Consider the following 527,500-nt stretch of genomic DNA (forward strand, 5'->3'; position numbering starts at 1 on the left):
ACCATTTTACAACAAATGCCTTATCCCGCTGGTGTGACCGAGCCCGACCCGAACCCGACCATAATTTCTAAATATCTGTCTGAAACTGGCCCGGGTACCGTCGGGACCCGTCGGGCTCAGGTCGGGTATCCATGCCTTAGTCTGTAGCTATTGAGGAGGATAGAGGGGGGGGCAAGGTGGAGGGTGGGGGTGTGGCCTTGACCAACTGCCACTTTGTTCGTTTCAAAGCCATGATGTCTCTCTCTCGTGGCAAGGTAACCTTGCTCCTTACGACCTCATCAGGAGCAAGATTTCAGATCGGCCCATCTGAGCTTTTATTTTCTCAAAGGCAGAGCAGGATACCCAGGGCTCGGTTTACACCTATCGCCATTTCTAGCCACTGGGGGACCATTAGGAAGGCTGGGGGAACGCATATTAATGTTAAAAAACCTCATAAAGTCAAATTGTCATGTCATGGGACCTTTAAAAGACATCAGTCATGCATTATTCCTAAAGTGATTATACTATAATAACTGATTGTAGCGCTGCGGAGGAGGGTCTGGCTAGTCCACACAGCATTCCTGGATGGGAGAAAAACGTGCTCTGGTTTACTGGCATTTCTTTAAACCAATCACAATCGTCTTGGGCGGCGCTAAGCGCTGGACGCAATAACGGTGCCTATCATTCAACATACTTGTGTGCAAATAAACAGAAGTGTGTATCTTTTCGGACACCCTAAGCTGTAATTTCCAACGTCACTTCCTGAAAACCTCCTTGTTGTTGAAGATGCGTAACCATGGTAACCCCTGCCGACCTCTGCTCTAGCGGCATCCCTAGTTAATGCTTACATTACTGAAAGAGGTAAATAACTAGACCAACAGTCATTTAAATATGTAGAGATGTAAATTAGAGCGTTATCGACGTTACAGAGCTCCTTGGTTTCTATCTGCGTGTCTGTTATGAACATTGACGTTACTACCGCATTGCATTGTGGGATATTTATGTCGGCGTAGTGTCCAATACTGCATACTGTAATCTTTTACCTGAAATAGTATGCAATTCGCCCACTATAGGTTTCATACTAAGGTTTCGGACGTACTAAGAAAGCTCACTTACTGTTTGAGCATGTGAGTATGGAATTTTGGACGCAGCCATAGCCTCTGGAAGGAACCTGAACATTCCCGGAAGTGGAACGTTGCCGCTATAGACTACATCTCTATCAACTTTAGAGAAATAGAGAATTATCTGTGTCTTTATCTAGCTGTACAAACATGGATTGTACCTTCTATCATAAGAAGCCAAAGTTTACAGTCAGTTTTCAGTAAAAATCACATCCCTTTCTATTTTCTCAAGACTTTTTCCTTTACTTGCTGAGCTTCTCGGACAATTCCCTCTCACCTTGTTGCCCAGCAACATGATGACTACATCGCTCTGTGCATACTCATGGATCTCTGTCAGCCATGCCTGAAACAAGACAAAGAAAGTGTGTTTGCATTAGGCTGAGACCTGGAAGACGTCCTTTAAAGTGGCTATATGTAACTTTCAGTTTGTGTTTTACCACGCCTGCTGTCGTAAAGGTCTAGGAGTTAGCGTTATGCGGAGGTCATACAGTTGCAATGAATGTTTTGCTCAGACAGAAAATCATTCATTTACAATAAGAGAATAAGTTACAGATGCATTGTTGCATTTCCGGTGTTGCATACGGTAAATAAAAATAAAAAATCCTTTTACACAGGTACAGGCGACAAGGGAAAAGAAAATAGTAGGCTTACACAAACACGGACTAAAAGGAATAAACTGTCCGCGCTAAATGGAAGGGGGACCTAATTTAATGCTACTGACTACAACCACATGGCGCAAAACGTATTACATATCTGAGGGCCAATTCGGGGACGTTTTTGAAACATTTACAATCCCAGACAATTGTCTCCATCTGTTGAAAGCCCGACCAAGATTGACTCGTAATTCATTTTGTGACTTAGAGTTTAGATTCTCTGCCCAAGCCCGAGCCTGAACTCCCCCCCCCCCCACTATCCTTGGGCTGGGCTGGGCCCTTCATCAAGCAATTGTGTTTTTTTAATCATTACTTTATGAGCCTAATTGGGTGGGGAGAAAGCTCTGCCTCTCCAGCTTCTCCCGTAGCTCTGGGTGTATGTCCTGCACTGACTTGAGTGTGAGGTAAACTGGGCTAAAATCGTGTCTCCCCCATCTGTAGCACTGGCTTCGATAATTGCGCAACCAGGCCAGATTGTTTCACATATCTCACGAGTCCTTTAGCAGCAGATATGGTCTCTCCTATATCCGGCGCGTTGTCGGCCAGTGCGTCGGTATGCAGACCGTGCCGAAGGACAGTATTAATTAGGTGATCGAGACAAGAAAGTCTGCTATATGGTTCCAGGGCTTTGATTATGTTGCTGCCTTGATCTGTTACCCAAAAAAAAATCAGACCCGGGCATTAATAAAAACTATGTAAAAATAGTGTTCTTTTCACTGTTGGTCTCGTTTGCTGTTAGAGGTCATTTATGATCATCAGATGGAACATTACACAGTTTCAGAAACATTTTAAAGTTACATATATTCACCTTAAGTTGCCAAAATTAGGACTGCAGTAAATTAAATAAAAGCATTACATGTGAACAATTCTTCACTATCTTTTAGGAAGCTGGGTGCCTTTTACCTCTGGCACTCCACTGAGAATACGTTCTCTTTTGTTTCTCTGTGGACAAGATCATTTCTGTGGTTTAGTGCTAATTCACATCTCTGTTGCACTCATTATAATCCACGATCAGACGCACGCACACATGCATACAGACTCTCACACACACACTAAATGATCCACAGAATGTATTAGTTGTTGATACAGGCTGTTTCCTCTTCCTGTCTCAGTCATTCCCATATCTTTCCAGGCGGTAGACATATCCCAGACCTTACCCTTATGTTGTCAAAGGAGGTTTTGCTGGTGATGTCGTACAGGAGGAGCAAAGCTTTAGGGAAAAGAAGAATAAACATATGGTTATATTTCCGCGCAACTCTACGACAGTGTTTGTGGGTAAAGGTAGAGCTGAGAGTCAGCTGTAGATGATGGTGTGTGTTTCCTCACCGTGTGCATCTCTGTAATATGCATGTGTCACACTTCTGAACCTCTCCTGTCCTGCTGTGTCCCAAATCTGAAACACGAAAGGAAACAAGGAGCTTGGCCTGGTTCCACTTTCAGTTACAACACAGATGCCCGAGAGGAAACCAGCCTGTGCTCTTAAAATAGGTATAGCTGTTGTGAAAGCACATCAAGTTTTCACTGGAACAGATTTACTCACTGACCTGTAGTTTGACTTTTACATCGTCAACAGTCACCACTTTGTTCTGGGAGAAGCAGAAAGAGATGTTAATTGATGTAAGACTCAGCACTAGCTACACAGATTAAAAACAAACAAAAAAAACCTTTCAGATAGATTGTCCTTTATTTGCCTATAGCTTCTGAGATGTCTGCCTCCACGCCATGTGAAAGATTCGACAGCAGCCCGTCTTTGAAAAATCAGTGTCCTCACTCAACTGTTCCCTTTGGAACCACTGTTACTGTGTGATGAGTCTGCAGCATTATTAATTAATTGCAAAATTCTGGCAAAATCAATTCATTACTATAGAATCAATCCGATGGAGCGCTCCACCGTGGCCCGTGGGCGTACGTGTGCACTGTTATACCATATAGAGGTCTTCTAAAAGAGCCAGATCTGCCATTGCTGATAAGTGATCAACTGATGACTTCTCCTTCTCCTGTTAAACTGATTACACGCTGCACCGCAAGTCCACACTGACTCGAAAACGTGCAGTTCAGACCAGACGTGAGATTTTATCGTAGCCTACGCTCACGTTCAAATTGATAAATGCCTTGCTTTGCGTAGGAATCGGCGTACGCCCGTCCTACGCCTGTTTTAGGTCGCACGCACGTTTCATAAATGAGGGCCATTGTGTTTTTCTGACAGCTGATTTGACTTAATTTCAAAAAGAGAATGTCCTGTATTTAAAGAAATACATACACAAATTGTGCATGCAATACACACACACACACACACACACACACACACACACACACACACACACACACACACACACACACACACACACACACACACACACACACCGTGAATCCAATGCCCACTGTAGCGGAGAAGGAGCCGGGGATGAATTTTCCCTGATCGAACTGCACCAACAGCGACGTCTTTCCCACTCCACTGTCCCCGACCAGGATTGTCTGCAGAAAAACAGTCAATAACGATTATATTGGTATCAGAATGAGCACTGAACATTTCTTTCTATCATTTTATGATTTTGGGTTGTGAGTCAGCATCTGCTTCCAGTGTAGCACTTTTACAGTGTGACTCACAAGCCTGGGGGAGATAACCTTTAAGACAATGAAATGAATGAAAGGCAGCATTCAGAGGCATTCAACAGGGCCAGCAGTCAATACTTCATCTTCTATGGGCCTGTCTTTCATTTGTAGCCCACTTAAAAAAGTCATGCTGAGGTACTTATCCTCAACCCACACACATAGTGTCCTCCATCTGTGATGGATACCGTACATGAGACACAGCCAAACGTTTCTCTGTCTTCCCAAGAAATGGTTTGGAAGTGTTGATGCTACAAATGCAGCCTGAGTGTCTGATATGTTGTGATGGGTCATCTTTGTTCAGAAGTGGTCAAACCACTCAATTTTGACGTCGAGGAGTGAGTCCGCCACAAATGTTTGAACCATATTGCCAGAGAAGAACATCAACGTTAGGTGATTGTGAGAAAAACCAAATATGTTCAATGCCAACGTTTTTCATTGCCAGTATTACCAATTACCAACCTTTGGAGCAAGTCATTCTCCTTAGCCCCCATTAGCCCTTAGCACTACCTTAATGTCCTACCTTAATCTATAAACTTATTCCCCGGAGTCCTTATGTTTTTTTCACCCAGCATGTTTCCTTGGACTAGGGTGGCACCTAAATCATGGTTGCAGCTGTCGCCGTGGTCCTGCTGCACGCCCTGCTATGCCCTGTTACACCCTGCTACGCTCTGCGGTGCCCTGCAGTGCCCTGCTACGCCCTGCTACGTCCTGCTACGTCCAGCTACGTCCTACTACGCCCTCCTATGCTCTGCTGTGCCCTGCTATGTCCTGTAACGCCCTGCAGTGCCCTGCTATGCCATGAACTACTACAACTACTATTTCTAGTCACTGTTCCATTATCTTTATTGTGACTGTTATTGCCACTGTTCATCACACCCCCAACCTGCACCGTCAGACACCGCCTACCAAGAACCTGGGTCTGTCTGAGGTTTCTTCCTAAAAGGGAGATTTTCCTCGCCACTGTCGCACTAAATGCTTGCTCTTGGGGGAATGAGCAAGCATTTAGTGCGACAGTGGTAGAGTGTGGTCTAGACCTACTCGATCTGTAAAGTGTCTCGAGATAACTCTTGTTGTGATTTGATATTATAAATAAAATTGAATTGAATTGAATAAAGGCACACAATGCCCCTGTAAAACAATAACAAAGAAATAAGAATGTGAAGTGTAGTCCTGAGTTAACCCCTAAACATCCATAGAAGGTCAGATGTGGCCGTGGTTTGGATGGATGTCCACGTACTTTTCTGCACATACTGGAATAGAAATGTATGTATGTGTTTTTCGCTATGCGAGCAAGACAACTGAAACTCAGTTTTGTCTTAAGGCTTTATGAATGATAAAGGCTGAAAGGATTAGAGTTGAGAGAGCTGGAGCAGCTTTTCTCACCAGTTTGAGGTTTTATAGCCTCCCTTTGATCTCAGCATTTTAAAGGATTTTAGAAACTCTCAGAAGTGTGTCATATGTCAGCTGTGGATTAAATATGGACACTGCATCACCAATCATGCATCCTCTGAATTTTCATATCAACTTTATTCAGGCATCGGTAATAACTTAAAGGCATACTATGTAACTTTTCCCTCTTGGGTCCCCATACAGGTTGTGTCATTGGAACTACAGCTTGCGCGGCTGTAGTTTCAATGAGACAACCTGTAGGGGGACCGAAAAGAGAAATAGGGCCCTATTTTAACGATCTAAGCGCACGGCGTGAAGTGCACGGCGCAGGTGCGTTTAGGGCGTGTCCAAATCCACTTTTGCTAGTTTGACGGCGGAAAAAAGGGTCCGTGCGCCGGGGGCATGGTTCAAAAGGGTTGTACTTAGTGTCTTCATTAATTTTCACAGGTGCGTTTTGGGCGTAACATGCAATAAACCAATCAGAGTATCATCTCCCATTCCCTTTAAAAGCCAAGCGTGTTTGTGCCTTGGCGCATTGCTATTATGATGACAAATTTGCAGCGTAATATTTTTATTTGTAATCTTTTGCATATTTGTGTGCTGCTGCGCTTCCCTGTGTGTGTAACAAGCATAGTGTGTGCGCGCTGTGCACGAGCCTAGGTGCATTTTACTAATTTGCTGTTAAAATAACAATGAAATGCTGCACTATTGACTTTAGGCCAGGTTTTTGTTGGTCAACGGTGCAATCACTTTCCGTTGCCTCAAGATAGCAATATGCCAAGAATGCACCTGACCACACCTCCCTGTAAGACCAGCACGCCCATGGGCGCAAAGATGGTGCAAGATAGGGCCCATAGTATGCCTTTAAGTTAGTTATTCTCTTTGTTGAGAGAAAAGTCACTGCAGCAATTAAAAGAAGTGTTATGTTTCGAGATCCTTTAGTCAGTGATTACAGTCAGCACTATGGCTTGTTAGGGTAGCCTGTGTGAAAAATATGGGGGGACTCAGGGGGGTTGACCACCTCACAATCAAATTGTTGATGTTCTCAAAATGGAAGCTAAATACTTTCTATTTATCAACTCTCAGCCTAAGTTTATGTGCACATTGACATGTTGAAAGGTAAAGAGCAATCACAGGCAATGTGATTGAAAGGGAACCGGTAGTTAATGCATATCTTGCTGATGATAAAGCTGTTAACAAGGACTTTACCCGCTAACTAGTCTCACTTTGCCTGACCTTCCTCCACAGTGCTGCGAAGTAGGGTCTTGCTAGTCCACACAGCATTCTGGGATGGGAGAAAAAAACGTGCTCTGGTTTTATTGGCATTTCTTCAAACCAATCACAATCGTCTTGGGCGGTGCTAAGCGTCAGATGGAGCCACGGTGCCTCTGCTAAATAGCCTCTGGAAGGAACTTGTTTTGGTGGAACGTGTACGTTCAAAAATTGTTTTAGTCGTGCAACAGAAAACTCAGATTGGACAGATAGTCTAGCTAGCTGTCTGGATTTACCCTGCAGAGATCTGAGGAGCAGTTAACCATAGTCCTCAGAAATCCACCGGAGTTTAGAACGCCAACACAAAGAAAGAGGAAGAGGACGGACATCTGGCCAAAAATGAGGGACATCCGGCGGAATTTCCAGCGGCACCTGAACAATCCCGTCGTTGATATAGACTACTGCTAGCCTAAACTTGAATAGCCTTCTGGACTGGCACACAGTGGCGATATACAGGCTACTTTACATAACCTGTAACCGCACTAAATTATGCAGTTAGTTACTAAAATGATCCTTGGTGTTGGAAATAACGCTTAGTTACTGTCGGTTACTATAGCCCGACATGCTAACGTTTGCAGCTTAGGTTCAAGCAGATCACACTGTTTAATTACATAAACAAATAACCTTGATACAAACTATGATGCAAACTATGATAATTATTATTATAACTATGATACTTTCAATGCCAAGTATCACTCTTACTCCAGCCTCACGTGTGCGTCAATCAAGTCAAATCTTAGGTTTAGTGAACGATCGATTGTCACAGGGTATTTTACACACCAGGGCCATAACAACAGACTCATTCATAATTTCACATCTCTTAACAATGGAGAAAAAAAATAATCAGAAAGGTAAACACAGAGGGGCTAACATGTACAGTAGAGCATAATCCAAACCAGCAGCAATATTCTTATTTCATCTGATGCTCTAGTAACTTTATTAATGGAATCTGTTTCCTGTTTCACTGAAAGCATGTAACATGATGCCAGAAACACCGCCATGCTTGTAGAATTCCACATGCGTATGTGATGATGATAAGTGTGTTTGTGGTGGGAAGGGGGTATGACTCTGTTTCCGTGGTAACAGAGGCCAGCTGGGAAGTGGACCTGTCTCATAAACCCCCCACTAGAGACTGGAGGCAAATGGGTGATACACCGCAGATGTTCGGGAATAAGACATGGATGATATGGATAATGGATATATATATATATATATGATTAGCTAATCGTGAAGACCGCGATCAATTGAATGTGAATATTTAGTTGAATGTTTGGTGTAACATTTGGTTTAACATTTTTTGTTCCTATTTATATTATTATATTTACTGTTAAATGCTGGAATAATGTTAACATATCACAGATTGTTAACAGAAATGCTCTATTTTCAGTGGATGTTTCATTTATTTTGTGTAACTTTATTCAACATGACGGTAGAAGGTGTAATATGTAGATGCTGCTGTTGAACTGAGGCAGATCACACATTTCAGTTTACAGGAAAGTACTGATATTTTTTTATTGGAATAGTTTTTTTTATTATAATAACTTTTGTGATAAATGTTCTGTGTTTGACTGCTCAATGTTCCATGCTTATTAAAAGAAAACACTTATTGCTGCCAGTTCATATCTAAGTTCTCATCCCTGTATAAGAATACAGAGACGTTTCGATGGTGTCTCATGTTGACATGACATGACATGTTTTATCTTTATCTTTATGTTTTATCTTTTATCTTAACTCTTCAGGGAATATTGAACTTTAGCTAAACTTTAGAAAAAAAGAATAATCGCAAATCTAATCGCAATATCTGGCAGAAAAATCACAATTAGATTTTTTCCCCCCAAATCGTTCAGCCCTACCAAGAAGCTTTATTAAGAACTTCCATGAGAATAGTCCCTTTTATTTTCCGGGAGAGTATTAAGTCTGTGGCACAGCCAGAATGTAATGTAGCGTGACAGTTCTCATATTGCCACTGATGTAGACTGTTCCGTATATTGCACAGCTGGGGATTGAACCCACAGAACAGTAGCATATTACTGTATCTTCCAATATTAAAAGTCTGTTGGATTTACATTAGTGGCAATGTATGTGTGCCTCTATGTGTGTGTGTGTGTGTGTGTGTGTGTGTGTGTGTGTGTGTGTGTGTGTGTTGAAAGACACACTTGTGAGCGCTTCCAGAGTGGGTGATATGGGTACGTTTATCAGAATTTTGGATAGTCGACATGGAAACATTAATTGGTCATGTGACAAGGGCTGGGAAGGTTGGCAGAAAAGACAGCAAAGTGAGTGTGTGTGTGTGTGTGTGTGTGTGTGGGGGGGCTGCCACCCCGTGCCCCCCCTTCTAGCCCCGTCCCTACGGAGAGCCAAACCAAATAGAACCAAAGAGCACTCAAAGAAGCCCCCATGCGTGATCCCTCAGGGGTCACACAGGTGAGATGGAGTGAAAGAAAAGCCCCCCCCTCTCCAGAGCAAAGCACAAAAAGTGCATCAGAACGACAGAATGAGAGAAAGGGTTCCCCTGAAAGAATGGTTTCTGATTGCTAGAACAGTTTGTATTGCTGTAATCTGGCCCTGCTCCCCTTGTCACAATGCAAGCCTTCCACTTGCACTCACACAGACACACACTGCTTCCAAGGCAATTAAAAGCAGCTGGTCAACATGCATTATGGTTACATTAGGGCAACATTAGCATGTCTCATCGGACCATCAGTTCTCAGTAAACTCACACTAATGACAGCAGCGTCCTCAATAAGGAAATGATTATTTAGAATTACTAATAACTAAGTGCAATGATATTATTGCAGATTGTGTCTGCGTCAACATTAGATCACAAGACCAGTCATCATATTTTCTTGTAATTGTCAAAACACCATCAGACAATTGTGAAATGTTTTAAATATGATGTAAGCAACTAAATATGTTCACATTTGGAAAGAAATAAAAACAAAAACTTGTTGGTGCACTTCTTTCTCACACCGACCAAGATTACAAAAGAAAGTAGGACATTGCAAGATAAAGACCAAATGATTGATAAAGGAAACAAGCTTTGAGTAACATAGCTCCTTCACACTGAACTGGAAGCTGTTCCTGCAATACAGCTTCATGATATAATGTGACATTTCTCTCTTCTCTTTGTTTCATCCACAGTGAAGAGAGATTCAGAGGATCACTGGAGTCTAAACTCGCTGCCTCCTTGGTCTAAGTAGGCCAGTGGTACTCACTGCGCGGCTCGCGAGCCTCCTGCTGCTCGTGAGCCTCCTGCTGCTCGTGAGCCTCCTGCAGCTCGCCAAGCTTTAAAGGTCCCATATCATGCTCATTTTCATGTTCATACATGTATTTTGGGTTTCTATTAGAACATATTTACATGCTTTAATGTTAAAAAACTGATTATCTTTCTCATCCTGTCTGTCTAAATATACCTTTATTCACCCTCTGTCTGAAATGCTCAGTTTTAGCGCCTGTCTCTTTAAGCCCCACACCTGAAAAAGCCTAGTCTGCTCTGATTGGTCAGCGTTTCCGGGTCTTTCGCAACTGTGAGTCTCTGCACCGTCATTGCAGCAGGGGAATGACGGAACAGTAGCTGCACTTTCTACCAATATACAGTGGGGCAAAAAAGTATTTAGTCAGCCACCAATTGTGCAAGTTCTCCCACTTAAAAAGATGAGAGAGGCCTGTAATTTTCATCATAGGTACACTTCAACTATGAGAGACAAAATGAGAAAAAAAATCCAGAAAATCACATTGTAGGATTTTTAATGAATTTATTTGCAAATTATGGTGGAAAATAAGTATTAGGTCAATAACAAAAGTTCATCTCAATACTTTGTTATATACCCTTTGTTGGCAATGACAGAGGTCAAACGTTTTCTGTAAAGTTTTCACACACTGTTGCTGGTATTTTGGCCCATTCCTCCATGCAGATCTACTCTAGAGCAGTGATGTTTTGGGGCTGTCGCTGGGCAACATGGACTTTCAACTCCCTCCAAAGATTTTCTATGGGGTTGAGATCTGGAGACTGGCTAGGCCACTCCAGGACCTTGAAATGCTTCTTACGAAGCCACTCCTTCGTTGCCCGGGCAGTGTGTTTGGGATCATTGTCATGCTGAAAGACCCAGCCACGTTTCATCTTCAATGCCCTTGCTGATGGAAGGAGGTTTTCACTCAAAATCTCACGATACATGGCCCCATTCATTCTTTCCTTTACACAGATCAGTCATCGTGGTCCCTTTGCAGAAAAGAAAACAGCCCCCAAAGCATGATGTTTCCACCCCCCATGCTTCACAGTAGGTATGGTGTTCTTTGGATGCAACACAGCATTCTTTCCCCTCCAAACACTACGAGTTGAGTTTTTACCAAAAAGTTCTATTTTGGTTTCATCTGACCATATGACATTCTCCCAATCATCTTCTGGATCATCCAAATGCTCTCTAGCAAACTCCAGACGGGCCTGGACATGTACTGGCTTAAGCAGGGGGACACGTCTGGCACTGCAGGATTTGAGTCCCTGGTGGCGTAGTGTGTTACTAATGGTAGCCTTTGTTACTTTGGTCCCAGCTCTCTGCAGGTCCCCCGTGTGGTTCTGGGATTTTTGCTCACCGTTCTTGTGATCATTTTGACCCCACGGGGTGAGATCTTGCGTGGAGCCCCAGATCGAGGGAGATTATTAGTGGTCTTGTATGTCTTCCATTTTCTTATAATTGCTCCCAAAGTTGATTTCTTCACACCAAGCTGCTTACTTATTGCAGATTCAGTCTGGTGCAGGTCTACAATTTTGTTTCTGGTGTCCTTTGACAGCTCTTTGGTCTTGGCCATAGTGGAGTTTGGAGTGTGACTGTTTGAGGTTGTGGACAGGTGTCTTTTATACTGATAACAAGTTCAAACAGATGCCATTAATACAGGTAACGAGTGGAGGACAGAGGAGCCTCTTAAGAAGAAGTTATAGGTCTGTGAGAGCCAGAAATCTTGCTTGTTTGTAGGTGACCAAATACTTATTTTCCCGAGGAATTTGCAAATAAATTCATTAAAAATCCTACAATGTGATTTTCTGGATTTTTTTTTCTCATTTTGTCTCTCATAGTTGAAGTGTACCTATGATGAAAATTACAGGCCTCTCTCATCTTTTTAAGTGGGAGAACTTGCACAATTGGTGGCTGACTAAATACTTTTTTGCCCCACTATATATATATATATATATCTTACTTTTCACAATATGGGACCTTTAATTTGGGGCTTGCATGGCAGTAAATAATACAGTGATATGATCATGCAGTCAATACAAATATTTCTTAAAAACATTAAAGGGTAACTACCGTTTTTTTTAACCTGGACCCTATTTTCATGTTTTTGTGTCTAAGTGACTGATGGGAACAACAACCTTTGACAATGGTCCAGTATTAAAAGAGATTCAAAAATATTTATTAATTTAATGATTAAATAAGGTAGTGTCTCCAAACTTGCCTCAATTATAACTTGTCTCCTGCTGGTTGTACTACAGCACTAAAAAATAAGCATATGCCTATTTTTGAAAATATTTTTGTATCTCTTTTCGGTGTTGTAGTTTGTAGACGGTCCCTAAGCACTCGTCTTGCCGTCTCAACACTGGAACTAAACAGAATTAGCACAACTTTTATGCATTTCTGTCACATCTACTACAGTCAGACTCACTGTATTCACTCGGAAGGAATCACTTCACATGGGTAGGCACTTGTAATGACATTTCAAACATGTTAAGAGGCTAAAAGCATTTGCGGTTGCAGCCTCCTGGGTGCTAGCGCCAGCAGGAGGATAACACGGTGTAGGCAGCACCGATTGTTTTCGTTTTTCTCGCTACTGACAACACGCCAAATTTACAAACAACAGAGCTACGTGTTAAAATCGACCGGAATTCTCCTTTAAGCAAGAACATTGCAGTCGGCAGCGGCGAAACAACTACAATGTAAGTTAATAGGGCAATTGTGCAGCTTGTATTTACCTTCACAAAAGTGCTCTTGTTTTGCCACTGACAGACTCAGATTAATATTCTAAATTTCTGACTGGAAATTCATTGTAAAGGTAAATCGCAGCCTGGCAGAGCGTAACCGCCAACTATTGTCACCCGCCAAAATACACTGGCTTGTTTTCTTACTATCTGACTACAGTATTGTGGTACTTATTGAAAAAAAACCTTTTTTTTAATTTTTTTTATTTGTCCACCATTTTTTTACAAGTTTGAAAATCCGTTGGTGGTCCCGCGGCTTCCGCTCCGTAGCGAAGATGGCGACTGTGGAGGGCGAGTAGTGTCCAGCGTTCTACACCCAACTTTTGGACCGTTTTCAGTGCAGCATCCTGGTGCTCGTAGTGCTGCATTTGGCCATACTACATCAGTGTGAACGCTAGGACTGGGTATCGTTCAAAAATTGTCATTTTTCTATATTTTCCAGCTCCGACTACGTGAGCCGTCTCTGTGTAACGAGTTTTTCCTGCGTGTCTCTACGACGTGTAACGTTAGACAACCAATCACAGACATTATTGGATCTTGGTAGAAGTGTGCTGCATGCTGATTGGTTCACTGACGCTGATGAGATTAGGTATTGAAATTGGGTATTGAATGACGAGGCATTTTTCGATATTCGATACTTTAGAGGCAATTTGGTCGGTGCCTAAAAAGTGTTGTATCCGGTACCCAGGCCTAGTGAACACACAATGCACTTAAAATAGCAAGTGTGAGTACAGAAGTACACACATTGAGACACAGCAATAGTCATATAATCCATAGTTAATAGAAAAAAATGGTTTAGTGCGGCTTTAAGTAACATTCTGAAAGGTGGGCTTTTACTGGTAATGGAGTACTTTATCACTGTATTGCTACTTAGGTTAAGGATCTGAACACTTCCTCCACCACAGAAGTCCACAATCCCTCGTATTACTACAGTTGAATATGTAACAAAATAATCTAAGCTTAATGACATACAGATATGTCATAGATACAATCGGTATTCTATGACCGATTGTATCTTGTGACATTGTGAAATGTCCGTATTCTCCATGGTGATAGCCAATCGTAATGTTTCTGGATTCTGGGGTCTAAATAAAGCTTTTCTGAGCTTCATCGGCATCTCGCAGGTTGTTGTCATGTGATCTAAGTAAGTCACATGACAACTGGTGGCCGTATGTGCGGGCAGATGGTCCAAAGATGATTCGGGATATGAATGGCCTCCACCCAGCCACATAAGGGAGTTTCAGCCTCTTTGCACTCGTTACCTATTTCTTTTTAAAATACAGTATCTTTTAAAATCCTCACAAGGCTTTACATGGCCAAGGCATCATTAAGAGGTGATCTGCTGGTTAAGGCCCAAACCGTCCCAATGTCCAGGTTAAGGTCAGGGCTGATGGATCTTTTGCTGTTCGTCTTCCAGTTACTGTAGCATGTGTTTCACTGACACTGTCTCAGCTTTTAAATCCTGTCTTAAAACACATTTTTACAGCCTCGCCCTCTTATTTGTTTGCATAATACAGCTCTGTTATGTCACTGCCAGATTTCACGTTTATTTTTTACGTTATAAAGGATTTCATTTTGTATGTATGTATGTTTCCCTGCACTGGAAATCCCTTCTGCTCCTGGCTTGAGAAGTGCAATAAAAATGTACAATTATTATCCATGTGATTAAAGATGGTTGCCACTTTGGAGAGCAATGCTGAGACATTAATTAGCCCTTGGTGATCCTTCATGTCATCCCTCTAATGTACCATTCTTCCTCCATCTAGTCTATTTCCACGGTGTTCCACTTTCAGGATTGCTCCGGTGCTGACAGAAATTCCGCCGGATGTCCCTCATTATCAACGGGATGTCTGTCCCCTTCCTCTTTCTTTGTGTTGGCGTTCTAACCTCCGGTGGATTTCTGAGGACTATGGTTAACTGCTCCTCAGATCTCTGCAGGGTAAATCCAGACAGCTAGCTAGACTATCTGTCCAATCTGAGTTTTCTGTTGCACGACTAAGACTACTTTTGAACGTACACATGTTCAACCAAAACAAGTTCCTTCCCAAGGCTATTTTGCAGCGGATCAGTGGCTCAGTCCAGCGCTTAGCACCACCAAAGAAGATTGTGATTGGTTTAAAGAAATGCCATCAAACCAGAGCACGTTTTTCTCCCATCCCGGAATGCTGTGTGGAATAGCCAGACCCTGCGCTGTGGAGGAAGGTCTGGCAAAGGGAGACTATCCTCCATCTAACTGCTCATTTAATAAACGGAAGTGACACAATCTCCCAGCCTATTTACAGTAAATAACACAATCCAAACATTTTAAAATGTATCCTGTAGTGATGATAACCGGTCTCGAGGGGGCAGAGGGAATCAATGTCTTGCTCAAGAGCATTTTGGTACAAAGTGACCACTTTGAAGCCTCATTCCAATCTGAAGCAGGAAGCTGATCTGAGTGAGAGCACCACTGACTCTTCATTACAGAAATAATGATGTGTTTGGGGCAGATTGACACGCAACAAGCCTGGAAACGGACCAACTGAAAACAACGGCCAAGTGAAGATCAGCACCACGGAGAGCGCACACCCGGTCCAGCGCGGAGGCGTACCCGCCTGGACAACCGGGCTGCTTTAGGGTTTAATAATAATAATAATAATAATAATAATAATAATAATAATAATACATGTTATTTATATAGCGCTTTACATGGTACTCAAAGACACTTTACAGTAAAACCAGCACATATAGCACATTAAAAACAGATAAGCAATAAATCCATAAAAAAAATTAAGACTATTGTATGTGGAAAGCTAATCTAAAGAGATGTGTTTTGATTAGTGTTTTGAATGTGTCCCGGTCAGTACAGTCACGGATGTGTATGGCTAGGGTAGTTTAAGGACATTTCATAGATGGCAGTACATAACTGGATACCTTATAGAAAAAGAAACCAAGCACAGCAGTCCTGCAAAGTTTAAACTGTCTGTGTGTGGCGCATTAAACAGCTGTTGCGTTATTGTAACCATGTCGCCATACCTTGTGCACTAATTCCTCGTCATATGTCGGAGCTGGGGGAGTCTTTGCCTGGCTTTCGGCGGTCTCTCTGGATTCGTACCCGCTATCGGGATGGATCTCCGGGTAAGCCGTGGTGTAGTGCGCCGAGATCGGCTCCATCGACTCCATCCGCTCCATCCTGCCGTTCTCCATGCGCGCTCTTACAACACAGAGAGAGCAGCCTGCTGAGGGGAATAACAGCTGACAAACCACGCAGCTCTCTCTCTCTCTCTCTCTCTCCCGCCCCTCCCTCTCTCCACCAACCTTCTTCTCCCTCGCGCTCCCCTCTAAGCTCCTCCTGTGGAGTGAGTGAATCACAGTCTGCGCGCTTCCCCCTCCATCACTTCGCATTTTAAAGGCATGTCGTGATCGCGCACCCACATCACGCCAAAGGTGGGGGAGGTGAGGAAGATGGGAGCCTGAGGAGGATGGAGAGAGTGTGAGAGACGATGTGAAGTTTGTAGAATGGGAGGATGAGTGGATGAGAGGACATGAGGAAGGAGGAGGAGGAGGAAGATGCATTTAAGTACTGACCTGTGGCTTGCCTTGAGTATTTATCTTGATACTTTCACATTTCAGATGCAAACATTGCACTGAAAGAGCTTGTTAATATTATTGCATTTTTGTTCTTTGTTTAGCACCTTTTAATCATTTCAACTGTACTCACCACACAGCATGTTATCTTTTTTATATTTATATTTATGAGGACTATGGTTAACTGCTCCTCAGATCTCTGCAGGGTAAATCCAGACAGCTAGCTAGACTATCCGTCCAATCTGAGTTTTCTATTGCACGACTAAAACTACTTTTGAACGTATACATGTTCCACCAAAACAAGTTCCTTCCCGAGACTATTTTGCTGCGGCTGTTGCTCTGTCCGGAGCTTAGCACCGCCCATGACGATTGTGATTGGTTTAAAGAAATGCCAGTAAACCAGAGCACGTTTTTCTCCCATCCAGGAATGCTGTGTGGACTAGCCAGACCCTCCTCCGCGGCGCTGTGAGGAAGGTCTGCCATTGAGAGACTACATGACTATTGAACAGTTCAAACAACACACACAAATACAGTGGACAAATGTAATGTAGTCTGTTTACATGTAAAGTGATTCCTCTCGACTCGTTTTTATGTCTTTGTCGTTGAAAGTCTGTGTAAGTGTGTTGTAAATCACCAAAAATATTAAGAATTCAAAGTTTTCAAAATTTCCTTCAACACGTTTTATGACACACAACACACACACACACACACACACACACACACACACACACACACACACACACACACACACACACACACACACACACAGTGATGTGTAGCCCAGTGGATGCCTGCATTAATAACTTCCACTAGAGTTTGCACACGAGTCAGCTTTGCTTTCTTCCCTGAGTGAGAGCGGCCTGAGGTGACTTATTCCTGCTGGAAACTCCCCTCGTAACTCTCCTCCCTTCATGGTGGTAATATGTTATACTGCCGGTTACCCCTGGCAACCAGTGTCCTGTACCGTGTACAGGGGTTTGGAGCAGTGTGAGGGTGTTTTCCTCCACCTAAAGTGCAAACGAGCGGTTGGTTTGGAAGCTGTGACAGTTTAAAGCTTTGTGTCTAGCAACTCTTGCCATGTCACCAGAGCTGCTGACTGTCATCGTGGCCTTAGGTGAGTCAGCACTTTTTTATTTCAACATTCATACAGCGCATGTTATACTAATGTGGTATCAGGTGAGGAAAGTGTTGCTCTGCATATTTGATACAACATTACAAGTTGTATACATGTTTTTACATCAGTAATAATACAGGCTGGATTGGACATGTGGCCTGTATTAGCCTAAAGATAATACATTGAAAACAACATATAGTCTATGGCCGTATGTGTAGTATGTAGTATGCGCAGTGATGATGCATAAATATAGCAACGTGAAAGTAACCTTACACAACATGCATGTGTATGTGACTGGACATTCAGTGTCTTTTAAAAAAAAAAAAGTTTTTAGATATGATGGTGTTTATGTTTTAATTCATTTTTACACGTCAACAAAACTACATCGAAAACTGTAACTGTAACTGTGGGGGGGAGATGCCCAGACCAATTCATATGATATCAAATTAATTTAACATTTTGTTCCATGTTAAAGAATACTTCTCCACACGAATTACCGATAAAAATACCTTTTTCGTCAAAACACACAGATTCTTAAACACCAATGAGGAAAAATGTGTTTCGTGCAGAATTCTAATAAGGTCATTACCAAACGGAACCAATACTGTGTGTACAGTTCAGGCATCACATCGACATTACTGACATTCAGTGGTGGAATGTAACTAAGTACATTTACTCCAATACTGTACTAAAAACCAAATGTTGAGGTACTTTTACTTTACTTGAGTCTTTTCTTTTCATGCCACTTTCTACTTCTACTCCGCTACATTTCAGAGAGAAATATTGTACTTTTTACTCCACTACATTCAACTGACAGCTTTAGTTACTTTACACATTAAGATTTCTGCACACAAAACACATGTAGTTTATAAAATCTGATGTTTTATTCTAAATGAAACTAGCCAACAATATAACGGCCTCCAAGTCCAGCTGAAATGATCAGACCATTAAACACACAACTGTTTGGATCCTTTACACTTTCTAAAATGGGAGGATTTGTCTTTACTTTTAATACTTTAAGTACATTTTTACAGTGTGGTATTAGTACTTTTACTGAAGTAAAGGATGTGAATACTCCGTCCACCATTGCTTTCATTTGGTGTTGTAGATCCACCCCCTATTGTCTGCATACACTAACATGGACAGCATGCTATCTGTTTCTCTCCCCCCCTCAGCGTCCTGTGTAGCGTTTTGTTTAATGGTCCTGATGCTGGCGGTGGTCCTGCTCCGAAAAGATCCTTTGTGCTGCAGATTCATACACACAGTAAGGTCAACTATCTACTACGGCTGAACGATTTCGGGGGAAAAAAATTGCGATTTTTTTTGCCAAATAATGTGATTACGATTCGAAGTAAAGGCTGAACTACAATGGTGCTGTTTGGAGCAGTTGGTGAACACACTCGGTTACGTTGTAACCTTGATTCCCTGAGTGAAGAGGCTATCTCTCCAGCTGTAGGCCGCTTGGAGACGGTTCCGATCAAACTATCAGCGATTCCATGCCAGCACAGGTGCATTATAGATAACAGCGTAGGGCGTGGCCAGGCAAGCCGGTGTGTCTTAAGGTCGTGACACACCAACCAGACGGCCGACCCTCGACAGAAAAGGCAGTCGGACTGATCAGTCTCCCCGAGTTGGTCAAAAAAGTGCCTCAGAACACACCAAAGCGACGAGACGTAATACGTCTCCATAACGGAGATAACAGGCGGCGCTAATCTGTATTGTCGCCCCAAAAATGAAAACCGGCAGCTGATTGGACGAATGCGTCACGTGGGTCTGGCTTCTCTGGAAATTCAAAGCCAGACTGTCATGGCGGCTTGTTCAGAACACGATCTCATATTGTACTAAAATAGTTCACCGAAACGTGTTTCTGAAAACATTTTAAGCGAGAAATAGGCCACGCAGTTGCTGAATCTGTCTTCATTTCAGATCAACAAAGGTCAGTTCAAAAGATTTTCGTCAGATTTTGAGAGACTCATCCCGCTCCTCGTTTCCGGGTTAGCACTCTACCAATCAGATTGACCTTCTGATTCAACATGTCAAATCGGCCAAAATGGGGCCGTCAGTCCCTCGGACGGACGACAGCACAGAACACACCGAACAGACTCAAGTCGACAGCCGATTATCGTCTTGGTGTGTCTCGGGCTTTAAAGAAGTATCCACGTACCTGACCTCAGGGGGATTATCCCGTACATATGGAATATGAAACGCTGGAGAGATAGCCTCGATACGATAGAGAACAGTGTTTTCTGTGGGAGATGGTAACTCCCTTTGGGGTGGACTTTGGGCTTTTTCACTTTGTAAACCTATTACATGCACAGACAAAAAATATATAACACAATAAAGGAAAGGGAAAATGCCAAAAAGCATAATATGAGCACTTTAAAGGTCCCATGATATGGTGCTCTTTGGATGCTTTTATATAGACCTTAGTGGTCCCCTAATACTGTATCTGAAGTAATTTTTATATAGACCTTAGTGGTCCCCTAATACTGTATCTGAAGTCGCTTTTATATAGGCCTTATTGGTCCCCTAATACTGTATCTGAAGTCGCTTTTATATAGGCCTTAGTGGTCCCCTAATACTGTATCTGAAGTCTCTTTTATATAGGCCTTAGTGGTCCCCTAATACTGTATCTGAAGTCTCTTTTATATAGACCTTAGTGGTCCCCTAATACTGTATCTGAAGTCTCTTTTATATAGACCTTAGTGGTCCCCTAATACTGTATCTGAAGTCTCTTTTATATAGACCTTAGTGGTCCCCTAATACTGTATCTGAAGTCTCTTTTATATAGGCCTTAGTGGTCCCCTAATACTGTATCTGAAGTCTCTTTTATATAAACCTTAGTGGTCCCCTAATACTGTATCTGAAGTCTCTTTCCCAAAATTCAGCCTTGGTGCAGAATTACAGCCACTAGAGCCAGTCCCACAATGAGCTTTCCTTAAGATGTGCCATTGCTGTGTCTGTAGCTATTGAGGAGGAGAGGGGAGGGGCAAGGTGGAGAGTGGGGGTGTGGCCTTAACCAACTGCCACTTTGCTCGTTTGAAAGCCATGATGTCTCTCTCTCATGGGTGGGCCAAATTCTCTGGGCGGGCAAAGCAGAGAAAGGGGCTCATAAGGAGCAAGATTTCAGATCGGCCCATCTGAGCTTTCATTTTCTCAAAGGCAGAGCAGGATACCCAGGGCTCGGTTTACATCTATCACCATTTCTAGCCACTGGGCGACCACAGGCAGGCTGGGGGAACGCATATTAATGTTAAAAAAACCTCATAAAGTGAAATTTTCATGCCATGGGACCTTTAACTGAAAGATGAAATGCCCACAAACTGTATAACTGATGACAATGCAGAGGTGATTATCTTGGGAGAGAGGGAAATGTGAAGCATAGAAGTCTACCTGAATGAACTTACGCTGAGCTTCATGTAGTTTTGGTTTGAACTAGATTTTGAAATATTGATTTCAGAGATTTCCCACTCAGTGGAAGTTAAAGATGCAGTAGGTAAGACTTATAAAACTAACTTTCTGTCATAGTTGCTGAAACTGACCCTATGTTCCAGTAGAACTACATGAAGCAGGTCATTTGAAAAAACAACAACACGGCTCCTCTGGCACCACCTGTAGTGGGATTTGCAAAATGTGAAAATGTTCAGATGCACCAATCAGGGCCAGTGAGGTGTCCAACTGCATGTCAATCACTGCTCATGCACACGCATTCATTCTCCCTTGTGGGGGGAGGGGCTTAGGCGACTGTTTGGCCTTTAGCGGAAAGGGGGGAGGGACTGAGAAGTTGTCGATGGTCAAATCTTTTTGCTAAGTCCTGGATCTTCACAATCCTACCTACAACACCTTTAATCCCACTTCCCACTCTGAGGGAAATATAATGTCCATCGATGCAGTGTATGTTGAAATGAGACACATTTCCATGGACTCTCTCCTTATCTGTCGGCGCTATTCATTGTTTTTATTTTATATTTAATAAAAACATATTTATTTTGTTTCTGTTTTGTTTGAATTATACAGCTACATTAGTTTGATTAAATCATTAGTATCTTTATTTTGGTTACTTTAGGTCTGTCACTGCTTTTATTTTGAAAAGTACCATTGAGTCTGAGCCGCCAGGTGAAGTCTACATATCTGGGTAATCAGGGATGTAGCAGGTAGACTGATGGAGGGCTGATGGTTTTTTAACAGACACACAGCGAGAGAGACATGACTTTGATGATGATTGTTCTTTGTTGTAATGTTTGCTCCTATCAAAACCTGGACAATAAACGTCACAAAACACCGTCTTTTGCCTGGACGATGAACGTTTCTGACCTGCATAGAATTCACTCCTTCGGTGCCTCAGTGGCTGTTTGATTTGGAGCTTTGAGTTTGTTTTTGTTTAATTTGAACAACAGAAACTTTAACAGAAACTAACAAATCTGTGAGATAATAACTAATCCCTGATGATGTCATTTCCCAGGATGATCCTCCCCATTTCCACAGCAGGCACTCTTTGATTGGCATCAGCCAGAATGAGCACAGTGCCTCCATGAGCCAGGGAGCCACTGGACCACAGGTAAAAAGTGGGACTTTACAGCTGATGAGAACGGATCATTGCAGAGATTTAAAATGTATCTAATTCAGGGGTCTTTTAAGCCAAGGACCCCTTAACTGAAAGAGAGAGGGAGCAGGGACCCCCTACTACATCGCAAACATTTGATTAAATTGTATAAAATGAAGTTGCATATTAAATTGGGCCTACAGTAACGTGTAGGGATGGCCTAAAGCCTTTATAGATACCTTTGTTTGCATAGAATGCTGAGCTATTAAAGGTGCTCTAAGCGATGTTGGGTGACGTTACTTCTAGTTGACGTTCAAAGAATTGTCAAACAAAACGGAGGCTAGCTCGCCCCTCCCTCCTCCTCATCCCGTCCCCTACCCCTCCCTTCCGTGCTTCCTTAGAAAGTCATGTGGAAGTAGCTTACGTGCTAATGCTGCTGCGATGATGGCTCAACCAAATCCTTCTTGTCAGTTATTGGCTGGAACACAGTTTGTTATCAAAGTCAAGTCAAATCAAGTGGGTTTTATTGTCATTTCAACAATATACACTGTATATAGACAACGTTTCACCAAGAGGTGTTACACATTTAAAATATATGAAAAACGACATTATATACAAATGACATTATATACAAACGACATTCGAGACAGGCTACATTTAGTGTACACACATTATAGACTTTACATTAAGTGCAATTACTACTTAAAGTACAGCATTTGACAGACAAGGGACAGGGCAGACAACAGACAACAAAAGACAGGGCATAAGTAGACTTGTAACAGAGCATTGATTGAGGTAGGATTTTAGCAGCATAAAAAAGGTGCAGGAGTGCATTTCAGTTCTGTGTAAAAAAAATATTTGAATAATGTTTTGTTGTTCAACAGTCTGACTCCTTGAGGGAAGAAGCTCTTCACCATTCTGGAGGTTCTGGCAGTTATACTGCAGTACCTTCTACCTGATGGCAGTAAGGAGAAGAGTGCATGGGACGGGAGTGTTATGTCCTTAACAATGCTTATGGCTTGACAGTGGGTGTTGTAGATGTCAGAGAGGGACGGAAGAGAGGCCCCAGTGATCTTTTCAGCTGTCCTCACAATCCGCTGCAGGGCCTTTCGTTCTGCAGCAGTGCAGTTACCAAACCACGCTGTGATGGCACTGCTAAGGATACTCTCAATAGTCCCTCTGTAGAAGGTTGTCAGTATGGGGTAGGGAAGGTGTGCTTTCCGCAGCTTCCGCAGAAAGTAGAGGCGTTGCTGGGCTTTCTTTGTGATGTATGATGTATGTTTGAAGTCAATGATAAGTTCTTTTGTTTTGTCCACATTGAGGGACAGGTTGTTGTGAGTGCACTAGTTGCTGAGCTGTGTCACCTCCTCTCTGTACAGGACCTCATTGTCTCTGCTTATCAGACCCACCACAGTTGTGTCATCAGCGAATTTGATGATGTGGTTTGAGCTGTGTGTAGCTGCACAGTCATGGGTTAGAAGTGTGAACAGCAGGGGGCTGAGCACGCAGCCTTGAGGGGCTCCTGTGTTCAGCATGGTGGTGTTGGAGATCTTGTTTCCTATACTGACTGCCTGCGGTCCTCCTACCAGGAAGTCCAGGACCCAATTGCAGAGGATAGTGTTCAAACCCAGCTGATCCAGTTTCTTTACCAGCTGCTGAGGAATAATGGTGTTGAATGCTCAGCTGAAATCGATAAACAGCATTCTGACATAAGTGTCCTTTGTATCCAGATGTGTGAGAGCCAGAGGAGCAGCAGTGGTGATGGCATCATCCGTGGACCGGTTGGGACGATACGCAAACTGCATAGGGTCCAGTGTGACAGGTAGCTGGGACTTGATGTGTCTCATGACTAGCCTTTCGAAGCACTTCTTGATGGTGGATGTAAGTGCAACTGGGCGGTAGTCATTGAGACAGGTCACTGTGGATTTTTTTGGTTTAGGGATGATGGTGGTGGTCTTGAAACAGGTAGGGACAACAGTGGAGCTCAGAGAGATGTTGAAGACATCGGTCAGGACGTCAGCCAGTTGGTCTGGACATTCTCTCAGCACACAACCTGACATTCGGTCTGGCCCAGCAGCATTCCTCGGGTTGACTCTGAGCAGTTTTCCTCACTTCAGAGGTGGACAGATATAGCACCTGGTTGTTGGGGGGAGGGGTGGCTATTGTGTCATTCATTATGTTTGGTGGTGCAGGTTGGCCAGTTTGTTTTTGTTGGCGTTTGTGGAGCATGGGCTGTCTACAGAGGCCGCATTTTTTTTACAGTGCGTTCAGGGGACAGGCAGCTAGCGGATAATGAGGAGATGTTTTTCTGTATGTGACAAAACATGTTGTAGCCTAAAAAACGTGTGACATCGCTTAGAGCACCTTTAACATAATAATTGCTGGCATTATTTTATAAATCATGTTTTAATGTTACACATACATGTGGCACTGTATCTGTGGATGACCACCTTACTTTTAGGCCAGTAAGCCTACCATCAATGGGTTTTTTTCACAAATAGGCTGATTCATATTTGCTAATAATATGTTGAATTCATGTTAACACATCACTGGACCCCCTGTTGAAGATCTCTGATCCAATGCATCTGCCAGAAATTTCATATCTGATATTTTTTTGTGCATGTGTGTGGTATGTAATCCAGCTTTCTGGAAGGCTGTTTATAATAGGGAAGCCCGATGACTACCACCTGAACGGGGCTCTGCCCAGGCTGCCTTCCTATGACAGCGTTTGCAGGAAGGATCGGCAGAGACAGATCCACAGTATGATCTCACAGCGATTCAGCCTCTGCGGCGGCCGCAACCAGGTGAGCAGACGCACAGCTACAGATTCTGTTCAGTCCTGTGGGAAGTTCCACAAACATGTAGTTTTCCCTGCACACATTTAATTGACTTGACAATGGTTTAAAAATAATAGTTCTATATTTTTGGAAAATACACTTATTAACCTCCTTTCTAAGAGTGATATGTGAAGATCGATTCCGCTCTCATGTCTGTGGGATAGGTATGGAATTGGTAGTTTATATCAACAATGTTTCATTTCCGGGATTGCTCCTGGTGTCGCTGGAAATTCTGCTGGATGTCCCTCATTTTTGTCCAAATGTACGTCACCTTCCTCTTTCTTTGTGTTGGCGTTCTAAACTCCAGTGGATTCATGAGGACTATGGTTAACTGCTCCTCAGATCTCTGCAGGGTAAACCCAGACAGCTAGCTAGACTATCTGTCCAATCTGACTTTTCTGATGCACGACTAAAACAATTTTTGAATGTACACATGTGCAGAGGCACCATTAGCCTGCACAAGACGATTGTCTCGCACGTTTTTCTCCCATCCTGGAATGCTGTGTGGACTAGCCAGGCCTTCCTCCGCAACAATGTGGAACTATGGAACTGGAGTCAGGAGGTAATTAGCCTAGCTTAGCATAAAGACTACAAGCAGGGTAAACAGTTAGCCTAGCTTGCTCCACAGGTCAGGTAAATATGCTTGCTGACACCTCTAAAGCTCACTAATTAACATGTATCTGTATTTGTTTTCCTGTATCAACATATTAAGTAAAAATGAGATTTTGTGGTTTTCCAAGGATGTTGTAATTATTAGCTTGAAAAACAGTTTATCCATCCACCCAGCACCTCTGAGAGACATCTCCAGCTGCAGCATGGGTCTCTAGCCATGGCTAGTCGACACAGGTTGGAGATCTCTGTACAAGAAAGATGCTACCAAACCTGGCAACCTCACTGTGACAACAAGACTTTGGGAAGTATTGCACGCCAATAAATAGTTCTCAGGGGTAGTTGCACGTAACTTCAACAAAAACACAAATCGTCATTCTTACATCTCTGTTTGAGTACAGATTCAAAACATGATACAAAGTGTTAGCGAGTTTTAGAGGGGCCAGAGGCATGGGGGTCATCCCTATGTTCCCCGGGTCCTATGTTCCCTAGGTCCTATGTTCCCCGGTTCCCCGGGTCCTATGTTCCCCGGGTCCTATGTTCCCGGTTTTTCCCAAAAAGGGAACTATGTTCCCCTGTAGCAATACATACCGGGGAGCATAGGACCCTTTTTTTGTTAGGGTAACCCTAACCCCAAACAGCCCGTAGGCCTACATAGGCCTATTTGCCATGGAATTTGGCAGTAATGGTGGAAAAAGTAACAGACCCTTTTTTGAAAAAGGGTCCTATGTTCCCCAGTCTCATACAAATAGGGGAACATAGGACCCAGGGAACATAGACATGCTCCTGAGGCATGCTAGCTGTTTTCCACTGCATTTAGCCTTTATGCTAGGCTTATCACGGACAATTGAAGGAATATGCCAAATTAAGAGTTATTTCTGTAAATTAAGTTACAACAACCTTCTCCACAGCACTGCAAAGGAAGGTCTGGACACACAGCATTCTGGGATGGGAGAAAAACGTGCTCTGGTTTATTGGCATTTCTTTAAACCAATCACAATCGCAATGGGTGCTAATGCGTAGTTTCTGTCTCCCCCATGAGAAATTCTAAGTAATGATAACAAAACTGTCAGCGTGTCCACCTGATACAAGCCTTCCGTGATTGCGCACCCCCCCACCCCTCCTCCACACAGTTACTAGTAGCCAAGGAGGACACGGAGGATTAAAAAAACATGATGGACTCTTCAGAAGAGGTCATTATCTTCACTCGAGTTTCTGCGCGGGAAAGTCGCCGGACACCACAATCTTCTGAACATAGTCATACTGAGAAATACAGAGAGAGTTGTGTGGAGCTGATAGTCTTAATTAGCTTTGTAGCAACTCATTTGGCAATGGCTTGAATGTAACGGACGTTCATTAATATCAAAAAGTTACGCACTAAAGCTTTAATAGAACAGACAGATTTAAACATCCATGTTTCTTTAAAAATATGTTTGGGTTGATGGATGGTAGATACAATATAAACATTTACATTTACTTTACTCTCGAATAATATCTCCACGTCTTTTTCTCCTAACTAACTTTACTACTTTATTTCACCTCCTCTGGTTTGTTTTGCGCAGTTCCATTCGTTTCCGAGCCAAACACAAACCAAACCTTCCAAATTTCTTGCCGGAAAACAGACCAATCTGGAAACACTGACTTGTTGGCTCGTTTCTGCAGCTGGCCAATTAAAAACAGACGCTTCCCTTCATTCATCACCCGCCAAATTGGCTCGTACTTTACAATGTTATACCAGCCAAAGTTCATTTTTACCGGCATTTGGCAGGTTGGCAGGTGTCAATTTAAAGCCCTGATTACATCATATTATTTCCTTTGTCCCATTGCATTCTAGCCTCCACCAACGTATGAAGAAACCCTTCGCCAGTCCTTTGACATATCCCCGGCAGATCTGCGCTCTCTGGATGTTTATCTATCAATTCACCCCCAGGATCACTCATCAAATCTCAATGAAGACGCACACAACCCCGGTCAACCCCCCGACAGCGCTCCAGGGACCGCCTCCCTCCTGCTGCCCAGCACATAGCTCCAGGTTTCTTCTGATGGGCCTAGAGTTTGTTTCCAAGCTGCAGCATGAGGGAGAAGGCTTCAGGGGTTAGAGCCAAGCGGTTGGCGCCATCAGGGACAAGAGAAGAGTTACAGGAAGGGAATCCTTGTGCTTTGAGGCGGAGCTGTTGATAGATCTCTGTGTAATAATGACTATGACTGTATACTCCCCAAAAGGTGACAATGACACATCTCTGCATTGTCCAATTCTATTGATGGCAGGTTTTACATTGTGTTTTTCCAAGAATGGTATAATGGAGGATGGATTCAAAGGTTTGACAAATATGATTCTTTAAAGATCAGGATATTTTTGGACTAAAGCGTCTCATTCAATGTCTTTGTATTGAACAGATTTTATACCAATTAAATCCTGAATGTTCAGTGTTTCAATGAGACTTTTACTCTTATAAGAGTCTATAAAACCTCTGAAACATTTAGACCATCATAGGATGCTAACGCCGTCCACTGACAGACACCCTGAATAATTACATTCTTTTGGGACTACAATCGTAAAATGCACGAAAACAACTGACGGTATGTTTTCTATGTAGTTACAGAAAGAACCTCTATAGACCCAATCGCAATGTTTGTTTCCAATAACTTCCAGGTAGAAAACTCTTGCGTCCTGTACAAACAATTTAACGAGAAACAACTGGATATACTCTCATCTCCTTCATCTAAAATGCATGTTGGATGCTTTCATATGTCAACACTTAACGTAACGTTATGTAACGTTAGCTTAGAGACCTAGTTTAGCTGTTAAGCCACAGACTAAAGAAAATGACACAAGTTATCGTTTCTTATTTTACGAAAGTAGTTCACTCATTAGTAGTACATTTTAGAAAGTGTAAAGGATCCAAATAGTTTGTGTGTTTAATGGTCTGACCATTTCAGCTGGACTTGGAGGCCGTTATATTGTTGGCTAGTTTCATTTATAATAAAACATCAGATTTTATAAACTACATGTGTTTTGTGTGCAGAAATCTTAATGTGTAAAGTAACTAAAGCTGTCAGATGAATGTAGTGGAGTAAAAAGTACAATATTTCTCGCTGAAATAGAGTAGCGGAGTAGAAGTAGAAAGTGGCATGAAAAGAAAAGACTCAAGTAAAGTACAAGTACCTCAACATTTGGACTGAAGTACAGTACAGTACATTCCACCACTGGTTGAAATGCGTACTTTAAAAGCAAACATTGACTTTCACACTGAGTTTCTACACACATTTCCAAACAGCAAAAGTAAAAAGATTGACCAAAAAAAAAAACAATCTCGAAAAGTTTCACTCTCATAGAGGTCTTTTTGGCAAGACCAAGCATCGTTTAAACAGTAACTGTGTTTGGATTGCGCTCATCACCAATTACTGGTACTTTGAGTTTGAGAGGTAAAGTACGACAGCACAGTTTCTCTTTAAACGGATCAAACACTAACCTCAGAAAACACAAACCAACCCCAACCAGAAAGCATCTGGGACAACTAGACTGCACTTTGTTGTTTGTGCATCCACTGATACTGACCTGGACTGAGAACCAATAACGTGGTGGCTATTCAGTAACTTCATGACTCATTTTTCTTTTTTAAAGGTCCCATGGCACCACCACCCTCCACCTTGCCCTCCCTCCCCCTCTCCTCCTCAATAGCATTTAAAGCTACAGACACAGAAATGGCACATCCTAAGGAAAGCTCATTGTGGGACTGGCTCTAGTGGCTGTAATTCTGCACCAAGGCAAGTCTCGGGAAAGAGACTTCAGATACAGTATTAGGGGACCACTAAGGTCTATATAAAAGAGACTTCAGATACAGTATTAGGGGACCACTAAGGCCTATATAAAAGAGACTTCAGATACAGTATTAGGGGACCACTAAGGTCTATATAAAAGAGACTTCAGATACAGTATTAGGGGACCACTAAGGTCTACATAAAAGAGACTTCAGATACAGTATTAGGGGACCACTAAGGTCTATATAAAAGAGACTTCAGATACAGTATTAGGGGACCACTAAGGTTTATATAAAAGAGACTTCAGATACAGTATTAGGGGACCACTAAGACCTATATAAAAGAGACTTCAGATACAGTATTAGGGGACCACTAAGGCCTATATAAAAGAGACTTCAGATACAGTATTAGGGGACCACTAAGGTCTATATAAAAGAGACTTCAGATACAGTATTAGGGGACCACTAAGGCCTATATAAAAGAGACTTCAGATACAGTATTAGGGGACCACTAACGTCTATATAAAAGAGACTTCAGATACAGTATTAGGGGACCACTAAGGTCTATATAAAAGAGACTTCAGATATAGTATTAGGGGACCACTAAGGTCTATATAAAAGAGACTTCAGATACAGTATTAGGGGACCACTGAGGTCTATATAAAAGAGACTTCAGATACAGTATTAGGGGGACCACTAAGGTCTATATAAAAGAGACTTCAGATACAGTATTAGGGGGACCACTAAGGTCTATATAAAAGAGACTTCAGATACAGTATTAGGGGACCACTAAGGCCTATATAAAAGAGACTTCAGATACAGTATTAGGGGACCACTGAGGTCTATATAAAAGAGACTTCAGATACAGTATTAGGGGACCACTAAGGTCTATATAAAAGAGACTTCAGATACAGTATTAGGGGGGACCACTAAGGTCTATATAAAAGAGACTTCAGATACAGTATTAGGGGACCACTAAGGTCTATATAAAAGAGACTTCAGATACAGTATTAGGGGACCACTAAGGTCTATATAAAAGAGACTTCAGATACAGTATTAGGGGACCACTAAGGTCTATATAAAAGAGACTTCAGATACAGTATTAGGGGACCACTAAGGTCTATATAAAAGAGACTTCAGATACAGTATTAGGGGGACCACTAAGGCCTATATAAAAGAGACTTCAGATACAGTATTAGGGGACCACTAAGGCCTATATAAAAGAGACTTCAGATACAGTATTAGGGGGACCACTAAGGTCTATATAAAAGAGACTTCAGATACAGTATTAGGGGACCACTAAGGCCTATATAAAAGAGACTTCAGATACAGTATTAGGGGACCACTAACGTCTATATAAAAGAGACTTCAGATACAGTATTAGGGGACCACTAAGGTCTATATAAAAGAGACTTCAGATATAGTATTAGGGGACCACTAAGGTCTATATAAAAGAGACTTCAGATACAGTATTAGGGGACCACTGAGGTCTATATAAAAGAGACTTCAGATACAGTATTAGGGGACCACTAAGGTCTATATAAAAGAGACTTCAGATACAGTATTAGGGGACCACTAAGGTCTATATAAAAGAGACTTCAGATACAGTATTAGGGGACCACTAAGGCATGTATAAAAGCATCCAAAAAGCAGCATGTCATAGAAAAACAGTGTAGCAGATTTTAAAGAATCTAACTGCTTACACTTGTGGTTTAAGGAACTACATATAGTATATTACTCAATCAGACAGTGATTTGGCCTCCACCATGTAAGAAATAGAATGTCATGTCTGCAAACTCCACGAATCCATAATTCGTTCTGCTTCATGACCATGCACCAACTCCCCCTGCATACCACAAGCCTCTGAAATACAACTCTTCCCGTTTATCTCCTAATTCCCGTTAAAGGCTCTTTCAAAGACATGCTGATAAAATATGTCGCTGATAAGCTCGTATCATTCAAAACACATTTTATACACAGATTGTTCATATAAAGACCATTGCCTTTCACCCAAGTGACTGAATAATCATAAATCTTAGGAGGTATCATTCTTAAGATTTCAGTGTCTTCCCTATCTTTGTGGAAGACTTAAGTGCGAGTGCTTGGCGGGGGGGTTTAGGCGTCCTTCCTCAAGAAAATGTTACGTTTTTCAATGTAAAATGTCCCCATACATTTTGCGTCTCTTTGTAGTCGCTGTGTGTCTCTTTGTGGTAGTTTTGCGTCTCTTTTTCCACATCGTTTTGTAGCGCTATTATCACCACATCTGTGGCTAAAACATTGGAAAAGCTCGAGCAGATAATTAAGAAACTGCACTCAGAAAGCTCAAAGACAAAACTATCTAAAGAAGTCCAACTACAATCATTAGATCTGAGAAAAGTCTTTTAGTTACATTCATTTGGCTTAGGTGCTGCACCTGATCTTATAATGGCAGGGAAAACCCTGCTTATGGTTAATTATTTTTTTATTAATGAATTATTAATTATATTCTGTAACTTCAATATATGAAGAAAAAAGACCTGCTTTGTCAATGTGCAATGCAGACCCTGATATAGTTAATCAAACTGAGGAGCACATAAACTAGGGGCACATTAACTAGATTAATCAGAGTCAAATTCCTTGTTTGTTTACGCAAACCTGGCCAATAAAGCTGATTCTGATTCTGCAGAAGTGATTGTAGGACATCTTGTGGTCTGTTTTGGTATTGCACCTTACCAACCATTACAGCTGGCCCTTGAAGCACTTACCAACAAACTACAGTAGTCTATATCTTTGACGTTACAGTTCCGGGATTGCTCCGTTGCCGCCGGAACATCCGCCGGATTTCACTCATTTAGGCCGGATATCCGTTGCCTTGGGCTTCCTTTGTGTTGGCGTTCTAAACTCTGGTGGATTTCTGAGGACTATGGTTAACTGCTCCTCAGATCTCTGCAGGGTAAATCCAGACAGCTAGCTAGACTATCTGTCCAACCTGAGTTTTCCGTTGCACGACTAAAACTACTTCTAAACGTAAACACGTTCCACCAAAACAAGTTCCTTCCCGAGGCTATTTAGCAGAGGCACCGTGGCTTTTCTCCGCCCAAGACGATTGCGATTGGTTTAAAGAAATGCCAATAAACCAGAGCACGTTCTCCTCCCATCCAGGAATGTTGCGTGGACTAGCCAGACCCTCCTCCGCAGCGCTGTGGAGGAAACTCTGGCAAAGCGAGACTACCAACATACTAACGTACTAATATAAGCCATGATAATACCCTTGACACAAAACCCAAGTCATTAAATGTAGATTTAAACATGAATACAGTAAATACACTATTATATTCAGTATTACGGTAATGGCGCCGCAGTTAATCAAAGTGGTAAGTTCCCAGTGAATTACTGTAATCAATGACTTCAGCCCGTGGTTATGCACCAATCAGTGTTCAAAGTTCACTTTCTACATGAACTAGTTCAAAGTTCAGTTCACAGTTCCAAAAATGAACTAGTTTGTAGTTCTTTTTTTCTATATGTTGCTGCGAGCTATTATTTTTCAAAAGTATTGCCGGTGGGCAAAGTTTGCACAGAAATGTAAGATTTTTCTCATCCTCACCGACCTTGTCATAAAACTAGTTTAAATGATCATACGACGCCTCCTTGCTGCTTTGTCGCCTAGCTACATGCTGCTGTCGCCTCCATGCTGCTTTTTGTTTTGATGACGCATGCGGCGGTGCGACACTGGTGGCTGGTGTTGCCAGATTGGGTGTTTTTTCCGCTACATATTAAGGCCCGTTTACGGTGCGTTTTAGCCGGGTTTTCGCCTGGAAGGCTCTTTAGAAATCTGGCACCCTATTGAACGAAGTTAAACTGAGAGAGCGTGCCGTTCACAGACACCAGAATGAACGAGTTCACAGTAACGTTCATCAGGCAGTAATACAGTACGTTCAGTTCACGTGCGCCCAAAATATGAACGAGTTCATGAACTATCGTTCAATGAACGCGTTCAGGCACAACACTGGCACCAATACCACACGAAAGCCTACAAATCTTTCGCCGCAGCCTAAAAACACATCTCTTCCGACTGCACCTTGGATAATTAACCAAACAAAACAAACGTACAGTTGCACTTTCATGTGGCTCTTTGTAGTTTGGCTTATTTAAAGCTAATGTATTTGCACTTACTTCTTGCTGTCTGGAGTTTGCACCTTCAAGGTTGAAAGCATTTAATTGGAAGTCGCTTTGGATAAAAGTGCATCTGTGGTGTAGCCAGTCCTCAGAGATAGAGCTGGCAATGCGAGGTTAGACCCTTAACTGACCCCGTTAACACAAAATCTGTCAAAACTTCAGTGGAAACATTTTATTGTTATGTCATGTGTACATAAACTGAAAACGGAACTTCTGTTTTTATAGGTGCAATAGCGTTTGTCACATAATGATGGGGACAGGAAGCCAAGGAAGAGGCCCAGAGTCTGCAGGTTTCCACTGACTCAGCTCTGCTCTCTGGCTGCTGTTCACTTAGATCTCCAGAAATCCGTCAAAGTGTCAACGCAAATCCTCCTTGATTCCGGCCAAACACAAGAATACCTGGGAAACAATAAGGTCCCAGTCCAGTCCAGGTGGTCTTAGACCATGTCCACCAGTTTAAACTTGCCCTCCTGTTTGACTGGCAGGACGCTGATGAAGGTCTTGTAGAGCACCGCTCCCTTTGGCAGCTTGGTGATGACCTGGGTGGCCTCGGGGCTGCGTGGGTGGGGGACGTAGACCTCCTTGGTGAACCTGACGTAGCCGTCCTCCAGAGCAAAGAGCGTCTTGTTGGTTCCCATCCCCACCTGCGGGACAGGGAAGACAAGACAAGGTGAGAATGTGTACATTTTCAATCAGTCAGATCAACAGTCACTGAACTAAATGAGTTGAAAAAGTGTACGTCTCTGTTGAGTTAAAAAAAAAGACAACCGAAAATCTAAAATTAAGGGTTATGAAGTAATTTGATTAAAATGTAAAATGACTAGGATTATTTAGTTTCATTGGCCCTCATTTATGAAACGTGCGTGCGACCTAAAACAGGCGTAGGACGGGCGTACGCCGAGACAGAGTCAGGGTGGTGGTCCAGCACGGGGGGGGGGGGGGGGTGGAGGACACACGCTCTCCCTCACAGCTGTTGCCTGGCTCTGACTCATGAAAAAAAACACGAGTAAAATAAAAGACACTGCACAAACTCCGCTACTGTGTGTTTATTTAAATATAGGTACACCATGTAGGCCTAAGAGATTGCAAAACAAGCCTGTATATTACTATTAGGACTATAGCATACATATGTCAAGGATGTACATTAAATAAACTTCAGCTGGAGTCCGATTTACCACGGCAACACTGTTGACTGCATCAGTGATCTCTTTCCAGTCCCCATTCTTTCTACAGCCTTTAATAACAGTTGTCAGGCTGCCAAATAGTACACACGTTGGAGCAAATGAACCTGAGACATCAGGGTTTCAATCTCCACCTCTGAAAAGTGCCGCTTCTCGGCCGGATTACGTCTCGCCGTGTCGTCAATTGTAGGGGCGAGGCCTCAAAACCCAGAATATATTGGGTTGGGTATATTATTTTACGATTGTTTCCAGCCGCTGCATTTATCAATGTACGACCATTCTTACGCCGTGATTGGTGCGATACGATACGTTTCGTGAATCACACGTGGAGCCTGTCGTGAGATGATTTCTGCGCTCATATCTGCGCTGGTTTCTACGTTAGGTTGATAAATGAGGGCCATTTAGTTGGGGATTCTATGGGGATCATGGGATAGGAAAGGTAAAAAATAAGCCTTGGCTTCAGCCTGTTCCTTTTTCGGGTTAGCTACGGCGGCAAATTGTGGGGAATACTTGTTTCTTTCGTGTACGTCAACCGAAATAAAATCCATCCTCATCAACAGTCTTTGATACAGAGAGTGAAACTTACATGTGCTCCTGGATGATACCTCATCAGCCTCTGTGTTGCCAGGATGTTCCCCGCATGGACGAAGTTTCCTTGTGACCAAATGAAAAGAGATAGTAGATCACCTAAACTGTCATACGTTATCAGGTAGGGGCGTTTTCATTTTTTTGTCCACCCCATTTACATCTATGAGGACAGGCTAAATCACAAACACAACTCTCTGAATCGTACAATACAGCACGATACGCAGGAAAATGTCTAATTGGGATTATTTTTGGACTGACATTGCCATTGCGATATCATTCAGGAAATTGGAGGGAATGATCGTTTTTGTATCATTATGCTCACTGAAAAATATCAAAATTCAAATGACTATAGCGTGATTTCTGCGAGGATCTGTACCGATAAAAAGTGAGTTTTCTTTAGTCTGTAGGGTAGGACCAGCACCACAATACTTCATTCTGAATGGTGGTGATGGCGCAGTGGATATGACACATGCCTTTGGTGTGGGAGACCTGGGTTTGATTCCCACTGTGATACATCAACCAATGTGTCCCTGAGCAAGACACCTAACCCCTAGTTGCACCCCCAATCAATTTTGACACCAATTGAGATACTGAGATATCAACAACTACTGTAGTTTATGACAAACTATGATTACATTTATCTGAGGCTGGGGAGGGATGGATGGATAATATGGACAATAAAATTAAATAAGTAAAATTAAATAAATAAAATCTAATAAATAAAATATCTGTCATGTGATTGCAGTAGACATACAATAAAAACAAAAAAATGTATGTTTGTGTGTGTGTGTGTATATATATATCAAATACGCACACCCCTAGTGCTATGGTAGAGTGTGTGCAAGAACAGTGTGGAAGAACAGCTACAGCACTTATGGGAAATGGTTTTAGAATAATGTATTATTACCATCCTGTTTCTTGAAGCCATATCTCCGACCAGGGCTCTTTCCACCGACGTTCTTACTGCTGCCGCCAGCCTTCTTAGACGCAAACCTCACAGAGTCTATCAGAGAGGTCTGGCCAGGCACCAACACACCTGCAACCAGCAGCACAGAGAAATCCATGTCACGTCACAAACACCCCAGTTTCCATATCCAGTGGTGTAGTCTACGTGATACGCAGGTATACGCAGTATACCCACTAAGAAAGCTCCAGGACTTCCATATACCCACTTAAAAATGCCCAATGACACGCTACGAAATACTTTCCATTATAAGTTTGATATATTTGGAATTGTCATCTGTGTTTTTCTTCTTCATATAGGCTAAATAAAGCTATTTCCACCGTAAAATGGTGCATTCAAGTTTATCCGAATAGAGGAAATGAAGTCGTTGATGCTCAAAACTTCCCTGGGGGAGGACACTCAGACCCCCTACTATGATATGCCCCCCAAAGGCAGATTCTGGCCAAATATATATATATATATATACACATACATACAGTGGTGATCATACGTTTATGAACCAATGCTAAAGTTGACTAAAAAGAGGAATAAAAAAAAAAAATCTATATAGGTTTTATATAGTACTGGGTATACAGTACAGTATACCCACTACAAATACATTTACACACGTGTCATACGCCAGTAATTCTCTATGAACCCATGAAGTCGTTTCTAACATGATGTGTGTTATCCAACTTTTCAGTGACATTCATACTAATTAAACCCATTCCCACTTTTTCAACTATTCTCACTAATTCACCTTCTTCTTACACATTCAAGCCAGCAATCCAGTGTAGCGTCAGCCTTTCAACAGACAGCATTCACACCGCAATTTCTTCAGAAAAGGCATTCTCTAATTAACGTTTGTTATTTACACAGGCATCAAGAATCTTGACATGCCATTCAGTGCTATACAGTCTATGGTTAACTCACACATTGAAACGCTAACGTTAACTCGGCTAGTTAGCTAACTTAGCATGTAACATTTAAAACCTTATAAAATGTTTACAGAAAGCACGGAGCAGCTGAGAATAAATAAACACATGTCTCTCCTTTTTTTCTACATTTGCGGAAAATGTATGAAATACTCATTTAGATATTTGTTACCTGCTCTAGACTTGAGCATCAAGGACGCCAGCGATGCCATCTTGAATGATGTCATTTACGTATTTGCGTCACATCCGGATACGTTCGCTGCCTTCAAGTCCCCAAGAAAGACGCTAGATCGTACCAGCTCACTGAAAATACTTTTTACCATGTATAAGTAACCAAGTTGTGGCTAAATGCCGTCAAAAGTAACGATAACGTCTGCTTAATTAAGGCAATACTACAACCAATATTTTAAATGCTTGGGTATTTGGAGGATTATGTTTATATATATTCACCTAAAAACTACTGTGAGATTATTACTTACAAAATGAAATGTTTCAGTACAAAAACCTAATTTTGGGTTAATGATTTACAATAATTTTAGATTTTTATGATGTAAACTCAAATATGTCACTCGCGACATGCGTAGGCGATATTTTAAATACACTGACGTGGTTAAATGTTAAAGGTTTGGCACTTTGGTTTGGCTTTGGGAAACGGAAGTTTAGGGTCGCCCAATGAACATGAATGCAACATTACCCTGCTACTGCTAACCGGGGAAATCAAATGAGTTCTCATGCGAACGGTTGCAAGCAAGCCGCCATAAAGAAGACGATTTAATGCAAAAAGAAGACACATGTGCTACAGCTAACGTTAGTGAGTGTAAGTACCTTATATTAGTATCGTAGTTCTTAATTAACCCACGTCTGTATGCAGCGTTTGGTAGAAAGTGAGTCACGTCATGCAAAGCGTAGTAAGTAACGTTAAAGCAACTTCCAACCAACTAACGTTACGTCTCTTTCTATTTTATTATAATACATCCATGGTTTTAACCTTACAGTATATGGTTTTAACGCTAGCTGCTCAGCGTTAGTTCATGTTTTGGATGTCTGTAATGTCAGTCAGGTAAATTGGGTTTAGCGCCTTATTCTTTTTATGAGAACATTATTGCTGTGCAAAACTCAATTTCTTATTTCTTATTTATTTCTTATCGGCATGTTCTGCTCATGTCGGCAAAGCTAGAAATAATAACGTTATATCCAATTCACTAAGCAATAATCAATAACGTTACATTACACGACTTCTGTAATTGTAAATAAATCTTTATTAAATCTTTACGATACAAACAGTAAAAACAAGCAGAGTCATTAATACAGAAAAAAACATAAGTCAAGAGCAGAGCCAGGGGGAGTTTCAAATATATACATTAAAAAATAGAGCATAACTGAATGGTTTTAGCAGCGTTCTTATTTTTTGAATCATAGATAGTTTTGATGTACTGTTCCGTTTCCTTACCAAAAGCAATGAAAGAAGGTTTAGAGTTACTAAATTTGGCTTTGTGAATATGATATTTCCCTGAAATTATCAATAAATTATTTAGGTATATTTCTTTCTGTTTTTTTTTACTTTTGTTGTCGTGGAAACCAAACAGTACATCTTTCCACAACAAAGAAAAATCAGAGACAAGTTTATCAGTAATGTATCGAGAGAGATCTTTCCAGAAAGTGGTGGTGTAGGGACACTGCCAGGACAGGTGCACCATTGTTTCTGGACATATTCCACAAAAAGAACAGTTAACGCATATGTCAAGCTTAAACCTAAGGAGATATTGCTTAGCAGGATAATACCTATGTATGATTTTGAAAGAGACTTCTCTTACTTTATTCGTATGAGGAGGTATTTGTAAGGAAGGTTCCATATATTCCCCCAATTCAGGTTGTCAACAAAGTCAGACCAATGGGGAACAACATTAGGGGTGCTGGTGACATCTCTCTGGAATAAAGAGCGAATGTTACGATTATTCTTCCTCGTTGTGGTAGCGAAACATATATTACCAACTGAGGTCAACTTAGGGTCCAAAGCTGGTAGGCAATGTGGTTTTCCAGTCCCTTTTTTAAGAGAGTTAAAATACCAGATGGGATGGCATCCATAACAATGATCCATTATCATTTAGTAGTTGGGATACTAGAGTTATTATTGAACCAAGTTTTATAAAATAAAGATTTATTCTTGAACTTAATAAACCGATTATTCCAGATGAAGCACCTATGTGGGGAGAAATTATGGTTGTAGATCAACGACCACGCTAAGAGCATTTGTTTGTGGAATTTAGATAAAATTACGGGAATTTTTTCTATTTTATAATCACACAAAAGTAAATTTTCTAGACCACCAACCTTAGAGAAAATATAGTTAGGTATAACATTCCATGTAGATGTGGGATTATTTAGAAAATACTTTATCCAATTTATTTTAAAAGTATTATTAAAGGTTGTAAAACCAAGAAGATTTAGACCACCACGTTCAAAAGGTGTTCATAATAACATTTTCTTTGTCTTTCACTCATCAAATTAAAGTTTACAGAGCATCTCTCCTCATTTTTCATTATAGTAATCCCTAGATAAGTAATCTTATCTATCTTTATCTTTCTTTAAGGGGAAAAAAAGTACACACTTCTTCAGATTTAAGCAGAGTCCAGAAGCTGCGGAAAATAATTCTATTGTTTTGATAGCGATTGGCACTTGGCTGGCATTTTATTTAAAAATAAAGTAGTATCATCTGCTAGTTGGGTGAGAATAACTTTTCTTTCTGCAATTGAAATTCCTTTTTAAAGCACTATTTTTAATATGGGTATGGAATAGGTAGGGAGAGGCAGGGCAGCCCTGCCGGGTGCCTCTTTGCAGCTCAAATCTCAGCGATGTCCCATTTTTTACTCTGATAGAGCTATTGCCTTTGCAGTACATCGTTCTAACAGCTTTACAGAAGAAAAAAAAAAATCACCAAAACCCAATTTCTCAATAGTTTGAAATATAAAGTTATGTTCTACTGTGTCAAAGGCTTTATAGAAGTCCAAGAAAAAGATAAAACTATCATCAGGACATACAAATGAATAATCAATTATATCTAAGACAAGCCGAATATTGTTTGAGATATGTCTTTTTCTCATGAATCCTGATTGGACTTCATTGGTTGTCATCATTAATTATGATATTATTTACCTTAAGGTGGCAATTGCAATGTATATAAGCACTGACCCTAAATGGGTATATGTATGCATGTATGTATGTAGGTAGGTAGGTAGGTAGGTAGGTAGGTATGTATGTAGGTAGGTATGTATGTATGTATGTATGTAGGTATGTATGTGTGTATGTAGGTAGGTATGTATGTAGATATGTATGTATGTAGGTAGGTAGGTAGGTATGTATGTAGGTAGGTAGGTATGTAGGTATGTATGTATGTAGGTATGTATGATGTAGGCATGTTTGTTTTTCTTTCCGTTTGATTTCTTTTATCTTTTTTTGTCTTGTCGATTTTATTTTCTTGTAAATGAGTTTATTTAAAAAAATGTGACAAGGGGGGGGCTTTATATAAGCTGAAGCTTCTGGCCCTACCCTTTGGTTACGACCAATACAAATTCATTCATTCAATAATAGCGTCTAGAACATTTTTTAATCGTTTTGCAATAACTGAGGCAAAAATGTTGTAGTCAGTGTTAAGTAATGAAATAGGTCGCCAATTATCAATAAACAGTGGATCCTTTTTGGGTTTGGGGATGAACGTAATTAAGCCTTGGGTCAGTGAAGGAGGTAGAGAACCTTTTTCAACACTTTCTAATATTACTTCAAGTAGAAAGGGAGCTAAATCTTGTGTAAAAGCCTGATAAAACTCTGCAGAGAGGCCATCAGCTCCAGGAGATTTGTTAGTTTTACAATGTTCAATTGCAAACGTGACTTCCTGCAAGGTTATAGGGTCATCGCAGAGTTTCCTATCATCTTGAGAGATTGGTGTGACGATAAGAGGGTTCAAGAATGTAGTGGTTGATTGATGGAAATATTTCGATTTGTATAAATTTCTATAGAAGTCCGAGCAGAAATCAGCTATGCTCTTCACATTATCAGTTACAGTATCGTTAATATTAAGTTGCTGGATTAAATTGAATTTCCCATGATATCTTTCTAAGCCGAAAAAATAGGCAGAGTTCTGTTCCCCTTCTTCAGTCCACCTTTTTCTTTGTTGGAGTAAATCTCATTTAGTTTAAGTTGTTCCGAAATTGAAGTTAGTCTTTCCTCTTCTGATATATCTGCAGGGTCCTTCTGGTATAAAGAAATTATTTTAGAGACCACTCTTTCTTCCTCCAATTTACGATTTTTGGATAAGATACTACCATAATTGCTCAAATATTGGCCAGTTTTAAATTTCAGAAGTTCCCAATTGCTACCGAAAGCATCCTCGGACTTTGCTTTATTCCAAAATTCCAATATTAGTTTTTTTATGTCTGATTTTACCACATCGTGTTGTAAAAGCGAACTGTTTAGTTTCCAGTAAGCATTTCTACATCTCGTAGAGGGGCCAGAGCGCAAGGGGATAAAGACGGAGACTGCATCATGATCTGTTAATGGGGTTGTGATGATATTAACTGATATTTTATCAATATTCAAATGATCAGAAACTAACCAATAGTCCAGTCGTGAACGTCTGGCGGCACTTCTATTACTCCAAGTAAAAGCATTTATGTTAGGATTGTTAAACCTCCATACATCAATCAAGTTCTGATCTGACAGATGACCTATCACTTGCTAAAACACTAAGAAACCAAAATTTTGAAGGTTGGTGAATGACGTTTGGTGGGGTGGCTTAACAGACAGAATGCCCTTCTGGGAGCTTAGAATAGCCCTGTCCTTGATCCTATAATAACTGTTTAATGTCTCATATGAAAGAACATGTGCAGCTACAGTGACTCCACCAGCGACCTAGATGAGGAGTTGCCTGTGTTTGACTTCCTGCAGCCGGGTCGACGCCTCAGCCAAGCCTCCCAGAGCCACGCAGAGAAGCCAGACTTGGCCATCTTTTCCTCAGCGAAGGGCAATGTGGACGCACGTACAGGAGCGCCTGATGTAATGATGATAAGCAGCGATTCGGATGACGATGCACCTTATGTCCCTTTGGCACAGAGACTCAAACGGAGACAAGACAATGTGATTAGTGCCTCTTCCACTGTCACTAATGGGAAAGATGCTGAGCACTCTTCGCCATCCAATCTGGCCAGCGCGCAGCTCTCTTGCCAGAATGGCTTTTCAGAGTTGGAGCGGCCCGTTAGCTTCCACCAGGGGATCTCAGATGGCCCAGATGAGATGGCAGCTTTCCCTCGGCGACGGCTGCCTCCCACCCACACCTCTCCTGCCAAGAGGAAACGTGGCAAGCGCACGGCGGAGGAGACCCAGGGCTCCAGGGAGGAGGCTCTGGGGCGGAGGCAGGCCAGGACGGGACAGCAGAGTGGCAAGGAGGCCCTGAAGCAGGAACAAGAGAGACAGAGAGCGGAGAGAAGAGCTCTGGCAGAGGCTGCCAAGGCTTTGAGGCCGGAGGAGTGTATCAAGCACATGGTGGTGACTGTGGACCCAGGTACAGTGAAAACATTCAGCGATACTGGGCAGAGAGAGAGAGAGAGAGAGTGTAAAAATACAAACTTAAGATATGAAACTTAAAGTCCTTTGAACAAAAAGACAATAACAAAAAAATAGTGTTGCCAACAGAGACGTTGTAGAGCGCCCTCGGGTGGACAAACTATTCAACGCCAACACTCGTAACATGGTTGAAGGGGGTTTCGTCCATGTTTATTTTATTTTTCAAATATTCATTTATCGGTCATTTTAAATGCCGATACCGATAGTTTAGAAAATGCCTAATATCGGCCGATAATATCGGCCCGCCGATATATCGGTCGGGCTCTAATCTGTGTTTTAGGCGCCAGCAATATTTTTGTTTACCTTAAAGGTTCCGCTAAACGTAACGCCTCCAGCCTGAGTTTTAATACTCCTTCAGGAACTTCAGAGAGTTGGGACGGCACTACGCAATAACATATGGTGGTTAAACTGTACTGCCTGCTCCCCAATTGAGTGTTCATTAAATGATCCTGTGTAAGTCATCAAAATCTCCCAAACATTATTCAAGTATGGTAAATGAGTTGTGCTGCTCCTGAGTTTTTCCTTAACAGCGAGTATCGGAAAATGCCTCGGCATTCAATACCCAATTTCAATCAGTGAGCCAATCGGCATGCAGCACGCTTCTACCAAGATCTAATAATGTCTGTGATTGGCTGTCTAACGTTACACGTCGTAGAGACACGCAGGAAGAACTCTACGTTACACGTAGTAGGAGCTGGAAAATACAGAAAAAGATTTGTGCCGTAATGTTGTAATTTCCTTTTTGTTTTATAAAATTGGTATCGCAAAAAGTATCGATCAGGAACCTGTATTGAAGTCAGTCACGGTATCGGCATCAAATATTTTTTTAACGATACCCAGCCCTAATAATGAATCGCTCTGTCAGTCGTGCCCTGTGGGTGGGTGCGTGTGTAAGATCTATTGAAGATTATTTTTACACAAGCAAATAAAGCCCATGCACTTTCTGTCTTATGCTTTGAAGGCATTGTTTACACTATGTCACGACACTGCCAGTTTTGTGTTTTGTGTTTGCAGCCCTCTTACAGCTAGAAGGAGGCGGGACTCTGCTGGCGTCGGTGCAGGCTCTGGGTTGTAGCTGCGCTATAGAGAAACAGCCCCTCCCACGCAGTGTCAGCTGGATGAGGAGAGCTCCCTGTGCCCAGGTAAAAACACACACACACACACACACACACACACATATATATATTAGAACTGCAGTATATTTAAAAAAAAAAACGATAAATGTGAACAATTCTTCACTGTCTTTTAGGATTTGACATCAATACATTCTCCTTTGTTTCTCTGTGGAAAAGATCATTTCTGTGGTTTAGTGCTAATTCACATCTCTGTTGCCCTCATTATAAATGAACTTGGCACAAAAAGTAAGGAAATTTGTGTTTGGTAGATTATTTCTCTGTGGTAACAATGCTTTTTGGCAATGAATCTTATACCGTTGGAAAGCCTGTTTAGTTCCCTTTCAAATGGTGCCCCATTTGTAAGGAACATGCATTTGTGGGATGAGCAGCAGCGCTGAGTATGTGGGTCGCGCCCATGAACAATTTGCCAAATCTTCTCTGCCAATGCCAAACAGCTTATTCTGCCATTGACTCGTTTGGTGTTTGGTGGATTGGATGATTGAAGTTTGAAGAAACAAGACATATTGGCAATTTAACAATTGATTCATTTCACAAACAGGAGCCTCAGTAGCGTGTGGAAGAACCATACACAGCCACAACAGCCTGGCACCTCCTCCTCACGCTGGTCACCAGCCTGGTCACACACTGCTGTGGGATGGGATCCCATTCTTCAACCAGCATTTGTCGCAAGTCAGCCAACGTGGTTGTGTTGGTCACAACGGCATGAACAGCACGCCCAAGCTGATCCCACAAGTGTTCAATGGGGTTGAGGCCAGGACTGCGGGCAGGCCATTCCATCCTCTCCACTCCCACATTCTGGAGGTAGTCTCTGATAAACCCCGCCCTGTGGGGGCGAGCGTTGTCATCTTGGAGGATAGAGTTCGGTCCCAGACTGTGGAGATATGGGATTGCCACTGGTTGCAGAATCTCCTCTTTATATCTCTCTGCATTGAGATTGCCTCCAATGATGACAAGCCTTGTTTTTCCAGTGAGGGAGATGCCGCCCCACACCATCACACTGCCTCCTACTCTGTCACACTGTTACTCTATCGGTGCAGCAATCAGCATAGCGTTATCCGCGTCTTCTCCACACTTTGATCTTAAGATCCAACTGCCGTAGGCGGAATCTGGACAATCGGGTCAATCGGGTCAATCAGGCACCTGATTGACCTGATTGGCAGCACCTGGGAGTATCAGAAGCTCAAAACAAGTGTCAATAGCAACAACAAAATAAGCTGTTTAGCATTGGCAGAGAAGATTTGGCAAATATTTCATGGGCGCAACCCACATACTCAGCACTGCTGCTCAGCCCACAAATGCATGTTCCTTACAAATGGGGCACCATTTGAAAGGGAACTAAACAGGCTTTCCAACGGTATAAGATGTATTGCCAAAAAGCATTCATGATCAGAGGCCTGAGTGGTAGATGGAACTCATTTTACAGTAGCAGATTTTGTTGGTAGAGGCCACTTCTACGCACGCACGCCAAACAAACAAACAAACAAACAAAGTTTTTTAATTTTTTAATTTATTATTTTCAGGACAATGCACATTTGATGAACATGTACAACAGTACACGTAAAAGTGCCAGATTGTAGCCCAAGGGCTAATTTCCATCTGTAGTCCATTAGGCAGGTTGAAATTACAATAAAAAAGGACAAAAGATATACAGTAGTAACATTTGCTATATAAAACAGGGTAAAACAGGATGAAAGAAAAAGAAAAACAGGACAAGGACAATTCATTAGTAAGTGTTAAAACCGAGACACAATTCATTAGTATGCTCTACTGGGCTAATATGGTACAGCATACAGGTAGAGGTGATTGCACGTTTGGTTAGCTCTAAGCCACACCTATGCAACCATATAGTTGGGGGTACTGTGTTCCATAATGCACTACCTTTAATAGATTATGGCGTTATGGCTGAAAGAGGTTTTTCTAAAAGGAACCTCACAGTCCCTGTTTACAACAGCTCTGGTGATCCGAGTCTGTCTGTATTTAATAAACTCTGGCAGTGGGGGTGGCGCCAAGCCATGTAGTACTTTTATAAATTAAGCATATTGAGGAAAATTTACAAAAATTATCAAAACTCAGTAAATTATGTTTCTCTAAGATCTTGCAATGATGATACGAGAAAGGTTTTTATTTATTTTTTTATCTTGAGTTTTGAGTGCCTTTTTGTACAAAAGCTCAACTGGTTTTAGGATAGTAGAACCCGACATAGACCAGCTGGTGATGCAGTAGTGCAGGAACATCAGAGCAGCTGCATCTGACAAAGATCCTTTGATTTGCTTACAATTACAAGAAGAAGCATGGAAAGCATTGCTTTCATTGCCTTAAACAAATAAGACTATAGTTGAAAATGAGAAGCAGTTTTACGAGTACTGATTTAGTTGTGTATATCGTGCAGTACCACGAGACAATAATAAAGCAGTATTGAGTGTGAGTGATGTCTGTTCCCCATGTTTCCTCAGCCAGAGGATGCGGTGTGTGTCCCAGAGGCCCAGGTTGTGCTGCAGATGACAGTTGATGACTTCATCACTCTGATCCACGGCCTCATTCAGGTTGGCTGCCGCTGCTTGTCACACTTTACCTACTGACCCCACTGCTTTACAGTGAGACCAGATGGACGTTTAATGACCCTATAATGGGAAAATGTGGTCATTGTAATAACACGCAGCAACAACAGGATCCATGAGAATAAAGCTGAGCTAAGAGCAGAACAGATGGAGGAACATTAAATGCATCACAACAGAAAATGACATCAGAATATAATCTAATATTTTATTAGAGTAATAAATAAAAGTACATTAATTACAAAATATGGACTCCAACAAATATGAGCGCACGAATAAACAGAGTTCCATTCACTTTAATGACCATATAGCTTAGCAGAAGGTAAAGTATGAAACGGCATGGTTCTGTCAACACATAATAATAATAGCTATAAACACATGGCCATAATATGGTAGAGTGCAGTTGGCTCAGAGGGCAGTGTAAGATGTAGTTGACCCAGTTTAGAGCCCAAGTTGCAGTCGGAATAAATCTGTTTTTGAAATGTTGTGTCTTGGTGGGCAGTGATTTATAGCCACATGGTAACAACTACCACAGGCGGGACTGGGGGACTGGCTTGTTACAGTACAGAGACGGGACAAATACATGTTGAGAGAAAGCAATAATAATTGAGATACGCTTGAGATTTGTGCAATATAGAAATATCAAAAGGACCAGGCTGATGTTATTCTTTATTTTTTTCATTGTCAGCTTAGTGTTGGGTGGCAGTAGCTCAGTAGGGGTGACAGTAGCTGAGGGTCAGTAGGGAGTTGGGTTGGGAACCGGAGGGTTGCTGGTTCAAGTCCCCATACGGACCTAAGTATGGTGGTGGAGTGGTAGCTGGAGAGGTGCCAGTTCACCTCCTGGGCACTGCCAAGGTGCTTTTGAGCAAGGCACCGAGATTGGAGATTTGAAAATATGATTAACGTCTAAGTTTCCAACTGAGCCGCCCCACTGTAACTAGTTTAAACAATGTCTTAAAAATACATTAAAAAATAATTCCCAGTGGCTTAGGCCCATAAAAGTCCAAAACCAGCAATACTTTCTGACTTCTGTGACACTCTGCTCCAAGCCCATTGGTTCCTACTGAAGACGTAAATCTTGAAAACATCTCACAGATATATATATATATATATATATATATATATATATATATATATATATATATATATATATATATATATATATATATATATATATAATCAAGCGTTACTGAAACAGGAGCAAATGTTTGGGACTATTTTCAGAGGCGGATTAATGTTGTACATTAGTGTTCCAGTGATTATTTACAGCAGCAGGGCGTTGTTTGTGCATGTATGTGATGCAGGAAGAGAGGCATGGCAGGTCCGGCTCCGTTCCAACTCTGACGTCCTGGGTGCAGGAGCAGCAGAGGCGTCGCCCCGGTAACATCCTCAGCCTGGCGGTAATTGACCTAGAGAAATACTTCAGGTAAGGAAGGAGCGCGTGGGTTTCAGTTCATTGTTTAGTCTATAAAATATGGCCATCAATGATCAGATGGTGAATCGCTATTTCTACACCACTGCCAAGGCTCAAAATAGCACCACACTTCCACACTTCCACGGTAGCATAATGAGGGTCCCTACATGTAAACCGAAGCATTGAGAACTTTGTAAGTGTACAGACAGTTCATTAAAAAGATAGTTTAGAAAGACAGTACCATCTTGGGAAAACCGTCACGACCAGTCGAACGACGAACGCCCTGCGTGAGCTATGTTACTGGTTACTGGTTGCACGGCGTTCGTGGTTCGACTGGAAGTCCTTTTTTCCGCGTTTTGGTACAGTTCACACACACACACACACACACACGAGGGACAGAAGAACTTCCGGTTCAGCCGAGGACCGAGGAGTCAAGGAGCTATCAAATAAGGAAAGTGAGATCCAGCCATTCTGTCTGAGCTCTTAGCTACCTACTGGGCGGGCTGTGCTTGCTCAGTCAGCACCTATGGGCAGCACATATGTAAACCTGGGCTGGCATTCTCAATCAGTGACATCACTAATTGAGAGATTTCAAACAGGAATGTGGGTGAGGCGTTTCAGGCAGTTGAGAAAAAGTGCTGTCTGTGGGAGAGAAAGCTCCATTTGGAGTGAAATGTGCTTCTTTTTTTTTTTTATACTTGATGCATCTATTACTTACACAAAAAACTACTGTATATAATATAACACACTAAAAGATGGGAAAATCCAAAAAAGCATAATAGGGGCTTTAATATTTTATAGCATGTGGTGTCATGGTTTATGTTTTGGAGAAGCCAAAGACAATTTCCCAGAGTTTAAGGCGACATCTTTATAGTGCTTGTTTTGTCAGTCCAAAACACTTTGATATAAAACAGCTGAAACAGCAGATTGTCACATTGGTGAGCCAGGAAGCAGATATAATAAAACAAAAATTGTACATAGCTTTTCTGTTGATCAATAACTGACCAATCACCTCAGCAATCATTTATGTAGCCACGTTGCAGGTGGCACTAGCCCAAAGACAGCTGGTTTGAGTCCCTGTCCCAGCCCGGGCAACAGAGACAACATAGGAGAGGAGAAAAGACGCCAACGTCTGAAAAACTAGATAGATGTACAACAATCTAACCTAACCCAGGTAAGATGGCCGTCATATGGTTCCATCCTGGAATGGCAAGTCAGAGTTCAGTGTTTCCTCTAGAATTTCTTTCGGCGGGGGCGGGGCATGTTGGACGTCAGAGTACGGGCTTATCTGCTAATGTAAACTACCGACCGTTACCTTGAAACCATCCAGCAAATAGACGGTACCGTAGGGTGATTTAACGTCAGCGCTCATTTTACACACAGTTTAACAACAAAACAAAACGCTGAGTGAACATTACTAGCTACATTTTTCATGTTGGTTTTGAGCGGTATGCACCCCCACTAACCTGGAAAACAGTTTTTAAACAGTAACGTTACTACAGCGTGTCGGAGGAGTACACACAGTGTCCTGCAGCGGCGAGTCAGAGGCAGAGGGGCCGTCACAGCAGCGTGGCTAACGTTAGCTTCTTGTATCATCTGGGGTCTGATAAACAGGAAATTCATCAAAGTCAATGTCCACAATGCTATTTTCCAATAAACTGTAGCTGTTTCACGGGCGTGAGTGCGGATTACGTTGCTGTTTATCACTTATTGAGTGAAGTAGTACTCGCCCTGTTGCTTATTTGGTTGTCATAACTTGGCGAGTGATGACGTCCTGTCACTGTTCCAGTTGCTCTGCTCTCCCTAGTGGGAGAGAGAGCGGATGACAGTTCGCTTGAGTTCAGTAGAGCAGACGACGCTACGAGTTTATGACTTTTCATGAACAGCTGAAGGAGCGGTGGTGCGCGGTGTACATAGCAGAAACCCTGTTGTGCGTCTGCCCTATTTCTGATACCGTGGCGCTGGAAATGTTACCGTGGCGGACCGCCACTATGCTATCAACATAGAGGAAACACTGGAGTTACATGTCACATCTATTGTTCTATATCTATGGATGAACCCTTGAGCAAGGTGCCGAGTAACATTTACAAAATGTTGCTGTACAATTAATTGTCTCAGAAATAATTGCGATTAACAATATAATTGTCTCTTTTTATGTATAAAAGCCATTTTCATTTGTGTTGCTATGAGCATGTATAGGAAGTGTCAACAACTAGCATAGCTTTAGCTCAACGGTCCGACCAGTAATTGCTTATATAATTACAATTTGGCATATCTAAACAAAATCAACAATTAGCATCAACAGTCATATGCCTTAAGACCTTAGCTAATGTTAGCAGTTTATTGCGTTTAAACAAAGAAACTGCGATTACGTAAAATAAATTAATTACATTTATGTAATAATTGTTACAGGCCTACTCCGCTGCTGCCTTTCAGTTGCTCAGTGTCTGAGAGCAGAAGGCTGATTGATTGGCTGGAGAAGGCAGAGGAGATGGTGTGACTGTGCACAACAGTGTGAAGTATAGCACTCAATACAATATTGAAACATAACAAGAAATGGCACTCTGATAGCTTGTAAGGTAACCCAAACCTATCTGCTGCTGCAGAGTCTGGCATGACCCTGATGCAAACAGAGGGAGGTGTGTGTGTGTGTGTGTGTGTGTGTGTGTGTGTGTGTGTGTGTGTGTGAGAAGAGTGGAAACGGGGCAAAGGGAGCTGCCCAGACCACGATGTTTTTTTTTACAGGGTGGTAGGGGAAGACTCATGAATATAAATTAGAGAACTCATTCCTGATTGGCTCACCCTGACATTCTTACCATAACCAATCCCACTCCTCTTACCTAAACCTAACCAACCAGAGCAGGCAACGAGTACTAGCCATTCAGAGGCAGAGTAGGGCAGGTTCTAGCCCCTACCACCCTGCAAAAAAATAAATAAAAATTGCGCCCAGACCACGGTGTCCTGAGAGACAAAAAACATAGCTGTGTTGGAAACTAGGGTCGCACAATATATTGTTTCTTTATCGCCATCGTGATATCAACTGGCGCGGTAAACACTTCACAAAAGGCTGCGACACGTTAGGGGTGGGGGGGGGGGAGAAACCGATACAGCATAGTATCGCGATATTTCCCGTGGCAGTACTGTATGGACACACAGATGCCAAGTATGGATCTATTATTATATACTGTATGTGTAGGTCAGTTTGTCTGCTTGACAATCCCATTTTGCAGCAATAAAATTGAAGTGAGATGAACAAACAGAGAAATGTATCTTTTTAGATAAAACAGATGTTTCCTTTTGGGGACATCATTTGCAATTGGGAAAAATTTGAAGTTGGAAAAAAAAAGGTAATAAATTGCAATATACATACAATATGTTTAAAATCGCAATAATATTGTATCGTGACATAAATAACGTGACGGTATCGTATCGTGAGGCCTCTGGTGATTCCCACCCCTACAACACACCGCCAAAGAAACTCAGAGATTGTTTGCGTTAGTTGAAAGAAAGTTGAAATGTAACTGTGATTTGTGTTTTAGTGCCGCCTTTTATATTCAATTCAGTGTTTTTGTTCAATAAAAGAACGTTGGAAATGATTTCCTTTCATAAGTTAAAAATCCAACACGCAGTGTGTTGTATTTAGCACAACACTGAAAGCAGCAGAACACTTCAATATCTGTTTAAAGTAATATCGTTATCGCGATATTCAACAACGTTGTCGCGTATTTCCCTCATGTCGTGCGACCCTATTGGAAACCGTTCCCTCATTCATTCACTATTCCCTGAATAGTATTTATTAAAAAGTGAACTATATAGGGAACGACCAAACCAGATTTCGGACGCTGAAAACATGGTTGCGTCAGGAGATGCTCCGTTATTTGTGTGACGGAGGCGGGCGCGCCCAGCACCATGTAAACAAACCCAAACAAAATGACTTCTAATACATCCCTGAAACAAACCGAGCACTCAGGAATATAATAATAAGGGTGTATATATGTTGCACGTTACATTTCCACCGTTTAGAAACCAAAGCCCGCTCCATTTTTCCTCTTCAGTGACTTCTGCTACTTCTTCTCCTCCGGGAAAACGCGACCACGTTCTGCTAAAGATCGCGCACACAGCGCTAGTGGTATGAAACGGTACACACTTCCTGTCTCCTAAAGGAGCGTGGCCTTGTTTGACAGTGAAGTGAACGTTGTGTGGATGGACGAGAAGTTATATTTGTATAATTTATTAATATTCTGTTTCGCTAACGTTAGATATTCACACAGCTAAAAGACATATTTAGCATCACGGAGGCTAGTTTCGTTAGGGCGTTCCCGAACGTTAGCTGACGTTAGCTTCTCTGTGTTGCCAGATCTCGCGAGATTTTGGTCCCGAGACAGAAACACGTCTCAAACTAAGTTTTTCTCCTGATGTTTCTGTCTGAAAAATGCCATTTTGGCGTCAGAACGTTCTGGAGATGTGTGGCTTGTGAAGAATGGATCCAGTATTTACTTTGGTGGCTACGGGGCGAAAGAATCACTCATAATCTGCGTTCACGTTCACTTCTCCCGTTGGAATCAATCTCAAGCTCCGTCACAGCTGGCAGCCCACGGCACTCCATACCCACGCAAAGTCACCGTTTTTTCGGTTAATGGACTACCAAACGCCTTGTCCTCAGATCCCAAAAGTCCCAGGGCCAGAAGCGGTTTCGGGAGGCAGTCGCGGGTGAGCAGCGGGGGGGAGGAAACGTGAGGAGGAAAAGGAAGAGCGGTGGAGCGGAGCTGCGACCGGAGGTGTCCCGAGTGGAGGTAGAGGAGGTACGAGGGTTAGCGGAGGAAGTACATATGCATGTTTCATCATCTCAAACAGACTGTGTTTAATTATTCACTTCACTATAAACCGAATCCCGTTAATGTATTAATCACTAAAGATGTCATCTTTACCGAACATCTGATTCACATCGCAGGGCTTGGTATTTTATTTCAGGGGTAAAGAATGAATTGAGGATATTTTAAGGGGTTTATTGTTTCATATTCGTTCACATTGTTCTGTCCGCCCAATATCCCATCAGGCAGTGGTGCATCTCCAGCTGCACACTGGCGTGTCCGTCCGCTTCTTGTCAACCTGGAAGGACTTCACCGATCACATCACCATGACAACCAAAGCAGTTGCAGAAGCCCCTTTCAAGTGAGTGATCTCTCTCAGTTCTTCAGCCTCACAACCCGCCTAGGTCCTTCTCTTCTCTCAGGCTACATCTTAGGGGTCGACCCATACTGGTAGTTTAAGGCCGATACCGATTATTGGTAAATAATGAAACCGATAACAGATATTTGGAACCGATATGCATTTTCAGTGAAAATGAAAATCTTTAATTCCAAGTTAAGATTTTGGAATATTACAAACGCCAACAGAAAACTTTGTTTAAATGCTTTAAGCAATTATTTAATTAATGAGAAACTTTCAACATAATACCCAGTAACAGAGAGTCAGGTAGTGTTGTGGGGGGGGGGAGGGGGCAAGTCAGACTCAGAGGGACAGACACAGAGCTGTAGCCGAGCACTTTTTAATTCATTAACTTTATCGGTTATCGGGCAAATAAAACGCCGATACAGATCATCTGCAAACTGCCCAAAAAAAATGGCCCGATAATTGGCCAGGGCCGATAATAGGTCTATCCCTACTACATCTCCACCGCTACGTTTTGGTTTTTAAGCGTTTGAGTTTTCTCAAAAGTGATCTCCGTGCACTAGTATCGTATCGCCAGATTCTTGCCAATACACAATTGGCAAGAATCTGGCGATACGATACGTATCACGATACATGGGTCATGATTCAATATATTGCAAAATATTTCAATACTGTGCGTAAGGCGATATATTGGGATTTAAAGTATAATTTTAGAAAAACTAATATTTAAAAAAAGACATGATGTTCATAAAAGTCAAAGAAGTAGAAAATCAAACTGCCAGTTTGGGATTGTGGTTCCCAGGTTCTTAGTGAGCTAATGTTTATATGCTAAAGTAGGCCAAAGTTCAGCCATAGCTACATTGTTAGCTTCTATCAAAAAGTCAGGCACTGTTAGGCACTGTTAGGCAAGGACACTAGTGGTGCGTCTCAGCATAGCCATTTAGTAGTAGGGGGTTTAAACACAACATAAACGTGAACCACTGTCTTACATGAATATTTTTGCACGTAAAAAAAAATAAAAAAAAATCAATATTGTGTTTTTAAAAATCGATACAGTATTGCAAAATAAAAATATCGCGATACTCAAGTATATCGATTTTTTTCTTACACCCCTACAGTGCACCAAGTGTTTTTATCTCCAGTAGAAGAACTAATCTCTGTTTAAACTAACACACCCAAACCTCATATCTCATCAACATTCTGGTACACTGGGCATAAACAGGAGGCAGCGTGGAGACTCCTCTACCAAATGTATTTCATAATGAATGTAGTCTATGCGACGGTAAATGTAATAACAAATGTATTAGTAATGCTTTGAAATCTAAAAAATGGCCCATTTCCCCTTAAGTCAAAGGGACTCACTTTAAAGGGGTGATTGAATGCAAAACCGATTTTACCTTGTCATAGTTGAATAATGACAGTTTAGTGGGTAACTAGGACATACATAGAACCTCAAAATCCCATTGACACCTCTTTCCTCTGCAAATCTCACAATTTGAAACTGCCTCTGAAAACGGGCAAATCTCAGCGAGCTGCCTAGTTGACGTCAACTCGGCGGCTCCTCCTCATTTGGCTCTAGTCTCTATCTTTGTTACGCCCAAACATTTACATAGGCTACACCACTGACCTGGGATCAGGTAGTCTTCTGAATAGATCGCGCAGATCTCAGAAACTGTATACATTGGTCATCTGCTATTTTACCACTAAATTCACTTCTGAGACTTTTTTATGCGAGAAATCAACTATGTAGAGGTCAAATATGTGCCGTTTTACGCAAATTTATGGCTAATTGCAAATTTTGTACGACTGTGTGTCGGAGTTCAGCGGCCGGTGCTGCCTGTGTTGCTGCCTCGCTGCCCGGCCAGCCTTCCTTCACAGACCCCGGCCTGCTGGGAGGTAGATGGAGCTCCGTCACAGCTGGCAGCCCACGGCACTCCATACCCACGCAAAGTCACCGTTTTTTGGGTTAATGGACTACCAAACGCCGCTGCCCTGACAGAGCTCCGGGGCCTGCAGCTCCCCTCTTCCTGCTAAATGGCCGGTGTGTGTGTGAGTGAGAGCACGGTCAGCGAGCTTGTTACGCCAGCAATCTCTTACCGCAGGTTCCAGTTAATCTTATAATGTGTGTAATTATAATGTGTTGAGTTATTTAAACAGCGATCGGGGAAATAAACGCCTCTTGTCCGCGAGTCTCATTGATAGAGCCTGCGGCTGGATGGAGCTCTATCAATGAGAGCTAGCTAGCCTCCTCTTAGAATTCCTCTGAAATTCACAAAAATTCATTGAATTGAAATCGGACACCATTGTTAGCTTTATAAGACCTTGAGGTAGATGTTATATAAGTGGCGTTACGAAATTCAAACTGTAAATATACTCTAATTATGCCGAAAATGAAGCTAACTAGCCGCCATCTGTAAACATAGGAATGGAGGGACAGTCGCAGCTAACGAAACCCCTAATGTTCACAACAATGCATTAAATTGAAATCGGACACCATTGTTAGCTTTAGACCTTGGGGTAGATGTTATATAAGTGGCGTGACGAAATTCAAACTGTAAATATAGCTACTCTAGTTATGCCGGCAGCTGGTAGCCAGCCAGCTCCTCCGCGTAGCCCTGAGTATTCCAGTAGTCCAGTACCCAGGGAAACGGTGACTTTCACTGGATATGGAGGTTGCCGCTTTCTCGTCAGACTGTGTGGAGCTCCTAGCTAAAGTCCGACACGTCTTACTAAATTTGCAATTAGCCATACATTTTCGTAAAATGGCCCATATTTGAGCTTTATATAGTTGATTTCTCGCTTAAAAAAGTCTCTTGCAGTGTCTGAAATAGGTATAGTGTGTATACCTTTGCAGTGTCTGAAATATGAGACCTGCTGTCTCGTCTCCAATGTGTTTCTATGGGGTTCGCTCAAACCAATCAGCGCGCAGCTCATCTAAATATTCATGAGCATACCATATTTGGAAGAAAAGCTCTTGTTCCAAATAGAGCCATATTCACAGGGTAGTTAAGGGCCTAATAAAATAGCATTCGGGCAATTTTCAGCCCAACCAATGTTACATACCCTATTAGGAGACCTTAATACCCTATATAATCATTCAATCACCCCTTTAAGATAATTTATAAGATCCATCCGCTCACTCACTTTTATTAGAAAAAGGTTGAAATGTGAAGTAGATCCATGTGTGTTTTGTGAGGTGCCCGAGGAGACTCTGGAACACAGCTTCTGGTCCGAGCTACAAGATTCCAAACCAAAACGGGTCAGAAGTGTTTCCAAATGTCTCCGGTTTAGGGGCTCGGAAACACCAGAGCAGGGGGAACGAGAGGGGGAAACGTGGCGAAGTAATGTAAATGTAGCCTCCGATCAAACAACTAATTCCCGTGTTCCTCTGTGTGTTTCAGGCGCGAGAGGGAGGAGACGGGCTTCTCCTTCTACCTGGAGAGTGAGTGGGCGGGGGGGCAGCGGGTGGACAGAGCGGGGAAGGGACTGCTGCAGGTGTGGAAGAGACAGATCCAACAGTTGAACAGAGTGAGTCCAGACATGGCCTCAGCCATCCTGGCAGCGTATCCCTCGCCACAGCGTCTCCACCAGGTAGAGAGACACACACACACACACACACACACACACACACACACACACACACACTTTCAGCTTTGTAGCAACTAGATAAGGACGCTGCTCTCCCAAAACTCTTTGTTCATTCTCTCAGACTCCCCTGATGAACTGAACCTTCTTTGCGCAAATAATAAATACTTAAAAGACTTTGAAAGACAAAAAAAAAGTCCAGGGTGCTCAGGAAGTTCATCAAATGTTTGAAGGTGCTCTTTGGGGTTGGGAATTCAATTAAGTGTAGAAAAACAGGAAAATCCAAGGCACTCTTCTTCAAAATTATTTAAAAAGCCTTTATTTTACTGGCTATTTCATAATAGAAAGTTTTTAAAAGACATGGGGAGAAGCAACCCACGTGTAGCGGCACAGACAGCCTTCTTCAGGGTGTGCTTCCCAGACAAACAATTTCCCCTTTTGTGTAGTGTAATTGGAAACACCTGACTAACATGGTGCGTTACCACATGAAAACATGCCAAAACAATCCACTAGGTGGCTGGCTGTAAATGTTCACATGCAAAAGTACAAGAAAAACTAAAAACCGTTCACTAAGTGGCCATGCATAGTAAATATCCACATACAGAGAGATTCCACTAGATGGCTATATCGCAAGTTAAGCCCAAACAAATATATACAGAGAACATGATCACAGGAAAGGACTAAAATCCATTTCTTCATTCAACCCAGGGTACACTGTGGCCTGTAAATCGTATATGTAAAATGTTTCTCTCTGTAAAAGTCATTTTAATCGGTCACCACCCCGAATGTTGGTTTTGATCGTTTCCAAACCCTCAACCATTAGGCCTTCGTACTTAAAAGACTTTGTTTAGTGAAGCCTTATGTCAGATCTCACCCTATGTATGAGGATTTCCACCACATATTAGAATTAGAATATTAAAGAATCCTTTAGAATGCCTCTAAAATGTTCATCTTCCTTACGCTACATTAACATAAATGTCATTCGTAATGGTCTTAAAAAGGTCTTTAAAAAGTCTCAAAGGTATAGTAAGTGATGTTAATGTACACATACAGTACCATATTATTCCATTTAAATGTTGCAATTAGGGCTGCACGATATGAGAAAAATATGTTGTTGAATATGACGATAACGATATTACTGTACGTGCGATAAATGAACAGATATTAAAGTGATGAGTATTCTGCTAAAACACAACAAACTGCTTGTTGAGTTAAAAAAAAAAATGAAAGGAACTCCTTTCCAACTAACTTTTATTAAATCAATTGAACATTAAATTGAATATAAAAGGCAGCACTAAAAAAGAATGACAGTTACATTCTAAAGTGCAGTTTTCTGCTGATATTTTCTTTCAACTAACAAAAAAATCTTTTAGTGGTTTTCGCGATACGTCGCAGCCTTTTCGCGATGTGTTTATTGCGCAAGTTGATAGCGATTTAAAAAAAAAAAAAAAAAAAAAAAAAACGATATATTGTGCAGCCCTAGTTGCAATACTGAGAAAGAAAATGTCCAAATGTCTCTGGTTTAGGGGCTCTGAAACGCCAGAGCACGGGTAATGAGAGGGGGAAACGTAGCAAAAGTTATTGGTTTTAAACCAAAACATAGCGATGCAAATGTAGCCTTACTCTTTCTGCAGGCTTACGGTCTGTGCGAGACGGACAGCGAGAGGATCTCGCTGCTGTCTGACCTTCTGATCCGCAGGGGGGAAGGCGTCACCTCCACGACCCGCCGCGTCGGCCCCGAGCTTTCCAAGCGCCTCTTCCTCACGATGACCTCGTGTGATCCTCAGCAGACTCTGGACTCCACCGTCTGACCGCCCAGATCTGGACTGCGGCACTTTGTGTTTACACTAGGTAGAGAATTCAGTGTTGATTACATTCCATTTTTGAGAGGGGGGTATAATTTATATGACATTATACCTAATGTTTGAGTTTATAAAAAAAGAAGCTGAAATTATGAATGATTTTGACTAATAGTTAAGATCGGAGGATGTTGAGTGAATCAGTCAAAGTTACTGTTTTAAAACCATTTACTTTTATTATTATTTTTTTTTCAAATTCCATGAAATTGAATAAAACACCCAAAATTCAATGGAAGTAATTATTCATTTATCTGCGAAGAACGTTGCATGGGTTCCATACAATATTATTATATATTTCTGATACGAAAAAACTTTGAAAACGGCTCAAAGTTTGACCCTAGGACAACACGAGGGTTAAACGAAATTCTCATGTTTTTCATTTTGGGTGATGGCGCAGTGGATGTGACACATAACCTTTGGTGTGGGAGACCTGGGTTCGATTCCCACTGCGATACATCAACCAACGTGTCCCTGAGCAAGACACTTAACCCCTAGTTGCTCCAGAGGCATGCGACCTCTGACATATATAGCAATTGTAAGTTGCTTTGGATAAAAGCGTCAGCTAAATGACATGTAACGTAATGTAATGCAGCATAAACTTCAGTTTTACATAATTCTGATGACACGAAGACAGGAGCCCCATGGAATAGCTATTGTAGCTAGCTTCCCAACTGCTAACAGGCTTGAGTAGTGAAACACAGAAAGTAGTGCCCTGAATTAGCTACTGTAGCTAACTGCATCCAGATCTACTTCCAGGGAAACTTGGAACCAAACCAGCTGCCCTTCCATCTGCAGAAAAAAACATCTCCACCATGGCAATGTTAATTAGAATATTAAAGAATCCTTTAGAATGCCTCTAAAATGGTCATCTTCCTTAGGCTACATTAACATAAATGTCATTCATAATGGTCTTAAAAAGGTCTTTTAAAAAGTCTTAAAGGTATAGTAAGTGATGTTAATGTACACCTTTTTGTCAAATTCAGTGAATACACGGTCACCTAGCTCTTTATTTTCTGTGTGTGCTGTAACATACGTTGCTGTTAATACACAGCCCTGGCTCTGTAAATGGAAAACAAACAGAAAGGAGTGCACGAGCCACAAAACACTATTCCAGCCAATCGGCAACAGGCAGTGATGGTAGGGGCGGGAGGGGGGGGAAAGGCATCATTTGAATGTGCCGGCCAGTAGTTATTTGTTTTGGCAGTTGAGTTTAAATATCAACAATATTTGCGCAGCATCGCTTACTGCACCTTTTTAAATTAATTACATTTTAAAAATAAGAACTTCCAAACCTGTCTTTCACAGTTTACCTGTGTGTGGGATCATTGTAAGTGAGCATAATGTGCAGTGTAACACCACAGCCTTCCTGTCGTTTACCTGCCGTCCAATTGAATTACCCACGGGTAACCTCTGAGCGTTCTGTGTCGTTGGGTTCTCCCGTGTCGTCTTTGCCTGTGCGTGCGCGTGTGTGTGTGTGTGTGTGTGTGTGTGTGTGTGTGTGTGTGTGTGGAGTCACGTTACGCCTGGCCCCGTTTGTGTTTTTACGGTGTGCAGTGGTAAAAAAAAAAAATCTGCTCCGCTCTGCAATGCCTACGGCTCATTTCCGCCACATCGCAAAAATGGAGCCAGACCAAGAAGTAATGATTGCCTGGAACAGCGGGGGAAAGTGGGAGAAAGGTGACGGATGGGTAACGAGCTGTTAAATGGGCTTAAGAGATGAGCAACATGCCTCCCCCCAGGTGCTGCATACAGAGAGACATCAGCAAGTCCATGGGGACAGGGAAAAGGAAGGCATGAAACTGGGAAATAAAGAGAATGTAGGTCTCAGGCTCAATCAGACAGAAAAATACAGTGTAGAGTAATGTCCACACTGAACCCCCCTTTGGTAAGAATGAATGAAATCTTTATTTAGAACAAACGATTAAAAGAAAGCGAGAGAGAGAGAGATATATGTATGTATGTGTGTATGTATGTATATATATATATATATCTTTTAATCGTTTAATATATATATATATATATATATATATATATATATCTCTCTTTTAATCGTATATATCAGGAGAGCCGGGATCATGTCCTGCGTGTGGCGTTTATCAACCTTTTTTTTTTATTTTTTAATAAAGCCTTCCCCAATGTTCTTTTTCTAAACCCAACCGTTTATTGTTTTCCTAAGCGTGTGATGTTGGTCAGCGGCGACGCCACGTGGTGTGTATGTTTACATCCGCTGCATACAGCGTAGACATACACGTGGATAGTTTAAAAAATGCGTACAGATAACACGCCATTTGGCTTTAGGAAAGTGCCGTGTATGTTTACGCAAAGTCATGATGCCATGTTGGGTCAGAGGAACTTAATAATCCCCAAATTGGTCCAGTCGGAACATGAGAAAAAAAAAAAAGGGTTCTAGGAACTGCAAAAATCCCTCCGGTCAGAAAGGGACTATTGTCAGATGTACGATAATTATTGTAGCAGTACAACAATTCTGCCCTCTGTATATGATCAATAATGCCATAAGTGCCATACAGTAAAGTATGATCATTTTACCATTTTATGATGCTTAGTTACGATCGGCAGCTGGTTTGATGTACCTGTGTTATTACATTATCTCACACATGACAGTGATGACAAAGATGTATCCTGGGATTCATTCAAAAATGTAATTTGTTAGCAAAAGTAATACATAAATACATTTTTTTTACAATTTGACTAAAAGAGACAATTATTATGTAAATGGCAATTATTTCTGAGACAATTAATTGAAAAGTGAAATTTGGAATTGTTACAGCCCTTGGTGTCTTGTAATTAATTGTTTTAATGCTAGGCTATTCCTCAAATATTTAGACTGATGGACTCGTGTGCACGCACCCCCTTCCACGCATCATAGCTACGTCTGCTCGCAGATTTTATAGGCGTGTCAAAAGGTCGTATGAAATTACACATTTAGGGGCGCCTGCGTGGCTCATCTGGTAGAGTGTGCGCCCCATATACAGAAGCTCAGTCCTTCCTGCAGCGGCCGTGGGTTCTATTCCGACCTGCTGCCTTTTGCTGCATGTCATTCCCCCTCTCTCACCCCTCTCATGTTTTTACCTGCTCTATCAAATAGAGGCCTTAAATGCCCAAATAATAATCTTAAAATTACACATTTATGCATATTTGTTCCTGTGGTTATGATTTGCACGCGATCATTTTCCTCAAAAATACGATCATTTTAAGCCTCTGGTACGATGGTTTAACATTTCCCATCTGGCAACGCTGCTCAGGAAACCACGGCAGAGCTAATATGAGAGGGAACAGCATTCATTAGTCAGCAGAAGCACAGCTCTAATTAAATGCTAATGTTGCTCCGTGTCTGCTGGATATGTAAGCAGGCGTTAGATTGCTTAAACATTAGCCATATCAATTTTACAAGATCATAATGTGTCAAATGTGTGTGATTATTAGTTGTTGAGTTCTATGTCCAATAAAATGGCATCATTGCTTCACAACTATTGTTATATAATCTGATTCAGTAGCTATTAGTCCATTTAGTCATGCAGGCAGAAGTATTCATATCCTTTACTACAGTAAAAGTACTAATACCACACTGAAAAAAAACAAGTAAAAGTCCTGCATTGAAAATGTTACTTAAAGGACAATTCCGGCGCAAAATGAACCTAATGGTTAATAACATATGTGTACCGAGTTGAACGTTCTCTGGGATCTGTTTTCATGCTAATCGAATGCGTCTCTAGCTTTAAACAAGCTACCGCAAACCGGTGGTTAGCTGCTAACGCTAGCTTTCGGGGCAGATGGTAAATGACTATATTTTATACCACTAACAAGGCTCAAAACAGCACCACACTTCCACGGTAGCATAATGAGGGTCCCTTCATGTAAACCGAAGCATTGAGAACTTTGTATGTGTACAGACAGTTTATTAAAAAGATAGATTATAAAGACAGTACTGTTCATGTTTACGTGCGGGTGCCATCTTGGAAAACAGTCATGTGCAACCAGTAACATAGCTCAAACGCGGCGTTCGTTCGTTCATTTCAGCTGGACTTGGAGGTCGTTATATTGTCGGCTAGTTTCATTTATAATAAAACATCAGATTTTATAAACTACATGTGTTTTTGTGTTCAAAAATCGTAATGTGTAAAGTAACTAAAGCTGTCAGATGAATGTAGTGGAGTAAAACGTACAATATTTCTCTCTGAAATGTAGCGGAGTAGAAGTAGAAAGTGGCAAAAAAAGAAAAGTACCTCAACATTTGGACTGAAGTACAGTACTTGAATAAATGTACTTAGTTACATGCCACCACTGCATGCAGGAGGAGCAGTACTCTACCTCTGGATACCCTGGGTTAAGGTCACAGAACTTTGCAATTACAGTGAAAGATACACAGCTTCACTCTATTTTAGACAGGTCTGTGCTTCCCATCCTTTCTGCTTTGCTCTGAGGTGGAGACTTCAAGGATGCTAGTGGGATGAAGCAAAAAACATTAAAGGGGTTGTGTAGGGCACAAGTAGGAGATGTGTGTAAATGTCTTATCCATAGCCACGTTATTTCCCTCTGCCCCCCCTCCCCTCTGTTTGACCTCAACTCAAAAGGAAGAAGGGTTTCATCTTAGAAATGGAGAAATGTGGGAAGGCAGGCTTTAGTGCATCACATGTCACTGTCTGTTTGTCGAGAACTTTAACATTCAGTTTGAAGCCCACAGACGCATGTAAACGTGGCATTTTGGCAACAGCACACTTAGTGATAAGACCGCACTTAGAGGATTTCAAAGGCGCCATTTTAACCCTATACAGGGCAAACGTGCTGCACCATCACCAGTCTACCATAGCTCTATCATTCCACTGGCAAAATAGGCTCATAAAGGAATACTTTTATCAAATGTAGCATACAAAATAGAAAGTATGATGGTCCAACACATCCTCATGCCTAAACAGCAGAATAGGTCGATTGTCAATGACTCCCAAAATGACATTTATGACCGTTCTATTTACTGCCTCCCCGTGGTTATTTTAAACGTGACGTAACACGGGACCGCAGAGGAAGTTTTAATCATGTGACCGTTCTATTTAACTCAACGGTCGCAGTTTTAAACATGTATTCAATGTTGTGAAATGGAACTAGTTAAGTTTAGGCAACACAAATATGTAGGGTTGGTAAAACGTCAGGGATTGGCTTAAAATAAGTCACGTAAAAACTACTAAAATGAGGACGTAACTTGACGTCAGTGCGTCACGGACTAAGGTCCATAAAACGGTTCATTTCAACATTGAAAGTTAACTTATGGTTAGGGCTCGGTATCGTTCAAAGATCTTCGATACCGGTTCCTAAACGATACATTATCGTTTTATTTTATAAAACATAAAGGAATTACGACATTACACATTACGGCACAGATCTTTGTATTTATGTTCCAGCTCCGACTACGTGAGGCGTCTCTGTGTAACGTGGAGTTTTTCCTGCGTGTCTCTACGACGTGTAACGTTAGACAGCCAATCACAGACATTATTAGATCTTAGTAGAAGCATGCTGCATGCTGATTGGCTCACTGATGCTGATGAGATTTACTCCTTAGGTACTGAAATTGGGTATTTAACGACGAGGCATTTTTCGATACTCGGTCGGTGCCTAAAAAGTATTGAATTCAGTACACAGCCCTTCTTATGGTTTCACATCGCCTGGCTGAATACACTGACGACCAGACGGCAGCTAACAGGGCGAGCTAGCTACCGGCAGGATGTCTGAGTTTAAAATGCATCTTGTTGTCATGTAAGGGCCATGTTGCACAAACATTTGAATTATATTTTGTGTCTGTTAAGAGGCACTCTTTAGATCACGCCCCCACAACTGTCGTTTTAGCCCAATTGGAGCGCTACATTTAGCTGCAGCAGCTCCGTGTTACTAGCACCGATTCGGCTCGTTTTTTTTTTTCTTCTATCGACTGTACTAGCATATTTATAGCGATCAAGATTAACGTAAAAATTGGCCGGAGTTCTCCTTTAAATGAGTCCCAATTTAAGGTCTTTGTATGCGTGTGCTGTCTGCAGAGTTCACTTTTTGATCATGTTAAATGACCGATGGGACCTACAGTATGTTACGATATTATTGTCCCCGTGTGGTTACGACTCACGAATAAGTTTTGAAATCCATCACTGATGCAGCTTGTTGAGAGAACTGACACCACTCTGATAATCCTGGTGTACCGCCGCTCCCTCTCATGCATCAGGGGCCAAATATCACCTACAACTGTGGCCCTTACTGTAAATGTCCGGCGTGTCTGAACGAAGAGCAGGAACAAAAATAAAGCCGTCACTTCAACAGATAGTTGAAGCCAGCGATGTCGTGTATTGCATGTCTGAAATGGCTTTAGTTAGAAATGAGTTTGTTTTCTGTGGTAACTTGATCAAATGCTAATTTATTTACAAATGTGTACCATGTGAGCACAATATTAGATCCTAATCCTAAAACTACATTTTAATACTGTGTGTTTGCTGAATGTCTTACCTTTTACCTTAAGGCCTCAGTATTTAGCATTTAGGGCCCCCTGAGGTCCTCGAGACCCGGGGGCGGTTCCTCGCGTTGCCTGCTTCCAGCCTTGTTTCTTAGGAAACTCCAGACGGTTGTTTAATTAGCAGAATATGTAATGTGTGAAACAGTTCTACATTCAGACAACTAATTATGTGTTACTATGCTCTGTATGAATCATATACTTCCAGTATGTTATTCCCTGCTGTCTCTTGGCAGCTTTCCAATATAAAGCTCTCAGTGTGACTGAATGTGGCAGAGCATAAAAACATACTCACTAATTAGATGAAGGTGTAAATGAATCTGCTTATAATCACATTTAGACATGTGGGAAGTTGTACTGTGTGAGTGGCTGTTCGCTTCACAGTCACGGTGGTATTTAGTCACTAGGGGGCAGACGTGCGCCACACACAACCCATTGGTTTAGAATAGAGTCAGATGGGGGAGATAGACAAACATCAGGGTGTGTCAGGATTTTGGAGGCTGGATAAATTCTCAGGCAGGCAGAAAATGTATCCTGTAAACTAAAAGATGGGGAAAGATAAATACGCACAGAGAAAACTGCTGAAGATTTTGATAAATGGCTTCGATAAGTTTGGCTGGATAGGATTTCAAAGTGAAGGGCGTGTCAGCTGGTGTTTTATTTCCACGTAGGATGTCTAACATCTCTCGATTCGCCTCAGTTTTCGACTGTGGAGAGCCCGGAAAAGAGGCTCATGCGTGTTTGGAGGTTGCACTGTTGAATAAGGAGAGGGTGTCAGCATTGATTCAGGTGATGCAGGTTCTTCAACCCTGCTGGCTGCCCCAATAAATGTATGATCATGAAGTGTGATATAATGCCAGACTGTCTCAGTGTGTGCATGTGCAGGAAGTCAGTGTGTTTGTGAATGTGTAAACGTACTGAAGACAAACCTGTACATGAAAAATAAAGAAGTGTGACACCTGCTTCATCTTTCCTCACCCAGTGGCAGCTGGTGGACTTATATATATATATATATATATATATATATATATATATATATATATATATATATATATATATATATGATATATGTATGTGTATGTATATATATATATATATATATATATATACATATACATACATATATATATATATATATATATATATATATATATATATATATATATATATATATATATATATATATATATATATATATATATATGTATATATGTATATATATATATGTATATATATATATATATATATATACATATATATATACATATATATATATATATATATATATATATACATATATATATATATATATATATATATATATATATATATATATATATATATATATATATACATTAATATATATACATATATATATATATATATATATATATATATATATATATATATATATATATATATATATATATATATATATATATATATATATGTATATATATATGTGTATATATATGTATATATATATATATATATATATATCACACATAATACATACCATATCAAGTTTTGGAAATTAATTATTGCAAGTCTGCATTTGAAAAAAGTATATATGCTGTGTATATGTATGTATGTATATATATATATATATGTATATGTGTGTGTGTATGTATATATATATGTATATATATGTATATGTGTGTATGTATATATGTGTGTGTGTGTATATATATATATATATGTGTGTGTGCTTAATTTTTGGCATTGCTCTGTTTTCAAATGCAGACTTGCAATAATTAATTTACAAAACTTGGCCAATTTCATAGAACTTTTGGTGGAACCTTTTTTTAAAACCATAATTTAAAAGGTGCTTTGGGTCATTTACACCAGTATTTATGCAGGGTTGTTCCTGGCTCAGAATGGGTCTTTGGGGGGGGGGGGCGACCACGCACGACAGTATGCATGATCCGCCCTGTATAGTAAAGGCAATGAGTCTGTGTTACCTTATTTGACAGAAATTTATGCATTTATCTGTTATTTCTGACAATTTAATACACAATAAAAGTATATTATGCTTGAGTTAATAACCCCAGTTAATTAATATTTAAATACTCTCCTATTCAAGTTTATGTTCTGCTTGTTTAATGTTGTTTGGTAAATTGCTCTTAAACACATTGAGAGAGGATTTGAATCACTATTTTTGCTCTCAGTTCTTACCATTTTGGTGCTGGGGATTGTCCTTTCGGGCTGGTTAAAACCTCCTTGGGAGGGGGCGCCAAAAGTCTCTGTATGCAGGAAAAACCCTGACATCCATGACGACGTGTTTGCCTGATCGCCCTAAATCCTGTCCGATTGAGACCAGGGACGGCGCCCTATCGGCCTCTATGGGCCGGCCATGCTCAAATCAGTGATGGCACAGCAGGTATTTTGCCATTAAAATACTGACTTTAACATGTGGTGTGACTTTGTGTGGACCTTGCCTTTAACACATACCTTATCCAACCTTTACATGCTTAAGCCTAAACATTAGGGGTGTGTAAAAAAAAAAAAAAATGGATTCACATTGGTATCGCGATTCAAGCTATAGTTAGTTATATTTTATTTCTGTCCATTGCCAAACATTTTGGCCCATCCCACATGGGATTACAAGACACCACAAACTTACTTATTTAGCAAACGTCTTCCTGTCGCATATACAAATCATTCGGAGAAATACATGAATACAAATATATACATATATATATATATATATATATATACACACACACACACACACACATTACATACAAACAACAAATCCTCATCTACAGTTCATCTCGATAAAGAGCTTTTTTCCTCTTCTCCCAAGCTTTCTCAAGATAACTGGCTAATTTATGTTTCATATGTGAACAGCCATCTCAGTCTTTGAGCATCATCCATATTTACCAAATCAATCTCTGCTTTTATCTTACGAAACAAAAACAAAATCACGCTGTTCACAATAAAAAGGACAATAGAAAACAAAATGGAACTCATTTTCTGTATCATTCAAACAACAGGTTTGTTTGTTATAATCAAAAGAAGAACTATTGCAGCAGAAGTAGTTTAGTCGGCACAAACAATGGCAAACCTCACAGAAAGAATTATTCAACCTGCTCCATCCCATGGATGTATTAAGAGAACGCTCCATCCTCATTGAAGGCGAGAGTTTGGACACATTTCGGCTTTTATAACCTCGAGGGGAAGACAGAACTTGATAGGAATCATGCTGTATGCAGGCTTTGCAAAGCGAAAGTGAAGTATTTTGGAAACACCACAAACTTGAGAACTCACATGGTCCGCCATCACCCGGAGATTAACATTAAAGACGTGGACCAACAACAACCTAAAGTACCTCCTCCTAACGTGCCAGTCAACCAACGCACTCTCTTTCGATGCTCTGAACTCCCACCCAACTCTGAACGACAAGTTTTTTTTATTTAACAGTTTTATTTTATACTTGAATTAAATGTATTTGAAAGCTGGCCAAAGCTTGGCACTTTGCAGTTTTTAGTTGCAAAAGTTTTTATTTTTGGAAGAAATATAATGTAATATCAAACTACATTTAATTTGTTTCTTTTTTTTAAATTGTATGTCTACTGCAATCACATGGGTAAAGTAACTACATTTACATACTGTGAATCGTTTTTTTGCATCCTTTTTGAATCGAAAATCGATTTTGAATCTAATCGTGAGCCTAAAAATCGATATTGAATCGAATCGTGACATTTTCTGAATCGTCCACCCCTACTAAACATTCCTTTAGCAACTCCACAGTTTAGGGATTTACTGTATTACAATGATAGGGATTATAGTCCTAATTCATCTTAAACCCAATTTGTTTCGCTAATTTTTTGGAGGTTTTTGTCACTTTTTTTAATACACGATCTCAAACCCCCGATCTGAACCCAAAGTTACAACCCTTGGTTGAAGGAGTCGTGAGCAGAGTGCTAACAGCCAGGTTTTCGCCCTAGCTGACACACTAGGACCAGGACTATTGGAAACCAGAGATGTTCACAAGTCATTTTTTGCAAGTCCAAGTCAAGTCTTAAGTCTTTGAGCTCAAGTCCAAGTCAAGTCTTAAGTCTTTGAGCTCAAGTTCAAGTCAAGTCTCAAGTCTTTTGCCACAAGTCCAAGTCAAGTCTCAAGTCTCTGGCCATCTGATCTGTCCCTAACACTGTATTGTTAAATCTTATGAATTCAAAGCATGTCCTGTAGCTACCATCCATACAGTACAGTATCAAAATCAGTTGTAGGATAACTGTATGGGGTCTACTTAATACATCCCTCTAGCCCTCGGACCTGGTGAAATACAGTATTAACCTAAGTCTGTCACATCATATGAATACAACTATAAAGATACAATTTGCCTGTTCCCAGCATTAACACAACACTTTGCGATGGTGAGCTTGTTACCTGTGACGATATATGCTAAATGTAAGGTCTCTTTTCACATTAGCGTGTGAGTGACTGACCTATTTAGGTGCGTTTTGAGATGCCTGATGAAGTCCGACGTTGTTGATCCGGCATCATTTATCTTGGTGCCACACACTTTGCATGTAGCTGTTAGCTTACTGCCACTGTTTACCAAGTTATTGAAAGCAAAACTAATGAGAAAAGGCACAACTCCAGGAGGATTTGGTGTCGCCATCGGCAATGCATTTTTTGATATGTGAGTGCGCGCACATAGGCACATGCGTTACGTTGCACATTATGGCAAAGGGCAGGGGACATACAGCTCGTCATACGTTTCCCCAACGTATATGCGCCAATAAAAGAAAATAGAAATACATGAATACATTTTGATTTAAAAAGCAATAATTGCATGAAAATAGGTTGTTGACGAGTCTCGAAGCTCGAGTCCGAGTCAAGTCTGAAGTCTTTTGGGTCGAGTCCGAGTCAAGTCTGAAGTCTTTTGGGTGGAGTCCGAGTCAAGTCTGAAGTCTTTTGGGTGGAGTCCGAGTCAAGTCTGAAGTCTTTTGGGTGGAGTCCGAGTCAAGTCTGAAGTCTTTTGGGTGGAGTCCGAGTCAAGTCTGAAGTCTTTTGGGTCGAGTCGCAAATCAAGTCTGAAGTCTTTTGGGTCAAGTCCGAATCAAGTCTGAAGTCAGCTGTTTGTGCGACTTAAGTGCGACTCGAGTCCCCATCTCTGTTGGAAACACATGGTGGAAGTTGCCCTCAGGCCTCAGTTAGCTTATACTTAAGTCATAATCTTAAAGCAACACTAAAGCACTTTTTACGCTTCGGTCCCCCTACAGGTTGGAAGCAGACTTGTCCATTACCGTTACCATTACCATTATTCTTATGTCTCATTCGAATTACAGATCCGCTACCCGATCTGGCAAACTTGCACCAAAGTAATGTACCTTAAAATAATGTTTCCAAAATCGTTCATCAACTCGTAACCCTCTATCGGCTGTAACCGCACTATGCAAGTTTGCCAGATCGGGTAGCGGATCTGTAGTTCGAATGAGACATAATGAGACATTACGATAGCTCGATGGTGTTTTTTGCCTCCAACGGCGCCTTCCAGGCAGCTAAACCTAACCTTAACCCTAAACATAACCATTGCCGCGCTGCCTGGGAGGAGACGTTGGGGGCAAAAAACACCAAAGACCATTACGACAGCGGTAATGGCCAATTCAGCTTCCGACCTGTAGGGGGACCGAAGAGGAAAAGTGCTTTAGTGTTGCTTTAACAACAGCGGGAGATAGGTTTGCACAATACTGACAAAATGTGACAAGACTTATGTACGGCTCCGTAGTGCAGCTGGACCACAGGTCGGTCGGGGATGACAAACTCCAAACTCTGCCCGCACCGCCTTTCTGCACTGTTTACGAAGTTGCGGGATAGCTACCTGTGAGACATAGATGCGGGATGGGATTACTTTTGGCCACTAAAGTTTACTCTGTTATTTCGTCTTCTCCCTGAGCAACACTCATTTTCTTACTTTTGTGTTCTTTCTTTTGCTCTACTCACTCCCTTTGCTCTCTCTTTATGTCCTTTCTTTACTTTACCTTCTCTGATTCGTTCCATTTTTTTTTTGTCTCTATCCATTTCTTCACTTACACTGTCACTCTGTCACGTGGTACGCTCCATAGGGTTTGTCATGTAGTGGACCCATGCGCTGACGTGTGCAAGTGGCACGGTAACTGGCCAATGAAACATGATCATTATAGCGTTTCAAGCGGGCTCTAAATCAAACAACAACGGACGGGACGCATCGCTCCACAAAATAAACAAAATATTGCATACTTATTGCAACACTTTTGATATAATATTGCGCAACGTGATAACGATATTGAGTCGTTATATCATGCATCCCTAGGGGGAGAGGGACAGCAGATCTGTCAGCAGCTACGCATCCTGCCTCAGAGACTGGGAGCTACAAACTACACCCATCAAAATGTCCTCGATCTCCTGTCCCACAAATCAGAGTGGTCGTCTCCTCTTTCTTCATCAGCCTGCTGTCACACACTGCTGTGCTTGTTTTATTCCACGCAGCTTCACAAATCACAATGTAAGCCCATGGTGGACAAGACAGAACTTTTTAGCTCTTTAAAAATACACAAACAGAGCATCTCTTAGGGCTGTGGGCATATCCCCCCCCTCCCCCCTCCTCCAGCCCCCAGTGTCTGCAGCCTCAGCACCTGCACTCAGTATTCACTCCACACTGGTAATGACAGCGGCCAGGGCGCTCCCGCAGGGCGTACTTCTTTTATTAACATTCCACTCAGCTGCCGTCCCGGTTGCTTGATCCAAACAAATTGGGAATAGCCTTTAATACAGGAGTTGAAAACACTCCCAGGGAGTTTACAGATTGTTATGTGTGTGTGCGCACAAGGGGTGCCAGTGGAACGGACTAGAGGGAACTAGAATCTATCTATCTATCGCTGCATCTCTCTATCTCTCTGTATCTCAACTATCCCTCTGTACCTCTGTATTTCTCTATCTCTCTCTCTCTCTCTCTCTCTCTCTCTCTCTCTCTCTCTCTGTCTATCTATCTCTCTGACACACAAAAAGCGCAGTTTCCTAATCACACACAGGCAGACCCACACATTTAAATGGAAATAAGTACAAAGATGCATGCATTTTACATGCACACGCCCCAGTTTGGGCAAGATGCAGTCCCTGGTCATTTTATGGCTGCCACACTGGTTGTTATGTGCCAATCCCTGGCCTGCTTTCAACAGACAGAGTGTCATTCAGATAGAGCTCTATTCAATTCCGACACCACAACTCCTTGGACATGAAGTGCCCTGCTCCCCACAGTCCTCGAGACGCATGCAGAGAGTGACAGGCCCTTGAAGTGATTTGTAAGGCCTTTCTTTCTATCCAGCTGCCAGGAGCATCATGTCTGGCTGTCCCGCTGCCGGACGGTGTTCTCTCTTTGTGCAGCTCCACAGCGTCACCCGCCGCACGCCACAGGAAGAAGACAAGCTTTTTTCTCACAGGGAGACCGGGAGAGAGATGAAAAGACGGAGGGCAAAAAAAAAAAGAAAGGTGGACAGAGAGAGAGGAAGGAGGGAGAGAGTGTGTGTTGTGTCATTCATCATCACCTCTTTTCCGCTGGTCTGCCTCCCTCCCCAGCATGCCTCTGTGAACTGAGCCACGGAGAGATAAAGCATGGAGGAAAAAAAAAAAATCACACACGGACACAGAGACATGGGGAGGGACGAAAACATGGTGGGATATGGAGACATGTAGGTGGGTCCTCCCTTGCTAGTCAGTGAGGATAACCATACAGTAGCACCTTGGCTTTAATATCAACACATAGCACTGGCACAACTAGCTATTCTCTTTGGCCAGGATTCAAAGAGCTGCTAACACTGGTTGATTGATGTTAACATTACTGTAGCTAGCCAGCTAGCCTAGCAAAAACGTCAGATAACTGTTAACGTTATAACAACATAACGTTAGTGTAAGTCCAACTGTAATTCAATACTGCCTTTTAAAAGCAGCATTGAGTGAATGAACATTCACTTAAATCCCAGCTTGTTTAGTGACAATTTGTGAGTTCACAGCCAGAGCCACCTTTTGTTTAGCTTGCTGTGGCGCGGGAGTGCAGAACTAGGCATGAGTAGTAAAAACCCAGAATGGAGATTAGTTTATATGGACTCTGGCCAAGTGGAATGGCTGTAGGCTGTAGCTAAAACACAGAATGGAGTTTAATGTATTTGGGCATTCCTGGTGCGCTCTGAAAAGTGAACAGACAGATGTGCAGAGAGACGGTAAAAGTGAGTGGGTCCATTGTCATTGGTCTTAAAGGTCCAGTGTGTAACGTGTTTAGTTGTTCATTATCAAAATCTGTGTTGCCCGTTCACAAACTTGTCCTTTTTTCATTAATATTTACCACTACCATTAATTCCAAGTATTCCTTTTGGCTTGAAATTTTACATTTGCATTTGCATAAACTGGGGTAGACGCTCCATATTCATGCGCCATCTTGAAATATGTTAGCTGGTAAGGGACATACAGGACATACTGCTCTGCCTTTTGCGTTTTCGCTGAGCTAATGATCTTTGCCCGAACCCGACGGGACCCGAAGGGTTCGGTTGCGCGGTAAATGAGCAGTCAGGTGATGCGTTTCGATTAGCGCAAAAATGGATGCTGAGGAGGTGAAACAGAGGCTGGCCTCTGGAGGACTTATTTAATTTCTTTGTTCCAACTTCCAAGTGGCCTAAAGCCTACGTTAGTCATGAATAAATTATGTTAAAAAATGTATAAATGACTCATTCTTGACAAAAGGCAAAAGAGCTGTGTGCGTGCGCACATTTGAATAATGTCGGGCTGTAAACCGGTTTGGGCTTTTAAAAAGCTGTCAATTGAAAAGGAATTGTTGGGCTCGGCCCGAATTCTGTCGGACTCGGGCCTTGTCGGGCCTGACTTTTAAGGCCCGATTACAGTTCTAGCCTGCTCTGGTTAAAAATGAGCAATAAGCTGAATTAGCAGGCCAGAAAACAATAAGCTAAAAGAGCCTGTAGAACTGAGGGGAGCTGCACAGTTGAGTGATAATTCTCTGACTTCATCACTATGAGCAACACCAGTCCAAATGTTGAGGTACTTGTACTTTACTTGAGTCTTTTAATTTTCATGCCACTTTCTACTTCTACTCCGTTACATTTCAGAGAGAAATATTGTATTTTTACTCCACTACATTCATCTGTTACAGCTGTAGTTACTAGTTACTTTACACATTAAGATTCCTGCACACAAAACACATGTAGTTTATAAAATCTGATGTTTTATTCTAAATGAAACTAGCCAACAATATAACGGCCTCCAAGTCCAGCTGAAATGATCAGACCATTAAACACACAACTGTTTGGATCCTTTACACTTTCTAAAATGGGAGGATTTTTTATTCAGTTTTAATACTTTAAGTACATTTTCCTGATGATACTTACATACTTTTACTTAAGTAACACTTTCAATGCAGGACTTTTACTTGTAACATAGTATTTTTACAGTGTGGTATTAGTACTTTTACTGAAGTAAAGGATCTGTATACTTCTTCCACCAGTGAGCAACACCTTTCATATGCTACGTTTACACGTGGCCGGCTATTTTCATAAACGGACATTTCAACCTCTCCGTTTTCAAAAATAACATTGTGTACAGCTGTCAGTATTCAGAGAAGTGTTCGTTTACACGTATCCGTGGATTGCCGGAAATTCCGCCGGATGTCCCTCTTTTTCGGCCGGATGTCCGTCACCGTCCTCTTTCTTTGTGTTGGCGTTCTAACCTCCGGTGGATTTCTGAGGACTATGGTTAACTGCTCCTCAGATCTCTGCAGGGTAAATCCAGACAGCTAGCTAGACTATCTGTCCAATCTGAGTTTTCTGTTGCACGACTAAAACTACTTTTGAACGTACACGTGTTCCACCAAAACAAGTTCCTTCCCGAGACTATTTTGCAGAGGCGTCGTTGCTGAGTCCAAGGCTTAGCGCCGCCCAAGACGATTGTGATTATTTTAAAGAAATGCCAATAAACCAGAGCACGATTTTCTCCCATCCCGGAATGTTGTGTGGGTACGCGAGACAACTCATTTTACAATACACACACATCGTCATTTGATCCATTGTTAATATAAAACATATTGATTAAGGATCTTTTAAGGATCATAGCGTTTGACTGCACATCATGTCTTCATGGCACTTAACGCATGTTGAATTGACTGATTCCACCTCTCCCACCTGTTCCCTGTCTCTGTTTAGCCGCTGTGATTGAAAACCAAGAGCCAGAAGAGGTAAATGACTCCTGTCCAGCACCTTCGCACAACATTTCCGCTTCATATAAACTTGAATAAATGGTATTGAATGCAACCTTGGCCCGCGGTGTTGCTCTCTATCAGCGCTACCTGTACCTCAGCCCCTGTTTACTTCCTCCTGTCTACCCCATTACCCATGATGGAGTGGGAGATCCATCACTCCAACTGGCTGCTGCATTCAGCCATCGGCCGATGAACGTTGGCCAATCAGGGGGAAAAAAAGTCTTCTGTCAGTTAGGGAATTTTCAGACATTTCAAACGCTGTTGACTGATAACAGGATAACGAGGTGATTACAAAATACAGACTTGGATATACTGTAATTAAAAATTAAAAATAATTTTGTTGGTGTCCTGGCTTTGATTTGCTATTTTTTTTGCTCTTTTAAAAACAAATGATAGGAGGCATGGCATCTGAAATATATTCATACAGGGAGAAGAATTCTTTTGCTTTCAAATAATTCCTTCTTCTGCCACCGAGCCGGACTGCAGTCTGTGTGTGTGTGTGTGTGTGTGTGTGTGTGTGTGTGTGTGTGTGTGTGTAAAGAAGAAGTGCAAAATCATTTTATTCTGCCCTGGATGGCTGACTGCAATGTGTAACTAGAGAGACTGATGCAGGCTGCCAGATAAATTCAGGCTTCAGTGCCACTTTGGGAATGACCCTGATAGAAAAGAGATGGCAGTCTGGTGTTGAGCAGCTACCTCAGCTCAGGTGTGACTGAATTGAGTCTTTTACTCCAACTATTCCTGATTCCTTTACTCCTCGGGCTCTTCGTGATCGGGACAGCCAGAGGACAGGATTTAAAAGTCAAACTGATATTAAAATAAAAAATCTGAATCCGTATTTCTGGCCTTTTTTGTTTGTTTGTATACTTAATTGGTCAAAATGACCAAAAAGAACATTATTCAGTGTTCTTTCAGGGGTGTGACTTTTTGGTATTGATTGGTTGTTAGTACAGTTTAATTGGTGCAACATCTTTGTGGGCGGGCATTAAACATAGTTTGTAATATAACTTTAATTCCAGCTGCCACAGAGACAGTTAGCCAGCTCGGGGCTAGCGTTGTTAGCAGTTGATTTGTCCCACCTGTGATTTAAAGCAGCCGTAATCACGACTTTCTAGAATAACAATGCATCAAATGACAACAATGTGTGAGAATGCATGCTATACTGTATGTGTAGTGCTCGAGTATTTGTGATGGGAAAGGGGATTTACATAAATAAGACATTTACACAATAATGCAGAGATCTTCAACAGAGGGTCCGGGTCCCCTACGGGGTCCTCAGAGTTACTGCAGGGGGGCCGCCAAATTATTGTTCATTTTTGAAGGTTTCCGATAGGCTTACTGGCCCAATAGGTCACTAAAATCCATAGATACAGTTCATCCTAAGGATTCACTGGGCCACATGTATGTGTAACATTAAAACATGATTTATAAAATCATACCAGCAGTTATTTTAATAGCTTAGTGTTCTATGCACTAAAAAATGTATGTATAAAGGTGTTAGGCCGCCCTACACGTTATTGTAGGCCCAGTTTAATATGCAACTTAAATTTATACAATATATGTAGTAGGGGGTCCGTGCTCCATCTCTTTCAGTTAAGGGGTCCTTGTCTTAAAAACGTCAATGAATCCTGCAATAAAGTATTGCAGAAAAATATATCAGAATGCAGGAACTGAAGTGTTTAACGGCCAATTTTCGGATCCAATTAACAGACTGTCAGACAGACGCCTGCAGAGAGTTCAGTCCAGTCAGATATGGAGTGCATAACTAACTGCTAAATGTTGCTGTGCACTGTAGATTATCTACTAACAGATGCTGCCAATGACTGAGCAGGTATTGAAAGAGCATGAATGAAAAGAAACATCTAGCGGGAAACATCGCTTTACGATAGCGAGCCGGGCCAACCACTCTCTGAGTGGATGCTAGTTAGCCTCGCTTGCTAACCTGCACTTTCCAAGTGGTATACAAAGTTAGCACCATGACGGTCCTATCAAATGTTGGGAAGGAACATGCGTCTTAAATTGCTAACGGTAATTGTAATGGTACAGTTAGCTGTATGTAGCCTAAACAGGGCTATAACAGGCTTAAGTTAAAATATATATATATATATATATATATATATATATATATATATATATATATATATATATATATATATATATCCTTCCACAAAAATGAAATAAGTTCAAGTTTCAATTCAGCTTTAAAAGTCACAGAGCATGTATTAAATCAGTTGCTGACGGTCTGATTTATCAAGTTTAAAAGTGTTACTGACTTCATTACAATCTAACTCGTTTTTTGAGCAATGCAAATGAGCCCATCCATCAGCAAAATGCAGTAGACGGAGATGGACAATCTAAGAGTCAGGAGTGGCATAACAGTGTGTACGTCAGTGTTTTTCTCCAGCTGCAAAAAATGGCTCTGCATGTGTTTTTTTTTTTTTTAACCATAAAACACTGAATTTAGACACCTATCTTTGTGACTTTGTGTAAAGGTGTTGCACACGTGTGTGCACACTTTTGTGTCACAGATATCCTGTTGCCATGGCTACCTTGCTAACACTGCCATCCTGCTCTCCTGTCAAGGTGGAGCTGGTACTGATGCATGGTTTTTGTTACAGTAATCAGTGTCCCTTCACTCTATTTGAGCTCTTTATTAGGATTATATATTAAGATCCCGACTCACTCGCTGTCTCCCCTTGCCATGTGAAAATACTGAGATTTCCAAAATAAATAAGCCCCATAATAATATTCTATAATATCCCTATAATAATCCTACAATGACTTAATGTGTCTCTGTAGTACAGAAGACTACTCAGCACTGACTTTATGGAGCAAGTTTTATTATTCTTTATAGTACTCCCACGATATCAATTTTACACTCCTTGAGGACGTGCTATGCAGCTGATAATTCTGCTGTGATCAATTACTATCAGACACTATAGTTATTATATGTCATGAGGGCTCTCAGACAAAAGGCAAATCAAGGGAACAGCAGGGGAATAGTTTGCTATGAGATGCACCGAAGCAGATAAGGAATCACTGAAGGTCTAAATCTCTATTAACTGCCGGCTTCCCCAGCGCCGGGATGAGCTAGGAATGGCGATGAAGTTTACAGACCTGACAAGTGATGACAAGGTTATCATAACTTAGGCCAACACACACCCGCATTGTGTCCCATCACACGTCCTTGACTTGGATAGTTTATGATATGAAGCTCGACCGTATAAAACATCAGGTACCGGAGGCTTATCTGAATACCACAGCTTCCACTGCTTATCGTGGAGCTCTCGCTTTATGTCTTTTCTAATGTAACTACCACAGCAGCTCTGTGGGATTTACTGTTTGTGTGTGTGAAGTGGATCTCTTCATGAAAGCCACACACCAGCAGGAGGGTGTCTCAGGAAATTCCTCATATTTCCTCCGGTCTCCAAACTAAAAGGAACAATAGGTCATTTGTCATTGTCTTCAATCTAACGTTAGCGGCGCACTTATGTGTGTACGTGTGTGCGTGCAATATGAGAATCTGCCTCTTATTAAGCAAGCGGAATGGATTTCAATTCAATTGAAATCAATTTGAAAATGAAGCACTGACGGTATAGAATGATGATTTTTGACATGGTAAAAATATGGTAAAAATGTGTGTGTGTGTGTGTGTGTGTGTGGGAAAGGGGGGGGGTCTTACCTAATCATTTTTAAAAGTGGGTGGGACTTGACATTTAATAGCTGCGACGCCCATGTGATGGAATAAACACATAAGATACGTCATAATTAGCAAGCTTTAGAAGTGCTGACTTTTGGGCATGTTTCCCTATTTTCAGTTTTTACGCTAAGCTAGGCTAACAACATCCCAACTACAGCTCCATACTTAATGAGATATTTTGCTGATTGAAATCCAGCTCTGTGTCATCTTTGTGTGGGCAGTGTGTGCAGATGAACGACGTATGGCTTCCCCACAGCGCACGGAGGTCTGCCGGACGCTCCAAGCTCCGTGCTTTGCTGCCACGGAGGGAAGCCACACACCGCCGTTTATCTAAGCACACTGCCCACACAAAGACGACACAGAGCTGGATTGAAATCAGCAAAGTATCCCTTTAATGCGTTATTGATGTTAATCTTGTTGTCTGACTCCGAATAAGTGAATTTCCCAAAATACTGAACCATTGCTTTAGCCAGGATATTTTTGGTCCTACTAGGACACCGGCATGCTTCATTCTGCCCTAATATCACATAATTTGGGCACACCCAAGCAGCCCTTTGTTTAGTTCAGTTGCTTCTCTTATATGACTTGTAATGCAAAAATGAACTCCAATCCTGTACAGGACAGGAGTGGCTCTTTCATTTCCACCCCTGATGCTGACATTGAGCCTGGCTGGTGGTAAACAACTCTTAACTTGCCTATTAACAGTAGTTTATAGAATATAAGTGTCTGCAGGTTCGAATGAAGCAACCCTTTTCTCAGTCTTTTTACTCAGCTGGTCGTATCAGGCAGAACATTTACATAGCAAATTGTTGTCAGTCCCCCTGTGCTCCGAAAAAAAAGTGGTTATGAGATATAATATCTAGTCCAATTACTGCCGTATTGTCCTAAATTCATGCTGTGTGCAAATTTCCCCCTTCAACTGACTTAATACCCGTGGCTCAATACCCTTACTCTAATTTAATACTATAAAGAGCTTTTGACCTACGCGCTTGTGGCACTCATTATTCTGAATGGCTCCATTTATCTTGTCATAGGGTCTGTTAACTGCAGGGGAATGACTAAAAGGCACCAGCAAAATGCCACAAAGCATTTTTGAATGAGACGTGTATTGATTAGTTTAGTAATTAGCGGCCACAGATTTGATGCTGCTTGACTGGACAGCTCTCACACCATATATATATATCACCATCGCATACCATTTTCACAAGTCATATCTCATTGTGATCAATGCTAATGACCTCTTACATCATACATATCTATTTTGGTTGTCATTTTCATTTTCTTCACATTGTGCCTCTAAAACAACTTGAAATGTCAGCCTCTCCTAACCTGCAGAGTCCTGCAGCGAGGATTCATTCCAGTAAGAAACATTAGTCTGAACATTTAGCAACAGGGAAGCACATTGGCACAAATGACTTTGAAAAGTAAAATGTTACTACTGCTATCTTAAAATTAATTTAAACATGCAGAAATATACGCAGCCATAAGATATTCACAATGACATTATAAACGTGAAACAGGAGAGAAGCTAGTTTAAGCATGTTCATGTTGTTTCTTAGCTACGCCAGCCCAGTCTCATGGCAGTTCATGAAATGGTTTTTATCGTGTTGGTGTACAGTACAGTACAATACAGGACTTTCACCCCGGAGACCGGGGATCGTGTCCCGCGTGTGGTAGTTCCTTTCCGCGTTCTTGTTCTCCTAACCACAACCTTTCCCCGTCTTTCTTTTCCTAACCACAACTGTCCCGTTATTGTAGCGCGTCCCCCCGTTGTTGTCCTCCGTTGTTGTCGCCGTTGTTGTCGCCGGCGTGTGGCGTTTAATTTCCCCATTGTTGCGTCCCCCAGAGACCGTGGATCGTATCCCGGCGGCTGTTGTTGTCACCGTCTACCGTGTGTGGCGTCCCCGTTTTTGCATCCCACAGAGCAGGCCAGTGTCATGGCAGTTGTCGCCGGCGTGCAGCGTTTAAATTCCCCGTTGTTGTGTCCCCCAGAGACCGCGGATCATGTTGTCACCATCTCCCCCAGAGCAGGCTGCATTTTTACCAACAAAAGCAACAGCATCGGCTACAAATGGGAAGCCTGCTACAACCGGACTGTTTTGTACATGGGTGATTTGTTTGCGTCATAGCTTATCTGCAGCATAAATCCAGAGAGAGTTTAAAACGCCAACAGAAAGAAAGAGAAGGTAATGGACATCCGACCGAAAAGATCCAGCGGAATTTCCAGCGACAACAGAGCAATCCTGGAAGTGAAACGTTGTGGATATAGACTACCAGTGCACCTGCTATATGGGCCATACAGTGCAGAAGCAGCACCGACCATTCGGGCCCTTTTTGGAACCATGAAGGCTTTATGGGCCACTGAGCAGCTCTCAAAATGAATGAACGGGGCTCTGCCTCCAACGCTGTATCCAGGTCTTATAATACATCTGTGACAGTATGGCACTGTGAGAAAACTTCAGCTCTGAGCAAAACAAGGACCTCTTGCTGTTTTGTGCAGTCCATCTGCCAAATTGGACTGATAGAAAAGTCGATACTGCCCGTCTTCATGATGCCAACAGCCTGAAGACTGGTGCTGCCAGTCTCTACCTTGTTTGCCAACAGTCCAATCAGAAGAGGCTACAATTTCAAAGCTTTATTGATCAGTTGGGCTTAGCAACTGATTCTCCCATCATGGTGTGTGTCTTGATGCTGGTGTCAGTGGGACATGGGATACGGACAGAAAGATATAGGAACAGCTGTATGAAGAGCATATATGCAAATAATTAGACTGGATTAGAAAGAAAACGAGTGAAACCCCACAGTTATTAGGCTTGTTGGAGATTAACCGCGCATCATCTGTAAAGTGAATGAGAGCAGGCGGAGGCAGCAGTGGGATATGACAAAAAGCCGCAGTCAAGTATCTAAACCTCAACATCAGACACACGTGTTCTGTACAGAATAAGCCTTCAAATCAGACAAATAACAAATAAATCCCCTTCAATTCAAAAACAATAAAAAGTTCATATAAAGCTTCATATTATTGAGTCGATTCTGAACCAATCAGCTGTTAGATAAGCTGAGAGCGATGCGTTTCCCATCATGCCCTGGATCCTGCAGTCGGTGGAAAGCAACTACGACGCCTGGCTCTAAAAACTGCGACCACCTTGATGTCGTGAGGTTATCATTGCCCACCTGTGCGTGACATCAGAGCAAGTCGGGATCAAGTCGGACTCAAAAGGCATTGGGCGGCAATCGCCGCTGATCGATTCCGCGCATGGTTGGCTCATCTCGAACGAGCCTACTGATTGGGTGGATTCAACCAAGAGGGAGGGGTGAAAACAATCGGTGAGAGAATCATCTTGTTAATTGGACCTGAGTTTTCTTTAGGGCATATTTCTTGCCTAAAATATTTCAAGAAACATATTTTAGTGTACTGTCTAGCTGTTATTTGAGAAGGTTTGTGAGTGCTTTAAAACCGACCGAGCACCGCCTTGACTTTCATGTGTTGCTTAGACTTGCGTCTTTCGTTGCTCCGAATGGTTCTAGGTCTATCTAATGCCTCCTGAGGCATTTTGGTCTGTGCCTTAGATAGAACTCCCTGGAAATCGAAAGTGAGCTGAGAGGTTCCAGACACTAGTTGGTGGAATTACCTGCACTCTAAATGTTCACATTGTAATTTCAGTAAAATGTAAAAAGGGTTAGGGTTAACCATCATCAATGCAATGCAATGGAAAGAACAGTTGAGGATTTTTTCCCCTCACTATAATACTTTACCTTTCCATTTTATTGAAGTGTTGGGAGCACTTTCACTGCTGAAACATTTTCAGAGAGCATAACATTTTAATGCAGGGAGGCATCACATAAGTGTGAAAACATATTATTATGTGTCCTGTAAAACGGGCACCTCAGGATCAACTCGTACTTAACTTGTAAATGGAAACCAGTGGTTGTTTTACTCCTAAAATGCTCTGAGTATAACTTTCAAGTTATGAGGGAAGTTGTTATGTTTTATCCATCATTGATAATACCAAGAAAGAACTCTTTATATTTAAGAGCGTTGTCAATAGACCACAAATTCCATTAAAGAAAGACAGGAGCCAAACTGCCTGAGGTAGGATGGAGATATAAAGAACAGAAAAACTCAAGTTTGATCAGCAGAGACTTGAATGCAACATTGTCTCCAAACAAACCTACCAAAACCCGTCTTCTTGTGAATGTTAGTCTTTGGGAGGATCAATTTTCCAGCTGATTGGCGCCACGTGAGTGTGTGTGTGTGTGTGTGTGTGTGTGTGTGTGTGTGTGTTCTGAACAGGTTTATTCAGACACTAGCTATGTTTCCATCCACATGTTTTTATGCGAATTAAGTGATATTGAATAAAAAACGCCTTATGGAAACCGTAACATTCGATTCAATTTCATGGATATCGACTCAAAGTTCATACGTTCGGTCTCATCGGATTTTCTCTTGATCGATATACGGCTTATGCGATAAATGCTGATGGAAACATTATTTGCCGAATAAATAATGAATTGCTATTAAGTTTGAGGTCATTTTATGGTTAAACAGACGCACCTGTACGGGTCAGAAGTGGTGAAGACCGCGCTCAATGCGCACTGCCGGGAGTGCCAACGCAAATGTCCCTTATCATGCAAAAATCGTCTACTACAGCCTGTAGTAATACGATTGATAGCCAGCCCTTTCTATTGACAAAATCCCTGCAGCCTTCAGCAGGGGGTTTAATTGGGACGTGAGTCCCGTCTATTGGGCCATACACCTGTGGCGTGGAGGTACCAGGTGCGTTCTATAGTTACGCAGCAAGATCTCATGCGCGTTATCCACTCCACAAACCCTGACGAACTTCCGGCAAATTTGAGATTTGATCTGCAAGTCCAAGACCAAGAGCCCATTCAAGCCCATTTCCAATTTTTCCAAATTGAGGCACCAATCACAACCGTCGCTCTGCATAAGTCATCTCCTTCATCGCTCTAATTGGTTTTAGGTCTACCCAATTGTGCCCAGAGGCATTTGAGTGGCGTCCGTTGGTGACGCCCCTTTGGAAATGGGCTGTGAATGAACCTTCCCCAGACCCAGACAGAAGGGTCTGGTGTCAACCAGGCTACTCCAGGTAGGTATATACCTTCGCATCATCCTCGTTCGTATGGAATTGCACACGGCGTAAACACACGGTGGTCTTGCTGACCCAAACGTTTTCGCCTACCACTCTGTACTCTGCGCATGTAGCCAGTTTGTAGAGCGCAATGGCGATACGCTTCTCGGTTGGAACCGGAAGGCCAAGGCTTATCTGGGTCAAGGGACGGGCCAGTAAAATTACACAACAGGTCAAATCCGAAAATGCTTCAACCAAAGGGTTTCCGTGACGTGTCTCTAAACCACGATCTTCCAGATCAGTTTGGAGCGCTCTCGTTCCCACACCACAGGCCACCTCCATTGTCGTCGGGCATTTACGTGCATCTGCATCATCGTAGCAATTTGTTGATACCGTCGTTGTTTTCTTATTATAGCTTATTATGTCGCTATCAGCTGGCACATAAGCACTGTTATAACTTCTGCAATTATTACTCATTTGTAGGTAGACGGCGCAATGTATTTTATCTAGCAAAACTTTGTTCGCAAATGTTTGCTTGAATGCTGTGCGATTCAGTGCAAAAATGAATTGAAACACCATAAAATGTCTCAAATCAATTCAATATACCAATTTCACTGCAAAACAGCATGTGACGTCATTACGCACAGGTTTTTATTCGCTTTAAAGCCGTTGGATGGAAACACACTTTCACCGGCTTTATTGACATACATTTTTTTTACTGAACTTCAGATAATTTGATTGACAAGTGGATGGAAACTTAGCTACTGTCATACACAGAACCACTCTACAGACAAGAACCCCATCCCCCCCCCCCCCCCCCCCCGGTGCCTCCCCAATCCATTGGGCCATTGGGCTAGTGTGCTGTCAATCTGACAATTGTGATTTCCATTGGATCAGAGTACGGTCAATTGGCTGCCTGTTCTGCCAATCTTCCATGACGTCCATGACGACTATCAAAAATGCTGATGTAGTATATGAACATTCTATAACTTTCTATAAACTTTGACTTAAGATTTAGTATAAGGAGATGCATGAACTTTACCCCACTTTTATTGAAAACATCTGGAAACTGTTAACATGATGCTGAAATCTCTGATGTAATAAACCTTATTATAATCGAGAACAGTGTCAACGAAGTTCCTTTTCCACACATCGGCAACGCAGGATATCCTATATTAGATAATATATACATATATATATATGTTTTGGTTGAGAACAGGAGTTCTAGTTATCTATAAGGAAAGATATTCTGTTCATTACGGCTAAAATTATGAGTCTCTTTTTGAAGAGAACGTTTTCAAATGTGTTAAAACGTATGAGCCTCAAGGAGGACTTTGTTTAATCAGGTAAAAAACATAAAATGATATGAGCCTCTAGGAGGACTTTGTTTAACAATCTATGATGAGTCTTCTTCGGGGGAGAACGTTTTTAAAAAAAAAATTAAAAATTGCTAAAAACTTATGAGCCTCCTTTGGAGGACGTGAAACTAGATTAGGCGATAGTAAAATTAAGAAGCTTCAAATTAGAATTTGTGTTCTATGTTTTTGTGTTGGTTTGTTCATTTTGTTCCGTGTCACTGTTGTTTTATAAATGTGGTCTGTTGGGAAAAAATGGAGAGGCAGCTGGTCTGTCTGCTGAGGATCATGAAGTTCTCTATGATTTCTTTGTGATCGCTTAAACTGCTTTGTGATAGTGTATCGCTATTTGCAATATCTGCCGCTTTGAAACCGGTAAGATTAAGAAATTCTATGTTGAAGTGGGCTTGAGTTATTGTTCAGTTATCCTCCTTGGTTGGTAGTGTGCTTGGGAGCTCATCTCACTCTGAGATCACACTGGCGAATGGACTGCGCATGTCTAAAATTCTAGGAATGCATGTTTTCACAGACAGTCTAGGCCACTCCTTGCCTGCACTTGGGTGCAGAGGCAGAGCGGCGAAAAAGGGAAGGGGGAGTTTTTGAGTGCAGCCCAGTAAAATATTCGGTGACTGTTGCTTGACTGTGAATTAAGATCCATTACATTTATAAATAAGAGTTATGTTGACAGATAAAAAAGAAAAATGTTATTATAGTGATTAAAAGTGTTCTCGAGTTAAGTTGATTGATTATTTCTTAAGCTTGAAAGTAACCACAGGTATGTTTAAAAAGATAGGAAAATATATTGTGATTACTCAAATAGTTAACAACTGTATTTTCAAAAAGATATGGTTACATTTCAGTTGATGATATAAATAATTAATCAATATGCAAGGTTGAATAAGTTTGTATGAAGCAAGTGTGTTCACCAAGACATTGTATCTTTATTCTTTTATTTATATCCGTACGTGAGTACTAAAGAGGTAGTTGGAACTGAGCCTGTGCAGTTCCTGAGGAGGAATTGGTGTAATTGCATAATAAAATCCTATATGAGGTGATGAGAGTTTCCAAGCCTATGTTGATGTAAAAGCCAAATGAGGTGTTCAAACGTTTCAGGTTATGCCGAAACCATTAAAGTAAAAGAAAAAGATAAAAGAAGAATAAAATAGAAAAAAGAAAAGAGAACAATTGAAATAAGGACAATATATATATATATATATATATATATATATATATATATATATATATATATATATATATATATATATATATATATATATAAAGGATAACCAGAAATGTGGACTAAATATAAAAGAAGTAACTAAGAAAAGAATGCAAGGTAAATTCCACTAATGACTATGAGGGCATATGTGTGAAGGAAGTAAAAATATATATTGGGTATACTATAAGAGTGTTCTGCTGGGGGAAGTAGGTGTCATAAAAGCCACCTGGCTGATCTGAAACGCCCAAAGGATTTATGTGTATGATAAGATCATTATCAGTGAGATTGAGAATGATGTGTGAATAATAAGTCTATTGAAGTTAAAAGCAAACCAGTTCAAGTGAGTTTATGGTAGAAATAGGGATCAAATTGGAGATATTAAATTACTTACTTTATTCTCTTAAAGGTATTGCTGGAATTTCAGAAAAAGGAAGAAGCAATGTTGAATGAGGATGATTACATTTGGTATCATGTAACTAGTGTTGTCTACCATAGGCACACATAGACATATAGGGCCAGAAGAAGGGCTGAACCTCTCCATATGCTGTCTCCTATTACAAGAACCCTTCTAAGATAAACAATTCCAGGAAGATCATCTGTGCCTGACCTGTTCAATCTCTCTCTCTGAAGGCTACAACATTGACTGGGAAAGGGCAGAGAAAAACTAACTTTGCTTCTCCCAGGGAGTCTTTTGTCACTAGTAGATAATTATTGGCTAAGGGAGCCAAAGGACAATGGAGTGTGATGATGACATTTCCAGGCTGGTGTTTAGTGACTGTGTAGATATACATCTTGCACGTTTAAAGAAACAAAATGTGGATGTGGAACCAGATGAAGAAACAAAGAGAACAGGAGAGAGAGAGAGATGGTGGAAAGATTTCCTTGACTTTCATCTGGTGAGAAGGACAAGATCCAGAGGAGCTTTGGCCATAGGCACCAACAAAAGGGCTACAGAAACAATTATAGGAGACAGTTGGGTTCAGATTAGAGTATTAAATAAGTACACAGATATAGATACAGACACGCAAGGAAAAGATAAATGATGACAATGACGAGTCAGTAGTCATAGACTAATATTTACAGTTAGCACTAGATGCAGAGATAACTTGAGGTTAATTCTAAATATATGAAGAGATATGGTGAGATTCTTTGTAGAGTCCAAACATCGCTTTCAGTAGTTTTTGATTGTTTGAGGACTTGTAGAAAGTTCAGATTTGGAGAAAAATAGAGTGCAACTCTACATTAGACAATGTAAAAGATATATCACCTTAGTCTTGAAGCAGTTGAAGATACTGTTCTTTGCTTCTCATAGATGAAGGAGCCATTTTTAAGGTAATCATTCATTATATAATCACCAAATGATGCTAGTAAAGAGATCATATAGGGAGTGGAGACATTTGAAGACTTTAGGGGGAAAAAAGTAAGAAAATTGGATTAAATGTTACAACACTAATGTCACAGGTTGCAGTAGGACCCTGGTGAATCCTAACTCACAGTTCTTGCTTGTTTTTACTTGTAAGGGTGTAAGCTGTATGGATGACACATGCATTTATTTGCAGTGCCAAGATAGATTCAGACGTTATGAGAGAGATGATGAAGTAATACAAGGGTTCAAACATAGCCCTCACAGTTTCAATAAAATATTGAAAGACGATTTAGCAGGGATAGATCAGATATTACTAAGCATGGTAATTTAAAAAAGGTAAATAACATAATCATTGGCTCATCAAATGAGGAAACATGTCATAAGGATTCAATTCAGTTGCTAAAGATACTGCAGAAGGGGCATAAGATCTCACAGAAGAAGTTGCAATATTGCCAGGAGAAGGTTGTCTATTTAGGTCAGACAATAATGCATGAAGGTTATTCGTAAGGCTCCAAAGCTTCGAACTGTCAGAGAGATGATGATGCTTTTGAAAAGAAGCAGCTTGTTTTGCAATTAGTGCACTATAGCCATCTAATCTGGGAGTTTTAAAATGAGGTCGGGACCATATTCAGACAATTTAGATGGTTTAGAAAACCTGTATGGAAATGTAATGATATAATGAATTTGTGAAGATCTCCCAACCCTGTATGACATCATACATGGGGAAGACTTTTGACTGTTGACTTCTGAGACAACATTAGCCTTTAATGACTTGTAGAAAGAAAGATAAACAGATAAATTAATACAATAAAAGGGTGAGGAAGAGTTGAACTTAGATCCCTTTGGCTAGGATTCTTAGATCCTATTATGTAATCTAAAATGTATGTTCTTCATGCAGTATATTTATAATTTTTATTTAAAGCCTGAAATTCAATTTTCAGATAGTGGAGGTTTAGTGAAGGATTTATGGGATTAGGAAGAAAACTTAACAGCATGCCGTAGATAAACAGTTATGGCTGGACAGAGGTGCCATCAAAGAGGTTCCAGAGAAACATGATGTTCTTCCAAGAGAACCTAGAGGTTCAAGTAGACTGAGAAGTCTAAAACCAGTCTGAAAGTAGATCAGATCCAAGTGATTTGGAAATTATAATTAGAGCAAAGTTAGGAGATTGGGTTCTGTTTCCATATCAATATCCTAGGTGATAATATTCCTCCTGTGTGGAAAAACATTCAGGATAGAAAATAGCCACGAAAGGATTTGAGGTGTCTTTCAATCAGAGGAAGTATTTTTTACTTAATAAAAGAAAGTGGGTAAATGTTCTAGAAAACTGTTTACTTTTTATGTGTAATGTTAGTCAAGAAGATTTAGGGAGTATACATGTAGTTTTCTTGGTTCATCTTTTCAGTACATGCCGGAGCACAAGTACTTGATGTAAATGTAATACGCAAAATCACACTTATAGAGATAGATTTGAATGAGATTCAAAAACAGGCCGCTGCTCAAAAGCAAATCGCCATAGCAACAACCCCTTGGGTGGAGAGTGAAAAGATAGCATCCATTATTCTAGTTTTGTGAGTGAATGGTAGCATTAGTGCATCAACGTCTGCTATGACTTCAGTTGGTTTAAAATGTATACTGACCATACGGATAATTTCTAAATATACAGCTGCTAGGAATCCTATAAGTGAGGTTGTGGAGGTGAGATCCTCAACATATAAGATTTTAAGTAAAAAGGAAAGATTGATAGTGCAAGATAACGTTGAAAGTGTCAATGATAGAACAATGATAACATCTGAGCTATTTAGAGAAACTATAGATATAACATAGACTTCAGTTACAATCTCTCTGAAACCCAGAGGAATTGTAAATGTGATTGGAAATCCATTATGGAAATAGACAACAGTAGTAATAAGAAATTTGAAGAATACTATGATCTCATCTACTGAAGAACCACTAAGTGTGAGGACTACCAAGGATACATTTATTAAGACTCAGATGGATAGCATGACCATTAACTATGATACTTTTGATAATAGTTGGACATAAACTGAGAAGATTGAAGGTGATTGCAGTCTTCAGGGCTCGCGAGTGTCATGCATTGAGCGTGACAGCAACTCATTTTGGTCTTTTGTCACGCACTTCCGCCACACATTGTATTTCTCACCGGAAAAACTATTTATAATATATTTAATATGCCGCAGCGCCCACAATTTCTCTGGTGTGCCGCTCTCACTATGGAACCGGCAGGAATCAAGCGCATCTCCCCTGGAGTTCTTAGTTGAGCCTGCCACTTATCAGCCAATCAAAACAAAGTAATGGCTACACAATAGCCAATCAGAAAATAGCACTATTGTATCTGGGTAAGACTTAACGCAACAACCAATGAAACAAAAAAGCATAGAGCAGCGTACAGGAGGTCTGAGATCTACCGTATCAGCAGACTATGGTGCAGGTAGATTATTTTCTGAAATATGTTGTCGTGTTTTCATATTTGCTGTCGTGTTTTCCTATTTGCTGTCGTGTTTTCCTGTTTGCTGTCGTGTTTTCATGTTTGCTGTCGTGTTTTCATATTTGCTGTCGTGTTTTCCTATTTGCCGTTGTGTTTTCCTATTTGCCGTTGTGTTTTATGATTTGCTGTTGCGTTTTTCTATTTGCTGTTGTGATTTGCATTTCAGGGCCACCGTAGATAACACCTTCAATGTCTACAAATTGTGTGAACATGACGCAGACACCGAATACAACTTCTCTGGAATTAAAGGATGTAGTAAATATAACCCAGAAGTCTATGTTACAGACGGAGTTAGGTGCAAATAGCAGTAAGGATATTTTTGGAATGGGAGAGCAGATGGTAGAAGAGAAGGATGTAGATTCATCTGAAACAGTTCAGAATATTATCCCGGATGAACAAAACGAGTTCCCTAATTTTGGTGAAGCACTAGTAGATATGATTGATCAATACCGTTCATTAAGGAAGAGAGAAACTACATGGAAGGCATATGGATTCAATTCTTCTGTTCTGAAAATTACAGATAGATGGGCAAGTAGGAATCTATGGTTCCAGCAGTTAACTCATTCTGAGGTCAGTTAGGAAATTGAATGGTCCATGTCTGTTGAAAGTACCTGCACCTGGCACGTGGGACTCAATTTTAGAGACGGTGGCTTCTGTCTACTAAGTGTCAATCTTACGCTCTATCATGGTTGTTGTATCATCAACAATCTGCAAAAGATGTAGTGATGTCTTTGTCAACACAGTTGTTTAGACCTAAATATGATTGCTCTTGGTTAAATGGATTATCCTATGTGAATTTGTTAGGCCAAAAGGAAAATAAGCTAACAGCAGTTCCGGAAGCAATGGAGGTGACACCCGCGAGAGCTAAAGGATGTTTTTGTTCAAATAAGACGTATGATGGACCAGGGATATTTATGGGAATATCAGATTGTGATGACTATATGATGACTCTGGATAAGCATGAACGCAAGGTTAGTGATGAGACATATAAAGTAACTTTTTCTGTACCATCTAGTAAAAAGGGTAGGACTTTGATGGTGAGAGATCAGCTTTTGCCTGGCAACGTGACTATAGGGAATTTTCAAGATATTTGATGGGTTTGTGGTAATAAAGCCTATTTATTCTTACCCTATGGGTGGATAGGATGTTGTTATATGGCGACGTTGACGCTTCCGTACGAGGTTTATACCATTCAAAAAGGGGAAGCGCCTGAGACAGCTCAAACTGACACTAGTTCTGGAAGTAGGGTGAAAAGAGAGATGGCACAATTTCATAACCTAGAAGCTTATCACTGGAAAATCAGTTTGGGAGAGAAATGGGGATTAGGACTTTTTCCTTGGTATGGTGTAACATTTTTGGCAGATCACATTGATAATATTACCTATACTTTGCAAGGCTTTGCAAATGAGACGATAAGAGGTTTTAACATTTTGTCAAATACTCAAAGAAGTCACAGACTATACGCTGTTGAAACATGACATGGCTCTTGACTATATTTTAGCCAAACAAGGAGGCTTATGTGTGGCTTTGAACTTGACGGGAGATGATTGTTATACTTTGATTCCTGATAGTTCTGATAATGTCACTAGTGTTATAGATGCATTGAAAAGTATAAGGGATGCATTTGGTCGATCTGAAGGAGCTGGATGGTCTGCAAACGTTTGGCTGCAAGATCAATTAGGACCAGTGTGTGGTCAGCAGTAGTGGTTCAGATTTTAGTAGCGGCTCTCTTAGCGCTATGTGTGATGTTTTGCTTTTGTACTTTGTTGCTGACTTTTGCGAAGGCCATGATATTGAGATGGGTTGGAGTGGTAATGCCTGGAGATAGCACTCAGATGCCTTTGTTAAATGTGACTGATTTGGACGGAGATGAAGCGATACTAGATGGGGTATTGATGGAAGCATATCCTTTTTGAATATCTGATTGTGCTATGATTTTCACATTTTCGAGTGTTGTTGTGTTGTTTAATGCCTTCTTCTTAATCAAAGGAGGGAAATGGAATGTGATTCATATTATACTATTCTTGATATTTGATTCATTTTATTTTTTGATATTATTCATTTTTATTTTTATTTGATGTTTTCATTTTCATGTGTTGTTTTGCAATCGATACTGGTCGGTGTTTTCTTTTCTTCCAGAGCATATGGGAGAATGTGCAGAGGGGATACTGATACAAATATGGACAATATGAATGGGCGGGGAACTCTGGACTAGGATGGTGTGGAAACGTTCAGATTTCATCACACCAATACTGCACTGATAATCAATACTGCTGAGAAACTGCAGTGTAGTGGACTACATTCCTGTGTTTGTCTGATATATATACACATGTTTGCATGAGTAACACATACTTTGTATCATATACTTTTTGCATTAATTGTTTGAAGAATAATGTTTTCTGTCATGGAGTGAATATATGGAGACCTCAGATGTTGTTCTTTTTCTTCTTGACGCTTACTTAGGTATATGGGATCTGGGCAGGGACAGGTCCATTGGACGGTCCTAAGGGTTGACCTGCCTGACTTTGGATATTGTTTTTGATTTTTATTTCATTTTCTGAGGTTTTCACATGTATTTGCTTAAACCATATCTCTACATAAATTGATAAAGATTTATTTATCAATTGATTTGATATTGATCTGGAGTACTGAAGGCGGTCACCTAGGGCAGAGGGGCCGTGGGAGAGTTTTCCTATCTTGATTGATTGATGGTTATTTGGAAAGAAAGCTGCCAGATAGGTTTTTTGCTCTCGCACTCCATAAATTACATTTTGTTACACTATAAATCTGTTTACACTCCAAAAGTTATATTATAAGGAACTTGATGTAATGAGAAGTGTTATTCTGTTGTAATCCTACTCTTTTAGTTTTTCGAGATTTTATTAAGTCTCGTAGGGGGGAAATATGTAGTATATGAACATTCTATAACTTTCTATAAACTTTGACTTGAGATTTGGTATAAGGAGATGCATGAACTTTATCCCACTTTTATTGAAAACATCTGGAAACTGTTAACATGAGCAGAGGGCCCCCCCAAGACAGAAGAGTCCTTTTTTGGAGTTATGCCAGATAAAAGGCATCGATTGGTCAGTTCCCTACTCCAATCATATACTTACATATATCACGTCTTATGTTAATACAATGCACAGGATATATACTGGGTTCACACAAAGAAAAGGCAGAGCGACAAATGTTGAAGATTGGGTCGGTCGTCTCTCCAGATGTCCATGGAGTCTGTAAATTGATGCTGAAATCTCTGATCTCTGAAACCTTATTATAATCGAGAACAGTGTCAACGAAGTTCCTTTTCCACACATCGGCAACACAGTGCTGCAACTAAATATACAATACTGATACCATGGAACCAGCACTGGAATAGTAAAAAAAAAAAAAAAGAAGTGACAGACTGAGTCTATAGAAAATGTGTATTGTATTTGGATATAAAATTGGTTTAAAGTGAAATTGATAATGAATGTTATGTTTTGTTTTATCTAGCAGAATTACATTACCGTATTTTCCGGACTATAAGTCGCTCCGGACTATAAGTCGCATCAGTCAAAAAAATGCGTCATGAAGAGGAAAAAAACATGTATAAGTCACACTGGACTATAAGTCGCATTTATTTATAAATTTATTTCACAAAATCCAAGACCAAGAACAGACATTTAATCTGAAAAGGCAAGTTATTAAACTACACAACAGCACACAGAACAAAGGGCTGAATACGGTAGGTGTCCGGTATGTTAACGTCACGTAGCTGCACTGTTGACGAGCCTCTCCCAGCAGCACGTTGTTCAAGCACCCATCTGTGGACTCCTTCCTCCAGCTCTGGCCATCTGGATTACAGCGCGACTAGCTTTCTTTGTTTTCTTCATTGCAGTAAGACTAACCTTTTCGCCAGTCCCTCACAAGTTTCTCAATCACTCCAAACTTTCATTCTGCTGCTCGATTACCGTTTTCCGGCTGCGTGTTTTACTACCTGCAGTCGCCTGCAGGTAGTAAAACACGCAGTCTCAGTTGTCTTTAGGAGCAGCATATAGTCGTCACAAGCCTAGAGCGCCTCTTGCGGCTGTAGACGGTAATGTTTTCAGCATGAAATAACATATAAAAACATGTTCAATTATATATATTTTGATATATAAGTCGCACCTGACTATAAGTCGCAGGACCAGCCAAAGTATGAAAAAAAGTGCGACTTATAGTCTGGAAAAAACAGTATGTTGTTCTATCCTATCCAATATTTCCTATTTTTCTAAGCAGATTTTCTCTGCTGTATTCTGATAAAATGTCATCCCCCCGACCGCCCCTGACTGATTATTGACAAATGTAAAGCTTTGATAAGAAAAAAGAAAGTCATTAAGTACCAAAGTGACGGAAAGACATTTTTCGTCATCATCACCCCCGATCTAAAATGACACAAATCCATCCATCCATTTTTAATTAATCATGTAAAGCTGGTGTCATTGGGCCTATTGAGCGTGCTGAGGTATATAAGGTATATGAAGAATGGTCCTACTGCACACGTGATGGCGTGATAGCACTGAGCCAAGGTATTTAAATTATTAAAAAATAGCAGGAGGGGGGGCTACTCTAAAATCTCCTGCTGTGCGAGCTCATCACTTACAAATGGACACACAATGGGAGCCAGCCAAAAGTGAGGCATAAAAAAAAAGAAAATAGTATAACCCCTGCACACAGTTGTTTTGACCCCAGACCTGGCCAACTTAACCATGATAATCCTGTTAATGCATTTTTCTTGAAGCAAAGCTTGTCTGAATGAGAGAGACATGGCTGTGACCGTCAATATATTAATCTTTCTCAACTACAAAACACGTGAAGCTGCAATCTTTCACTGTCTCTGATTCTCAATGCTCAAAACATGGCTGGACTTACTATTGAAAAAAAGCCTAAACATTTTTGGGAGGGACAAAACCTCTCTTTGTGGTCCATCTTAATGTGTTGTTCAACCACGTCTGAAGTCAAAATCATGGCAACATCATGGGGGGGGGGGACAATAAACATTTATTAATGACTCAGCATCATCTGTATTAAAGAAAATAATCACTTTATCCAATGTTTAAAGTGTGTGTGTGTGTGTGTGTGTGTGTGTGTGTGTGTGTACACTTCGAAGCATGGTGACACCCCTAATAGTACATAGTTGGCTCTGACCTTAATGCTAAGGCACATATTGCAGAATTGACAATAAAGTTGACTTGACTTAAAAACACAATAGTTTTGCTGGTTATTGAGAATTTTGACCTTAATAATAATGCTAAATGCAAAGTCAGTGGATCACTGAAGTCTACCCTTAATCTTATCTTTAGTTCCATTATCTCTATCTACAACACTAACAACAAGGGTATGTGGCAGAATGCCATGGTGAGTCCATGTTTAAAGCTCTCATCATTCTAGCTAACCTATCAAAGCTTTCACAGATAAACGAGACTGTCAGAAATCCCATAATGTGACTTCCACCCACATTTCCCTACCCTCTCCAGAGGACACATTGTTAACCGTTACAAAGGCTTAGGCTCGATATTGTTTTGGCTCAGACTGTGAGAATGTAGAGGAGGCTTTTCATGCCATAAAAACCTTTTCCTCCTTTAATCCTGGATTGCCATTAAAGTCAGAAGCAGATCCCCTACACACTAATCAACACTTGGGGGCTTTTACAGGAACATTATGGTTTACTGTTGTCTTTTGTCAAGCTTGCAGATATGCCATTAGCCTACTATACTTGCTAAATGGCTCGGCCTTAAAAGGGTCCAACTGCTCACTCCTGGGGGACTGAGCCAATGGCAGAGGATTCTGAGGCTGCATTTACATCGCTACATTTTGGTTTTTAAACAGAGTTTTGAGCCAAAAGTGATTACCATGTAAGCGTTTTTATCTCCACTAATCTCTGTTTAAACTAACACACCCGGACCTCATATCTCATCAACATTCTGGTACACTGGGCATAAACAGGAGGCAGCGTGGAGACTCAGCCCACTGCTGGTAGATGCCATGGTAACGATAGTAGCTTTAGTCTCAGAGAACGAGACGTTGTGACCGACTTAGTCAAGGCTGGCCAAAACAAGACTATTTAGCAGAGCCACCGTCTCTACGTCCAAAGCTTAGTGCCGCCCAAGACCATTCTGATTGGTTTAAAGAAATGCAAACAACCCAGAGCATTTTTTTTCTCCTATCCCAGAATGCATCTGTAGTGTAGCCGGACCTATCTCCACAGCGCGTTGGAGGTCTGGCAATGCGTGGCAATTTGTGCCTAAACTGATTATTAAAGCTAATCTTTAATGGCACACTACCTGGCTAACGTTAGCTTAACATTATAAGATGTGTTTTTTTCCACTGTCAACTAGGGCTGGGCAATATATCGATATTATATTGATATTGATATATGAGACTAGATATCGTCTTAGATTTTGGATATCATAATATCCTAAATGGCTTAAGTGTTGTCTTTTCCTGGTTTTAAAGGCTGCATTACAGTAAAGTGATGTCATTTTCTGTTACCAGACTGTTCTAGCTCTTCTATTATTTTTACCTTTACCCACTTAGTCATTATATTTACATTACTGAAGATTATTTATCTATAATCTCATTGTGAAGATATTTTGTTAAAGCACCAATTGTCAACCCTATTGTATATCGAGGTATTAGGACAAGACTATCATGAAATCTGATTTTCTCCATATCGCCCAGCCCTACTGTCAAGAAATCCAGTCTCTATAAATTATGTTTGCTAAAAACAACCGTAGTTTTCAGCTGTTTTAGGAAATGAGTCTACCTTTTTAAAAATGATTATATATTTGTGAGCTTCCGTAGGAACAAATGGCTGGTTGGGTACCACAGACTGGGTGCAGAAGTCACGAAGTATTGAGAGACAAATAGAATAGCTTGGGGAATGTCTGAGAGTACAGATATTACTGAAACTATTTATTTAAATTAACCCTGTGGCCAATGGTGGAAAAAGTAATCAGATCCTTTACTACAGTAAAAGTACTAATACCACACTGTAAAAAACACTCTGTTACAAGTAAAAGTCCTGCATTGAAAATGTTATTTAAGTAAACGTATGTAAGTATCATCAGGAAAATGTACCTAAAGTATTAAAAGTAAAGACAAATCCTCCCATTTTAGAAAGTGTAAAGGATCCAAACAGTTTGTGTGTTTGATGGTCTGATCATTTCAGCTGGACTTGGAGGCCGTTATATTGTTGGCTAGTTTCATTTATAATAAAACATCAGATTTTATAAACTACATGTGTTTTGTGTGCAGAAATCTTAATGTGTAAAGTAACTAAAGCTGTCAGATGAATGTAGTGGAGTAAAAAGTTTTACAAGTACAATATTTCCCTCTGTAGCGAAGTAGAAGTAGAAAAGAAAAGACTCAAGTAAAGTACAAGTACCTTAACATTTGGACTTAAGTACAGTACTGGAGTAAATGTACTTAGTTACGTTCCACCACTGCCTGTGGCGAGTAGTGTCCATTTTGAGCAAATCCAACAGTGATGTTGAGCTCATCAGAAGCGGCCTGGAGGTAGAGGGTATGGGGTTAGTGTGCTCCAGGCTATGCTTTATTCACATCTCTGTGACCTTGGGACTTGGAGATCTATTAAATTGTGATTTAGTTTTGATGTTATTCTGCTGACTCAACTAGAAGCGTATACTGGTATCCCTCTCAGAGGAGAAGCCTCATAAACTCAATTCAGCTTATCACTGTGTCAATATCACCAGAATTCTGAATAGTAATAATACCTGCACTCTGGTATTCTCAGGGTGCAAGTGCAGTGTATGGACTTGCAAGCTCATCACTCCTGCGCGCGCACACACACACACACACACACACACACACACACACACACACACACACACACACACACACACACAGGGGTGGGGTAGCACACCCCCCCCCAATCCATTGGGCTAGAGTGCTGTCAATCTGACAATTGTGATTCCCATTGGATCAGAGTACGGTCACTTGGCTTCCTGTTCTGCCAATCTTCTAGCACTAGAACTAGCACTGGAATTGTTTTTTTTTAAAAGTGGCTTACTGAGCCTATAGAAAATGTTTATTGTATTCTGATATACAATTAGTTTAAAGTGAAAACAAGTGAAATTAATAATGAATTGTGTTGTTCTATCCTATCCAATATGTCTAAGCAGATTTCCTATGCTGTATTCTGATTAAATGCCCCCCAGGGCCTCCCCTGACCTATTATTGGTCCCCTCTGTTCCACCCCACTTAAGAAATCCTGAAATTGCCCCTACACACACACACACACACACACACACACACACACACACACACACACACACACACACCCACAGTCACAGCAGGTTAGAACAGGGCGTGGGATGAGACCGGTGCTTTGTGTCTTCTATCCAGACAGATGATTGGAGTGGACGACTAAGTGGGAGCTCCAATCAGGACTGAACATAAAGCTAAGCTAGCCCTTGAGCTACACAGTCAAGATGTCAGGCCGGGGGGGTCATATTGCAGTGCTGTGTGCACACGATTACACCTGCTAAAATGCTGCGGTCTGAACAGTAACATCCTCTTCTAATTCAGCACAGACAGCCGTATTTCATCAACGCCGGAGGTCTTCAGACAGTTCAACATGTTTCAGAGCCATTAGCAGTTCCATATTCTGTTCTTTAATCCAACACTCAAGGACACTTAAAGACTTTGTAATAACTTCTGATAAGTTACAAAGTCATATTTTGCCTCACTTGGTCGAGTCTTTACTTTTGAGTGTAGAAAAAAGTGCCACACACTCCATACGCATTTCACTATTTATTCTATTATTAATATTATTCTACTATTATTTACAAAAATAAATAGAGAAATGCATATGGAGCAGAGTGTGCGACATGTTTTTCTTACTTTCAATTCTATTTCCAGCGATCAGCGTCTCACGACAGCCCTTGGTGTGCGTTACTCTTCGATATTATATGCGTCTTTTGCCAATAAACCTCTGCCATATGCTGCTGTTGTCAGCACTTTTTGCCCATGACAGATTTCCTTCGGGACAATAAAGTTCATCTTTTGTTATCTTATCATAACCACGCCCCAACTTCCAGATAGCCATATGAATTAAATTAGCTGAAGTATTGTGTTCTAGGTCTTAAATCATTTTAAACAGGTCTTAATTTTCCTACGTCCATGCAACTCTACCTTTAATGCTCATTGAAAATTAAATTTTTTTTATTCTGTGTTGCTGTAGTTCGCTACTCCAAATAGAATTCGCTGTATTACGACTATGAGACCAACATGCAACTTATACTGCAGCCAATCTAGACACCATTCCTACAATGCCAATGAGGAAATCGGGAAATTGTTTCAGACAATGTTTCTGAACTCTGACATCTGACTTTGTTTTTGATGTTGTGATTGAGGTCCTACATTTAATTCGTAATGGTCTTGGTGAAACCTGTAGAAACCCTGTGTAAGCACGACGAGAATATGTATGAAGTGCTGTGAAATATGTTTAAAGAACGTTATTCCATGTCACAATTCCATCAGCAGAACAGGCGTCAGTGTTTCCATTCTGAAGATGCGTGTGAGCGCTGTGTGACGCGACTAACTACTTAAACGGAATTGATCCTGAGAAGATGTGTTTCCCTAGGGGCGTGGTTATGACATGGGGTGTTGGGAAAAGTACTACTGATACAGTAGCTAATAAAAAAATTGAATTTCCTGGACCTGAAGATTGTTCAGGTATTAGTCAGTGCATGAAGACAAGGCTCTTGTTTTGAAATACTTACCTGCAGTGCTGACTGAGAGGTTATCTTCTTAAGCTGCTATCATTATTCCTTCATGAATAAAAACTGAGGTCATCACAAAAGGTGTTCGCTCTCAGAGAACCTAGATGGTAGAGGAATAAAACTCATGCATCCCCTTTTACCGAGTGTGGACTGTCAGTGATGTTCTATTACAATAAATGGGAGGCTATACTCACTTAATGTGGACTATGATGTGCTGTGGAAGTGGGACGAGCCGGGAGGCCGGCGAGGACGTGATGCGGGCAGAAACTTGGTGTTTACACATGTTGCGCTTTGAGCTATGGATTGTGGAAATTGTTTGGCGGGATGTAAAGCATCTGTCACAGTTTATCTGAGGGATAACATTTATAATCCATATTGAAATGTCATCACAACATCGTCACAAAGAACATCACAGCAGCTATAACTGTCATCACCACTAATAACAGCATTACTGTAGATAGAAATGTCAAAGTTCCCGCAGGTAACCCTGTATCTGCCGCTTCACTCTGCAACATACATCCAATGCAGCTTTTTATTCAAGGTGGTGTATTTAGGCTGTCTCTTTTGCTGCATGCCTTCTGCCACATGGCTCACCTGAAAGCTATGCTATCACTTGCTGCTACATTCCACTCGGGGAGGAAGTTGGTATGGTCACTCCCCACTCCCTGCTGGGATGAGCTTAATGCCTCCAAAAGGGGAGTAGTCTGGCACTGCCAGACCTTCCTCCACAGTGCTGCGTAAGAAGGTCTGACTAGTCCACACAGCATTCCGGGATGGGAGAAAAACGTGCTCTGGTTTATTGGCATTTCTTTAAACCTATCACAATCGTCTTTGGTGGCACTAAGCGCCGGACAGAGCAACGGTGCCTCTGCAAAATAGCCTCGGGAAGGAACTTGTTTTGGTGGAATGTGTACGTTCAAAAGTAGTTTTAGTCGTGCAACAGAAAACTCAGATTGGACAGATAGTCTAGCTAGCTGTCTGGATTTACCCTGCAAAGATCTGAGGAGCAGTAGTCCTCAGAAATCTCCCGGAGTTTAGAACGACAACACAGAAAGAAAAAGGAAGGTGACGGACATTAGGACCAAAAATTAGACGGACATTCGGCAGAATTTCCGGTGGCACTTGAACAATCCCGGGAATAACACGTTGTCGACATAAACTAATAGTGTGTGAGAGTGACCACATCAGAGCCTAGATGCTTTAACAGCAGGCCCCCAGGAAGTGTGCAGGGCTTTGAAGCAATTGAACATAGCAGCCAAATAGTGGAATTGCAAAAAGACTTTTCCCAGTAGACTTAAAGGTGCTGTAGGTAGGATTGTGAAGATCCAGGACTTAGCCAAAGACTTTGAACATCGACAACTTCTCGGTCCCTCCCCCCTTTCTGCTAAAGCCCAAACTGTCTTCTAAGCCCCTCCCCCCACAAGGGAGAATGAATGCGTGTGCATGAGCAGTTAGACACCTGGCCCTGATTGGTGCATCTGAACAGGGAGTGGTGGATTTTTGCAAATCACACTACAGGCTGTAGGTGGTGCCAGAAGAGCCAGATTTTTGTAGCTTCATGTAGTTCTACTGGAACATAGAGTCAGTTTCAGCAAATATGACAGAAAGTTAGTTTTATAAGTCTTACCTACTGCATCTTTAAATGGCAAAAGACACTTCTGTAAAGCGAAATTACTCGTTTCACTGTACGGATGTGATCCATTTGGTACGCTAACTTTTGGAAAGTCTAGAAGAGCCGCACTTTTAAATCATTTAATCCCCATTCAAGTTAGCAGAGCGCTGAACCAGAAGTTGTTGACCAGCTGCAAACCGTTTGATCGTGCTAATGTAAAATGGAGGAAGTGATTGTGTGTCCCACAACCTGCTATTAGCCCCTCTGTCACCAAGTTCCAATGACCTGGTCAGGTTTTTAACCTAGCCTATCAGTAGTGACTGATGTAACCATCCCACTGATGTCATTTTCAGTCAACGCAACAGCTGTGGTAGTGTTGGCTTCCTCGGTCTGTCGCCTTGCAGGTCGTAGCGGTCCCTGGAGATTGTCCCGCCAGCAGGGTCGGGGCTAGAAGGGGGGCACGGGGTGGCGAAATATGATTGCCCCCCCACACCCCGATCCATTGGACTAGATGTTTCCATGACAGCTATCGAAAATACCATGGAACCAGCACTGGAATTGTTTGTTTTTTTAAAGTGGCAGACTGAGCCTATAGAAAATATGTATTGTATTCGGATATACAATTTGTTTAAAATGAAAACAAGTGAAACTAATAATGATTGTGATGTTTGATTTAGCAGAATTACATTGTGTTGTTTTATCCTTTCCAATATTTCCTATATTTCTAAGCAGATGTTATATGCTGTATTCTGATAACACACGACTGACCACACTTAAGAAATCCTGGAATCACCCCTGCCCCTCAGTGAGCACAACACAAGACCTAATTTACATCGTTTAACCAATCAGTTCTATCAATTTGGAGGTCTGGAACAAGGCTAGCCAGCACCACAGTGAGGTTATGTGAGTTCAAAAAAGGACCAAGATAACTTTAAGATTAAAGGGAGTAAATGTTGAATAGTTGGAATAATACATGATGCCGGGACAATTCCACCTTTTGCATAATGATGACCTTCACCTTTTGCAAAAGTAATATCTCCTATAGTTCCTCTGAAGTGCAGACTGTGTGACAGGAACTTGGGGCATTAAGGAGCCACTGAGGCGTGGTGAATAAGAGTGAGAGAGCGCTGTAGAAGTTGAGACTTGAAGACGTTTTGTATTTTCCCATCTGAATGCTGGAAGGATGCCCTATTGTCTGTTTTTCATAAAAGAACTTGCTGACAAAGAGGGAAATGTGTGAAGAGTCTGCTCCGCATAGTAAAAATATACAGTATATTTTTCGCTCCATGTTTTGATGCCACCTGTCTACTGCTGTAGGTGAAGTTGTACTGTTCAAAGTGAGAAATATTCAAAGCTGTATTATTTTCACACCATATTTGTGGAATAAGGACATCTTGCATCAAGTTTGAGGGAGAGATTACAACATGCAGCGTTGATCAGGACTGATGTTGGCTGCAAAAAAACTTCTACATACTGTCAAAAGCTTTACTGTTTCAATCACAAATCTGTGGATGTGAAGTAGGACATCAATTTGCTTCTAAATGCCCAGATGTCAGATATTCTGCAGCATACCTACACTCGTGAAATCAATTACCTCAGCTGGAAAGAGGTAACATTTGAAGGATGCTGAATACAGTACGCTTGTTATGAAACCAATCCCAAACTGAGCATTATTTATCCTGTCAGGACACAACGGCTGCGTTTGTGGCTAAACTCACCATAACCTCTGTTCTGAGCCAGCGAGCAGAGAGGAGATCCCATTCAAGTGGAATAACATCCTCAAGTTACTTCAATGCCGTCTGTGCTTTCCAAAGTGTAAGTCACGCACAAACTGCCTACAGTGGTCTGATTTTTTCCCCCCCTGTACTCCATTGGCTGTTTCTGTGTCAATGTTCAAACTTCAACCAACAGTCAAACTGAAACAGACACAAAGGGAAAGACATATAGATATAAACCCACCCGGACACACACTTGAGCTGAACTTTCTATGAAATATTCCAACTGTAATGACCTGTCTGAATTCAAAATCAACAGTCTAGATGAGCAGCAGATCTTTAAAGGACAATTCCGGCGCAAAGTGAACCTAGGGGTTAATAACACATGGGTACCGAGTCGACCGTTCTCCTGAATATGTTTTCATGCTAATTGAATGTGACCAGTTTTAGCGCAAAACGGTAATTAGCTTATAACGCTAGTCGCCGGGGCATGCTAAAGTAAAAAGAAATGTCTATTTCTATACCACTAACAAGGCTCAAAATAGCACCACACTTCCACGGTAGCATAATGAGGGTCCCTACATGTAAACCAAAGCATTGAGAACTTTGTAAGTGTACAGACAGTTTATTAAAAAGATAGATTATAAAGACAGTACCATTCGGTATAAAGGCAGGCACCATCTTGGGAAAACAGTCACGATCATTCGAACGACGAACGCCGTGTAACCAGTAACCAGTAACATAGCTCAAGCACAGCGTGTGTACAGTGGTACTTTACGTAGGGTGACCAGACGTCCCGGTTTGACCGGGACAGTCCCGATTCTGAGTTGTGTGTCCCGAGTCCCGACAAAAGCCTGTCGGGATGCTAAAATGTCCCGGTTTACACCAACCACTATGAAATTAGCTCTGCAACTAACGATTATTTTAATAATCGATTAATCTGTTGATTATTTTTTTCGATTAATCGATGAATCGGATAAAAAAAAACATTTACATCAACTCAATACACACTTACATACATACTTGTTGTTTTAGTTAATAGTTGTGTAAAGGTAAGTAACCCAAAGAGCAGATACAGACAAAACACACACACACACACACACACACACACACACACACACACACACACACACACACACACACACACACACACACACGCGCACGTTCACTTGAAGCTTATTCATTGAATTATTACCATCATTGTAGTAAGTGCAGGTTAAGTTCATTTGTACACCACATGTAAACACAGCTTAAGATGACCAAGTGCTATAAAAGAACTTTAAAATGAAATTAAAAAAGTACAACACACACAAATATATTTGTCAACAATAAGTGATATGGGACGAAGCACAGAATATATACATGACAATAGATTGAAAAATTAATGGGCCAAAAAAGGCGAGTGAATAAAAACGTGTCTTTAGTCTTGTCTGCTTTACTACTGTTATTAACGAGCTAACGCTAGCTTGTCATGCTAGTCAAGCTGGATAAGGAGTAAACAGCACACCAGCACCAGAAGAGCTACTGGAGGGACATTACGTTCCTCACTTCAAAACGGAACAAAAGTAGGATTCTGTAGTGACTTTACCCTGCTGTTGAAGGACTCCAACATGTTTATGTTTTAGGTGCTGAATCATCACCGTGGTGCGCCTGTGCCGCGCCATGTCGCTTGTGCTTATCTTTCAATTAACACGTTTTCGATTTATTTAGTGTGAAATGCTCCCACACCTTGGATGACTTAGGTCGTACTGATTTCTCTGCCTCCTCCGTGTGTTTCAGAACAACGTTACGGGTCTCTCCGGTCTCTCTCCGTATTTCAACCCGGTCTCACGGCGGTTCGTGTAAATGTTACGTTATTTTTAATCTATTGATACGTGTTCACGGGGTCGTTTTTCTCGTGGTGGCCAGCACGAAATACCCTACGGGGAAAGGCTACCGAAGGGCTGGGCTGCATATTTCCTCTACCCCCGCTCTGCTCTTTTTGTCTTTTCTTTCGCGCTGCTTCGCTCTGCGCTCAACTCAATTTCAAATTTTATCGATTTTATCAATTCGTTGTTGCAGCCCTATATGAAATTGTCCCGGTTGTCAGTGATTACATAGCCGACGTGGTCTTATTATAGCCCGAACATTAACTAAACCCATGTAGAAAGAAGCGTCCAGCATATAGATTTAACAATGTGTGTGTGTGTCAGTCAATCGTTGCGGTCTGCGTCTGCATAATCTGTGCAGCCAGCGTAAACATTGTTGCAATGCCTCTTCTTATCTGTCTCGTTTTAACCAGTCCCTCCGGGTCCGCTGGAAAGTCAGTGGACGAGCGCTGGGTGGAAATGTTCGCGCATTTCAAAAGCAGGGAGAATCCGTTCAAAAATGTATTAGGTCTCCTTTGTCAGTTCGCCATGTGTCTACCGGGCACAAATGCTCCCGTTGAGCGGATCTTTTCGCTCATGAACAACACATGGACTGACGAGAGGAACCTGAACATGACCATTCCTACCTTAAAGGCGTTACTCGTCACACGGCCCAATTCTGCTGACACCTGTGCACAATTTCACAGTAGGCTTTCAGCCAACTAATTGATTCTTGAGGGGAGCTATCTGCTCTGTCAAATGAGATTACATGTGTGTGTGTATTGTTGGTTAGAATAACACTGGTAACACTTTATGGTAAGGGTACATGAATTATCATGAATTCATGCATGAATTAATTGATGTAGGCTATGTATCATTATGCATTATAAGTAATTAATGATTTATGTGTTACTGCATTCCTTAATATCCCATGAATCATCGGGAATTGACATCATTCGTGACCTCAAACATGAACAACACAACTAAAGCATTAGGTACGTGGGCACATCATTATGAATTATGATTTATTAAGCATGATCATGATTATCATTTTTCTGCAAATAAATGTGGTCATCACTGCGCAAATTCTGATTTGAACACAACTTGTGCATAATGATGTAGCCACCTTACCTAATGCTTTAGTTGATGTGTTGTTCATGCATGAGGTCCTGAATGAGAGGCTATGGACTGTGTGTCAGTTCCTGATGATTCATAAGATATAAAGGAATGAAGTAATGCACAAATCATGAATTAATTCATACATTAATTCATAATTCATGTACCCTTACCGTAAAGTGTTACCATAACTTTTGTTCAAGCCTGTGGCAGCAGTTCCCAATAATTCGTTTAGTGTCATGCAATGAAACATACCTTTTCACAAAGTTCAGTGGATGCACTTTCCAAAAGAATTCTATAATTCTGAAAAATAAAGTTGGTCCCACACGAAACTCACTCAATGTCTTTTAATATTATTTCTTAGATATGTAGGCTACATACCAAGAACATTCATGAATATTAACTGAGATACCCCATTATGTTGTGCGCAGTAGGCCGACGTGTGCTGTTGGCAAAATTGTGTCTCATCTGTCTGTATCTACGTCTGACCTGGACTGGCACATGTTCATGTTAAAAAGCGTGTGCGTGCACGAGCACTACGGTCACGCGCAAAGTGTCCCGGTTTTAGTTCTAGGAAATCTGGTCACCCTAGTCACCCTCGAATAGCATGAAAAAAATACCCCAGAGAACTAGAGATGGCCCGATACCATTTTTTGCTTCCCGATACCGATTCTGATACCTGAACTTGCGTATCAGCCGATACCGAGTACCGATCCGATACCAGTGTGTCATATATTTTATTATATTTTAACAAGTGTATACTACTATCCCTGAATGGATGTGATATTATTTCTATCTTTGTCAGTCTGGCTCAGGTTAAACTCTTTGTGAAACTGCCACAGAACTTTCTTTTATTCTCCAGTTTTGACAGTCAGTTATAACTACTTTAACGTAGATTTTCTTTAGGGCTTTATTACGTGGTATCGGATCGGTGCCTAAACTCCAGTACTTCCCGATACCAGCATTTTAGGCAGTATCAGAGCCGATACCGGAACATCTCTACCCTTGACTAGTGCCGACTTGATACCCATGTGTTATTAACCCCTAGGTTCATTTTGCGCCGGAATTGACCTTTTAGTAGTTTGGCTTGTGGTCCCAAAGGGTGCCCTTAAAATGTACCATCAGCTTGACCAATTGCATGCGCTATTGACAGTAAACTCAGCTTTTTTTTTTTTTTTATGTTTTATTTAACCCTCATTTTACCAGGAATATTCCCATTGAGATTCAGAATCTCTTTTACAAGAGAGTCCTGGCCGAAACAGCAGCACAAAAATTTTTTCACATAAAAGAACAAATACTTAAAACAAAACAGCAAATGACATCAATGATCAGTGGTCAGTAACAGGACATGTACATTCAGTGGTCAGACTGTCCCTAATTCTGTTTTTTAAAATCGCCCAAACACAGTACGGGTTCGGAGAACATAAATAAGGAGGCAGTTTGTGCAATATGTACGATGGCCGAGACGGTTCTGTTACGATTCGCTCCTAGTTTGGACCCCAAAAGCAGATTCAGACTCAGGCACAATGGATTTGGATTATATAGTTTTATTTTAACCATTTTCACTTGAAGTGAATAAAACAATGTGGTGAGGTGGATATCCTGGTGAAAGCAGATGGCATCTGGTGGTGGGGAATTTGTGGCAGGCGATGGCAGAGGATCAGCAGGAGGCAGGCTCAGCTTAGGCAGGTGCTGGAGATGGAAGAGACACAGGTGAGGTTATTTTCAGCAGAGTCACAACAACGGGTCAAAATCAGTTTCTTCACTGGAGTTTTAAGCCTGACGAGTTACCACGTAGAGAGCGGAAACTATCTGGCGATGGGTGAATGGAGGGCCGGGTTTCTTATACTGAGCTTGATGATAAATGGAAGTCAGGTGTGCCTGGTGATGAGCACACACACACACACACACACACACACACACACACACACACACACACACACACACACACACGGGTGGAGACACAGGAGGCCTGTACTACGAATCCAGATCAACATGTCCTGGATTTATTTCAGTTACCCGGCTTCACTAACCTTATCAACCGCGGTCCCGCATAAGCTGTGTCACGACGGTGGTTAACAACTAGTTCATTCAACCCAGAGTTTCCCAATCCAGAGACGCGTTCACATAAAAGAGGCGGTGTTTGCACAGCATGACCAATCACAAACATATACCAGAGCTTATAATTCTACATAAATATGAAGAACACAGACACGGTTTTACAGGCAAAACGCAGTACAGTCGCTGCTTCCTAAAACAAGAAGGAAAGCTGGCAAAAAAAATAGCCGACACTGTTATACGTAAATCACAACGGTTATCAATATCACTTCCCCATCAGTCAGGCACAAGATCTGACCATAATTACACTTGTGCTTCCCATAAACTGTCGTTGCTTTAGCCTATTATTTCAGTTGCAACCCTGGCAGTGGAAGCGATCGTGAGAGCAAATAAAAAATATAAAAACATAATTCAAACCGATGCGTGCGCATTGGCAACACACTGCTCAACAAGCCGATAGCCTATATGTAATTCCCTCCCATTAAAATCTATTTATTTCATAAAAATACCAATCAGGGAATGTTAACGGGGTTGTCGGTCTCTAAATGCACCCCTCTCTCTCTCTCTCTCTCTGCGCACCGAGCTCCACCTGATCGTCTAAAAACGGTGACGCCGTTATCAATCGAGTATTGACTGGTCGGTTAGGTGTTCAGCATAAGTTACCACTGCGATTGAACCCGGTAACAAGTGATCCACCGTCGTGGTACAGAAAACCCTGGGTTGAACCTGAAGTTACCTCGTTAACGCCAAATCTTGCTTCGTAGTACAGGCCTAGGGAAAGACAGACAGGGAAAGAAACAGGAAACCAGAGGTCACAGACCGGGCTGTGACAGGTTCAACAGAAATGCAAACGCTACAACACAAATGCTAAAGCCACAACACGAATGCAAAAGCAACAACGGAAATGAGCGAGACAGTGGAAGTGACTGACTCATTTCTGTTGTCTGTTGTTTTTGCATTTCCGTTGTTGCATTTGTGTTTGTGTTGTAGCCCTTGCATTTCTGTTGAACATGTAGGCCACCGTAAATATGGCCTAAGCTAATGAATAAAAATGGAGGAGGACACAATGGAGGAGGACACAAAGTAGTGCAGATTGGATAGTGCGTGGAAGTATAGTGTTTGGTGCTTCACCAGTCGAACATAGCAAAAATGACCGACTAATATGGGGCTGTTGGCCAACTTTGTAAAAAGCAGCTGTCTTACTGTACAACTACACCCGATCTGAGGACTCGCCTGCTAGCTAAAACCAAAGCAATGTCACCTGTCCAACCTCATCTTGTCTACTTTTCACCACCCTCATCCTCAGGACCCTCGCCAGAAGCTTGTAAAAAGGCCATTACTGAAAGCCAGATTTATATGCAGTACATGCAAACAATTGGGGTTGTTTCAAGAGTTTTTTTTAGGACAATGACAAAACTGGAGCCATGATATAAAATTTGCATCAACATCTCAAGACACACAGTGCAGTTTTATGACACCACACAGAAAAGAACTGAGACTATACTGAAGGGTAAGACACTCTCTGACAACGCTTTTTGAAAAATGACAGCCCTGACACACTCTGCACCCATGACAACCTTTTTATCCGTGTGTCACCTCAGCCGACTCTTTTTTTCTCCGCTTAAAAAAAATACTCCATTTTATTTATAGTGTTAAATCATAACAGAAGTTATCTCAAGACACTTTACAGATTACAGAGTAGGTCTAGACCACACTCTATCATTTACCAGTCCCTCCAGAAAAACGTGATTATGCGATCGCATAATTCAATGCCGCATAAATTGCTGATTTACGCACTAAATATGCGGGGCTTGCGTGATTTCATAATCCCCGCATTTTCGTTGCAAAAAAGTCCCATATATCTTAGCAGAAAGTTGAAAAATGTTGCGTTTACTTCACACAAGAGCAGCCATTTTACCCTGTTGCCATGGGAACGTTACGAAGTGACGTAATTACGCGACGTGAACGTCATCGAAAAGCTGCAAACCTCACGATGAAGCCACGATGAAACCGCAGTTTTTGCAAGTTCCCGCAATTTCATCGCATAAAATTGCACAAATATCCCGCATATTCCATCGCATTTTTTAAGAAAACGTGCCGCATAATAAAGGATTTTTGCCCGCAACAATCACAAAAAAAACTCAGAGACCCAACAACTCCCACAAGAGCATGCATTTTACCTGCACAAACAGTAACCAGAGCCAAAGAGCTAAGTCCCCAGTGAGACAGACAAACAAAGGCTGTGTGAACCTTTTTAATGCGTGTTGCATTTTGCACATTACAAGTTCCAGAGCCAGTTATTCAGTTCTGGCTGCTATGTGTCTGGCTCACTTTAGCCTATATATATACATATATATATTAAAGAAAAAAAAATCTCAACTCCCACCGACACAAAAGCGCATCAAACTCTGTGAGCTAATAGAGTTTTCACTGAACTCGCATGACGTTAAAAAATAACAAATAGGGCACAGTCTCAATGCTCAATTCAGTTCTTTTTTCTGCACCGAGCATCATGCACTGCAGATAAATGGATGCGCACAGACAGTACATATACGGAGGATAAGAAAAGGGCAACAGAGGACTAGACAGCTCTATGAATATAGAAATGGGCTGAAAGGCCTGCCTCTAAGAAACTCGGTAATACTTGACAAGAAGACTCAAATTCACAGTGTCAGCACAGCCTCTTTTATTTATCAGTTCTGAGACGACAAATCCAATATTACAGTGCTGAGGCAGACTGGATGTCTGGGGATACGCTAAGCTGATTATCTCACAATCTTGCTATTTGGAAATTAATTTTGTGTCTTAAATTCAGTGTTGCGTGTCGGAACAGTGAAGTGCTTCCCAACATGCCGGGGATGGAAGAACAGGCAGCATTTAGCTGCTACTTTAATAAAGACTGTACGGAGCTGCAGCTCATTGAAGCTGAGTGGCTGGTTTTCATTGGAACAATGTTTTTGTTTCCTCCTTAAACGACAGTTTGTGATATTACACCGTGACTGTTACTAGCACATCACATAACAGCATAATTCTGGTTTTACAACTCAGGTCTTATTTCTGTAGATTTCTTTTTTTTTTTGGTTGCGATAACATTGTCCTCACTGATCCAGCAACATGGTGGCATTGCTACAACAAAGTCAAAAGAAGAAGGAAACACCAACAGTCACCATGGATGGTAAAGTGCTGGGGGGTGGGGGGTCCCGGGGCAAAAAAGAGCTGTTGTGCCGCTATTAGTCTTGCATTTCCAGCTCTATCTCCACAGCGCTGTGGAGGAGGGTCTGGCTAGTCCACACTGCATTCTGGGATGGGAGAAAAACAGAAAACTCAGATTGGACAGATAGTCTAGCTAGCTGTCTGGATTTACCCTGCAGAGATCTGAGGAGCAGTTAACCGTAGTCCTCAGAAATCCACCAGAGTTTAGAACGCCAACACAAAGACAGAGGAAGGTGATGGACATCTGGCCGAAAAGAGGAATTTCCATCACCAATTAAATTAGCAATGATATATTTGTAATAGATGAACAAACAGAAGAAGATCTAGTTCATTAATCCACCTTTTTCACTCCCTTGTTACACACACACACACACACACACACACACACACACACACACACACACACACACACAGGACCTATAGAAATCCATTATTGTTGTGAAGAGATGTAGAGACGGAGTAATGGGGCTGCCATAGTCAGGCGCTCCGAGCAGTTGGGGGTTCAGTGCCTTGCTCATGGGCCAGGAGGTGAACCTCTCCAGCTACCAGCCAAGTCCATGTGTAATGCATTTGGTAGCATATCCTTTTTTTAGGCAGCATGAAATACAGAATAGCTGAGATGACGAGTGGAGATTCTGAGATTCAGGAGCTTTTTTTCACTTCCACAGAAATTAAAGAAACATGCCAAGTTCACATTTTAGTTTTCTAAATATCTCCAAAGTTTGCTTGACCCCTGGCAGAAAGTAAAAATCAGAGAGCGATATGGAAACGGTAAGAGAGGTACAGAGGCAACCTGTGCTACTTTCGTAAGGGTTGTAGCTGTCATGATTGTGTATGTTTCTGTTTCCTGTTTTATTTTGTAGTCTGTTTTTCTCCCTTGTCATATCTTGTTTTACTTCCTGCCTTGTGTTTTCCCGCCTTTGTGATTGTCTGCCCCACCCTGATGTGTTTCACCTGTTCCTGAGCCCTCGTGTCACCTGTCCCTTGTTTCACCTCGTTACCTTGTGTATTTAGTCTCTGTGTTGTCAGGTCATTGTATTGTTTTGAGTGTTTGTGTGTGTGGAGACTATCCCGGTGTCTCTGCGGTCCAATTTTTCAGTATTCCTGTTCTTTTGGCTTCCTCAACTTTTTGGAATTATTTTTGCCTACTGTCTAGAGGACTCCTTTGGTTGTATAGCTTTTGATTGTTATCAAATCCTCAAGCTCACCACTGCCTGGCTGTCTCTGCATTTGGGTCCTGCTATTCTCTGAAACTTGTGACGGTAGCCCCCCCCATGAAGGCCCTGGGTAATCAGTAGGGGTGACCCCCGAATATTCCATGCTTCGATCAAAAGAGCCTGATTCGACTGCCAGTCTCACAGTCGACTCTTTGCAGCGCCGTAGAGTCGAGTTCAGACCAAAGGTTCTGGATGACACGAGTGTAAACTTGCAGCGCGGCGGTAAGCAACGTTCTGAAAGCTGCCAGTTCACACTAATGCTACGAGACGGTGTATCATCTGCATAGCACAACGACTCTTTGCACTTCTGTCCTAACCTCCGACTTTCAGGCTTTATTTGTAGCTCGATCATTTGTTTCGTCTAAATATGAACGTGGATAACATTAGTGATAGTGAGATGCTTGCTACAGCTGCATTTCTAGTGATCAAACGGCGAAAAACGTCTTATTTCTCTGAGTCACGGCGTTGTCCTAGGCACTCCTCTCTTCAGTTGCTGTCTAGCTCGCTCCACCGTCTACTGTGCTCGCGGGCGCTTGTTGAGCCTCCGGGCTGGTTCTGACTGCTGCAACGTTCTAAATCGGTTTCGTCTCATCGTGCATCTTTGAAGCGTTTAATCTTTTTAAAGTCCCTAAATAAATCCAACCGCCCCCATGACAGATTTCAAGTTTCACTTTCCATGATCCATGACCGACGGTCGCCCCCACCCACATGACCCAATGATCAGTCAACGATAAGTAAGGCTTCACAATTCTGATTCGACTATGAAAAGTCTTAGTCGAGGACACCCCTAGCAATCATATCCCCCCCCCCCCCGTCTGACTGGTGACCCTGGGCAGCCTGAACCACCTCCTGTCTATTCTCAGCCACCATACCTCCATCCATCCAGGGACCTGACTCTACACCCTCTACCTTCTCTTACCCCCTCTATTTCCTGTGTTCATCTCAGCCTCTGGTCCCCACAGACAACAGGAAGAAAATGAAAGCAGGTAAAGGTGCTCTTCTCTGCCTCTACGTCTTTCCGCCTGCATATTTCAGTGGCTTTGTGAGTTGTCTGGCCCTGTCCTACTACTTCTGCTTGCTGTTATTCTAGGGGCGGACGAACCCCATCCCCACATGTGCAAATAGTGTACCTAAGCACACACATTAACACATTTTCTGACACACACACACACACACACACCCACACACACACACACACACACTCTCTCTCTCTGTCCCCACATCCATTTTCAGTCTCTTTCTCTCGTTGACTCTATTTTGGGAGAATACCTTCAGAGTAGCAGAAATAAGTCTGTTTGTGCAATACAAGGTTCTTCACTCTGCGAAAGGTTTAAAAAAAAAAAAAAAAAAAAGCGAACTCTGGCCCCCGGAGCCCTTAGACATTCAATGAAAGAATGTACATTGCATCACTGCACCTCCTTCATGGGAGTGTAGCTTGTAGACCAGCATGAAACAAGGAAGGGCTGTGTAAAAATGATTGGGGTGACAAGGGGGGCTGAATCTGATCCAAAAAAGGTCTAAGCAATTTTTAAATGAATAAAGGGTCAAATGAATGACTACATGTAATGTGAAAGTGGTCCCTCAACCCACAGAGGCCCAAAGCCACAATGAATTTCTACAGAGCTTTCAGTGTCTTTAAGCGCAATGACTATGTTTACTATGACAATATTCTGAATTTGATACAGGTCATGTAAACAGCATATTCCGTTTAGATATTGCGAATAAGACTTTTTCCGAAATTTAGCATTTTCCGATTGAGACGTGTAAGATGTCGGTATTATTCTGGTTTTAGAGGCATCCTGTGGATACAGCGCATTCAGAATATGCGTCTCAATCAGGGTTTTTACTGCAGTTTGTAACAGTTTACGGCTTTTCTCTGTTTACAGCTGACGGTCAGCTATGTGCGTTGCTATGGTTACTGTGCACAAATCAACCAGCCAACTGTTTGCAAGGCTACGGTAGAGATGCATGGCCAACACACAAACACATCTAGCTATAACCATTATCATATACTTGGATACCAACAGGTTTTTGGATATGAGCTGACCTTTTCAAGAAGCTGGTTGAAGGAATGAAAAAAGGAGGCTGTGTTCACACACTCCAACAAGTCTGCCACCTGTGGAAAACTAAGAAAAAAATCCTGTTTTGCACGGCTGCATGTAAACAGGAATATTAGTGGAATTTCCACTTTCATTAGCCATGTAGACTGCTTAGTCGGAATATCGTCATTTTCGGAATAAGGGTAAAAACCAGGAGATTACGTGCATGTAAAGTTTGTTTTGCAGCCTGCACCTTTACTGTTGTGGTTCCTAAGGTTGTAGTGTTTTAATAGGCTGGGTAACCATTTATATTTCTCTATGCATAGTGTTATACATATACTGAGTCTCTAAGCTCTGATTTGCAAATGCTGTCAGTTTCATATGTATTGTACTTTTGTATTCTACTTAGCTTAGAAGACTAATATCCCTACTTAGCATAAATCATAACCACAGTTGTCTGACTGCTCAGTTCTCACGTCACTGAGTAATAGCACGGCAGGGAGGTGACACAATCACAATGGCTGGGGGAAAAAAAACCTTAAAGTGCTCATATTATGCTAACTTTCAGGTTCATAATTATATTTAGAGGTTGTACCAGAATAGGTTTATGTGGTTTAATTTTCAGAAAACACCATATATTTGTTGTACTGCACATTGCTGCAGCTCCTCTTTTCACCCTGTGTGTTGAGCTCTCTGTTTTAGCTGCAGAGTGAGACATCTCACTTCTGTTCCATCTCTGTTGGGTGTCGCACATGCGCAGTAAGTACTGCTAGCTTGTCAGTTGCAGAGCATGAATGAGTGCCACGCTAGCAGCTAGGTGAGCATTATAACGTGTGTTACAAAGTGCCGCATGTTAGTCAGGGAAGTAAAGGCTGGACTACAATAGAGCTGTTTGGAGCAGTTTGTGAACAGTATTTTCTCTGGAAGATGGTAAGTCCCTTTGGGGTGGACTTTGGGCTTTTTCACTTTGTAAACCTATAACGTGCACAAAAAGATATACTGTATAACACAATAAAGGAAAGGGGAAAAGCCAAAAAGCATAATATGATCACTTTAAGTAATATTGAAAGTTAAAATGATGATGAGCACTTGTCAGGACTCACTTCACACTTCTAATTTGCATTTCACGCAATCAGAAAGGCAGTTTAAATATTTTTTTCCCAAAGCACCTAACCTGGTTAATTAGTCTCAGCTGATGGACCAGTAGTTCCCAAACCTTTTCATGTCAAGGACCACTGAACTGACACAAATTAGACCATATGTGGTCTAATTTGGTCCCACGGTCCCCCTATCTGATAGGATTTTTGCTTTTAGATGTTTTATTACAGGAAGTGTATGAAACCCATGACCAAAAATACTCATACATTCTGTCATTGTGGTATGGAATTACAGTGAAAAAAAATGGTTCCCCTTTTTGCCCCCTGGAACACCCCCGCCCCTCGAATAAATAATGAATTGTGATTACGTTTTAGGTCATTTTATGGTTGCAACCCGCCATAAAACAAAGAAGTGTTATGTATTTCCGCCACGTATTTCCACTTTCTTTGCAGACATTGCAGGTGTCAACAAAGACAGATATAAGTGGCCCGACGAGGAGACGAGACTTTTTAAATTTAACGTACGAGCGAAATATAACGGCTATTTTACATGGCAAAAACCGTTGTCCGGCGTCTGGCTTTTACGTGCATCAACCTGCATCATCATAGAGATGTTTTGATAGCGTCATTGTTGTCTTATTATAGCTTGAACTGTCGCTATCAGCTGGCACATAAGCACTATTACAACTTTGAATCATTTGTAGGTAGACGGCACGAACCATTTTGGTGAGAAAACGTTGTTCGCAAATGTAAGCTTGAATGTTGTGTGATTCAGTGCGAAAATGACTATAAACACTTTAAAATGTCTCAGATCTATTCCATATACCAATCTGACCGCAAAACAGCATGTGACGTCACTACACACAGGTTTTTATTCGCTTTAAAGCCACCAAATGGAAACGCACTTTCACCGGCTTTGTTCACATGAATGTTTTCAGCGATTTCAGATAATTCATTGAACAGTGGATGGAAACATAGCTAGTATGATAGACGCTAACACCTGGATCACTTGAAAACAACAATATTTAGCGACAGGATATGCCCACAATATAAAACAGACCACTTGTACGTTCCTGCCTTTTCACCCCACGAGAAAGTTCAACCCTTGATTTAAACACTGACGTTACAACTGTCTTCTTCAGCACTGATGACGGTGAAGACTTGCTTCGCAAAATGAAAAATGCCACTGGTGTCACTGGCATAAGCAGCAGAAAGTGTCCCAGTGCAAAAAGAAAAGAGAAGAGGATATGAATAAAGATGGCCAGGCACCACCGAGGGAACTAGTATTAAAGTAGGTTTCTTCACAAGAAACACAGAAACTAAATGTATTTGTGTGTTTGTGCACATGTGCATACCTGAGGTCACAGTAATTTACTGCTCATGTGGCACGACTGCTTAGATATGGAACCCCAAAGTGTTCAATATTAAATATAAACAGTAAATTATATATATATATATCTCTATCTATCTCAATAGATACATAGATCACAATAGATTCATGTTTTAAAGAGTCAGACTTATAGATTCATAACATAAAAATGAAAATATATGTTAAAAAATCAATGTCACGATTGTGGGTTTTCTGTTTTTTCCTGTTTTATTTTGTAGTCTCTCTGCTCTCCTGTGTTATGTCTTGTTTTACTTCCTGTCTTCTGCTTTCCCGCCTGTGCGATTACCTGTCCCCGCCCCTATGCGTTGCACCTGTGTCTCCTTGTCTCCCCTGTCTTGTGTATTTAAGTTCAGTCTTTCCTTTGCTCTGGCGTGAGATCGTCTGTTTTCCTCGTGTGCAGCCTTCGAGCGGTTTTCCCCCTTGTTCCTGTTTTTCGGAGTTCCTGTTTCCTTTGGATTTTTGACTCTCTTTGGCTCGCTTTTTGGATTACCCTTTGCCTGTTGTTTTTTTCTGAACACTGTTGCCTGTAAGTTTTATTAGCGTGCTAATAAGACCTTTGAACTTTTCTCACTTGAGTCGTGCATTTGTGGGTCCATTGTCTGCCGCGTGATAATCAGTTCATATGGAATGCTTGACCTATTGATGGCTGATTTTCAGACGTTTTTTTCTGGTTTTGTGGGTTGAAGGGATCAGTAAGTGAAGTTTTTCTCCACTCCCTTCCCATCATAAGTTTCAAATATGAATTTAAAACAGATAAAGGCCTGTATGAAGAACATTCTTTGGGCAGGTTACCCTTTTTAGGAAATATTCACCTCCATTATAGATGGGGGAGGGCCCCAGCCTCAAATGAGGATTGTAGTATTTCAAATAATGGGTTGTCTCATTGGAATCTCTAATGCATGAAATATTCTGCTTTGTTTGGAAAAAGATTAGCCAAATAGTGATGAGGTTTGATAACCAATTCATACATCCTTTGCCTCACAAAAAAACTGATTTTTCAGCTTTCTTTGTTAGTAAGCTCTCTAAGGTTTTGATTGTGTCATTTCTAATTCCACCAGATGAGGAAGAGTAATATTTGTAGTATATATGAAGTATCAAATTATAGCTCTAGATTTATTTGCTACTTCTAGTGTTGTCTTTATGTCCGGATGTACATGATATAGTTAGACCTCAGATGTAAGTTTTCGCAGTATCCCATAACAGACCAGAAGATATACCGGGAGTCTTATTTTTTTTGAAAGAAATAATTCAACTGTTCTTTTTAGAAATCTTTCAAAATTGGAGTCATGAGGCAGAAAAGGCCGGTTCTGAAAGTCAAAATGCAGGCTGCTTAAACCTAAAAAAAAGAAAATGGGATTGTGATCCGATATAATATTCAATTTGATTTATAGTATCAAATCATAACAAGAGTTATCTCAAGACACTTTACAGATAGAAGGACTAGACCACACTATAATTTACAAAGACCCAACAACCCCCCCGCCCCCCCAAAAGCAAGAATTTGGTGCAACAGTGGTGAGGAAAAACGTCCTTTTAGGCAGAAACCTTGGACAGACCCAGGCTCTTTGTGGGCGGCATCTGTCACTGCCAGTTTGGACACAGACATATCAGTTGGAGTGATGAACAGTGGCAATTATAGTAACAATAAAGATAGTGGAACTATATGACTAGAATGGTTGCAGCCGTCGCCGTGGTCCTGATGCACGCCCTGCTATGCCCTGTTCCACCCCGCTACACTCTGTGGTGCCCTATGTCCTGCTACGCCCTGCTATGCTCTGCTACGTCCTGTAACGCCCTGCTATGCCATGAACTACTACAACTACTATTTCTAATCACTGTTCCATTATCTTTATTGTGACTGTTATTGCCACTGTTCATCACACCCCCAACCGGCACCGTCAGACACCGCCTACCAAAAACCTGGGTCTGTCTGAGGTTTCTTCCTAAAAGGGAGTTTTTCCTCGCAACTAAATGCTTGCTCTTGGGGATTTTACTAGAATTGTTGGGGCTTTGTATGTTATAGAGTGTGGTCTAGACCTACTCTATCTGTAAAGTGTCTCGAGATAACTCTTGTTATGATTTGATACTATAAATACAATTTAATTGAATTGAAAGTAATAGTTGTAGCAGTTCAGGGTGGGGTGTAGCAAGGCGTTGCACAGCGTAATAGGGCACAGCAGGGCGTAATAGGGGTATAATAATATCCCCAATACTACTTCATCTTACCTACGGTGCTTTCACACCTGAGCTGTTTGGTCCGTTTCAACCGAACCCTGGGTCTTGGTTTCCTTTCGAGTGCACTAGAGTTTACTTTAGGTGAGAATGTGATCGGCCCCAAATATAGGAAGTGAACCAAAAACAGTGCATTTAATAGTTTTTTTTAGTTTTTTTATTTTCAATTTTTAAATTCATTCATCCTTCCAAAAAATGTACTGACTAAAATATGATTTAACGGATGATAACTTTCATATCCATACTGTGTCTAAACAGAGAGCGACAGAGAGCAGCTCATGCACACATGCAAGCACGCACGCACGCACACACACACACACACGCGCTGTGTAATTAGAGAACAGCAGGGGAGCAGAATCGCTTGATGACAGAGAAACCGAGAAACTAGACATTAGGCTTTGCAGTGGCTGCAATCTATCACTTAAGAAAAGTAACAGTTAAAATCCCCAGCTTTTTATAGTGTGGCAAATTTACCCATTAGGGGTGTAAGCTTAAAGCGGTAGTTTAGCCTTCTGCTAAACCCTAGCTCACGGCTGCTGCTAATTCAAGTTTATGTTAGCGAGCTAGAGCCTTGAATCACAGTGTGTCATCTCAATGGGCTTCATAAAGAAAAGAGAGCCGTCATTTGCATAGAATTGCCGCTATATTACAGGATTTTTGTTGCCTCATTAAGTTTGCATGCAAGGCCCTGCGACGTTTTGTCAGGACATGACTTCCACAGGTGAAGTACATGATGAGCGCGGATGAATATGTTATGGATGTGCCTGGTTATGCACTTTTATCGTCTGCAGCCTAGCCACAGGCTAGCTTTTAATTGGCTTCCCTGAGACATGTAAACATCAGCTTGCATATACAGTGAGCAGATATCAGAGACGAGGAAACGGGGGATGAAGAGGGTGAAGAGTAGCACGCCCTCTGTAACACAATGTCAAAATGTATGCTATGATTTCCTGTCTGTATGCGGAGTGTCCTTGTTTCTGCACTGCATGGCCTACTGAGGAGGTCTTTGAAATGATGGTGAGTAAAGACCTCAGTGCTGCTTTTCCTCACACCAGATGGCAATACAACGCTTCCTCTTGCCAGATATAATCTAAGTCCGCCTGACATGCAGGATAAAGTCATTTTCAGGCACTTGAAAAGCACAGTAGTGAAATAAAAATGGCGTTTGCAAAACGTATTGCTTGAATAAACGTTATTTTCACTGTGGGTGCATGCATTGCACTGATGGATTTCAATTGGACAAACTGCGTGTTTGCTTATCCAAGTGTTTGTGATTACCTCTTCGCCCCCACTCTGTCTGTTTCTTCTTGCTCCGCTCCACGTCTCTGCCTCGTTTTTAATTTTTAAACTTCTGTTTACACATCTGCTGTGTGGCTACAGAGGGACATGAACTTTCTTTTAACAAATCAAGCCCAGAATGGAGAAGCCATGGAGTGTGTGATAATGCAACAAACAATATTTTTTCCAGTAATGCTTTGTTGTCTTATTTAGTTTTTGTATTAAAACCTCTCTCGCTTCCTCTCTTTGTCTTTTTAAAATCCTGATCAGCTAATGACCCCAGAAAGTTCTTTTTATTTTTTTTCCATTTACAGCGCTAAAGTTGTAATACGTACCATTTTTACTATAGCAGATCACATTTTTGATAGCCTACAGTTCATTGTACAGGTGACCCCGAACAGTCGACTATTCGACGATTCAATCTAGGGATGTAACGATTACGGTAAACCACTGTAAAAATGTTTAACAATTACGGTTTTCATTTAAAATGTCATTATCACGGTGGATTACCACGGTGTGGAAACCGCGTGTTCTCAGCTTTATCCGAGTCTCCTGAAGTTGCCGCTGCGGAGCCTAGAGTGCGTTTCTTGACGTTGGAATCATGGCGTAAGGAGGAGATGACAGCACTCAGGACTTAATATAAATATTAAGAAAGCTTAATATTTTAGCACTTACCTTATCTGTCACTATCCAACCTTTTAGCCCCTATCTTGATTTGTTCGTGCAATATCCTAATGGACTTCACTCTTATGTTTGTGTGTGTGTGTGTGTGTCTACGCTTTGTGTGCGGATATGAGTGGAAAACAACAATTTAGGTAAGAGTGATGACAGCCTTAGTGAGCACAATTGTCCTGGACAGTTACTGTAAGCAAGTTGCTGTAATAACCTAATGGACTCACCCCAGGATTAAGGTTGGATGACTGCGCTGTTTAGGAAAATCAGTGGATTAATGCAATGAATAAATTGGGAATGAAGAGATGAGTCAGCAAGGTGGGATAACCTGAGGACATGAAGAGGTTATCTTTCAGGACAATAAAGCAAAAACGGTAAGGTATTGTACCAATATAACAAACTTGCCAACCTATTCAGCAATGTTTATGTACTCTATCTATCTATCAAAGCAGGTGTGTGTGTGTGTGTGTGTGTGTGTGTGTGTGTGTGTGTGTGTGTGTGTATATACTATATATAGGCAATTCTGCTTTATTGGATTGTGGTAGCTTGGACAGGAAAGAGAGAGAACATGCAGCAAAGGCCGAGGCCAGAATCGAACCTGCAGCAAGGACTCAGCCTTGTTACTAGTGTGCATGTGCTCTGCCAGGTAGGGCTTTAAGAAACTTTAAAATACATAAAGAACTTTGTTTTTTTTCGCAAAAGAAAAACAAGGTCTTTTGGCCCTTTCACACGTCTCCCACTGAATGGGATACAGAGGCCACAAAGACATTTTCCGAGATCAAGCTGAGATCCAGCCCACATTTCCACAGTACACAACTCTCAGCTGTTAGGAACTGTGGGGGGCTACGGCTGTTCCAGAGCAGCTTTATGTTAATCCCCACCGCCATGACACGGTTTGAAAATGAGCCACTGCCCTGGGGTAGTTTGGTGGTAGATGGAAGGAACAGTTTCTCATATGTGCTGCTTCCTCACAGTAGGATAGTTTCCCTAATTACATCAGTGCATCTACACACTGCATCACGTGGTGAAGATAGACAGACGTTTTGATTGTGAAACTTCAACAAAGACAGAATGTTAAGGCAGCATGGGTTTCATTCAGTGAATTTCAATTTCATCATCATTAGCTTCAGCCTACCACGATTGCCAGATTGGGTATTTGGTCTACTTTTAACTTGATTGGCTGGAATAAATGGTTTTATGCAGCTTGTTACAACTGTACACTTGGGGCGGTTTCTCAATCATTTTCAACATTACAAGCTACGTCTTAATGAATTGGCCATTAACTGGAATGACTGAGATCCAAGGGGCACGGAGTTTGGTTGGTTCAGCATGAATGCAGTGCAACCCTGTTGCCACAAAGGATTGTCCATAATAACCTGCTTTAAGTCCAATGGCAGCGTTTAAAGAATTGCTTTCTACAATATCTGCACATGGCAGGTAGTAGGGTATGGTGAAAGTCCAGTAAAGGAAAGATTATGGTTATTGTCAGAGACCAAGCAGTAAAGCAATGAGGAAAACAGGAGCTTTTGTTGAAAAGTGGGTTTTTATTTACCCCAAAAAACAATATAAACCAAGAACTTAATATATATGCCTATAAAAGAGGTCAACACAATATAAGTTAACCTAAAATAGCAACAACAAAACAAGATATGAACTCAACAAACTGAACTCTTTGAATATATACCAACTTGGCAAAACCAAATTACACACACGGGGAAAACCAAAATGGACGTAATTGCAACTAATACAAATAAACCCAACCTAAACCTAAATCCCCCCTCCAGCATGGTAGTTAATGGTACGGCCCAATTGGCAGGCCATAGTATATAACAGTCCTTCACGCTTGGCCACGCCTTTTCTGCACCGGAAGTACCTTACCATGGTAACAAAGACAGAAAATCATGATTAATATAACAGAAAACCTTACAATGTAGAAAAGTGTGCACTCCCTTTAAACCATATAAAGCTAAAGGAAATAAACGTGCATTATGAATTAACCAAACAGTGTAATGTGTTTGTTTTGATGCCTTAATTGTTTGGGTTGTGGCTGACTGCACAATAAATTAATATGTGTACTAAACAGCATGGGGTGAAATTGTGTACCATACCACTGCTGGCTGTTTTAACCTGTGTGGCCAAGCCATAACAGTTATCTAACTGTAAAGCAAGGAATCTGTCTGTCTGTCTGTCTGTCTGTCGCACATCACGAGTACCGTTTATCAGATCTGCTTCTCACATGGCGGGTGTACCTATTGTAATGTTTTGCATTGTAATATGTGTCTGTATTTTTGTATTTAATCCTTATTACTGACTGTGGGGGGCTGTTGTGTTTTGATTTGTATATTTTATGTATGTAAGCTAAAAAAGGAAACTTGTTTGTGTGTGTGTGTGTGTATATATATATATATATATATATATTTTATTTATTTACTTACAAATGGCACGCTCTTACAAATTTTGTGCCATTTGGACATGCGATATTCAATGAACTGTGAATAAACAAAGGAAAAGCTCTGTGCAGTAGGTGGGGCTTCGTGGCTCTGCGGACTAGTCCGGATCAACGGAAGTACGTTTCCAAGATAAAGCCTGACACGTCCATCACCTTCTGCTCTCTGCTGCGTGGGAGCGGGCGGTCAAAAATAAAAATAAACTGATGGAGTCAACAAATTATGTTAAAAAGAAGATTAAATCAGGTGATGAAACTCGCCAGCTGCACAGTCCTGCTCTGAGCAGCTGTCTGTATCAGAGGAACTCTGTTAAAAAAAAACGAACAAGGAAATAACAACGTAGCTCTAATTACTGACCCGATGTACTGAACAAAATAGATTCACCATCTTTTCTAGAATCTGTCAAAGCATATCCTGTTATTCGGCTTACAGATAATCCCCTATTATCCAATCCAATATTATTTTCATTTGTATTCACTGCTCTTTTTTGTTTTAAAATCCTTCGGCTGTGCACCATTATCTGTCTGAACTAATGTGCGGGCGGGGGCGCTGTTTTACCAAAACATGAGATGAAGCTTTTAACCCTTGTGTTGTCTTCCATCCAACCATGCATCATCTTCCCGGGTCAAAACTCGAAAAATCAGCACTTTTTGTTGCACTTTTGGTGCTTATTTCTATGTTCTTGGCCCTTTTTTTTTTTTTTACGTTTAAAGCTTCTTTTTAATACCATGTATAAACACCAGTAACACCGACTTATTACCAGTTTTACAATTATTTTTGGAATTCATGGTCAAAATACCTCATTTATAGGAAATTATACCTAATTCTTGAGATAAAAAAAGCAGAAATGATCAATTATTTAGAATAATATTAAAGGAAGGATAATCACAGAGGGGTCGCTATTTTAATTTTTTCTTTAAAAATGCTAAAAAAATGTAATAAAACACTCAAAATTCGATGGAAGTAGAGATCCGATCTTTTGTTGTACTTGCGAAGCGCGTTGTGTGAAATCATCCGTGTTATTTTTGGGCTATCAAAATTAGGCATAGTTAAAAAGAAACCCATATTTCTGATATATGGGTTCAATGTGACCCAAAGACAACACAAGGGCTAAGACACCACCAGTCAGAAGCCAGAGTACTGATGACTGCTGTTTTTTTTTTAAAGATATTTTTGGTTTTTTTTATTTTATTAGATAGTGAAAGTAGATAGACACACAGCTAGGGGCTGCAGGTCGAATACAAACCCGGGCTGCATCATATCACGGAGGATATTTCATAGGCTTGGCATTTGATATATGTCACGCACGCTCCCATGCACGTATGTATACTAGCTGCCCCGATCTTCCATTGCCAAGCCATCACTGCAGCAGGCATTTATTCCCCGTTTGCCCAAATGCTCATGTTATGTTTATGTTATTTAGCCCGGCAGATAAAGTGGTCCAAGCTTTCTAGTACACACACACACACACACACACACACACACACACACACACACGTGGATTGGACAACCACCCTTATTCTATTTCCCTGACTGAATATATTAGTCTGGGCCTCTCCCTGTGCCTCGGTTTGACAGGGACAAATTGAGCCGACCTCTGATAGCTGCAGTAGCTATTGTTATGGGAAATGGAGCTGCACATTTACATTTACTCATTCTATCATTTTGATAGACCTTCTGGGCTAGCAGGCAGCTATTTTATCGTAAGGAGGCGATGTGTCTTTTGGAGTAATGCAGAAAAAGATTGAGGACCACCATTAAAAATGCTTAAAAGTTGAAGCCCCCTCCCTCTGCAACTCCCTACCCATACACATCCATGACTGTACTGGGGTCTGTTTCAGAAAACAGGTTTAGTGAAAACTCTGAGTTTGTTAACCCTGAGATGAGAGAAACTCTGAGTTTTCTGTTTCAGTTACTATGGTAACTGAGTCTGTGAACCTAACCAGAGGCCTGTACTACGAATCCAGATCAACATGTCCTGGATTGATTTCAGTTACCCGGCTTCACTAACCTTATCAACCGCGGTCCCGCATAAGCTGTGTCACGACGTCGGTTCACAACTAGTTCATTCAACCCAGAGTTTCCCAATCCAGAGACGCGTTCACATAAAAGAGGCGGTGTTTGCACAGCATGACCAATCACAAACATATACCAGAGCTTATAATTCTACATAAATATGAAGAACACAGACACGGTTTTACAGGCAAAACGCAGTACAGTCGCTGCTTCCTAAAACAGGAAGGAAAGCTGGCAAAAAAAAAACACTGTAGATACCTATTATTTCAGTTGCAACCCTGGCAGTGTTAAGCGATCATGAGAGCAAATAAAAAATATATAAAAACATAATTCAAACCGATGAACGCATTGGCAACACACTGCTCAACAAGCCGACAAATAGCCTATATGTAATTCCCTCCACTGAAAATCTATATCTTTCATAAAAATACCAATCAGGGAATGTTAACGGGGTTGTCGGTCTCTAAATGCACCCCTCTCTCTCTCCGCGCACCGAGCTCCACCTGATCTTCTAAGAACGGTGATGCCGTTATCAATCGAGTATTGACTGGTTGGTTAGGCGGTGCTTTTATACCGGTTGATCTCTAATCTCCAACATAACCTGCTCCCGACCAGGTTAGGTGTTCAGCATAAGTTACCACTGCGATTGAACCCGGTAACAACTGATCCACCGTCGTGGTACAGAAAACCCTGGGTTGAACCTGAAGTTACCTCGTTAACGCCAAATCTTGCTTCGTAGTACAGGCCTCTGGTCGGGAGCAGGTTTTCTTCAATAAACCTTAAGTTTCTCTGTCTCCTTCCTCTCACACAGCGCTCTTTCATTTCCTCATTCATTCATTCATTCATTCATTCATTCATTCATTAATTCTGTATCAGGTGCAGTTTGTTATCTGCATGAATAAAAAACAGTGTTGGTTTATTAACCATGTTAGGCAGACTATAAAACCTATTTGTTCCGAACGTGACATTTCCTTTTGTCGACGATCCCGTTGATGAAGAAGCTGTATTACTTCGTTTTTCTTCCCAGTCCATCAGTTATGTAGCCTACATAACCTTATCCGTCCTCATATCACGTCACCCATCGTGGACATGCTCTACATCCCAGCGGATTATTTGTGTCGCATTACGTTTTTTGCAAACGGCAGTTTTCTTTACAACATTGGTGATGTGGATCACATTAGTAAAGCCACATGTATGCAGAGCCGTCAGAAGAGTGTGACTCGCTCTGAAACGTGTTTTAAACGTTTTTGTAGTGTTCCCTGGACACAAACCAGTAAGAGACATTCAAAAGAAATAAATTATTGTAAATTATAATTCTGTTAATGATGGTGCTGCAACCTCAGAATGGGATTAGTAGTAGTTTACTTTTTCGCCCGCAGGATTGCACCTAAATGAAATGATAGGTGTATCACCATTCCAGTTTTCACCAGTAATATTATAGGTTACCTGTGATTAAATATGAAATTAATACACTATATTAGAGCTTACGCATTGACTCAAGCAGCAATTATCTCCCGCACCAATTCTCGCTATTTTGCAGCATATTGTGTTGCTTTTTTTTAACAAAATATGTTCAAACTCGCTGTATGACTATTTCCGCCGACCAGTTTGTTTGTGGTTGTTACCATGGTGAGTCGTAGTGTCATGGCTCCATTCATGCTGCCTTTTTATCGTGGTGGTGCACGCGCTTAACCAGCTGAGTCAACCTACTCTGAGTTGATTGAACCAACTCGAATCAGCTGTTCTGGAACTGAAAACTCAGAGTTTCCCATCTCAGGGTAAATCAACTCAGAGTTCAGGGTTAGACTCAGAGTTTGTTAAACCTCCTTCCTGAAACGGACCACCTGGACACATTCAAAACACTAATCAAAACACACCTCTTCAGTTTAGCTTTCCACCTCTGCAGCGAGAGATACACCCACAGCAACTTCACTGTCATCCCTGCCGAGTTCTCTTGTATAATACATTGCAAGTTACTCAGTAATGATAAGTGCAACATTGCAAATGAATAATGATGAAAGGGATGTACAGTGTTTGTACCATTGCCAAGGTAGCAGGTGTACAAACATAACAGCTCATACATAAATGCTTAGGTCGGAATAAAAAAAACAACAACTTTTATGTTAACTCATCACACAAACTTCTACATACGCACAATTGTCCTCATCCTGTGATTAATCATAGCTGTAGAACTCCATTTGCTTTGATAACAGATTGAAATAAAGGCTTCTTCTTGTCCTTCAGGTCAGGTTAATTCAATAGCAGTTTGTTTCCTACTGTGATGCATATCAGCCATTAGGATTCAGCTCTTATTCATTGTACAGAGCTGAGTTTCTTTTCTTTTTTGAGACTGGCCTTTTGGGTCAGTTCAACCAGCGACAGTAGATGACTAGTCTGAAATGAGAAAAGAAAGCCCTTTTCAGACAGAATAAAGAACACTGCTGGCTTTTCTCTGGCTTTAAATGTAAAGGGTTTTGGCCTTTTCAAACTTTAATCTTTGTTACATAAATGTTCTGGAAAGGCTTTATTAAAACATGATGGCAGTACCTTTTATTTTAACAATCCTCGTTTCAGAAGATATTCGGCATCGGGTACACACCAAGGGGCTATCTATCAGAGCAGAAGAGTGTTTAAGAGGTTCTCACCACGGATGGATTCTGATTCTGCTTTCACACTGCCGCGCGGCAACTGCCTACCTGCAAGAGTGACGTCCAAAGAAGCAAAGCAAAGTACAGCACGGTGAACTCCGTGTGGCAGAGCAAAATCTGAACACGTTCATGTGGGCGGCAACCGCTTCATACCCTTCTGCCGCTTTCCCTCACTGAAATGACTGGAAGCAGCGAGTTTCCGGTGTGAAAGCCTGTTAAAGCCCAGCACAGCCTTAGGCCTGGTGGCCCACCAGGCCTAACACAAGGTTAGAAGGCAGGGCACTGCCCTCTTAAGGGAACGTTTAGACCAACGCCGGCGATTCCCGCAGGGTGGTGCAGCGGTGGGAGTGTCCCTGAAACAGCCCATTTGTGTGATGTCCTCTTGTGTTCTTAAACCCCCCAATGTAGCACAGGTACTTTATATTTCACAGTTACTGTTTTCCGTCAGATCGTTTATAGATCTTGACGTTTCTGACCACACTTGAAGGCAGCTTCAGTTCCACCAACTCCCGGGCAGTTCAGAGCTTGTTTGGTGTTTTAAAACTTTCTTGTGGCAGCGATAGAGGTAGTGATGTAGAGACTTAAATGCAGCAGCTTAGGACAGACAGTATTGTTATCACAGGGGGGCTATGTGCCTAAAAATTGGTATTTATATCTCCCCTGTTAAAGGGTTCGTATGACATAAAAAACAAATACAAAAACGTAAAGTTTGTGATTTGGGATTTGGGTCCCGGGACACGAACACCTGTTTCCTGGGTGAATCATTGTTTGTCATCCAAAGGGAAACTGTTAATGTGTGCAGAGTGGGATATTCAGTGTCAGAGACTGTCCTGGGGCGGCCCTGTTTAGCTCTTTGTCGTAACAGATTGGTTTTCTTCAATGGGCAGAGGTTCTCTAACCAAGCAAATGATTCTTTCCACAGCTAATTTAATGCATGTTATAATTATGTGCACGATCAAGGTCAAGATTGGGTGATGTTTCTGTGGTGGGTCTGCTGCCTTCTGCTCTGCCCATCACTAAATAGTCTTCCCATAGAGAGCACTGTGAGTAGGAAAAGAGGTGACACTGATTCTGATTCAGAATCCACATCATTTCCAGCTGTGCAGCAGCTGTGCACCAAAAATCATGTTTCCATGTCCTACATGCTTTGAGCTGCTCCAGTGACTGTACTTCATGCTGTGCACCACTAACTCATGAACATGGAACCATAAATAATATGTGTGAATATGTGAATGGGAACAGTTTTTCTTTCTATGAGAGACAGGAAAATTGTTGTAAGTGAACACGCAAAAACAATAAAGGCAATCATCCATTTATTCTTTCATTCATGAATTCATTCATTCGTAGAATTAGAGCTCAACAGTGTGGTTCAGGCAGTTAAAATTCTGTACATTTTTTCCATAAGGATTTTGATTATTATCCAAGGTTGACTGACTATGAGATTATGGGATTTCTGCTCCTGTACAAGCTACAAGTCCATATGAAATCAACCTTGTTAAAAAAAATTATTCGGGATCCTATAGAGAAATACTGCACTGTACCCACAATGCAATGAAATGTTTACTGCACCCGCGAACGGCTATACAGAGCTGCTACCACTGAAGTCTATGATCGTTTCTGTACACAGTCTTGTACCTTTGCATTTTTTTCAGTTTTTAAAATGTGATTTTTGCGCCGAATGAAATGCTTTATGGTCATGATTGATCTCGTAGCTGGTTGGCTTGGTTGCAGGCTTTCAACTCTTTATATAAGAATTTTCTGAAACGTCAATGGAGACATTGGTGAAAATCATTTCCAGAAACAGAGCCGTTCAAGAAGTTGGGTCACTGTTGAGCTCTATTGGAACTAACTGGTGGTGCAGTGGTTAGCACTATCAACTCACACCAAGAAGGTTCTGGGGCCTTTCTGTGTAGAGTTTGCGTCCTCCCACAAATACAAAAACATCTGTCTCTGTGTGTTGGCCCTCTATGTGACAGGTGACCTGTTCAGGCATACCCCACCTGTCGCCCAATGTCAGCTGGGATCTGCTTCAGCCCCCCAAAACACTTGGAAGGTTAAGCAGTTATAACTGATGGATGGATGGATGGATGTACGGATGGATGCACGGATGGATGGATGGATGGATGAATGGATGGATGGACGGATGATGATGGTAGGGGTGCACGATTCAGAAAATGTCACGATTCGATTCAAAAATCGATTTTCAATTCAAAAACGATTCTCGATTCAAAAAACGATTCACAGTATGTAAATGTAGTTACTTTTCCCATGTGATTGCAGTAGACATACAATTAACAACAAAAAAATGAAATAAAAAAAATATGTTTTTTAATTAAATAATATGAATCGATTTTTGGAATTTTGGAAATTGGTTTTGAATCGGTAGAGCTTCAATCGTGATTCAAATGTGAATTGATTTTTTTGCACACCCCTGATGGATGGACGGATGGACGGATGGATGGATGGTGGTTTTATATAGGAGTCTGGTATTTTGCCATTTATCAACTGTAGTATACTGAGTACAGCTGATTCTATTTCTATAGAAATATTTCTCATAATATATAAAACCACCACTACAGATATGCCTCCGATATGTCAGTACTATTGCACTAGTCTATGTGGGATTGTTTTTCTATGTTCATCAGATCTACTGCAAAACATTTAGTTTGGTGAACTTTTTGGGACCATTTTGATATTTATAGCTGTATTGTTATTCTCATGAATAACACAAACATTTCAAAAGCCTAAAACATCAGCAGTAATGTGCATCCATTTCTTACCAACTTGCATTAAGTTGAACTGCTGAACTGTGTGCAGCTGTCCTCCATTTCTCAGATATCATACGGATTTAGTTTGAGTACAAAATGGTAAACTTGGCAGAGACGGCATGGCATGTAAAACTGAAAGGAATGATAGAAATCTATTTAATGTATTCGTGATACTAGAGACTGATGTCAGTTTGCAGTTGTCACATGTCAATCTGTAAAATGAGAAACCAAAAAGTTCCGGGGTGCTCGGACAGAAAATTCCAAGAGCGCAGACAATGTATGTACATGTGAAAATAGAGCTGGGTTACAACCTACAACACAAACACTTCTTCAGGGAAGAATAAATACATTCTGTAAATTGTTGAAATCACTACATGATGTAGAGTAGGCTAGAAAAGGATTGAAAGGTGAGTCATTTGAAAAATCGGCTTATATTAGAGACATGCCTTTATTCCTGATTCCCCTGGTATTCCCCAAGTGTACCTTGATTATCATAATTAGTAAGAGGCCTACCTGTTATCAGATCTGCTCCTTGTTTTAATTTGGATGTTGATGAAATCTTAACATTTCCTTCATGTTCACCTGTTGTAATGGACAACATACTATACATTTCCAGCAACAAAAGAGTCATGTCAGACATCATCTTAGTTTCTTACTTTTTCTTGTCATTAATTGGCAGTTGTGTCCATTTAGTTGTTTTTCGCTGTTAAGCAACTATCAATGCAACTCAACACTTCCTGCGCAGATATTCCACGTTAAAAGCCTCCCTGCAGGTCAAGCGCCATAATCCGTCCATCTCCTAAAGGGCCTTTAAAGAACGGGAACGCCACCAGTTATACACTTGGAAATGTGTTACCAGGTGTTTCCAAGTTGCTCTTTGAATGTAAAACAAATCAAATGCAGGAAGTGTTACGTTGATTGATAGTAACTTGGCCTACAACACAAAACAGCAGATGAGCATTTAGCAATTAGTGAAAGAAAGCAGTAGTTCTCTAAAAGAGAAACTGGGAGCAGCAGAGTGCGGAGACATGACTCTAGGGCTGTGTATTGGCAAGAATCTGGCGATACGATACGTATCACGATTCAATATATGGCACTATATTTCGATACTGTGCATAAGGCAATATATTGGGATTTTTTGAGTATAATTTTAGAAAAATAATATTTAAAAAAAGACATGATGTTCATAAAAGTCAAAGAGGTTTACTTTAGGTAAACAATTCAGTACACAGAAAACCAAACTGCCAGTTTGGGATTGTGGTTCCCAGGTTCTTAGTGAGCTAATGTTTATATGCTAAAGTAGGCCAAAGTTCAGCCATAGCTACATTGTTAGCTTCTATCAAAAAGTCAGGCACTGTTAGGCACTGTTAGGCAGGGACACTAGTGGTGCGTCTCAGCATAGCCATCTAGCAGTAGGGGGTTTAAACACAACATAAACATCAACCACTGTCTTACATGAATATTTTTTAACGTAAAAAAAAATCAATACAGTTTTGCAAAATCAAATATCACGATAATCAAGTGTATCGATTTTTTCTTACACCCCTTCATGACTCTGTTATATTGATGGGGTTAGTACTGTGAGCTGTTAAAGTTTGGGTGATTCCACCCCTCCCTCATTGTTTTTTTCTTATCCAGCTTTTATTACCTTCTTTCTTATCTTTATTTGTTCATGCTAATATTTGAAACTTGTATTTGAGAATTTACAGTATATTGCCGTATCACCTAGTCAGTGTTGTAATGTAACAAAGTACAAATACTTTGTTAGTGTACTTAAGTAGTATTTTCACGTATCTGTCTTTACTTTGTTATTCATATTTCTGGAAACTTTCACTTTTACTCCACTAGATTTCCCCCGAGCGTCTTTGTTACTCGTTAATGCAAGAAAGGTTTTTGTACCTTGAAAGTGAAAGATTATTCCTCACAAAACATGAACATTCTCTTTCTGTTTTTCTCTTTGTTGATGTCAGACTTTAAATTTGATGTCTAAGGTGTGGAAACCCTGAAATTAATGCTTTACTATAAAGGAAGACACAATACAGTTCATAATCAAAGTTTTTCCTTACTTTTACTTCTAATAGTTACCAACATTTAATATCATAAAATTACTTTTGATACTTAAGTACAGTAAACATCGATAGCAGCAACGATACCCATTAGCAGCATTAGCAGCAGCTGTGAGTTTATCATGTGACAGCCAAAACGCGAAAGGCGGAGCAGTATGTCCTGTATGTCCCTTACCGGCTAACGTATTTCAAGATGGTGCATGAATATGGAGCGTCTACCCCAGTTCATGCAACTGCAAATGTAAAATTTCAAGCCAAAAGGAATACTAGGAATTGATGGTGGTGGTAAATATTAATGAAAAAGGACAAGTTTGTGAACAGGCAACACAGATTTTGATAATGAACAACTAAACACGTTACACACTGGGCGTTTAAGACTTCTACTTGAGTAATAATCTAAAAGGAGACTTTAACTTCTACCAAAGTCATTTTCTGGTAAGACACTACTTTTACTCAAGTACTGCTTTCAAGTACTTTATAAAAGACTGCACCTATGGATGCACTGTATGACTTGTATTTGTTGCAGATCTCCTGACTTTTATTAAGTTGTATTTTTTGTTAACTGTTTGCATCTTTCAAACTCAGAGTCTTATGACTTTGTGGCCTTATGACTTGTGTAACTTGTTTTCCAACTTGTTTTTCTGGGTTTTCCTGTGTTCGTGCAGCTTCGTCAGGGAGTGGACAGATAGGACGTGGTGGGGAGAGAACGGGCGAGTTTGAGTGGCCTTACTGTATTTACTGTAGAAATGTTGGTCATCAATGGATGGGGATGTCTAAGGGAAAGCATGTGGTGTCAGATGAAAAGAAGCCACTCTCCCGATGTATAAAAGAAATGCTTGTTATGCTTATGTTTTTTTTTAATGCAGTGCTTACTTGTGTTCAATTTGTTGTTTGTTTAGGACTCTTGTAATTGTAATTGCTCATTATATATTTTTTTCTTCTCTTCCTAAACTGAGATTCCTTCTATAAGCCCCTAGTGGTTTTCTTAATTTCACCTGCACAATCTTTATTTTCTATTATTTTATTTCCTTGTGTGATTTTATTGTGCAAAATAAACAAATTCAAAAATTAATTTGAAAAGGGTCCCCAGTTATTTGCTGCATAAAGTACCTCAGATCTTTTGTTTGAATAAAGATCTTATTACACCATCCGGTCTCCTCTGAGAATTCCACCACAGCTGTAAACTTTAATCCCAACGACATGTCAAGGAACTACTGCTCCCGACACTCAGCTACATAATTGATTGGCTTATGCAGAGACTGCTGGTCAGCAAACAAGCTCACAAGTCAGGCCCGCATGTAGCAGATGCACAAGTCATGTACGGCTCTGCGCTGTCACTTTAAATAATAAACCAGAGGCAATCTGTTTCCATTTGGAATCCACTGCAGACCAGGGCACTTTTCACGTTTAAAGGTCCCATGGCATGAAAATTTCACTTTATGAGGGTTTTTTTTAACATTAATGTGAGTTCCCCAAGCCTGCCTATGGTCCCCCAGTGGCTAGAAATGGCGATAGGTGTAAACCGAGCCCTGCCTTTGAGAAAATAAAAGCTCAGATGGGCCGATCTGGAATCTCCTCGTTATGACGTTGTAAGGAGCAAGGTTACCTCCCCTTTCTCTGCTTTGCCCACCCAGATAATTTGGCCCACCCATGAGAAAGAGAGAGACATCATGGCTTGAAAACAAGCGAAGCATGGCAGTTGGTCAAAGGCCACACCCCCACCCTCCTCCTTGCCCCCCCTCGCTCCTCCTCAATAGCATTTAAAGCTATAGACACAGAAATGGCACATACTAAGGAAAGCTCATTGTGGGACTGGCTCTAGTGGCTGTAATTCTGCACCAAGGCTGAATTATGGGAAAGAGACTTCAGATACAGTATTAGGGGAACCACTAAGGCATATATAAAAGAGACTTCAGATACAGTATTAGGGGACCACTAAGGCCTATATAAAAGAGACTTCAGATACAGTATTAGGGGACCACTAAGGCCTATATAAAAGAGACTTCAGATACAGTATTAGGGGACCACTAAGGTCTATATAAAAGAGACTTCAGATACAGTATTAGGGGACCACTAAGGCCTATATAAAAGAGACTTCAGATACAGTATTAGGGGACCACTAAGGCATATATAAAAGAGACTTCAGATACAGTATTAGGGGACCACTAAGGCTTATATAAAAGAGACTTCAGTTACAGTATTAGGGGACCACTAAGGTCTATATAAAAGAGACTTCCGATACAGTATTAGGGGACCACTAAGGTCTATATAAAAGAGACTTCAGATACAGTATTAGGGGACCACTAAGGCCTATATAAAAGAGACTTCAGATACAGTATTAGGGGACCACTAAGGTCTATATAAAAGAGACTTCAGATACAGTATTAGGGGACAACTAAGGCCTATATAAAAGAGACTTCAGATACAGTATTAGGGGACCACTAAGGCCTATATAAAAGAGACTTCAGATACAGTATTAGGGGACCACTAAGGCCTATATAAAAGAGACTTCAGATACAGTATTAGGGGACCACTGAGGTCTATATAAAAGAGACTTCAGATACAGTATTAGGGGACCACTGAGGCCTATATAAAAGAGACTTCAGATGCAGTATTAGGGGACCACTAAGGCCTATATAAAAGAAACTTCAGATACAATATTAGGGGACCACTAAGTCCTATATAAAAGCATCCAAAAAGCAGCATGTCACAGGACCTTTAAGTCTGTTAAGTTTCAGTTTATTTAATTTATATAGCACTTTGAAAAGCAAACAAGTGGTTCCTTTGAGAAAATAAAAGCTCAGATGGGCCGATCTGGAATCTCCTCGTTATGACGTCGTAAGGAGCAAGGTTACCTCCCCTTTCTCTGCTTTGCCCACCCAGATAATTTGGCCCACCCATGAGAAAGAGAGAGACATCATGACTTGAAAACAAGCGAAGCATGGCAGTTGGTCAAAGCCACACCCCCACCCTCCTCCTTGCCCCCCCTCGCTCCTCCTCAATAGCATTTAAAGCTATAGACACAGAAATGGCACATACTAAGGAAAGCTCATTGTGGGACTGGCTCTAGTGGCTGTAATTCTGCACCAAGGCTGAATTTCGGGAAAGAGACTTCAGATACAGTATTAGGGGAACCACTAAGGCCTATATAAAAGAGACTTCAGATACAGTATTAGGGGACCACTGAGGTCTATATAAAAGAGACTTCAGATACAGTATTAGGGGACCACTAAGGCCTATATAAAAGAGACTTCAGATACAGTATTAGGGGACCACTGAGGTCTATATAAAAGACTTCAGATACAGTATTAGGGGAACCACTGAGGCCTATATAAAAGAGACTTCAGATACAGTATTAGGGGACCACTAAGGTTTATATAAAAGAGACTTCAGATACAGTATTAGGGGACCACTAAGGTTTATATAAAAGAGACTTCAGATACAGTATTAGGGGAACCACTAAGGCCTATATAAAAGAGACTTCAGATACAGTATTAGGGGACCACTAAGGCCTATATAAAAGAGACTTCAGATACAGTATTAGGGGGCCACTGAGGTCTATATAAAAGAGACTTCAGATACAGTATTAGGGGACCACTGAGGTCTATATAAAAGAGACTTCAGATACAGTATTAGGGGACCACTAAGGCCTATATAAAAGAAACTTCAGATACAGTATTAGGGGACCACTAAGGCCTATATAAAAGAGACTTCAGATACAGTATTAGGGAACCACTAAGGCATATATAAAAGAGACTTCAGATACAGTATTAGGGGACCACTAAGGCTTATATAAAAGAGACTTCAGATACAGTATTAGGGGACCACTAAGGTCTATATAAAAGAGACTTCCGATACAGTATTAGGGGACCACTAAGGTCTATATAAAAGAGACTTCAGATACAGTATTAGGGGACCACTAAGGCCTATATAAAAGAGACTTCAGATACAGTATTAGGGGACCACTAAGGTCTATATAAAAGAGACTTCAGATACAGTATTAGGGGACCACTAAGGCCTATATAAAAGAGACTTCAGATACAGTATTAGGGGACCACTAAGGCCTATATAAAAGAGACTTCAGATACAGTATTAGGGGACCATTAAGGCCTATATAAAAGAGACTTCAGATACAGTATTAGGGGACCACTGAGGTCTATATAAAAGAGACTTCAGATACAGTATTAGGGGACCACTGAGGCCTATATAAAAGAGACTTCAGATACAGTATTAGGGGACCACTAAGGCCTATATAAAAGAAACTTCAGATACAGTATTAGGGGACCACTAAGGCCTATATAAAAGAGACTTCAGATACAGTATTAGGGGACCACTAAGGCATATATAAAAGAGACTTCAGATACAGTATTAGGGGACCACTAAGGCTTATATAAAAGAGACTTCAGTTACAGTATTAGGGGACCACTAAGGTCTATATAAAAGAGACTTCCGATACAGTATTAGGGGACCACTAAGGCCTAAATAAAAGAGACTTCAGATACAGTATTAGGGGACCACTAAGGCCTATATAAAAGAGACTTCAGATACAGTATTAGGGGACCACTAAGTCCTATATAAAAGCATCCAAAAAGCAGCATGTCATAGGACCTTTAAGTCTGTTAAGTTTCAGTTTATTTAATTTATATAGCACTTTGAAAAGCAAACAAGTGTTTCACCAAAGTGCTTCTGCTTTTGAACTAGTTGTCACAGGGAAATGGAAGCCTGGGAAATGCTGAGGTAGAGGGAATTGCAGTTGTCCAGCCTGGATGATATTAGTGCATGAATGAGTCTTTCTAGATCAGAGGGTGACAAAAAACTGTCTAATTTTGGAGATGGTTAAGTTGGAAGAAACTGGACCTGACAATGGAATTTACCTTTCTGTTTAAACTTATGGCGCTTACCCACTGCTAGTAACAGCTCTACTCGGCTCGGATCGGCTCGGCTCGACTTGGCCGCGGTGCCCCGTCCTCCTTTTTCCATTGCCGATTTAGTCCCGCCTCATGCTTGAGGCGAGCGTGGCTGGTCGTCATAGCGATGCCGCAAGAAACTGCCGTGACCTAACGCGACACACACACAGAACGTGGAAGGTGTGTTGTTTTTGAATCTCGGCATGCTGCTGTTTGCCAGAAGACATTTTGTTTCAAATGAAGCTGGAGGCAGCAAAATAAAACACTAAACACGCTAAACTATTTAAAAATGGCGGGTTTGTTCAGGACACCCCTTCTGTCGCTAGCAATGATGACGCAGTGATTAGTGACGATTCTCTCCGTTCAGTAGTCTGCAGGTTTTCAAGTCACCTTTTGGTATCGACTCAGCTCGCTTGGAACCTCGGCGGAGGTGATACTAAAAAAAGTTCCTGTTGGCAGGTACCAGGGACTTTTTATCATAATGGAAAAACCAAAAAAGGCGAGTAGAGGCGAATCGAGTCGAGCAGGTACCATGTAATGGAAAAACTCCATTAGATCGCCATCAAACATAATTAGTATGTTAACCAACCCAGCAAGAACTTGGAGAAGAATTAAACTCTGGAAGCCTTTTTTCTTCACTTTAAGTAACATAAATAACAATGAACATTTTATACCCAGTTGCCTTTAAGCCTTATATGACTAATCAACAAGACCCGGGTAAACTGAGTTTACAGCTGCCTGGCAGAGCTGGGGGGAGAGGAGAGGAGGAGGCACTGGTTGAATCCCAGAGAGGTCTGTCAGATGAGAGCGATATAACACATCTGGCCTGTCGGCTGCTCCCAGGTCTTTAATATTCACAGGAACTCCCAGGAATCCGCTGTAAAAAGCCCAGAATGAATAATTGATGCGTGTGGTGCCACAGATCTCCTTCCTTCTGTTAATTGGATTTCAAGAAAAAAGAACTGAGAAAAAGGTAATAAAATAAGAAATCATGCTGCTGGCAGGGCTGTTACAGTATGGCCTGTATGGCCTTAATTATTCATTCTTTTAAAGACCTGCTGTCCACTGGCTGACCTCGAGCTGTAGCACTGCACTCTAGTGTCTCAGTTTGCTAAGCTCACTTAGCTTTTTAAGTCAACCAAAAAAACTCACAAAATGTCAAAAAAGGTGTCACTGCACAACCAATTCTGGGACTTCTCTACACACTCTTTTTGTCTAAGTTTTTACAACAGAGCTTTGGTTGTGCTCGCACATTTGAAAACTACAGAAGCTAATGCTAGATTGCCAGACTGGAGTTATTTTGGATTTGGGCATATCTGGATTACCGACTCCGGTCGGCGTCCTCTGTTGCTCTGTGGCAGCCACGCTCATCCTTCGGCGGGTCCTCGGCTCAGCAGTCTCAGCTTCGCCTCTGGCCAGCCCGCTCCTCTTCGTTCGTCAAACGATGCAGCCTCCCACAGCGTCGTTTTATCGTTCATTTGTTAAACAATTAAACACACATAACAAATAACATAACTTGATAAATGGAACCGTCACTACAAGTCAGTCAATCAGTCTTTTCAATACAACTTTGTCTCTTTCACTGAAACATGGCAAGATTAATTACCCAAAACACACGTCATTCAAATGGGACAGAAACTATATAAAACTTACCTTGGTTTGGCTTTCAACTGTTTGGTCCAAATAAATCCTTAAAGGTGACGTATTATGCTTTTCTGTGTATTCTGTCATATCTACAATGTTATAATGTTGGATTTTCATGTTAAATGTGGCCAAAACAAATAATGAGGTAAACGTATTTTAGACAAATCCCTGTGAGCTAAAACGTTCAGATTTCCAACTATTCTGAACGCTCCGGTTTCAACAGTTTGTTCTACTCTCGGCTAAGTCTTACGCAACTCTAAGCCGGCCTTCTATGATCCTGGTCATCTGCTCCAAGTAGGCAGGACTGGAGTGTTCTTTTTTGTTTTTTTTAAAACCACTGGTGTTAACATTGTCCCATGTAACTACATGCTAACGGCAGTAAACAATGTCACCTTGGGTGCCAGTGTTATTAAATTCTCCCCAATTCCAGGTCACATTACTCCTACTAACGTTTTATGTTAGTAGTATTTGGTTTAAAAACCTGTATTTGCAAATTTTGACTGTAGAAATTGCTGCTATTTTCTTTTAGTGTCAACTGCTAACTAAAGTAGCTACATGGCTAACGGCAGTAAACAATGTCATCTGGGCTGCCAATGTTGTTAAATTCTCCCCAATTCACTCAAGAACTCAATTCATTCAAGTCGCATTACTGCTGAAACATGTCCGATTAGGTAGTGTTTGGTTCAGAAGCCTTTATCTGCTGAGAAAAGTGCTGCTTCGTTCTACTACAATCTAATGTTAACATACTGCTAACTATTAAGTAGCTACATGCTAACGCAACAAAGCTTTAATCTTAGCCAGTGCTGGTAATTTCTCCCCAAATTCCGGTCACTTTACTGCTGGGACATGTCCGGTTGTGTAATATTTGGTTTAGAAGCCTTTATTGGTGATTGTTCACGGTACAAAGTCCTGCTATGTACTCCGTTGCAGTAGCTCCAGCTTCAACTAGGGAAACACCATAGACAGTATATAAGAATGGACTTAGGACTCTTGTAATTGTAATTGCTCATTATATATTTTTTTCTTCTCTTCCTAAACTGAGATTCCTTCTATAAGCCCCTAGTGGTTTTCTTAATTTCACCTGCACAATCTTTATTTTCTATTATTTTATTTCCTTGTGTGATTTTATTGTGCAAAATAAACAAATTCAAAAATTAATTTGAAAAGGGTCCCCAGTTATTTGCTGCATAAAGTACCTCAGATCTTTTGTTTGAATAAAGATCTTATTACACCATCCGGTCTCCTCTGAGAATTCCACCACAGCTGTAAACTTTAATCCCAACGACATGTCAAGGAACTACTGCTCCCGACACTCAGCTACATAATTGATTGGCTTATGCAGAGACTGCTGGTCAGCAAACAAGCTCACAAGTCAGGCCCGCATGTAGCAGATGCACAAGTCATGTACGCCTCTGCGCTGTCACTTTAAATAATAAACCAGAGGCAATCTGTTTCCATTTGGAATCCACTGCAGACCAGGGCACTTTTCACGTTTAAAGGTCCCATGGCATGAAAATTTCACTTTATGAGTTTTTTTTTTTAACATTAATGTGAGTTCCCCAAGCCTGCCTATGTTCCCCCAGTGGCTAGAAATGGCGATAGGTGTAAACCGAGCCCTGCCTTTGAGAAAATAAAAGCTCAGATGGGCCGATCTGGAATCTTTATTGGTGATTGTTCACGGTACTTAAGAAATGTAGAAATTGCTGCTATTTTCTTTTAGTGTCAACTGCTAACTAAAGTAGCTACATGGCTAACGGCAGTAAACAATGTCATCTGGGCTGCCAATGTTGTTAAATTCTCCCCAATTCACTCAAGAACTCAATTCAGTCAAGTCGCATTACTGCTGAAACATGTCCGATTAGGTAGTATTTGGTTCAGAAGCCTTTATCTGCCGAGAAAAGTGCTGCTTCGTTCTACTACAATCTAATGTTAACATACTGCTAACTATTAAGTAGCTACATGCTAACGCAACAAAGCTTTAATCTTAGCCAGTGCTGGTAATTTCTCCCCAAATTCCGGTCACTTTACTGCTGGGACATGTCCGGTTGTGTAATATTTGGTTTAGAAGCCTTTATTGGTGATTGTTCACGGTACTTAAGTACAGTAAACATCGATAGCAGCAACGATACCCATTAGCAGCATTAGCAGCAGCTGTGAGTTTATCATGTGACAGCCAAAACGCGAAAGGCGGAGCAGTATGTCCTGTATGTCCCTTACCGGCTAACGTATTTCAAGATGGTGCATGAATATGGAGCGTCTACCCCAGTTCATGCAACTGCAAATGTAAAATTTCAAGCCAAAAGGAATACTAGGAATTGATAGTGGATGGTTATAAAGGATTCAGTTGGTGAAAAAGACCTATATCAGTGTGAAGACAACATGTACAAATAATGGACCACACAAATAGCCTACGTTTAAATGCTGCGAGTCATTAAACATGTCTGTCAAGGTGGATAGCTCTTGTGTTGCTGACTTTGAAAAGTACATTAACGGAAAAGTCTTTAATGACTATTTTGTCCCTCATCTTAATGTCAGCATTAAAAGGTGGGCTGGGTGTTAACATTTGGAAAACAGTCAGTAGGTTGATTTATATGCTGCTGAATCCCTGTCAGTATCTTATTTCAATTTACTGTTTTAATGTATTTGTATTTGGATATAAAGTCTCTTCTTGGTAGTCATATAATTAGTGTCCCAGCTGATTGCATCTGTGATATCACACCACCAACATGGGAACATTTACTGGCACCGATTAAGGAATCATTGTACGCAGTATAATATTAAGGATGAAGAGAAGACTGAATGGCATCGAGCTGCAAGGAAATGAGAACACATGAATGGTAAAATTAACTAGTAAATGCATTTTCTTCAGAAAATGTGTGCGAATGCTGAAAAGCTAAATTCCTAAGCTAAACTGGATCGCTGGCTTAAATGCGTAAGAAGGTAAAGTAAAAAGTTTTTGTAAAAGCTGATGCTAAACTGAATTGTCGGCTTTAATTTCGACGAAGAAGTAACTGAAAGAGTAATGAAAGAGTTGGTAAAATGGGAAATGGGAGTGACAAATTAGGAATCTCAATCAGCTGGGTTTAATATTTTCAAAATGTACGAAAAGAATTTACAAGTTGTGTAAAATTCCTAAAATATATAATGTGTCACGTATCACTACAGCGGAACCCAGAAGCAGACCAGGACAAGGTGAGTTGAATAAAGGTGAGTATTTATTAAGAGACTTAAATGTGGAAGCAGCAGAATCCAGGTGATGGAGCAGGCAGTGGAGGTGAGTAGGTGGGAGGGGAATGAGTAGATCCAATGTTGTTTCTGAAGCAACAGATAAGCAGGCAGAGGTGGAGTGAATATCCCGGGAGAGTAACTGCAGACAGAGGAAACGAAGGTAAGTTCACAACGAGCAAAAATAACAGAACAGCAAAACTAACTATTAGTAAACTGAGGCTGATACGCAGGCACAACATACTGTTGATGGCTAACGATCCGGCAGGGAATGGATGTCAGGTCAGAGGTTAAGAAGTGGAGAGGTGATGATCAGGACCAGGTGTGCAGGTAGCTGATGAGATGCAGGTGTGGGTAGTTGAGAGCTCTCCCGCCTTGCTTCGTCGCCAGGCAACCAAACAGGGTGCGTTCAGGAAACTCAGGAAAACAGACTCCAGGACAGAATACAGGCAACTCAGGCAGAAAACAGACTCAGACAGCGGGATTCATGACATAATGAGGCTTGGTTATGAATCCGTAAATAAGACTTGAATAAGCATGGAAAGTGACTGAAGCAGTATAAATAGCAAAAACAAAAGTGGGAAAGGGCGGAAAGATGCAAAATATAGTATAGTATGTCAACAAAAGTGTTAAAAACGTCATAGTATAGTATGTCAACAAAAGTGATAAAAAAGTCATAGGATAGAAAGTCGAAAAAAGAGTTTAAAAGTCAATTATAGCATTTCGACAAAACTGATAAAGTCATAGTATAGTATATCATAAAAAGTCATAGTATGAAGTGTCGAAAATAGTCATAGTTTGTTGAAAAAAGTGAAGAAAAAGTAATAGTAAAGAATGTTGAAAATAGAAATGATAAAGTATGTCGAAAAAAGTATTATATATTGTATTATGTAGAATAAAGTTTTGAAAAAGTGATAGTATAGTATGTTGAAAATAGCCATATTATAGTATGTTGAAAAAAATGATAAAAAAGTCACGTTATAGTATGTCGAAAAAAGTGATGAAAGAAATGTGATAGTATAGTATGTCGAAAAAAGTCTTAGTATAGTATGTCGAAAACAGTATGTTGAAATCCATTGCAGTGGAAGCAGCTGGTATTCTTCCCTTGATGTGTTTGTTTTGAAGTTGCACCTTTGCATTGTAGGCACTGACACGTTTGCTTTTAAATTACATTAACACTAAAAGACAAATGAATTCATCAATTAGTATTCTTATCTGTTCATCCCGTCGGAGGCTTTGTTTTTCTGTAAACATCGGCTGGCTTTTCTCTCCGCTTTCCAGCGTGGAACAACCATAAACACTTTTGTTTTTTATGATGTCTTTTATATAATACTTTTTTAGCATAACGGACCCCTTAAAGCTCGTAATCAACAAAAATAAGACAACATAAAGCCTGTTTCTTCCTGCCATAAGGACATGTTTTCTCAGAGGTTTGGACTACCACAAAATTAATGATGGTGCTTAATTGTTGACGTTCTAACCTGGGTAAATACATAAAGTCTCTGTAGAGAAACGTCGATGCCACCAATGGGTTTGATTTATTGCCATCTGAGAATTTACCTACTGCAGATTAAATGTTGACGATTGAGACAGCTAGACGGTTAGATGACCTTGTTCACAGAAATTATAAAGTGGTGCTGCTTTAACTTCCATTAAAGTTGGTGTCACAGCATAACCAATCTTGTTATGTCCGGGATTTATAACAGAGCTTGGTTTTGCTCGCACATAGAATACTCGGAACTAAATGCTTATTCGGCCGACTAAAAGGTAAGGGTTTGAGGCCTATGTGATGTCCTCTGGCTGGGCATGTCCTCAGCTTCGGTGCAGACTAGCCCGTTCCTCTTCACACGTCAGTTGGTGCGACTTTGAACGGCGTTGACAGTTCATTTCTTTGACATTTAAAACGAGGACACAACACTAACACAAACTCTGTGGGGAATATGTCACAACAATTCAGAAAACACAATCCTGTTCAGCAGTCTCTCACTCTCATGTGTCCTTTAGTCTAACGTGTCCTTCATTTCCGCTTTCCACTCTCTGATGCAGGTAAGCCACAACCACTGTCTGCCCGGCAGCCGATGGAATCTGAGAGCCGGATTATGATGTGACACTGGATGACTCACAAAAGACGGGTTACAAAAGAGTGGTCAAAAGAGAGGAGAAAGGAGAGAGAGCGAGAGAGAGTGGACAAAAGCAAGCAGCAAAGGGACGCGGGTCTGAATCGAACCCATGCAGCTGCTGAGGAACCCAGCCTTAGAACATGGGCCGACGCTCTACCAGGTCTTAACAGAGCCACACAGAAGACATTATGCAACGGTATTCACAGGCGGAGGAGAGCTCTCTGTGATGAAGGAAATTGACATTTGTGTGTAAAATGGGTGCAGTGCCCCTTTAAAGAGTCAAACGGAAACTTTCTCCTGATGGTCTGTGGCTGTCTGTAACTGTCTCGGGTAGCGGAGTGGTTTCCTTCCAGGTTTTAAAATAAGAATGCTTGATAGACTGTAAAGACAGTTGTGGTGGAAAATTAGTATAAATGGCCTGCCAATCTTTCAAAATAAATGATGATGTTAAAAAAAAATAACTCAGTGTAATTGATATTAAGCGCACTTGCTTCCAGAGGCACTGACGCAAGTATTCCCCTAATTGAAACAAGGAGAAAGTTTGACTCCACCACAGCAGGGATGATCGAAAGCCCCACTGCTGCAGCACATCTGGACAGATGTGTCTCAAGAGTCAACACACATACAGAGATTTGCACATTTTCTATTTGGCTCAGCAGCTGTTCCGCTCTGCTCTAGCTCCCAGCGTGCCATCGCCTTATTACGCTCGTATTAATACGATATCATTAAGTTTCCCCCTGAATATGTGAGTGCAGCAATTTATACACACCTCGTATCACTCATTCCTTTTGACGGGGCCAGACAGAGGCTGAGTCCGGAGAGATCTACTGCACAGTCACGAGGGTCGAACTGATTATTTGTTGGGATGAGAGGAGAGAAGGTGAATTGGAGTAGGTGGTTGGGGAGGGGGCATTGAATCATTTGGCGTATTTATTATCCGTCCTCTAGCTTTTTCATTACAGATGTGGGAAAAAAGGGCACAGATCAGATAACAAACAGAAAACGCACATGTGCATGGACACTCCCACATGCTTTGAGGCAGTATTTCTCTCCACATCAGGGCGACAAGAAGAGGCATCCTGAATTGATTGTGAGATAATGGAGGGCTGGGAGAGAGGGATCGATACTGCCGGGCCCTGTTGAAGGAAACAGTCAACGCAAGGCGAGGTGCTTCACTTACACTCAACGCCAGGCTGGATACTAAATCTATCAGGGTCTCGACGTGTTTCTGTGTTCGGTTTGAACCAATATATCGATCATTTGGATAAGAAAAAAAAATCTAATGAATATCCTAGGATTATTTCCCCTAACTGGGTCTCTGAAAAGTATTTTACTGTACCACCTTGGAGCACTTAACTTCTCCAATGAAAAACAGACCATTGTCAGTTTTAATTAGATTTAGTAGGTCCTTATGGCATGCTAAGGAGGCTGTTTTGCAGGTTTGCAGGCATTTGAAATGAAACTAATATTCAGAGCAGAGTATATGGACACACAAACATTACGCCTACATGTGACATTGTAAAATCAATCTGCTGCTGTAACATCATCCTTCCTTCTAGAAGGCTTTTCAGAACATTTTGGAACTTCACAGCAGGAATTTGCTCCCCGGTATTGAAGTTAGCTAGTCTGGCTATCACCAGACCAAGCTCAATCTTTTAAGATTGAACATTAGTCTGGGGAGTCTGCTCTGTATTTTCTACTGCACAAGAGGCGTGATCAACGGGCATAGTTCAAATGACTCTGTACGCAATTGGATAGTCCTTCAACCAATCAAACCAACGATCCGGGTTGCTGCCATGGAGTGCCGCGCTTCGTTGGCCGAATGTAAACAAGAAGCTGCTTGGTCGCTTCTCTATCGTCATCGTGTTAAACCCGCCAATAGCGCGCCAGGTGGATAAGCCAGTTTGTGATTGGCCCCCTGCAAAATTGTAACGGAAGCAGGATAGATAAACATACAGGTTTCCAGCCTGAGGTGCAGGGTGAAATCAATTCGCCGGTAGATCGGGCTGGGTTTACCCAGTCTAGAAGTTAGCCAGTGCCGCTGGAATGTTAAAGGCCTCAGTTTGCTTAAAGTGTCTGAACACCCCTTTTCAACAGAGGCATCGTGGGACGTGCATCCATCAAGTTTTGTAACGTTCTGAAACAAACATTCTGACAATCATGCCCATTTCATGCAGCGATTCGTGCAGAGGTGCTACAGTCTGGAGCTACTACTTCCATCACTTTTTGTGAGTACAACCTAGTGCAACCCTATTTTATGTGGTTGACGTTGGATGGTAATGGCATGTGGATTGAGAAAATACCACCAGTCTCCTGCTGACCCTGCTAGCCTGGCCGGTCAAAGTTTTCAAAGGGAAACCTCAGAGTAAAGACAGAGGAAAAGGTGAAGATGGCTATCAGCTACGACTTTTGGCTATGTTCCCGACTACGTGGACAAACAAGACCATCTCTGCGTCCATCTCCATCTTTACATCAGAGGGGGCACCGAGGCAAGTGTGGAGGAATTGAACACCGACTGCCTCTTCTCTGCTGGGCATCCTATAGCCAGTGTGCAGGCGTTGGACTGTGAGCTGCGTGGCCTCTGAGCCTCCGTTGGTTTCTAGCTGGATGTTTGGAGCTGTGGTATCCTTTCGTCGAGACTTGGCAGGATCCTGGAGTGTGCCATTCAACCCGGTGACTCTTTTTCTGTGTGCCGGTCTGACGGCCACATTCTGCTTTATGATGAATCGTGCACAGGTTGAAGGAGCTGATGGGATTACATTTCACTGGAATTGCACCTCGAACGATTTGATGTGACAAATACAATTGATTGATTGATTGATGATGGCAGGCTTTTAGCCCTGCCTTCAAGTGTGGCCCTTTAGAACAAGAATACACAATTGCCTTTACATGTGTCATCTGACCAAGTTTCTTTGAAACATACTGAGACCTTAAAGTTATATTACCTTCAGAGTTTCATCAATCAAACTCTGTCTTAATACTTTTTATGGTCAGGATCTTTCAGCATTAGCCATACATTCTAAATAGTAGTTTTTATTGTTAGTGGTGGAGTCCGCCATTCCACCGCAGGATTCAGTTAGGTCATTAATGTTAGTTCACATTAAAAGCATTCTACCACTAAAACATGGGGTGGCTATTGTTCTGAGTAAATGCAATGCATTTGTCCACAAGGTTAGCGCTGACACTAAACAAGACATGGTCATTTGGGGTATTGGACAGTGTCAATTCAAGTCAATTTTATTTACATAGTCCAATATCATGAAATCTGCCGCAAGGGGCTTTACAATCTGTCCTTTGACCCTCACTTTGGATAGAATAGAGAGGAGAGGCTGAAACTCCCAGGAGATCCAGATCCAAACATCTGGAATGAGGCAGCCAGGAGGGAGAGAGAGGTCAAAGAACGACCGATGGTCCAGCATAGAGAAGCAGAGGTAGAGAAGGAGGGACACAGCTGTGCTTGTGGGACACAACAGAGTGGATGAGTTTAAGATATTTTTAGGAGTAATAGAAGAAAAAGTAGGAGCAGCCACAGTGCCTCAACCTCCTTCCCTAAATAACAACTCTTAAAAATGTGCTCTGCTGTTTTGTAGAACACTACTCACGCCATGCTCAGCAGAAAATCTGATTGCAGTTGCCCATGGCATGATTGAAAAAGGCCAATATTGACTGACTTCTTTTTCAAAACTACATATGTTACGGGTCAGCTGTTTTTCCCCCCTGTCCCGTTTGTGTGTTTTTTCCCCTTTTACCTATGTGTCTGTTCTGTGTTGGTTTTCACCTGGAGGTTGCTGGAGGCGTGGTTTGAGGAAAGTAGGCCGTTCATCTCTGCACAGCTACCTGCTCAGCTGCAGTGCATTCCATGATTCAAACCAGCAGTACATATACACGGGCTGATCACCTCATCGGCGCCAGTTCGTTACAACAATTCCGCTCTAGACCTGCTGCCTTCTCCGCTGTACCTGCTGTGCTTCCAGTTCACACCATCCACTCTGGCATTCATCTTCCTTATCTGTACTTGAGTGTTCTCACCTCTGCCTGCTCGCCTCGTGTCCCGGACCTACCTGGATTCTCCTCTGTCGGCCTGCCCCGAGCCTCGGACCAGCCCAGGAGCTTCCCTGCCCTGACTCAACCGCCATTGCTTCTTGTAAGTACAATCTGTTCATTAAAGACTCCTTTAAAACTGAATTACTTGGCCTGTGTGTTTATCTCTGCGTTTTGGGTCAGAACTGAACCTTAACAACATGCATTTGTTTGGCTGCACTGTATGGATACACCGGTTGCTCTTCTGTTGTATGCTTGACCAAATAACCACTCCAGCGATATTTCAGATACCTGCAGTATAGTAAACCGCATTTGAAATCTTAACTTTAAAGCCTAACTTTAGGTGTTGGATGGGGTTGAAGTCAGAAGCTGCCTTTGTTGCACATATTAAATTAGGAAAGGGCCTTCCATAAACTGTTGCCAAGAAGTTAGAGACAGCCAAAGTCCAGACGTCACGTCCGGCTGCTGTTTCACCAGCAGTTCTGTGATTGACCTTGCTAAAAACATTGAAATGAGGCTTGCCCTCCCTTCGATAAACCTGTTGTCTTTTTCTTCAGCTCCCTGTGGAGAGAACAACATTTTGAAGCAGCCAACAGTGGATTGGACCTTCATTGTTGGGCATCAGCACAGGAGAGGCGGTTCCTCTGCTCCCTGTCCCGTGACGGCCGCTGATATGATTTGAAAGACTGACAGGTCACATTAACCCTGACGGAGCCTCCTGTGCATGGCTGATAAGCTTCAGCTGTATCAGGCAAGCAATGGAAAGAAAGACAGACTGTACGTTTCATTTCCGGAATTGTTCCGCTGACACCGGAAATTCCGCCAGATTTTCCTTCATTTTCGGCCAGATGTTCGTTACCTTCCTCTTTCTTTGTCTTGGAATTCTAAACTCTGGTGGATTTGTGAGGACCATGGTTAACTGCTCCTCAGATCTCTGCAGGGTAAATCCAGAGCTTAGCGCCGCCCAAGACGATTTGTGATTGGTTTAAAGAAATGCCAATAAACCAGAGCGCGTTTTTCTCACATCCGGGCATGCTGTGTGGACTAGCCAGACCTTCCTACGCAGCGCTGTGGAGGAAGGTCTCGCAAAGCGAGAATACGTTATCCCCGACGGAGCTTCCTGTGCATGGCTGATAAGCTTCAGCTGTATCAGACAAACAATGAAAGAAAGCCAGACTGTTACGCTGCATCTTTATCAGCAGGAGACCATCATGCCATTCATTTAGAGGCTCTGTCAAGAAGACACTACCCTGATACCTTCGTTATCCCACTGTTATCTCTGAGCAATGCTTTCTGGGTGATGACAGTGTAATTGAGCATGCCTCTGAGGCGGAATATTGACATATCAACACATTTAATATGGAACAGTACAAAGCAGGTACAGGTACAATAAGTCAGATCCTCATAGTGAAGCATTTCCCAAAGTGAACTTTCCAGACACATTTATTGGGCTGATAACAACACTCAAACACAGTGTATGACCATTGTAAACAATAAAACAGAAAAAAGGCATCAGCTCACAATAAGAACTGCTCCAGAATTCAAAGTGCACCAAGCATTTTAAAATTCTCAACTTTTTGTCTTTTTTTAAAATCCTCTTAATATATCTTTTGAACGTTAATTCATTAGTTTTCTTTACATATTCATTTTCTGCAGTATTGATAATTATAATATGTACAAACGAGGCCAAGACACTGGTTGTTCTGAGGCCATAAGAAAGCCTGTAAATATTCACTCGTCTCCCATGACATAACTCTAGTTTTGGACAATGACAAGGTAAGGCTGTGTTCCCTCTCTGTTGTTGATTGCATGCCTTGTTGGTGACTGTAATGAAAAGTCCGCGTGAGACTTGTGTTGACCACTTCGTCTTGACCGGCGGGGATGGGGGCAGTGACTTAGTCCTTGGATTTTCCCACTGATAGCAACATTTTTATGTACAAAGGCCAAAGTCCCAACGTTGTCCTATTGGTTGGGAGGCTATCAAATAAATGCTTCTACGTTATTTATTTTTTGTTTGTTTTCCAAGTGTCATTTTTTGGTTTTCTCCCAAAAACGTATTGGTATCAAAATGTCCATGTAGATATAGTTATACAGTGGGGGAAAAGGGCTTAATAGCATGTGTTGGATCGAGGGTTCAAACGGTTCTCAATGTATGAAAAGAAGAGTCTCTTTGCCCGCAATACAAAGTTCCTTAATTCGTATAATGTCCGGTGTTGTCTTTATACAATGCCATGAAATAATCTTAGATGAGATGCAACCTTTAGCCCGGTTTCACATCTTTCCCTCCTCCATCCTTCCCTCCTCGCCATCGCCTCGTCCCGCTCTCCATCTCTGACGCTCACCCGAGGGAGGCTACTTTAGCAACCACTCGTTCACTGGAAGAGAGGAGGACAGGAGTGAGAATATTGATTTACATATGCACCACCCTCCACAGTGGCATTCCCCTTCACCATATTTCATCTTTAGCAATAGCATTCAATTCAAAAGGAATGGCACTCGAGTGAATGTGCCTGGCTATGTGGTTGTGTTTGAGTGTGTGTGTGTGTGTGTGTGTGTGTGTGTGTGTGTGTGTGTATGTGTGGGGGGGGGGGATTATGTTCTGAGTGGCAGCCCTGACAGAAAATTATACCCAAAATGAGTTGGTGCCAACAACACAAGTAAACATTGTAATTTGATTTTAAAAAAAAATGCTGTTATGTGAAAGAAGGGATTGTTATTATAATAATATTTCCTTTCATCAGGTGTTGAAAATAATAAAGTAAACACACACATGCACAGCATGGTTTCCAAACATCCCCGATTGTGTGCTTCTTGTTGGGTTGACCTTACACAAATCACCAAAGAGACATTTTTTCCCTTTTAATGAGACCCCCCCCCCCCACACACACACACACACACACACACACACACACTTTATCTTGAAGGTCTTTACATCTTTGAACAATGAAATAAGCAGGTCTGACTTTGTATTTTTCATTTTGCATGTGTTTCAGGATCATGAGGGCCTGAGGCGGATAGGGAGGGCTGAAATCTCCCCCCACAACTGCTGCACAGAATGAGAATTTCATCTTTTTAGGGGGAGTGGGTAGAGTAGAGCAGAACAGAGAAAGAATGAGAGAGAGATACACACAGAAACACAATCGTGTGTGTCGGCCACAGAACAATAAATCTTGAGCAAATAAAGAAATAAAGAAATTACACAATGAATAGCAGCGGATGGGCTACCTCTCGCCGTTAGCAGATTTCTGCTTCAGGAGTAAAATTCAACATTCTGTGCAGCAGATATATTGTCTGAAGCAGAGGAGGAGAGATGACAGAAGGCAGCAGCAGCTCCCAGGTGGTAGTTATCTGTCAGTCAGGGCCAAACAGGTGTTCTGACTTTCTGCTGTCTCTTTTCTTCCCTCCTTCTCTTTAGCACATCAATCTGCAGTCTACATGATCTTAAACTGAGCTGAGAAGCAGCTCGGCACTCAATTCTGATGTTAATTTAATTTAATCTATGTGGATGTCGAATCTAAAAGCAATTACCTCGGGCGTATCTAGGGCTGGATCCGAATATTCGAATATTCGTTCAATGAGTAGGTATTCCATTTTCAATTTTGGGATTCGAATATTAGTTTTTTTTTTTTTTAAACGTGCATGCAGGCTGAAATTCACTGTGGTGTTTTGTCAGCATTAACATCTACTAGCCGCTTGCTAATTTATGCAGCGCTATGCTACTGTGTCATCGTCACTCGTCAGACAGTCTGGCAAAAACGCAGGTCTTTCCATTTATTTTGATCATGTGATGTCAACTGGCTATCAGACTCGTCAGTACTTACGTGCGAGTCCCCTAACGTTACAGTAAACGGGACACATCACTGGCTACCGCTGTCACAAAAAAAAGTTTGAAACACTATGAACTGGCCAGGATTGTGTTTAGCAACAGGTGACTGTGTCCTGCAACAACAAAGCAGTCACTTCATCTCTAGCTCCGTCTCTTTTCACTCTCTCTCTTTTTCCGTGAAATTAAATTGCCTACAAGTGCGGTCGGAAAGGTTGGTTTCCCACGCCGCTGCCACTGCTGCCGAAGCTATCGAAGCTTCAAATGCTCGCCGCTGAGAAGCACCGAAGCACCGAAGCTAAAAAAGAAAAAGGTATTTGGTACAGCCCTAGGCATATCTTATGAGCCTCACATCTCGAGTAACCCACTACACAACAGCTTTTCAACATTTTCCTGTTTCTCTCCTGATGTGTGGCGTCGAGGCCTCTTGCGATGACGCAATGTCGGTCTGGTCTAACGTTGTAGCTTGGAGCCAAAACCAATCAATCAGGATTTGTTTAGGACATGGACAAGCCCCCGGCTGAGTGCTGCTACGTTGGAGTTTATCCCGGTGGACGAGAGGGTCGTGGGTTGTGGGGGGGAAAACTCTGACAAAATTTCGGAGAAGAGGAGGCCCCTGTCCGACAGACTTTCAACCCACACCTACAGCAGAGCTTTTCGTGCATCCCTGTGGAGGCTGGGGGCATTGAACCCGAGTGGACAATGTTCAAAGTTTCCATTGCTGAAGCTGCGGCGAAGAGCTGTGGTCTTAGGGTCTTAGGTGCCTCAAGGGTTGGTAACCCACGAACACCGTGGTGGACACCAGTGGTCAGGGAAGTCGTCCGACTGAAGAAGGAGTCTTTCCGGGATATGTTATCCCAGAGGACTCCGGAGACAGTTGCAGGGTACCGAAGGGCCCGAAGGGCTGCAGCCTCTGTCGTGAAAGAGGCAAAGCAGCGGGTGTGGGAGAAGTTTGGAGAAGACATGGAGAAGGACTTTCGGTCGGCACCAAGGTGCTTCTGGAAAACCGTTCACCACCTCAAGACGGGGAAGCGGGGAACCATCCAAGCTGTGTACAGTAAGGATGGGACACTGTTGACCTCAACTTAGGAGGTAATAGGGCGGTGGAAGGAGCACTTTGAGGAACTCTTGAATCCAACTAATACGCCCTCTATGTTAGAGGCGGAGCTGGAGGATGATGGGGGATTGTTGTCAATTTCCCAGGCGGAAGTCACTGATGTAGTCAAACAACTTCACAGTGGCAAAGCCCCTGGGATTGATGAGATCCATCCAGAAATGCTCAAGGCTCTGGGTGTGGAGGGGCTGTCTTGGTTGACACACCTCTTCAACATTGCGTGGAAGTCTGGGACAGTGCCAAAGGAGTGGTAGACTGCGGTGGTGGTTCCCCTTTTCAAAAAGGGGGACCAGAGGGTGTGTGCCAATTACAGGGGTATCACACTTCTCAGCCTCCCTGGTAACGTCTACTCCAACGTGCTGGGAAGGAGGGATCCGAGTGGATTCCGTCCTGGTCGTGAACAATGGGCCAGATCTTCACTCTCGCAAGGATCCTGGAGGGAGCCTGGGAGTATGCCCATCCGGTCTACGTGTGTTTCGTGGATTTGGAGAAGGCGTATGACCGGCCCCCTGGGAGATACTGTGGGAGGTGCTGTGGGATTATGGGGTGAGGGGGTCTCTTCTCAGGGCCATCCAATCTCTGTACGACCAAAGCGAGAGCTGTGTCCGGGTTCTCGGCAGTAAGTCGGACTCGTTTCAGGTGAGGGTTGGCCTCCGCCAGGGCTGCGCTTTGTCACCAATCCTGTTTGTAATATTTATGGACAGGCTATCAAGGCGTAGTCGGGGTGGGGAGGGGTTGCAGTTCGGTGGGCTGGGGATCTCATCACTGCTCTTTGCAGATGATGTGGTCCTGATGGCATCATCGGCCTGTGACCTTCAACACTCACTGGATCGGTTCGCAGCCGAGTGTGAAGCGGCTGGGATGAGGATCAGCACCTCTAAATCTGAGACCATGTTTCTCATCAGGAAACCGATGGAGTGCCTACTCCAGGTAGGGAATGAGTCCTTACCCCAAGTGAAGGAGTTTAAATACCTTGGGGTCTTGTTTGCGAGTGAGGGGACAATGGAGCGGGAGATTGATCGGAGAATCGGCGCAGCGCGTGTGGTATTACATTAAATTTATTGCACCGTTGTGACAAAAAGATCTACCGGTCAGTTTTCGTTCCTACCCTCACCTATGGTCATGAAGGCTGGGTCATGACCGAAAGAACAAGATCCAGGGTACAAGCGGCCGAAATGGGTTTCCTCAGGAGAATGACTGGCATCTCCCTTAGAGATAGGGTGAGAAGCTCAGTCATCCGTGAGGAACTCGGAGTAGAGCTGCTGCTCCTTTGCGTCGAAAGGAGCTAGTTGAGGTGGTTCGGGCACCCTGGGCTTCTCCCTAGGGAGGTATTCCAGGCACGTCCAGCTGGGAGGAGGCCTTGGGGAAGACCCAGGACTAGGTGGAGGGATTATATCTCCAACCTGGCCTGGGAATGCCTCGGGATCCCCCAGTCGGAGCTGGTTAATGTGGCTCGGGAAAGGGAAGTTTGGGGTCCCCTGCTGGAGCTGCTCCCCCCGCGACCCAACACCGGATAAGCAGACAAAGATGGATGGATTGTTGGTGCAACCAACTACACAGCAGCTCTTGGGCATAGCGTTATTAAATGAAAATGGTATGTTTAAAGTGGCCATATTATGCTCATTTTCAGGTTTATAATTGTAATTTGAGGTTGTACCAGAATAGGTTTACATGGTTTAATTTTCAAAAAAAATTACTGCACATTGCTGCAGCTCCTCTTTTCACCCAGTGTTCAGGTCTCTGTTTTAGCTACAGAGTGAGACCTCTCACTGCTGTAACATCTTTGTTGGGAGTCGCACATGCGCAGTAGCTAGGTAAGGATCACATCATCTAGCTAGCTGTTTGTTTCTACAACTTCAGTAGTACAAGGCAAGATTAGCCGGGAGACTTCTTCTAAACGAGGGCGCGCTTCCAACTTTGCGTAGAATACCTGCAGAACAGGGACATGTAAGTAGTTCTTTTGTAGATTATGGTGAACTAGTGTGTGTTGTAGCAGTGTTTTGCGTTTTTCAGAACGAGCTAGCATGCTAGTGTTAACATGCTATGGTTAGCCACCTAGTTTCGGCTAGTGACGTAAAAAGCCCTGCCGATTTTGAACAGCTCACCCGCAGACGTATCTCACTCAAAACAGCACGGATGTTTTTTTGTCCAAAATAACACCCCAAATTTTTCATAATATGTGCACTTTAATGTATGCGTTTGTTTTAAATCAAAAATGATATTGGCAAATTCAGCTTCTACCTCGGTATTGGAGCTTCTGAGCTCTGTTGTTGGGGCAATCTTTGCCCTGCATGCTGAAGTTGATATTGGTGCGGATGCAGCGGTTGTTCAACGGCTGAACTGGGCGAACGTTGTCGCTCATGCTCAGGAAGATCTGAGACGGCTGGTTCTGGCTCAACAGCCGCAAGGAGTGCATCTAAGATAAAGACAGAGACACAGAGAGAGAGAGAAAAAGAAGCTGTTAAAGGTAGGCCAAAGCATCATGGAAATATGAGCCAGGCATTGCTGGGCTGACATGTTTCATAGGTAGTACAATAGTTAGAGAGATAATCCCCAGTGAGGTTTGGGTTTGTGTTCCAGCTCTGGCTTGGCGGCTGAGGCTCACCTGCATGCGTGTGAGGTACACCGGCTTGTTCATCAGGATCCAGGTGGCGGTCTCAAAGCATGGAGGGATGGTCATCGATCCTTCGTATGTGATAAAGCTACTTGTCTCGGGGTAAATCTCCTCTATGTTGAGGCCGGTCAGCAGATACGCATCATCTGTAAGCAAAAACCGGAGGGATACTGTACTGTAGCTTCAGTTTGTACCAAAGTTGTAAATTGCACAACAAAATAAGGAAAAGAACAAAGTGTATTTGTTATCAGATTACTAAAAATATTATTTCGAGTCATTTGTCCTCTTCCTCAGATTTCACAAGAGTAAAGAAACTAGAGAAAAGGCTGAAAAGCTTTCTCTAATCATCTAGTGACCCCTCGGATTTTTCTTGGGACACTTTTGGGGCCCCGCACCCCAGGTTGGGAAGCACTGCACTAAAGAATCAGAGGGAACCTGGATATTGAAATTACTCCTATGTTCAAAACATCTGTTACAGGCAGACTGATGGAAAGTAACTAAGCACAAAACATTGCACAAACATCTTAAAGTTCTCTGCAGTGCCCTGCTACGCCATGAACTACTACGACTGCTATTTCTAGTCACTGTTCCATTATCTTTATTGTGACTATTATTGCCACTGTTCATCACACCCCCACCGTCAGACACCGCCTACCAAGAGCCTGGGTCTGTCTGAGTGGGAGTTTTTCCTCGCCACAGTCGCACTAAATGCTTGCTCTTGGGGGAATTACTGGAATTGCTGGGTCTTTGTAAATTATAGAGTGTGGTCTAGACCTACTCTATCTGTAAAGTGTCTTGAGATAAATCTTGTTATGATTTGATACTATAAATAAATTGTAATTGAATTGAATTTGTTTTCTGATTAAGATTTTACACCAAAAAGTATTTGCTTCCAGAATATGACTTTTTAGATCAACCCACACAGCACTACTGTAATTCTACTAAAGCAAATGAAGTAAAGCAGCAGGACTTTTATTTTTTAAATAGATTCATGCAAACGTGTTAACCAACAGTTACACATCCAGCAGATTAGCGTTTTCTGACCAATATTCTCTCATTTAGCTGTTAGTGGTGTCTACCAACTCCTGAGAGAAATCTCCGTCTCTTTAGCTGCCAAATGCTCCTCTGTGATCACCAGCTCGTCTCTGACTGTGTCTGTCTGCGGTTTGCTGCTGAGCGGGTAGAAGACACTAGCTTTTTACAGCTGTTTCACTGAAAACAGCTGCCTGCTGCAGCTGGAAACAGAGCTATGAGAGCAGTTAGAGTAAACCAAAGAGCATCCCAGTTGTGGGCCGAACAGTGAAACAATTAACCGAAAGTCAATAAAGCTCTTTAAGGTCAAGGGGAGCTGCAGAATGAGCTGATAATTCTCTGTAGGTTCATTAGATCATTACGAACGCCCCTTTTCACATTGTTTTCACATTGTCATTGGATACATTGTTATTAGATGAAATTGTGAGTGCCACAACTGAAGGTGCATTAGAGATAAAAAAAACAACAACAACAAGAACGACACTAAATAGCTAAAAACAAGAACAATTTAAGACATAAAAACCTGGACCTAGAGTTAAAGGGACAATTCCTTCCAGGATTGCTATGTTGCCATCGGAAATTCCACCAGATTTCACTCTTTTCGGCCGGATGTCCGTTACCTTCCTCTTTCTTTGTGTTGGCGTTCTAAACTCTGGTGGATTTCTGAGGACTACGGTTAACTGCTCCTCAGATCTCTGCAGGGTAAATCCAGACAGCTAGCTAGACTATCTGTCCAATCTGAGTTTTCTGTTGCACGACTAAAACAACTTTTGACGTACACATGTTCCACCAAAACAAGTTCCTTCCTGAGGCTATTTTTCAGAGGCGACGTGGCTCCGTCCGGCACTTAGCACCACCTAAGACGATTGTGATTGGTTTAAAGAAATGCCAATAAACCAGAGCATGAATTTCTCCCATTCAGGAATGCTGTGTGGACTAGCCAGACCTTCCTTCGCAGCGCTGTGGAGGAAGGTCTGGCAAAGCGAGACTAATCTGGTGCATGTTCGTGTGTGAAAAAAAAGCCTGCAGTTCTTTCCAATGTTCTCTGTGTCTCTGGGGCTCAGTTGGCTACAGCTGCACAATCTGCTTTACTTCGGTCCCCCAGTGATGTCACTGGGGTCCAGAAGAACTCCAGAGTGTTACTTTCAGCTTTGGTAGCTGGGGGGCGCAATGCTGTTCTCAAACTTCCTTGTTCTCTTCTCTTGTATTGCAAACTCGCTCCGTTTTCATCAGCAAAAATATGAGTGCAGATGAGGATTTTTTTTTTTACTGACTGGGATATTCAGCCGTATTCAGCCAGAGAGAGGCCGAGGGAGGCTGCAGCTGCAGCGGGAAGCGTCCAGAACCTGAGCATGGACTGGTGGGGCCTTTGCTCAAATCGCCCACCGCCGCCAACAGAAACTGAATCATTCTGCTGCAGTAAATGTCTGCGTGGGCAGTTTTTGTTGGATATTGTCCAAGATTACCAGCCCTCGTGCATGAAGGTTTTACTCCTTACCTGAACAGAGGTATGCTGGAGACCTTCTTTAGAATCCTGAAGACAAACTGGAAAATACAACCAAGACCAGCCTGGAGATAACATGGCAGGTTTTTGCCATTTTATTGACCTAATTTAATGGTCTGCCTCCGAAGTTTCTGTCCCGTTTGAATGAAGTGTGTCTTGGTTCAGTGAAAGAGACAAAGTTGAATTCAGAAGGTGTCCGGTTGTATTTTTCTGTTTAGGTGTAAAAACATGTCCCTTCTTGACATTTTGTGAGTTTATTTTTGTTAACTATGTGACGGCCCAGAGCCTGCTGTCTCGTGCAAGTGTACTATTGTCTGTCTTGTGAACTTGCAGGTCTGTGTGTGAGGTGCTAACGAGATGACTGCCCCGAGACCAGCGTGCGGCATACCCTTCACCGAGCACCATCATGATTTCATTCTATGTTTAGTTACTTCCTTTGTTAGCCACTGACAACATGCACCACACATTGTTCACTGCATCCATCCGTCTCTCATACATCACTGATCCTGACAACCACACCTCATCGTCGTTCTGTCTGCACTATTATTTAATAAATGTCAGTTTGTTATCACTAAGTTGGCTGTGCATCTCCCTCTTTAACAACTAAAAAAGCTACGAGAGCTTAGCGAACTCGCCGATCACGTGCAATGCATCCTGGCACATTGAGGCACGGCTGCCACGGCTCTGTGATCAGGAGAACTTGCTGGGAATTTATTTCTTCAATGGACTACATATTCCATCAGCACGATTGGATATCCAAATTAAAGTTGGTGAATTGTCCCGTTAAGATTTTATATATGATATATATTCTTCGGTGCATTTAAAAAAAACGTATGAATGCCTAAATGATTGAAATGTTCTGATTCCGTCTGAGAGCCGTCCAGGACTTTTGATTCATAGCATGGCTGTGCTGCTGTAGCCTCAGCATGCACAGCGGATTAAGCTATCTCCTGGGCTGTGTCTTCACTCACTTGTTCACTGTCCCCTACATAATAAACACTTGATGTTTAGGATATAACGTAAAGAGTAGTTAACTGAGATTTTGGACACTTCACATCCTATTACGACATCAAAGGTGCAGTTACACATGTGGGACATTTGTGAGTGTGTGTGCGGGCTGTAAACACATCAAGCACTGAGCTCATCTTTCAAAACTCATTTCTCACATTTCATTTAGTGTTCTGTGAATGACAAGCTGTTAGTGTTGCAGCATAAACCTCTTTTATCCAAACTGTCTCCGCTGTCAGGACGCTAATTAGACAGACTGCAACTCTCTCCCTCTTCACACTGCAGTAACACTCTCTCAGTAACTTGTCATCTGATGACAAATGGACTGCCTATTGTAATAAGGTCACTGTGGTGGACCACTGCAGCTTTACTCCTAATTCAGCTGTGCTTTGGATCACTTTTAAATACTGCATCTTGTAAACGGTATAAATCAAAAGAAAAAACTAATAAGCATGGTATGCTTAATATCCCCAAAATCCCCATAAAAAAATCTTCTGTGATCCTCTTTGCGTGTGAAGAGGAGCTCTGTTGCTGATCTCTGATCATGCGGTTGAAATAAATAATTGTCTTTGGATGGTGTGTATGTGTTTTTGTGTTGGCATGCGTGTACATACAGTATCTGCTTTGGAAGACAATTGGCAGCATTACTGGCTGAGGGATATGCCTAAGGATCCAGAAGCATGTGACAGTGTGTGCATGTCTGTGAGACAGTGTATCCGAGGGAGTTTTGACAGCTGTCATAATTCATGCTCCTCTCCAGCTCCAGGACCCGGAGGAGCCCCCCCGTCTGCCCCCGCCTCCTCCACCCGCTGGTTCGGAGACTCCTCCCAGTCACAAGGGGTCAGTGTGTTTATCCAGCCCCTACTGCTCCCCCCATTAATCCAATTATTTGTCTCTTTTTTTCAAACTAGCCCCGGGCGATCTGTGTGCCGATGCTGCCTCTCAAGTATGGCAGGCTGGCTGGCAGAGGGAAACCTCTGGAGAGCATCTGTCGAGTGATGCCTCACCAACAGCCTCCTCCAGCTATCAAGAGTTCCCATGCAGGCATCTCACCATCCCCATCCTGCAGCATCCCTTCAATTAGCACTTTGATTGAAATGAATTCATTATGCTTTTAAGAGACCAAAAAAGTACTTGCATTGCCAGACCTGTGTCAGCGCTGGAGTATGGTCTGGCTACACCTCCTGTCTATTATATATTATTAAAATATAATTGATCTTTTCTGGGATAGGGGAAAAAAATGCTCCGGCTTGGTTGTATTACTTTAAACCAATCACAGAGATAGCGAGAGGGGAGGGATGTCAGGCTCTATCACAGAAATGTACATCTGTTGGGCAGGGGCGGGGCTAGAGGGGGGGGCTCGGGGTGGCAATATGAAATATGATTGCTCCCCCCCAGTCATTTTCCAAAATGACTCATGAAGCTAAGGTTAGCTCAATAAGCTAGCTATCTACAGCTGATAAAATGTTCAAGTATTTCAAGTATTGGGGCAGTGGTGGCCTAAAGGTTAAAGACGAAGCAAGCTTGTGACCGGGAGGTCGTCGGTTCAATCCCAAGACCGACAGGATAAAATCTGGGTGGGAAAAGTGAAAGAGCAGCGCTTGTCCCTCCCTCATTACCACCACTGAGGTGCCCTTGAGCAAGGCCCTTAATCTCCAACCCTCCAGTGGCCAGCAGATCAGACTGTGGTTGTACTGGGCAGCTTCCAGGTATGAATGTTTGCAACTGTGTGAATGTGATCAGGGCGTTCCTGCAAAAGAGAGGCTGCCTCTCAGTGAACCTTCCCTGAATAAATAAAGGTTAAAAATCCATAAACTGTGTCATGTCACGCGGAAACGGAAAGCTTGAAAGGTCTAGCAACAGTAACCTCACTAAAAAAGTACACGGCTAGCGGATGTTAATTGGCGTTTCAAGGTTCATTAGTACAGATGTTTCGACAGCACAGGGACACTTACTTTTATATGTTATTCTTGTGATGGTGTCTCTGTTCAGCATTCGATTCAGGAATGAGTTTGATGCCTCGGCAATCTGGATTAAAAGAGAGAAAGAGAGAGGAAAAAGGGTGAAAAATGAACTGATCATGTCATGAATTGAGAGCGCATCACAAATTTACATTAATTCAACTGAGTTAAATTTTTTGAAGGATAATGTAAGTGTATTTTTCTTTTTTTAATATATCACCTTTAATGCCCATGAAATGTCTAAACACACTGATGCACTTTGCACAGTCAGATGCTCCTACACTCTCTTGCACTGCTGCTTTGCCTTCTGGAAAACAAAGGCTCCCACTGTTTTCAGGAAACCATTAAAAACAGCTCCGAGACACACACTGCGGCCATGACAAAAAATAATCTATCTTCTTAAATAGCAAATACATGGCATTCTTGTCCTAACATTACTTTATAATGGAAAAACGTTTTATTCTATCAGAGCTGAATGTGACCCTGCAACATGTTATCTTCCAGTCCACATCTATATTCTGCCTCATCCATCCCGCCAGAACAATTTACAATTGCACATTGTATTTACATCTTAAACAATTTCATAAGATACTACAAATAAAATAGTGTTATGTTTTACTAATGGATTTGAATAAACAGCTCTGACCTGCCTCCCTTTCTTTCCCCTCGTCCATGTTTGTCCCGTGTTTTCCCATTTAGCCCATGATATTAGAAACCAATAGCTGGGAACATACGCTTTTGTCCCGATTTGCGATTTTCTTTTCCTTCTTTAAAGCTACATTGTGTAAGAATCTCTCCCATCTAGCGGTGAAATTGTATATGACAACCAACTGAATATTACTTTCTAGCCCCTCCTCCTACGGTGGCCGAAACCCGAAATTAGCTCTCTCCATCGTTTACACGCAGCTGTTCTAGCCACTCCAATATTAACTTTGGTCTTGTTGCTTTGTCGCGTTGTCGTTTTAATTCTCTTTTTCGCTTCCCTGGCGAGTAATCTCCCCCTTGCATTCGTCACGGTGCCGATAGATATAAGAGGGGGAAAGGCGGAGGTATGTCCCTCTTTGGCTAATGTATTTTAAAGATGGAGGCGCTACATGGCTGCCGTCATTTGAGCGACTCGCTCGTATGTATTCTGAATGGCAGATTCTACGCTTCCGAGAATACTTTGATTAGTTGGTGGAAGTAATTACACATGAATGAGCACATATATGTGAAAGAACAAAGGTGTTTTTGCTAAGAATCAACTCAAAAGATTACACAATGTAGGTTCAACAAAAAGAAAAGTTGAATAATACACTCCTAGAGACAATATATCATGAGACATTTCTAAAAACTGATAGTTGCACATCACATGTCAGTCAGACATTTAGTGCATTTGTAAAGATTTTTTGCTTTCGCTCTGTTTAGCTGGAAACAGATATGATGTAGTCGCTGTCAGCGGTACCGTATAAACGGAACATATTTAGGAGAATCATTGGTAAAAACGATTCTGGGGAAAATAATCGATTTTAGAAATCGTCGCAAAAAAAAAATAAAAAAAAATCAGGATACATAGGTTTTTTTATTTTTTCCCCCCGGCCCTAGAAACCAGCTACTTCCCTACCAGATTTTCAATGGTGCCATATTGCCATTGTAGTCCAGCTGTAGCCTGGACGCTGTGCCTGCCGGCCAGTATCTTGTTCTGAAACCCTGTAACTCGTCCGTGACATGCTTCCTGCATTCACCTTTTTTCGCCTCTTTGGACTGCTTTGTGTTGCTGAACTGTTTTTTTTTACCACTGCCAAGTCAAGTGCCTGTATTGTACTTGCTCTGCTGCTGTATCTGCATTTGGTCCTCTCCCTTGTTGTCAGGAACCTGAATTGTTGTGTTTTATTTCTTTTCATTCAACTCTGTCTTCTAGAAATAACATTTACATACTACTAATTTCCAAAGACATTTAGGGAAATGGAGATTCTGCCTCAGCTAATTGCAGTGGCAAAAAACACTCAAGGGAGTGCTATATTTGTGTAAGTGGAAGGGAGGTGGATGGGGTGAATGGCGGCCTAATAAAGAGCAGGGCTCTGATGACGGTGAATTTCACTCCATATGTGATTTTTGCATACATACATTACACTGAGTCATATTCTTATTAGTGTTGTAATATTGATTTTAGCCATATGGCCAAGTCCTACACATACGTGTTGATGTTAATTAATAAGAGAGTGTTTACAAAGAGGAGTAAGTAACTACACTAAATTCATGTTCCACAGTGACTCTTGGAATCAGCCATCTGGCTCACAGATGTACAAATGCTTTTCTGCATGCTTGTAACCAGTTGTACAACAGTGGAGGCTTGGAAAAACAGCAGATAAGCATTGAGATGATATTTCTTTCCAACAGCAGTGGTATTAGGGCACTAAGGCTGTTACAGAGCACACACCTACAGTAAGTGTGCAGCTAATTGGTAAAACGGGGGTAGTGACAATGGAAGAAGCCTAACAGCACAACAGCATATGAGCTGCTCTATGGTGTAATTGGTTGGGAGCTGTGTATTGTGTGGATCTACCATTAATTGCCATGGAAACATATTCTGCTAATGACAAACAAAACAAAAACATTCACATTGATGATAAAAATCACTTTGCAGCCTGGTTTCACTTAGACGATTGCAGTATATCTACTTGACGCCAATCAGCAGTATTCAATCACACAAAGTTGGACTGGTAACATTGTTGCTTTCCACAATATCTGCACATGGTTTAGGAGTGATTTGCTCGCAGCACCTGAGAAGCCCCTTGGTGAGGAGCAGAGAGTAACAATGGTGCTTTTCAGGTGTTGCGCTAATCACTCCGCCCAAGTAGCAGTGCTTCGCCTTCTGATAATATAGTTCCCAGTTTGTATACGGTTAGAAGATACGGTTATAAGTTAGTATACGGTAAGCTAAAGTCCTAATAAGTTGGCATCTTCCTTTAAAAGCCATTGTACAGGCTCGGGAAAGATCGTGAAGGTTAATCACAGGTTAGAGACGGGACACAGGCCCACTTTCGACTTTCAGATACTTGCCCATGCAGCACCCTGACCTGCACACCTCGCTACATGCAGGGCAAACTACTACGATCACTATGTGTGGAATCTTCCAATATGGTAATATTGGTAACTCGTCAGACGTTGGGCTTGGTAAAATATAGCAAACATTCCTCGTCAAACCTTTACCCATGCGCACCATGTACCAAGGCTAAGTCCTTACCGCAGCGGCCCAAGGTTCGATTCCGACCTGCGGCCCCCTTGCTGCATGTCTTCCCCCTCAGTCTCCCCATTTCCTGTCTACAACTATCCTACCAATTAAAGGCCAAAAAACGCCCTAAAACAAAACCTTGTCACCATGAAGCTTCGGTGATCTCTGTCAAAGACCACAGAGACTTACTGCTCCCAAAAGCTGTAGAGACACTTTTAATTCCTAACTCCACTCCTACTCCGCTTGAATGAATCCATTGTTCAGTACTTCTCTCTCCCAATTCTGAGACATGCTTGCTAATAGCTGAAGGGAGCACCTCACACTTCCTGTCCCCCCCCCCCACTGTGCCCTTCGCTGACTTCACTCTGCTTTCCTCTCCACTCCATCTATCCCTCACTCATGCTCGGTGGACTTCACAACTCTAATTGTCGAGATGTCTTTGGGCGAAGTGATTAAAAAGAGATGTATTCGTCCTCCCCCTCCCAGCACTGCAACTGAAATGACTTAGTCTTTGACCTGTTTCCTGTGCTCTTCAGGCAGACATTATGCCTTTAGCAGCCACTCATGCTGCCCACTGTCTACTCTCATTTCAATCGTTTTCCAGGAAAAGCACCTGAGGGGATTCAATCATTCTGTTTCTTCTATTCCAGGATTGTCTGAACATTAGGTGTAAGAAAAGTACAGACTTAGCACCATAATGTTTATCAGACACATTTCTTGCTGTTAGATCAATTGATTATCGACAAATGAGTGAATCAGTAAGTTTTAGACTGCCGGGGGACTTCCTTTGACACACTGAGTTCTTCTCTTTCTATCTGTGTGCATTCATGTCCTAGTAATGCTCATTATTAACTGGTTCCAGCTGCTGCTGTAGTCCTGCTCTATCCCCCCCCTGTACTGCTACTACTATTATTCATAGTCATAGCTCTATTATCTTTATTGTTCCTAAAATTGCCAATGTCATCATACCAACTGCATTACTTATTATCTATCATATTTCTGTTTATCTGTATCAGTGTGTCTGTGTCCCAACCCGCAGTGGCAGATTAAGGGTCTGTCCGATGTTTCTGCCGGTTTAAAGGAAGGTTTTCCTCACCACTGTCGCACCAAATGCTTGCTCTTGGGGGGAATTGTTGGGTCTCTGTAAATTATAGTAGGTTTTTTAGTGTGGTCTAGACCTATTATATCTGTAAAGTGTCCTGAGATAACGCCTGTTATGATTTGACACTATAAGTAAAATAAAATTGAATTGGTGCGTCCCCACATAGCTGCAGTCACCCACTGCTGTCCTTTATGTCCTTTATGGTGCCTCACAACTCCACGCCTAGAATAGGGGCCCTTCCTGGCATTCTCAGTCACAGCAATGGGATCGGAAATCTGACAAGGCCTTGAAAAAGTGACAAAAACCAACTTCTGCTGAAAGAAAGATGTGGCTAATTACCACCCATCTGCTCCATGCTAGTACTGAAGAGTCTGACCTGCTGAAACACACTAGGACAGAAGGAGAGACATTAGCAGAAAGCCAGTTGGAGTGCAGTTAGGACGGTGTGTGTGTGTGTGTGTGTGTGTGTGTGTGTGTGTGTGTGGGTGGCAGGTGAGTGGTTTTTTAATCTCCTTTGAAACTTTCCTTTATTTATTAATTTTTTTTACACGTGGGCATTAACAAAATTGTCTTCCCTGGACTTCACTGCTTCTGAATACTCACAGCTGCAATGTATTTTAGAGAATGTCGTGCTAGAGTATTTATACGAAGCTTAACAAAAGGGATCAACAGAGTACTGTTAAATGGTTCAGAACCCTTTTTGGTATAATGAACTCTTTTAAAGGTTTAATCTTAAAGCTGTATTGGACAGTGTCTACAAGCACTACACTTTTAAATCAAAAACGCACACAACATGACGTGGGTCAAAAACTAGTGGCTGTAGTTGTAGTGAAGATTGCAAATTGGTAAGCCCAAGAAGCCCAAGTTGGAACAAAGATTTCCGTTCTCTGACTGCTGATTACTCTACAATTCAATTTGGTAAATTTGGAGCAACAGTATTAGAGTTGAGTACCAAAACCCGGTGCTAATACGGCACCGGTGCCTAAATGACCGGTATATACCTGACCGAATTGCAACGCAGATTTCGTTGCCTCATTTCGGTGCCAATTAAATGCCTTTTGTGCTGCTCTCTGATGCTCTGAAACAGACATTAGAGGCAACAGGAGCATCGCTGCACGTGAACACTTCACTTGACAGCAGGTAACGTTAGCCTACCCTTAGCTAGCAGCTGGATTAAACACGGTTAAAATACTGACAGCTGAACGGTGTAAAGTGTGACTGTATTTCACTGTAGAGGATTCCAACAGCTGGACGTACAGTACGTAAAGAAGTTAACTGAGGCTCCTGAGGTGCATTATGCTACGAAACATCCAATCACTGAGCTTAAAATTCTGTAATGTGTGGTGCTAACACCTTTCAGAAAATTAGGGGTTTTGAATTCACTACAGCTGATTCATGACCCTGACTGGCTTTTTCTCCATAGCAACAAGTACTTTTTGGCATCCGCCATGCCAATGTGATGGAAAAAACATGCTTTCTCTTAAATAAAGCAGTAATATTCAAAACTGGTGGCCATAACATAATGTTTACCCAGTATATTATCCAGGTGACTGCTGCGTTTCTGGACATTGAAGCTATCAGCAAAAGAAATCAGGAATGAAAATACAAAGGAATGAAAATTGGGGAATATGCTTCCTACAATATGAACCTACAACTCGGAGTTGTAAAGTAGAAAACGTTGCTCATTTCTTGAGTATTTGTTTTACCTGTAAATTCCAATTTGATTTGTTTTCTTTTACGGATAAGGTCAATGTTCCTTAACATAGAACACTGGAGTCTCTTATTTCAGCTTTACTTCCGATAAATCATGCATTTTCTGGCTCTAAGTGCAGAGAGGAAGCCAGCCAGAGGCTAAAATCAGAGCTCTAGCAAATTCAGAACGCTTTGTTATTGCACTTGAAAAAGCGTGTACCTTTGGATTTGTGTCAAACAAGCAGATATTTTCTAACACAGCCTCTAATCCTTTGTACTGATGATTTATCTGGATGAGTTTACTGTCCGTTCAAGCCTTGGCTCCGTCCAAATATGAATAGGACTTATATATCCCAAATCACTACTTCATTGAGTTCGTAGTACAGTATGTGTGGCACTTTTAAGATAAAATAAATAGATTTCTAAATAACACACATGGTAAGTATCATTAAATGATATGATTTCTTTGGCAGCTAAGCCTAACAGCAGTGCAGAGCGGCTGTAGTATCCACCAACCACACCGGAGGCACTCCACTTCCAAAGCCTTGCTCCTTTCACAGTCCTCCGACACTCTTCTGTTGGTTAAAGTGGGGAGTCGAGGGGGGGTTGACCTAGGTCAGCGTTTCTTCTGTCTCTTCAAGACTAAATGATGGTCCCGTTGACACTGGGGAGCTAATTAGCAGTTGGCAGCTGAACTTTCCAGCCTTGGTACGCACAGTGCTGAGGACGTCGGCTGCCTCTGTGATCTCTGAGCCTCTCATTCAAGATGGAGACCTCTCATACACTACAAAGAGACACCACCGCTGACTCAAAGCCAAGGAGCATATTGTTTCGCTCTGCAGGATAATTGGATTGCTAATTGTTTGTGAACAGTGTGAGTTGAACATTTAGAAGATTTCAGAAAAAGAGAGTGAGGGAGCAGGAGAGTGGAGGGGTGGGGGCACCGTCAGCGCCTGACAGATCTCTTTTAAACCAATATGTGGCTACTAGATACAAACACAGATACTCAGCCTATTTTGTCTCTTAAAGGTACATGAGAACAGAAAACGGACAATGTAGAATCAACCATGGTAGCATAAGCTGAACATGTACGGAAATTGACACTTACAAAAACCATACAAAACCACCTCTAAATCACATCCATATTTTACATAATGTAATCATTCCAAACTTAGATATTGAGTTTTTTTGCTCAGTTTTTACTCCATTTATTTACAAATAAATAAATATCTGCAACTTTTTATTTGATTGGGCAGATAAAAACGGCTTTGGGATGACTTTTTTTGGGACACTTTTTGTACCATTTGGGTAGTTTTCCCCCAACACAAATTGTGGCTATTTTCCAATGAATCGACTCCTCTTCTTGTCCAATTATTATAGAGCTGTCATTAAAACTGTGTTTAATAGGCTCAACGTAAAGTGACTGATCTGACAAATAACATTTAAGTCTAAAACAATAGGCTGAAACAAATGGTAATTTGGTCTGCTCTTTTATAAAACCCATGTAAAGCTATCTGAAAGTCTTGGTTTAATAGAGCCTTCCCTTTAAGTTCCATGGTTGAATATGAGATGTGCCTTGGTCTACATGTAGGAGAGTGTCTGACATTCTATAAATTAGTATTGTAAAATAAATGTACTGATGTGTAAAATGTGTACATTGTCATGGAATGTGTCACTTCTACAGTCAGGTCCATAAATATTGGGACATCGACACAATTGTAATCTTTTTGGCTCTATACACCACCACAATGGAGTTGAAATGAAATGAACAAGATGTGCTTTAACTGCAGACTTTCAGCTTTAATTTGAGGGTATTTACATCCAAATAGGGTGAAGGGTGTAGGAATTACAACAGTTTGTATATGTGCCTCCCACTTTTTAAGGGACTAAAAGTAATGGGACAGATTAACAATCATAAATCAAACTTTCGCTTTTTAATACTTGGTTGCAAATCCTTTGCATTCAATTACAGCCTGAAGTCTGGAACGCATAGACATCACCAGACGCTGGGTTTCATCCCTGGTGATGCTCTGCCAGGCCTCTACTGCAACTGTCTTCAGTTCCTGCTTGTTCTTGGGGCATTTTCCCTTCAGTTTTGTCTTCAGCAAGTGAAATGCATGCTCAATCGGATTCAGGTCAGGTGATTGACTTGGCCATTGCATAACATTCCACTTCTTTCCCTTAAAAAACTCTTTGGTTGCTTTCGCAGTATGCTTCGGGTCATTGTCCATCTGCACTGTGAAGCGCCGTCCAATGAGTTCTGAAGCATTTGGCTGAATATCAGCAGATAATATTGCCCGAAACACTTCAGAATTCATCCTGCTGCTTTTGTCAGCAGTCACATCATCAATAAATACAAGAGAACCAGTTCCATTGGCAGCCATACATGCCCACGCCATGACACTACCACCACCATACTTCACTGATGAGGTGGTATGCTTTGGATCATGAGCAGTTCCTTTCCTTCTCCATACTCTTCTCTTCCCATCACTCTGGTACAAGTTGATCTTTGTCTCATCTGTCCATAGGATGTTGTTCCAGAAATGTGAAGGCTTTTTTAGATGTTGTTTGGCAAACTCTAATCTGGCCTTCCTGTTTTTGAGGCTCACCAATGGTTTACATCTTGTAGTGAACCCTCTGTATTCACTCTGGTGAAGTCTTCTCTTGATTGTTGACTTTGACACACATACACCTACCTCCTGGAGAGTGTTCTTGATCTGGCCAACTGTTGTGAAGGGTGTTTTCTTCACCAGGGAAAGTATTCTTCGGTCATCCACCACAGTTGTTTTCCGTGGTCTTCCGGGTCTTTTGGTGTTGCTGAGCTCACCGGTGCGTTCTTTCTTTTTAAGAATGTTCCAAACAGTTGATTTGGCCACACCTAATGTTTTTGCTATCTCTCTGATGGGTTTGTTTAGATTTTTCAGCCTAATGATGGCTTGCTTCACTGATAGTGACAGCTCTTTGGATCTCATATTGAGAGTTGACAGCAACAGATTCCAAATGCAAATAGCACACTTGAAATGAACTCTGGACCTTTTATCTGCACACATTATATCCCTCATTTACTATATTAGGTATCGGTTAATGATTAAAAAATGTTTGTAAACCTTTAAGAAACCATTTTTAAATCATCTATGAACATTACATCGATAGATGGACCAGATATTCCTAACACTTTGTTGAGGGTTACTAGTTGGTTTGTAAACCGTCTATAAACAGTTTCTGGATGGTTATTATAAAGTTGCAACAGATGACTATAATACCTTGTTAAATAGTTAATAAATACTTTGTAAACCAACTATAAACATTATTTAGATAGATAGTTAATACTTTGTCAGTGGTTACTAGTTGGTTTGTAAACAGTGGCTGGATGGTTATTATAAAGTTGCAACATATAAAATAATTATATAGTATATATATATATACATACTTAGCACAAAAATTAAGGAAATTTCTCTGTGGTAACAATGCTTTTTGGCAATGAATCTTATACCGTTGGAAAGCCTGTTTAATTCCTTTCAAATGGTGCCCCATTTGTAAGGAACATGCATTTGTGGGATGAGCAACAGCGCTGAGTATGTGGGTCGCGCCCATGAACAATTTGCCAAATCTTCTCTGCCAATGCCAAACAGCTTATTCTGCCATTGACTCGTTTGGTGTTTGGTGGATTGGATGATTGAAGTTTGAAGAAACAAGACATATTGGCAATTTAACAATTGATTCATATCACAAACAGGAGCCTCAGTAGCGTGTGGAAGAACCATACACAGCCACAACAGCCTGGCACCTCCTCCTCACGCTGGTCACCAGCCTGGTCACACACTGCTGTGGGATGGGATCCCATTCTTCAACCAGCATTTGTCGCAAGTCAGCCAACGTGGTTGTGTTGGTAACTCTGACACGAACAGCATGCCCAAGCTGATCCCACAAGTGTTCAATGGGGTTGAGGTCAGGACTGCGGGCAGGCCATTCCATCCTCTCCACTCCCACATTCTGGAGGTAGTCTCTGATAAACCCCACCCTGTGGGGGCGAGCGTTGTCATCTTGGAGGATAGAGTTCGGTCGCAGACTGTGGAGATATGTTATAGCCACTGGTTGCAGAATCAGGCACCTGATTGTCAGCACCCGGGAGTACCAGAAGCTCAAAACAAGAGTCAATAGCAACAGCAAAGAAAAGCTGTTTGGCATTGACAGAGACGATTTGGCAAATTTTTCATGGGCGCAACCCACATACTCAGCTCTGCTGCTAATCACACAAATGCATGTTCCTACTAACAACTAAACAGGCTTTCCAACAGTATAAGATTTATTGCCAAAAAGCATTGTTCAAATAATCTACCAAACACAAATTTCCTTACTTTTGTGCTAAGTTTATATATATATATATATATATATATATATATATATATATATATATATAATATAATAATAATTATATATATATATATATAATTATTTTATATGTTGCAACTTTATAATAACCATCCAGACACTGTTTATAGACGGTTTACAAACCAACTAGTAACCCTCAACAAAGTGTTAGGAATATCTGGTCCATCTATCTATGTAATGTTTATAGATGATTTAAAAATGGTTTCTTAAAGGTTTACAAACATTTTTTAATCATTACCCAATACCTAATATAGTATATGAGGGATATAATGTGTGTTACAATAAACTGTTAATTTACAGCACTACTAATAATTAGTAAACATTATTAATTATAATTTAATTAATTTGTTTGCTAACAGTTAAATGACAATTAACTAAAGATTAATTAACTGTCAATTTACCATCTATTAATGATGGTTATTATAAAGTGTTACTGGCCATTTTCACAGAAGATATTTTGACATGTCACGGTTGGATAACACAGGTGTGAATAATAAAATGAATGATGTTTCAATTCCATTAAGCTGCTTCAGAAGACCTTTTTCACAGCAGACATTTTGACATGTCATTACAGGAAAAGCAGGGACAGAGCCATTGTTAATGTTAGTAATAACACCAAGTCAAAATGTCTGCTGTGAAAAAGCTCCATTCCTTTTTCTTACTTTCCTTTAGAACGAATATGATCTGAGTTTTGCCATCAGGCTTCCCATCATACTTTGAGTCATGTAAACCTGAAGTGTGATGTTGCCATGGATTCAGCCAATTAGCTATAAGCTGCACCTGAGCCCTGTTCGTGTATTCGTAGTGTGGTCGTGGCTGATTCCAGCAGTATATGTATGACATCTGGGCGTTCTTATGTAACCGAGTTGACTGAGAGAAGATTGGGAGCTATGACAAAAAAATTGCATCTTAGGGTTGAAGGGTTAATAATTATTCATACGTTTTTCAAGCCTGAGAAGGAATGAACACTCCGACATGTTTGTTTTGTTGCTACACAGAAACACTTGAATTAGCACCTTTTGATTGAATTGATCCTGAACACAATGTTAAGCCCTGTTCAATTTTACACTACATGTTCCATCGGTGTGTTGTATACTTTAGCTGTCATGTAGTGCTTAAACACTGATTAAACCAGGTCAAGTTCCTTGTACAGCCATTGTAGCTAGTGACTCAAATCCAGTGTAGAAAACTCCTGTTCAATGCAAGATTAGTATTCTGTTAGATTTCTGAGCTATAATCCATTACAAAATGTCATCATAGCAGCTGCTGGGTAATGTAAAAATCATGTAACATAGGTTCAATTCTTGTGAATACAGCCTACACACTGGCAGGCAGTTAATAAACATATGCCTTACCTTCATAAATATGGACACAATGACCAATCCATTGGGGCTTTTAGCAGCTTCTGTATAATTTGTGTACAGCTCATGATTGTAGTGGATCAGTTGAACCTGGAACATAGAGAAAGAGAAATCAAAATGAGAGAGAGAGGCACAAGAAAACCTTGGAGTTACAAAAAAAAGAGAGAATCTAAAGTATACCTCATTCACCAATATCCTTCCTCCCTGCTACATCATGTCAGATGATTTAAAAGGGAAAATCCTTACGGGATCAGATCTCTCCCATGGATTCACAGAGGCACTCAATGTAATGGAAAGATGTAGTGCTTGGAACATTTTTACACTCGGCATAGATGTGAACAGAAATAATGCGAGGGACATAAAGAGGCGAGGATTCTGTCATCATTTGATCCAAGGCCAGCCTGTTCTCACAGGCTGAGGTGAGAGCGGCTAAACCATCTCCCAGCATGAGGTTAATGTTTCACTGAGGCAGATGCTTCATCCACTCCAGCTGTTCAATATTCCTGCCTTTTAATGATGTTTGGACGTCGGCAGACGGCACCGCACAACTTCCAACTCGTAAAAGTGGAACGTGCTGAAAAGGAGCCCATGGTTTTAAAACCTTTTTTGACAAGGAACACATAAAAAGGGAGTTGTAAGCCTGCGGAGATTCATCTATCTGTATATATGTATTTTTTAAAGGGTATATGTGCAGTTTAGTGTCCCAAATTCTCCATACAATGTCCTTAATTATGAACATGCTAAACCACCTTTTTAACAGGTGTTTGGGTTATGGTTATGGTTATGGTTATGGTTAGGGTTAGGGCAACCTGTCTCAAATAATCATTTTTCAGTTTTTGGAAAATAATTTGGGACACTAAACTGCACGTATACCTTTTTAAAGTATATTTTTGTGGGCATTTAATGCCTTTATTAGTAACAGTAGAGCGACGACAGGAAATGACATGAGGTAGAGATGGGGAGCGACCATTTGGTGCTAAAATAGAGGCAGTATCAGCGTAGCATCCGCGACGTCACCCATTGGTTTGTGGACTGCCATTTTAAAGCCTTGAGTTTGGCGATATAGGCGTCACCATCTTGTTTTTTTTTAAACCGGATGTGACGATTTTGAACAAGAGGGTAGAGCTGTGGAGGATGACGTGGCCAAGCTAGTGTTGTTTATGGTTGCAATGGCTCTGTGCTAAACACTAAAGAGGGAAAGTTACAGATTTTCAACTGTTCCGAAGCAATTCATCCAGTGGAGATTTACTTTTTGGGTAAACACAGACCTCTTGGTACTGGCGCTAATCATCTGCATGTGTGGCAGTACAGAAAATTGGCAAACTTTCCCTTAAGTTACCAGCTAACGCTAGCAGTGGCAGGCTAGCTTGGTTGGCAGAATTCTGAAAAAGACATTTTTAGGCGTTCCATTTAATTTTGATGAAGTGAAAACACAGTGAGAGGGTCAAAGTTTAAAGTGCTCATATTATGCTGTTTGGCTTTTTCCTTTTCCTTTATAGTGTTATATATATTTTTGTGCATGTTATAGGTGTACAAAGTAAAAAAGCCCAAAGTCCACCCCAAACAGACTTACCATCTCCAACAGAAAACACTGTTCACAAACTGCTCCAAACAGCTCTATTGTAGTCCAGCCTTTACTTCAGAGACAAACGTGGTCACTTTGGAACACGTTATAATGCTCGTCTAGCTGCTAGAGTGGCACGCCCTCATACTCTGCTTCTGACTGGCTAGTAGTCCTTACCTAACTACTGTCAGGGCACGCCCTCATACTCTGCTTCTGACTGGCTAGTAGTCCTTAACTAGCTACTGTCAGGGCACGCCCTCATACTCTGCTTCTGACTGGCTAGTAGTCCTTACCTAGGTACTGCACATGTGCGACTCTCAACAAAGAAGCAGCGCGATGTCTCACTCTGTAGCTAAAACAGAGAGCTCAACACACAGGGTGAAAAGAGGAGCTGCAGCAATGTGCAGTACAACAAAAATATAATAACCCAAAGCTTCTAACTTATTGCCTTTAGTCTGTAGTACTTTGATATTTTTATAGTAAAATACACAATTAACTGTTATGAATATAAAGGCAGTAAAGCACTTCATGTCAGCACAAAGGGCCGGTAATGATTTTGTAGATCTTTCCCAAAGGCTCCTACGCTTTCTCTCCCCACCTCCATAAACTTCTCATCCTCACTCATTGGCAAAGGGCTTGGCACATACAGTACTGTACTGAAGGATATAAATAAACAAATGTAAGAGGAGAGTAATTATGAAATGCTCGATTGGGGGAAGCATAGAGCGACAGAATGTCTATAAATGCAATCAAGGCGAGAGAGGAAGTGATTAGAGCCCTACGCTGATCTGATTAGATTTTTAGGTGAGAGCGGTAGAGGCAGCCAATAGAACTCATCCACACTCCCTCAATGACAAATTGCACAAAGTTTGCTGCTGGTGGGCAATAAAAGGCCAGCATGGGCCATAATAAAGTGAGAATGTCTGCCAAATGGAGGAGAAAAAAAGAGTGAGATGCAGTGCTAAGAGGGATAAAATACAGGTCATAATTAGATACAGAAACAGTTGAAGAAGGAGCAAAAGAGAAGAGCTACTGCGTGTTGGCCAGGCCTGTGAGCCATTTCCCAGTGTCCCTCTGTTCAAACAGACCCACTCTAACCTCTGAATACAGTCACACCTCCACCCATCTAAAAGCTGCAGTACATTATGATTCAGCCATAACACCTATTGAACAGATTGTGAAGATGACAGAGATGCAGACTAATTATAAAATAGGGTATGACAGATGACAGAGTTAGTACAAATTACGGTTGGGGGTCAAAAGCCCTTCATCTAATCAGTATCCAGTATTGAATCTGCTTTCCCTTTTCAAATCTATCTATCTATCAGCTTTTAATATTGTTGAATATTATGTTGTTTAAGTTGAAGTCTGAAAAGCAAGTAAATGCACCTTTGAGTTGACATATTTACAGAAGTCAAATCCACTGTATTTATAAGGATTTGTATCTTATTCTATTTTAGCCTGTTTTTATTTTCATGACCGTTTTAAATTGCTCCTTATTGTTCTATGTTAAGTGTTTTGAATTGCCTTGTTGCTGAAATGTGCTATAGAAATAATGTTTCCTTGCCTTGCCCTATAACCTCCAGCCTGTCAGTCAGTCACCAGGGCATGGAGAACACTGTTGTGCCTGTCTGTCTCAGAGGAAGTGCAACCGCAGCACGGCCGCTGTCGGCTCGCCATTGCATTATATTGCAGCTGTCTGCGTGGAGTTTGGAAACCGTAACCACACTTGCGACCGGTTTACCGGCATTGCCGTGACTCCGTGGCCATGTTTCCATCCACATGTTTTTATGCGAATTAAGTTGGATGGAAACACTTTCTTCATTCGCATGAATGATGAGATAGCTACTGCGACTTTAACAAGCTGCAGAGGCGACGTAGTCTCGCTCAGTCCACACCTCAGCTCTGCGTTATGTCGGAGCCCCGCTCTCTGTGAAACGTGCAGAGCGCTCTCAGGTAGCGGTCCTTCCTCCGCAGCGATGTGGAGGAAGGTCTGGCAATGCGAGACTAGATAAGATTAAACAAAATCAGTTAGGTAATTCATTTTCTTCGACGCTTTCCATTAAAAACCAAAACTAATGGCTCTTTATTGTGAAGGCAGCTCCTCGGACAGTGCTACAGGTTTTTAGGCTTTGGGGGTTTCAGTCAGTTACACCTGCAATGAAGCCACACTGAATTGGGGTATGAAAGGGTCACTTTTGCTTGGCTGGCCAGTGCTCTCTAGTGTGTGTGTGTGTGTGTGTGTGTGTGTGTGTGTGTGTGCGTGCGTGCGTGCGTGCGTGCGTGCGTGTGTGTGTGTGTGTGTGTATTTACGTGATGACAGCCTCTTTATGGCATGATGGCCGGCCTGGCCCCGGGTAGGGAAATATGAAGACAGTAAGTCGATAGTGGAAGAGAGGCGTTCAGTGCTAACGGAACGGTGAGAGGGGGCTTGGAAGCGCTGGGCTAGAAATGACGCTCTCCATCTCAACTTCCATCCATCTGCCCGCCGTCCTTCAGATTAACTGGAGTGTAGATCCATAAAGCTAACAAGCAGACGAGGCCTGCTACCGCACACAGTGTTCACCGTCTCTCTTAACCTGGGTTTTATTTGAGTGGTTTACTGACACGACAGAACGCTGCCAAAGCACTAGAAATCAACAACTATTATTCCATCATCTGTGCAGATACTCACCCATGCTACATTAGTAATTGTTCATAATCCCCAAATTTAGTTAGCTTTCTTTATTCGTGTTTATTTCAGTGTGTTTGTTTTCTTCAGAACAAGGCGCGCAGTGATGTTCTAATGTGATTTAAATCCAAGATACACCACAATTAGGACTCCGCGGCGCAGACGTGGGCGAAACGTGCCGTTTCATACTGATTAATGATAATTAGGGGAAGAGAAAAATTAAACACAAAAAGCTCACCCCAATTCAAAAGCTCCGTGACCGATAATCTGCTGCAGTGATATTAGCTCAATGTGATTTTCTGTGTGCGAGTGTGTTTCAAGGAGGACATACGGGGTGATTGATCTGTGATTGATGAGGGTTTAAATGTTTGGAACAGCTGCCTATGGTGAATCCTTCTCAACACTTAACAAGATTTGTATTAAATATAGCTGCATCCTCTCTTTAGCGACAGCCTCTCCTTCAGTTTGTAGGGGCTAACGCTCTGTTCAATTTATTCGGTGTAATCCCAATCTGTTTACACTATAATATATTATTATTATTATTATTATTAGTATTATATATTACTTGAAGGCACCATTTGAATTATTCTGTCCATTAACTATAATAGGACATTATTTGTGTCATGTATCATGTTTGTAACTTAGTCTAACTAAGTCTTTTATTTCCATTGGTATTTTATTTCTTGTTTGCTTGCTCATTTTACTGTCTGGGTCTTTTTTTAACAATGTATTCATGTGAAGCACTTTGTGACTTTGTCTGTAAAAGGTGCTATATCAAATCAACTTATTATTATTATTGGTGAAAAGGGAATGAAAATAAAGGAATAGACAGTCTACTTTGGTAAGGCAGTATTATAATTGAGTTTTTTTCTCACTCATGGTCTGCTGTTGTTGAAAGATAACTCCTTGACAGATAATAGCTCTCAGATTTAGAAATGGTGAATTTCAGCAGAATTCTGCATGAAAGGCTTCATTGTTAGTGGGTTTTTTTCTAAAATAGTTTCTCTTGACACTCTTTACTATGCATGAAAGTCACATGTGATAGAAACTAGTCTGACTATCTCCTCCACTCTAACAGCTTGTAACTTATATGCCTCTTAGTGGTTCCTCAACCAAATGTTGGCCTGTGGTGCTTTTAAAGGCCGAGTCCATCTGCGTTCTTTTCTGGGTTTTTCAAAAACTCATCAGAAAGCTAATCTATGAGGTGATGGATAATGTGAATGCCGGAACTAGTCGAAAGCAATGTAACGTATGCTGCTGCGGACACCACTTAGGTAGCGGTAACAGTTATTTAACGGTACACTTTGCTGCTGCCCCCATCCACAGCAGTACATATGTCGCTCTCTTCAAAACCAACAGACTCCTTTGAAAAACAACATAATTTTACCTCGCAGAACACAGGAGTTGCTGGTCTCCCGCTGCCTCGATCAGTTTGTTTGTTAGTTTGTGTTATTGTGACTTTCCGATCCGAACAAACGTGGCATCCACAGCAGTATATTGCTTAGCTTCCGTGCCGCCGGTACCCTATGAGACCTTATGAGACACTATGAGACACTATGAGATCTTATGAGACACTATGAGACACTATGAGACCCTATGAGACACTATGCCGAATGTGTTGAATGAACTCACACAAATGTGCTACATTTTCCATCTACGGATGGCTATTGCAAATACGCTTTGGCTATAAATGCTGTGGTGTGTGGCTTTGGTTAATGCTATCCAAGCAAATATTGAATGAATTAATACAAATCAACTCTAGAAGTCAAACACTAAACAAAGATTGGAATCCATGAAATAAATGAAGAGAATCTAGTCGTTTGTTGTATTAAAGTTGATTTTCAAAGACAGGACAGAGTGTCCTTCAATGCAACAAGTGTTTTCAGTATAGTCGCTCTGTGATTGTACAAAAAGTAATTCTTTCCTGTGATAGATCCCCTATTGTACATTTTGGGTCTGTGCAGCGGCCTGAAATGAACACACAGCAGTAGCTGCCTGGAAGGAAGAAAGTCCATCTAAACACTTTAAGAACGATTAGCAGTCGTATCGAAAGAAAAAATATAAAGATATTAGTATTACAAGTTTTTCTGGCTTTTGTATGGGACAAATCAGACTGTATAAATAAGTGTTTTTTAAAAAGCAGTTTTGACCTGACTTATTCTAAGTTTGAAGACTTGTTTTTATCAGAGGACAAAAGGATAGCTGAGTGTATAAAAGCATGAGCCAAATAATATTTGGAATATTTTAGCACTTATTAAAAGACCAAGGTGTTTCATTTTCAGATTAGACTTGGAAGCAGCTCCAGGGGAGCACAGCACACACGCACACACGCATGCACATACAGCATAAATTAACCCCCAGGTACTGAAATGTTTTGCATAATGCCAGCCAATAAATAGAACATCGTCTTTCTCTCAAATACGCATGCAAACACATTATAAAGGAAAGCAGAGGAAAGCAGACATGCAGACTGCTGTTATTGTGGTGATCTCATGATTACAGCTATCATTTTATGTATACAGATTATTTAGTCTTCAAAAGCCGTTCATTATATTGTAGTACTGTAGTATATTATATATGCTGCTGACTTCAACATTAGCTCTAATGCCAAGAAGTGTAATGTAAATGAGTGTTTTGTTAGTGGAGATGCAAAGTAGCAGTGAGATAAAATAAAGAAAGTATGATGAGGAATACGTCTAAATACTAGTGAGTCATAAATGTACATGAAAAGTAGTATTCCCATATATATATTGCCAAATTAAAATGTATTAATTATAATAATGATTACCTCCGCCAAGGAGGTTATGTTTTGTCTGTCTGTCAGCAGGAATAGAGAAAATGTACTGACCCGATTTCCATTACACTTTGTGGAAGAGTGTAGCATGAACCAAGGAAGAACTCATCATATGTTAAACTGAATCATTTTAGTTAACATTGCGAGATAGGGTGTTTGTGCTGCATTCATGTGGTGTCGGAATAGTCTGTAAAATGAGTTCCCCACTAGGAAAATTCTCACTGCATTTACATCGTGAGACAGGGCATATCTAAAACATTTGTGATTTATTTTTGCATTTACTTAAAGACGAGACAGACCATCTTTAGATAAAGGGTCCAACAACCAGCGCAGGTCGGGCTTTGACTGTATTTTCCTGAATTCAAAATCAACTTTATCTCTTCTTCTTCTCGTGTGGTGTTTCAGTGCCCAGCTCAGAGTGCACGGTGCACTGGTGGGAGGAGAGGAACACCAGTCCAACAAGCTCCTGACGTACGCAGACGACACCACCCTCATTGGACTCATCTCTGGAGGGGATGAGTCCGCCTACAGGTGAGAGATTGCACACCTGGTAGTCTCGCATTGCCAGACATTCCTCCACAGCGCTGTGAAGCAGGGTCTGGCTAGTCCACTCAGCATTCTGGGATGGGAGAAAAACATGCTCTGGTTTATTTGCATTCCTTTAAACCAATCACAATCGTCGTGGGTGGCGCTAAGCGCTGGACGGAGCAACGGTGCCTCTGCAAAATAGCCTTGGAAAGGAACTTGTTTTGGTGGAACATGTGTACGTTCAAAAGTTGTTTTAGTCGTGCAACAGAAAACTCAGATTGGACAGATAGTCTAGCTAGCTGTCTGGATTTACCCTGCAGAGATCTGAGGAGCAGTTAACCATAGTCCTCATAAATCTACCGGAGTTTAGAACGCCAACACAAAGAAAGCGGAAGGTGAGGGGCATCCGGGCGAAAATGAGGGACATCTGGCGGAATTTTCAGCAACACCGGAACAATCCTGGAAATTAATCGGCATCGATATAGACTAACCACCTGGTGATGTGGTGCAGTCAGAACAGCATGGAGCTAAATGCTCTGAAGACAGTGGAGATGGTTGTGGACTTTAGGAAGTACCCAGGGTGATGGAGGCGCTCCCAGGACCTCTGCTGGGCTTTTTTGATGAGGGAGCTGATATTCAGAGGATGTACTTCCTGTGCAGCTGAAGAAGGTCAACCTGTCAAAGACTATGGTGGTGCACTTCTACACTGCCATCATCGAGTCCATCCTCACCTGCTCCATCACCATCTGGTACGCTGCTGCCACTGCCGAGTACAAGGGCAGAGTGCAACACATCACCCGCTCTGCTGAGAAGGTGATTGGGTGCGATCTGTCATCTCTCCAGGACTTTTCTTAATTTTGTTAAGCAACAAAAACACCCAAGCAAATTTCTTGTACGTGTACCTACTTGGCAATAAACTGCCAATTGATTCTAAACCGTACTGTAGAATTATTACTAGGGATTACTGATTTGAGAACTTTGATAGTGGGTATCTGTTGATGCCGAGTCCAATACTTGGTTAACCACTAACCACCAAATGCTGATTAAATTACATCTATCACATACAGACAGACTTTCTGGCAAATGTTCTCTAAATTGATGTGAAGAGCTCTTTTACACACCTGTACAGTGATCTCATGTTGCCACGAGGATGTAAATGTGTAAGATAGGACTTTATATCGGCATATAGTGTATGTTCATTAGCATACTTGTACCCACATGTCAGGGACTGATAATAAATCATATGAATACAAATGCATGTGTAGATTGGATAAGGCAGTGAACATCCATGCCCTGCATGGTTAATCATAATAAAGTCAATATAAATTTGAATATTTGAACTATGTTGATGCTAATGAGTTTTATTTTATATGAGGCTTATTTTATGTGTATGTATGTGTGTGTGTGTGTGTGTGTGTGTGTGTGTGTGTGTGTGTGTGTGTGTGTGTGTACCATGTGTTTGATATATTTTATTTGATGGCAGTTTTTTAATGTATTAATTTTGATCTTTTACTACCACGGACCATGGTGTGCAATACAACTGAATTGAACACACACACACACACACACACACACACACACACACACACACACACACACACACACAAAAGGCCCCATGAGTTTGCAGATATGAAGGAGTGGTTTAAAGACGAAAGCTTTGGAGAGCAAATTCACCCCCCCCCCCACACTTGACCCCCACCCCCTCCCCTCCCATCCTCCCACAGGCTGCCATTACAGAAGGATGCTCTTCTTTAAAAAGTTGTGTTTCTCTCTTTGTTCACGTTTCAAGGACATGCAGAGCCACCACTCATCTGCAGATGGGGGCGAGAGGGAGACGGAGTGAGCGAGAGAAAGAGAGAATTTTCTGCATTTTCGATAATAAAACATCTTATTGGACCTTGAAGGCACGGCTTTGGCTCACAGAAAGGCTGCGGTGGGCTATTGGGGGAGGTGGCGGAGGATGAGGGGGATGGTTTCTCTTTGCCATTTTACTCAGAAAAACAGTTGTTTGAGTGAGGAGAACACGGCAAAAGGGAATGGGATGTCTGCTCCCAACCTTTCCTGGCCTTGTCTTCCCCGCTGTTTGGCAGATCCCGCATAGCTACAACTATCTGTCTACCTGAGCAGAGAGAGTTATTCTACTGACAGACAGCACCTATTGTTAACTCCTCATACAGAGGCTTTGGAAACAGATGCACAGTTGACATCATGTCGTCGATAGGTAGGAGGATTTCTTGGTGGAGGAGGGCACAGTGAAGAAGAAAAAACAACAAAACTAATTATAATAAAAATGATAATTGTGCTTTCCATAAGTCAAAGTAAATAATTTGTGTTTGTGTTTCTGCATTATTATTAATATTAATATCTCATTACTGCACTAACCCCAACCCTGAAAATGACATTGAATGTAATTCAGTTTCCCCTAGGATTTTTTCAAGGGGGGGTGGTGACTCTCCTCCCCCCCCCAAAAACATTGATTTACACATCACACAATTATTTAGCAACAGTTGAAAGTAGGAATGTATGTTTTATGGGATTGTTGTTGTTTCTTCAGTTTTTTGGAGCTGGCACAGAGCTGTGAAAACGTCTACTGATCTACGATCTACTGTCAGCTGTTATCAGAGCACGCAGGTGAGGGGAACAAGAAATAAAAACTGAAACTCTCAAAATGAAACTGCCAATATGCTCATTGACAGTCATTAAGTCATTTCCTGTATATCGGTAGTTTAATTTAAAAAGAAATAATGACACTTTATGATCCATTTTTGTGTAAAAGGGCCCCACACACCTCGTATAAAAAGAAGACTGTCCTATTTTTACGCTTGTAGAGTGGCTCTCGGCGGAGCATACGCACCACTATGCTCTGCTCTCTGCCCGGCGTCGCCAGTTTCATTGATTATATTGGAAGCGTAGTGTTGGAACGTCCGCTCTGCATACATTACATTACTTAATAGGGGAAACACTGTAATTGATAGAGAAAATAGATTTATATTTACATACTTCAATTAAAGATATACACATGGAGAGTATTATAAAAGGCATGCCTCTCCCCCATCCCCAGTGGAAATTACTTGCACGTTTCCCTGCCTTAGGGATGCTGTGTGCAACGTGGCGACAGTGTGACATCACATTTCAAATATCAGCTGCACATCTCTATTCCGAGTTTCTCTGCTTGTCTCTGAGGAACACAGAGTTAACCCACAAAGGGCGAATCAGTGAAGGCAGGGGTGAACCAAAACATGAAGCGCTCGAGGGAGCCTCAGATACTGTAGGTCGTGCGTGTGTGTGTGTGTTTGTGTGTACGAGGTGTCCTTTTCAGACTTGGGTTACAGCTCTCTCCACCCTGAAGGACACAGTAAACACTTGTTTTATTATGATTTGAATATCAGCTCTCAGACTCTGAGGGAGGATAAATGATTATCATTAATTATAATAAATTTGCCTGTCAAGACGGCAATTATTTTGTTGCCACACAAATTGATTATTCATATAATGGCGGCGGTGGAATGCAGCAGTGTGAGTGACTCATGATTTTGTTGAACAATCAAAGCCAGGGAAGGTAATTGTTTCACTCGTCAAAATGTTTAAATGGCTGTGTGTGTGCAGGACGGAGTGTGTGTGTGTGTGTGTGTGTTTGTGTGTGTGAGAGAATTAAATGCTTAACTGTGATATCCTAGATGAGTTTGTTCCTGCTGAAAGCACCGAAGCCATCATGTGAAAACTCATTCAGAGCAAAACATGGTTTTCTGCAGTTGTGGGGGGAATTCTGGCTGCTTTAGGTGTGAAAACCTTTTCTTCCAGTCAATTAACTAACAACATGCACAGTGGAGGAGCTGAGATCAAAAGTACTTGAAATAGAGATTTGAAGGTTTTAAATCCATCAAGGTCCAAAAATGTTCTTTCAACAAACATATAAACCTGCCCATTTGAACATTCATTGGGCTGTTGTGATGTCCTGGTCTTAGCTAGTCCGCATTTGTGAAGCATGAATTTTTGTGAAGTCAACTAAATGTATTCAACACAATTACCTTGCAGACAGCAGTCCTTTCTTTACTGGTAAAGTACAACAGGCATTTTCACAGAACTGTTGTCTGTGAATAATGAAATGACCGGTGAAGCACTGGTGTAGCCCGGAAAAACAAATGTGTGTGTGCATCATAAAAACTAAACATCTAATTAGCTCTAATGTTACAACCTTACACAGATGCCGTGTGTGCTGGCAAGTGGTTTAAGGCTTTTTGGTTCCTAAATGTTTTGGCATAAGATCACTGTAAGCCCCACTGCTATGCAAGTGGGCGTTTGTGCTGTGAAATGGTGACATGAGTATGGCTAAATTAGGGGCTGCGTGTGTAGGAGCACTGAAAGCAGAGTGAACGACAGACAGAAAGACAGACAGAATACGTCATGACCATAGATAGTTAAATAAATGGACAATGTGATGCTGTAGATTTCCACGGAGACGAGTGAAGTCTATTAAAAGCACTTTTTCTGGTGATGGCTGAGCGTTACTGAGCAGCCTCCAACTGAGAGAGACGACGTAGATGTGACGTGAGCAACATGTCTGAAAGTTGTAAGTCTTCTGGTAGCTGTGCCAAGAGAAATCTCAATCATTCCCAATCTTGCAGAGACGGAGAGCGTAGGTATATGTAAGGAGATAACATAGGCACAGGCTAATTATTGATCACTAAAATGCTAGTTAACATTAGTAATTAAACTTAAACAGCTAATGTAAGTCAAAACTGCCTGCGAGCTTCTCCTGTACTGTACGGTAATTTCTCTACTGTGCGACAGAAAGTGTCTGCTACGGAGGCATAACGTGAGCTACAAGGTAATGGAGCCTTTTATACATTGTCGTGTTTCTTTAGAAATAAACAATGGACAAATAAAGTCTTTAAACACTTCAGATGTAAAGGTATTCGCTGTCAAAGTGGCGCCAAAATGAATGGCAGTCAATGGGATGCTAACGGCGGGTGATGGCTTGACAGCATCAAAATGGCTCCATAGGAGGTACACTTTGTGGAGGCTGGCTTACCACCTTGGTCATGACAGGCGGAGCACTAATTAGCTTTTTGTAGCAATGAGAGTGAAGCCTTTTTGCTCGCTGCTTTTGCGTTGCTGAGCACCTCGCGTCTTCCTACTCTCTGCGCCTCTTTTGCAGGAGGGTCTTGACTACAACACTGGCGCCTACCCCTGCTGACTTTGAGTAATTATTGTGAATGCTCTGATTAATAAATGTAGATAAATAATTATTTGTTTGTAATGACAGTTTAGTTTAGATTTACCAGCTGGCACCTCGGCGGTGTCCAATGTACTCCAGGTAATGTGGAGTTTTGAGTTTTGTGTTATGTGAAAAGTGTAGTCTGTAGTGACGGACCCACAGATAATTATCACCAGCTCTGCGGAGAGTTTTACCATCTTTTAGATCACTGTTTTGGTTTCATGACCCACAACTTTAATGTTTTGGTTCAGTTTTGCTGCTCTCACTAACCTGGTTTCCAGTAAAAACACTTTGATAAAGCCACTGAACACAACCTTGTGAGCTGGCCAGAAACGACTTGAATGCTAATGTTGCTTTGTGTGTGCAGATGTGTAAGTAGGAAACTGTCTGCTAACACATTATCAAGAACGACTTTATAAGGTGATCATTTGTCAATGTGCATCTCAGCTCAACCCGGTCTCACACCAGTTTGTGAAATGGTCACGTTATTTAGATTTATTGAGTTGTGTACAGGTCACGATTTTCTCGTTTATTTCGTGTACAGGTCACGATTTTAGAACGTGACCATTTGACGAACTGCCATGACACTGGGCTGCTCTGGGGGACGCAACAACGGGGGAAATGAAACGCCACAACGGGGAAATGAAACGCCACGCGCTAGCGACAACAACGGGACGGACCGCCACACGTCCCCGGGCGCAGGGACCCGCTACACACAGGACGCGATCTCCAGGTGCAGGGACACGATCCGCGGTCTCTGTGGCATGCAACAACGGGGAAATAAAACGCCACACGCCGGCCACAACAACGGGACAGTTGTGGTTAGGAAAAGAAGAACGGGGAAAGGAACCGTCACGCAGGACACGCCAACAACAACAGGACGGTTGTGGTTAGGAAGAGAATAACACGGAAAGGAACTGCAACACGTGGGACGCGATCCCGGTCTCCGAGGTGAAAGTCTTGTGTTGTTTGACCAACCTCCCCTGATTTTCGCCTTATCAATACTACTCGCTACCGTAATCGTTCTGTCATCACGAAATAAGCTTCCCATTGAAATACATTACTTTAGAATCCTAGCTCACCACACGAAAATAACTACACTAATGTGTTCAGTACACGGATCAATAGATTCAATGACGTGACCATTTCACAAACTGCCATGAGACTGGGCTGCTTAGCTTTTTTATACTAATATGAATCTAATTTAAGATAAACTGAAGAGCCTCCAGGTGATAAGGGTGGCATGGTGTTTCTGGCCTAATATCCTTGTATTAAGAACCAGCTGCTCTAATTTGTCAATGGCATAAATGCTGCTTAATGTCAATCTTAATGTCATAGTGTCTATGCACAACTCAACTGCTTACACGTGGTTTCTACAGGTTTCACCAAGTCAAATTTAAGACTTTTTAAGACCATTATGAATGAAATGTAGGGCCTCTATCACAACATCAAAAACAAAGTCAGATGTCAGAGTCCAGAAACATTGTCTGAAACAATTCCCAGCTTTCCTCGTTGGCATTGTAGGAATGGTGTCTAGATTGGCTAAAATATAAGTAGCATGTTGGTCTCATTTGTAGTCGTAATACAGCAAATTATTTTTGGAGTAGCGACAGAAAGACCTACAACACCACGGAATAAAAACATTCTAAAGCACTGCGGGAACATTTCAATGAGCATTAGAGGTAGAGTTACATTGACGTTGGGAAATTAAGACCTGATGAAAATTATTTAAGACCTAGAACACAATACTTCAGTGAATGTAAGACTTTTTAAGGCCTAAAATTATGATTTTGAAATTTTAGAATTTTTTAGACTTTTTAAGACCCCGCGGAAACCCTGTTATATGATGACAATTACTGCAGATTACTTGGCCAGCTATACTTTAATTCAGAGATCTTCAAAAGGGGTCCCGGGACCCCTAGGGGGTCCTCAGAGTTGCTGCAAGGGCGCTTCCAAATTGTTGTTAATTCTTTGAAAGTTTTTTCAAAAATTAAACTGTGAATCCAACATATTATTAACAAATATAAATCAGCCTATTTGTGAAGAAAAAACCCATTGACGAGAGGCTTACTAGCCTATAGGTAAGGTACTCACTAGGATAGCTATCCCCAGATCCTGTTAATACTAAGGATTCACTGCTCCACATGTTGTATGTTTAACATTAAAACACCATTTTTAAAATCATGCATAGTATTCTATGTACAAAAAAGGTATTTGTAAAGGCTTTAGACCGCCCACACGTTATGGTAGGCTCGGTTTAATATGCAACTTATTTTGTACAATATATGTAGAAGGGGGTCCCTGATTTATCTCTTTCAGTACATTGAAGACCCCTGCTTTAATTGACACAGACAGCTGTACACACCTCTCCAGAGAAGGCCTGTCCGTTCAGCAGGTGTTCTGAGCCCTGGCCGTCCTCGCTGCCGAAGTGTAGCCGGATCTCCTCCAGACGATGGCTGTACGTCATTGGCCCTCCAGAGATGTTAACCAGATGCTCCTTGTCCAATCGCAGAGAGACGTGGCGGCCAGTGTTGTACATCGTCCCTCCCACCTGGAAAAGAAGGGATGGGACACAATTGATTACAAAAGAACGCAATTATATTTTGAGGAAGAAACGTATAGTACACATTCAAACCAGCAAATCAAAATAAAAGCCTGGCAGACCTTGATTACACGTTCTCACTCCCATCGCGTCTAAAAGCGACGCTTGGTCAGGTGCCTTTGGCGTTTGTTATTGACGCAAAAAGTCTCCTTTAGCGTCATATTTAGACGCGCTTGGTCGGGACTCTTGGCGTCGCTTTTTGAAGCTCTGGGTCGGGACGTACGCTTAACTGACATGCGGGACAGGAGACTTAGGTCTAGGGAAAGATAGTGGGTGGGGTTACAAAATGTACCTTTCAGTGACACGTGGGACAAGAACGGGACATGAACCCCAGTCTCCTGGGTGAAAGTCCTGTGTTGTTTGTAATAATATATTTAGGTAGGAAATGTGTTATATAATATGTTTATCTCCAAACATCTTTTTTACTGCAGGTTTATTACTATACATAAATGAAAGTTGACAAGATCTGCCACCATTATGCAAAAACTTTTCCAAATTGGCTACATGATAGGATGTCTACTATTCTATCTTTTTAAAACTGAACTTGTGGAACAATCATATCTGAAGGCTATTGGTGTATTCTCTCTAGTCAGCCTCTGTCTTCTGGTTGACTTGACGGAGCAGAGAATAATTTTTTTGGTAAGAAAATCAGGTTCTCTTGAAGTCTTCTTCAGCTATTTGAGCTTTGGTTTCAATAATAAGGAGGTGCTGTTGTCTCGCATCTTTGACAGCTTAGGGATATGAGTTTTCGTTGAAGCTTGTATCATCAACAGAACTTACCCAGGAACAGTCCTGAGGGCTTTATTTAATTAGGCAGCGATCCGAACAGGAGGGAGAGGAGATATTGTAAACTGCAACAACACAACAGACAACGGAAAGAGTGGAGCCTCGAGTGAAAAGAAAAGTAAAGATGAAGAAAACTACAGTATCTGCTCACAATCGATACGTTGAGAGTTTTTCTAGGGGAAACGCGGCATTACAAAAGCCTTGAATAACGATCTTTATGGGCAGCTGTTTATTTATTTATAATGAGTTTGTTTCAAAGGGATGCATTGATATTCACGTCACGACTTTGGGTGGACTTCCATCGCTCTTATCTGCCTCTTTCTCTTCTCGCCCTGTTCCACTCCCTTTGCTTTCTCTCCTCTCCCACTCTTTCAAAAATGATAACCCCCCCCCCCACTCCTCTAAATTCCCAAAGAAAGAAGTCTGCCCACACATTGTAAATATTTTATAGAAGCTCTGAAAAATCAATGATTTGAAAGGAGAAAGAGAGAGGAAGAGGGAGCGATGGAAAGAGGAGATAAGTACCGGGAGCAGGAGAGAGGTGTGTGTCAGATATAGTGCCCAAAAAGAAAAAGATAGAGAGGAACGAGTGAAGGGAAGTCTTTTAGGTTTCCTGGCAAGACGACGAGGGTGAGTGTAGGGTTGGGCATAGTTTTGATTTTAACAATTCTGATTCCAATTCTGATTCTTCCCTTTGATTCCGGTTCTTATCGATTCTCGATTCCCATTATCAGCATCATCATCCTTATTGTTTTAGACCAGTGTTTTTACACCACGTACCACTTCAGAAAATATTAGGCTATCTAAGTACCACCGTCATGGCCCACGTTAAGATAGAGTAGCGTAGGCCTACCCTATTCAGCTACAGACAGTTCACGCAGGAGGCAGGTTAATTCTTAAAAACATTATTTATTGTTGACAGCCATGCTGTACTTCCTCTGTCCTGTTCCAACTGGAGCCAAATTTGACGTAACTCGGGTCTTATCGCCTTACTGTTTAGCATCATTTGCTGCTGTGCTTCACATAGTCATACGGACAAATACTCAAAAATATAATACTACAAAATAATTTATTCTGTTTATATTCATAGAGCTCTATTTAGTACCCTGTTTTTAATCTGTTTTTAAAAGGAGCCGTGCTTGTAATTTCGTTCATGTTTTACATTTCTGTCAGGTCCATTAAGTCAAGAACAACACAGACAATAAAAATGCTTTAGGACATTTTATTGAATAAATATATTAAATTAAATTTGGCGGTATGGCTCTGTTCAAAGGAGTCCCCTGACCTTTCATGAGCACCATGAAAGAGCAGTGAATCAGGGGACAGCAGCAGCATTAGGGGACGCTCACACAGTTTAAGACTGGGAGAGCTAAACTATTCCCCATATGAACAGAGCAGAAACTGTGACATAGAAGCAAATGCCACGTTATACACGACAAGGTGGAGCAGGGGAGGAGGTGGGTAGCATAGATGCGAGCAGCAAGCAGTTTGGAGCAAACCAAAGCAGCTTGAAGTTGGCCAATAGCGGTTAGCAGCGTCTTGACTACTTGGACTGCCAGAACTGACGCTGATGCTCAATTTCTGTTTTGCTGAATGACAATAAAAGGAATCTTGACTCTAGCAGGTGTTTAAGTAGCGACAAACCCTAACCCTCGCCCACTATAGTTTGGGCTGTTCACCCCCTCATCCATACTTCTCTTGTTCTGTTTGGACCCACGATTGATTCATCTTACATCGGCTTACTATCTTGTAGTATTTCTATGGTCTTACATTTTTAAATTCATTTATTTCATCTTGTAAAAATATGTCAGCGATTCCATCTGCGTCCCACCAGCGGTACTTGTTACCACAGTTTGAGAACCAGTGTTTGAGACAATATGTATAGCTTGTATAGCATATGTATAACGGACAGAGTAATACAAAAAAGATCAATGTCAACATCTAAAAGTGTACAAAAATATGTGGACACTTGTGCCAAACAGCACAAAGCACAAGGAACAGCTGGAATACTGATTATTGGTCGGACTGTTGAGCTAAAGCTATGCTAGTTGTTGGCACATGAACCTATACACGTTCATAGCAACACAAATGACAAGGGGGGAAGGGTTGATACAGTTAGAAACAATGTTTTATGATAATAGAGAGGCGTGGTTTACTTCATAGGCTGTGTAGCTGTATTATTATATTATCTGGGTCACATGTGGTCTGGTCTCACACAATTCCGTGAAATGATCACAAACTGTTAACAGCACATTACGTGGTGGTGGCACAGAATGTGTGAAAATTCTTTGTGGCCACCACGGAAAACAATGCCAATTTAAAGTCAATGACAAGATGACGTAGCATTAGGAGCGACTACGGTGGCGAGTAGTATGAAAGCCCAAAAATCCGCGTATGAAGGTTGGTTGGGGTGGTGGATGGGTCAAACAACAGGACTTTCACCCAGGAGACCGTGGATTGTGTCCCGCGTGTCACGATTCCTAACATTTCCTAAACCCAACCGTAACCGTCTCGTCCAGTTATTGTTTTCCTAAACCCAACCGTTTATTGTTTTCCTAAATCCAACCATCCCGTTCTTCTTTTCCTGTGCCGTGTGTCATGGAAAGATAAGCCCACCCACAACATTTTCCTTAACTTAAGGGGCCGTGTTCATTTCATGGAATTCTTCCGTGGGCCCATCACGGAATGTTTTGCGATTCCGTGAAACTGCCACAGATTTTGAGTTAAGGGGCCGTGTTCATTTCACGGAATTCTGTGAGATCAGGTTGGTCACATGACAGTGATATAACCAAAAGATGTATCCTGGGATTCATTCAAAACTTAAATTTATTTTAAAAAGTAATGAATACATTTTTAAATTTGACAGAAAAAGACAATTATATTGTTGATCACAATTATTTATGAGACATTAACTGTACAGCAAAACGTGGAATTGTTACAGCTCCATTTTAGCAAACAGTGTACACTCGCTGCACAGGATGGCAGTTTGTTCCAAGCCAATATCAGCTGTTCAGGTTGGCTGCTCATGTCAGGGTAAATGGCTGGAGGCTGGCTGGGAGGCGCGGGTAGTGAGGTGTGGTTGGAAAGACAGAGGCGAGGGGAGGAAACCCGTTTGTCTTACAGTAAAAGCGAGATATGGAGCGGCTGCTGAGAGATCATGAACAGTAAAAAGCAGCTCCTTTCCTAATAAGTAAGTCTTTCATCTGCTGGGATCAATAATCCCCAGCTGGCAAGGGCGTAGGTTTTGTTTCAACATTGGGGGGGGGGATACACATTATAACCGGGGGGCTCTAGGGGGTCATCCCCCAAGTTTCAGTGCCAAACACTTCGTTTCCTGCAGAAATAAATCTGTAAAATAGCAGAAAAACTTCTGGCAGCTTGTTACATGGACTGTGCCCTGTAATAAAAAAACGGAAATTATGTGTGTAGCTACAGTACAGAACATTTTCTACGCATAATCGGCCAAAAACATCGTAAAAAAATTATAAAATGATGTAGAAGCGAGAAAAAAAAGGGGTCAACATGGACTTCATCTCCCAAAACCAATCATATTTTTGGAGGGGGACAAATCTACCTGTTCTAAATATTGAAGAAAACAGAAGAGGAAATCACAGCAGAAACTGCTCTTCAGATACTGAGCGGGGAAAAGCCTGAGAAGCTGTACGTGATGCAATCTTAAATATGCAAATGATTAAAACCTTAAAAACTGGGATTTTGACAAGAAAAACAAAACTCTGCTGGAGCACAAAAACACTTTTTGTAAAGAGAATGAAAACATTCAAGTCATTCATATTTCAAGTGAAGTTGTGAATCTTCTGAGACGGGGTTGAAAGAGAAATAATTTGTCATGGTTGTGATTTTCTGTTTCCTGTTTCATTATGTTAATTTATTTACCGTTTCCTTGTTGTTTACTGTCTCTTGTGTTCTCTATTGCGTTTTACCCTGTTTTCAGGGTAAAACGATCCAAAAGATCCAAATCTACACAAAATGCACAATCAATTAGTAAGTTGACAGCAAATGTATACACATGGCATTTAGGAAACCTTTAATACAACGTTGGCACGGTAAGATGTCCAGACTAGTGCAACAGTCATTTTCGTTTTTTGCGTCCTGCATATGTGTCGACAATGGTCACAGGTGAGAGGCAGAGCCATGAAAAAATATAGTTTTTTACTAAAGCAGTAGGCCTATATGAAATCAGATGTATTACCTGTTTCATGCCATGAAACAATGCAATTAGCCGCCAGGGGGGGCAGTGCCCTCCCCCCCGCAAACTCCACGTATGTTTGTAGCTTTTAGGTTGTAGCGGATCCAAACTGGGCTTTTGAAGTACAGGCTTAACAACAGCATGTTTAAAAAAACTAGGAACGACACCAGTTAAAAGTGAAGTATTAAGCATCTCAACAATACAGGGGCCAATGGAGTCAAAAGATTTTACATATAGCACAGTAGGGACAACATCCATAGGACAAGATGAGGGTTTCAAAGTATGTAGCAGAGAGGTGACATCATGTAATGTCACAGGTTTAAAACTGGACCAAGAATGAGCGGGAGACAAGTCACAGGCAGAGTTCTAAGAAAGTGATGGTGAGATGTTTGCCCTAACATCTGTGATCTTATTCACAGAGACGTGGAGGAATTCATTACAGTCCGATTTAGATGACGCAGTTGCTTGAGGGCCAGAAGGAGACAATAATGCATTAATGGTGTCAAATAAGATTCAGGGATTGTGCTTATTTGAGGATATAAACTGAGAAAAGAAGCACGTTCTCGCCTTTCTCAGCATCCCGTCTAAAAGTAACCCTTAGTTCTTTAACCTATGGACCTCAAGTTTAGAAGATTTCCAAAGACGTTGAACTTTTCTACAATTTCTCCTAAAACTCTGGATTGCTTCATCAATCCAAGCATAAGGTTTTTCATGGGAGATGATGCTTGATTTAACTGGATAAACATATATATATATATGCATCACTGCATCCCATCAGAGAACATGGGTCGAACAAGGCGCAGAACCTCTCAGCAGCATCATGATTAATAATGCGCCTCTAATTCTCAGGGGCGGAGGATCTAGGGGAAAGTTAATGTCAAAGAACACACAGCTATGATCACTCACAAGAACATCTTCCACACGTGCACTTACTATATCTAGACCAAGAGAGAAGACAAGGTCCAGGGTGTGACCCTTAATGTGTTTAGGTCCAGTACCATGCTGAGTAAAATTAAAAGAGTCTGTGATATTACAATAATAAAGACCTTCTCCAGTTTGATGATAGATGATAAGAAGTCAGTAAAATCAGTAAGAAGAAGGCCTGCCGGGCCAGGAGGACGGTAAATCAACACACTGTAAAAAGCGTTAAAAGAACCTACTTTGAGCATCTGTGATTCAAAAGAGGAAACACTTTCAGAGTTTATGGCTCTACATAAGAATCTGTCACGATGCACTTTCAGCAAGCCCACCATCGCGGTGTGCCAGTCGGGGCGTCCCGATTACGGAGCAGCCAACAGGACAGCGCTCATTTAAGTGAACAAACTCATTTTCCCTTTGCCACGTCTCTGTAAGGAGCATAAAATCCATATTCTCACTGGTAAAAAGCTCGTTAAGAATACAAGTTTTGTTAGAAATGGAGCGAGCATTGAGCAGGGCAAACTGCAACGATGATGGCAGACCGGTATCGTCAACAGCTGATTGTGGCGGAACTGAACGCAAACAGCTGACCCGGCCACACGATTTCCAGCTGCGGCGAGCGGAACAGCACAGCAACCAAGCGGAGAAGTTTGTCTGAAACTTTCCCAGTTGTCAAAGAGTCCTTCCACAGACACTCTGATGTCCAACAATGAGCGTCGATCATAAGTCCGAGTAGCAGAGACACAATCGTTAGACGATAGGGCTGATATGACAACAAATAGAACGAGTACAAACATGGAAAGCTGACACAGATGTGATGCAGCAGCTGCCAAACCAAACATAGACGCCATCTTGCTGCGATGTGTATAATAGTGCTGCACCATTACTCACAATTTTATCAAAATGACATTATGGACTAGTGCAATATCCAAATCACAGGGGCGCAATATTTGTTAAAGGCTAAATATGTGTCAAACCATTCTGAATGAAGTTTTGTGGTGCTGCAGAGACATCCCAGCCTACAAATCCTAAATTGCTACAATTTTTTATTTTATTTTAATATTTCTCAATGAAAATGAGAATAACGACACAAAAAGTATCATTCCCTCCGATATCGTGAATCATACCGCAATTTCAATGTCAGTCAAAATAATCGCAATGAGATATTTTCCTCATATCGTACTGCGCTTGTGTATAATATACTGTATATTGAGGCTTTTTATGTCCATTGGTGTAAATTACAAAGTGCCAAAGTATGACATGTCATATGTTGCAGCTGTTACCCCTCTAATACACCCCGTTCTGTTCAAGCAGCCTGAGCATGCTTTGAATTTGTTCCAAGAGGCTTCCAGGAGCGATGGAGCCGAAAAGGACAATTGCACTGTGCGCTGGACCTCCCTTAACAGCTAGTGATGATCACAAGGCACATTATAGGTAATAGCTGGGAGAACGTAAACAAGTCATAAAGGAGATTGTTGAGCGTCTGGGGCAGGCTTGGTAGTAGCAGGCAGGTACGGTAATAGAAAACATCAGTGGCATGATGGTAATGAGAAAACACGAGGGACATCATCATTAGCTGAGCACACAGATCAATAGAGTAAATGACCCTTGTTACAAGAAGAAGTCTTCACTAACTACTGTATATGTTCAGCTATTAGGCTGCAGTATTTCTCCGGTTACATTTGAAATATAAAAGCCACCATCGCCTGATTAAAAATGGTTTTAGCTGAAAGAAAGCGACAAAAAACCTAGTTTTAATATGTCAGAGTTGTGTAGGTGCCACCACACAGGCTACCATTGTTAAGTAGAGGAAATGGTGATAAGCTACATACAGTCATTAGACAGTAACTGTGCAGTTCAACCGTCAGATGGCATGGCAGCTGTAAGCACTGAATCATGGCGAAAGCGTAATGTATTTGATTAAAATACAAGACAACTAGGGGCGGCCTCTAGCTCACCCTGTAAGAGCATGCGCCCCATGTAGGCTGAGTCCTTTGCAGCGGCGCAGGTTCGAATCCGACCTGCTGCCCTTTGCTGCGTGTCATCCCCCTGTCTCTCTCCCCCTTTCCTGTCTATCCACTGTCACTTCATAATAAAGGGAACAGCCCCCATAAAATACAAGATGACTGGTGCTCTTTTTTTAAAGGTGCGCAGATATGTAGAGTAAATGGAATGGACCGGGATAGAGGAGATGCATCTACAGAGGGTAGCAGGGGCCGAAAGAAGGAGAGAGGAGAGAAGGGAAAGAAAGAAAAAGACTAGCTGTGAAGAATTGAAGACAAGCAGGGCTGAGTGGGTTGCACCTCACTGAACTTATGGACACACACACACACACACACACCAGAACAGCAGTTCCAGTAATGCTACAATGATGAGACAGATTCAACACAGATCGAAGTCATTTGGAAACAGATTTCAAGAGATTGTGCTGTCCTGAGCAGAAAAACAACAGCGTCAGTAGTTTGTAAGAAGAAGGCTGGTGTTGGGTCTAAAAGTCTGAAAGCCTCGGTTCATTGACAATGTTTTTCAATGTTCAGTGTTAATACTTTTGAAATTCTTTCTTTCTGCAATTTCTGTGCATAGCAAATAGGATACGGTCAAAGCCAGCACATGCTTGAAACAAACCAGTTCGTACAAAGTCTCACCCGACCAAATCTAAAGGCAAAGCTTTACAAACGTACGAATGGAGATAACAGCCAACACTTTGGCACAGGCTCTCTTCGGAGGCATTCATGGTGTTCCACACATTAAAGGGACAGAAGGGGAAAAAAAGAGAGCTTGGGATAGAAAAATTCAAATCCTGCCAATCCTGTGAAGCAGGCATGCTTGTAGGATTGTCAGTTTCGTAAAGTTTTGTTTTGTAAAAATTGTCGGTTTAGCTCCTCCAACGCAAGATCGGAAATCTGACAAGCGTTTGGACTTTAAAGAGCCCCTTTTATACTCCTTTTCGGCATCATATTTGTCCTCTTGTGGTCTACTAGAATAGGTTTACATGTTTCTCATGCTGACCACTGCTGCAGCATCTCTGCCTGAAACACTCTGGGCCCTATTTTATCGATCTAAGCGTGAATGGCGCAGGTGCGTCCAAATCCACTTTTGCTAGAAAAAAGCGTCCGTGGTCCATGGTTCAAAGGGGTTGTACTTAGTGTCTTCATTAGCTGTGCTTGCTCAGGCAGCACAATGGGCAGCACATATGTAAACCTGGGCTGGCATTCTCAATCAGTGACATCACTAATTGAGGAATTTCAAACAGGAATGTGGGCGAGGCGTTTCAGGCAGTTGAGAAAAAGTGCTGTCTGTGGGAGAGAAAGCTCCACTTAGAGTGAAATGTGTTTTTTTGCACTTTATACATCTATTACATACACAAAAAATTATATAACACACTAAAAAGATGGGAAAAATCCTAAAAAGCATAATAGGGGCTCTTTAACAACAAACCTGAACAACATATTGGGCCCTATTTTAACAATCTAAGCGCACGGCATGAAGCGCATGCCGCAGGTGCGTTTAGGGCGTGTCCAAATCCACTTTGGCTAGTTTGACGGCAGAAAAAAGGGTGCGTGCACCGGGGGCATGGTTCAAAAGGGTTGTGTCTTCATTAAATCATAGCTGTGTTTTGGGCGTAACATGCAATCAACCAATCAGAGTGTCATCTCCCATTCCCTTTAAAAGCCAGGTGCGTTTGGACCTTGGAGCATTGCTATTATTTGCACCGTCATATTTTTATTTGTCATCTTTTGCATGTTTGTGTGATGCTGTGCTTCCCTGTGTGTGTAACAAAGCATAATGTGTGCGCGCTGTGCATAAGCCTAGGCACATTTTACTAATTTGCTGTTAAACTAACAATGAAATGCTGCGTTATTGACTTTAGACCAGGTTTTTGTTGGTCAATGGTGCGATCACTTACCGCTGCCTCAAGATAGCGATACGCCCAGAATGCACCTGAACACACCTCCCTGTAAGACCAGCACGCCCATAGGTGCAAAAATGGACGCAGGTGCATTTTCTATGCTGGACGGGAAACTGACAACTGCGTCGGTCTTAAACTAGTAAAGACACTTGTGTCGGGCTTTGTGCTGCGTTGCGCCGGGTGCAAGATAGGGCCCATAGTGTTGTTTAAGGCATGAGGACTTGCTACATGTGAAGCAATGGGGCAACCATGTTCATACATGATGGACCAATACGTTATTTATAAAAAAAAGGTATTTGGGTCATCCCTTTACAGTAAAAAAACAAATAATAATGTAAATCATTTAAATCAAACAAAACATTAAAAGATTACATTTATGGTTTGTGTGCAGTGGGGATGTTGGGCTTTAAGATGCTCAGAGAACAGCAACAAAGGGGAAACGTCGGGACAATACTGGAATATTATGCTGAAACCTTGATTCATATTTGTGTGTGCTGGAGTAGGAACCAGACTAGGTGTCCAAGCAGGCCTCCCTCTCTCATCTGAGAGTCTCCGAACAGTCGAAATAGGCTGTTGAACTCAATGGGTGGAGTAAGTAGAAATTAATTAGACCCTGTAAAACACTAGGAATCCAATCAGGCTCCGGTACCTCAGGGACCTCATTTATAAAAATGTACTTGGATTTCTTTTCTACTTGATGGAAAGACCGAATGCACAGTGATGCACATCATGTACAAATGTGCTTCCAGACTTCTGTACAATCACAATCAGCAATTTACAGAAGCAAATCACACCAATTAGACATGTCAATTCCGAGTATAAATGACAAACATTGAAACGAGAAAAAAGTTATGAGTAAACTCAATACCTGACTACACATTTACACCTTAAACATACAGTATACCCTACACTCTGAATCAAACCTCAGCGAAAGCACAACGTGCACAAAATCCGGATGATTCATTTTTCCTTTCAGTAATTCTCTAAATTGTTGGCTGTTTAGAAAAAAAGCTTGTGAATCCTGCCGCAGAGGCTTCGGGCTCCTTTATTGTGACAGCCTCCTTGAAAACAGGGGACTATCCTTCCCTCTTTAATCGCATTAGAAGAAAGTGGTCAGAGGAACATGTGTGGTTTAACAAAGTCATTATGTTACATTCTTTTAATTTGAGTACCTCTCTGAGCCTTTAAAGCTGCGAGCAGATTCTTTTTATTCTCAGGCTGGAAGCATATGTTTGTCTGTGTGTCCACGATTATCTGGAGACGTCTCATGTGCCAGGACAGTGAATTTCAAAATAGCTGTTGGAGTGTCTCCCGGATGTGGCCATCATAATGATGCCATTTAAAGATAACTTTTCATGTCACCAACACAAACAAAATAAAAAGCACTCAGACCGGAGCGAAAAGAGGCCTTAGATTCAGCATACGAGTCTGTACCAGCCTGAAACACTCTGGGGGAGGGGGGGGAATCATCAGTTAAAGTCCATTCTAAAAGACTGATAACAAGGGAGGGCTTCTGCAGCTCTTCTTTCTCCTCTCTCTTTTCTTTGGTCCTATGTGTTTCAACTTTTCCTGAGTCCTACACCTAGGTTTCTTTTGAGGCACTTGCTTTGAACCCTGGAGCAGTTTCTTCCTTTGTGGGGTTTGTTTGGACTTGTGAGAACACAGCAATCACAGTCGGGTGCAGACCAAATCAATTGGATCGAGCTCCTGTTGACAAGGAGGTTTCTTGGCACATTTCCAAACCAAGCCTGGAACTTCGTTTGGACTGAAAACGTGATCTGAATGCAATACTACCATTGTTGGTCTGGCACAATTTGGAGACATTTAAATGGTGTCTAAAAATACAAATGATGTGCTTAAATGTGCAAAACCCTTATGCCCATGAAGAAGACACAGTAGGCCTGAGGGTGTGCAGGTCAAGGGGGTGGATGAGTTTGCACATTTACTTTAAACTCTGACAGCTCAGGTTCATCTGATACAAAGATGTTTTTCATGAGTCTAGCTTTCATTTGCAGAAAACAAGGAACCTGTCTAGATATATTTTATTTATATCCTGAAAACAGTTAACAACAGTATAAAAACATTAGGCTTTATTGATTTCTTTACAAAAGCAAGATGTAAGGATTTAAATCAATGTCATGTCTGTGCATTGAATATGGAGCTGGAATAAGGAGGAGCCTAGCTTAGCATTAAGACTGGAGAGAATGAGAGCTAGTTTGGCGCTGTTGAGAGTTCAGATGTATGCCTACCAACACAGGAAAAGTACAATAACTAACACCAACCACTCTTTAAAGAAAAACAATGTGGAACTACTCTCCACCAAATAAATAGTCCCTATGGATGGTTCTCACTTTCCTTATTTGATAGCTCCTCAGTCCTCGGTCCTTGGCTGAACCGGAAGTTGTTCTGTCCATCCTTCGTGAAGTCCTTCTCAAAGCACTTATTCCTGCCCCGAGGAGCTAGGATGGAGGATAGATCTCTGAGGAGCTATAAGCGAGGATACACGAGAGAAGCCTTCCTGGAAGCCGTGCAGCTGAAAGCCGTTGCTAATTCCGCCTATACAGCCGACGAATTCACGTGACGCTTCAGAGAAAAGGACGTCTCATCCCTCTAAAGACACATTTCCTTGTTGCCTCTCTCCTCGAATGATTTCTTCGCGTTTCTCCCATGCTTCCTCGGTGGGACGGACTTAGACACGAGGAAGGGAGGCAAGTGGATGCAATTTAAGAACCTGAGATTCACCCCATGAGTATTGCTGACAGTGTGTTCTGTGGATCATGAGAACAGGTTTGAGATACTGATGCGGTGGAATTGTTAAAATGCAACTTTTCGTAGTATGCAATATGCCAAGATACTTTATACGTGAATATTCAGCTCTCAGCAGATGAGTTTGCTGTCTAACCATGGTTATTGCTCCTCTACTCGCTGCTTGATTCCTCACCAGACGTCCCTTCTTCTTACCAATTACTCGGTGATGAGTGGGCCACTGATTCAACTGTCTTTCCCACAAGCCCTCCGCTGGGTCCAAGTCTCCTCCTGAGCTTATCACTCTCTTTGTCATTCCTGCCCCAGCACTAGCTTTCGCTACGGAGTCGGCTGGTCAGATTATATCCGTCGCTGGAAATCAAATAACAGCTGATAAGGCAGAGAGGGGAAGACGTAAAAAGCTGGGCATAATGTCATAGCTTTTCTATCTGAGAAGTTGATTGCAATCAAAATACTGGACACAAGTTTGGGAATTCAATAAAGGTACGAGAGAGTTCAGCTGTTTCCCAAGTTAAAACGTTCTCTCAGCTCTGGCAAGGTCACACATACATATAAGGTGTAAGTATCGAGAGGATGAATGAAAATAATAGACTTTTCTTCACTCCCACTTTCCTGACATTGTAGTGCTTGCCTTAGGGCAAACACAGGCAAAGGCAGCCAATGGCTTTGATGGAAGACAGGTACGAAGATAAATGTTTAATGCTATTGACGGGTTGTTGTGCTCAGACTGAGATTTATGGAACTAGTGCACCCTATCATAATAAAAGGTAATCTCTTGCAAGCAAACTGATACTAATTCAATACTTTGATCCAGAAATACTTTGGAAACCTGCTGAGTCGGCTAATAAAAAAGAGACTTTTAAATGAAATTACTGTAGCTATGAACATAAGGAATGAGTTTTAAAGGTCCAATGTGTAGGAATTTCTCCCATCTAGCGTTGAGATCATATATCGCAGTCAACTCTCTCGCACCACAAGTACGTATGCGAGAGAGTCAAAGTACGTATGCGAGAGAGTCAAAGTACGCTGTACGTATTACAGCTACGGTAGCCTTCACGCTTCAAAAAGCCGGTCTCTTTCTCTTTTCAATATCCTTTTTTCTTTTGGTGAAGAAGAAGACTCCTGTTCCTGAAATTTGGATTTTGAATACGTGTGGTCCTCCATGTTTCCTTCTTCAAACTTGCCGGGGCCGGGAAGCTACGATACCCATTAGCAGCATTAGCAGCACCTGTGAGTTTATCATGTGACAGCGGAAACGCGAAAGGCGGAGCAGTATGTCCTGTATGTCCCTTACCAGCTAACGTATTTCAAGATGGCGCATGAATATGGAGCGTCTACCCCAGTTCATGCGAATGCAAATGTAAAATTTCAAGCCAAAAGGAATACTTGGAATTGATGGTGGAGGTAAATATTAATGGAAAAAGGACAAGTTTGTGAACAGGCAACACAGATTTTGATAATGAACAACTAAACATGTTACACACTGGACCTTTAACAAATAACGCAGAGCACTTCTTTTTTTTTTTTTTTTTTTTTTTTTTTAACTTTGGTACCTTACCAATAGTCTACTACTTTCACTAATAGGCTGCTATAGAACTCCATGACGCTGGTTACAGAGCTCTGTCGTATCAGCGGCAGTTTGTAGATGTGTTTAGCCGCCAATAGGTGACTGCGAGCCGGCTACAGGCACCTCCAAATGACGGTCCTTTCAGGGGCCAAGGTAGTTCATTTTTGCAGAGAAAACGTGAGCGTCATGCGATGACGATAGTTAAGTTAAGGCACCAAAACGACTCGTTAAGTTTAGGAAAGAAAATGGTGGTTTGATTAAAACACTCCCGATGAACGAACACACGTTTCCTGGGTCAAAGTATTTTCTTTATGCCGCTTAGAGTTTAGATTCTCTGCCCGAGCCCGAACCGGGCCCGCCGACATTTTACGCTGCTATGATCGGGCCGGGCCCTTAAACAAGCATTTGTGTTTTTTGATTCATTACTTTATTAGCCTTAGTCGGTGGGGAGAAAGCTCTGCCTCTCCAGCTTCTCCCGTAGCTCTGGGTGTATGTCCTGCACTGACTTGAGTGTGAGGTAAACTGTGGTACATCGCGTCTCCCCCCCTCTGCAGCACTGTTGTCGGCCAATTAGGTGATCGAGACCAGAAGTCTCCTATATGGTTGCAGGGCTTTGATTATGTTGCTGCCTTGATCTGTTACCCACACTATTCGGCTGAGGGAGCTAGGGTCAAGGTTTTTTTTTCATTCGGATCCATTTGCGATCCATTCCATTCTGAATAAACCGGGCTCAGACACAACGTGCACGGGCTCGTGTAGGGTTGGGCTTGATTTTTTGGGCCCAATCTAAGCTCCAATGCCGCTATGAGTGAACTCCGCTGTTTTGGCAAGGCTGGCCAAGTGGCACTATCCATGGCATCGTAAGGGGGATTAATCACTCCCTTTTTCACAAATCGCACCCTGAACATACGTACTGTACCTGCCTTTGAGATAAACGGAATAATGATAAAAAACAATTAAACCTTCACGTATAACAAATATGGAAACAAAAAACGGACAATGGGACCCCCAACAGCGTCTGAAACCATCTGGCTGTCGTTTCTCTACTTTGGTTCACTTCCAACAGACTTTTGGATGCTGTTTCTCTCCTCTGAGCAAGTCTTTTCTGGAATACATCAGAAGAGGAGAGGAGGAAGATGAGGCCTTCTGTTCCTAGCATCAACTTCATCAGCATCAGAGCTTTCTGGCCGAGTGACAGTGCGCAGGTGTAAAGTGGCATCCGTCGGGCCCCTGATTAAGACCGAGGCCATGCCAGCGCGGCAGAGGACTGGTAGGAAGTGGCGTTCTGGAACCTGTCCCAAAATGCCATCTGTTTTCTCATGAGCCACATCACAGAGGGTAGACGGAGCGAGAGTGGCGACGAGGCTCACACATGTGATGGAACCAGCAACACACACGCAAGTTTCAGCACTAAAATCCTCTACTTAAAGGACAATCCGGCGCAAAATGAACCTAAGGGTTAATAACACATGTGTACCGAGTTCACCGTTCTCTGGGATTTGTTTTCATGCTAATCGAATGTGACCAGTTTTAGCGCTAACCGCTAATTACCTTATAGCGCTAGTCGTCGGGGCACGAGTAACGTAACAAGAAATCTCTATTTCTATACCACTAACAAGGCTCAAAATAGCACCACACTTCCACGGTAGCATAATGAGGGTCCCTACATGTAAAGCGAAGCATTGAGAACTTTGTAAGTGTACAGACAGTTCATTAAAAAGATAGTTTAGAAAGACAGTACCTAAAGACAGCACCTTTCACATATACAGCCATAATGCCATCTTGGGAAAACAGTCACAACCAGTCGAACGACAAACGCCATGCAACGTGAGCTGAACTGAATGCACGTTGCTTGTTACTTAATCCGTGCCCCGACGACTAGTGTTATGAGGTATGGAGAAAGGTCTGGCAATGTGAGAGTACTCAAAACCCAACCGCCCGTCGCCGTGAGAGGCAGAAACATGTAAAGTACAGGATTGCCAGGCTGGGCGAAGTATGGTGGGTGGTTGAGCCACCCATGCCGCCACGGTAACAATAAAGGCAGCCTGGATACACCTGGAAACATGCTGTTTAACGGTGTTCTGGTAAAGCTAGGTGATCATCATCTTAGTGGAACAAAAAATGATTACAGAAACAATAAAAAAAAACATACAAACACATACAGCAAGGTTTGGAAGTGGAAGGTGTCTCCCTGTGTATTTGTCAAGCAGTCAGAAACATGACTCAAGACAAATGCTAATGTTGCTCTGTGTCTGCTGGGTGTCTACTTAGGCGACTGTTTGCTTTCATTCATCAACTTTATATGTGATAACGTGTTATAAGTAATGCAGCTTTAAAGGTCCCATGGCATGAAAATGTCAATTTATGAGGTTTTTTAACATTAATATGAGTTCCCCTAGCCTGCCTATCGTCCCCCAGTGGCTAGAAATGGCGATAGGTGTAAACCAAGCCGTGGGTATCCTGCTCTGCCTTTGAGAAAATGAAAGCTCAGATGGGCCGATCTGGAATCTTCCCCTTATGATGTCATAAGGAGAAACTTACCTCCCCTATCTTTGCTTTGCCTGATCAGAGAATTTGGCCTGCCCATGAGAGAGAGACATCATGGCTTACAAACAAGCGAAGCATGGCAGTTGGTCAAGATACAGTATTAGGGGACCACTAAGGCCTATAGAAAAGAGACTTCAGATTCTTCAGGCTGGCTTTGGACAGGGCTGGATAGAGTCCTGTCCTCCTTTTATGTTTCAAAAGTTTGCTAATGTTGCTTCCCAACTTAGTTCAGAGATTCATGCTGATCCTCCCCAAGTCAATATATCAAATTCCTACTTTCAATACAAACTCATCAACTTATTTCATATGGAAACTCAATTTAGTGATTCATAAGAAATGTGCTGGCTTTCAATGCAGAATCCAGTTTTGGTTTTAATGAATACATTAACTAAATATGTATTGTAGGTATATATGTATGTAAATTGTTTAAATACAATACATGAATACTGAGCCAAAAGGAATGAGTAATGGCTCGGATGTGTGTCATTCACACAGGGGTCTTGAACCCTCAAACATTCCCCACTGCTCACTGGGTAGTGGAGGGAAGGAGGTCAGGATTAAATTAAATTAGAGTCAGAATACTTGTCGACTCGCAGCTCGCTGCTGGAGCTCTGGAAGCTGCTCTGATTGTGCTGGCATCCTCATTAGCATTCAGACACAGTGCGGGACTGCAAAGCTACCGTCGGCCTACTTATCATTGTGGGCTGGTTAAAAAGCCGAGCCATATGTATGCGTCAGCCTGCATGAAGTACTGTATCTCATCTCTCTGTGAAGACCTGGATTCATACCACAGCTCCAGCTGCTCCAACATCACACTACTGCGAGAAAACGGCGAGGCCAAGTGGAAAGCACCCTATTTGTGTTTTGCTCGGAGTGGTTTGGAAAGCACTTAAACAGAACGCAGCCTAAGTAACTATTGTCATGATTGAACTTGGGAGGCATTCATTTAAAAATCACTTTAGCAACTTAACAAACACATTTGAAGATGAGGGACATTAAACCCAAACAGATTATGGCTCTGACATAGAGTGCTGTCATGCTTTCTGGGATTTAACTTGATACACAAAGTACCTCAGCAGGAGAACAAATCACACAACGAAGAAATAACATCATCATTTTGCTCTGCTGCAATTTGGTGAGAAAATAGAGAGTGGCAACGGAGGGATGAGTGTGGAGGAAAAAAGCGAGGGTGGGGATGGAAAGTGAATCAAAGAGATGGAGAAAAAAAAGGTGGCCTCATAATGTGTCTTAAAATAGGGTAGGTCGCCCACACAGACACTTTGCTCCTGGGTACTTGGCTCTGATTTATTTATTTTGTTTGTGGTAAGAAACGATCCACTGGGCATTGTATAAGGGGAAGGCCCAATGCCTGGCCCTCAGGCTCTCTTTATGCGGCAAAGGCAGCAGTAACTCTAAATTTAAACCCCAGATTCTTCACATTATTATCACTCTGCCTTTTTTATGAGAGGGTGAACTGAGACTGGCTACAGAGTTGGTTTCCTAGTCGGCTGGAGTGCGTTTCAAAGCTCAGAATCCCAGGCCCCATTTTCACCTGGTATTAACATCCGCCCTGAGTGATTGGATCACAAGTGGACAGCTAGAATAGAATAGACTTTATTGTCATTACAGAAGCTTGTGTACAACGAAATTTGCTGTGCCGTACCTGAATATAAAAGTACTAAAAAGTAATAAATACACAAATAAATACTCTAACATACACACTAACATAAACTCAGTCATCCCAGACAATAACTATATAAACAAACATTTTTAAAAGCATGGAAACAGTATTGCAGCTCTAATATATATATATATATATATATATATATATATATATATATATATATATAAATATATATATATATATATATATATATATATATATATATATATATATATATATATACAGATCTAAGTCTAAGGATGCATTGAGATCCGATCACTCAGACCACATCCGGAGCTGGTTTAGGCCGCGTATGATCACATTCTAATAGCAGTGAGAACAGTAATTTGTCCTGGGCCACATTAAGGACCGCCTACTCAACTGTGAGTGGAAGCTTTTCTTTTCCTGTCAGTGATGTGTCGCTGTTTTAGTTCCGGTGCTGCATGTTCTTATATCCCCGGCTGTCTGGAGCTCTGTGCCCTGCTGTTGCTTGGAAAAGGCAGCCGCCGGTATACAATAACCGGTAACACTTTACTTGAAGGTATCAACATAATCGTGACATGACACTGTCATAACTATGACATGACACTGTCATGAATGTGTCATAAACAAGTCATAAACGTTTATGACTTCTGTCATTAAGTGCCATTTGGTTTTTGTCATGACAAGTTGACATTGTTTGGGTTGTCTTGATTATGACACATTGACATAATGTCATCCTGTTTAATTTCAAGTTGTCTTAATGAGGACACTCCAAACAAATGTAATGTCAACTTATCATGACCAAGACAACTTCTGGTAATGTCACTTTGATTAATGTCAACTTGTCATAATCAAGACAACCCCAAACAATGTCAACTTGTCATGACAAAAACTGAATGACACTTAATGACAGAAGTCATAAATGTTTATGACTTGGTTATAAAGTTTATGACACGTTCATGACACAATTATGTCGATACCTTCAAGTAAAGTGTTACCCAATAACCTTATTTTTTAGTTCCATAAAACGTCCCCAAATTCACCAAAATGTAGGATATTACTACATACATTCCTGTTTTAATGTTGCAACTTCTCCTTTTGTTATTTTGTTATTTAGTAGTCTGGCATTAACAGACCTATCTCCGCAGCGCTGAAGAAAGCCGGCGAGCCTGAGTGGTCAAAGCAGCGGCTGTTTAACGGTGGAACCGTTTAATTTCCTATAAATTCTTCACAATAAAAGTCCTCCATTATTTTGTTATTTAAAAGCTTTCATTATGAAGCAGCAAAATCCGGAAATGTTGGGGCTTCATCAGCAGTAACTTAACACGACTCCTATGCACGAACATGAAACGTAAAATAAAGCAGATACAGAAACTAAATAACAAAATGTAGTCTTGCATTGCCAGACCCTCCTCCACAGCGCTGTGGAGGATGGTCTGGCAAGTCCACACCACATGGATGGGATGAGAGAAAAACGTGCTCTGGTTTATTGCCATTTCTTTAAACCAATCACAATCGTCTTGGGCGGTGCTAAGCACCAGACGGAGTCACGGTGCCTCTGCTAAATAGCCTCAGGAAGGAACTTGTTTTGGTGGAACAAGTGTATGTTCAAAAGGTTGTTTTAGGACTTTAGAATGGCAACACAAAGAAAGTGGAAGGTGATGGACATCCGGCCGAAATTGAGTGACATCCGGCGGAATTTCCGGCGGCAGCGAAACGTTCCTGTAAATGAAACGTCGTCAATATAGACTACTACAAACGTACTGAGAGCTGAACACTGAGACTTTTAAAAACCTCTTTCTTTCCTGCGCGCACGCGCACACACACACACACACACACACACACACACACACACACACAGCCAATATGCAAAAAGAAATGATGTACGTGTTTATTTGCATATACAGTAGAGCAGGAAAGTGGTCACTCAGGACACATTTGGAGACACATTATACTGCCAGGTGTGAACTGTCCACCTGTAATCGGATCACTCAGGCCTGATTTTAATAGCAGGTGAAAATGGGGCCACAGACAGACCTTGTGATCTGATATGTGTAAAGCCCCTGGACAAGAGAGGCCCGTGGGACTGCACCGCGATAGAATAAAGCCAGTGGACAAATTCCAGCGTGATTTGTTTCAGATTCACGGTCAGTGTGTTCACATCTCAAGGGCTACAACAGAAAGAGACAAGCAGGCTGGCGAGGTTAGGATTATCGACAAGAAGAAACAAGAGAAAAAGCAGGCAGACAGCCTGTGAAATGAGGGTGTGCTAAGTGGAGGAGAGATGAAAGATGCGGTTCAAGGAAGCTGCTCAAGTCGCTGAATGCACAGCTCAAAGCACAGTGGAATCAAAGACTTAGAACTGAACCAGTGAAACAAAGGGAGGAAGAAAGGGAGGAAGGCAGGAAAGCAGAGACCTTCTGTCGTTTTAAAGCTTTTGCACTTTATCTGTTGCCGATTGAAGTCGGGACGCTGAAGTTGCAGAGTCCTCGACTCATTAACACCAGAAACAAGTAACAGTGGCAAAGAGCCATGAAGCTTTTTCCACCGTTTTCTAGTTGAATCTCTAGATACTATTCTGCAGTCCTGTTTGAATACCAATTCAATGCGTAAATATTTTATCCAAATTCGTCTTTTGCCAGGATCCAACCCGTTCTCACTCCCAACTCTTGGTCAAGGTCCTTGAGCGTTGGATACCGACACAAAAATCCCCCTTTAGCATCTGTATGGAATGCACCAGGCAGAACAGCAGTGCGACCACTGCACTGTAAGATGACGTAGTATTAAGAGAGACAACGGTAGAGAGTAGTATGAAAGACCAAAAAAAGGTTGTGGGGGGATGGGTCAAACAACACAGGGCTTTCACCCAGGAGACCGGGGTTCATGTCCCATATGTCACTGAAACGTACATTTTGTAACTCCACCCACCATCTTTTCCTAAACCTAACTGTCCCGTTCTTGTGCCGCATTTCAGATAAACATACGTCCTGACCCAGAACGTCAAAAAGTGACACCAAGAGTCCCAACCAAGCTTTTTGATGCGATGGGAGTGATGTGTGTTGCAGGATCCGACTACAAAACATGTATCCGTGTTCCAAGATGGTCACTACATCACATTAGGTGACGACTCATTGATCAGTATCTGCTGTGACTTGGCCGTGAGACGCATCAGACAACACGTAACCCCAACCAATCATAGCTTATGGCTATCACGACCTACGTGAAAATAAAGGTTGGATCACTGAACACTTACAGTGGGGCAAAAAAGTATTTAGTCAGCCACCAATTGTGCAAGTTCTCCCACTTAACAAGATGAGAGAGGCCTGTAATTTTCATCATAGGTACACTTCAACTATGAGAGACGAAATGAGAAAAAAAAATCCAGAAAATCACATTGTAGGATTTTTAATTAATTTATTTGCAAATTATGGTGGAAAATAAGTATTTGGTCAATAACAAAAGTTCATCTCAATACTTTGTTATATACCCTTTGTTGGCAGTGACAGAGGTCAAACGTTTTCTGTAAGTCTTCACAAGGTTTTCACACACAGTTGCTGGTATTTTGGCCCATTCCTCCATGCAGATCTCCTCTAGAGCAGTGATGTTTTGGGGCTGTCGCTGGGCAACACGGACTTTCAACTCCCTCCCTCTATTCTACCAACGGGCCTTTTCAAAAATGTTTCCAATTGTTTGGCTACTGATCTCCTACAGATTGTAAACACGTCTCTTTTCTCAGGTATCTTCCCACAGGCCCTGAAAACTGCAGTCATTAAGCCACTCTTAAAAAAGAACAATCTAGACACGTCACTAATGACCAAGTATAGGCCGATATCAAACCTTCCATTTTTAAGTAAAATCATTGAAAAAACGGTTTCTCAACAACTCACCCTTTTCTTGTCACTAAACAACTTCCAGTCGGGTTTTCGACCACACCACAGCACTGAGACAGCTCTTGTTAAAGTCTTTAATGACATCCACTTAAACACAGATAGTGGCAACATTTCAGTCTTGGTATTACTTGATCTCAGTGCTGCATTTGATACGGTCGACCATGACATATTACTAGACCGATTGGAAAACTGGGTTGGCATTTCTGGCTCAGTACTAAAGTGGTTTGAGTCTTATTTAAAGAATAGGGACTACTTTGTGTCTATAGGGAATTATACATCTGAGCATACAAATATGACGTGCGGAGTTCCCCAAGGCTCCGTTCTGGGGCCTCTCCTGTTTAACATCTACATGTTTCCACTGGCTCAAATTATGGAAAACAATAAAATAAGTTACCATAGTTATGCGGATGACACACAAATTTATATAACCTTATCGCCAGGGGACTATAGTCCAATACAACAACTGACTAAGTGCATTGAACAAATTAATGACTGGATGTGCCAGAACTTTCTTAAATTAAATGATGAAAAAACTGAGGTGGTTGTTTTTGGAGCAAAGGAGGAACGATTAAAAGAATCGTGAATTTTAACAGCCACATTAAGACAATTACAAAGTCAGCCTATTACCACCTTAAAAATATATCAAGGGTTAAAGGACTTATGTCTCAGCAGGATCTGGAAAAACTGCTTTTATCTTCAGTAGACTTGACTACTGTAACGGTGTCTTCACAGGTCTCCCTAAAAAATCAATCAGACAGCTGCAGCTGATTCAGAACGCTGCTGCTCGAGTCCTCACTAAGACCAAGAAAGTGGATCACATCACTCCAGTTCTGAAGTCTCTACATTGGCTTCCAGTGCCTCAAAGAATTGATTTCAAAATACTTTTGCTGGTTTATAAATCACTAAACGGTTTAGGGCCAAAATACATTTCTGATCTGCTACTACACTATGAACCACCCAGACCTCTCAGGTCATCTGGGACAGGTCTGCTTGTTGTCCCCAGAGTCAGAACTAAACAGGGGGGAGCAGCGTTTAGTTTTTATGCTCCACATATCTGGAACAAACTCCCAGAAAACTGCAGGTCTGCTGCAACTCTCAGTTCTTGTAAATCAAGGCTGAAGACCTTTCTTTTTGATGTTGCCTTTCTTTAAATAAGCATTGTTGACACTGTATAACAATCTATATAAACATATAAAGAGAAATTCCTAAAACAAATAATAGAATTGAATTTAAGATTATTCCGGTGACATTCTTTTGCAGTAACGGACATATCTCTGATTGTTTCTCTGATGCAGGCATGACAATAGTTGACAGAAGAGACAGACGTTGGGCTGGTCAAAAAGTTAGTCGAAGTAACTAACTAATTTAGGCAGAAGGCCTAAAAAAGAAAAAAAATAGTCTATAAACACTCTGAGCGAGTTCTTGACTATTTAGAGACAGACTGCAGAAGAAATAAAATAGTTTAAGAACACGTTCTGGACTATTAAGAGATTTTTGTCTGCAGGGCTGTACCGGGTTTTGCAAGGTTTGCCGAAGAAAAGAACTAAGCTTTGCGGTGACGACCACATCGAAAATGATAAGAGTATACTAAAGGAAAAGCTTCTGTAACTATGGGGAATGAAACCTCAAAGCCGTGCAACGCATCTGGACCCATAGTGGGTGAGATGGTTAGAAAGTATGGACCGGACTGATTGTGATATCTGTCATATTGGTCAAAAAGCTTTGGCTTTCCAAAAACTGGATCACTGAGTCCAGGAAAGTTATTTTATCTGCTTTTATATATTTAACTGTTTTAACTGCTCTTCAATGTTTAATTTCTTATACTGCACTGTAACTTTTTTTTTCTCATATTTTATTATTTATTATTTTTTTAATCTGTTTTCATGTAAATCTGTTTTTAATTTTTTAATCTGTTTTCATGTAAAGCACTTTGAATTGCCCTGTTGCTGAAATGTGTTATACATATAAAGCTGCCTTGCCTTGCCTCCAAAGATTTTCTATGGGGTTGAGATCTGGAGACTGGCTAGGCCACCCCAGGACCTTGAAATGCTTCTTACAAAGCCACTCCTTTGTTGCCTGGGCGGTGTGTTTGGGATCATTGTCATGCTGAAAGACCCAGCCACGTTTCATCTTCAATGCCCTTGCTGATGGAAGTAGGTTTTCACTCAAAATCTCACGATACATGGCCCCATTCATTCTTTCCTTTACACGGATCAGTCGTCCTGGTCCCTTTGCAGAAAAACAGCCCCAAAGCATGATGTTTCCACCCCCATGCTTCACAGTAAGTATGGTGTTCTTTGGATGCAACTCAGCATTCTTTCCCCTCCAAACACGACGAGTTGAGTTTTTACCAAAAAGTTCTATTTTGGTTTCATCTGACCATATGACATTCTCCCAATCCTCTTCTGGATCATTCAAATGCTCTCTAGCAAACTCCAGACGGGCCTGAACATGTACTGGCTTAAGCAGGGGGACACGTCTGGCACTGCAGGATTTGAGTCCCTGGCGGCGTAGTGTGTTACTGATGGTAGCCTTTGTTACTTTGATCCCAGCTCTCTGCAGGTCATTCACTAGGTCCCCCCGTGTGGTTCTGGGATTTTTGCTCACCGTTCTTGTGATCATTTTGACCCCACGGGGTGAGATCTTGCGTGGAGCGGGGAGGGAGATTATTAGTGGTCTTGTATGTCTTCCATTTTCTTATAATGGCTCCCACAGTTGATTTCTTCACAACAAGCTGCTTACCTATTGCAGATTCAATCTTCCCATCCTGGTGCAGGTCTACAATTTTGTTTCTAGTGTCCTTTGACAGCTCTTTGGTCTTGGCCATAGTGGAGTTTGGAGTGTGACTGTTTGAGGTTGTGGACAGGTGTCTTTTATACTGATAACAAGGTGCCATTAATACAGGTAACGAGTGGAGGACAGAGGAGCCTCTTAAAGAAGAAGTTACAGGTCTGTGAGAGCCAGAAATCTTGCTTGTTTGTAGGTGACCAAATACTTATTTTCCCGAGGAATTTGCCAAATAAATTCATTAAAAATCCTACAATGTGATTTTCTGTATTTATTTTCTCATTTTGTCTTAATTACAGGCCTCTCTCATCTTTTTAAGTGGGAGAACTTGCACAATTGGTGGTTGACTAAATACTTTTTTGCCCCACTGTATATGAGATCATTTTCAATATTTGAGATGGAAAATATCAAGTTATTCCAATTCAAAAGACTTAAATCCAAGTGAAGTCACGAGTCATGAACTACAGAAGAAGCAGATTTATTTTTTCCAAACTTTAGTGTGTCTTGGTTTTTACACACATTTGTTTGCCACATCTCATATCACATCATACTGTATTTAATGTATACTGGTGATGTGTATGTTCTGCTGCCCACACATGCAGTACATATAGTATATAATCATACCTAGGATTAGGCATTGAGAACTGGTTCCAACATGGAATCGTTCGGAAAAATTTGGTTTAGAAACAATCAATCAATCAAAAAATCTAAAGAACTTTATTATTTCCTGTGAAGGGAACTTCATATGTGGTCAGGCACATTCAAACACAACATACAACAATACATAGTCCTAACATAGTCCTTATTAATCATACCAGAGAATAAATAAATGCTAAATACTAAACTACTAAAAGAAACTAAAAACCCTGAGGGTAGGAGTAGAGGGGTGGGTAGGGAGAATAGGTCAAAGTCTGGATCGATCGATGTGGGGTGCTTATTGTTTGTTCAACAACAACTGATGGATGCTGGCACAAAGGTGGCAAAGGCTCGTTTGGATCGTAGGGGAAAAGTCCAGATGGTACTGGTTATTGAGATTATGGGTGGGGTCCGATATGATGAGTTTACTTTTCCTGATGGCTTGTTTCTCAAATATGGTTGTGAGAGTGGTCTGAGGTTGTCCAATGATCTTCCCGCTCATCTATATGATTCTGTTGAGGGGACATTTGTTCAGCTCAGTCAGGGAACCAAACCATGCCAATAAGCTGAAGGTGAGGGTGGATTGGATCAAACAGTTATGAAATGACTGGAGTATTGACTTGTTGACCTGCAGTCTTCGTAGCTTCCGAAGAATCTGATCATCGGCTCCAAATTTAACACAAGTAACTAAGTTTTGGTTTCTGCAGCGGGCGTCATACTTCCAGGTTGCAGCCATGGAGCACAGTAATCAGGATGTGACCCGTTTCAACTCCACCCTTCAAAGAATCAGAATCAACAATCGATAAGAACCGGAATGGAAAGGAAGAATTGGAATTGAAATCAGAATTGTTAAAATCAAAACGATGCCCAACCCTAGTCATACCCTGGGCAGGTTTATTTACAGTAAAAGTTCTATGAAGAACCACACACTGAGAAAGAGATTTGTTGATGATCAAACAACACTGACAATGTGGACCTCCTCTAACACTGCATTATTCTAGCACTACCTCAGACTACCTCCTCGCATGTCCCCGATTACTGATTCCTTTTCAACACATCCTCTCGTTGACTGGCATCCCCGGCTACCTGGGATTTTGTGCTGCAGCCAAGAACAATGTGAGTAATACAGTGCCAAAAAGGAAGGAAGATAGGAATAACCACCCAAATGAATTCCTGGATTTCCAAATAGACAGAAGGCTTATATTTCTAGTTATTACATGAAAACCCCAGGAGTCGCAGCAGGATATAATAACAACCTGGATTTATGGAGCTGTATAAGTGTACCTTAAAAAAGCTGCACAGACTGGCGATGCTGTAATCTGGTGCAGCCCTGTTTGAAATAGGCCAGAGGCTTACGATTTCAGCACTAATATAGTCCAAAAACAAAACAAAATCTGCTGTCTGATTGCTTTAATAACATGCAGAAACAAAAATCTGTCAAGGAAACCTTCATATTAGTAAAAGTGAAAAACATAGCTATACAGATTGGTATATTTCTAGCGGTAAAAGATCAGAGAAACACTGCTGTGAAAAGCTCAAGTTCAACCTGTGCTTTGTTATCCCCCTGAGGAAAATGCAGGATTCTCACAAATAAATAAAAAAAGACATATGATAAAGCATGCTTTCATACACATGGACCGCCTCTGTTCCTTTTACACCGACTGTGCAACATGCAACACACACACAGAGCTATTAACCCCCGTGGGTACTGTTGCAGCAGCCATGTTGTTGTACCAAAAACACAAGATGAGACAGCGTCGACATACTTGACAGGGGGGTAGGTATGAAATAAAATACAATACCAACCATAAATAATTTTTTTTTGAAGCTGCACTAATCAATAGTTATGAAAGGGGTTGTTCGTAGTAATAATCCCACAGAATTATCACCAACTGTGCAGTTCTCCTTAGCTTGATTGGTGGATTTTAATTTGTTATGTAGGCTATGCACAATAAACTCGGCACCTTATTGATTTTTATTATTTCATTTCGTCCCTCTTTATCGGACTTTATCATCTTTATTCAGTTCTCAGTTCTTATTTCAAATATTTTTCTTGTTGTATACTTCTGCATCTTAAACTTTCCACAGTGCCCTTTTACTGTGCTCCCTCTGTCATTGATGATTGGCAGTATGAATGTGTGTAGGCTATATGTTTCAGTGGACTGCATTAACTGAATTGTCCTTCAGGGATACATAAAGATATCTGTATCTGTATCTTTTATTCATGGAGCTTTAAGACATCTCTTAGCTTGTTTTGATTTTCTGTTTTTGCCACAAAAAAAACTCTCGCAAACCTGATGTTTGTTACCTTCCTTGCACAAAATGGCAAGATAGAGATGAGCTAGTGAACACTGTGGAGCATTTGGCAGCTAAAGAGCCAGAAAAAAGAGATATATAGAGAATATTGGATTTGGTTAAGCCTAAAACACAACTCAAATGGATGCTAAAGTTGATTTGTGTCTGCTTACGGTCCAAGTAGGCAATCGCTGCTGACACATTAGCAATTCAGGTTTGACAAGACACTTCATTACAGCAGCACTAATCAGTAGTGTTTTTCTAATGAACAAAGGTTAAAATGACTGTGTACTGTGTAAGGGGTTCCTTCTTGTGACAATCCCACAGATTATCAGCAGACCCAGAGTTATCTGAAATCTGTTTATCATTCATTCATTACTTTTTCAAAATAAAACCAAAAAGCAAAAAAAAAGACTTGTTTTTTTCAATACTTGTTTCCAAACCCCAAAATTTCCAATTTCGTGCTCAAATGAAAAATGGATAAAAGCGGTTAACAGTTAATCCAACGGTTAACTGGCAACATGCGGAGTATACATGCTGCCTTCTGTTCACCCCGGCAAGCGCATGCTCAGTATACAAAAATGTTTATGAGATATGAGGTTTGGGCGTGTTAGTTTAAATGGAGATTAGTCCTTCTACTGGAGCTAAAAACACTTGGTGCACGGAGATCGCTTTTGGCTCAAAACTCCGCTTACAAACCAAAATGTAGCGGTGTAAATGTATCCTCATGCAAGAGATTTTTTCAGAAAGGAGCAATACGAGGCAGGCTGACGGCTGCACACCACGTTTCCACACAGAGAACACTTTTGACGACAAAGGCGCTGAAAGACTATTCTTGTTTCCCCACGACACAACTTTTTGTTAATACACCTTTTAAAACCTGAACTACAACACGGAGAGCGGGCAAAGTCGGGGAAGTCAACGAGGGACGCTTCAAAGCCGACCCAGAGCGGAGGTCGTCTCGACACCAAAAGACGACGAAGGTGGCTGGGTGAGTCAGTACACAGCACAAACAGTCAGTACACAGCACAAACCCCTCTTAGGTAGGAAAGTATACACTCATCCAGGCCAGTTTATTTCTGTTTTTTATTTCGAAAAAATATATATATATTTATAAAAACACAATAAGTGTGTAGCAACACACCAAAAGGAAAAACTATTGATGAAGTGTAAACAATATGTTCAATCTGTCCGAAAAGGAGCGGGACGAAGCCGAAGCTTATTTTTCCCACCCCTCATTCAACTCTAAATAGTTCCTGTATATATTCTATATTTTGCATATGTATGTATCATATATTTTATATGTTATATTCATAGCAAAATAAGAAAAATATGTGAAATATATATATATATAATTTTAAAGACCTACCCAACATTTTTTACATTATGCACCAAGCAACCCATCACCCTAATCACCCACCGCAGTACAATCAGTATGATAACCCACCCTCACAATCATCTCTCTTCATATTCATATCCTTGTAATAAAGTGTTTTTATGCAATTTTTTAAACTTCATATTGTTTGCTAAAATGTTTTAGCATGTGGTCTAAACCATTCTACACAACTCACCCCACCGATCATGATGCACATACTTTTTAGAGTTGTTCTTTAAAGTTTGGTTCTTCTCTCAGATTATACACACCTTTCCCTGAACAATTGTTGTAAATTTCCCTGTAGTAAATTATTTCTTGTCTTGATCATGATTTGGTTTAGGTCTCATGTTAAATGCAACAGGCAGGGAAAAGGAGACAGGGGGATTAATGTTACGAGCTAGGTTAACCTTTAGTAGCTGTGTGTCTTTGGTACGCGAGCCCAGGGTAGCTTAGCCTTGTAACAGCTATAACAACTTTATAAGGTGATGAAATGTCAATGTTGTGTTTATCGCTTGTTCTGCTGCCCTCTAGTGTCCAACAAAGATAGTTTTTCCTTGCCACTGTTGGGGGGAATTTTTGTGTCTTTGTAAAATATAGAGTGTGGTCTAGACCTATACTATCTGTAAAGTGTCCTAAGATAACTCCTGTTATGATATAACACTATAAATAAACTAAATTGAACTGAACAAAGGCCATTTATACTGCTGTGTATTTAAACATTACATTACAGCGGTATGTACATATATACAGTGTGTATTGATGAGGTGTTGATGAGGTGTACATGGAATAATATATATATATATATATATATATATATATATATATATATATGTAATGCCATAATAATACAAATTATAACAGAATTATCGTCATAGTAACAGCATTAAAGTGTGCAGCGAATAACAAGTGTGTTGATGTTACAGCCATGGAACAATAGCAATGTACTGTACAGACTATAGGGTACTGGATACTGGAGGACAGTTGCTAGGTGACTGAGACATCAACATGCCAGTCATACTGGACACACTGGGTCAATATCGCTTAACGGACGCACTAATGCCAGATCAATACCCAGTGGTATCCCTAGCTTCCTTGGGTGGCGGCACTAATCGATCGCGGCAATCAAGCCGAGTTGACTCGCAGTGCTAATGTCAGTCAATGAGGATAGCAGCTGTATGGAGGTAATCACTTCTAAATGATCTGCATTGTGGAACTGATGGCCGTCATTAGGCATGTCTGGTCAGCCTCTGATGGATGTTTCCAATATCTACCAGCATTGAGGAGCAGCTCTCATGTAATCCCCGCCCTGCTGCACGTAAATGATTCCAGCGAGGAAGAACTGGGGTTGTCCAAACAGATAAGAGAACTCGGACACATCTGACAGCACATTCTTCATTGTGCTGCACCCGCTGCTGTGTGTGCCGGACATATTTAGATAGTAGTGACATCATTATGCAGGACGTTGCTGTCAACTTTGAGACTGAAGAACTGATTTGCTTCAATATTCACGCTTCAACACTCATTCAAAGTGGAAAGAAGTGGGCTTTAGAAGTATTGAGCGATCTCTGTCTATCCTCTCAAATCCATTAAGGTAAAACTCCGTCCACTCCTGCACTGTATTGGCATTCTGATGGGTAGCATCCTTTTAAGCACACCTCTGCCTCTTTCTTTTTCCGCCTTTTATTCCTAAACAACTTATTTGAAAGTAAAACATCAATGTCTTATCTTTAGGGAGAGCACCGAGTGAGCGCTACAGAGCGAGCTTTGAAACTTTAAAACCTTCCTTTGAATAACAATGACATCTATCACCCCCCCCCACACACACACACACACACACACACACACACACACACACACACACACATACACACACACAGAAAGCCACATGCATACACAAATGCACACGTATTTACCGTCATACCCCTGGGATCCTCCAGCTTACTAGGATGCTAAACCTGCTGAGAGATGCTCAGCACGGTGGGATAAAGTGAAATCCTTACCACACACTCAGCCTGAACACACAAGCGAAGGCACACATCCTCCATTTTGTTCAGCTATTTCTCTTGTGAGAAAGAAAGACAAACTGACAGACAGAAAAGACAGATTTTCACCCTTTGTTCGCGTTCGTTACGATACAGAGTTGAGAGAAAAAAGCCCTAACCAACTAGTTTAAAAACTTTTGACAGAACGTGAAGCCAATTTTATCTTTTTATTTCACTTGCTTAGCAAAGATAATTGTACACAGGCCTACATAATCAATAATTTGTCAGTGATCTTTGAACTGAACGGAGATAAAGGATTAAAATCAGCAAAGTGAATCATAGTTTCTACGTGTCTATGTGTAAGCGTATTACATACAGCGTATCTGTCAACTATTCATCCCAAACACATCCACTGACTGCCACCGTAAGCTGCACTGCTTTTAAAATAAAATAAGGAAAGAAAAAGAACGAAAGAAAAAGAAAGGGAGGGCATTGAAAGCAAGTCACACACACTGAAGCCTCAGGGAAATACAGTTCTGCTCCTGCAGAGTTTGATCAATACCTTCTTTCTTTCCCTCTCTTGCTCTCTCTCTCTCTCTCTCTCTCTCTCACTCTCTCTCTCACACTCTCACACACGCACACACACACACACACACACACACACACTCACACACACACACACACACAAATACATGCACCATTAGCAGCAGGGCCTTTTGCCACCTCTCCACGAGTACCATCAAATCTTAAAATATGTACACACATTTGTCTCAGAGGAATCAGGCAGCATTTCAGTCTAGCAGGTCATCTGGATGCTCATCCATGCGTTTTTCCTTCCTTCTTTACTGCAGAGTTTACATCTGTGTATGCTCTACATACAGCATGGATACGGCTATATATTTTCACACCCTTCTCAGCCACATTATCACCTCTGTCTCTGCGGCTTTGTGGCGCTGCACATCAGCTTGCATTACAGAAGCTCTACTTTTATGTATATGTGTGTGTGTGTACGTGCGAGAGAGACCGCACTTATCCCTGCATCAGCTGGCCTCAGTGCCAACCACCAGCCAGATGTCACTGTCAGCTCCTCACACACATATAGTAGAAACATACGCTGACCCTCTCACTCACCAGATGTGTGCCACACTGCCCAACTAAAAGAGTTCTATTTTGGATTAAACAGAGGAAGAGTGAGGTTCATACAGTATCTGTCCTGTAAGCCAAATGTCAGGGTTCAGGCATCAGAGGTCCTGACTGGATCTGATCTATGTGTGAAAACGCATCGCATTATCTCACGCATTTCGTCATTCTTTCAGGGGGGGCGGTGTGTCGTTTTGGGGGAGGCAGTAAGCCCCCCCAAACACTGGTGACTAAAACCACTCCCCTTTCCAAGGTTATATAACTCCGCCCTTCAGGCCTGTAACTGTCTTTTCACTCCAAACCAAACCACACCAGGCAGAACTAAGAGATGGTTAGAGGACTATGGTTAACTGCTCCTCAGATCTCTGCAGGGTAAATCCAGACAGCTAGCTAGACTATCTGTCCAACCTGAGTCTTCTCTCGCAAGACTATTTTTTCAGCGGCTCTGTGCTGAGTTTAGTGCCGCCCATGACGATTGTGATTGGTTTAAAGAAATGTCACAAAACCCCGAATACTATGTGGAGTAGCCAGACCCTCCTCTAGCACACTTTGGAGGAGGGTCTGGCAAAGCGAGACTAAGATGAGTTTAACCTAATTTGTTATTATTAAAGGTCCCATGGCATGAAAATTTCACTTTATGAGGTTTTTTAACATTAATATGAGTTCCCCCAGTGACTAGAAATGGCGATAGGTGTAAACCGAGCCCTTGGTATCCTGCTCTGCCTTTGAGAAAATGAAAGCTCAGATGGCCCGATCTGGAATTTACCCTTTATGATGTCATCAAGAGAAAGGTTACCTCCCCTTTCTCTGCTTTGCCCGCCCATAGAATTTGGCTCGCCCATGAGAAAGAGAGAGACATCATGGGTGTCAGCACCCGATCCGTAACGCCTGTAAGATCCGTTCTGCGCATGCGCATAATTACGTAGTAGAAAACTAACAATGTCCCTGTCCCTACAACGCATGCGTTGAAACATTTTACGACCAAACATTACAGCTTTTTTATTAAATCTTTATTATACAATAGTCATAGCTACAAACAATCGAGACTTGTCACTGATCCAAAACCGTGTAGCGACGTCGTTGTTGTTTTGTTTATGTTAATGTTTTTACTTTTAATACTTAGTCTTGACTAATAATCATAGACTGTTTATTATTAATGCGATGAAGTGTAAACGTACATAAGTGTCCTTTTGAAGACGGGGTGACAGCTCTTCCAGCCACCACTGCTGTATACCACTATAGTAGCTACATGCTAACGACAGTAAACATGTCATCTTAGCTGGCAATGTTGTTAAATTCTCCCCAATTCCGGGTCACATTCCTTCTGAAACATGTCCGATTGTGTAGTGTTTGGTTCAGAAGCCTTTATTTGCGATTTTTGACGTTAGAAAGTGCTGCTTCGTTCCACTACAATCTAACGTTAGCATACTCATAGCTAACTATTGTAGCTGCATGCTAACGCGACATAGCGGAGCATATATAGCTAGCTATATATGTAGCTACGTATGTAGCAGGACTTTGTACCGTAATAAATCACCAATAAAGGCTTCTAAACCAAATACTAAACAAATACAAATACAGTAAAGTGACCGGAATTTGGGGTGAAATGTCCAGCATTGAGCTACATAATAGTTTGCTAGGAGTTAGCTGGTCTCTCACAGAGATCTCATCTGTAGCCCTGTTTTTACTTGATACTTTCATTGAAGTACAAACACATGAAGTGAGAGGTATATACATGCTTAAACTTTATTTAAAGCATGATTAACCTGAAGCAGGACGGAGTCATGACTTAAAACACCAAAGCAAGGCTTCTAGCTCAGGCTAGCTAGCGTTAGCAAATTACCTTCAAAGTTGCAAAGAAATGATGAAACGTAACATTTGAAGCCTTTATTTAATTTGCTACATGGTGTTGTACTGGATGGCCGGACGACCCTCCGTATATCATTAACAGATACTTAGGCAACTCCAGCAAACACCTTGTAAACTTCATCTCTGCCATCATAACGGTCTACTGTCACTGTCTAATGTTTTCTTCTGGTAACCAGAAATGTCCAAACATCCTTACGCCAATGCTGGAAGAGCTGTGAAGTTTGCCGGTGTTCGTGCAAGTGTAGAACTGATCAGGCAGTGTCGTAAAACACGTTGAGTTTCTGCACATGCGCTGAATTGTGCGCATGCGCAGAACGGACCCCCCACCCTCCACCTTGCCCCCCCTCTCTCCTCCTCAATAGCATTTAAAGCTACAGATACAGAAATGGCACATACTAAGGAAAGCTCATTGTGGGACTGGCTCTAGTGGCTGTAGTTCTGCACCAAGGCTGAATTTCGGGAAAGAGACTTCAGATACAGTATTAGGGGACCACTAAGGTCTATATAAAAGAGACTTCAGATACAGTATTAGGGGACCACTAAGACCTATATAAAAGAGACTTCAGATACAGTATTAGGGGACCACTAAGGCCTATATAAAAGAGACTTCACATACAGTATTAGGGGACCACTAAGGCCTATATAGAAGAGACTTCAGATACAGTATTAGGGGACCACTAAGGCCTATATAAAAGCATCCAAAAAGCAGCATGTCATAGGACCTTTAACAGTTTGATGCTATTCAGATCTGTGACATTTTCTTTAAATATTCATTTGTTTAGACAAAATCATCCATCATCCACCAAGTGTCAACCATTTCTCTGCATTGACGTCAATAAAATGTTGGAACGGCACCGCTGGATCCTATGTTTAAATGTACACACCACATCAGATGTTCAGTGAGCCAACGGCATCAGCACATTAGAGTTTTTTCATCTGCATTATCGAGAACATTTTCAGCATTTTGTTCACTTTTGCAGACGACACAACCATCCTCATCCGGATTACAAACAACGATGAGAATTGAAATCAACGATCTTGCAGAGTGGTGTTTTGAGAAGAAGATACTGGTCATTTTAGGAAAAACGGAAGCACACCCCTGTCTACATCAGTGGAGCTGAGGTGGAGCAAGTGAACAGTTTTAGGTACCTAGGAATCACACAAACAATCTGACATGGTGATCTCACATCTCCATTCGTGTGAAAAAAATCTCAAGGTGATAAAAAAGTTAGAGGTACCAATCACCTAACAATGTCAGTGCATTAAAATAAATGGGACTTTTACTTTCAAAGTTCTGGGCCTAGTATCTATCAAGCATTGCAGAATCACTCCTAAAAACACTACCCTCAGAGTAATAGACTTCAGAGTCCTGGAATCCAGCTCTTTTATTTCCATTACTGACGCTGAGTGGTGGGAAGTGAATATATCTTCACATTATCTGAGGCGCTGTAAGAGCGATCAAAGTTTGATTCATAAAAGCTAAAATCTCAGTTGTGACGGACCCAAATGGTTCCTGTTTCAAAGCTACATTCTCCTTGTCGCTGTGAGGTTTTGGGGACATTGGTTGGAAAATGCTTTTACATTTTTGCCATATCTTTTAAAAAGCTTCATAAGTCATTAATAAACACCTTTATTCAGAATGTGAGCTTATCTCAGCCTTAACACCATCTCCTGGTGGTCCTTTGGAGCTCTCCTAAATATCAGCTGAGATAAGAGTGATTTCCAAAGTAAAGAAAGTTGATAGAAATTGCTTTTTACGTTTTAGCCAGTAAGGAGGGATTTCCTTATCTGAGACAAATAATAAATATGGTCCCTGGACCCTCCTTTCAATGGAAAACCAAAGGTGCAAGGTTGTGCACTGTATATAGTAAGCATAATCAAACTATGGATAAACTGTGAATCCCAAATAGCAATCCATTATTTCAATCGTTTCACTAGCTAGATGCACACACGTTTGTAGATTAAGATAAAGACCTCCGGTAGGGCTGAAGGTGGTCATTGTTTGTAGCTGATTGTAATATTAAAGTGCTCTCAGTATGATTTCAAGTACCGATCACAAATATTAGATTTTTGGCAGTGGTACCTGACCCCAGGTTTGTCAGATAGTATGAGCCAATTTGATCAACAACTTTCTGTACATATATGAACCATGTGAGTGCAATATAAACTAACATAATAAACTGTAAAAGTAAAAAACTGTATTTTCCGGTGTTCCTGAGCTACAGTCGTATACATGTCATTACGAATGGTCATGTTCCCTTCCTCTTTGAAAAAAGAATATGGATCTCAATTCCGTACAATAATTCAAAATCATAAAAGTTATCACTGAGGATATATATGTTTCTGCACTGTGGGGCTGCCTTTCTCTCTTGTTTTGCCTCTCCTTCCCCTTGACTTGGTGGGGTTGGTCTCCATTGTGGCAGATCATGGATTAGTCTCTTAGCAGGGATTATAGAGTGGGCAGTAAAGATGATTAAAGACTCATCCAATATTCTGCCTTTGGGGAACAAATGGCGAGCGAGCCAAAGAGAACGTGTGAGATAGAAAGCACACAGAGACAGGATATATTTCAATGCCAGCTCTCGCTCGTTTGGATTGTTGACTGCCAGTGGCTCTGTGAGAGTAAATCAGAGCAAATAACCAATGTAGATAATTTCTCATTGTTTTGCACCGACATACACCCTCTCAACAATATGAACAGTATCAACAGACAAATTCAGATATGTATTTGTACTTTCCTTAACGGTTCTTAACTTGATTAATTATGGAACTAATTGTACTTATTGCTTGGGAGTAATATCTATTATTTCTGACGACGACCCATTTTTTTAAATGATTGGGGATCTGCATTCACCCCATTTTCCTTACCCCGACCATGTGTCGCTAAGTTTCGTTTTATCAAAGACTGACTATTAAGCGCAAGTTTAGTTTTCGTTGTCCAGTGGGGAACTGGATACAAACTTTTAAAAAAAAACATCCATGCTGTTCTGAGTGAGATACGGTTTCTGAATGTGTCCTGCCTTCAGTCTCCGGGTGAGCTGTTCGAAATCTGCACTGCTTTCTACGTCACTAGCCGAAATGAGGTGGCTAACCAGATTTTTTTTTTTTTTAATTACCTCCTTCATGTAGTTCTACTGGAACCTAGGGTCAGTTTCAGCAACTATGACAGAAAGTTAGTTTAATAAACCCTAAAAAAGTCAGGAAAATTTCCTTAGCCATCGTAGAATTTAGCAAATCATGAAAATCAATGATTATATTTTTAAAAGCAGGCTACACAGCAACCTGTTTCACAGCCTGTCACATAAATACAGTGTGAAAGACAGTTTCCTGTCTTTTTTTGGTTTGGTGCACAACTAGTCGGGCCAAAAAGTTGTGAACCTAAGTTGATATGCGGGCTGGATCAAAATGGTTTCTGGTCTATGGTTACTTGTAACCTTGGAAATAGTTATTTAACAGAAACAATCTGGAGCTTTCAACTTGTGAATATTCAACTTCAACTTTATTGTCCCCCGAGGGGAAACTTGCCTTGCAGTATGTTAAACATAGAACACACAGAGACATAGGCAGGTACATTTTTATATACATAAAAACATCAAGTGACAACGTCTAAATCCGCACTATATAAAAATGCATGCTGGCCTATGAAGGTGAATACAAAAGGGCGGTGTACACCTCAGCCAACGAGCCGTGGAAATGACTCTTTGTGAGGCTGTTAGAGCAGACGCAAACATTGCTTTCTCTCTTTCTCTGTGTCTCCACCAACATTTCCACACTGCATATGCCAGCAGCTGGCTCTGATATTTATGTTTGTTTATATGTCACAGGTTCAGTGGGGGCCTATTTTTAAAATCTTGAACCGCAGCCTATCAGTGCTCGCAGCCATCACAGCTAACACCACTGCTAACACCATAAGGTGCCGTGCATCCAGGAAATTGAAGTTGACTTGTTTTGTGTTATCTCACTGCACTGCACGCTGCCCTGTTTTTGACTCGGTTTTAACAAAATATGCTTTTGAGTCTTGATAGTGGATTGATTGATCCACATGTTCGGGGACTTATCTACTTATTTTTGTTTATGATGAGGTAATTCCAGGACAGTGCTAGCAATGTATGTACGGTAACATCAGTTACTGTTGCAGGAAGCATGCTAAAATAGGTATAAGAGGATTATTCTGAGCCCTGCCAGGGGGAAAAAGATATTATTATTATTATGACCACTTGAAAAACACATACATGTCTGTATGGAACAATGCAAACCTGTTGTGCCATAAATACCCACCCAGTGTTGTAATACAAAGATCAGCTCTTATACTAAAGACAAATACCAATACAACAACATACTAATTTAAAACTCCTCTTACTGAACTGTAGTTTTATCAGCAAAATATCCTTAAAGTACCCAAAGTAAAATATGGATCCAATGCATGGAGGGAGCGATGAGATGACTGTTATGTTCCTCAAATTAATACATGACTATCATCTCATTGCTCCCTCTTTTTCTACAATGGTTTAATACTTTATACTCCCCATTCAGGAAATTACAACTTACACTCTGTTGTTTTTACACACTACACAAATGCTGAAGTCCTTCTTACATGCACAAATGGAGAGAGGTTTGGAGCGCACTGACATTGAGAGACGTCAATGTCAGTGCGCTGCTAGACAGGCGCACACCTGAGCGGTTGGGGGGGGTTCGGTGTCTTGGTCAAGGAGGTGAACTGGCATCACTCCAGCTACCAGTCCGTACTTCGGTCCATACGGGGACTTGAACCAACCCAACTCCCTACGGACTGAGCTACTGCCACACCCAAATGTTCCGGCTGGAGAATTAGCGCCATCAACTGTTTATCTCGATGCTCCAAACTCCTAATATTCATTATTATTATTATTATTATTATTATTATTATAATGCATTACATTAGGTGGAAACCTGCCAATAGACATATAGGGGCCTCAACTAGACACTACTATTTTGTAAAGTTAAGTACAGTACTTAAATGAAGTACATGTCTACTGTATGTCTCAGACTCAGAGAGATTGTGCACATTAACACCTACAGTGCTCTAGTCCTGATTTAGATGCGTAATGTGATTTCGAAGGTTTCTCTAAATCAGATATTAATTTCAGTTTTTTTTGTGCGAGGGAGGCCAAGAGAGCAACAAAGAGAGGATCAATGTGAATGAAGGCTCATCAGTATGCTGCTCACAATCCTCCAGAAGATTGATTTCAGCAGAGGGAGATGTGGCCGCTTGCTCCCTCGTGCTGACTGTCTCACGCAGAGGAGTCGTAATCACAGTGATGTTTTCTTCTAAACGTGACGCTCTGTGGCTCTGTGCCTGTCACATGTCTGATTCACTGAAATCTGATCACATCCAATTGATAGAAAAGGACTGGAGATAAACAAAGATGACCCACAAAGAAATAAATGACCAGAGTGACTAAAAACGGCATCTCTTTGTGTTTCCCTTCCTGAATCTGCCAGTGTGTGTGTGTGTGTGTGTGTGTGTGTGTGTGTGTTAGGGCTGCACAATATTAGGAAAATATCTAATTGCGATTATTTTGACTGATATAGCGATTGTGATATGATTCACGATATTGGAGGGAATGATCGTTTTTGTATAAAAAAAAAAAAAGAAGATCTGTACCAAACAAAGATGTTTTCTTCAGTCTGTAGGATATGATTTGTAGGCCAGCATGTCTCTGCAGCACCACAGTAATTTATTGTTAGAATGGTTTGACACATATTTTGTCTTTAACAAATATTGCGGCCCAATGCGATTTGGATATTGCACTAGTTCATATTGCGATTTCTAGTGCTGTTTATTGGCAAGAATCTGGCGATACGATACGTATCACGATACATGGGTCACGATTCAATATATTGCAAAATATTTTAATACTGTGCGTAAGGCGATATATTGGGATTTTTTTATAGTATAATTTAAAAAAAACTAATATTTAAAAAAAAGACATGATGTTCATAAAATTAAAAGAAGTTTACTTTAGGTCAACAATTCAGTACACAGAAAATCAAACTGCCAGTTTGGGATTGTGGTTCACAGGTTCTTAGTGAGCTAATGTTTATATGCTAAAGTAGGCCAAAGTTCAGCCATAGCTACATTGTTAGCTTCTAGAAAAAAGTCAGGCACTGTTAGGCACTGTTAGGCAGGGACACTAGTGGTGCGTCTCAGCATAGCCATCTAGCGGTAGGGGGTTTAAACACAACATAAACATCAACCACTGTCTTATATGAATATTTTTAAACGTAAACTAAAAAATAAATTATAGATATATTAGGGCTGTCAAACGATTAAAAGTTTTTAATCGCGATTAATCGCTGTTCTATAGTTAATCGCGATTAATCGCATATTTTATCACATGATTAAAATTCTATTATTTTGCATTTCAGAACAGTTTTTAAGTACATATTAACAATGGAAAGCAATTTTTACCAGTGTATCTTGATTGGGAATCAAATGAATGCAAAGAAAGTGACTTTATGAACTTGATTTTAAGATTTGCAATTATTTATTTACTGTAAACAAAAGAAAAATGTGTGAATCTGTCATTATTGCACAATTCCTCCAAATACCTAACTAAAAAACTAAAAATCCCTATCCTTACCAGAGTCAATATAGTGTTTAGTAACTCCTAAATAATGTTGATTACTCACTGACGTCCAGTGATCACCGGTTAATGAGACAGCGTTCGCAGCACCTTGCAGCAGTTCCACTGTGGCTGCTTTCTCCGTGTCATACAGGCTGTGTGTGCATGAAAACTACTGTCCCCCTCTACGGCAACGAGACAGGTCAACAGTAGTACGTCTTTAAGACCTGAGTCCTCTACGATGCTGACAGGTCTGCAGTTAGTTGCCACCCGTTTAGCCCGCTAGCGGGTAGCATCACGTTAACTGTACTACTATCCTTAGCTCGTAGGTGGTAGCTCAAGCTTGACGTGCTTCGGTGATATTTTAATTTGGCTTTACACAACGTGCATATGGCTTTCGACTTGTCTACGAGACGTCCGGGAGTTTTGGAAAATAAAAAGTTCCATTCAGAGTTATTGCTGCTGTCTTTCTCCATCATGCCTGCAGCCGGCAGCAGCAGGATGTGTTAGGAGGAAGTATGGCAGCTTGATGATAAGTACCGTTGCTGCAAAGGGTCAAAATAGTAGCCTGTTAGGCACGATGCAAAGCCGAGTGAAGTTTAAAATAAATTAATAATCGCGTCGTGCCGGCCCTTAATCGCATCGCGATTAACGCGTTAACGCTGACAGCCCTAATATATATATATATAAAAATTATATATATATATATATATATATATATATAAAATTATATATATATATATATATAAATATATAATATATATATAAATATTTCTTTTAATAAAAATAAAAATCGACATTGCGTTTTTGAAAATCGATACAGTATTGTAAAATAAAATATCACGTTACTCAAGTGTATCGATTTTTTCTTACACCCCTAGCGATTTCGATAAAATTGCGATTAATTGTGCAGCCCTAGTGTGTGTGTGTGTGTGTGTGTGTGTGTGTGTGTGTGTGTGTGTGAAGCTGCATCAGCACCACAGATGAGCTCTTTATTTCTTTTACTTCCTCTCAACCATTTCATTCCTCTTAGTTCAAAGAAGAAAATTGCCAACAACTTTGATAAAGCCAACTGCCTTGTTGACAATGCCTTTAATTTGAATGGGCCATTAAACACTGAGTAGCAGCTGAGTTGCCTCAGTCGCTCTGACTCCTGCGAAGCTGCTGGTCACAATCAGGCTGACACCATTTCCAGACTGAGTCCATATGTTTTACTGCAGTATGATGGGAGAATACAGCTTCTGTCCTCATTGTTTTGATCCATACTAATGGCTTAAGTATAGACGATACTAGACTGAGTTCCATAAGAGGCAGGTGGCTGTAGCCTACCTGACTCAAACGGTCTGCAAAAGCGGAAGTGAAGCAGAATGGAGACGCATGTTGCGGTGGAACAGCTTAGTGAGAGACTACTGAAGAGGATTGTGTTTTCTGACTTGTCGTGATGTTTCCCCACGGAGTTTGTGTCATTGTTACGTCCTCGTTTTGAATGTCAAATTAACTGTCAACTGAGTGTCAACGCTGGTTGACTACGGAAGAGAAGAGTGGAACGCCGCCGGCTACGACGAAGGTAAGGCCTCTCTAATCCTGAACTACAGTGTGGCGGTCTAGCGTTAGCTTTTCTAGCATGGGTACAACCAAGCTTTGGTATAAGCAGGGAAATAATGAGAGTAAAAGCAAGTTTCCCCAGGGTTGGTTATGCAGTGACACAAGGCACAAAATAAACCGGGGAGTATAAAAGCAATTTGATTATAAAGCTGCACCAATCAGTATTTTTATATCAACAATGGATCAAATGGGCACCTGGGGTGGCCGGGTTGGCTCAGTGGTAGAGCAGGCACATATATACTGAGAGGTCTATGCCTCAACGCAGAGGTCCAGGATTCAAGTCTGACCTGTTGCAATTTCCTGCATGTTTTCCCCCTCTCTCTCCCCTTTCTCAGCTCGCTGTCCTGTCAAAAATTAAAGGCGGAAAGGCACAAAAAAATAATTTTATTTAAAATGGGCACCTGGGTAGCTCACCTGGAAGAGTGCGCGCCCATATATATATATATAGAGGTTTACTCCTTGACGCAGCAGTTGCGGATTCGACTCCCACCTGCGGCCCTTTGCTGCATGTCATTCCCTCTCTCTCTCTCCCCTTCCATGTCTTCAGCTTTCTTATAAAAAATGATGGCCTAAAATGCTCAAAAAGACATCTTTAAAAACAAACAAAAACAATGGATCAAATGACTATGTGTAACATTACATTACATGTCATTTAGCTGATGCTTTTATCCAAAGCAACTTACAATTGCTATATGAGAGGTTGCACACCTCTGGAGCAACTAGGGGTTAAGTGTCTTGCTCAGGGACACATTGGCTGATGTATCACAGTGGGAATCAAACCCAGGTCTCCCACACCAAAGGCATGTAGCATATCGACTGCGCCATCACCACCCCATGTTAAAGGGATCACATTTATTGATAAACCAAGAGAGAATTATCATCCAACTCTGCAGGTCTCCTCAGCTCGATGGAGCGTTTTAGTGTCTTTGAGTCGATTGTTTTGGTTTTACGACACACAACTTTGCAGTTTTGGTTCAATGTCATCGTCTTCAGAGAAAAGTCTCTGGTAAACTCAGTGTACTCTACCTGCTCAGCAGCAAACAGCAGACAGATACAGTTAAGAGATGAGCTGGGGAACACAGTGGAGCGTTTAGCAGCTAAAGTTGGTGGAGACCAAAACAGAGCTAAATAGAGAGTGAATATTGTGTCAGATCACCAGAAACTCCAGATACATGCTAACATTGCTGTGTTGCTAGCTGCATAGGTAACTGTTTGCTAACACAATAGCCTTATCAGCTTATACTTATAAGGTAATAATATGTTGCTGCCTCTAAGTGGCCAAAAACACCAATGGATGCAGATTAAACTGCAAGTAGTGACTTTTTCTAATTCTGCCTGTAGTTTAATTTTATGGACACCATGTTCACAATGGTTTTGAATTAAATGGGCCATATCTCTTTGCAATGTTAACCTATGTTACATCATGTTGTTTTTAATGTAGGGGAATGGGAAAATACCCAGAATATCACCAACTTGTTGTAGATAATAATGATTGTGTAATCTAAAACTTAGTGTTTTCCCTTAATAATGTGTTGGTCCTCTCGAATGCTCACTACCTTTGCTTTCTGTGTTGTGTCAGTTACTTTGTACCTTTAAACTTCTTTCTGTGAATCCCTCCTTCTTTTAAACATCCGATCTCTTACTGACTCTAATCTCCTCTGAAGGATATTATTGTTTCACAACCTTTTTTTGTTTTTGCCATTATAGACCTTTTTCAAGGCAGACATGCCTTAGTAGGAAAAGCACAGGTGTATTCAAAACCATTAATGCTGGCTGCATTCCACTTAGGAGAGGCCCTGGTACGGTGCATGCTGACTCACTGAAATAGCTCACTGGGACACTTGAGGGAATTGAGCCATCGTTAAGGTTATCAATTTCAGCTGTGCTTTTCCTAGTATGACAAATCAAAATGTCTGCTGTAAAAAGGTCCATTCAGTTACAATGTACATGATTCTACCAACATATATTAAAATCATCTCCAAACCCATCTGCATGTTTGCTCAGAATGTTGATGAATTAGTAATTAATGAGGATATAGTTGGCAGTGTTGCATCAGGGTTCTCGTGTGTCTGTTGTGTCCTCCCCTGTACATTGAAATTAGCTTGAAAATCCCTCGCTTTAAATTACATTAATATTCAGCACTGCTGCACTAATTCATCTCATAATCCACTGAGTCAGCTAATTTGGTATAATTAGGCAGTTGGATGCAGCGATGGGTAATTGGCCTTGGCAAAAGGTTTCGGCTCGGATTTACATTCATTGGCTACAAGTTCACAGTGACAGTGTGTTATCCCAGTGGCACGATGGCAGGCACAACGTCTTGTGTTGTTTGGTTATCGTCTGATCGTAATCACAGGCTTTGCTTCAAGGTCAGCCTCTTTTTGATGGATGCTTAAAAGACCTAAAGGTCCCTATGTTTGTGTGTCTGTTTCTACTGCTGCAATGTGTCCTCACAGGGACAACTACTGGCTCATATACTCAGCAAAAAAAGAAACGGTCTCACTTTCAACTGCTTTTATTTATAGCCAACTTCACATGCGTAAAACTTTGCATGAACATAAAAAAGTTCAACTACTAAAAACTAAACTGAACAACGTTTCACAGACATGTGACTAACAGAAATGAAAAAATGTGTCCCTGAACAAACGATGGTCAAAATCAAAAGTCCCAGTCAGTATCTGGTGTGGCCACCAGCTGCATTAAGTAATGCAGTGCATTTCCTCCTCATGGACTGCACCAGATTTGCCAGTTCTTGCTGTGAGATGTTACACCATTCTTCCACCAAGGCACCTGCAAGTTCCCGGACATTTCTGGGAGGCATGGTTCTCGCCCTTACTCAACAGGTCCCAGACGTGCTGGGATTGAGATCCGGGCTCTTCGCTGGCCATGGCAGAACACTAACATTCCTGTCTTGCAGGAAATCGTGCACAGAACGAGCGGTATGGCTGGTGGCATTATCATGCTGGAGGGTCATGTCAGGATGAGCCTGGTTTTTACTAACTGTACTAAGAAAAAGCATTTTTTTTCATTCACAACTTTTTTTCTCACTAACTTCTCCTTTCCATTCTTTTGCAATGACTATTAAACTACAGTTAATGAACCTCATCACTTCCTGTATTTGTGTCAAATTAAAAGCCAAGGATTAGGCCCTTTCATGACAAAAATATCAAAAGAAATAGTGGGGCGTTATTGGATATGACATTAAAGTTGACTCTCTGAGGGATTCGTGAAGTTTGCACTTTGAGTTTGATGCACTCATTGTACTTCTATCTAAAGTAATGAGCCATGATGATCCAACATCCCATACTTATTTGTGTTACGTGCTCTCTTTTTCCTCTGTTCATCTCAGGTGTTCCTGATAGCTGATTGAGGGTGGCCTCGCCCCTGGATATAAAAGAGGCTGGGAGACAGAAATCTCTCTCTGAGACTGAAGCAGCTCTGATCACCGTTGTCTTCTGTTGTTTTCTGTTATCTTCTTTTGTGTTTCATTGCTTTGAGGATGGAGGTCTGGTAGTCCAACCCGGTAGTTCGTGAAATGATCATGTTATTTTGATCTATTGATTCGTGTACAGGGAAAGGATATTCTACTGCTACTATTTCACGAACTGCCATGCGACTGGGCTGGGTAGTCTAGTTTTCGCGGCTTTGTTTCTATTAGTTAGTCACTACTCTTTAGTTTAGGGAGAGGAAGTTCTGGGTCCGACGGCCCTTGATAGGTTGGCTCAGGCTTCTTCCCTTCTTTTGTTCTTTTTGGCCAGACCTCCAGACTCCCATCGTTTTGGTTTAATCATTAATAGTTCATTTGTGAATAAACCTTAATTTACTTTAACTATCCTCGGGTTTGGTGTTTTAACCTAGCTCTGGGGAGTTTACTCCCCGGAGTCCTTATGTTTCTTTTTCCCAGCATATTTCCTTGGATTAGGATGGCACCAAGATTTGGTTGCAGCTGTCACCGTGGTCCGGCTGCACTACACCCTGCTACGCTCTGCAGTGCCCTGCTGCATCCTGCTACGTCCAGCTATGCCCTGCTGCGTCCTGCTGCGTCCTGCTATGCTCTGCTGTGCCATGCTACATCCTGTAACGACCTGCAGTGCCCTGCTATGCCATGAACTACTACGACTACCATTTTTTTTGTCACTGTTCCATTATCTTTATTGTTACTGTTATTGCCACTGTTCATCACAACTCCAACCGGCACCGTCAGACACCGCCTACCAAAAACCTGGGTCTGTCCGAGGTTTCTTCCTAAAAGGGAGTTTTTCCTCGCCATTGTCACACTAAATGCTTGCTCTTGGGGGAATTACTAGAATTGTTGGGACTTTATAAATTATAGAGTGTGGTCTAGACCTACTCTGGTCTGTAAAGTGTCTCGAGATAACTCTTGTTATGATTTCATACTATAAATAAAACTGAATTGAATTATTAGATATGTTGACGGTCACATTTAAATTGTGTTTGTTTGCTGTGGCCGTAACAATTTGTTAGGCATAAAATGTGCTGAAAAAAGTTTTCAGTTTCACCATTCATAGTTTGAGAAATTAGTTTTCTTTAAAACACTTTAAAAAAGCAAATGTGTACTTTCTCAAAGTGAACCTCCATTTTCTTTGTGCTTTGCATTGTGGGAGGAAAATCCAGTGCAACACAGCTTGAGCGTTGTTGTTCTGTTACACCCGAGAGACCTCCCAGCATGCACCATCACCACCACTACTGAAAAACAATCAGTTTAAATGGTGATTAAGACAGCAGACGTTATCTGCCTATCAACCACAAAACCAAACCAACAGAGCTCACAAATGAAGCACGAGAACCCATGCAGTAAATAAACAAGCTGGATGTGTTTGACACCCCTGCTATGACTTCAATCCACCCGAGATGCTCGGATGCCCGGCCCAAGGCCACAGATTGCTCTGTGCCTTCCAGAGACGCTCATGCAGGCCTCACACACCCCATTACACTCTGTATTGTCCTCTGTGTCCCGTGCCTCATTACTCCTCATCTATTTTTAAAAGGGAATATGCCTTATTACAATTAGTCTGTTTAGAGGCCAATCTGTCACGCATATTACAGTGAACTGCATCCCTTCTTTTATGTCCCCATACGTCTCTGGCTTTCTACTTCTGCTGTGTGTTTCTGATTAATCATGTCCGGTGTAGATATGGAGGGTGGAGGACAGGAGGGGACATTTTGTGTGTATATATATATACTATGCGACTATGCGACAACAGATCTGAGATATTGAAAGGCACTCAGAGGATGTTGGAACTCAGAAATGAGGCAGGAGAGGAGATAGAAAGGTGGAGGAATCTAATTTGTTCTTTTTTATGAATTAAACGATCAAGGAGGAATTTATGGCAATCCAAACTGCTGCCGCTAATGACAGCCAGAGACGACACTTCCTCTCAGACGCAGAGAGCCGAATTAGTCTGTGTCTGAGATGAGTCCGCAGAGGACCACTGTTTACCAAGTCAGCCATTTCTCCTTTAATGGGCCATGATCTGGTTTCAACCTGAAATGCATTACAGTCTAGGGGGCCTCTGAGGACCACTCCCCTCCCTCCCTCCCTCCCTCCCTCCATCCTTTTCTTTTTCTCCGTTTTAGTCTAGCTCTTCGTGAAGATGGAAATTATTCCAGCTTGGCTTTCCCCACTTCCCCATGAAAGGCATAGAAAAGACACTGCATGGAACTTTTTAAATCTGCTCAGTGAACTTCACAGCCCTTTCCCACGCCAACCTGGCTGGAGGTGCACACCATGGTGTGTGTGTGTGTGTGTGTGTGTGTGTGTGTGTGTGTGTGTGTGTGTGTGTGTGTGGAGGAGTGGGCCAAATCTCCTTGAGAAAAATGCATGCGCACACAGTCACACACACATCTGGAAAAGAACAGGAAGAACCAAATGAATTACTCTCGAACTTCATTATACGTTCCTGTGTTGCTTTGTGCCGAATGACTCTTCTCGCTTACTACAATGCTCCTAATTGATCATAAAAATCTTAATTAGCTGGATGTCCCCCTGTCTGTCCAGGCCTGCGAGAGACTGTTTCTCAATCACTTATTTATTGCGTTTTTAATTGCAATTTCACAGTGAGTGATCATGACATTTAGGGACCTTGCAGCGCTGGACGGAGCTGATTGAGGAAGAAGAGGAGCAGCTTCAGATTTCACTGCAGTAATGACACACACACACACACACACACACACACACACACACACATGCATTGGCAAATACAGAGGACTGTGTTAATCAGTCAAACACAAGCAGCAACTTCTAGGTCTGAAAAGTGAAGTAATGCAGAAGCTTCTTAAAGCTGCATTCTCTCTAACTTCCAGCAGGGGGCGACTCCACTGGCTCCAATAAAAAGTCTGTTTCTATTGAAGTTTATGAGAAAATGAGCCTACTTCTCTCTTGATTTATTACCTCAGTAAACTTTTTCATAATGAGTTTATAGTCTCAATCGCTAGTTTCAAGTCTTCTTTAATTATCTATAAATTATGGTTACATTTATTTTAAAATAGACAATAAAGCAGGGGATGCTTTAGGGGCATGGCTACACACCGAACTGTCAATCAGGACAGAGGATTAGCAATGCTAACCATGGCGATGTGAACATTACAATAGACCTGGACTTGTTTTTGGTAGAACATGCCTGTAAATGTCAACGCAATGCCAACCAAGCCAGCTAGATAGCGCTAGCGTTAGCTGGTAACTTAAAGGCGCGCTCTGAGTTCCTGCATGGTCACTTCTGTTGACGTTCCAAGTAAATTTCAAACAAAGCAGAGCAAGCTCACCCCTCCCCCCATGTTTCCATAACTGTCATGACTAACTGACTGTCACTAACCCCCTACCCCAACCATCTTGTCCGTGATTGGCTGGAGTGGTTTGTTGTATTTAGGTGCACAGCCTGCGCCCCTAGTGTTTGTTTGACGTTTACGACCCCTGTGTTGTCTCCCGAGACCGGGCTTTTTCACAGTGTATTCAGAGGGCAGGCAGCTAGCGGATCAAGGAGAGATGCCACGATTTGAGACAAAAATGAAATTGCACTGAAACCACGCAGGAACTCATAGTGCACCTTTAAGAGAAAGACTGCCAACGCAAAGTACCAAGAGGTCCGTGTTACCCGCTGGTAAATCTCCGCTGGATGACTTCCTTCAGAATGGTTGAAAATTGGCATCTTTCCCTCTTTAGCGTTTAGCTTAGCGCAGCACCATTGAAACTCCTGGCTTCAAAATGACAGTCCACAAACCAAAGGGTGATGTCAGTGATGCCATGTCCATTATTTTTTTTTACAGTGTATGGTCAAACAACATTACAGCATCAGATTGTCTTCTGGCCAAGTTAATAATGATGTGGGTAGACAAAGCAAGACATTATTATAACCCCACAAAACCTCGTAGGGAGGAGGTCACAATAGATGCAGAGTACCCCAAACTCCTCTCTCTGGCTGCGTTGGCAACACTGGCATGGCAGTATATGGCACTGACAACATCCCACATTGGCCTAATTTTCTCGCTGCTCCAACGCCGTCGTAATCACCTTTAAAGTCAACCACTCTCACAAATGCACAGGTTCAAAGCCACTCGCTAGTGGCAAACAGCTTTCAATAAGCATGGCGGAACAAGTCGCCCAAACAGGTGCTGATCAAATCTACATAGAAGCTCCAGTCATCAGAAGAGCAGATAAGTGTTTGTGAAAATGTCTGTGAAAAGCAACAATTTGTAGTATTTCGTGGTCCAGAATGTGGCCTGCCAGTTGTCTCTGTATCTGATACATAATTACAGCTAAAGAATGAGCCGGCAGGGGATTACGAGAGGATTTGGAGGACTCTCTTCCTGGCTTTGGCTTCAAAAAGTTTCAGCTGCTTATCTCATCCCTCAAGGAGACGAAGGGAGAGAAAACTGATAGGCGAAGGGAGGGAGACACAGACCATGGATTTATATACAAGCAGAAGTGTACACAAACACAGCTGCATCCAATTACACACACAAACACAAACCACTGCTCACTCACACATTCGTAATCTCTAGCTTTCTCACTCTTTCTCTCTGGTTCTCCCTGCTTGCCTGCCTCTTACATAAGCAGATGATGCATTTTAACGATGATAGATTTGCGGCTAACAAAGGGCCAACAAGCTGGCAGGAGACGGGCAATGGATAAAAGCATATTTCCTTGAGTGGTTTAGAAAATCTATCATCTTTAGTAAGTACAGACAGTGGTTGTAGGCAAAGTCAGGGACATCCATTCAGCTCATTTTCATAAAAATATATGGAATATCAATCAACCGTGCTAGACGTTTCTAGGGTTTCTGATTAAGGGCAGTGGGGTGAAGGAGAAACAAACCTTTACTCTGCAGATTCCAGTTCCTTTAAATCAAGGCTGAAGACTTTTCTTTTGATGTTCTTATGTAATTGTTCATTTCTCACACTGCAACTTTTATTCTTGCATTTCACACCTGTCTTGTTTTATTTTAACTGTTTTTACAATGTCTTTAACAAAGGTTTTTAATTGTTTTCACTGCTCTTCAATGTTTTATGTAAAGCACTTTGAATTCCCTTGTTGCTTAAATGTGCTGTACAAATAAAGCTGTCTTGCCTTGCCATACCGATTTTACAGCCAATATATGGAATACATTGAGTATGTTTACATGCAGACTAATATTCCACTATTTTTACAAATATCACAATATTCCAAATTTGATACCGGTCATATAAACTGCATTCTGTTTGGATATTCAGAATAAGGCCTTTTTCCGAATTTAGCATTTTTCCGATTAAGACATGCGGGATATTCCGGTATTATTCTGGTATTAGAGACATTTTTGGGACATGTATACAGCACATTCAGAATCTGCATCTCAATCAGGGTTTTTACCACAGTTTCTGCCCACTTTCCGCCCAGTTTATGGCCTCTTGCCTGTTTACGGCTTATGGTCAGCTCTGTGCATTGCTATGGTTATTGTACACAAACCAACCAGCCAACAGTTTGCAGGGCTGCGGTAGAGATGCATGGCCAAAAGAAAAGAAGGAGAAACTCAGCTACTTTTAAACATTATGAAATACTTGGATATCAACAGGTTTTTGGATATGCGCACGCATTGCTACACCGACCTTTTCAAGAAGCTGGTTGGCGCTGGCACGCTCCAACAAGTCCACCACCGGTGGAAAAAAATCCTATTATGCACAGGGGGAATATTCGCTTTCATGAGCAGCTTAGTCTTTTTCAGAATAAGGGCAAAAAGTGGAATATTGTGTACATGTAAACATAGTCATTGATAAAAATGAAGGTCAGTTCGACCACATCACAAAAAGCAGATTTCCTCATTTCCCCGTTGTGGTATTTATTGCAGATAGGTTTGGGTGTACTTGTCTAGGGTTTGAGATTGCTCAGATTGGGTGGAACTTCGTCTGCAGTGCTCACAGCATTGGTAAATGCCATTTTTGAAAAACCCAGCAGTGTGTCTTTCCAAAAAATATTTTCCAGTCAGGTCTATGATCCAAGGGTATCTAAGGTTGTAGGGTTGGTGAGATGACCTTGAATCTATATCACAATACATTGGCTCAATCCCAAAGTGAGCCCTGAGGACTAAGGACTAAAGACTCACGGACTTAATTGATCTCAGGTGCTAAGTGAGTGAGTGTGTGAGGCCAAATGGGTATAAATGGGATTGGGACAGCAATTCACAAGATCACACGTTACCTTGGCGACGTTTAATAACAAAGATGTTGCTGACAGAGCAAGAGACAGCTGCCTGATTCCAAATTTTTTCAAACTGTTGTTTTACAAGCTGGACAACAGGTTGGTCTGTGTCCCGTGGTCGTGTGTTGTGCTGTTGTTCTTTGAGTTTACCTTTGTAATTGCCAGATTTCCCTATGGTCTCCGCTGTAAACATCACAACGCTTTGAACTGTAGGTAATTCCCTTTGGTGAAGTCTGCATCGATGCAGACTCACGGAAAGGGCTCGGTAAGTGTGTACTCAAACCCTCACGCCCTTTGAAATTGGACATTGGGACAACCCTAAGCCCTTACGTATTTCGCGAGAACACGCACCAAAGTCCGTGAGTCTGTGAGTCCGGACTTTGGGATTGGGCCACTGTTACATTGACTTGATAATACTTGGAAATACATATAAATGCAACTTTTTTTAGTGTTGATTGGTTGGTGAAACCTCTGGTTAGATGTAATTGGTTGTTGCACTTATTTTCCCTTCCCATTATATGGGATTCAGACAATTGAGTGATAAAATACATGTTGTGAAATAATAATGTTGGTAATTACCGTACATGTCTTCTATCATTTCGATCGTATTACTACAGCACTAGTCTATATCCACGACTTTTAATTTTCGGGATAGTTCTGGTGCCGCCGGAGGTTTGGCCGGATGTCCCTCACCTTCCGCTTTCTTTGAATTGGCATTCTAAACTCCAGTCGATTCGGGAAACATCCTCCGAGCTAGAACAGACAATCAAACTATATGTATCTTTTTTTTGAGTAAAAATCTCATCACACACTCGACAGCCATTTTAATTTGAGAGCTCGCCTCCCTACGTACACGTTCCACCAAAACAAGTTCCTTCCCGAGGCTATTTTGCAGAGGCGCTGTTGCTCCGTCTGGCGCATAGCGCCGCCCAAGACGATTGTGATTGGTTTAAAGAAATGCCAATAAACAATAACAATCCAATAACTAATAAGCCTTAGATTTCCCATGTATACAAGTGTATATACTTCAGGTCCTTCTAAAAGAATGAACTGCAAACTTCCCTTAAGCGAGATTCTTTCATTCTTCTTCAAGGTTAGCTTTGTTATCTGATGTTTGACAACTATGTCTGACTGTCAATGTTTTTTGTACACAGGATTCTCTTGAAAAGATATCTTGAGTTCAATGAGTAAATTAATAAAGTTACACAATTTGATAAGTTGTTAGTTGTCGAGTTCTACAAGGTTGTTTTCATTGGAACTACTTTCTACTAAAGAAATGCTCTCAGTATGAATGCTTGAGAAAATGTGTGTTTTGTGTTATTGAGGGTAAACTGACCCTTTTCATAAGAGTAAAAAAGTTCCTTGTGTGTCATCTGACCTTATTTTGAAGGGGGTGTCTTGAATATAATTCGGTTTCAATTATCTTTTATGTAACCTTTCTCTATTTTGGCAGATCTAAAAATAAAATCTGTGGTTTCATTGTTCGACCGGAGTTTAAAATTCCAACACAAAGAAAGCGTAAGGTAATGCACATCCGGCATAAAAGAGTGAAATCCGGTGGAATTTCCAGTGGCAACGGAGCAATCTGGGAAGAGTTACATAGTGGGTAAAGACTACCTGTGCCACAAACTGTCTTCAAATTAAAAGCCAACTCCACTGATTTTACAGATGAAGATCGGCTTACTTACTGTAAGGAGTACTGCTCAGCCGGTGACTCTGGAGGAGCTTTGTCTGAGAATAAACCCAGATGATGTTGACAAAACAATATCGACACATGGTTCACTTTCGTGCTGGTTCTGGTGCTTTTGACCATACTATATCACCATCAGCAGATATTTTTGCTCATGGAACTGTAGATGTTCAAAGGAATCTGGCAACTATCTGACTTCTCGCCAATGTAGGCTGTAATGTAAGTTGAGCTTGACAGTCAAAGGCCTGTTGAAAGTTCCAGAAATAACAAGTAAGTGGACCTTGAGCGGGGATTGTTTTTGCTGTGTCCAAGGTCAAAAATGAACTGTCAATGAGGTGCTGAGCATGGGCTTGGAGACTACACATTTACACCAGAAACGAACTAGGAGTGTGGCGTTTGGAAGTCATCAATTGAGTTGCACTATGGGAAATGTAGGATCTCGTATTTGGAGCTTGACTCATAGTGACTATGAGTCAGGATGTCTTAGCCACTGCTGCCTTAACTTTGACCATTCTTCTTTTAAATCTGCCTCTTGCAGTCCCCACACTTGAAATTAAAGAACAATACATTGCTGGAATACAACTATAAAACAAAGAGATGGTTTCAAACCAAAGTATTCCCAGCATGGTTGAAAGATAAAGTAGATCTCAGAAGAGCACCAGACTTCACTTCGTCAAACCTGCCAGAAATCTTTCATTCACATGGGTGGAATGGAAATTGTCTGACACAGTTTGAAATGTCTTCAGATGAATCCAAAGATGGGGCTGACATTGAGATGACATGGCTTTTCTTTCATTATTTCCAATTCTTAATGTTACGTGTTGTCATGTTTCCCCGAGAAAACCTCCCCCTGGAAGCAGTGTTAATCTCATCTGTTCAAGGGTGTTACAACATCCCAAATGTCTCCCCACAAGTACTGGCACCGGAGCTACTCTGTGTCGTTCCATTAGAAAAACCATCATGTCTGCCAGAGGGAGACACGGAGAGAGAGAGAGAGAAAAGGAAGAGACAGAGTTGGAGGCTCTATGTGATTAAGCCATATGTGTTTTGAGGCTTTTAGGTTGATTTGGTAGTTCGTGCCACTGTTACGTCTCATGTAGTCTCACTTTGCCAGACCCTGAAGGAGAGTCTGGCTACTCCACATAGCATTCAGGGATGGGAGGAAAACGTGCTCTGGTTAATTGGCATTTCTTTAAATCAATCACAATCGTATTGGGCCGGAGAAAAGCTGCGGTGCCACTACAAAATAGGCTCGGAAGGAACTTGTTTTAGTGGAACATGTTTACGTTTAAAGGTAGTTTTAGTCGTGCAACAGAAAACTCAGACTGGACAGATAGTCTAGCTAGCTGTCTGGAGTTACCCTGCAGAGACCAACAGAAAGGAAGCCCAAGGCAGCAGATATCCGGTCTGAATGAGTGAAATCCGGCGGCAATGGAGCAATCCCGGAAGTGGAATGTCAAGGATATAGACTACGTCTCATGTAACAGATGAATTACCAAAAACCACCTCCCACTGGCAGCTTTATCTGAAGGAAAGTCAATAATGGACTACATGTATCTCACTCATTTCTGAGGCCCTGCGAAATGACATGATACCATAATGTAATTTTGACCTCGAAATGAGAAACTGTGTTGGGCAAATAGAGAGGATATGGCTTTTCACAGTCTAAGCGAGACTGTGTCAAGATAACTTGTTTCCTGTCAGTCTGGGTGTGAACTCACTTCATAAGAGATTTATAACAGACCTGTTGGAAAGATCCATTTTGATGGAGTCACAATATAGTAGTCTCGCATTGACAGACCTTCCTTCACAGCGCTGCAGAGGAGGGTCTGGCTAGTCCACACAGCATTCCGGGATGGGAGAAAAACGTTCTCTGGTTTGTTGGCATTTCTTTAAACCAATCACATTCGCTTTGAGCGGTGCTAAGCGCCGGACGGAGCCGCGGTGCCTCAGCAAAATAGCCTCGGGAAGGAACTTGTTTTGGTGGAACGTGTACGTTCAAAAGTCGTTTAAGTCGTGTAACAGAAAACTCAGATTGGACAGATAGTCTAGCTAGCTGTCTGGATTCACCCTGCAGAGATCTGAGGAGCAGTTAACTAATAAATCCACCAGAGTTTAGAACGCGAACACAAAGAAAGAGGACGGTGAGGAAGGTGACCGACATCTGGCCGAAAATGAGGGACATCCAGCAGAACCTCTGGCGGCACCGGAACTATCCCCTAAATAATATCAATATAGATTACAATAGTCATATGTTTTTATAATGATGAGAAAATTAAAGGTTATTGATCCCCATGAGGACACAGGGTCATTGCAAACAGCAAATAATGGTCAAGTCTCAAATTATAACGATAACATTTCTCATGTCGTATACTCGCCACTCTCTTCGTTTAAAGCGTAACTCTCGGCGAAATGCAACCTAGGGTCTTTTTGTGAATGTACTCAAGTCAAACTTTCATTTAAAAGCATATTTAGGATGGAAGCGCTACTTTTAAGATGTACCGTATTTTAGTTTTTCAGTCAAATGAAATGATGAATGGGAGTAATAGGGGAACTTTTATGCTAGCCTCAAAATAGCTATTTTTGAAAACACTAAGAAGGCTCGAGACAACATGAAACTTTGCTCGAAGTATCACCAGGGGCTCTACACATGAACTACACCGGTGCACAAAGGATATACTAAATCTGTGGCTACTTGTTTTGATATCAACTTGTTTTGACTGCCGAGGTGGTAGCAGCAGGAAACAACAAGAGCTACGGTGAGTTGTTCAAAGCCTTTCTTTTTAGTAAACTCTTGGTACAGAAACAATGTTCTCAATGCTCGAGTTCATGTGTAGAGCCCCTGGTGATACTTGGAGCAAAATTCCTTGTTGTGTCGAGCCTTCTTAGTGTTTTAAAAATAGCTATTTTGAGGCTAGCATAAAAGTGTCCATATTAGTCCCATTCAAAAGGCCATTTGACGAAAAAACTAAAATACAGTACATCTTAAAAGTGGCACTTCCATCCTAAATATGCTTTTAAACGAAAGTTTGACTCGGGTACATTCACAAAAAGACCCTAGGTTGCATTTTGGCGAGAGTTACGCTTTAACATGAATCCTGTCCTCACACAATTGATTACATTTCTAACTCGAGCCAACATTGGGAGGGCCAACAGGAAGCCTGGGAATCAAAGTGTGTGTTCATCAGCAACCTTTACATTGACATTATTAGTGTTAACAGTATGTTGTTAAAATAATGAACGAAGTCCCAGTTCTATCTACATTTGAGGTAAATACCACTTTGGTAGAATTTACACTACAAGCACAAAGATAGTAGTGCACAGAACTATTGCAAATAACAAAATAAATGCAATAAGAGTAGTCATTGTGAACTATTATGATTGACTTTGCTAGTAACACGTGAAAATAAAAACTGAAGGTGGTTAGTTAGGTGCTGGCTCACTTTGTTCTTTGTTGGAGAGCTCTTCACACAGCAGTGTTACATGTCAGTCAAGCCCTCAGCATGGGCTAAAAAAAACCAAGGGATAAGTAAGTGGAGGACAAGGAGGTCGAGTGGAGGCGGAGGAAGAAGAGAGGAGGAAGAGCAGATGGAGTAGCGAGGATGAAACATCTGCACGGCATGGGAGATAACAGCAAAGCTGATGTGATGGAGGGCAGGGCAGCTGCGGGAGATAAGAGACAGACAGAGAGAGAGGAAGAGAAAGAAAGAGAGAAAAAAGACAGGGAGGATGCTGGCCTGCTCTGTCAGAGATGAAGGCAGGGAACAGGTAGAAACAAACAGCAAGCAGAGAGCTCGCCTTGGTAGCCAGCTTCAGAATTCACTTAGGTGAATTATAAAAACATAAAATGGAAAACAGAGCCGACTTTAATGGTCTATTTAAACTAAAGTATGACTCAGCTGTCTGGGTCACCTTTGGGCTTGAAACCGTCCTTTTGCTGAAAGCATTTTGTAAGACTTCACATATTGTCAGTCCCTCCCACTTAGCAGTAGTTAGGTGTCTAATCACTGTATGGACAGTTCCTTTAGATGAGTCATGTTGGACAGAGCCACACATCTTTCATAATGGGTTACGGCCATTTCCATGAAAGGGTCAGTTCTACCAAATTACCAAAAAATACTGTATTTTTTCTAACTTACCTCTATCAGTATCTAGCGATGCCTAGCCAGATAGTATTTTGTATTTATCCAGGTCTTTAGATTTCGGTCTCCACCGTAATGATATGAAGGTGAATGGAATTTTTTTTTTTGTGATACTGTAAAAGTACATTTAAAGTTCAACAGCCACATGTCTTTAGGAGACAGGATTTATTAACTTAGCGCTTCTCCAGAAAATCTGCATAAGAAAGGAATCCACTTTTCCATCTACTACTGTTATACTAGTTCGACGCATCAAGATGAACAGTTGGTAGCACTGAGTTAAGATATCTTTATACACAAATTGAAAATGCATATTAAAAACAGGTGGCTGTCCCTGTTGCTCTGGCTAATGTACAGACTTTTCTGTGAACAGTTTAACCCTTTCTGTCATAGAAATAATGCCTACAAACACGGTTATGAGCATACTCTGTTGCAGTTTTGTCGCCAGAGTAGAAAATTGTATATTTACACAAATCTTTAAAATCTGTCATGAAATCTGTTAATCCTTGCACACCTTTAGTGGATGTGGGCATACAGGAAGCTGAAAGTTTGAGTCTCTGAAGGTTTTCTTGTTCATTGACATGCTAGAGCTATAATTACTCTATTGTGATCAAGTGTCAAGTGGCAAATGGCAAATCAGGCATGTATTCATGCAAATATATATTGCATAATTATTCTTATTGGAAGGAATGATTTCCCCTAATGGCTGTGACATGCCTGTAAAGCTATATTCCATCCAAAAACTTCTCTTGGCTTAAAAGTTGTTGGTAATAAGTTTGAAGATTTTTCCAGAAGAACAGCGACAACATAAACTAGATTTCATTTTGACCAATTTTTAAGGTGCCACATATTTTACACTGAAGTAGAGCTGCAAGTATTGACCATTTTCATTATAATTATTCATCAAATGGGGTGTTTTCGTCCAACATATAGTCCCCAAAATATTGAATCTAGTATAATGTAAGACCAATAAAGCAGCAAGTTGTTATATTTCAGTGCCTAGAACCATCAAATGTTTGGCATTTTTGCATACAAAATCAACACTAATCAATTATCAAATTATATGCAAATTCATTTCTGTGGATTGACTAATTGATTATTGGACTAATTATAGCAGCTCTGCATTAAAGGTCAACAGGGAGATTTATTCTCTTGAGCCGCTGGAAGGCTTTTAATGTGAAATGTTTGTGGAGGAAGCGCAGAGGTAGTTGACAGTAGCTTAACACCAAACGAAAAAAACGGGAGAGTAGAACTAATAAATATATAATATAAACTCTCCAAAGTTGGGGAAGCTACTTTGAAACAGTAGCTACTCTTCAGTAATAGAAGTCAAGCTACAGCAACACTATGCTCTTGTTGAAAATATCAAGCTACATTACAAATGACTTAGTCTATATCGCCGACGTTTCCTTTCCAGGATTGCTCTGGTGCCACCGGAAATTCCGCCGGATGTCCGTCACCTTCCTCTTTCTTTGTGTTGGCGTTCTAAACTCCGGTGGATTTCTGAGGACTATGGTTAACTGCTCCTCAGATCTCTGCAGGGTAAATCCAGACAGCTAGCTAGACTATCTGTCCAATCTGAGTTTTCTGTTGCACTCATGTTCCACCAAAACAAGTTCCTTCCAGAGGCTATTTTGCAGAGGCACAGTTGCTCCGTCCGGCGCTTAGCACCGCACATGACGATTATGATTGGTTTAAAGGAATGCCAATAAACCAGAGCACGATTTTCTCACATCCCAGTATGCTGTGTGGACTAGCCAGACCTTCCTCCGCAGCGCTGTGGAGGAAGGTCTGGTAGTTCGAGACTACAAATTCTCAAACCACTCGCCTGCACTTGCAAAATAATCCACTATCCAACTATGTATATGTTCAGTATTCTGAAAATACCAATGTTCCTCCAAAAGATGGCTGAATACACCAGATACATTCACAGTGAGATCCTGTAAACCCAGTTCTATAATCTCATCTTTGTTGCATCATGACCCTTTGGCAAAGGCTTGTGTGCTCCATGCTAATCTCTTGTGTGTTCAACCCTTCGAGGTCATGTCGCGGGCGCACCAGTCTGCTCGCCTCAGCATCTGATTAAAAGTTGACCTGTGACTCTATGCAACCGAATACACAGGCAGGATTATCCATTTTCAGGGCCGTAAAAAAGACTTGTGGGTTTTTCTGGGCTAAGCATTCAGTCAGGACAGACTCCTTGTAAGTTACTGAAATGCTTAGGGCACCCTTAGTCTTGCATTGCCAGACCTTCCTCCACAGCGCTGCGGAGGAAGGTCTGGCTAGTCCACACAAAATTCCTGGATGGAAGAAAAAATGTGCTGTGGTTTATTGGCATTTCTTTAAACCAATCACAATCGTCTTGGGCGGTGCTAAGTACCGGACGGAGCAACGGTGCCTCTGCAAAATAGCCTCGGGAAGGAACTTGTTTTGGTGGAACGTGCATGTAGGGAGGCGAGCTCTGGAATTAAAATAGCTGTCGAGTGTGTGATGAGAAAAAAAAGATAAATATAATTTCATTGTTGGTTCTAGTTCGGAGGATGTTTCCCGAATCGACAGCGAAAGGTGAGGGACATTCGGCCGAAAATAAGGGACATCTGGTGGAGCCCCTGGCGGCACCGGAACTATACCATAAATTAATCGGTCGACATAGACAAGGGCACCCCTTTTTGATCAGAAGCTAAAAGAAGAACACGAGTGACGGTGAAGGTGCTAAGGACAGTCACGATCAAAAACAACTGGCAATTAAACACCACATCAGAGAGCACAGGAGCTCAATCACCTGCTGTGGATGTAACAGGAAGAGAGGGCAGCCATGCCTAACTCCAGGGCTCATTACAAAGGTTTAGATGTACAGTGTTGCTTGTAAATGGAGGAGGGAGTGGTTCTATGTGAAGAAAGGATGAATAGCAGGCTTTGAATCAGAGAGAGGCTAAACCTCACTTATATCTCTAACACAGGATGCAGATTTTATGAATCCACCTTGTGTACTCATAAAACATCAGGTTTCTTATCACCATTTATAGTATTTCATAAGCTCTAACAAGACCATATGTGCATTGTCATTAATCTCACCCTTAATTACAAGAAGCACACAACTAAGGCTTTCCTGATTAATCTGTACAGACTTTCATTTGTAACACTGCTGCTCTCCTTGGGGTCTGTCTCTCTCTGTTCATCAAGAGCGACGGGGCAGCAGTTTTATTTGCGCCACTCGAGCAGCAGACAGAAGACATTTTGCTCAGTGGAGCAGATCTTAGGGCGTAATTACGCCGGCTGATTGGTAAATTAGATTGGAGTATGGAGGCGCATGCTGTGTAGGAGATGGAATTAAACACTTTGCGACTTTGTGGACCGCGCTTTAGGAGGTACTACCCTTGACTTTTCTTTAAGGCTCATACACCCATACACAGGCATTCATGCTGTACACACTTAGCCCTTTCGCCCAGGCTAAAGATGACTATGCCAGGCTGAGTGCTTGCCAAATTTCAAAAAGTTCAAATTTGATCTTGCAGTTCAGTAATAATCAGTTTTATAAGCACGCATGTAAGGAAAGTAATATCGCTGGCTCAGTACATCTCAAATCAATTACTATACGACACTTACAGTACCTAATACATATATCGTAGGAATAGAAAACAGAATTGCAATGAATAGAAGGTAAGGAGTGGCAGAACTCCAACTACCTAAATAAGTTACATTGTGTGCCTTAAATCTGCAGAGAAAGTTAAAAAAGGGAAAAATGTAATAAAAAGTGGAATGAATAAGCCATGACTGAGTTTGTAACTTGTTGAGAAAACTTTCTAGCAGTCTTTTTATCTGCAGCAACACCCCCCAGAAGTTCCATCATATTGGTGAAAAGGTTTGCGATTATAATTTAGAGCAAAGATCAAGGAAAACCCTTAGAAACCGATTTGGAAACTAAAATGTTTACTTCAGAGAAGCAGTCCTCCCTCTAAGATTATAATGTTTTGTATTGAACAAAGAATACCTTGTTAGTAATCTTTCTGATTGGTCCCCAGAGGCAAACAGCAGGTGAAGGCACTGCCACTTTAGTGTTTGCCTGGTCGTCATTTACCCATTGTTCTTAAGCTAACGTTTGGATGGCACACGCTCACTTTCATTGACATGCTCGAGCAGTCACTTTAGCAACAGCTAGTTTCTGCTCCCTCTATCTGACCATTGTTGATTGGAAGAGCTCTTCTGGGAACGTGTCGGCACTTATCTACCTGTGGAGCTGGTCCATCTGCCCAGATCTAGTAGGATTGAAGGTAGGTGTTGTTGGTGGCATAGAGTGCAAAATAACGGGAGGAAGGAAGGGGGTTAGGTATGGAGGCGGAGGTGTTATAGATCAAGGGGGATTTTCTGCTTGTCACGCTCCCTTCGTCTTTTCGAGAAGAAAGGAGGGAAGCGGTGCAGCTGTCGCTACACTATACACCTGGGTACTTCAAAAAGATGCCCAGATGTTCAACACTGTGGCATACACACGCATTACCCACCCCCCAACCCAGTGCCAGTACCTCTACACACAAACACACACACACACACACACACACACACACACACACACACACACACACAAACAGAGACGGCTGGTGAGAACATTACCCACTTGACTTGAAACTCCCATTGCATTTGGCACGTTCCTCCCATCCTTGTCTGCCCCCATATTACATTGGCAACTGCAGCTGTTGCGAGATCACACATCATTTCCTCCTTTATTCATGTCAGAAAGAAAATTCTCATTTTTGCTGCAAGAAGCCCGAGCAGCTACTGCAACTATCTTTATAAAAACCAGAGGCCTTGAGCTGCACCACAGACACAATGTCAGCACACTGCACTGTGGGTGTCTGTAATTTTCTGTTTAATGGGCATCCAGATGGCTCGGTTGATTGGACCATAATGGTGGTATCATCAGCTCCTGTACTTTTAAGAATCTGCATAATCACAGATCTCCTAGTAAAGCGTCCTGTGTTGGAATGGTACAGTATGTACTCTACCCCTCCTCAATTACTCTTTAACATGCAGCTGTCCGTTTCAAAATTGTATACAGCGACTTCATTGGTCCAAATGGCTGGATTGCAATGAAAAAGTTCTGTACATCAAATATTATTCACTCCTGTTCATATAACTGTATACACTTTGCTCCTGTTCCAAGTTAATTTGTTTAACTGGTGTGCTAATGTATTGTGCTAGTGTGCAATGACAATAAAGTACAATCTAATCTAATCAAATCAGGTGATCAATTATGAATTCGAGGTACTGTACCTGGTGACCATTTACAACTTTTTCATTAAAAATATATATATATATATATATATATATATATTAGGAAAGGTTCTCTGAGAGTGAGACCGCTGACCTCCCGGTCATAAAGAGTGTACCTTTTTGTTTTGTTTTGTTTCACGCATTTTACTATCATACATAACTTATATGAGTTATTGCATAAATAACATTTTCCTTTACTGACGCTCATTTTTTATTTTATTTAAACTTTTTTTGGTCTAATTTTAAAAGGGTCTTCTCCGAATCAGCTTTTATTTGCAGGCTCTGAACAGATAACAGATATTGATCTAATTATTATATAGATTTTTGACACCTGTACAACACTTGTTGCTTCCTGCAGCCAGCAGGGGGAGTGTTGAGACTGAAGAACTCACACACACACACACACACACACACACACACACACACACACACACACACACACACACACACACACACACACACACAGTTCGACACCTCTTTTGGCAGCGAGCAGTGAGACTGCTGCAAAAGTAAACGACGCGATAGGAGCCCCGGTTATGTTTTTTTCAGCCGAGCCCGGTTCAATTTCAACGCTTTGATCTGTGAAATAATGGCAGCAGGCTGAAACATTGTCATTTCCCGCAGGATTAAGTGAAAGAACAGAGAGCGACAAGCTAATTCTGCCACACTGAGAGCAAAGAGGCAGACCTAAGGTCGAGATAGGTTGCACGGCGAGGAGGAAGGAGAAATACGGGAAGGGTGCAGACTGAGCCGCAAAGAAAGAGAGGAGAGACAGAATGAATGGCAGGGAAATTGAAAAAAGGAGAGAAGACAGATGAGGAAAGAGAGGAGGACATGACAGTGGAGGAGATGGTGGGGGTGACAGCCAAGCGGGATACAACTATAGGATAGGAGAGATGAGGGAGAGAGGACGGGGCCAGGATGGTAAAAAGAGCCTGGAGGAGAATGAAGAGGCAGGGGGAGAGAGAGCGAGAGAGAGCGAGAGAGACAGAGAGAGAGATAGAGAGAGAGAGAGAGAGAGAGAGAGAGAGAGGAAGAAAAGGTGGATGCAGTAAAGCGGTTATGGCACAAGTCTTTCCTTTGGCAGTCACAGGTGAGATGAGGGCAGACACCTCTATTCCAGCACAGGGCAGACCAGTGGCACCCGCAGGCTCCGGGGTCTGCTGAATATTACATGAGCATGTCAGTCTGTGAACACACACACACACACACACACACACACACACACACACACACACACACACACACTGAATGGGATGGGTAGATGAAGCCAATGGGGTCTCAAAAGACTTGAAAGAGGCAGAGGGATTAGACTCTGGAAGGTGGGTGAGTGTTTCCGAGTGTCAGGCCGGATCTTCACTGGATCAATGCGCTTTCCTCTTCGCTGACTCCACTGAATATTCATTCATAATACATGCATATATGGGACAAATGTGGTCAACATGATGGGGGTTGAAACAGGGAATATAGAGCACATCTTCAAATCCACAAAATCTACATTTTTCCTAGAGGGAAAAGAGAGACGTGCTCCAATAGTTATTTGAGTTTAGTTAGTCTATATCGACGTCGTTTCATTTCCAGGATTGCTCCGGTGCCGCTGGAAATTCCGCCGGATGTCCCTGATTTCGGCCCGATGTCCGTCCCCTTCCTCTTCCTTTGTGTTGGCGTTCTAAACTCCGGTGGATTTCTGAGGACTATGGTTAACTGCTCCTCAGATCTCTGCAGGGTAAATCCAGACAGCTAGCTAGACTATCTGTCCAATCTCAGTTTTCTGTTGCACGACTAAAACTACTTTTGAACGTCCACATGTTCCACCAAAACAAGTTCCTTCCCTATTTTGCAGCGGCGCCATGGCTCCGTCCAGGGCTTAGCGCCGCCCAAGACGATTGTGATTGGTTTAAAGAAATGCCAATAAACCAGAGCACGTTTTTCTCCCATCCCAGAATGCTGTGTGGACTCCTCGCCAGACCTTTCTGTGCAGCGCTGTGGAGGAAGGTCTGGCTATGAGAGACTAGAGTTAGTTAGCGGTGTCGAGTCGACATGTATTTGTTAATTTACAGAGGTATTTGCTTGTAAGGACAACTCTTAAAACCCAACTTAATATCTATTCTTTACTAATTTATTATTAGAAACTTTAATCTTCATAAATGTTGAGATGTATGCTGGCCTGTAGATATTCAGCTGACCTGCCGCGAAGCCACAAAAACTCTTGGAGTGTCTTTTGATGATGATTTATAAGCCGATTTGTGGATGATCAAGAAGTCTCTTGTAGAACACAACTCTACTATTCTGCGTTTGTTTGCCCTGCTCAGTTTTCCAGTTTAGTTAGTCTACTCACCCACTTTTGTCAAAAGCATCTTTGAGTATCTAAAATGAGTCAAATGTATTCCCCCTTTTCCCTTTTCATTATTATTATCATTAACGCTGAGCGCCACAGCCCAACTCCACATTTTATGATTTTTATATCTAAAGAGTAAGTTTCATACAAATAACTGCCAGATTTTTAAACTCACCACAGGCCACAGCAGATTTCAGGAACTATGTCTTCATTTGAAAGTAGGTCCAATGAAAACTACAGTAGCCTCGTAGCCAGTAGTAGAGAGTAACAGGGGCATGATTGATTTAAAAAAAAATGCAATTTGTCAGCGAGTGACATTCCATTCACCTCCAGTGTCTTCCGGCGTCTCAGAGACAGAATTCTTACTTTCTCTTGGCTGATTTGAGAACTTACGCAATGCACTCTTTCAGAATGTATTGCGTCATTTAAAACAAATCACAGTTGTCAATTAGACACCGAATCTCAGCCACGGGTTCATTGCTGTGTGTTCCTGTCAGAGATGACCTGTCACTCAAACGCACACTGCAGTAATTCTGCATGTTATTGTGTTTTTTCCAAACATGATAGAAGCGTAAAAAAGCAAAGGGGGTCGACCGATACTGTTTTTTCAGGGCCGATATTGATACAGATTATTAGTAGTTAATGAAACCGATAACGGATATTTGGAACAAACGCCGACACAAAAGTTTGATTAAATGCTTTAAGCAATTACGTAATAAAACTGAAACCCTAAACATAATACACAGACAAAAAAATAAATAACGTAGCGCACTTTCTTTATAATTAACTTCATCGGTTTTCGATTAAATAAACTGCCAAATATCGGCCCCGATAATCGGTCAAGCTGATAACTGGTCAATCCCTGATCTGTTGGCTTAATGGGTATTTTTACGTTTTTGTATTGCAAATGTATATAGATTTTATACCAAACAATCTCATCTATTAGCCATTTTCTAGCCAGACAACATTAAACCTCTCCTTTTCCCACAAGAGGCTGACACTCAGTCTAATGCCACGTAGTTCCCCTGTAACTCCACAGTGATAAGCCTTTGGAATTCAAAGCCCTGATAGAGATAAGAGCAGAGCCTCCTGCCTCTCCCTTTGTTCGGGGGGGGGACACCGGCTTTATGGATTAAAAGCCGTCGACAGTAACGGGATGTTGGTCCATGGACAGCTTTGATTGTGTCTTCCCTCCTGCTATTGATTTCCTCCCCGCTGGCCATCACTCAGCCTGTCTGTAAGTGAGTTGTGAAACTCTTTGTGTCTCGCCCCTCTCTGTCAGTCTCCAGTCATTCGGAGAGCACTTGTGTGTGTGGATAGGGTTACAGAGGACATTAGGGGGGTGTGAGTGTGGGTTTGTGTTCAAGTTTGCGCGTCAGAAAAGGAAGAAAGACCAAAAATACATAATAATGTTTCATTTAAAACAACCGTATGCCCGCACTACTCTTAAAGCTTTAGTGCGTATGGTTAACAAAGGTGCAGCAGAAACCAACATATACCCATGATGCAACAACTCAGTTGACTCTGCCTACTAATGTGTTTCAACCATGCCTCAAGTTTGTAATGCAGGCTTTCTGTAAAAGAAAAGATGCCTCAACCCCGAGATACGTGTACAAGATCTCAGATTTAGAGCCACAGAAGACATTATAGAACTTTCAGAGGCTGAGTATTCATGTGAAGTGACTCCGTCAGACTCCGTCTATTTTATCTTTTTAAATAGCCTTTTAAATGCTTTTAAGTAACCGGTCATATGGTAAATTAGGAGTCAATTTGGCCTTTTGTGCTCTGATTAATTTGGCAGACAGTTAACCCACCCCCACACGGACCTTAGGATTCCCCCACCTGCCAGAACCCACTTTAACCCCTGATCAGGGAAATTTAATCACCACCCTGATAGGTCTTCAATGTTCATTGATCCTCTGTTTTAAACGGTGTGAGGAGCTCACCTAAGGACTACAAACAGCCCTACAGATGATCTATCTGTGAAAGTTTCAAGCCTGGTTGACACCAGACCCTTCTCAGTTGTAACTGAGAGTGGGTCTGGGTTCATTCACAGCCCATTTCCAAAGGGGCGTCACCAACGGACACCGCTCAAATGCCTCTGGGCGCAATTGGATAGTCCTTCAACCAATCACACCAACGATCCGGTTGACGTAGCAGCGACAGCTTACGGGCAACAACGGGTAGCTGCACTTTGGTGGGCGCCATGTTGAACGTAAACAAAAATCTGCTTGCCGTCCCTGCGCTATCGTCATCATGTAAAGCCTGCCACAATGGTTGTGATTGGTGCCTCGATTTGGAAAAATTGGAAATGGGCTTGAATGGGCTCTTCGCCAGACGGACCTGCAGAGCAAATCTCAAATTTGCCGGAAGTTCGTCAGGGTTTTCCCAGGCTAGAAAGTTTCCCCATCGTAGGGTGAAAGTACCCAACCCTACTGTATCTCTGATATTGGAGGAATATTATGTCTAGGGCTGGGTATCGTTAAAAAATATTCAATACCGGTACCGATACCAATACTGTGACTTTGCTACCGGTTCCTAAATTATACTTTTTTCGATACCAAATTATTGAAACAAAAACAAATTACAACATTAGACATTGCAGCACAAATCTTTATCTATATTTTTCAGCTCCGACTACGTGAACCGTCTCAGTGTAACGTAGAGTTTTTCCTGCGTGTTTCTACGACGTGTAACGTAAGACAGCCAATCACAGACATTATTAGATCTTGGTAGAAGCATGCTGCATGCTGATTGGCTCACTGACTCTGATGAGATTTACTCCTTAGGTACTGAAATTGGGTATTGAATGACGAGGCATTTTTAAATACTCGATACTTGAGAGGCAATTTGGTCGGTGCCTAAAAAGTATTGAATTCGGTAACCAGTCCTAATAATGTCCAATGCTAACATCTTTCAAATGATTTACTTCTACATTGCCTGGGCATGATAACTACTGTATGGTTAAGCTGAAATATTGTGAACATTAATTGTTGGAACGTGACAGGACGCAAACTGACACACCCATCCACCACCCAAACCTCCACGTTAGCCTAAGAGCCCCTACCTCCTGCAGTGGCATTGAACAATGGCGTTGGACAGAAATCGTGAGGTGTGGAATCGTCCAATATGGACGTAATTGTTACTGGGCTGAAAAACCACATGCAGTAACAAGCAGTAACTAATATGCTAAAAGGTGGATCACACTTTAAATCACTGACTAGTAGGGCTGCACAATATGAGGAAAATATCTCATTACGATTCATTTGACTGATATTGCGAATGCGATATGATTCACAATATTGGAGGGAATGATCATTTTTATATCATTATTCTCCTTTTCATTGGAAAATATTAAAATAAATAAATAATTTTTCTGCGAGGATCTGTACTACTGGCTTTCCGGGCAACATCTGTCCACCTCTGTCCACAGGTCCTATACACTTTGCTATTTTCCATGCAGCGATATCTACACTGAGAAACTCATACAATGATATGCCAGAGACTCTAAAACCACTGCCTCCTATGTAATGCAATGGGAAGAGTGAGTGATTGTGATTTGGATAATGATCAGTTTTCATCACATATTAATCATATCATTTTGACGCCTCATGAATTTCATTCATTTCTCTCTCTAGAGGCTAGAGTAGAAAGCAGTTTTCTCAGAGCAGAGAATGATTTGCAAAATGACAAATTAAAGGTGAAATTTCATTTTTGTCTCAAATCGTAGGCATCTCTCCCTGATCCGCTAGCTGCCTGCCCCCTGAACACACCGTGAAAAAGCCCGGTCTCGGGAGACAACACAAGGGTCGTAAACCTCACAACCAAACCAAACACTAGGGGCACAGGCTGTGCACCAAAATACAACAAACCAGCTATCCAGCAGCTACTCTCAGATACAACTCACGCTACTCAATCAACTCTACTCACTGACCCCCCCAAACATTAGTCTTTCCACGTGGCTTCATAATGAAGTGCATTTCTGACAGGTGCTCCAGATTTCTTTTAGGTCGGAGGAAATCTCCACGGCACAGTTCCAGCCCACGTGCGAGTGGTTTGCCATTTTGAAATTGCTTAAAGGGCAATTATGGAATTTGATTTTTGTATAAAAAATTTGTAGAAATGGTCTGTGTGAAAAACGCCTTCTTAAGAATATTGAGTGAATTTTTTTTTTATTGCGTTAAGTGCACCCAAAGTTAGGGCACAAGTGCTGGTGAGAACATGCTTTTTGACTGAACTTTTTTTTATGTCCAGGTTGTGCCGCAAAATCACCACAGTAGGGTCTGGATAATGTTGTAATTAGGTGCATTCTGGTCATTATTGTTATGCAGGGAAAAGGCACTAATTCAGTTAATATAATTGAGTCATATCTCACTGGAAAAAAAAAATAGTGTCAGCAAAATACATATTATTTTTAAGTTTAGAAAGAAAGTCAGTATCATTTCGTCCTGCTGTCCTGGCAGAGAGGAGGGGCTGGTTTGTGTAGCAGCTAACTTTACAAGAATTTAATTTTAAAAACATGGCAAACTAAGAAGAACAGTTGGACTGCATACAGACGGCTTGTTTGTAACAATTTGCTTTAAGCCAGGCTAGCACGCTGATGTGGATGAGAGACTGAGATTGAAATATGGCTTTTCTACATGTTTACATGTTTATGCCAGTTGAATGATTCAAAAATACTCCAGTAAAGGAGCCACCACAAGAGGTGCAGTCCGTGGAGACTGTAAACCTGCAAAGTGCATGACAGCATTTGGCCAGTCCTCTTTTTCAGTTAAAGGCCCAAATATTTGGAATACCAAACAATCTGATATAGATCACAAAGTTTTTTATAATAAGGTAAAACTATGGCTTAAACAGAGGGAAATTAGATATATAGGTACTTTTCAAATTTGTATTTCTTTCTAAACAATGAGCTTCCAACACTGAGCATGAGAAGAGTGGGCGTGTAAACGTGTACAGTATGTGCTAGAAATTGATAATTTCATTGATGCATTGCGATGCAGACCTGGACAATTCTACATTGATGCAGTGACAGACCATAATCGAATATTGCCTACTGATGTTTGTTGATTTTCGTTTCCTGCTTTTTTAGTTTTTGCCTTTTGGCTGCTGTCTGCTGTGTTCAGACTTTCAGGATGTGTCTTTTTTAAGAGCAGATACAATAAAAAGGGGATTTCATATATATCTGAGAGCTTGAATACGTTGATGAAAACCATGTGTAGCAATTTACAATAATATTTAAAAGGTGATGCATCGTGATATCAAATCGTATTGAATCGTTGACAGGATAATCGTAATCGATTCAATCGTAATCAAATTGAATCGTGAGACCAGTGAAGATTCACACCCCTAGTATGTGCTGTGTGTGGCCATATGGTGTGAGTGGGAGATGGCCTGAGGGAGGCTCAGGCAGGCACAGGCCACACGATTCACTCATAATGCCATTACAAGGAAACTCACAACTTTTAATGGCTTTTGCACTCTGTGAAGGGGATGGAGAGCGTCTGGTGCTTTGAAATGACTGTTCTAGGGGATTAACACTATCAGGACTCAAAAAAGCAATTTTGTTCGAAAACATGTCTTTTCCAAGAAGGTGGAAACACATGCATTAAAAAGAGGCCTTCTCTACATAGTGGTGATAAATGACCTCATTATCAGACGTCGGCTAGGTAGAAAGGCTATGTGGGATTAAGTACAAAGTGTAAAAACCGAATAGGAGGAAAGATAAAGACAGGGAGACAGTGAAGGAAGGAAGGAATGAAAAAGGAAATAAAAGACGACCATAAGCAGGGACGAGAACTAACAACACAATTAGCTGCCCTTAAGACGCCTTCAGAGTTTGAGAAACATGTTGAGAGACATCTCCAAGAAAGATTAAGCTCTCGAAGTCACAAATGACAAGCTGTTTGCAAACCTGGTCATCCACCCATCGGTCTGTCCATTCATCCGTCTGTCCATAATTACATCCATCCATCCATCCGTACGTCCAAACATACGCCTATCCATCATTACATCCATCCATCCGTCAGTCCATTTATCCATCCGTCCATCTATCCATCATTCGTCCGTCCATCCATCCATCCAGCCATCCATCAGTGCATCCGTCCATCGGTCAGGCCATCGGTCAGGCCATCCATCCGCGCGTCCACCTGTCCATCCATCCATCCATCCATCCACCCATCCACCCATCAGTGCATCTACCCATCCATCTATCAGTGCATCCATCCGTCCGTCAATCAGTCCGTCCATCCATCCATCAGTGCATCCATCCATCCATCCATCCGTCTGTCCATCAGTGCATGCATCCATCCGTCCATCAGTGCATCCATCCATCTGTCCATCAGTTCATCCACACATCCGTCTATCAGTGCATCCATCCATCCGTCTGTCCATCAGCGCATCAGTGCATCCATCCGACCATCCGTCCATCCGAACATCCATCCATCCATCCAGTCTGATACCCTATTATTCCACACTTTTAGATCCGTTCTCACATCTCTTTGGCACTCACCATCATTGTAACGTGACACTAGCAGTCAGCTGCCCTGCACCATCCCGTACAAGATGGAAGTTGAGATGTATGAGTAGCATTTAGCAATCCGTCAGCGGTGATAGGCCCCTGTGGCGTGCAATAACATGAGCCAGCACTTGGCACTCCAGAGGAAATACAGTATGAGGGCTCCATGGTGAGTGATTATGGCATTGAGAGAGTGGCATTCGAAAAATGAGGGAAACAAAACTGATTTGTCAAATAAAAACTCATAAATAATTTGGTTTGTTTTCTGTTTTCATCAGTTTATCAGTTTGTATCAGTTATTTAGAATGCTTTGAATGCATTTGTCTGCTCTTTTAAATGTCCAAATCATAGGCCCAGGATGGGGGCAGGAGGGCAGCTGGCCAGCTAGAAGACATAGCGGAGAAGTAGGCCTATTAAATCACAATGAAACAAAATGAAAGGTCTGTTACAGACTTAGACACACCACTAAGATAGCTCTTCCCCTCTTTCTACCAATTGGGAAAGAAAAAAACAAATTAAATGGCCATCTTTAACTCCCAATGACTATGAAACGTTCCAGCTTCACTTCCATTCATAAAACCCTAGTTACATATATTATGTGTGCATTTGTTGTTGGTGCTGTTCATTTGGAAGTCTCTGGCACCTCTGTCCCAATCACACATGACAAGTCTGATTCTAAAACTTAACTTTATTAAAAAAGCTGTCCTTGTTACCTGTGTAGTACCACTCATATGGAAATGAATGGCATTTTTCCAATTTTCCTGAATATAACAGCATACAGTATGAAATGCCTGTTAAATTGAAAAAAGGTCTGTAGGTCTGTAAATAAAGGGAGTGCAAACAGAGCAATACAAGCTGTTGAAACAAACCCTCCAGTAATAATTATTTGCCAGCAGTCTTTGAACCAGCTCTATTCGCAGTGTAATCGTTAGCATTGCTGGTGCAGGCTGCAGCATTGCATCATGCTGTGATGTGCACCGTCTCAAATGCATGGGGAGACCACTTCCAGCGAGGCAGGAAGTGCTTACAACATATAGGCAGGATGTGAGGAAACAGCAATCAGTACATTTTCTCTGGGTCTAGGCAATAAAGTGAACTCTCCAAAGACGTACAGTAGAGTTATTAGATCATGTATGATGAAAATGTGTTAACATGAAATGAAGTGTTAAACATCAATATTCTTGTAATGTTTTGGGTTGATAGTTGTAGAGACAAGAGGGAGTCGTCTCTCTCAACGAAGCTGCTCTGATATCACGAGTGTGCATTTGTTTAGCAGTGTGTTTGCTTCTCTCAGGCTGTCAGTCAGGCTCTCCTGCGGTGGGTGGCCTTGAACAGCGTGCACACACACACACACACACACACACACACACACACACACACACACACACGTGTGCAGGTAGTACAAAGAGCCGCCCTCTTGCAAGTCCAAGTGCATATGCTCTGCTAATTACTTTCCCATTTATACCTAATGCCATGAGTCTCCTTTCACAGCTGCAGAATAACAGAGTTGCAGTGAATTGCATAGCCTCTGAATGCATCATCTCTGCTTCTTCTGCAACAATCCAATAATCATTTCAGAATTGATGTGAGCCTTGAGTGTGTACGTACTGTATATATAGAGGCGTTTATTTAAATGGTTAGTTTTGCAAGATGGTTATGTATAAATGCTTATGTCAGGAATTATACATCCTATTTCATTTTAATGATGATGAAATGAATACAAAGATATATAGTCGGCTATAGTAATCAGCAACTTGGTAAATGAAAAGCAAGGAACTGTGACATTCAGCTAGTGAGTAACATAAACCCTTTATTAAGGCAGAAGCATTGAAGAATGGGTTCAGATTTTTTTCAAGTCTATGTCTATATAATAAGTCTGAAAAAGTCTGATCTTTTGCATGAAAGTGTTGCTGTAAAAAGGGATTGGTTTATGCTCACTAAGGAGGAGAAAACCAAGAACTGTCAGACACCCTTTTCTTCAAGCCCTGATCTAACTGAATGTGAGATGAAAGTTGGATATGAAATGAATACATGCACAGAACAATACAAATAGACTAACAGACATAGTCTACCTTTTAAGCCTTTTAACTAGGATTGGGCATCGAGAACCGGTTCCAACTTGGAATTGTTTAAAAAAATACGATTTCAATTCAATTTTTTTTATCGGAATCACTTTGAAAATTTGGTTTAGAATCTGATTATCGGTTCCAAATGTAATACAAGTACCTAACTAGGTTTTTGATTCCGTAGCAGCCACCTTACCTGCAGGCGCTTGTTGTGTTGCAGCCATGGAGCACAGGAAGCGGAAATCTGAAGTGTGACTTTGGCTGTGTCTCATTTCTCTGTCTTAACCCTTCCCCTTACCCCTACCCCTTAGTTTTGCGCGCTCACATGAGAGTAAATGCTGTCCCAATACTCATTTTGGTCAAGGGGTAGGGCTAATGGGAAGGGCTATATACCCCTTAACGCTAAGCAAGGACACAAGCTTACTTCAAAAGCAAGGGGTATCCAGATACATTGCGCAACAAGGAAAATGGCTGCCAGGTCGACCAGAGAGACCCATAAATGTAAGTATTTTCGGCTTAAAGAATTGATTTAAAAATTCCGACGGTCTTGTTTTGTGCTCTATACAGTCCTGTACATATATATTTGCAACCATATTTGTAATTGAAACGTTTAAAAAAAAAAACTAGCTTGCTATGCTAATGCTAACGCTAACTGTAAAGTTAACGTTAACGTTAGTGACATTTCTTATTTGCACAACAGTCCCGCATTTCTCTGCCTTGAATGGACTCCATGCATGTCTACAGTGTTAACTAAACTCCATTAGCAGCGAATTTCGTTTGATATCAGTGTATGACACTACTTGCTTTGGAGACATCAATACATGCTTTACATATACCATCCTGTATCACACAGGGACGCCGGAGGAAACCCAGCAGCTGATCCACTTTCTGGGCTTCAAAACGAGCAGAAGTTTCTGCGTTCATGTGTAATTCATTCATGTTCATGCACCTGCACATTGTTGTTGGTTATGATACAGGACACTAATGAAAGAAATGGGGTATGGAGGGAAAGGTTACTGGCCAACAGGCATCAGACTGGGGTCTGGAATTTTAGAATAGCTGTAGTTTTTTGTTTGTTTGTGGTCTTGTGTGTCTTTTTTTAGTTTTATACAGTTGAGTGCCTTTTTTATATGTGTGTGACATTTAAGTTATGGTTCTAATAGTTGTAATAGTTGTAATAATGTTTACTTTATTGGGCAATAAAGACAGCTTTTTGTTAACAAAGAAAGTGTTTCTGAACATCAATGACATTCAAAACTGTGATAACTGAAACAGATATACAACACACCATGCAGTGTTGTATACAAATATTTATTGCAAACAGACCTAAGTATGTATGATGATGTAACCAAGTGGCGTCTAATTTCATAGAGGTATGTTTTCACCCCAAACCCTTACCACTCGTTTTTCTAGGGCCAAGGGCTAGGGGTAAACTAAGGGGTAGGGGTAAGGGGTAGGGGTAAGACAGAGAAATGGGATTCAGCCTTTATTTCACGTTGAAAAAAACCGGTAGAACTGTAAATCACCATTGAATAAAAATAAAAATGTTCCTCTTATCTGTGAAATAAGTATGTAACCCGTTTCAACTCCATTCCTCAAAGAATCAGAATCAAGAATCTATAAAAACCGGAATCAAAAGGAAGAATCGGAATTGGAATCAGATTTGTTTAAATCAAAACGATGCCCAACCCATACTTTTAACAGTCTGATGAGGCAAAATATGTGAAAAACTTTTGATGCACTGGAGCAAACAACCAGGTAGAAATCACATTTGTATTGCTCCACTGGAAAACTCAAACATATTATCCATTTTATGGAAGGTACTAAGACAAATAGTTTTCGACTACATTCCTAACCTTTTCAAGTGACTCTAACCACCGTCTGTTTAGTGGTCTTACCTGATCAGTCTGCTGCTGAGATTCCACATTAGGCCCATAAAACCCAAATAGTGGGACTAAACGGGTCTATAAACATCCCAACAGAGAGAAAGAAGAGGAGCAGAGTGAGAGCATGGACCATGGGAGATTTTATACCATGCAGAACTTGACACAATGCATACTGTAGGCTTTAATTTAATTTTAATGAAAAACATGTCAGTGTTTAATGAGCTCTATGATGGAACGCCACATGTGCATTGAAAAAGAATAGAACATCTGGATATGGATACGCACGATAACTGTGTGTTGGAATACTAAGACACTCTGAGGTAGATCCAAGGATCCGTTGGTCCAGGTACAGCTGATCCTTGTCCTCAATGAGAAGGAATGTAAATCATTAAGAGTAGGGACGTTAAAATTAACCATTGCATCGATGCATCGTGATGCAGACCTGGATGATTCTGCATGGATGCAGTGACAGAACATAATCGATTATTGTCTACTGATGTTACTTGTTGATTTTCCGCTAGCTCCTTTTGTTGTTCAGAAAGTGTCTTTTTTAAGAGCACACACATATATATATATATATATACACATACTATATATGACAGCTTGAATATGTTGATGAAAACTATGTGTAGCAATATATAATAATATGGAGGTGGTGAAGCATCCTGGGTGAAAAATAAACTTTTTCGTCCAGCTGCTAGTGAATGTTCACATTTTGCCAGCCACTCAATTGATTAACATTATCTTTTTGGCTGGTGAGTGAAGCAAACCAGCCCCTTGCATATTTTACCGACATTTGGCTGGTAGATAGATCCTGGATGCATTGACATTATTGTTTTATTTGATAGGGACCATGCATATTTATTAACATTGGTGTATAAAAACACCATGTAAAAATGCCAGAATTAGTCAAAATAACTACTTTTCATCTGCAGTCCCTAGGCAGGTACACATAATGGTACACATAATGGTGACGTATACATTGACAAAACAAACAAACAAAACAAAAATACATGATGACAAAGACATTATTCATCCACCTCTATACTGCACTCAATTTAACAATGATGCATCGTGATGCAGACCTGGATGATTCTGCATGGATGCAGTGACAGAACATAATCGATTATTGTCTACTGATGTTACTTGTTGATTTTCCGCTAGCTCTTTTTGTTGTTCAGAAAGTGTCTTTTTTTAAGAGCACACACATATATATATATATATATATATATATATATATATATATATATATATATATATATATATATACACATACTATATATGACAGCTTGAATATGTTGATGAAAACTATGTGTAGCAATATATAATAATATGGAGGTGGTGAAGCATCCTGGGTGAAAAATAAACTTTTTCGTCCAGCTGCTAGTGAATGTTCACATTTTGCCAGCCACTCAATTGATTAACATTATCTTTTTGGCTGGTGAGTGAAGCAAACCAGCCCCTTGCATATTTTACCGACATTTGGCTGGTAGATAGATCCTGGATGCATTGACTTTTTTTTTTTTTTTTATTGTTTTATTTGATAGGGACCATGCATATTTATTAACATTGGTGTATAAAAACACCATGTAAAAATGCCAGAATTAGTCAAAATAACTACTTTTCATCTGCAGTCCCTAGGCAGGTACACATAATGGTACACATAATGGTGACGTATACATTGACAAAACAAACAAACAAAACAAAAATACATGATGACAAAGACATTATTCATCCACCTCTATACTGCACTCAATTTAACAATGATGCATCGTGATGCGTCGTGATATCGATTTGATTCCTTGACAGGATAATCATAATCGAATCCAATCATGAGACCAGTGAAGATTAACACCCTGAATTAACAGTGGCATTTTTCCTGCCACTCCACTCCCTCCAACTGTGATGTACATCCCCTCCACCGGCATTAAAACCCACCCTCGAAATAAAGCGAGGCATCGTTGCTCAACCCCTGCTAGTCAATAAAAGTTTCATTCTTCGGTGTAAGTGGTTTTATAGCTGTGTAAACACAGCCTCTTGTAGACAGTTGTGTTCCTGCTGACGCCTTCTCCAAGGGGAGGAAGAAGGATGATAAACTGGAAACGGACAGGCACTGCTTGTACAGTATTCCACATACTGTGCTTTACTCTGCTGCAGAGATCTTCAACAGGGGGTCCGGGACCCCTAGGGGGGCCGCCAAATAGCCTAACAGGCTACTATTTTGACCCTTTGCAGCACCGGTACTTATCATCAAGCTGCCATACTTCCTCCTAACACATCCTGCTGGTGCAGGCTGCAGGCATGATGGAGAAAGACAGCAGCAGTAACTCTGATTAACTAATAAGTAACTCTAAGGATAGGGATTTTTAGTTTTTTAGTTAGGTACTTGGAGGAATTGTGCCATAATGACAGATTCACACATTTTTCTTTTGTTTACAGTAAATAAATAATTACAAATCTTAAAATCAAGTTCATAAAGTAACTTTCTTTGCATTCATTTGATTCCCAATCAAGATACACTGGTAAGAATTGCTTTTGATTGTTAATATGTACTTAAAAACTGTTCTGAAACGCAAAATAATGGAATTTTAATCATGTGATAAAATATGCGATTAATCGCGATTAAAATGTTTTAATCGTTTGATAGCCCTAATATATATATATATATATATATATATATATATATATATATATATATACGGGACGACTTCTCTCTACCACATTTTAACATTAAAACATGATGTATACATATATGAATATGCCAACCATTTTTATCTTAAGAGCTTAATATTGTATGCACCATAAAAAGGTTATGTGTAAAGGCTTTAGGCCACCCTACATGTTATTGTAGGCCCAGTTTAATATGCAACTATTTCATACAATATGTATAGTAAGGGTTCCCTGTTCTGTTTATTTTCAGCTACGGGGTCCTTGGCCTAAAAAGTGTTGTAGACTCCTGCTCTACTACATGTGAAGTCCAGCGGGAGACCAGCTTTAGCGTAGGATGGAGAAAAAAAAAATCATCCTGTTATGCAGCGGTGTTCCACAGAGTCGTGCATGGTAATCAGGGAGTATGTGGTACTCTTGAGGACACAAGTGAGGAGTTACACTTACATAAGCAGATTCTTGTGTAGGTGTACTTTTGAGGTGTCATTTGATTTTTGTTTTATTTATCCACTCTAGCCTGACCTGGTAGGAGGTCAGTGTAAAAGGAGACGGATCTTATTCACCTGAGTTATCATGTTGCAAGCAGGGCGGCTCGATTATGGGAAAAACAATCATAATCACCATTATTTTTAGTGAAATCACAATCATTCAACAGGATTATTCATTGTCTTTTGGAAAGATGTTGCATTATCTGAATTTTAAAAAAAAACAGTGAAACAGTTAAATGAAAAGAGTGAAAACACCTTGAACTCTGACATTTCCCTTCATACTTTTCCCGTTTCAATGTCTTTCTCTCATTCAGAACGCAAAGACAAAATAAGAGAGAGAAAAATAATAATTTTTCAATGATTACTCTGTTTTTGTGAGCAGAAATCGTAATCACGATTACAAATTAGACTGTTTGCACAGCCCTACGTTGCAGCGACAAAGTGTGGCGATGTGTGTTTGAGACTGTACAACATCCTCTGCTGAATGAAGTCTAACTCCTCTAAAAGCTTTAATATTGTATAAAATACACCAAACTGTAGCACAATATGTAAAACAGGGCCGTCAAACTCATTTTTACTAAGGGCCACACTGGAAAATGAGAATCACATAAAGGGCCAGAGAAGTATAGTAGCAGTAATTGACATGCTTTCATTTAATCGAAAGAGTCAAATATTTGTGACTGTATTATTGCATGTCTCATAAAGCCTTGTCACTCACAGTTTGGTTGACATGAAGCCCCCAAAAAAAATCAGGTTTCAAGGTCAAAGATTGCATTCTTTAAATGTAAGCTACAGCGACCTGTTTCACAGCCTGAATATGAAAAATCTCTGCTTCTGGGGGAATGTCCGAGTCTCAAAGTCGGCAAATCTGCCAAATTCTGCTTTGAGTGTTGTTAGAAAAATTGTGATTTACAATCTTTCTGTCTCGTTAATATTACAACTGTTTGCATAAGAATACAATATCATACTGATTACTCTTTTCTTTCAGTTAAATTAAACTGTTTGCATAGTAAGAAACCAAAACACTGCTTGCTCTCACAAGATAACATGGAACCATTGGCTACCTTGTCTGAGCATGGTGTGATGCTGAGGAAAGAACCAGATAAGGGAGATGTCATCGACTCTGACCAGATAACAACTGACGACATCAACTCTGTATTATGATTGTATAAATAAGCCGATGTAGAGGGCTTCCCGTTAGACATTTTCTGTACTATGAGTAGTGCTGTAAATGGTTCCTTGTTGTGTTCGCAAGTAAAAATGAACTTTGGTATAACTTCAGTGGTTTCTGTCTATTCTTTGATAATGACATTATTCTAACAAGTGTCACATAATTACAGTCTGAAAAAACAGTTTCCCGTCTTTTTGGTTTGGTGCACAACTAGGCGGCCCAAAATGTATTGTGAACCTAAATTGATATTTGGGGGCTGGATTTGGCCCGCGGGCCTTGAGTTTGACACGTGTGATGTAAAAGAAAAGCATTAACTTAATTTAATATCCTGATAGAATCGTACATAGTAGTCATGAAATGCTTCATAGGACAAGGCTGGTGATCATTTATGTTTCCTACTGTAAACAAATGCCATGAAAACACCAAACCAACAGTGAGTGTAGTACTGTGTGTGTATCACAGCCTGATGTACCATAGAAACACATCAGTGAGTCACATTGCTGCTCTGAGTGCATTTATGGTACATTTACTCCAGTACTGTACTTTAGTACAAATTTGAGGTACTTGTACTTTACTTGAGTCTTTTCTTTCCACGCCACTTTCTACTTCTACTCTTTGATACTTTAACTACATTTTTCTGACGATACTTACATACATTTACTAAAGTAACATTTTCAATGCAGGACTTCTACTTGTAACAGAGTATATTTACAGTGTGGTATTAGTACTTTTACTGCAGTAAAGGATCTGAATACTTCTTCCGCCACTGACTGAGTGACATGTTCCTTTATTTCCATGAACACGCACACACTGTACTTATTTTGAGTCCGTCACTATAGGACCAATGTTGTATTCTTAGAATTGGATCATTAAAAAACTCTGACTTTAAGATACCCTTGTCAGGTCCTAATTAAATGGTCAGATGGTCCTGTGAATCTTTTAGGAATACATATGAAGCTCAGCGCAAATTCTTTCAGGAATACTTCTAATCACCTCTCTCTCTTCCTAAAACTAATCAGCTGTTTGGAGGCGTTCACTTTTCAGTAAACCAACCAGAATTGGCCACGAAATTCATGATCCAATCACAGCATGACATCCTGCTTTAAATGTCTTCTCTCCGTTGCTGTCAGCTGTCTTTTCAGGCAAACGTGCAGCCCTCCTCCTCCTCCCCTTCCACCTCTGGTCATCGTCAACCACGGCACCCTGAGTCCCCTTCTGGCGGACAGCTCCTTCATTTGGTCTTCGGGTTCCTTCTCCATCATCACCAGTGTCTAGGCTCCATCGGGGGGATATGTCTTGGCTTCTCTACCCCTTTCAAGATTTATTTTATAACGATGGAGTCTAATCTCCAAAGACTCTCATTTCATATTATGCATATGTACAATAAATCTTTGCATATGTGCAACAAAGTCTCTCCCGATTGAAATACCAACTGATAACAAATCGTCCAGGGCCGATAATCGGTCTATCCCTAGTCAAGTTATAAATAAAGTCACGTTGTGGTTGGTATAAACAGTCTCAGGTCAGCTTGAGAACATGAATATTGTGTATGCACCTACCAAATTCCATCTTGCAGCTTTTAGTATGGTTTGACTGACGTGTGACGATATCCAAGTGCACACTTTGAAGCCTCTCCATTAGCGTTTCACCACACAAGCCAATTTACACGCAATGAAGGAAGGTGAAACAAAGTGATGGAAAGTCATCAAAGCCAGATTAGCCCTTAGCCTTGGCCAGTTTGGATTTGCAGCTCAGAAACTGCCACGAACACTTCATTAAAATTCTTTATGCATGCCTTCTTTGTTTATATACAGTACATTTGTGTTGACACAATGACTTTGTATTCACTGCTCCCTTTCTTTCTATTTTCACGTTTATGCATTTATTCATGTCATGTATTTATAGTATGGGTAATGTGTATGTGGTCATGAGTGAGGTGTGTGGGTGTGAGGTTTATATTGGATTTTAAATCTGCAAACTGGATTGCTCCAACTAATTTCCGTTGTGTAAATATATGCAATGACAATAAAGATGTTTTTTCAGTGTCCTCTTATACTTCGCTAAAAAGGTACATACAAGTTACAAGTTACATTTTGTCTTTGTAGAGCTGTATTTTACCTCTAATTACGTTGAGTAGGGTTTCTTCCAAAGCTATTTTCAGGGCTATTTTGACCCCGTGGCTGCAGTATATTGTATTACTTAGATTTGTGAAGCGAAGAGTTGCAATTCCCTCAAGGCTGTGGCAGGATTGTAGGTTCAGGAGGTTAGGCAGGTGGTAAGGCAGCAGGGATAAAACAGCCTAGACATGCTCACTGGCTAGATCTCCCCTCAATCACACCCAAGATTGGTAATGGATGCCTGCCGCACCTAGGTCACCCGGTGGACACACACACTCTCTCTCTCACATGCACAGGTGGGAGTAGGTGAGGTGTGTGTGTGTGTGTGTGTGTGTTTGTGAATGTGACACAGCGGGCTCCACTATATCTCTGTCACATTCCCTGTGGGAGTGCAGCCTATCCAAGTGTCAGCCGACCTGGCAGGCAATCAGGGCTCAAAATGTCATCCGTAGCCTGAGCCTTCACTGGCCTGGCCGGCCACAACAAAGACCATCCATTTATCTGTCTATACACACACACACACACACACACACACACACACACACACACACACACACACACACACACACACACACACACACAGGTGCACTCACACATGCAGACACATGCACGCACACACACACACAGATACAGACACATTTGCACACACACACACACACACACACACACACACACACACACACACACACACACACACACACACACACACAGATACAGACACATTTGCACACACACTCACACACACACACACACACACACACACACACACACACACACACACACACACACACACACACACACACAGACACAAGTGCACTCGGACATGCAGAAACATGCACGCGCACACACACACACACACACACACACACACACACACACACACACACACACAGGTGCACTCGCACATGCAGACACATGCACGCACACACACACACACACACACACACACACAGATACAGACACATTTGCACACACACTCACACACACACACACACACACACACACACACACACACACACACAGATACAGACACATTTGCACACACACTCACACACACACACACACACAGATACAGACACAAGTGCACTCGCACATGCAGAAACATGCACGCGCACACACACACACACACAGACAGACACACACACACACACACACACAACTCCTTTCTCTCCCCCCAACCCCACCCTGAATTATACAACCTGAAAAAAAAGCCATATCCAACGTGAGGACAGTATTTCTGCATTTGCTGGCAGAAATCCATCATCAAATTAAACTTGCCTGGGAACAAAACCTCCATTTGACTGCATTTGATTTGAAGGTATCTTTTATACACGTTCCCAAGCGGCCCATAATTTTACTCGCCCTGTTCCTCAGTGAGCCATCGACCAGTTATCAGTCACGTGTCTGCTGGCTTTTCATGGCCCACTTGATTATTGAGCGCGCACTCATGTCAAATCTGAGATAAAAGCTTTAAAAGGAGCACCGAGGAGGCATTTACCAGCTTGTATTACTACAATCTATCATTCTCTGATGGTTGCGCGATGCACTAGAGAACTGCCCTAGCTTGTGTTACCGCCACGCCGGCGAAAGCCACTTTAACAATAAAAAGCAAACACAATAGATACACAAAAAGAGAGCAGCGCTGAGGACCAACAGCAGACTGCTCTCACATTCCAAAAGCTTGTTTGAAAGTCTGGGAGGGGAAGTGGATTGTAGTGGGTCCATATCCATAAATATTATGTTACATTCGATCTGTTCCTCAGCAAGTGCCGTCTTATGATGTGTGATTTGATGCATGGTGGAAAGAAGGTTGTATTTTTTGTCCCTTGTCTTTTACCGCAGCAAGGTCACAGAAGTCGTTGTGAAAAACACGCATTGTGGTCTCATTAGCACAAGATATGACCTTCGAAACCACATTCAATTCCTCTTCCTCGGGTCCTTTTCAGACATACGTTAGCAATGCGTGACTAAATGCAGCCCACTCTTTTCAAAAAGGCCACTGTGTAGTGTGAACACCCAGCAACGCTCTGCACTGGCCGATCGAATACGTGAAAGCGCACAAGGTTGTCCAACACAGTGTGAACAAGCGTTTAATATCATGCTTCAATATGTAGTTAGAAAATGCTTCACCTTGAAAAATAGTCACTCAAAGGTTTTTTGGTCGAACCTTTTTGGTCTCGCTTTGCCAGACCCTCCTCCAAAGCGCGCTGGAGGAGGGTCTGGCTAGTCCACACAGCATTCAGGGATGGGAGGAAAACGTGATCTGGTTTAATGGCATTTCTTTAAACCAATCACAATCGTCTTGGATAAGCTGCGGTGCCGCTGCAAAATAGCCTCGGGAAGGAACTTGTTTTGGTGGAACGTGTACGTTCAAAAGTAGTTTTAGTCGTGCAATGGAAAACTCAGATTGGACAGTTCAGCTAGCTGTCTGGATTTACCCTGCAGAGATCTGAGGAGCAGTTAACCATAGTCCTCAGAAATCCACCGGAGGTTAGAACGCCAACACAAAGGAAGCCCAAGGCAACGGATGCAGGGAAGGCTGAAGCTCGTCGGTAGAGAGGACTGATAAATACGGTCCAGGACACGTGTCAAACTCAAGGCCCCTCGCAGGATTTATTCTGGCCCGCATATCAATTTAGGCTCACAATACATTTAATCTAGTTGTGCGCCAAACCCAAAAATAAAAACGTTTGACACTCAAAGCAGAATTTAGCAGATTTTCAGAAAATCCCACAGAAGCAGAGAGTTTTTAGCCTGACAAGCCAACATCAAGATGTTGGGTCTGGGAACTCAACATTGGCAGAGCTCAATCCGAGGGGCGGGATAAACGGTTGTCTTTCAAATTCCCTCTGCACACAATAGGATAGCACTACAACCAACCAGAGCAACGCTAGTTGATGGATTAAACTTTTGCCGTATCCGGTCGGCAAAACTCCGAACACATCTTCCTTTTTTAAGAATGACTTCAGTGTCGTTCTTTGTTCTTTTCTCAAAGAAAAGCTGAACTCCAAGTCTTCCAGTCGCGGCCAAAGACGATTCGAAAGACCGCTGTTCGCCAGCAGCAGCAGCCATCTTCTTTGTTTTCAAGTAGCAGGGAATTCACGCGGAACCGTCGCAACTCTGCCGTCCTTATGTTAAGCCCGCCCACCGACTCTATACACAATTTGATTGGCCTGACCAGAGTTTGGTTTTTCCAGCTCGCAAGCCAACGGAGAGTTGCTAGACCCTGGCTGCAGATTACATTTGCTGCCGCTAGGGTGCGTCTAGAGGCTAGTGTGGTAGCCTACTATTAAAATTGTAATCACTGTTTTGCTTGATTTGATACACTTTATGATGGATAAGGAACTTTTTTGCTGACTTTTGTAGGGTACAGTCAAAGATATTTGACTTTTCTTAATAAAAGCATGTCAATGAACTCTACTTGTCTGGCCCTTGATGTGATTCTCATTTTCCAGAGGGGCCCTTAGTGAAAATGAGTTTGACACCCCTGGTCCAGCAGGATTCATTTCTCCTGTTGTTGTGGTTCAGCACTTGTACATGTCGGACGTGACAGTTGGTCTTTGTGGTATTCGTCAAGCCCCCTCCTCCACCGTGATTGGACAGCGGGGTAAAAAGTGACAGTGAAGAGCACAGCTTTTTACCCAAAGTTCTGCGAACAGAAACAAACTCCAAACGTTCAACTTTGGTATTCAACTTAGGGATTCTGTTTATTTATTTATTTTTCTAAAAGGAAATTGTATCTGTGTTTTATTGCTATTAATTATTTTTGGCTAAAATGTGCTAATTATTTACTCGTTTGCATTTTTTGTCTTCTTTTTCGTCTATAACTAGAAGCTCATTTTGAGCTGTCCTTATTGCGACGAGACCCCCTCACTATAAACTATGGTTGTCAGTGTCTTCTTGTAACAGGAAGCATATCTTTTCTGTGTTAAAACTAATCAGCTCCTTTTGGAACATTTGGCTCTCATTGAAGAAAAAAAAGAAACCCCATTCCACCCAAAACACTAGTCCTACTTCTCTGAACCCAAAGCAATGCAGCGATAAAGCAGTGAACTTTGAGAAAAGCTTGAATTAAGACCTTTTATTCATATTCAGTAGCTGATATAAGTTTGATGCTATCGACTGTGATTGCTTTCTTATGCCTCGCACGCACACACACACACACACACACACACACACACACACACACACACACAGTTCAAACCCATTAAGACATGAGAAGTTAGTTTCTCTGCAGTATGCAGGTGTGTCTCCAGCTACTGTGGCATTAAGTGCTACCTTACCTCGGGCCTGTCCCACCTCGACACGCAGCTGCGTCTGGAGAGGGAACACACACCGTGCACCGACATCACTCACAACTGACTGAAGACCGCCGGCTGGCTGGCCCATCCACGCAGGTAAACAAACAAATTAGATTGGCGAGGTAGAAAGAGACAGACAGAAGTGGCCGCGTTGCGCACGCACACACACACACACACACACACACACACACACATTATCCTGATGTGATCCAGATCTTTGTACAAGTGTGTGTTGCACTTGGGGCTTCAGCCTGAACGCATTAAGAAGAAGGTATTTGGAAAAAAGAAAAAAAAACAAAGAAAAAAAAAAAACAGCTATATATATATATATATATATATATTCAGCAAGCGTCATTGTCCCTGTCAATGAACAGCAAGTTTGATGAGAGAGGGAGGATCAAAGGCGAGTGGAGCGATGGCCTCTGGCGGTGGAGACTTGCCCCGTGGAGGAGGTGAAGGACAAAGTCTCTCTAAGCTCCCTCCTCCTCCTCCTCCTCCTCCTCCTCCTCCACCTCTTCCTCCTCTTGCTTACTTTCAACCCAACCTGGGCTTTGTTCACCGTGTGCTTTGAAGCAGACTGCAAACTTTTTGTCCTAATTTCACTTGTCACAGTCACTTACGCTTACTTTAACTACAGTCATGTTTTCTGTCCACCTCTTCCTGCCCTTTTTCTGTGCTGCTGTCTGCGTCTGTGGCTACTGGCGGCCACATGAGGTCATATACTGATCTATGCAGCCTGTTCTCATGAACCATTGGTTCAAAAAGCTACGTAAAGCAGCAGCACCACAAGCGGGATGAAGCGTGGGTTAATATGTGTATTGATACTGGGATGTATCGATTGACTTGATTGATCGAGTCGATTGACTTCAACAAGTTTGCCACTTTACTCGAACCAAAGTTGAAAACACCTGTTCATGTATGTCTTCTTTAGTCTGTTGGCTATTTAGGTTTCATAGAGGTTCGAAATAGAAATAAAAACTAATAAAAAATGCAAAACTATAATAACCTTGGTTCCCTGACAGTTTTAATCCAAAACACAATCTTTTTCCTAAACTTAACTAGTCGTTTTGGTGCCTAAACTTAACTTTCGTCGCAGTAATAACGCTCACATTTTGTGGCCTAAACTTAACTGTAATGTCCGCAGAAATGACCGGCAGCTCGCGGTGCTCTGTACCCGGCTCAAAGTCCCCTATTCTCGGGTTAACTGAACCCCCAACTACCGCTGACACAACGGAGCACCATGCGGATGACCACCATGCAGAGCACCGTAGCCAGCGTCGCAGAGCTCTTTAGCGGCTAAACACATCTACTAACTTCCGCTGATACGACCGAGCTGTGACGGAGGTCTGTAGCCGGCGCCAGGAAGCTCTGTAGCGGCTTAAACAACTAGTAACCGCCACTCAGCGTCATGGAGCTTGTAGCCGGCCACTGTAGTCGGCGTCACGTGACCAGCCGGCGGTCTCCTAGTTTCGTACGATATCTTATGATTTGGTGTGCATACAATTTGGTACGATGTCATACGGACCCGTTCATGAGAATGCATTGATCTATGATGTCACTCTAATAAGCAGCACAAGTTGAAAGCTATCATTATCTGTAGACACAAACTTTGTTTTTCATGGTCAAGAAAAAGCAGCTAGTGGCCTGTAATGATATATGTAAGAGCATTTAGCTTCTTAAATATGTAATGATAACATGTTTCACTCTGGCAAATGCAAAACTCCCTTGACCTTTTTTAAATGCAACACATATGTGAAAAGGGTAAGGAAACATACTCTCCTTAGCTCTTTTTTCATTTACTTCTTTAGTGGTAGCTAGTATTCTTTCACACCACCTGTATTACAATGAACTCATTATCTTAGGAAATCTGTTTATCTTGTAATGGCTCATGGACGGTGATAATTATTATTAGATATCTTATGTACAGTGGAGATACTGACTTTATCCACAGGCGTTTTGGTTATGTTCTAACTAACCAGCATAATAATTAACTGGGATCCTGAGATAACAGTTTCCCATCTTAAGATAATACGATAATGAAAGTAATCAAAAGTTTTCTGTATTAACAATGAATCCAACAGTAGAACCCAGAGCGACGTACTGTAACAACCAACTCTGCGGCCTTTGTTTCCAGTGGCAGCAGGAAGCAGCACACCCCCCCCTCCTTTAGCTGGTGAAGAAATACAATGTTTTTTGCAGCTAAAGAGAGAGGGTCTCAGTGGAGACATAGCTAAAGGAGTAGTGGACTTACATTTAGCAGATGTACAGAAACGTTTGCATGACACTTTATTAGGTGGCCAGCCCGTATCTGCTCTTTAGTTGTCAATCTTAATCTTAATGTATATTGCATTTTATCTATTTAACCAATGCTTAGACTGATGGACTAAATGTCTTGGGACCACTTAAGTAGGGTTAGGGTAGTTTGGGTTTTTATTCATCTTGAAGTTTTTAAATGATGTTGTATAATACATGTTTCCTTTTTTTATCCAAAACAATATGATAGTATTTATAATGTGTATTATTTATTAGTTTTTGGGCCCCTTCACACAAGCTTCAAATAGCTTACCAGGGTGTGCCATTTCACATATCTGCATTATGTCTTATGATTGTACTTGTGAAATTGAACATTTAGCTGCAGAGCTGTTGTTCCACTGTGTTCCCCGGCGAGCTGGGCAGTGTACAGTGGGTCTATTGGAGTTTGTTTGCGGAAAACAGCTGCTTGAAGCAGGGTTACTGATGGGGAATCCTAACAATGTGCTGAAAGACACTAAAACCTCGAGCGGGGTCTACAGAGTTGGGTGATAATTCGCTACAAATTACAATTTTCACATAAAAAAACATTGGTTAGTGCAGCTTTAAATTGTTCAGATTGAGGGGCCTATTTGTAACCACTGCAGTTCTCACCCTTACGCTTTCTGTTTCTTTCTATTAATTCACTTTTTCCGCACGCTTTTTCTCCTCCTAGCAGTTTTGTTCATAGTATGAATAATTAAAATAAAGAGGTTACTGAGGGCATTGATTTGATGAAAGCTAAGAAATTCATGTCACAAAAAAAACCCAATTATAATTACTAATTATGTTTGGATGTTCTCTCTTCACATTTAGACAGTGATGTTATGTTGATTGGGAGAACTATCCCACTCACTGTAAGTCACTCTGGATGAAGGGTAAACAAATACTTGAAACTTCAACCATGGTTGTATTCATTATTATTGTTATTAAGACATGAACTCTCCAGAGAGTTCCTAGCAAAAGTGGAGTCAATTGTCGGAGTTAATTAGTGTATTCATGTTAAAACCAAGGCTTCTGTGACACAAGAGGAATGAGAGGAAGACATGAAATGAACACAGAGAATAAGGATGCTCAGACAGACGCAGTGAAAGAAACAGAAAGACTTGGACGCTACAACCACAGGGGCTCTGTTAGGGCTAAACCGGAGAGACGTGACTCAGACTGTCTTCTCTATGGGAGAGAATGGAGAAAAAGAGCTTGCAGCACATCGTTCTCCTCATGCAAACCTCCACACAATTAACTGCAATCAATGGCACAAGTGGGAGGAATACGTAAGAGGAAGACAGAAAGCCAGAGAGGAATCAATCAGATGGATGTATTGTGTATGCTGCTATAGTTAACCTCCACGTGGAGGGGAGGGAAATATCTTCCTGGCTTCTTTACATCAGCCTCTTTTCATTGCTAATCACACCATCTTCTTCACTGTACTGTTGTGTCTGATTTCTCTTAGTCAATCGGAGGAATTCAGCTCTCCAATCATGTCTGACATCTTTAGACTGAGAATCCAAGACCATTCTGGAAACCAATACTGTATGTTGCTCTTAGCTTTCATCGGAAGAAGGGAAATTACTCAGTGTGGACCATAAAGGGTTCATTTTAGGGCTGGGTTGAATTTTTTTTTTCATTTGAATGATTTGATATCGATTAGGAATGGTAGCAACTTTGCCATGCTAGCTTGTCAGGAAATTGGATAAATAACGCTCCAAAGCTCTATTTTGGCAAAAGAAAAACTGGCATGGTTAATTGAAAAGGGGTCCTTTGAACTATCCTCTCAATATATCTGAATATAATGTCACTCAAAACTCACTGTAGAGTCTGTAGAGTTGCACTTTATTGTGTTGACTGCTGTAGTGTGTTCATGTTACATTAATGTAACTGCTTTAGGGTTGATTCTTAATTTAAACAATACTTTTGATGATGCAGCAGGTTAGAGAAAACCTTGTACCATTGTAGAATATCTTTCATATCCAAGCAAAATTGGATTTGTAACTGAATTATCCCAAATCAAGATTGAAAAGGAAATCAAATCACATAGGGACCTTGTGAATCAGAATCAAGTTATGCTTCAAACAAACTCGTACGAGGCGTACTGTTGGAAAGCCTGTCCACACCCCCTGCAGGTGGACGGCAAGACTGCAGTCTGATGTTGGTTTAGTGGGCGGCGCTGCGCTTTAATGTCTGTAGAGTGGCAGCGGACTTTTTATATATTCCTTTTCTTCATTATGTCTGGTTTGTGCGTTCGTGAGGCAAACGTGAGTATTGTACATGTGGAGTTTGTTGTGTGACACCAGGCCAGTGTTGTTCGGACAGACCTGCCCCCACTGCTAAAAAAACCCTAAAGGAAACACTGATCTCAGTGCTGCATTTGACATGGTAGACAATGACATATTACTTGACCAATTGGAAAACTGGGTTGGACTTTCTAGCACAGTACTAACCTGGTTAGAATCCTACTTAAAGAATAGGGACTACTTTGTTTCTACAGGTAATTATGCATCTGAGCATACAAATAGAGTTCCACAAGGCTCCATTCTGGGGCCTCTTCTATGTAACATCTACATGCTTCCACTGGCTCAGATTATGGAAAACAACAAAATAAGTTACCATAGTTATGCGGACGACACACCAATTTACATACAGTAACCTTATCGCCAGGGGACTATAGTGTAGTACAAAAACTGAGTAAGTGCATTGAACAAATTAACGACTGGATGTGCCAGAACTTTCTTAAATTAAATGAAGAAAAAACTGAGGTGGTTGTTTTTGGAGCAAAAGAGGAACGATTAAAAGTGAGTGCTCAGCTTCAAACGACAATGTTAAAAACAACAGACAAAGCCAGAAATCGTGGTATAGTCATGGACTCAGACCTGAATTTCAACAGCCACATTAAGACAATTACAAAGTCAGCCTATTATCACCTTAAGAATGTATCAAGGGTTAAAGGTCTTATGTCTCAGCAGGATTTGGAAAAACTTGTCCATGCTTTTATCGTCAGTAGACTTGACTACTCTATTGGCAGTGGCGCAAAAAGTGGGTATGCGCTATATGCGGTGCCATGGGGGCGCCAAAGCGATGGTATTTTTTATGCAGCTGCTGTTGTGCGTTTCTAAATCATTTCTGCATTTCCTCAATGTTATGTAACATTTTAGAGGACTAACAGGCTAGAGTAGGCGCCCTGTCTCATAAGATTCCATCATAGAATGTTGATAGAAGAGGGAGGGTGGGCGCCGTGAGCACTGAGCGAGCAGGTACCAGCGTACAAGTAGTGAGTTGGTGTCTATGGAAAAAGATGGATAAAGCAGCTGTTGGGGGCTAAAAATAGAAAAAGAAAAAGGGAAAAGTAGATAGCATGTCAAGGGATTAGCAGCAGTTAAATAAGTGGATGGTGAAAGGGAACAGGTAGGATTTAAAATATGACGTCTGTGCTCGGAGGCTTGCAAATATTCATGTTAACAGACTAGCTAGCATTTGCTAACACTGGGAATGTAGCAGCCAAAAGGGGGTTTACCATGGAATCATGCATAGATTTGCTACCAAACTTGGAGGCTTGCAAATATTCATGTTAACAGACTGTTCTCAGATTAGCTAGTGTTTGCTAACACTAGCAGCTAAAGTGGGGTTTACGGCTAGCTTAATGCAAACCAATGCTCCTGATAGCTAAATTTAGATTTTGGTTAAACCCTATGGTACCAATCCCATGCATGACATATCTCTATTTTAATAAGGTAAAATAACAACTGGTAAATGTAAGGTAGCATGCACAATAAATGACAAGAAGCTGGAAAACATAACTTGTGCAATAACTCTGGTTTACCATGGAATCATTAATAGATTTTGTTTTACCATTAGCTGTTCATGTTAGCTGTGCTGTCAGACATACGGGCTATAGTTACATCTGTTGGATGACTTATGATATTTAACAGTGAGTTCATTTCTTTCAGGTGTGAGGATGGTGGATCAGGAAAGAAGCAACAGGTAGGTCTAACTAGGTGATTAGGTGGAAGTGTAAGGGGAGCCACTTGATACCAATAGATTAATTTCTTAATATTATTAATATGGAAAAACTAATGGAAAATATATTACATAATGCTTGTTTGACAATATGTCTTAGTGGAGAAGAACACAGGCAAGGAGTGAATGAGACAAACATGAGGTCGGCTATGGCATCACGAAGAGATGAGACCAGTGATGACATCAGGTAGGAGTTCTATTAGACCACACAAAACTAAATGTCCTCCTCACTTTCGTTTCATTTTGCACTTTTAAGGTTAGTGTTGCTTACAGATGAAGTCTGATTACTTCTAATGCCAAATTGAAATAATGTAACATGTTTTGTTATATGCTATTAGGCTAATCTTGCCATTGCAAATGGAAAATGCATTTCTGTATCAAAACCTGGCGCATGTGGGAAATATAACAATTAGCCTATGTCTGACAGCAGGGATGTAGTAAAGAAATCAGAACGCAAATTTAAACATCCGCAACACATATGTTCGAAAGTCATCAATGATGATTTATTTATTGTAATGAAAATAAAGTACATTTATGTATGTACAGTATATATACGTATTCCATATAATTATTTATAATTATGGTAGGCCTACAGTGGCTGATATACTTTAAAGATAAACCTTTATTATTTAAACCCCATACATACACACTTATTTATTTATTTGTTGTTTTTTTTAGTGTCTTTACAGGTCTCCCTAAAAAATCAATCAGACAGCTGCAGCTGATTCAGAACGCTGCTGCTCGAGTCCTCCCTAAGACCAAGAAAGTGGATCACATCACTCCAGTTCTGAAGTCTCTACACTGGCTTCCTGTCCATCAAAGATTTGATTTCAAAATACTTTTGCTGGTTTATAAATCACTAAAACGGTTTAGGGCCAAAATACATTTCTGATCTGCTACTACACTATGAACCACCAGGACCTCTCAGATCATCTGGGTCAGGTCTGCTTTCTGTCCCCAGAGTCAGAACTAAACAGGGGGAAGAAGCGTTAACTTTCTATGCTCCACATATCTGGAACAAACTCCCAGAAAACTGCAGGTCAACTCTCAGTTCTTTTAAATCAAGGCTGAAGACCTTTCTTTTTGATGCTGCCTTTCTTTACATATTTTTTTATTTCGTATACTGCACTGTAACTTTTATTCTCGTATTTTATCTGTTTTTAACTGCTCTTTAAAGTTTTATGTAAAGCACTTTGAATTGCCCTGTTGCTGAAACGTGCTATACAAATAAAGCTGCCTGGCCTTGCCTTTAAAGTTCCACAGTGAGTGGGATTGCACCCTTCTGGACGTGAGGCAATATTGAGTGAGGTTTACTGTGAAATCTGTTAACATGTGCCTCCTTGGCAGGGTCCAAACACTTGATTGATGAGAAAACAGCAAGGGATTTAATACGTCTTTTGCTGCGCCCTGACGCCTAAACTACCCGCGCATCAGCACCCAGGAAAATATGGCCACAAATTGAAACCATGGGGGAAACAAAATATATATGGTACCCTTGAACTTTTCCCAAATTCATTTTGGGGGAGGGGGGAGAAAAATACAATTTGCAGGATGCTTGCGCTGCAGAAAGAAATAGGTGTTGGTAGGGGGTGAGAAATGAAAATGAAGGAAACGATATGGAGTCGGGGGGTTTGTGTGTGGAACGGATTCCACAGCTTCTGGCGCTGCGATGTGGCTGACACCTCTACAGACACATTTATTTAGCTCAGCAGTCTGAATTAAAACTCAGCTGGCCCTCTGTGTGCTGTTTACCTATTCAGAGGAGGCTGCCATTCTTAACACGGACAATGCAATGTGCAGATGAAGGAGGCCGGGGAGGCTATTATTGATGAGGTTTATTCCACCTCTCATGACTCAGGCAGCTGACAGAGGTGTGCATGCTCAAGTCCTCAGTTTCCCTATAATTCTAAATCATGAAAATAGACGTTTTCAGTTTGCTGGTGTTTATCTGGTGCCTGTTAGACCCGCAGAGGACGACCAGCCTGCATTGTTTAATCCTTATTGGATTTCCTGAACGTATTCTCTCTATTTCATGCAATATCCCAAATATTGGGCTGCATGGGGTCCTAAAGGCAGAATAACAAGACTTTGAGAGAGAAACAGTGAAAGATAAAAGAGATGGCGGATCAGATTAGACGACTGCAAACATGGAAATATAGAGCAGAGGAGCAAGGAAGACAAAAGGAGGAGGAAAGGGTGGAATAAGGCGGCGAGGAAAAGCAGCAGATAGCTGACGGGTAAAGAGGCCTGGCACGGGCTGGAATGAAGAAGCGTCTCCTGGTGGCTGGGACTTTGGAGAGAATAAATGCCAGTGTTACAAACAGCCCAAACCAGTATTAATCTCCCAGATAGCCTCCATAGCCTGCGTGCATTAGAGGAAATAGCACGCTAAGCCACAGAACCATTCAATCTTCCCTGCACGCTCCCCGAGTGCTGCCTGCAAACAGCCAAGGCCCAGCGCAATAAGGAATGATGGAGGAGCCGAGTGTACAAGCCGCCCCATCCACCGCAGCGTTTTACATTTTAATCACATCACACAATAAGACAGGTGGAAATCAAATATGGGCCGGGGAAGTGGAAGCAATTACAATTCAGTGGGAGGAAGAGACAGAAGAGGGTGGAAAGAAAAGTGCAAAAGAGTTCTTGGTCATGTCGGCTTTAATCAACGTATTAAAAACAAAAGGCTTTAGATTAGATTCTGAAGTTTTTAATTCTCTGGGCATTGATTTAAGGTTGGATGCGCACAGGGTATTTAATGGTATTGAAATTATGGGAAGTGTTCAAAGCCATAGAAAAGAGGATTAGTTCTATTTTGTCCTGTTTGGGGAAAGTGACCTTAATTACTCACACCCGCAAAGTGCCACATCGGTCTGACGGAGGGGGGGGCTTACCAAGACACGTGGCCGCTGGTCTAACTGAAAATTAAGCTAAACTCCAAATTAATTGCTCCCTGGATTATTCTCCAGACCTCAGGAGAGTTTGATTCCTTGCTTTCCCTTATGCAGCAAACCATCCAGAAACTCCAGGGGAGGCCGGAATCAGACACCTACTGTACGTGTCATTTTTTCTGGCCCTGTGCCGAAGTCAAATGGAGTCTTAGGAGTCAAATGGAAATCCTATGTTTTGCTCATTTTCCCCTGACTACAGTCATCAATCTTTTAATCTGCAGTGAAGTGCAGCCGGGGTAGTTTCTGCCGGGCTCCTAAAGCACGCTGCACTCTCAAGGTTTTACTCCTAAGTGTGACAAATGAAGAGTGGGACAGGGATCCACACACCGCCTTGCAAACTGATGCCACACAGGCACTTGTGATAGAGTGACTACAAAAGGGGAAATATTAATTAACAGGGGTCAAATGCATTTTCTGTGGTTTAAAATGGATCACTTCCTGGAACTCTTGGTTCCTTCAACACATGCTTGATTATCAACACAGAACTGCAGATAGTTCAAGGCAAGGCAAGGCAGCTTTATTTGTATAGCACATTTCAGCAACAGGGCAATTCAAAGTGCTTTACATGAAAACAGATTAAAAAATTAAAAACAGATTTACATGAAAACAGATTAAAATAAAATATGAGAAAAAAAGTTACAGTGCAGTATAAGAAATCAAACATTGAAGAGCAGTTAAAACAGTTAAATATATAAAAGCAGATAAAATAACTTTGCTGGACTCAGTGATCCATTTGTTGGAAAGCCAAAGCTTTTTGACCAATATGATAGATATCTCAATTAGTCCGGTCCATATTTTCTAACCATCTCACCCACTATGGGTCCAGATGATTCGCACGGCTTTGAGGTTTCATTCCCCATAGTTACAGAAGCTTTTCCTTTAGTATACTCTTATCATTTTCGATGTGGTCGTCACCGCAAAGCTTAATTCTTTTCTTCGGCAAACCTTGCAAAACCCGGTACAGCCCTGCAGACAAAAATCTCTTAATAGCCAAGAACGTATTCTTAAACTATTTTATTTCTTATAAAATATTTATTCTTATAGTCAAGTCAGTGTTGATAGACTATTTTTTTCTTTTTAGGTCTTCTGCCTAAATTAGTTAGTTACTTCGACTAACTTTTTGACCAGCCCAACGTCTGTCTCTTCTGTCAACTATTATCATGCCTGCATCAGAGAAATAATCAGAGATATGTCCGTTTCTGCAAAAGAATGTCAACGGAATAATCATAAATTCAATTCTATTATTTGTTTTAGGAATTTCTCTTTAGATGCTTATATAGATTGTTATACAGTGTCAACAATGCAGCTTCAGTATAAGAAATGAACAGTTATTTAAAGAAAAGCAACATCAAAAAGATAGGTCTTCAGCCTTGATTTAAAAGAACAGAGAGTTGCGGCGGACCTGCAGTTTTTTCCAGATATGTGGAGCATAAAAACTAAACGCTGCTTCCCTCTGTTTTGTTCTGACTCTGGGGACAACAAGCAGGCCTGTCCCAGACAATGTGAGAGGTCTGGCCCTAAACTGTTTAGTGATTTATAAACCAGCAAAAGTATTTTGAAATCTATTCTTTCAGGCACTGGAAGCCAGTGTAGAGACTTCAGAACTGGAGTGATGTGATCCACTCTCTTGGTCTTAGTGAGGACTCGAGCAGCAGCGTTCTGAATCAGCTGCAGCTGTCTGATTGATTTTTTATGGAGACCTGTAAAGACACCGTTACAGTAGTCAAGTCTACTGAAGATAAAAGCATGGACAAGTTTTTCCAAATCCTGCTGAGACATAAGTCCTTTAACCCTTGATATATTTTTTAAGGTGGTAATAGGCTGACTTTGTAATTGTCTTAATGTGGTTGTTAAAATTCAGGTCTGAGTCCATGACTACACCAAGATTTCTGGCTTTGTCTGTTGTTTTTAAAATTACCGTTTGAAGCTGAGTGCTGACTTTTAATCGTTCCTCCTTTGCTCCAAAAACAACCACCTCAGTTTTTTCATCATTTAATTTAAGAAAGTTCTGGCACATCCAGTCGTTAATTTGTTCAATGCACTTATCAGTTGTTGTATTGGACTATAGTCCCCTGGCGATAAGGTTATATAAATTTGTGTGTCATCCGCATAACTATGGTAACTTATTTTATTGTTTTCCATAATTTGAGCCAGTGGGAGCGTGTAGATGTTAAACAGGAGAGGCCCCAGAACGGAGCCTTGGGGAACTCCGCACGTCATATTTGTATGCTGAGATGTATAATTCCCTATAGACACAAAGTAGTCCCTATGCTTTAAATAAGACTCAAACAACTTTAGTACTGAGTCAGAAATGCCAACCCAGTTTTCCAATCGGTCTAGTAATATGTCATGGTCGACCGTATCAAATGCAGCACTGAGATCAAGTAATACCAAGACTGAAATGTTGCCACTATCTGTGTTTAAGTGGATGTCATTAAAGACTTTAACAAGAGCTGTCTCAGTGCTGTGGTGTGGTCGAAAACCCGACTGGAAGGCATCAAAACTGTTGTTTAGTGACAAGAAAAGGGTGAGTTGTTGAGAAACCGTTTTTTCAATGATTTTACTTAAAAATGGAAGGTTTGATATCGGCCTATAGTTGCTCATTAGTGACGTGTCTAGATTGTTCTTTTTTAAGAGTGGCTTAATGACTGCAGTTTTCAGGGCCTGCGGGAAGACACCTGAGAGAAGAGATGTGTTTACAATCTGTAGAAGATCTGTAGCCAAACAATTCGAAACATCTTTGAAAAGGCCCGTTGGTAGAATATCAAGGCAGCAGGAGGAGGTTTTCAGATGTTGTATAATGTCCCCCAGGTTTCTACGGTTAATCATATGAAATTGGGTCATATTGGAATTTGTTTTGCCTGGACACTGTGACAACACATACCCTGTACTCGATATGGAAGCACTGATTGTTTGTCTAATTTTCTGAATTTTGTCTTTGAAGAATGTGGGGCTCCAGTGCACCTCATCTCGTGGACTGAAACCACTGAGGGAAGTCACAGAGCTGGATTTTATATTAGCAAAATATTTCTTTGAACAATTATAATTCACATCATTTTATATGTGAATTCTAATTGTTTTTTTATTTTTATTTAGTTTGGTAATACTGTTTGTAGAATAACAACCCCTCATTCCAAATACATCAGCATATTCAGCACACCAGTTTTAATACGTCCAAATGGTTAATGGAAGCATATGGCCATCGTTATACTGACACTTTTACTGAGCTTTCTGACCATACACAAGTGTTAAGCCGGAATTAGTCTTGCATTACCAGCCCTATCTCCACAGCACTGTAGTAAGGTCTGGTAATGTCGCTCATATATTCTGGTATAGGGGAAAAAAATGTGTGAGGTGAGGAACATTCGGTGGGTGTCAGGCTTTATCCCAGTAATGTACATCCATTGAGCCAGACTAAGCATGAATGGGTCTGAGCTGAAAATTATCCAGGAAGGTCGGTTTGAGTTCTTTACCAAAGTTGTTACATTCAAGCTGCAATTTGCAGCATGAAATACCCTTATCAAAGAAAATAACCACACTTACAATTCATGCATTAGCATTTAGGAGCAAATTCATCTGCAATTTAGAGCGATAATCATTTGTGAGACATGATACTGCCACCATGTGCAATTTACATGCAACGATTCAGTGAAACGGGGCCCCTGACTCAGTGTGGTGAGACCGGATTTTAATACTCTGGACAGCAACACTCATTTCATCCCTATCCCTGTCTGTCTACCTGGAACTGTATCCCCCCAAAAATGTGCCTGGATTTGATTGGCCAACGCAGCGCCTTACTGTTTAAAACCATATTGCATTGGGGGAAAAAGTTGATCCAGATGACCTTGTGTTCTTAGTTTTATTATATTGGGTTGGCTTAAGGACCCTATATAGAGACACAGAAGAACACATTATTTTGGCAAAAGGTCCTGTTACAAGTCTGTATTTAAATCCTAAATCCTTAAACATTTAGCAAATCTTCATAATATAAGTTCAATACATGTGAAGTGGGTATACAGTCTCACTAATGAGTCCTAATAAATCCAATCCAAATTACAGCGATATGAACCATCAGCTTTTTAATGAAAAAAGAAAATCTGGCTGTCGATGCGATTCCAATAAATATTTCCAGTGTGGTGTGTGTTTACTCCACAGCTCCAGGGGGTCGATCTGTAAAACCTACAACGAAACCTGCCTCAGCCTGCCTGAAGGAGCCTCTCACCCAAAAGAAAACATTTGGAATTCAGTGGAGCGCGTCAGTGATGGATTTTCTAAGTGAATCCTAAGAAGCTGTTCCTCCCTGACAGGAATTAAGATCTGAGGGAAACACAGAATGAATCAGGTGATTGTTTTGGCGCGAGAAGAGTCAATGATAGCTTTCATTTTCTAAGCCAAAAATATAAAGATTGCAACCTTGTCAAACTGTACTTGACAGTGCAGCACTCTGCTGCCCAGTGCAGTTGAAGTAATTTAAAAGTGAAGTGCTAGGATTTGGCTTGGAGTTGCTCGAGGCTACTACTACTGCATCTGCCCTCTGCTGAAGAGCACATGTCAGGACTGTCATTATGGGGGAGCTTGTTAGCAGCGAGGTCAGCAGCTAAGGGTTAACAGGAGAACGATGAGCGGCAGAGAGGGGTGGGAGGTCAAAAGCTGGGGTTGAACCCTGGAGGACGGCATATTAATGGGATACTCAGTTTGGGCTGAAACACACTCAAACACACACAGATCGATGGGATGCCATGGGGTTTTCTGAGCTTTCACTCACTGGAGCTCCATCCAAACTACATTTTCTCTAAGCAGTTGGTAATATGTACTAAATGCACAATGTTATGCAACTCCCCTGTCTATGCAATTGGCTGTGGAGGTGTCTATGACCTTTTGTGCAGCATCTGCCTACACCTCGCCTCATCCACATCTTTAACCCCCAACCTGAGCCCAACCCCCCCAGGAGCACAGCCTGCTATTCAGGCAAGTCATTAAAAACATGTTCTTATTTTGCAATAGCGGCCTGACAAGTGGTAGATAAAATATTTTATTATTAAATATACAGAGCCGAACATGGAGTGAGCGAGAGCAAGAAGGTGGGATGCTGGTAAAGGTCGCATTTGCCTTTCTCCCTGCTGCGTCCCCCCCCCTGTCTCTCATTAGTACCGCACGCTGGAGGGAGGGGAAGGTAAACAACTTGCCTTAAAGAATACACTGAGCCTCTAACCAAACACGCCTGCAGAGACTTTATGCCTCATGTCAGCCTGACAAGGCAGCATATGTTGTTTACATGCTAAATTAGCAAAATCCTGTGAATTTTAAAGAGGGCTACAGTCTGCTGCATCGATACTGTAGGAAATCTGCAGCAACAGCAGGGTATGCCAAACGGCTGCGGCAGCAGGAACTGAAGCATGACTGACGTGTCAGTTTTTGGATATGTTGTGATAATATCATTTTTTAAGTTTTATAATTATCACTAAAGATAATTTGCGGTTTGCTCTGGGAGTTTTCTAATTGCCTCTTCCAGGGGTGGAGAAAACCAATGTGTGAACGTGGTTTCTGTTTATCCTGACAAAAACAAAAGTAAACTAAAAATGTGTTGCCAGCCTGGCCCCTTCATTTAAAATGAAGAAGAACCACTACTGTGCAGCTGTGTATTATTCATTGTACAACACACACACACACACACACACACACACACACACACACACACACACATACACACACAGTTTGATCTAATTAGGGATGGAGCAGAATGAATCACAGCTGACACTGGCTTCAATGGAATCCACAGGGCTCTACAGTATGGACAAACACCATTTCTTATCAACCTGCGTCACTGCTGATAATCCGGCTAAACGGCTAAATGTGACTGCAGCCTGTATGTCATGCTCTTTTCCTGCCTTTTGTAACATTTTTGTATGCATAGTGTTAGTGTGGTGTTGGCCCGATCTTCCCATTGGATGTTGTGTTGCTGAGAGCTAGTGTAAGCTGTTCTGATGTGCTCACACCTGACAACCTCAGTGGCATGCCTGATTTCACTCTCGTTCTTGTAACATCAAAGTCACATTTCTGCCCCGTCTACGGTGAATGTCAATGTGTGCTTCCAATGCTGGAAGTGATGTTAAAGAGCCCCTATTATATTCTTTTTCAGTGTCATATTTGTACTCTTGGCGTCTACTAGAATAGGTTTACATGCTTTGATGTTCAAAAAACATATTATGTTTCTCATACTGCCCATTGCTAGAGCTCCTCCTTCCTTAAAAGCCCAGTCTGCTCTGATTGATCAGTTGGCCCAGTCTGTTGTGATTGGTCAACCAAATTCAAACAAGCCACCGGGCGGGCTGTGCTTGCTCAGGCAGCACCTATGGGCAGCTCAGGCGTAAACCTATGCTGGCTTTCTTAATCAATGACGTCACTAATTGAGGAATTTCAAACAGGAATGTGGGCGAGGCGTTTCAGGCAGTTAAGAAAAAGTGCTTACTACTTACTTTACTTATGTCTGCAGATTTGTACAAAGGGTTTTTTGGTTCATTTAAGTGAGTTTTGGAGGTGAGATTAACTGTTTGGCGAAGATACAGGTTGGTAATGCAAACTGTATGAAGAGTTTATAAAACGTGGCTTCAGTATGGACAGGAAAAAAACTGTATGGCAGGGGGTCTGTAAAATGTGATGAATGTTTAGGACCGACTGTGTGGGTAATCACTTTACTGTTCACATTTTCATCAGAGCCCGACCGATAAAGGATTTTTAAGGCCGATATCGATACACATATTTGGTGATTTAAAAATCCGATATTCCGATATATCGGCCGATATATATTTAAAAAAAAAAATCCAGAAACGCGTAACAAAACATAAACAGATTTCCCTAACATTAGTTATTTGTAGTTATTTATGAGTCCTTACTAAAATAATAATATAATGTTTATTGTCACAACAGAACAGAGGAACATCAAAATATATTAAAGTTGTGATAAATAAAATGCATAAAAATACAAACTTTGAACAAAAACACAATAACAAAAAAAAGAAATCAAAGAGTGTTGCCAACAGGGACGTTGTAGAGCGCCCTCGGGTGGACAAACTATTCAACGCCAACACTCATAACATGGTTGAAGGGTGTTTTGTCCGTTTTTATATTATTTTTTAAATATTCATTTATCGGCCACTATAAATGCCGATACCGATGCCGATACCGATGCCGATTTCGATACCGAAAATGCCTAATATCGGCCGATGATATTGGCCCACCGATATATCGGTCAGGCTCTAATTTTCATTTTCTCTTCCACATAAGTTTGATCAACCTGTCTGATGGTCTGGTTTTAGCCATGCTAGTAAAATGGCTCTAGGGATCGCACTATGAGTATGTGGGTCGTCGGTCTGTCAACTGCTGAAACATTAGCATCTGTTGGATGGATTGGCACTACATTTTTTTTTAGACAAAATGATGTGAGGTGATCCCCTAACTTTTCATCTGGCAACACCTTTAGTTTATATAGCAATACTTTGCTTTAGGACCAATTACCTGCAAAACTGAATGACATTTCCACTACCAATAGGATGGATGGCCAAAACAACGAAAATAAAATCCAAGTAGTATTAATCTGTAATGTCCCTTGAATAGTGCTAGGCGATATGAAAAAAAAAATCAAATGTCACGATATACTCGACCAAATACCTCGATATTGCGACGACATTGTAGCCACTAGCCTGGGAAAACCCTGACGAACTTCCGGCAAATATGAGATTTGCTCTCCAAGTCCGTCTGGCCAAGAGCCCATTCAAACGCATTTCCAGTTTTTCCTAATCGAGGCACCAATCACAACCGTTGAGGCGGGCTTTACACGATGACAATAGCGCAGCACCAGCAAGCAGCTTTTTGTTTACATTCAACATGACGGCCACCGAAGCGCAGAAACCCGTTGATGCCGCTTTCGCTGATACGTCACCCGGATCGTTGGTCTGATTGGTTGAAGGACTATCCAATTGCGCCCAGAGGCATTTGAGTGGCGTCCGTTGGTGACGCCCCTTTGGAAATGGGTTGTGAATGAACCTTCCCCAGACCCACTCTCAGTTACAACTGAGAAGGGTCTGGTGTCAACCAGGCTAAGGGTTGACTATTGGTGCTTTCACAAAAATATTTACACAATGTGGTTTGTGATAAATAATCATCAGTAATGTGGATATAAATATATAATGCTAACATCTGCATTGTTAATGCACTAATCCTACATCATTTTTTGTTTTTTTGTTTAGTTTCTTCTTATAAAATGTTATATTTGCATATTTACCTCTGTGCTCTACTGTCTAGTTTTTGACTGATGTTTAATTCTAGCGTCTTTGTGGGAGAATATTAACTTCATCAATCGAACACCTTCTGGGATTGTGCTGACAGAGTCAGTGAGTGAGCTTAGCGAGTTGCAGATTTCTAATTGCACTTGCAGCTACATTGGATGATGTTTGGATGACTCTAATCTCTCTGCCAGTTGCTGGAGGAATAACTGCATGGTAAATAAAAGATCAGCACGGATGAATGAACGTATCTGGATAAATTAAAAACACCGCAGGTAACAGCAGAACAGATTTCTGCCTTGTCTCTTTTATTTTCTCTTTCTAGCTGCAGTGTTATCATGGTGCCTTTCCTCACACCCGGCTTGACGAATCAACGAGTACACACGTGTATTCCATAGCTAAACATAGTTCAAATAAGGAGTGTGGGTTGATGCACAGCCCAGGAACAGTACACCTATGGCTTTCCCATTTCACAACCACGCCGCACAGTGTTATTCTGGGATAGACTGCAGACACCATATACCACACGTGGTCAAACTCCAGGCCCGCGGGCCAAGTCCAGTCCATCACAAATTTTTGATCCGGCCCGCATATCAATTTAGATTCACAATAAATTTTGGCCTGCCTAGTTTTGCGCCAAACCAAAAAGACAGGACACTGTTTTTCAAACTGTAATTAAGCAGCATTCAAAGAACAATTTATCAGATTTACAGACTTTGAGACTCAGAAATTCCCAAACAACCAGTGAGTTTGCATATTAAGGGTTGTGAAACAGGTTGCTGTGAGTCGGCTGTGTGGTATAGCTACTTTAAAAAATGTAATCATTGTTCTGATTGATTTGTTAAATTCTATGATGGCTAAGGAACCTTTTATTTTCATTTTTTTTTAGGATTGTTTTTTGGGCATTTTAGGCCTTTATTATATAGGACAGTTGAAGATGTGAAAGGGGAGAGAGAGAGAGAGAGAGAGGGAACCTGCGGCCGATGCGACAAGGACTGAGCCTTTATACATGGGGCGCACGCTCTACCAGGTGAGCTATCCAGGCGCCCCCCCATTAAGGAACCTTTTTGCTGACTTTTTTGGGGCTTTATGTCAACCAAACTGTAAGTGAGAAGACTACATGAGACATGCAATAACAGTCAAAAACATGTTCCTTTTTCAGTCAAATAAAAGCATGTCAATAAAGTATACTGGCCCTCGATGTGATTCTCATTTTCCAGTGTGGCCCTGGCCCATGCCATATTCTGTATACAGCATGAACTGCAAAACAATACAGTATATCAAATATGTATTATCTCCGTAGCATTAGTCATTATATCACTTACACCATTACACAATATAAGCCTATTAATTATCTCCTATGATGAACAAAACCGATGGGATATCATGCAATTGTATGTAATTTAAGAATAATTACAGCCAGTAAGGATTTTTTACAAGTTTAAGGCTGCCTTTTATGACAGAACTGCAACCTAGTCATAGTCGTATTTCAGAGCTAAGTAACTGCTGATGGGATAGGACTGTGGTAACTGCACGATGTAGAGCTGACTTTATTATGGAGGGAAAATAGAAAAAAAAGGCAGGACTAAGCAAACATCAAGGAGCAGGGAACATGCCTGTGATCTGCAAGCCCTCCTTTATAGAGGGGGACTGTATATTCTGCAAACTGCTGACACTTCACAAGCACACAGAGAGTATCCTGTATCATGCACACAGAGAAGCTAAGATAATGAAGGCTTCTTCTAGCTGTTTACCTCTCAAAGGAGTTATCCACTTTGTATTGCTGTTCTAGAAAGGCAGAAAGAAAGAAATCTGACAGTGGAAACGGGAAGGAAAATAGCCTCCATTTTGTTGCAGGAGATTTAGAAGCTGTGTTCAAAACTGTTCCCTCATTCATTCACTATTCCCTGTATAGTGTGTATAAAATAGTGAACTATATAGGGAATGACCAAACCAGATTTCGGATGGTGAAAACATCGTTACTTACGCCCAGCATCATGTAAACAAACCCAAACAAAGTTCTTCAAAAATACTTCTAATAGGTCCCTGAAACAAACACAGCACTTCCGAGTCCAGAGTTCTTCTTCAGGAGTTCGGTTTCTGTAGAAGTCTATGAGAAAGTGACCCACTTCTCACTTGATTTATTACCTCAGTAAACATTTTCATAATGAGTTTATGGTCTCAATCGCTAGATTGAAGTCGAGTTAGTCAAGTAAGGGCCCTGTTCATGTTGCACAGAAATTTTAATTGCATTTTCTGTCTGTTAAGAGGCACAAAGGCACTCTAAAATGTGCTCCCACAACTGGCATTTTAGCTAACAGGGAGCTCTGACCATTAGCGGCAGCAACTCCAGCCTGCTAGCGCCAATTTTGGTATTTTTTTTTTCCTATCGACAGTACTCGTAGCCATCTAGCGATCACGATTCAGGTAAAAAATTGGCCGGAGTTCTCCTTTAAGCGTAATAGACATTTTTGTTCATCAAATTGTCAGAAATGACAGGCAAATGCATAGATTTCTGTCAAATAAGGTAACACAGACTCATTGCGGTTATCCCCGAAAAACCCTGGGTGTGATGGACGGGAGGGACAGGAGGAGTGAACAGCTTCCTGTCCCTTCATTTGCCAGTAGTGACACATCCCGGCACTGTAGTATATAATATAATATTCACTTCTCTGAGTGTTTCCACAGGAGAAGATGACAGCGTAACAATCCCAGACTGTTTCTGATCTCAGCAGGCGGTAAGAAAGCTCAGACTCAAAGTACACCGCGGCATGTTTCAGCTTTTATTTGAACACGTGTTTACTGGGTGTATGTGCCAGTTCTCTGCATATTGTGCACTAACAGCTCCACAGCCTTACTGGCCGGATAGCCTGCTGCCCATGTGTTTCTCTGCTGGCAGGACAGCAAACACTCTGAACACAGTACCGCTGCCATCATGGCCATTGAGTTATTTCAAACATACATGGCAAGATTATGTGCGACAGCATGTCAAAGCATTTACACATCAGCTACAGCTTAAAACCCTGCCTGTCCTCAAAGAAAAAAGGTCATTGAAAGGTCATTGAACCCATTCTTTTTTTTTTATAGCGCCACCTGCTGGTGGATATGTGTCATTTTTCCTTTCCAAGGCACGCGTCACACTTTCTACCATCCCTGAAGGTTTCACTTGCGTAACTTGTACGGTGTAGAACCACTTTTACCTCTGGAAATATAAGAAAAATAATGGGAACCGCGTTGCCTTGCATACGCGGGTTCCCAGCCCCCTCGGGCTTGGACCCCTAATTATAGCTGCAATGGTCGGGGTTGATCATTTTGAGCAGGAAAGCGTTAAAAAGTGTCAATAAGCAACAACAAAAACCCACCAAAAAGCGCTGAAACAAGCGTAAAAAAAGAAAAGACAATTTTAAATAAGAGATAATGTTCTGTAGTTTTACCATAGCTACACACAACATGTCTGTTTTTAATTACGGGACAAAGTCCGGGTAATAAGCTGCCAGAACTTTTTGTTTTATTTTACGGATTTATTTCTTACAGTGTAGCAAAGCAGTGTGAGCCAGATGTACAAAGAGAAGGAGACAGAAAGAGTAAGAACAATAGACAGAAAGACACAGAGGATGTCATTATGACACATAAATGGAGTCATGGGATGTTGGGCTGTAAGCCAGCCAAGGACAGGACTATAGATTTCAGACTGGCATGAGTCTACCCAGGCTAACGCCATTAGCAGCGGGATCACGTCCACCCCGAGGACCCGCGCTCTTTCCCCGGCCTCGTCCTTCACCTCTGCGGCCTGGAGATGGAGAGCTGGCGGGCTACATTTACACACACATAAAGGTGTGCAGGTTTTTATTCACACACACACACACACACACACACACACACACACAGACGCACATGCAGACACACACTGAGGAGCGAGTATTACATTCAGGCTCTCTTAGACAGGCAAGATCCTTGGCTATTGATTGGAAGTCTGCTCCACCCTGAGCTGCTACTGTAGAATAAAGAACTCACATCTCAACCACAGAGCTACACCTTGGTTCATGCTCCCCTCATGCTGTGATGATGCTGCGATGATGCTATACATTTACACAAGCAAACTGCTTTAACTTCATAGGAATTCTTTAACTTCACACCTCTGAGTGTCCTGTTTGTCCTGACCTCTCAACGTGCTGCAGTGCTGTAGAAGTGTGTGTGGTCAGTACACTCTGGCATTATTGCTGTCTGTGATCTGAAAGCCATATTTAACAAAATGTGAAGAAAGTAGAACTCAATGTTTGCTCACACCATGGCTATGCCTAAAAGGTAAATGTACTTTTATCATCGTAAAACACACTTCATTCAAAGTCGACAGAAACAATGTCACGAGACCCGGTACTTTGGTACCAAGTCGGTACCAAAATTCTGAAAACGTGACGGTACTCGTTTTTCTACAGTACCGTAGGTACCGGGGGATGCAATTCTTCCAGACCTGATGGGGGCAGTATTTGCCTAAAGGTTCTAGTCTGCCGCTAAATGCTGGAGAAGAAGAAGAATGCCCACCAGCACAGAAAAACAGAGCGCCTCATCTCCGCTGCCGCGCACAATTGCTTGACCAGACCGTAACGTTACATCTACAGCAACGGCTTTCCCGACTTCACCAGGAGCTCGCAAACGGAAAGTGAATCTGTTTCTCTCTACCGCTGTCTGTCACAGCCTAGTCTATATCCAAGACGTTCCACTTCCAGGATTGCTCGCCTTCCTCTTTCTTTGTGTTGGTGTTCTTAACTCCGGTGGATTTCTGAGGACTATAGTTAACTGCTCCTCAGATCTCTGCAGGGTAAATCTAGACAGCTAGCTAGACTATCTGTCCAATCTCAGTTTTCTGTTGCATGACTCACAGGAGTGAGCCTTTACACATGGGGTGCATGCTCTACCAGGTGAGCTATCCAGGCACCCCTTACATTATTAGAAGCAGTTATTAAGTAGCATGGTGGTGTTTTACTAATGGCTACACATTGGTGTTATGCTTAAACATGTCATGCAAGTAATATTGGAGAAGTTGTTGCCAAGTTTAATTTTATTAAAGTCAACAGAATTGTAGAAATGTCTTGGTTTACTATCTCAATATTTTCAGACCCCCCAAGAAGGGGCCCAAGTGTATCAGATTCCCTGACTTTCCTGATAATACGAAATATTCTAGGACCGGTGGGAACCTTAAAGCACTCACAGGCATCAGGTAATGCTCAGGAGACGAGGCGGTGGAAGCAGAAAGGTTACTCCTAGATGAAAGAAGCTGAATGATAATAGAGCACATGGCAAGCCCACAGATGATTAATACCATTCTCCTCTCTCATTTGCTGTTCATTAACTCACTATCTGCCATAATGGCCTGAGCTCAAATGAAAGGGGAGGGAAGAGGAGAAGTTCACTTTGGGCATCATTAAAAGGATGGAGCGAGAGAATAGGAGGATGGGAAGACGGAGGGATTTTTGGTAAGTGTGCTGATTAGTGCAGCAGTTGTCTACATCTTAATCAAGCCCAGTATTGCTTTCTTGCCCTGAAAAGGCCACACAATGACAAAACACAGCACCATTTAACCGTCTACCCACTAAGAAAATCTATTGGAGGTGCTGCTGGAGTTTATTGTCCGTAACGTCTAGCTGAATAAATATTAAAGTTGACATGCATTACATAAAGTCATTTTGATAGTGAAAAGAGCTTGTTAGGGCCCGTGAAAAATGTGAAAAACCAGAACCATAAAAGCGGGTCTCCAATTTTACATATTTTGTTCCTCGCAAAGCCGAGAGCGCCTCGAGGGAGCAGGCGAAGTCAGGTGGATTGGATAAAGAGAAATGGAAGGTAGATAACACCAGAGAGGACGTGCATTTAGAGTGGCAGAACACGTAGCATTTCAGTTATGGTAAAACTTTGGCAGAGATAAAAGCATCAGGCACTATGAATCCCTTTCTGCTTATATGCGTAAGGGTTGAAAAAAATGGACATGCACAATTGGATTTGAAGACCTGCTGCAATGTATTTCAATCTACATCAGCGCTAACCTTATAAAATGGGAAAATATTGAACTGATGGATGAAGAAAAAAAGACACTCCACTAAGACAGAACAGGAGCCATTGACAGACAGGAAGCCCGTGGAGATTTAGTAATTATTCTGAAAGGATGGAAAATAAAGAGTGACAAAGAGGAATAGAGTGCGAGACAAGGTCGAGGTGTTCAAGAGATTCTGAGTGAATCGTAATGGTAAAAGCAACCAACCTTAATTTCTCTTTACCAGTTCTATACATCCATACACAGTACACGTCTCTGTAACCCAGATTTTCCACTGGGCGCGTCTTTGCTGCATTCTGGCTGCATTCTGGTTTTGTTCCGTCCTCCGCCATGCGCCATACCAAGGGTTGGGCATCGTTTTTATTTGAACAATTCTGACTCCAATTGCAATTCTTCCTTTCAATTCCGGTTCTTTGAGCGGTGGAGTTCAAACCAGTCAAATGTTATTTTGAGTCAATGCTGATTTATGGTTTTACCGGGCTTTTTCAACATAAAATAAAATCACACCTCAGAGTGCAGCTTACTGTGCTCCATGGCGGCAACACAACAAGTGCCTGGAGGTAAGGCGGCCGCTACGGAATCAAAAACTTAGGTAGTTACTTGTATTAAATTTGGAACCATTCCATTGGAATCTTAATTTTTGAAACAATTCCAAGTTGGAACCAGTTCACGATGCCCAATCCTAGCCATACCACACAGGGAGCGTCTCAGAAGCGGAGCGTCTTGCCGCCCGACTCGCAGATTTTATTGTCTCTACAAGTACATTACAGAATAATAATCTACCTTCCACTCCAAGCACTCCTACAGTTTAACTCCATGCCTCCTCTTTTCTGGTGTTGTCCTAAAAAAAAAAAGATCTGTGGTGTTAGTCAACCTCCAAGATGAATCTCTTGTGGTCTGTGGTGTTGTAGAGGAGACATATATGATATTGGGGGGTGTCTTTTGGTGAATTGATACTCTCGCTGTTTCACTTCCTGCCCGGCTGGCTGAATGCCCCGCGGCACGCGTGGAAACAGACCTGGCGCGTATCTGTAGCGGAGCCGATAGCCGCTTCGTGCACGCTTCTGGGACGCGGCGCAGACGCGGCCCAGTGGAAAATAGGGGTAAGCCTTAAGCCTTGACTTCCTGCACAAAATGTTATATTAAATATTCCTTGAAAGCTATAAAGTGACCTGAACATCACAATTACAGTATGTACAGAACAGTACTGGTAATGCCTGTAAGAGCTGTGTCCTCAGGTGCGTCAATATTTTACATTGTAGATGTCATTTTTAGCAATACAGCAGCGTTCTATCTATCTAATTCTCTTCCGGCACTGTCTCAGTCCCTTAAGTGCATCCCTGCAGCTCTGACAGCGTTGCCAAATGCATGGTTATGTCATCGGTATCACTAAATGCAGCTCTGTAAGACAGGATGGGTTCGGTAAGGATTGCGCGTAGGATGAAGTTGTCCTTGCTTGAGGTCTTTTCCAACTGTAAAAGATTCAGAAATGCTTATCTTTATGTGGTTGAGCATTTACCATAAAGGCACTTCTATTTTGGTTTAATAATAAATATGGCAAGTGTTTACATATGGGCGAGAAGAGGGGAGGAGAGGCAATATTGTCATAGCTATTATAGCAACTGATCTCTCCACTTTCAGGAAATAGTGTCTGAAACATACACTGTGTATTCTTCTAAGTAGAAACAGTACATCCTGTCCGAAACAGCACAGTCAGGCAGCTTCATGCAGTCTCATCAGGTCCAGGTAGGGTCCCATTGTATTACCAAAAGTTTTGGGTCTGTACATGTGTCAATATGCCAAATGCCCAAGTGGATCAAAGCTGACTGGCTCTGATTATGATTACACAATATTACAATTATTGCATAAGAAAGATTTGGATCAGGACTGTGTATTTATGCACATAGTCTAGATCAAATAGGATAAAGTCTGACATCCAGTGCGTAGCTCACACGCAGGATGTCGGCCCTGTGTGTTGTCGCTGAAAATGTCAAGATTTGAAGAATATCTTTCGGGGAATGATTGTAAAGATTTCCAAAGAATATGATTACGACATTTCCTAGGATGTTTTAGGACCGATTGGTGGGATTGTACACACGGAGATACACTGGTAAGAGCTAATGAGGTTTAACCATGAATCAGCTAATTTAAATAGCTCACGTTACTGGATTGTGTCAACAGTTAAGTTCATTTAATATTGTATGTGGCTTTTTAAATTTGTTGCGATCCAAATGTGGATCCTAGCCACACCAGCATTAAAACATCCTCTCTTGTGTAAGGGTTTGGACAACTTGTAGGAGGATGTAGTTTCAAACCAATAGTTAGTTTCAATATCTTTCATTTAAACTGGTAGCTGTAGATTATTTGGTTGCACCGCTTTGCCACTCGCCCACACACAACCTTGTACCTTAGGAAGGTTCCAGTGTTTCCAGGTTCCAGTCAGCTAGGTACAATACAGAGTCACAAAGAGGATCGGAAATAAATGAGGTTTTATTTAGCTGTCCCTGATACTGATGCTGCAGATTCAGCTGAGGCATCCTTACCACATATTTGTACTACTTGTACCACATACTTGCCATAGAGCTGGGCAATGTTTCGAAATGTATATCGACATCGATATATGAGCCTAGATATCGTCTTAAATGTTGGATATCGTGATATGACAGAAATGTCTTTTCCTGGTTTTAAAGGCTGCATTACAGTAAAGTGATGTCGTTTTCATTACCAGACTTATTAGCTGTTTATTTATTTGCCATTAGCCACTTAGTCATTGTATGCACATTATTGGTGAACATTCATCACAAATCTCATTGTGTTCATATTTTGAGAAAGCACCAAGAGTCAACCGTACAATATTGCCGCAATATTAACATCAAGGTATTTAGTCAAAAAATATTGTGATATTTGATTTTATCCATATCGCCCAGCTCTAACTTGACAGCAGCAGCTTTTAAGAAAAGAAAGACATTAATTGGATTTCTTGAATGGGACAAAGTACTGTTTTTTTAGGATAAGAGACAAGAAATAGTTTTCATTCGGACTGATTACTAACAGGCGTTCCACTGCAGAGGCTGGCGCTACTGAACTGTCTAAATCATAGGCGTAGATTTTGGAGGGGGATGCAGGGGACATGTTCCCTCCTCCAATATTTAGAAGAGGTAGATTTGTCCCCCTCATAAAATATGAAAGACAACCCACTTCCCAAAAGAGGTAAAAAATAACCACTCAGGGAGCTCAAAACACGAACGGGAAACAAGAACTGTGTCTACTGTGCTACATTGGCGGGTTGAAGAAACACAACAGGAGCGTGCGAATTAAAGATGTGATTTCTTGCGTAATTTCATGTCTTTTATATAGATTTTATGTAGAAACTTTGGAGCTTCTGGCTTTCAAAAGGTGTCATTCTATAACAGATTTGTTGTTGAGATGTACATGATTCCTATAAAACATCCCAAAACACGCGTGATGTTTTGAATATGCAGAACGTTTTAAACAATACAGGAGAAAAATAACGTCCTTTACATGAAGACTATTGCACCACAAATTGTTGCATAAAAATTCACCAAAATGCAGGTGATTAAGGGTTTTGACCCACAACATTTCCTGGGGTCCCAGGTGTGTCCCCAATGTGTCCCACCCAATGTGGAAACAAAACCTACGCCTTTTTGTCAAAATGGTTTTGGCACACAGCAACTGAATTCATTCGGTGTGTTATCTATATGGATTAGGGCTGTTTATTGGCAAGAATCTGGCGATACGATACGTATCACGATACATGGGTCACGATTCAATATATTGCAATATATTTCGATACTGTGCATAAGGCGATATATTGGGATTTGTTTTAAGTATAATTTTAGAAAAAAAGACATGATGTTCATAAAAGTCAAAGAAGTTTACTTTAGGTAAACAATTCAGTACACAGAAAATCAAACTGCCAGTTTGGGATTGTGGTTCACGGGTTCTTAGTGAGCTAATGTTTATATGCTAAAGTAGGCCAAAGTTCAGCCATAGCTACATTGTTAGCTTCTAGAAAAAGTCAGGCACTGCTAGGCACTGTTAGGCAAGGACACTAGTGGTGCGTCTCAGCATAGCCATCTAGCGGTAGGGGGTTTAAACACAACATAAACGTTAACCACTGTCTTACATGAATATTTTTGAACGTTTAAAAAAAAAGAAAAGATATTGCCTTTTTGAAAATCAAAAATGTATCGCAAAATAAAATATCGCGATACTCAAGTGCATTGATTTTTTCTTACACCCCTAATATGGATGTGAACTTGTTGCTTGTTCACAGCTGTATGAAGAAGGGAAAAAAGGTTACCCAGAAAGACGTGCTGCTGAAAGCAGTAGCGTTCTTTCTTTTCACCTTCCCTACAAAAGACAGTATGCATCAGGGGACGGAGAGTAAGTGCTGTTTTGTAATGCCCACTATCTTACAAATACCGAGAGCAGGATTCAAACAAAAACAGGTGCCACTGGGGAAAATGACTCCCTATTACAGTATGTATCTCTCCCTACCGAAACACCAAGCCCATACAAACAAGACTGTCATTACTCCGCCATCAAGGTCCGAGAAGGCTCTAGAGACCCGAGTGAGATGACAGATGACAATATGGGATTATGGGAGAAAGAGGGAGCGAGAGAAAAATTGGGAGTGTGTGAGTGGAAGAGAGGAGTGATGGAGCAGGTGGACTCTCATCCATCTGGTCCCTGCAGACGGATATGAGCGGGGGCCCCAGGCTGGCTGTCAGCCGCTGTGATGGATACGAGATAAATAGTGAAAAACATGTAGATTCAAATGACAGTCATGCAAGAGGCACGCAAAGGTGTCACAGTATGACTGGACAGCTTAGAAAAGCCCTGATGGTGAGTGATTCTGCTACATTTAGGTCATATCCAGTAAAACAAACTAATACTAATAATAAGCATGTGCCGTAGATGTTAAATTATGAAAATGAAATGAAAGCAGCATCTGAAATTCCTGTAGGCACAGTTTTCTCTTATATTTACAAGTTGGCTATAGATATAATAAATTTAACGCAGATGGGCTATTTGGTTTAATTGGTCAATTCAGGGATTTAGTATTGGACTTTCAGAAAGTTGGTAGTCTCGAGAGACAGACTTCATAAAGAATGGACAAAGTATCCTGACTTTTAGTCCCTAGTATACCGTTTTTTCCGGACTATAAGTCGCTCCGGACTATAAGTCGCATTAGTCAAAAAAATGCGTCATAAAGAGGAAAAAAACATATATAAGCCGCACTGGACTATAAGTCGCATTTATTTAGAAATTTATTTCACAAAATCCAAGACCAAGAACAGACATTTAATCTGGAAAGGCAAGTTATTAAACTACACAACAGCACACAGAACAAGGGAGCTGAATACGGTAGGTGTCCGGTATGTTAACGTAACGTAGCTGCACTGTTGACGAGCCTCTCCCAGCAGCACGTTGTTCAAGCACCCATCTGTGGACTCCTTCCTCCAGCTCTGGCCATCTGGATAACAGCGCGCGACTAGCTTTCTTTGTTTTCTTTTCGCCAGTCCCTCACAAGTTTCTCACTCACTCCAAACTTTCATTCTGCTGCTCGATTACCGTTTTTCAGCTGCGTGTTTTACTACCTGCAGTCGCCTGCTTTCTCAGTTGTCTTTAGGAGCAGCATATAGTTGTCACAAGCCTAGAGCGCCTCTCGCGGCTGTAGACGGTAATGTTTTCAGCATGAAATAACATTTTAAAACCTGTTCAATTATATATATTTTGATATATAAGTCGCACCTGACTATAAGTCGCAGGACCAGCCAAAGTATGAAAAAAAGTGCGACTTATAGTCTGGAAAATACGGTAAGTCAAGCTCCAAAGATACTGGATCCTACACTTCCCATAATGCAAACAATAGCCATATTTTATTCGACCCTCCCTGCCTAGTCAACGGCAACATCTTCACTTCCAACTGTTTGTGAAGCAGTACTGTACATGTGCAACTGTCAACACAAGATATGTTTCCATCCACTTTTCAATATATTATGTGAAGTTCATGTGAATAAAGCCGGGGAAAGTGTGTTTCCATTTGCTTTAAAGCGAATAAAAACTATTGTTTTGCGTTCAGATTGGTATATTGAATAGATCTGAGACATGTTAAAGTGTTTACATTCATTTTTCGCACTGAATCACACAACATTCAAGCTTACATTTGTGAAGAAAGTTTGCTCGCCAAAATGGAATGCACCATCTACCTACAAATGAGTCATATTGCACAAGTCGTAATAGTGCTTATGTCCCAGCTGATAGCAACATCTTAGCAACATGTCTTTTTGACATCCGCCATGTCTGCAAAGAAAGCGGAAATGACCTAAAACTTATAACTTATAGCGGGTTGCAACCAGAAAATGGCCTAAAACGTAATCGCAATTCATTATTTATTTGGCAACGTTTCCATCAGCGTTTATTGCATAAGCCGTTCACCAATTAAGAGAAAATCCAAAGAGATGGAAAGTAAAATCTTAGTGTCGATATTCTTGAAATTCAATCGCATTTGACTGTTTCCATGAGGAATTTTTCATTCGATATTACTTCATTTTCATAAAAAAACATGTAGATTGAAACATGGATAGAGATGAGAAGGAAACTCGTTAGCTACTTCCATCATCACTTTAAAAAACAAGTGTTAACGTCTTCTGGATGCAGTCTGACAAGGTATATGATATATGGTGTCTTATACAGTATGTACATCACATCTATAACCACGCGTGATGATGATGTGATGATGCGTTGATGTATGACTAAATATGTAAACTACATATATAGTGTATGTCCATGTGCCTATAGATGTGATACAGTTCACATAAAAGGCTACACAGGAATTAAAAACTGGTTTTAAAAAAAGTCCTAATCAATACTATTATTATTATTAATATGCCCCGTGCAACGTGGAGAGGCGGGGGGATCCTCCCACACCGCGCAGCGGACTCTAAAGGAGACTTTTAGCGCCAATAACGACGACAATGGCACCTGACCAAACGTCCGTATTTTACCAGATGGGAGTGGGAATGTGTTGGAACGCCACAAAGCTTCTTAATCTTTTTATTTTGGTGCCGTCATGCATCTTGGAGCTCGGGAGTGAGAAAAAAACCCTAAATAATAGGCTATATTGTTTTACAGATATGCTTACAGTGTGTATTGAAGTCACTTACTTCTTTTTCTAGTTTTTGTCCAGTCATGTTTGTTCTGTATGACCATTAATTGTGGAAAGATATTTAGAATTATAGCTTATAGAGATTTGTGGATATGGTTGTAAAACATATTCTCTCATTATGAATAAGGGTTTGAAGTTAAGCCGAGTCCTCAGGGTAAATGTCCCGAGGAACATGAATTCCCTCTGCTCACTTTTAAGGCAAATTAGGCTAAATAATAAAACATTTTATTTATATAGTGCTTTACAGGCTACTCAAAGACACTTTACAGTAAAACCAGCACATTTAGCACATAAAAACAGACACAGCAATAAAACCAACACACAAAACAAGCATATTAAAAGCAATTAAAACTTTGTAAAAATGTGGAGTGACTAGTAGGCCCTAAGTAGATCTTTTTAAATCCATACGCATTGTTTTGTCTGTTGGACTTTTTCTCTCTGTCTGATAACAACAGCCGTATTTCCCTCTTTGCATATTATATGTTTCACCTCCTCGTAATTTTCCATTAACAGCTGCTGCTCAGCGGGTTAAACATATGCCGCACGCGTCTTCTCCATTTCTGCATCAGTAAATCTGTGATTGATACCGTGGTCTATTTAAGAAAGTCGTGGACGTGCACTTATCCCAACTATCTACACCTGGCTTGACATAGCTTCACCTTCTCATCCTGGCTCGGGAACCGATTAAGCCGCGATGAGCGGATCACACTAAGTCAAGCTGCGCTTTTTCAGTTATCCTGGATTTCTTCATTCTACTTTTGTGCAACAGGCCCTAGTACTGATCGGCCACTGAGCTCAGATTACCCATATGACATCACTTTTACATCATCAGGGTTATTTTCTCAATGGGGAACCCCACTGATTGCACACTTTAAAGTATATTTACAGGTCTTGGAGAGTACTCTTGCATGTGTGAAAAAAAAGTTGTATAAAGCCTTTTGAAGCTCCAGAGTAAACTGCTAGATACACAATAATTTGAAGTTGATTAGTTAAATTGAGTGATGTCACTTGAGTCAGTGTCAGTTGGGTCTGAAGAATACAAGTTTGAAAATGTAAAAACGTTGGGGTTTTGGTGTGCCCACAGTACTATATGCGTAATTGGAATTAAATGTCGAGGAGGTAATCGATGCTACGAAAGCAATGAAGGATTTCACTCCTCAAGGCGTATTATCATTAGCAGGAGCAGCGGTGGGTTTCAACATCAATCACCATATTACAGTGTATCCTGCTTTGAAATGTTTTGTGTTCTGTGCTTGTTCCCATCAAACTCCCCTTACTCGTACGTTTTCCAAGAACATTAGTCCTGTTCTAATCTCGCATTGTCAGACCTTCCTCGGCAGCTCTGCGGAGGAGGGTCTGGCTAGACCACACAGCAACAGACTGTTCATCAAGTCACAAGAGTAAAAACTATTAGATTGAATTCTAAACTTTGTTAGTTTTCCTTGTAATGTTACTTGTAATAACTCAAAGTGGTCAGACAAACTGCTGAATATCTGCATCTGCTGTTGTAATGGCCTCTTTTCTTTCAGAAACCAGCGTAGGCCATGTAGCCCCTCTGTCGGCTCAGCCCTAAATCCCAAAAGACACAAGACTAGAGCTTCCTCCCTCGAGATGTCATTACCCGCTCTTTGAGAGGGGATCCATTAACGGGAGGAAGAGACGGAGAAGTTTTCAAACAGGTTGGAAGAGACAGAACACCAACCAATCTCATTAGACTTGTTTGGCTTTTTCAAAAACTCGAAAAATCACACATTCTATATAGATCAATACAGTTCTTTATGGGTAATCACAGAGAAACCTTGTGATAGCATCTAGTTTTTCTAGTGTTTTTTTTCTTTCATAACTGCGATGTGAGCTATTTGTACAGCAAATATGTGTGCCATGCTGTGTAGTGTCAGACGGTCCTCCCTGCCAGTCTATCCTGAGAGACTGCAGGATGGCAGTAAAACTAACTCTGACCCACTTCCCTGTGAACCATCCATCCATATGCTGCTATAACACACAGATCATCTCTCTCTTTCAACCAAATACCCCCAAAACACATTCTATGAGCATGCACTCCTCCTAACCAGGCCAAGTCAGGCATGGCAGCAGCGTGTTGAGGCCGAAAGCAACCCAGGAGGGAGTACAGACCACATACTGAGCCATAACATGCAGCTGAATCAAAGTTTGTCTGGGAGCAGACACAAAACAGATAGCTGCGGAGAACACACAATCAAAAGTTTCATTTTGTTGTCATCAACTTTGAACTGAAGTCCAAGTCCACAGTTTCCCCCGAAGGTGCAATGCTGTGACGTGACGCTGGGTGGTCCATGACTCCGGCTGGCTACGAGCTCCATGACGCCGAGCAGCAATCGCTAGTTGTTTAAGCCGCTACAGAGCTTCGCGACGCTGGCAACAGACCGCCGTTTTGTCAGCGGTAGTTGGGGGTTCAGTTACCCGAAAACAGGTGACTTTGAGCTGGGTACAAAGCATCGTGAGCTGCGGCGGACATTACGGTTAAATGTAGTCCACAAAACATGACAATTTTGCTGCGACGAAAGTTAAGCTTAGGCACCAAAACAACTGGTTAAGATGGTTAAGATTAGGAAAAAGATTGTGCTTTGGATTAAAACACTCCTAAGTAACACGTATTTCCTGGGTGAAAGACTTTAGTTTTCCCCGGGATGCAAACTCCGCTCAATGGCTTTAAAGTCCTGTGTTTTAACGCCTACCCATTCACCCCGACCTCCACGATGATCCAAGTCATAGGCGGGAGTGTTCAAATGTTTTGGCAGTGCAAATAATGAAGAGCGTAGGTTGTCTATGTACCAGCCGTATAAACTACTTACTTACTGTAGATAACCACCATCAGAGCCCAACATTACATTATTTCCAATCTGATCCACACCTCCTCAACCCCACGTAAGCTGTGATGCTGCCACTAATACTCACTAGAGCAAGCGTTGCTCAATCAGGATGAACTAACGCATTTGTATGGGACTATTTTAAGCGGCGGATTAATAATAATCATTTGGTTCTAAATACTACAGTGGCCAGCAGTTTCATGAAATAACTGAGCCTTTTGAAAAAAGAAATTTAACTATATATTTGTGAGGTGTTTTTAAATATTTACTTCAGTAGGAGCCAATGGGCTTGGAGCTGAGAGCCACAGACAGGAAGACAGAAAGTATTGTGAGATGGACTAACATGCAAAAAATATAACATGTACCTTATCCTTTAAATGTGATACATCATTTCTGAAGTGGCCTATTTAATGACTTCATTTCCTTGTGCATGTGGAGTAAGCATGGCGTGTTTTAGAGTTGTAGAATTCTGTGTAATGAAGGCAGCAGGAGAAATTCGCTAAAATATAGGTCATGTTAAACAAACACTATTGTTGGGGTGGGCATGGTTAGCAATCAGCGGCAGGGGAGAGAGGTGCCAGGTGAGTTAATTGACACAGTTGGTGCTTGTTGGCGTAATTACACTCTACCCCTATATGCAGTATATTCAGATGAGTGCCACACAGCACATATAGTGGGGCAAAAAAGTATTTAGTCAGCCACCAATTGTGCAAGTTCTCTTACTTAAAAAGATGAGAGAGGCCTGTAATTTTCATCATAGGTACACTTCAACTGTGAGAGACAAAATGAGAAAAAAAAAGAAAATCACTGTAAGTCATCTGTAAGTCTTCACAAGGTTTTCACACACTGTTGCTGGTATTTTGGCCCATTCCTCCATGCAGATCAACTCTAGAACAATGATGTTTTGAGGCTGTCGCTGGGGAACACTGACTTTCAACTCCCTCCAAAGATTTTCTATGATGTTGAGATCTGGAGACTGGCTAGGCCACTCCAGGACCTTGAAATTATTTTTACGAAGTCACTCCTTCGTTGCCCGGGCGGTGTGTTTGGGATCATTGTCATGCTGAAAGACCCAGCCACGTTTCATCTTCAATGCCCTTGCTGATGGAAGGAGGTTCCATCCAAGGAGGTTTTCACTCAAAATCTCACGGTACATGGCCCCATTCATTCTTTCCTTTACACGGATCAATCGTCCTGGTCCCTTTGCAGAAAAACTGCCCCAAAGCATGATGTTTCCAGCCCCATGCTTCACAGTAGGTATGGTGTTCTTTGGATGCAACTCAGCATTCTTTCCCCTCCAAACACGACGAGTTGAGTTTTTACCAAAAAGTTCTATTTTGGTTTCATCTGACCATATGACATTTTCCCAATCCTCTTCTGGATCATCCAAATGCTCTCTAGCAAACTCCAGACGGGCCTGGACATGTACTGGCTTAAGCAGGGGGACACGTCTGGCACTGCAGGATTTGAGTCCCTGGCGGCGTAGTGTGTTACTGATGGTAGCCTTTGTTACTTTGGTCCCAGCTCTCTGCAGGTCATTCACTAGGTCCCCCGTGTGGTTCTGGGATTTTTGCTCACCGTTCTTGTGATCATTTTGACCCCACGGGGTGAGATCTTGTGTGGAGCCCCGGATCGAGGGAGATTATTAATGGTCATGTATGTCTTCCATTTTCTTATAATTGTTCCCACAGTTGATTTCTTCACTCCAAGCTGCTTACCTATTGCAGATTCAGTCTTCCCAGCCTGGTGCAGGTCTACAATTTTGTTTCTGGTGTCCTTTGACAGCTCTTTGGTCTTGGCCATAGTGGAGTTTGGAGTGTGACTGTTTGAGGTTGTGGACAGGTGTCTTTTATACTGATAATAAGTTCAAACAGGTGCCATTAATACAGGTAACGAGTGGAGGACAGAGGAGCCTCTTAAAGAAGAAGTTACAGGTCTGTGAGAGCCAGAAATCTTGCTTGTTTGTAGGTGACCAAATACTTATTTTCCCGAGGAATTTGCAAATAAATTCATTAAAAATCCTACAATGTGATTTTCTGGATTTTTTTTTCTCATTTTGTCTCTCATAGTTGAAGTGTACCTATGATGAAAATTACAGGCCTCTCTCATCTTTTTTAAGTGGGAGAACTTGCACAATTGGTGGCTGACTAAATACTTATTTGCCCCACTGTACCCTGTTTTACATTTCCCTTCGTTTGTGTCCTTCGTTTACACGCAAACGGAGAATTCACCTCCGAAAACGATTATTTCTAAAAACTCCGGCCAGAGTGGAGATTTTGGAAAACTTTGTTTGCACGTTTGCATGTAAACTGAGACAAACGGAGGTTTAGGCAGCTGAGGAAGTGAGGAAGAGAAGAGAGAGGAAGTGATTCATTGCTGTTGTTGCTATTTTCGGGATTCTAATTGGCTAACGTGGGCTTGAGCTTCTCGTTACACTGCCACCTACAGGTTTGGCATGCTCTTGACGGCATTTACGGCATATATACGTGTAAATGAACACATTTCTGAAAACTGACAGCTGTGCACAATGTTATTTTTGAAAACGGAGAGGTTGAAATGTCTGTTTATGAAAATAGCCGGCCACGTGTAAACGTAGCAATAGAGAAGCGGCCCGGTCCTAGGCAGGGGCACGGGGGAGCGATTCCCTGCCTGCCCCACTAACGCCAGTATCCTCCCTTCACCCTAAATAAAAAAAAATAATAAGTATTTTATTTTGTCTTCATCGGTTCAACAAATCATAAAAATACCACATGGAAATAATATGTTTTACTAATACTGTATCTGATGTGCTAATAAACATGGAGACACAACGAGAGAGCGGTGTCACTTTTCTGATCAGTAGGTTTTCCCCGAAGCGTAACTTTGGCCAGACTGCACGCACATAAACCCGAGCAGGTACGGTGGGAGACCGTGGCTGGAGTACTCTATCTACACAGCTAGTTTCATGTTTCAGTTTCCCCTGTCGAAAATTCGTCACATCTAATGATAGAGATACAGTGTTCACCAGGTAAAGATTTAAAAAAAAAATAATTGGAAAACTGCATTGGAGAAAGAAAATGGATTTAGCGAGGTAAAGCTAGACGCTGTCAGGCGCGGAGCTTTCAGCCTCCCGCAGAAGCTCCGACTACAGGTAGAAGAAAGCAGCATTGCAGATCTGGCTCTGTCCTCGGCGGGCTGCGCTGCCTTCTGATATCGTGGTTTCAGTATTAAATTGAGGCAGTTTCATAACCTGTTAAAAAACGTCTAGTAGTCGTGGCAAATAGCAGTCCACTTCCATGTTTTGGTAGAGTTGGTTTTTACACCTGATGCGAAACTGTATGGGTGTACACATGGACTGTAGGCTACTGTAGACCACAGTTTCATGTGGACTTGGGCAGTGATCATGTTTACACTAATCAAACGAGCTGGACTTGGGGTCAAGTGTACTCGGATCAGGGCCCAGGTCCCTCATGTAAAAGCCTCCTTGCTGCCTTATATTTGAATTGTCACCTGTATTTTACTTCACATAAATGTTTTTTTCCACCATAAATGTGTCCATACAAGTTGCAGGACGTACAGTAAAGAGGACCACCACATCCCCCACTTAATGTGTCCACCCAAAGGCCTATTCTCAGCCAGGAAAAAACGGGAATTGATACTAGTCGATGCCCAAACTACATATCTTACTTCCTCAACTTATGTGTTCGGGATGAAGCTCATGTTGGGCGGAAACATGGAACATTAAATACTTTAATTAAATTACTTGTGGCCCTTTCACCTCTTTTGATCCAACAAAAATGGCATGTGTAAAACCTTCACCGAACCACGGACAGGACCAAACAGCCCAACTTTGGTCCAAATTAAATTTTGATTAGGTTTCTGCTGTGAAATGTTTTTTTTTTTTAATGGTTCAGACTTTCAGACTAATTACAGGAAGTTCTGAGCAGTTAAGAAGTTCTCAAGTGGTAAATGCATAGTGTAGGTTTCAGTTTGTCCATAAATAAATGTTCCTGGGTCTCCTTCCTGAGAAAATTTAGCAGAGCCACCGTCGCTGCATCAGGAGCTTAGCCTTGCCCAAGATGATTGTGATCTAAAAGAAGGGCAAACTACCCCTGACCATTCATTCTCCTATCTAGGAATGCTGTGTGGCCAGACTGGCAATGCGAGACTAGCCCCGAAGCGAACATCAACCTAGCCCCTGGAGGCAAAACAAAGTCTCCACTGTGCTTCCTGTCCACGGTCTGGAAGCTAAAGCAGGAATGGTTAACAGTCATAATCAGAAGAAGCGGCTGTTGAATGATTTAATTTCCCCGTTATTTTGTTATTTCAGTGCTTTTATTTTGAACCAGTCAAGTCAGGAAATGTTGGGTTTCATCAGCAGTAACTCCTACACAAAAACAATAAGAAACGGAAGCTCTGCTCTGTTCTTATATATATTCCTCATTGATTATACTTGATTTCACCCACAACCCATCCACTGTTAATCAGAATGTTCATTTTTAGGACTTAATCCGTGGACTAACAGCTGGTGTAGCCTATATGGACGTTGTCAGGGTGCGATTTGTGAAGAAAGCAGAGAGGGTGTTTTTTGATCACGCGCAACTAAACAAAACATGCAAGAATTAAATCCCCCTTTCAATACCATTGATATACTCGGCCAGCCATGCCAAAACACGTATTTATGATCTTCAATGGAAAATAATCTCAGAATGAAATGGCACAACGTGGTGTCAACAAGCCGGAGAGCGGAGTTAACTTCTCATGGAAAACAAAATACTTTCACCCAGGAAACGCTCGTTCGTTCCTCGGGAATGTTTAATCTAAAAGAGCGATCTTTTCCCTGAACTTAACTATTCATTTTGGTGCCAACTGTCAGCGCCGCATGATGCTCACTTTTTCTGGCTTAACTCAAATGCATGGCCCCTGAAAGGACCGTCATACGGCGGTGCCTGTAGCCGGCTCACAGTCACCTATTGACGGCTAAACAACTGCTGCTGAGCCGGCACACTGGAGCTCTGTAGCCAGTGGTGGAGGAAGTACTGAATCTCAGTACTTAAGTAAAAGTACAATAACCAGAGACATATTTACTTTAGTAAAAGTAGAAGTACCACAATGACAACCCTACTTAAGTAAAAAGTACCTGATTTTAAATGTACTTTAAGTATTAAAAGTAAAAGTACTTGCATAACGATTTATTCTCCTAATCTTATTTGCATATTACCAAAAAAGTTGGTTAGTTTGCACCTTGGTCAGTGAGGGAATAATAAAAAACAAACATTTTCATTTTCACTTTTATGTATTTTATGTAACGAAAATGTAACGGAACGTTGTAGAAATGTAGTGGAGTAGAAAGTATAGATAATTGTTGCAAAATGTAAAAAAGTAAAAGTCAAAAGTATGCACTATTGAGTCTACTTAAGTAAAGTACAGATACGTGAAAAATGTACTTAAGTACAGTAACGAAGTATTTCTACTTTGTTACATTTCACCTCAGTCTGTAGCAGCTAAATACTGTACATTAAATCAGCTGCTCAGATGCCCACGAAAAATGGCGTTATTCCTTATCATTCATTTCCCTCCATATTGCTTTATTTCCGTGCAGTTCTGTTTACTGTAGCTTTCATGGCCATAACAAGTGATCAGCTGATTTCAACCGCTCAGCAGGCCGGCTGGTTCTGACCCACAATCTTTTCCAAACTGTTGTACTGTTTTCTTTGTGTGAAAAAACATTGCGTGGGTTAGTCCGACGTTACGTGCTGCTGCAGATAGAGTAAGCTGATGAGTGCTGCACACAGTTCTGCTATTTCCTACTCCATATCATTCATTTCCCTTAGTATTGCTTTTATTTCCATGCAGTCCTTTCGAATAACAGCTTTCATGGCGAGAACAGATCGGTAGTACGGACGTGTCTCCTTAAAGCATTAAAACAAACAAGCCATCTGTAGTCTATCTGGGTTTTATAAAATTCTTCAGCAGAATATTGTCCCAACCTGGTCAACATGATATGATAAACGTAGCTTTAGGACGCACACTCCCTCATACAGTGGGCTCCATCATATATGATAATAATAGCTGATTTCTTAGGCCAGTAAATGGCTTTGTCCATATCACTCCCCCCCCCCCAGTGAAACCACTGCAACTAGTTTTTCACCCACAGCGCTTAGGGGTGTTACCAGTCGGCCCCCAGCTCACTACGTCGATTTTTTTTCAGCCATAGCTCGGCCAGGGACCCATCACGGACCTGCCAGGTATATATATATATATATCTATATGCTGATGTCACTTTATCTTTTCTTTACCAAATAGAGAATAATAAACAATACATCTGTGGATGTTTTCTCATATGGCTCCGGTTTTATTTTTATTATTACTGTTTAGATTGTATAGGAGAAGCATTGCTTTTAATGCAGTTTATTTTGCAAACTCCTGTCCAGAGCCTCTGCAACTTTCAAATTCATCACATAGAGGTTTTAAGGTCAAGAAAGCAATTTGGCTTCAAAAGTTGGGATGGAAAGCGATAGAATAATGGAAAACTATTCCCCATTTTTTGAAGGAGTACAGTTCTTTCAGTGGCCTTTACTAGATGCTGGAAGGACAATGTTCTGATGCATCCACAGTTGATTTTTAGAGTATAAATAATCTGAGTTATTAGCGTTCTCATGTTGTGTATGCTCCCAAAGAAGCTTTTCACGGGGTTGTGCTTGAACTACAATTAAAAGCTAGTGGATGAAAACAATTTATTTTAAGGATTTAAGTATTTTGCAATTACAGTGTACACCAGTGGTGGAAGGTAACTAAGTACATTCACTCCAGTACTGTACTTAAGTCCAAATGTTGAGGTACTTTTACTTTACTTGAGTCTTTTCTTTTCATGCCACTCTCTACTTCTACTCCGCTACATTTCAGAGAGAAATATTGTACTTTTTACTCCACTACATTCATCTGACAGCTTTAGTTACTAGTTACTTTACACACAAAACATATGTAGTTTATTGAATACAAGTTTTTATTATGGATAAACCCAACAATATAACGGCCTACAAGTCCAGCTGAAATGATTAGACCATGTTTGGATCCTTTGGATTTTTCTGTATTGCCTACTTTTACTTTTAATACGTTAAGTACATTTTCCTGATGATACTTACATACTTTTACTTTAGTAACACTTTTAATGCAGGACTTTTACTTGTAACAGAATATTGTTTCAGTGTGGTATCAGTACTTTTACTTAAGTAAAGGATCTGAATACTTCTACCACTGGTGTTCAGTTGTATTCAGACTGAACCATCAGGACAATAAGAGCCAATGTTTTGAGGCCATCTGGGCCACCGCGCCCCATCTCCCTTCCTCCTCTCCTCTTTCTTCTGTCCCTCTGTTGAGCAGTTTTGTAATTGAGATTCAGACTCACAGATGGATATGCCATGGATGCTGGCTCCGTCATCGTTGTTACACGTCCAGCTATCTGCGGAGCCGGAGACCTGAGAAGAATCCGCAAGCTTCAAGGCCCCCGCATCGCTGAGGCAATTAGAGCAATCTCCCGCCTTGAGAAGTGCGGGCGGGCCTCAGTCAGACGATGGTAATTGCAGCTTTTCATACACAAGGCCCGCTCCCTTTTGTGATGCTGCGACAACCGTCGCAGGTTCAGCCAACCCAAACTTTTGTGTAATTAATTTGAATCGGCAATTTGCATAATTGAATATTTACACATTGTAATGCATTCTCCACCTTTTGCAACTGACATCGGCTTGTGTTTGCAGACTTATACTTGTCAGGCCGTTGTTTCGTATGTGTACGGCAGCAAACATTTGTACATGACAGGAGTTTGAATGTGACCCTGAGCCACGTTTGAACAAAACTAGAAAGTCACAAATTTCACAAGAAATGAGTGTGTGACTACGCACAACAATGAGCATGATCCGTTTGCGTATAGTAAAGACAATGAGACTGTGTTCCCTTATTTGACAGAAATCTATGCATTTTCCAGTTTGTTCTGACAATTTGTTGAACAAAATTGTGAAATGAAGCTAAAAAATAACAAAACTGCTAAAACAATAAATAAAATTAATATTTAAATACTACCCAGTCAACTACTAAAACCACTGGTTGCCACTAGTTGAATATTAGTTATTATTTTTTTTTTTTATAAATAACAGCAGAAAACATTAATGCTGCTCTATCCTGTTGACAATCTCGCCACCTGTCTGATGATGGCTGCCCTCCAATGACTGAAATGGATTGAAAACGATTATGTTGTTGTAACTCTAACTTGACGCGCCAGATGGTTTGTTAACACAAAACAATCTGAGAAGCCGTTATTGGAAATTGGCGGGCACTTTAAAAAAAACACCTGGGAACTTATTGGATGAACCATCACGTCCACAGTGCTGCGGAGGAAGGTCTGGCTAGTCCACACAGTGTTGGACAGGAGAAAAACGTGCTCTGGTTTATTGGCATTTCTTTAAACCAATCACAATTGTCTTGGGCGGTGTGGCACGGAGCCAAGGTGGCTTGGGAAGGAACTTGTTTTGGTGGAACATGTGTACGTTCAAAAGTAGTTTTAGTCGTGCAACAGAAAACTCAGATTGGACAGATAGTCTAGCTAGCTGTCTGGATTTACCCTGCAGAGATCTGAGGAGCAGTTAACCATAGTCCTCAGAAATCCACCGGAGTTTAGAACGCCAACACAAAGACAGAGGAAGGTGACGGACATCCAGCTGAAAATGAGGGACATGGCGTGCGGGACACGGCGGAATTTCCGGCGGCAACGGAGCGATTCCGGAAATAAAACGTAGTCGATATAGACTAGGTTGGAGCCTAACAATATCGATTCTCACGTGATCTCATGATATTATGAGAATCCAGCTGCCGTGCAGGGTAACACCCACCCCACCACTTTGCAAAACATTGTGACATTTAAAAATTAATTAATTAATTAATTAATTAATTAAAAATGAGTAGTTGTGAAACCCCCAACTGGATACAGATCACTGTACATCTGCTTCAGTGAATCATAGCCAAACATTATTATCAATGGGTGCAGGAGCCCATGTATGGATCCCTTCAGCTACCTGCAAACATCTGCACTGAGCCAGCCTGGAAAAGAGCCAAGACAAGCAGCAGAGCAGTGCCTCACACACTCTGAGTGGTGCCACACACCTGCTATCAAACCCAGGATAGTGAAGCTTTAGCGACTGGTTGGCTGTCTGTCTGTCTGACTGGTGTCTGATTGGTTGGCTGGCCAGCCAGCTGGGCAAACCTGAGAATGTGGTTTATTCCCTCAGCTGCCATCCAAGAGCCTGCTGTTTGTTGTTCTACCTAACACTCACTGTAATTAGGCAGATCCAGCGCTGCCAGTAGCAGACTTGCACACGCACAGGCACGCGCACCTGCATGCTTGTCAGATTTCCTCATCTGGTTGATTGGGACTACAGGAAGACAGTTTTCATTAACAGTAGAAGAAGAAACGAGACGGGTGTTCAGAAGGGTCACAGATTGTCTCAAAAACACTTGAGAGATTGTTTAGCAACCAACATATGATTAAAGCTTTAAAAGCACGCCTTTTGCTCAACGAGACATCGTCACTAAATATCCCTGTTTATGGCACACACCACCTGGCACTGATTGATGTTGACAGCACTGCTCTGCACACAGCTGACTTCAAAGCACGGTAACAAAAACCAGGAGAAAGTGCGGCGTCCCCGAATGGTGAGGAACGCCACCGATTTCTCAGTGCTAAAAGAGTCCCTGTGCATTGAGTTTGAATAAGTAAAGCAGGGAAAAAAAGGGACAAAATATAATCCTGTTTCATAAGCACTACTCATAAATGTGCAAACATTGCACAGACAGAGCAAGGACTCCAAAATCCCTTCTTTTCACCTCTACCCGGCTATGTGATTAAATTCATTTAAATCTTAAAGTAATTGCGGCTTATCTGTGGCAGAGTAAATATTCAATTAATAGTGCCTTTTTCATAACTGTGATTCCTTCAGTCAATGGTCTAGCCTTGCACGTCTCCCCGTCATTAATTAAAATTTATCTTTGGAGGTCAATTAAATTCCCTTTAACTATTCATTAGCCACAATACAGAGCTGCACAAAAATCTATTAAAGGAGGAATTAATCTTCCCTATGTAATGTGTGTGTGTTGTAAAGAGGGGGGTTGGGGAGGATGGATCTTTCTCTTTGCTTCCCTCTCTGGGCAGAAAGTGGGTTTAAGCTCTCCCTGTGTCGAAGGCGGCGAGCCGAGCCATGGCGAACCGCAGCGTGAGCTCTTTACCGCTCTCTGTGGCGTGTTTGGCCAAGCCTGACTGGCTGCCAAACAGCTAGAGACAGAGCACGGATGAATCAGCACTGACAAGGTGAAGCCAGCCTCGTGTTCACCGGCTGACAGCTCAGGTGCTCAGAGAGATGGAGACACAACAGATTACATTTAGGTCATTGCAGAGAGAGAGAGAGAGAGAGAGAGAGAGAGAAAGAGAGATAAAGAAAGAGAAAAGGAGGAGAGCGTCCAAATGGCTTTTGGACTCTGGAAACTTTTCTCCCAGATAACTATAAACTTGGACTCAAGTTTGTGTGGGTGTTAATGGGCACTGTCAATGTAGAGCTGCTTGGCAATATGGAAGAAAACATTTTTTTTACCAAATACATCAATGTCGATATTGCGGCGATATTGTAGGGTTGACCTTTGGTGCTTTCATAAAATATGAACACAATGAGAGTTTTGATAAATAATCACCAATAATGTGGATACAATGACCAAGTGGGTAAAGGCAAATAATAGAACAGCTAGAGAAGTCTGGTAAATCAGTCTAGGGATCGACCGATACTGTGTTTTATGGCCGATACCAATACTGATTATTAGTAGTTAATGGAACCGATATAAGATATTTGGAGCCGATATGCATTTACAGTGAAAATAAAAATCTAAAATTAAGATTTCGGAATGTTAAAAACTCCAACACAAAACTTTGTTTAAATGATTTAAGCAATTATTTAATAAATTACAAACATTCAACATAACAGCCAGTAAAAGATAGTGAGCGTTTTGGGCGGGACATTAAGTCAGACTCAGTGGTGAGTGAAACCGAACCAATTGTTTTTGGTTGTTTTGTTCATTTATTGTGGATATTTAAATGTCTTCCAGTTCCAGTGTTAAATATTCTTTAGAAATAAAAGTTTATTGATCTTTGAAAAGGTGTACCTGCATTATTATGCCATCATCATTATATTAGGTGAAAATGGTCTCAGAACGACAATATTATCGTTTATCGCAATAATTTCTGGGACAATTTATCGTCCAACAACATTTGTTATTGTGACAGGCCTACTCATTGGAGACCTTTTTGCATGGTTTATATGGGTCATTTTGGAAGGCAAGGACAAACAACGTTGTATATACCTCAACAACAAAGACACTTAATTGTTTTTGACACAAAATCAATCTCCGTCCACACAAGAGTTTTAGCTCCAGCAGCAGAACTAATCTACGTCCATATCAACATATCTGACAATACATATCACATGACCACACACTGGGCATGTGCGTGCGGGTGTAAACAGGAAGCAGATTTTCTGAAGTTACTCTGCGGCTGAAAATTATGGATGTAAGTTGAAAATACAGAAAATACTTTAGAGAAAGAACAACGGTGAAAAGTAAGAGCAGGGATTTATTAGCTTGTAGCGACGATAGACGTAGCAAAAGATATTCTATCGTTGATTAGAATGCATCTGTTCACGGACAAGTTTACCCATTCAATTTTATTCACGTTACGTTTAGTAACGTTTATTCATGTAATGCTAATAAAATAGCTGCAGTTTCCCCAAGATAATTACATTTTTCTTGATTCAATCTGTATTGGCAGCTAGCTGACCAGTGAGCCAGCAAGCTAATATTAGTGGCTAACGTTAGCAGGTTTTAGCTGCTGGCTAATGATTAGCCAGCAGCTAAAACCATACTATCACAGTATATTTCGCATGCCAATGTCACCTTTTGGATTTTACCGGGCAGACGGGGTTTGTTGTAACGCTAGCTAGCTAACTACTCAATGAGGCTGAGAGACGGGTGTGGGTGGGGATTGCAGGGGGACTCCCCGCGACGGCGATGATGTTCAATTGCTGTTGTCAGCAGCATGAGAACATCTCCCAGCTGCCGGATCTCCCCCTTTACTTTGCTATAATCTTAACTATTCATTTTGTTGCTTAACCCACCTTGTCGGGTTAATTTAGCTAGCTAACTGTAAAGACAGCTAAATGCGAAGGGGGAAGAAATTCGGCAGGGAGGAGATTTACGGTACAAACACCGGTAGCTAACATTATGGATGGCCGATGTTGTGACTAGGATGCCTGGGTGTGCTATTCTCTGTTTCCTGACGCTTCATTAAACTGCCATTAGTGTCGTAAGCACACGGCACCGGCTGGGGCTGACGGTAACTAGCTATTGCTACATGTCCCGGCTGTATTGTCAGCTATCATCACGAATGAAGTCTCTTTGTGCTGGGGGAGTGAGGCAGGCAGAGCGGGGTGTGCTAGCTGGCTAAATTAGCATTAGATTAATCGTCTATCTATACAGCTAACGCTAACGTTACTAGTGAACTTATTCGTGGGTTAGCGCAGTGCTGCTTTTATCCATGGTCAAAACAATCATACTAATTGTAACCCTATAATGTTATCCACCAAGCATTAGCTAGCATTAATGTTAGCTACTTGTCAACCAGCACATACATTGTAGTAACATTAAGATGGATTAATATTGATATGTATCAATTAATAAAGTTTCTGCTGTATTACTGTGCAAAGTGGCATGTAATTAATCAGAAAATGACATTGTATGATTTACAATTACTCTATAACATAGGTATGGTCGTTTTTAGACATTTTAATGCAGAAAAGTTACATATTGTACTTTTAAAGCCGATGTTGATTGTTGGTACAAGACAGGATGTAGCCTGTGTTCTCCTTAATCAAAGTCACTCACTTTGCTGGCTCAACAATCTGTCTCACTGGTTCTCAAACTGTGGTACAAGAACCACTGGTGGTACGCGAGCTACCTCTAGTGGTACGTGGATGGAATCTCTGATATATATATATTTTTTTAAATGAAAAAGTTTTCAAAATTTACAAAAACATTACTATAGAAATACTACAACATTTCCAATAATACTTAAATGATGATCAGTTAAAAGATGTTTAAAATGAGTGTTTAAGTGTTATATTTTTTGTTTGGATATCAGCCTGCTACATAGTTGCGTTCATAAACGGAGCACACATACATCTATAATTAGTTACAAGCTGTGATGGCAAGATAGTAAGCCAAGGTAAAATGAATGGTTCAAAAACTCTGCAATTGTGGCTCCAAACAGGAACTAAGAGAAGTGTAGATGAGGAGGTGAATAGTTGGAGCAGCCCTGTTGAAACTATAGTGGACGAGCACAAGTGCTAGTCGCTATTTAAGTAGTGGACAACTGTTAGGGTTAGTTGCTAATTAAGTAGTGGACAAGGGATAGGGTTAGTTGCTACTTAAGTAGTGGATGAGGGTTAGGGTTAGGGTCGGGAGCAGATTGATAACGGCGTCCCTGTTAGAGACCAACAACCCCATTAACATTCCCTGATGGGTATTTATGAAAGATGTAGATTTTCAGCGGAGGGAATTACGTATAGGCTATTTGTCGGCTTGTTCAGCTAATATTTTCTGAAGTGGTACATGATGTAAAAAGTTTGAGAACCACTGTTCTATCTCAACCCCCATCTGTATGCATTTACCATCAACACACAACCCTTTTTTTTTTTTTTTTGCTACAGTCTCACAACTGCAAGAAGTCACTTTCCAAGAAAACCTCAACATAGATTGTTTCAGGTGTTTAGCAAACGACCCGATGCTGTAGTGAGAACAGTCTCAAGGTGGTGTATGTTTTACTGATTCATCCAGAAGCATTGTTCTGTCCCTTAATGTTTGAGATGCCCAAATAACACAGTGGCCTGTCTCTACTTTTCTCTCTAGTTGCCTCTTATTCATCCTAATAGCAATACAATTGTGCCATTGTGAGTGATGTCCTAACTCCGGACTCACTGCAGGGTAGCTGCTCTCAAAGTGGAGTCCTTGAGGGAGCAGCAGGGGAGCCTCGCACAAAGACAAATTGTTAAATCTAATTTCTATTCCAAGTAGAAATTATTCCAACAGGAAAATGTATGAGTGACTATTCTTATCACAGGTTTTCTTACTAATTATATTATATTCTCTGAGTTTATACAGAATGAAATTCAATTCTAAATGATTTAAAAGCCAAGGACCAGAGTCTGATCAGTCCGAAACTAGGGTCCAATGACATAATATGGGGCTATTTGTGGATCTGTTAGTTGATCTTGTGTAGCAGTGTACCATAGGTGGTAAACTGCAATGCGTCCTATGTGCTCTATCGTTGCTCAAGGCTAACCCTGTACTAATTGCTGGCATTGAAACATAAACTAGTCACAACATTAATCTCGCGTTGCAACTGTGCACTTTTGAAAGCAGCCCATCTGTGAAGGCTTCCCAATTAGCTGCTGTCATATGGCACAGGATGGAACAGCATTCTGATACACACGCTGGCCTTGTTACACCACTGTACAGGAGGAAATAATAAACAATATGCTTGACTAATCCACTGTTGGGCTGCAGGGTTTCATCTGTCAAGCCCTTAAGATAAAGTCGAGGCTTTTCCTTGAACCAGAACACAACCATTGTGCATCACTGAATAGGTGAATTGTTTTCTATTTTATCTCCAGCTGTGTTCGCTGGACAAATAGCTCACATTGTCTGCCAAAACAAACAGCGGTCGGGAGGCATCGATCAGGGATCCACACCCTATCAAACTACAACAGCACCGAAACAACGCCAACACAATAGCGGCAAGCGTGAGAGCAGTGTAGTGCAACACCTAAAAGATGCAACAAAGCCCCAGCATCCATCAAGCCGACAGATAATAGTGTGCGTGTGTTGCATTTATGTGTCTTACCTTGCGTCCACCTGTGTTCAGCTTTATGGGCGTGAGGAAGGGGTCAAAGATCATGTGGCTGGTCTCGATGTTAACTGGCGACTGCCTCTTCCCCACCGAGCACAGGTTCCAGGCCGAGTTCACTAGCCCCCAGAACGACGGCACTGCAACACAAAAGACAGAGCGGCTGTTCAAAGGGCTGAGTGTCTGCAGCGGCGAGATAGGGGCGCGTTCCGCCGAGGTCACCAAATGCGACGGGCAGAGTTTGTGCTTCAGCATTTCTTTCATTCAAAACCTGCCAGACGCACAGCGGGAGAAATGTAATTAGCAGGGTTTTATGTGATGTGGGCTTTGGAAATACTTTGGGATTGAACCTGCAGATTGCTCCTAAATTCTGTTTGAAATCTTTTTTCTAATTCTAAAGTGTACAAGATTTTCTGACAGGACCTTATTCTTGATGTGTATTATCATTGTTATCTATTTTTTTGTGTGTGTGATTAAGGTATTTATTGTTTTGAAACTTTGAATAGAATTGGAACAAAGGTCAGCAAAATATGTTCCTACACTTATTGTGTCATACCATGGTTCAAACCATGGTTTCTGGATGAATGGATTAGTTGTTTGGTCTCTAAAATGTCAGAAAACCGTGAAAAATGTGGATCAGTGTTTCCCAAAGCCCAAGATGACGTCCTCAAATGTATTGTTTTGTCCACAACTCAAAGATATTAAGTTTACTGTCCCAGAGGAGAGCACTTTAAATTGCCTTGTTGCTGAAATGTGCTATAGAAATAAAGTTGCCTTGCCTTACAACCTCAGCCTGTCAGTCAGTCAAAAGGGCATCGAGAACACTGTTGGGTCTACAATCTCCAGCCTGTCAGTCAGTCAATAGGGCATAGGGAAGTGTAACCGCACCACGACTGCTTTCACCTCGCCATTATATTATATCGCAGCGAACGCTGTCTGCGTGGAGTTTTGACAAGTCTAACCACACTTTCAACCGCTTTACCGGCATTGCCGGGACTCACTGTGACTTAACGTTAAACAAACTGCCGAGGCAATGTAATTTCCTTCCGTTCGCACCTCTGCGTACATGCATGTCAACATGCAGAGAGGACAGATAAGCTCGCGCTTACAGGTGCAAAAATTTGGCACCGTTTGATTTAAAGTGAATCGGTCCTCGGTAGTACCGACGTAATTCGGTCGGTACCCAAAACAGGTATCAGATTCGGTACCCAACCCTAAAGGCGAATGATGTGCCAAATAGTAATTATATAAGTGATTATTGGTCGGACTATATATTTGTATTATTGTTTCAATTGGTAGTTGTTGGCACTTGACCCTATACACGTTCATAACAACAAATACGATAAGGGAGGATAGAGTTAGAAGAATTTTTTTATGATAATAAAGAGGCGTGGTTTACTTCATAAGCTGTGTACCTGTGTTATTACATTATCTGGGTCACATGACAGTGATATAACCAAAAGATGTTTCCTGGGATTCATTCAAAACTTTGTTTAAAAAAGTAACACATCAATGTTATTTTTATTTTTTTATTATTTGACTGAAAGAGACAATTATATTGTTAATCGCAATTATTTCTGAGACAATTAATTGTACAGCAAAATTTGGAATTGTTACAGCTCTACTCCCCAACCCCATTCATTTATTCAGCCATTCTCTCATCCTGGCCCAATGACAGCAGTTCATTATCACCCTCTGTAAACACGACTATTAAAGCAACGACATTTAGACAGACTTTAAAACTCGCAACACATTCAAACATTCCTATCGCAGAAGGACCCAGAGTGTTTTTAACATAAGACATGATCTTCATCAATGCAGCCTCCCAGATACATGTAGTATATCGGTGTAGTGAGGTAAGAAGTGTCTAGATCCTTAAGTATCACTTGTTGAATTAAAAGTAGAAATACCACAGTGTAAAAAACAACAACTCCATCACAATTTAAAGTCATGCATTCAAAATTGTACTTAAGTAAAAATAATTTTAACAGTAAATGTACTTTAGTGTCGAAAGTTAAAGTAGTCATTATGGGGAAATGTAGCTGCTATACACATGTACCCTGTTTGTTTTGTTTAGAAAATTTGAATTTGAAAATCCTGGAGGACAAGAGGAAATAAAAGATATATAGAAAGGAAAAGAATAGCACACACCACATCTTATGAAATGATGAAATCAAGAAAATATGAATTGGAGAATAAGTACAACATAACTGTACAGGTAAATTGATTTGAGTTCCCATTTAAAGGGATTCCTAGCATCGCCCTAAAAAACAAAGAAATATACATATTAGTTGGCAGTGTTGTATCAGGGTACTCGTGTTTATGTTCTGTCCTGTACATTGAAATTAGCTTGAAAATCCCTCGCTTTAAATTACAATAATATTCAGCACTGCTGCACTAATTCATCTCATAATCCACTGAGTCAGCTAATTTGGTATAATTAGGCAGTTGGATGCAACGATGGGTAATTGGCCTTGGCAAAAGGTTTCGGCTCGGATTTACATTCATTGGCTACAAGTTCACAGTGACAGTGTGTTATCCCAGTGGCACGATGGCAGGCACAACGTCTTGTGTTGTTTGGTTATCGTCTGATCGTAATCACAGGCTTTGCTTCAAGGTCAGCCTCCCTCCTGGGACCTTCCTCCACAGCGCTGCGGAGGAGGGTCTGGCTAGTCCACACAGCATTCCTGGATGGGAGAAAAAGGTGCTCCAGTTTATTGCCATTTCTTTAAACCAATCACAATCGTCTTGGGCGGTGCTAAGCGCTGGACAAAGCCACAGAGCCTCTGCAAAATAGCCTCTGGAAGGAACTTGTTTTGGTGGAACGTGTACGTTCAAAAGTAGTTTTAGTCGTGCAATAGAAAACTCAGATTGGACAGATAGTCTAGCTAGCTGTCTGGATTTACCCTGCAGAGATCTGAGGAGCAGTTAACCATAGTCCTCAGAAATCCACCGGAGTTTAGAATGCCAACACAAAGAAAGAGGAAGGTGACGGACATCCGGCCGAAAAGAGTGTGATCCGGCGGCATTTCCAGCAGCAACGGAGCAATCCCGGAAGTGGAACGTCGTGGATATAGACTATAGCCAAGATAACACATTAACAATTAGCTACATTAAGCTAACAGTTCTTTGTATGTCCGTCCACTGAATGTAAAATGTTAAATGAGGAATTGTGACAACAAGAACACAACTTCCTTATGTCATATAAGTCATTTTATTTTGAACATTATAGGCTCCCATGCGCCCATATCATCCATCTTGAAGATACAGTAGCATGGATTGCTAGTCTCATACTACAGCTGGCAATAACAAGGTGGGAATCCCACAGCTAAGTTGGCGAAACTAATCTGCAGTGACTTTTAGCAATTTTGTCAAACCCTCCCTCTAAATAGAGGACGTATTAAAGACGTGAGAGCAGTGGAATCAGGTTATAATCAGCTAACACGTGTACTATAAGACTGAGAGGACAGCAGGGCACAGTGAGAGAATGTCAACGCTGTGGGTGTGATAGCCATCTCAGCCAGTCATTTTCTTATGTAAGACTTGGCCACCGGGACCAAGAATTAATTTCCTTCAGCAGGGTGGGAAGCAAATGCTTATCACACTACTCCAGCAAGAGGCAGGTTTTTTTTTTTTTTGCTACAATATCTGCTGGAGGCTAAAGCAGCATTATCCATTTAGGGACACAGTATTGCGGAGAGATGAGTCGCTTGAATTGTGCTCCACTGAGATTTACCAAGAAAAGCAGAGACAATTTGAAATTAGAAAATATGCAAAGTTGCAATGAAACGGGAGAGCAGACACTACGGCGTGAATTCAAAAGCAAAAGACACAGCAAGTCAACAATAGGGGTGTGTGTGTGTGTGTGTGTGTGTGTGTGTGTGTGTGTGTGTGTTGGAGTGGAACTGATACAGCATAGTATCGCGATACACAGATGCTATTATTATATATGTGTTGGTCAGTTTGCCGCAATTTTGCAGCAATAAAATTGAAGTGAGATGAACAAACAGAGACATTCTTTTTAGATAAAACAGATGTTGAACCCATGGTGGGAGGAACCGCTGGGGGTGGGTGCGCTGCCACACGGGTGGCAGTGAAGGTCAGGGGCCTCGACGGACCAGACCCAGGCGGCAGAGGCTGCCTCTGGGGACATGGAACGTCACCTCTCTGTGGGGGAAGGAGCCGGAACTTGTGCGGGAGTTGGAGCGCTACCAATTAGATCTGGTGGGGCTTACCTCTACGCACAGTCTCGGTTCTGGAACCATACTTCTGGATAGGGGTTGGACTCTTTTCTTCTCTGGAGTTGCCCAGTGTGTGAGGCGCCGTGCGGGTGTGGGGATACTCACAAGCGCCTGGCTGAGCGCCGCTACATTGGAATTCACCCCAGTGGACGAGAGGGTTGCCTCCCTACGCCTGCGGGTTGTGGGGGGGAAAACTTTGACTGTTGTTTGTGCATATGCACCAAACAAAAGCTCAGAGTATTCAGCCTTCTTGGAGACCTTGAATGGAGTCCTGCATGGGGCTCCAGGGGGGGACTCCATAGTTCTGCTGGGGGACTTCAACGCACACGTGGGCAATGATAGGAGACAAATGGAGAGGCGTGATTGGGAGGAACGGCCTCCCTGATCTAAATCCGAGTGGTTGTTTGTTGTTGGACTTCTGTGCTAGTCGTGGATTGTCTATAACGAACACCATGTTCGAACGTAGGGATGCTCATAAGTGTACTTGGTACCAGAGCACCCTAGGCCAAAGGTCAATGATCGATTTTATAATCGTTTCATCTGATCTGAGGCCGTATGTTTTGGACACTCAGGTGAAAAGAGGGGCAGAGCTGTCAACCGATCACCATCTGATGGTGAGTTGGGTCAGGGGGTGGGGGAAGACGCTGGACAGACTTGGTAAGCCCAAACGGGTAGTGCGGGTAAATTGGGAACGTCTGGAGGAGGCCCCTGTCCGACAGACTTTCAACTCACACCTCCGGCGGAGCTTCTCGTGCATCCCTGTGGAGGCTGGGGGCATTAAATCCGAGTGGACGATGTTCAAAGTCTCCATTGCTGAAGCTTTTGCAAGGAGCTGTGGTTTTAGGGTCTTAGGTGCCTCAAGGGGCGGTAACCCACCAACACCGTGGTGGACACCGGTGGTCAGGGAAGGCGTCCGACTGAAGAAGAAGTCTTTCCGGGATATGTTATCCCGGAAAATCCCTACCCGAGAAGTTCGGAGAAGATATGGAGAAGGACTTTCGGTAAACCGTTCGCCACCTCAGGAGGGGAAAGCGGGGAACCATCCACGCTGTGTACAGTAAGGATGGGACGCTGTTGACCTCAACAATAAGGAGGTAATAGGGCGGTGGAAGGAGCATTTTGAGGAACTCCTAAATCAAACTAATACGCTCTCTATGTCAAAGGCAGAGCTGGAGGATGATGGGGGATTGTCGTCAATTTCCCTGGTGGAAGTCGCTGAGGTAGTCAAACAACTCCACAATGGCAAAGCCCCAGGGATTGATGAGATCTGTCCAGAAATGCTGAAAGCTCTTTGTGTGGAGGGGCTGTCATGGTTGACACGCTTCTTCAACATTGCGTGTAAGTTTGGGACAGTACCTAAGGAGTGGCAGACAGGGGTGGTGGTTCCCCTGTTCAAAAAGGGGGACCAGAGGGTGTGCGCCAATTACAGGGGTATCACTTCTCAGCCTCCCTGGTAAAGTCTCCCCCAAGATGCTGCTCTCCAGGAGGGTTCGGCCAATAGTCGAACCTCGGGTTGAAGAAGAACAATGCGGATTCCGTCCTGGTCGTAGAACAACGGACCAGCTCTTTACTCTCGCAAGGATCCTGGAGGAAGCCTGGGAGTATGCCCAACCAGTCTACATGTGTTTTGTGGATCTGGAAAAGGCGTGTGACCGGGTCCCCCGGGACATACTGTGGGAGGTGCTGCGGGAGTATGGGGTCCCTTCTGAGGGCCATCCAATCTCTGTATGACCAAAGCGAGAGCTGTGTCTGGGTTCTCGGCAGTAAGTTTGACTCGTTTCAGGTGAGGGTTGGCCTCCGCCAGGGCTGCGCTTTATCACCAATCCTGTTTGTAATATTTATGGACAGGATATCGAGGCATAGTCGGGGTGGGGAGGGGTTGCAGTTCGGTTGGCTGGGGATCTCATCGCTGCTCTTTGCAGATGATGTGGTCCTGATGGCATCATCGGCCAGCGACCTTCAGCACTCTGGATCACTGGATCGGTTCACAGCCGAGTGTGAAGCGGCTGGGATGAGGATCAGCACCTCTAAATCTGAGGCCATGGTTCTCAGCAGGAAACCGATGGAGTGCCTACTCCAGGTAGGGAATGAGTCCTTACCCCAAGTGAAGGAGTTCAAGTACCTTGGGGTCTTGTTCGTGAGTGAGGGGACAATGGAACAGGAGATTGGTCGGAGAATCGGCACAGCGGGTGCGGTATTACATTTAATTTATTGCACTGTTGTGACGAAAAGAGAGCTGAGCCAGAAGGCAAAGCTCTCGATCTACTGGTCAATTTTTGTTCCTACCCTCACCTATGGTCATGAAGGCTGGGTCATGACCGAAAGAACAAAATCCAGGGTACAAGCGGCCAAAATGGGTTTCCTCAGGAGGGTGGCTGGTGTCTCCCTTTGTGATAAGGTGAGAAGCTCAGTCATCCGTGAGGAGCTCGGAGTAGAGCTGCTACGCCTTTGCGTCGAAAGGAGCCAGTTGAGGTGGTTTGGGCATCTGGTAAGGATGCCCCCAGGGTGCCTACCTAGGGAGGTGTTCCAGGCACGTCCAGCTGGGAGAAGGCCTCGGGGAAAACCCAGGACTAGGTGGAGGGATTATATCTCCAACCTGGCCTGGGAACGCCTCGGGATCCCCCAGTCAAAGCTGGTTAATGTGCCTCGGGAAAGGGAAGTTTTGGGTCCCCTGCTGGAGCTGCTGCCCCCACGACCCGACCCTGGATAAGCGGATGATGGAGATGAAGATGGATGGAGATGTTGACAAAGTTTCCTTTTGGGGACATCATTTGAAATTGGGAAAAATCTGAAGTTGGGAAAAACTTGAAAAATATGTTTAAAATTGCAATAATATTGTATCGTGACATAAATAACGTGATGATATCGTATCGTGAGGCCTCTGGTGATTCTCACCCCTTGTCAACAAGTCGTACAAGACTCCGGCCACTGATTTTGTTTTTGCGGTTTGTTCATAGGCATGCTCTACAGAGAAACCACTCCATCATTGTTCAGGTAAAAGCATGGAGTCAGGAGAAACATCCACCACCCTTTCTACCATAAACATGATTCACATCACTTTGAAATAACCATCCAGAGGTAACTTCACTGATTAACGATCAAAGATGAGATAATCTAGATGAGGCCTAGAGAGTGGCGATTGTGCTACAGGCATAAGTTATGACACACTGTAAGACCTCAGACTGCAACAAAAAAGCTTTGCTTGCTAATGCTGCCAAAGGTGGGAGCTTTCTGTGAGCTGTCAACACTTTGAGTTAGATACTAAGTCTTTCCTCGCCGCAGTCGCACCAAATGCTTGCTCTGCAAGTCATAGAGTGTGGTCTACACCTAATCTGTAAAGTGTCCTGAGATAACGTCTGATGAAGCTCAGCGCAAATTCCTTCAGGAAGACTCATGATCCAATCACAGCATGACATCCTGCTTTAAGTCTTTTCTCCGTTGCTGTCAGCTGTCTTTTCAGGCAAACGTGCAATCCCCCTCTTCCCCTTCCACCTCTGGTCATCGTCAACCACGGCACCCTTCCGGCAGACAGCTCCTTCGTTCGGTCTTCGGGTTCCTTCTCCATCATCACCAGTGTCTAGGCTCCATCGGGGGGCTATGTCTTGGCTTCTCTACCCCTTTAAAAATGATTTTATAATGATGGAGTCTAATCTCCAAAGACTGTACAGTTCATATTATGTTATGTTATGTTATATGTACAATACATCTTTGCATATCTGCAACAAAGTCTCTCCTGATTGAATTATGGTCTGACACTATAAATACAAATTAAATTGAATCACAAGTGAAAAAAAAAAAATTGACCGAAAATTCTTCGTCCAGAATGACCGATGGAAATAAAGAGAGCGAGAGCGAGAACGAGAGAGAGCTCTTCTGCTCTTCCTTCATGAAAATGACAGGAAATCCATGTGCAGAATGGGAATTGGAGTGTGACTGAATCCATCCATTAAACCCGGGCCCCTTGTCGTAAATGTACACATAATTATTAGCCATTGTTAGATGCCTGAATGCAACTAGAGCAGCATGGGACATCACTCACAGCAGGCACAGGCACCTCTGTCAATAATCCACACACACCCTCCTGTAGCTCGGATACTCCTAAATTTCACTTACGTGGTTTGCGAGCGTTAGAGCCACTTCCATTTCTTATTGGCAAGCTGTAAAAGTGGACAGGGATATATGGTGTGGCCTTTTGCAGATGTCGGACAGAGTGGATGTGTAATGTGCAAGTGAAAAGGGCAACTGAGAGTGGGAGGCTTCTGTTTCATTGCCCGACTTCATCACACGTTCTTATCAAAAGGGCCTCTGCAGTTAGGATTTCACATGGCAGAATATTGATTGGGCTTATTTGGCACAAAAAAAAGAACAGACGAGCAGCATTCACAGCAGCTGAGCAGCCAACTTAACACAATAATCACAATCGTCCCAGCTTTGGATAACAGTACATACTATTGCACAGGAAGCACAGGATGATACAGTCAGCTACAGTTAAAGGTCCATAACAGTGTGTTTGCAAGTGTTCTCTCCTGAACTCCACATAATGCATACTGTACATAAGAGGTAAGCACTCGTCTATCAGGGTATATGTAATGTTATATCATGGTATATAATTATGCTTTTGGCTAATTCAGTGAGTTAAATACCAGAAAAAAAACCTTTTGGGAGCCTGGGGCTGTGTCCTGCAGACCCATCCAATTATCCATCAATGTTTAAATGTTTGTAAAGGATATGTAATATTTATTACATGGGCTAAGACATATATTCACAACCCTAAATAACAGCAAACTCACCCATCAAGTTTCCCCATCACTGACCATCCCTCACACCAGAGCTGCATTTGGGTAAATAGTGAATGAGAGGAATGTGACATTGTTGTCCATTACAGTGGTAACATTATTTACTTTCATAGAACATTAATACCTTGGCTTACTGCAGCTACACGCAGTTTAAATAACGAATGAACTAGTTGCATGATTTATTTTGAGTTTTAACAACTCTTTCTGGATTTGCTGCCAACGTAGCGTTAATAGTTGAGGGTACAAAAATAACTAATAAAACAACTAATATCAAGTTTTCCTAACAACTATGCTAAGTCTTTACCACATATTACCAACTAATATCAACTGGCAGCTTGCAATTATAATAGTCAGAACAACGCAATGTTTCAAGTCCCTTGGACAAAAATATTTTTGGTAACACTTTACTTGAAGGTATCTACATAAGAGTGACATGACACTGTCATGAACACATGACACTGTCATGAACACATGACACTGTCATGACACAGTCATGACACATGAACCCTAACATTAACCCTAACCCTAACCATAACCATAACTTGTCATGACAAAAACTGAATGACACTAAAAGAAGCGTTATGTCTTATGACTTGTTTATAATGTTTATGACACGTTCATGACAGTGTCATGTCACTCTTATGCAGATACCTCCAAGTAAAGTGTAACCATATTTTATATTTGTCAACACAACATGAAATAACATGTATTGCGGACAAAATTAAAAAAAAATTTTTTAACAGTGTATGAGCTCTGTCCTCTGCATGACTGTGTGAGGCCATGTTTGCAGACTAATTATGCGGCTGCCTCGGCTGGGTCTGAGGTCCATGCTGGGTCGTCCCTGTGGGCTTATTAGAGTTCAGGGTTGCGGTTGAAGGTGGGATCCAAGGTCTGATGAGACGCTCACCCGGACAATTTGGCCCTACATTAATTACATCCACCGCCGAGTATCTCACAGATAGACATGTAGTTATAAATCCAAAGCCTGGAGAGACATACATTCTCATTACGGAGAGCAGCTCGGAGAATGCTGGCATCAAAGTGCATTATGTGGACTTATGCAGACACACCCAGAGGGGGATAAGGCTGCAATGAATATATACCACAGACTATACTACAACTACAAAAAGTAAAAGGCAACTATTCCCAAATGACAGCTAATGAGACACACACACACACACACACACAGACCAGTGTTGCTGACTAGTATGCATTTTGTTAAACAGACCCAGGCGCAGAGATAGCCTTAATGAAATGTCTTTATTCTGTCAACTGGATATGGATGAAAAGTTAGAGTAATAGTCTTTGGGAAACAGGAGGGAACTGGAGAAATGCACACACACACACACACACACACACACACACACACACACACACACACACACACACACACACACACACACACACATGCAAAGACACACAAAGACACAAGGCATTGCTCTCTTTCCTGCTCTCCCCCTCTTCCAAAGACCCAGATGTATCCTGTACATCAATTCCTTGGATGAGCCTCAAGAAAAAATATAAAAAGTGCCTTCCTTTTGTAACTGCTGACGCAATGCTGGGTTGCAAATTTGTCCGCAACGGGAGAGAGAGAGAGAGAATGAGAGAGAGAGAGACACACACACACACACACACACACACACACATACAGAGAGCACTAAAGGAAACCTAACAGCTTGGGGATAAATGCTTACTTAAGCAGATAGGGAAACCAACATCTTAATGATAATGAATGTCTAAGAGCAGCATTAAAGGAGCTGTCATATTCTGCTAGCTCTCAATTTGAGACAGTGCTCCAGCGCTGCAGGTTCCATCTTGTTTACTCACTAGGGGGCCATTTTAACAGACATTTGGTGCGTCTGTGAACAGAAGGAGATATGCTTTGTATTAAAAGCTCCGGACAGGGACAAGGTGCAGCACATTTATGAAAAAGTTGGGAGATTGTAAAATTAAGAGGCTTCTAGGCAAAAGGGGGGCGGGGAGCGTAGGGGCTAGTATATAACATACATCTTTGCATAGATGTATATGCATGCTGTTTCTGACTTGTATGAAAGATGATTAGAAGGCATATGTTTGTAACACCAGTGCAAAGAAACATTCAGAGGCCGAGGCGGACATAAAGAGAGAGCAGACAACAGAAACTAAGTTGAACTCCCAGAGCTGTCAGGAGCAACTGCACTATACTTGCGCGAGATAAATAGAGCTACTAAACAAGTGAAACATACGGTGGCCCTGAGAGCTCAACGTACAGCAAATTAGTCTTAGTGTCCTCCGGAAACAGTTTGTGTTGTGTGCTACGTGCAGGGTGTGATTTTCTACTGAACTGTATATATATATATCTATATATATATATATATATATATATCTATATATATATATAGATATATATATATAGATATATGTGTATATCTATATATGCCTATGTTATTACTGTTTAACAGTCAGTGGCTGGGAAACAATGTTCTTATGCTGAAAGCAGAGCTGTTTATAGAGACGAGCACACACTGCAGGAAGATCAGGACCTTGGACAGCTGCAGCTGCAGGAGTGGGAGAGATTGGCTGTGTCTGAAATGACTTCCTATAAAGTAAGCTACCTGGTAGCTACCTACTCCCGACTGTTTCATTTGGGTAAATCTATTTGAAATTGTGAAATGGAGGCAATACTACTCTTTACCCTGACATTGAGATCTACAGGGCTGGGTACCGTTTTTAAAATGTTCAATACCAATACTGTGACTTTGATACCGGTACTTATTTTCAATACCAATTTTATTAAAGAAAAAGGAATTACAACATTATGACACAAATCTTTTTTCTGTATTTTCCAGCTCCGACTACGTGAGCCGTCTCTGTGTAACGTGGAGTTTTTCCTGCGTGTCTCTACGACGTGTAACGTTAGACAGCCAATCACAGACATTATTAGATCTTGGTAGAAGCGTGCTGCGTGCTGATTGGATCACAGACGCTGATGAGATTTACTCCTTAGGTATTGAAATTGGGTATTGAATGACGGGGCATTTTTCGATACTCGATACTTCAGAGGCAGTTCAGTCGGTGCCTAAAAAGTATTGAATTGGGGACCTAAACCTAGTGATCTAATTCATGAACAATAAAGGACATTTAGCTTCTCAGAAGGATCTGAAAACCAGAAAAAAGAAAACAGTCACACTAACAGTTTGAACATTTCGTTAAAAAAGCCACACAGCGGCTGCTGCAAAAGAGAGAGAATTTGCGTGGGAGAAAACTGCTGCTAGAGTAAATATGTAAGTTCCAATATAGTGTATTAATATCATATTTAATCATAAGTATAATACTACTGGTGAAATGGTATTGAACCTATAATCTATAAAGGTCCTAGGACTACTAATCCCATTCTGAGGCTGCAGCACCATCATTAACAGAATTATAATTCATAATCTTTTATTTCAAAGGGTTTACATCATTCACCTGCAATACTGTGGAACTCCTTTTTAATGGCTCTTACTGGTCTGTGTCCAGGGAACACTACAAAAAACTTTAAAGCCGTTGCTATACAGTGGCTTTACTAATATGCTCCGCATCACCAATGTTGTAAAGAAAACTGCCGTTTGCAAAAAAAAAACGTAATGCGAGACAAATAATCTGCTGGGATGTAGAGCATGTCCACGATGGGTGACGTTAGTGATATGAGGACGGATAAGGTTATGTAGGCTACATAACTGATAGACTGGGAAGAAAAACGATACCGCTCAAATAGGTAGGCTAGTATCTGGAAATGAAAATGCATCTATAGTCGTGGCCTCAATACCATCTCCCGACGTATGTTTAACACCCTGAGAAGTAATACAGCTTCTTCATCAATCGTCGCCAAAAGGAAATGCCATGTTTTGAGAAAAAAAAATAGTCTGCCTAACATGGTTAATAAACCAACCCTGTTTTTTTAACAAACTTTGAATGAATGAATGAGGAAATGAAAGAGTGCTGTGTGAGAGGGAGGAGACTGAGAGAAACTCGAGGTTTCTTGAAGAAAACCTGCTCCCGACCAGGTTAGGTTCACAGACTCGGTTACCATAGTAACCGACTCTGAGGTTAAGTTACCTCCCTTTCTGAAACGGACCCCAGACTTTTATCACCTGGTCCACAGTAGTCCCATTACCACGGTTCATCAACAGCTCCTTTTTATCAGATGTAGCATTAGTGCTAATGGGGCTAACACTGGCGCTGCTGACGATTGCTAGGACAAACCGTAAACCAGCAGGCTGCTGTTACAGGCAGGGTGCCGCGCGTACGTGACTGTCTTTCAAGAGGCACATGTATTGAGTGATGTTGGTTCACCAACAACCTGTCAAACTTTTAAACAACGCTGCTTGAAGCCCATAGAGGTTTACTCCTCGACCAGCAGCCGAGGGTTCGACTCCATATATATATATATAATAAAACATCAATTATCTGCATAATGATGATTTCCTCTTCATTTTCTAGCTACAGTGCAAAGTAGCGCTGCTTGACCTCGGATATAAATGCCAGTCCAAAATTACCTTGTACCACTTTGGATTTGTTCCGGCCAAAGGCATCAAGGAATTGCATTTGTAACTCCTGAGCTTAGGAGGGGGAGTGTAGTGTTAGCACCTGAAGGCAGCAGCAGTCCAGTGTGTGTGTTCATGTGTCAAGTGTGTGCTCTTAGGGAAATGGTCAATGACAGTGGGTCTTGTTTGTGCTTGTCCTGTGGTGCTGGGGTAATCCTGCTGGCCCAGCACGGCGCACAGGCCTCATTAGCACTGCCCAGTCAACAGAACAATAAACATGCCAGTCAAGCTAACTCCTCCTGTCATGTTGTTAATGGTGTGGGATATGCAAGCTGGCGGCCGGCAGAAGCCCTCGCTCTCCGGGGCGGATTAACAAATACAATGTCCCTGGAGGTGGGTCAGAGGGGTTGGGGGAGATCTGGAGAGTGATGGGAGGAGGAGGATGTGGAGTACTAGAAGAGGGGGGGTTTCCTTCTGACTCAGGTGTTTTGTAAGCAGAGACATCATGGGGTATCAGGACTGGATGTGTTGCCTATAGTTGCCATTAATATTATATTGCAGCGAATGCCGTCTGCGTGGAGTTTTGAAAGTGTAACGACACTTCCAACTGCTTAAACGGCATTGCCGTCACTCACTGTGACTTGAACAAACTGCAGAGTCGACGTAGTTTCGCTCTCTGTTAACACGCAGGAAGGACAGATATGCTTGCCCTTACGCGCTCTCAGGCACCAAAATGTGGCACCGTTTGATTTAACGTAAATCCGTCGGTTCCCAAAAAAGTACAGATTTCGGTACCCAACTCTAGTTGCCTTATATAGCGCTTTTCTAGTCTTAACGCCTACTCAAAGCGATTTTACATAGTACAGGAACCATTCACCTTTCACACACATTCATACACTGTGGCCGAGGCTGCCGTAAAAGGTGCCACCTGCTCATCAAAAAAAAAAACATTCGCACTCCTGATGGTGCAGCATTGGGGGCAATCCACAGTTCAGTGTTTTGCCCAAGAACACTTCAACATGTAGACTGCAGGATCAGGAATCAAACCACCAACCTTTCGATTGGCAGGCAACCACTTTAACGCCTGAGCCACAGCCGCTTCTGTCTCAACATGTTTCCCAATACGTGAAAGGAAGCATGTCCTCCACGGGGCGCCAAAATGTCTCAGTGGTGAGGAGAAGGTCTTGGGTTTGAAGCCAAGCCCTTTGGCAGGAGCTTTTACGTGGTTTCCCCTGGGTGCTCCGCTCACCTCCCGCAGACAGACATATTAGGCATATTAGGTAAAAAAAGTTACATTTGCTCGAGGGTGTAAATGTGTGTTAAGGGTTCAATATGCTTCAAATAAATTTGATTTAATAGGGAGGACACGTCCAACACACAAAAAAACACAAAACTTTTCACCCAGGAGGACTACTTAAGGGGGCCGGTGTTTTAACCCAAACCACAAAGTTTGGTGCCTAAACTTAACTGTCGTCGCTACATGGGGCTCACCTTTTATCAGCCAAACCTAACTGTAACAGTTCCTGTCACGACTGTCACTTTACAGTGCTCTGTACCTGGCTCACAGTCACCTTTTCTAGTTAAGACCGCTAAACCTAACTGTCATGGGAGCGGTCATCACTTCACCAGCAAACGGTGGCCATAATTTCCTACGATATCAAATGAACCCGTTGATGAGAAGTGTTGTCTATGAGCACTGTTCACTGTCTTATGCGTGACAGGAGTAGGAGAGGAGAGCTGCTTCCATACCTCCACACACCTTACCAATCGCTGCATAAAGTGGCCGTGATTGTTGGACAGTCTGTTTATTATTTACAAAAATGACGAATGGCGAACCCCTTCCTGATTGGACCATCAGAAAGGGGCTTTTAACTAACTGTAAGAGCTCATGAAGATAGCTTTCAATCTTGTTATTCGGTAAGAAATGGACCTCCAATAACACAGCAAATATGATAGTTTCTTCAATTTAGGACTCCCGGTCTCAGCTCCATCCAAGGTGAACAATGCGGAGACAGTTTGCCATTGCTCCGTGGTGAGAATTTGTGTGTCAACAAAGTCAAACTGTACGTGAAAGCTCCACGCAGATTTACGTTGCTGTGAGGCAGTTCCATTAGAATTCATTGATTTGGGGTTTGAAATGTTACTGTTATAAATGCTGGTGTGACCGGGCCCAAACTCATGAATATATTATTCAAACTGGATTACCTGGATGATATTTCATCTTGTCCGAAAAACATATAGTGTGGCGGTGCGGCAGGGGTGCCAAAACAGGGGGCTTCAGCAAAAAACACAGTGCCGCTGAACCTGGAGGCCACAGCGCTCTTTTCGGCGCCACCTTAGCTCTCTTAGCATGTATAAAATGGATGGACGGCCAAAGACAGGAAACCAACTTAACTTGAAGTTAAAAGGCGGGAAACTACACCAAAGTGCCAGAGTGTACCTAGATTTCACAACGCTGTTCATCTTTTTGTGCCCTCTTCTGAACATTCACACAACAGTTGATTTGTGTGTTTTTGTTGCTGATGTGTGCAACATGTTGATAGAAACAGCTCAATAGCACAAACCGACTGCACTGACAAAATACCAATGCAACGAACCACAGCAGTCAGGCTTCTCACGCTACATTAGCAGCTTGTCCTTATCTGAGTTCGAATACAGCTAAATAGTCTTATCCCTCACAGGCAGAGAGCCAGAGAAAGAGTGCCAGTCATTTGTGTTAATTACTGGCAGACCCCAGACCCCATTTGGAAACCCAGCCCCCGACTGATAGACACCTTGCGACTCGTGGCAAATGTACTTTTATCCTCAGGAGTTCTGCGTCATTTACTCAGCCCCTGTGGAGACTGAAGACAGGTACGAGCAGAAAAACAACTGCAGTCATAGTAATTACCTAAAAGGTAAAAGATCCACAAGCTACTCCAATCTGTCCTTGGGGTAATCTGCTTTTTGCAGATAGCCACGCTGTGAATTCATCGTGAATTAAAACAGGTGGACGTCTTGTGGGGAAAGTAACCGTATAGGAATGGACTAAATGTTTAATCGTTGTTATTTACAAAGGAGTTGGTGATATTGGATTAATGGAGCCACAAGGGTTGCAGTTTACAAAGCAGGAACGGGGGAAACAACCCTTGCTGCATGCGGCAGAATGAGACCAAGCACTGGCTTTTCTTCCAATTTCCCGCAGCTTTGTGTCTCCATTTCAATCACAGCAGGAAGCTCGGGCCTCCTCGACAGTCCATGTCATTACATTTTATTGCGGCCCGCTAGTCTATGTGGCAAGCATGTCCCAGCATGTATGCAGGCTTATACGTAGCTGCAAATCCATGGGCGAATGTGCGGGGGTAATCTCTGCCTCTCTCTCTTTCAAGTCTGCTCCACTTGGACTCCCCTAGCCTATATGGATGAAGGAGGAACGTGATTAAAACACGCAGTGGCACGGATTCCAGTCATCGGGTGGGGGGGGGGGGTTCTGTTCTGTATTTACATCTTTGCGTCATTGTTCAGTCTGAGTATTGCTGTCCCCTGAGTGGCTGTCCAGGCCTTTGAAACCCAACTGAATAGTGCCTGGATCGTCTCTCAAACCACAGAGAGTCTCGCCCGGTGAACAGTCAGAGCCCCCCGGCGTTCCCTGAACATTTGGTAAAGCCACTGGTTTCTGAAAGGATGCTGATAAGTCACTGACTGAATTTCATTTGGCAACACAGCGTGAATAATAAAGATGTTTTTCAAAAATGTGGCTATTGACCAGAGGATCCGTTCCAGGCTAATGAATCCATTTCCCTCTTTTACCTCGCTCTCTCTCTCGCTCATAAGCTCTGAATTTAAAAAAAAAGACCTTTATACTAAAAAAAGAAAGAAGAAGAGAGAATTACCACTGCTAATCTCTCGGCTAAGCGCCTGATAATGTCCGGTAATAGAAAATATTTTGTCCGCTTTCATGTGCCCAAAAAAGGGACCTCAATGCCCGCAGACAATCAGAATCCATACGCGGCTTCTTCTTCTTCAAAAAAGAAAATGAGCCTCATTTCAGAGGAGAAATCTTAATAATGGCTCTTCTTTGACTCTGACTGCCGCTGTGTGGGTTGTTTTAAGCATAATGGCAGCCGAGTGACAGCATCAACACGCGCGCACACGCACACTCACACACACACACACACACACACACAGTCTTCTGCTAATGAGGCGATGGAGAGTATTAGAGCTGAAAGCCCCGGCTGCTCGCTGTTGTCTTGGTATTAAAAACCTCTTCTCTCCCACTGGTAGACATGAAAGTCTCACACAACCTAACAGAATTGTGGGTAAGCACGACATACAGCTTATGTGATTTGTTCAAGATCCCTGCAAGGTTCCTCTCCAAAAGACAGGTCAGGGGTCAGCGCTAGCTATGGGTCGGCAGCCTTGGAACTAAGAGCGATTCAGAATCTCGCATCGTGTCTGTCTGCTACGACACAACTAGGGCTTGGGACTGTGCTTTCTTCTTAAAGAACATTCAATTTGTTCTATTCAAGGTTTCACAGACCCACACTGACGTGTCTGCATGTCTTATCCTCTCCATCAACCTACAGCAACAAGACTAGAGATGTTCCGATACCAACGCTGGTATCGGTATCGGCAAGTACTCAGGTTTATACACCGATCCGAAAGTAGTTTATTTACATTCTTTTTCCGTTATGACTGACTGTCTGTTTTAGAATCGGTATTGGGCAGGTGAAAAATGGTATCGGAACATCTCTAAACAAGGGCAGGCTGTGCAGGGTATTAACCTAAGATGGGTGTATTGTATTGTTTTGTAACATTTTGATGTCCTTTTAGTTGTACAATGGTGGCAGCTCAGTTAGAGGACAACGAGATATATTTTAGTAAGAAAGTCAACTTATTGCATTCACACCTAGATCGATGTTAAGCAAATTAGAGTTGTCCCGATACCGGTATCGAAAAAAGCCTCCGATACTGCCTAAAATGCTAGTATCGTTATCGGCCAGTACGTGAGTCTATGCACCTATCCGATGCTACGTAATTCAGCGTTTATTTCATACGTTTACTTACAGCTAGCTCATTAGCAGACCAAACCAGAAAACCTATTTTCCTAAACGTTAACAAAAGTGTCCGCACCACCCCGGTCCGTCATACTACGCTCTACCGTTGTCTCTCTTAATACTACGTCACCTTACGGTGGAGCTGCTGCTCTGCCCGGTGTGCTCCATACAGACGCTGAAGGGGGGTTTTTGCTTCGGTATCTGATGCTGAGAGACACTGACCAAGCGTCAGTATTTGACGAGTTGGGATTGGGGTTGGCTGCATGCAAAGCTTCAGTTTCCAGGGACGGCATTAGTTTAGCAAATTTCAGTTTCACTACCGTTTTAAACTGTTACTGTACTAACTAACATTTGAAATGTCTTTTACTTTACTAAATTGTGGATGATTTTGGAATAGTTATTTATTTTTAGATTTCGATTTCTTTCAGCTAGGTCTGCCTGTCACAGTAGCTAATAAAAGAAAGTTGTATGGCATTCATTCTCTGTATTTGTTAATGTTTTTACTAAGGGTTTAACTGAGCCAGGCCATACAACAATGATAGTAATCATATCACATCCATGCAGGGTTAGTAGTATACAGCGGTTAAAAAAGAAAAAAATACAGTATATTTATCTATATCAGATTGGTTCATGGAATCATGATGTTGATTAATCCAAGAGAGGACATGCGGTGTGACAATTCCTACTTTAAAATCCTAAAATATGGACTTGTTATAGCCATAAACATATTCTGATTCTGAGCAGAATATATTTTACTTTACTCTGCTCCCAACTGCTCCAACAAATGTACAACTAATGAACGCCTTATATTTGGTGTAGATGGCACACGCTCAGCCAGCCCTCACCATGCATTCGTGTTTTATCTCTGGATGAAACATTTTGTCGGTAATGTCTCCAGACAGGCTTTCGGAGCTCTGAGTGTTCCTATGTACATTCCCATTATTCAAAGGCACCTCGACAAAGAGATACGAATTGAAGAGAGTGTTATATCATGTCACATCATCCACTATGTGTTGGAAGCCTCTTCTAAAGACTGCGTGGGAGTGGGAGCGGGTGGAATGGAAACTTCATTAATCTGGTCACCGTGGTCGACTCTCATCGCTGAAACAAGCACAAGAGACTCGCGTCGTGTACGTGATTGTAGTCTCTTTCTCTTTGAAATTGCTGAAAAGCCTGAAAGCAAGCAGACGGGGGGGGGGGGCCCTGTGAAGCTGACATTTACATGGCAAAGCACCAGCGCCAGTCATTTTCCTCATTCTCTCCTCCTTTCTATCCCTCTGCAGTTACTCACATTTCGACTGAACCGTTGGCAGGATTCAATAAGTGCTTATGTCAGCTGTCTCCTGCATGGCATCGCAGAAAAGCAGCCGGTCCACAGAGTCTGTTTTACATTATCATACAAATAGCTCTCTACGCATGCTTGTGAATCGCAGCCAGATAGCAGCCACATGGAGATAAACTGACAATGAAGGCAAACGCCTCCATAGATCTTTAATGTTTTTGTCGGCGGTTTTGCAGTGTAAAAGGTCATCACAGACAGGGTCGCATGCTCAGACGGGGGCGAATTGGATTTGGGAATATGCATGCATACTTGAGTGCACACACCCTTTTTTTCCCCCTGGTATTACCAGCTCAGCATATGGATTAGATGGAGTGAACGGGAAGACGCTTGGTAAAGAGCTAATGGCCTTAGCCATAGTCTGAGGGGGACAGATAGATGTAGAGTGCATATAGAGAGAGGGGGGAATCTAATTAGCTCTAAAGAGAGGAGTCAGTTCTACGCCGGATGCCGAACAGAGGAGCGACGACAGCAGATGTGCAGATTTGACTTCTGAGTGCAATCCTCAGTGACTTTAATACTTTGCTGCCTGACTGACACCAGGCTCAGGGCTTACTCAGGCTGTGTACACAACAAGCATGTCCGTCTATTTGATTTGAAAGCGTTCTAGGGTTAAATACTGGGAATTGAGATCCTGGTATTTCCTGGGAATTCTCTCCAAAATGTCCTCCACTTTCCCAAAAAAAACTTTTTTCTTTGATTCACTGTCTATCTGTTTCCGCCTGCGTGTCGACATGTTGAAGCATCGCAACTATAAGACGTCTTCTCCAAACCTCATTAACGCTAGTCTAACCTTGAAATGCAGTTATTACTGTAATATGGCTGGATCAGCTGTTCAGTTGAAGAGAGTCATGCTTTTTAAATGACAGGAACAACTTCAAACTTTGTTGAGTGTATTGTGTAGTATGAACGCCATTCAAACTCCTAAAGAACCATATGGCGATGGATGAGAAAGGGCTCCGCAACGTCCTCATTGAAAAGTGAAATACTGATTGTGGAAGCCAAGAAAACATCTCACTCCAAACTCCTAAAATACTGACGCTTGGTCAGTGTCTCTCAGCGTCTGATACCGACGCAAACATTGAGTGGTATGAGAGATCCAAAATTTGGTTGGGGTGGGGGATGGGTCAAACAACAAATGTGCCGTTCTTGTGCCGCTTGTCAGTTAAACGTACTGTACGTCCCGATCCAGAGCGTCAAAAAGTGACGCCAAGAGTCCCGACCAAGCGCGTCTAAATATGACGCTAAAGGAGACTTTTTGCGTCAATAACAGATGAAGGCACCTGACCAAGCATCGCTTTTTGACGCTATGGGAGTGAGAATGTGTTGATGAAAAATAAAGAAATCTCATCCTAAATTTAAGATATGGGTATGAAGATATGGATGCAAGCTACTGATAAAAGGAACCCTTTACAAAGGTTGTATAACTAATGGCTTTCTTAATGGTTAATAAACTATTTAATAATGCTTTATAAATCAGCTTTTGGGTTGCGAGATAGTAAAAAAAATATTCTCTGGCTGGTGTGTATCCCCTGTAGCCATTGGTTATGTTATGTAGTTTAAATATGCAATTGAGGCATTATCTAAAGCTAACTTTTGGTGAATTTAGGAGAAATCTACAGACACAGTGTAGTAAAATATGCACCTAAATGTGTATTTTGGATGTTTTCTGTCTACTAGTCTGAAAGAAGACATGTTATGGAAGCAAAATAGCCCAAAACCTCAACATTTAAAAAATATATTTTAGCCTGTAGTGTCCCCTCTTAATATGTACCTTATGTGAAAGTCTACATGAATACAAAACCCCCTCACCTCAGAGATTATTGTGTGAGTGCATGGTGTTAGCTGGACTGGACCTGATGGAGCTGTAATTTATGACTACTAGACCTTTAACAATTATTACATAATTGTCAAACTGTCAAATTTTTCTACATAAACGCAGTTTCTTTGTTTAACCACAATAAACTGCTAACATTAGCTAAGGTCTTAAGACGTATGACCGCTGATGGTAATTGTTGATTTTGTTTAGATATGCCAAATATCTAATAATATATATAAGTGATTATTGGTCGGACTGTTGAGCTAAAGCTATGCTAGTTGTTGGCATTAACCCTATACGCGTTCATAACAACAAAGGTGGATACAGTTAGAAAAGTTGTTTTATGGGCGCCTGGGTAGCTCCCCTTGTAGAGCTCGCGCCCATATATAGAGGCTCGTTTCTAGACACAGCGGCCCGAGGTTCAACTCCGACCCACGGCCCTTTGTTGCATGTCAATTGCCCTCTCTCTCCCCTTTCATGTCTTCTGCTGTCCTATAAAAATAAAGGCCTAAAATGCCCCCCCAAAAAAAAGAAACATTGTTTTATGAGAGGCGTGGTTTACTTCATAGGCTGTGTACCTGTGTTATTACATTATCTGGGTCACATGACAGTGATGTAACCAAAAGACGTATCCTGGAATTCATTCAAAACTTGAATTTGTTAAAAAATGTATAAATAAATAAATAAATACTTTTAAATTTGACTGAAAGAGACACTTATATTGTTAATCGCAATTATCTCGGAGTACAGCAAAACTTGGAATTGTTAAAGCTCTAATGACTACCATAAGGTTGTATGCTCTGTGCAATGCTGCCAGGATCACCTGCATTGCAAAAGCAAAAAAAAAGAATCCTTCTAATCGGATTAGAGCTCATGTACAGCTACAACTGCTTTACATGCGAGCAGTGCAAGTCATACTCAGAATAAAGAACAACAACATTAACACTGACTCCACTTAAATGCACTGCAAAGCTACTTATGCTACAATGCACATTGTATATAATTGCCAGGCTGAGTCTGGATGCGTGCACGTTCCAGCTAGCAGGGGTTTTTCCTGCATAGAGGAATTTTTTTGGCGCCCCCCCAAAGAGGTTTTAGCCAGCCCCAAAGGACAATCACCAGCACCAAAATGATAAGAATTGAGAATAAAAATAGCGATTCAAATTCTCTCTAAATGTGTTGAATGTTTTCTTATTAATGTTGAGCTATTTGAGCAGATTATCTGCAGTGTCATGTTTTCCCAGGGCTGCAAAAAGCCAGACACGTCAATCAAAACCCTTAATCTGATTTTCTCTAACCAGACTGCATTGGCACCAGGCTTTGCTCCTTCCACTTATTCTCTTATTTCACATGCTAAGCATCCGACGTATCCTGCACAACATAAACTGAAGAGTATTTAAAAATCCATGACATATGACTGCACTGTGAGTGATGTTAAGTAGATGAGTCATAGTGACAGTAGAAGTGTCCCGAGCGGAACTTGAAGCGACAGTAGCATGCTGTGTGTCTGAGGCTGGGGGTGAACCTTAAGGCTGGTTCTGAAAGCCAGGGTTGCATCGGGGAATACTGAGCAGACACAGAAGAAAATCCTGCTCTTCTCAGTCGGTATTACACATCTCAATGCTCATGTCAGACAGTACAAAGTCCCTCATTTCGAATGCTCATTTCAAAGGCTCATTTCCCTCAAATCTTATGACAATCCCATTACATTTGCTTTAACGCTTACTGTGAAAAAAAACCCAGATATAAACAAACTACAGTAGAAATATAATTAGATTTTTTAATTGTATGCTGGACATATTTATAAGATCTGGTTGTATTACTTACAAAAGGATTAGCCATATGTCTACAGGAAGGTATGAGTACAGTTTAAAAAAGAAGAAGAGCAAATCCAACAGAAACACCAGCGAATGTATCTCCTACCAAGTATTGTGTGTGTGTGTGTGTGTGTGTGTGTGTGTGTGTGTGTGTGTGTGTGTGTCACAGCATGATATAGTATCATAAAAACACATCAGTGAGCCATGGGTGACATGTTCCCTCATCACCATGAACACACACACACTGTAGTTTATTTGGACTCAGTCACACACACACACCGTCCTTCTGCTGCAAATACTCACTAGGGCACCAATTTGGATTAATTAATCCCAAGGAAATGCATAATTTCCTCTTGTTTGTTTGATAAAAACTATATTTATATATACAGTACAAACAGGGTACAGGGTTTCCCCCAGAAAACTTGTTTAGCCCGGAGGCAAGTGTCTATTTTTCGACGAGGGCCCTGCTAGGGCCAGTCCCAGACTAATGGCAGCTTTAAAGGAGAAATCTGGCGCAAAATGAAACTAAGGGTTAACAACACGTGTACCGAGTCGACCGTTCTCTGGGATTTGTTTTCATGCTAATCGAATGTGACCAGTTTTAGCACAAACCGCTAATTAGCTAATAAAGCTAGTCGTCGGGGGCCACGGGTGAAGTAAAAAGAAATCTCTATTTTTATACCACTAACAAGGCTCAAAATAGCACCACACTTCCACGGTAGCATAATGAGGGTCCCTACATGTAAACCAAAGCATTGAGAACTTTGTAAGTGTACAGACAGTTTATTAAAAAGATAGTTTAGAAAGACAGTACTGTTCACATATACATGCGGGCGCCATCTTGGGAAAACAGTCATGACCAGTCGAACAACGAACGCCGTGCAACCAGTAACCAGTAACATAGCTCAAGCAAGGCGTTCGCCATTCGACTGGTAGTGACTGTTTTCCCAAGATGGCGCCCGCATGTACACGTGAACAGTACTGTCTTTCTAAACTATCTTTTTAATAAACTAGCGGTTTGCGCTAAAACTGGTCACATTCGGTGTTGTTAACCCCTAGGTTCATTTCGCGCCGGATTTCTCCTTTAATGTAGAGCCCAATAGTTTCTGTGATACCAAGTAATGGACGGAATTGCGAAATTAATAATTTAGAAAAGCTGTAAGACAGACTCCATAGGGCCCTACATAAAGTCAGCGCTAAAAGCTAACTGGAGATTTGAAAATATGACTACGTCTAAGTTTCCAACCAAGCCTCCCCACTGTAACTGTAGTTTAAAAAAACATCTTAAAAATGCATTTAACCCCCCCCCTAATGGCTTAGGCCTGGTGAGGTGGAATTTAGGCCAGAAAATTTGAGCCAGAGTGTCATATAAGTGCCTCCACTTCATTTGCTTGATTAGATCTATTCATAGGAGTGTGTGGGAATGGACTGACTGTGCTTCATTGACAACGTTTAAAAGCACATAATATTCCATTTTTTGCCCTTATTCCGAAAAAGACCATATCCTGACTAAGCTGTTTACATGGCTGATGAAAGTGAATATTTTACTAATATTATACACTAATATTCGTGTGTCATACCTGCAAACTCTTAAGAGGTGAAAAAGGTTAAAAAACTGTTAACTCACGAGACGAGATTTGACCACTATTTTAGAGAAAACTTAAATGATGAAATATGGGAACTGGAATGGCTTCTCTATTGTAATAACTAACCTCTTCAGACGAAATACCTGTAGCATCCCTCTCTCCTCCCAAACCCATGCGTACAACCTATTCTTCAAATAATTATTAATTTCTTACAATGCACTATAACTTATTCTTTTATTAGCCTGTTTTGTTTTCTTGACCGTTTTTAATTGCTCTGTAATGTTTTATGTAAAGCACTTTAAATTGCCTTGTTGCTGAAAGGTGCTATAGAAATAAAGTTCCCTTGCCTTACAACCTCAGCCTGTCAGTCAGTCACCAGGGCATATGAACGCTTTTGTCTTGTGCCTGTCAATCAGTCACCAGATGGGAAAGTGAGGGTTGGGCTATGACATATCAGGTACTGGGCTCTATAGCAGCATGACTACAGAATTTGTTTAGACCATGCCATTGGAGCAAACACTGTCTGCATGAAGTTGTGAAAAGTGTAACCACAATTATGTCCGCTTTACCGGCATTGTCGTGTCTCACTGTGACTGTAAAGGTCCCATGACATGGTGCTCTTATATAGACCTTAGTGGTCCCCTGATACTGTATCTGTAGTCTCTTTTATATAGACCTTAGTGGTCCCCTAATACTGTATCTGAAGTCTCTTTCCCAAAATTCCATTTTGGAACATTAAAACATGATGTATACATACATGAATATGCCAAAAAAAAATTATCTTAAGAGCTTAGTATTGTATGCACCATAAAAAGGTTATGTGTAAAGACTTTAGGCCGCCCCACGTTATTATAGGCCCAGTTTAATATAAAATAATATACCGTGATAGAAGATCTTCATTCTGCCCACCCCTATGGTCAGTCCTTATTGCTGTCCAAGCTGTCCAACCTGTCTGTCAGTTTGACAGCTTGCTAGCTTTGTCTGCGACCGTCTTCCTGCTTCTTTAATGAAACAATTCTTACTGCGGCACGTTATACAAAGTGGATAGTGCAGTGCAGTTATAACACTCTTTCTGTTCCCTAAAAAGTCAGCACTGTGAAGAGGGCTTTAGTCAACAGCACAGTTTGACGTCAGTTGTCAAAGTTTACCAGAGTTGAACTGGATGCAAAAGATTTGCATGGATTTACTCCACTCCTGCTGTGATCATGACAATTCCACTCAAATGAATTTGTTTGTTGCAGAGAGTAAGCTGCTCTGACTCATCAGTACGCATAAGCATGCTGTTTGTACTTTATTGATGTCATATTACATGATTTATTTATAGAAATTGTACTTCTTTCTTTCTTCCCCCCCTCCCAAGGTTCCAATAAAAAAAAACATGTGACGTTGCCAGTAAGCAAAGCTGCATATTGGATTTTTGCTTGTCAAGTCACTTTAACTCCTCAATCTGACCTGTACAAAATCAACACGATAGTCGGCAGCGAAGCCCCGCTGCGACAGTAGGGAAATGAGAAAATGATTAAACTACCACAGTCTACCACAAAGACACTAAACCTGCTTGGCATCTCCTCTTTATTTAAAGGCCTGGCTGATGCGTGCTGGCAGTGAGAGAGCCTTTTCACTGAAGACATTTGTGCTAGCTTGAAAAGATAAAAGCAGAGGCGACTTTTCCCCAGGTTGCCAAAAGGATAAAAATAGTGTTATTTCTGTGTCTCAGAACATGTTGTGTTCAGTCCTTTGTGGCAAATGAGGGAACAGAGTTAGAGAGCAGAGCTTTAATCCAAACTAATCCCTCATACTGTACCACACTCTCACATATCCCCTCCGCTCTACATCCCTTTCTAATTACATGGATCCCTTATCTTCCCAGCATCATTTTATTTTTCTGTTCACATAACATCCAGAATTCTTCTCTTTGTGTCTATGTGTCCACAGCAAAAGGGAGGCTGTTAAAATGTTTCTCATTAGTATGTTGCTGAAGTTCGATCACGTATGCACTAATCCAACAAGTGGTATGCGGTTCATGAAAGGATTGTTCAAAGCCTTCGACCTGTAATCCGACAGAAAGCAACTACAGCTCTGGTCAACAGCTTCTTAACCCTTATGATCATAAGTATTATGTAGCGGTTTAACGGACCACAGTTGATCCCACGGTTCGGAAGGCATGTGAACCGTAGATGAATTGCAAAGTTTAACCAAAAAAATGGTTATTACAGCAGGCTGAGAAATCTCTATGGAGGGTTGCCGTGAAAAGATAAAGGCAACGCAATTTTCTATTCGCGTGGACAGCGACCGAAACGACCAACATCTACCAGACGGAATAGCAGCGAGGATTTCAGTGGCACTTAAATGTCTGCGCTGCTCTCTGAGGCTCCAAAACGGATGTTAGAAGCTTCGCTGCTTGTCACGCTAGTTAACATTAACGTTACACTAGGCAGCAGGTAACGTTGATGTTAGCCTACCGTCAGTTAGCAACTGGATTAAACGCGGCTGTGTAAAAGTGTGACTGTATTTCACTGTAGAGGATTCCAACACCGGGACGTACAACAGTCTGCAGCTAAAGACACAAACTAGCACTATGGTCCCTGCTGTTGTGGGAAAAAACAACACAGACTAAATGGTGCATTTACTTAAAACTGGTAAACCTCATGGTGCATTCAAAGTTATTGTAAAATACCCTTTTTTCATCTGTTTTTGTCATTTAACAGCAATGTACTGGTGAAAGAAGTTGTCTAAAGTTTTTACATTTTAAATAAATCATTGAAATTCCCCCCTTTTTTTGCTAATCCAAAAATTGATCTGATCCGTGACTCAAAACTGTGATCCGTTCCGAACTGTGAGTTTTGTGAGCCGTTTTTTTACCAATGATTGAGCTAAATATGTTTTGTTTATACGGTACCGCTGACGGCAACTACATAATATCTGTTTCCAGCTAAACAGAGCGAAATCAGAAAAAGCAGAAAACCCATGTTATGTTCTTTACAAATGAAATAAATGTCTGACTGACTGACGTGTGATGTGCATTCTTCTTAGAAAACAATCAGTTTTTAGAAATGCCTCATGATATATTGTCTCTTGAAGTATTATTCAACTTTTGTAGAATAATATGTAACTTTTGTCTTAGAAAAGAAAATCCCCATACTCCCAATAGACCTGGAACTTATGCCATCATACTATCAAACTGCAATGCTTCTAGGACCGCAACAACTGAAAATCGCAATACAAATCCAATCGGCACCCATGTATCGTGAAATAATTGAAACGGGACAAAAGCATATTGTCCCAGCCCTAATAAGTTTATTATAAAGTGGGTGGAAGGTGAGGGAAGAATAGAGGGTGTAAAAAATTTACAATTAAGACACTAAACGAGCTACAGGAATACCTAGAGATCTTACGATGGGATCACTCCAGCTGCGACCAGGGGCGTAATGTTTCATAAGGTGAAAAACAAAGTCAGATTCAAAAAGTGTCTTCATAATTGATACATCATTGATAAATCCTGTTAGATCGAATATCCTTATATATAATAGCTTCAGATGACACCAGCCGTGCTTTCCTCTGTGATTTTTAATAACTTGTGTCTTCACAGTCCATGTTGTGATGGAAGGCCCTGGCAAGTTATGCATGCCTTAGGGCCGAGCAGATCTCTTTCAAGTATGTTATGCATATATGGCAAACCAGCTTGGATTCCTACAGGAAAATAGCATTAGGCAGAAGACATTTGAAGTAACCAGTCATTTAAATTGTCATTTTAATTCAAATTACAATAAAAACTGAATCTGTGGTATCCAACAATTAGGATCGACCAATACTGTTTTTTTCAAGGCCGATACCGATAATTATTAGTCAATGAAACCAACTGAACAAATCGGGTTCCGTTCTCGCGCAGGCATGGACGCCTGGCCAATCGTAGAAATCCCTGGTTTGTTAATGCCACCAAATGTCAATGAGTAAAAAAGCAAGAAACCTTTAGCAGGGATGTTTATCACACTGCCCACATGATAAAACCAAATGAGGACTCATGAAAACATTTCTAACCCACATTACTACTTCTTAAAAACTCTACAGGCTACTGGTAATAAAAGCTCCAGCATCTGCAACAAACATTCAGATTTTTGCCACTGTGGGTAAGCCTGATTAACAATCCATCCAATAAATGTTGAGATATTTCAGTCTGGACCGCAGTAGTGGCCCGACCGGCTGACAGATCAACAGATCGTCTGCGATCCCTAGAGCCACTAGTATGGCAAAAAAATAAAAATAAAATAAACTTTGAGATGCTGATAATGAGACTGTGAGAGTTTCTAGACAAAAGAATGGCATCAACCAATCCAACATAAACTCTGAAAGTTTGCTGTGGCGATAGAAATCCACTTTTAGAAAGAACATATGGTCGTTGGTGAGACGATTCACAATGGGTTACTGTCCAGCTCAGATTTCCCATGATGCCTCAGTTAATGGACCACTTCTCGTGGAACGCATAGGCTCTCAGAGGACCCCCAAGATCTACTGCTCTTTCATCAGCCTCTGGGCGTCCCCGCTACTGCCTGAGAAATAATTACTGAACAGCTGAAAAGCAGGGCAATATTTCTCCTGTCTGTGCTCCCCTCCTCTCCAGTACACCCCCCGAGGCTTGATTGCCAAATCATTTGAAGTATGATATGAATGAGGCAAGAGGAGCTGGAGCTTATGCATGAATAACAAATAAGGCTATAACTTCCATGCCTGGTCTTTTTTCCTCCTGTTGCAATCCGATAAAGATTTGATCAAACATGTTGGAATTTGTATTACTCAAATATATATCAAAGGAAATTGAAAGCCGACTTTGGCATACAGTAAATCATGACTTGAATGTGCCACCGTAGATCTGTGTGTCTAATTTCTGAAATCTGGCATTGTACAGAAGTTGATATTTAAAGGGGACATGAAGGCCTTTGATCAGCCAATGTTGTGACAGCCAGATCTCTTTCACTCCGTCCAACCGTTCTCGCCTTTCCCCCTTTCTTCCCTGACACGATGCATCATTCTCTGCCCCACTTCCCTCTATCGATGCCGGACTATTGCCTATTCCCTATTCCCTCTCCCACTCCTGGCACAGGATCCCTCTCTCTTTTCATCATCGCCTCTTCCTCTGCAGCCCCGCAAGTCAGGCTGCCACTCCACAAACTCCTGCAGCACTTACAAAATGGGACACCCAGCTGAGAGCAGCCAACGCTCCTAGCATGAGTGGGAGAAGAGAGGAATTTCGGGAGAGAGAGAGAGAGAGAAACAAGATGACAAAAAAAAGAAAAAGCCCAGAAGTGGGACCCTAAATCATTGCCTGTTACAAGCTACAAGTGTTGAGCAGGAGCTTAGCTTTTTAGTTTTATTTGGCTTGAAAGAAGAATAAGCATTGAGTTTCCAGGGGTGTTTCCAGTGACTAAGGAGGCATTCAGCAGAAAAACAAGGTTATTTCTTCAAACCCTGAAAACTACCCACAGTATGTTTTAGCTTTCCTTGACAGGGACCTCTTGTGGCTTCGTGAATAATATATATAATATAATACTTTCTGTGGTGCCGCGGTTCTGTTCCGTCCTCTGCCACGCGCCAACAATATTAATTGCCATAAATAAACCGATATTAAAATGTACTCAGTTCTGCTGCTTTCAGTATTCTTCTAAAATACAACAAATTGCTTGTTGAATGTAAAACAGATAAAAGGAAATCATTTCTAACATTCTTTTATTGAACAAATTGAACTGAATATAAAAACCACTACTTCTAAACTACTAAAGAATGTTACATTTTAATGTGCAGGTTTCTACTGATATTTTCTTTTAACTAACACAAAAAAAAGAGTGTCTATCGCGATATGTTGCAGCCTTTCAAGATGTGTAGGCTACAGTATAATGTACTGTGCTACTACTAACGTTAGATCAAACACAGCGAGTTCCCTAAACAGGTAACTCCCGCTCATATCATAACTCGCTGTGCTCCGACACAAGTCTATCTATCGGCACCTTCTCCAGTTTTTCTTGTTACGAAAACGACAGGTCTGGCTACTCTGCCCGTCATTGGTTGGCTGTCAAAAAAGTTGAACTTTTTTTCAACTTCAAAAAGACGCACTGGGCTGCAGAAAACACGGTTTACTCCATAGGATTATAATGTCAAACAGACGCAAGCAGCTTCAAAAAAGACCCCAAGTGTGATCATTGCCTCAGACAAACCAAATTTGTTGGACTCCTAATGTCAATAGCTGTGTGTGTTCATCGCCCAGCTCCACTTTTCAATATACCCACCGACTGAGAGTAAAATCACGACTCAAGCACTTGAAAAAACGTCAACCAAACTGAGACCTACATGAAGTTGCTTAGCTAAGAGTTTGAGGCAATATGATTGAGTGTGTTCAGTGATTATTACACTGGGAGTGCAAAGCCACCAACAACACTGGGGGTTAATGGTCTGAAGGAGCACACGTGGCTGTATCACTTGATGTAGGGCTAAAGGTGTACAATTGCTTTTGTAATCCCCCCAAGCCCCTGCGACCTGGCAAGGTACGAGTACAAAGGGCCCAGGCTATACTTAGCCCTGCGCTTTCTCCCATCAGTCACAGTGCATTTACCTTATTTCTGTGGAAGTGGTGCTATGGGTAGGCTGGGGGGTGGGGTGTGTGTGTGTGTGTTTGTGGGGGTGGGGGGTGGATTGCTGACCAGAAATAGGAAGAGAGTGGAATGAAGGAAACTGTGCACAAGGACAGAGGAGGCAGCGTACAAGTTCCCAATATCTGCAAAACCTTTGAACGTGGATGAAATACTGCCTCACATGTTCTCATTACAAAGAAATCTTTTTCATATTGATTTATCTTTCTGTTGTGATACGTTGTATTTGTACGTCCACAATCAAACCATCACTCATGCCCACTCATACAATACTCCACTCATAGTGTTTATATTGACCAGTCACTAACCTGGAGCACACACGTCGACAGTCTCTGTTGCAGACTGCAGCAGCGGTTGCATTTCTTACGTCGTTTGCGAATTCTTGGCGTCGATAAAAAAACCTATCTTGATATTTTATCAAGCAGTCCTGGAGAGCGGGATAACAGCTTGGTTTGGCAACCTCCCTGTGCAGTTGAACACTAAACTGTTACGACTGATTCATACTGCACGGAAGATCATTGGTGTTAAAGAGCACTTATCCATGCAAAGTGTTTATGAACATGCTTCTTTGCGACAAGCAAATGGAATTGTTAGCGACACGTCTCACGTTCTGTACGCAGAATATGAGCTGCTGCCATCCGGCAGGAGGTTTAGAGTTCCTCAGACTTAACTCATTTATCCCAGTGTCTATTAAGCTCCTAAATAGCCGCAGAACAGGCCTGCATGACGATGGAGATTTGTAATTGTTGTACTTGTGATCTCTCTTTTTTTAATTTATTTTATTTGAGTAATGTTTAACTAATGCATTGCATGACACCATGTTGGGTTTTATACACCATCAGGACGACAGTACGGTCTGTTGTATGGTATTGTACAGTATCTGTTGTCTGTACATGCTGTCTGTGTTTGTTTTTACTATGGTGGCAGCATGGGTTAAGTGCCCAAGACAAATTTCCCACGATGTGGGACAATAAAGTTAATCTTGAATCTTGATTGCTAGATTGATGAGCGATCTACTAGTGTGAAACCAGGCAACAGTAGGTCTAGTGACCTATAGCTTGGTTTCAGTATTAAATACTGGATCACACATCATACACTGGATCTAAAGTGTGAAGAGGCCATTTTTGACCTTTTTGTCCCTTAGAATTGGGTTATGAGTTCAGTGATTTTCTTTTTTTTCGTTGAGGCAGCTGTGGCTCAGGTGGTAAAGCGGTCACCTACCAATCAGAAGGTTGGTGGTTCAATCCCTGGCCCTACAGTCCCATGTCGAAGTGTCCTTCAGCAAGGAGGCAAGACACTGAACCACAAGTTTCTCCCGATGCTGCACCATCAGAGTGTATGAACGGTGCCTGTACTGTGTAAAAGGGCTCGGATTACTACTATTGTTAAAACATTCTGTAGTAAAAGTGTAAGCACCATGATTGTCAGATTAAGTTCCATCACAGCTGTAGCTTGTAACCTGGCTGTGTGACACAAGTGTTGTTTCCCTCACTTTTAAGTGTATACGTATATAGTATAACCTCTGTAAATGTTTGAATCGTGTCTAGTTAAATGGATTCATATAAATAATGTATGTGTCTGTGTGTAGTCCCTGTGTGTAATCCCTGTCCCCAAGAAGCCAAGGACCAAAGGACTTAATGACTTCAGAGCCGTCGCCCTGACCTCTGTGCTTTCACACCTCAAAGCCATCACTGACCCCCTCCTGGACCCCCTGCAGTTTGCCTACAGAGCCAATAGGTCTGTAGACGATGCAGTCAACCTGGCCCTCCACTACATCCTCCGGCACCTGGACTCTGCAGGAACCTACGCCAGGATCCTGTTTGTGGACTTCAGCTCTGCCTTTAACACCATCATCCCGGCTCTGCTCCAGGAGAAACTCTCCCAGCTAGGCGTGCCTGACTCCACCTGCAGATGGATCACTGACTTCCTGTCTGACAGGAAGCAGCATGTGAAGCTGGGGAAACACGTCTCCTACTCACAGACCATCAGCACCGGATCCCCTCAGGGCTGTGTTCTTTCTCCTCTGCTCTTCTCCCTGTACACCAACAGCTGCACTTCCAGTCACCAGTCTGTCAAGCTTCTGAAGTTCACGGACGACACCTCCCTCATTGGACTCATCTCTGATGGTGACGGGTCCGCCTACAGGTGGAAGGCTGACCACCTGGTGAAGTGGTGCAAGCAAAACAATCTAGAGCTCAACGCTCTAAAGACAGTGGAGATGGTTGTGGACTTCAGGAAGAACCCAGCCCCACCTGCCCCCATCACCCTCTGTGGCTCCACAATTGACACTGTGGAGTCTTTCCGCTTCCTGGGAACTACCATCTCCCAGGACCTCAACTGGGAGCTGAACATCAGCTCCCTCGTGAAGAAAGCACAACAGAGGATGTACTTCCTGCGGCAGCTGGAGAAATTCAACCTGCCAAAGACAATGATGGTGCACTTCTACACAGCCATCACTGAGTCCATCCTCACATCCTCCATCACCATCCGGTACGCTGCTAGCACTGCCAAGGACAAGGGCAGACTGCAGCGTGTCATTCGGTCTGCAGAGAAGGTGATTGGCTGCAATCTGCCGCCGCTCCAGGACCTTTACGCCACCAGGACTCTGAAGCGTGCTGGAAAGATTGTGGCCGACCCCTCCCACCCCGGACACAAACTCTTTGAGACACTCCCCTCTGACAGGAGGCCCAGTCCAGTCCAGTCCATCAGGATCAAAACCTCACGTCACATGAACAGCTTTTTCCCCTCCACCACTAGCCTTATCAACAAGGCCCGGAAACCACCCTGACTCTCCACCTTCATGCCACTGTTCTCTCTCTGCTGTAATGCTCTTTATGTTTTATTTATATCTTTATTTATTCTTTATTTTTTAACTTAATACATACTGTGTAAATATACTTATACTTATATTGTTTGTACCTATACTTATATTGTTTAATATTCCATCTAGAGAATGTGTGACGTGCACCAACACCACCAAAACAAATTCCTTCTATGTGTTAAAAAAAACGTACTTGGCAATAAAACCCTTTCTGATTCTGATTCTGATTTTGTAGTATGTCGGTTGTCATTTAGACTATGGTAAGTTGCGTTCCTCTTCAAGTCGCTGTCCGTGTGTGTGTGTCTTAGCGATGCCTGTAATTGTTCCCGTCACTGCCGTTGCACCCTGTGTGACCGCACTTCTCGAGCTTTCATGCTTATTTTAAATGTAATTTTTTTGGAAGGCTTTGGAAGTGTTTTCTTTCCATAATTTCATCTACTTTGTTTACTCCAACATACTGGAGCACTGTAATTTAAAAAGCCCCAGCACCATCTTAACATTCCGTCAAGGCCGAGATGCTCAGTGAGAACTCATTCGTTACTTCCTCTGAGTGCTCCTTTTTATTATTCCTTGTTTCTGGCTGTTTTTAGAATCCTCCTCCACGTCTTAACTCATTTTGTTCCTTCAAAGATCAGAGCGAGCAAAAAGGATTGTGATTTACCAGAGAAGCCGCTGACTAACCTTCACAGCAGTGGGCTTTACAAAGTGGGGATCCTTTCACGTTTGCCAACTGCTCATTGGTGGTTTTCTACTTCACCTCTGATGATGAACTAGAATTTAAGCAATATCCTATGCACATGACCAATAGTGTTTGATGATGATGAATTATTTTATTTCGGTTGACATACATGAAAGAAACAATTTATTCCCCACAATTTGCCACCGTAGCTAACTGAAAAAGGAACAGGCTGAAGCCAAGGCTTATTTTTGCCTATCCTATCCCATAATCCCCATAGAATCACCCAGAAATCCAACACAACTAAATGAAACTGAATGCCTGAGTACAATCCTAGTCACTTTACATTTGAATCAAATTACTTCACAACCCTTGATTATTTTAGATGTTAAAGCTTTTTTTGAAACACAACAGAGGGGTACACCTTTTCAACTCATCATTAAGTTCATTCCATAATTTAAAATCTGAACGTTCAATACAGTCTGACAGTGTGGTTATGTACGCTGCATACATTAGCAGGCCCTCGGAGCGGTATATGCTCCATCTTCTGTCTGCAGGGTTTGTATCAGGAGGGATCAAAAACTTAAAGTAGACCCAAATAGCAGCAATTTTGGAAAGTGTCAGGCTTTTCGATTTGCTTTGCTAAGCTCCCACTGTTGGTTTTGTTCTCAAATTCAAACACAAACAAACAAATCTACCTAGGGGTACATATACATAAAGTAACCCAAAGATGAACCTGAAATAAAAAGAAGCACTGTGTTTGTTGTTATCGCAGCAATAGAGGTCTGTTTGCACTATTATTGAAGAATCAAGTGAGACTGTGTGAGCAGTGAGAGCTATTTTGCTTGAATAGACAAAGAAGATGAAATCCAAAGAAAAACAGATTAATCAGACAGTCAGAGGAAGACAAGCATGCTAAAGGGGATACTAGAGTGAGTATGGGAGCAGCCTTTACATAATGAAAAGGCCCAGAGATGAAAAGGGACAACGAGATACAACATCAATACAGATTAGTAGGTGTTGCCACAAGTTTATTACCAACCGTGGATAAGTTGAATGAACTGCACGATGTGCGAGGTTAATGTTTTAAGGCTGGGTTTTGTTTTACATGAGGTTTTCCAATGTCTGAAACAGCAACGCAAAATTCCAGTTCTAGACAAATGGCAGGTTGTCACTAATCAGTAATAATAATAATGTTTTGGCTAGCACATTACAAATGCTAACAAAGTAGGTCTTTTGCTGCGTCAGTATAACTTAATTGGTTTAGCATTTACTATTGAGCTATTAAATGTGATGGATAATACAGGAATTATACAGTACAACTTATTCCATCGATTAAAAGCTGCATTGCTGGTTTGTTTGTTTGACTTCCTTCCCCAGCTAGTCTCTACCGGTGTCAGTCTGCAGTTTGGTGCTGGGCAGGTAGTGTACAGCAGGCTTTTCCACTGAAATCATCCGTCTGCTGCTGGAAACCAGGTTGATGCAGGCAGACTTTCCGGGTGGGAAAACCAAAACAATGAGCTATAAGAAGCTAAAAGCCTTGCGTAGTGGAGGGAACTGCAGAGTCCAACCCATTCTCACTCCCGACTCGTCAAATACTGACGCTTGGTCAGTGGCTCTCAGCGTCAGATAGCGACGCACAAATACCCGTTTAGCGTCTGTATGGAACGCAGCAGCTCGACCACAGCGCTGTAAGATGATGTAGTATTAAGAGAGATAACGGTAGAGAGTAGTATGAAAATCAGTGTAAGAAAACAGGTTGGGGTGGTGGATGGGTCAAACAATACAGGACTTTCCCCCAGGAGACTGGGGTTCATGCCCCGTCCTTCTCCCGCGTGTCACTGAAACGTACATTTTGTAACCCCACTCACCATCTTTTCCTAAACCTAACTGTCCCATCCTTGTGCCGCATGTCAGTTAAACGTACGTCCTGACCCAGAGCGTCAAAAAGCGACGCCACGAGTCCCGACCAAATATGACGCTTAAAGGAGACTTTTTGCATCAATAACAAACGCCAAAGGCACCTGACCAAGCGTCGCTTTTTGACGCGATGGGAGTGAGAATGTGTTGCAGAGTCGGGTGCTAGTTCTCTGTTGGTTCATCACTACGAGCAACTCCTTTACCAGTCCCTCCGGGACTTCGCGGCCTTTTTTTGAGATTGTTGCGGCCCAAAATGCCCGATTTCGCAGGAGCTTTTCTAAAAAGTTGCGATAAAAGTTGCGATGTCTTTCGTATGTTTGTTGCAATGACGTTGCGGGAAACAGTGAAAGTTGCAAAAAAGTTTTTTTTTTTTATAGTTCTTTAAAAATAAAAAGGAAACTTGTTTTGGGGAGGATAAAATTACTCTGGGCTGAGATTTCCTAGTAACCTTACCAAAAAGGCTCAGGATGCTGCAAATGTTGGTATAATATGAAAATGGCTGGTGGGTTTGAGACAAAAAATAATAATTTATTTAATGAATCAAATCTGAACATATGTGTCAGTGACTTGTTGATCTTTACATTGTTAGTTCATTTCCTAACCTGGCCTGGGACACACATTCATACGGTTTGATAAAGTACTTATTGGACTTTAACTTATCATTGCACTTATAATAACGAGCGCAGCTGTCCTCAATTTAGATCATCATGTCGTCTCATCTCCAGTTTTTCCTGCAGCCACCGTGTGTGATTGTTTGTGTGTGTGTGTGTACGCGTCAGTCGAGGGGAGAACTGAGCAGCCCCGCCCACTGCAGAGAGCCGACAGGATAGAAACAGCAGTCGCTTTCAGTGACTTTAGAGTGAAAGAAACGTTACGGCGTACATTCATGTTAAAATGTTTACAGGTTGGCAGGACGGTCTGAGATGTTTTGTCTTTCGCTGTACATTTTGTTGGTAAATGTGAGGTGTTCCGAGTCAGTCACACATGTCTCGTCTTCATCAGAAACAAGGAAATGATCAACCCGTGGCCGTTCTCACTCCCGCTTGGTCGTTGGCTCTCAGAGTCACATACTGACGGCACGTGGGACTGCTGGGATTGGTTGACGGCACGTGGGACTGCTGGGATTGGTTGAAGTCACGGGAAACTTCAGGTTATTGGTCAAATTTGCAGGGAAAATTTGCGGTGATTTGTCAAAATTGCGAGTCGCACTAAATTCGCCGTGATTGGTTGAATTGGCGCGAATTGGCGTGATCGCGACATCGCAAAATACTGGAGGGACTGCTTTACACAGTCAGTTGATCCATTGTCAATTAAAAAAGGAATTAGTGCAGCTTTAGGAACACTCATGTATTCATATAGGGTATATAAAAAACAAACAAAAACAAAACGGGTAGACTGGTGGCTCTTGAGCAGTTTGGAGGTGTGGGAGTTGCTGTCAGTCCAGAGATGTAAAAGTACTGGCAACACTGTTTCAAAGGGATTCCTGGGAAGTGAACTTCAAACTCCGAAGCAATTACAGTTTTAAAGGCAGAGAAGGAATATGTAAGTAAAAGAAGGCTAGGAGTAGAATTTAGGTCAAAGATTTGAGTGGGATGAGACAAAAACATTACACAACTTCCTGTTTATCAAAAGAAACAATGCGTCAGATAACAGAAAGTTCAAACATGGTGTGGATTTTGGTTGTTGTTGGCTTTAAATCAGTCAATACTTTATAAAATTGGAAATTATGCAAACAATCCTTGTCAAGGTCTTTCCAATCTTTGGTGGATTGCTTTGCTTGTGCTTTCTAACCAATTACTGTAAGATGAGGCTGAGTTATTGCCATCTGGCAACTCAGAAATGTTCCTGGCTCATGCGACTGAGCTACAAGAGTATTCTCTGCTTTTTTTATAATTAAATCTATGCCCATAAACTGCAAATGTCATAAGTTTAGGGTAAATGCCATAAGATAAACGTGCATGATCCATGTGTGGGTTGTTGAGGTGGCAGAGAGAAGGATATAGATAAGAGCAGAATATAAAGAACGCTTAGCAAAGGAAATACAGAGCGAGATCAAGCATGTTCTGACAGACATAACCTCACCGTATCAATATATTTAATGGTATTACTTTGATCATCATCAAGTGTGTTGGGAACACACACACACATACACATACATATATACTATACATACACACTTTGTGGATCACACCATCAGCAGAGCAGACACAACATCAACAAAGACAAGTATAGATTGTGAAATGTCTCACGATACTTTACACTATAGAGGTAATTAATGATTCATGACTCCAGCTGTCTGGCTTCCTGTTGATCAGCTGTGACTAGCTCTTCTAGAATATTCCATACTGTGCCCTAAATGCATCTATGAGCTACTTTTAACTGTGTTTTAAATATGTAGTATATTCACAAAAAAAAAAAAATCTGATATGGTATATGTAGGGCTTCTTTTTAGGCACTGAATTGCCTCCTTAGTATCAAGTATCGGAAAAAAAATACCTCGTCATTCAATACCAAATTTAAATACCTGAGGAGTAAATCTCATCAGCGTCAGTGAGCCAATCAGCATGCAGCATGATTCTACCAAGATCTGATAATTCTGCTGATTGGCTGTCTAACGTTACACGTCACAGAGGCATTCAGGGAAACTCTACGCTACGCACAAAGATGGGTCTAACCCATGTAACTCCTAATATTATTTTATCTTTTGTATTTATTCTCTTGAGTTGATATTGTGTGTAATTTTAGTTTTGGCTTTTTGTTCTCTATTTCTTTTCTTTTCAGTATTTTAGTTTCTTTCTATTTTTGATTGGACTATGCTTTGGAGAGTGCCCAGATTAAGCCCCTCTGAGGTTTTTTTGCATCTCTCCATCACATCTTTTATTGATTACGTGTATATGAATGTATGTAGTATTTGTATAGTATGTGTAAACCAATAATATAAAAAAATGTAGGAGCTGAAAAAAGATAAGGTTTGTGCCGTAATGTGTAATGTTGTAATTTCTTTTTGTGAAAATGGATTTTTATAAAATCTATACCGGTATGGAAGATTTTTTTCGAACGATACCCAGCCCTAGGTGTATTGTACTAAATGTGGTGTGATGACTTATAACAACAGCTCATGAAACTTGTAGTTTCCAAATTTGAAATTAGCAGTATCTAGAGATGATCCATATTTTAATGGTGTCACGGTTGTGAGTTTCTGTTGTTAGTGTTTCCTGTTTTATTTTGAAGTCTCTGTTTTCCTCCCTTGTCTTGTCCCGCCTGTGTGATTGTTCAACCCAATCTCACGGCGGTTCGTGAAGTGGTCACGTTATTTAATCTATTGATTTGTGCTGACGGGGACGTTTTTCTCGTTCTCGTTTTTTTCGTGGTGGCCAGCACGAAAATGTAAAGTTATGGATTTCAATGGGAAGCATATTTCGTGATCACAGCACGAATACGGTAGGGAGTAGTATGAAAAGCTGAAAATCCGCGTAGGGAGGTTGGTTGTGGTGGTGGATGGGTCAAACAATACAGGACTTTCACCCGGGAGACCGGGGATCACGTCCCGCGTGTGGCGTTTTGTTTCTCCGTTGTCTTCCTAATCGCAACCGATTACTACCTATTATACAACCTATTATTTTGTATAACTTTATTCAACATGACGGTAGAAGGTGTAATATGTAAATGCTGCTGTTGAACTGAGGCAGATCACACATTTCAGTTTACAGGAAAGTATTGATACTTTTTATTGGAATATTTTTTTTATTATAATAAATTTAGCTTTTGTGATAAATGTTCGGTGTTTGACTGCTCAATGTTCCATGCTTATTAAAAGAAAACACTTATTGCTGCCAGTTCATATCTAAGTTCTCATCCCTGTATAAGATCATACAGTAGAGACGTTTTGATGGTGTCTCATGTTATAATCGTTCAGCCCTAGTTGCAGCGCTCCTCTCCTTTATGACACACCGCACTCCACATAGCGAGCATTTTGCTCCAAAATGATTTGGGCTGAGAGCTAGTTTTAGCATATAAATTATGAAATTGAGAAGCACCACGTTTGGCTGGATGAACACACTGTGGATTATAGCCCAGCATTACATATAGCCCTGATCATACGGGTCAATCCTCAAGGTCTTCATTTCCAGATAAACGTGCATATTTCCGGAGGTAAATGTATAAACGTTTCTGTAGATGTAAGTGGTAAACACCTCCTCAGCCTACTGACCCACATCAAGAGACTGTGACACTGTTAAAAACTTTAGTTCTGTTCAACAGATTAGCACATAGACTGTTGAGTAGTTTAGCAGTAGAGCTTCATTAGCAGAAAGCTGGTTTCCTGGAGACTTTCTCCCCCCAGTGCCACACTTTTACATCTTTTTACACATGGATGGAAAATGTGTTGGGGGATGCTTTTACATCCACATTGGTATTACATGTTCAGTAATGCAAGAACATACTGGATGTCTGTTTAAAATCACTATACAAAATGTACATTATGTGTATGGAACTATGGTTGTGCCTGAAATCACACCCCTGTTCACTCATTCACTACTCCCTTAGTCTCACATTGCCAGACCTTCCTCCACAGAGGAAGGTATGGCTAGTCCACACAGTATTCCGGGATGGGAGGAAAACGTGCTCTGGTTTATTGCCATTTCTTTAAACCAATCACAATCGTCTTGGGCGGCGCTAAGCCCCGCACGGAGCTACAGCGCCTCTGCAAAATAGCCTCGGGAAGGAACTTGTTTTGGTGGAACACGTGTACATTTAAAAGTTGTTTTAGTCGTGCAACAGAAAACTCAGATTGGACAGATAGTCTAGCTAGCTGTCTGGATTTACCCTGCAGAGATCTGAGGAGCAGTTAACCATAGTCCTCAGAAATCCACCGGAGTTTAGAACGCCAACACAAAGAAAGAGGAAGGGGACGGACATCCGGCCGAAGATTGAGGGACATCCGGCGAAATTTCCGGCTGCACCGGAGCAATCCTGGAAGTGGAACATTGTGTATATAGACTACTACTCCCTATAAAAGTTAACTCAATAGTGAGCAGTGAATTGAGATTTCAGACACTAAGTAATCATGAATGTCATCACTGAGGAGTACAGTCTTCTTTGCATCTATAAAATAGGCATTGCATTATGTTATTGTTAGCAAGTACTGTGCATGCCACTGTGAAACTTCTGTGGACATTTTAAATATAGTGGATGCACTAACAATTTGGACACTCAAATAAAACGGCGGACTAACTAAATAGTTTTTGGTGCCGAAACTTAACCAAACTGTGACCATCCTTAAAACCATGACCATTACCTTCTCCATTTTAGATATGAGGATGGAAAATGCTCTTGTGGGTCGTATTTGAGGGTAGAAATAAACTACCTATTTCATCATATGGTTTGAAGGACTTGTTGCAAATTTGGATTTGTCCATGAATGCATCTTAGTGCATTGGCCTAGCCTCGCATTGCCAGGCCTATCTCCACAGCGCTGTGGAGTAAGGTCTGGCTACACCACACATACATTCTGGTATAGAAGAAAAAAACAACGAAATTTCTTCAAAACTTGCCATTTTTCAGCATGTAGTTTGCTAACTCGAGATTTGCTGTTTCCCGGAGCGAAGGGAGTTTGAGAATGGCAACACACAAAGAGTGGAAAGCAAGGGACATCTGGCGCAATGTCAGGCAGTTATCCCGGAAATGTACTTCCGTTGATCCAGACTACTATAACAGTAATATGGCTGGTACATCTACAATCATGCAGCTCATTATTTCTCTATCTGCTCTGGCTTTACTGGAAATCAGCCATGTACAGGAAGTAGTCTATGTATCATTCAAATATTGTTGATAAAACATTGCAAAATTTAGTTCAATTATTTTTTGTTCATTCTACTTACTTTTACATACATATTCTGTCTTAGCACTAGTAGTCGTAAACAGGGACTGATTTTGGCCCCAGGATATATTTTTATAATACTTGAAAAAGGAAAGCGAGATCAAAATGACAATGAAATGTGTAAATGACCACGACCAGTGGCCATGGTGTACTACGCACTCAGTTTGGAGCGTGGAGGCAACGCACCCTCTGCTTGGCATCATGGCATTCTTAGCGCCGCATCCTCCATTACAATCATGGAATGTACCATGTATGGGTATTATTAGTGATACCCACACTGGACACTTGGCTTTAAGGGCATGAGCCATATGGTTGCACAGTTGTATCTGTTGTATTGTTATTTTGCAGAAACTCTTGTGTGTGTAATGTGATCATATGTTTTGTTGTTGCTGAGCGTACCGAAAGAAATTACAAATTAACTGCGGTTAATATTAAACCTGGGCTGGTGTAAACATTTTCAAAGTGGTTTGATATTAAAGGACAATTTCGGCACAAAACGAACCTAGGGGTTATTAACAGATGTGTACCCACTCTGTCGCTCGATGGGACATGTTTTCATGCTAATCGAATGTGTTTGTAACTTGAAAGACGCTAGCGTGGACCGCTGATTAGCTTATAACGCTAGTATTCGGGGCACAGGGAAAGTAAAAAAAACAAAAATGCTATTTATCCCACTAGAAAGGCAAAAAAATTAAATGGTAGCATAATGAGTGTCCCTAAATGTTAACCGAATTTAGTATACCGAAAAGTTACGCTTTGATAAAAATAAATTACAACATTACAAAATACGGCACAAATCTTTTTATTTATGTTTCAGCTCTTACAACATGAGTCGTCTCTGTGTAACGTAGAGTTTTTCCTGCGTGTGTCTACAACGTGTAACGTTGCTGTGTAACGACAGCCAATCACAGACATTATTAGATCTTGGTAGAAGCGTGCTGATTGGCTCACTGAGGCTGATGAGATTGACTCCTTAGGTATTGAAATTTGGCATTGAATGACGAGGCATTTTTCGATACTAAGGAGGCAATTCGGTCGGTGCCTAAAAAAATAATTGAATTCGGTACCAATGCTTTCAAAGCTTGGGAAAGAACAGAGCTTTCACTGCTCGTTCTGCTCATTACAGGAGATACTGCTCAACAAAGAGCAGACATCATTTGTAGAAATGATTTCTCTCCGCTGCAATGAAATCTAATAGGTAGTGAAGTGAAGTGCCTCTCTACATCACTGATAAAAAAAACTGCCTCTTCGAGAGCAGAAAGGGCAGAGGAGGAAAAATAGTGAGGGAAGAATCCACACACACACACACACACACACACACACACACAGCAGAGGCTCTCCTGTGTTTCTATCTTTCCGTCTATGACATGTCATCTCAGGGGAGAGAAGCTACACCTTAGCAGCCTCTGTGGCTCCCGGGTCAACTTATTAACACACTGAGACAAAGTGAGAAACCGACACACACACACACACACACACACACACACACACACACACACGGTTCCTCACTTCGCAGAAGGACACAAAAGCACAAACCTACTTGCATATGCAAATAAAAGTGCACACACTTTTAGCTACATGTGTTTACACACATCATTTTTTTTTTTTGAATTGAATTGAGCAAATAGACTCGACTAAAAGCCTCTGAGCTGCAGTAATGCGGTGGCGGGCCAGAGAGCAGCCGAGCACCATTTGTTGGCTGTAAAAAAAAAAAATGAAACAACACAATATACAATGAATCTCATCTTAATGACTCGGCAGGCTGAGCTGAATACAAATCGACAGCAGTCACAGCGGCGGCGGATGTCTAGCAGCGTGTTGCTGTGCTGAGGCCGGAGGTTGGACCTTCAGTGGAGAAACTAAAACAGAAGAGCAAGAGGTCCACGGGGTCCTCAGATCTCTGCACATCCTGCTGCTTAATGGGCCATATTTATCATAATTGTTGGTATTTTGCCAGAGGCAGAAACAAGGGCCCAATGTTTTGGTGCACCACTTCAAGGAAAGATCATCGAGGCCTCATCTCTGATGATCACTCGGCCTCTCTCTCTCTCTCTCTCTCTCTCTCTCTTTCTCCCGCTGTCTCGCGCTGACTCTCTCCCCCAGACGTGCTGCTGGCCCAGATTGAATTGGTTAGATGAGAGTCCTCTGATGTCCGCTCTGTCTGGGTCTTTTTTTTTTCCCCTTGACCCACAGTGAGGAGCTGCTGCCAGGATAGCTGGGGTTACATCGACTTCTGAGGCCGGTATTTGAGTTTTATTTAAAGTGGCACACGGGCCGGTCAGCTACAGCCCTGTCTGACAGTATGTGTATGTGACGCAGTTTACTGGAGCATTTATTCATTGTGCCATTGATTAATACTGATTTGATTGTCTACACAGAGCCTTTAACCTATAGATCAGAGGTGAGTAGTAACGAGTTCCATTTACTTGAGTACGTTTTTGAAAAGATTATACTTCTAGGAGTAGTTTTAAATCACTATACTTTTTACTTTTACTTGAGTAGATTTGTGAAGAAGAAACTGTACTCTTACTGCGCTACATTAGGCTACAATGAGCTTGTTACTTTTCTTTTTACCTCTTTGGTATTCTACGCGTCATTGTTTTTATCCCCCCATGCGTAAGCCTCATTTCTATGTTTTATTTTGACAGAGAGAGAGACTTCCGCTAAAGGCTCTACCACGTGACTGTGTTTCACCAATCAAACGTAGTTGTGCAGTCTCGTCACGTGACCATACTCAATCTCAGCGGCGGGACGGGTTAGCTTTACAGTCGTAGCAAAACAAAAATGTCAGAATCAACCGTCGGCAACGCAGACACAGACGAGGAGGAACACCCCTGGCCTCATACTGAAAGCATGTTTACCGTAGTAAAAGTGCGAAACAGCAGCTACATTATGCGGTGTCTTCTGTGTCTACCAAAACAAACAGACATTTCAGCATTCAAAAACTCAACATCTAACTTAAGTCTCCTAAATTAGTTTTTTGCTGTTTCTTTGAATGTTTGTCTTTTAGGTTAGCTACATATGTTGAAAACATTTCCTATGTATATGTATATCTATATATCCATCCAAATGTGATGTGATACGTCTCTTTTAATGTCTTGATCTCCCTGTAGCCTCACAGGTTGTTTTTTTTTATCCACAGAGGGTTCACCTCAAGTACACAGACTTACTGGAGAACCACAGACATGATTTCTCACTGCTTTGTTTCTGCATGTTTATACACACACACACACACACACACACACACACACACACACACACACACACACACACTTTATGAGAGTTTATGGGCTGCCTTGTTCTAGTTCTGCCTGCAGAGCCTGGTAAAAAAAAGTATAAAGGTTTGGAAATTTGTATTACTTGTTCTTATTTATTTTTTATTATTTTATTGATTTTATTTTTTAAGTACTTAAATTTACCTGGATTATTTTAATTTAAGGTATTTTGTAATTAATTAATTAATTTGAATTTATTTTGCCTAAAGATGATTATTTTGTATTTGTGTCTGTCTGATTGAATGCTTGTGTTAAAAAATAAATCAGACGTTACTCAACAGTTACTCAGTACTTGAGTAGTTTTTTCACCGAGCACTTTTTTACTCTTACTCAAGTAATTATTTGGATGATTACTTTTTACTTTTACTTGAGTCATATTATTCTGAAGTAACAGTACTTTTACTTGAGTACAATTTTTGGCTCTACCCACCTCTGCTATAGATTCTGGTGTGACATTTTGATCTGACTCCAACCAGAATAAGTGACTGCAATTATTCTTGTATCTTGTTGGATGTTTAATGGGAGCTATAGGGGCCGCTATAGGGGGTTTTAAACCACCAAAGTGTCACATTTTAAACACATTTAGTGTCACAAAATATCTCATTTTGCTTGAGTCAAGCATTTTGGTTCCCCAGTCATAAGTTTATAATGTGTATGTCAATGTCATCCATCAATCAGTTTGCTGCTGTTTATATAGAGTCTGGATCATAACGCCACAACCCCACTGCCCAACAAGAACAGTCATATTGGATGGCAATGTTTTTCTAAGTCCGTTGCCAACACAGTTTTACCTCAAATGGCAACTACGGTACGGTTAAGATTAGGGTAAGATGGAAAGCTTGTGTTTTTCTCTAACTGGGAACAGGATCCAAAACGGAACCCAAGTCATTGTTTATACCGGCTGATCCTGTTGCAGGGTCACAGTTGGCTGGAGCCTATCGCAGCATTCACACACAAGTAACAAGTGTCTTTTTGTCTAAGGAGTCTGGCGTCTTTGAAGAGAGCAGAGATAAGGGCTTCAGTTCCCCGTCGTAAAAGGGCTGTCGACAGATGGTAAAGTGCTGAAAACATTTTAAATATATCTTACACTTAAACGGATAAAGATGTCTCAAATGTGTTTAGCTGCTGGCCCGTCCACAGCAGGACATTGCTTAGCTTCTGTGTCAGTACTCCTGCCTGCTTCTCCAAACTGGGGACGTGCCGACCGCCATCTACTGTAGCTAACACACCGAGTATGGAGAAGTAGCTTACACAAACACACTTTAAAAGAATCCAAACCTTGATTCCTAATCTCTGTTGAATGAGAAAGAGAAGAAAGACTTTTGGAGTGAAACAGAAGAACAAGGTACTGCACTCAATCAGTGGGCCTTATTAGTTCTTTCGGCATTGTTGTTGTGAAGGTTAGCACAGTGCTGGCAGACATTTTCTTGTGTTAATGAACACATTTGGTTTGCTAATGCAACAACTCATTCTAGTTATTTAACAAATTATAGCACTATAAACAAGTTACCTTTTACTGAATTCATAATATCACTTATGCTCTAAAGCATCTATTTAGTCTCACAGTTAATATCAGTAGAGACAACATTGAAGACTTCTTTCCTTTTAGGAAGTGAAGCATTAAAAGATTAAGGGTGCAGTGTATTAAAGACCTGTGGGTGTAGTTCATCGTAGCCCGTCATAAATGCATATGATTCCCATAATCCCCTTTGCTGCGAGTGTTTACCAACGTCTGTTGGCTGACGAGTCACTTCTGTGTGTTGAGACGTGAGGAGTGAGTGATATCTAGTGTGAGTAAAAATTAATCTTCACATCCTTTCTGCTGCTCACTACGAAAAACTTCATCAAATTAGTACTCCGGGCTTAAATGGATTCTGTGCTCCATGTGCGGTGTTAAACTCGTATGTGTGCACATGAATGGAAGTATGAGCCTGTCCAATGTATGCCTGCTCAATTTCACATGTGCTAGCGCATAGCTAATGAGAACATATGGCAGAGGAGAGCAAACATGAAGTAATTGTGTACTTTGCGAGGACGCCATCAGCGAACCTCCCCCTGCTTCCCATCCTCTACATCTGTAGGGGTTCTCCTGCAGTACATCTCGGCTTGAACGGAAGCTGCATAATATTAGCTACTCCACTGTACACAGAAGTCACGGTTCGGTTCATACCTCGGTTCAGACATCACGGTTCGGTTCGGTACAATGGAGGGAAAGTTTTTTTATTGTGCATGTCTCAGGTTGTCCACTGAGCTAGCTGTAACAGCTTGACGTGTATAAAGTAAGATGTAAACAGTAAACAATAAGTACCCTGCATCATCTCCAGACTCCATCTGGAACTTGTAAACAAAATAAGACAATCAGTTACTAGTGTGATATGGGAGACGAGCCCTGCTCTCATATGTGAATGCACATAGCAGGGGTGTTAAAAGAGCAGCTTCGGTTACACAGAGCAGTTGACGAGTTTTGGTGTTAGCTTCACACGCTAACGGTGAAGCTAACAGCTTACGGCGGAGCTAACAGCTAATAGCGGAGATAACAGCTAACGGCGGAGCTAACAGCTAATAGCGGAGCTAAGAGCTAACGACGGAGCTAACAGCTAATACCGGAGCAAACAGCGAAGCAAACTGGCCTGGAGGCCATTTGTGGTCGAGGCGAGAAGGGATACAGCGACGTCCGTGTTTGGTTGTATATGGAAGGGACTAGTTTGCTTCGTGTGGACTCACTGGACCGACTGACTCGACATGTAGGCGGAGCTCGGGAGCTTCTGAGCTAAGGGCAGGGCTACAGATTAGGTGTCCCTAAAGAACCGCGTCTAACAGTAGTTCCGCATTACATTAACTAATTTGCAGCAAGTTTTATTTATTTTTATACCGTGTATTCTCCGTGTAAATTCATGAACCGAACCGAGACGCCCTTACCGTTTCGGTTCAATACGAATACATGTACCATTCCACCCCTATTGTTCCCACAACGCACTATTTGGATAGCTTTGTTTCCCTGTTGTCCGACTTACTTCCAGCACGTCACAGTCTTGTTTGTCTTTCTGCTATACATTTCTCCCAAGTGCAGTTACTTTTTTTCCCCATTCATTTACTTTGTCCTTCTGCTGCTGTGTATTTTCCTGTCTGTAAACTATAAAACCAGTAGTTGGTGCCAAAGATGTCAACTTGTTCTGTGAGTGTCTCATTGCAGGACTTCCACAAAGTAGGTATAGGCTGATTATCGGAAAGTTTCTAATTTATTAAATAATTGCTTAAAGTGCTCATATTATGCTTTTTGGCTTTTTCCCTTTCCTTTGTTGTGTTATATATCTTTTTGTGCATGTTATAGGTTTACAAAGCGAAAAAGCCCAAAGTTCACCCCAAAGGGACTTACCATCTCCAACAGAAAACAGTGTTCACCAACTGCTGAAAACAGCTCTATTGTAGTCTAGCCTTTACTTCACTGACAAACGTGCGTCACTTTGTAACACACGTTATAATGCTCGTCTAGCTGCTTGCGTAGCACGCTCTCATACTCTTATACTATTATCTTATCCTTTTGCGTGATCACGGAAGGCTTGTATCATGTGGACGCGTCAACAGTTTTATTGTCATTACTTAGAATTCTTCATGGGGGCGGCAGAAACTACGCACTATAGCTTTGAAGTTCTGAATGTTGAGTACAGCATCTTTAAAGATGTGTCATGTAGTTTTTTCACAGTCCATTTGTCCAGACAGTTTGTTGGTTTGAGAGGGAAGGAGGGCAGAAAGAGAGGCTGACCGCGAGCTGATCTCCTGTCAACCTGCTTTAGATTGTATGAAAGACATATTCATCAATCCCTCTGTACCCCTTATTATTATTATTATTATTATTATTATGCTTTTGTCCCGATTTATCTGTCCCGATACTTGGGTGCTGATTGGATTTGTATTGCAATTTTCATTTATTGCGAATCTAGAAGTATTGTGATTTCGATAGTATTGAGTATTGGGATTTTGGGGGATTTTCGTTTCCTTCTTTAACACAAACAACAGTACAATAAAACACTTGTAGAGACAATATATCATGATACATTTGTAAAAACAGATTTTTTTCTAAAAATAATGACATCACATCAGTCAGTCTGACATTTAGTTCATTTGTAAAGAAGAACATAACATGGGTTTTCTGCTTTTTCTGCTTTCGCTCTGTTTGGCTGGAAACAGATATGATGTAGCTGCTGTCAGCAGTACCGTGTAAACGGAAAATATTGAGCTCAATCATTGGTAAAATTAATGAATAAAAGATATTGATTCTTTTCCCTAGAATCGATTTTAAAAATCATTGGAAAAAAAACTAAAAAATCACTACACAGACAATTTTTAGATTTATTTTCCCACACCTAACTGACTTACACAAACCAATCCCATTGGCTCCTCGCTGACTGGGATTTGTTTGCAGATGCTGGCCGCGGGCAAATGCATCCATTTGTCTGCTCCTCAGCATCAGTACGCCTCTCCGCAGCTCATAAAAAAATGGATTTATGTCAAGCCAACCGGAGTGTGAGATACCCCCCCAGGCCTGTGGCCTTTAAAGCTCACAGGGGGGAAATGAATGAAGTCAAATGAAGTGAGGGTGATAATGAAACTGATATTAGCCTGGTTAACCTTTAGCTGGGGAGCAGCACCCTGCAGCTGCTTCCTGTGGCCATGTGAAACGGTTAAAGCTCCGAGAAGTCATCCGTCTGCCAACCGAGGGCAGTTGGTCGCTGAGCGTCAGAATAGAATGTAGGGGGTATCGCAAGCCTGCTGGCCCACTGGGCCTAAGTTGCCCCCCACCAGGCGTAAGCCACTGGGAGAAAAGAATTGTACGTCTATTTTCAAAGCGCTTCCTAAAATAGTTACAGCATGGCGGCTCAGTTGGAAACTTAGACGTAATCATATTTTCAAATCTCCAGTCAGCGTTTAGCACCGGCTTAATGTGTAGGGCCCTGTGGAATCTGTCTTATAGCTTTTTTAAATTCTTAATTTTGCGATTCTGTCCATGACTCTGTTATCACAGAGACTATTGGGCTCTACATTAATGCTGCCATCAGGCTGGGACTGGCCCCAGCCGGGCCATCATTGAAAAAACAAAAGACACTTGCCACCGGCTATACAACTTTTCCGGGGGAAACACTCAAATATATACAAATAATGTGGCTGATACAAATATTTTCGCCCACAGTGATGTTTTAACTGGTAACAAGCTCATTATACCATCAGGTCTCGCACAGCTTCACTGCATCAAACAGCGGTGGAAGGAGTATTCAGATCTTTTACTGCAGTAAAAGTACTAATACCACACTGTAAAAAATGACTCTGCTACAAGTAAAAGTCCTGCATCGAAAATGTTACTTAAGTAGAAGTATGTAAGTATCATCAGGAAAATGTAGTTAAAGTATTAAAAGTAAAGACAAATCCTCCCATTTTAGAAAGTGTAAAGGATCCAAACAGTTGTGTGTTTAATGGTCTGATCATTTCAGCTGGACTTGGAGGCCGTTATATTGTTGGCTAGTTTCATTTATAATAAAACATCAGATTTTATAAACTACATGTGTTTTGTGTGCAGAAATCTTAATGTGTAAAGTAACTAAAGCTGTCAGATGAACGTATTGGAGTAAAAAGTACAATATTTCTCTCTGAAATGTAGCGGAGTAGAAGTAGAAAGTGGCATGAAAAGAAAAGACTCAAGTAAATTACAAGTACAACAATATTTGGACTTTAGTACAGTACTGGAGTAAGTTAGTTATATTCCATCACTGGCATCAAATCTGGCATGTCTATTTAATCCCAAACTAGATGTGAAAATCTATTTTTGTCTTGATTTATGAGACTGTCACTTGTTTAAAATAACTGCTGAACAAACTGTGGGAACCGAGGGAACAACAGGGGACATGTTGTCTTGTTAGAAGGATTGCTTTTTCACAGTGTGGGTTTGTTTAGAGCTATAATTAGATGACTGAACACCACTACCATTGGGCCCGGGCCCACCCATTTTAGGTCCGGGCCCGCCCATTTTGACGCAGGCCTATAGTGAGTAGTGAGTGATTTTCATTCTAGCAGTTCATCCAATAAGCAGCCCGAGAAAAGCTTTGAGTGAAAGCTTCTCAGCCAATCAGCGGCTTCTACCCCACGTGTGGACTCTTAAGCCTGCCCACAGGCTGCATCGTCACCAGCAAGTGATCCAATGAAATGAATGACGTCGGCGCGCAATCTTTTCAAGCAAGCTCAATGAGACGGACACAGACGGTAGCTATTAGCTAATATGAAACGCAAAGCAAAGCAGCTTGTTTTCATTTAAATTCAGCAAGAAACGCTCCGAGGAGCAGGAGGAAGAAACTCCTGCTCGGCCGCCCTCTCCCCATCAAGTCCTCCCGTAGCCACCCCCTCACACCAGCAAGGCAAGTAGGCAACAGTTAGGCTAACGTTTAGCCGCTTTCCGACCAAGTAGTTACAGGAACGTAGTTATAGGAAAAGTCCACTTCTAAACATATCTACTAACTACTCTCCCCCAAAACCGTTTTTTCTAATTGCATTCGCACTTGCCAAGTGGCCATAGGGACTGGTAGGAGGGGTGATGCAAGCACGGCAACGGTCCTTATAGCGTTAAAATCAGAAAACAAATACACCAAAAAAGTATGAACTAATACTAAATCTAATGTATATAGCATATTTGTCATAATTTAAACAAGTCTCCCGAAGAGAAACGGGTATCTCTCTCTCCCCTGCCTTTGTCTGCTGCGCTGGACGTGTGTGTGTGTGTGTGTGTGTGTGTGTGTGACGGCCGGCCAGCCGCAGCACACGCTTGTGGAGTTTAACTCCGAAAAGACAGTTAACCACAGGTTCCCGTTAATCTTATGATGGACATGTGTTGTGATATTTAAACAAACGAACCGTCAACGGCGAAATAAAAGCCTCTTATTTACGAGAGCGGTCTGAGAGACCTCCAGCTCACCTCGGGGTCTCTGAGCATGACTGGCAGAGCGACGAGCTAGCGGCCGGGGCAGGCGCCTGCTGGCTATCGCCTGCTGGCTGTCGCCTGCTGGCTATCGCCTCACTTCATGGAGCTCCGAAAACTTTGAAGCAAATTGTCAATTCGGCATCAATTTGCGCAAGACTGCCTATATTCGAAATCTAAACAGTTAATTTCTCGCCTAAAATGTTGTCATAAGTGAAATTAGTGATGAATAAGATGGCGAAAATTGGCCCGTTGTTGGTCTGTCTGTAGGCTACCGGAAACCCGGTAAGAGAAAAGACCCTGCCCTGAAGTACGAGCTGAAAGAGTTACAGGAACTGCAGCCAGAGGGACTTAAAAATCCCCAAATTGGTCCAGTCGGAACACGAGAAAAAAAGGGTTCTAGGAATTTTATGTTCTACGAACTGCAAAAATCCCTCCGGTCGGAAAGCGGCTGTTAACGTTAGTGTCTGGCTGTAATAATTCCGTTTCAGTCTTTTTGTGTATTGAACGTTCAAAAGAGATAAATGAAGTTAAGCTTACTGCCAAGGTGTATGTCTTTGTCCGCTTCAGCACTGAGCTGAGGACAGCCACACAAGAGCCACAACAGGTAGGCTACTGAGTTGCTGTCCTCAGTGCCGAAGAAAAGCGCTGAAACTGAGATGAAGGGGAACCCGTTTTTGGCTTATTTTAACTAGCCCATCCAGTTTTCTGGAGGCCCACCTACAATCAAAATCCTGGCGCCGCTAGTGCTGAACACAGTAACAGTGTGGTAAATGAAAAACATTAAGGGAAAATAGAATAATCTGGGGGTTGGGTCATTAAGTCAAATTAGTGTCTCGACACAAATCTTAAAGGTGCAATATTTAATATATTTACTGTAATAAATCCAAAAATGACCCTGATGCGTCATCAGATATGAAGGAAACATGCTAAGTTGAAATACTATGTTTTTTCTCCTTTTGAAATTATTGGAGATGTATTTGAAAGATGGAGACAGCTTTTAGCGATTGTTGCAGTAATTTTAATATTATAAATAATTCTAAATTTAGATAGGGTTGTCAATTGGGTACAGAGCTCTGCATGAGCACGGGCTTTTATGACTAGCCAGCATCTAACATTAGCTACTCCGCTGCGCTGTGGAGTAATGTCTGGCTATGCGAGACTAGCGTCTAGCTAGTTGGATGCTGCGTTCTCAACCTGGCAACCCCTGTGAAATTCCAGTCTGGGGAGGAGGGGGCGGGGGAGACGACTCTTTTCAGTATTTTGAATTTGGACTGCAGTAACTATATTTGAAACGCTAGCTGTCAGTATTACATATTGCACCTTTAAGGGGTTGGTGTGTTATGAGAATACAAGTTTTATATATATATATATATATTTTTTTTTTTGTATCCATCCGGGTTTTGAGGAATCTGTGTCCATCCCAAAAACAATTGAAGTGAATGGAGTTTTGAGTTTTGCCATTCTCATTTTTTGGATTGAAAAATTTGTTACATAGCCTGGAAATCCAGACCCAAATCCGAAAGATTAAGACTCTGGCAATGAGTAATGAAATTGGCCCAACGCGAAGGGCGACACCAAGCATGCATTTGAATATCTCACTGCATGCAACTGGAAAACACTACGACCAATCACAACCACTAGTGGGTTTTTCGCTAAGTCCCATACGCTTAGCTACCAGCGGAGATAACTGGTAGATTAAACTCTTAGCTACCAGCGGAGATAACTGGTAGATTAAACTCTTAGCTACCAACGTAGATAACTGGTAGATTAAACTCTTAGCTACCAGAGGAGCTAACTGGTAGATTAAACTCTTAGCTACCAGAGGAGCTAACTGGTAGATTAAACTCTTAGCTACCAGAGGAGCTAACTGGTAGATTAACCTCTTAGCTACCAGCGGAGCTAACTGGTAGATTAAACTCTTAGCTACCAGCGGAGCTAACTGGTAGATTAAACTCTTGCTGTATCCGGTCGACAAAACAGCAAAAACATCCTTTTTGCAAAGGAACGATTCGAGCGCAGTCTTCTGTTCCTCTTTTAGATAAAAAGCCAAGTCTAACTCATTCATTGTAGCGGCCAAAGCCGTTTCAAACAAGCCATCTGTAGCCATCTTGCAATGTTTACTAATGACTTCAACGTTGCAGCACTGTCGTCGTCTGTTTAGCTTGCCTCTGGCCCGCCTATATCAGATACACCGATGTGATGCAGCTCGGCTACAAGGGCATTGTTAATGAGCATCATTACTGAATGCCAGAGTGACTCGCTGAGCTAATTCAAATTGTGCTCTCGTGAGAAGTCTGGATTTCCAGGGTATTTGTTACACAGATCGAGCTCGAGAATTGATCAAAATGGCCCTCCAAAATACCACATTAAGACACCAAGACCTTGAGGAACACCGTAGCTGCTGGCTAATTAATGCAGCGCTATGTGGTCCATGTCAGCCAAGAATGGAGTAATGTTGAGTTACAAGCCAGCAGTCTGATGTGTGTAGAGGTCTGAATGGTTATACTGTAGCAGCCTGCTGTCGTTTTCAGGCCATTTGATAAAGGTAAAGATAGTGCGACCGTTCATAACGCCAACGCTCTAGTGAGGCGCTGGCTGAGCATTCGTTCACACATACAGCGTCTGTAGTCACTTCTCAGACAGTCCGGCAAAAACGCACGTCTTTCCATTTGTTTTGAATGCCTGCAGCAAAACGTTAAGACCGAATCAACTTTTGGAGAAAAGCAAACCGACGTCACCCTGCGGTGGACAATAATGTCACCGGAGATCAGACCGCCCAGGAGTCTGTGAAGCAACAGGTGACTGTGTCCTGCAACAACAAAACAAAGTCTCTTCATGTCTCGATTCATTTCTTTTTTTTTCTTCTCTCCGCTCCCTTCACGCTGCCTTTACATGTGCCGCTGTCGCTGAAGCTTAGAATATTTGCTTGTTGACAAGTACCGGTTAGCTCAGTTTGGTAGAGCAAGCGCACATATGTAGAGGTATGCTCCTTGACGCAGCGGCCGCGGGGTCGCCTCCAACCTGCAGCCCTTTGCTGCATGTCATTCCCCCTCCCTCTCCCCTTTCATGTCTTCATCTGTCCTATGGAAATAAAGGCCTAAAATGTCCGAAAAAAAGAAGAAAAAAAAGGTATTCGGTACAGCCCTAATAGATACCACTACAGGTCAGTGAATAATGTGGGTGAATCAGCCCTTTAATGTTGGAACGCTTGAAACATCTCCATCATATAGTATTTGGACTTTTTGCCAGATTATTTCATGTCATTATCCCTCACTGAAAATCAAAACTACAGCCTGATTACAAGCCTTCATAATCCAACACAGCATTCAATACTTGTAAAAAAAAAAAAAGACCACAGTGAGTTTGACAGGTGCAGTAATTGAGTCATTTCCCGCGGAAGCCGCTTTATCATTGATTGATTCAGAACGGTACAATTGCCCGCTTGTAGATAATATCATAATTCCAGCTGTCTCGTATTGCCATTGATTCACTCGCTCATTGTTATGCAGACGGCTTGCTGAGTTTAGAAGTTTATGCCGGGGAAAGTGTATAAAAGATGGTGCGAAAACTTTGCAGGGAAGGCTGCGGTGAAGCTAAAAGGAGTAATCTGTCTTGCCATGCATGAAAAGTACCATTAATTCTGTTCAAACATCTTATAAATGTGTTCCTTTGCGGAACTGGCGAGTCAACAAGTTTTTGGTTACAAATCGCAGTGTGGCTTTTATAAAAAAATCTTGACCTTTGAGAGAAAACACTAAAATCAACTTCATGCAATATTCGTTAGCAGGGAGTGATTCGGTGGATTAAGGAGTGCGGATGAGCCCCAGTAAATGTTTCTAAATAGAAAATGATTCCCTGGGTTGAATTGATTTCCGTGTCGAGTGCAGTTGGATGTAATTTCTCACTCAGACAGAGTGGGGAAAAAGGTAATTCCAAAGAGCAGATTGAGTAAAAGGGCTGCCACTGCATCAACGGTAAACTGTACACATGTCATCCCTCCTTTCTCGCTCTGACACACACCTCTCTTTCATCTCCATCTTACTGCTGTCCCGAGGAGATTGAGCTAGGGCTGGGCGATATATCGATATTATTATTATATCGGCATATGAGACTAGATATCGTCTTAGATTTTGGATATCGTAATATCGTGATACGGTAAGTGTTGTCTTTTACTGCTTTTAAAGGCTGCATTACAGTAAAGTGATGTACTTTTCTGAACTTAGCAGACTGTTCTAGCTCTTCTATTATTTGCCTTTTCCCCACTTAGACATTATGTCCACATTACTGATGATTATTTATCTAAAATCTAAGTGTGAAGATATTTTGTTAAAGCACCAATTGTCAACCCTATATCGTCGCAATATCGATATCGAGGTATTTGGTCAAGAATAACGTGATATCTGATTTTCTCCCTATCGCCCAACCCTAGATTGAGCACAGTGTCATTCCACATATGGTGAAACTTATTTTTTTTTTTTTAAATCACTGATGGACACAAGTGATGAAAGGAAAGCCAAAGACGAAGGGCAAAGTAATAGTTATGTCATTATCTGCCTATTTCACTCGGTCCCCACTGTGAGTTCCAATCAGCTAATTCATCTTTGTGTCCTTGCTCAGATGTGTGGAGCAGATTTGGTTATCGCCGGTGGGGGAGTGGGGGGGTGACCACCCGCCTCGGAGGCACTCCTCCCTCATTACGGTCCAGTCCGCAGAGGACTCTACAGGCACTGGGGTTGAAAACTGCGGCAGAGTCCCGCTGAGGAGCGTTGTTTAAACAGCGCTGTGCCGTATTACCCAACTTAATGGAGACTCCATCCCCGGCCCAACCCCTCGGCACCACATGGATTTACATGTGGGGGGGGGGGGGTTATCTGATACCTCAATGTCAGGCATAGTGCAGCATGCCAAAAGTGGTTTGAGGAGAAAATGGGACTCAGAAATGGGAAAATCTGACCTCTGAATCAGGGGCGATTCCACGATTTGGGGTGGACCAATAATCAGAAAGGGGGGGGGCTAAATAAAACATCATAATCATTATTCATTTCATTTCATTTTACACAAACTGTATCACAAACTGTATATGAGAATACAATTAACATTCTATAGGCTCAGTCTGCCACTTTTTTTTAAAAAACAATTCCAGCGCTGGTTCCATGGTATCAGAATTTTGGATAGTTGGTCGTGTGACGAGTGCTGCGAATGGGAAGACTGGCAGAACAGGCAGCCGAGTGACAGTACTGTGATCCAATGGAAATCACAATTGTCAAATTGACAGCACTCTAGCCCAATGGATTTTTTTTTTGTGGGGGGGGTGCCACCCCGTGACCCCCTTCTAGCCCCGCCCATGCACTTAATGTGGGTGAAGAGCAAATCTCATTTACTTGGCTGTTAGCTCAGTTTACTGATGTGTGAGAATGAGAAAGGACGCTTTTGTGGTTCCAAGGGCAAAGCCAGCAAACAGTGAAAATGGAGGGTTGACTATAATAAGGAAAGCAATGCTTTGCAAGATTTGGTGTTTTCAGATACTGATTTGGAAAAAAAAATGTGTCTCGGATCAGTCACGTGGGGATGTTTTGAAAAATGGAAGATATGTCATCCATTATGTCAATAGTTTCATCAACATGTTTTATGCATGATTAGGGCTGGGTGTCGATACCGTGACTTTGATACCAGTTCTTAAATGATACTTTTTTTCCATACCAATTCTAAAAAAAACTAATCTTTTTATTTATGTTCCAGCTCCTACTACGTGAGCCGTCTCTGTGTAACGTAGAGTTTTTCCTGCGTGTGTCTCTAAGTCAGACAGACAATCACAGACATTATTAGATCTTGGTAGAAGCATGCTGCGTGCTGACTGGCTCACTGACCCTGATGAGATTTGCCCCTTGGATATTGAAATTGGGTATTGAATGACGAGGCATTTTTCGATACTCGATACTTTAGAGGCAGTTCGGTCGGTGCCTAAAAAGTATTGAATTCGGTACCCAGCGCTATGCACGATATAATCATTCTGCTCGGGAAGATAAAGCTGGAAAGCACCAAAGTGCCAAGAAGAACCAAGATGAAGATTTTTTAGCTCACAACATATTTATGAGTTGGCCCAAGAAAAGATAAAAGATTATGGGTGTCAATGGACCCAGTGCCAGCCCACAAGTCCACCAGATCACCAGTGGAACTCCCACTAGTCCAGATGTTCAGATGCTGTGGCGGGCCTTTAGAGAATCAGCAAAAAGGCTCTTTATGTTTCTGTGTGTGGGACCCATTGACTGTATAATATTAATGGACAGAGAGTGTGTGACGTCACCCATTGGTTTGTGGATGTCTGCTATGAGTCGCCGAGTTTGCCGTTAGGGGCGCAGCCATCCTGGTTGCGGATGTAACGATTTTAGACAAGAGGGAGGAGTGAGGGAGGAGCTGCTTACACTCTACGTTACACACTTTCACTGGCAATCACATCATAGCCACGCCCTAAAACACCCCCTGCTTTATCGCTGACTTTAAAATCAACGAGACCATAATTCAAAAAATGAACATCATTCTGTATTGCAGAAGACTAGCGATTGAGACCATAAACTCATCGTAATCTCTGCTGATGCTGAGGCCTCTGCGCAGGCAGTGTTTGTCGTAGATGTCTTTGATGGCTGGGAGCTGGGTGCCGGTGATGTGCTGGGCCGTCTTTACGACCCGCTGTGGGACTTTCTGGTCAGCTGACGTGCAGTTGCCGTACCACACTGAGATGCAGCTGTCCAGATTCTCTCAGTGTTGCAGCGGTAAAAGTTGGTGAGTATTTTGGGAGATAGACAGTTATTTATTGTGTATGTCGCTGAGTCTAAATGACACTAGGGCTGTTGGAACGACTTCAAATCAATACTATTCGAATGCTGAAATTACTATTTGAATGTGATTTTTTTATATAAACATGTTGGCTAACGTTAGCTAAGCTCCCTCTTCTCACCGCTTCTAAAACACAAGGCGTACATCGCGGAGCACGTAACGTTAGCACAGGGGGGAGTGACAGGCTGCGGCTGGAAATCAGAAGAAGGGTGGGAAGTAGTTTTAACGTGACTTTAAAATCGACATCCACAGAGCCAAAATGCTTGTTATCATTAGTTAGCTCATTCTGGTTTCCTAACTGCGTCGCGAGTTATAGGAGCTTAGGAGCTTCATGGAGATAGCTAAACTCTGTTAGCTGCCCTACAGCTGTCAGAGTTAGCTTTGACTTCATACATTAGCTTCTAACAGCTATATTATCAGTAACGTGACAATCTGCAAGAAACGGTTGTTACTTATTTTATGACAAATCATTTCGGCTGTGCTTTCTAAGAGGTGAATTATACTGGCCGTTCCCAACCTGGCGCCCGGATTTATAGCGCGCGAGCCGAGGTCGCTCCTGGGCAACCGGATGCCAGGACTCTCAGAGTGACTGCAAGTCTCTCTTGTAAACTTACTGGGTTAAGATGAGTTATTTTATGGTGAATGAAAGGCTTGATCCGACCAAGAAGGTCACTGAATCAAATCCAAGCATTGCCGTCAATGCTGCAGCCAGATCTTCCGTTGTTTACCTTTTTCTTCCTCCTCTAGTACGTAGAAAGAGCGACGTCGGTAGCCTTTCCTCATTAGCGCCACCTCTGTTCAGGAGAAGACTGCAACTAGTGTCGCGACCACCAGCGCGGGTATAAATAGTTACGCCGATTTCATGACGTCACATATGCGCGCTAAACCGAGCACCGTTTCCAACAGAGCCGCTTCACTACATGTGTTAGATCATTATAGTAGTTTCATTACAGAGTTCTCTGTTGATTTGTGTTTGTCGCTGTGTGCTTGTGGTGTAAAATGATAGTAAACAGAGAGCGGCGTGTCGGAAATGCAATGCGCCGTGACGTAGATCTCCTTCAAGGCTAGCCTGATGTTGGTAGTCCCTCTAGTGGACAGAACGTGTAACAACAACCACATGCCTATAGTGACATTGACAATGCATAAGCCTGAGTAGTGTAGTATATATTCATATCAGGCTGCATTTGAGCATTACATGTTCAAATATTATTTGAATATTTAAAAAAAATAGCAAATTAAATTTGAATGGTATTATGGAGGGATACTGACAGCTCTGAATGACATTTTGTTACTTCATGTTTTTAACATGCTTGAATGACAATAAACCTCTGAATCTTGTACTCTGCTGTTTACAAACTAATTACTGAGACAGCACAGCAGCTATAGGAGTTTGTGGCGTGTCTGACCACCATTGATCTGTCTGCATTTAAAGCCATCAGTGTCTGCCGGTGCACTCTGCATAATGTCTTCAGACCGCCCCTCCCTCCGCCAGCCACCTCGCACTTACTATGCAAGCCGTTATTCTGCCTCCATAAGCAAAACAGAGCGCGCAGAGAGCCCGGGGATGCAGCATAATCTTTACATCTCTCCGAGCGCGGCAGGCACCACAACACAAGCGCCGTGATGTAATACTCGGCTTTTGCATTCGGCTGACATTCCTCTGCAGATCCTCGAAGACAAAAAAGAAGTTTTATCAACAGTGAGTCACTCCGTAGCTCCGATTGTTTTATTCACCCGCCTCTGGCTGCGCGTATGCTCATTGTTGAAGAATCGCAAACCGAAGCCGCAGAAACAATATCAATCTAAAAAACAAAAAAAACGTGACATGTATTTTTATCGTTTTGTTTTTGCTTCAGATTACTATCCAACCATATATGGAGGAGCGGAGGTGAATCATAAAGCGCCTTGTGGCATCTGTAAGCAATCTGTCCTCAGTGCTGCGTGCAATTTGTTTCCCTCTGGGGGAAGTTCAACACGATTTACCGAGGCGATGTAAATCAACGGGAAGACTGGAGTACAAGCATCAGCGATTTACTGTACTGTAGGTACACAGCTGCACGGCACAAACACACTGTGCGCTCATTCTCCTAAATGCCACTCGGAGAAGCTAAACACACAACACAGCCGCAGACGGAGAGCATATAACCTTAAACAAACGGGACGGGCAGATGAGGAGACCCAGATGTAAGCGGGTGTTTCCCTCTGTAATCCGCTTTGTCCTGCACCGGGCTCGGACCATAACAGATTATTTGACTTATATCACAATATGTAATCCCCTCAGTACACAGTGTCAGTATCAATAAAAAGGAAATGCTATTTGGCAAAGATGTCCGTGGTGAGATAAAAAAGCAGGTCATCACTTCATATCTGTGGAGTATATACACACAGCGCTGACTCATTTGGAATGGGACGATTTGACGGGCGGATCAAATGCACACTTGTGTGATGAATAACAAGCCCGGGCGCTGTAACCACACAGGGATGTTTGGAACAGATTAGACTGTATTCACGTACGCCATCTGACTTACGACTGAGTACATTGTTGACTCAGTGGGTCTTGTGTGTGTCACAGTGAGTTTGTACAGTATGCATGGTATTAAAAGCCCAAAAAACATTTGCAAACGTGTTAAACTGGTAATTTTCTTCTTCTTCACGGCCCTGCAAGTGAGACCAAACCATTCCACCCTTAGTGGATAGGCAGTGCATTGGCTAACAAAGGAAACTATAAAATATGAAGACATCACTTTGGGCTGCTGAAATTTGTGATATTTTTGTACCATTTTCTGACTTTTTTTAGAGAGTGAGGAATTAGCTGGAGTAAGTATATGACATAGAATAGGACGATAGAAATAATCATTAGTTGCAGTTAGTTGTTTTGTCACCGTACGACAGCAGTCAAAAGATCAGGACAGCTATTTAAACAAACAATCGGAGCTGAAAAAAAGCTGAACTGCAACATTTCTGCATGCTTTTAATTAGTGGAATGAAGAAAGAGGATATTTAGCTGGTAGTTTGAAAGCTGTGTGTTGGGGAGGCCGGTGGTGCCTTCAGGGGCTGTGTGATTGACGGATTGACACTGACCTGTGTGCAATTGAAGGATTTGAAGAGGTGAGGAAAAGTGTCAGCGTCCCTCATCACAGGGTAACTGTCAACCGTAAAGAATGTTTTTCAAATCATAACTTTTTTTTTTTTCTGTGCGTGGCTCTTCAAGAACCCCCCCGACCTGTCCACCCAACCTTCAACTCCATTTATCCAACCCCCCCGCTCTCTTTCTCCCAACCGTCACTCGGCTGCCTCTGCTTTCATCTCCTTGCTTGGGCTAACTCGGACCTGACTTCTCTCTTCAACTCCTCCCTGCCCATCTACCATCTCCCCCGTCCTCTCATCTCCTTTCTTTCATCTTACCTCCCCTCGTCTCTTTTCCTTCTCTGCAGTCATTTCTTCTTCTGTCTTGTTCAAATTGTGCCGCCCTCTGAAACTGTCTGCCCTTATGTCCTTACCTCGTTTCTTCCCTTCACTTCCATTATTTGCTCATACTTTTTTTTTTTTTTTAGAGCTGGACAATATGGAGAAAATCAATTATCACGATATTTTTGACTAAATACATCGATGTCGATAGTTGCGGCGATATTGTAAGGTTGACTATTGGTGCTTTTTAAAAATATGAACACAGTGAGAGTTTTGATAAATAATCACCATTAATGTGCATACAATGACTAAGTGGGTAAAGGCAAATAATAGAACACGTAGGACAGTCTGGTAAAATGACATGACTTTACTGTAATGCAGCCTTTAAAACCAGGAAAAGACAACACTTATATGGCAAATCACAATATACAAAATTAAAGACGATATCTAGTCTCGTATATCGATGTCAAGATTAAATCGATATGTTGCCCAGCCCTACTTCTTTTGCTATTTTGTCCCTCACGTCCCTTTATCAGTTTTCTCTAATTGTGTATTTGCTCCTCTCCTTCCCTCTTCCTCTCATGTTTTCCTTTCATCTGTTTATCTTCCTCCCCTACTTTGTCTCCTGTCCTGTTTCCTCTCCCTCTTTTTACCCGTTTTCTTTCCTTCTCTCCTCTCTCTCTCTCTCTCTGCTGTCAGTCAGTGGAGGGTAAATACAGGGCCATCCTGTCTGAACTCAATCCGTCATACTGCCACTTAATGCCCACAGCTGTCACCGTGTGTATCTTTGTGCAGGTGTCTGTGTGTGTGTGTGTGTGTGTGTGTGTGTGTGTGTGTGTGTGTGTGTGTGTGTGTGGATCTTGCTCAGCCAGCTGGAGTGTGTTTGTGTACGATTTTCCAAATATCACATTAGAAATTGACAGAAGGTTACCAAACATGTGAATACAGTCTTAACAGTGTTCTCCTCCTCTCTGCTTACATTGTTGGAATAATTTCCCACTGTGTGTGCATGCGTGCATGTGTGCGAGCGTGCATGTGTGTGTGTGTGTGTGTGTGTGTGTGTGCATGCAAGTGCGCGTGTATGTGTTTGCGTGTGTGCGTGTATGTGTGTGCATGCGTGTGTGTGTGTGTGTGTGTGTGTGCGTGTGTGTGTGTGCGTGTGTGTGTGTGTGTGTGTGTGTGTGTGTGCATATATGTGTGTGCATGCGTGTGTGCGTGCGTGTGTGCGTGTGTGTGTGTACTATGGTGCTAAAAAAAATCTCATAAGTATTTGCAACTTGTAAAACACAATTCACAAATGAATGCAGAGTGATTTGTGTTCGTAAATATGTGTCGTATCTGTGGCTCTAATTTGTGACTTGTGAAACACAATGCACAAATGAACGCAGAGCGTTTTGTATCCGCAAATGCGTACCTGGACCTGAATGCAGCCACACCCTTAGACTCCCCATCATTGCATGTTTCCATTTTTCTTTGGAGCACACAACACAACTGTACTGATTATTCGTGGGTTTCAGAAAAGGAGGTACATTTTAGTCTGGAGTTCAGAGAGGCTGTGTAAGTGTTTTACTGGATGTAACAATTGTCTGCACGCACAATAAATGAAAAAGACCGTTATGTCTACCAAAGTGGAAACATACTGCAGCAGCATATCAGTGCAGGAGGTAATATTTCACCATGGTAGGTAGGAGAAATTTCTCCCGCCACTGTCATCTCCCCTGGGGCCAAATCTGTTTAGTTAGATGCTCAAGGCCCATCAAACAGCGTCTGGTGTGCAGTGCTGGCTGTCACAAACCATCTCCTGCCACTGATCCAACGACTGGGAGGCCTCTTCTCATCAGACCTGCCCCCACAACACAGCTAGGGCTGGGTATCGTTCAAAATGTTTAGATACCGGTACCGATCCCAATACCGTGACTTTGATACCTGTTCATGAGCGATACTTTACCTACTATACCAATTTCTTTTCTTTTTTTCTTTCTTTATTTTATAAAAATCCATTTTAACAAAAAGAAATAACATTACACACGGCACAAATCTTTTTTCAAAGTTCTTCCTGTGTGTCTCTACGACGTGTAACATTAGACCGCCTATCACAGACATTACTAGATCTTGGTAGAAGCATGCTGCATGCTGATTGGCTCACTGACTCTGATGAGATTTACTCCTTAGTTATTGAAAATGGGTATTGACTGACGAAGCATTTTTCATTTTTTTCTATATACTATACCAGGGGTCTTCAATGTTTTTTAAGCCAATGACCCCTTAACTGAAAGAGATGAATAAGGGACCCACTACTATATATAGTGAATAAAATTAAGTTGCATATTAAACTGGGGCTACAAGAACATGTAGGGCGGTCTAAAGCCTTTATACATACCTTTTTAGTGCATAGAATACTGTGACCTATGCAATATGGCCCAATCCCAAATTGAGCCCTGAGGACTAAGGACTAAAGACTCACGGACTTCATTGATCTCAGGTGCTAAGTGAGTGAGTGTGTGAGGCCAGATGGGCTCAGATATAAATGGGATTGGGACAGCACTTCTCGAGATGTTACCTTGGCGACGTTTAATAACAAAGATGTTGCTGATACTCGCCGGTTTGGAAATTTTCAGTTTTCAGTTTGTTGCTTTCCACACGACCAAGGCACGGGAAACGGCTGCCTGATTCCACATTTTTTCAAACTGTTGTTTTACAAGCTGGACAACAGGTTGGTCTGTGTCCCGTGGTCGTGTGTCGTGCTGCTGTTTACCTTTGTAATTTACGGATTTCCCTATGGTCTCCGCAGTAAACATCACAACGCTTTGAACTGTGGGTAATTCCCTTTTGGTGAAGTCTGCATCGATGCAGACTCACGGAAAGGGCTCGGTAAGTGTGTACTCAAACCCTCACGCCCTTTGAAATTGGACATTGGGACAACCCTAAGCCCTTACGTATTTCACGAGAACACGCACCAAAGTCCGTGAGTCTGTGAGTCCGGACTTTGGGATTGGGCCTGTGCCATCTCATATTCATCTGTATATTCAGTGCATATATACTGTATTCTCCCTCACATGTAAATAATGACCTGTAGAATATGCCTTTTTCATATTCATATGTACATTAATTTGTATATATATATATATATATATATATATATATATATATATATATATATATATATATTCTCCCCACCTGTAAATACAAAGAGCATTTATAGTGTACATATTACCGTTATTGCTCTTATTATTTTCTTCTATTTCCTTCATTTTTACATACATGTGGCACAATGAATACCACAGGTTGAACGGCACAGGATGGACTGTATCTGTGGATGGTCTTAGTGACTACCTTACCTATAGGCCAGTAAGCCTATCATCAGTGGGGATTTATATTTGCTATTAATATGTTGGATTCATGTTAAGACATTTTAATTGTTTTAAAAACTTTCAAAAATGTACAATAATTTGGAGGCGACTCCGACGAGTCCTGGAGCCCCTGTTGAAGATCTCCGCTTTAGAGGCAATTTGGTCGGTGCCTAAAAAGTTTTGAATTCGGTACCCAGCCGTAGCCACAGTAGCTCTGGCCTTATTTCCAGCTCCAGTGCAGGGGCTGGCTTGGGTACACTCAAATCAAGCTGGCAATGTGCTATCGAATATCCATTTTCTTCCCATAAAACTGCTGGTGGCAAATGGTGCGTGGTGTCTGTGCCTTTAATTGGTTTTCGATCAGCAAATGTCACTTGAAGAAGAGCTCGCTACCTGCCAGACATATACAAAGTACCAGCCAATTAGCCTCCTCCATTGATTCGGAGGGGAGCTTAGCTGGAGTATTCATTGAAAATGAAACAGGATTTTTCACAACACTGCATATTGGGCTTCACAACTAGCGGCTAAAATTATATTGTTGGTGCTTGGTTCTTGTCTCAGTGGGATGTGAAAAAAAATAAATAAATAAAAAAACGGTTAATCAGCTCACAAGCCTGCTGGAAAAACGGCTACCACTTGTTTGATTGCTGCCAAACAAAATGGCAATAAAACAACAGCATAAGGAGGAACAAGAGCATGTGGAGGGTAAAACACGGGATTAAATCAAAATCTGGAGATGAGAAGCTGTGACAAAATGTTCTGACGTCAGTTGATGGCCTTGAAAAAGGGAGCATCAGATGTGGAGATGTACGATAAGGTCTGGTGATTAGATCGGATGCTCTCACAGTCCTCCGGGCGCCCGGATAGCTCAGTTGGTAGAGCGGGCGCCCATATATAGAGGTTTCTTTCTCGACGCGGTGGGCCCGGGTTCGACTCCGACCTGTGGCCCTTTGCTGCGTGTCATTCCCCCCTCTCTCTCCCCTTTCATGTCTTCAGCTGTCCTGTCAAAATAAAAACCAAAAATGCCCCAAAAAAATATTCTTAAAAAAAAAAAGCTGTCCTCCACGCTTTGTTAACAGCAAAAAGCACGACACTAATCCTAACTGGAGCACTGCATACTGTCAACTCAACACTTGTGCCAACATGTTTTATGCCATTTAAAGCAGAGGAGTTTCAGTAAATGCACCAGGCTACTGTTCCAAGTGTGTCAAGTAGGCATCGCCAAACTCTCTTAACTGTATAAACCTAGATAAATAGGATATCTGATAGATGGATAAAGTCATAAATCGCTCTTCAACATGGTGAAGGCCTGCAACTAGAAATATATATATATACACATAAGCTGCAACGCTGTGCCATATCAAAGCTGCACTGTGACAGAAATGAAGGAATGGATTGACGTGATGTTAGAAGCCTAAAAACATCTTGCTAAATCAATGCGGCCCATGACTTATGGGAGGCAGTCAATGGGACACGAAGATGGATGGAGTATACATTCCACTGTAGGCGACATTACACATTTAGGCAATAGGTCATGCTCAGGCCGTGATATGTTGTTGCTTTGCGTCAGGCTATTCTTGTTACCTAAAGCTATAGTGCGTAGTTTCTGCCGCCCCCATGAGGACTTCTGATAACAAGAAAACTGTTGGCGCGTCCACTGGATACAAGCCTTCCATGATTGCGCACCGCCGCCCCCCTCCGCCCCTCCCCCAAGATATAAGTCAAGGTTAATGACAACACTGGATTTATTTGTCAGCACCCTTCAACTGAGCAGCATGTATTTCTAATGTATCATCAAAACAGTTCTCAATTCTAATTACTTAATTACTTACTGAATTATGTAGGCGCTTTCATTTGCTTGAAATTAGCCTAATTATTGGATATGTAACAATCACTCATCCTGACTATTTCCACACATACAGTACACTATGATAGTGCGTGTGTGTGTGTGTGGGTGTGAAAGCCAGAGGAACTTCCCTGCTGTTACACTATTAGCTCCATAAAAGAATCATTGTGTCTGTCTCTCTGAGCACTGTCTTTAGCTCTTCCTCTTGTCCCAGGCGGAACCTAAAGGCCCGGACACACAGAGCCGAAAATCGGCTGTTAGACAGTCTGGCGAGGTCAGTAACTCGAGTCTGTTCGCTGTGTTCCGTGCCGCCGTCTGTCCGAGGGGCCGTCGTTCTTCATTTTGGCCGATTTGACATGTATAATCCAGAATACAGAATACAGGACCTTCGTCCTGTATTTACTTTCTTACTCCCGCTCCAGACATATGCGACCAATAACAGGAGGGTACGTTCTTGCATGGTTTGTAATGACGCATTTTGGTAAGCTTGGATTTTTCTCTGTGAACCGAACCAAGGGGAAATCGCTCCAAGTTTACAAACTCATCAACTGCTTAGGACCAGAGCAAACAAACTATAGGTGTGAAAACGCCTTTAAAAACCAATTGTTGATACTATTTATAGTCCTAGTTTTTGACAGCAAATAGCCATTCCGTGCACGCGTTACGTTACTTTATGTAATTACATCTCTATAAAGTTGTTTTCATTAAATGGTGGCGGAGTCCACTGTTCCCATGCTGGAAATCAGGAATCTCGCATTATTGTTTGTAAATGTATCTCATTGATATCAGCCTCAGTGTTTACTGTTCACTCACGTCCATGTGTGTCAGAGCTGTATGTGTGTGCGTTTCTGCTAATGCTACATTACCAACTGCTGCTTGTTCACATTAAAAGCATTCAACTGGTGACACTATCATTGAGGGGGGGGGGGGGAGCTTTTATTGTGAAGCAGTCATTGAAAACACAATGTATTGGTCTTCAAGGTTATTGCTGACAACCACCATTCATCACAAATGTGCTTACAGAACAAGACATCTGTCTTTCCGGTCAAATCTCTATTTGACTTGGACTCGAGGCAATAGTATTTCTAAGATCCTGGCTACAGCCTTGGAATGCAAAGAGAAAGAGTTAAATGGAAATCTAATGGAGATCTAATAAGACTTCCAGGCAAATCAGTTTTTACTTCCAGTCTGGCAAGTAAAAACGAAATCTACTTGCCTGAAGTCAATTGTCAAAAAGCGTCAGAAATGTAAACTAAAATGTCTAACGTTGAAAGCATCAAAAGTGTAAAAAATGTCGAAAGAATACGGCAAAAGCATCAAGCGCCAACTCAATTCTTGATTGGCCAACAGCACATTCAAATCAAATGATTACGATACGATGATGCCCGAACGGGCAAGTAGGTTGTAGGGCTGCACGATATGGGGAAAATATGCGCCATGCGATAACGTTGTTGAATATCGCGATAACGATATTACTTGCGATAAATTAACAGATATTAAAATGTACTCAGTTCTGCCTTTTTGTTGCTTTCAGTATTCTTCTAAAATACAACAAATTGATTGTTGAATTTAAAACAAACAAAAGGAAATAATTTCTAACATTCTTTAATTGAACAAATTGAACATTGTATTGACAAAAACAGGCACCACTATAAAATAATGACAGTTACACTGTTACAAGTGCAATTGTCTGCTGATGTTTTCTTTCAACTAACATAAAAGAATCTCGTAGTGTCTACTGCGATATGTTGCAACCTTTCGCGATATGTATATGGCGGCAGTTGATATCGCTATGACGATAAAAAAAAAACGATATATTGTGCAGCCCTCGTAGGTCGTTATATTTACTTGCCCGACGTGGCGTTTTACTTGCCTCAGGCCATCGGGAAACCCTTATTATTGAACCCTGCAGGGTATAAGAGATGAGAGCGACTTTATTGCCATCCATCTGTATACAGTGCAGTGCAGAGAGGAACTAAATTGTGTTTTTCCTGGTCCAAACAAAAAGAGTATATGAGTACATAAAAGGGTATAAAATCACATTACCCAGCAGCCCTTATACCTTAAATCAACAGCCCTCTCTGGTACACTCTCATCTAAATACAATCAGAACTCACTTCTCCCATTCTACATATCGCCGTCTGCAGTCGCCAAACATTCATATATGTGACAATATCATTTCTTTAAGAAAGCCACATGCACACAGCCATCTGCAGTCAGAGGGCTTCCGTCTGTAAATCAATCTTTCTATCTCGCCCATGCTTACAGTGGGGCAAAAAAGTATTTAGTCAGCCACCAATGGTGCAAGTTCTCCCACTTAAAAAGATGAGAGAGGCCTGTAATTTTCATCATAGGTACACTTCAACTATGAGAGACAAAATGAGAAAAAAAATCCAGAAAATCACATTGTAGGATTTATAATGAATTTATTTGCAAATTCCTCGGGGAAATAAGTACTTGGTCACCTACAAACAAGCAAGATTCACTAGGTCCACTTTGGTCCAGAGCTGGGACCAAAGTAACAAAGGCTACCATCAGTAACACACTACGCCGCCAGGGACTCAAATCCTGCAGTGCCAGACGTGTCCCCCTGCTTAAGCCAGTACATGTCCAGGCCCGTCTGGAGTTTGCTAGAGAGCATTTGGATGATCCAGAAGAGGATTGGGAGAATGTCATATGGTCAGATGAAACCAAAATAGAACTTTTTGGTTAAAAACTCAACTCGTCGTGTTTGGAGGGGAAAGAATGCTGAGTTGCATCCAAAGAACACCATACCTACTGTGAAGCATGGGGCTGGAAACATCATGCTTTGGGGCTGTTTTTTCTGCAAAAGGACCAGGACGACTGATCCGTGTAAAGGAAAGAATGAATGGGGCCATGTATCGTGAGATTTTGAGTGAAAACCTCCTTCCATCAGCAAGGGCATTGAAGATGAAACGTGGCTGGGTCTTTCAGCATGACAATGATCCCAAACACACCGCCCGGGCAACGAAGGAGTGACTTCGTAAGAAGCATTTCAAGGTCCTGGAGTGGCCTAGCCAGTCTCCAGATCTCAACCCCATAGAAAATCTTTGGAGGGAGTTGAAAGTCCATGTTGCCCAGCGACAGCCCCAAAACATCACTGCTCTAGAGGAGATCTGCATGAAGGAATGGGCCAAAATACCAGCAACAGTGTGTGAAAACCTTGTGAAGACTTACAGAAAACATTTGACCTCTATCATTGCCAACAAAGGGTATATAACAAAGTATTGAGATGAACTTTTGTTATTGACCAAATACTTATTATCCACCATAATTTGCAAATAAATTCATTAAAAATCCTACAATGTGATTTTCTGGATTTTTTTTTCTCATTTTGTCTCTCAAAATTGAAGTGTACCTATGATGAAAATTACAGGCCTCTCTCATATTTTTAAGTGGGAGAACTTGCACAATTGGTAGCTAACTAAATACTTTTTTGCCCCACTGTATCTCTGATCATATGAAGCCACTGCTACCCATCCACACAGCAAGAAACACAGAGTCAATCACGAGGTGGCTCAATACCATAAATACCACAGCATTCAGACGGCTCCTAAAACATGTTTTCTTACTCATACATAAGAAATACCCAGGTCAACTTTACAGATTTTTTTGCCAAACATACCCCATTTTAATAAGGTCTTTAGTAATGTAAGGGATTGACAATCACAGAAAGACAATAAAGGGTTTCTGTAGGTTTCAACAAGTCAAATTTAAGACTTTTTAGGAACTTTATGAATGGAATCTAAGACCTATATCACGACATTAAAGGTGTTGTAGGTAGGATTGTGAAGATCCACGACTTAGCCAAAAAATTTGAACATCGATAACTTCTCCGTCCCTCCCCCCTTTCCGCTGAAGCCCAAAACGGTCTCCTAAGCCCCTCCCCCCACAAGGGAGAATTAATGCGTGTGTATGAGCAGTGATTGACACGCAGTTAGGCACCCCCCCTGGTCCTGATTGGTGCATCTGAACAGGGAGCTGTGGATTTTTGCAAATCACACTACAGGCTGTAGGTGGTGCCAGAGGAGCCAGATTTATTTTTTACATTACCTGCGTCATGTGGTTCAACTGGAACATAGGGTCAGTTCAGAAAATATGACAGAAAGTTAGTTTTATAATTCTTACCTACTGCACCTTTAAAGTACAACGAAATCCAGAGTCAGAAAAGTCCTTGCAAAGTCAATACATTTCTTCAAATTCAATAAAAGCAACACAGAGTAATAATGATCTGTACATATACAGCGAATTATATTTGGACGAGCGAAAGAGAAGAACTACAACACCACGGAATAAAAAAAAACATTTCAATGAGCAGTAGAGGTAGCTTTACATGGACGTTTTTGCAGATCATCTGCATCTGCGGTTTATTTGCCTGATAACAGATAAAGTTAATAATTAAAAAGTGCTCTACTTTGGCTCGGGTACAGCTCTGTCCCTCTGCTTCAGTTTCACTCACCACTGAGTTTGACGAAAACGGTATAACTACTTATTTTGCGCAAACACATCAGCTCTCAATTGTGCGTAAGAGTGCTCTTGACTGCGAGTAGATTCTGTTCAGAAAACATTGGTGAATGCCAGAATCTTCGTGAAAACTGCGTAAATGGGGTTTAAAGGTGAGCGACGTTACCTCTTGTTGACGTTCAAAGTATTGTCAAACAAAATGAGGCTAGCTCGCCCCTCCCTCCTCCTCATCCCGTCCCCTCCCCCTCCATTCCGTGCTTCCGTGCACTAACCCCCCAACCCAAAAGCCTTATTGTCAATTTTTAGTTGGAACGCTGGAACTCTTGTTTGTTATGTTTGGTGGTGCAGGTTGGCCAGTTTATTTATGTTGGCATTTGTGGAGCCTGGGCTGTCCACAGAGACAGCATTGTTTTACAGTGTGTTCAGGGGACAGGCAGATAGCAGATAGTGAAGAGATGTTTGCTGTATGTGACAAAAAATGTTGTAGCCTAGAAAACGTGTGACATCGCTTATAGCACCTTTAAGAACAAATTTCTTTTTAAGAACCTTTGGTGAATGAGGCTCAATAATAGTAATAATAATAATAAATAAAATAAAAAACTCTGTAGCATTGGTAGTGTCGTTACATTCAATATCTGCAGCATTACAAATGGGAGCTTATTATCGGTTTTCGGTCCTATTTTTGGTCCTTTGACATTATAATTGGTTAAATAGACTTTTATAACACAGCAGGTACTCAAGTTGAAAGTTGCACTGTAACGTTAATTAAAGTTTAGCCGACTTATAAAACTGTGCACCAGACACAGACTAATGGGTGCATAAATGAAACGAAGCACACATGTACTGCACGCTTCCATTAATTACAGTGAAGCGAGAGGCCCAGTGCTGGAAGAAATGATTCAGCCAGACATGTATGTGAGTGAGAGTGATGGCGAGGAGGTGACAGCAAAGGGAGAACGGGTGCAGCACTTAGAGTTTAATCTGACCTTTAACCAAATTTAGAGCTAATTGAGAGAGCTCAGAAAGGATAAGCGGTATTCCAAAGGTCTGCCGCAGCGACACAGGCCCAACGTGGGACTACGTTTGCTTTGCTAACCTTGGGGTGAAAACGACGTAAGATGCAGGTTTTGACCTCCGCCGAGAGACTTTTCAGGGAAGAGAAACGAGCCAATAACGTGGAAACAAGTGGAGAGGGCTCAGAGCTCTGATAGCACTACTGCAGCACTGGAAGAAGTATTCAGATCCTTTACTTACTAATACCACATTGGGTAGTACACATGGCAGAGCGTGCGCCCATATACAGAGGCTCACTCCTCGACGCAGCGGCCGCGGGATCGATTCCGACCTGCGGCCCTTTGCTGCATGTCTCTCTCTCTCTCTCTCTCTCTCTCTCTCTCTCTCTCTCTCCGTTTCATGTTTAAAGCTGTCCTGGCAAAATAAAGGCCCAAAATGCCAAAAAGAAGTAGAAAGTGGCATGAAAAGACTCAAGTAAAGTACATGTCCCTCAACATTTGTACTAAAGTACAGTACTGGAGTAAATGTACTGAGGTACATTCCACCACTGTACTACTGTACCAGAGCACTAAAGTCGTATTATTGCTTTTCCCAGCGAGGGCGTAAGTATTATTCACATTTCAATTTCTACAATATCATTTTGGCTGCCAATCAAATACTTACAACTTTAGTTAAGAACCCCTAAAACTGTCAGATGAGGAAGTATTCAAGCACTGATCATTTCTATACATAGATGAAACAGATGAAGTGTAGATGAGGAAACTGTCACTGTCCATTAAATTGGGCTTCATTTGCAGTGAAACAAACCTTCCGTTCTCTTTTAAATCGAATCCTGCCGGGCTGCAGAACACGGTAAGGTGGAGTTGGTGATGCTCTGCACGGCCACAGGAGGATCATGAATAGTGTTGCACTGCTCCAGCTGTTGTACGGCGGTTACTAAAGCAAGTGCGGCGCGGAGAAGTGCGCCGAGAGAAAGCGGAGATATAAACGCTATATAAAGATATAGCAAACCGCCCGGGCGGTTGGTGCCAGAGGGAAGGACAAACACGCATTGTCAAACAAAATGAGGCTAGCTCGCCCCTCCCTCCTCCTCATCCCGTCCCCTCCCCCTCCCTTCCGTGCTTCCGTGCACTAACCCCCCAACCCAAAAGCCTTATTGTCGATTTTTCGCTGGAACTCTTGTTTGTTATGTTTGGTGGTGCAGGTTGGCCAGTTTATTTATGTTGGCATTTGTGGAGCCTGGGCTGTCCACAGAGACAGCATTGTTTTACAGTGTGTTCAGGGGACAGGCAGATAGCAGATAGTGAAGAGATGTTTTACTGTATGTGACAAAAAATGTTGTAGCCTAAAAAACGTGCGACATCGCTTATAGCACCTTTAAGTGTTATGGTTTTGGTGTTTTGTCTTGTCTTACTGTAGTCTGTTTTCTTGTCATTTTTGTAGCCTGGTTTTCTGTCATGTCTCGTTTCCTTCTGTTGTGTGATTATTGGTCTTGTTTTATGTTCTGTTTCCTGTTTTATTTTGATAGTCTGTTCTCTGTCTTGTCTTGTCTAGTTTTACTCCCTGTGTTTTCCTGCTCTTGTGATTGCCTGATGTTTTCCACCTGTTTCCCAGCCCTTGTGTCACCGGCCTCTTGTTACCTCGTTACCCTCTGTATTTAGTCTTTGTGTTCCTCTTGTCCTGTGTCAGATCATTGTATGTGTGTGTGTTTGTTCCGGTCGTGTTTCTCCGTGTCAGCTATTCTCTGGACTCCCTTGGTTATTTTCTGTGTTTTGGTTTAATAAATCCTCAACTTCAACTTTCTCCTGCCTGCCTGCCTGCTCTCTGCCTTCGGGTCCTCAACGTTTGGTGAATGAGGCACAATAATAGTAATAATGAATAAAATAAAAAACTCTGTAGCATTGGTAGTGTCGTTACATTCAATATCTGCAGCATTACAAATGGGAGCTTATTATCGGCTTTTCGGTCCTATTTTTGGTCCTTTGACATTATAATTGGTTTAAATACACTTTTACAACACAGCGGGCACTCAAGTTGAAAGTTGCACTGTAACGTTAATTAAAGTTTAGCCGACTTATAAAACTGTGCACCAGACACAGACTAATGGGTGCATAAATGAAACGAAGCACACGTGTACTGCACGCTTCCATTAATTACAGCGAAGCGAGAGGCCCAGTGCTGGAAGAAATGATTCAGCCAGACATGTATGCACGAAAGAAAGAACGAACAACAGTGAGTGAAAGTGATGGCGAGGAGGTGACAGCAAAGGGAGAACGGGTGCAGCACTTAGACCAAATTTAGAGCTAATTGAGAGAGCTCAGAAAGGATAAGCGGTATTCCAAAGGTCTGCCGCAGCGACACAGGCCCGACGTGGGACTACGTTTGCTTTGCTAACCTTGGGGTGAAAACGACGTAAGATGCAGGTTTTGACCTCCGCCGAGAGACGTTTCAGGGAAGAGAAACGAGCCAATAACGTGGAAACAAGTGGAGAGGGCTCAGAGCTCTGATAGCACTACTGCAGCACTGGAAGAAGTATTCAGATCCTTTACTTACTAATACCACATTGGGTAGTACACCTGGCAGAGCGTGCGCCCATATACAGAGGCTCACTCCTCGACGCAGCGGCCGCGGGATCGATTCCGACCTGCGGCCCTTTGCTGCATGTCTCTCTCTCTCTCTCTCCGTTTCATGTTTAAAGCTGTCCTGGCAAAATAAAGACCCAAAATGCCAAAAAGAAGTAAAAAGTGGCATGAAAAGACTCAAGTAAAGTACATGTCCCTCAACATTTGTACTAAAGTACAGTACTGGAGTAAATGTACTGAGGTACATTCCACCACTGCACTACTGTACCAGAGCACTAAAGTCGTATTATTGCTTTTCCCAGCGAGGGCGTAAGTATTATTCACATTTCAATTTCTACAATATCATTTTGGCTGCCGATCAAATACTTACAACTTTAGTTAAGAACTGTCAGATGAGGAAGTATTCAAGCACTGATCATTTCTATACATAGATGAAACAGATGAAGTGTAGATGAGGAAACTGTCACTGTCCATTAAATTGGGCTTAATTTGCAGTGAAACAAACCTTCCGTGCTGCAGAACACGGTAAGGTGGAGTTGGTGATGCTCTGCAGGAGGATCATGAATAGTGTTGCACTGCTCCAGCTGTTGTACAGCGGTTAGTAAAGCAAGTGCGGCGCGGAGAAGTGCGCCGAGAGAAAGCGGAGATATAAACGGAGCAGCAAACCGCCCGGGCGGTTGGTGCAAGAGGGAAGGACAAACAGGCACTTATTATGAATGCCTGGAAATGCTGGAACACGCCAACTTATTGGGACTTTAGCTTTTTCACCGTATCCCCCAGAGTTAGATGAGTCCATACATACCCTTCTCATCTCCGTGCGTGTTCCAACGCACCCACCGGTAGCTTAGCCTAGCACAGATCCTGAAGGTAATCGGTTCCAACTAGCCTACTGCTCCCAATAAGTGACAAAATAACGCTAACATGTTCCTATTTACATGTTGTGATTTGTATAGTCACAGCGTGTACAAATAACAAGGTCACATGACACACAGCCATCTTCTAACCGTATACATACTGGGAACTATATTCTCAGAAAGGCGAAGCACTGCTACTTCTGCTACTTGGGCGGAGTGTTATGCTTGCAGCGCCTGAGAAGCCCCGAGCAGAGAGTAGCAATGCTTCGCCGAGAATATATGTTCCTTTAACGTTTGCTTTTGGGAAACAGATGCCTGTATTGGCTGTGTACACACCACAATACCACATTAACACACTGTTACTTCGCTTAACTCAGCCTATACCACGATATGTCACCTTTAACCTAAAAGTCCTGATTTTATATGTCAAGATTCACTTAGAAAACGTTTATGTCAAAAAAAGATCTAGAGCTATGGCTCTACTGGCTCCACAAGCACTAGGGCTGTATTCAACTCAATGTTTTTGTTGGATTTGACTGATTTCCAAGACAATATATGCATGTTTTTCATGATCTATGGCCATCTGGGTTTTTCCTGATTCAAAATGGGCATTTGGGGGTGGGGGGGGACTACACACAACAGTAGGCTAAGCATGATTCTGAGTCTGTGTTACCTTATTATGACAGAAATCTATGCATTTGCCTGTCATTTCTGCCAATTTGATAAACAAAAATGCCTAATATGCTTACGGAAATGAAACCCCAATCGACAAAACTGCAAAAGCCTGACTCTGGACGGTAAAACTTTAGCGCTCCTATTCAAGTTTATGATCTGCTTGTTCAACGGTTGTTTGGTGAATTCCTATTAAAACACATTCGGAGAGGATTTGGCATAAAAAGTCCTATGCAGGAGAAAGTCTGGCCACAAAAGAAGCATGCATCCTGTCCTACTGACTGAGGAGCAGCAGCATGTTGCCATTGGATGGGAGTCTTGAGGTGCAAATAGGTCCAATACGAATGTATCGCTTTGTGTAATTTTGAACATTGGAATCCACAAAACTCAACTCTGACCTTTTACATCTCATCAGAAGAAAGTCCCTAAAGTCGCTAAATTGTTCTGTCCGTACGCACACATCGGGTCCTGAACTGGCGTAGACACACTCAAACACACAGCCACCTGCAGGCTTTATCAAAAGCACCTCAGCTCAGCAGAAAAACACAGTCTCGCAAAAAAAAAATGATTGGCCTGACACGCAGATACACAGCAAGATGGAAAAAGGTGGAAGGCACAGTGAGCTGCCGTCAATCAATCAGTGGAAAAGTGTCACCTGTATGGGGAAGGGCGGATAGCTCTCGTTAGAATGAGAAAGTAAAACTATTGCCAGTGGCAAGGTGGCCCGATGTTATCTTAAATATGTAACAAGCTCCGACTTCAGGATCAAGCACACAGTGTGGTTAAAGTGTATGCAGCGAAAAATCTGTACTCTGGGAGAAAGTGCCATGCATCAAAGTGCTGCAGACTTGTTTTGGAGGCTTACCTGGAACAAAGCTGCCCTGCACCACCTCCTTGTACGCCCACCATCCTTCGTGAATTTTCGGCGGATTGGGTTGTGCTGTTGGAGTGGGGAGAAGGAAAAACACAGGGAACAAGGACATTAATTACTTGGATCTGAAATTCAGACAAGAAGCGAAAATGCTGCCCACACACACACACACACACACACACACACACACACGCACACGCTAGGGCTGAACAATTTGGGGTAAACATAATTGCTATTTTTCTGCCAGATATTGAGATTATGATTCGATTTGCGATTTTGTTTCTTAAAAGTTTAGCTGTGTAAATATTCCCTGTGTAACAGATAAAACAATGTCATGGAGCATAAAAACATGAGACGCCATCAGAACTGCTCTATATATCTTACGAGGGATGAGAACGTAGATAATGAACAGGCAGCATGGAATAAGCATGGAACACTCAGAAGTCAAACAGAACATTTATCAGAAAAGCTAAAGTAATAAATAATAATAACTAGAACTGCAAGCAGTTATGACGGGGTCCAAGCCACCGACGACCCGGGGAGCATGCAAAAGCGGAACCCAAAGCATAACGGTGGGGAGGCAAACTTTGGAGTTTTCAAGCATGCTAAGCCCCTCAAAAATGCGAGTGACGCGTCGGAATAATAATAATAATAATAATAATCTGTACAAAAACAATAGGTTCCTTGCACTTTCGTGCTCAGGCCCTAATAAAGAATACCAGTACTTTCCTGTAAACTGAAATGTGTGATCTGCCTCAGTTCAACAGCAGCATCTACATATTACACCTTCTACCACTGAAAATAGGTCTGTGATAAATGAACATTATTCCAGCATTTATCTTATGAAAAGAACAGTAAATATAATAATAAAAAGCGGAATAAAAAAACGTTATGTTAACACCAAACATTCAACTAAAATATTCACATTCAATTGATCGCGGTCTTCACGATTAGCTCATCGCATTCTTTCAAACTGAAAACGATTCACCGTTCAGCCCTAATAAAACTATGTACATATATTTACATATTCTGTAGTTCAACTCATGATACTATGCTGCACATGAATATTCATGTGGCCTGAAACTGAAGCCGTTTATCAAGCTTTGCCATATAGTTGTCGAAAAACTACTAAAACGCATCAGTGAGCCACACAGTTGCACTGGCTGACATGTTCCTTCATCACCGCGCACACACACACACACACACACACACACACACACACACACACACACACACCTCCCTTGTGATGTGATGACTCCCGCGGCATTAGTATGGAAATGCATTCTGTCATGTTGTGCGAGCTGTGGAAGGAAGGCCCAGATGAGAGCAGGGTGGTACAGTATAATTGAGGTGACTGAGTAAAGGTCTCGGTTCAGAGAAAAGAGTTGTGACCGAGAATTACCCGCCGAGCCTTTGGGATATTGCTTTTTACACCTCAACTTTTTTTCCTTTGCTGTTCATTAACCGAACGCGCGGAGCGGGGCTTAATCGAGGGTCTGGAGGTCGCCCTGCTCGCTTGTCGTTAATGGAAGTGGAGGTGGCCGAACAACTCTCCTCCGTCTCGGATCCCCATCCCAGCAGCCATGCTGCATATCAGAGGGGTGGGCCGGCTGGACACGGTCCAAGAAAAGGTTATTTTCTGGGAGGAAAATCTCAGCTGCACCAGTTCAAAAATAAAAGGAGGGGAAACAGCAGTTGGCCTCTCGGGAAAAAAAAAATAAAAATAAAGGATTGTTTGTCGAATTGTTTCTCAACATGATAAATCGTTTCTCCCAATTTTTGATGGTAAATAAACTTGAAGTGGGCCTAAATCAGTGCATTGGCCAACCAAGCAGCAGCAGCGAGTGGGACTTTCCAACCCATTAGAAGGAGGTTGGCCCCCTGCCCAGCACTGACCCCTGACCAAACTGCAACACCACATCATTTGTTAAGTTTGTATATAGAGTCAATTTAAAAAAAATAATAAATAAAGGAAGGCAGCACGCTCTGCCATTACAGCTCCTTTCTAACACATCTTTGCCTCTTTCGGATGAAAGAACAGAATAAGTTTGATTAAAGACTGATTACATTAAAAGGTGCTATGTGTAACACGTTGGACACCATGGCACTGTCAATTTCATTGTGATGCTTTAGTGTGGTAATCATAACAAGGGATGATGGGAGCCCTGTATCCCTCCGTGGTAGGATTATTAGTAGTAGGGATGTCCCGATCAGCTTTTTTGTCGCCCCGATCTGATTAGATCTTTAAAATGTTGAATGTCTGCCGATACCGAGTCCTGATCCGATACTTGTATTTGCTCAGATAATAGAGCTGCAAACTGCACACCGTTTTTTGGTTTAAGATAACTAAGTAAGCAAAGTAATTAAATACGTCTGTGTGCAGAAAAATTAGCTTGTTCTCTTTAGGATCCTAGCAAACCCCCAACCAAAAAAATAAACCGTTTTAAGTTCCCCGCTGGACAACGAAAACTATACTTAGTGACGCCTCTTGCGCTTAATATTCAACCTTTGGTTTTCTTCTTATGTTCCGATGTCGGCTCCAGGGAATGACGGCCTGTAAGTGTGGTTAAGAAGTGTGTAGAATTGGAGTAATCCTCTTCTGTAAAAAAAACGGATGACTAAGAAAGAAGGATTTTTGTACTTAGTGTTGCCAAGGGCTGGCAAGCTACGAGACACTCCGGACAGACACTGGTGAGTGGCCGCACGCCACCTTGGTTTGAAAGTGCCGGCATCCAGGCGGTCTGTCGGTGTGTCTGTAGCACAGGGCCTGTGTGATTTAAAGGCAGCGATCACTACAAGCTATTGTACATGATCGGAGTAACGTAATCGGGGTAAAGGCCGAGCCCCGATCGGTTAAAAAATGCCCAATATATACCGGCTCCGAGCCGATACTTGCGATCGGCGGGACATCCCTAATTAGTAGGATTGTTTCTCCAAAAAAAAACACATAGACCTCCTGTTGTCCTCGGGTCAAATAAGACCCATTTTCAAACAGTTTCTATATCAGAAAATTCAGGTTTCTTTCAAGTGGATGGTTCTGTAAAATAAATGATCAGTTCACTACTTTCATTGAATTTGGGTGTTTTATTCAATTTTATAGCATTGTGGAGAGAAAAAAATTATGCAAGAACATTGAAAAAAAGTGATTTTAAAAAAGTGGGAAAAAAGAACAAAAACGTAAAAAAAAGTGCAAAAACAATGGAAAAAGTGCCAACAAATTTTTTTTTAAAAGTCACAAAAATGTCGGGAAAAGTGAGAAAAAGTGTCAACCAATTTTAGATTAAAATTTTGACCCAGAAAAACAAAAAGTTGCAGGTCGACAGGAAGACATCCCAAGGGTTAGGTTCTCTTTCCTTTCTACTTTATTTTACACCTGTACTCGGGGAAGCAGTATCTTCGTCTTGTTCTTGTTCATAAAGAACTCTTGTTTTGCCCTGTGAAGTACTAGAATGGATTCTGAACCAAATCCAACATGGAGGAATACACCGTGGACTGCAGTGATTAGGCTCAGTCACACACACAGAAAAACTCTGGACCAGTATCAACTGATTTTAATGGATTGGCTGCGACTAGTAAATTCAGGGGGTGGTGAGCTCTGAAACAAAAGTGTGGGATTGATCTAATGCTGTGTTCCAGGCAACCCATAACTCGTGTTTTCACAACCTTCTACCCTGGAGCGGCAGTCAAACCCGTAACTTACTACTCGTGAACTTGTACCAGATCATTACTCCCAGTTACAGTTTGTAACGTCACACACACATAAACAACAATGGCGACCCCTGTTGATGCTGTACAGACGCCGGCGGTTAACAGTGAGAAATAGAAATAAATAGACATAAATAGGCAGCGTAAAGTAATTCCGCACATTGTAATCAAAACAATACACATACAATTGTGTACTACTACAGGTTATGTTTATTAAATGAAGCCCAAAATATGTTGCCGACTAGAAATGGCCGGTATCAGCTAACGCTAGCTAACGTCAACGATAGGTAGCCGCTAGCTAACGCTAACACTAGCTAGACGGGTTTGTGGTGACTTTGCCTGGAACACTACCAAGTCGTGAGTCGTGACTTGAAGACGTAACTTACGGCTAAAAATTGTGTCTGGAACGCAGCATAAGCCTTAGCGGTCGGCTGAGTCCTGTTTCTGTGGTTAGTTCATCTTTGCTAAGCTTCTTTAAATGTGTAGTTTGTTAAGCATACCACAATATTGGTAGCATAGGTAGCTCGGTGGTCTTTGTGGCTCAGGTAGCTTCATATATGTGGTGGAGCTTGCTGACCTGACCAGCAGTTAGCAAAATTAGCTAAACTCTTTTCGAGTTTTTTTTTTTTTTAGGGCTGCCCGATATGAAGAAAAGATGCAATAACATTGTTTAATATCAAAATAACAATATCACTTGCGATAGTCTTTTTCAGTTCTGCATTTCTGCTGCTTTCAGTATTCAGTAGCAACTCCAGAGTCATAGTGAGAGAAACAAAGTGTCTCCCCTGTTCTTTCTGGCCACGGTGGGAAATCTGGAGCAGGAGAAGTTAACCCTCTCCTTGATTTCATGTTGTTTATGGAGAAGGAGAACCAGGAAATGAGTCGGGAGAAATGCAACGCTGCCAAGACACGGCCGAGCGTTATGCATCACTGCGACGTGTAGTTACATTTTTCAAGAGGTGCACACACGTCGCTCGGCCATCGCTTGGTAGCGTTGCATTTCCCCCTACTCATTTCCTGGTTCTCCTTCTCCATAAACAACATGAAATCAATCGCTCTACCACACACTCCCCACACACACACACACACACCCTGCTATTCTCCTAGAGACTCACACACCAACACACAAGTATAAACTTCAGGCCACTTACGTAGGCTGGAGTCCTGCGTTTCAGTTATTTTCCTTGTCCCACACTGATGCAAAAATACATTGCAGTGATTATCTTAACTGCATATTACTCCAGTGATGACATAAATCCATGTCATAGCCATTTTAGGTTTTATGTCAAGTACTTAAGTAAAAATACAGATTCTCCAAAGTTCAGTTCAAAAATCTTTAGAACAATATGCAAATTAATCGTTAGATCAATCAATGACAAAAATAATTGTTAGGGACAGCCCTAGTCAGTGTTATAATTTACCGGATGACACTTAATGACAACAGCCATGAGCATTCAAAAAGACTCCTTCATGATCATGAAGGAGTCTTGGAGTCTCAGGAATACTGAGCCTATAGAAAATGTTTATTGTATTCAAATATACAATTGAAAACAAAAATAAATGTAATAATGAATGTGATGTTTTATTTAGCAGAATTACATTATTACATTATGTTGTTCTATCCTATCCAATACCCCACCCCATAGTCCCCCCCCTGTACCCCCCTCTTAAAAAATCCTACAATCTCCCTTGGGTGGTACTGTGTGCAGGAGAGCCCTTGGGATTCTAGCTACTGTAAGTAATAATATAAAAGGAGATTTGGAGGGCGGTGGACTTGATCCTCTTACAAGCTACTGACAACTGTACAGATTCAGTTCTCCCACTACAATGGAGCCTATTACAGCACAGCAGCTGTCCCTGACAAAAAAAACCCCGAATAAAACACCCTTTTTGGATTAATATGCCCACTCCCCTTGTTATTTCAGTCTAATTAGAGTGAATGTGAAACAATTCTATCACAATCACTTTTAGACAAATTGCTGCGGAGATATGGCAGCTACGAATTCTGAGGTAAATTGAACCTTTCATGATCCCTGTGGGAAAACCGAGCGGTTGCAGTAGCCGAAGAGGAGCACTAATTACAACAAAATATATTATGAGGGATATGAAATTGAACAAGACGAAGCTAAATGGGAAAGAAAATGAATACAATTTACAGTGTGACCAATAAAAAACAGAACAGGACGTCTCTTTGATACCACTGTCGTTCTTGGTCAAGATGTGATCTAAAGGTATGGAGTCTGGAGTGTGCCAGAAATTAGACTTTTCAAATGTGTAATAAATAATTCATTTCAATGAATAATATAATCATCTTTAATAACATAATATAATATTTAATAATAACTCAATCACTCCAGACTATATATAATCATCAGTGGTAGCCAGGAGATGAGAGCCAATCACTTCCTTTGGCTCATCAGAAGAGAGCGAGTGAGAGAGAGAAAGAAGCACAAAGCAGAATAACAAGCACTGTCCCATTTCTCACCATGTCTGGCTGTGTCCCCAAAACACACTTCCTGACATCAGCAGAAAGGAAATGCCTCCGATCTATAAAGGGAAATGCAGACGAGATGCTACAGGACGTGGGATACGGGAAGGGGGGGGGGTATGATGGATCGCCATTTTCCATTTTTATTGGGTCCCAGAGCTGTTTAAATAGATGGTCTAGGCACAGTACAATAAATGTACGGCATTTAAACTATCAACTAAGTAGTGTGTGAGGTAGAAGATGAGGACGCTGCATACTAATAAGGGATAAAAGTACTTGAAAATGCTTTTCTTATTATGACCTTTCCTCTGGAAATGGAAGGCAATTAAAACAACTGAGAGCGAAGTGTGCTAGTAACGGCTACAAGCCCATTCAGGATGGGTCACATGAAGGGTGCAGGTCAAAAGGTATGCAAGTCAATTTTGGAAACTTTGAAAGTGCATTAAATAGTCCTTAGCCAACTATGAACAACAAGAACGCCAAGTTACTGCTCGCCTCCTTGTGCAGGAGAGATAGTTCTCAAAAAAAGCACAGGAAAGCGACAAAAGAGAGAGACAACTACTGCTGAACACACACCGGTGCTGTTGGGATGGAATGTGTCCACGGCTGGGTACTGAATTCAATACCTTTTAGGCACAGATCGAATTGCCTTTAAAGTATCGAGTGTCGAAAAATGCCTCGCCACTCGATACCCAATTTCAATACTTAAGGAGCAAATCTCATCAGCGTCAGGGAGCCAATCGGCACGCAGCACGCTTCTACCAAGATCTAATAATGTCTGTGATTGGCTGTCTAACGTTACACGTCGTAGAGACACGCAGGAAAAACTCTACGTTACACAGAGACGGCTCACATAGTAGGAGCTGGTTGACACTCTGCCTCGTTGACATGCACACAGAAACCAGGCTTCTAGCAGACGTCAGGATAAGCGAGTGAAGGAGAGAGAGAGAGATGATGATGATGTCACACAGACTAATGATGTCACACAGATAGGGCTGGGCATTGTGGGCAATATCGATATTATATCGATATTGTGATATGAGACTAGATATCGTCTTAGATTTTGGATATCGTAATATCGTAATATGACAGTGTTGTCTTTTCCTGGTTTTAAAGGCTGCATTACAGTAAAGTGATGTACTTTCTGAACCTACCAGACTGTTCTAGCTCTTCTATTATTTGCCCTTTCCCCCACGTAGACATTATGTCCACATTACTGATGATGATTTATCTAAAATCTAAGTGTGAAGGCATTTTGTTAAACACCAGTTGTCAACCCTAGAATATCGCCGCAATATATCGATATCAAGGTATTTGGTCAAGAATATCGTGATATCTGATATCGCCCAGCCCTACACACAGACGACCAGCGATGTGTGCTCAGAACAGCTTATGGATCTAAAAGTTATCATTTATCAATTATCAAATCATATAAAAGTCCGTAAATTGTGTGCAAGGTTGAAATCCCAGGCTAGTAAATGCTCTGTTCTTGGTTCAATTCCTGTATTTTTGGTCTGATCGCAGTTCTCACCTGAAGTGAACCGAACTCTAGTTAACTTGGAAGCGAACCGAGACCCCCGTTTGTTTGTTTGATCCGCACCAGAGTGGGGATGAGCTTTCACACCGCCCCAAACGAACTGGACTATCCGACCAAACGCTCAAGGGTTTTAAACCGACCAAACGACGTAGGTGTGAAAGCAACCTAACACACAGCATGCATATCGAAGCTTCTATTCTTTATTTTAGTGTCAGTGTCCCATTTTAGTCAGAGAGTATTTCATTGGTTTGGACACACCCCTACTAGTGATGGTATCCCACTGCTCTGATGCCACACTGAGGACGTTCCCTGTGTGAATCAGAATCAGAAAACTTCAATGGTCCCCTCGGGGAAATATAAAGTCACAAAGCTAAGGTGCAAGAAATAAAAAGTTAAGTCAAAGTAAAGTAAGAGTAGGTTAAAAAGGATTATACAAATGCTATCAGAGTACAGTGTGAACATAAGCAGCAGCAGTGAACAAGAGGTCACACTACATGAGGCACATGTAACTAATAAATGATTGAACCGAGTAATAAGTGCACATAGAATATTTACATTATAGAGATGTGATACGGAAATGTGTGTTGTGTCAAGTGTGTAACAGTCAGAGTGAGGAGTTCTATAGTTTGATGGCCACAGGCAGGAAGGACCTGTGGCACTCTGTGGTGCATCGTGGGTGTATACATCTATCACTGAAGTGTTTGTCATGCACATGTACTCCTGAAAGCTTTGTTATGAACCCAGTTGAGCATATGCATGGCCAAGAAAGCTCGTTTCTCCAGCAGGAATCTAACTGTGCTCGCCGAGAACACACAGCCTATAAAGTCCCGTCCAGACCAAAGATTCAAAACAAGATGAGTTGAAACTTACAACTACTTGCAACGCATCGGTCTGCAGCGTTCTGAAAGCTGCCAGTTCACACCAATGCGACGAGACAGTGTATCATCTCCATAGCATCGACTCTTTGTACTTCCGTCCTAACTTCTGACTTTTAGGCTTTTTTTCTTTTTTTTTCTTCAGTCACTCTCTAGCACGCTGCACCGTACGTGCTCGCAGGCACACGTTGAGCCTCCGTTAACAGTTTGTAACAGAAATAAAATGGATTATGGATTATTTTATTGAAGCTGACTTCACAAGATGACTTCTCTGTTGGCTGTTGAAACAGGAGACGTCCCTCACGTTCTAAACCAACCTCTGGAGACTCGACCAGCTGAGTCGCAGCGACACCATCAAGCTGGTTTGAGTCGAGCTGAGAGGGGCCAGTTCAGACCGCTGAAACTTTTCTCTGCAACTGTAATGGTACCAGTTCATTGGTTATGATCATCAGTCCTTACTTCACCACAGGTATGTTCAGTTTGAGCTGAACATAGCTATGATGTGATCTAATCAATAGCTTAAATGTGAGCCTATTGAATTGCCCACAGAACAATGGTGAAGTAAATGAGAAAAAGCCGTTACCTCCATTCTAAATTTGAAGACCCTTGTTAAAACACGGTTGATTGGTCAGCAGCTACAGTGTAGTAAAGGTTTGCCAACTCTGTACATGTCTGGACTCTAAATATAGAAGCTCCAAGACAGGCCGGGCTCAGCAGATGACAATCTGCTCTTCTTGTCAATTCTTCCCAAACGACACATTTTTAGACTGTGACTGGGCAGAGTGTCAATGTGTACTTTGTGTTCCTGTCAGCCTGTAGCAATGTCAGCCCTCACAGAGACGTATATGGCTGTCTATACTGTCAGCAGTTCTTGTCAGCTAACTCTAATTAAATGGTAGACGATGAATGGAAACTTTACAGAACAGATATCAGATACACAAAAGTCTGAGAATGAGCCGATTTGAACTGGGAACTTTTCAAATGTCCTCATTGACAGAAAGTGATGTCTTTAGGCTACATTTACATTGCTACGTTTTGGTTTTGAAAAAAACTAATATCTTTTGCTACGTTTGCACCTCTCATTCCCCCCGCTCTGGCGTTTCAGAGACCTGCCTCGTTTGGTCCGTTTAAAACCCTGGAGTGTTTGGTCGGATAGTCCGGTTCATTTGGGCTGGTTTGAAGGCTCATCCCCACGCTGGTGCGGATCAAACTAAAACTCTTGGGGTCTCGGTTCGCTTCCAAGTGAACTAGAGTTCAGTTCACTTCAGGTGAGAACGTGATCCGACCCAAAGACTTGCTGTCTGTCAGCTGCTCATTGTTCGCCCTCTTCTAAAACATTAGAAACACTAAAGCAGAACCAGGAAACACGAGACGTTATAAATGTGGTGTTGCTCCATTATTTCTGAGAGCAGAAGTGTCTGCTAGTTTCAGATATTCTGTCCAATAAACAAGCAATCGCGATCGTGTGACACGTCTTTACAGTGTTTGGTGCGTTTCATAAAGTGCAGTGTGAAAACAAACCAAACCAAATGAAAAATGCAACAATGTTGTCCACCGAACTATAGGTATGAAACCGCCCTCAGATTGGGCATCGTGAACTGGTTCCCTATTGAAATCCACCCCTTAAAGAATCGGAATCGAGAATCTATAAGAACTGGAATCAAAAGAAAGAATCGCAATTGGAATCAAAATTGTTCAAATCAAAACGATGCCCAACCCTAAACATGACTCGGGTTTTATACTTCAGTACAGTTTGAAGTGCTGATATTTAACAATACCATTTCAAAAAAAGACTTTTGTCCACACGTTCGAGGGCACCCTGACACCATACGTTTACATTTATCTAGCAGCTTTAGTTACTTGTTGCAGCCAATCTCACGTCTTTCTCGTTCACGTCATTTTTTTTATTCCTCCAGTCTTTCCCTTCCTTGTTTTTGCTTCCTACTTTCATTCGATCTTATTTTTTTTAATCTTTTATTTCCTTCCTTCTGTTCTCTCGTCCCTCGTCACTATCCTATATGCTTCTATTTCCACCTTCCTTCATTTTTACCTTGATATATTTCCTTATGTCTTTCTTAGTTCCGGTAAAATATGTTAACATAATCACCTTTCTTTCCACCATTTTCACTCTACTACTACTTCATTTCTTTCTTTAACTTTAAGTTTATTTCTTCCCTTCTTTCCTTTCATCTGTCTTTCCTTCTTTGAATTTGAATTTTTAGTAGGGCTGGGCAATATATCGATATTATATCGATATCGTGATATGAGACTAGATATCGTCTTAGATTTTGGATATCGTAATATCATGATATGACATAAGTGTTGTCTTTTACTGGTTTTAAAGGCTGCATTACAGTAAAGTGATGTACTTTTCTGAACTTACCAGACTGTTCTAGCTCTTCTATTATTTGCCTTTACCCACTTAGACATTATGTCCACATTACTGATGAATATTTATCTAAAATCTAAGTGTGAAGATATTTTGTTATTTGATATTTTGCAATTGTCAACCCTATAAAATCGCCGAAATATTGATATTGAGGTATTTGGTCAAGAATATCGTGAGATCTAATTTTCTCCCAATCGCCCAGCCCTAATTTTTAGCTTCATTTTTTTCTTAGTTATTGTAAATACATCTTTCCTCCCTACACAGCATTCTTCCTTTGTTCCTAATCATTCCCTTCCTTCCTTTTTACTTTCCTTCTTTTCTAACCTTTTCTTTGCTTTCTTATTTCCTTCAGGGTTCATTTTATCCATTTGTTTTTCCTTTCTTTCCATCATGATTTCCTTCTGTCTTACCATTTATTCACAGTTCCTCTTTGGTTTCTTTCTCTCTGTCACGTATTACTCTTTCACTCTATTTCCTAGTTGCAGTAGATATATACAGTGGGGCAAAAAAGTATTTAGTCAGCCACCAATTGTGCAAGTTCTCCCACTTAAAAAAGATGAGAGAGGCCTGTAATTTTCATCATAGGTACACTTCAACTATGAGAGACAAAATGAGGAAAAAAATCCAGAAAATCACATTGTAGGATTTTTAATGAATTTATTTGCAAATTCCTCTGGAAAATAAGTATTTGGTCACCTACAAACAAGCAAGATTTCTGGTTCTCACAGACCTGTAACTTCTTCTTTAAGAGGCTCCTCTGTCCTCCACTCGTTACCTGTATTAATGGCACCTGTTTGAACTTATTATCAGTATAAAAGACACCTGTCCACAACCTCAAACAGTCACACTCCAAACTCCACTATGGCCAAGACCAAAGAGCTGTCAAAGGACACCAGAAACAAAATTGTAGACCTGCACCAGACTGAATCTGCAATAGGTAAGCAGCTTGGTGTGAAGAAATCAACTGTGGGAGCAATTATGGAATTGGAATATGGAAGACATACAAGACCACTAATAATCTCCCTTGATCCGGGGCTCCACGTAAAATCTCACCCCGTGGGGTCAAAATGATCACAAGAACGGTGAGCAAAAATCCCAGAACCACACGGGGGGACCTAGTGAATGACCTGCAGAGAGCTGGGACCAAAGTAACAAAGGCTACCATCAGTAACACACTACGCCGCCAGGGACTCAAATCCTGCAGTGCCAGACGTGTCCCCCTGCTTAAGCCAGTACATGTCCAGGCCCGTCTGGAGTTTGCTAGAGAGCATTTGGATGATCCAGACGAGGATTGGGAGAATGTCATATGGTCAGATGAAACCAAAATAGAACTTTTTGGTAAAAACTCAACTTGTCGTGTTTGGAGGGGAAAGAATGCTGAGTTGCATCCAAAGAACACCATACCTACTGTGAAGCATGGGGGTGGAAACATCATGCTTTGGGGCTGTTTTTCTGCAAAGGGACCAGGACGACTGATCCGTGTAAAGGAAAGAATGAATGGGGCCATGTATCGTGAGATTTTGAGTGAAAACCTCCTTCCATCAGCAAGGGCATTGAAGATGAAACGTGGCTGGGTCTTTCAGCATGACAATGATCCCAAACACACCGCCCGGGCAACGAAGGAGTGGCTTCGTAAGAAGCATTTCAAGGTCCTGGAGTGGCCTAGCCAGTCTCCAGATCTCAACCCCATAGAAAATCTTTGGAGGGAGTTGACAGTCCATGTTGCCCAGCGACAGCCCCAAAACATCACTGCTCTAGAGGAGATCTGCATGAAGGAATGGGCCAAAATACCAGCAACAGTGTGTGAAGACTTACAGAAAACGTTTGACCTCTGTTATTGCCAACAAAGGGTATATAACAAAGTATTGAGATGAACTTTTGTTATTGACCAAATACTTATTTTCCACCATAATTTGCAAATAAATTCATTACAAATCCTACAATGTGATTTTCTGGATTTGTTTTTCTCATTTTGTCTCTCATAGTTGAAGTGTACCTATGATGAAAATTACAGGCCTCTCTCATCTTTTTAAGTGGGAGAACTTGCACAATTGGTGGCTGACTAAATACTTTTTTGCCCCACTGTATATCAGTAATTTGACTTTTTTGTTTGTTTCTTCCTTCCCTATTTTCTTACTTCTTCCCCTTTTGTTTAGTCTTTTCCAAGTACTTTCCTTCTTCCTTCACTTTGTCCTTCCTTATTCTCTTCATCATTTTGTTTCCTTCTGTCTGTCTCTCTTTATTCCTTTCCTTCCTCACATCTTTCCTAATTATTTCCTCTCCATCCTTCCTTCCACCCCTCCTCCCTACCTTCCCATTTTCCACATTGGTACATCGACTTGAGTAAGTGACTTGGGTCTGGTCTCTGCCACTTGACAAACAAATACTAATTAAATGATTTTACAGAGTCAGCCAAACCAAATGTATAGTACTTGTACAACTAAGACAAACCCAGAATCACTTGAGACCCCCATCCATTCATCTCCCTGTTCCAAACAATGCAGAGTTTTGCTGTGGTGTCGTTTTGAAACGAGAAGGATCCTCTAAATCCGTATGACGGATGTGGTTGGCCACAGCCTCTCAATGACCTGAATCCTATTCAGCACAGCAGCAGCCCATTTCATCCTCATACTCGGGAGTCTGGCTGCCAGTCCCCGCCAAGCTCCCATAAAGCCAAAAGAGACAGACTCTGTAAATAAACAGTTCATTTTCATATGATAACTCTTCCATTAATATTCATTGAAGGGCACAAGCAATCCTGAAGCCCAACCATGCATCAAGAGAGGGGGGGTGGGTGGTGACAGGGAGCGGGACAGGTACAGGACAGGCACAGATAGAGAGGGGGGGGGGAGAAGAAAGACGGATTGGAAAAGACACAGAACAGAGAGTGGTGACGTGGCTCCAGAAATGAAACTTGACCTTGCCAACAGCTGTGCTTACTGACTTATGAGACAATTATCTCTCCTATTGGTGCCTCTCTTTAATAGCGCCAGCTGTGCGTGTGTGTGTGTGCATGTGTGTCACAAAGTGAAAGATCTGGGCCCTGAAGACTGAATCAAACCAAACCAATTGGTTTTCTATCTAAAATGCAGTGGGCGTTAGGCTGCCCCGGTGGCTACTATGTCTTCCTGTGCTGGCTCAGGAGACACCAGCCTCTCAGTCAAACCCAAACATCACAACCTTAAGAAATCATCGCCATGCATAATGACTAAAAAATGAGAGTCAAAGTGGCAGTTACTGATAGCCTGCTAAGACGTTTGTAAGGTAGTTAAGAGATAACATCGACTGAATGGAAAAATCAATGAGTAAATTGAATTTTAGCTCTGGCTCAGGCTAGCCATGGCTATCTCCCTAACTGGCTTTCACTTGATGTAGCTCTCCTGTTTTAGCTGTCTGGTTGGAGGTTTCTCATCAACATAGTGTTATCTACAGTAGATCACTAAATTCTTTAAGATAGACTTCACAAGCAGGTTGATCTCTCAGGGACTGTTTCTAACTGGTTTGAATCATATCTTACTAACAGAAAAGTTTGTTACCATGGAGGAATGCTCATAAAATGGATTGTGGTGTTCCTCAAGGTTGGCTTTTAGGTCCACCTCTTTTTAATATTTATTTACATGTTGCCACTTGGACACGTCATCAGGAGACAGGCATACAGTTCCATAGCTGATGATACACAGCTGTACGTTGCCGTGTCTCCTGATGACTCTGATCCAATTGATGCCCTTTTGAATTCTATTTTAGATATCAAGTCATGGATGGCTCAACCAGGACAAAACTGAAGTCTTAGCTGTGGATTTGGTTCAGTTTTTGTCACTGTTCTGTAGTTACTTCTTACACATTTCTATGGCTTTAGTTCTATTCGCATGGGACTAGTATAACCTGGGGACCCCTAGTAATTTTCAATAAAAACCGAGGTGGTCTGTGATCTTAATCCCGTACAAATCTGCCATGTCTGTAATTTGTCAAGTAACTGCAAACTGCATATGAACATATTTAGCAAAACACAGAGGTTGTGTGATAATATGAGTCCCGTGGGAACCGACATCTCTGTGATTCGGGGTCGTTTTGGCTGTGTTGGCAATTGTAAATGAAAGATTTGGCAGAGCCTTGACATGTGCGGGTGATAATGTCAGTAAATCTGAATAAAATACAGATTTAGTTATCCAGTGCAAATGTGTCGCACCAAACAGATGTGAGGGGGTAATTTTAAAACACATGAAGTCCCCTGGTAATACTACATCCATGCAAATAGGACTTTGGGCTGATATTTTATCCAGTGAAGCAAAGTGCAAAAGTCCAGTTATGATTTTAACTCATTTTTGATCCAATATGTGGTTACTATGTTCTGGCTTTGAAGGGCAGGATAGGTGAAACGATGAAACCCCATCCTGCAAAGTCTCTTGCAGTTGCAAAGATAAAAACCTTTGGGAGATCTTTTTTGGTGCTAAGAACTTATGTGCTTCTGGCTTACCCGTCCTAGAACCAGCTGCTGTCCTATTTTATTCACTGCAGAAAACAACTGGTGAAGTGAAGGCATCATCCATTGATTTTTTATTAGTTTTTTGTATTAGTTTATTAGTTATTTGAAGCCCTATTATTACCTCTCACCGACACACATACTCCTAGCTCCATAACATTATTCTCCTGAGATGTTACCTGTAGTGGACTGTAGCCCACAGTAACAGAGAATTGGTTGGTCTCAGTTCCTCAGATAACAAGACACAGCCTTGGTTAGGATGGACAGTCAGGATTGATTGTGACTGTATCACATTAGCGTAAAACGGCTTGTATCCATTTCTGTGCTGCATTGATTGCTGTGAAGGAACAAAGATGGTTGTCTCTGGTATAATGAAGTAGTTATATCATGGTATGTTTCTTCAGTGAACTGCAGCAGAATCATGAATTCACCTTCTACAGTTTCACAAGGATCCGTGTGTCCATATAGGATTAAAAAGTAAAGTTTAGATACATTTTGTGCCTGTACACATTTTAACATTAGGCTGCTGCAAATTGAATTATAGTTAAAGCCACTATGTGTAGGATTGAAATGTCTGACTTTGGCACCATTGGCAGTATCAGAAATACACTGTGGCAGACAGCAATGCACATTCCTCATGGGGAAGTCTTGTTACCATCAAAAATACCATCAGAATAATTTAATTACGCTATAATGCTTCACACTTTAGCCTCAACAGCAAGCCACTCATTTTGTCATCAAAATGACGTCTCTAAAGTTCCTGTTTTGGCAAACAAGTCTACAACTCAAAGATTTCCTATTTACAATGCTTTTTTTTTTTATGTACAAATTCTCACATTTGAGAAGCTGGAATCTTTGCTTGTGAACGATTAAACAAATAAGCAACTATCCATATTTATTCCAGAACCCTTTTACTTTGCTCTTTTCCACTATTGTCTTTTGCCAAGAAGGTATTTTTCCAATGCATTATTGTAATCCATCCTCCAAAAAAATTCTTTACCCACAGAAACCTAGCACACCGAGTCTGATTCGTTTTATTATCCTATTTGTGGCTAAAACTCGCAATACGAGACAGTCGTTTAGCTGCCTGATGAACAATCACTACCGTCTTATCTTTCATACGTATCCTTTGTTTTGCGACCAGTACCTAACGTGACCATCCCTGATTCCAAGCTGCTCTGCAATCACCTGCCGTGATATGTCTTTGTATTCTGTGTATTCTTTACTTTCATAAGCTGATTCGCGTCTCACGACGAGAGGCAGCGCCAAACAAAGCTGTCAATCAGAAATAAAAACTATTTTCTAATTTCTTTCACAGCAGTTACATAGACCTTTTTCACTGCAGACATGTTGACATGTCTTAGTAGGAAAAGCACAGGTGTATTCAAAACCATTAATGATGGCTGCATTCCACTTAGGAGAGGCCCTGGTATGGTGCATGCTGACTCACTGAAATAGCTCACTGGGACACTTGAGGGAATTGAGCCATCGTTAAGGTTATCAATATCAGCTGTGCTTTTCCTACTATGACAAATCAAAATGTCTGCTGTGGGTTTTTATGTGCTTCAGTATTTCGCTTGCTCCTGGTTTCTCTCGTCTGCTGTGACGAGCTGCTGTTCTCTGAGTGTGCGTCGGTATCAAACGCCGAGAGGCGTGACAAAGCAGCGGTACGACAACGGCTGGGGGTTACACACACACACACACACACACACACACACACACACACACACACTGGGCCCAAAGGCTCTATGCCGACACCCAAAAACGTCATCGGTCAGCACTGCTACAGATGAACATTTAATATCTAATAATAATAATACTATCCCAGTAACAATTTGGCCACGCATATTGACCATACACTGTCCAGCCATATACTAGGTTTTGACCTAGTCTCGTTTCCACCTGAAGTTGGATTTAAATTGCTGATTTTACTTCTTCCGACATGCGTTGTGCAGACAGTTCTGAAACTTATTTTGAAGATAAGATGGCTTACAGAGGGATATGTTTGGGGTTGCATTTGCTTTGACTGACAGCTCTCTAAGAGAGGGCTCCCATCTCTCTTTGCCTGAGTTTGCTGGCTCCAAAACAAACACTGACAAGACGGCAGCAGTGGGAAACTGAAATCCGGGCTTCAACATGTCTCCTCAGAGACCTGAGTGATGCTCCAGACGCCATCTTTGTTTTCCTACATATTCCCAAGCCTCACTGACAATATATTTTCAGGTCAACAACAGAGGAAAGCAGGCATGAACACAGACTGACAATCATTATTTAAATGTTAAGAGTGTGCATATTGCAGCATTAACATCACAATAACAAAAGCTATCTTTCTCCTGAGCCCAAACTGTGTCACTGACATCAGATAACGTAAAGAAACACCACAAATAGGTAAAGATGGATCAACAGAGTGGTGCCCACTTCATCCACTCTGTCCCACTTCTCATCTCTCAAACTTTTACGCTAGTTTTTCCTCCAGTGAGTGCCAAAAAAATAGAAATACATATTTAGTTTGTTGTTAAAGTTTGATAAATGAGAGGTGAAGCAGAGAAAGGGAAGCACTCATCAATAATTGAGTGGGCGTATAGAAGGGGAGTACCTCTGTCGTCTCTGACTTAGGTCCTATTGAGCTAAAAGCCATAAAACCCTTTGTACCTGCGCCAGTGACAAGACAGTGTACTTACCACAGTGTGTAACAGCTCCGCTACAGTTCACTCAGTCTAAGCACACATACAGAGAGCCAAGAATAGCTACCAACAGAGTCTACTGCAGTGCCCTCACAGTTAACCAAACTCAGTCATTATTCATCACATAACAGGGACACAGTACAACGTTAAAACACACTTCTTTTTACATATATTTAAAAATCTAGGGGTTATCTTTGAATCTGATCTTAGCTTTGAGCCACACATCAGAAATATGACAAAAACAGCCTTTTATGATTTAAGAACATAGCCAGAGTGTGTCCATTTCTCTCTCGAGCCAACACAGAGACATTAATGTGTGCTTTTATTACCTGTAGCATGACTATTGTAATGCCTTACTTTCTAGTCTTCCTAAGCAAAAATATTGCTTAATTACAATTATTACAAAACTCAGCTGCATGGGTGCTGACGAGGACTAGGAAGAGAGCCCACATTTAACGCTTCTGTGAAATACTTAGAATGAGTACGTAGTCCCGCTCACAGTTGAGTAAGTGATCCATAATGTGGCCCAGGACACACATGCGTACACACTGCTGGTGTTACAATCTTGGAATGCACCTACGCTCCAAACACAGAATAACAGGAGATTTTTCTGTTCTTTTCATTTTGCCAACATTGCATGAAGCATAAGCCTTGGTTTCCTTCTTCTTTTCAAATATCATGCATTTCAGCGGAAATCCACAAAGGAAAGCCGCGATGCATTAGCTACTAACACTTTCTGTTGATAGTGTTGGATACTGCATGGATGGTCAGGCAACAAACACCTGGATTACTTTTTATATTGAAGAAAAGTCTAAATTTGACGATGTTATATCAGTTTGGTGTCTTTTGAGTAGTTAAGCTGCTTCAGACGCCGTGGGAATCAAAGTTAGCAGGCCCGGCTTCAGAACTCGAAACAAAACGGCTGGGTAGGGGTGTAAGAAAAAATCGATACACTTGAGTATCGCAATATTTTATTTTGCAATAGTGTATCGATTTTTAAAAAGGCAATATCGAGATATATATATATATACATATATATATATACATATATATTTTATGTAAGACAGTGGTTCATGTTTATGTTGTGTTTAAACCCCCTACCGCTAGATGGCTATGCTGAGACGCACCACTAGTGTCCTTGCCTAACAGTGCCTAACAGTGCCTGACTTTTTGCTAGAAGCTAACAATGTAGCTATGGCTGAACTTTGGCCTACTTTAGCATATAAACATTAGCTCACTAAGAACCCTGTGAACCACAATCCCAAACTGGCAGTTTGATTTTCTGTGTACTGAATTGTTTACCCAAAGTAAACTAAAGTGTCTTTTTTTCTAAAATTATACTTTATATATATATATTGCCTTACGCACAGTATCGAAATATATTGCAATATATTGAATCGTGACCCATGTATCGTGATACGTATCGTATCGCCAGATTCTAGCCAATACACAGCCCTACGGCTGGGTGAGTCAGTTTAACACAGCACAAACTACTACGTAGGAAAGATATTAACTCAATCAGGCAAGTTTAGTCTTATTCTCACGTTAAATGCAACACGTAGGGAAAAGGAGACAGGAGGATTAATGTTACCGGCTATGCTAGCCTTTAGTAGCTGTGCTCCTTTGTATTACAAGCCCAGGTTGTAACAATGATTATGATTATTGTTATGCCTTTTTCTATATCATTTCCATTAGGATTTCTGGATGTTTATCTCCATTGGAAGAGACATTCAGTACGTATACATGCAGTTTAAAAAAAAAACGATTATATTTGGGTTAAGGCAATACCCCGATTTCTCATACGTCATGTAAACACCTTACCCCGGTTCTCAAGAGTTCTCATAACCTGGTTAACAGAGGTAGAGAACTCCTTCAGTAACCGGGGTATTACTCCATGTCTACACCTTAAACGGGCTATGATCGGTTTAAGCGTCTGCGCATGCTTCAACTTCCCCTCAACCGGACATACTCCGTCAGCGCGCTGTGAGTCGTAGTCGTTGCTTTGGCACCATCCAACAAAACAGCGTTACCCGAATCAGTGGTCCATCTGTTTTTCTCCTTGCCGAGGCAGCAGCGGACATCGGAAGACGGCTAAACCAACCGTCAACACTGTCTCGGCAAAAAAGTGGAGGGACCGGGCAGCCCACCGCTGCGGCCCCTGGCTAACGTTAATGTTAGTTAGCTAGCTAACAAAGCTACCCGACACTGGTTACAGATAACGTTATAATGAGCTGAACAAGTTGTCAGTCATCTTTGTTCATCTGGCGGGAGCTGAAATAATGTGTAAATTCATCATTGTTAATGCTAATTTAGTGATCGTTCTGTGTAATTTTGACATAGGTCAACGGGAACAAAAGCGCTGTGGGTTGGCAGAGCGCCACCTACTGTACAGGAGGTAGAGTTACTCCTTTATTCTCCCCATTCTACCCTGCTCATGTATACGGGGAGAACTTGCATAACCTGGTTATTCACTAAGGTAGAACCATACCCCGGTTACTGCTGTGCATGGAAACGCACTGAGTGGCGCAAATTGATCCACTTGGGTAAAAACTTTAAATATACCTTAACTTAAACCATCTCTTTAACTCCATATACACCACATACACTAAACATGCGACAATATCAGCTTTTTCTTCAGACTGAAGAATTGACCAAACACAGTATCTCCACTGTGTGTTGGCAGATTGTGTAAACACCAGTGTAGATTATTCCAGAAGAACTGGTGACATGGCAAAAAAAACCAAAAAGAAACAGCTACTGTCACAGAAAGAGAAGGGAGAGTACAGCCTGAATAAACAGCGGCTCTCTGTATCAACCACCCACTTACTATAGAACACACTCCCTCACTTTCACTCCCTCCCTCACACACACCCAACACACACACACACACACACACACACACACACACACACACACTTCCTGCAACAGGACACATATCTGCACAGGATTATCAGATTAGCAGCTGGAGATTTTCTCTGTGTGTGACGGAGAGTGAATTGGGGCACTTGGATGGTGCTGTTGTACGTTTCTGATCGGTGGCCATGAAACCTCACTGTCCACCTGCAGTGCGATGCTTCCATATAACCGCTGACACCTTCCCTCTTCCCGTCCCCGTTGTCTCTGCCAGTCCCCATCACCAATTTACTCACTTTGCACATACACACACACACACCCACCCCGTGGTAAATTACAGCTGGCGTGGAGGTCGTCTCACTCCAGCTGGCTGATAGACTTCAGATTCCTGAGCTACGGCTGCTTGGGGACAGGCAAGGTGGTCACTCTCGCTCACACGCACACACAGACATTTATACTACTATATACTTGTGAGGACTTCTTATTGACGTCATTAAATCTTGAATCCTAAAGAAATTAACCCTAAACCCATATCATCCGGGCGGTCACGTGACGACCTGTCGCATGACAGTTAACTTTAGCGACTGTTGCAGTTGAGTTTAGCTGACAAAAGGTGACTGTGAGCCGGGTACATGGCACCGTGAGGGTTGCAGTTAGGTTGAGCCGACAAAAGGTGACTGTCCTGCGGCGGCGCCAGTTAAGTTTAGACACCAAAATGACGACTAGAAAAAAAGATTGTGGTTTGGGTTAAGACAGCGGTCTCCTTAAGTCGTCCTCCTCCGGGACATGAACACCTGTTTCCTGGGTGAAAGTCTTGTGTTTTTTCCCCTTAACTTTTTCCAGGACACAAACGCCGCTCCCCCACTGGAAAGCCCTGTGTTTAAGGACCAAAAACTCCACCCCAACCTCCCTATGCAGATCTTCGGGCTCTTATAAAGCGGAAGTCATCATGGTGCATACAGTGTTGAATACGTGGAATACATACGAATTACAGTGCATTACGTTTTGTAGCTATATACCAATGCTTCATGAGAACAGCCCGGCTAAATTCAAACACTTCCAGCCTCCTTACTGAGACACTTTGCTGCCCTCTACCTCCACCTGTTCTTCTGAGAAGGGGCAGTCATTAGCACGACAAGAAGAGGTGGGTGTTCCCTTCTGGCGAGGCGTTCCGAAACCCCCATCTATATCTCTCTGGCTTAAGGATGTCAACTTCTTTCTTAAATGAGAAAAGATAAGCTTACCAGTGAAAGGCTGTTCCAATACGTTTTCTCGAAAATGGGAATTTTTTCATAAACTACTTTAATTCCATACCAACCTTGCCCCATTTAATCAAATGAGATGAATTATTGATTTATATTATTCTTATTTATTTACCCTTTACTTTAGCAGAGAATTCATTAATTGTTTACTCGCAACCAGACTACATACATATTACATTTTATTGTCTTATTAAAAAATATATTTGACGTGTTATATAATTTACTTCTGTTATCTTTCAATGCATTTACATAAAAAAAAATTAAAACAAGGGTAAGGGTAAGGGTAACACCTGTAACTTGTCTGTACTGTGCTCATCTTTTTGCCCCTAATAAAAATTTAAATAATCATAGCTAAACTCATGCATTTGAACAATGGGCCAATGCTGTAGAGGAGCCAAAACCTCTAGAGGTGAAGCATGGGACTCATAATCAGCCATGCAGATACATCTACTGTGCACACAGACTAAATGTCAAGCACTTTGTTAATTGTTAGACAACCGTTAGAAAATGAGCTCTCTCTTTACAAGCAGCAGCCACCCGCATTTATTCATGTCAGCAGACGCAGGGCTTGAGGAAAGACGGAAACAAGCACATCCTCAAGTGTTCAGACACAAACTGAAGTCCACCCTTTACACATTTACTGTATGTTGTAAAACAGAAACCTATAGAAAACGTGTGTGGGTGTAAACATGAGCCATCCGCTTTCTATTGTTTTTTTTTGTTGTGTTTTTTCTAATGGCATACCTTGCAAATGTTGAGTACTGTGAGGAGAAAAATTCCTGATTCTCACCAAAACCTAAACTTTAACCAAGGCACATTTTGACCTAACAAACTTGATTTTCTTTTTATTTAACCTTTATTCAACCAGGAATATACTCACTGAGATTTAGAAGAGTGCCCTGGCCAAGACAGGCAGCAGCACAATTAACAGAGTTTCAGACATAACACATAAAAAAATTACAGGATCATAAAATATCAAGATATTCAAACTGTGTTTGCCAGAAGTCAACTAATTCAGGTATCAAACGGGTCAATCGGTCAAAAACATTTCCAGCCAGATATGCCTGCCTCAAATGTCTTTAAAAACATCTAGTGAGACCAACTCACCAAGGTTCAGGCAATTTTGCAAATCGTTCCACACAGAGGGCGCGCCATATTTAAACGCCCTTTTACCCAGTTCAGTGTGGATGGATAACAGAAATAAGCCCTGGGAATGAAGACCATAACTTCCTGTTTGTTGCTCATGGATATACAGCTGTAGGTAAGACGGAAGCAGACCGAGAACAGCTTTATAAATAAATATATGCCAATGATTTAGTCCACAAGTGGATAGTAATCGTGCGACACACATTGGCAGCGTTGTGTAGCATCGCGTCATTTAACATGCATCCTTTCATCCCTTTATTTTTTTTCACTTTACTGTGAAATAAACATGTGACTGGTTGCATATTTAAAGTGGCCATATTATGCTCATTTTCAGGTTCATAATTGTAATTTGAGGTTGTACCAGAATAGGTTTACCATATTTTTATTACTGCACATTGCTGCAGCTCCTCTTTTCACCCTGTGTTCAGGTCTCTGTTTTAGCTACAGAGTGAGACCTCTCACTGCTGTAACATCTTTGTTGGCAGTCGCACATGCGCAGTAGCTAGGTAAGGATCACATCATCTAGCTAGCTGTTTCTACAACTTCAGTTAGTACGAGGCAGGATTAGCCGGGAGACTTCTTCTAAACGAGGGCGCACTTCCAACTTTGCGTGGAATACCTGCAGAACAGGGACATGTAAGTAGTTCTTTTGTAGATTATGGTGAACTAGTGTGTGTTGTAGCATTGTTTTGCCATTCAGAATGAGCTAGCATGCTAGCGCTAGCATGCTACGGTTAGCCACCTCGTTTCGGCTAGTGACGTAGAAAGCCCTGCCGATTTTGAACAGCTCACCCGGAGACTGAAGGCAGGACACACTCAGAAACCCGCAAAACAGCATGGATGTTTTTTTTCCAAGTGTGTATGCGTGTGGAAGCAGCAGAGACACAAAATAACTCCCCAAATCCCAGAAAAAGTGATTTTTTCATAATACGGGCTAAGTGTTTCGGCGTGGCTGCCCGAGTGGCTCTATATCCATGGTATTGAAAGGGGGATTTCATTTGTTGTAATGTTTTGTTTTGTTGTGCGTGCACCCTGCTCGGCAGTGTAAACAAAAGGGCAGCACACGCACAATGACACTGACCAGACGGCCATGCACAAGTGACTGGGCACAGATTCAATCAGTGCAGGCGCCATGTGCTAGTGGGGTTTGCAACATGAGATACATCCACTCAGAGCAGAGGAGGGAGTGATTACGGGCGTCCTTAGTACCACGGATGTTTGCCCAGTGGCATATGGCCGGCTGGTGGAGACACGTGTTATTGTCACGAATACACCACAGGCCCCTACCCTTGGCTTCATCATCCCATTTCAATTCCTAAGCTTTCCCTGAGGACACGTTTTTTTCTCTGAAGGTAACGTGGGATTATCCGCGGCGGTCAGTCACAGTTGCTCACAGAATGAGGTTTAGCAGGGGAAGCAGAGGCGCTAATGTCCCTGGCAGCAATCAGGTGTTGGTATTACTTTGCCTTAAGGCCAATAATTGGCTTGCACAGCTTGTTTTGAAAATTGTAAATCATGCGTTAGGTGGAGACTTCATTACGGCCATTGCAATCTCAATGCTACTGCAGAAGAACTCAATATTGAATTTCATAAACGTTTAACACTCCCATCAAACATGTCCTCCGAGCTGAAATTCCATTTTATCGTCGCTCCAAGGGGGGAAGACAGGATAGGCACAGACTGGTTAGAAGGAGGAGAAGAAAGAGGACAAGTTTAAAAGCTGTAAAGTGAACCCCAGTTCCTAAACCAGTGTCAAAATTACACAGGAGACAGACACCCAACTGACATAAAAACTGACGTGCTTCCTTTGGCAAAACACTTTTGCTGTAGCACTATAGCTGACAACACAAAAGTATATTTAGTAAGGGTGTCACAATTTTGAGCCTCTTCCTCTCCAATGCCAGGTCCGTTGTCCACAAGATCGGCGATCTGGAGTTATTTTTTTGCCGCAAATAACTAAATACGGAACTGCAACGCAATGATAATCACCGCAACTTGGCTTAACTCTTCAATCCCTGACACCGCTGTCGAGCTGACAGACAGGACGCTACACAGACAGGACAGATCCAGAGACACCGGTAAGAGGAGGGGGGCAAGCTGGTGCAAGCAGAGCCGCATTATAGACAGTCACTGTTCCCGTGATCTGGAGTCTCTGTCAGTGCTATGCAGACTTTTCTACCTACCGAGAGAGCTAACAGTAGTAACTGTGACAGTCTATATTCCACCGGACGCTAATGTGAGCTCGTCTTTGGCTCACCTTTACCAAACCATCAGTCCATGTGATTGCGGGTGATTTTAATCAGGCTTGCTTAACGTCAGTGCCCCCCAAATTCTCTCAATATGTGAACTGCGCCACCGGGGGAAATAACACTCTTGACCTTGTCTACTGTAACTTAAAGCCTGCCTACAGGGCAGTGCCCCTCCCTCACCTGGGGCTCTCAGATCACATCTCTCTGCTCCTCCTCCCTGTTTACACCTCTCTTAGGAGGATAACAAAACCATGCACTAAAACCATCACAACATGGCCAGAGGGAGCGCTGTCACAACTCCAAGACGGCGTCTCAAGCACTGAATGGTCCCTTTTTGAACAAGGGGATCTTCAGGAGTATACAAAAACTGTACTTTTTTTTATATAAAGCCCTGTATTGACAATGTGACTGTAAATAAACGCATCAGGGTATTTCCTAACCAGAAGCCATGGATGACTTCAGAAGTACACAAACTTCTCAAAGCGCGGGACCGGGACTTCAGGTCAGGGGACATAGCCCTATACTCCAATGCTAGGACTGATCTGAAGAGGGGAATTGGGACCGTCGAACTAGCCTACAAAGAGAAAATTGAGAGCCATGTCTCGGATAACGATCTGAGACGAGTGTGGTAGGGGTTACAACATCTCACTAACTATCAGGGCAGAAAACGGTAACAACAACAAATGGTGCTCTGCTGGCAGAAGAACTAACAACTTCTTTGCCCGTTTTGAGACCAAGAGCCCCCCCCACGTGGTCACTGACACTCCTATTCTCACTGTCCAACAACACGAAGTGAGACAGGTTCTCAAAGCAGTGAACCCCAGGAAGGCTGCTGGCCCTGATGGGGTACCTGGGAAGGTACTCAGAGCATGTTATAATGAACTCTCTGCTGTCTTTACAACCATCTTCAACTTATCTCTCGCTCAGGCCACTGTCCCCTCCTCCTCTTAAAATCTAACAGCTGAAGTCACGAGGACCCACGAGATCTCGCAAATTCACGTAGAATAGAACCACAAAACCAACAACAGTTTGTTTCCATCCAGAGGAGTAGAGGGGAAGGTGTACTTCAGGGAAATATGATCCGCCGTGAGCACGGTGCATTTTATTTTGAAAATTAACCAGATGTTTATTTTGTTTCTGTGCTCAACTTCCTGTTCCGCACTATCTGTCGTGTGCGGAATTGCTGCGGAGCTCTCCGGCGTCCGGCAAAAATAGAAGCTCTGCGTATCTGCTCCGGAGGGCTGCGGACCGCTGGAGCTGTGCCGGAGTCGGAACGCAGCCGTTCTGCAGTCTGCTCTTCGTGGATTATAGCTCCACCTTTAATACAATCATCCCCAACATCATGATAAACAAACTGCTGACCGTCGACCTTCCCCCACCTACCTGCAGCTGGATGAAGGACTTTTGTCAAATCTCCCACAGACTCTCAGAATTGGCCCCCACCTCTCCTCCACCATCACACTTAGCACCGGCTCACCTCAGGACTCTCCTCTATTCACCTTTGACTGTTTACCAACATTTCCCACCAACTCTATCATAAAGTTTACAGATGACACTACTGTGGTAGGACTTATAACGGGCGGGGACGAGCTACGCCTACAGACAGGAAGTGCAGAATCTGTCCGAGTGGTGCCCTGCCAATAACCTCATCCTAAACACCACAAAAACAAAAGAACTCATAATAGACTTTAGAAAACATAACACACACCCCCAACCTCTCTTCATAAATGGTGAGTGCGTGGAGAGAGTTCATTCATTCAAATTCCTGGGAATCCGTATCACGGACTGTTTTATCATGGTCAACTAACATCACAACAGTTGTCAAAAAAGCACAACAGCTCCTTTACTTCCTGAGGATACTCAGGAAAAACAACATGAATGCGAAGCTGCTGGTGTCCTTTTACAGATCCACCATTGAGAGCATCCTTTCATACTGCATCTCTGTGTGGTTTGCTGCGTGTTCTGCTGCAGACAAAAAGGCTCTGCAGAGAATTATCAAGATTGCAGAAAAAAAATCATCGGTTGCCCCCTCCCTGTCAGATATTGCACTCAGCCGCACTCTCTCAAGAGCCAAGAACACCATCAAGGACAATACTCATCCTGGCCACCACCTGTTTCAATTGTTACCCTCTGGGAGGGTACAATCTAGCACCACCAGATTTAAAAATAGCTTCTTCCCAAATGCAATAGTTTCCCTAAACAAAAGCAGTTGGACAAACCCAGTCACTCACTGTCACACTCCTGCACTTCGATACTTGCACTTATCTGATCATTTCTCTTTTACTGTTTTTATTCTGTTTTATATGTCCTGTAAGAATTATTGTATTTATTGTATGCACCCAGTGGAGTAGCGCTCCTAATTTCGCTGTATTGTAAAGTACAATGCCAATAAAGGCTTTCAATTCAATTTCAATTTCAAATTTTGGATTTCCAGTGAGATATGTTGACAATGTTCACGTTGTAGACAAAAAAAGCCACAGTTTGCCAGTTCTGCTATGTGCGTGTACCATATTCTGTGCGTTTACCATTGCACATTAGCTTAGCAGCTAGCGGAGTTTCCTTCTGCTTATAGCTTAATCCCGACAAAACCGCACGGTTGAATTTCAGCCTGCATGCACGTTTTGTAGCCTAAACAGATCAGCTTATATTGGTTATATTAGAGAGAGCAACAAGTTAGCGGACTGCTGAGTCGTCCTCGTCTGCTCAGATGCTAAAACCGCTGTGCTGGATCGATGGTGTTGTAAGCCCCCAACCAAGCCTTCAAGGCAGCGCTGCGACCGTCGTCTTCAAGGCACCTAACCCTAACCTTAACCCTAACCCTAACCATAATCATTGCCTAATCCTAGTGCGTTCCAGGCAGCACGATCGTCGACTTCAAGTCAACTAACCCTAACCTTAATCTTAACCATTGCCTAATCCTAATCCAGCGCTGCCTGGAAGACGAAGTTGGGGGCTTAAAACACCGCTGTGTCCTGCGAAGCGTCTGGCCTCTAGCCTGGCTCCGCCCTCCTACGTACTTCCCCTCAATTTTCATTTTCCTTAAGTACTACGTCTCGGTTTTTGGTATATTCTTGGGTTTTCTCCGATCAGATTTTAACAGGTCCAATCAGCGAACAGAGGGAGTGGCTGAGAACGATGACGTTGGGGTTCGGTAACCTTCGGCGAGTTCCGTAATGGCGGCGGATAAAGATGCGGTCCGTTGTGGCAACGCTGCCGAATATACAGAAGTTAAAGCCCGAGCAAGAACAGTCTTTGCTGAGTTTTGCTGTGGTGGCCATGATGTTGTGGCCCTCCTCCCCACGGGGTTTTGGAAAAGTTTGACTTTCCAGCTTGCTCTGTTAGTGGTGAAGGTGTTAGCTAAGGCTAACGCTAGCGATGCTAAGCCGATAGTTGTTGTCGTCTCCCCTCTTGTTAGCCTGGTCCTTCCAGACAGTACGTAGGAGGGCGGAGCCAGGCTACCAGAGTGGCTCTGGGCAGATCCAATAGTTTTACACTTCAACAGAGTACCCGCCTTCAAGGAAGTTAACACTTGTCAAAGGAGAGAGGCCAGACTCTCTGGACAAATGAAATGTACCAGAGTCTGGTAGGACCAGGCTATCTGCCCTCAGTATTGTCGGCAAACTTTTATTTCTTTTTACTTTATTGACACATTGTCAAAGTTTTCAACTGACTGAAGATATAAGTTATTGTTACATTATGTTGTTAAAAAATCCTTTAAATTTCACAATGTAGTGTGGTAGATTGCGATCAAAGGTCAGATATTATATTGTATAAAAGTCTAGTCTAAAAATGGCATAGCAACCTGTGCTTTAAAAAAAGAAAATGTAAAAATAGAGAATCGAACCGTGACCTTTGAATCGAAAATGTAGTCGAAGATTGGAGAATTGTGACACCGCTACTATTTAGCATGCCAGGGTGAATTTTCAGGTTATATGAACAAAGGATGAATTCCTGTTTATGCTGAGCAAAAGAACAAGAAAACTGAAAACGATGCAGAGAAAAAACTGCATCGTGTTTCAGAGCTGTATGATAAATTAGCATTAGGGCACATTGTTATTTAAGAAGAATGTATGGACTATGCTCTCCTCTGGGGACAACATAGACAATTAAGTCTGCTTTCACATGATAAGTCATGTGTGGATATGTTGGACCTCAGTGTAACTGATTAGCATATTTTTTGCTACAGTTATGCAAAGTACCACTGCATTTGCTTTCAGAAGACAAAAAAGTGACTGACGTTTCAGAAGCCAGGACGCCCTTTGAGCACCACAGTCCATTCGACACATTTAAAGAAAAAGGGGCTGGAAGCACATCTACCCTCGTCCCTGGCTGAGAAATTCTGGATCTGGCTTCATGCAAGACAGGATGAGGCGGGATGGCCGCCCCGCGGTGCCCCGCAACACAGACGCCTGCTTGGGCAGCCTGCCGGCCGAGCTTCACGAGCTCACGGCCTGCAACTATAGCTTGGGCGTCCTGTCTGAAGCCAGACAGAGGAGTCTGTACTATTACTACTATTGTGTTTAGTTTAAAGACTCAATTTGTTATCCAAAAAAACTTTGCTAGATTTAAAAAACTAAAATCATACTGCTCCCTTCTGCATTTCCCCCACTTGGTCTTAGAGGAGCATTAAATAAAACAAGGGAGAAAAAAGAGAATCTTTCCTTTGATAACAGTCTGTCACAGTGTGGGGATAGAAGGATTTCTGCTGAGAACATGAGCTGAGGAGTTAAAAAAAGAAGGCCTTTCTGTGTCTGAACAGATGGAGAACAGCAGACAAAACTGTTTACCTGGCACATAATGTCAAATCCTGTTTAGAACTGGCTCTTTTTTTTTACCACTTCTGGGCACAGGAAGCATACAAATGCTGCGGGGGGGAAAAAAAAGATGTAATAGAGAAGAGGTAAAAAAAGAACATTAAAAAAAATCCTCTGAATGTGTGCTCACAACACTATTACAATAACATATTCCTGCTCTGGCCTTTTGCCAGAAAAGAAATAAACTGTGTAAAAGCACACACAACAAGTCTTTATAGATCTCGCCACAACTGGAGTCCACCAAAAATCAATCCTTTTTTTTTTTTCCACTGGAATATCTGAAATAGCCAGACTCTTCAGTGTATTTTCTTGGTCTGATTTTCTGATCTTTGATTTGGTCATTGGCCTGATCCGTTTTATACTGGTAGACAGTTAATGAATACTTGTGGGCATTGCATATATAATATACTATATATCTCCCAAAAGAACCAACCGGAAGTACAGAGGCTCTAATCATCAAGAACCTGGAACTAAGACTAAATCACTGCCAAATATGCTACATTTTTTTGTTCCTAATTCTTTGAAAAAACTTCAATTGAGTTGAATAAATGCAACGGGCCATAAAAGACCATACCAGTGATTATGCATTCATTTTTTTTTAGCACATTTACTTCAAATCATGCAAACTTGGCATCGCAACTGCATCACAGATCATAACATATGGTTACTTAATTACTGTTAAACCTATAGTCCTGACTGAATATGACACAGATGAAACATATTAATATAGATGCTGAGGAGGTGGGGTTAGGGTTAGGGTTAGGGTTAGGGGTGTAGGGGTGTGCAAAAAAATCGATTCACATTCGTATCGTGATTCAAGCTCTACCGATTCAAAATCGATTCATAGAATTCCAAAAATCGATTCATATTTGCTAATACAATTATTTATTTTTTTAAATTGCATGAACTGCATGTCTACTGCAATCACATGGGAAAAGTAACTAATCGAGAATCGTTTTTCAATCGAATCTTGAGCCTAAAAGTTGATCGTATCGTGACATTTTCTTAATCGTGCACCCCTAAGGTTTAGATTCATATGTTCTATATGTAGCCCGTGTAACATCAAAGCTCCATTGTCTATTAACCATGAAACAATGTGTTATAATTAGCAATCCACAATGAAATGACACCACAGCCAAGACAATTACTTCCCATCATTTCCCATAAACCCCAGTGTTTCCTGTAATCAAAGGAACCAAACACTCACTCAAATTAATGATGAACAAACTTAGATAAACAAAGGACTACAACCACCATCTTTGCTTCACTGGTTCATTTACAGTCAGGGCAAATTTTACAGTGAAAACTCCACAGACCACCTGACCTCTGACCTCAGGCGTTCTGCCTCCAACCCAATACAATGGAGGTGGATTTGGTTTGTGGCACAGCAAGCCAGGGTTAGTCTCGCATTGGGGTTTGGCTAGTCCACACAACATTCCAGGATGGGAGAAAAACCTGCTCTGGTTTATTGGCATTTCTTTAAACCAATCACAATCGTCTTGGGCGGGGCTAAGCGCTGCACGGAGCCGCTGCAAAATAGCCTCGGAAAGGAACTTGTTTTGGTTGAACATGTGTACGTTCAAAAGAAGTTTTAGTCGTGCAACAGAAAACTCAGATTGGACAGATAGTCTAGCTAGCTGTCTGGATTTACCCTGCAGAGATCTGAGGAGCAGTTAACCATAGTCCTCAGAAATCCACCGGAGTTTAGAACGGACCAATCCCGGAAGTGGAACGTCGTGGATATTAACTCCATGGACCGAAAATCATTTAGCAGCTCATTCTCTGTGTGTGCACGTGTGTAGCATTATTTTTTTCCCCCACCCCCAAAAAAATAAGGCATGTGTGATACTAGTCCCTTTACTCCTCGAGCGATGGATTAACCTTGCTCAACATCCAGATGTTGGGTCTGGGAACTCCCCATTGGCAGGGCTCAATCCGAGGGGCGGGATAAACGGTTGTCTTTCAAAATCCCTCTGCACTCATAGCCAACCAGAGCAACGCTAGCTGATAGATTAAACTTTTGCAGTATCCGGTCGGCAAAACTCCGAACACATCTTCCTTTTTTAAGAATGACTTCAGTGCTTAACTCCAAGTCTTCCAGAGTCGCGGCCAAAGCCGATTCGAAAGACCGCTATTCGCCAGCAGCAGCAGCCATCTTCTTTATTTTCAAGTAGCAGTGAATTCACGCGGATCCGTCCAACTCTGCCGTCATTATGTTAAGCCAGCTCACCGACTCTATACACGATGTGATTGGCCTGACCAGAATTTGGTTTTTCCAGCTCGCAATCCAACGGAGAGTTGCTAGACTGACCCTGGCTACAAATTATATTTGCTGCCGCTAGGGTGCGTCTAGATTTCTAGGCTACAACAGTGGTTCCGGAAGTAAAAATGTCATTTATTTTCTCCATAAGGATTTTGATTATCAGCCATAATGTCTAAACCATCCGAGGTAGACTGAACCCGAGCTGTGAGCTTGTGTAACGAAGGTTTCTGCTCCTGTAGAAGCTAGAAGTCCGTATAAAATCCACCCGGTTTTAAGAAAAACAGGTTTTCTTTGCGATCTTACGGAAAAACCTGCAGTACCCACAATAAACAAAACAAAACACTAAACATAACCATTGCCGCGCTGCCTGGAAGGCGACGTTTGAGGCTAAAAACATCGCACGATGGGAGGAGCTGTGTGTGTGTGTGTGTGTGTGTGTGTGTATGTGAACGAGACACAAGTGACAGAGAGACGGAGGAGAGCAGGGAAAGGAAATGCAGCTGAACGTGTTTTAAATAGCGTTAAAAAAATGTTATAACGAAACGCAATGTGCGGCGGGCGGTGTTGATAGTGCGGCGCACCGCCACACATTAGTCTATGTGTGGGAAACAATGTATTTTTATTTAAACCTTTATGTCCTTAGTACATTGAGTCACATTCCTTGTATGTGTTCACATAATTGGCCAATAAAGTTGATTCTGATTGTGATATGTCAGTGATGGGACATGTTTTGGATTTTGTCTGACGGCTGGCTGGCCACAGTATCAGACTTTGAACCCCCGGTTTTAAAATATGGATTGTAGCTCATTCTGTTCAGAAGATCACCTAAGGGTGTTGTCGCACAGAGCGCCCACAGAGTCAGTCTCGTGTTCACTGTCGTTGGAGCGATGCCATGCTTTGCCTCTTGATTACATCACAGATTAAGAGTCTTGGCTCTGAGGAGACTTTCATGTCCACGATCCATGCTCAACTGTGCAAGATAATAGCCTGCCTCGAAGTCTGGTTCAGCTGCATTATCATGCCTGGAGATTTATGTAGTTTAACCTGACGTCAAGCTACATGATAACAACTGGCTGATCCATCCAGTCAGATATGGATGAGAACATCCAAAGCATCACCAAAGGAAGACATTTCACTGTAAAATGTGACTCACATAAGTACAAAGGACACATGACACAAACATGACAGTGTTTTTGTGATGTTGAGCATGTAAAGTAGCAGCATGTCTATGTGTCCACATTATAACTTGTACTTTTTTTTTGCGTACTGCTACTCCTGGTTAACGCAAGTACACACAAGTCCCTTATAGGGCTGGGTATCGCCACTGATTTCCTCAATCCATTACCATCTCCGATTCAATTTCCGAGTCAATGTCAATTTGGATTCTACAATTGTACAAGGTTCCCTGCAACCTGCTGCATTTTTAAAAGTAGGGTTAAAAGATTTGGGAATTAAAAACGTTTGCATTGCTCTCAATTAGCCTGACTTAAATGAAATATACAGCTAAGAACGAGGAGGGCAAAGCTGAAGGAATAAAAGGTAAAAAGAGACAGGACTACAGGCACCGTCACCACTTTTAAGAGTAAACTTAAAACTCTCCTCTTCGATAAAGCTTATAGTTAGGGAGTGAGGCGTTGCAGCGTCCGCCTAGCCCAGCCCACCTGCTTCTCGTCATAGTCGTCAGATTCATTTACCATATAATCGATAATATAATATAATAAAGTAGAGAGTTCTAGCCAGACCAGGCTCCTCTCCTTAACCCGTCTCTCTTAATTATGCTGTTATAGTTTTAGACTGCCGGGGGACTTCCTTTGACACACTGAGCTTCTCTCTCCTCTCTCTTTCCATTTGTGTGCATCCTGAAATGTCCCAGAAATGCTTGTTACTAACCTAGCTCTGGGGAGCTTATTCCCCGGAGTCCTTATTTTTTTTTTTTTACCCAGCATTAGGGTGGCACCAAAATCATGGTTGCAGCTGTCGCCGTGGTCCTGCTGCACGCCCTGCTATGCCCTGTTCCACCCTGCTACGCTCTGCGGTGCCCTGCAGTGCCCTGCTACGCCCTGCTATGCTCTGCTGTGCCCTGCTACGCCCTGCTATGCTCTGCTGTGCCCTGCTACGTCCTATAACGCCCTGCAGTGCCCTGCTACGCCATGAACTACAACAACTACTATTTCTAGTCACTGTTCCATTATCTTTATTGTGACTGTTATTGCCACTGTTCATCACACCCCCAACCGGCACCGTCAGACACCGCCTACCAAGAGCCTGGGTCTGTCTGAGGTTTCTTCCTAAAAGGGAGTTTTTCCTCGCCACTGTCACATTAAATGCTTGCTCTTGGGGGAATTACTGGAATTGTTGGGTCCTTGTAAATTATAGAGTGTGGTCTAGACCTACTCTATCTGTAAAGTGTCTGGAAATAACTCTTGTTATGATTTGATACCCAATTTCAGTACCTGAGGAGTAAATCTCATCAGCAGGGCTCGACAGTAACGGTTGCCGGGTTGCCAGATTGAGTCAATTGGGAACCATTTCGTGGCCTCTGGTTTGGCAACCACCAAATTTCAATATTTGTGTTTTTCTTAATATATAAAAACAAATTAAAACTTACAAAACTGGAAAATCTTATTTCAAAAGAAGTCAATATTTTATTTGGATGTCTCCGTAAAGTTTAAACACTACGTTCGTGCGCGACACAACATTTCAGCTGTTGTGAGACCTCTTTCCGTGAAAAGATAGCTATAGGCAAAGCATTTTCTGTTCATGTTAACGCGTATGTTAAAATCCGGTGCTAATATGGCACCGATGCCCGGTATCTACCGGATGGAATAGCAACGCGGATTTTCATTGAATTGAATATAAAATGAAGGCGCCACTAAAAAGAGAGTGACAGTTACATTTTAAAGCACTTTTCTGCTGATATTTTCTTTCAACTAACACAAAAAACTGAGTGTCTATCGCGATATGTATGTTGCAGCCTTTCACGATGTATATATTGGGCCAGCTGATATTGCGATATCTATTTTAAAAAGGTATGAATGCAACATAAAGGTACTTTATTATCAGAGCAGTGGGCAGCCATTTACAGCACCCGGGGACCAACTCCAGATCTGATCTGAGCCACTGACTGGAGAACCTAGTACATGTTGTTTTGATGGTGGGGGAAACCGGAGCACCTGAAGGAAACCCACGCAAACATGGGGGTGAACATACAAACTCCACACAGAAAGGCCCGGAACGACCTGGAATCAAACCTAGAACCTTGTTGCTGTGAGGCCACAGTGCTAACCATTGGGCCACCATGCATCGTGACTGCTCACCAATGGAAGAAATATTCACATCCTTTACTGCAGTAAAAGTACTAATACCACACTGAAACAATACTCTGTTACAAGTAAAAGTCCTGCATTGAAAATGTTACTTATGTAAAAGTCTGTAAGTATAATCAGGAAAATGTTGTTTTGTGTGCAGAAATCTTAATGTGTAAAGTAACTAGTAACTAAAGCTGTCAGATGAATGTAGTGGAGTAAAAAGTACAATATTTCTCTCTGAAATATAGTAGTAGTTGTATTCAGTCATCATAAAAACAATAATTATACACATATCACAGTGTAAACTCAAACAGTGACTGAAAGGGTTAGGCTGAAGCAAAAGCTTCTATATACCTCTCCTGTGTTCTTATCCATTAAATCGATTACATCTACCCACCTCAAAGGAAAAGGAAATGAAAAAAAAACTTGGTTGGCGGACCTCAATTAAAACATATTCATAAAGGAGAAAAAAATCAATCCAAACAGTTGGGTGGGTCTAAGCAACTGACGCAGGCTGGTATAAACATGACATAATCCTCTGGACCTCTCTGACAACCTGGAGGCCTGGGGACAGAGACATAAGGGTTAAGATTAGGGAAAGTTTAAAGTGCTCATATTATGCTTTTTGGCTTTTCCCCTTTCCTTTATTGTGTTATATATCTTTTTTGTGCATGTTATAGGTTTACAAAGTGAAAAAGCCCAAAGTTCACCCCAAAGGGACTTACCATCTCCAACAGAAAACACTGTTCACAAACTGCTCCAAACAGCTCTATTGTAGTCCAGCCTTTACTTCAGTGACAAATGTGGTCACTTTGTAACACGTTATAATGCTCGCCTAGCTGCTAGCGTGGCACGCCCTCATACTCTGCTTCTGACTGGCTAGTAGTCCTTACCTAGGTACTGTCAGGGCACGCCCTCATACTCTGCTTCTGACTGGCTAGTAGTCCTTACCTAGGTACTGTCAGGGCACGCCCTCATACTCTGCTTCTGACTGGCTAGTAGTCCTTACCTAGGTACTGTCAGGGCACGCCCTCATACTCTGCTTCTGACTGGCTAGTAGTCCTTACCTAGGTACTGTCAGGGCACGCCCTCATACTCTGCTTCTGACTGGCTAGTAGTCCTTACCTAGGTACTGTCAGGGCACGCCCTCATACTCTGCTTCTGACTGGCTAGTAGTCCTTACCTAGGTACTGTCAGGGCACGCCCTCATACTCTGCTTCTGACTGGCTAGTAGTCCTTACCTAGGTACTGTCAGGGCACGCCCTCATACTCTGCTTCTGACTGGCTAGTAGTCCTTACCTAGGTACTGTCAGGGCACGCCCTAATACTCTGCTTCTGACTGGCTAGTAGTCCTTACCTAGGTACTGTCAGGTCACGCCCTCATACTCTGCTTCTGACTGGCTAGTAATCCTTACCTAGCTACTGTCAGGGCACGCCCTCATACTCTGCTTCTGACTGGCTAGTAGTCCTTACCTAGGTACTGTCAGGGCACGCCCTCATACTCTGCTTCTGACTGGCTAGTAGTCCTTACCTAGGTACTGTCAGGTCACGCCCTCATACTCTGCTTCTGACTGGCTAGTAATCCTTACCTAGGTACTGTCAGGGCACGCCCTCATACTCTGCTTCTGACTGGCTAGTAGTCCTTACCTAGGTACTGTCAGGGCACGCCCTCATACTCTGCTTCTGACTGGCTAGTAGTCCTTACCTAGGTACTGTCAGGTCACGCCCTCATACTCTGCTTCTGACTGGCTAGTAATCCTTACCTAGCTACTGTCAGGGCACGCCCTCATACTCTGCTTCTGACTGGCTAGTAGTCCTTACCTAGGTACTGTCAGGGCACGCCCTCATACTCTGCTTCTGACTGGCTAGTAGTCCTTACCTAGGTACTGTCAGGGCACGCCCTAATACTCTGCTTCTGACTGGCTAGTAGTCCTTACCTAGGTACTGTCAGGTCACGCCCTCATACTCTGCTTCTGACTGGCTAGTAGTCCTTACCTAGCTACTGTCAGGGCACGCCCTCATACTCTGCTTCTGACTGGCTAGTAGTCCTTACCTAGGTACTGTCAGGGCACGCCCTCATACTCTGCTTCTGACTGGCTAGTAGTCCTTACCTAGGTACTGTCAGGGCACGCCCTCATACTCTGCTTCTGACTGGCTAGTAGTCCTTACCTAGGTACTGTCAGGACACGCCCTCATACTCTGCTTCTGACTGGCTAGTAGTCCTTACCTAGGTACTGAGCATGAAGATGGAACAGAAGTGCGATGCCTCACTCTGTAGCTAAAGCAGAGAGCTCAACACACAGGGTGAAAAGAGGAGCTGCAGCAATGTGCAGTACAACAAAAATATGGTGTTTTCTGAAAATGAAACCACGTAAACCTATTCTGCTATAACCTCTAAATACAATTATGAACCTGAAAATGAGCATAATATGAGCACTTTAAGATTTGTTTTTGGCGGAGTGATGGCCTTAAACACGCGAGCCAAATCCGGCCCCTCCCAAACTTTGATCCGGCCCGCACATCAACATAGGGTCACAATACATTTGGCCAGACTAGTTTTTGTCGCTTTTTCTGACATTCTGGGGGATTTTTTCAACGTTTGACGTTTTTTTTGTAGATGTTTTGGGGGATTTTTTTCTAAAACTTTGGCGCTATTTCCAACATTTTGTGGGCTTTTTTCAATGATTGATGCTTTTTTTTTAGATTTTTTGTTTCTAACAAATTGGCGCTATTTTTGACGTTTTTGTCACTTTTTACGACATTTTTTAGCGCTTTTTTCCCCCAGACGTTTTTTCATGTTTGTTTTAGTTTCTTTTGCCATTTTTGCCACTATTTCCCGACATTCCTGGTGCTCTTTTCAATGTTTTTGTCACTTTTTCCGACATTTTTTGGATATTTGACTTTTCCGATGAAATCAAAGCATGTCAATAAATCTGGGCGGTTGCCCTTCCATCATCACCACCCCTGAGGTGCCTTTGAGCAAGGCCCTTAACCCCAGGCAGCAGATCAGACTGTGGTTGCACTGGGCAGCTTCCAGACTCTAAGAAATCAATCCGTAAAATAACAGGAAAACTTCTGGCAGCTCATTACCCAGACTTTTGCACCCGTAATTAAAAATAGAATTATGTGTGTAGCTACAGTTCAAATACAGAACATTTTCTGTTTGGACTGTTTAAAGTTCTCTCACACAAAGCTGTTCAGTTAGTAAACCTCTGAAAATGAAAGAAAATGTCGAAATAAGTGAAAAATATCTGAAAAAAATCCTTCAAAAATGTCTTAAAAAGCAAAAGTTGTCGGAGCATAAGTTAAGCAATTCGAAATGTGAACAAACAAAACAAAAATACAACTGTGAATCTCGTTCTATGGACACTTTCTGTTAAAATATACAGTCATACAAGTGTTAATACACAGATATTTCTAAGAGTGAAGGTGAATGTGTAACTGTGTGGATGGGATCAGGGCGTTTCTGAAAAAGAGAGCATTACTCTCAGTGTACGCGCCCCCCCTCCCCCCGAATAAATAAAAGTGAAAAAGGGTGGCGTGCGTAATGCGTAAACACAGTGGATTACGCACCAGTTATAGTAAATTCGCAGATTGATGTCTCTTGCAAGGAGGGATGTAAAAAAAAAAAAAAGAAAAAAAAAAGAGACATATATTTTGGGAGAGTCTCTATTCGGTGTGATCATTTGTTTCATTCAACACTCTGATGGTCTATCTGCAACTCCATCCAAAATGAAGCCCGTGCGTCAGGATTAATCCACTAATATCTGCCTTGATTTAAAAAAAATAAAAAAAGAAAGTCTTGCACACATTTGCACAATACAGTGGAAAGAGGTGACATTGTGATTTCGTCACATGTTTTCATTATAAGACTAGAATGCCTTTTAGATTAATAATTGAAACACTAACAGGAGCACGGTGTAATATCGGTCTATTGCAAAAGGCAAGGTCCGCTGAGACACAGTAAAGTGAGGGAATGCATTGCCCCCATTGATAAGCGCTGATGGCTCGGACGCATGTGCCTGCACAGCGCACACAGAGCTGTAATAAACAGCACGACCTACGGCCGCCGCGTCCGCTCAGCACAGCTCAGAGTGCCCGGCCGAGCGGCGCTTACTGGTGCGCACAACTGCTTTATATGATAATAACTCTGACTGAATTGTTTCTGGAGCGCTCAGAGACTTCACAATGACGGACAGGACAGGGGAGAGGGCACTCTAGTCAACACGAAACATAAATGATAAAAAAAGGAATCCATCATGTTCATTGTGGTTTGCGTTAAGCCCACCCATGTCATGCGTGCGTCAGAAGCCTGCGCATCCAGTACTGAAGGCTACCGTCTTGAGTCAGTCACTCACACACACACACACACACACACACACACACACACACACACACACACACACACACATACACTGCTAAAGGATCTATAACCAAGGACTAATACAGGATTTTTTTTTCTTCCCTCAAACCATACTCATCCGCACTCATCTCCCAGAATTTCAGGGGGGTGCATCCGATTCGTGTATCGGATGCACCTGCCCTAAAAGACACCAATGACGCCCATAACTCACCTGATATGCAGACAATGAAATTGGCTTGAAGAATGATCAATATTTCCCAAATTATATCCATCCTCTGTCATTCCACGTACATTACGCACGGATTAGAAAGAGAAAATAAAGAAGGAACGGAGCTCCGTCAGTTGCAGATGTCCTGTTCTCTCACACTGGATCCCGCTGTACACCTTCCACCAGGTAGTTTCCACACCACACACATAGCAGGTGATCAAAGCCTTTGGAGAAGGAAAAAAAAGGCTGCACGTTCCCACAACTACATGTAACAATTCCAGAGATGGCGGAAGAAAAACTGAGAAAAAGAAAAGGATGAACTCCAGACAAGAGCCGAGCAGAACGCCGATTTCCGCCCCCCCCACACGTCAGTTCACTGTGTTATTCCAGTGCGCCCCAGATCGGACTCGTACATCCGTCCATCCATCCGGCGCTGCTTCACACAGCTCTCAGCACGGAAAGTCACACATTCTCGTGTCGGGGAAATAATCTCTGTGTGGAAAGAGAGAGAGAGGAAACACAAAGCTTGGATTAATGAGGCGTGAGGCAGCGGTCGTGGGATCAGACTAACACCTGGAGACGCCTCACAACTCCGAAACTCGCATCGCCAGGTGGTGAGACTCCGATCTACAGTCGGTGCAAGGGACAGGCGTCAAGTTGCACGGAATAATACACAAGACTTCCTGTGTGGACTGTCAGAATAAAAGCTTTGGCGTGTTGGCCGTGCATTCTATAGACCTGTTTCACGGCAGACAGGTTGACATGTCATAGAAAGGAAAAGCACAGGTGTATTTAAATGTGTGTATTGTATAAAGGTGTATTGATGGCTGCGTTCCACTTAGGAGAGGCCCTGGTATTGTGTATGCTGACTCACTGAAGTAGCTCACTGGGACACTTGATGGAACTGAGCCATCGTTAAGGTTATCAACCAGCCGTACTTTTCCTACTATGACAAGTCAAAAATGTCTGCTGTGAAAAAGGTCCAAAAAGAGAGTGAAAGTAAAAGGTGCAAAGAAAAACATTAAACATAGGCTACTCTATATAGGGGATAGTTTAAAGCAGGGGTGTCAAACATACGGCCCGTGGGACAGAACCGGCCCACCAAAGGGTTCAATCAGGCCCACCGGATGACTTTGCAAAGTGTTAAAAAAATAGCCAAGTTCCTTTTCCGTAAATGTACGACTTTAATCTTAGGGTTTCTTCTCGGAATATTAACCCTCTCTCCCGGGTCCGTAACATTATTGTTTACTTCCTACAATGGCCTCAGAACGCTGGTCTGGCCCACTTGAGATCAAATTAGGGGTATGTGGCCCATGAACTAATACGAGTTTGACACCCCCGGTTTAAAGCGACTCAGGGTCTACGATTGGCTACTTCTGTCCTTCATTTTGTATTCGATAATTCAAGACTTCCATTGATTTTGGCTTACTAGGCTACTCATGGACGCATAACGTGATTATGTTTATTGACATTATTTACATACATTATTTATTTATTGTTTATCTTTAGAGTGTCTTGTACACCCCCCTCATCCATTTTGCTGCTGCAATAGTGTGAATTCCCCTGTTGTGGGATTAATAAAGGATTTTGAATCTTTGATTCATCTTACGATATTTGACACCGTCATGCACCTTATTATTCATCCGAGCACATTCATATTAAATCGTTGTTTGTCTTTCATCTGGGCTTTTACTTTGGAAACGCAGGCTAAACATAGTTTCCGGTCACGTTGTGGCTAACTGTGTTGAGCTTGATGCAGGGTTACTCCGCTCGCCATCCCACACACACACACACACACGCACACACACACACACACACACACGCACACGCACACACACACACACACACACACACACACACACACACACACACATACACACACACACAGGGCAGGGCACAGCTCAACTAAACCACGGATCCCGCACAGTTCAAAGCGTTCCGTGCAGACAGAAGACTGAATGTGGGAACGTGTGTTAATGAGAGGAAAATAAATTTAAAAAAAATAACACACTTACAGCGACTGGAGACAAATTCCCTGCACATAAAAAAAAGGACGCAGGAAACTCGGAAGCGAGCAGCTTTGACGCACCAGAGAATATCTGTCCTGAAACAGACTCTGTGTTGATAACTAAAAGTAGGCTAGGTAGTAGAAGTTCACGAAAGCAATCCAACTTGGTAAACAAAAAATGCCAAATGTCGTCATAGGAATGAAACGTTGATAATAAAAGAACAGTGATTTAATAGTGATAAAGGGATGGTGTACTCCCAGGTCCGCGGGCAGTTGTATCCGCGCTAACGGCTCCTATAGTGGTCTTTGCTCCAGTCTGGCACCGGACACCCTGCGATGCCATCCAGCTCTGCGGATCGGCGCGCTATTTAGGATTCACAAGGAGGAGCGACGCGCGCGGCCGCGGGCGCATGTACGAGATGCGCGCACAGGCAGGCGGGGGCACAGGTGAATGATGAAAACCGCGCACTGCAGAAAACAAATGGCTCATGTTTTGGTATTGAAATGTTGTTCATGTTAAATGGAACACTGATTGGGAGTCAGTTTCAGCCTCACAGTGACTGTGCATGTGACTGTAGAAAGAAGAGCACACAGCATGTTCTCCTGCCAGGTGATTTCAATCTGCTCATTTCATACAAAATGTGAGTGTGTGTCTGTGTGTGTGTGTGTGTGTGTGTGTGTGTGTGTGTGTGTGTGTGTGTGTGTGTGTCAGTATGAGTGCCTGTCCTACCAAAGCAGAGAATTAGCTCCACACAGTCTTACATATATTTGGAATATCAATTGAAATATTCATCTTTTACATGAAAAAAGTTACTCTCAGATGTGTCGCAGTTTGGGAACGTCGCATATCATTGCTGTATGTGCTGGGGTACATTTTCACATAATTTATATACAAGTGGACACCTGAGTATTACCCCTATATTGATATAAATACACCCAAAACATGCTTTTAGGGATATTGTAGTCAAATATAGTGATTGTGATGTCATAATGCAGCAACAAAGTAATCTGTATTTTCTGTCTTTAAAAAAACTACTAATTGATTAAAGGTTAAAGGTGCACTATGAGTTCCTGCGTGGTTTCAGCACAATTTCATTTTTGTCTCAAACCGTAGGCATCTCTCCTTGTTCCGCTAGCTGCCTGGCCCCCTGAACACACCGTGAAAAAGCCCTGTCTCGGGAGACAACACAGGGGTCGTAAATGTCAAACAAACACTAGGGGCACAGGCTGTGCACCTAAACACAACAAACCACGTTCCAGCCAATCACGGACAAGATGGTTGGGGGAGGGGGTTAGTGACAGTTAGTCATGACAGTTACGGAAACAAGGGGGGGAGGGGCGAGCTTGCTCTGCCTTGTTTGAAATTTACTTGGAATGTCAACAGAAGTGACCATGCAGGAACTCATAGTGCACCTTTAAGGCTGGTGATAGTCTGTATTTTTTTAATCAATAAATCCCAATAAACATCCAAACCACAGCCTGATAAATCTTTTTCCAAAAACACACCAATGGGCAACATCTTGTTAAAATGAACAGCATGTTGTTAGGAAGTGATTAGCTAGTAGTACACAGGTCATACTGTACATACTACAGGTAGCTACAGTGCATGTAAATACGTAAGTCAAGGTGCATTAATTTACTACAAATTGTTTTAAGACTGACTTGAAAAATGAAAAATCTTTAACCCCCAGGCCGCCACACACATCCTATACGCATGTTAAAGATTGACGTTTTCAGTAGAAATAAATGGGCTTAGGAATGTTGGAAAGTATTGAGAGACAGCTTTGGTCTTTTCACGTCATTTGTTGACAATATGAAATACACAGAATAATACCAGCCTGCCAATATTAAATACTGGATATATCCATAATTCATCCATATTTATATATTCTGACAAGCACATACAGCTCACTATTGATCCCTCCTCATCAATAACAGGGCTTAGTGTAGGAACTTTCTGTTCATTCACATGGAAACCTCTACTGTGAAGCATAATAGTAATCCAGCTGCTCAGCAGCCACAAGCTGGAAATAAATACATTCTACGTGAGAATATACCATCCCTGTTACTTCACCTGTTATTTTTTTCGGCACAGGCTTCTGAAAACCCTGAATTTTTGCCAGATGGTGTTGTGGTGTTGGAGGGTATAAGGACTTAATGCTATGATTTCCCTCCATTTTTCTCTTCCCGCTTGTGGCCCCTGTGATGTTCCAAGTAACAAAGGCTGGGCAGGAGGTAGAGAGAATGATGTGCAATCAATACCATACACAGCCTGTTTTTTTTTTTCCAAGTGCCACTTCCCCACATCAGAGAGGTACATCCCTGTAGATTCTCCAGTCCCGTTGGTCCCAAAAGCTTTTACCCGTCAAGTCTCATCCCAACACCAAGCATGCCGACATGGTGTGAAAGAGACACCTTTCACACCGTGTCAGCATGCTTGGTGTAAAGCTGCTTCTTAAGAAAAGCCTTTCAAAAGGTTACTTTCTCCTGGAAGCACACAATAGTGCATTCTGTTTCAACCCAAGATATGATTGTTATTCAGCCGACAATGGTCTCTGTGCTGCTGGTGTGAGGAAGGAAACTGCCTGTGTCACAACTCAGTTCACTTTTCTAATCTGATTCCTCCATTCCTCCACTTCTCATTCTTTTATTTAAGTTTTAATGACATGTTTTCAAAATAGATCATGAGTCTGGATACCGATAAGAGAATCTAGCGATAATGACAGATGGTTCTGGCTCATGTTTTTCAAATGCACTTTGGAAGTTTTCCAATGAGGGAGATGTCACTTCAATTATGTCTTACCTTCAAACTTTAAATTGGCTTAAATGGTACTGTAGACTTTAGGAACTTGAGAAAAATCATTGTTTAGCTAAACAACCTATTGTTGATTAAAAAAAACAACCATTGTGGATGTAATTCCAACAGTTGGAACTGTAATTCATCAGAGCAGACAACTTCCGATTTCCAAGTTCAATGTCTTTATTGTCATATGCAATAAATGTGGTGGACAGGTTTACAGTAATTGCAAAATAAATAAACTAAATGTAAACAGGAATGTAGTAAAAGTATATGCGTATCTATCCATCCATCCATCGTCATCCGCTTATCCGGGGTCGAGTCATGGGACAGCAGCTCCGGCAGGGGACCCCAAACTTCCCTTTTCCGAGCTACATTAACCAGCTCTGACTGGGGAATCCTGAGGCGATCCCAGGCCAGGGTGGAAAAAAAGTCCCTCCGCCTAGTCCTGGGTCTTCCCCGAGGCCTCCTTCCAGCTGAACGTGCCTGGGGGCATCCTTGCCAGATGCCCAAACCAATGCGTAATTAGTGGGAATGCTGATTCAGCAGCATTCCAACTATTGTTATTCGGTTTTTTATTTTGAGAAGATGTCGGCTCTCTCCGCAGGGGAACCCGAAGCTGCTAACTCTCTCTGCAGAGGAACCAGAAGCTGCTGACTCTCTCTGCAGAGGAACCCAAAGCTGCTGACTCTCTCTGCAGAGGAACCCAAAGCTAATGACTCTCTCTGCAGAGGAACCCAAAGCTAATGACTCTCTCTGCAGAGGAACCCAAAGCTGATGACTCTCTCTGCAGAGGAACCCGAAGCTGCGCAATGGCCCGCACATTCTTACACCAAGTTAATTTTTATACAACACCCCAGGTCTACTTATGGCCGAGCCGCAGGGCAATCAACAGACCAGGCAGAAATTGGAAAGGCTAGAGCATTTGGTCAATTTTCAAAATAAACACCTTCCGGAAACTCCCAATTGTATATCACATCACTACACTGCTTTAACAACTGAAACACAGCCACAAATCTTTGATCTGTGTCTTTCATAACTGGACTAAATGGAACCATAAACCATTTAACCATGTAGACTACTTACTTTTACAGTAGAAGCAGAAATATCTATGAAAAATAACTAAAACAACTAAATCTGGGAGTCGGGCAGGCAAAATGCCCCACTTCTCAGAGTCTCCCGGTGTGGTATGATGCATGGCGGACGACAGAACAAAACCACGGCACAGCCGGAACGTGACACAGCTTCACCTGGTGGAATCCAAACACGGTGTTGAGTCCCAGGTCTCTGAGCTTGGTGACCAGCTTGGAGGGCACAATGGTGTTGAGTGCTGAACTATAGTCTATGAACAACATTCTCATGGTTCCTCTGGTCCAGGTGGGAGAGAGCAGTGTGGAGGGCCAGGGAGATGGCATTGTCAGTTGATCCATTTGGCCTGTCAGCAAATTGAAGTGGGTTCAGTAATTCAGGAAAGGAGGTGATAAACATTTTTGACAAACCACACAACGCACTTATTGATGGTGGAGGTGAGGGTTCCAGCCCAGTACTTATGCTCCTACTAAGGGATTCCTCGGTGGCAGCCTTTACAAGCACGGATGTGACAAACTGACGCTGTGTCTTGTTTACGGTACTTTCTTTTCACGTCTTTCTGCTTTAAAAAAGCCCGGCAAATGTTATATGTTCTTGATAGGTCGGCCCCCATCAAATGGTGATGGTTTGAGTCAGATCTCATGCTGTCAGTCCAATCATTGGACTTTTGTGTGTAGCTGCATTATTGTAACTAAATAAATTTAAAAACATGCATTTATCTGTAGTTATACTATTAAAAATGTTATCACAACATGATATCAGATCATTTAAAACATACTGTTTTAATGTTCAGCGGGCTACAAGTAAGACATTTCACTAGTCTGTGATACATTTGTTGGCACACATTCTCTGCACTTGTTGCTACTTGCATTTAAAAGTTGACAAGTTCCCCAATTCCTTTTTGTAGACTTCATTCCAGATACTCGGGGGCAGACAGATGTTAGGATCAACTCCAACTCCAACTCACTCTGAACGAAGCAATTAATATTATGATCTCTCTAAACTCTTGGTAACATGTAGTCATGCCTCCCAGGCTACACTGTTTAACAGCATTACAACAACTACTAGAGCAGTGGAGTTCACAAGATGTAGACCAAGTCTGTCTCAGGGTTAAGACATAGTACTCATATCATGTTGATTATGGAAATTATTCCCCCTAGTGTCCACTGGCGAAAAGCATGCTGTTCCTCAGCTGACACATTTGTTGTCGGTTTATAGATGTAGTAGCTTACTTTGTGGTTGTACTTTTCAATCCCTCCACAGAAGACAAGTGGCAGAAACGAATAAGAAAAAACAGCAAATAGTAACTAATGGAATGCATGAAAACAATGAAAACGGAAGGTGAGGGACATCTGGCCAAAATGAGGGACATCCAGCAGCACCAATCCCCGAAATGAAATATTGTCAATATAGACTACTGTAATGTCACCCATAGGTTTCTGAAGAGCCAAAATGAAGCTCAAAGTAGGCGGCTCACGGTGGTTCCGGCTGTCACCATCTTAGCAGTGCCAATCCAAAAATATTGGTGGCGCATGATTGGAGGGAAAATTGTGTTGCCCTTTAGAGACCAAAACCCTTTTTTTTGTAGCAGGCTGTAAACATGTTTAATTCTACTGTAAATTTGGCCATTTTAATACGGGGGTCAATGGGGATTGATTTCCTCAAGTAGCCACTCTATGAACTGCATTTTTGGCACTTCTGCATTGGCTTCATTGTTTAGGTTTTTTCCCCCTAAAGCGTCGGGTATATAGATGGCGAACATGCTACGAGCATGCACGGAGACGTTTATGCTCAATGCATTGTTTGTTGCAGTATTCTCCGAAACACCAAAGGGCGTACAGACAAAATAATCTGAGAAAGCAAAAAGTAGAGAAGAAAAGACCAGAAGTAAAGGAAAGCAGGCTGCCTGGCAACAGTAGTAAATACATCCGTGTTAAACACCGACGTACTGCCAAACATTACATTTATCTCCTCTCGTCATTAACGTGACCGGTGTTTATCTCAAAATCAAAACGACTGTCTGACACCCTTAAGTACACTCTTTCCATCAAGCTGTTCTCTCGTGTTTTTTCACACTCTCCAGCAAAATGTTTCTTCTTTTCCCAGTGTGGTGTCTCTTCTCTGACCACATATTTAAGGCTGTTTGACTCCCTGTGTCTGTTCCCAGCCGACAGTGTTGAATTGAAAGCGCGGTGCTCGCAGTGGGCGTGTAGTTACAAGAATTCATAGGTGCACGACCATGCGCCGCGACAGCGATTATGGATCCCACGTAACTTATAGGCAAGTCCCGCCCTACGAAGCAACTCGATTGGTTGGGGTTAGGCATTGATCTCGAGTGATTAAGGTTAGGATAGCCGATTGGTCAGGGCATAGGACCTGAACAAATCGGGTTACGTTACATTTCGTAAGCATGGACGCCATGGCCAATAGTAGTGTGTGAATGCCATTGAAGGCTGGGCATTGCCTCGAAGTTGCGTGGGTTCCATAATAACGCGGAAACGACAGCCGTGATGACGTCATTTTATGGCGTGGTCTAAAAAATAGACTTACAGTCCAAGTACACAGGCAGTAATCCAAAGAAACAGGAACACTAGGAAACAGAGCGCTAGGCAGAGGCAGAACTTCTTGACACCAGACAAAGGGAGCACGCAGACTAAATACACAAGACGAGGGTTGGAACGAGAGGGTGACATTTTTTTATTCTTTATTGTTCAAAAAATCATATACAAAGGTACACACAGATACATAGAATAGACATTACAAAACAGGAACAAAAGAAAAGACAATCAAAAAAGAAAATACATTTACATTTCATAATGCCAGAGCATGTTTTATATCAGTTTGCTATTATATTCATCTAATAACTTAAAGGTCTTAATGGCTTTTTGTTTTTAACATTAACTAAAATGGTGCTATGTTGCGGAAATTCATTAATAAAGTGCAAGAACGTTGGCTTTGTTTCCTGAAATTTTTTTTCTCATGGATATAGAATTTTCCCAAAATAATAATTAGTTGTATAATATTCATCATGCTATTTTCAATCTTATCTTGACAAAAATATAGCATCACATCAAACATACTGTATTTATTTCAACATTTATCTTCTTTTTTAAATGTGTCTACCTCCATCCAGAACATTCTATATATACGGTGGGGAAAATGGGAAATACTCTTTTCTTCTAGTCCACAGAAATCACGCATATAATCAATATCTAGTTTGAAGCGTTGTAACACAAGTTTCTCTAGGTAAATTCTATGTAATATCTTGAAAGACACTACCTTAAGCATCTCCCACCGGATCACCTACAACATTCTGGTCCTCAACTACAAAGCCCTCCACCATCTGGCCCCCTCATACCAGCCGGTCTCCTCTGCATCCAAAAGTCCAACCTCCGCAGTTTGGGGACAGAGCCTTCTCCAGGGCAGCTGCCAGGCTCTGTAACTCCCTCCCCCAAGAGATCCGCACCTCAAGACCCATCTCTTCACCTATGCCTATCCGTAGCCCCCCTCCCTTTTCATCTGTGCCTGAATCTTGTTTTGTTTTGTACCTTGCCCTGTAAAGCAACTTTGAGTCCTTGAAAAGCGCTATACAAATTCAATTTATTATTATTATTATTAAGCTTGTTATTGATACAGTATGTGTCGGACACAAGACATCAAACTAGACATGACACATGGGAAGTGACCCTATAAAATAAAACAGGAAACTAAACAAAAACCCAGCACCACTCCAGATATAAAACAGCCTCACAAACAGAACAGCTGAATGTACAAGGACGTAGTATGACTCTTTATTATGAGATGAGCAAAAGTAATATACAGGAGTTGGTGTTCTGATTCTGAAATACATACAGTATGGTGTTGGTAAGCTTGTGTTAGTCAATGTATTTGTGCATGTACCTTCAGCTTCTCTATTCAATTCAATTACATTTTATTTATAGTATCAAATCATAACAAGAGTTATCTCGAGACACTTTGCAGATAAAGTAGGTCTAGACCACACTCTATAATTTACAAAGACCCAACAATTCCCCCCAAGAGCAATCATTTAGTGCAACAGTGGTGAGGAAAAACGTCCTTTTAGGCAGAAACCTTGGACAGACCCAGGCTTTTTGTGGGCGGCATCTGTCGCTGCCAGTTGGGACACAGGCACATACAGATACACAAATATAGAGAAATAAGATTCATAATATTAGCAGTTGGAGTGATGAACAGTGGTAATTATAGTAACAATAAAAATAGTTGAACTACAGTATAACTAGAAATAATAGTTGTTAACAGTTCAGGGTGTAGTAGGGCATAGCCGGGCGTAGCGGGGCGTTGGGGGGCGTAGCAGGGCACAGCAGGGCGTCAAGCAGGACCACGGCAGCAGCTGCAACCATGATTTAGGTGCCAACCCAATCCAAGGAAAACTAAGGCGAGAAAACATAAGGACTCCGGGGAATAAGCTCCCCAGAGCTAAGTTAGTAACAAGCATTTCTGGAGCATGAGTGCACACAGATGGAAAGAGAGAGGAGAGAGGAGCTCAGTGTGTCAAAGGAAGTCCCCTCTGCAATCTAGACCTATAACAGCATAACTAAGAGCTGGTCCAAGGCAAACCGGAGCCAGCTCTATAAGGGTTGGTAGATCAATCGGCTGACTACGTAGAGAAGCAGAGAAGAGAATGGGGTGCCGTCACTGAAATATACATTATATCAGATGTTTCATAGACATTTAAACCTTTAAATCTTCCCATAAAAATGTATTGGCTTTGTAACAGGATTAATTCAGCCTTGTATCTAAAATGTCTTCAGTGTTTTAAGGAGATAGCAGAGAGATATTTTTGGTGATACCAATTATCCCATGCTGGCTAATGTGCAGCACGAATACTGAAAAGATGATGAAAACCAAATTTGTCAATGCTAACTGTGGTGCCGCTGTGAAATGACAAGTCGGGTGTGAATGTATCACTCGGACAAGACACAGGATCAAGTAAAGGATCAGAAAGCCAGAGCTCACACTTTTTACGTCTTTCTGATTAACAAAAGAAAAGAAACTCCCTCAGGCTGCCACTACAGACTTCATAATTTGCAGGTGAGGCTGTGCTTGCAAGCCTGATCGATATTCTTGTGGTTCAGAGGCCAAATTTATGCAGATGAAAGACACTAATTATGCTCATGCCCATGTGAGGAAGAATGACTGGGTTGGTAATGGGAAAATCAAAACACATTAAGGACAGCCAAATGATTTTATTTTCCTTCATGGCTTTGCCTTCTCAAAAACAGATGGAGGAGAGAGAGAGAGAGAGAGAGAGAGAGAGAGAGAGATTAGTTGCACGGAGGAAATGAGAGACACAATGCAACATTTTGAAAGATTTCATTTAGGCTAATTATGATTAATTCTGAATGTATCTGTCCAGATCTCATTATTATTCAGCCAGGGTTTTGTTGCAGCTGTAAACAGACAGATTTCACTGGCCCCTGGAGGATTCAAAGTGTCCGTCAAAGAGAGAATTAACATGGCACTCTGTGTGAAAAACCATGTTATGGGTTAACCCATCTCATCCAATATTAACATTTACATAAAATATTTTACTCATCTTTTGGGCTGACATACGTAAGGGTTAATGCCCAACGAGGGGTCCATTATCAGGAATTAATGGACGACTACAAAGCCCATTAATTACCTGATAAGGGTAATATTTTAATGCGTTGTCCAATCAAAATATAGTAAGTTTTTTTCAAACAACTCTGTTTCCTTGCTAACACATGAGGGTTTGACTAATATCTGTAACAATTATTCCCATCCCATAAGGTTCTTAAGCAATGCAAACGTTGTTTACTGCTCCAGTAAATAGGACGGGCCTTAGATACGCCTTGCCATGCTTAGCAATGGGAGATATTTCTAGTCCGCTCAGCTCACAGAACGCTTCAGCTCAGATTTTCCAAACGGCCGGTTCACATTCAGTCGGCAATGTTGGGCAAAAATATGTGTGCATTAAGTCAAAGCGGGTTTTAGAGGGAATAGTTAATGCATTTGTTATGCTATAAGAATTACTTCCTAAACTCCTAAACTCATAAATATTGGCATAGAACATTTTGGTCGCCTAAAATGTCTTGTTTAGCGTTCTGCCAACCAAGCTAGCTAGCTAGCAGAGGAAGTTACGATTTTCTGTACTGCCGTACATGCAGATGAATGGCGCCAATACCCTGAGGTCTGTGTATAACCACCGGTAAAATTCCTGGATGACTCGCTTCAGAAGGGTTGTAAATCGGCAAATTTCCCTCTTTAGTGTTAGCTTAGCGCATGGACATTACAACCATATAGAACCCTGGTTTGGCCGTGTCATCCTCCCCAGCTCCATCATCTTGTCAAAAAAATCTCATCCGGTTGCAAAAACTCAAGATGGCTTCAAAATGACGGTCCACAAACCAATGGGTGATGTCATTGATGCTATGTCCACTCGTGGTACAGTCTATTTTATGGCCCATTCACTGGAGAACTTGAATATCTAACCAGTAGATATCTTCATTCTGAACCAAAGTGTTGGGCAGATGAACACTAAATCTAAAGCATTTCATTTGAATTTTTTGATTTGATTTGATATCTTTTATTTTGAACATAGATATAAAATAAAACATCATAAAACAATAGTAATAAAAAAAAGTTAAAAAATAAAACTCCATAATTTCCAGTACTTAAAGACCTCTATTTACACATGCAAAAAGGAGTAGGAAGAAGTAAAACTTATGTACTCCTACCCCTTTGTACCCTTTCTATCATATTAAATAAGTTAGCTACAAAATAATAAGTCTACATGAATCAATTGCTATTTAATTAAGCTTTACTTCTGTCAGCATAAATCTGCATTATACAGAAAGAGGTTGGTTTCTTAAGTAGATATCCATTTAATGAAAAAAACTATTCTTACAATTTGACTGACATCACAAAATAAATAAATAAAACACATGGTGCTTTCTGACAGTAGTCACTGGCTGATGAAATGAGAGCTCTTCACGGACAGATTCCCCTAACCAATAGAATGACAATTAACTATTCAAATACACAAACTTTTATTTTTTAATACTCACTTCATCACCATCATCATATAGCCTATAATTAAAAGAGATGACTTTCTGGATTAAAGAGTGTTATGTAAAGACTTCTTTATTGATAAGTGACTTGCAAAAGAATGGAATGACATTGGAGAAGAAAAATAAAGAGCTTTTCCTACAGCTCTCCTCTCTTTCTTATAAGTCTTATCAGGTCACATTTCCACATCCAAGCGGTCATTTTGAAAGAGTTACAACATCAAACTGTCTCAGACGTTCTCTGAGGGTGACTGCTGGCTATTAATTCACAAAAGCGATTCTCTTGACTCAGTTCAAACTGAGCCCTTTAATCAAACACTCGTTGGTAGTTAACGCGCTCAAACATCACTCATGCAAAACAGTATTTCCATCAGGAAGAGATTACCTGATAACCATAATACCTCCTCTATCCATCAGCAAATGGCAGAGGAGTTTAAAAAATATCCACCTTGCTGGCAATACTTATCAGCTTAGTGCCACTAATGGGAATTGTGTCATCTGCAAGCAAATGGCTCCATCATTTGATGTGAATATTTTATCACTTGTCAGTAATTAAAATGAAAATGTGCATTTCTATTAAGCATAATTGTATTTTCTTATCTGTATTTAATAGGACAGGTTCAACATTTGAATTTTAAATAAAACCCTTTGCTTCAACACTAAAGGTAATGCTACTGTGTATCTATTATTTCAATCTTTTGATTCGAGTTTAAGAGGCCCAGGGGAAGAAGGGGTCAGAGGTTTGATTACTTACCATGCCTCGCCATGCTCCATATTTATCCCAGGGAGCATGCTGATGGAAGGTGGCTGAAAGATGAACACACATTATTCTTTACTCTCGTCGACATGTCGGTGCCGTTCTTTAGCCTTTGTCTCACGCCACAGTCATGTTCAAATTTAACTTGAGCAACTAGAAGTGGCTTTTCATTCTTGATGCACCACCATGCACACCATATGCGCCCCACTCCCTCGCTGACATACTTTAGCTAAAAGTAATGGATGAACTGTCGAAACATTAAGCCTTACTTCAGTACTTAACTTTAGTTACTTCTACTTACAGTCGTAGTAGTTTTCATTTCTGACCAAACCAACCTAAATGTTTAAAGTTCATTTTAATAAAAGAGTAACATCCACTTTTATATAATGAACAGTTATACATTTGGAACACATTGGGAATTGATGAAGTGGTAGGTGAGTTAATCTGACAGGACTGTGACTAAAAAAACGTAAAGAAAATCCCATCAGCGATTATGCATAATTGATGATTGATCAATGCCTTACAATGTGCAGGACTGTGACACTAGGGGTCAGGTCAGGCTTAGGCAACAAAAGCACTTCAAGTTTCAAGTTTTTTATTTATCGTCATATGCACAACAATTATAAGATTACAACATTTACCCATTATGTAATTTCCTTCAAAACATATTTGCTGTGGCAAATTAGTTGCATGTAAACATAATTTCTTTTAGACAGATTGCATTTGACAACTTAATTTAGGCTTAATAGTTTGCACACACTGATTTCCATTTTCCTTCAATTTTTTTTCTTTACCACAATCTATAGAATACTGCCCAACACTGACCAGAAAATTAATAGTTTTTTTTTTTTTTTACTGCTAATTTGTAACAGCAACACATTTAATTTAACAAATGAGTTGTATATGAAACATAATCTCTAGGAGACAGGGTTGGACAATTCTGTCTGGATTTCAGGTCAGGGTTGTCTGACTGTGTTCAACCCTTCGGATGCCCCTTATTTTGGATTACCTTCCTCTTTCTTTGTGTTGGCGTTTTCTAAACTCCGGTGGATTTATTACGACTATGGTTAACTGCTCCTCAGATCTCTGCAGGGTAAATCCAGTCAGCTAGCTAGACTATCTGTCCAATCTGAGTTTTCTGTTGCACGACTAAAACAACATTTAAATATACACATCTTCCATTAAAACAAGTTCCTACCCGAGGTTATTTTGCAGAGGCACCGTGGCTCCATCCAGCGCTTAGCACCGCCCAACACGATTGTGATTGGTTTAAAGAAATTCCAATAAACCAGAGCACATTTTTCTCCCATCCTTGAATGTTATGTGGACTAGCCAGATCTTCCTCCGCAGCACTGTCGAGGAAGTTCTGGCAATGCGAGACTAGTAAACAGCTAACGTCACATACACCAGTCCAGCTGTACACCACGAGAAGTGTTGTAGGGTTGTAGTCCTTCTTGTAGGCTACAGTAGGCCCTCTGCAGCCTGCAATTTGAAAGTTGCACCACAAGCTCGGGTCAGCAAAGAGAGAATGGAAGATATAAAGCATTATTTTCTTTCAACGGATGATTTTCTGTAGACAGATGCTCTCATAGTTTCATTGTCCTCTGCATTTCATTCATAGCAGGTGCAGCAGTAAATAAGTAATTAGTAGGATATTCTCATATTGATTTATGGCCATTTTAGGGCGATTGGAGAACATTTCTCTTTGTTTGCTAACATTAAAAGTCGAGTTAGGCTTTGCTGTCGGCTTTCCGAATCATTTAAAAAAAACAGAGTGAAAGAAAGAAATCGCTCGAGCCAGTGGCCACACTGAACTGCCACTATGGCAATACAAGCAATGTCTTCACGTGCCAATAAAGCTCTTTGAATTGAAAATTGAAGTTGATAGAGAGAGAGAGAAATGAGAGATAGAGAGCGGTGGTGCTGTGAATTAGAGAAATACTTTTTTTCCCCACACGTTTACGTTCTAAAGCACAGTGAGAAAATATCTAAGTTGTTGTTGTTTTTTCGAAGTGTGCGGCGATCTGTGACAACTGTGTCTGTGATCAGGCCCACCACAGCTGTGTCCTCAGCAAACTTGATGATGGTGTTGGAGTCGAAAGTTGCCACACAGATGTGCGTGTACAGGGAGTACAGCAGGGGACTCAGAACACAGCCCTGGGGTGCTCCGGGCCCTGAGCCCTTTCACTTCATTGGCCTCCGTGGTTTAGCCTCTACATTAAAACGGTGCTGAACAGACACACTTGATGGTGCAAGCTCACTGTGTGTGACCAACACAGTTTGGGTACATTCTGTGACCAGTGGTGTCAATGCCCCAGAGCTGAACATTCTGGTGCCATTGGAAAGTGGGCTGGATCAGTAGCATATTGTTATGATTGGGCACAATAATACCTTAAACCTACTAATCTGAAATAAGACTGAAAGAGACAAGCCCTCAATTCTATCCTATTAAATCACAAAAGAACCCTTAAAGATATAAGAAAAGGTTTCATTGTATGCAAATGCTGAAAACCCTCCTCCTCCTCCTCATACTTAAACAACATTATCGGTCGATATCCTCCCAAAACGGCACACATGAGCGTTCTATTTACTGCTGCACGGTGGTGATTAATCATCTGACCGTAATCATGTACCTCACCTCACTTCCTCATTTGCTCTCGTTAGATAATTACTATGGCCATGTGAGGTCGCAAAAAACAACATGAAACATAATTGTGGGTCCTTATGAGCGGCTTACACAAGCGACCCATACATTTCCTGGATGAGGACGCGCTGGAATACCAGTTACATTAACCCTGATTTTAGTGCACACAAATGCAAAACAGTCTCTGTAAGTATGACTTGATGAGACCTGTTGTTGGCCCCTGGCTGAGTGCAAACAAATACTTTATTTCCTTCACACATTTTAGGAATTTAGCAATTTTTTTAAATGAGTGTCACCCTCGCCCATGTCCATATGAGTTGGATTAAGAGGAATAGGTTCACAGCCAAACAAATCAGCTCTTGCCATTCACTTTAAAAGCAGTGCACTCTCCTCTATTGCATACAGACACACTTTTAATGAAGAGAGTGCACAGTGGCTTTCCACAAGAGGAGAGCGATGTTACTGTTCCAGGAGGAGCCGAGCCAGAAAAGCATCAAGTGTCTGAAATAAACAACACCCCAAATATGAATATACTGCACTCAGATATACTTTACTAAAAGCCTCATCAAACATACTTCCCACATGTACTTTGGTCTGTGTCTATGGTCAGCTTAACTGCCTACCTAAATGATTCAGAAGGTGGCATTATTCTGGGAACCGTCTGCCAGTAAATGTGGTGTGGGACTTGGCTCAAAATGCAAGAGGGCGTCATCATTTTCCCCTGACCTCAGGGACAGCGGCGTATTTTTCCAGTTAATAGGTGGTTTTTATTTGAAAATGTGAGTTTTAAGTAATTTGAAGTTTGCAATTGTCAAATTCATATAATGAAGTGGGAGGATAATTTGTCATCTAGAAATACATGGACGGAATAAATAAAAAATGACGTGTGGGTGATTACAGTACATGAATGTAGACAGTGAGTTCAGAATCTGGCTCCCAAAAACTTACCGACAGTGAAGTTTTTTTCTTCACTTTGAGACAGATATCTTTGTTTTTATTTACCTCAATCAGGTATTTCGTGTGCACTCCAGAGAATAGCAATCAAACAGTTTTTTATGAGTGGCTTTTGTCTGTTTTTTGCAAAATGCGACTCTTCACGTAGGCGTAGATATTCACACAGATGCAAATGTGTGTTCAAATGATGATTGGTGGTCCAGCAAGAAAACTAATAACAAGACTAATGGAATCAGGATTGTGGGAAATGAATGAAAGATGAGCAAATGGAGTTCTGTTTTTGTGTCTTTGATGGAGGTGGATACATTTTCCATGGAGATGTAATCTACAAGTACGTTTTCCAAGTGTGTAATATGTTCCGTGTCCTTGATTTCCAGTTCATGAGGATAGTTTGTGTGTGTGAGAAATCTACTGTTTGTCTTGTTCATGCTGATTGTTGATGTGTCTCCTATAAGCACAGTGACGGGGCATTCAGACTTTCCGCAGGGTTGTGCGGTGGGGGGAAGTGTCAATGAAACGACCCATTTGTGTGACGTCCTGTTGTGGTCTAGCAGCATCACCAGATAATGATTAAATTACTGAAAGAGGTGAATAACTAGACCAAAAGTCATTTAAATATGTAGAAATGTAAATTAGAGCGTTATTGACGTTACAGAGCTCCTTGGTTTCTATCTGTGTGTTATGAACGTTGTCATTACTACTGCATTGCATTGTGTGATATTTATGCTGGCGTAGTGTCCAGTATTGCATACTGTTATAGTTTACCGGAAATCGTTTGCAATTTACGTACTATAGATTTCATACTAAGGTTTCGGACGTACTAATAAATCTCACATACTGTTTTAGCTTACTAAATAGCATGTTAGTGTGGACTTTGGGACGCAGCCCTTGTGTTTCCTTTTTTACCCTCATAGTGTTTTAAAACGTTCCTGTGGCAGCTATAGAGGCAGTGATGTTTCCTGTTTCCTGTACGGGACTCTCACACCGCCTCAAACCACAGCTCAAAATACACTGGTCTGATCCCCGTTTTTTTTTTTTTGGAGTGCCAAATAATCACAAACTCACTACAGGAATTTATATTATATTATATTAAATAAAAATGATTACTTAGGTATATTTGAAGTAAAAAAAGAAATTCTAATGTCTGGTCAGATTCAGATATTTCTGGAAGAGAGTTTTTTCAAGGAAGGGGTTCATTTACTCGTGAATGGGGGATTTAAGCTGCAGATATTCCAAAAATGGCTTACTCCCCATGGTGTGCTTCTGAAACCAAATAGGAGAATGAAAACACGGTGATATTATGTTTAAGATGTGTGATGCTTTCAATCCATGTGTGGAAATGAAGGGGCGTCTTGTTAATTAGAAAATCAAGGGTTGTACATTTAGATGGTGATATTGTTCTGTGAAGTGAGGGAAAGTGAGGACGGGGAGAGTTTGATAAACACCTCACTGCCTCATGCCTCCATATTGCACTATGTGCTATGGAATCCGTGGAGAAAGTGTACATGTTGCGTAAATGAGTTTTCCTCGTGGGCAGCTCTGCAGGAAAGGTGAGTTTCTGTGAACATATATTTAAATCAAACTCCACCCACTCACCATTTGGTGATTTTAGAGCACACTCGGTGGCTTGAAATGATCATTTACAAGTTTATTTCTGACAATGGCTCTGATGCTATGAGAATAATGCAGGGTGTGGAATGTCACATGCACACAACATTCAAACATGTATAAATGATTTGAAGATTGTTGTGTGTAGATATAATAATGATAGATTTATTGATATAGCACCTTTAAAAACAGTTACAAAAAGCTTTACAATAAAATATAGAGATAAATAAGATCCAGAACCTATAGAGCAATATAAATAGTTACAACAAATACCATCGGTTAAGAAAAAGACTGATTGTTGAAGGGTAACTTTTTTTTAACATGGACCCTACTTGTTATGGGCAGCTCTCTCTCTCCGCCCTGTTTTGGGTGTTTTTGTTCTCTGTTTGTCTGTGTGTATCTGTGTTTTTCCACCTGGAGTGCTGGAGGTGTGTTCAGAGGAAAGTAGGTCAAGGGGAGTGGCCGAATCAACACTGCACAGCCGTTCCTCACAGCTGAAACTCATCTACAAGATTCATTCCAGCAAACCCGGGCTGATCACCTCTTCGGCGCCAGTTCGTTATCTACACACATGTGGTAACTTGGCTCTGAGTTCTCAGTTTACTCAAGTTGTGTCCGTGTTGTCTTGTGCACCCTAGCTTCTGTCTTTGTTCTACTGAGCTCATACTTACCCTGTGTTTCCGTCCAGTGACCGCTCAGACCTGCTGCCTCTTTCACTGTGCCTACAAGCTTCCAGCCTCACTGTCCACCCTTATCCTCCACCTGTGGAAACTACTGTGAACTCTTCCCTGCCTGTCCGCCTCGAGTCTCGTACGACCTGGATCCTTCCCCCTCGGATCGCCTCGGTACTCGGACCAGCCAGGAGATTCCCCGCTCAGACAAAACCCACACTGTATCTCTGAGTGCTATTTTGTTCATTAAAATTGCTTTCATTGTCTGTGTGTGAAATCTATGCGTTCTGGGTCAGAACAAGCCCCTGACACTACTTTCCTATGTTTTTGTGTCTGTGACTGATGGGAACAACAATCTTTGAAATTGGTCCAATATTAAGCAAGACGAAACAAGCTACAATGTAAGTTATTGGGCAATTGCGCACTTTCAATTTACGTCCACAAAAGTTCTGTTTTGGTTTACATGTTTACATGTGGAAATATGCTGACTCTTTAAGTCCAGTCCAGACCAACGATTCGTGACGAGACGAGTTGAAACTCACAACCACTTGCAACGCGTCGGTCTGCAGCGTTCTGAAAACTACCAGTTCACACCAATGAGACGAGACAGTGTATCATCTCCACAGCAACGACTCTTTGTACTTCCGTCCTCAGACTTTAAGGCTTTTTTAGCTGGATATATCATTTGTTGCATCTCAATATGAATGTGGATAACATTAGTTATAGTGAGATGCTAGCTAAAGTTAGTCTAGTGATGAACTCTTCAGTCACTCTCTAGCTAGCTCCACCGTACGTGCTCTTGGGCGCACGTTAAACCTCCGTTAACAGTTTCTAACATAAATAAAATGGATTATAGGTAATTTTATTGTAGCTGACTTTACAAGATGACTTCTCTATTGGCTGATGAAACGGGAGACGTCTCTTACGTTGTAAAACTAGCCTCTGGAGACTCGACCAGCTGAGTCTCTAAAACGGTTTTGTCTCGTAGCGAATCTTTGGTCTGAACTGGGCTATACACGCTAAAAGTATTCAGGAGCCAAACCATGCAAGGCTTTAGAAACAAGCAGTACAATTTCTAATAAATTCTAAAACTCACAGGTAACCAAAGGTATGTATATATTTGTTTCTGTATTTGTTTATTTCATATTTGTTTGTTTGTTTTTTTAATCATTTATGTATGCACCACTCACAAAGGCAAATTCCACGTAAGTGTAACTTATTGTGGCAAGAAACCCTTTTCTGATTCTGATTCTGAAGGGCAGCAAGGATTGGGGTGATGTGGTCACTTCTCTTAGTCTGGCAGCAGTGTATTGTATCACTGCTGTCTTGTGATGTTTCACCTGCTGATACCAGAATAAAGTGCTCTGCAATAATCCAGTCCAGAGGAGATAAAAGCATGGATGAGCTTTTATGAGTCTGCAGAGGAAGGAAATGACCTGATGTTGGTTAGCTGTCTCAGTTGGGCAAATAAGGACTGCACCGTCAGGGTTCGACATAAGCAATGGCCTGATGGCCCGTTCGGGGCCAGTGATATTGTTTGTGCCAATCAAAGTCACGAGTCAGTTCTTTGCAATGCGATCCTAACGTTAGGTGCAACATTGTCTCGCATCGCCAGGCCTTCTGGCTAGTCCACACAGCATTCCTAGTCATTGTCACAGCATTCAATTGTCATACACTAATTGTCACAGAGCTTAGCTCTGCATGGAGCCACGGTGCCTCTGCAAAATAGCGTCGGGAAGGAACTTGTTTTGGTGGAACATGTGTACGATCAAAAGTAGTTTTAGTCGTGCAACAGAAAACTCAGATTGGACAGATAGTCTAGCTAGCTGTCTGGATTTACCCTGCAGAGATCTAAGGAGCAGTTAACAATAGTCCTCATAAATCCACCGGAGTTTAAATTTACAACACAAAGAAAGAAGAAGGTGAGGGACATCGGCCGTAAATAGGTAACTTGACTCCCCCAGATGGATTGCTTCGCATTTGCTCGGCATATCCATCTGCGAAATTTCCGTTGGAGAACTTTTGGGAAGGGGTGAAAATACTGGTTAGCTGATTGGATAAACCATCTCTCTATCACCACCTTCTTCATGACTAGCGGAACCAGTTGATATATCAAAATTTTGCCAAAACCAGTCGGGAGAAGAGCAAAAACATCTTTTCCTCCGAGAAAAGCCTCCAGTGCCGTTTTTTGCTCTTCTTTCAATGAAGGAATACTTTCTAATTCAGATAAAACTTGCGAGATAGCTACGCTCATCTCATCCGTGGAAGCCGCCATGTTGTTTAGACTGAACAGTCGCTTCTCGTTGCATCACACCTAAACCCGCCTCAAAACCAACGCTGATTGGTCGATCGTTTGACAAACGGCTCCAAATTTTCTCTATCTCAAGATACCAAACTGATCTGTGAGTGGAAAACTGGAGCTCACGAGATCAGGATGGTCTCACGAGGCTAGTAAATAGGTGCATCGAGCAATCCCGGAAGTGGAACGTCGTTGATATAGACTAGGTGCAAACCTATCTAAACAATTAGAAATGGAGTTCGCTAACGGCGAAGTAGTCTCCTAGAGGCTGGGAGTGAAGCGGAGGGACCGCAGGGTGCGCTAATAATTACTAGCTAACGTAAGCTAACTGCAAAGTAAACTTCCCCAGTGCTGCATTCTAACACTGTCGGGAATTTTACCATAATTTCAAAATAAATGCATAAAATAGCCCAGTAAACATGGCTGGGAAATATGTTTACACTTTACTTTAAAGTTTTCTACATAAGAGTGACATGACACTGTCATGAACGTGTCATAAACATTATAAACAAGTCATAAAAGTTTATGACATACCGCTTCTAAGTAAGTAAGTGTCATTCGGTTTCATCATGACAAGTTATGTTTACGGTTATGGTTATGGTAAGGGTTAGGGTTAGGGTTCATGTGTCATGACTGTGTCATGACACTCTTATGTAGAAAACTTCAAGTAAAGTGTTACCGGAAATATTCAGGTTACTACAACATCAACACGAAGAGGATGAGGAAACACACTTGTTACCAGATGACTGTTTGAATATCTGTTATTTGCCTTATCAGCATGTCTTCTCTTTATAACGTTGTGGCAAATTAGCTACAGTATGTTGCATAATTTAAGAACAGTAATTAATATATACCAAAACCATATCACAAGTAGACATGGGCCGGTTACCGGTTTAAAGGTCTACCGAGGTTTGAAAAAGTCACGGTTTCAAAACCACTAAAACTTTCTGTCATACCGTTCTTAAGGTATGAGTTGTTTTTTATGAGTCTTCAAGGACAGAAAGTGCAGTTTGGAAATCCCTCTCCCTGCCAGTGTGATATTTTTGCTGAAGGTTATCATACCGTCAGAATCTCATACCGGCCCATGTCTAATCACAAGTTAGCAATGATTGCTCGTTTTTAACCAACATACACAATATTGATTCGTGATAACAATCATCCATATTGGGAGTTTACAAAGAGTGACGGCAGCAGTGAAACTATATCCTCAGTCTGGCCTTTCAACGTAAATTAAAATAAGCATTACTGTAGAATAATTATGAATTATTAGAGTGCAAGTCCTAAACTAAATTACTACTAAACTAAATTGACTGAACTCATATTTGTAGATGCAGAATAGTTTGTTGTTTGTATGAATCAATACAATGTAGATTTGATTAATAAATAAACAATTTGGAAAAGTGTTATTTCCCCTCTTTTTTTTTCGGGGCCAGTAAAAATATACCAGGGGCCAGTAAAACCCTGATCTACTGGGGACAGTGGGAGAAAAATGTCTTCTTGGACCCTGCACCAGTTTAGTCATCTAAGTATTAAAAGACAATTCAGAATCATAAATTGTCCTGTCTTCACTCTTGAGCCAAAGACACATCCTCAAAACACACTCAGGATTGGCTTACACTTTCTGTCCCTCCAGTTAAAAGTAATCTTGGAAAGACAGCCTTAAGATATGTTGCCCCATTTCTCTGGAATAATTTACAGCGTAATCTAAAGTTGGATACACTGATACCAATGGGTAGATTCAAAATTTTGATGAGAGATCTCATTCGTTTTAACTGTGACTGTTTACATAGTCAACCAAGACCAAGACAACCCCTCCACACCCAGAGCTTTAAGCATTTCTGGACGGATCTCATCAATTCCTGGGGCTTTGCCACTGTGGAGTTGTTTAACTACCTCAGCAACCTCCACCAGGGAAATTGATGCCAATCCCCCCTCATCCTCCAGCTCTGCCTCTACCATAGAGGGCGTATTAGTCGGATTTAGGAGTTCCTCAAAGTGCTCCTTCCACCGCCCTATTACCTCCTCAGTTGAGGTCAACAGCGTCCCATCCTTACTGTACACAGCTTGGATGGTTCCCCGCTTCCCCCTCCTGAGGTGGCGAACGGTTTTCCAGAAGTACCTTGGTGCCGACCGAAAGTCCTTCTCCATGTCTTCTCCAAACTTCTCCCACACATGCTGCTTTACCTCTTTCATGGCAGAGGCTGCAGCCCTTCGGGCCCTTCGGTACCTTGCAACTGCCTCCGGAGTCGTCTGGGATAACATATCCCGGAAAGACTCCTTCTTCAGTCGGACGGCTTCCCTGACCACCGGTGTCCACCACGGTGTTCGTGGGTTACCGCCCCTTGAGGCACCTAAGACCCTAAGACCACAGCTCCTCACCGCAGCCTCTTCAACATTGCGTGGGACGGTGCCTAATGAGTGGCAGACCGGGGTGGTGGTTCCCCTTTTTAAAAAGGGGGACCAGAGGGTGTGTGCCAATTACAGGGGAATCACACTTCTCAGCTTCCCCGGTAAAGTCTACTCCAAGGTGCTGGAAAGGAGGGTTCGGTCGATAGTCGAATCTCAGGTTGAAGAGGAACAATGCTGATTCCGTCCTAGTCGTGGAACAACGGACCAGATCTTTACTCTCGCAAGGATCCTGGAGTGAGCCTGGGAGTATGCCCAACCAGTCTACATGTGTTTTGTGGATCTGGAGAAGGCGTATGACCGGGTGCCCCAGGAGATACTGTGGGAGGTGCTGCGGGAGTACGGGGTGAGGGGGTCCCTTCTCAGGGCCATCCAATCTCTGTACGACCAAAGCGAGAGCTGTGTCCGGGTTCTCGGCAGTAAGTCGGACTCGTTTCAGGTGAGAGTTGGCCTCCGCCAGGGCTGCGCTTTGTCACCAATCCTGTTTGTAGTATTTATGGACAGGATATCGAGGCGTAGTCGGGGTGGAGAGGGGTTGCAGTTCGGTGGTGCTGCTTTTTGCAGATGATGTGGTCCTGATGGCATCATCGGCCTGTGACCTTCAGCACTCACTGGATCGGTTCGCAGCCGAGTGTGAAGCGGCTGGGATGAGGATCAGCACCTCTAAATCGGAGGCCATGGTTCTCAGCAGGAAACCGATGGAGTGCCTTCTCCAGGTAGGGAATGAGTCCTTACCCCAAGTGAAGGAGTTCAAGTACCTTGGGGTCTTGTTCGCGAGTGAGGGGACAATGGAGCGGGAGATTGGTCGGAGAATTGGCACAGCAGGTGCGGTATTACATTCAATTTATCGCACCGTTGTGACGAAAAGAGAGCTGAGCCAGAAGGCAAAGCTCTCAATCTACCGGTCAGTTTTTGTTCCGGCTGGGTCATGACCGAAAGAACAAGATCCAGGGTACAAGCGGCCAAAATGGGTTTCCTCAGGAGGGTAGCTGGCGTCTCCCTTAGAGGTAGGGTGAGAAGCTCAGTTATCCGTGAGGAGCTCGGAGTAGAGCCGCTGCTCCTTTGCGTCGAAAGGAGCCAGTTGAGGTGGTTCGGGCATCTGGTAAGGATGCCCCCTGGGCGCCTCCCTAGGGAGGTGTTCCAGGCACGTCCAGCTGGGAGGAGGCCTCGGGGGAGACCCAGGACTAGGTGGAGGGATTATATCTCTAACCTGGCCTGGGAACGCCTCGGGATCCCCCAGTCGGAGCTGGTTAATGTGGCCCGGGAAAGGGAAGTTTGGGGTCCCCTGCTGGAGCTGCTACCCCCGCGACCCGACCCCGGATAAGCGGATGAAGATGGATGGATGGATGGATGTTTACATAGTACGATTATACACCTTTGTATTTGCATCAATGTCATTTTAAAATGCACTCTTTAGAAATTGGTTTTCTTAAAGCTATAGTGCGTCGTTTCTGTCTCCCCCATGATGAATTCTAAGGCCGGCTACACACTGGCTGCGTGGCGTGAGCGTGGCCTTTTTGTTGCGTGTCAGCTGCGTGGCGTCTGCGTGGATTTTTCTGTCTTTACACACCAGAAACGTGAAACGTGTCTCACTGTCGCTGCTAGCCTTGTCTGTACACATGCATGTTTCCCATTGATAACTGCACTCAAGCAGTAGTATACTTCATGTTAAACATAAATATATACTAGCAGTATTGATGGCAAAATAGGCTGAATATTTCGTTTTGTATTGACAGGTGCAATATTTGAAAATCGATTTTTTTTTTTTAATTACATTTATATCTGCATTTATCAAAATGTCATTTATTAATATGTATTTGTGTTAAAATGACATATACACATCTTTTCCTATTCTATTTAGCCTGAAAACGCTTCCAACACGCTTGCGTGTCGCATGAAAAATATGCGTCGGTTCTATTTCTAGCGTGTGAAAGTTCTAACCTGTTAACATGCCGAAATAAAAACGGACACGCCGGGCAGCTGACATGCTCGCGCAACGCATCCAGTTTGTAACCGGCCTAAGTAATGACAACAAAACATGTCGGCATGTCCACATGATACATTATACACGCCCTTCTGAACTCAGTTGCTAGTAGCCAAGGAGGACACGGAGGATTAAAAAAACATGATGGACTCTTCAGAAGAGGTCATTATCTTCACATGAGTTTCTGCGCAGGAAAGTCACCGGATGCCACAATCTTCTGAACATAGTCACACTGAGAAATCCAGAGAGAGCTGTGTGGAGCTGATCGTCTTAATTAGCTTTGTAGCAACTCATTTGGCAATGGCTTGAATGTAACGGACGTTCATTATTATCAGAAAGTTGACAGGTCTGCCCTTATACAATAGACAATAGTATATTGTATCGATCATAGATTGTGTTTTGGACTGCAGTTTCTTTTGAAGCCTCTTTACATTTTAGTTTTGTTGGGTTTAGTAAATGCATGCATATTTTTTATCTTTTTTTTTTTAAGATTATTTTTTGGGCTTTTCCGCCTTTATTTGACAGGACAGCTAGGTGAGAAAGGGGAGAGAGAGAGAGGGGGAAGACATGCAGGAAATAGTCACAAGTCGGATTTGCACAAGTATATGTGCGCCTGCTCTACCCACTGAACCAACCCGGCCACCGTTTTGTTTCTTTTGCTGCAGAGATTCAATACAAAAAATGAATGACCCATCTCAGAGTAGCTTAATAGAATGTACGGTTTATGAAAAAAAGGAGACAGAGACAGAATTGTCCTGGTACTCCTCTTCCTCTCCCTCGTGAAGGCATTTTTCTTATTTTCTGTGTTCATCTACAGTATATCGTTCAAATAGGTCCTCTTTTACTGTACTACCATATGATCATGCGATTGAAAGAACCTCAACACCTGAGTGGTGTGTTTCCTAGAAGGGAATTGGGGTTTCCTAGAAGGGAATATGATTGATCTATTTGCATAACTTCAATCAGCTGTTTCTCAATAAATGCATGTATAAAATGCAGGGGATATATTTGCTATACAATTTACAATATGATCAGCTGTTCACTTTGACTTTAGCCTTTAAGTTAGGTTAAGAACGCATTGAAAGCATTTGTAAATTGGTCAGTAAAAAGCCATTGTTTTGGTCTTGGTGGAACTTGTGTGTAAAAGAAGTTCAAGCATTTAAAATGTGTGTTAACTGTATGGATTTTGTGTCAAAGCAACAAGAAATGTGTTAATTGTTTAGCTACACAGACGGATGTTGTGCTAACTGTGTTAAGAGTTTAGGAAAGTTGTTAAAAGTATTGAAAAAAGTGCCATAGCGATCGTAAAAAAACTGTAAATGACAACGAGGTTACGGGCCTAGATAACCTTAATCCCCCCCCATGTCAAGCTTTCACTTTCAGTTTGGAACACAAAGTGACATTGACCAGAGCAGAGCTAAATTGTAAAGATGGCCCACCTACCCTAATACCCTGCATTTTGTGTGATTACAGAGTGCAAGCAGATTACCTGGTCATAACCTCATGACACTAAAGGTCTAATCTGGGATAAAAGAGCATAACACAATTGTGACAAGCTGCAAGTGCAGGTCACCCTGTGTCACATGAGTAACTATGCCAACCTGACTGGAGCAGCTTTCACACTTTACGTTCTATCACATATGTTCTGACCTTTTCTTTCCTTTCAATAAGCAGCCGAGCCACAGAGAGAATGAACCAGACTGGCTGGATCTGACAGATTAAATACTTCTGAGCATTAACCTCAAAGGTTCTTTCAAATTTTTCACAATTTTGTACTTATTTAAACTTATTGCTGGGAACACATTGACCTAGTTACAGTGAAAATGATAGCTGATAGATGACTGTAAAATTACAGTAATGGGCAATGGTCAGGCCATTAAACCAAGGGCGTAATCACATATTTATACAGTATATACTGTATATATATATATATATATATATATATATACGTACATAAAACCTAACAATTATAAACATATACAGTAATATATAACATGTCTATGGAGATTAATTTATGCATCCAGGTAATTGTAGTTTCAACAAAGCTTTAATTTAAAAAACACTGGATTAAAAATATAAAATACAAGACGTTTCAGTGTTCATCCAAACACCTTCATCAGTTGTTTAGTGTGCTCAGGAAGTAACTCTGGTCCTACAGTTTTTCTCAATTGCTAAAACGCAATTTTTTAAAATTGCTCCATTTTCTGCAAACATTAAACACAAAACCTTATCTTCAAGCACTATTTACAAAACCTCGGACTCCTCTCGCAAAATGAAACCTTCGCCTCATAAACTAAGTGATCAAAATGATATACACTATCAAGCAGTCAGTAAACAATACACCAAAAAATAAAAAACGCATTGTTCAAAACATATAGTTATGCGGGTTTGACTCCGACCTGCGGCCCTTTGCTGCATGTCATTCCCCCTCTCTCTCCCCTTTCATGTCTTCATCTGTCCTGTCAAAAATAAATGCCGAAAATGCCCCAAAAAATAATCTTAAAAAAAAAGGGAAATTACTACTCTGCTTTTCTCTTTGCAAGTTTTTTTGTTCTTCCTCCTCCTTGTACCCCTATTTTTACAGTACTGTACGCTGCATCTCACAAACTTGTCCTTTGTCTCTGTGATACTGTAATTATAGTTCTTTGTTGATATAAACCTGCAACCAGTCAAAATCTATTGAGCAGTCAGTACTGTTGGAAAGCACAATGTTCAGGGCCATACAATGTGTTCATTGTACAGTATACAGCCTACAATGCACTGTACTACAGTATATAATACTAAAAGGGACACAAATCAAAGGAGTAAACATGTGATTAATGTGCTTCTTCTCGTCTTTGGGCTGGGTCAGGCCAGAGCACTTTGTCGACATCACAAGCAATATTGTCCCTCCTGATGCAACGGGGGAAGAAGCCTCTTGTGTACCGTATCCAGCCCTTACACCTCGCATACGCACTCGTCCTCGTCCTCTCACATCGTTTCTTCTATCCATTCTCAGACTTTCTCCTTCCCACCTTCAGCAACCTGTTTGCTCTCTGAACTGGCTTGTATTGGTTGTGTCACATAATTTGAAACAAGTAAAAATCAATTTTGAGTGGTTGTGTTCAATCAATGACGTGTTCTATATTTGTATTTGATTGTTGCCACTTGTGTTTACCAGTATGGATGACATGTGCATTAGAGTGCAGAATGTGTTTAGAGAATGAGAATGTGTTTAGAGTTTTGCTGAAAAGTCTAAGTGAGATCTGCACATTGTGTTTTAGCGTGTGAAATGGTTTAAGGGATTGACGACAGACTGCACAATTAGCTAAATGAGTTCAGGCAACTGAGAACGTTGTTCAGCCAATGGGTTTTAGTGTTTTAGCAATTGAGAAAACTGTAATACACAAGGCAGTCACATGATCTCATGGCATGAAGTCACATGACTGCAAAGATGTAGTCCATTTGTGTTGCCAGAGAAGATGGTGTCCCAGCAGCTTCAGATGATGCCCCTCCCCCTGCTTACAGTTTTTTACAATCGCTATGGCACTTTTTTCAATACTTTTAACAACTTTCCTACACTCTTAACACAGTTAGCACAACATCCGTCTGTGTAGGCTATACAATTAACACATTTCTTGTTGCTTTGACACAAAATGCATACAGTTAACACACATTTAAAATGCTTGTCAAATAACGGCGGAAAAGCCCAAAAAATAATCTTGAAAAAAAATATGCATGCATTTACTAAACAAAACAAAAATGTAGAGAGGCTTCAAGAGAAACTGCAGTGCAAAACACAATCTATGATCAATACAATCACTTTTGTCTGTTGTATAAGGGCAGACCTGACACACATCAAATAATGCAGTTTCTGTAATTCCATGGGATGTTAGTGTTTTGTATGATATTGTTCTATGATTGACTAAATGTTCCTGTTGGGAGAGGACATGTGTTAGTGTTTTGGAAGAACTATTTGATTTTGAGACATGTTTGCATTGTTTTGGTAGACATAGTGTATTGTGTTAGTGTATTATTGTATTTAGAAAATCAGTGTTGGAGTTTAGTTTACAATGTGTGATTTTGAGCATGAAATTAACTGTTTTGCCAATCAGGTGTTGTAGGTGTGTTGGTGCGTTAAGTCATGTTGTCCATTCTGAAAATTACATGGCTCTCTGCCACCACTTGGGCGAAATGTTGCAACACTTTCATCACCGTGGACAGCTCCAGGCAGTTTATGTGGGGAAGAGGGGAAAACTGGCCATTTCCCCCCTACGACCTGCGATTCGCATCTCTGAATCTTTCTCATGTGGAGGAGACCCAGAGGAACCACCACGTGACTCGCAGACCTCATGCCTAGGGGATGCATCACAGACAGTGCCGACACTGTTGTGTAAGGCGTGATGCGTGACAACAGAGACCTTAGTGCGTCCAGCCTTGGCGCTGACAGTTTGGCTCCCATAGTGGTTGTCTGTGAGGGGACCAACGAGCTCTTTCGCTAGTTTATGGCAAAGCTCAGTGACTGTAGGTGCTGCGCGAACTCCATTGTGGGAAGGAGCCATAATGATTAAATCGTCCAAATAAAAAGGACTTTGATCCCTTTTCTGCGTAACGGCTGTAACGCTGTCTCCGTGAATTTGGAGAACGTGGAAAATACGCGTCTCTCAGATCCACGGAAGTGAACCATTCGTGGTGGCGCACACATTCCAACATGCGTCTGATCGTCAGCATGTGGAATGGGCGCTTCATAATGCACCGGTCGAATTGAGACAGGTCGAGAAGGGTCTCATTCCGCCTGTCTTTCCCGGTAACGGGAATAAAAACCGTCGTTCTCATCTCCTGGAGGGACATGGGAAAAAAGGCATCCTTTGCCTGCAGCTCTGCCAGCTCTCCCCTGAGATGACACAGCTGTTTCCAACACTGTCGAAAAGATAATGGAGGACTGGTAAACTGGAGTGTATAGCCTTTTTGTGATAAGCTTTGACAGCCATGCATTCCTGGGTGGCAAGTTTTCCCACACTGTGCCCTGCTCCGAGGGCGGGCGCCGCTATGCTGTGGATGCATGGCGGGGCAGTCATCGAGTCAGAGTTCTCCCCATCCCGCTAGACGGTCGGGTGGAGGAGTGACTGTGTAGCACGCACATACTGACCAGGCTCCGCCTATGGCACCACATGTGTGCAAGGCGTCAGAGCCGTTATCTGAACTCGAGATAACATGATAGCTTTTACCACGTCGGTAAGAGCCGGGTTGAGGCGTATAGCCGTGTGTTGTTTGTTGCCATAGCAACAGAGAGTGCTAAGCCTTCCCGCGCTGTGAGGAGCGAGTGCCCGGTCATCACAGCCCATGGTAGAGTGTGATCGAGAAAGCGGCACGTGCATGCCTGTGTGTCAGCTGTTTACAAAGCAGTGAGTATCGCTGAGAAAAAAAACTGAGTGGGCTATAAATAACACTCTGAGTGGGTGAGTGAGCCTGTCAATTCTGACACAGTGTGGCTGGCTCCGACCGCATACTGCACGTGGGCGTGGCCACAGGCCGCGGGGCGCCGTCTCCTTGATCCAACACCTTGGTGCCGCCGTTGTGGCCGAAGCGCCGCTCTCTAGTAGGTGTGTTACCGCATCCCCTCCACTACCTACAGCTCGTGGCTGCCACAGCCTCAGCGGGGAACAGCCAAAGCTTAGCGGTCATGGCGAAGACAGCAGAGCTAGCGGTCATACTAGCAAAACGGTATTGTTCAGCGCCGCGGCCACCTAGGCGGTACACTGGTACACGCGGTAAGTGAAGCGAGCATGGACCTGGTTTCGGGGGGACGGCGGTGTGGGCTTCCGTCGGCCAAAAACAGGAGCTGTCAGAAGCGGGATGGAGGTCCAGCTCTGCTCCCGTGGCGGGAACGCCGTCCATCTCCCGGATTAGGGGAATGCTACTCGGCATTCACATAGGTCGAGAACAAGAATCTTAGCGGTGGGCAGGGAGCCCGCCCGCTGCGGAGGAGAAAAAAGAGGAGAAAGCCGCTCGTGTGGTGCTTCTCTCCTGGAACGGAGACAGTCACCGTAGCGGGACTCCGTAGTCCTCTGCCGTTACGAGTTCCAGTCCTCCCAACAGGGAAGAGGGAGGGCCGGCAAGGGAACCGTCTTCGGGGGATTGAGTCATCGGACTCGTGCCCGCCAAAGAGGTCCCCTTCCCGGCTGTGTGGGTGTTGCTGCTGGTGGTATCCTTACCTTACTCAACTGTCCGCTCGGCTGCCATTGTCTGCCGCTTCAGTTCCTCCGGCGGTAAACGACAGCAGAACTGCCAGCGGGGTGCCAGCCCGGGGAATGTGGTTGAGGGCACACCTCGCGGCTCGAGTGGAGGTCCAGCGGGAGGATGTAGCCGGTCGGTGGTTGGAACACGGCGGACACAGCTGTTCTTCGAAGTCTTCAAACTGCTTGTCGCTGAAGAAAAAATGGGAGCAGATCTCTGGTCGCACCACTGTATTATACAGTATCTGCGGATGTAAGAGAGGCCTGTGCAGGCCGTGAAAGAAATCTTCACGACTGCGCATGCGCGAAGGGATTAACCCAATAGTGACAGCCCTTAGAGGGCGAAACCTATACAAAATAGAACAACATGGCTTCTTCTAACCTTATGATTTGTTTCTGTTGTTGGTTTAGAAACTTTTCGGGGGTTCTAACAAACGCCCACTCAGGATAGTGACACTGTTTTAATGCGTGTTTTACATGTTTTTATTCCTTATCCCTGGCCTCCCAATTTGTCGGCACAGTCTCTGCCCGATGTTGCAAAGTGCGGATAACTCCCAGTTTATGCTCTAGAGGGTGGTGAAAGTCAAACATTAGGTACTGGTCAGTGTGGGTTGGCTTCCGGTTAACCTCCCACCTGGAGCTCTCCCCCTTCCTGTAAACTTATCCCACAATCCAGGAAGGGGAGTTTATTTTCCCTCAGCTCCTCTTTTGTGAACTTGATGTAGTTGTCCACTGAATTTATATGGTCTATGAAGGGGCTGATTTCTTTGGTCTTAATTTTCACCCATGTGTCATCCACGTACCTGAACCAGTGGGTCGGAGGAACTCCCTTGTAGGTCTCTAATGCCTTCCTCTCCACTTCCTCCATGTAGAGGTTGGCCACAATGGGGGACACGGGGGAGCCCATCGCACAGCCATGCTTCTGTCTATAAAAGACATCCTTATATTTAAAATAGGTGGTGTTCAAACATAGTTCCAACAATGAGCCCACGTGTTCTGTCTTGTAAAGTGTGGTCATGGCACAATCATTCCTTCACAGTCTCTACTGCCGAGGTAATTGGCAGGCATGTGAACAAGGATGTAACATCGTATGACACCATGGTTTCATCCGCCTCCAATGAGACAAGGTCCGGGGACTCTCATTGGAGGCGTATGAAACTGACCATTGTCGATCTGAAATGAAGACAGATTCTGCAAATGCATAGCCTATTTCTCGCTTAAAATGTTTTTAAAAACACATTTTGGTGAATTATTTTCGTAAAAGAAGCGATCGTATTCCAAACAAGCCGCCATTATGGTCTGTTTTAAAATCAGGAGCTGACACATTATTATGAATCCCACTTGGTTTCTTGCAGAGCGAGCGGTTGGAGCAGGGGAGAGTTTTAGTTGAGTGGCGGAAAAGTGAATTTACAGCACATGGATGTATAATCAGAACGATACAGCAGAGTTTGTATCTTTGTGCACTGTAAGCTGTAGCATCAAAAGAGGGTAACTACCGTTTTTTCAACCCGGACCCTATTTTCCTGTGTTTTTGTGTCTAAGTGACTGATGGGAACAACAATCTTTGAAATTAGTCAAAAGTGACTGATGCTGCTCTCTCTGATAATTCCTGTGTTTTCTTTAATGGCACTATCTCTGTGCACAAAAGTGTCCAAACAAAGTTAATAAGAAAACGGTATATCACTGACAACACCAGTGAAACATTCATTCAGCTTTTCTCCTCCACACCCGACCTCTTTGGGGTCTCAGTCACTGAGCTTGTAGACAATTTCAATTGTAAAATTACAAATGTTATTGATGCCATTGCTCCCATTAAGGCAAAAACTGTCTCTGATAAGAAAAGATCTCCATGGTGAAATGCCATACTGGTAAGAACAGAAAAAAGAGAGCATCGAAAAGCAGAACGCAGGTGGCGAAAAACTAATCTCCAGGTCCACTACAACACCTAGAAAGAGAGACTTTGCATTTATAATTATATATATATATATAATAATTTGGAACTGAGGAATGCAAGGCGGTCCTTCTTCTCGGACATTATTGCCAAAAACAATAATAACTCACGTGCTTTGTTTGCTACTGTCGATAGGTTAACAAACCCTCCAGTACCAGTAGCATCTGAACTTTTATCCACCGAGGCCTGCAATGATTTTGCCACCTTCTTCAAAGACAAAATTCTGAAAATTAAACAAACAATCAGTGCTTCCATATCGAGTACAGGGTATGTGTTGTCACAGTGTCCAGGCAAAACAAATTCCAATATGACCCAATTTCATATGATTAACCGTATAAACCTGGAGGACATTATACAACATCTGAAAACCTCCTCCTGCTGCCTTGATATTCTACCAACGGGCCAAAAATGTTTCGAATTGTTTGGCTACAGATCTTCTACAGATTGTAAACACGTCTCTTTTTTCAGGTATCTTCCCACAGGCCCTGAAAACTGCAGTCATTAAGCCACTCTTAAAAAAGAACAATCTAGACACGTCACTAATAAGTAACTATAGGCCGATATCAAACCTTCCATTTTTAAGTAAAATCATTGAAAAAACGGTTTCTCAACAACTCAACCTTTTCTTGTCACTAAACAACAGTTTTGATGCCTTCCAGTCGGGTTTTCGACCACACCACAGCACTGAGACAACTCTTGTTAAAGTCTTTAATGACATCCACTTAAACACAGATAGTGGCAACATTTCAGTCTTGGTATTACTTGATCTCAGTGCTGCATTTGATACGGTTGACCATGACATATTACTAGACCGATTGGAAAACTGGGTTGGCATTTCTGGCTCAGTACTAAACTGGTTTGAGTCTTATTTAAAGAATAGGATGTGCCAGAACTTTCTTAAGATTAAAAGATGGAAAAAACTGAGGTGGTTGTTTTTGCAGCAAAAGAGGAACGATTAAAAGTCAGCACTCAGCTTCAAACGATAATGTTAAAAACAACAGACAAAGCCAGAAATCTTGATATAGTCATAGACTCAGACCTGAATTTTAACAGCCACATTAAGACAGTTACAAAGTCAGCCTATTACCACCTTAAAAATATGTCAAGGGTTAAAGGACTTATGTCTCAGCAGGATTTGGAAAAACTTGTCCATGCTTTTATCTTCAGTAGACTTGACTACTGTAACAGTGTCTTTACAGGTCTCCCTAAAAAATCACTCAGACAGCTGCTGCTCGAGTCCTCACTAACACCAAGAAAGTGGATCACATCACTCCAGTTTTGAAGTCTTTACACTGGCTTCCAGTGCCTCAAATAATTGATTTCAAAATACTTTTGCTGGTTTATAAATCACTAAATGGTTTAGGGCCAAAATACATTTCTGATCTGCTACTACACTATGAACCACCCAGACCTCTCACGTTGTCTGGGACAGGTCTGCTTGTTGTCCCCAGAGTCAGAACTAAACAGGGGGAAGCAGCGTTTAGTTAACAAACTCCCAGAAAACTGCAGGTCTGCTGCAACTCTGTTCTTTTAAATCAAGGCTGAAGACCTATCTTTTTGATGTTGCCTTTCTTTAAATAACTGTTCATTTCTTATACTGAAGGTGCATTGTTGACACTGTATAACAATCTATATAAGCATCTAAAGAGAAATTCCTAAAACAAATAATAGAATTGAATTTATGATTATTCCGGTGACATTCTTTTGCAGAAACGGACATATCTCTGATTATTTCTCTGATGCAGGCATGATAATAGTTGACAGAAAGAGACAGACGTTGGGCTGGTCAAAAAGTTAGTCAAAGTAACTAACTAATTTAGGAAAGAAGAAAGAAAAAAATAGTCTATAAACACTCTATTTAGAGACAGACTGCAGAAGAAATAAAATAGTTTAAGAATACGTTCTTGGCTATTAAGAGATTTTTGTCTGCAGGGCTGTACCGGGTTTTGCAAGGTTTGCCGAAGAAAAGAACTAAGCTTTGCGGTGACGACCACATCGAAAATGATAAGAGTATACTAAAGGAAAAGCTTCTGTAACTATGGGGAATGAAACCTCAAAGCCGTGCGAACCATCTGGACCCATAGTGGGTGAGATGGTTAGAAAATATGGACCGGACTGCTTGAAATATCTGTCATATTGGTCAAAAAGCTTTGGCTTTCCAACAAATGGATCACTGAGTCCAGGAAAGTTATTTTATCTGCTTTTATATATTTAACTGTTTTAACTGCTCTTCAATGTTTAATTTCTTATACTGCACTGTTAATTTTTTTCTCGTATTTTATCTGTTTTTAATTTTTTAATCTGTTTTCATGTAAAGCACTTTGAATTGCCCTGTTGCTGAAATGTGCTACACAAATAAAGCTGCCTTGCCCTGCCTTGCCTCACATTGTAGCCTGTTTCGCCACTGCCGACTGCAGCGATGTTGCTTAATACTGGACCATTGTCAAAGATTGTTGTTCCCATCAGTCACTTAGACACAAAACAATGGGAAAATATGAATCCAGGTTGAAAAAAACGGTAGTTACCCTTTAACAACACCCGTTTTCTGGCAAATTTGTGACGTTGAACATGACGCACGCACCAAAAGAGAGACAAACTAACACATAACGTTACTCATCAACTTGAAATGGGAAAGGAATCTATCATTAGCTGATTTTCCCATTCAAACAACTCGCATATATGTGCTACTTTTTGGTAGGAAAAGGCTATAGGAACAATGCTTAAGTTATGGATTGGAGAGCTGGGGGGAGAAGGAGTTGTTGTTTCCTACCCGACTGTCTGCTTCTCGTGCTGTCAACAGACACACTGGCATGATTTCTCCGTTAATGCGTCAGCATATTGGAAGTATTGCCGCTAGCAGAAGCCATATATGTTGCACAGTGCCAGTACCAATTTTTTCCATCACTGTCCGCTAACACTAAATCAGTAATTCTCTCAGACAAAGATTGACTGACAGCTGCACTCGGCACCTCATCCGTGCCAACTGCAATACCATCAATGCCCCCCCAAACAAAAAAAACTTATTTTCTGGACATGCCTTTTTGACTGAAATTTGTGAGGGTAAAATGAACTTCCTTGTGTTTTGCAGACTGTTTTCTGACCCAGAGATCAGAGTTCTCTGTGAGAATGCAAAATTGAAGTCACCATATTCACTACATGGAATTATTCTTAAATGAATTTCATTGAAAGCCTATGCACCAATATGAGATATATGAAACATTAATAGTGGCAGTTCAATCTTGAGAAGTCTTCTGTGGAGTGGCTGACTTCATCTGTATGAGTCCAAATGATGCTATATGTTCAGGTCAGAGGCAATATAAGCGGTGCACAAATCAAGCTGACACACAGTACATGACATGAATCAATGTGTTTATCCCTATTCACCCACGACCAATAAGAACTGATGCAATGGCACAAGCCAGCTCTCTTCTGATGTTGAGACCCAGATTGTTTCGAGAAGAGCACACACACACACTCACTCACTCACTCAGCATGGGGTTGTTATTGGAGTGCAGTCCACATATTGAGTGTTTAGTTTCCCTGCTGTGCACTGGAGTACAATGTGCATCTGCACACTTAACCTCTGCTAACTTGGACTCCACAGTGGACAGATACACTGACACTTAAAGATATAATATGTCATTTTTACACATTAGAATGTCAAAAAAATGACTATATCTATGTTATACAGATTTTTTAGTTCTGTACTTACATTATTTATATATAGTGTAACTGTCTGAGGGACAGTGTTACTGAGTTTTCATGTTTAAGTCTATATTTTGCTAATTTCATTAGTGTTTGAATTCATGCAGTAATTAAAAACGTTAAAAATGTAATAAATAAGAGTTTAAAAAGGGATGTTGGATTTAAAATTGTACTAAAATATTTTACCTTAAAAATATTTTTTGTTTAAATTTGTTGTCCTTTATTACAAATGTCATTTTTGATGTTGAGGTCAAAGGTCAAATGACCAGAGTTTAGCGAAGGCCTCACCTGTTGCATTGTGGGTTAGAGGAATACAGAGAGAGAGCCAACATGGCTGCAGAGAAATAATGTATGGCCTCAAACAAAGATTTTGCACGGTCCAAGAGGCGCACACGGTAATTGTGCTTTTTGTATTCCAGCCTTGTCATATTTGTGTTTAATATTTGTTGTAATTTCTTTGCATTTAATGCACTTTCTGTACTGTTGTGACGCTAACATTGTGGGGCCGTCTACTTAAGGAAACGTGCGTAAGAGACTGTAAAATGACTGAAAGAAGTATATTGACTCATTGTATTTTATGTGTTTATTTTTCTTGTAGTTTTCACGGTGTCTTACGACGAAAAGGTGGAAATAAATGATCAAAGGACATCTGTATGATGCGTGGCCTTATTCAATTGGACCAGTGTAATTACAGTGAAAACGTAACGCCAGCATGGCCAAGAGTCTAAAGTGAGAGTCTTACTAAAGAGCAGCGTGTGTCCGTGAAGAAGAGAGAGAGAAGCTTCGCTGAGGCAGCGTGTGACCGGACAAGAATCGAGAGAAGTGGCGTGCTGATCCACGGGAGAAAGAAGGATAGTCATTTCGACACAGGTTGGAGAGTGCCGCGACTTCGCCAACAGAGGGCAGCACAGCGAGGACTACAGCTCTGCAAATATCCCCTACAGGCCACAGAGTGCAGTATCCGTTTCGTCCATTACAGTCAACACAAAACGGGCGGCTCCACAGACAGCGCCAGGTTTGATTGTGCTTCTTTATGGACCTTTGTACAGTTTGAAAGAAAGGACTTGATAAAACAAACTACTGGTTCATTAAGAGAGTCATTCATTAATCCTTTAAAAAGACAAAAAATGTTGAAAGAAACATACTGGTTTATTAATGAGAGAGTAATTTTATTTGTCTTTATAGCTCAATTGCTGTTCCTGATTCATCATGTAATTTTTATTAATGTTTTAATGTTATTGTTAATAGTTTTCATCTGAGAGTTTAAATACTCAAACGAGCTTGAGTGAATAGAAATAGCAGTTGATTGCACTGATAACTACATAGTTGTAAAGGGTTTATCTGCACAATTAGCAATAATTTGACAGTGCCTTTTCTAAAATCTGTGAAATGTCAGTCCATGAAGAAAAATCACCAAATGCCGAATTAAGTGATAAAATAGAGTATCTTCAAAAGGAGTTAAGTAGTTTGAGAGTACAGTTAAAGGCACAAACGGAGGAAGCTGAAAAGGAGAGATTAGAAATACTTATAGGTGAAATTCTCGTTAAAATAGAGATAGTAAAAGTATCAACGGTTGAGCCTATCTCTACCACCTCCCAGACAGACAACCTCAGGAGATCTTCACGAGAGAGAAAATTAACCCCAAAAATGCTGGAGCAGAAGCAACAAGAGATCTCTCAAAATGAGAGTAAATTCATAACATTGTATGAAAAATGGAAAGAGCAGGTTAAAGCTGCACGCACCAATCGTAAAGATGAGTGCTCTGATGAAGACTTGGGTGAAATGATGGATGCTGTGGAAGGGCTAGAGAAACAAGTGAAAGATGCATATGTAAATGTACAATCTCAATCAACACCTTCTACTGAGATTAGAAGGAAGGTGGATTCCTGCATAGCGGTATCAAGAGACAGCGTACACATGGGTGAAGTAGGGCAAGACGAATTTGATGCTAAGGCAGAAAGCGCAAGACTTCATTTGATACTGGACAGAGAGTTACCCAGTCAATATTTGGGTCTTCAAAGACCAAATCTACTGTTCATGGCCACCACTCAAACCGTTCTTCACAGTCATCAGAACAGCAAAGCATCACAGCCAAAAAGGCAGAGTGTGTAGCGCAGCTGGCCGCAAAGAAGGTTGAAATAAACATGGAGGAGGCAATTGCTGCACAAAAGCAAGAACTTAAAAGACTGGAAACCCAGAGAGATCTTGATGTGATAGCTGCTAAGCTTAGGGCATACTCTGAAGCTGACTCAAATGAGATTTGCAGCGAAAACCAAGCAACACCTCCAGTACCACGTAAAGAAATTAAAAAAGAACAAACATATAAGAATGGTGATGAACAAACAACCAATACTAACAATGAAGCATCATTAGTACAAGCCCTGCATGATACAGTGTTTCTTACAAGACTTCCTACACCTGAACCCTCAGTCTTTTTAGGAGACCCACACAAGTTCTTAGAGTGGAGAACAACTTTCAAAGCACTGATAGAATGTCGATGTATAAATCCAGTGGACAGGTTGTTTTACCTGCAGAAGTACATCAGTGGTGAGGCAAGATCTGTAGTAGAAGGAACCTTCTACAGAAAGGATGATGAAGCTTACAATCAAGCGTGGGAAGCATTGAATGCTCGATACAGACATCCCTTTGTGATCCAGTGTGCATATAGAGAAAAATTGAACAACTGGTCGAAGATTGGCTCAAGAGAGTCAGTGAATTAAAGGCAATTTAGCGATTTTCTGACAGCATGCAGCAATGCCATGCCTCACATCAAGGGAGAAAAACCGAAAGATGCTCCAGAAACTCCCAAATTGGTTGACCTCTCGCTGGAATCGCCATGTCACAAAGCAGCTGCGACAAACAGAGGAATACCCCAATTTCAAGGAGTTTGCTGACTTTGTAGCAAAGGAAGCAGATATAGCATGCAATCCTGTGACATCCTTTCAAGCCTTAAAGTCTCCTGAAGAAAGGCCACTAAGATATGTAAAACGCCCAAAGGCTAGTGCATTCAGTACAAATGTGAAAGCAAATAAGTCTGATAAATCAATGTCAATTATGAAAACATGCAGTGCTGTAGAGAACAGCTCAAAAGATTCAAATGGATCAAGCCCGGTAACATGCCTATGGTGTGGAGAGAGTCACTCCATCCACAAATGCCAGAAGCTCTCCAGTAAGCCTGCAGAGGAAAAGAAAAGGTTTGTATTAGACAATAATCTGTGCTTTGGTTGTTTTAGGAGGGGACACAATTCAAAGGACTGCAAGAATAAAGCAGCTTGTGGTATATGTAAGAAACCTCATCCAACACCACTTCACGAGGACCATTCTGCTGCAGCAGACGCATCTTCTTCTCATGCTATGCAAGCAGAAGACAACACATCCTCCCTTTCCTGCTGCGTCGATAGAGGTGAAGGTGGGAGCGCATCCATGATAGTGCCCGTTTGGATTTCTTCAATCAACACCCCTGAAACAGAGACCTTAGTGTATGCCCTACTAGATACACAGAGTAGCAACACTTTTGTAGACCAAGGGGTAAGTGAGAAGATTGGGGCGGGTTCAGAGCCAGTCAAGTTGAAGCTTACCACTATGATGGGAAAATATTCCATTGTTCAGAGTGAAAGAGTCAGTGGGCTTAGAGTTAGAGGGTTTACCTTAAAAAAGCTTTATCAACTTGCCACCTGCTTACACCAGAGACTTTATTCCACTTGAACGTTCTCACATTCCTACCCCTGAAACTGCCAAAAAGTGGAAACATTTGACCCAAATAGCACAGGAAATACCAGAGCTGATGGAGTGTGAGGTTGGACTCCTCATAGGCTATGACTGCCCCAGAGCCTTGGCTCCACGACGAGTCATAACAGGAGGTGACTATGAGCTGTATGGTATCAAAACTGACCTGGGTTGGAGCATTGTTGGCAATTCATCTCAGGTCGCAAAGTCAACAGAAGTGACAGGTCTGTGCCATCAGGTATCTGTCAAGGAACTTCCACCATTGACACCAGCCAATGTCATCAGAGCCCTTGAAGCTGACTTCAAAGATACTAAAAGAGCATATCACAAGATGACATTCAGTTCATGCATTTACTGAATGAAATAATACATCAGAATGCAGATGGACATCTCGAGATGCCTCTTCCTTTTAAGACACGCCCACAACTGTCAGAAAATAAGCGACTGGCTCTGGTGCGGCTGAAGCAGCTGAAGGGAAAATTTGAGAGAAATCCCAGATTCAAGGATGACTACATTAAGTTCATGGACAGTGTGTTTAAATGGGATGCAGAGAGAGCTGAGGGTACGTAGCAAGTATGAGGGTACAGCTCTGAATGATCACTTGTTAGCCGGACCCGACCTCACAAAATGATTGACAGGAGTACTCTGCAGGTTCCGTAAACACTCAATTGCACTGATCTGTGACGTTGAAAAAATGTTCCACAGGTTCCATGTAAGCCCAGAGGACAGAGACTACTTACGATTCCTGTGGTGGGAAAACGGTGATACAAAGGCAGAGCCAAAGGAATATCAAATGTGGGTCCATCTGTTTAGAGCAGCATCTTCTCCAGGCTGCGCAAATTATGGACTGAAGTACCTCGCAAGCCAAAACGAGAAGGATTATCCCGCAGCAGCCAACTTCATAAGGAAGAATTTTTATGTTGATGACGGGTTGATCAGTGTAGACTCTGTGGACACAGCCATCAAACTAGTCAGAGAAGCGCAAAATGTATGTGCAAAAGGGAGATTACACCTCCACAAGTTCATCTCAAACAACAGAGAAGTCTTGGAGTCTATTCCTGACAGTGAACTAGCTAGTGGAGTACAGGATGTGGATCTCAATCATGAGGAATTCCCAGTTCAGACTGTGTTGGGAGTGAAGTGGAGTGCGAACAGTGACACATTCTCCTTTAATGTCACCCTGGATGAGAAGCCAGCGTCACGATGGGGAATTCTCTCCACAGTTGCCTCTGTGTTTGACCCGTTAGGCTTCCTGGCTTCTTTCCTTCTAATGGGAAAGAAAATACTGCAGGAAATGTGCCAAAAGGGCACTGAGTGGTGACAGAAGACAAAGTGCATTGCTCCTCAGTCATAGGTAAAGCCAGGGTTGCACCCACCAAGACTGGAGTTAACAGCCGCAGTGGTCTCCTCAGCAGTTGGCAGTATGTTAAAGGAGGAGCTGGAGCTCAAGATCGACCAAGAATACTTTTGGACAGACTCACAGGTAATCTTAGGCTACATTAACAACGAGGCATGCAGGTTTCATGTTTTCGTTGCCAATTGAGTCCAACGAATCAGAGAAACAACAGACCCGGCCCAGTGGTACTACATTGACACTGACCAAAACCTGGCAAAAGTAGTCGAAGAGGACAATTTTCTGGAAAGACTGGGGCGTTTCTCAAAATGGCATACAACATTGAATGTTGTTGCTCGAACCCAGAAACTGGCAAAGAGAGCGAAAACAGCAGAGCCCATAAGTGTAGAAGACAGAAGGAAAGCCAGGCTTGTACTTGTGAAGTTAGCTCAAAAGAATGCCTTCAAAGAGGAAATACAAATGTTGAATCATGGTAAACTGCCACAAAACCATCAGTTGTTCCAGCTTGATCCAGTAATGCAAGACGGTGCTCTCAGTGGGAGGACGATTAAAGAAGGCCTGCTTACCTCATGACTTGAAGCATCCGGTAATCTTACCAAGAGATGGGGTGATTACACCTCTGATCATAGGTTACTGCCATGAAAAAAGTCAGCATCAAGGCAGAGGACAGACTCTCAATGAGCTCAGAGCACATGGTTACTGGGTGGTGGGTGGCAGCAAAATTGTGGCAAGTTATATCAAACAATGTGTCACATGCAGGAGAGCTTGCAGACCAACAGAAACACAAAAGATGGCAGATTTACCTGCTAACCGTGTTGATCCCTCACCACCATTCTCCTTCTGTGGGATGGATTGTGTATGGCCCTTTCTCTCTAAGCAGGGTCGTAAAGAGCATAAAAGGTACGGTCTGATATTCACCTGATTATCCTCAAGGGCAATCCACATTGAAATATTGGAAGATCTAACAACTGATGCGTTCATAAACGCACTGCGGTGTTTTATAGCTATTCGTGGAGCTGTAAGACAAATCAGGTCAGATCGAGGGACAAATTTTGTGGGGGCAAAAAATGAACTCACAGGCTTTAAAAGAAGTTGATAAAGACAGACTGATGTCTTACATGGCCGAGAAACATTGTGACTTTATCATGAACGTACCTGATGACAGTCACATGGGAGGGGTTTGGGAATGGCAGATAAGGACAGTTAGGAGCGTCCTCAGCTGTGTCCTTTCCAAGAGTGCTGGAAGATTAGATGATGCGTCTTTAAGAACATTTTTCTATGAAGCGATGTCAATAGTAAACAGTTGCCCCCTCACTACTGACAGCATCAATGATCCCAAAAGTCTAGAACCACTTACTCCAAACCATTTGCTGACCATGAAAAGCTCTGTTCCGCTTCCCCCTCCAGGAAAATTTGTGGCAGAAGATGTGTATGCCAAGAAAAGGTGGCGCAGGGTACAGTACCTGAAAGAACAATTCTGGAGTAGATGGAAGAAAGAGTATCTGGCAAACATTATCCTCAGACAACGCTGGCACTCTGCAAGGCGTAATGTGAAGGTTGGAGATATCGTCATTGTCAAAGAAGACGAGGTGCCCCGTAATGAGTGGAGAATTGGCAGGATACTAGATGTTTGTAAAGATGAAGATGGGTTGGTGCGTAAAGTTACAGTACAAATGGGAAACAGAAAGCTCAGGAAAGAGGGTCAAAGACTTACTAGTTCATCCATTCTTGAACGACCTATTCATAAGTTAGTTGTACTTGTAGAAAACAACTAAAATGTGTTGTAATGGAACTAATCTCTAAGAACCTACAAGTAAGGAGAGTTTAAAGTGGCAGTGTTGACCTGAGAGTAGTAGTAGTAGTAATTTGATGGGAGTGTAACTGTCTGAATGACAGTGTAACTGAGATTTCATGTTTAAGTCTATATTTTGCTAATTTCATTAGTGTTTGAATTCATACAGTAATTAAAAACGTTAAAAATGTAATAAATAAGAGTTTAAAAAGGGATGTTGGATTTAAAATTGTACTAAAATATTTTACCTTAAAAATATTTTTTGTTTAAATTTGTTGTCCTTTATTACAAATGTCATTTTTGATGTTGAGGTCAAAGGTCAAATGACCAGAGTTTAGCGAAGGCCTCACCTGTTGCATTGTGGGTTAGAGGAATACAGAGAGAGAGCCAACATGGCTGCAGAGAAATAATGTATGGCCTCAAACAAAGGTTTTGCACGGTCCAAGAGGTGCACACGGTAATTGTGCTTTTTGTATTCCAGCCTTGTCATATTTGTGTTTAATATTTGTTGTAATTTCTTTGCATTTAATGCACTTTCTGTACTGTTAAGGAAACGTGCTTAAGAGACTGTAAAATGACTGAAAGAAGTATATTGACTCATTGTATTTTATGTGTTTATTTTTCTTGTAGTTTTCACGGTGTCTTACGACGAAAAGGTGGAAATAAATGATCAAAGGACATCTGTATGATGCGTGGCCTTATTTAATTGGACCAGTGTAATTACATATAGTCATTTTAATCAATGACACGGAGCGTGTTGTTTGCCTGTCAACGGTGTCATTTAACCTCTGACCCCTCTAGTTACTCTAACTTGTGTCTACAGTGTCACAGAATTATATTCAGTAACATTAATACAGCATTTAATAATTAATTACATGCCACTTCGTGTGGGAAATGCATATAGATTTTAGGTTTTAGATCGCTGTACTCGTAGTGTAATCATTTTGGTGATGTGTGTGAGTCTGTCAGATGAGAGTCTGACATATAGTTCAGAGCCCTTCCTAAGGCCAAATAGTAATTTTAACACCCTTAGCCTGTTCCCAGGACAGTAGACCTTTGATGCCAAACTCCTATCCTTCCCCTTTGATGTTACCTCTGAGTGATTGGCAGACTTCAAAATCACCTTGAATGATAAGAAAATAAAATACCACTGGTGTTGCATCAAACCCTGCCTTCTCCCTGCTCTTATTCATCGCTCCATAGCACTTGACGTCTTCTGACCGAGACTCTTGTTTGCTCACCAAACCCTAACTCCACCTGAACCATTTCAATTCAATTCAATTTTATTTATAGTGTCAAATCATAACAGGAATTATCTCAGGACACTTTACAGATAGAGTAGGTCTAGACCACACTCTATAATTTACAAGGACCCAACAATTCCAGTGATTCCCCCAAGAGCATGCATGAATGCGTAAGTGCGACAGTGGCAAGGAAAAACTCCCTTTTAGGATGAAACCTCAGACAGACCCAGGCTCTTGGTAGGCGGTGTCTGACGGTGCCGGTTGGGGGTACGATGAACAATGGCAATAATAGTCACAATAACGATATTGTAATAGTTATAATAGTTCATGATGTCGTAGAGCACAGCAGGGTGTAACAGGGCGTGGCAGGGCGTTGGCCGGACATAGCAAGTTGAAGCCGGGCATTGCAGTGCGTAGCAGGGTGTAATAGGGCACAGCAGGGCGTAGGACAGGACCACGGCGACAGCTGCCACCATGATGTAGGTGCCATCATGATCCAAGATGATGATGCTGGGCGTAAAAAGAACATAAGGACTCCGGGGAATAAGCTCCCCGGAGCTATGTTAGTAACAAGCATTTCTGGGACACGAATACACACAGATGGAAAGAGAGAGGGGAGAGAAGCTCAGTGTGTCCAAGGAGGTACCCCGGTAGTCTAGAACTATAACCGCATAACTAAGAGCTGCAGAGAAGGGGAGATAGGGAGGCTGTGTTCCGTGATTGTGGCTACACACCTTCCCCTGCCGGTCTAGGCTAACGCTGCGACTCATTATTCCCTAGGCAAGGCAAGGCAAGGCACATTTCAGCAGTGGTGCAATTCAATGTGCTTTACATAAAACAATAAAACAGTAAACACAGTTAAAAATCAATACAAATTAATACAACATTAAAAGCATTTCATACAAAATTAAAACAGTTAGTCAAAAACAGATTAAATACAGGAATAAAAGAATAAAATTGTGAAATAGTAAAATTAAACAAAAGCAGTATCGAAAAGAAAGGTCTTCAGCCTTGATTTAAAAGAGTTGAGCGTAGGTGCCGATCTACAGTTTAGCGGTAGTTTATTCCAGATGTACGGACCATAGAAGCTGAACGCAGCTTCCCCCTTTTTTGTTCCGACTCTGGGGATGGCAAGCAGACCTGTCCCTGATGATCTCAAAGATTTCTGCGGCTCGTAGTGTAATAGCAGATTTGTAAGGTAAATTGGTCCTAAACCGTTTAGTGACTTATAAACTAACAAAAGTATTTTGAAATCTATTCTTTGGTGCACAGGAAGCCAATGTAAGGACTTCAGAACTGGAGTGATGTGTTCTATTTTCTTGGTGTTGGTAAGGACTCGTGCAGCAGCATTCTGAATCAGCTGCAGCTGTTTAATAGACTAAGTATATGTAAGCTTACTATGGGGAGAAGCAGAGATAGGGTGGGGGTGCGCCATGACTGTGGCTACGCACCCACCCCCGCCGGTCTAGATGAACGCTGCAACTCCTCACTCCCTAACTATAAGCTTTATCGAAGAGGAGAGTTTTAAGTTTACTCTTAAAGTGGCCATATTATGATATGGGATTTGGGGTGTTCTTTTGTGTCTCCGGTGCTTCCACACGCATACCAACTTTGAAAAAAATTCATCCATGCTGTTTTGAGTGAGATATGGTTTCTGAATGTGTCCTGCCTTCAGTCTCTGGGTGAGCTGTTCAAAATCGGCCGTGCCGAGCTGGCTAACCGCAAGCTAACGCTAATGCTACCGCTAGCATGCTACTGCTAGCATGCTACTTCATTCTCAATAGTAAAGCACTGCGACAACACACACAAGTTCACCATAATATACAAAATAACTACTCACATGTGCACCCTCATATAGAAGTCTCCCAGCTAATCCTGCCTTGTAACTGACGGAAGTTGGAGAAAGAGCCTTTCTTTTACTGTCTATGGAGCTAGCTAGCTGACATGATTTACATCTGAGCTACTGCATGTGCGAGTGCAATCAAAAATAGTACAGAAGAAGAAGAAGAAAAGAGGTCTCACTCTGTAGCTAAAACAGAGACCAGGTGAAAAGAGGATCTGCAGCAGTGAGAGAGAGCTGTGCAGTACAATACAAATATGGTGTTTTTTGAAAATTAAACCATGTAAACCTATTCTGGTACAACCTTAAAATACAATTATGAACCTGAAAATGAGCATAATATGGGCGCTTTAAAGGTGGTGACGGTGACTGCCTCCCGAACCCAGACTGGGAGCTGGTTCCACAGGAGAGGAGCCTGATAGCTAAATGCTCTGGCTCCTATTCTACTTTTAGAGACTCTAGGAACCACAAGAACTCTGCATTCTGGGAGCACAGTGCTCTAGTGGGACAATAAGGTACTTTGAGCTCTTCAAGATATGATGGTGCTTGACCATTTAGAGCTTTGTAGGTCAGGAGAAGGATTTTAAATTCAATCCTGGATTTTACAGGAAGCCAATGCAGAGAAGCTAATACAGGAGAAATATGACCTCTTTTCTTAGTTCTTGTCAGAACACGCGCTGCAACATTCTGGATCAGCTGGAGAGTCCTAAGAGTTTTATTTGAGCATCCTGATAATAGGGAATTACAATAGTCCAGCCTGGAAGTAACAAATACTAATTACTAAACAGACTAGTTTTTCAGCATCGTTTTGAGACAGGATGTTCCTAATTTTGGCAATGTTACAAAGGTGAAAAAAGGCTGTTCTAGAGGTTTGTTTTAAGTGGGCGTTAAAGGATATATCCTGAAATAACTCCTAGATTTCTGACAGTAGTGCTGGAGGCCATGGCAATGCCATCTAGAGTAATTATATCTTGGGATAATGATGTTTGGAGGTGTTTAGGGCCCAGCACAATAACTTCAGTTTTGTTTGAGTTTTTTTTGTAGGTCATCCATGATTTGATATCTCTAATGCATACTTGAAGTTTAGCTAACTGACTGGTTTCGTCTGGCTTGATTGATAAGTATAATTGGGTGTCATCCGCATAACAGTGAAAGTTAATTGAGTGTTTCCTAATAATATTGCCTAGAGGAAGCATATACAAGGAGAAAAGAATTGGTCCAAGCACTGAGCCTTGAGGAACGCCATGGCTAACTTTAGCGTACTTGGAGGATTTATCGTTGATATTGACAAATTGAGATCGATCAGAGAAATAGGACTTAAACCAGCTTAGTACGATTCCTTTAATGCCAACTAAATGTTCCAGTCTCTGTAAAAGGATGGTATGGTCAATAGTGTTGAATGCAGCACTAAGATCTAATAAGACAAGTATGGAGACAAGTCCTTTGTCAGCAGCAATTAGAAGGTCGTTAGTAATTTTCACCAGTGCCATCTCTGTGCTATGATGCTTTCTAAATCCTGACTGAAAGTCCTCTAATAGACTATTCCTATGTAGAAAGTCACATAACTGATTAGTGACTACTTTCTCAAGGATCTTGGAGAGAAAGGGAAGGTTAGATATAGGTCTATAGCTGGCTAAGACCTCAGGATCGAGGGTGGGTTTTTTTCAGAAGAGGTTTTATCACAGCTACTTTAAATGACTGCGGTACATAGCCTGTTAATAAAGACATATTGATCATATCTAGTAATGAAGTGTTAACCACAGATAACGCTTCTTTAAGTAGCCTCGTTGGGATGGGGTCTAAGAGACAGGTAGATGGCTTTGCTGAAGAGACCTTTAGCATTAATTGTTGAAGGTCTATAGGAAAAAAGCAGTCTAAGTATATGTCAGGTCCTGTCGTTCTTTCTAGCATTCCTGCATTCAAAGGTGAACCGTTAGAAGTTAAGGGCAAAAGGTGATGAATTCCATCCCTAATTGTTATAATTTTATCATTAAAGAAACTCATGAAGTCGTCACTACTAAGAGCTAGGGGAATAGATGGCTCAGTAGAGCTGTGACTATCTGTCAGCTTGGCAACAGTGCTGAAAAGAAACCTTGGGTTGTTCTTATTTTCTTCTATCAATGATGCCTAATAGTCTGATCTGGCATTTCTGAGGGCCTTCATACATGTTTTCAAACTGTCTTGCCAATCTAATCGAGATTCTTCCAATTTGGTGGAAAGCCATTTACTTTCAAGTTTTCGTGAGATTTGTTTTAATTTGCGAGTTTGGGAGTTATACCAAGGTGCTAGTTTCCTTTGCTTCATCATCTTCTTTTTGAGGGGAGCAACAGAGTCTAAAGTCGTCCGTAGGCAGGCCGTAGCACCGTCTACAAAATTATCAATTTGGGAGGGACTAAAGTTAACATAAAGGTCCTCTGTTATATTAAAACACAACATTGAGTTACATGTTGTTGGAATATTTTCCTTAAATTTAGCTATAGCACTGTCAGATAGGCATCTAGTGTAGAAGGTTTTATTTAATTTTGTATAGTCGGGTAGTAAGAATTCGAAAGTTATTATAAAATGGTCTGATAATAAGGAATTCTGTGGAAATACTATTAAATCTTCAATTTTGATGCCATATGACAGCACAAGGTCGAGTGTGTGGTTAAAACAGTGCGTGGCCTTATGCACACTCTGACTGAAACCAATTGAATCTAGTAATGAGTTGAAGGCAGTACTAAGGCTATTGCTGTCAACGTCCACATGAATATTAAAATCACCTACAATAATTATTTTAGGACTACACATGACAAAAACTCTGAGAATTCAGATAAAAATTCAGAATACGGGCCTGGCGCTCGGTAAACAACAACAAATATAATTGGCTGTAATGTTTTCCATATCGGATGTTGAAGATTAAGAACAAGACTTTCAAACGAGTTATAATTTAGTTTAGGTTTAGGATTAATTAACAGGTTTGAGTCAAATATGGCTGCAACTCCCCCTCCTCGGCCTGAGCCTCTAGGAATTTGAGTATTAATATGACTGGGAGGAGTGGCTTCATTTAGACTAACATATTCTTCATGTCCCAGCCATGTTTCAGTAAGACAGAATAGATCAGTTTGATTATCTGATATCAAATCGTTTACCAATATTGCTTTAGAGGACAGAGATCTAATATTTAATAGTCCACATTTGATTCTCCTATTCTGTTCTATCGTTGCAGTGGTTGTTTTAATTCCAATTAGGTTGTTAAGTATAGCACCTCGTTGGTTTACATTTGATTTTACCGATCTCAGTCGGGGGACAGACACCGTAGTTATGGGATTATGAATGGGTGGGTGCTCCAAAGGAAGCACAGAGGAGCGTGTAGCGCTGTACCTGTGATTACTGATATTATTGATTTTTACTGGAATGACATAGCTGGTCTGTGGGTTAGCAGAGTTATTTGTAAAGGAGTGAGAGCTTATGGGAGAGTGTGACTGGGAAGTGCGCTTGTGCGTGTGTTTACAAACAGTCATTCAAAGGTCTTGGTCTGCACGGCATGCCGCAGATTCTCACATAGCATCTGGCTGCCGCAGCTGCCGCGTCTATTGGGATGAATCCCATCCCTGCTGAACAGGGAGCCACGTTCCCAAAACATATTAAAATTGTCAATAAAACCTATCTTGTGGATGTTGCATGTATGCTGGAGCCAGGTGTTGAGGATGAGTAGTCTGCTAAAAAGGCATACTCCGCGACCTCGAGATGGAAGTGGGCGCTCACTCTGCTGATAGGACATGTCGTTAATGTCCACAATAGACCACGATGCGTTTAATAGAGGTCGGGAGTGAGGGTATCAGGTCCACAGCTTTAGCCAGGATGTATGCAACTTTGGCTCCAGGAAAGCAGTGTGTGACAGCACTAAAAAACCATATATCCCGGGTGATGGAGTCACCAATAATTATTGTGGTTGGGGGGAAGAGCGGACGAGGAGTGGGGGGGTGCGTGAATGGCCGGTGGCAGGAACAAAACAGCCAGTATCGGTTTCAGATGGACAAGGAAAAGAATATTGCTTACCATTCGGTGGGGGAGATTGTTTTTGAGGAACGTTGTCATTTGGCCGGTTTAGGCTAGGGAGGCCATCGGACCGTCTGACTACCGCATCCCTCAGAAGTTTTTGCCGCGAGGCAGCGGTCCTCTCCCGTGACGACAGCTGGTCAGTCAGCTTTGAAGCGGGGCGAGCCCGGGTAACCACATCGGCCGTTACCGGGGGACCATTCGGCTTCGACAGGGCATTGAAGCAACTGGAGAGGCTGAGGGCAGGAGGCGATGGAGCCCTACCCGAGGCTCTCTTTCGGCCGCAAACCACTTTAGTCCAGGATGGCCTGATGGTCGGTATCGAACTAGAAGATTGATGTGGGCAGGCGGATGGGTCCCAAAGCGCAGTATCCTGGAAAGCTGCCGAGAGAGTTGTGATTTGGAGCGATTGATTTTGAGCAACGTCCAGGTAGGCGGATAACAAGGCATCTTTGGTTTTTAAGTCCTCTGAGAGCCGACAAACTTCTTCCCTAAGGTCAGAAATTTCTTTGTTTGCATTTTCAAGCAACGAGGAAATCCTGTGGGGAAGTGTGGAGGTAGCCATGGAGCTGGCGTTAGCCTGAAGCTAATGTTTACTACTCGTAGAAAATGTGCGATCCTCCACGCACAGGTACGTAGATTTGCATAGATGCTGGCTCTTTCTAGAGACTAAAGGCTACCAAGGGGCTAATAAGAAACAAAAAACTAAGCAACTAGTACAACATTTTTCTCGAAATAATACTGTTTTCCTCCGTCTGTCTTCTCTCCCTCCACACTCTCACACTGCGTTACCTCCCGGTTCCTTTTTTTTTATGACAGATGCCAGTAAAGCACAACAAAGACTTTCCGCCTTCACACACATGGGTCATTGACATGTTTTTCACATCACCCTACAGTTCCTTCAATTAATGAGTTAACAATAAAACAACAGAAAAGGCACAAAAAATGTAACCATACCACCTCCTCATCCGTCACTATCCTTGCTTGACTGAAATGGTATTTTAACATACAATGGTGTCTATGCTGCAACTACTTTGCCTATCCATACAAGTGAAAGCGCACATGAGAGCTTGTAAAAAAAACTTGTAAATTGAAATTTGCACACGTAGAAAATGTTCACACACCTGTATTGTGAATGTGAAGTCACGGAAAAAATATTAACAAATGTGTAGATTGATATTTACATGAACACAATGACAGCTGCAAACTTGTTATGCAACATTGACTCGTATACTTTTTTTACCCGGGTTCATTTCCCATCACAACCACAACTCAGTGATTGTGATAACACTTCATTACTAGATATGATCAATATGTCTTTATTAACAGGCTATGTACCACAGTCATTTAAGGTAGCTGTGATAAAACCTCTTCTGAAAAAAACCACCCTCGATCCTGAGGTCTTAGCCTACTATAGACCTATATCTAACCTTCCCTTTCTCTCCAAGATCCTTGAGAAAGTAGTCGCTAATCAGTTATGTGACGTTTTACATAGGAATAGTCTATTTGAGGACTTTCAGTCAGGATTTAGAAAGCATCATAGCACAGAGACGGCACTGGTGAAAATTACTAACAACCTTCTAATTGCTGCTGACAAAGGACTTGTCTCCATACTTGTTTTATTAGATCTTAGTGCTGCATTCGACACTATTGACCATACCATCCTTTTACAGAGACTGGAACATTTAGTTGGCATTAAAGGAATCGCACTAAGCTGGTTTAAGTCCTATTTCTCTGATCGATCTCAATTTGTCAATATCAACGATAAATCCTCCAAGTACGCTAAAGTTAGCCATGGCGTTCCTCAAGGCTCAGTGCTTGGACCAATTCTTTTCTCCTTGTATATGCTTCCTCTAGGCAATATTATTAGGAAACACTCAATTAACTTTCACTGTTATGCGGATGACACCCAATTATACTTATCAATCAAGCCAGACGAAACCAGTCAGTTAGCTAAACTTCAAGTATGCATTAGAGATATCAAATCATGGATGACCTACAATTTCCTGATGTTAAACTCAAACAAAACTGAAGTTATTGTGCTGGGCCCTAAACACCTCGAGACATCATTATCCCAAGATATAATTACTCTAGATGGCATTGCCATGGCCTCCAGCACTACTGTCAGAAATCTAGGAGTTATTTCAGGATATATCCTTTAACGCCCACTTAAAACAAACCTCTAGAACAGCCTTTTTTCACCTTCGTAACATTGCCAAAATTAGGAACATTCTGTCTCAAAACGATGCTGAAAAACTAGTCCATGCATTTGTTACTTCCAGGCTGGACTATTGTAATTCCCTATTATCAGGATGCTCAAATAAAACTCTTAGGACTCTCCAGCTGATCCAGAATGCTGCAGCGCGTGTTCTGACAAGAACTCAGAAAAGAGATCATATTTCTCCTGTATTAGCTTCTCTGCATTGGCTTCCTGTAAAATCCAGGATTGAATTTAAAATCCTTCTCCTGACCTACAAAGCTCTAAATGGTCAAGCACCATCATATCTTGAAGAGCTCATAGTACCTTATTGTCCCACTAGAGCACTGCGCTCCTAGAATGCAGAGTTACTTGTGGTTCCTAGAGTCTCTAAAAGTAGAATAGGAGCCAGAGCATTTAGCTATCAGGCTCCTCTCCTGTGGAACCAGCTCCCAGTCTGGGTTCGGGAGGCAGACACCGTCACCACCTTTAAGAGTAAACTTAAAACTCTCCTCTTCAATAAAGCTTATGGTTAGGTAGTGAGGAGTTGCAGCGTTTGCCTAGACCGGCGAGGGAAGGTGTGTAGCCACAGTCATGACGCACCCCCTCCCTATCTCTGCTTCTCTTCATAGAAAGCTTACATATACTTAGGGAGTAATGAGTCGCAGCATTAGCCTAGTCCGGCAGGGGAAGGTGTGTAGCCACAATCACGGTACACAGACTCCCTATCTCCCCTTCTCTGCAGCTCTTAGTTATGCGGTTATAGTTCTAGACTACCGGGGTACCTCCTTGGACACACTGAGCTTCTCTCCCCTCTCTCTTTCCATCCGTGTGTATTCGTGTCCCAGAAATGCTTGTTACTAACATAGCTCCGGGGAGCTTATTCCCCGGAGTCCTTATGTTCTTTTTACGCCCAGCATCATCATCTTGGATCATGATGGCACCTACATCATGGTGGCAACTGTCGCCGTGGTCATGCCCTACACCCTGCTGTGCCCTATTACACCCTGCTACGCTCTGCAATGCCCTGGCTTGACTTCCTATGTCCGACCAGCGCCCTGCCACGCCTGTTTTACCCTGCTGTGCTCTACGACACCATGAACTATTACAACTATTACTTCTAGTCATTATCTGTATTGTGACTATTATTGCCATTGTTCATCATACCCCCAACCGGCACCGTCAGACACCACCTACGAAGAGCCTGGGTCTGTCCGAGGTTTCTTCCTAAAAGAGAGTTTTTCCTTGCCACTGTCACACTTATGCATTCATACATGCTCTTGGGGGAATCACTGGAATTGTTGGGTCCTTGTAAATTATAGTGTGGTCTAGACCTACTCTATCTGTAAAGTGTCCTGAGATCATTCCTGTTATGATTTGACACTATACATAAAATTGAATTGAATTACAACCTCTCGAATCCATCACTGCAACTTCACATATGTGCTCTCTCGCATTACAAAGTGGCCAATCTGCAATGCAATTCTCTGCAGGGATGCAGAACTTGGCACCTGTTACCCACTGATGATGGTCCGTCTGCGGCTGCAGGACCTGGAGCTCACCTTCAGTCTTTCAGTTTGACTGTTAAAAAGTGTTTAGGGACTGTTCTCTATTTATTTCAGGGGCCACCGGAGGAGTTTTGGGACCTTTAGTCAAAATAGACCTGACCCTCCAAAATGATATGGGGATGAAAAAAGGGATGACCCTCCCCAACAGTTTATTGATGCCTTTTGTACTGGTTTGTACTTGGAAAGACATACAGATGGCCAGTTTTTTTTTACAGTCATGACATATGTGACCAAACCTCTGCATTCTCATCTTACACATCCCACTCCTCTGTTATGGTGTGGTGGCCATTTCAGTAGATTTACTCACTAACATTGTTGTGGAAACACAATAAGCATGGAAACTAAATGCACACTTCCTGCATTACTGCATTACTTCAAATACTAAGTTACTCATCTAGTAAACTAGTATTCATATGAAATAAAACAATAAAACATTGAGACCATTCAGCAAAGCACACTGGGTAATTCAACATTGGTTGCTATGGACTCGTCACTAGTCTTCCTCAGTCATTGTATATTTTAGCATATAGGTAAAGTTGCCAAAGCTGAATATTATCCAAAGCTCCATTTCTCAGACGAGCTTCAATTTGGGAGCTTGGATGCTACCACTCCTTCCTTCTCAAATGCCTTGAAAAGGCTGTCATACGGGACTGAAAGGATATTTGAGTCGGGTATGGCTGCAGCCTGGTGACCTCTCGGCTGGTGCTGTCCGCAAGCTTTGACTTTTCAAAATAAAAGCTTGCATCTGGTCCGTTATGTTTTCGTACGGTGTTTTGGATGTTTTTGAACTAAACAGTATGGCAATCATGCTAATGAATACAATTATTTTTTCATCAGATATCTTAGTAACAACACAATGGAGCTAGCAAAGCAGTTTTGTGTTCATATGTGCGAGTGGGATTTATTCAGTTTGGCAAATCCCACGGTCTCTAAAGCTACATTTCAAATTGTCTGGCCGACTAAACAAAGAGGGACCCATCTGCTAGCGATGGGGGCTGAGACTGAGAGAGCTACATGGAGCTACATGGATAAATATGCTCCAAACAAGCCACTTTGAAATGTTGCTGTTCTCACGAATACAAAAGTTGGGTGACCCTCCCCCCTAGAGTAAAAAAAATTGGATGACTCTGCCCTCAACAAAAAATAAAAAGACATGACCCTCCCCTATTTTCCTCCGGCGGTCCATTCCATAAATACCGAACGGTCCCTTAGGTGATTAAAAGGTATTTATTTAGAAGCGGGCTGGTTGGTTAGTTAGCTAACGCTACCATGCTATTCCACCAACGTTCCATGCTACATAAATAAGCCGGACAGAGTTGTCCCTCATGTGGCGATAGAACCCCTGCTTTCCCCGTTCTGTTGGCTCAGAGCTCCACATCCGAGGTCCACAGGTATTAGTTTGGCACCAAATGTATCAAAAGTGTTGCGAAAGTCGAGGCGCGCAGATTGGCCACATCCCGATGCGAGAGAGCACATATGTGAAGTTGCAGGGACAGATTCGAGAGGTTGTAATCACTGAGTTGTGCTTGTGATGGAAAATGGACCAGAGTAAAAAAAAAAAGTATAAAGATATATAGAGTAAATGTTGCATGACAAGTTTGCAGCTGTCATTGTGTTCATGTAAATATCAACCTACACGTTTGTGAATATTTTTTTCTGTGACTTCACATTCAGAATACAGGTGTGTGAATATTTTTTACAAGTGCAAATTTAGTTCTTACATCGTATTCTACAAGCTCTCACATTTTGCACCATATTTACCTTCATACTCCAGTCACCTCTCTTGTCAGCTCCATAAAATCAATGCTGAATTGTCCAATTTACAAATAATAGTTTGCTTTACGTAGTTGCCGTTAGACAGTGATGGAAAGTGGCTACGAGTCCCTCATCAGGATCAGGAGAATATCCATAGAAGACGACTATTCTGATGCCAAAGCACTGAAGTGCAATTTAAAAGGATAATGTGTGTGCCTCTTCTCCTTTCTTCTCCTCAGGCCTAACACTAATTAAATTAACCCTGGGGATAATTTAGTTACTTCTAACTCAACAGCAATTAACAAACTACTGTAAACTACTGTTAACCCTGCGGGGGAAACTTGAGCTGACTTTAAGAGTGCACCCATTGTCAAATGTTTGCAGATCCTGGTCTTACAGTTACCCGGATGTTTTTAGCCCTGAGGTAAGTTCGATGTGTGAAAAAAAAAAAAAAGAAAAGAAAAAGAAGGTTTGAGATAAAGGAAACATCTTTGTCAATTTTGGAAAAAAGAACAGTACAGAATAAATTGACTTGACAGACAGCCAGTGATGTGACTAAGCATCTGCTGGTAGGACGCTTTAATGCATGGTCCAGGATGACTCAGCAGGAGGTTAAGAGGAAAATAGTCTCGCTTTGCCAGACCCTCCTCCAAAGCGTGCTGAAAACACACAAAAAAAACAGAACACAAAGAAAGCGGAAGAAAACGGAAAATACATGCATCCGGTGGAATTTCCTGCAGGACCGGAGCAATCCCGGAAGTGGAACATGAAGGATATAGACTAAGAGGAAAATGACTGGAGGGATTTCATTTATTTATTTACCACAGTAACAACTATTCTTCCTGGGGTCCACACAAAAGACAAGAAAAGAAATTCAAACGTTCACATTATTTACATTATGAATAATCTACAATATCAACCAAACAGAATGGAATACAAATAAGATAAAGTAAGGAGTTCATAATCCATAATATCACTTCAACATAAATTATTCAAGTGTAACTAGTAGCAGAATGTGTCAAAAACCTGAACCCTACATACCAAACTTGAACGGAAATAGAACTGTGCTGATAACATGTCTTATCAGTCTCTCTGCAGTCTTTCTCTCTCCTGCTCACAACAATTCCAGTCCCAACTAAACACCATCTGTTCCTGAGGCAAGCCGGTAGCATGTTCTGCCCTTTACCCCAACATACATACTGTATACAGCAGCCGCCCCCCCAGTCTCTACCGCCAGTCATCTGTATGCACCCGGCCTGCGCGGCTCTGCTTCAGAGTTGACTGTGTCGAGCGTTGGCCTTCACAGCTCCCTGAGGTGGAACTGCCTCCCTTCCCATGAGAGTGCACTGCACAATACTCTTTTGTGTGATGGGAGTGTGTGTGTGTGTGTTGTATTTTCATACCTTCTATTTTCTCTCTTTAATGGCATTGCCATACTCTGCAGTGAAATTGGATCCACAATGGGAGTTCATGAAGGGCATTATTCAGGCTGTTTCTTTGTGGATTTGTGGAATGGCTACAATGTGGTGTACTGTACTGTGAGTACTGTTGGAAATGTTTTTCACATATGGTAGGTTTTATACTTGTCTTATATTCCCCTTTTTTTTAAAAATAAGCTCTTTGCAAGTGTAAGATAATGTATAGTTTAAAACAGGGGTCTTCAACATGTTTTAAGCCAAGGACCCCTTAACTGAGAGTGAGACATAGCAGGGACCCCCAACTATAAATAGTGTATAAAACTAAGTTGCATATTACACTGGGCCTACTATAAGGTGTAGGCAGCCTAAAGCCTTACCATACCTTTTTGGTTCATAGAATACTAAGCTATTCAAATATTTGTTGGCATGATTTTATCAATTATGTTATAATCTTAAAAATACATATGACAGACTGAATCCTTATTAAATGGATCCGTGGATGAATGTTTTTGTTGTTGTTTTTTTCACTAATAGGCTGATTTATATTTGCTAATATGTTGGATTCATTCATGTACATTTTATTTTTTTTAAAAACTTAAAAAACAAAAAAAAATTAACAATAATTTGGTGGCCCCCCTGCAGTAATTCTGAGGGGCCCCCAGGGCCCCCAGACCCCTTTTTGAATATCTCTGATTTAAAAGACATTGTGTGATTTGGAATCTTGGTGGTAATGCAAAACAAAACCGTTTCAAAAACATGAAACACTGAAGGCATTGCATGTAATTACATCATAATATTGCCCAACAGTTGTTTTTGGTATTTAACCCTCTGAGGTCTGAGGGCATTTTTAGATATCTTCTTGAATTCTCCTTTTAAGGGTTTTTGCATATAACTGATCCCCATCTGTTCCATATCAAAATGATCAAAACAAACTCAGCTTTCTGTAAGTGATGCCCCAAATTGTTCCAAAAGAACTTATAAAGAGATAATTTGGCCCTAAAGCGGAAATATTTCTCAAATCTCTTGTGAGTGCGTTCAATGACAATGTTTTATAATGTCACAAACAAGGTTATAATTGTTAACGAAAACGAACAAAATAACGACAACTAGGTGGGAAAAAACATTCGTTAACTGAAATAAAAATAAAAACGAGGCATTACCAAACATATACTAACATATACATAACCAAAACTGTAATGTCTGTTTGCAAAACTAACTAAAATAAAATTATCGAGTAAATGTCCTTAGTTTTCATCTTTGTCGATGTTTTTCAAAGAGCAAATAACGTCATATCTTTCAGTTGACTTTTCCGACCATAGACCTGTTTTATACAGTCTATAAAGACTATAGCCATAGCCATAGCCATAGACATATATATATGTCTATGGCATTCGCTTTCCGACTGGGAACCCAGAAATTCCGACATTCCAGTCACCTGGCATCATGGCGTTACCGAAAGTCAGAAGAAAGTCGCAGAGTCCTATTTCATTATGACTCTGTCAGATAAAAGCAAGCGCCTTGCAGTGGAAGGTGGCAAAATATGTGGACAATATATTAAAGGGAAAAATCCCACGAATTAGAAAGTACATTTGAGAAGCACGCACAAGGAGGCTAACCTAGCTTACCTTAACAAAAGGAGAACGCAAAGCCCCCTTTCCCCTAAACAGAAGCTAACCCCGGTACAGGGCATGGATGTATGGGTACAGGGCCAGGCAGCATGACGGAGACAACCGCAGGACAGAGAACACTATAGGAGGGCTTTTACCGGCGACCCGATAGCTGCTGGTTAGTAAAAACGCAGCAGCACCAAAAGCGTGCATGTGTATTGATACTGTGTGAGTCGATTGACTTCAAACAGTTCACCACTTTACTCGAACCAAAGTTGAAAACACCTGTTCATGTATGTCTTCTTTAGTCTGTTGGCTATTTTGTTTTTTTTCCTGGCACACGTCACTTACACATTTTGCACTTACTGCAGCGTCTTGTGTAGACTGTTTACATATTTGTGCTCATCATATGTACATTTTATGTACCGGTGTTATTGTTGAAAACATTGTGAATACATATATCTAAAATGGTATGATGTTGTTAAGTTTTTTATTACACAATACTTTTTCTGATCATTTTGAATCTTGCCCCTGACAAATAACCCATATTACAAAAAAATACTAACACTAAAACTAATAAAAACTAAACCTTTTTTCATTAGTTTTGCTTTCAATACCTTTGTAAACAGTGGCAGTAAGTGAACAGCTACATGCAAGGTGTTTGGCACCAAGATAAATGATGCCAGATCAACAATGTCGAACTTCATCAGGCATCTTAAAATGCACCCAGATAGGTCAGTCACTCACACGCTAATGTGAAAAGAGACCTTACATTTAGCATATATCGTCACAGGTAACAAGCTCACCATCGCAAAGTGTTGTGTTAATGCTGGGAACAGGCAAATTGTATCTTTATTGTTAGTAGTTGCTGAGGCTCAGACATCCATGGCGTACAGGAGGCGGGATGCACGAATCCATCTCCCCAGGAACAAACTCATGTGATGCGTAATTGATCCCGTGGGTGATTTGTAGGCTATTAAGTGAACAAGGTGTACCCGGTCCACCAAACACTGGGCCGTCTTGACTGTCTTAATTCTGCACATATTTCTGTTACTGTAGTCCTATTTACTATTTCATCATACATTATTTTCATGCCGTGGAGACGCTGGCCTCACTAACCTCTCCTCCTCGGATCTCCCTCGCACTGGACTCAGTTTCACTGAGTGCACTGACACTTAGAAAATAAATGGCATTACATCAGTGAGTTCAAACTGCTTATTGTGCGTAATTTGGACTGACGATGAGATGCATGTTGTTCTGTAACGGGTGTGGCGCTGCCACTATTCTTGATTTCCACTTCGACACTGGACTTTTTTTTGTGAAAGACACGTTACATTTAGCATATATCGTCACAGGTAACAAGCTAACCATCGCAAAGTGTTGTGCTAATGCTGGGAACAGGCAAATTGTATCTTTATAGTTGTATTCATATGATGTGACAGACTTAGGTTAATACTGTATTTCACCAGGTCCGAGGGCTAGAGGGATGTATTAAGTAGACCCCATACAGTTATCCTACAACTGATTTTGATACTGTACTGTATGGATGGTAGCTACAGGACATGCTTTGAATTCATAAGATTTAACAATACAGTGTTAGGGACAGATCAGATGGCCAGAGACTTGAGACTTGACTTGGACTTGCCCCTCAAAGACTTTAAACTCGACTTGGACTTCCTGAAGCATAAGGGAAAAGTTCACACATCAGCAGTATATTGCGTAACCATATTCTCTCATTCTCTTTTCAACTCTGCAGTTCTTCCACGTCCCTGTTTCTCGATGTTCCCTGTCACAGATTGCTTCAGATCGTACTGTACTCTCACTCGCCCACAAAAAAACAAAAAACGGCTGCAGCTTGAGTGAAAATTGGCCCTCTGCGGAGCACCGCACCAGGGACTTGTGATTGCAATTTCCGCCACTGAGGGGCCATTGCCTCAGTTAATCCCAGTGTACAGAAAGATCATTAGTGTTTGAAAGAAATACGGGGAGGATGACTAAAAGAGAGAGGGGAAAAAAAATAGAGGGGAAACAGAAGGAAGAAGAAGTGGTGGTGGGGGGGTTTTCGGCTAATGAGACATGCAGAAACCTGGCTGATGTAACTTCTTATGGAAGCCACACTTTGGGGGTTTAGGGTTTTAGGTAAGTGGCTGCAAAGGAGAAGAACTTGTACAGAGGAACCTGAATTAGAGCGTCCTGACGTTCACCTTGTTCATTGGGGAAGAATTTAACAATGGAACAACCTGCATTCCAATTTAAGACGGTTATTTCAGGCCGTGTTCAATTTAGGATCCTAGTAGAAAAGGGAGCAGGATGTACACTGATGTCTGTGGATGTCAGTTAATTAGGATCAGTGCTGGTTTAAACCATTTGAAGAGTTCACTGGCATTTGCTGCATTTCATTCCTTCTTTCTTTTGCCCAGGGGTGGGTCTAGAGGGGGGTGGCACACGGCCCTGCTGACATATGATTGGCCCCTCCTTTTGCCCCCCAGTGTTCTGCCAATCGCTGCCTTTCCATTTAGTAAATGGATATATACTTTAAACATACATTGTATGGCAACTGTGTACTTTGTTGAAATGTTGAGGCCAGTTTAGAAGTAGAAACATATTGAACTCACTGTAGAGCACTTGTTGCTGTAAGAAATACATTGTGTATTGCACTTTATTTCTGTTCTGTTTTCAGTCATACAACTGTTAATACACAGATATTTCTAAGAGTGTAGTTATGTTGCTAAACAATGATTGGACAATCGCTGGCCTGTGACGAGCCACACACTGTACCCAAACTAAACTTTAACATTGCAGAAACATAAGAAGTATTGATTTTGAGCACAGTCTATATACTGTAGGCTAATTGAAGGTGGGTTGAATCAACCACCACCAACAAAAATAATATGGTAATCAATTACAAATACATTTTGCCGAAAATATGCCAATTTGGGCATCTATAGCAGGGTTATATAGTAAACTAAATATTTTTATTAAACTGAAACTAATAAACAAAAACTATAATGAAAGGTGAAAAAAACTAATACAAATAAAATAAAAATTAACGTAAATAATTTCAGTTTAGTTTTAGCTATAATGTATCACTACTGAAAAAAGGAGACAGCATGAATTTATGCAACTCTTGTGACATTGAACCATAGAAATTGAACCGGCTTGACTTGAACCATGTATTTATGTATATCTAGCTACATACTTCTGAGACATTATACTGTGACTTATCAAAAGCAAACTAAAACTACTGTAAAACTAAATATATAAAAACTAAAACCAAACCTTTCTCAAAAACTGGAATCTAACTTATATACAATAAATACAAAAGTCAAAACTAAAATAAAATAAAAACTAAATATATATATTATGAAGTTTTTGATTTTGCCTTTCATCTTTTTTCTGACGATTCATTATCTTGGTTCGGTTACTTAGTTTCTTGTTTGGTTGAGTTAATCATTTCTGGGTTTCAAACAAATACAAATAAATGAATGATTATGATTTAAGTCAGTTCCCTATTTTTGACAAAATAACCTTTACTCTTAATTTTTTTGTTCTGTGGATGGAGTTTCCTTAGTTTAGTCAATAAATGACTTACTGAAGTACCATATGAAAAGTCAGAAATGTATCCTTCAAGTCAGCAGACTGCCAAGGCCTCATGACAAAACAGGTTGGTTTGTCCCAGAAGAAATGTGTTTGCTAGCTGCATCGGAAGAAAGCAAACAACATTTGGAAGTACAGATGACAAATCACGCAGATCCCATTCTTAATTGGTGATTACATCGTCCAACCGGTCAACCTCACTGATTGTAGTTTGTTGCTGAGGGAAGTAATGCATTGTTCCCTGCTGTTCTTTTCTGCACCTTTACTGTCTGATCAACTGAAGCTGTTGGTGGAGAGGATTAGACTAGTCATTGTGGATCTGATCTGCTTTCCTCTTGAAACCGTAGACTTTAAAAATAATGGACAAAGCTTACGGGTCTAAAATGTGTAGCCATTGCTTAGTCTCACATTGCCAGACCTTACTCCACAGTGCTGCGGAGGAAGGTCTGGCTATGTGAGACACACAGCATTCCGGGATGGGAGAAAAACGTGCTCTGGTTTATTGGCATGTCTTTAAACCAATCACAATCGTCTTGGACGGCGCTAAGCTCTGGACGGAGAAACGCAGCCTCTGCAAAATAGCCTCGGGAAGGAACTTGTTTTGGTGGAACATGTGTTTACCCGACGGTAAATCTCTGGTTGACTCACTTCAGTAGGGTTCAAAATCGGCAACTTTCCCCCTTTAGAGTAAGTTTAGCGCCTTTGCAACCAAAACTGCAGTCCACAAACACATGGGTGACGTCACTGATGTCAAAGTCAAAGTCAATTTTATTTGTATAGCAACTTTCTTTACACATAAACCCATGATACGTCCACTATTTTTTTTTACAGTCTATGGTTGAAACCAAATACTGTGTTTTTCCATCCACGTCTCCTACAAAACACATGTATACACTACTAATTTGCTTTGCCAAAAATGTATTGGAGGAACTATTTGCTGCCTGGATTATGTACACTGGCACTTATATCTCCAATCCAGCAATTGTGACATTCATGTACTATACACAAGTCATAGGGTGGAGATTGGGGGTGGATGGTTTGGGGTACAAAGCACAGAAGCTTAATACCAAAATGCCTTTGTGTTATGAGCTGTTAGATGTAGGCTGCTAAACCACTGGGTTATGAAAAGGTTGTGGGTTTCCATCCATCCATCCATCTTCATCCGCTTATCCGGGGTCGGGTCGCGGGGGTAGCAGCTCCAGCAGGGGACCCCAAACTTCCCTTTCGGGCCACATTAACCAGCTCCGACTGGGGGATCCCAAGGCTTTCCCAGGCCAGGTTAGAGATATAATCCCTCCACCTAGTCCTGGGTCTCCCCCGAGGCCTCCTCCCAGCTGGACGTGCCTGGAACACCTCCCTAGGGAGGCGGCCAGGGGGCATCCTTACCAGATGCCCGAACCACCTCAACTGGCTCCTTTCGACGCAAAGGAGCAGCGGCTCTACTCCGAGCTCCTCACGGATAACTGAGCTTCTCACCCTATCTCTAAGGGAGACTCAAAGCTACCGGTTGTGGGTTTGGTTAAGTATAAAATAAAACAATGCACCTGCTTCCAGTTAGTAGTCACCTATTACTAGTTACTCTATATATACCTAGTACTCTATTAGTAGTCACCTTAAAAAAAAAAAAGTAACCAAAAGCACAACCTTTCACTAACCACAACCACTTGTTTTCCACTCATGAGAAAAAAATGTTGTCTTACCCTTCTCCCATGTCCCCGGAATTGTCCTTTAATCCGAAAAAGACGATATTCCGACTAAACTGTTTACATGGCTAATGAAAGTGAATATTCCACTAATATTCCTGTTTACATGTCGCCGTGCAAAAAACGATGATTTCATTGTTTACCAGCAGGTTGTTGGAGCGTGTGAACACAGCGTCCCTCTTTCATTCCTCCAACCAGCTTCTTGAAAAGTTTGGCGTAGCGATGTGTGCTCATATCCAAAGACCTGTTGATATCCAAGTCTTTGATAATGTTTAAAAGTAGCTGTGTTTCTCCTTCTTATCGGGTCTGCAGCTCTGCAAACTGTTGGCTGGTTTGTTTGTGTACAGTGACCATAGCAACGCACCGAGCTGACCGTAAGCCGCAAACGAGGCCGTAAACTGGGCGTTAGAAACCCTGATTGAGATGCATATTCTGAATGTGCTGTATACTGTACATGTCCAAAGAATGCCTCTAAAACCAGAATAATACCGGAATATCCCGCATGTCTTAATCGGAAAATGCTATATTCAGAAAAAGGCTTTATTCGGAATATCCAAACGGAATATGCTGTTTACATGACCTGTATCAAATTCAGAATATCGTCATTTTCGGAATAATAGTGGAATATTGGCGTGCATGTAAACATACTCAGTGTAGAATTTTACTAGTTTTAATAGAGAATTTATTTCGCACAACAGCGGGACACAGTAAAAAATAGTTTGTTACATTACTGGGGAGTTGGATGTGTACAAGATAAAGAGATAACGAGATAAAAATGTGCTCTTGTGAATCCCCGAAAATAAATCTGATTCCAGGACTCTGCCAATACAAATTAAAACTACCACTGTATATAGAAAGATAATTACTGAATGTATATACTTTGAATGGTAAAAAAATGCTGACCACACATTTTATGATAATGTTATGGATTATAAATAGAGTTAATAAGTTAGGAGACCAAAGTAAAACATTTAACGCACTACATTATTGTCTAATTCCAATAAATATTTGATGCCCATTACAATGGAGGCTGTTTCTGAAGGCCAACTTATAATCATAGGAATGCAAATCATGCTTTAGTTGACTAGAGGGGATATTATTAACAAATGGGGTAAGGTGGTAGTGAACAGTCTGCATATTAACTTATTAAATACATGCTACCTTGTTATGTAGATAGACACATCATTTAATACAGGCAGTATTACGTTTTACGCATGATTTATTAATTATATATTCTGTATTGAATGTAGTGCTGCCTGTATTATCTTTATTAACTTTTTTTTTTATGACTATAAATGATTAACCATCATCCAGGTGAATTGGAGTGTCTTGAAGCGCTTCCTAGAAATAATGAAGCCAGAACTCTTAGCATGTTGCTATTTAACAAAAAACCCATTAGTATTGATCACAATGTGAAGATACATCATAGCCATTCAAATCACCTAAGTGTCAGTTATTGAATAAAAGACATCGCAGCCAACACTAATCTCTTGCTGTGTAATTCTACTGATTTCCCAAGATGCAGAAAGCAAAATACATATGATGTATGCAGACATGTGCACTAAATGAAGCTGTCACAGTGAGACAGGTGCTCAGAGTATCAGTGCTAATGAACAATTAGACAGGGCCTTTAACAAGATGCCTCAGCCATCAGTGAAGTCATCTTAAATGGGGTGGAACAGACGCCTCGCGGGTAAATGAGTTGCTCACAGAGTTGGCCTTTAATGCAATATTATTAAGCTCCGGTTGAGATAGACTGGGTTGTTTTTTCAGTCAGCATTACGTCTTCAAGTGATTCTTCAAATCATTTCCGTTTTCTCTGCTTTCATGTATTCTTTTTCTGATTTACTGTATGTTTTTAAAGATTTTGGGGGCTTTTTTCCCTTTATTTCAGAGTGACAGTGGATAGACAGGAAAGGTGGGAGAGAGATGCGGGATTCAAACCCGGGCCTCTGCAAAGGCCTCAGCCTACATGGGGCGCACGCTCTTACTGGGTGAGCTAGAGGTCGCCCCTACTGTATGTTTTATTCCTTCTGATTTTACTGTATGCTATGTTATGTTTTACCAACACATTCTCACTCCCATTTCGTAAAATACGGACACTTCGTCAGGTGCCTTTGGCGTTGTTATTGACGCTAAAAGTCTCCTTTAGCGCCAGATCTAAAGCGACAGTTGGGTTTAGAAAACGTGACACGCGGGACACGATCCCCAGTCTCCTGGGTGAAAGTCCTGTTGGTTGACCCATCCACCACCCAAACCAACAACCCTACGCGGATTTTCAACCTTTCATACTACTCGCTACTGTTGTCTCTCTTAATGCTTTTAGCAAAGTATGTAATGCTAAAGGGTGCTTTTTGCGTCGTATCTGATGCTGACAGCCACTGCCCAAGCGTATTTTACGAGTTTGGAGTGAGAACGGGTTGACTTTGCTGTTGTTACTTATTGTAAAGCACTTTGGAAACATGCTGGTTGCTGTAAAGTGCTAAATAAATAAGATTGATCGACGGGCAATATAACATTTTAACACTTCATCACTGAGTGTTAGATAAGACTCATATACATCACAATACTGCACTATAGTGCAACTTGCACAAACATAGGTTTTACTTACATCTTTATAAACACTATTCAAGTAGTTGTACATTTTTATTCTCAACTTATATATACATTTTTACATTCTCTCCTTTGTATTTTTTTTACTTTATTTTTTGAATAGTTGTTCTTGTATTCTATCCTATTTATTATTTCTTGGATATTCTGTACGTGTGCTGTGTGTCTGATATTTTCCTGCTGTAGCGCTGACATTTCCCAATTTGGGATCAATAATGTCAATCCAATCTAATATATGATAATTCTCTGTGGGGTTTTAAGGGTCATACAAGCAACACCGTATTTGTCATTTGATCCGCTGTTAATAACACATAAGGATTAAAGAAAATAACTGTTCCCAGCAGTTTTGACGTTATAGCACAGTGATTAAACCAGAGATAAAAAAAAAAAAAAAAACTCCACTAAACTCAAATTAACACTTGTGTGAGATGTGTTAAAGATCCTATCAGCACATATAAGTCACACTCACACACAATATTTCAGTGTTGGAGAAAATCAGTGGCAGCAGAGAAATAGTATATTAATGTGACATTTTAACACTTATTTGATCTGCCTGTTCTTTTCCCATGATGCTTCAGTTCATACCTTCAATGTACACTCTCACTCCATGGCACGCCATAATCAGAGATTTGAGTGGCAGCCATATACGTACATAGCTCCAGACTCGAGAAACAGGGAAACCGTGAGATTTTGATTGAGCCTTGCACTCGGGCAACCACACAATTTACTGACTTTGTTGTCACAGTTGAGTTATATAAGTGTGTTTGTAAATAATTATGGACTTTTATAAGGTTATGTTGCCTGCTAACGCAGACAGAAACACAATAATGCAGCTATTATCCAATAACAGCCTCAGGTGGCTAATAGAGCAGACTGTCATGAAGTGTAAATGGGCTTTTTGGATTGTTATTATTTTCCACAAGGAAACCTAATGATAAGAAGGTCCAAACAGCACAGCAAACATACACGGTGAAGTCAATTGCACAATTGAATCATATTGTAACATTTTTAAATCACAATAACACATGAGGGCTACTTTATAGGGTCACTCCAGTAATTTAGTTTTTCATTCATTAAAGTTAAGGCCCTCAGACAGATGCTTAAACAAAAATGATGAAAATGGAAGCAACAGAGGTTGCGATATCTTTACTTTCTGTCCCCAGTAGAGTCAAGCTGGATCCTACATGTCTTTTGTTAGACCCTCGGTGCCAGGATAATACCCATGTCCTTCAATCTTCATGCCTCAAGGTTGAAAAGCAGATTTCTGTTATAAATGTGTAGTCTCCAAACCCCAAAGCTAAAGAAAACCCTGATGGCGGTGTATAAAGCACAGGGCTGTGGCACCAGAGTCCACCGTTAGCATCCAGATTGTGGTCATGTTTATGCAGGTCTGGTTATTATTTATCGGTAAATTAGTCTATATCGACAGCGCTCCACTTCCGATATTGCTCCGGTACCGCAGGAAATTCTGCTGGATGGCCCTGTTTTTGTCCGGATGTCCCTCACTGTAGAATAGAGCCATACTATTCAGTGGCCCACATTCATGACATGGACTCAACCATTATCACCTGACTTCATTCATTCCCAATCATGGTCCAAACTCACCTGACTTCACTCACTACTAATCATAAGTCTATAAGTACCACCTATTTCCGTTGTCCTGGCTGGCAGCAACATGAGGCAGCATGTGAGGGCCCGCTGTCCTCACGATTAAGATGCAAATCCTACAGTTGTGCGTGAAAAAGGGAGTTTAGTGCCGTCCTCATACGTTGTGTTACTTTAATGGTTATTTGCAAGTGGATGTGATTTAATGCTTGACCAGTATATATATTGGTAAATGCTGAATTGTCATCTTGCCTGTTTGCCTTGAGACTACAGGAATAATATTTTGTGTAAGTGTGCAGTGCACATGATTTATCAATTGTGGCCTTTAGGAAATACCAGTATCCTTATAACCTGATTTTAGTTTAATTTCTTATGTAATTGTCAAATGAATGTTTATCTGTTATATAGTACTCTGTAATTTAAGCAGTGATAGGCCTACCCCTTACTCCCTCGGGTAAGAGTACTTATATGTATTGTTCGTTTAGGTATCTAATAGTTAAGTTTGTTGACGTTGACGTCTTTTGTTTATCATTTATAGAAAAAAAAAACGCATAACCGTCAAGCCTCATCATCTGCTTTTGCCCTGAATGTGTGCAGAGTAAATAAATGGCTTAAAAGGAAACACCTGTTGTCCATACATTATTGCCTATGTACCATGGCGATGCTCAACTCCTAAAACCCAATCCAAAGATAAAATTCTACACTCATCTTCCTCTGTCTTTGTGTTGGCGTTCTAACCTCCGGTGGATTTCTGAGGACTACGGTTAACTGCTCCTCAGATCTCTGCAGGGTAAATCCAGACAGCTAGCTAGACTATCTGTCCAATCAGAGTTTTCTGTTGAACGACTAAAACTACTTTTGAACGTACACATGTTCCACCAAAACAAGTTCCTTCCCGAGGCTGATTGTGAATGCCAACACAAAGAGGAAGGTGACAGACATCCCTTTTTCTCCCATCCCGGAATGCTGTGTGGACTGGCCAGACCCTCCTCCGCAGCGCTGTGGAGGAAGGTCTGGCAAAGCGAGACTACAGGCACCCCTAAAGCTCTGATCCTAGAATTGCCGTTGTCTAGCGCTGAGTTTTAGTGCTGATCTTCCTCAGGTCGCGTCTCTGCCTCACACTGAGCCTGTCACCCATCTCTGTCTGATCAGAGGAAACTCCTAAGAGAACATTGTCGAACCAGCGCTGTTAGATAGTGGAGACTCGGCTAACTCTCCCTCCCTACCTCACTCACTTACTCTGCCTCATCCATTTTCTGACGCATGTAGCCCTCCCACATCATCCAACTGAAAGCCCACTGCCAGCCCTCCCCACTGCCTATTATAACGTCCATGGAAAAGCTCCCAGCAGGCTTCCTGCAACAGATAATGTGTGTAGTGGAGACCGTAGGACTGGCAGAGAGAGTCTAAGGGAATGAGAAAGTAATATGAGTTAGTGATGCTCATTATTTAAACTCCGTTAAATAAGAAATTGATGCTTGATTAGTAACTTAAAGTAGTCCATTTAAGTGTCCTAAGTATGTGCAGTTAATTACCAGAAACAGTTACAGTCAAGCCTCTACCTATATGAAATAATAATTACTTTAGTCACCATGGCACTGGGTTCACTGCTGCTATGTAATCATTTTGGTTTAGGCAAAAAAAAAAAGTGTCAGTGATGTAAAACATGGTTTCTAATTTATTGATTCATGAAATACTTTTTAACGGAGTATTCTCCTGAGACTTTTATTGAGACTGTTAATAGTCTGTAACATTAACATGGCATTTATAGCAAACCATTTTGATATCCATGACAAGCTTTAGGCCATTTAACACATTGAACAGCCTGGGAACTAATTGTGTTATCTGCAGGAAGAAGAATAGATTGTGCTGACAGAAACTGTCAAAAAGCCAGCAAGCATAGTTAGTCAGGGGACTTTGTAATAGCAAGAATGGAGCAGCAGGGCAGGTTGTGTGTGTGTGTATGTATGTATATGTGTGTGTATATATGTGTGTGTGTGTGTGTATATATATATATATATATGTGTGTGTGTGTGTGTATGTATATATGTGTGTGTGTGTATATATATATATATATATATATATATATATATATATGTGTGTGTGTGTGTGTGTGTGTATGTATATATATATATATATATATATATGTGTGTGTGTGTGTGTGTATGTATGTATGTATATGTGCTGTCAGAAAAAAAAATAACGCAGATTAATCCATTCCATATTGAGGTTTGACACGGAGCCGTTCTAGCCACCATTGGACTGTAAAATGAAGGAGGGAGATGAGAATGTTCTGCCTGGATCATTAATTGGAACATTTACTTGTAAAAATCTTCCTGCCAACCCTGGCTACTGAAATCTGATGCCACTGATATGTCTGCGCTTCTCTCTGATGCTCTGAAACAGACGATACAGGCAACACAAACACCGCTGCACGTGACGCTAGTGTAACGTGAGGGTTCAGTATGTGGTGGTGGATCAATCTTTATGAGAATAAACAGCAGGATGGAGACGGATGACTCTCTCAAGCGGTACTTTACTGAACATCCCTCACAACAACACTTCCTTGTTCGGACCTTCCATGTGACTGAACTAACCAATCAGAAGCGAGAACTTAGACTGAGGTAAACATGAGGGAATCAGAAAGGCACAGAATATCCTGACTGTGGTAAATATGTAAACATGTAAATATGTAACTAATAATTGTGTAACATAAACACGTAAATGATAAACTGACTAAACATTGTAAATACATTTCTAGTAAATTAACTCAAATATAAATTATATTAAATTCTGAGCCTTACACCTTTCAAATATGAATTAACTCTACTTCTAAACCTTACACTAGTTAACACTATACTCAACAGCAGCTAACGTTAGCCTACCGCTAGCTAGTTAACGCTATACTCAACAGCAGCTAACATTAGCCTACCGCTAGCTAGTTAACGCTATACTCAACAGCAGCTAACGTTAGCCTACCGCTAGCTAGTTAACGCTATACTCAACAGCAGCTAATGTTAGCCTACCGTTAGCTAGTAGCTGGATTAAACACGGTTAAAATGCTGACAGCTAACGCTAAACGGTGTAAAGTGTGACTGTGTTTTACTGTAGAGGATTCAACACCGGGATGTAACAATCTGCAGCTGCCGTCGGAGAAACAACACAGACGGTGCGTTCAATGAAACTGGTAAACTACAGCCTCGTGGTGCATTTGTAGTTATTGTAAATGCCCTTTTCCCATCTGGTGGTTGTTTTTGTCGTTCAACAGCAATTTACTAGTGAAATAAGTTATTGTTATACATTATAATTAAATCATTTAATTTTGACCATATGGCCTTAGCAATAAACAAGCCGTTCTTTGATGTCACCAACTGTTGTTTAGTACCCTTTTTTTTTTCTTTTCTTTTTTTACTGTCTTAAAAAGTATCAGTTCAGGCACCGTTAATTATGTATGTGATTAATTTTGATTAATTAATCACAGAGTATGTCATTAATTAGACTAACATTTTTAATCGATTGACAGCCCTTATATATATATATAATTTTGATGTGATTAACGGTTTCAAAAGTGCTTATCTGAATCCCTTTAAAATGCCATTCAAATCTATTAGGTTTAACTATTTAGAAGTAATATCGGGTTTAAATGACTTAAACTTGTTGAGATCTGTCATCCGCTTTTGTTGACTGAGAAAACAAACAGTTTTGAGTTGCACCCTGTTTAAAGCGACATGTCACTTATTTACCATAAAATAACAGCTTCATATTCATGATGCTACTCTGACAAGTGACAGGGACAAAGGTGCATCTGTCATTCCCACTGAGCACCCTGACGGCCTGTTCTTACACTATGTAACTTGGGCTGGTGTGATCGCCCAGTAGAAGTGCGTAACGCTTTATGCCACCACCACTGATTTTGGTAAAACTGCATCACATGTTATGGAGAAAAGAAGCGTCCCAGAAGCGTGCATGGAGCCGCTCTCCGCTCTGCTAAAGATACGCGGCAGATCTATTTTCACACAAGCCGCGGGGCATTCTGACAGCCAGGCAGGAAGTGTAACCGCGAGATTATCCAGTCAATTCACCGAAAGACACCCCCAATATCATTTGTCTCCTCTACAACACCACGGATGACGATTCATCTTGGAGGTGGAAAAACATAACAGACATCACAGATCTTTTTAATAAGCCAGAAAAGAGAAGGCATGGAGTTAAACTGCAGGAGTGCTTGGAGTGGAAGGTAGATACCAGCTAATAAACGCGTGATTGTTCCGTAAAGTACTTGTAGAGACAATAAATCTGTGAGTCGGGCAGCAAGACGCTCCGCTTCTGAGGCGCTCCCGGTGTGGTATGCCCCGGAACGCAGCACAGACGCGCCCGGTGGAAAATCCAGGTAAGTAATGCTAACTGCTGACTGCTGCTAACTGAAGCTGCTGTCAGCTAGTTAGCTCAGGTAGCCATGCTGCCAGGCCTGGGAACTCGGAGCACCGGGTGAGTCTTGGTGTTTACACCGCTGGATTTCACAGGAGCTTTGGACCGCTGGGAGGAGGAGGTTTTCAGGGTTGGCGCGGGGGAGAAATGAATGCTGGTGGGAGTGCGTCGGCGTTGGCGCGCTAGAACTAGAGCGAAGCCAGTGGGCGACAGGACCAGGATCAGCAGCCGCTCAAGCTGCAGATTTCCACAAAGGTAGTGCATTAAATCAATCTGGAAGCAGTTAAAAATTTAAGGAACGCAATCTTATTGAGTTTAGTCACCGATTACTCATAGCAGGCTTGAGCTCTATGATGTATTGGTGGACATAGTTGGTTAAACAATGGCTTTCTGTCAGTGAACACACATTTAGATTAGATGTCCATTTGCACAGGTACTGGCCCGTGCAGGTAAATTGGAACTTGTGTGCATTGCTCTTAAGAGTCAGCTCTACAATATATAAGTATGAAAAGAAATACAATAAAAAAAAATACAATGGAAATATGAAGCTATACACATTTAAAAAATAAATGAAATATAAAGTAGAAGATCAATAAAGAGACAAAACAGCTGTAAGATAAATAAAGGTATAATTGCAAAAGTGCAACAGAAACATGCACTGTATAAAAACTACTTGTGAATATAGATATTATTATTATTTAACATTTTACCTTGGAATATATCACAAGATTGTTTTTTATGAATCAAGCCATAGAGCAATGATTTTTGTGCAATATTAACAGATATTTGTAAGTTAGTAATTGCTTGTGTTATGATACAAAAGTCACACCTTGCTCACCTACCTTTCTATTTACCAGTAAATGACTGCTGCTGCAAAGAACCTGACACTACTCACTGTGGTGAACACTGAATGTCTGTAATAATGTTCAAGAGTTCAGAATAATATGAAATAAATTTCCTCCAGACATCCACTGATTCACGGACTTTCGGCATCAACAAGGGTTTGGAGTTTGGAGGCTTTCATTCGAACCAACCTTCAATCGCAGCTACCTTCCATGTCGCCTCTCTGCTCCGGGCTGTTTTGATCCTGCCTCAACCAACCATCCCAAATTAGGTACTGTGGTCACACAGAAATCAGATGTGGCGCCCTCACATCTCTGTGCAGAACAGTACAGGTGATCTAATATTATTAGCACATTTTTCTCACTGATTAAGTTGTTTTTGGCTGATTAGTTCGGCATGAGGGAACAAGAACTGCACATGCTGCTTTGTTAAAATTGGAGGGAAAAAGTATCTGTGGTAATTAAAGGGTTGGCAGATCTCCAGAAACAGAAGGGATTGTTTTGGAGCCTGGGAGGAATGGAGAGTGCAGCATCACAAAGGGGCTGCAGCATCACTCCACTGAGCCTCGTGGCTACGTAGAGACACATACACTATAATGTTACAATAGTAATATAAATATATGGATAACTGTAAGGATTCTGTCACAGAAAGTAATTACATGACATAATTGAGTGCTACATTGGCGCATAACAATATCACATGGCCTGGTGAGGGGGGGGGAAGGTCGTGCGCTTGCGACTTACAAAGATACATAACAGCTACAAGTGTATGCACTATACAGGATTGACCCTATTATACTTTATCGACGGGAATTGATAGGTCAAACAGCAAACAGCCACCCACAACTAGTCTATAAACAAAGCATCAGGCTTTCATTGAGATTTCACATGAACAACGATTACATTTAATCAGGCTACCCCTCAATTAGGCCTAAGCGATGCACCCCAAGCTTCTATCCTTAACAAACAGCCATGTATGTCGGCTCTTCCAGTCTCTCCACTGCTGGCTGTTCCAATTTAACGGGAGAGAGGAGCAAGAGAGGTTAGGATGGCGGCCGGCCTCTGACGAGCTGGAACCACCACCATCTTCAGCCTGAGAGGACATTATTTCCTCAGCTTCTTCTTGCGTCGTCAACGTTGGCCTCCAACGTTTATATTTTTTCTACGAATCTTTGAGTCAACATGTACTAAACATGAGTTGAATTTGCACCGCAGCGCCGCCACGCCTTGATGCTCATGACAAGAATAGCATGTATAGTTATCTTTATTGAAGTGAATTAGGTTTAAATCGCCATCATGCATGAATGAATGATATTTTTGCAATTTTACACATAATAATCCACGGTCATCACATTACACAAAACTGAAATTGCATGTCAAAATTACACATTGTCAATATTTTTAGAGACCCCCCCCAAAATTTTAAAAATCACGTTTTCAGGGGAGCCCATGTCTTGCTTCCCCGTAGTTCGAACCGTGGCTCTATGGCACTATAGACTGTTCACGTTACAGCGCTTTACTTAGTTTAAAATACTTCTATTTTAAGAATATAATATATGGTCTATTGGTGAAGTAGCATTGATCACTTTGAGGGGGCGGGGGATACATTTTGTTCTCACCGGCATAAAAAATAATTCAGCAGGGATATATAGACCAGAAAGGAGGAAATCCCACACATTACCCCTGGGAAACCACCCTGGACATACTATCTCTTTGCTTTATTATGTGACTTCTTTTATTGTAATCAAGTGGGTGGAGAAGTTAGATCAAGACAGTCTTCATTTTGACTGTCCAACAGATGATTGAAAGTTCTCTTCCCTACTCTGACATTAACTTGAAATCTTCATTCATCAAAGCTTCAGATTCGGGCGCCCGGATAGCTCAGTTGGTAGAGCGGACGCCCATATATAGAGGTTTACTTTCTCGACGCAGTGGGCCCGGGTTCGACTGCGCCTTTGCTGCATTTCATTCCCCCTTCTCTCCCCTTCAATCGCATTAATCTGCATGATTATGACTGGATGTTACCAGTCAGCTGGTAGCCAATCATGAGATGAAGGAGTCATTCATTGTTGCCAATCAGCTCATGCAAGCACGGCCTGTGTTCTGTCTGAACTAACTGTGCTCCATTCAGCGTCATATTCAGGCACAACCGCTAAGGAAATCTGAGTGCTCTGACCTCTCTGAAGTAAATTAAGAAAGAGTTTGGCTTTTCAGCATAATTGTGTGTGCAGCAGTGCCCCCTTTAGGCTAACCAGCAGCAGTAGCTATAAGTTTCACTTTCAGTTGTAAATTTCATCAGAAGTCAAATGATCAAATGCTCTCCAGAGCAGAGTGCAAGTGCTGTTTTCTCCTGCTGCATTTTTGTCCGCAAGTACTGTATCTATTACTAAAAAATGTAAAAAATGAGTTTTCTAATATCAAATCACTAAATTTACAGTTAGCATGGCTTTTAGTTATGACTGAGCATTTTCTGTTGCTTTAAGTTGTGGGTTTGCACTATACTTTGGGTATCTGTATTGGTTTCATCTCATTTCTGTTTGTCTTTTGCTCTTTGTTACAGTTTTACAGTATAAAACTACGGTGGCCGACAGGGGCAAACGCCCTGCAACTTAAAAAAAACACATGAAAATAGACAAAACACAAGCAAATTAAGAAAACATCTTCATTAATTTGACAACCCATGTGCAGCATTTAGCAAACGCGCTGCAAATGCACACAACACAACCAAATACATAAATGCAGAGAGAGAGAGAGAAAGAGAGAGAGAGAGAGAGAGAGCCGGGGAACGTTCAATCTCAGAACGGTTGTGAAACGGTGTGAAACTGCTTTGAGATCATAGACTGTAAATATTAAGTCTATGTTTGAGATATGTTTTCTCTCGTTTGGTGGGTGTGCGCAAGCTTTTATTTTGAAAAGTCGAAGCTCGGGGACAGCACCAGCCAGGAGGGCACGAGACGGAGGCATAGACTGTGTGTGTGACACACACACTAGCTGCTCCCTCTAGAGGTCTGGAGAACTTCCGTTGTGTAATCTGGATGCTGCGTTTTTTTGTTGCATTTGTTTTCTGGGTTTGTGTGCTTTTCTTTTTGCATCGTTTTTTATTTGCAGCGTTTGTGTATTTGGTTGTGTTGTGTGTATTTGCAGCGCGTTTGCTGAATGCTGCACATGTGTTGTCAAATGAATGAAGATGTTTTCTTAACTTGCTTGTGTTTTGTCTATTTGCGTGTGTTTTCTTAAGTCGCAGGGCGTTTGCCTCTGTCGGCCACCGTATAAAAACAATAAGGAAATGTTCTTCGTCGAACCCCAAGAAAAGCTATGCCTTGTTTTTTTTTGGAGAACTTGACAATGTAAGCTAACTGTTGAGCTTTGAAGAAGCAACTCATTGCAAGGACAGTATACTGAGAAACTGTTTCATAATTAGCTTCACACTGCTCTACTGTTAAAACTGGACAACCTAGACCAGTGGTTCCCAACCTTTTTTCCTTGGCGCCCCCCTACTTATGTCTAAAAAAAGCTGAGCCCCCCCCTCCGAAACCGAAGTTGAGGTAACTCTCGAGATAGAGCCTTACTTTCTTTTTTTAAACAGAGGAGTTATCAGTACTTTTACGTTTCTCCGCCATGTTTCATTCATAAAATAGTGATGCCGTGGCGGCAGGACAAATGAGGATGATAGCAGCTAGCAGCTGACCTGATGACAGCAAGGGTCCCAGGTTAAAGAGGTCCCGGAGGTTTGGCCTACTAAGTAGCCTGCCTACGATTTTAAGCGAGAACAAAAATATATCGTTTTTAATACAGACTTTTGTATACATTATATATTCTGGTGTATTATCATAATTTGTTTAATGTGCAAATATTTTTTTTTACCTCATCCTCAAACTGAAACTGAACATAGTCACACTGAGAAATCCAGAGAGAGTTGTGTGGAGCTGATAGTCTTAATTAGCTTTGTAGCAATTCATTTGGCAATGGCTTGAATGTAACGGACGTTCATTAATATCAAAAAGTTACACACTAAAGCTCTAAATTACACATTTTGATTTGAATCCAATGTCCAACAACTGACACTCTGATTTAACAGTGCAACAGCAGGAAATGATGGTACAGTATAATTATTGTCAGGGAGAAAAACAACCTTTGAAGGATGTTTACATTTCTTCAACCAATCAGAGTAGGAGAATAATATACCACATTTTAAGTGCATGTATAGCATAGGTTGCCATGTTGGATACAGACAACTTAGATATATAAGGACACAGCTCAAGTTTACCATCTACCATACTGATCAGAGACAGGAGTGCCTGTTCCCTCACAGGCCGTCCTGTCAGTCAGGAAGGGTGTTCCTATGGGTCCTGAAACATCAAGCTCACCTCAAACAACAATCGCTGACGCTGGCCTACTGATCAAAAACTTTGCGCCACCTCACATCTGTCAAGGGTTGCACTTGATTGCACAGTAAATACATTAGCTGATGGCTGACATGCACATATGTTGAAAGAAAAAGGACTGTCTGTATTCGTAATTTGAAGAACATTGTGACGGGCAAGAAAAAAATCTTCAACATTTGTATTCCTAGCTTATAAGAAGACCATTATCCTGCATAAATGGTCTTTTTATAAGATAGGAATACAAATGTGATAGATGCTGTGCAGTGAGAGCAGGGCAGAACCTCACATTGGTCCACGTCTTTCCAAGGGCCCACATAATGCAGCAATCATATTTAAGGTGAATATTGGATTCAATATTGGAGGCAGAATGTGTGGTATAATGAAAACCCATTTTTGTTTGGAGACAAAACATTGACGATTAATTTAACTAGAATGACACTAATATGTTTTATACCAAAAAGTCTGTCCGGTGCCATTTGAGTCCTGTCAGCCATTGTTTTTAGCCACACTAGCGCCAATGTTGTTCTGTCTGTTCACCACTTTGGCCCAGACTGAAATCACTCAACAACGACTGGATGGATTGCCATGAAATTTGGTTCCCAGAGCATTTATTTGAATCAACTGCGAATATTTTGCATCAAAACTATTCACACTGGCAGCGATGCAAATTTGCAACAGTTTTCCGCCCCCCAGAAGCAGGAAACGCTAACAACTAATCTACTGTATGCTATTTATTGAGTTTCCTTTAAGCGAAATACTCAGTGAATGTAATTCCCTCTGGAAAACAGTGTAGCATATGTCCAGGGTTTTTATTGTGAAAGGTAAAAAAAAGGAAAGAGTGTCTTTGGTAAACACTGACTTTCAGAAGTTTGCCATCTATGGCATCTATGGTGTTGTTGTATTGTGATCCTCATAAGTAAAACAACTGACATGATTATGTTCTGTTTCCTGTTTTATTTTGAAGTCGGTCTTGTCTCCCTTGTCCTATCTAGTATACTTCCTGTCTTTTGTTTTCCCGCCTCTTTGATTGTTCTGCCCTGATTTGTTTCACCTGTTGTGTCACCTGTTTCTTGTTAGTCCTTGTTAACCTGTGTATTTAGTCTCTGTGTTGTCTTTGTCTTGTGTGGGAGTATTATGTTTTTGTTGCTGGTAATGCTGTGTGTTGTGTCGCTGTGTGTTGTGTCGCTGTGTGTTGTGTCGCTGTGTGTTGTGTCGCTGTGTGTTGTGTCGCTGTGTGTTGTGTCGCTGTTCGTGTCTGGAGTCTACCTTTTGTCTCTGAGTTCCAGTTTTTGGGATCCTGTTATGTTTGTTCTGGAATTAGTTTTTGCCTGTTGCTTTCTGGACACTTTTGGTATGTACTTAAATCATCTAAACTGCATTTGGGTCCAAGCCATTCCTGACAAACCGTGACGACAACAACACAACGTGATTGGATGTTTTTATTCATGTTGCCAAAGCTCAGTAAAATCACCCTTGTTTCGGGAAAAAAAAAAAAATCACCCACACTATCACCACGTAATACTCACGTTCTGTGTGAAAGCGCTGGTGACATAATCAACAGAATATTTTGACGTGTGATTAATAAACAAAAAAATGCCCCGGGTGTGTAAAGAGTTTTGTGAAAACACCCAAAAAAAAACACTATTTGGCCTTATAAACGTTAATCTATCATTATGACAATATACTGTAGGCATGTGCAGAATTGGTTACTAAGTCAGGGCAGGAGGGAAACAGCATACATAATGATGGAATAATTAACATTTTTTATTTTACAATATCAAATGGTACGGTTTACATCTATACCGGCTTAATGAATAAACGTATGTTCAGATTTATCACTTTGCATGAAAACTTGTGTGTGGGCCATCATTCACAGCCATGATTTAATTTGATATCACAGCAGGCCTCATTATTTATTCATAAAGTTGGGAATAAAAAGCCTTTGACCTATGTATCAAAATGTGCTGAAGCTCTCTTTTCCAGTGAGTGGCTGGATGTGCTGCTAGGCTGAGTTGAAATTCACATCAACTTGCAAAATGACAATTTAATTAAATGCATCCAAATGAAAAAGAATATGTTGTGACATCTATTTAATGTGCAGATGTTTTTTTTTTTTGGTTTGAAATAATGCAGCGAGGCAAAGAGTTTGCTGTGAAAGTGTTAGCCTTTATGAACAACAAAAAAAAAATGGATCTTTATTATGAGAATTTATGGTCTAAGAAATTGACTTGACATTTGCATTTGGGAAAACTAATGGGATTTTCAGCATCAAGAGCAGTTGATGTATTAATAGCAGGAAGTCTCTTTGTTAGTGTAATGCACCATCTCAGTCAAAATGACCAGAATAGTGCCGGTGTTGTGTGCACCAAACACATCTAAGAGATTAAAAGAGGAGGGCTGAAAGGCTGTAGGAACACATTACATACTTGTCT

At 41.7% G+C, this 527,500-nt stretch overlaps 4 protein-coding genes across 8 annotated transcripts in view; 1 reads left to right on the forward strand and 3 right to left on the reverse strand.

Moving 5' to 3' along the window:
• LOC144536243 (ras-related protein Rab-37-like) overlaps nt 1-16,184 on the reverse strand; it is a 30,743-nt gene extending 14,559 nt beyond the window's left edge. Inside the window, exons 1-6 of the mRNA XM_078279275.1 lie at nt 16,014-16,184; nt 4,118-4,228; nt 3,298-3,339; nt 3,080-3,146; nt 2,911-2,963; nt 1,378-1,443 (exon numbers count right to left, since the gene is read on the reverse strand). Coding sequence (XP_078135401.1) covers nt 1,378-1,443; nt 2,911-2,963; nt 3,080-3,146; nt 3,298-3,339; nt 4,118-4,228; nt 16,014-16,184 — 510 coding nt within the window. The remainder of the gene's footprint in view (nt 1-1,377; nt 1,444-2,910; nt 2,964-3,079; nt 3,147-3,297; nt 3,340-4,117; nt 4,229-16,013) is intronic.
• Nucleotides 16,185-33,741: 17,557 nt separating this feature from the next.
• Nucleotides 33,742-37,482, reverse strand: mrpl27 (mitochondrial ribosomal protein L27). The gene is made up of 4 exons (XM_078279672.1): nt 37,404-37,482; nt 36,261-36,389; nt 35,352-35,419; nt 33,742-34,228 (listed from the first exon to the last, which is right to left on the reverse strand). Exons 1-4 carry the CDS (start codon nt 37,456-37,458, stop codon nt 34,022-34,024), a joined length of 459 nt encoding a protein of 152 aa, XP_078135798.1. The 5' UTR covers nt 37,459-37,482; the 3' UTR covers nt 33,742-34,021.
• Nucleotides 37,483-37,921: 439 nt separating this feature from the next.
• eme1 (essential meiotic structure-specific endonuclease 1) lies at nt 37,922-58,798 on the forward strand. 5 transcript variants are annotated; one of them, XM_078279667.1, is made up of 9 exons: nt 37,922-38,048; nt 42,104-42,785; nt 43,841-43,989; nt 46,437-46,526; nt 47,843-47,964; nt 52,616-52,754; nt 53,009-53,124; nt 56,526-56,715; nt 58,344-58,798. In XM_078279667.1, exons 2-9 carry the CDS (start codon nt 42,107-42,109, stop codon nt 58,518-58,520), a joined length of 1,662 nt encoding a protein of 553 aa, XP_078135793.1. In that variant the 5' UTR covers nt 37,922-38,048; nt 42,104-42,106; the 3' UTR covers nt 58,521-58,798. The 5 variants fall into 5 exon arrangements, with proteins under 5 accessions (XP_078135793.1, XP_078135795.1, XP_078135796.1 ...); XM_078279669.1 differs by having other exon boundaries at nt 52,616-52,745; XM_078279670.1 differs by having other exon boundaries at nt 43,862-43,989.
• Nucleotides 58,799-151,932: 93,134 nt separating this feature from the next.
• ca10a (carbonic anhydrase Xa) lies at nt 151,933-445,491 on the reverse strand. The gene is made up of 9 exons (XM_078279600.1): nt 445,202-445,491; nt 404,569-404,643; nt 325,346-325,488; nt 189,652-189,837; nt 174,506-174,601; nt 162,745-162,817; nt 157,237-157,391; nt 156,873-157,047; nt 151,933-152,069 (listed from the first exon to the last, which is right to left on the reverse strand). Exons 1-9 carry the CDS (start codon nt 445,260-445,262, stop codon nt 152,047-152,049), a joined length of 987 nt encoding a protein of 328 aa, XP_078135726.1. The 5' UTR covers nt 445,263-445,491; the 3' UTR covers nt 151,933-152,046.
• Nucleotides 445,492-527,500: the final 82,009 nt, after the last annotated feature.

This window comes from Sander vitreus, chromosome 21, assembly GCF_031162955.1.
Source record: "Sander vitreus isolate 19-12246 chromosome 21, sanVit1, whole genome shotgun sequence".
Lineage (NCBI taxonomy): Eukaryota > Metazoa > Chordata > Actinopteri > Perciformes > Percidae > Sander > Sander vitreus.

Excerpts from the sequence above, each read along its gene's own strand:
- ca10a (XM_078279600.1), bottom strand. The coding sequence starts at position 445,262 with ATGGATATAATTTGGGAAATATTGATCATTCTTCAAGCCAATTTCATT. Across the intron at positions 189,838-325,345 it reads TGAACACAGGTGGACGCAAG|GTGGGAGGGACGATGTACAA; the intron begins GTAAGACACATA and ends CTTCTTTTCCAG. Across the intron at positions 152,070-156,872 it reads TCAGAAGCTCCAATACCGAG|TGAACGAGTGGTTGCTAAAG; the intron begins GTAGAAGCTGAA and ends CCTCTCTTCCAG.
- mrpl27 (XM_078279672.1), bottom strand. The coding sequence starts at position 37,458 with ATGACATCATTCAAGATGGCATCGCTGGCGTCCTTGATGCTCAAGTCT. Across the intron at positions 36,390-37,403 it reads GATGCTCAAGTCTAGAGCAG|GTGTGTTGGTGCCTGGCCAG; the intron begins GTAACAAATATC and ends TGCTGGTTGCAG. Across the intron at positions 34,229-35,351 it reads GGTATCATCCAGGAGCACAT|GTGGGGATGGGAACCAACAA; the intron begins GTAAGTTTCACT and ends CCTGTCCCGCAG.
- eme1 (XM_078279667.1), top strand. The coding sequence starts at position 42,107 with ATGTGCAGCTACAGTGACTCCACCAGCGACCTAGATGAGGAGTTGCCT. Across the intron at positions 42,786-43,840 it reads GGTGGTGACTGTGGACCCAG|TTTTGTGTTTTGTGTTTGCA; the intron begins GTACAGTGAAAA and ends CGACACTGCCAG. Across the intron at positions 53,125-56,525 it reads GTTGCAGAAGCCCCTTTCAA|GCGCGAGAGGGAGGAGACGG; the intron begins GTGAGTGATCTC and ends TGTGTGTTTCAG.